The 496,180-nt window shown below is 44.8% G+C and overlaps 3 protein-coding genes across 7 annotated transcripts; 1 reads left to right on the plus strand and 2 right to left on the minus strand.

Moving 5' to 3' along the window:
* Positions 1-394: 394 nt before the first annotated feature.
* On the minus strand, positions 395-232,105 carry LRRC45 (leucine rich repeat containing 45). 2 transcript variants are annotated; one of them, XM_033961545.1, is made up of 18 exons: positions 231,769-232,105; positions 213,386-213,447; positions 209,152-209,222; positions 208,659-208,837; positions 178,265-178,393; positions 162,607-162,719; positions 142,393-142,451; positions 142,220-142,297; positions 131,967-132,090; positions 131,653-131,730; positions 131,243-131,354; positions 96,315-96,385; positions 67,889-67,981; positions 42,278-42,370; positions 41,942-42,115; positions 26,637-26,784; positions 26,322-26,531; positions 395-832 (listed from the first exon to the last, which is right to left on the minus strand). In XM_033961545.1, the coding sequence occupies exons 1-17, from the start codon at positions 231,983-231,985 to the stop codon at positions 26,335-26,337; spliced, it is 1,998 nt and encodes a 665-aa protein (XP_033817436.1). In that variant the 5' UTR covers positions 231,986-232,105; the 3' UTR covers positions 395-832; positions 26,322-26,334. The 2 variants fall into 2 exon arrangements, with proteins under 2 accessions (XP_033817436.1, XP_033817438.1); XM_033961547.1 differs by lacking the exon at positions 395-832 and adding an exon at positions 18,341-19,120.
* CENPX (centromere protein X) lies at positions 232,059-279,669 on the plus strand. The gene is made up of 5 exons (XM_033961548.1): positions 232,059-232,219; positions 251,334-251,385; positions 270,881-270,934; positions 279,175-279,263; positions 279,360-279,669. The coding sequence occupies exons 1-5, from the start codon at positions 232,184-232,186 to the stop codon at positions 279,372-279,374; spliced, it is 246 nt and encodes an 81-aa protein (XP_033817439.1). The 5' UTR covers positions 232,059-232,183; the 3' UTR covers positions 279,375-279,669.
* Positions 279,670-310,209: 30,540 nt separating this feature from the next.
* On the minus strand, positions 310,210-480,443 carry ASPSCR1 (ASPSCR1 tether for SLC2A4, UBX domain containing). Of its 4 annotated transcripts, none has more exons than XM_033960227.1 (16): positions 480,306-480,442; positions 480,182-480,237; positions 468,279-468,393; positions 450,672-450,772; positions 449,593-449,650; positions 446,877-446,950; positions 434,212-434,728; positions 426,135-426,289; positions 375,223-375,304; positions 374,292-374,358; positions 359,586-359,648; positions 355,386-355,438; positions 344,142-344,193; positions 343,689-343,758; positions 322,281-322,450; positions 310,210-310,353 (listed from the first exon to the last, which is right to left on the minus strand). In XM_033960227.1, the coding sequence occupies exons 1-16, from the start codon at positions 480,387-480,389 to the stop codon at positions 310,343-310,345; spliced, it is 1,728 nt and encodes a 575-aa protein (XP_033816118.1). In that variant the 5' UTR covers positions 480,390-480,442; the 3' UTR covers positions 310,210-310,342. The 4 variants fall into 4 exon arrangements, 2 of the variants coding, with proteins under 2 accessions (XP_033816118.1, XP_033816117.1); XM_033960226.1 differs by having other exon boundaries at positions 310,210-310,356; XR_004540796.1 differs by lacking the exons at positions 343,689-343,758; positions 344,142-344,193 and having other exon boundaries at positions 480,306-480,443.
* Between the last annotated feature and the right edge of the window lie 15,737 nt (positions 480,444-496,180).

The raw sequence follows: 496,180 nt of genomic DNA on the forward strand, positions 1-496,180 counted from the left end.
AAAATAGAAACCTCTGGCTAGAAGACTCTGTATGAAGCACCAGAGCAACAGAAAAATCCAGATGCACCAGAATGAACAGCTTTGCAAACACACCCAAAAACATCAACTACTGTGCAATGTAGGCTAACTGTCATTTTTCTAAGCACACTTTTATAAAGAAAAATAAATAAATTTACTAATGAAGTGAAGAATCGTAATCACCTCATTAGCGATTCTGACACAGGTCAGAAACAGAAGCTGACTGCTGTATAGACCAGGGGTCTCCAAAGTCCCTCCTTGAGGGCCGAATCCAGTCGAGTTTTCAAGATTTCCCCAATGAATATGCATGAGATCTATGTGCATGCACTGCTTTCAATGCATATTCATTGGGGAAATCCTGAAAACCCGACTGGCTTCGGCCCTCAAGGAGGGACTTTGGAGACCCCTGGTATAGACAATATAAACAAGCACCAAACCCTCCAAGCTATTTGTTTCTCTTCCATGCACTTTCATTCTTTCCATTTCACTATTGCATGTATTACAATATTTCTATAAGCTATCTGCTGAGAAAGTTTCTTGAACCTGAGAGTAATGGGTGTGCGCACAAGGGATAGAGAAACACCTAAATGAAACATGAGTACTTGTAACCAAGAGGCAGCAGTTCATCTGTATTTTTCAAAAGCATTCTCTGGCCCATCAATCAGTCACTGCATCATCCGCTGTGTTTTGGTCCTTCCCCTTCACAGAACACATACGAGCTATGAAGGAAAATTATTGTGTTGGTTCCTTCTTGTGAATTTGTCCTTGATACAGCCTAGAGTTTAAGTGGCTGAAACATATGTCAGACCTGGAGCTGGAAAAAAAACAATTAACCTTTACTGTTGAAATATATTGTTTACCATTTACTTTCTTTCCTGCTTGAAATATTTTACAGTATACTGTATAAAGCAAATGTGACAATTGCAACTGGCACTTTTATCCCACATTAACCCCAAAGAGTTCTGTGTGGTTTACAAACGAGTCTCTAGGCATTCCTAGGAAGGTATACCATCAGAAAAAGTTACTGTTTATCAGCTAACATCTACCGAAGAAACACGTTAAGCATTTTTCTAAAAATAGAAATAGACAATGAGTTCTAAAGAAAAATGTGTTTAAGAGAAAGTACATAAGAACATAAGAATTGCCGCTGTTGGGTCAGACCAGTTGTCCATCGTGCCCAGCAGTCCCCTCACGCGGCGGCCCTCTGATCAAAGACCAGCGCCTTGAGACTAGCCCTATCTGCATACGTTCTGGTTCAGCAGGAACTTGTCTAACTTTGTCTTGAATCCCTGGAGGGTGTTTTCCCCTACGACAGACTCCGGAAGAGTGTTCCAGTTTTCTACCACTCTCTGGGTGAAGAAGAACTTCCTTACGTTTGTACGGAATCTATCTCTTTTCAACTTTAGAGAGTGCCCTCTCGTTCTCCCTACCTTGGAGAGGGTGAACAATCTGTCTTTATCTACTAAGTCTATTTCTTCAGTACCTTGAATGTTTTGATCATGTCCCCTCTCAATCTCCTCTGTTCGAGGGAGAAATGGCCCAGTTTCTCTAATCTTTCACTGTACGGCAACTCCTCCAGCCCCTTAACCAGCTTAGTCGCTCTTCTCTGGACCCTTTCGAGTAGTACTTACAATTTTTTATTTTATACTTTTTAAAATTTTGTATGGGAGACCTCATACTGCTTGAGATTCGCCTTTGCTGTAGAAGGACAAACTGAGAAACTTATTAGCCATCACGGCATGATCAACTGGAGCTAAGTCAGTTTTATTGGCTTTTCAATTTGAGTTATATCCTTTACACTTTTTAGGGCTGTGCAGTTATTTTGTGTTTATGAAATTATATGTGCTTTATGTTTATATTAAATTTGTGTGTTCTGCACTGATTCACGATTATACAGACGTGGGTTATCGCTATGATGGTGTGTAGCACGGGTTGAAGCATTGAACGCTTTTGCGTTTACCTGACCAATCCACATTGAGGTCTCCCATACAAAACTAAAAATTAATAAAATAAAAATCTCTAAGTGGTTGGCACCATACTTTCTCTTAAACACATTTTTCTTTAGAACTCATTGTCTATTTCTATTTTTGAGTGTTCTTTTAGCTGGGTTTTTCTAGCTTGATTGAAGCATTTTTCTAAAACATTCATAGGTTGGAGTCTTTTAGCTGTTGGTAATGAATTTCACTAAAGCAGTGTTACTTACACGCAGATATTCTCACATGTGGGTGATGTCATTCACAGAGCACAGACAGTGAAAAGTGTAGAATCACTTTAAGCTTTAACAAGCTTTAAGCTTTTAGACTACCCTTACTGCACAAGCACGGGCGCCTTTCCATCTCGCAAGTGTCTTCGCCAGCTCACAAGGTCGTCAGTTCTATGCCCAAGCGAAGAAGCCAACTAGGGGAGATAGGCGGGTTGTGAGAATATCTGCTTGCTGTCCCAGGATAATACCTGTTACAGTAAGTAACTGTGCTTTATCCTTAGACAAGCAGGCAGCATATGTGGGACTTCCCAGCTTTAGAAAGGGGATGGAGGGAAAGTTGAGTTCCAAGAACTCAGAAAAATTTGAGTTGCCTCACAAAACCTAGACCCTTATCCAAGGCAAGGGAAGAACATAAGGAGAAAAAAATTAATAGGGGAATTCCATGCTCGGATAGAGATAAAAGGAGAATACCCAGAAACCATATATTATGGAGGCTGATAAAAAAGACCTCCTAGAGACAGGTGAATCTAAACATAGGCAATGGAGAAGCCAAAAAGATTCAAGAATCAAATAAGAAAGGAGTACTGGTAAATGCAGCCATATGGAGCAGGAGACCAAATGAGCCGTTGACACTAGTCATGTCCCAGAATAGATACAAAAGGAAAAACAAAGTAACAACCTCTTGTCATTGAACTCCTGTACCCTCTTACTTTGGTATAGAAGAAGGACCATGGGTAACCGAGATTAGCTGCATGGCACCCAAAAATTGAAGAAATTACTTCTGAGCCAGTGGTACCAACTGAAACAAAGAGTTGATAGTAAATTAATTCAATGAAAAGAAGCAAAATATCTGGAGAGTTGAAGACAATAAGCTAACATTTCGACCACAAATAAGTGCATTGGTAAAAAATTGTTTTTATAAACTAAGAATGATTCGATCATTGGCCCCTCTTCTTGATATTAGTTCCCTGAACGTTCTGATCCATGCACTTGTAATATCAAAAATGGACTACTGTAACTCACTATTAAAAGGAATCTATCACAAAGACTTAAAATGCTTGCAGCTTATTTAAAACACGGCCATTAAGATAATCTCGGGCGCTAAGAAATATGATCATGTTACCCCTTTGCTTCAAAATGCCCACTGGTTGCCTGTCCCACATAGGGTAACTTATAAAATCGCCCTTCTGACATTCAAAACTATGCAGACCAATACACCAGCATTCATAGACAGAGTTTTGATTCCATACGACCCTCCGAGATCTTTAAGATCTATATCTCAATACAATCTTAACATTCCTTCTTTAAAAATTATCAACACACGTCGCACCTCCACTTTTTCTGTGACAGCCCCTATGATCTGGAATGCTCTTCTTTTATACCTAAAAAATTTTAAAAGCAACTTAAAGTGCTTTCTTTTTAAAGATGCTTTTAACTGAACTATTGTATTTTAGAGATTAATTTATACTTGTTCTTTTTTTTACATTTATTTTCCCAGTCCCTTTTGTGTTTACCTTATATGTTCCTCACATTTTCTACATCAATTGTATTTCTCCCCCCTTCCCTATTTGTGTCCATGGCCTGTAGGTCCATAATTACCTAGTATATATTGTTGTCAGTCTTGCAGTTTTCATAGAAAAGTATGTTTTGTTATATTTTTGTTTAAATGTTATTTTATACCTTGTACAACGCTTTGTAGTATCGAAAAAGCGTTTAATCAAAAAACTGAATAAACAATAAACAATAAAATTGCTGAAAAGAATATTCCGGAGGATTGCTGACCTAACCCGACTGGCAGAAAGACCGGCAAGCAGGCTGATGTCACCAGCTGATGTCAGTCAGTATCGGGAGGGGAGGTCCTCTCTCCCGATTTAAAAGAACTGCCAGCCGCGGGTTTTTTGAGGACTGCTGACCTAACCCGACTGGAGAAAGACCGGCAAGCAGGCACCCCCATTGGTCACCAGCTGATGTCAGTCAGTATCGGGAGGGGAGGTCCTCTCTCCCGATTTAAAAGAACTGCCAGCTGCGGTACATGGCCCGAGGTCGCCCCTTATGAGCCCCTTCGGAGCCACAAGCAAGAAGGGAGAACAATAACAAATGGGGAAAAGGAAAGCAAAGGTTATACCATCAACTTCAAGAACGGGCCCGATGGATCGCCATTTGTGTCCTGTCCCTGTAACACCTTTGGGAGGTAAGACTGATTTCTACTCTCAATCTGCTTCGCTCTCTTCTGATGAACCATCACCTCCTTCTAAACCAATTTTAAAATTGCCGGAAGAAAAAAATTCCACTCCTAGAGAAGGAGAGGAATCAATTTCTCCCCACTTAACTCAAATGGAATCGACAGCTACATTTATGGAGAAAACTGGAACTGTGTTAACTCCTGTCCAAATGAATTGCTACTAATGAACCTTCCGTACATAAATCTGTTACATTATAGGACGTTTGGACAGTAGTAAACAGAATAGAGAATTCTCTACAGGGGACGGTTGTGAAACTTTGTCAATTTTCCAGTGAAATTACTAATAAAGTAACAGAACAAGAAGCTCAGTTAAATTTAATGGGTAAAAGAGTTGACAAAGTAGAATCATGTCTCAGTGATTCAAACTTGCTTAACATCTAATGTGAAAGATAATTCAGTAATATGTATGCAGATGGAGAAAATAGAGAATGCCATGAGATCTAGGAACCTCCGCTTCTTGAATTTTCCTATATCTCATTTCCTCTCCCCTTTGGAGTTACTGAAAATGTATTTGAAATATGTCCTCTACTATGTATTGGTGGATGGTTTTTCTCCTGATAATTTATACTACATTTCCAGAAACACCAAGGAAGTAGTAAAGAAGGAGGTGTGGATCAATTGGTATGACCAGATAGCTTGAATATTTCTCAGTTTCTGGAGTCTTCTAAAGATTATATTGCAAAAAGAGCGACATTACTGGTAACACTAAAATCTGAAATGGAAAAGCAAGCTATTCTTAAACTTTATTTTGTTAATAAACAAGCTCTATTCTGTGGACAGAAATTAAATGTGTTTCCAAATGTATCCAGGCAAACACTGAATAAGAGAAGACAGTTCCTACAACTCAAGACTTGGCAATAGGAGCCTTATTCTTCCTTAAATTTCCCTGTAAATGTTTGGTTACATATGAGAGTAACAAGTATAGTTTTGTTGATCCATCTCAGTTGGAAATTTTCTTACAAGATAAACCTAAAGTAGATAAGTTACTTGAGATTATTACAGAGGTTGATAAGAAGTGATAAAGTAAAGAAAGGAATATAGCTGTCTGATTGTCAGATTATAATTTAAATTACCTTGCAATTATGTGATTTATCGGGCGATGTTACAGTCCCAATAACGTGGACTTGGAATTGAATTTATTTTCTTTAATATAATAACTTTCTTGTTTACATTAGTGTGTATTCCTATTTTTATTTGATGTAATAAATGAATAAATTTATATATATATATAAAAAAGAATAGGGGGCATGGCTTTGACGTGTTGAGAGATGGCTGTGTAGGAGATCGGCTCTGTGAAAGCAGGCAGTTTACTGAACTTTTAAGGGGAAAATAATAAAGAGAATTTAAAAAAAAGGAAGCATTAAGATTGTTAAAATGGCATCGGGGTTGGGTAAAGGAAATAAAAGTGTGATGGCAAACGGATCAAGCAGAGGAAAAAGGTCAAAACTGGAAGTGATTTCCCCTCAATCAGTTCCTTTGCCTGTGGAGGAGGTTGATAATAGAGATCTTTTGCGGGAAATTCAAAAGGTACAAGAAATTGTGTTAGAGAACTCAAGATATATAAAAGAAGTTAAAGATGAGATAGCAGGGTTAAAAAGCAGAATGGATATAGTGGATTTGAAAATGAATACTCTAGAGAAAAAGGTGGAAAAAACGGAAATGGAATCAGGGCAGTTTAAAAAGGCTCAGAAAGAAATTGAAATATTAAAGAGAGATTTTGAAGATTTGTCCAACCGCGAGAGGAGGTGCAATTTGAGGGTTCTTGGTCTACCTGAAGGGGTAGAAAAAAATGATTCAGTTACATTCATGACTAACTTTTTAATGAAGATTCTACCGATTAAAAGCAAATTTCAGTTGGAAGTGGAACGTGCACATAGGATCCCAACAAAAAGGCTAACTGCACAAGAAGGACACAGGCCAATGATTATAAAGTTGCTCAGATATCAGCAAGTAGCTGAGATATTAGCGTTGGCTAAGGAGAATAAAGATATAAAATGTCAGGACTCAAAAATATCAATAGTGCCTGATTTTGCAAGAGTGACAGCTCAAAAAAGGAAGATGTTGCTGGAAATGCGCCCGCAGTTAAAAGCTTTGGGTGCGAGATATGGGTTAATATACCCAGCAGTCATGAAAGTTATGTATGAAAATAAAACTTATAGTTTTGAAGAGGAAAGTAAATTAAAAGAATTTATAGAAAAATGTGAAGTGCCAATGAACACATAAAAGGAAATGAAAGTAAATGATATATGTTATCTGTTGAACATATTTTATTTGAAGAATACTGTTTTTTGGTTTTTTTTTTAATGATGCTGAAGAGAGAAGGAAAAGATTTGATAGAATATTCAGAATTTCAGTTAACAGTTTCAAATGACTAAAAAAAAACAAAAACTTGATATTCTAAGGATTGCAATAACATGGTTTTGCCTGAAAGAGAAGGGGGCGCTGTGTGCTACAAGGAGTGAAACTGATATATAAAATGAAAATGGTACATGCAGCTCTTAATGAAGAAAGGCAATGGGAATTAAAGAAATCTAAATGTTGTTGAGTAAGATTGGTGAATATGGCAAACTGAAATATAGAAAGAGTGTGAGTCTGTATGATACGACCTGCTCTTTGAAAGTTGCCATACGTTTGAAAGAAATCAACAACGAAGAGCAGAATTTAGAAGAAAAGAAGAGAATGAACATGGAAGACAGCTTTTGGAAGAAAATTGGATAGATTACTTTTGATGGGTTGCAATAACATGGTTTTGCCTGAAAGAGAAGGGGGCGCTGTGTGCTACAAGGAGTGAAACTGAGATATAAAATGAAAATGGTACATGCAGCTCTTAATGAAGAAAGGCAATGGGAATTAAAGAAATCTAAATGTTGTTGAGTAAGATTGGTGAATATGGCAAACTGAAATATAGAAAGAGTGTGAGTCTGTATGATACGACCTGCTCTTTGAAAGTTGCCATACGTTTGAAGGAAATCAACAACGAAAAGCAGAATTTAGAAGAAAAGAAGAGAATGAACATGGAAGACGGCTTTTGGAAGAAAATTGGATAGATTACTTTTGATGGGTTGCAATAACATGGTTTTGCCTAAAAGAGAAGGGGCGCTGTGTGCTACAAGGAGTGAAACTGAGATATAAAATGAAAATGGTACATGCAGCTCTTAATGAAGAAAGGCAATGGGAATTAAAGAAATCTAAATGTTGTTGAGTAAGATTGGTGAATATGGCAAACTGAAATATAGAAAGAGTGTGAGTCTGTATGATACGACCTGCTCTTTGAAAGTTGCCATACGTTTGAAGGAAATCAACAACGAAGAGCAGAATTTAGAAGAAAAGAAGAGAATGAACATGGAAGACGGCTTTTGGAAGAAAATTGGAGAGATTACTTTTGATGGGTTGCAATAACATGGTTTTGCCTGAAAGAGAAGGGGGCGCTGTGTGCTACAAGGAGTGAAACTGAGATATAAAATGAAAATGGTACATGCAGCTCTTAATGAAGAAAGGCAATGGGAATTAAAGAAATCTAAATGTTGTTGAGTAAGATTGGTGAATATGGCAAACTGAAATATAGAAAGAGTGTGAGTCTGTTTGATACGACCTGCTCTTTAAAGTTGCCATACGTTTGAAGGAAATCAACAACGAAGAGCAGAATTTAGAAGAAAAGAAGAGAATGAACATGGAAGACGGCTTTTGGAAGAAAATTGGATAGATTACTTTTGATGGGACAATGATATGTGATAGAATATTAAAAGCAATACACTAATGGAGTTTTTGGATACAAAAGTATATATTGATAATATAGGAAACAGAGATTTTATGGTTATTAAATGATTATAAAATAAGATTTACTCTCTGAGCATTTAACATATGAATATTTTAATATATAAGGGAGTATAGATGACATATTAACATTATAAAATGAAAATTAATTAGTAAGTTATTACATAAGGGATATGAATTAATAAAGAATGTAATAATAAGTGTGAGTGGATAATGTGAATGGTGTGAATGCTTGAACAAGGTACTAGGATTTTGAGATATATAATAAATAAAATTAATGTTTAATATATTCTTTTAGAATTTCTTATATAGTTTAAGAAGTTTTAAGTTTTAAAGAAACTTAGAAAAGAAGTAAGTACTAATATTTTTATTTTATGGTAAGGTACAATTATATTAGAGAACGGAAGAGTTATAAGACTAAAAATGTCTTGGTTTCAATAAGATGGATATTGAATATAGTTAATATAAAGAATGGGTCTGATTTTGGATTGAAAAAAAAAATATAGGGGAAAATAAATATTATGGAAAAGAGATTTGGAATGTTATAAAATTTTATCCCTTTGCTTATGATGATTCTCTTTTTATTATAAAGATTTTTTAAGTTAATGATTGAATGGGTTTAATTTGCCTGTGGGGAGTTTATCTTTTGCTTGGCCACCATGGGCGTTTCGAAGTTTACATTTATTTTGGGGAGGGAAGGGGTGGGAATGAGGGAGGGGATATGTGGGGGGGTTCAGAATGAGGATTTAAGGGAGGGTGTAAGTTTTTGGTATGAGGAAAAAGTTTATATTTTATTTTTGAGATGGATATATTTGTATAATAAATTTCATTTATATAATGGGTTTTAAAATTTTCTCCTTGAACGTAAATGGCCTCAATCACCCAATAAAAAGGAAAAAGGTATTGTCATATATTAAGCAACAGAATATAGATATTTGTTTTCTACAGGAGACACATTTGTCTGGGTCAGAATCCATGAAGCTGTCAGGTAATTGGATAAAACAGTGTTTATTTGCACCAGCGATAAAAAAAAGGCAGGAGTAGCAATCTTGATTAACAAAAAATGTTCGGCAACATTTAATATGGTTAAGGCAGATCCTCTAGGAAGGTGGATACTTGTTGACATGAGCATGGGTAATACTACAATGGCGTTATTAAATATATATGCCCCTAATTTGAATCAAAGTGAATTCTTTAAATCTCTACATCAATTAGTATTACCACTGGCTGCTACTAATTTAGTGGTGGCGGGGGATTTTAATGTTGTTATAGATCCAATAATAGATAAAAAACCTAGTAGAATTATGAAATCAATGGGTTTAGATAATTTAATGCAATCATGTAATTTAAAAGATATATGGTGTATTCTTCATTTTAATGATCGGGAATTTACATTTTGTTCGCATGTTCATCAATCATCTTCAAGAATTGATTATATTTTTGTTTCAGATCAGATGTTACAGCAAGTTGAAAAAGCTGCCATAGAACCAATAGTAATATCAGATCATTACCAATAGTAATATCAGAACCTATATCTGATATTATGGTATATGGATAGAAGTAAATTTAGTAGATCAAGAAAATTCCAAACCTGTATGGAGGTTTGATAATGCATTGCTTGCTGATTCTAAATTCTGTACAGAATTTCAGGTCAAAATTAATGAATATTTTATACTTAATGATTTAGAGGAAATATCGACTGAAATTTTGTGGGATGCTTTCAAAACAACTATGAGAGGACAAATTATTTCATATTCTGCATATAATAAGAAACAGCTAAGAAAGCAGTTTGTAAGCTTGGAAAAAGAGATTAAAAATTTAGAATTACAATTGGTTAACAAGTGGGAACAGGCTACATTTCAAATATTGTTAAAAAAAATGTGAATATAATGAGGTTTCCTCTAGGTTAGTAAGGAAGGACATTTTTGCTCAGCAAGCATTGTATTATGGTAGTTCAAATAAGGCTGGAAGATTATTGGCAAATTATTTAAAAGCAAAGAAAAGGAAAGAGAAAATAGGCATAATTAAAGATGATTTAGGGAATTCTCATTCTCAGATTGGAAATATATTAAAACAATTTTTGAATTATTACAAGTCCCTTTATTCTTCTGAGTCTTATGCAAATAAATAGAAAGATGGGTTGGATTTTTTGAGTTTAGTTGAAGGTCCTAAGGTTCCTGATCATATAAAAAGAAATTTAGATGAACCTATATCACTAAAAGAGTTACAAACAGCATTGAAGTCCCTTAGAGTTGGGACCGCTCCAGGTGGGGATGGATTTACGGTAGAGTTTTATAAAGAATTTCAAATTTCCCTTTTACCATATTTGTTAAAATTATATCAGGATCAACTGAATAAAGGTTGTATATCAGGCACTATGGCAGAATCTTTAACTATTGTTTTGCCAAAGCCAAATAGAGATCTAACATTGGTTTCAAATTACAGGCCTATTTCTTTAATAAATGTAGATGGTAAATTATTAGCTAAGATTTTAGCATTAAGATTGGCTAAAGCTCTTCCGCATATAATAGGTATGCATCAAACTGGATTTGTTGCTCAAAGACACTCTTCCAATAATACTAGATTGGCATTTCAGATGTATTATTTAACAAAACAAATTAATGATCCAGCTTTTTCAGTATCATTAGATGCTGAGAAAGCTTTTGATCGTGTAGAATGGAAATTCATGTATCAAGCTATGGAATGGTTTGGTATTGGTTCCGGATTTGTACAAATGATTCAAGCACTGTATAGCTCCCCGACTACTCGTTTATATATAAATAATAATTTTTTGGATGCTTTTAAATTGCAGAGGGGGGTTAGACAGGGTTGTCCGTTATCTCCTTTGCTTTTTGATATAGTACTTGAACCCTTGTTATTAGCTATTCGACAGGCAAGGGACATACAGGGTATTCCATGTGCGGGAGTGGATTATAAAGTATCCGCTTATGTGGATGATATTTTGCTTCATTTGAGAAATCCGGAAACAACAATTCCATGTCTACTTGAAGTAATTGATACATTTGGAAAATTTTCAGGATACAAAATAAATTGGACTAAATCGGAAATTTTATCTTTAAATGTGTATTGTACAAAAGTTATATTTGATTCTTTTCCTTTTATTTGGAAAGAAGATGGAATACTTAGGCATTTAGTTGAAAAATACACTCAAAGAGACAATGAGAGTAAATGAAAAATTTTTATTACAAAAAGTAATAGAGTTGTGTGAGCAATGGAATCCTTTGCATTTGTCATGGTGGGGAAGAGTTCAAACTGTTAAAATGATGATTCTGCCTGTGGTTTGTTACCAATTGGGAGTGATACCAGTGTTTTTTCAGGGGTCTTTCTATAAAAAGTTAAATAGTATTCTGGTTAAATTTATTTGGCTGGGTAAAATTGCAAGAGTTGCTCTAGTGTCTCTACAAAGGCCAATTAAGGAGGGTGGGGTAAATTTCCCCAATTTTTATAGGTATCACCAATCCTATATCATGCACCAAGATATGTATTGGGTCCTCCCAGAGCTTTTGGAACAACTGCCAGACTGGTTATGGGTTGAGAGGTCGCTCATATTCCCACTAAGACTTGATCTTCTGCTCAGTATAAAGATGCCTAGAGTACGTAAGGACAATAGAGTATTAATGGATACTTGGAAAACATTAAGATTTGTAGACAAATTAACTCCTGAGTCTATTGGAAAATCTACACATCAATCTATTTGGGTAAACTCCAAGATACAAATAGGTGGGTTTAAGGTTGTCTGGAAAGATTGGATTAAAGCAGATATAAGATCCTTAAATGAAGTTATTCATAATGGTAAACTGCTTGATTTTTCACAATTGCAACATAAATATGGTCTAAATAAAAAAACAAAGTTATAAATGGTTGCAGTTGAAGCAAGCTATTCAGGTAGGGTTCCCTGAATGGAAATCTTTAAATAATCATTATAGCTTAGAATTCCTATGTTTCCAGGCAGATTTTCTGGGTCACCAGGCCGCAAAGTGGTATAAAATTTTATCTAATTATTTGAATAAGAAACCTAAAAATGGATTAAGAGATATTTGGAGCATTGAGATTAAGCACCAGATTAATGCATCTCAATGGCCACGTATTTGGTCTTGGAGAATTAAAGGTACGATATCGGCATCTATTAGGCAAACATGGTTTTTCTTGTTGCATAGAGCATTCTGGACCTCTACTAGATTACAAAAATTAGATTGCTCTAAGTCTAATAGGTGCTGGCATTGTAAAATTGAAATTGGAACTTTAGATCATCTTTTATTTTATTGTCCATGTATTCAGGCATTTTGGTTATCAATCTGGGATCAAGTTAATCTTTTAATGGAAAATCATGTGGCATTGTCATATGATACAGTTCTATTTGGAATGTGTATGAGATCTAAAAGCCAAATATCTGCAGCAAATAATAAGCTTCTGATGATCCTTACAGGTGTAGGGATACAACAAATAACACTTAATTGGAAGAATTGTTCTAGACTAAATTACAGCTTCTGGTGGAACTCAGTGTGTCATCTGTACAAAATGGAAAGGTTAATTGCAGTACAAAATGGTTATTTTAATAGATTTCAGGATGTGTGGGGGCCAATAATAAAATATTATAATGATTAATGTTAATTTATTATTCTTTTTCCTTATGTGATAATTGAAGGAAGGGAGGGGTGGGGGAATTAGAGAGAATTGCATATATATATTGCATATTTTTAAATGATTAATATACATATGAATTTTATTATTTGTGTATGGTTATGGGAGGGGGTGGGATATAAAGTTTTTAGATACACATTGTGATGGAATTTTCAAGTGATAATGTATTATGGTAGTTTGTATTTAATGTACACTTGATGTATGAATTAAAATGAATAAAGATTTGGGGGAAAAAAAAAAAAGAACATTCTTGGAAAGCAACAGATGTGCTCCACGGAAAGTGGTCATAAGTAGCAAATAAACAAAAGGGGAACAGGGCAACCAGGAGAAAAACCTCAGTGTTGCACAGAGAAGTACGCAATGGAGAGTGACCAGATACAACAATCACTGAAGAGACTGTTGAAGTTGTGAACTGAACTGACCTGACCTTTTCAGATAACAAGTTGAAAGCTGGAGACCACTGAGAAGCCAGAGAACACTGAAGCACTGAGGCGAATGTGATAACATGGACTGAGAACACCTTGTGACCTATGCATAAGCATAATCCCAGAGGGCCAGCTATAAAGCAGCGCAGTCTCAAAACAAGGTTTTATGTATGAAGTCAAGAAACAAACTAGAGAACCGTGCAAAAATCTCTCTTGCAACTAACCCCATTGAGGAAACTACAAATAGGGTGAAATGCAACTAAGATATTTCCTACATAAATATAGAAGTATAATGGTAAAAAGAAGTCAACTGACCAATCATTCTGCTCCCTGCAGCAGCTTGAAACCTTTCTGTTCCAGGGAAAGGCAAGAGGAAAAGTAATGCTGCTAGACCAGTAGAAAATGGTTGTAGCAAAAGAGTACACAAAGTCATCAACTAAGACAAATTGTGTGAATTTGTTTTTTTTTATCTAGAGGTCATTTAAAATGAGTCAGATGGTGGATCAAGATTACAGGCTTTCATTACCACTTTGGAAGGGTTTTTAGTCTTATCATGAGGAATATTCTTATAAAGATGTGAGTGTAGTAAAGTATGTTAGTAACAACGAATATACTCTTGATAAAAGGAGTAACACAGAAGTGATCTAAAAGTAATCTAGAGGTCACATGTAAAGCAGATTAACAAGATCCTCGCATACTACAGAAAAGTTTAACAGGTAGAACAGTAACACAGAGAATGAAGATCGATACAAGACCCAAGGACCTGTGAGAAAGGTTGGGCTTGATTTCAGTATTGGAACACTTCCAATGGAACTATGAGACAATTATAGAGACCACCCCCGGCAAAAGAAAAGATGTGATAGTAGTAAAGGCTGCAACATAAGCAATATCAGCAACTCATTTCTTAGTATTGCAACGGAAAATTAAACGACACAAAAATCCATACGAAAAAGGAGATTATCGCTGAAAAATAGCTGGAAAGCGATGACCACAAATGCTCGCAGTCTAAGCAACAAAGTTCATGATCTGCAAGCCCTGATATTAGAGGCAGATCTAGATATTGTTGCTATCACAGAGACATGGTTCAGTGAATCACATGGATGGGATGCAAACATACCGGGATATAATCTTTTTAGGAAGGACAGAGATGGTCATAAAGGTGGAGGAGTAGCTCTCTATGTAAAGATCAATATCCAAGCGACTGAAATGCAAGGGACCTGGGGAGAGGAAGAAGCGATATGGATTGCTCTGAAAAGAGAAGATGGAACTTCTATCTACGTGGGTGTAGTCTACAGACCTCCGACTCAATCGCAGCAAATTGATAAGGATCTGATTGTGGATATCCAAAAGTTTGGAAGGAAAGAGGAGGTTCTGCTGTTGGGAGATTTCAACCTGCCGGATGCGGACTGGAATGTTCTGTCTGCGGAATCGGAAAGAAGTAGGGAGATTGTGGATGCCTTTCAAGAGGCTCTGCTCAGACAAATGGTGACGGAACCCACAAGGGAAAAAGCGATATTGGATCTGGTCCTCACAAATGGAGAGAGTATCTCTAATGTTCAAGTGGGTGCTCACCTGGGTAGTAGCGATCATCTAACGGTTTGGTTTGATATAACGGCTAAAGTGGAGAGCGGCCGCACGATACTTAAAGTCCTAGATTTCAAACGTACGGACTTTAATGCAATGGGAAAGTACCTGAAGAAAGAGCTGTTAGGATGGGAGGACATAAGAGAAGTGGAAAGACAGTGGTCTAAGCTGAAAGGAGCGATAAAAATGGCTACGGACCTTTATGTGAAGAAAATCAATAAAAACAAGAGAAAAAGGAAGCCGATATGGTTCTCCAACCTAGTGGCTGAGAAAATAAAGGCGAAAGAGTTGGCGTTCATGAAATATAAAAAAACCCAAGAAGAGGAGAGCAGAAAGGACTACAGGGTGAAACTGAAAGAAGCCAAGAGAGAGATACGTTTGGCGAAGGCACAGGCGGAAGAACAAATGGCTAAAAATGTAAAAAAGGGAGATAAAAATTTTTTCAGATATATTAGTGAAAGGAGGAAGATAAAAAATGGAATTGCTAGGCTAAAAGATGCTGGGAACAAATATGTGGAGAGTGATGAGGAGAAAGCAAATGTGCTAAACAAATACTTCTGTTCTGTGTTCACAGAAGAAAATCCTGGAGAAGGACCGAGATTGTCTGGCAAAGTTACATGAGAAAATGGAGTAGATTCTGCGCCGTTCACGGAGGAGGGTGTTTATGAGCAACTTGAAAAACTGAAGGTGGACAAAGCGATGGGACCAGACGGGATCCATCCCAGGATACTAAGGGAGCTCAGAGAGGTTCTGGCGAGTCCTATTAAAGACTTGTTCAACAAATCTCTGGAGACGGGAGTGATTCCTGGGGATTGGAGGAGAGCGGATGTGGTCCCTATTCATAAAAGTGGTCACAGGGATGAAGCAGGAAACTACAGGCCGGTGAGCCTCACTTCAGTTGTTGGAAAAATAATGGAAATGTTGCTGAAAGAAAGGATAGTGTATTTCCTTGAATCTAATGGGTTACAGGATCCGAGGCAACATGGCTTTACAAAAGGTAAATCGTGCCAAACGAACCTGATTGAATTTTTTGATTGGGTGACCAGAGAACTGGATCGAGGACATATGCTAGATGTAATTTACTTGGATTTCAGCAAAGCCTTTGATACAGTTCCTCATAGGAGGCTGTTGAACAAACTTGAAGAGCTGAAGTTAGGACCCAAAGTGGTGAACTGGGTCAGAAACTGGCTGTCGGACAGACGCCAGAGGGTGGTGGTTAATGGAAGTCGCTCGAAGGAAGGAAAGGTGACTAGTGGAGTCCCTCAGGGTTCGGTGCTGGGGCCAATCCTGTTCAATATGTATGTAAGTGACATTGCTGAAGGGTTAGAAGGAAAAGTGTGCCTTTTTGCAGATGATACCAAGATTTGTAACAGAGTAGACACCGAAGAGGGAGTGGAAAATATGAAAAAGGATCTGCAAAAGTTAGAGGAATGGTCTAATGCCTGGCAACTAAAATTCAATGCAAAGAAATGCAGAGTAATGCATTTGGGGATTAATAATAGGAAGAAACTGTATATGCTGGGAGGAGAGAAGCTGATATGCACGGACGGGGAGAGGGACCTTGGGATGATAGTGTCCGAAGATCTAAAGGCGAAAAAACAGTGTGACAAGGCAGTGGCTGCTGCCAGAAGGATTCTGGGCTGTATAAAGAGAGGCGTAGTCAGTAGAAGGAAGAAGGTGTTGATGCCCCTGTACAGGTCATTGGTGAGGCCCCACTTGGAGTATTGTGTTCAGTTTTGGAGATCGTATCTGGCGAAAGACGTAAGAAGACTTGAGGCGGTCCAGAGGAGGGCGACGAAAATGATAGGAGGCTTGCGCCAGAAGACGTATGAGGAGATACTGGAAGCCCTGAATATGTATACCCTAGAGGAAAGGAGAGACAGGGGAGATATGATTCAGAAGTTCAAATACTTAAAGGGTATTAATGTAGAACAAAATCTTTTCCAGAGAAAGGAAAATGGTAAAACCAGAGGACATAATTTGAGGTTGAGGGGTGGTAGATTCAGGGGCAATGTTAGGAAATTCTACTTTACGGAGAGGGTGGTGGATGCCTGGAATGCGCTCCCGAGAGAGGTGGTGGAGAGTAAAACTGTGACTGAGTTCAAAGAAGCGTGGGATGAACACAGAAGATTTAGAATGAGAAAATAATATTAAATATTGAACTAGGCCAGTTACTGGGCAGACTTGTACGGTCTGTGTCTGTGTATGGCCGTTTGGTGGAGGATGGACAGGGGAGGGCTTCAATGGCTGGGAGGGTGTAGATAGGCTGGAGTAAGTCTTAACAGAGATTTTGGCAGTTGGAACCCAAGCATAGTACCTGGTAAAGCTTTGGATTCTCGCCCAGAAATAGCTAAGAAGGAAAAATAAAAAAATAAAAAAAAATAAAAAAAATTTAAATTGAATCAGGTTGGGCAGACTGGATGGACCATTCGGGTCTTTATCTGCCGTCATCTACTATGTTACTATGTTATGAGATGCTACAAAAACTTATATATGCTAAGTGCATCCGAGCATATCCATTTGCTCTGTCCAGAGAGTAAAATGAAACTGAAAATATGAATGTGACCTGTATAGCATGCCAAGCAAGAACAGGTCTAGAATTGCAATCTTAATGTAGTAGAATTTTGGAAGTGTGCACTGATGTTCGAGAGCACAAGCCTCAAATTTTAGATCATGGACATGAATTCTGTCCAGAGAATCTGTTTGAGATAAACTGGAGGGAAAATGGAAAAAAAAATAGAAAAAAATTCCAAAAAAGTATATAATGGCCTCCTCCTCTACAACCACTCCCAAACCTCTGGGTCTTTCAGAATAAGAAAGGATATGGAGTAAAGGGTATTGTGGATAATGCCCTTTAACAATAGGAGAAACACATGTAGGGAAAATACTTGAAAGTAATCATATGAGTCTCCTGGAAAGTACTGTATGAACATTGATGATACAGTGGAAGGCGCATATCAGTAAAAATAATCTGGTTGATTCTGCTTAGAAAATAAATCAGAGAACCATTCTGCTGCAATGGTTAATAAAAAGAATGTTCATTGATAGTGCCAAAGCACATGGGAAAAACCTTGGCTGTCTTCGTAGTTTGGCATAAGAAAGGAATCTAACTTAACAGGCTCTATACCCATGTTAGAATCCGTCACTTATCTTTGGATGTTTGTATCCAGACAACAGAAAAGACCACCTTATAGACTCTACACCCATGGTGGAATCCTGAAGCAGTATGGAAAGACAGTTTCACATGGAGTGATACTGGTTAAGCATGCTGAAAGGATAACCCAGAAATCATTCAGGGACCATTTGGTTTTGTATTGTCTAAAAACATGGTAAGGAATCTAAACTTGACATGCTCTACACCCATTTTAGATTCTTCTACTAGTCTCTGCATGAATGAGTCCAGACTATTCATATATCGGGAAACAAGAGGTGAGCAGTCAGACATTTGAAGTGCAGACAGACAATGATGCTTTGATAATGCTCGATGCAGTAAGAATTGGATCGGGAGTGTTGGTGTCCTCTGGATACAGATCAACTCTTGAAGAACAGCTGTTCACTTCAAAGGAGATCAACACAATGAGATATCTTGGCGTTGTGCTTTGAAGTAGTGGATCGATGCCTCGATGGAAACGATGAGATGAATTAGAACATCAATGTGAAGATCGATGTTTGGAGGTAGAACATTGTTGAGAAGGAGAGCGACAATGCCTCGCAGAAGATCCATGAGAAGTAGCTTGATGCTCCAATGGATAGCTGAAAACAATGCCATGAGACCTCGCAGTGGTATGCTTAGGCTGGGCCAGTACCGAGGGAGTCCAGGGTTTTTTTTCCCCCGAACTCCCCTTGGAAGAACTCAGAGTTTCTCCCTGAATGCATGCACTGGTACCAATGGCTCAATAGCCAGTACAATTGGTGCAGCAGGTTGTCTCGGAATGGATGGCCTCAATGAGGGTGAGGAGAGAAACCTGCAAGGGTGGAGAACGATAGTGCTGCTGTTTGGTCTGCATCAAGGAACTCAATGCTGTTGAGACCTACGATGTTGTTCATTAATGAAGAGGAGGCACCATGACTATGTAACATCAAGTGGTATTGAAGATGCCATAGGCCTGAAAAGGCAATGCGCTTTAGAAATGACAACCTGTATTGCCCATGAAACCATACATCAAATGGACTCGATGCTTAATTGATAGGACATTCTCCACTGCGATGCATCTGCGTCAACATGGTAGAAACATTGGTTACAGAAAGGCATGCATCAATTGGTCAATGCTACCATGTTTCCCCGAAAATAAGACCTACCCTGAAAATAAGCCCTAGTTAAGATTGACCCCTGAAGCCCCTCCCGAATGTCCCCGATTTGCTGCCCGATTCGCTGGTGGCAGCGCTTTCTTCCCCCCCCACACACACCATGTGCAATACCTTTCCTCCCCCTTTCACCCATCTCCTTATGCAGCATCTTTCTATCCCTCCCTCCAATCCCCCTGTGCAGCAGAACTCTGCTGACCCTCCCACCGTGAGGCTTCCAAAAACAGCAGCAGCAGTGGCTATGCTCTGAACAGGCTGCTTTGTGGCCTTCCCCCTACCACGTCACTGATAACATCATCAGTGATGTGGAAGAGGGAAGGACTCAGTGGGGAAGGGACTTGACCCTTCTGAGTGTGGCACCACCCAAGGTCAGTAGGACCCCTGAGAGGGTCCCCCAATTTGTCCAGACAGTAAAAGAAAGATACACTAATCAGATCCAAAAGACTATAACAAACCTCAGCACAGACTGCACAAGCTTACCACTCCACCTGCTGGAGACTGAGAACAGACTGATTGTAGATGGGACTTCACAGCCTACTTGTACTATAGCCAAAAATCAATGCCTCAGTCTCCACCTGCAGGCATAGGAGCATAAACCCATCCTATCTGTGCCGGTCTGGAGGGATGATAAAGAATGATAAGATGGACTGAATGTATAATTTGATAATGCTATATAGCCTATATAATTCTTTGTAACATATTTAAATCCATACAAAATTCTATGCATCAATGTGTTGCCTGCAACCCATCTAGAATAATTAATGAGGATTCAGCAGGGTATAAGATTGCACATAACATTAACACCACACCTTGGGTGAAGTGTTCTAATAAATAAATAAATTTTTTATCATCTGTTCTGGAATTTCCTCTGATTGTGGCATAGCATTCTTATAGAAACTTTGTTGTGACTAATTCACACTCAAGGTGGGGTTTAGATCCAACAGGGCTGGTTAAAATCAAGCCTGGCTGTGTTCAACTTGCTGAATCCAATTATCAATTACAATAAGTCAATTGGTTGATTAACTAAGGGGGTAATTATTTTTTCACATGGGCGATACATAAAGCACAGTTACTTACTGTAACAGGTGTTATCCAGGGACAGCAGGCAGCTATTCTCAACATGTGGGTGATGTTATCCATGGAGCTCGGATGCGGATAGCTTTGCAAGCGGACTTGCTTGAAGAACTTTAGAAAGTTCATGACTGCCATACCGTGCATGTGCAAGTGCCTTCCCACCCGACACGCATCTCCTCAGTTCAGATAGCTAGCAGAGAAGCCAACCAGGGGAGGTGGGTGGGTTGTGAGAATAGCTGCCTGCTGTCCCTGGATAACACCTGTTACGGTAAGTAAGTGTGCTTTATCCCAGGACAAGCAAGCAGCTTATTCTCAACAAGTGAGTGCCAACCAGAATGGGATGGTGGGAATGTTGGCAATTCAGGAGAAAACATTGTGTAACACTGCCTGGCCGAAATGGCCATCCCGTCTGTAAAAAGCATCCAGACAATAATGAGAGGTGAAGGTATTAACTGAGGACCAAGTGGCAGCTTTACAGATTTCCTCAATAGGAGTAGATCTAAGGAAAGCTACTGATGCCGCCATGACTCAGACTTTATGGGCTGTGACTCGACTCTGTAGATGCAGTCCAGCCTGAGCATAGCAAAAAGAGATGCAAGCAGCTAACCAGTTGGAGATGGTGCTCTTGGAAATCGGATGTCCCAACTTGTTTGAATCACAGGAGACAAAAAGTTGAGGTGCAGATCAGTGTGGCTTAGTTCTTTGCATGTAGAAATCCAAAACACGCTTACAGTCCAGAGTATGAAGAGTTGTTTCTCCAGGATGAGAATGAGGCTTTGGAAAAAAACACTGGAAGTACAATGAATTGATTGAGATGAAATTCTGAAACCACTTTAGGTAAAAATTTAGGATTAATATGGAGGACCACCTTGTCATGATGGAATACTGTGAAAGGTGGGTCTGCAACTAAAGCTTGTAGCTCGCTTACCCTGTGAGCAGACGTAAGAGCAATGAGAAAAATCACTTTCCAAGTGAGATATTTAAGATGAGCCGAAGCCATTGGTTCAAAAGAAGGCTTCATCAATTGAGTAAGAACAGCATTGAGATCACAAACCACTGGAGGAGGTTTGAGAGGTGGTTTGACATTGAAAAGACCTTTCATAAATCAGGAAACCACAGGATGAGCAGAAAGGGGTTTCCCTTCGATAGGCTGATGAAAAGCAGCAATTGCACTGAGATGGACTCGAATGGATGTGGATTTGATGCCTGATTGAGACAAATGGAACAGGTAATCCAAAACTGAAGACAAGGAGGTAGATAGAGGCTCCTTTTGATGAATGGTGCACCAAGCAGAAAATCTAGTCCATTTCTGATTGTAGCATTGTCTAGTGGTAGGCTTCCTAGAAGCCTCTAAAATGTCCCTTACAGATTGAGAAAATTGTAGAGTGGCAATTAAGTTGAAAGGTACCAAGCTGTCTGGTATAGAAACTGTAGGTTGGGATAAAGTAGAGACCCCTGACTAAGCAGAGAGAAAAAACTGGTAGAAGTAGTGGCTCCCTGCTGCTGAGTTGAAGTAGAAGGAAGAACCAAGGTTGATGTGACACTGACGATCCGTGCTGGACCAATGGCCTTGAGTACAGAGACCATCGAGATGAGCCCCCCCAAGCTTAGGTCGAAGAATCTGTCGTGAGGACCTTCTGATGAGGGGGTATTTGAAACAAACCTGTGGAGAGATTGGAAGAGAGCATCCACCAGTGGAGAGACTGTCTCAACAAAGGAGTTACTCTGATGTGTTGAGAGAGTGTGTCGAAAGCCTGAGCCCACTGAGATGCCAGGGTCTACTGAGGAATTCTGAGGTGAAGTCTGGCAAAAGGAGTCACGTGAATGGTAGAAGCCATGTGACCTAGAAGAACCATCATGTGTCTTGCTGAAATCAATGAGAGGGAAGACACTTTGTGACAGAGCTGAAGAAGAGCATCCTGATGTTGACGAGGAAGGAATGCTCTGAGTTGTACAGTGTCCAAGACAGCTCCGATGAACTGCAGAGTTTGAGAGGGCTGTAGCTGGGATTTGGAAAGTTGATTTCGAACCCCAAACTTTGAAGGAACCAAATAGTCCGTTGGGTCGCTATAATAACCACTTGAGATGTTGAATCTTTGATGAGCCAGTCATCCAGGTACGGGAACACCTGTAGGCCATGGTTTCACAGAGCTGCTGCTACTACAACTAGGCATTTAGTGAAAACTCTTGGAGATGATGCCGAAGGGAGCACTCTGCATAAAAAGGGTTGCAGGGCAGAGGCTGCGAATTATAGACTGGTGAGTCTCACATCAATAGTGTGCAAACTCATGGAAACACTAATTAAAAGCAAATTGGACACGATCTTGAATGAAGGGAATCTTCGGGATCCCAGTCAGCATGGATTCACCAAGGGTAGGTCCTGCCAATCCAATCTCATCAGCTTCTTTGACTGGGTAACAAGAAAGTTGGACTTGGGAGAGTCTTTGGACGTCGTGTACCTGGACTTCAGTAAAGCTTTTGACAGTGTCCCACACTGCAGGCTGCTAAGCAAGATGGAATCGATGGGGTTAGGAGAGACACTAACTGCATGGGTCAATGATTGGCTGAGTGGCAGACTTCAGAGGGTGGTGGTTAATGGTACCCTCTTTAAAACATCGGAGGGGACCAGTGGAGTGCCGCAGGGCTCAGTCCTGGGTCCACTCCTTTTCAACATATTCATAGGGGATCTGACTCAAGGGCTTCAAGGTAAAATAACACTATTCGCCGATGACGCCAAACTATGTAATATAGTAAGTGAATGCAGTTTACAGAATTATATGGCGCAGGACCTGCTTACATTAGAAAGTTGGTCCTCAACCTGGCAGCTAGGCTTCAATGCTAAGAAATGTAAGGTCATGCACCTCGGAAGCGGAAATCCATGCAGAACGTACTTCTTGAACGGAGAAACTTTAACTAGGACTTCAGCAGAACGAGATTTAGGAGTAATCATCAGTGCAGACATGAAAACTGCCAATCAAGGGGAGAAGGCTTCATCTAAGGCAAGGCAGATATTGGGTTGTATCAATTAAAGTTTCGTCAGCCGAAAGCCTGAAGTCATAATGCCGTTGTACAGGGCCATGGTGAGACCTCATCTGGAGTACTGTGTGCAATTCTGAAGGCCACATTACAGTAAAGATGTGCGCAGAATTGAATCGGTTCAGCGGACGGCCACCAGGATGATCTCGGGGCTCAAGGGTCTCTCGTACGAAGAGAGACTGAACAAATTGCAGCTCTACACTCTCGAGGAGCATAGGGAGAGGGGAGACATGATCGAAACATTTAAGTACCTCACGGGACGTGTCGAAGTGGAAAATTATATTTTCTTTCTCAAGGGACCCTCGGCCACAAGAGGGCACCCGCTCAAACTCAGGGGCGGAAAATTTCATGGCGACACCAGAAAGTATTTCTTCACAGAGAGAGTGGTTGATCATTGGAACAAGCTTCTAGTGCAGGTGATCGAATAAATGGGATACCCATGTGGGATCCCTACGAGGGTCAAGATAAGGAAATTGGGTCATTAGGGCATAGACAGGGGGTGGGTAAGCAGAGTGGGCAGACTTGATGGGCTATAGCCCTTTTCTGCCGTCATCTTCTATGTTTCTATGTATTAGAAATGCAGATTTCCCACCCGAAATCTGAGGAACTGTCAAGAGGCTGGATGAATGGAAATGTGAGTATAAGCCTCTTTGAGACCTAGAGAACACAACCAATCGTTCTGATCTAGAAGGGGATATAAGAATGCCAGAGACAATATTCAGAATTTTTCTTTGACTAAAAATTTGTTGAGCACTCTGAGATCTAAGATAGGGTGAAGATTGCCCATCTTCTTCAGAACTAGGAAGTAACGGAAGTAAAAACTCCTGCTCTGCTGTTCCAAGGGAACTTCCTCGATGGCACGGACCCGAAGCAGAGCTTGAGCTTCCTGAAGAAGGGTAGTCTGCGATAAATTGGAAAGATACTCTCTTGGAGGAAGATCTGGTAGAATCAGGAGGAAACTATGAGAGTATCCTTCCTTAAGTATAGACAGCACACAGAGTTCTGATATAATATAGAAACATAGAAATAGACGGCAGATAAGGGCCCACGGCCCATCTAGTCTGCCCACCTTAATGTCCCTCCCCTACCTTTGCCATGTGAATAGATCCCATGTGCCGATCCCATTTTGCCTTAAAATCAGGCACGCTGCTGGCCTCAATCACCTGTAGTGGAAGACTATTCCAGCGATCAACCACTTTCAGTGAAAAAGAATTTCCTGGTGTCACCTCGTAGTTTCCCGCCCCTGATTTTCAACGGATGCCCCCTTGATGCCGCTGGACCCTTGAAAAATAAGATATCTTCTTCCACCTCGATGCGGCCCGTGAGATACTTGAATGTCTCGATCATGTCACCCCTCTCTCTGCGTTCCTCGAGTGAGTATAGCTATAATTTATCCAGCCGTTCCTCGTACGGGAGATCCTTGAGTCCCGAGACCATCCTGGTGGCCATTCTCTGGACCGACTCAAGTCTCAGCACATCCTTATGGTAATGCGGCCTCCAGAATTGCACACAGTACTCCAGGTGGGGCCTCACCATGGATCTATACAATGGCATAATGACTTCAGGCTTACGGCTGATGAAACTCCTGCGTATGCAACCTATGATTTGCCTTGCCTTGGATGAAGCTTGCTCCACTTGATTGGCAGTCTTCATGTTCTCACTGACAATTACCCCTAAGTCTCGTTCTGCTTCAGTTCTTGTTAGGATCTCGCCATTAAGGGTGCAAGTCTTGCATGGATTTTGGCTGCCCAGGTGCATGACTTTGCATTTTTTGGCATTGAAGCTGAGTTGCCAGGACTTAGACCAGCGCTACAGTAGTAGTAGGTCGTGCATCATGTTGTCGGGCATTGAATTTATGTCCGTTGTGCTTTTGCCCAGTTTGGCGTCATCGGCAAATAATGTCATTTTACTTCGCAGCCCTTCTGCTAAGTCTCTTATAAAGATGTTGAAAAGGATCGGGCCCAGGACCGAGCCCTGCGGCACCCCCACTGATCACCACTGCTGGTATCTGACCTGAGGGAGGCAGCGAGGAAAGCGGCTCCTCAGGAGAAGACTTAGCAGATTTGCTCAAGGACGAGGACCCTCCAAACAAGGAGGGTTTGAATAAGGTCGAGGACGAGGCAGAAGGCGGAATCCCTGTGATAAGCTTGACTGGATTTGAGGTTGAGACCGGGGGAAGTGGATCCATACCACCAAAGTTTTTCCACTTGAACTTGACGATGTTTGATGGCTCAAGGTTGAAGGGTAGCAAAGAGGGCACATGACTCCGGATGATGGTCAGGTCCCAAACACTGAACACACCACCTATGTGGGTCAATGAGGGAGATTGCGCACTGGCAAAGGCTACACTTCTTGAAGCCTGTGACTGGCCGGGACATAAACGGAAAAATAGCCTCAACGAGATCGAAGCCCATAGGCTGAGGCCATGAGGCAGGCCCCGCTGTGACACAAAGGAAAAATAAAATTAAGTTGTTGGGTTTTTTTTTTATGAAAATGCGCAAAGAAACAAAACGACCCTGTAAAAAATAAAAACACGAGGCGCGGTGAGAATGCATGAAGTAGAACTGAATCTAGCGCAGAGCGTCAAAATAGGACTTCTCAGCTCCACGGAAAACTGAGAACTGAGGAGATGTGCCCCCTGCATTGGGCGGGAAGGCACATGCGCATGCGCAGTGCGGCAGTTGCAAACTTTCTAAAGTTCTTCAAGCAAGTCTGCTTGCGAAGCTGTCTGCATCTGGGCTCTATGAATGACGTCACCCACATGTTGAGAATAGGCTGCCTGCTTGTCCTGGGATAACATATGTTTGATAACTGTTCCTTAAATGAAGCAATAATTTAATAACTGTCTTATGAGTTTACTGTATTAGTTACATTGCTCTTGTATTTATCTCCTTTACTGAAACAGTGTGACATTTGAAGTGTGCTAGCAGCAACCGATGCTTTGATCTGACAATTCACCCACTCAGGCAACATTTTACAAATTCATCAGCTGCCGCACCTTGAAACATCTTTTATTTTTTGGAGCTAAGAGCTCCGAGGCTGCAGCTCTGCACATAGGACAGAACGGCATTCTGAAGGTAGCTGGCTCTCTGAGCCTCTTCATCCCTCATGCGTGAAATCTCAGTATCCTTGAGACGCAGCTTCTCTAACAATGAGGCAATTTCACTCTCTTTATCCAGAACTGCCTGCCGGTGGTTATTTAGCTGCACTGCAGAAAGAAAGGCAGAGCATCAATTAACACACAAATCTCAGGTAAGTTTTCTTTTGAAAATCACAATCCAGAATATCTTCTATAGTGGAAAAGTTTCTTCACCTTTCTGTTGCCGCTCCAGTGCTGCAATCTTCTCTTTTAACCCCTCTTGTGCAGTCTGCTCAGCCAACAGGTGCCCAATCTGCTCCTGGAGCTCCACCTTTACTTTGCTGACCTCAGCTACTTTCTCTCGCTCTCTCTCATCCAGGTCCTAGGAGAAAGAAATGTCAAAAAAGGACACATTTTGTTAGTCTTACTTTGGATTGGATTTCTTGGGAAAACAGGAAGATAAATTAGTTAGAAGTTTCTCTAAGTGAAGGTTGTTCTGTGAACTTTAGTCATTTTAGTCAGAAGGTTTGAGAAGAAACATGACATTGCTAGGTACCAGAAGAACAAATATGGGCCAAAATGTTCACTGTAAACTGAGCAAATGCAAGATCAGCAAAGAGAAAGCCAGCTGAAGAACCAATTAGAATAGGCTGATGTGGACAGTGAGCTGGAAAATACCTAAGCTGTCAAAGGGTTAATATGTATACCTGGGCATTTTTTTTTTTTTAGCTCAAATAATATTTAAAGGACTCTCTGAACATAGCAGAGAAGTTAACTGTGTTACAGCTTCTGAAAAGTCAACAGAGCAGGCCTAGACTTGGCAGCCTCTGATTTCCTGGGCTGACAGCTAATCTTAGAAAGGTGAGAAGATTACAATGTTCAACTGATAACTTTCCAAACTTGGCCACTCTTCTGGTTCTTTGCCCACAACTCAAGGCCTACCCTAAAAAGCTGTTCATTTTCCATATCGAAAGATTAGGTTCTTACCTTTGCTAATCTTCTTTCTTGTAAATCCTTCCTTTATTCCGGGACAAGTGGGCTATGCATCCTTTGCCACCAGGCTTTATAGGAAACCTCCAATGATTGAAGTCTTAACTCTGCCCTCTGATAGCATAACCTGGAGCATGCCCCTTGGACATCAGTCAATCTTAAAGCAGCCAGGAACATCTACAGAAGGTAACAAACAAGAGAGAGAGGGGAACTCCCCGCCAGACAAATCAATTCTGCTCATTAACATATGCAAAACAGCAACAATGAAAATGAGAAAACAGATTACGAAACATTAGGAACCTGAACGACAAAACAGTGCTATAGGGAGACACAGCCTGCACTGTCAGAAGGGGGCGCTTAAGCTAAGGACCCTCCCCCCCAAAAAATTTAGTGCTAGCTCCAGACAGATGGCACTTTTATAAAGGCTGGTCTGAAACTTAAATCCAGGTTACCATTACCTGAAGCCAGGTAATCAGCGAATCAGACAGACATAGTGCGGGTTCCCGGACTAAAGGGAGGATTTACAAGAAAGAAGATTAATAAAGGTAAGAGCCTAATTTTCATTCTTGTACAATCCCCCTTTATTTTGGGACCAGTGGGACTAACAGAACATAAGAATTGCCGCTGCTGGGTCAGACCAGTGGTCCGTCGTGCCCAGCAGTCTGCTCACACAGCGGCCCTTAGGTCAAAGACCAGTTCCCTAGCCTTACCTGCGTACGTTCTGGTTCAGCAGGAACTTGTCTAACTTTCTCTTAAATCCCTGGATTTAAGGGTGTTATAGGGCTGTTATAGGGGTGTTTTCCCCTATAACAGCCTCCGCAAGAGCATTCCATTTTTCTAGCACTCTCTGGATGAAGAAGAACTTCCTTATGTTTGTACAGAATCTATCCACTTTTAACTTTAGAGAGTGCCCTCTCGTTCTCTCCACCTTGGAGAGGGTGAACAACCTGTCTTTATCTACCAAGTCTATTCCCTTTATTATCTTGAATATTTCGATCATGTCCCCTCTCAGTCTCCTCTTTTCAAGGGAGAAGAGGCCCAGTTTCTCCAATCTCTCACTATATGGCAACACCTCTAGCTCCTTAACCATTTTAGACGCTCTTCTCTGGACCCTTTCGAGTAGTACTGTGTCCTTCTTCATGTATGGCGACCAATGTTGGACACAGTATTCCAGGTGAGGGCGTACCATGGCCCAGTACAGCGGCATGATAACTTTCTCCGATCTGTTCATGATCCCCTTCTTAATCATTCCTAACATTCTGTTCACCCTTTTTGCCGCCGCTGTGCATTGCACAGACGACTTCAATGACTTGTTGACCAATATTCCCATGTCTCTTTCCTGGGGGGGGTCTCTCCAAGTACTGCACTGGACATCCTGTATTCGTGTATAAAGATTTTTGTTACCAACATGAATCACCTTACACTTATCCACATTAAACCTCATTTGCCATGTCGCGGCCCATTTATCGAGCGTGTTTATGTCACGTTACAGGTCTTCGCAATCATCCTGCGTCTTCACTACTCTGAATAACTTCGTATCGTCTGCAAATTTAATTACCTCACTCATCGTACCAATTTCCATGTCTTTTATAAATATGTTGAAGAGCACGGGTCCAAGCACTGAACCCTGCGGCACTCCACTCATGACACTTTTCCAGTCTGAGTATTTTCCATTTACCCCCACTCTCTGTTTCCTGTCCGCCAGGCAGTTTTTAATCCATGTGAGTACTTCACCCTCGATTCCATGGCTCGTAATTTTTCAAAATAGTCGTTCATGTGGAACCTTGTTGAACGCATTCTGAAAATCCAGATATACCATGTCGACCGGGTCACTCTTGTCTATCTGCCTGTTTACTCCCTCAAAGAAATGCAGGAAGTTCGTCAAGCAAGATCTTCCTTTGCTGAAGCCGTGCTGGCTGGTCCTCAACAGATTGTGTCCATCAAGGTGGTCAATGATGCGGTTCTACCATCTTTCCCGGTACCGAGGTCAGACTCACTGGTCTGTAGTTTCCCGGATCTCCCCTCAAACCTTTCTTGAAGATCGGCGTAACATTCGCCACTTTCCAGTTTTCCGGAATCCTTCCTGATTTGATCGACAGATTGGCTATTAATTGAAGCAGTTCAGCTATAGCCCCTTTCAGTTCCTTGATTACCCTCGGATAGATGGCATCCGGTCCTGGGGATTTATCGTTTTTAAGCCTATCAATCTGCCTGAATATCTCTTCTAGACTGACCGTCAACCCTGTCAGTTTCCCATCTTCGTTTCCTGCGTATAGCCTGTCGGCTTCCGGTATGTTGTGTATATCCTCTTCGGTAAATATAGACGCAAAAAATGTGTTCAGTTTGTCGGTAATGCCTTTAGAAACATAGAAATAGACGGCAGATAAGGGCCACGGCCCATCTAGTCTGCCCACCACAATGACCCTCCCCTACCTTTCTCTGTGAATAGATCCCACTGTCTATCCCATTTGGCCTTAAAATCAGGCACGCTGCTGGCCTCAATAACCTGAAGTGGAAGACTATTCCAGCGATCAACCACCCGTTCAGTGAAAAATAATTTCCTGGTGTCCCCGTGCAGTTTCCCGCCCCTGATTTTCCACGGATGCCCTCTTGTTGCCGCGGGACCCTTGAAAAAGAAGATATCTTCTTCCACCTCGATGCGGCCCGTGAGATACTTGAATGTCTCGATCATATCACCCCTCTCTCTGCGTTCCTCGAGTGAGTACAGCTGCAACTTACCCAGCCGTTCCTCGTACGGGAGATCCTTGAGTACCGAGGCCATCCGGGGGTCATTCTCTGGACCGACTCCAGTCTCAGCATATCCTTACGGTAATGCGGCCTCCAGAATTGCACACAGTATTCCAGGTGGGGCCTCACCATGGATCTATACAATGGCATAATGACTTCACGCTTACGGCTAATGAAACTCCTGCGTATGCAACCTATGATTTGCCTTGCCTTGGAAGCTTGCTCCACTTGATTGGCAGTCTTCATGTTCTCACTGACAATCACCCCTAAGTCTCATTCTGCTTCAGTTCTTGTTAGGATCTCGCCATTAAGGGTGTAAGTCTTGCATGGATTTTGGCTGCCCAGGTGCATGACTTTGCATTTTTTGGCATTGAAGCTGAGTGCCAGGACCTAGACCAGCGCTCCAGTAGGAGTAGGTCGTGCATCATGTTGTCTGACATTGAATTTATGTCTGTTGTACTTTTGCCCACTACATTGCTTAGTTTGGCGTCATCAGCGAATAATGTTATTTTACCTCGCAGCCCTTCTGCCAAGTCTCTAATAAAGATGTTGAATAGGATCGGGCAATGCGGCACTCCACTGATTATCTCCGTCATTTCGGAGGGGGTGCCGTTCACCACTACCCTTTGAAGCCTACCTCCAAGCCAGTTCCCAACCAATTTCGTCAATGTGTCGCCCAATCCTATAGAACTCATCTTGCTCAGCAACCTGCGGTGTGGTACGCTATCGAATGCTTTACTGAAGTCCAGGTATACGATGTCCAGGGACTCCCCAACATCCAGCTTCCTCGTCACCCAGTCAAAGAAGCTGATCAGGTTGGATCTCCCCTTAGTAAATACATGTTGACGGGGAACCCGTAGATTCTCCTCGTTCAGGATCGTATCCAATTGGCGTTTGATTAGAGTTTCCATTAGTTTGCACACTATTGATGTAAGACTCACCGGTCTGTAGTTTGCTGTCTCCATCTTGGAGCCTTTCTTGTGGAGTGGAATGACGTTAGCCGTCTTCCAGTCCAAAGGGACGTTACCCGTACTAAGGGAGAGATTGAAGAGCGCGGATAGCGGTTCCGCCAAGACATCACACAACCTGGGGTGTAGGTTGTCAGACCCCATTGCCTTGTTAACCTTAAGCTTTGACAGCTCGCAGTAGACACCGCTGGGTGTAAACTCGAAATTACTAAACGGGTCATCTGCGTCAACTCTTGTCTGTAGCTGAGGGACGAGTCCTGGTGCCTCTCAGATGAAGACTGAGCAGAAGTATTCATTTAACAGTTGGCCTTTTTCCGAGTCCGCTTCTACATAGTCTCCATCTGATTTCCTAAGACATACTATCCCGCCTGAGTTCTTATTTCTGTCACTGATATACCTGAAGAAGGATTTATCTCCTTTCTGGATGTTCTTTGCTAGAGACTCCTCCATGCGGAATTTGGCCTCCCTAACTGCTGTTTTGACGGCTTTTGACTTGGCCAGATAGACTTCCCTAGAGTCCTGTTTCCCTGATTGTTTGTAAGAGATGAATGCTTTTTTCTTCTCCTTGATGAGGTTCGAAATCTCCGCAGAGAACCACTGTGGCTTATTGTTCCTTCACCGTTTACTTACTGATTTAACATAGCGGTTTGTTGCTTCTTGTATGGTGGCTTTCAAAGTCGACCACATTTCTTCCACGTTATCAGTTTCTGCTTGGCTTTGTAGCGCCTGGTGAACGAAGTCTCCCATTTCTTTGAAGTTTGTGTCCTTGAATTTGAGGACCTTGGTCAGTGTGGTAGATTTAGTGAAACCTTTCCTGAGATTGAACCATACCATGTTGTGGTCACTGGAGGCCAATGTGTCGCCCACCGAGAACTCTGTGACACTTTCTCCATTGGTAAGTATCAGGTCCAGTATTGCCTGATCCCTTGTTGGTTCCAACACCAGTTGCCTGAGTCTTGCTCCCTTCATAGAGTTTAATAGCCTCCTGCTGCTGCCGGAAGCAGAGGAAAGCGTGTCCCAATCCACATCAGGCATGTTCAAGTCACCTAACAATACTGTGTCCCCACGCAAGGTGATATTCTCTATATCTCCGATTAATTCCATATCTAGGTCATCCTGTTGTTTTGGAGGTCTGTATATTACGCCAAGATACAGGCATTTGTCCTTCCCTCTGGCCAAATTTACCCAAAGGGATTCCACAGTGTAGTGGACATCTGTGATTCTGGTGACCTTAATGTCATCTTTAGTATATAATGCTACACCTCCTCCCATTTTGCCCTCCCTGTCCCGGCGAAGCAAGTTGTAACCCGGTATGACCATGTCCCACCCGTGGGAGTCCGTGAGCCAGGTCTCAGATTTCGCCACCACATCCAGGTCGGCATTCCTCATTTCTGTTTCTAATTCCAGCCCTCCATGTTGTATGTTTGTTACGTCTCAGTGGGGATGTTCCCGCTTGAGCTACTAGGACACTTATAGCATTATTCGCATGTTTTGTACTTTCCCTAGACCCAGAGTTACAATGTGCACCTATCCCGGACTCCCCAGACCCAGAACTACAGTGTGTTCCTATCTCAGACTCGGAAATGTATGTACCCTGTGGGGGTATTTCCGCTTGGGCTACTTGAACTCCTTTACTACAATTTGCAATGTGTGTTCTCTCGCTGGACCCAGAATTACAATGTGTACTCCCCCTAGACCCAGAATTACAATGTGTACTCCCCCTAGACCCAGAATTACAATGTGTACTCCCCTTAGACCCAGAATTACAATGTGACCCAGAATTATAATGTGAGCCAACCCCAGACTCGAAAGTGTGTATACTCTCCCCTGACCCAGATCGGTGTTTACTTACCTTAGTCTCAAAAAAGTATTGGCAGCTTAGCTCGCCAGGTAGGCTGTTTGTGCCCATTCCCTCCCCCAACTTACTTAGTTTAAAGCCCTGTGTAGTAGGTGGGCTAGACGGTGTCCAAGGACATTCTTCCCTCTTCTGATCAGGTGTAACCCGTCTGGTCCCTGTAGTCCTCACAATGCGTCTTCATGGTGCAAGAACCCAAAGTTCATCTCCTTGCACCATCCCTGCAACCAGACGTTTGCCCTCTGGATGCAATCCTCCCTGGCACTGCCCTTGCCCCTTACTGGGAGGATCAAGGAGAAGACCACCTGCGCATCCATCCTCCTCAGCTTCTCACCCAGGGCTCTGAAGTCTTCAGGTATGCTCTCCGGGGTGCTCCTGGCGGTGTCGTTGGTTCCGACGTGGATGAGAATCATGGGGAAGTGGTCACGGGGCTTGATGAGTCTGTCCAGGCAAGCGGTTACATCCCGGATCCTGGCCCCTGGCAAACAGCAGACCTCTCTTGATTCCAGGTCTGATCTACAAATTGGACCCTCGGTGCCCCTCAGTAGCGAATCCCCGATGACCACCACTCTGCGCTTCTTAGGGGTGGGCCGATCTGTAGCAGCTGGTATCTGTTCCTCAGGGTGATTTGTGGTGTCGATGTAGAGCCGCCCTGTATGTGAGAGAAAGAGACAGAATAAGGTCTTCTGTGTTTTCCTGTGGAGGAAGTCACCAGCTGCCAGGAATCAGCGTCCCCAGCCACTTCCTGTATTCCGACGGTTGGTCTCAAGTTTGCAGGTTTAGATGCTTTGGGTGTCTCTAGGATGGTCTTGTCAGGTTCCTGTTCGGCGATCTGAGACAGCTCCTGGATGACTCCGTCGATGAAGGTCTCGTCGTCTCGGATACATCTTAAGCGCTGAACCTCCTCTCTCAGGCTCCTCAGCTCTAGCAAAAGGCTTTCATCTGGCTGATCCATTCCTTCCGTCTGTGTGGAGACTGTAGACAACTTTGAGGGGATGGCCTCGGTCTGTACAGAGACCTCTGCCCTCCGTCCTGGCTTCCCTTCTATCTGTACGAAGACCGTAGCCATCCCCTGGGTACTTTCGGTGACTGGACTGCCTGTCTTGATAGAAGTCTTGTTGCTTCTAGTTCTACCTGCCATTTACAAAAGTTGGGTTTTTTTTTAAATATTTGTTAGGATGGGGGCTGTTAGGTGTTGTCAGAAAGTGTTGAGGTTGGAGGGATAGAGGTAGCTAGTTAGTTCTTGGTCTGGGAGATAGAGTAGTTAGTTAATTGTAGCTTCGAACAGTGAGAGTAAGAGTAGACTCAGTGTTCAGGGCCAAGGCCAAGGCCAAGGAGAATCTAGTTGTGCAGGTCAGTAATTGAAATGGCCCTATTGCACCGAGTACACCTCTTGAAGGCGGTAGAAGGCTTCAACATGGACAGGAACACTGCTGAAGCTAAATCAAAGGACTCAATTTCTACCAAAGGTCGTGAGAAAATGAGTGTAAAAAAAGTTTGAGGCACCCTGTAGAAATCCCGGTTTGAGAGGGGACGGTGGCCTAGTTCTGGAAGAAAGAAAAACTGAAACTCAAAATTTTCAAAGGAAAAAAAAAATAAAGTAAATGAACTAAATGTGAAAAAAGGAAAACGGAAAGGCACAAAAATGGCACACTTTGTCTTAGCTCCACGGAAAACTAAGAACTGATGGTCCTGTCAGCCAATGCTGGGCGGGAAGTAGAAACATAGAAAAATGACGGCAGAAAAGGGCCAAAGCCCATCAAGTCTGCCCGCTCTAGTGACCCTTCGCCTTGATTTTGCTCACCACCCCCTGCCTTTACATCATTAGAGATACCACATGAATATCCCATTTATTTTTAAAGTCTGCCACGCTGTTGGCCTCAATCACCTGCAGTGGGAGTTCGTTCCAATGATCGACCACCCTTTCGGTGAAGAAACTTTCTGGAGTCACCATGAAATTTCCCTCCCCTGATTTTCAGCAGATGCCCTCTGGTGGACGAAGGTCCTATAAGACAGAAGATATCCTCTTCCACCTCGATATGGCCCGTGATATATTTAAATGTCTCAATCATGTCCCCTCTCTCTCTTCGTTCCTCGTGTGAGTACAGCTGCAATTTATTCAGCCTTACTTCAAACGGGAGATCCTTGAGCCCCGAGACCATCCTGGTGGCCATCCGCTGAACTGACTCAATTCTCAGCACATCTTTCCGCTAATGTGGTCTCCAGAATTGAACACAATATTCCAAATGAGGTCTCACCATGGATCTGTACAGTGGCATTATGACTTCTGCCATCCTGCTGATAAAACCTCTACGGATGCAACCCATCATTTGCCTCGCCTTGGAGGAAGCTTTTTCCACTTGATTTGCAGTTTTCATGTCATCACTAATGATTACTCCTAAATCCCGTTCTTCCGTGGTCCTAGCTAAGGTCTCACCATTTAATGTGTAAGTCCTGCACAGATTTTTTTTACCCAAGTGCATCACTTTACATTTTTTAGCATTGAAGTTGAGCTGCCAAGTCGATGACCATTGTTCCAATAGTAGTAGGTCCTGCGTCATACTGTCAGGCATAGTGCTTTTACCTACTATGTTGCACAGTTTGGCGTTGTCAGCGAACAATGATATTTTTCCTCTGAGCCCTTGGGTCATTTCACTTATGAATATGTTGAATAGGATTGGGCCCAAGACCGAGCCTTGTGGCACTCCATTGGTCACATCCGATGTTTTGGATGGGGTACCATTTACCATTACCCTCTGAAGTCTACTGCTCAGCCAATCTTTAACCCATGCAGCTAGTGTTTCCCCTAATCCCAGCGATTTCAGCTTGTTCAATAACCTGTGGTGTGGGACGCTATCAAAAGCTTTGCTGAAGTCCAAATACACTACATAGAAACATAGAAATAGACGGCAGATAAGGGCCACGGCCCATCAAGTCTGCCCACTCCAGTGACCCTCTCTATCTATCTTTGCGGATAGATCCCACATGTCTATCCCATCTGGCCTTAAAATCCGGCACACTGCTGGCCTCAGTAACCTGAAGTGGAAGACTATTCCAGCGATCAACCATCCTTTCAGTGAAGAAGAACTTCCTAGTGTCACTGTGCAGTTTCCCACCCCTGATTTTCCACGAATGCCCCCTTGTTGCCACGGGACCCTTGAAGAAGAAGATATCTTCTTCCATCTCGATGCGGCCAGTGAGATATTTGAATGTCTCGATCATATCTCCCCTCTCTCGACGTTCCTTGAGTGAGTAGAGCTGCAATTTCCCTAACCGCTCCTCGTACGGGAGCTCCTTGAGTCCCGAGACCATCCTGGTGGCCATTCTCTGGACCGATTCCAGTCTCAGCACATCCTTGCGGTAATGCGGCCTCCAGAATTGCACACAGTACTCCAGGTGCGGTCTCACCATGGATCTATACAGTGGCATAATGACTTCAGGTTTACGGCTGACGAAACTCCTGCGTATGCAACCTATGATTTGCCTTGCTTTGAATGAGGCTTGCTCCACTTGGTTTGCAGACTTCATGTTTTCCCTGACAATCACCCCTAAGTCTCTTTCTGCTTCAGTTCTTGTCAGGATCTCGCCATTTAGGGTGTAAATCTTGCATGGATTTTGGCTTCCCAGGTGCATGACTTTGCATTTTTTGGCATTGAAACTGAGTTGCCAGGACCTAGACCAGTGCTCCAGCAGAAGTAAGTCATGCATCATATTGTCTGCCATTGCTTTTTTGTCTGTTGTGCTTTTGCTCACTACATTGCTCAGTTTGGCATCATCGGCGAATAATGTTATTCTACCTTGGAACCCTTCTGTCAAGTCTCTTATATAGATGTTGAACAAGATCGGGCCCAGGAAGGAGCCTTGTGGCACTCCACTTATCACCTCTGACATTTCGGAGGGGGTGCCATTCACCATCACCCTCTGAAGCCTACCTCCAAGCCAGTTCCCAACCCATTTGGTTAATGTGTCGCCCAAACCTAAAGAACTCATCTTGTTCAGCAACCTGCGGTGTGGCACGCTATCAAATGCTTTGCTGAAATCCAGGTAGACGATGTCCAGGGACTCCCCAACATCCAGCTTCCTCGTCACCCAGTCAAAGAAGCTGATCAGGTTGGATTGACAGGATCTCCCCTTAGTAAATCCATGTTGGCGGGGATCCTGTAGATTCTCCTCGTCCATGATCTTATCCAATTGGCGTTTGATTAGGGTTTCCATTAGTTTGCTCACTATTGAAGTGAGACTCACTGATCTGTAGTTTGCCATCTCCATCCTGGAGCCTTTCTTGTGTAGTGGAATGACGTTAGCCATCTTCCAGTCCATCGGGACATTACCTGTACTAAGGGAGAGATTGAAGAGCGCGGATAGCGGTTCCGCCAAGACATCACCCAACTCCCTGAGTACCCTAGGGTGTAGGTTGTCAGGCCCCATTGCCTTGTTGACCTTGATTTTTGACAGCTCGCAGTAGACGCTGCTGGGTGTAAATTTGAAATTACTAAACGGGTCTACTGATATCATCCTTGTCTGTGGCTGAGGGCCGATTCCCGGCGCCTCGCGGTTGAAGACTGAACAGAAGTATTCATTTAACAGTTGGGCTTTTTCCGAGTCCATCTCTACATAGTCTCCATCTGGTTTTCTGAGTCGTATCCCGCCCGAGTTCTTTTTTCTGTCACTGATATACCTAAAGAAGGATTTATCACCCTTCTGGATGTTCTTTGCTAGAGACTCCTCCATGCGGAATTTGGCCTCCCTAACTGCCGCTTTGACGGCTCTTGACTTGGTCAGATAATCTACTCTGGAGTCCTGTGTCCCTGATTGTTTGTAAGAGATGAATGCTTTTTTCTTCTCTTTGATGAGGTCCGAGATCTCTGTAGAGAACCACTGTGGCTTGTTATTCCTACTCCGTTTGCTTACTGATTTACTGGCTATGCAGGGACTCCCCGGTATCTAGTTGTCTTGTTACACAGTCGAAGACGCTAATCAGATTTGATTTGCAGGACCTGCTTTTGGTAAATCCATGTTGATGGGGATCACGTAGATCTTCCTCATCCAGGATTGTATCAAGTTTCTGTTTGATCAGTGTTTCCATGAGTTTACATACTATGGATGTGAGACTCACCGGTCTGTAATTCGGGGACAACGGGAATCCTGCATAGCCAGTAGAAGGAAGAAGGTGCTGATGCTACTGTACAGGTCATTGGTAAGGCCCCACTTGGAGTATTGTGTTCAGTTTTGGAGACCGTATCTGACGAAGGATGTAAGAAGACTTGAAGCAGTCCAGAGGAGGGTGACAAAAATGATAGGAGGTTTGCGCCAGAAGACACATGAGGAGAGATTGGAAGCCCTGAATATGTATATCCTAGAGGAAAGGAGGGACAGGGGAGATATGATTAAGATGTTCAAATACTTGAAGGGTATTAGTGTAGAACAAAATCTTTTCCAGAGAAAGGAAAATGGTAAAACCAGAGAACATAATTTGAGGTTGAGGGGTGGTAGATTCAAGAGCAATGTTAGGAAGTTCTACTTTATGGAGAGGGTGGTGGATGCCTGAAATGCGCTCCCGAGAGAGGTGGTGGAGAGGAAAACGGTGACTGAGTTTAAAGAAGCGTGGGATGAACACAGAGGATCTAGAATCAGAAAATAATATTAAATATTGAACTAAGGCCAGTACTGGGCAGACTTGCACGGTCTGTCTGTATATGGCCGTTTGGGGGAGGATGGATGGAGGGGGCTTCAATGGCTGGGAGGGTTTAGATGGGCTGGAGTATGTTTTAACAGAGATTTTGGCAGTTGGACCCCAAGCACAGTATCGGGTAGAGCTTTGGATTCTTGCCCAGAAATAGCTAAGAAGAAAAATTTAAAAAATTTAAATTGAATCAGGTTGGGCAGACTGGATGGACCATTCGGGTCTTTATCTGCCGTCATCTATTATGTTACTATGGATCCCCCTTCAGGTCACAGGAATCCCGTGGGGTTGCCCCCTCGGGTCACGGGGATCCCACGGGGATGCCCCCTCGGGTCACGGGGATCCCGCGGGGTAGGATGCAGCTCGAGCCGAGAGGCTTGTCTTCTTTTCCTGCCTGCAGCACGCTACACATAGCTGACCCAGAAGTCTTTCCCAGGAGGGAAGGCTTCACATCAGTCACGTGCAGCATGCAGGGATCTTCTCAGAATAATGCTCAGAACAAAGGCTCCATAGCAGCTGACTTTTGATTGGACACAGGAACGAAGTGGAAATCAGCTGATGAGTTTTAAGATAGCAGCAAAAGAGACGCCACAGCCATGCTGTTCAAATTACTTCTACAGTCTTTGGTAAGAAGATTTATTTTTGTGTGATGTTAATTTACAGCGACAAGTAAACATTTGAGACTATTGTGAACAATGCTATTTTACCATGCTACCATTACAACCCCTGCTGTTATCTGGACTCGTTTTTAACTAGGTTTTCTTTTTGGTACTGGTTCAGCATATGCCATTGCATTTCTTCCTTTTTTATTGGAGTGAGTCACGTCTTGGAATGAACTTCTTCTTTTAGTTCTCTTTCGATGTGATTCATACCTTTAGAGGTCCACCAGAGGCTCTATGAACGCTGCTATTTGCTTACTGATTTTAAAGCCTTCCATGGCTATTCTTTTACATTGGTTCTTATGGCTATGGCTTAGTCCATTTAGCCCCCAACATGATGTTCACACATTTTTATACCTAGTGTATATGTTTTTCTGTTATGACTGTCCATTTCTTATCAGTATTTAAATGGGCTTGCCATGAGTTTTAAGTCAGCTCTTAGTGATTTTCATGTATGATGTGATTTTTTATGCCTGGTTTATGATTTTTTTCCTGTTTTTTTGGTATCTAAATGTTCCTGCTATCTGTTTTAAGTCTGCTCTTATTGATTTTTATGGATGATGTGATTTTTATGCATAATTTATTCCTGTTGTATGGGCTCTTTATTGTTATGACTGTTTATTTTTAAATTGGAACTTTAAAGCGCCTGCTATGAGTTCTAAATCTGTCTTTATTGATTTTCATGTATGATGTTGCTCTCACGCCTAATTCATTTAATTCACAGCTTTAGGTACTCATATTGTTTTACATGCACGATGTGGTTCTTATGTATAATTTATTCCATTCACAGTGTAAAGACATTCATTCTGTCTTACATTTGTTTTCTGAGGGAATAGAAAAGGAGAATTGGGCATGGGTGGACAGCAACAAAATGATTTACAGAAGATGGGAAAGCGGAAAAAAGAAACTAGGACCAACTTGATGGAAAAATAAGTCTCCAGACAACAAAGGTAAAAACTGGAATTTATTTACTAAAATATGTCAGCTTTTGGAAATGTATATAGCAGATGTCTTTGTCTTGTGATCAAAAGAAAAGAAATGCATTTCTGGGTTTATTTCTACTGTTGCTGACCCTTGCTGTGACTGGTGGGAATCCCCAAGCACTGCCAGCAGAGGACCTCCTCTAGAGACAGCCAGAACTCCCCTCCACCAAGCGTAGCAGCTGCTGGCAGCATCAATGAGCCACTGAGGTGCCAGCATCTGTGACTCAGGGATGCTACTGCTGCCAGCCAAGCTTGGCAAAAGGGACCCCCGACTAACTGCAGAGGAAGTCCTCAGCTGACAGCTTGGGGGTCCTCACCATAAGAACATAAGAATTGCTGCTGCTGGGTCAGACCAGTGGTCCATCGTGCCCAGCAGTCCGCTCACGCGGTGGCCCCCAGGTCAAAGTCCAGTGCTCTAAAATGAGTCCAGCCTCACCTGTGTATGTCCCAGTTTAGCAGGAACTTGTCCAGCTTAGTCTTGAAACCCTGGAGGGTGTTTTCCCCTACAACAGACTCCGGAAGAGCGTTCCAGCTCTCCACCATTCTCTGAGTATGAGGCTCTGGTAGAAACCCATTTACAAAGTATGTATTCTTCCCAATTAATATTTCCAAATTAATAAAGTGTCTTTGCTTATTTGTAAATGGTTCACTACCAGAGCCTTTAATTCAGTAGCATAATTAAATGAAATAACTACTTCTGAAGTTTATAGGGACGGATTTGATTCCAGCAGGACGAGCTTGACTCCTAGCGGGGACGGGTTTGATTTCTCTCCCCGCGCAACTCTCTAATGGGAAGACACTCACACATGCGTGGCACGGGTGGTCTCGAGACTTCTAGGAAGTTAGTGACAGTACACTTTTGCACTGTCCATACCAGGCTCCGTGGTTAACATCACCCACATGTAAAAATATGCTGCTTGCTTAATCTGGGATAAAGCATAATACAATGTGCCCTAGGACTCTCCACATTTCCCAAAAAGGTTCCAATTAGCTAGGCCCTTATATGCCAACTGGGAAAAATAGACTATGCAGGATTCAATATTGACATTCCCTAAAGTCAGAATTATGGGCAACTAAAGGGATCTTTTGAACCAAATGTATAAAATTAACCAACCCAGCAGTCTATTCACTTCCTGTTCCCAAGTTCACTGTAGCTACCCACAGTCCTTCAGCAAATCCAATGACTGGTGAGATTTATGTAAGTTAGAATTAGTTGCAGTCTCTCTTTCTGGTTCCTTCAATTTTTTATCTAAGTGCTGATAATTCTCCAATTGCAAGGTATGAATGTAGTGAGCAAGCTGGAAATATGCAAATTGGGATCCCAGGTCCAGCAATACCAACAATCTGAGGTCAGCAAAGGATTTTATTTTTACATTCGCATTTAAGAAATAATGTTCTATCAAGGCAAGACCTGTTTGTTTCCAAAGTTCAAATATCACTTGTCTAATTCGGGAAGAAAGCTGGCATTACTTCTAATTGTGAATTGATCAGTAATTTCTGGGTCTTCCTCCCCCTCCCCCCAACACCTCCAATAGAGGTTTTTTTAAGCAACTCTTTTGGCCGCTTAATGAGCTCAAGAAAGATTTTGAGTATGTATTTGCTAAGTACCTGCTCCACACATGCCACCTCCTGCTGCCTTTAGAGAGTGAGTACCTGATGTAAGCCTTCTATCTGACGCTTCAGCCTTTCAATTTCTAGATTCAGCTGATAGTTCTTGGCTTGCAGCTCTCCTGCTGCCTGTTTGTGCTGCAGGATGTGAGACTGTGCCTCATCACGTGACTGAGTCATTACACGAAGCTTTTCTTCCACATGAGACGAGCGCTGTTGCTGCATAAGACAAAAGTGAAACTGAGGAATCATAACCGACAGACCTTCCGACTCCAACTCTGACAATACAGCATATTAACTCCCCCCAACACACACATGCTTAGCCAGTCCCATTCTGAAGACCTCAGACCACCCTTCAAGAGAAATGAGGTGGTGTTGTACCTCTTCTGAGCGGCAAAAGTTTCGGATCTTCTGTAGCTCCTCTTCTCTTTGTAAACGTTCAGCTGCTGCACTTGCCTTCTCTCGGCTCAGCTCCTGTTCACACAAAATGCTACACACATCAGGAGAGCAAATTCTACTACTAATATTACCATATTTTTCGCACTATAAGATGCACCTGACCATAAGACACACTTAGGAAAAAAAAACATTCTGAACCAAATTGTGTACTAATAGTCTTAGTAGAAGTATAGGATTACAACCTCTTCCAACACTCCTTGTGATCAAAGAAAAGCCAGTTGTTGTGCTATGTCTTTGTTGCCAGCTTTTGGAAGTACACCTGCTGCATTGTAGAATGGGCATTATTTATAAATTGCTTTAACTCAATGAAAGTGCATCCACTAAAAGCAGGTAGACTAAAAAAATGCTTAAAGCAATTATTAGAAAAGACAGAAAATAATACTTAACTGAACTTCCAGTATCCTTAACAGGGATTGAGAATTTCCTGTTGCTGTTCCAAGGAGACAAGTGTAGGCTCCTTTCCTCTGCTCTCGTGGTCTTCATCCTTAAAGACCTCACCTCCCTGCACCTTTCTCTTGCCAGGGCTTGCACATGTGTTTTCGATATTCGCAAAAGGATTTCACTTTTTGGCTCCGTTACAGCTGCTGCCTGGCCTCCCCCGCGAAAAAGGACGAACTCCGGGAATCCTACTGGACAAGCTCAGTGTAGTCTCGGAGCTCTGAGGAATCCCTTCACTGCGGCGGCGCCATTTCAGACACAAGATCTCTGCCAGTTTTGTGAAGCTAGGAGAGTAACTGGGCAGCAGTTCAGCCATAGCAGGAGAGAAGAGGACCTAAAAATCCCCCCCAAACAAACCTAAAACAATGTCCAGGAGTCGACGACAAGTATGAGAGCAATTCTACTCCCACTGAAGGTTACAAATCTGGCACGCTCCTGCCCTCTGGAGTAACGTATACTTCCAAGTCATTGTTCTCACGCCAGAACAACTTAGCGCCTGAATTACGCCTGGTGGATTTCAATGCAGTTTTTCTTTTTTGTGCAAAATCCCCTTCCTCTGTGTGTCATTCATGGTCTGTCCATAAAATATGGTTTCTTTGGGTCATGGCAGCAATTCAGACACGCAGCCTGCCGCTAACTTGAAAGCCTCTCATTTGCCGTGGGGGGTAAAAATTTGTTACATTCGCTCCATAAGATGCATTTCCATTTGGGGAAAAAAGTGTGTCTTATGGAGCGAAAAATACGGTACATCCAAACAAGCAGCATGTGCAGTAGAATGCCCTTGTACACAGGCTCCCTCCGGACTAGGCAAAGGTCAGGCAGGGGCTTCTCACACACCTTGAGCACATGCAGCTGCTCTAAAACCTCAATCACAGACGCCCATAGATTTTACAGTAATTCAGCCCCAGAGCACAGGTTTCCCCCAAGCCATGTAGCAGCACTGCTTCTCCGAGCAGTTTCCCTCAAACCATCCAATGATTCTATGTGCCCAAATAAAGGCACACAGAGCACCTGCAATATCCCATTTTCCTGAACAAAGACTTCCTCCTCAAGACAAAGTCATCTATTGGGTCCCCATCCACTGGTCACTCGCACAACACAGACAAATATGTAAGTAGATTTGTAACACACCCACCCACCCAAAGCATCACTGACAACGGAGTGGTCCCTTTCATGAAGTGACTAGGAATTGGGCATCCATAAGTGCCAAGTCTGTTTCTCTGAATACAGAGGATACAGCTCAAGTCATCTGGTGATCTGAGGAGACACTGGGCTAGATGGACTTTTAGCTAGTAAGGCATTTAAAAAGGAGATAGAGCAGCTTTTCAACTAAGATGGGGGCAAAGCTGGCAATCACTCATGAGCAAATGGTTCGGTGTGAAGAATCTTTGAAGGATACTATTGAAACAGGACATTTAGGGAATCCAAATAGAGGGGTTTCAGTAATGGTATGAGAAAGCCATGAGTGTTTAAGAGGACAGCACAATAAAAGACTCAAATTTTTTTTTTTTTTTTTTTTTTTTTATTTATAATTATACAATCTTATTTTACAAGAATTAATTCTTGTACATTGAATACAGGAAAGAAAATTTTAACGCAATAATACTTTTACCACAATCATCATAATGATGATAATAAACCCCTTCTTAGACCACAATAAACAGGGGTTGACCAAAACTAAAATTAGAGAGAAATTTAAAGGAATAATACAAAAAAGAAAGGCATAATGTATCTAGCGCCCAATTATTATTATCCCTTAATCCTTAATCCTTGATGATCTGCTTAACATCTAGAAATTCCTTCAGATGGTTAGGAGAGAAAAAAACATATTTAACACCTAAGTACCTAACCAGGCATTTGCAGGGATACACCAATAAAAATGTTGCTCCAATATTTATAGTCTGTTGTCGCATTGCAAGAAAATCTTTCCTCCGTTCTTGTGTAGTCTTAGCTACATCAGGATATATCCATATTTTCTGTCCCCCAAATAATTTTTGGGAATTTTTGAAAAACAATTTCATAATCATATTCACATCTTGTTCAAAGACAAATGATACTAGTAATGTTGCTCTGTCCATTTCAGATGTTATCGTTTGTTCCAATAAAGCCGTCACATTTGCAAAATCTATCACATTTGTCTCTCCTTCTCTTACTTTCCCAATCTCATTTCCATCTTCATTTACCTTTCCTTTTCCATTTCCATCAGGCATCTTTTTATTTGGCAAATAATAAATTTTATTAATTGGAGGAATACAATTTGAAGAAATTTCCAAATTCTCAATGAGGTATCTTTTCAGCAAATCAATAGGTAACATTCCTGAAATTTGAGGAAAATTTAGAAAGCAGAGGTTCAAACGCCTATTAAAATTTTCAAATTGTTCTAGTTTCTTATGAATGATAGAGCTATCTTTAATTGAAGCCAATTTGAATTGTTGCAATTGTTGTATGTCCCCCTGCATTTGCTTGGCTTGGCCTGTAAACTCCATTTTCATAGATTCAACTGACCCAGTCAAAATTTCCAGTTTTTCATTTAATTTTGTTACCTCATCAGTTAATTTTTCAATTTTCCCTTCCATCCTCTGCAACAATTGCCAGATGCTGTTCAAAGAAACCTCCGTTTGAGAGAGGGAAAAATCCCCTCTCTCTGCTGTTGATTCCATCTGCCGTCCCGCCGACAACGCTGAGCCCTCGCCGGGAGACCCCACGCTTTCACTTCCGGAAGTGTGTGTCTCTCGCCACAGCGTTTCGGCTGTAGCCGGACACGGAGGCGTCATGGGAGCTGAAGGAGACAACGATGTTTCAATGCCCGAAAGGGCCAGTGACTCCCTCCCGTCACCGCCCAACGCCAAGCTCTCCACTCCAGCCTGTGTGAGCGCCAGAGAAGGCGCGAAGAAACGGTCCATCGTCTGCTGAATCGGGGTGGACATCAGGGCCGACGAGGCAGAAGCCCTAAGCACCCCTTTCCTCTTAGGAGGCATCCGTGTAAGGTATTTGAAAAACGCAGATTAGGAACTTGTTGAGAACGTCTCTCGCAGCTCCTCTACATCGCCGCCATTTTGGTCAGCTAAATTATATCAAGACTCAAATTATCCCTGTCATCTTCTTAACAGTCTGTAGTTACAAGAAAAAGACACAATTTGAAGTGTCGGAATACAAATGCTAGAAGCCTAAAAAATAAGTTGGAAGAGTTAGAATATTTAGGACTGAATGAAGAGGTAGAAATAAGAAAGGAGAACAATAAATGGGACACTGTGTTACCAGAGTACAAATGATAGAATAGATCAAATTGGAAGAGGGTGCACTATAGGTAAAAAAGGGAATTGAATCAAACAAAATAAAGAACATAAGAATTGCCGCTGCTGGGTCAGACCACCAGTCCATTGTGCCCAGCAGTCCATTCACAAGGCAGCCCTTAGGTCAAAGACCAGTGCCCTATTTGAGTCTAGCCTTACCTGAGTACATTCTGATTCAGCAGGAACTTATCTAACCTTGTCTTGAATCCTTGGAGGGTGCTTTCCCCTATAACAGCCTCTGGAAAAGCGTTATAGGGGAAAGCACCCTGCATGACATAGATAACGGTGTGGAATCCATATGGATAGAAATTCCATGTATGAAAAGAAAGAATATACAGGTAGGGCTGCACTACCATTCCCCAGAATGAGAAGACAGATGAAGAAATGTTTACAGAGATTAGGAAAGCTGGCAAACTAAGCAACAGTATAATAATAGGTGATTTCAATTACTTTACCTTGCTGAAATGAATAGTTGTGGAGCAGTGCCATCCATCAGCATGGAGAGGAAATTGGTGGTGGTTTTTAAGGCAGCCAAGAGTTTTGAATTTGAGAGTGGAATGGTCAGTGTTTTTTTTATGTGCTAGTTGTATGTAGGTTAAACAGATCCCTTAGGAATTGTATTCTTGACAGCCCTGGAGGCACTGGCCTGGGCTGATTGGTGATGGGACTGTGAGTGAATTGTGAAGAGAAAGTTGATTGGTGATTTAACTACGTAGTAGACCCAAACATAAAAAAAAGACTGTGGAGGTGACGTTCATGATGTCAGTGTTTATTCAGTCAATAAAATGATGTGCATTCTTTTTTTGTGTTTGGATTCATCATATTCACTGCGGATCTGCTATGAAGAGAAAGTTGAATGGTGATGGTACAGCATTGTGTACAACTTGTGTGAGTATGCAGAAGTCACATTTAGACTGAGGATTGGTGATTTCACTAAGTAGAGGATGAAGTATGGAGCGATGATTGGAGAAAGAAGTGATACTTGGGTGGGGTATGTAATAGTATTAACAATCATAGAAAGATGAGAGACGCCTGCCTTGACGCCATGTTGAGAAGGAATGATTGATCATGAAATGACATGGACATTGTAAATTAAGGAGAAATTAGGTCCTTACCTGCTAATTTTCTCTCTTTTAGGCCCTCCAGACAGGCACAGAAACAGATGGGTTTAAGCTCCTTTGCAAACATCCCACCACTTATATTATTCCCTTATGTTTTTCTCCCTTTTTTGTTCTCCCCGTACCATCCTCTCCATTTCAGTAAGTCAGTATTGTCCTTTTTCTTTTTTACTATTGTACATCGCTTTGAATTTATGAAAAAGCGATTTTATCAAATTTTCAAAAACTTGGACTGAGACACTAGCTTTTGGCTACAGTACAATAGCCAAGCAGGAACTAAGAACCGTGAACTATAGACATACCAACCCCACTCACTGTTTAGTTTGTTTTGTCAGGTTAGTCTTATTCGTTGGTTTTGTTTCTCCCAGAAATTTGTAATTTTTCTTTTTGTACATCACTTAGAATTTTGAATAAGCGATTAATCAAATTTTTAATAAACTTGAACTTGAAGACAAAAAGGACACATTGTTGGATACTGATTAGAACAAGAACATTTCGGGGGGGTCACGTGATGCAGCCTACCTAGAGGACGTCTGTGTGGAGAGCTCCTGCCCTGCCCCCTCTAAATTCAGCGATTATTACCTGCATTCCGGTTGTTCCCTCGGGGCTTTTATGCTGACCTGCTTGGGATAGGCTGCCGCTACTCCCCGGGTGCTTTGGAGAGCGATTTGAGCACCGGGTATGCCTATAAAATCGGCTAAGGGTTCCCGGGAAAAATCTGTGACAACCCCCTCTAAGATGGCGGCGGATCAGGCCTCTTTCACGATCCCGGCCGGAGACTGGATTGCCGACATCACCAAATCTGTGTCGGCTGCTCTGGCGGATAGACTAAACAAAATTCAGTCCGCGGTTGATGAAATGCATGAAAAATTCGACTCGCACAATCGGCGTCTGAATGAGGTAGAGCAGCGCGTGTCTGCTCAGGAAGACACGTGCACAGCTATGGCGGCGCAGATGGAGGCACTGCAGACGCAGACTCGGGAGTTAACTGATCAGTTGGATGACCATGAGAACCGCAGCTGACGGAACAACTTGCGGCTGATCGGGATTCCGGAATCGGTCACGGACGAGGGGCTTTATGAGATTTTCAGTAAGTGGCTGCCTACTGCATTGGGTTTTGCGGAGACCACCATGCAATTTGTCTGCGAGCGGGCCCATCGAGTGAGAGCACGTGTTTCTGGGGCCGGGAGACCTCGAGTAGCTATAGCCCGTTATGTGACTTGGAGAGAGAAGGATATGCTGCTCCGTGCGTTCCGGAAGGTGGGGGCCCTAGAATATGAGGGCTCGAAAGTGCTGGCTTTTAATGATTACTCGATCAGGGTGGCTGCTTTGCGAAAGGCCATGTCGCCTTGTTGTACAGACCTGCACAATCGGGGGATTAAGTTCGCATTGGTGTTTCCTGCCCGGCTGCGAGTCTGGCATGGGGGCCAGAACCATTCCTTGGCTACAGTGGAGGAGGCTCGGGCTTTCCTGGCTAAGTTGCCAGCTTGAGTATGCCTTCATGACATGTTTCCGCTCTGGCCTGGTGGGACTTCTGAAATCCAGAGGGTTCGCTACGATGGGAGAGGTCCTACTGGGATCAGGATAACCCGTCCGGCGGGCCTGCCCTGGGTTTACCAGATCCTTTGTTCTGCCGCGTGAATGACAGGATCTTTGGAGTGGATCTGGCTTTCATCATTACTGCCCTCCTTACAATCCTTTTCTTTGTCTTCTGCTGACTGGTGGCTGTGCAGGGCACCATTGCAATTGGACCCGCCTGGAGACCTGTCCAGAGTGCAGTGGGTGGTAATCCTGGATACTGCTGAACTATTTGCTTTGCCTTATGACTGGACAATCTGTTTGTTCTATGTGCTAGTTTGATCTTGCTGCATTTAAGTGTTTGGGGGACACTGAGGGGGGGTGGTGGGGGGGGCTCCCTGGGTAGGTTGGGGATCTGTTTCTGGGAGTGCATGTTTGGGGGGGTTGACATGCTAAGGGGGGAGGGGGGTGGTAGGAGGGAGGGGAAGACGGGAGGAATGCCTGTGGAGTATGGATGGTGGATGCTGTGTGTTTGGTCGGTGTGTCTGCGGTGGGGAGGGGGGAGGATTGCTGGATACTGTGGGTATTCTCGTTGAGGGGGGATGGGCCTGGCTGGGGGGCCTGGTATCTCCGTCCATTTACTTTTTATACCTTAAGGCGCTTCTGGTGGCTTTTTATGCTGCATAGTTATGGTTAATTTGAAGGTAGTAACTCTTAATGTGGATGGTATACATTCTCCTATTAAACGAAAGAAAATACTCACGTGGCTTCGGCAGCGACAGGTGGATATTGCATTCCTTCAGGAAACTCACCTCACGAGTGCTGAGCATGAGAAGCTGCGCAGGGAATGGGTGGGGGATGTGCGGTACTCTGCCTATAATGGCCGCCAGAGAGAAGTGGCTATCCTGGTTCATAAATGCATACCACTTCATGTTCACAAGACAATTCAGGATAAACAGGGCAGATACATTGTGGTTGCAGGGGACTTTTGGGGTTTTCAGTTTCTTTTTTGCAATCTGTATGCCCCGAATGTTTATGACCATATTTTTTACTCTGGGCTGCTGGGTATTTTAGCTCAATTCCCTACTTATCATTTGGTTGTGGGAGGAGATTTTAATGTTACAGCGGACCCGATGATGGATTGTTCTCCTGCCAGGCCGCGACCTAGGAATCATGACCAGAGGGGTGTGAACTTTCTATGTACTCAATTGGCGGTAGTGGATACCTGGAGGACCCTCCATCCTTTTGATAGGGAGTATACGTTTTACTCTCATCCCCATTCCATGTATTCTAGATTAGATCATGTCTTGGTCTCTCAAGCTCTCTTTCACCGTGTGGATAAAGTTTCTATTGAAGATACCACTCTGTCGGACCATTCGGCGGTCCTTGTGACTATAGCGGCCACTGAGCGTAGGGGTGATAGATCTTGGCGGTTTCCGGCTTCTCTTTATGGCGACCAGAAGTTTCGAGCATTTCTAAGGGACAAGTGGGTGGACTATGATTTGTATAATAATACCTCTGACGTAGACCCGGTAGTGTTCTGGGAGGCTTCGAAGGCTGTGGTGAGGGGTCATATCATCCAATTTGTGTCGTCACTGCGGAAACGCCAGGGGGAGAAACTTCTTGCCCTGACGGAGCAATTGGCAGAGATTCGTAAATGTCATCGGGCGACGTTACTGGACACGGACGGGCAGCAGATTCGCTCCTTACGCTCTCAAATTAATGAGATCTTGGATGCTAGGGCCCGTCAGGATATTTCCTATCAAAAATTTCACCTATATCGCTGGGGAGGTAAGGCCGGTAAACTTCTCGCAAATATGGTCCGGCCATACCGGAAGAAGCAACTTGTTCGAGTGGTTAGGAACTCTCGGGGAGAGACCTTCACTCAGGAATCTCGAATAAGGGAGCAATTTGTTGATTTTTACAGCGCGCTTTATGTGAGGAGAGACTTTACCATTGAGGAGCGGGACCGTTTCTTTCGAGATTTGTCTCTCCCGAAGCTGTCCGAGGTTCAGACGGAGCAGCTGAATGCCCCTATTTCTTCAGAGGAAATCCAGTCGGGGATTAAAAAACTAAAACTCGCTAAATCACCTGGCCCCGATGGCTTTGGCCCCGAATATTACAAACTTTTGCCTGACCTGCTTGTCCAACCTCTGGGTAATTATTTCAATTTCCTTTCCTCAGCACCCACGGGCGTTCCGCATAATCTTGCTCATATCACTCTGCTCCCAAAGCCGGGTAAAGATCCCATGCAGGTCGGCTCCTACAGGCCAATATCCTTATTGAATCAAGATGTTAAGCTGTTAGCGTCTATCATGGCATCTCGACTCAATGAGTTTCTCCCTCAACTTATTGGGGATGATCAGGTGGGATTTGTCCCTCGACGTTATGCATCGATGAATCTTCTTAAGGCATTGACTGCAATCCATGAACATAGGGGGAGAGGGGGTGCTTCCGCGATTGTCGGGCTTGATATGGAAAAGGCTTTCGACAGTATTTCTTGGCAGTACCTCTTTTGGGTGTTGCAGGAATATGGCATTGGTGGGACTTTCCTTGCTTGGATCCAGGGACTCTATTCGAACCCGCAAGCTAGGTTGCTTATTAACGGTAGCCTTTCGCAGTCGTTTCCACTATGCCGAGGTACTCACCAGGGTTGTCCCCTCTCTCCCCTATTGTTTGTTTTAGCTATAGAGCCGTTAGCTATTAAGATTCGTTCCTGTTCGGCCCTGCGAGGCATTCGCATTGGTAAGTCGGAGTGCCGTATTGCATTATTTGCGGATGATATATTACTTTTCCTGGACCAGGCTCCCACTCATTTGCCGGTGGCGCTACAGCTGGTTTCGGAGTTTGGTGTTCTTTCTGGTCTCCAAGTGAACTGCACGAAATCGAAATTGCTACCCCTGTCGGGGCTTGGGTGGGAGCTGTGGCATGCCGGCCTGCCCATACCCCCGGTGACGGCTCCAATGAGGTATTTGGGTATCTTTCTACATCCGGACCCTAGGGCTCTGTACGGGAGTAATATCCTGGCTGTAATTGATAAAATTCAGGCTTTGTGTCACGCGTGGCGGGATCTTCCTCTATCCCTTTTGGGGAGGGCGGCGCTGATAAAAATAATATTACTGCCAAAGCTGCTATATCCCCTCCAAGCGGTGCCCTTTTGGATTCTACAGCGCGATATCCGCCGGCTTCGTTCTCTTTTTTCGGTATTTCTGTGGCGGGGCCGGAACGCCCGCATTGCATATGCTAAGTTGACTCTTTTCAAGCTGGAGGGGGGCTTGGGACTTCCCGATATTCGTGCTTACAACGTGGCAGCATTAATGCGCTTTATACACGAGGGAGTGACGGGGTCGGCCCGGTTTTCCCCACGGGGATGGATGGAGGGATGGTGTGCGCCTTATACTTTTTTGAACCTTTTGCATGCCACGGGGGGATTACGGGGCGAGCTTTCCTCTAAGTTGCAGTTCTTACGCCCTTTTCGTCAGGCCTGGCAATGGTGGCGACGGCGGCAGACGAGATCTCCCAGGGCTTCGCCTTTTCTGCAACTACAGGGTAATCCGGATTTTTCACCAGGGCTGGGATGCTCCCCCTTTGCCGCATGGGCGGTTTGGGGGGCCTCGACTCTCGCTCACATGATGGATGGGGATACGGGGGTCTTTGACTCTTTCGCCCAATTTCAGGATAGGTGGAATGTACCTAAAACTCACTTCTTCGCTTATTTACAGGCCCGCCATTACTTTCAGAGTCTATGCTTGCAGTATGGTGCGGAGTGGCCATATGGACCCTTGGATCAACTACTCTTGAGTACCCCGCCTGCCTTGAGTTCTCTTGCGCTATGGTACAGGGTTATGCATTCGTCCGGGGCCTTTGACATTGTTATGCAATGTCTGGAATAGAGACCTGGCCTCTCAATATACCCCTGATTCCTTTCAGATCCTCTTTCACACCCTTCATGCTTTTGTGAAATCTGCGGCCTGGCAGGAGACCCAATTCAAAATCCTCCATAGAGCATATATTACCACGGCGCGGGGGGCCAGGATGGGTTTGTGGGAGGAACCTACATGTATTAAGTGTCACAGGGCACCTGGGACGTTCCTACATACTTTTTTGGAATGTCCTGAGCTCTCTTTGTGGAACTCTTCCTTTGCGCAGCTTCGGTTGGTTCTCCATTGCACTATTGAGTGGGATTATAAGACGTTGTTGTTGGGTGACCAGACCTTGTTGGAAGAACAGGGCCTCACGATTCCTCAGAGGCGCTTTATCTACCTGATGGTGTTGACAGTTAAACGTTTGATTTTGCAATTCTGGACCAAACCGGGGGCTATTCCTTTGGACTGTTGGATCATTCAAATGCAGGAGTTAGCCCGCTTTGAGCTTGGCTATTATAAACATTCTATTAATCCTGAGGTACTGGAATATTTAGCCATATGGAGGGTGTTCGTACAACTACCCATGGTTTCCAGCATAGGGGGGTCAGGGGGAGGGTCTGATTGATTGGTGGGGGTCTGGAAGTGGGGTATGATTGTGGGAGTGGATGGTGTGCTTGTATGGGTGGATGCTGAGTTCTCTGTTTCAGGGGTTTCGTGGATGGTTTTGTTTGATTGTTATATATAGAAAATACTTGTTGGGGTTGCCGGGAGAGATACCTCATTTCTGCTTTTCGATGCAAATAGAGGTCTACGTGGATGTGTTACACGTTCCTGAGTGAATTCATTGTATTTTGTTGTTGACCATTGTTTTATTCTTTTAGTATTTTCTTGGTCTCTCTTGTTGACTCCTCAATAAACATATTTTCAAAAAAAAAAAAAAAAAAGAACAAGAACATTTCAGAACGCCCCACAGTTCTCCAGCTAAACCAAGCATCATTGCTCTTAACATACTCCCCAAAAACCAATACAAGATACCACCAAAAAAAAGTACTCTTCACAAAACACACTGAATAAAACAACAGGGCGGGTCTGTGTCAGTCTAGAGGGACTAAAAGAAAGAAAATTAGCAAGTAAGAACCTAATTTCTCCTTCCTTATCATCCCTCCAGACCAGCACAGAATGGATGGGATATAGCAGCGTAGTACTCATCATGGGTCAGACCCCAAAGGACCGCCATAAAAACATGCTCATCGAACATTGCATCCCGATGCATATGAATGTCCACACGGTAGTGTCGAACAAAGGAATGCAGAGAAGACCAAACTGCAACTTTACAGATATCCACCGGAGGTACAAGAGAAGATTCAGCCCAAGAAGCTGCTTGACCCCAAGAGAAATGAGCTTTGAGAAATTCCAGAACAGGCTTCTTTTGGAGAAGGTACAGCAAAGCGATACACTCCATGGATCCAGCATGCAATGGTAGCCTTGGAAGCACCATCCCCCTTACAAGGACCCGCTAAGAGGACAAAAGACGGTATGACTTACGAAACTCCTGGTCCGAACATAAGAGCGAAGGACCCTAAGGAAATCCAACTTGCGCAACAACCTCTGCTCCAATGAGCCCTCCCGACTACCCAAGACTGGGAGGTCCACGGACTGGTTAACATGAAACGGCAAGACCACCTTTGGAAGAAAAAAGGGAACTGTCCGCTGCATAACCCGCTCCCTAGAGAACTTCACGAAGGGAGGCCTACACGAAAAGGCCCAAAGTTCCGAAACATGCCTCGCGGAAGTGATAGCCACCATGATAGGCACCTTAAGAGTAAGGTCCTTTTAAGTATAGGTGCCGAGAGGCTCAAACGGAGAACAAATTAGCACGGAGAGAACTAGATTCCATCAAAAACAATTTACCCTCCTTGTCCAATCCATCATCCTCTCCAGATTGGACTATTGCAACTCCATCTACTTAAGCCTAACTAAGAAAAACCTCCACAGGCTCCAACGGATTCAGAATGCCGCGGCCAAACTCATCTTCGCTAAAAGTAAATTTGACCATGTCTCCCCGCTCCTGGCTAAGCTCCACTGGCTTCCGATAATCGCCAGGGTCCACTATAAATGCACCTGTTTAACTTTCAAAATCCTATATGGTATCCTCCCTCCCTTTATCCCTCTTTCTTGGAATTCCTCAAACCCTAATACCACCAGATCCTCCCACAAATTAAAACTATCCTTCCCCTCGCTAAAAGGCATTTCCCACACAGGAAAGCTAGGGACCTCCCTTCACTTCAAAATCACTGAGCTCTGGAACAACTTTACCTCCCCTCTTCGGAACTTGAGCTCTCTCCAAGTTTTCTGCAAACATCTGAAAACCTGGCTTTTCTCAAAAAATGTAAGTCTCCCTCCGACTTAGGAATCAAGGAAACTTATATCTTGGCATCCCAAGTCCTCTAAATTTTCTTCACACTTCTACCTCTAACCCTCTGTTGTAGTTCCTTCCTATTTCTCCTACTGTAAACCGCGTCGAGCTCTACGAATGTGGAGATGATGCGGTATACAAACCTAAGGATTAGATTAGATTAGATTGAGATCTCAGGCAGGAACTGATGGCCGAACTGGAGACTGCAGCAATTTCGCAGCTCTCAAGAACCGAATCACATTCAGAGAAGAGACCAAACACTTACCCTGCAAGAGATTGCGAAAGGAAGATAAAGCAGCAATCTGTACCTGAAAGGTGGACCAGGCAAGGCCTCGCTCCAGGCCATCCTGCAGAAAATCCAGGATATAAGGCAAAGCAGCTCGAAGGGAACCACGCCACGCACGGAACACCAGTCCTCAAAAAGACGCCAAACACAGACATAAGCCCAAGAGGTGGAAATTCTCCGAGACCCTAAGAGAGTAGAAATCACCTTATCTGAATATTCCTTCTTCCATAGGTGAGCCCTGTCAAGAGCCAAGGCTTAAGACAAAAGGGACCCAGATCAAACATTGGAATTGGACCCTGAGTCAGAAGATTAGGCTAGAGGGGCAGCGGGAGAGGATCTGCCACTAGCAGATGAACCAGATCTAAGTACCACAGGCGCCTGGGCCAGTCTGGAGACACGAGAATCACGCAGCCTGCATGCCGGGCAATCCGAAGAACTCTGCCCACCAGAGGCCACGGAGAAAAGACATAAAACAGGCCGTCTGTCGGCCAAATCTGCACCAGAGCATCCAGTCCCTCAGCTTGACAATCCCTGCGGCGACTGAAGAACCTCGGCACTTTGGCGTTAACACTCATGGCCATAATAACCATGATCATCTGACCCCAGGACTGAACAATCAACTTGAAGGCTTCCAGCCCGATACACCACTTGCTGGGATCCAGATTATGACAACAGCGAAAATCTGCTTGGACATTGTCCACACCAGCAATATGGGAAGCCGAGATGTCCTCAAGATGAGTCTCTGCCCATTCCATGAGCAGAAAGGTCTCCAGCGCCACCAGACGACTCTTGGTGCCCACCTGATGATTGACATAGGCCACCGCTGTGACATTGTCTGAGAGAACTCGAACTGATTTGCCCTCCAGCAAGGATTGGAATTCCACCGCTAGCCGAATGGCTCTCCAGAATATTGATCGACCACAATGCCTCCTCCAGTGTCCAGCTGCCCTTAGTTGAGCGACCGAGACATTGAGCTCCCCAACCAAGAAGACTGGCGTCCATGAGAAGCACTGTCCACTGGGGCTGATAGAGACTCACTCCCTGAACCAGACTGGAATACTTGAACCACCAGTGTAGACTGTGCTGAACTAAGCGCCTGAGCGGGACTGGAGAGTCCAGATCTTGAATATGTGGTGACCACTGCCAAAGCAGCACATACTGAGGAGGACACATGTGAGCCCGAGCCCACCACAGCACCTCCAAGGAGGCTACCAAGGACTCCAAGACCTGCACCACCGGACTTAGGCAATCCATCAGAGAGCGAATCTGCATCTGTAATTTGCGCACTCTGGCCTCTGGAAGGAATACTCTCCCCAAGCTGGTGTCAAAAAGCATGCCGAGATACTCTAAACGCTGAGACAGAGTTGACCACCCAGCCCAGGGACTGGAGAAACTCCACAACTCAAGCCATGACCCGGGAATTCTCTACATTACGATCCTGGGAGTCTCTCAAGGCTGAACCGCCTTCAATTGGCACCATATGTCTACGTGCGATATCCAAGATCACTGTATCAACCACAGGAGATTTAAAGGTATCCCTATCCCCATCAGGAATGGGGTAGAGCCTGGCCATGGACCACAACATGCGTAAAGGTGCATCTGGAGTCTTCCACTGTGCATGCACCACATCCCAAATATCCTGATGCATAGGAAAAGAACGGGAGGTCGACCGGATCCCCCAAAGTAGAGAGTCCACAACATGAGGGGAGTCCTTAGCTTCCTCAAAATGCAAAACCAAAGACATCTGAAGAATAAGCTCCTGTAGCTCTTTCCGGTGAAAAATATGCATGACTGAAGTATCCTCGCCAACTGGCGTCTCAGAAAAACAACTGTCCGCATCATCTGTCCCCCCCTCCCCCCCCGAGAAGATTGTGTGGATAATTAAAAGGTCCAAGTCTTCATCAGGCGAAACTGTGTCAGTAAAGGCAAAGGACCCCCAGCCACCCGCAAGTAAGCCTTGTGCATGGCTAAAACAAAATCATAGGTAAACACCCCAGCGGCAAAGAAGAACTCTCTGCAGTAGCAGGAGAAACACTTAGGACCTGTTCCTGTCTCTCTGAAACAGGAGGGAGGTCAACTGAGGCCACAGGCAAAATGGCAGAGCTTCCTGCCAAAAACAACAAAAAGCCCACTGAAAAAAGCTCTCCTGAGGCCTGTAGCGGCAAAAAGGCCTGAATAGACCCAGCCACTAAAGCAGAACTGCAGGCAGCAGCTGCTCTAGCAGTAATGTAATGTAATGTAATTTATTTCTTATATACCACTAAACTCCGTTAGGATTCTAAGCGGTTTACAGAAAATAGACAATAGGTTGCATTAAAATTATAAGTAAAATAGGTACCGTATTTGCCGGCGTATAAGACGACTTTTCAGTACCTTAAAATCCTCCCCAAAGTCGGGGGTCGTCTTATACGCCGGGTACTGTTTACATGCCCTTACTTTACATTAGAGAGCTGCACGGGGAAGCCCCTAGGGTCGCGGGGATCCCGTGGGGACGCCCCCTAGGGTCGCGGGGATCCCATGGGGACGCCTCCGAGGGTCGCAGGGCTGGATGTACTCAGTCTTCTGGATGTACGCGGCTCTTCTTCTCCCTACCTTCTCTGCTTGCAGCACAGAGCCGAACGGAAGTCTTCCCGACGTCAGCACTGACGTCGGAGGGGAGGGAGGGCTTAAACAAAGCTTAAACAAAGCCCTCCCTCCCTCCGACGTCAGCGCTGACGTCGGGAAGACTTCCGTTCGGCTCTGTGCTGCAGGCAGGGCAGATAAGGAGAAGGAGAGTAGCCTCGCGGTTCGAGTGGCTACCAAGGGAGAGGGGCGGCCCGCCCCTCCCCGCCCCGGTTGCAGCACAGCCGGCCAGGTTCCCTTACTTTTGTGGCACTTCCCCGACCGACCGATAACAGCCCGGGTCCGACAATCCTCCCTGCCCTATAGCCGCGAATCTAAATTACCTTCTTACAGCAGTTGTAAGAAGGTAATTTAGATTCGCGGTTAAGGGCAGGGAGGTTTGTCGGACCGGGGCTGTTGTCGGTCGGTCGGGGAAGTGCCACAAAAGTAAGGGGACCTGGCCGGCTGTGCTGCACCCGGGGCGGTAGAGAAGGAGGGGGGGAGAAGGACGCTGAAAGGCCATGGTGAAGACAGGAGGGGGGGGGGAAGGACTCTGAAAGCACTTGAAGACAGAGGAGATAGAAGGAGGCTGAAAGCACATGGGGGAATACAAAGGGGTGGAGAAGGACGCTGAAAGGCCATGGGAAGGGTGGGGGGGGAGAAGGACACAAAGGAAATGAGGAAGAGAGAGTAGGGAGAAGACGCTGGCAGGGAAGAAGACAGATGCCAGACTATGGGGGGAGCAGAGAGAAGAAGATGGGTGCCAGACCAATTTGGAAGGGGGAAGAAAGGGAGAGGCACAGTAACAGAACAAATGGAAGATGCAGAAGGAAGAGAGATAGTGGATGGAAGGAATTGAATGAGAACATGAGGAAAGCAGAAACCAGGCAACAAAGGTAGGAAAAGAATTCTATTGCTTTAGTGAATTAATTAAAATTGTTGAAATAAATTCTGATGTTCTTTTAAGTTTTATTTGTTGTGCAGAAGGTGTGCGGAAGAAGGGATAGTCTTATACGGCGAGTATATAACAAACTATATTTTAACTGTAAAAGTTGGGGGGTCGTCTTATACGCCCAGTCGTCTTATACGCCGGCAAATACGGTACTTAGAAATTCCCTTACTGTCCTATTTCCCTGACCATCGCCGGCTAGCAAAATCCCAGTGTGAGGCGTAGCAGTAAAAACAAAAAAAGAGATCAAAACAGCCCAGAACTCAGTTATCTTTTCCAAATAAAGAGCAAGATCCTCTGGACATCTAATTTGCGGAAGATCCGATCTTTGCGCTCCAAACTTGTCATATGAAATGCAGGCAAACCTCCTGATTGACTCTGCATTTCTTAGCATTGAATTTTAGTTGCCAGATTTTAGTCCATTCCTCTAACTTTTGTAGATCCTTTTTCATGCTTTCCACTCTCTCCTTGGTGTCTACTATGTTACAAATCTTGGTATCATCCACAAAAGGCAAACTTTTTCTTCTAACCCGTCAGCAATGTCACTCACAAACATATTGAACAGGATTGGCCCCAGCACCGAACCCTGAGGGACTCCACTACTCAGCTTTCCTTCCTCCGAGCGACTTCCATTAACCACCACCCTCTGGTGTCTGTCCGTCAACCAGTTTCTAATCCATTTCTCCACTTTGGGTCCTAACTTCAGCCCTTCAAGTTTATTCAAGAGCTTCCAATGAGGAACTGTGTCAAAGGCTTTGCTGAAATATAAGTAAATTACATCTAGCATATGTCCTTGATCCAGTTCTCTGGTCACCTAATCAAAAAATTCAATCAGATTCATTTGGCACGATTTACCTTTAGTAAAGCCATGTTGCCTCGGATCCTGTAATCCATTAGATTCTAGGAAGTTCACTATTCTTTCTTTCAGCAACACTTCTGTATTATGCATGTTAGTGTGGTACCCCTTTTACACCAAAAGAGACTGGGTAGGGAGGGTGGGCGGGTTCATTCATCAAAAGTCGATAACTACAGTTGTATTATTTTGACAATGTTTTATTGTGTTTTTTTGTTGGTCATAAATAAGAATTGTTTTACCATAATAACCAACAATTTTCCAGAGTTGCAAGTATTTTTGTGAGCGATGCTCCTAGAACATATGAGCCATTGCATTCAGTTTTGAGGGAACATAGGTTAGCGTAGCTGGGTTTGGAAAAGTTCCTGGAGGAAAAGTCCATAGTCTGCTACTGAGACAGACGTGAGGGAAGCCACTGCATGCCCTGGATAGATAGTGTTCAAGCCAGGCTGGGAGACTTGAACAGAGGGGCCAAAAGAATTACCAGAATGGGCTCCCTATCCCAATATGATTGTCCAAGGAATCCCATTCTGTAAATTAAAACAGACAGACATAGAAGAAGCCATGTTTATTAATGCCTTTCATGCTTAGGGAGAGGCATGCATGTTACCCATTTTTCTTTTCCTCTCCAACGGAGAAATACAAAACAAAGATATTTATACAATATGTGACATCATTGCAATAATTACCATATGGCACAGTTGATCACATGATTTCCTTCTCAGGAATACATTACATAAGTGTACATTTAAATCCTAAATTTCTCAATGTTAAGCCCAATTTCAAACCCAGTAGGTGGCATTATTTCACTTTTCCTAACCTTATAATTTCTGTATGAACTCAGTTCATGTAGACCTCTGGGAACATAAATCATTTCTGTACAGGCCTGTTTCCTGCTTTTTCTGGGAACCCTATCATGCCTTGTTCCATACATCCTCTGCAGTTGTAAATAAACAGTGGATTCTCATGATGATCTCATCTTTCTTGTACCAACCACAAATTAACCCCTGAAAGTTCTTAACAAGCTTTTTCTTTGTCTTAACTTTGTGCATGTCAGCATGTTTTTCCCTCTCTAACTTTGGGCTATTTTTTTTTCTGAGAACTTCAGCTTAGAAACAGAGAAACATAGAAATAGACGGCAGATAAGGGCCACAGCCCATCTAGTCTGCCCACCCCAATGACCCTCCCCTACCTTTCTCTGTGAATAGAAGTAAAAACTCAGGCGGGATAGTACGTCTTAGGAATCCACAGGAGACTATGTGGAAAAGGATTCGGAAAAAGCCCAACTATTAAATGAATACTTCTGCTCAGTATTCACCCGAGAAGCGCCGGGACTTGGCCCTCAGCTACAGACAAGGGTTGGCTCAGTTGACCCGTTTAGAAACTTTGAGTTTACGCCCAGCAGTGTCTACGATGAGCTGTCAAAGCTTAAGGTTAACAAAGCAATGGGGCCTGACAACCTACACCCCAGGGTGCTTAGGGAGCTGAGTGATGTCTTGGCAGAGCCACTGTCCGAGCTCTTCAACCTCTCCCTTAGTACAGGCACCGTCCCATTAGACTGGAGGACGGCTAACGTCATTCCACTCCACAAGAAAAGCTCAAAGCTAGAGACAGCAAACTACAGACCAGTGAATCTAACATTGATAGTGAGCAAACTCATGGAAATCCTAATCAAACGCCAATTGGATAAGATTCTGGATAAGGAGAATCTACGGGATCCCGTCAACATGGATTTACTAAGGGGAGATCATGCCAATCCAACCTGATCAGCTTCTTTGACTGGGTGACGGGGAAGCTGGATATTGGGGAGTCCCTGGACATCGTGTACCTGGACTTTAGCAAAGCATTCGATAGCGTACCACACCGCAGGTTGCTGAGCAAGATGAGTTCTATAGGATTGGGCGACACATTGACGAAATGGGTTGGGAACTGGCTTGGAGGTAGGCTTCAAAGGTTAGTGGTAAACGGCACCCCCTCCGAAATGACGCAGGTGATCAATGGAGTGCCACAGGGCTCAGTCTTGGGCCTGATCCTATTCAACATCTTTATAAGGGACCTGGCAGAAGGGCTTCGAGGTAAGATAACATTATTCGCCGATGACGCCAAACTAAGCAATGTAGTGGGCAAATGCACAACGGACGAAGATTCAATGCCCGACAACATGATGCACGACCTACTCCTACTGGAGCGCTAGTCTAGGACCTGGCAACTCAACTTCAATGCCAAAAAATGCAAAGTTATGCACCTGGGCAGCCAAAATCCATGCAAGTCCTATAACCTTAATGGTGAGATCCTAGCACAAACGGAAGCAGAACGAGACTTGGGGGTAATCGTCAGTGGGGACATGAAGTCTGCCAATCAAGTGGAGCAAGCTTCATCCAAGGCAAGACAAATCATGGGTTGCATACGAAGGGGTTTTGTCAGCCGTAAGGTGGAAGTCATTATGCCATTGTATAGATCCATGGTGAGGCCCCACCTGGAATACTGTGTGCAATTCTGGAGGCCGCATTATCGAAAGAATGTGCTGAGGCTGGAGTCAGTGCAGAGAATGGCCACCCGGATGGTCTCGGGACTCAAGGATCTCCCATACGAAGAACAGCTTGACAAATTGCAGTTTTACTCGCTCGAGGAGCGCAGAGAGAGGGGGGACATGATCGAGACGTTCAAGTATCTTACAGGCCGCATCGAGGCGGAGGAAGATATCTTCTTTTTCAAGGGCCCCACGACAACAAGAGGGCATCCGTGGAAAATCAGGGGCGGGAAACTACGAGGTGACACCAGGAAATTCTTTTTCACTGAAAGGATGGTTGATCGCTGGAATAGTCTTCCACTGCAGGTGATTGAGGCCAGCAGCGTGCCTGATTTTAAGGACAAATGGGATCGGCACATGGGATCTATTCACAGGACAAAGGTAGAGGAGGGACATTAGGGTGGGCAGACTGGATGGGCCGTGGCCCTTATCTGCCGTCTATTTCTATGTTTCTAATAGATCCCACGTGTCTATCACATTTGGCCTTAAAATCAGGCACACTGCAGGCCTCAATAACCTGAAGTGGAAGAGTATTCCAGGATCAACCACCCGTTCAGTGAAAAAGAATTTCCTGGTGTCCCCGTGCAGTTTCCCTTCTCTGATTTTCCACGGATGCCCCCTTGTTGCCGCGGGACCCTTGAAAAAGAAGATATCTTCTTCTACCTCGATGCGGCCCGTGAGATACTTGAATGTCTCGATCATGTCACCCCTCTCTCTGCGTTCCTCGAGTGAGTACAGCTGCAACTTATCCAGCCGTTCCTCGTACGGGAGATCCTTGAGTTCCGAGACCATCCGGGTGGCAATTCTCTGGACCGACTCCAGTCTCAGCACATCCTTACGGTAATGCGGCCTCCAGAATTGCACACAGTATTCCAGGTGGGGCCTCACCATGGATCTATACAATGGCATAATGACTTCACGCTTACGGCTGACAAAACTCCTGCGTATGCAACCTATGATTTGCCTTGCCTTGGATGAAGCTTGCTCCACTTGATTGGCAGTCTTCATGTTCTCACTGAATATCACCCCTAAGTCTCGTTCTGCTTCAGTTCTTATTAGGATCTCACCATTAAGGGTGTAAGTCTTGCATGGATTTTGGCTGCCCAGGTGCATGACTTTGCATTTTTTGGCACTGAAGCAGAGTTGCCAGGACCTAGACCAGCGCTCCAGTAGGAGTAGGTCGTGCATCATGTTGTCGGACATTGAATTTATGTCTGTTGTACTTTTGCCCACTACATTGCTTAGTTTGGCGTCATCGGCGAATAATGTTATTTTACCTCGCAGCCCTTCTGCCAAGTCTCTTATAAAAATGTTGAATAGGATCGGGCCCAGGACCGAGCCCTGCGGCACTCCACTGATTACCTCCGTCATTTCGGAGGGGGTGCCGTTCACCACTACCCTCTGAAGCCTACCTCCAAGCCAGTTCCCAACCCATTTCGTCAATGTGTCGCCCAATCCTATAGAACTCATCTTGCTCAGCAACCTGTGGTGTGGTACGCTATCGGATGCTTTACTGAAGTCCAGGTATACGAGGTCCAGGGACTCCCCAACATCCAGCTTCCTCGTCACCCAGTCAAAGAAGCTGATCAGGTTGGATTGGCAGGATCTCCCCTTAGTAAATCCATGTTGACGGGGATCCCGTAGATTCTCCTCATTCAGGATCGTATCCAATTGGCGTTTGATTAGAGTTTCCATTAGTTTGCACACTATTGATGTGAGACTCACCGGTCTGTAGTTTGCTGTCTCCATCTTGGAGCCTTTCTTGTGGAGTGGAATGATGTTAGCCGTCTTCCAGTCCAACGGGTCGTTACCCGTACTAAGGGAGAGATTGAAGAGTGCGGATAGCGGTTCCGCCAAGACATCACACAACTCCCTGAGCACCCTGGGGTGCAGGTTGTCAGGCCCCATTGCCTTGTTAACCTTAAGCTTTGACAGCTCACAGTAGACACCGCTGGGTGTAAACTCGAAATTACTGAACGGGTCATCTGCGTCAACCCTTGTCTGTAGCTGAGGGACGAGTCCTGGCGCCTCGTGGGTGAAGACTGAGCAGAAGTATTCATTTAACAGTTGGGCTTTTTCCGAGTCCGCTTCTACATAGTCTCCGTCTGGTTTCCTAAGACGTACTATCCCGCCTGAGTTCTTATTTCTGTCACTGATATACCTGAAGAAAGATTTATCTCCTTTCTGGATGTTCTTCGCTAGAGACTCCTCCATGCGGAATTTGGCCTCCCTAACTGCTGTTTTGACGGCTTTTGACTTGGCCAGATAAACTTCCCTAGAGTCCTGTTTCCCTGATTGTTTGTAAGAGATGAATGCTTTTTTCTTCTCCTTGATGAGGTCCGAAATCTCCGCAGAGAACCACTGTGGCTTATTGTTCCTTCGCTGTTTACTTACTGATTTAACATAGCGGTTTGTTGCTTCTTGTATGGTGGCTTTCAAAGTCGACCACATTTCTTCCACGTTATCGGTTTCTGCTTGGCTTTGTAGCGTCTGGTGAACGAAGTCTCCCATTTCTTTGAAGTTTGTGTCCTTGAATTTGAGGACCTTGGTCTGTGTGGTAGATTTAGTGAAACCTTTCCTGAGATTGAACCATACCATGTTGTGGTCACTGGAGACCAATGTGTCGCCCACCGAGACCTCTGTGACACTTTCTCCATTGGTAAGTATCAGGTCCAGTATTGCCTGATCCCTTGTTGGTTCCAACACCAGTTGCCTGAGTTTTGCTCCCTTCATAGAGTTTAATAGCCTCCTGCCGCTGCCGGAAGCAGAGGAAAGCGTGTCCCAATCCACATCAGGCATGTTCAAGTCACCTAACAATACTGTGTCCCCACGCAAGGTGATATTCTCTATATCTCCGATTAATTCCATATCTAGGTCATCCTGTTGTCTTAGGGGTCTGTATATTACGCCAAGATACAGGTATTTGTCCTTCCCTCTGGCCAAATTTACCCAAAGGGATTCCCCAGTGTAGTGGACATCTGTGATTCTGGTGACCTTAATGTTATCTTTAGTATATAATGCTACACCTCCTCCCATTTTGCCCTCCCTGTCCCGGCGAAGCAAGTTGTAACCCGGTATGACCATGTCCCACCCGTGGGAGTCCGTGAGCCAGGTCTCAGATATTGCCACCACATCCAGGTCGGCATTCCTCATTTCTGTTTCTAATTCCAGGATCTTGTTTCCCAGACTGTGGGCGTTTAAGTACATAGCCCTCCATGTTGTATGTTTGTTATGTCTCAGTGGGGATGTTCCTGCTTGAGCTACTTGGACACTTATAGCATTATTCGCATGTTTTGTACTTTCCCTAGACCCAGAGTTACAATGTGCACCTATCCCGAACTCCCCAGACCCAGAACTACAGTGTGTTCCTATCCCAGACTCGGAAATGTGTGTACCCTGTGGGGGTATTCCCGCTTGGGCTACTTGAACTCCTTTACTACAATTTGCAATGTGTGTTCTCTCGCTGGACCCAGAATTACAATGTGTACTCCCTCTAGACCCAGAATTACAATTTGTACTCCCCTTAGACCCAGAATTACAATGTGACCCAGAATTATAATGTGAGCCAACCGCAGACTCGAAAGTGTGTATACTCTCCCCTGACCCAGATTGGTGTTTACTTACCTTAGTCTCAAAAAGTATTGGCAGCTTAGCTCGCCAGGTAGGTTGTTTGTGCCCGTACCCTCCCCCAACTTACCTACCAGTTTGATTCTATTACAGCCAATTTAAACTAACCTTTTACAGACAGTTCCACAATTCACCTGTCTCATTTACTCTAAATAATTTCAAAGTTAATCACCTTGTATGTTTTTATTTTCCAATTCTAATTATCAATAGCAGTTAGGCACACCCATGGTGCCCACATATCTTCAATAGTAGCATAGAATGTTGTTACTATCTGGGTTTCTGTCAGGTACGTGTAACCTGGTTTGGCCACTGTTGGAAACAGGAAACTAGGCTAGATGGATGACTGATTTGACCCAGTATGGCTGTTCTTATATACTCTTCCCACCACCACTTCCCACAGTTCCTCCAACACTTGCCTGCATCCTATTGATACTATTTTTCCAGCTATTCAGGGTTGTGTATTTCTCTATAGAACCTTAAAAGCCACCTCCTATAAAGAGATGAGTCTTATCTGAGGCACCTGCTGATAGATTGTTGACCTTTCCCCAAATGCCTCTTATACCCCTTTGAAAAGGGCATCACCCATCTGATACAGAATCTAAAATTGTATTGTGAATGCAGAGGACACCGTGTGGTATTTTGAGTCAGGCAGTCAGGATCTGGCAATTGACATTACATGCAGATGGGACAGGATTTTTAGGGTCTCAGGACTAAATAATATCCCCTTTATTCCGAGACCCTAAAAATCCTGTCCCATCTGCATGTAATATCAATTGCCAGATCCTGACTGCCTGACTCAAAATACCACACGGTGCCCTCTGCATTCACAATACAATTTTAGATTCTGTAAGACCCATCTTTATCCTTTTTGGACAGGATACTAGAATATCAAGCGGGGAAGATGAATTCCTGGATGTGCCCTCTGATTGCCCAATCCCACTCTTATCTTAAATTTAGGAAATTATTGAAAACTTACCTATTTGATAAGCAAAAATGTTAACTTTTTTAATAGCATACCAACGATGGTCTATTTTATCTAGGAATTTGTATTTTAATTTAATTGTTTTTTACTCATGTTGTATTTAAAGTAGTAACATGTTTTCTGTATTGTATTTTTTCACTGAAATGTCTCAGTTTCTCTTGCTGTGAACCGACCAGAACTACTGGCAGGGAGTTATACAAGAAAATAAATTATTATCATCATCATCATCCCTCTAGCATCTCCATTCTGCCTTCTACTAACAGCTCCACCATAATAGCAAAGAGTAGGGAAGACAACCGGACAGCCTTGCCTGGATCATCAACCCAAGGCAAAGGGTAAAGGGGATGGGACTCGATATACCACTTTTTCTGTGTGGTTTACACTTTCAAAGCAGTTTACTTATTTTGTACCTGAGGCAATGAAGTGTTAAGTGACTTGCCAAGAATCACAAGGAGCTGCAGTGGGAATCAAACTCACCACCTCAGGGTGCTGAGGTAGCTGCTCTAATCACTAGGCCACTCTAGGGAGTGTCCACCAGTCAACTGAAATGAGCTTTTAGGTCTGATTACATGGCCTACATCCACAGATAAAATTTTCCCCAGTCCTGTTTTCCATTGGATTACTAGCATAAATTCTCAGTGTATCTGATCAAATGCCTTTTCTGCACTAACTATATTCCACATATCTCCCTGGCATAAAACCAGCTTGACCCCCATGCATCAATGTAGGCATAAAAGCAGCCAGCCTCTTCTTTTGTAATTGTTACATGGTACCATATGTTGAGTAACTGACATTTTACTAATTATTAAATCAACACAATATCACCAGATATGAAAGTTCCTAATCTGCTGGCTTAATACCATGTATGGAAGCTGAAAAGATAATAGGTAGATTTATTTCTCTCTCTAAATATTTGCTGAATACGACAACTTTTCTCCTTGTGACTTCTGAGAAAATGATTCTCATCTAAGCATGCAGAGTCACAGATAAAAAGACACTCGTGTACACAAACACATTGACCCAGCTTAGAACATGAATTGCTGTGCATGGACTCACCTCCTCCAATCCAATGCGAATGGCCTCCATCCTCTGGATTCTCTCCTGTAGGGATCGTTCACTTTCCTCCATGTGACGACTCGTGTGCTTAACCTGCAGCACACACACAGAGAAGATAGATGTAGATAGACACACACACACAGGATGAGGCAAAAAAGAGTAACCTGCTAAAGTTTTTTTGCCATTTTCTCAGCAATCGCTTGAAATTTCAATGTGAAACATTACAGCTTTATTTGTTGTTACTGTCATGTTTGTGCCAAGTGGAATGAGATTATCTTTAATCTAGGGCTGTATTTTGATAAAAAATTTAAATCTATGCATTGGCATGTCTTTCACTAAAAATGTGGCAAGGAGATTGGGGGGGGCACACACTGTGTATGGCTTACCCTATTATGTCAGGCTTGGACATGATGGAGGAGGAATATTGAGGGAGGGGGCAGAAACTGAGCATTCCATATGGTCCAAATCAATCCTGACTTCATTCCGGGAATAGGCCATACTGAGCAGCAGGCGGAGCAGCTTGAGGAGAGTAAATGCTTGGGACATCTTATAACTGAGATGAAGTATCTCTACATTCCTCACTTTTGATGAGTTGCGGAAACAGTGGGATTTACCATATGGAGAAAGGAGAAATTAGGTTCTTACCTGCTAATTTCTTTCTTTTAGATTCTTCAGACCGGTACAGTTCACTGATGGGTAATAGCTCACCATGACCAGCAGGTGGAGACAGACAAAACTTTGGCTGTAATACTAATAGCTGTGCATCCCTGTAGTTTAACCAGTCTGCCGAATATCCAAGCAGAACTAAGAAGTGCTAATTATAACAGTAACTCAGACAGACACAGCATAGACCAAATCACTTCAATATGAAGGAAAAGGCCCTCCCACCTCACCAAAACGGTTTAAAGAGGCGGTCGAGCGGTCACCTCACTGGCAAAAAACCTTCAATTTATGTTCATGTCTTATGCTGTGCTGTATAATGCCAATGAACAATAAAGATAGAGGAATAAAATCCACTTATCCTGCTGATCGGTACACCTTTTCCTTCATATTGAAGTGGTTTGGTCTATGCTGTGTCTGTCTGATTTACTTTATTGGACTTTACCACACTCCTTTTGAAAGTGTTTATCCTACCATACATTGAGTTTTCATGATATCTGGGTTTTTCCAATTATAACAGTAACAACACTCCTAACAGGAGTAACAACTAATAGAGCAATACTGTTGGAAATTGCATAGAAGCAGCCCCTTCAGCAAAAACATAACTACAGCTTGCCAGCTACGCTTGCTGAGCCAAAGCTGCTGTTCTTTCGATCTCCCCAACCCTATAAAAATACTAGAACCCGCAGAAAAACACACTCTTCACGCAAATCCTGTAAGAACAACAGACAGGGTGGGGACTGTACTGGTCTGGAGAGTCTAAAAGAAAGAAAATTAGCAGGTAAGAATCTAATTTCTCCTTCTTTAGCATTTCTCCAGACCGGTACAGTTCACTGCTGGGACGTACCAAAGTAATACTCATCATGGGTAAGACCCCCCGAGGGCTGCTACCAGGACAAGCTCACCGAATACACGTCCCAACACACCTGGATGTCCATACGGTAGTGTTGCACAAATGAATGCAGAGAAGACCAAACTGCGGCCTTAAAGATATCCACTGGAGGCAAAAGAGAAGACTCAGCCCAAGAAGCTGCCTGACTCTGAGTGGAATGAGCCTTGAGAAAATCCAGTCAGGCTTCTTCTGAAGAAGATAGGTGGAAGCGATAGTCTCTTTGATCCAGCGCGCAATGGTAGCCTTGGTAGTGCAGTCCCCCTTTCGAGGACCCACTAAGAGGACAAAAAGATGATTTGACTTCCGGAACTCCTGGGTCCGCTGAACATAATAGCGAAGAATCCGACAGACATCCAACTTGCGCAACTGCCTCTGTTCTGAAGAGCCCTCCCGGTTACCTAAGACCAGGAAGACCACGGACTGATTGACATGAAAAAGCGAGACTACCTTCAGCAGAAAGGAAAGAACAAGCCAAAGCACCACCTGCTCCCTAAAAACTCCAGGAAGGGAGGCCTACAAGAGCCTGCAGCTCAGAAATGCATCTCACAGAAGCAATGGCCACCAGGAAAACTGCCTTGAGAAAATGTCCTTCAATGAGCAGGAACTCAGAGGCTGAAAGGAAGGGCGCACTAGCACAGACAGGACCAGATTGAGATCCCAGGCCGGAACTAAAGGCTGCACTGCAGGCTGAAGCAATTTAGCCGCCTCAAAAAGCAAACCACATCCTGAAAAGAAGTTAAACGCTTACCCTGCAGAAAACCGCTAAACACAAAACTGCAAGCTGAATCCGTAGAGAAGACCAGGCCACACCCCTATCCAGGCCATCCTGCAAGAACTCCAATATGTGAGGCAAAGAGACGCAAAAGGAAACCACTCCACGTGCAGCACACCATTTTTCAAAAAATTCACCAAATCCACAAATAAGCCCAAGAAGTGGAAAGCCTCTGGGACCCCAAGAGAGTATAGATCCCTTTACCTTTCTTACCTAGGCATTCCCTCTCAAGAGCCAAGCCATAAGACAAAAGGGACCGAGTCAGAAGGTCAGGCGAGAGGGGCAGCGGAAGAGGATCTGCCATGAGAAGATGAATCAGACCCAAGTACCACGGGTGCCTGGGACAGTCTGGAGTTACCAGGATCACATGGCCGGGGTACTGAGAAATGCGAAGGACTCTGCCCACCATCGGCCACGGAGGAAACACTTACAGAAGGCCTGCTGTTGGCCAACGATGTACCAGAGCATCCAGCACCCGGCCTGACTCTGTGCCGACTGAAGAACCGTGGCGCCTTGACATTGACATTTGTGGCCATCAGGTCCATGACCGGCGGCTCCCTGAGCAGAAAAGCCTTCTGCGACATCAGGCGACTCCTGGTTCCCCCCTGATGATTGACATAAGCCACCGCCATGTCATTGTCTGAGAGAACCTGAATAGACTTCCCGTCAACATCTGGAACGCTAGCAATGCCAGCCAGATGGCTCTGATCTCCAGAACATTGATCAACCAAAATGCCTCCTCCAGAGACCAAGCTGAGCGACCGAGACACTGAGCTACCCAACTGAGGAGACTGGCATCCTTGAGAAGCACTGTCCACTGGGGCTGATTCAGACTCACTCCCTGCACCAGATTAGAAGACTGTAGCCACCAATGGAGACTATGATGAACTAACCCACCAAGAGGAACGGAATACTCCAAATTGTGCACCAGGGGCGACCACTGCGAACGCAAAGCATGCTGAAGCAGGCGCATGTGACCAACTGGACCCACCAAACAATGTCCAGGGAAGCCACCATCGACTCAAAGACCTGGAGAAAAACCTGCGCCCAAGGACACCGGGAAGCCATCAGAAGACAAATCTGTGACTGCAACGTGACCACTCGGGCCTCTGGCAGGAAGACTTTCCCCAAGCTGGTGCCAAAAAGAATCCCAAAGTACTCCAGGCGCTGAGACGGACTCAACCGGCTCTTGGACAAGATGACTACCGATCCCAGCGACTGGAGCAACTCCACAACTCGAGCCGTAACGTAGGTACTCTCATGAAAAGACTTTGCTTGGATCAACCAGACGTCCAGATAGGGGTGAACCAGAATGCCCTCCTTGCGCAAGACCGCCACCAGGACCACCATAATCTTAGTGAACGTTCGCAGAGCCAAGGCCAGACCTAAAGGAACAGCACAAAAACTGATAGTGCCGTCCCAAGATCGCAAAGCGAAGGAACCGCTGATGGATGATGATGCAGAGGAACTGAAAGAAATACCTGTGAATCTGGAAGATGTACTAAGCCAAATCGACAAGTTAAAAAGTGATAAATCGCCAGGACCAGACAGTATACATCCCAGGGTATTAAAAGAACTCAAACATGAAATTGTTGACCTGCTATTAGTGATCTGTAACCTGTCGTACCTGAAGATTGGAGGGTGGCCAATGTTACTCCAATTTTTAAAAAGGGCTCCAGGGGAGATCCGGGAAATTACAAACCGGTAAGCCTCACTTCAGTACTGAGCAAAATGGTAGAAAAAATTATATAAAATAAAATTGTGGAACACGTAGACAAACATGATTTAATGAGACGGAGTCAGCATGGGTTCAGCCGAGGGAGATCTTGCCTCACAAATTTGTTTGACTTCTTTGAAGGTGTGAATAAACATGTAGATAAAGGTGAGTCGGTTGATATAGTGTATCTAGATTTTCAGAAAGCTTTTGATAAAGTTCCTCACTAGAGGCTCCTGAGAAAATTAAAGAGTCATGGGATAGATGGCAAAGTTCAGTTGTGAATTAGGAATTGGTTATCGGATAGAAAACAGAGGGTAAGGTTAAATGGTCATTCTTCTCCATGGAGGGGAGTAAACAGTTGAGTCTGTACTGGGACCAGTGCTATTTAACTTATTTATGTTCAAATCTTTTTTTTTATTATTATGAATGCTAATCAATAAACACCAAGGAACAGAATAAAATCCAACAAACCATCATCCAACAATATAACATTTGAGGATAGACAATAAAACAAAAGCAGCAATCCCCCCCCCCCCAGTTCCCCAACCCCACCTAACCAACAAAACCCCCAAACATCAGCCCCTCTCCCCCCCAAGAGAAACACACTGAAGAATACCAAGAGGTCACTAAGATCCCAAATGCCCGTACTCTTGTGGCCCCTGGGATCTATTAGAAGAGGTCTCCTCCCCAAAAGAAAAAAAAAAAAAAAAAAAAAAGCCTGCAGCGACCGATCCCGGTAGGTAGCATGGGGCATAGCGACAAAGCTAAGCAAGATGGTTCAAAAGGAGACTACGTCCTCTAGGAGATAGGGAAGCCAAATAGACTCCCCAGATTAGCAAAAAGCTACGTCTGCGGCGAGGGTGGCCAACTGCCTCACGAGCCTCCCAGGTGGCCAAATTATGCACCAAAGATCTCCAGGTCCAAAAGGAGGGCGGCACAGAAGCAGTCCAGCTTTGCAAAATGCATATGCGAGCAAGAAGACACACCTTAAGAAACCAGAGGGGTCCCCCTTAGGAAGGCCCCAAAAGGCCCCCGGCAGGTCTAAAACCAGTTGCGCAACAGTACCCGCAATGGGACTCCGAAATAAGCCCCAAAGTTTTAACTTATTTATAAATGATCTGGAAATTGGATGGAGTGAGGTGATTAAATTTGCAGATGACACTAAACTGTTCAAAGTTGGTAAAACGCATGAGGATTGTGAAAAATTTCAGGTGGACCTTAGGAAATTAGAAGACTGGGCGTCCAAATGGCAGATGAAATTTAATGTGGACAAATGCAAAGTGATGTACACTGGGAAGAATATCCTGAATCACAGTTACCGGATGCTAGGGTCCACCTTGGAGATTAGCGCCCAAGAAAAGGATCTGGATATCATCGTAGACAATACGATGAAACCTTCCGCCCAATGTGTGGCGGTGGCCAAAAAAGCAAACAGGATGCTAGGAATTATTAAAAAAGGGATGGTTAACAAGACCAAGAATGTTATAATGCCCCTGTAGCACTCCATGGTGTGATCTCATCTGGAGTATTGCGTTCAATTCTGGTCTTCTTATCTCAAGAAAGATATAGTTGCGCTAGAAAAGGTTCCAAAACGAGCAACCAAGATGGTAAAGGGGATGGAACTCCTCTCGTAAAAACGGTTAGGGCTCTTCAGCTTGGAAAAGAGACAGCTGAGGGAAGATATGATTGAAGTCTATAAATTCCTGAGTGGAGTAGAATGGGTACAAGTGGATTGATTTTTCACTGTCAAAAATTACAAAGACTAGGGGACACTCGAAGTTACAGGGAAATACTTAAGAACATAAGAATTGCCTCTACAAGGTCAGACCAGTGCTCCTTCGTGTCCAGCAGTCCGCTCACGCGGCGGCCCTAACTGTGCCCTAAGTGAGACTAACCTTACCTGTGTACGTTCTGGTTAAGCAGGAACTTGTCTAACTTTATCTTGAATCTCTCCGGAAGAGCGTTCCAGTTTTCCACCACTCAGAATAGTTAAGCTCTGGAACGCAGATGGCGTAGCTGGTTTTAAGGAAGGTTTGGATAAGTTCCTGGAAGAAAAGGCCATAGTTTGTTATTGAGAAAGACACAGGGGAAGCCACTGCTTGCCCTGTATTGGTAGCATGGAATATTGCTACTCCTTGGGTTTTGGCCAGGTACTAGTGACCTGGATTGGCCACCGTGAGAACGGGCTACTGGGCTTGACTGGCCATTGGTCTGACCCAGTAAGGCTATTCTTATGTTCTTATGAATCAGAATATGCAAGAAGGCCTCTGTCAGATCGAGATGCTGGGCTGTATAAAGAGAGGCGTAGTCAGTAGAAGGAAGAAGGTGTTGATGCCCCTGTACAGGTCATTGGTAAGGCCCCACTTGGAGTATTGTGTTCAGTTTTGGAGACCGTATCTGGCGAAAGACGTAAGAAGACTTGAGTCAGTCCAGAGGAGGGCGACGAAAATGATAGGAGGCTTGCGCCAGAAGACGTATGAGGAGAGACTGGAAGCCCTGAATATGTATACCCTAGAGGAAAGGAGAGACAGGGGAGATACGATTCAGACGTTCAAATACTTGAAGGGTATTAAAGTAGAACAAAATCTTTTCCAGAGAAAGGAAAATGGTAAAACCAGAGGACATAATTTGAGGTTGAGGGGTGGTAGATTCAGGGGCAATGTTAGGAAATTCTACTTTACGGAGAGGGTAATGGATGCCTGGAATGCGCTCCCGAGAGCGGCGGTGGAGAGTAAAACTGTGACTGAGTTCAAAGAAGCATGGGATGAACACAAAGGATCTGAATCAGAAAATAAGATTAAATATTGAACTAGGCCAGTACTGGGCAGACTTGCACGGTCTGTGTCTGTATATGGCCGTTTGGTGGAGGATGGGCTGGGGAGGGCTTCAATGGCTGGGAGGTTGTAGATGGGCTGGAGTAAGTCTTAACAGAGATTTCGGCAGTTGGAACCCAAGCACAATACCGGGTAAAGCTTTGGATTCTTGCCCAGAAATAGCTAAGAAGAAAAAATTTAAAAAATTTAAATTGAATCAGGTTGGGCAGACTGGATGGACCATTCGGGTCTTTATCTGCTGTCATCTACTATGTTACTATGAGAGAGGTCGGAAATTCCCCCAGCTAAATCACCAAAATGATATATCTCAGGGTCTCCATGTGAAAAGACAGAACTCGCAGAGCCCTATTGACCCCTTCAGATCCAAGATGGGCTGAAAAGTCCCCTCTTTCTTGGGCAGCACGAAGTAAATCAAACACCGGCCGGTGCTACACTCCTGAGAAGGCATGGGCACTACTGCTTTGAGATCTACCAATCTCTGAAGCGTCTGGTGAAAGGCCCACTACTTTCATGCTGCCAGACATGGAGAAGCGATAAAGTGATCTGGCAAGGAGCGGAAAAACTCCAGAGCATAACCATCCTGAATCACATCTATGACTTACTGACCCGTTGTGATCTTGGCCCACCCCTGGTAAAAGTCTTGCAACCGAGCACCCACTGGAGCCGAGAGAGGAGTCGGCAAGGAATCATTGGGCGAGACTGGCGGTGGAGGAACTGGTGTAGGAATCACATCCCCCCATCCAATGGGCCCTCCCCCCGAAAGGACTACATGCGCTGAAAGAAAACGGCCCCTGGGAGACCTAGAGCCAGGAAAAGAAGCAGCCCCAAGAGCATGGCGATATCTGCAGAAATCACACAAACGCCCCCGAGCAGTGCCACCCCACGCAGGCAGGTGGGCAAGGTCTTCAGGAAGACGGGGCACCTTACAGTCCATTAAGATCTGAACCAACTTGTTCAAATCCTCGCCAAACAAAAAGACCCCCAAAAGGAAAATTTCATCAGCTTAGCCTTAGATACTGCATCCGCCAACCAAACCCATAGGGTAAGACGAACAGCCACCCCGAGAGCCATGGACTTGACCGACACCCGCAACAGATCATACATGACATCAGAGAGATAAGAAGCACCCATCTCAATTTTAGCTGTTTCCAGTTCCACCAAGTTCCAGTCATCAGACTCACGGTCAAGGACATGCACGGCCCACTGAAAACAAGCCCAAGCTACCAGACCGTCATACATCGCTGCCTGGATCGCAAGGGCAGTGACATCAAAATTCTGCTTAAGGAGGAACTGTAACCTACATTCCTCAGAGTCCCTCAAAGATTGAGCCGCCCTCAACGGGCACCGTATGCTACTTCGCGATAGCAGAGACCAACGCATCCACCACCGGTGACTTCAAGGTATCCCAATCACCCTCTGGGATGGGATACAGGTGAGCCATAGAGCATGCAAAACGAAAGGGCGCCACTGGCGTTTTCCACTGCGCAAGCACTATATCCTGAATATCCCGATGCACAGGAAAAGAGTGGGATGCTAAGTGAATCCCCCAAAGCAGAGGGTCCACCACATGCGGGGGGCTCCTTCCTGTTTTCCTAGAAACGGCAACATTGAGGAGACCTGAAGAATAAGCTCTTGGAGCTCTTCCCGCTGAAAGATGCGCACCACTATGCATCCTCACCAACTGATGGAGCTGAAAAACTGCTGCTAGCGGCATTTGTCCCCCCCCCCCCGAGAAAATCTTGGAGGTCTCCCAAAGGTCCTCATTAAGAGAAAACTGCTCCCCATAGAAAAAAATCATCATCCAAGAGACCCTTGGCCGCTTGGACAAGAGAGGAGGAGATGGGAACGAAATTGGCACTAAAGGGGGGTCAAACCAGAGTGGACTCGGAGGGAAACCTCCCCTCCCCCCCCGAGATGGATGTAGAACCCCCAGCCGCCTGAAGATAAGCCTTATACAAGGTGAAAACAAAATTGGGGAAAAATCCCCTGGCAGCCCTATGGGACTCATTGCCAAAGCAGAGGACCCAGCAGAATCCTGCAGACAAAATGGAGGCACTTCCCGCCAAAATCAGAGCAAAGCTCGCTGAAAAACATACCCCCGAGGCCTGTAGCAGCTGAGAAGCCTGAACCATCCCAGCCGCTAAAGTAGGTAAGCAGGCAGCAGTGGTAAGAGAGTCCCCAGCAGCACTGGCAGTAAGGGAAACCTTATTTCTCTGACTGTCAGTGGCTGGGGGAGTCCCTGTGTGGGTGGCGAAGGAAGCCCGGGGCTTCCCACTGCCGGCATGCGAGGCACTCACGAAGGGGATACCTAGACGCCGGCACCTAAAGCCGACGAGGATTTCTCTTCGTGACAGCAGGTACACTGCAAGCACAGGCCGGCCATATTGACCTTGCGTCTGGAGCACAATGAGCACTTTTTCCCTTTAAAAGTGCTCATTGCACAATATGCGACTTAGGTAAGGGAAAAAGTGCTGGTTAGCAATAAAAAGCAATAACAATGAACTGAGAGGGGTTGGGGAGGTTTCAATGGAAGGCAGGCAGGCTAGCATTGGGGGAGTGGGGGAGTTCCATGGAAACATACTGCTCAGGGGGATGGGAGGCAGGCATGCTGGCATCAGGTGTGGGGGTAGAAGAAAGTCTGGAAGTTAACAATGGGGACATTGGAAGGAGGCACTGGGGGCACTATGGACATAGGAAGGGGCACTAAAGACATATGAAGGAGGCACTGAGGGCACTAAGGACATAGGGAGAGACACAGACAGAATAAATGACAGACAGGCAGCGTGCACAAAGAAAAAAAATACCCAGACAGACAGACAGACATCTTCTACTCTAGCACCCATTAATGTAACGGGCTTAAAGACTAGTCCTATATAATAAAACCCTAGCCGCGCATGCGCACTTACCTGCATGCTTCCGTGATCTCTGATCTGTGATCAGTAGGTCCGTGGCCAGCAGGAGTGCGGATGCGGCGGCCAGACAAAGCGGAGAAACACAGTACAGCCGGCGACTCCCCTCTCCCGCCCTCACTCACCGCCAAAACCACCACCGCCAGAGCCTCCCTCCTTATGGCCAGCTCACCCACGTTTAAATTAAGAGAAAAGCACTGCACCGCGCTAACGCTGGCCTCGCCGTCTTCTGTCCACTGTGGCCACTCCTCTCTGACTACTTCCTGTTTCCGCTAGGGTTGGCCGCAGTTGATAGAAGACGCCGAAGCCAGCGGAAGCGGTGCAGCGCTTTTCTCTCAATTTAAACGTGGCGGCTGGGAAGGGGGCGGTGGGAAATGCTGCTGCTGCACAGGGAAGGCCGGGAAATGCTGCTGCTGCACAGGAATCGCCGGGAAATGCTGCTGCTGCACAAGGAAGTGTGTGTGGGGGGGCAATGCTGCTTCTGCACAGGGAAGGCAGGGAAATGCTGCTGCTGCACAGGGAAGGGTGGAAAATGCTGCTGCTGCACAGGGAAGGGTGGAAAATGCTGCTGCTGCACAGGGAAGTGTGTGTGTGTATGGGGGGGGGAATGCTGCTTCTGCACAGGGAAGGCCGGGAAATGCTGCTGTGTGTGTGGTGGGGGGGAAATGCTGCTGCTGCTGCACAGGGAAGGGCGGGAAATGCTGCTGCTGCTGCACAGGGAAGTGGAGGTGACGGAGAGGGAAAGGGGGCCTGGGAGCAATCTTGGTTTGCTTTGGGGGAGGGGAGACAGAAGGGGGCCATGGAGAGACAGAAAGACAGGCAGGCAGGCAGCGCATTAGAACGAAAGACAGACACACAGAAAGACAGCAGGTAGGGAGAGAGACAGAAAGAAAGAAAGACAGACAGACAGGGTGCCAGAGAGAGAAAGACAGAAAGAAAGGAAAAGAGACAGGGACAGGGAGAGACAAGGAAAGTAAGAAAGACAGACAGACAGACAGACATATATTCTAGCACCCGTTAATGTAACGGGCTTAAACACTAGTATTAAATATTGAACTAAGGCCAGGATTGGGCAGACTTGCATGGTCTGTGTATGTATATGGCTGTTTGGGGGAGGATGGGCATAGGAGGGCTTCAATGGCTGGGAGGGTTTAGATGGGCTGGAGTAGGTTTTGACGGAGATTCTGGCAGTTGGAACCCGAGCACAGTACTGGGTAGAGCTTTGGATTCTTGCCCAGAAATAGCTAAGAAGAAAAAAATTTAAAAATTTAAATTAAATCAGGTTGGGCAGACTGGATGGACCATTTGGGTCTTTATAGAAACATAGAAATAGACGGCAGATAAGGGCCACGGCCCATCTAGTCTGCCCACCTTAATGACCCTCCCCTACTTTTCTCTGTGAAGAGAACCCATATGACGATCCCATTTTGTCTTAAAATCGGGCACGCTGCTGGCCTCAATCACCTGAAGTGGAAGACCATTCCAGCGATCCACCACTCTCTCGGTGAAAAAGTACTTTCTGGTGTCACCGTGCAGCTTACCTCCCCTGAGTTTCCATGGATGCCCTCTTGTAGCCGTGGGACCTTTGAAAAAGAAGATATCTTCTTCCACCTCGATACGGCCCGTGAGATATTTGAACATCTCGATCATGTCTCCCCTCTCTCTGCGTTCCTCGAGAGAGTATAGCCGCAACTTATCCAGCCGTTCCTCGTACGGGAGGTCCTTGAGTCCTGAGACCATCCGGGTGGCCATTCGCTGGACCGACTCCAGTCTCAGCACATCTTTGCGGTAATGAGGCCTCCAGAATTGTACACAGTATTCCAGATGGGGCCTCACCATGGATCTATACAATGGCATAATGACTTCAGGCTTATGATTGACGAAACCCCTACGTATACACCCTATGATTTGTCTAGCCTTAGATGAAGCCTGTTCCACTTGATTGGCAGTCTTCATATCTTCACTGATGATCACCCCTAAGTCCCGTTCTGCTACAGTCCTTGCTAGGATCTCGCCATTAAGGGTGTAAGTTTTGCATGGATTTTGGCTGCCAAGGTGCATGACTTTGCATTTTTTGGCATTGAAACCTAGTTGCCAGATCCTAGACCAGCGCTCCAATAGGAGTAGGTCGTGCTTCATATTGTCGGACATTGAGTTTTTGACTGTTGCACTCCTTTCTTCTACATTGCATAGTTTGGCGTCATCTGCGAATAACGTTATTTTACCTCGAAGCCCTTCTGCCAAGTCTCTTATAAAGATATTGAACAGGATCTGGCCCAAGACCGAGCCCTGCGGCACTCCACTGATCACTTCCGTCATTTCAGAGGGGGTGCCATTCACCACCACCCGCTGACGCCTGCCTCCAAGCCAGTTCTCAACCCATTTTGTCAAAGTGTCACCCAATCCTATAGAACCCATTTTGCTCAACAGCCTGCATGTGGTACGCTATCGAAAGCTTTGCTGAAGTCTAAGTATACGATGTCCAGGGGCTCCCCAACATCCAGCTTCCTCGTCACCCAGTCAAAGAAGCTGATCAGGTTGGATTGGCAGGATCTGCCATCATCTACTATAGTAACTTCTATTAGTTTTCTTCCTCATGGATACTGCCTTAATAGAAACCGCAGCCAAGAATTAAAATGAAAACATAACAGAGAAATTAGTAATTATTACTGTAGAGAATCTTCTCGGTACCCATTCACACTAAAAATACTGAGAAATATACCAGAGTCGTCAAACCCCTCAATATTATATTTGTTTGAATCCTATGTGGGGTCAATATGAACACAATAACCAGCCGGGGCATTATCAACCCAACAGAATTCTGGACCCACTATGAATTACATCCCATAACTAATGATAATCAGGATTTCCCTACAAGATGGGAAACTTACAGCAAAGAACTCCTAGACCAAATAGCACCATATAAAACATACAAAAAGAAAAATAGACCACCAAACGAATGGTTTGACTGTGAACTATTAACCACCAAACAGGAACTAAGAAAATTGGAGAGAATCTGGCAAAAAACAAACAAGGAGTTAGACAAGACAAACTGGAAACAAAAAATGAAAACATACAAAAATCTGATCAAAGAAAAACGCACTAAGCATTATGCAAAAAAAATTGGTACTTCAACAATAAACAGCAAAGAATTGTTCAAACTAGTAAAAACAATAACCGATACAACACAAATACTGAAAAAGGACAATGATCCCACTCCATCGGCACAAACCCTAGCCAACTTCTTTCAAAATAAAATCACTAGCTTAAGAGCAACTCTTCCCACTACCATAACAAATGCCCTTCAATACCTCGAACCTCACGACCAAGACACAAGAGTAGACATGATATCCTCGAATATCCAAATTGGCATCAGTTCCTAAATCTCTTCAACAAATACACCAAATCCAACTGTCTACTTGATGCATGTCCCCCCAAAATCATGACAGTTGCCCCTCTAGAATTTAAAAAGGAACTATTTGAATGGCTAACATCCGCCCTCACAAGCGGAACACTAAACAAAAAATTGGGACACATACTAATCACTCCAATCCCCAAAGATCAGAAAACCTCTTCAGCTCTGACATCCAATTTCAGACCCATAGCAAGCATTCCCCTTTTCACAAAGATACAAGAAGGATTGGTCAACCTTCAACTAGTAAACTACCTGAACAAATTTAATATCCTTAGTGAACACCAATCAGGATTCAGGAAAGGATACAACACAGAAACTGTCTTAGCCTCCTTACTAAACCACCTTTATGATCTCTTTAGCAAAGGCAAAAGCGCACTAATTCTACAATTAGACCTCAGCAGCGCGTTCGACCTGGTAGACCATGAAATCATGCTACTGTGCCTTGAAGTAATGGGAATTTCTGGAAAGGCAAAGAAATGGTTCCAAGAATTTCTATCAAACAGATCCTACCGAGTAATCAGCAATGGAAATTATTCCAAACCATGGAAAAACCCATCAGGCGTGCCTCAAGGTTCCCCCCTATCGCCCACACTTTTCAACATCTATATCGCCTCCTTAAGCCACCTCCTACAAAAACTAAACTTAATACACTACATTTACGCAGATGACATATCCATTCTAATCCCTTTAAATGACATCACAAAAGAAATTGTAGACAATCTCTCAACCGTAATGACCGAAATCGACAAATGGACCACCAATTTCAAACTAAAACTAAACGCAGAAAAAACAAAAGTCTTTCTGGCTAGTCCTAATGACAAAATTACGAGAACATCGATAAAAATAAACAATCACGAATACCCAATTTCTAATAACATCAAAATACTTGGTATCACTCTAGACACACACCTAACTATGACTGACCACACAAACTCACTAGTGAAAAAATGTTTTTACACACTATGGAGACTAAGATCCATAAAAAAATACTTTGACCCAACATCATTCAGGTTGCTGGTACATGCACTGATCTTATCCATTCTTGACTACTGTAACATCATCTACCTGGGCATCCCACAAAAAACAATAAAAAAACTGAGATTAATACAAAACACCGCCGTTCGACTAATCTTCGGACTAAGAAAAAACGACCACATCAGCCCCTACTATAAAAAGCTGCACTGGCTTCCAATTGAAGCGCAAATACTATTCAAATTTGCTTGCACCTGTTTCAAGCAAGTCTGGGGACTAGCACCTTCATACCTACAAACTCACTTCATCCTACACAACCCCACACGAGCGACCAGAAACAAAAACATATTTGCATTCCCAAAGATTACGGGCTGCAGATACAAATCATTCCTGGATAGAACCTTTAAGTTCCAAGCGAACAGACAGCAAGCTTGGCTGAAAAACTACATAAACGAACCCAACCTGTCTTACAGTGCATTCCGCAAATCGATCAAAACCGCCCTATTCGAAAAATTCACTGACTAAAATCGTCCCCTCCCGCACTAGGACTCCCCTCCCTTTAAACGCCTTTCTTTCTTTCTCTCAAGATGCCCCTCATGTATTCAGATATTCGCTATCCATAGTACTCCAATTCAAATGGAAGTTCTAAAGAAATACTCAGTTACTCATTACCCATTGAACCCCAATCTGTAACTTTCCCCTCTTCACTATTGTATTATATTCAGACTCATTGTACGATACTGTATTTAGACTTATGTATGGTGTTGTCTTTAGACTTATTGTATTGTATTATATTTAGACTCGTTGTATTATATTGTACTGTGTTGCATACACTCACTGTATCGTATTGTATTGTATTGTTTTGTCTTGTATTGTATGTGGACTTATTGTATTGTATTGTGACCTTGTTATTCGCTGAATGTCCAGCCTTCTTACAGTGTAAACCGCCTAGAAGTCACCTGACTATGGCGGTATAGAAAAATAAAGTTATTATTATTATTTATATACTAGCAGCCTTTCCATAACATTTCTAACTGAGCTTACTACTATTGTAAATGCTTCTCACAACTCTGCTGACTCTGATGCAGATCCCAGCATTAATACCAAACCACAAAAAGATCTACCAAGAAACTGACCCGCATTATATCTATTCTAAGCAAAACCTGTAATTCAATTCCAAAATTATTATATGCCTTGTTACTAGGTGAAGAAATATACAAATTTTGACAGAGAAATGCTAGACAAAGCATCTGTAAAATAGATATAACTGTTTCCAAAATTGAATAGACAAGCTTTGCTTCGCTGAGAAGTACTTTTCTTCCTAGAAATGAAAGACAACTTGTTATGCAATCAATCTGAATTACATTCATCCGAGAAAGTTTCTGATACAAGTTCTAATCTTTTGATGAAATCTATTGTATAACATTCACACTAGGCACCGTATAATTGAAGAAGTGAAAGCCTTTCAATGGCATGACTACTTTTTGAGTTTAAAATCCCAAAATTCTTTAAAAGTTACTTCCTATTCCTTGATGATATAATAAAGCCAGGACTTTAGGCACAGCATAAATTCCATCTCAGTCATATCCGGAACCCATAGTGTAACGATATTGCGTTGCTATCCATTTCCTTCACAAAATTCATTCTTCAGCCTTTAAATTACTGTTCTTTTCCTTAAAAACTTTACTTTAGTATTCACTGTTCAATTAGCGTATGTATACCAAATATATTAACATGGATGTCGCAGATACGCTGAAGCTTTCCTCTTAAGGTTCTGACCACGCACACTCAGAGTCTTCTTACATACTCCACCGTTTTAATGACACTGCCCTCTAATGGTTATGTGGAAACTCGGCTGACTTGTAGTAGAGGAACATCAAAGCAGGAAATTCCTTTTCCTTAAGAGTCATCAGAGAAATTTGCATACATCGTGAACACTCTAATCACTGTATTCTGATGCAGACAGTTTTCCGTTAATTCAAATGTGTTCCATAAATAAACTAAATCCATTCTAGGAATAACTTCAGTCATCAAAACAAATAAAAAAATATAAACTTATTTTATGTTTCCATAACAAAATAATAAAACATCAGTTTTGGCTTTATAAAATGCCTCATGAAGCCATCGGCTGTTCACAGTTCTCAAGGAATTCTTGTAATTTTACCGGATCTTCAAAATTAAAAGTTTTATTACCATATGTTACTCTCATTGTAGCAGGGTACATCAATCCATATCTTGCCCCTAGAGATCTAAGTTTCGGGCGCAAGTCCAACAGCTGTTTCCTCTTGTAAGCAGTGTTCCTGGCAAAATCAGGAACTATGTGCATTCTGGAGTCCTGACACTTGAGATTTTTATTATCCTTTGCAAGTTTAATAATTTCCATCACCTGCTGATACCTTAACAGTCGAAATATTATAGGACGTGGACCCTGTTGTTGATTAGATCTTTTTGCAAGGATTCTATGCGCCCTTTCAAATTCCAAGTGGAAATTTCGTTTTTAAGGGCAGAATCTTGGGAAGGAAATTTTCTAAAAATGCAATTAAATCATTTTTTTCCACTCCCTCAGGAATCCCAATGTTCCTCAAATTGTTCCTTTTACTTCTATTAATACAGTCTTCCAAGTGCTTTGATAGATTATCAATTATTTTCTTATCAACTTTACTTTGCTGTATCTTATTTTCATTCAGCTCCGTTCTTTTTTCTATCTGATCCATCTTTGACTCAATTAATTCTATCCTTTTGTTAAGGCTACCAACCTCCTCCTACACTTCTTGCAGAGTTTTTGAATTTTTAGAAACAATTTCTTTTATTTGCCTCAGTTCCTCAAACAAGTCATAGTCTGTATAATCTTCCTTTGGCAATGATACCTTCGACGGAGTCGCCGGTTCTGGTTTTGAACGCTTAGCATTGCCTGAAGTTGAAGCTGACATTTCCCCTTTTTGTTGTTTAACTTGCTTACTCGCTGCCATAATATGATATCAATACTGCCGTACTAGTAAGCAAAAATTAATTTTTAATAGCTTAAAAATAAGTTAGTAGATCCTGTGAACACGGAGCTAGTCATTCACCCTGCCATTCAGCTGCGTATCCAAGCCATGCCCCCTCAACTCCCATCCCCCTTTTATTGAATCCCCCACCCCCCGATGCCAGTCTACCTGCTTGCCTCCCAGTGCTGGATAAGGCGGGTGATGGCCAAGGCCTTGGGGAAGTCCCTCTCTAGTAATCCAGCCAGTCCTTACATTAACGGGTGCTAGAATATGTGTGTGTGTCTGTCTTTATTTCTTTCTCTCTCTCTCTCCTTAGCCTGTTTCTGTATTTCTATCTTTCTTTCTGTCTTTCTTTTTCCTCGACTGTCCCCCACCACCCCTTGCCTGCTCCCCCTGTCCATTCTCCCTTTCTTTTATCTCCCCTGTGTCCACCAGCACCCCTTCACTGCTCCCCTTATTTACAAAGCCTGAAACATCTGTATCCTGCTACCTGTCAACTTATTTTTCTCTCTCTTTCTCTATGCATGCAGTTCTTGCCCATTTTTCGTTTGAGGGCTTGGCTTTTCCCTGTCCATCATTATACCCCCTTCCCTTCCAAAATCTTATTTTGCAGAGCCAATAGGCAGTCCTACCTTCCAGGGTCACTTCTTTGCCGGCTTTCTTCAGCGCCTGCACAGTTTGAGAGCCAACTAAATGACTGCTGCTGGCAGGCTGGCGCACTCTAGTGGGCTCACTGTCTCGCGCAGAGGGCAAGGGAGCACGTGCTCGTTGGTTCTCACTCTTGCGCAGGTGCACGCTGGCAGGCCGGCGTGCAGCCAACTGCTCGTTCGTTCGGACAGAACGCTGTGACTGACTGGGGTTGTGTGTGAGGAGGAGCAGGGAGGAGACGGAGACACTGATGGAGCGAAGGACTGCATTGCCGCCTGGGACTCGCTGTCTTTCTGCCTCTGCCGGCAGGGACCGCCGGAGCCTGGGTGCGGCAGGGAAGGGGGGTCTTGCCTGGCACTACCTTTGCCTTAGCGCGCATGTGCACTCTGCCGGCCACATCCCGACAGATCAGGACTCAGGGAACACGTGGCGAGAGTGCGCATGTGCGCTTAGCGTTTTATTATTATAGATTATTTTCTGATTCTAGATCCTCTGTGTTCATCTCATGTTCTTTGAACCCCATCACTGTTTTCCTCTCTACCACCTCTCTCGGGAGCGCATTCTAGTCATCTACCACCCACTCCGTAAAATAGAACTTCCTAGCATTGCTCTTGAATCTACCACCTCTCAACCTTAAATTATGTCCTCTGGTTTTACCATTTTCCTTTCTCTGGAAAAGATTTTGTTCTACATTAATACTCTTCAAGTATTTGAAAGTCTGAATCATATCTCCCCTGTCCCTCCTTTCCTCTAGGGTATACATATTCAAGGCTTCCAGTCTCTCCTCATAAGTCTTCTGGCGCAAGCCTCCTATCATTTTCGTTGCCCTCCTCTGGACCGCTTCAAGTCTTCTTACGTCCTTCACCAGATACGGTCTCCAAAACTGAACACAATACTCCAAGTGGGGCCTCACCAACGACCTGTACAGGGGCATTAACACCTTCGTTCTTCTACTGGCTACGCCTTTCTTTATACAGCCCAGCATCCTTCTGGCAGTAGCCACTGCCTTGTCACACTGTTTTTTCGCCTCACATTATCTCAGTCCCTTGGTCAGACCATCACCTTATTACTATCAAGCTCAACTGTAAACAAATTGTAAAATATTCTCAACAACCAAAAAAAAAGATATTTCGTATCGTAATTTCTCAAAATTAGAACTATCAAATATTATTTCATCATTTAACCCACAAACATCAAGTTTAATTGTGGACACATTGGAAACCCCGCTTAGTAATTGGAATTCAGCCATTCAATCTTTATTAGATAAAGAAGCTCCTCTAATTTCCAAAACTATATATTCACGCATACTACAGAACCCTTGGTTTTCAGAAGAGCTCACTTTACTAAAAAAACAATTAAGATCTCTCGAGAGATCTCTCTGAATAAATCACCCACTAATTTAAAGCTTTATAAAGATCATGCTTATTATTATAAGACAAAAATTAATCTTGCAAAAAAAATTTTTTATTCTAATAAAATTTTAAAAGCAAAAAATCCCTCGATACTATATTCTATTGTTAAATCAATTGCCCCTAATCCTCAGAAACTAGATACTAATCTATCATATAGTCTCACTGCCCAAGATCTAGCGGATAGGTTCTGCAAAAAAATCAATGACATTAGCAAAAAAATTACTCCAATCACAACTAGTACACCACTACATACATCCAATGATTATCACTTACCATTTGCAAAATGTTCTTCATTTAATCTTCCTACATTAGAAGATATAAAACTTCTCTTCCAAAGAGTCAGCTTGAAAGGTACTCGAACTGAAATTATTCCTCCGTTAATTCTAAAAAATGTTTTCTCATGCTTTGGTCCTTACATCCATGCCCTTATTCGAAATAGTTTAGAACTAGGTACACTACCATCAGCATGGAAAAAAGCCTCTATTGTTCTGATAGTAAAGATCATAAAGCCAGTCTCGAGGACTCTTCAAATTACCGACCTGTAGCTAATATTCCATTTTTAGCAAAGTTAACTGAAAGACTGGTATTTGAACAATTATCTGATTTTGTTGAAACAACTAATGTTCTACACCCTAACCAAACGGGTTTCAGGAAAAATCATTCTACTGAATACTCGTTACTTGGACTGACCACAAACGTACTTTATCATTTAGATCATCATAACTCGGTTATTTTGTTTTCTCTTGACCTATCAGCAGCTTTCGATACCATTGATCATGCATTACTCCTTGATAGATTGAGATCAATTGGAATAGACGGTCAAGTCTTTGAATGGTTCAACTCTTTTCTCACTGATCGCTCATCCGTTGTTACTCTCAAAGATACAATTTCAGAACCATATACTTCTAATTATGGTATCCCCCAAGGATCCATATTATCGCCACTACTATTTAATATTTTCCTTTCTCCACTATTAAGTCTATGTCAATCTATAGGCTTCACTGCTTTTACTTATGCTGATGATGTTCAATTACTCCATCCATTGAACCCAAACAATAAAGAGGAAATATATGAAATAAATAGAAAGTTACTGGACATTAAACAATGGCTTAGCCTCAATATGTTAGCTTTGAATACACAAAAAACTAAAACTCTCCTTTTCCCTTGGAAAAATAATATAACTTTAAGTGCCCCATTTATTTTAGATAACGTTCATCTAAAGTTGGTAAAATCTCTAAAAATACTAGGTGTTACTATTGATGATAGTCTCTCCTATCATGAACACATAAGTAACACTGTCAGATCCTGTTTTTACAGATTACGTATAATTAGATCAATTGCAAAATTTTTAGAACCAAAATCACTTAACGTATTGATTCATTCATTGGTTATTTTGAAAATCGATTACTGTAATTCTCTATTAATAAATGTTACCCAAAAAGAAAAGAGAAGTCTTCAGATAATTCAAAATATGGCAATTAAATTGATACATAATCGTAAAAAATTTGATCATGTCACTCCACTTTTCATTGAATCACACTGGTTACCTGTCATTCACCGTATCACTTTTAAAATCTTGCTTTTAGTTTTTAAAACCCTATCTTCAAATGAACCCCAATTTATTGATAAATTACTTATTTCTCATTGCTCATCACGTTCTTTAAGGTCTATTAATGAAAAACTTTTAGTAGTCCCTTCATTGAAAGTTATTGGAACTCGTCGTCATGAAATTTTTTCGGTTATAGCTCCACAGTTGTGGAATACCTTACCTCAGTATTTAAGAGAAGAAAAAGCACAGTTACTTACCGTAACAGGTGTTATCCAGGGACAGCAGGCAGATATTCTTGACTGATGGGTGACGGCACCGACGGAGCCCTGGTATGGACAATTTTAGAGTGATTGCACTCTAAGAACTTAGAAAGTTCTAGCTAGGCCGCACAGCGCGTGCGCCTTCCCGCCCGACAAAGGCGCGCGATCCCCAGTTAAGATAAGCCAGCTAAGAAGCCAACCCGGGGAGGTGGGAGGGACGCAAGAATATCTGCCTGCTGTCCCTGGATAACACCTGTTACGGTAAGTAGCTGTGCTTTATCCCAGGACAAGAAGGCAGCATATTCTTGACTGATGGGTGACCTCCAAGCTAACAAAAAGAGGGATGGAGGGAAGGTTGGCCACTAGGAAAACAAATTTTGTAAAACAGATTGGCTGAAGTGTCCGTCCCGTCTGGAGAATGCATCCAGACAATAGTGAGATGTAAAAGTATGAACTGAGGACCAAGTAGCAGCCTTGCAGATTTCCTCAATGGAAGTGGAGCGGATGAAAGCTATAGACGCTGCCATAGCTCTAACTTTGTGGCCCGTGACAGAACCTTCCAGTGTCAGGCCCGACTGAGCATAACAGAAGGAAATGCAAGCAGCAAGCCAATTGGATAAAGTGCGTTTAGATACAGGATGACCCATCTTGTTAGGATCAAATGACAAAAAAAGTTGAGGAGATGATCTGTGAGGTTTAGTGCGTTCGAGATAGTAAGCCAAAGCACGTTTACAGTCCAAGATATGCAAAGCCTGTTCACCTGGATGAGAATGAGGCTTCGGGAAAAAAACAGGTAGGACAATGGACTGATTAAAATGAAAGTCAGACACAACCTTAGGGAGAAACTTTGGGTGTGTACGTAGAACCGCCTTATCGTGGTGAAAAACAGTGAAAGGTGGATCGGCCACTAGTGCATGTAACTCGCTGACCCTCCTGGCAGAGATGAGAGCTATAAGGAAGACCACTTTCCAAGTGAGAAATCTTAAATGTGCTGTGGCCAAAGGTTCAAAAGGAGGCTTCATTAAAGCGGAAAGAACCACATTGAGATCCCAGACAACAGGAGGGGCTTTAAGAGGTGGTTTCACATTGAAAAGGCCCCTCATGAATCTGGAAACCAAAGGATGAGCAGAGAGGGGTTTTCCATGAATTGGCTCATGAAAAGCAGCAATGGCACTGAGATGAACTCTGATAGAAGTCGATTTGAGACCAGAGTCAGACAGGGAAAGAAGATAGTCCAACACGAGTCCCACTGCTAAAGACGTTGGATTGTGGTGATGTGAGAGGCACCAGGAAGAAAACCGAGACCACTTCTGTTGGTAACAATGAAGGGTGGCCGGTTTCCTGGAAGCATCAACGAGAGAACGGACAGACTGAGAAAGGAGTGAATGAGCCGAAGTTAGCCCGAGAGATACCAAGCTGTCAGGTGCAGAGACTGTAAGTTGGGATGCAGTAGGGACTGTTGATGCTGAGTAAGCAGAGAAGGAAACAGTGGAAGAAGTATGGGTTCCCTGGAACTGAGTTGAAGTAGAAGGGAGAATCAGTGTTGCCTGGGCCACCGTGGAGCGATGAGAATTACAGTGGCTTGTTCCCTCTTGAGCTTGAACAATGTCCGTAGCATGAGCGGTAGAGGAGGAAATGCATATAGGAAGAGATTGGTCCAATCCAGGAGAAATGCATTGGGTGCCAGACGGTGAGGGGAGTAGAGTCTGGAGCAAAACAGGGGCCGTTGATGATTGTGAGGAGCTGCAAAAAGGTCCACTTGAGGAGTGCCCCATTGAGTGAAAATGGACTGGAGAGTCAAGGGGTCGAGAGTCCATTCGTGAGGTTGGAGAATTCGGCTGAGATTGTCTGCTAAGGAATTCTGCTCCCCTTGAATGTAGACAGCTTTCAGGAATAAATGACGAGCTGTCGCCCAAGACCAAATCCATTGGGCTTCCTGACATAACAGGCGAGAGCCTGTCCCTTCCTGTTTGTTGATGTAGTACATTGCAACTTGATTGTCTGTGCAAAGGAGTAGTACTTGAGGAAAGAGAAGATGTTGAAATGCTTTGAAGGCATAAAACATTGCTCGGAGTTCAAGGAAATTGATGTGATGCTTCTTTTCCTGGGCAGTCCAAAACCCCTGAGTTTGGAATTCATTCAAGTGAGCTCCCCAGGCATAGGGGGATGCATCTGTGGTGATCACGAGATGATGAGGAGGTAGATGGAACAGCAGACCTCTGGATAGATTTGAAGATGTCAACCACCAAAGAAGCGACTGTCGAAGAGACGATGTCACAGATATGTGTTGCGAGCAAGGATCCGTCGCTTGGGACCACTGGGTTGCTAGGGTCCATTGAGGAGTGCGTAGGTGGAGACGTGCGAAGGGGGTGACATGCACTGTCGAAGCCATGTGCCCCAAGAGCACCATCATGTGATTTGCAGAGATGGTAATCTGTTGAAACACCTGCCGACAGAGATGAAGGAGAGTCTGAAGGCGGTTGGATGGAAGAAACGCCCTCATGAGAACAGTGTCCAGAATGGCGCCAATGAATTGAAGTCGCTGGGTTGGAATGAGGTGCGACTTGGGTAGATTAATTTCGAAACCCAACAGTTGAAGGAAGTGAATGGTCTGGTTGTGGCAAGCAGAACCGCCTGAGGAGAATGAGCCTTGATCAGCCAGTCGTCCAGATAAGGGAAGACTTGAAAATTGTGAGAGCAGAGATAGGCTGCTACCACAATGAAACACTTGGTGAATACCCTGGGAGAGGAGGCCAGACCGAAGGGTAGCACCTTGTACTGATAATGATTTTGATTGATGAGAAAGCGCAGATATTGTCTGGACGTCAGATGGATAGAAATATGTGTGTAGGCCTCTTTGAGATCGAGAGAGCATAGCCAGTCGCCCTGAGTGAGAAGAGGGTAGAGGGTGGCAAGAGAGAGCATTCTCCTTGACCAAACATTTATTGAGATCTCTGAGATCTAATATAGGTTTGAGGTCTCCGGTCTTTTTGGGAACTAGAAAGTACCTGGAGTAAAATCCCTGACCTCGCTGATCTGGAGGAACTTCTTCGATGGCATTGAGAAGAAGGAGGGATTGAACCTCTTGAGAGAGGAGGGATTGAGACTTGTTGGAAGCAGACTCTTTTGGCAGGCCTAACGGCGGAGGAGTCTGAAAATTCAGGGAGTAGCCGTGGGCGATGATAGAGAGCACCCACTGATCAGTGGTGATTACCTCCCATCGAGCCAGAAAAGTATTTAGGCGACCTCCGATAGGCTGTGGAAGAGGACATGAAGGAGGAAGACTGGCAATGCCCTGGAGAAGAGAGTCAAAAGGGCTGAGTTGGTTTAGGCTGAGCAACAGGTTTAATTGCAGGCGGCTGTTGTTGGCGAGCCTGTTGGTGCTGTTGCTGCCGTTGCCTCCGAGGTTGAGGAGGATGAGGCTGAATTGGCCGAGCAGAGAAACGGCGCTGGTACGATGTCTGCTGCCTAAAAGGACGAGTAGGAGGGGGGTTTCTTTTTGTTTTTCAATAAGGTATCCCACCTCGTCTCATGAGCCGAAAGTTTCTGGGTGGTGGTATCCAGAGATTCTCCAAAGAGCTCATCACCCAGGCAGGGAGCATTGGCAAGGCGGTCCTGGTGGTTAACATCAAGTTCTGAGACGCGAAGCCATGCTAACCGTCTCATAGCTACAGACATTGCAGTAGCTCGGGATGTCAGTTCAAATGTGTCATAGATGGAACGGACCATAAACTTCCTGAGCTGCAAGAGACTGGTAGTGAATTGCTGAAAAGCAGAAAGTTTGCGGTCAGGAATATATTTCTGAAAAGTGGCCATCTACTGTATAAGATGTTTCAGGTAAAACGAGAAGTGAAATGCATAGTTACCTGAACGGTTGGCCAACATAGCATTCTGGTAAAGGCGTTTACCAAATTTGTTCATAGCCTTGCCCTCTCTGCAAGGAGGGACAGAAGCATACACACTTGAGCCTGCAGATTTTTTTAGGGTTGACTCCACCAGCAAAGATTCGTGTGGAAGCTGAGGTTTGTCAAACCCTGGAATAGGAATAACTTTATAAAGTGATTCCAATTTCCTTGAAGCTCCTGGGATGGTGAGAGGAGTCTCCAGATTTTTGTAAAAAGTTTCCCTTAAGATATCGTGAAGGGGTAATTTTAAAAATTCCTTGGGAGGTTGGTCAAAGTCCAAAGCATCCAGGAATGCCTTTGACTTCTTAGAATCAGACTCTAATGGGAGAGAAAGGGTGTCTGACATCTCCCTAAGAAATTTAGTGAAGGAAGAGTGCTCTGGCTTACTAGCAGGATCCTGCACTGATGGGTCAGCCTCGTCCGATGAAAAATCCTCCTCGGTACCGAGGGGATCCTCGGAGTCATCCCATAAATCAGGGTCACGTACCGATGGAAGACGGCCCTGAGATAGAGGAGTAGAGGATTCGGTATGCCTGGTTTTGCGTACCGATTTGCCGGAACGCATCGACACCGTACCTGGTGACTGTAAAGCGGTACGGGTGTCAGAGAGCGGTACCAGATCAGAGACAGAGTGAGCAGCTCGACGAAGAGACTTCGGCTCTGCCGATAAAATAGGCATAGACATAGAAGAGGCAGATTTAAGCGGTGTCGATAACGTCGATGCCGACAAAATAGGCTGGTCGACGATTGGTACCGTAGGCTCAGTAGGTACCGAGACTGGAAGGTTCGGAGTTATCAGAGCCGGGAGCAGGTGTTGTAATTGCTCCTTAAGCTGGACCTGGAGGATGGATGCTATGCGCTCATCCAGAGACGGTCCCAATGGCACCGGTACCGCTTTTTTCTTGCTCGGTACCTGCGGTGCAGCTCGACGCTCAGGCGAAGTCGATGCCGATGAAGAGGCAGTCACTTCTATGGGAGCGGAGCGTTTGCTGGGCCGGCGCACATTCTGCAGGACTTGGCTCACTGCATGTTCGACTGGCGGGCCGAGAACTGTAGGGGATGGCTTCTTAGCCGGCTTACCTGAGGGGTGCGACACCGAAGATGTATCTTGCGGTGTCGAAACCGCCGGTGCCGACTTGGAGGAAGTTGTCGATGCCGGTGGAACTTCCATAGCGGCACCGAAAAGAAGCTGCTGCTGAATATGGCGATTCTTCAAAGTTGTCTTTTGAAGAGAACCACAGCGGGTGCACGTCTCCGCCCTATGGTCCGGACCCAAGCACTGAAGGCACCACTTGTGCGGGTCGGATAAAGAAATAGGGCGTGCACACCGCTGACACTTTTTAAAACCCGGTGAAGGGGACATGAAGGGAAAAACGGCAGTAGCAAAATCGAAGTCCGAGGCTTCGATGGTGCCAACAGGCCTCGCCGGGGCCGATCGAAAAAAGTCGAGAAAAGTAGACTTTTTTATTTAAAATTTTAAGCAAGAAAAGAATAAAAAAAGAAAACGTGAAAAGTTTCACGAGGAAAAATACGCGAGCGGGAAGGCAAAAAAGAGATTATCCAACAGCCGTTGGAAAACACGCATCTTCTTAGCTCCGCGGAAACTAAGAAACTGGGGACCGCGCGCCTTCGTCTGGCGGGAAGGCACTCGCGCACGCGCGGTGCGGTCTAGCTAGAACTTTCTAAGTTCTTAAGAGTGCAATCACTCTAAAATTGTCCGTACCGGGGCTCCGTCGGTGCCATCACCCATCAGTCAAGAATATGCTGCCTGCTTGTCCTGGGATAATGACTTGAATCATTTTAAACGCTCTCTGAAGAGCTTTCTTTTTAAAGATGCTTTCAATCTATAATCACATCAAATGATTATCTTCTTTTTTATTTATTTCCCTTTCCTATTGTTCTTACCATTCATGTCTTCTTTTCTAATAAATAATATTGTAGTTCTGCCCTCCATTCCTTATGTAACTGTTAGTTTTTATGTCAATTTGTCAAATCTTTGAAACTTATTGTGAATACTGGTATATGTGGGGGGGGGGGGGTTTATTATGTAAATCGCTTAGTAAAATAAATAGGCGATTCAATAAGTTAAAATAAAACTTAAAACTTGAAACTTTAGATCTTCGGACACTATCACCCCAAGGTCCCTCTCCCCGTCCATGCATATCAGTTTCTCACCGCCCAGCATATACGATTCCTTCCGATTATTAATCCCCAAATGCATTACTCTGCATTTCTGGATCTGGCACAAGACACCCAGAAGCGTCGTCGTGAATTTTTGATTTTGAAGCCGGGAGTTATTGCTCTTGGAGCCTCCTTCTTTTTAAGACACCCATGCAAATGTGTGATATTATATCAAAAGCAAAAATATGTTTTCTTTGATCCTATACAACTGACAACCTTTCTGTCAGCTGCACACCTGAAAGCTGGGATAACAACAACAATATGAGTGCTCATTGTTTGATTTGGTCACTTCCTCAGCTATCAGTATCCCTGTTTTTCCTTTTTCTTTATATTACTATGATTTTCTTACTGCCTCACTGCTTTACATCTTGGATCCATGAATTGAGGACTTGAGGAGGAGATTATGATTATTTTTGCCTTGATTATAATTAATATTTACTTGGAATGTGTATTTTTCTTTAATGCCTCTCCTTTCTGTACAAGTATATACTTGATTGTTTATTTGAAAATTGATAATTAAAAAAAAAACAAAAAACACAACACGTCAGAGGTAGTCAAATGTGAAAGTCAGAAAAGACAGTAGTGTTGATGGATGTTAACAAAAAAGTGAGCAATGATAAAATTTTTCCCTTTAACTGGAAATTATTTTTATTAGCCAAGTGCGAGTCTCAGTTAATCAGGACCAAAGTGGTGAGAATTCTCAAATGTCTCTCTTGGAAACTCCAGTTTCATATTCCTTACTAATCTAATCTATTCTAATGCTTAGTTTTGTATACCAGTCCTCAATCCAAGAATGCTCAACTCTGTTTACAGTAGTTAGATAAGGTAATGAAAATATAAAACAGTAATTAAATTAAGTACATAGTAACATAGCAGAAGTGGGAGAGGAATTAATTACCAAAGTGTTTGGTGAACAAGGTGGTTTTCAGAGACTTGCGAAAGGATGAAAGAGAACTAAAACTTCACAAAAAAAGTGAAAGATCATTCCAAAGTTGGGTGAACTTGAAGGACAGAGATTGACCAAAAACTTTGGTTCTTTTAATACCTTTACTAGAAGAACAAGATAGCTTAAATTGTTGATTGCCCCTTGCAAAAGAGAATCTATTAAGACTCCAAGATAGAGGAACTAACGGAGAGAAGACGCCAAAGAGAATTTTGAAAATGACACAGGCACATTTGAACTGGACTCTAAAATATACGGGAAGCCAATGCAGATTGTAAAGTAATGGTGTCACATGATCAAACTTACATTTCCTGAAAATCAATCTGGCAGCAGTGTTCTGGATCAATTGTAATCTAGAAAGACTACTCACCTCTCTGTGCCGTAGCACTTCAGCATCTTCGAGTGCTTGATGAAATCTCTTTTTCTCACTTTCAAGGCGCTCTGGCAGGTTAAAAAAAATGAGAAGCTCAATGACAGAGACGGTGAATCTTTACAGACAGAGCAAGTGACAGACAGAGCATATGTCAAAGAGCCAAACAAAGATAGAGTGATGAGGAGAATTGTATTATGCAGAATATAAAGGGGGGGGCAAAACCAATATTTATTAGATACACTTTTAGTTAAAACTTAAAGATTAATGTATGAAAATGTAGCTGAATAATAGAAATCCTTCAATAACCTGTGACACAGCATAGCATGCAGAGTACATATTTTTCCTTCACAGAACAAAATATATTGGTTTAATGTCTGGAACAAGACGCTGGGACCATAACAATGGTTCCATGAAAGTGAGCTTAAAGTCACACTAACACATTTGTTTATATAAACATATTTTTCTTCCAATAGTTGTTTAGACCACTGGTTCCCAATCCTGTCCTGGGGGACCACCAGCCAGTCAAGTTTTCAAGATATTCCTAATGAATATGCATGAGAGAGATTTGCATACCTGTCACTGCCATTATATGCAAATCATTCTCATGCATATTCATTAGGGATATCTTGAAAACCCGAATGGCTGGTGGTCCCCCAGGACAGGGTTGGGAACCACTGGTTTAGAGAGAAAAATACATCTGTTTATAAGAACAGTTTTCTTCCACTTACATGGTTAGGGCAAATATTGATGAGTTGGAGTTATAGAAGATCATGTGATTGTTTCTGTGAACGAGATATTTGCAATAGAACAGAACATGTCTGCAGGGTCAGCGTGACCTCAGTAAACCAAAAGCATGTGATGAGTTAAGTTACTGTTGCTAAGGAAATTGCTAGCAAAGTAAAATTAAGAAACCATGTGACGTCAATTTGTAAATGGATTGTGATGGGAAGATGTACCAACTATGTATGTTTAATAAGGAATTAACTAATGATGTCAATAAAATGGCCAGTCATCTGTATTGGGGAAGACTTTCTGATGTCCCATTATTTTAGAGCAATGTATCTCAAACTGTGTTCCTCCTGAGATTCCAAGTGTGCTGCGGCACACTGAGGAGGAAGAGAGGCACCTGCCAGCTGACTTCCCTAAGCGGTACAGCGCCAGCACTGCCCGATTCGCCGAAGACCTGCATGTTTCCCCCTTCTCTCTAGTGTCTTCTGGCTTCCCCCATGGCCTCCCGGTCTTGCCTTTAAAGCTAATTACAGCAGCCTACAGAAGATTGCCGGTAGGTAAAATGATTTTCTTTTTCTTTTTTTAATTCTTTATTCATTTTAAATCTATCAACAAGTGTACAAAATTATAACAGTACATAACAAACATATTACACTTGAAAATCTTACTCATATAAACATAAAATAAATAAATAATTTACCACCCATCCCACCTCCACCCTCAACCTCTATAAATAAACATATTTCAAATAGAAACATATCAAATTAAAATAGATAAACTATTTTTCCCTAAAGCCACCCCAAACAAAGGAAAATGATGTTCACTCATTACAATAACTTTCTAATGGCCCCCAGATCTTCATAAAATTATCATAGTTTCCGTTCTGCAAAGCAATTGCTCTTTCCATTATATTTTATTTTTCAATATAGTGATTGAAATGTGTCAGTTTTGAGAATTTATATCTGTTGTATATAAAGCACTGTTACTTACCATAACAGATGTTATCCAGGGACAGCAGGCAGATATTCTCAACATATGGGTGACCTCCAAGCTAACCAGAATGGGATGGTGGGAGTATTGGCAATTCAGGAGAATAAATTTTGTAATACTGCCTGGCCAAAGTGGCCATCCCGTCTCGAAAAAGAATCCAGACAATAATGAGAGGAGAAAGTATGAACCGAGGACCAAGTGGTAGCTTTGCAGATTTCCTCAATAGGAGTAGATCTAAGGAAAGCTACAGATGCCGCCATGGCTCTAACTTTATGGGCTGTGACTCGACAGTCTAGATGCAGTCCAGCCTGAGCATAGCAGAAAGAGATGCAAGCAGCTAACCAGTTGGAGATGGTTCTCTTGGAAACTGGATGTCCCAACTTATTTGGATCGAAGGAGACAAAAATTTGAGAAGATCTTTGTGGCTTAGTCCTTTGTAAGTAGAAGACCATAGCACGCTTGCAGTCCAGAGTATGAAGAGCTGTTTCTCCAAGATGAGAATGAGGCTTTGGAAAAAACACTGCAAGTACAATGGACTGATTGAGATGAAATTCTGAAACTACTTTTGGTAAGAATTTAGGATGAGTACGGAAGACCACCTTGCCGTGATGAAATACTGTGAAAGGTGGGTCCGCTACTAAAGCTCGTAGCTCACTGACTCTGAGAGCAGATGTAAGAGCAATGAGAAAAACCACTTTCCAAGTGAGATATTTAAGATGAGCCGAATCCATTGGTTCAAAAGAAGGCTTCATCAACTGAAAAAAACATTGAGATCCCAAACCATGGGAGGCGGTTTGAGAGGTGGCTTGACATTGAGAAGTACTTTCATAAATCTGGAAACCACAGGATGAGCAGATAAAGATTTCCCATCCAAGGGCTGATGGAAAGCAGCAATTGCACTGAGATGGACTCTAAAAGATGTCGATTTGAGACCTGATTGAGATAAATGCAACAAGTAATCCAGAACTGAAGACAAGGTGGTAGATTGAGGCTCCTTATGATGAAGGGTATACCAAGCTGAAAACCTAGTCCATTTCTGGTTGTAACATTGTCTAGTAGTAGGCTTCCTGGAAGCCTCTAGTATGTCCTTGACAGATTGAGAGAACTGGAAATTGGCAGTTACATTGAAAGGTACCAAGCTGTCAGGTGCAGAGACTGCAGGTTGGGATGAAGTAGAGAACCCTGACTCTGCGTAAACAGAGACGTAAAAACTGGTAGAAGTAGTGGCTCACTGCTGCTGAGTTGAAGGAGAAGGAAGAACCAAGGTTCTCTGGGCAACCGAGGAGCTATCAGAATCATGGTGGAATGTTTGTGTTTGAATTTGACGAGTGTCTTAGAACTAGAGGGAATGGAGGAAACGCATGCAGGAATTTGTTCGTCCATTCCAGAAGAAAAGCAGCTGCCTCCAGGTGGTGAGGAGCGTAGATCCTGGAACAAAACTGAGGCAGTTTGTTGTTATGGGGAGACGCAAATAGATCTATTTGAGGGGTTCCCCACTGAGAAAAAATGTGATGGAGAGGCGACGAATTGAGTATCCATTCATGAGATTGTAGAAGACGACTCAATTTGTCCGCCTGAAAGCTTTTCTCTCCTTGAATGTAGACTGCTGTCAGAAAAGTGTTGTGAATAATAGATGCTGGCATTGTAATCTGGAAGCGGGGACATTGGATCACTTAATTTTTTGCTGTCCCTGTATTATGACCTTTTGGAAATCAATTTGGTCTCAAATAAATTGTCTATTAGAAAACCATGTAGCATTGTCATATGATACTATTCTATTTGGTATGTCTATGAGAACAAAAAGTCAAATTTCATCATGCAAATTTCATTTGCACCATGCAAATTTCATTTGCACCATGCAACCACAAATAAACAAAACAATACAGAAATCTTTCGCAGAGAAACCTTAGACAAGTCCGAAAATTCTTCGAAAAAACACAATTTCAGCTCCTAGTACAATCTCTAATCCTAAGTATCCTAGACTACTGCAACATCCTCTACCTCCCCTGCCATAATGATTAAACAATTACAGACAATTCAGAATACAGCTCTGAGACTCGTCTACACATTGAAGAAACATGACCACATTACTGAGGCATTTATCAACTCACATTGGCTTCCAATCCAGGAAAGAATACAATTTAAATTCTACTTTATACTATTTAAAACTATAAATGGAGACAGCCCAATCTACCTAAACGACCGCCTCATCCAAACTACCTCTACCAGGCATAGAAAAACACAAACCCCATTCACTTACCCCCCAATCAAAGAAGTAAAACGGAAAAAACTATACGATGGCCTACTAGCCACTCAAGCAGCAAAAATAGATAACCAAATCTCCAACCTATTGATAATAAACCCAGACTACAAGATGTTCAGAAAGGAAGTAAAAACTATATTCTTCAAGAAATCCCTTAATAAAGCTTAATACCATGAATACTCCTTCTTACCATCCCCTCCCCAACCCCTGATCCTTCTTATCCCTCTCTTGGAAACGATCTCTGATCTAACTTTGTAACCCTTCTTCCATAACTCTTTTTGTAATCCGCTTTGAACCGAAAGGTAATGGCGGAATAGAAATCTGAAATGTAATGTAATAATAACAAACTTTTATTGATTATGACAGGAGTTGCCATGCAACATATTACCAATAATTGGAAAAATTATACTAATCTTAGTTATTCAAAAGAACATAAGCAATGCCTCCACTGGGTCAGACCCGAGGTCCATCATGCCCAGCAGTCCGCTCACGTGGCGACCTGCGGAGTAGCCCCCTATCTATACCCCTCTATCCCTTTCTTCAGCAGGAAATTGTACAATCATTTCTTGAACTCCAGTACTGTACTCTGTCCTATTATGTCCTCTGGAAGTGCATTCCAGGTGTCCACCACACGCTGGGTAAAGAAAAACTTCCTAGCATTTGTTTTGAATCTATTCCCTTCCAATTTTTCCGAATGTCCTCTTGTTCTTATATGTTTTGAAAGTTTGAAGAATCTATCCCTCTCTACTTTCTCTATGCCCTTCATGATCTTGTAGGTCTCTATCATGTCTCCTCTGAATCTCCGCTTTTCCATGGAGAAGAGCCCCAGCCTCTCCAATCTTTCAGTGTATGAAAGGTTTTCCATGCCCTTAATCATTCGTGTCACTCTCCTCTGGACCCTCTCAAGTATTGCCATATCCTTCTTAAGGTACGGTGACCAATACTGAACACAGTACTCCAGGTGCGGGCGCACCATTGCCCGATACAATAGCAGGATGACTTCTTTTGTTCTGGTCGTAATACCCTTCTAAATAATACCCAACATTCTGTTTGCCTTCTTCGCGGCTGCTGCGCATTGTGCCGTTGACTTCATTGTTGTATCCACCAGTACACCCAAATCTCTTTCAAGGTTACTTCACTCAATTACTAATCACCCCTTTTGGTAGCTGAACATCGGGTTCTTTCTCCCTATATGCATGACCTTGCATTTCCCTACATTGAAGTTCATCTGCCATTTATTCGCCCACTCCTCCAGTTTGTTTAGGTCCCTTTGTAGGTCTTCACACTCTTCCGTAGTTCTAACCCTTCTACAGAGTTTAGTGTCATCCGCAAATTTTATAACTTCACATTTCGTCCCCGTTTCCAGGTCATTAATAAATACATTGAACAGCAGCGGTCTAAGTACAGACCCCTGCGGAACTCCGCTCGTGACCTTCCTCCAGCCCGAGTAGTGACCCTTCACTCCAACCCTCTGTCTTCTGCCTGCCAACCAGTGTTTGACCCATGTGTACGTTCCCTTCCACCCCGTGGTTCCACAGCTTCCTAAGTAGCCGCTCAAGGGGTACCTTGTCAAAGGCCTTTTGGAAGTCAAGGTAAATGATGTCTACGGGTTCCCCTTTGTCCAACTGGCTGTTCACTCCCTCAAAGAAGTGCAGTAAGTTTGTTTGGCACGATCTTCCCTTGCAGAAGCCATGTTGGCTCGCTTTCATCAGCCCATTTTTTTCTATGTGCTCACAGATGCTGTCCTTTATCAGTGCTTCTACCATCTTGCCTGGAACCGATGTCAAACTTACCGGCCTATAGTATCCCGGGTCTCCTCTTGACCCCTTTTTAAAGATAGGTGTAACATTTGCTATCTTCCAGTCCTCCAGAATCTTTCCAGTTTTCAAGGATAGGTTGCAAACTCGTTGGAGTATTCCCGCTTCTCATTTCTTAGTTCTTTTAGTACTCTATGATGGATTCCGTCCGGGCCTGGTGATTTGTCGCTTTTCAATCAAGTACCTCACGGGCCGTATCGAGGTAGAAGAGGATTTCTTTTTTTTCAAAGGTCTGACGGCGACAAGAGGACATTCATGGAAAATCAGGGGGGGAAGTTACACGGCGACACCAGGAAATACTTTTTCACCAAAAGAGTGGTTGATCGCTGGAATAGACTTCCACTTCAGGTGATCGAAGCAAGCAGCGTGCCTGATTTTAAGAAGAAATGGGATCGTCAAGTGGGATCTCTGCACAGAGTTAAATAGGGGAGGGTCACTGGGGTGGGCAGACTAGATGGGCCGCAGCCCTTATCTGCCGTCTTTTTCTATGTTTCTATGTATCTATCTGTTGGAGGACATCCTCATGGCTCACCTCTATTGTTGACAGTTTTTCTTCTTGATCACCATGGAAGATCACGTCGGGTTCTGGTACACTGGATGTGTCCTCACTTGTGAAGACTGACGAGAAGAATTTGTTTAACCTGTCGGCTACCTCTTTTTGCTCCTGTATCACTCCCTTTTTGTCTCCATCATCCAACGGTGCTACTTCCTCCCTCGCCAGTTTCTTCCCCTTAACATATCTGAAGAATGATTTGAAGTTTTTTGCCTCCCTGGCCAGCCTCTCTTCGTATTCTCTTTTCGCTCTCCTAACCACTTGATGACATTCTCTTTGGCGTTTCCTGTGTTCATTCCAGTTTTCCCCAGTTTGGTCCTTTTTTCATTTCCGGAAAGCACAGTTACTTACCGTAACAGGTGTTATCCAGGGACAGCAGGCAGATATTCTTAACGTATGGGTGACGTCACCGACGGAGCCCCGGTACGGACATTTTTACTAGAAAGTTCTAGTTGGCCGCACCGCGCATGCGCGAGTGCCTTCCCGCCCGATGGAGGAGTGCGTGGTCCCCAGTTAAGGTAAGCCAGCTAAGAAGCCAACCCGGGGAGGTGGGAGGGTCGTAAGAATATCTGCCTGCTGTCCCTGGATAACACCTGTTACGGTAAGTAACTGTGCTTTATCCCAGGACAAGCAGGCAGCATATTCTTAACGTATGGGTGATCTCTAATGTGACAGAGAGGGAGGAGGGACGGTTGGCCATTAGGAAAATAAATTTTGCAATACAGATTGGCCGAAGTGTCCATCCCGTCTGGAGAAGGCATCCAGACAGTAGTGAGTAGTGAACGTGTGAACTGAGGACCAAGTGGCCGCCTTGCAGATTTCCTCTATAGGTGTGGAACGGAGGAAAGCCACAGAAGCAGCCATAGCTCTGACCCTGTGGGCCGTGACAGTACCTTCCAGTGAGAGGCCGGCCCGAGCATAACAGAATGCAATACAGGCAGCAAGCCAATTGGACAGCGTCTGTTTAGAGACAGGACGACCCAGACGGTTAGGATCGAAGGTCAGAAAGAGCTGAGGGGAAGAGCGGTGAGCCCTAGTACGGTCAAGATAGTATGCAAGGGCACGCTTACAATCCAGCGTGTGCAACGCCTGTTCCCCAGGATGTGAGTGGGGTTTTGGGAAAAAGACCGGTAGCACAATGGACTGGTTGAGGTGGAAGGCTGAAACCACTTTAGGGAGGAATTTAGGATGGGTACGCAGAACCACCTTGTCATGGTGAAAAACAGTGAACGGTGGATCGGCGACCAGTGCATGCAGCTCACTGACCCTCCTGGCAGAGGTGATGGCTATGAGGAAAAGCACCTTCCATGTTAGAAATTTGAGCGAAGTGGTAGCCAGAGGCTCAAAAGGAGGTTTCATGAGGGCTGATAAAACCACATTCAGGTCCCAGACGACAGGAGGAGGCTTCAGAGGTGGTTTGACATTGAAGAGGCCTCTCATGAACCGGGAAACCAGAGGATGAGCCGTGAGAGGTTTTCCGAGGATAGGCTCATGAAACGCGGTGATGGCACTGAGGTGGACTCTGATTGAGGTAGACTTGAGGCCAGCATCGGACAGAGAGAGCAAATAGTCCAGAACAGTTTCCACCGCTAAAGAGGTGGGATTGTGATGGTGCAGGAGACACCAAGAGGAGAACCGGGTCCACTTCTGATGGTAACATTGGAGAGTGGCAGGCTTCCTGGAGGCATCCAAAATGTGACGGACAGGCTGAGACAGAGTCTCTGGAGAGGTCAGCCCGAGAGAAACCAAGCTGTCAGGTGGAGGGAAGACAGATTGGGATGTAGTAGAGACTGATGCTGCTGTGTAAGTAGAGTAGGAAACACAGGAAGAGGAATGGGCTCCCTGGAACTGAGCTGAAGCAGGAGGGAGAACCAGTGCTGTCGGGTCCACCGAGGAGCGATGAGAATCATGGTGGCCCTGTCTTTGCGGAGTTTGAACAAGGTCCGCAACATGAGAGGCAGTGGAGGAAAGGCATAGAGGAACCGATCCGTCCAGTCGAGGAGGAATGCATCCGGGGCCAGACGATGCGGAGAGAAGAGTCTGGAACAGAACTGGGGCAGCTGATGGTTGTGAGGAGCTGCAAACAGGTCCACCTGCGGAGTGCCCCAGCGAGTAAAGATGGAGTGGAGTGTGGGAGGGTCCAGAGTCCACTCGTGAGGTTGAAGGATGCGGCTGAGATGGTCGGCCAGGAAGTTCTGTTCGCCCTGGACATAGACAGCCTTGAGGAAGAGATTGCGGGCCGTGGCCCAGGTCCAGATGCGGAGGGCCTCCTGACAAAGGAGGCGAGATCCGGTGCCGCCTTGTTTGTTTATGTAATACATGGCGACTTGGTTGTCTGTGCACAGGAGAAGAACCTGGGGGTCGAGAAGGTGTTGGAAGGCCTTGAGAGCATAAAACATGGCTCTGAGCTCCAGGAAATTGATGTGATGTTGACGCTCCTGAGGTGTCCAGAGTCCCTGGGTGCGAAGATCTCCTATGTGAGCTCCCCAAGCATAGGGGGAGGCATCTGTGGTTATGATCATGGAGTGAGGGGGTAGATGAAAAAGAAGACCCCTGGAAAGATTTGAGGAGTTCAACCACCATTGAAGAGATTGCTGAAGAGACGATGTCACAGAGATGGGATGAGAAAGAGGATCCGTGGTCTGTGACCATTGGTTGGCAAGGGTCCATTGAGGTGTCCTGAGGTGGAGTCGCGCCAGAGGAATCACATGGACTGTCGAGGCCATGTGGCCCAGAAGGACCATCATCTGTCGAGCAGGGATGAATTGATGAAGGAGCACCTGCCGACAGAGGTGGAGCAGGGTTCGGTGCCGGTCGGAGGGAAGGAACGCCCTCATCAGAGTGGTGTCGAGAACTGCTCCGATGAACTGAAGGCGCTGTGTGGGAAGCAGATGCGACTTGGGGTAATTGATCTCGAACCCCAAGAGATGGAGGAAAGAGATGGTTTGGTGAGTGGCTTGCAGCACAAGTGGAGATGTAGTTGCTTTCACCAACCAATCGTCCAAGTAGGGGAACACCTGTAGGTTGTGAGACCTGAGAAAGGCCGCTACCACAATGAGGCACTTGGTGAACACCCTGGGCGATGATGCGAGACCAAAGGGTAGCACTTTGTACTGATAGTGGTGATTCTGTATCTGGAATCGGAGGTAGCGACGCGAAGCCTGATGGATTGGAATGTGTGTGTAGGCCTCCTTGAGATCTAGGGAACATAGCCAGTCGTGTTGAGATAGAAGAGGGTAAAGCGTGGCAAGGGAGAGCATTCTGAACTTTTCCTTGATCAAACACTTGTTGAGGTTCCTGAGGTCAAGGATGGGACGAAGGTCTCCCGTTTTCTTGGGTACCAGGAAGTAGCGGGAGTAAAATCCCTGACCTCTTTGGTCTGGTGGAACTTCTTCGATGGCATTGAGGAGGAGGAGGGATTGGACCTCCCTGAGGAGGAGTGAAGTTTGGGAGGAGTGAAAAGCAGACTCTACGGGAGGATTGTCCAAGGGAAGAGTCTGGAACCTTAGTGAGTATCCGTGACGGATGATGTTGAGTACCCACAGGTCTGATGTGATGACCTCCCAGCGTTGGAGAAAGATGGTGAGGCGGCCTCCGATAGGCTGAGGGAGAGGCTTTGACGGGTGGAGACTGGCTATGCCCTGGAGAACGGAGTCAAAAGGGCCGAGGAGGTTTAGATTGAGGCAGAGGCTTGGTTGGCTGGTGAGATTGAGGGCGAGCCTGAGCGTGGAGCAAATGGTAAAAGAGCCGACAAGAGGAGACACCACCTTGGACTTGGTCCTAAATGGTCTCACCGGACCGATAACAGAAGTAGAAGTCATGGTTCCACTGGGAACGAGTGATCACAATGTAATCAACTTTAAACTTGACATCGGGAAAGGGAAACATACCAAAACCTTAACCACCACCTTAAACTTTAAAAAGGGTAAATACGATTGCATGAGAGCCATGGTAACAAAACGACTCGAGAAGATGGTGGACAAACTTGAAACAGTAGATCAGGCATGGTGCCTATTGAAAAATACTATTGCAGAAGCACAAGATCTCTACATTCCGAGGATTTCCAAAGATCGGAGAACTAAAGGCAAAGGAGAACCGGCATGGCTTACCATACAGGTGAAGGAAGCCATAAAAGAAAAGAAGGACTCTTTCAAAAAATGGAAATGCACGAAGACAACCGAAGCCTGGAACAAACATAAAGATAAACAGAAGAAATGTCACAAGGCGGTGAGGGATGCAAAACAGGACTATGAGGAAAAAATAGCCCGGGAGGCTAAAAACTTCAAGCCCTTCTTTAGATACGTGAAAGGGAAAAAACCTGCAAAAGAGGCAGTGGGACCCCTGGACGACAAGGGAAGAAAAGGGTACATCAAGGAAGATAAACAAATCGCAGACAAACTAAATTCCTTCTTTGCGTCCGTCTTTACGAAGGAGGACACCTCAACAATACCTGAAGGAGAGAAACTGTTTACAGGAGAAATAGAGGACAGCCTCACCACAGTTGAAGTGAACTTAGATCAGATATACTACCAGATCGACAAACTTAAAAGTGACAAATCCCCTGGACCGGATGAAATTCACCCGAGAGTCTTGAAGGAATTGAAGGTTGAAATCGGAGAGTTATTGCAAAAACTTGCAAACCTGTCAATCAGAACAGGTCAGATACCAGACGACTGGAGGAAAGCGAACATCACGCCAATCTTCAAAAAAGGATCGAGAGGAGAACCGGGCAACTATAGACCTGTGAGTCTTACGTCTGTCCCCGGCAAGATGATTGAATCACTGATCAAGGATAGCATAGTTCAGCACTTGGACACACACGACTTGATGAAACCCAGTCAACATGGATTCAGGAAAGGGAAATCGTGTTTGACGAATTTACTCCAATTCTTTGAGACTGTGAACAAGCAAATTGATAGTGGAAAGCCGGTGGACATAATATACTTGGACTTCCAGAAAGCATTTGACAAAGTTCCACATGAAAGACTTCTCAGGAAACTACAAAGCCATGGCATAGAGGGAGATATACAAAGATGGATAGGCAAATGGCTGGAAAATAGGAAGCAGAGAGTGGGCATAAATGGGAAGTTCTCCGACTGGGAGAAAGTGACTAGTGGTGTACCCCAGGGCTCGGTACTTGGGCCGATCCTTTTTAATATTTATATCAATGACCTGGAAAACGGAACATCCAGTGAGATCATCAAGTTTGCAGACGACACAAAACTCTGCCGGGCAATCAGATCGCAGGAGGACAGTGAGGAACTCCAGAGCGATTTGTGTCGGTTAGAAAACTGGGCGGAGAAATGGCAGATGAAGTTCAATGTGGAGAAATGCAAGGTAATGCATTTAGGCAGTAAAAATAAGGAATACGAGTACAGAATGTCAGGTGCAACTCTGGGAAAAAGTGAACAAGAAAGGGATCTGGGTGTACTGATAGATAGGACCCTGAAGCCGTCGGCACAATGTGCGGCAGCGGCAAATAAGGCAAATAGAATGTTGGGCATGATAAAGAAAGGAATCTCGAGTAGATCGGAGAAAGTTATAATGCCGCTTTATAGGGCAATGGTCAGACCCCACTTGGAATACTGCGTCCAACATTGGTCTCCCTACCTAAAGAAGGATATAAAACTGCTGGAGAGGGTGCAGAGGCGAGCAACTAAACTAGTGAAGGGTATGGAGAAACTGGAATATGAGGATCGACTTAAAACACTGGGATTGTTCTCCCTTGAGAAAAGGAGACTGCGTGGGGATATGATCGAGACCTTCAAAATACTGAAAGGAATCGACAAAATAGAGCAGAGAAGATTATTTACATTGTCCAATTTGACACGGACAAGAGGACATAAAATGAAGCTAAGGGGGGGCAAGTTCAGGACTAATATCAGGAAGTTCTGCTTCACACAGAGAGTGGTTGACATCTGGAATACTCTCCCAGGGGAGATTATTGCAGAATCGACAGTCCTAGGCTTCAAGGGCAAACTAGATGCCTATCTCCTTGAGAGAGGCATATAGAGATATGGTTGGCTATAGGGTAAGCCAGGTGTATACCTGGCAGGGCCTCCGCGTGTGCGGATCACCGGACTTGATGGACCGAAGGTCTGATCCAGAGATGGCGCTTCTTATGTTCTTATGTGCTGCTGCTGGCGAGGACGGCGAGATTGTTGCTGAGGAGGATTAAGCGGTCTGGCAGAGAATCTGCGTTGGTAAGAGAACTGAGGCCTGTAAGGTCGTGTAGGTGGAGTCTTCTTTTTAGGCTTAATGAGCGTGTCCCATCTGGTCTCATGAGCCGAAAGTTTTTGTGTTGTGGAATCCAGAGACTCTCCAAAAAGTTCATCACCAAGGCAGGGCGCGTTGGCGAGGCGGTCTTGGTGGTTTATATCAAGGTCAGACACCCGCAGCCAGGCCAGGCGTCGCATGGCCACAGCCAATGCGGAGGCTCGGGAAGTGAGTTCGAAGGAATCATAAATCGAGCGCACCATGAATTTTCTGAGCTGAAGGAGGCTGGAAATCTGTTGTTGGAAAAGCGGGACCTTACGCTCAGGAACGTATTTTTGCAGGGCGGAAAGTTGTTGGACCAGGTGCTTCATATAAAAGAAGTGGAAGGTGTAGTTGTTTGCCCTGTTGGCCAGCATGGCATTTTGATACAGGCGCTTTCCAAATTTGTCCATTGTCTTTCCCTCTCTGCCAGGAGGGGTGGAGGCATAAACACTGGAGCCCTGGGATTTTTTTAAAGTGGACTCTACTAGGAGGCTCTCATGGGGCAATTGAGGTTTATCAAAGCCCGGAATAGGGATAACGCGGTATAAACTGTCCAGTTTTCTGGGGGCACCTGGAACAGTAAGGGGGTTTTCTAAATTTTTATAAAACGTTTCCCGTAGGATATCATGTACGGGGAGTTTAAGAAATTCCTTGGGAGGTTGGTCGAAGTCCAAGGCCTCTAAAAAAGCCTGGGACTTTTTAGAGTCGGACTCTAGTGGGATTGACAGAGCCGCTGACATCTCCCGAAGGAATTTCGTGAAGGAGGACTGCTCAGGCTTGGAAGTGGTTTCAGCCATAGAGGGTTCCTCATCTGTAGAAGAGGCATCCTCCTCGGTACCGAGTGGGGATTGCTCCCATAAGTCTGGGTCCCTGATGGCAGGCTCAGTATGGCGGGTTTTAGAAAGGGACTTGCCAGAGCGCATGGATACGGTGCCGGGAGATGAAGACCGGCGTCGATCCCTGTCCCGGGAGGAATGGTGCCGATCACGGTCCCGGGAAGACCGGAGTCTATCCCGGGTCCGGGAGGGGTCCTCCGCAGAGCAAGTCTGAAGCTCAGGCTGGGCAGATAAGACCGGCATGGAGGTGTTCATCGGTACCGAGGGGGTGGACACCGGTGGGATGGTGCGAGGCTCGGGCCGGTCTGGTACCGTAAGGAGCGGTGCCAGCAGGGTCGGAAGGAGTTGTTGGAGTTGCTGCTGTAGCAGCTGCTGCAGTTTGTCCTGGAGGATGGCCGAGATGCGGTCCTCCAATGGGGGCACCGGTACCGTTTTAGTTTTCTTTGGTACCACAGGTGCTGCTCGACGCTCCGGCGATGAGGAGGCCGATGACGAGGCACTCACCGAGATCGGAGCGGAGCGTTTACGGGATCGGCGGGACGCCGGAAGGACCGGTGTCGCCGCTGTGGCTGGAGGGCGCTCGAGGGAAGTGGGAGGCTTCTTAGCCGGCTTACCTGGTGCTATCGACCCCGAAGAAGGGTCAGGCGGTGTCGATGTGGTCGGTGCCGATTTAGGCGGTGCCGTCGACGCCGGGGCCGGATCCATGGCAGAACCGGTGCCGAAAAGGATATTCTGCTGGATTTGCCGGTTTTTAAGTGTGCGTTTCTTGAGAGTAGCACAGCGGGTGCAGGTGTCAGCCCGATGCTCTGGACCCAAACACTGGAGGCACCAATTGTGTGGGTCAGTTAGAGAGATCGGGCGTGCACACCGCTGGCACTTCTTGAAGCCCGGTTGGGGGGGCATGAAGGGAAACACGGCCTCCGCGAAATCGAACCCGGAGGCTTGTATGATTACAACTGGCCCCGCCGGGGCCGGTTGAAAAAACAAAGAAAAAACACGAAGTTTTTTTTTTTTTTTTTTTTAAACAGAAAAAGAATAAAGAATAAAGGAAAAAATTAGAAAAAAGGATCAAAAAAGCGCGAGCGGGAAGGCAAAAAGAGAGTTTTCAACAGCCGTTGAAAGCACATGCGTCTTCTTCGCTCCGCGGAAACGAAGAAACTGGGGACCACGCACTCCTCCGTCGGGCGGGAAGGCACTCGCGCATGCGCGGTGCGGCCAACTAGAACTTTCTAGTAAAAATGTCCGTACCGGGGCTCCGTCGGTGACGTCACCCATACGTTAAGAATATGCTGCCTGCTTGTCCTGGGATAATGATTTTTTCTTGTCTCCTATCTCTTTCTTTACCTCATTGTTTATCCATGCGGGGTCTTTTGTTCGGTTTTTTTTGCACCCTTTTCTAAATCTGGGGATGTACATATGTTGTGCTTCTTGCACTGTGCCCTTGAATAGAGACCATGCTTGCTCTACAGTTTCTGTTTTCCTTGAACTGTTTATGAGTTTTTTCCTTACTATTGCTGTCATAGCATCATAGTTCCCTTTCTTGAAGTTGAATGTTGTCACTGTGGTTCTCTTCCCTTTTGCTGTACCTACTCCTAATTTGTACTGGATCATGTTGTGATCGCTGTTTCCTAGTGGTCCTACTACTTCCACTTCTTTTGCAGGTCCCCCTATTCCGTTGAGGATTAGGTCAAGAGTGGCATTTCCTCTTGTTGGTTCCTTGACAAGCTGATCCATAAAGCAGTCCCTCACAGCCTCTAAGAATTCTGTTTCCCTCGCACAGTTTGAGTTTCTGGTGGAATTCATTGTGTCACATTTATAAGATGGAAAGAGTAACTGCTTTGCAAAAAGGGAATTATAATAACTTTATAAAGATCTAGGGGCCAATGGCAAATTATTGTAATGAGTAGACATCATTTTCCATTGATAGTATATTTATACATAGGGGGAGAGGATTGGTAGGAAATTTTATCAAATAATTAAGATTACTATATATTGGGGCGTGGCTTGGAAGCGCATGACAGCAGTCGGGTGAACGGTGAGCTCTGTCCCGATAGATCTTTTACTAGATTATATGTTACAAAAATTGACTTTTCTTGTCGGATACAGAAGAGTTGATTAATAACTATGGCGTCCGGGAAAAATACTAAGGCTGATTCAGCTTTTGTGACACCGGCAAGCGCTAAAAGAGCCAAACCCGAGCCTCCGACCCCTTTGAAAAAACAGGCTGAGAAGGAAACTGTAGATACAGTTGAAATCTTGAGGGAGCTTAAAACCATTAGAGAGATTGTTTTAGAAAACTCCAAAGATATTAAAGAGGTAAAGCTGGAAGTAAATATTCTCAACAGGAAAATGGAGTTAGTTGAGAATAAGATTGTAAATCTCAACGATCGAATGCTGGCAGTTGAAATAGATTTATTTAAACTGAAGCTGGCACAAAAGAAAATTGATATACTCACGCAAATGCTGGAAGATTGTAGTAATAGGGAGAAGAGGAGTAATTTAAGATTACTAGGGATTCCGGAAGGGGCAGAAAAAAATAATATTACTTCCTTTCTGGAGAACCTCCTCCCTAAAATCCTCCCTCTACACACGAAATATCCTATAGAAATTGAAAGAGCTCATAGGATACCAGTCAGGAGGAGTGATACTCAAAGGGGTCCTCGTCCAATTATATTCAAGTTCTTAAAACATCAGCAAGTATTGGATATTGTTCGGTTGGCTAAAGAAAATAAGAATTTAAAGATTCAGGACTCTCGCATACATTTTGTGCCGGATTTTGCTCCTGCCACTGCAGCCAAGAGGAAAAGATTTCTTGACATGAGACCACAGCTAAGAAGTCTTGGGGCAAAATATGGGCTGATTTATCCAGTGTTAATGAGAGTGACTTTTAAGAATAAAACAATGAATTTCAAGGAGCCAGAAGAGCTGCAAGAGTTTTTGCAGAAGCAAGAGGAACAGATGATTACATAAATGTCATGTAATTTAATATTCTTTCTTTCAGGAGTTGTTTTTACATTTCAATTTCTTTTGAATATGTATATCTCTGTATTGGAGTTTGAAATACAGCTATTACTTACAGTTTATAATTTACTGGATTTTGAATAGTAACTGTTATCCTTTTATGGGGTAGTGGAATCTTTACTATGTTGTCAATCTTTTGAAGCTAATACAGTTTTTATGAATATTCTCATATTGTGTTACTTATATAATAATTAGCTTTCTTGTCACAGATTTTTCTTTTTTATATTTTTGATTTGTTTGGTCTAATGACATTTATTTATTCAAGAATATAGGTTTGACAAAAGATTTTTGTTATGTGTTTCTTTTTGGTATAACACTGGTTGGGATTCTAAATATATTTTTGTCTTCGTGTTTATTTGCAGAATATTATTTTAAGGGGTTTGGGCTGGATATTAGGGATTTTGGGAAAGGGATTATTTGTTCATATATTCTTATGTAACTTATTGTTATGGATCATTTGTTTCTTGATAGTTCTATGGGGTGAATTCTCTTTACTTGATTTATCTATGTGTGTTTTCAAGTTTACACATTTAGTGAACTTATGGGGGGAAGGGTGGGGGAGGGGTGGATTTGGGGGATTTATATGGGTTTGTGTTCAATCTCAAGGGTTTCAGTTTAAGAAGATGATGTCTGCTTATATGATTCAATATTTTTTTCTGTTTTCTGATCTCCAATAATTTTATTATTTATATTTACCATGATGGCTTTTAAAGTATTTTCACTTAATGTAAATGGTCTAAATCATCAGAACAAAAGAAAAAAAATATTAGCCTTTCTGAAAAAAAACAGAACGCTGATGTTTGTTATATTCAAGACTCACTTGAATATAGTGGAATCAATGAAACTGGAAGGGGGTTGGATGAAGAAGTGTTTTTTTGCCCCTTCAGTAGGGAAAAAAGCTGGAGTTGCTATTCTAATTAATAGAAAATGTAATGCCAGTTTTAATTTAATAAATTCTGATCCTTTTTAACATTAATGGGGAGAATAGCATTGTACAACATGGTATTGATGCCTCAATGGCTTTATGTGTTTCAAATGCTACCTGTTATCATCTAAACATGATAAACTTATTGGGAAGAGCTTACAAAAATACTTGTGGAATGGAAAGAGAGCCCGTATGTCTTTAGCTCATCTGGCACATTCTAGGGACTTAGGTGGCTTGGGTTTGCGAAGCCTTCGCTTGTTATCCCAGGCGAGTCAGATGAGTCATTTAAATGACTGGTTCCGAGGGACTAGCTACTTTTCAGCTACTTGACAGGAACTTTCACTTTATGCTCCCTTTCATTTTAGCTACCTGCTACATGTAGTACATTTGCCTCCACAGACCTCTTCAGCGGGGAACCTCTTCTTGCGACCCCTGAGACGCATCTGGAAACTTTTGCGTCAGCAACTCCGGGTCTCCCCTCAAGTGACTCCTTATTTACCACTGCGGGTAAATGGGAATTTTACTTCTGGTCTTCCACCTCTCTCATCACATGTGTGGACTGACAACGCAAACCTCTACATTTTTCAACTGGTCCATTCAGATGGCTCCTTGAAATCCTTTGCTGACTTAAACTAGGGATCAAGGCTGGAAGGTGAACGATTAGCTATCTTACCTTCAGTTATCCTCTTATGTTAGCTCTTTGCTACGTGACTCTCTCACTGACCAGCGGATGGAGTCCATTTCTGAGCCTTTGAGTTTGTCTGCACAGGTACTGATCCCGATGAGATCCCACCACCGTCATCTTCAGGAATGTCTGGGTGAGCTTCCTTATGAGAAGTATGCTGCTAAGTGGTCTTTGGACCTTGCCTGTGTGGTGACGGCCCAAATGATTAAGAGGGGGATCCCTAAAACGGCTCGTTTGACTCCCAGCGTGACATTGATTGAAATGAACTACAAATTTTTGTTGCGTCTTTACAGGTCTCCCTCGTACTTGTTCAGGGCAAAGATGTGTGCATCTGATCAATGTCTCAAATGTTCACACTCTCCTTCTACCCTTGGACATCAGTTTTGGTCTTGTGTGAAGGTACAAACCTTTTGGCAGCAGCTTCGCCGACACATCCAGACTATGTGTAATTACAATTTCATGATTAGTCCGCTCATATTGTTTACATTGGACTACTTACCGCTCCCTTCCCCAAGAGGGTTTCGGAGCTTTTTGGCCCGCTCAGTGCTGATGGGGAAAAAAGTGATTTTGCACTGTTGGATTTCATCGGCTTCTTCTACATTTGTCCCACTGGCACACCTTGATGTTGCAGCATGCTTCTATGGAACGTTTACAAGTTTCTTCTTTGGACTCAAAATTAGGCCGTGCTTTTAGTCACTCCTGGGAACCTTTTTGGCTCACTTTGACCCCTAGAGCTCGTAGCCATTTGCTTAATGTTTGATTTTCCTCACTGTACTGGATCCTGGAATGGAGAATGTTTCTACTTTTTTGCTTTCTGTGTTCTTGGTTGCAAGGGGAGTGGGATAGGGTGGGGGGTGGGTGGAAGGGAGCTCGGTTGTGTGGTGAATTTCGGATGATTGTTGGTATTCATGTATTCATTTGACCACCATGTACTATGGCGTGTTCTGTTTTCTTTGAAAATTAATAAAAATATTGAACATAAATTCTGATCCTTTAGGCAGATGGCTGCATGTTGATATGAGAATGGGAAATAATACCCTGACTTTGTTAAATATCTATGCCCCTAATACAAATCAACAGGATTTTTTAAAATCTTTGCAGAGGTTGATACTCCCACTGGCTACTACTAAATTAGTGGTGGCGGGGGATTTCAATGCTGTAATGGATCCTTTAAAATCGACAAAAAACCATGTAAAAATATAAAATCTTTAGGGTTAGATAATTTGGTTAATTCATGTGATTTGAAAGATATTTGGCGTATTCTTCATTTTAATGATTGGGAATTTTCCTTTTGTTCACCGGTTCATAAATCTTTTTCAAGAATTGATTATATTTTTATTTCTACACAAATAGTTCATCACGTAATTACTGTGGTCATAGATCCAATTATTATATCTGATCATGCAGGGGTATGGATTGAGTTATATCTAGATCAACAAGAATTTACCAGACCTATTTGTCAATTTGATAATGCATTGCTTGTGGATGAAAAATTCCTTGAAGATTTTAAATTACAAATTATTGACTTTTTCTAGTTTAATTTAACTGAAGATGTTTCCAATGAAAATGTATGGGATGCTTTTAAGGCTACCATGAGAGGCTTTATAAAGCACAGTTACTTACCGTAACAGGTGTTATCCAGGGACAGCAGGCAGATATTCTTGACTGATGGGTGACGGCACCAACGGAGCCCCGGTACGGACAATTTTAGAGTGATTGCACTCTAAGAACTTGGAAAGTTCTAGCAGGCCGCACCGCGCACGCGCGAGTGCCTTCCCGCCCGACGGAGGCGCTCGGTCCCCAGTTAGGATAAGCCAGCTAAGAAGCCAACCCGGGGAGGTGGGTGGGACACAAGAATATCTGCCTGCTGTCCCTAGATAACACCTGTTACGGTAAGTAACTGTGCTTTATCCCAGGACAAGCAGGCAGCATATTCTTGACTGATGGGTGACTTCCAAGCTAACAAAAAGAGGGATGGAGGGAAGGTTGGCCATTAGGAAAACAAATTTTGTAAAACAGATTGGCCGAAGTGTCCATCCCGTCTGGAGAAAGCATCCAGACAATAATGAGATGTGAAAGTATGAACTGAGGACCAAGAAGCAGCCTTGCAGATTTCCTCAATAGGAGTGGAACGGAGGAAAGCTACAGATGCTGCCATAGCTCTAACTCTATGGGCCGTGACAGAACCTTCCAATGTCAGTCCGGACTGAGCATAACAGAATGAAATGCACGCTGCAAGCCAATTGGACAACGTACGTTTAGAAACAGGACGTTCCAATTTATTCGGATCAAAGGACAGAAAGAGTTGTGGAGATGATCTGTGGGGCTTAGTACGGTCTAAATAGTAAGCTAAAGCCCGCTTACAGTCCAAAGTATGCAGAGCCTGTTCTCCAGAATGAGAGTGAGGTTTCGGAAAGAAGACAGGCAGAACAATGGATTGGTTCAGATGGAATTCAGAGACAACCTTAGGGAGAAACTTTGGATGTGTACGCAGAACCACCTTGTCATGATGAAAGACTGTATAAGGTGGATCCGCAACTAGTGCATGGAGCTCACTGACCCTCCTGGCAGAGGTAAGAGCAATAAGGAAGACCACTTTCCAAGTGAGGAACTTGAAAGGAGCTGTAGCCAAAGGTTCAAACGGAGGCTTCATTAAGGCGGAGAGAACCACATTGAGATCCCAGACTACAGGAGGAGCCTTAAGAGGTGGTTTCACATTGAAAAGACCCCGCATGAATCTGGAAACCAAAGGATGAGCTGAGAGAAGTTTCCCATGAACTGGCTCATGAAAAGCAGCAATAGCACTGAGGTGGACTCTGATGGAAGTAGACTTGAGACCAGAGTCAGACAAAGAAAGAAGATAGTCTAACAAGGTCTCCACTGCAAGGGAAGTGGGATCAAGATGATGAAGAAGACACCAGGAAGAAAACCGTGTTCATTTCTGATAGTAACATTGCAGAGTGGCCGGTTTCCTGGAAGCATCCAGAATAGAACGAACGGGCTGAGACAGAAGAGGATCAGTTGAATTCAGCCCGAGAGATACCAAGCTGTCAGGTGCAGAGACTGGAGGTTGGGATGCAGAAGGGTCTCCTGATGCTGTGTAAGCAGAGAAGGAAACAGTGGAAGAAGAATAGGCTCCCTGGAACTGAGTTGAAGTAGAAGGGAGAACCATTGTTGCCTGGGCCACCGTGGAGCGATGAGAATTACAGTGGCTTGTTCCCTCTGGAGCTTGAACAAGGTTCGTAACATGAGAGGCAGAGGAGGGAAAGCATACAGGAACAGATTGGACCAATCTAGAAGAAATGCATCCGCTGCCAGACGGTGAGGAGAGTAGAGTCTGGAGCAGAAGAGGGGCAGCTGATGATTGTGAGGAGCTGCAAAGAGGTCTATCTGAGGAGTGCCCCATTGAGCGAAAATGGACTGTAGCGTCAAAGGATCGAGAGTCCACTCGTGAGGTTGGAGAATTCTGCTGAGATTGTCCGCTAAGGAATTCTGCTCTCCCTGAATGTAGATAGCTTTCAGGAATAATTGGTGATCCGTGGCCCAAGACCAAATCCTCTGGGCTTCCTGACACAAAATGCGAGAGCCTGTCCCACCCTGTTTGTTGATGTAGTACATCGCAACTTGATTGTCTGTGCACAGTAGTAGAACTTGAGGAAAGAGAAGATGTTGGAAAGCCTTGAGGGCATAAAACATTGCTCTGAGTTCCAGGAAATTGATGTGATGCTTCTTTTCCTGGGCTGTCCAAAGGCCTTGAGTTTGGAACTCGTTCAAATGAGCTCCCCATGCATAAGGGGAGGCGTCGGTGGTGATGACTAGTTGATGAGGAGGTAGATGGAACAGAAGACCTCTGGAGAGATTGGAGGATATCAACCACCATTGCAGAGACTGACGAAGAGATGATGTCACAAATATGTGCCGTGAGCAAGGATCCGTCGCTTGGGACCACTGGGTAACTAAGGTCCATTGAGGAGTGGGCAGGTGAAGACGTGCGAAGGGGGTGACATGAACTGTCGAGGCCATGTGACCCAAGAGTATCATCATTTGCTTGGCAGAGATGGAACGTTGTGGAAGCACCTGCTGACAAAGATATTGAAGAGCCTGAAGGCGGTTGGACGGCAGGAATGCTCTCATGAGGACTGTGTCCAGGACCGCTCCTATGAATTGAAGTCTCTAAGTGGGGATGAGATGGGATTTGGGTAGATTGTAGAGAGTTGCGCGGGGACAGAAATCCCACCTGTCCCCACCCGTCCCCGCCAAAGTCCCACCCGTCCCCGTGAGGACTCCCACCCGTCCCCGCGAGGAATCCCTCCGTCCCCACCCGTCCCCGCGAGGAATCCCCTACGTCCCCGCCTGTCCCTATAAACTACAGAAATAGTTATTTCATTTAATTATGCTACTGAATTAAAGGCTCTGGTAGAAACCCATTTAAAAATAAGCAAAAAGACTTTATTAATTTGGAAATATTAATTGGGAAGAATACATACTTTGTAAACGGGTTTCTACCAGAGCCTCTAATGTTTATAAATTTTTATCAACACAACTAATATACTACTTTATCCTTAAGCAAAAAAAAAAAGAAAAGAATTTTTTTCCTACCTTTATTGCCTGGTTTCTGCTTTCTTCATGTTCTCATTCAATTCCTTCCATCCACTGCCTCTCTTCTCTCTGTGTCTTCCATTTGCTCTGTTACTGTGCCTCTCCCTTTCTCCCCCCTCCCAAATTGGTCTGGCACCCATCTTTTTCCCTCCGCTCCCCCCATAGTCTGGCACCTCTGTCTTCTTCCCTGCCAGCGTCTTCTTCCCATTCCCGCTTCCCCATTTCCTTTCAGTGTCCTTCTCCCCCACCATCTTCCCCATGTCCTGTCAGGCAGCATCCTTCTCCCCCCTCTGCCTTCCCCATGTCCTTTCAGCGTCCTTCTCCCCCCCTCTGTCTTCCCCATGTCCTTTCAGCGGCCTTCTCCACCCCTGTTTTCCCCATGTCCTTTCAGTGGCATTCTCCACCCCTTTGTCTTCCCCAGTGCTTTCAGGGTCCTTCCCCCCCCTTCCTCCCGTTTACCCCATGTCCTTTCATTACATTACATTACATTAGGGATTTCTATTCCGCCTGTGCCTTGCGGTTCTAGGCGGATTACAGTATAGAAAATATCTGGGACATTCCAGTAGAATTACATTTCAGGATAAGAGTAAGTTACAGGAACAGTAATGAGTTATGATACTACAATTTCACAGAAGATAATACTTATTACAGAAGATAATACATATAACAGAAGATAATGCATTTTACAGAGGTAATACATGTCAACTCGATCGGTTAAATCGGGGGTAGTGTAGAAGAATTACAGTACATTCTAGATCACAGATAAAAAGATAATATAGGTGGGTATTTCCGAAGTCGTTGATTGGGAGCTCATTGGGTGGTGGTTAGAGTGATGGGAGATATTTTTTGAACAGTAATGTTTTTATTTCTTTGCGGAACTCTTTTATGTCTGTTGTTTTGGTCAGTAATTTTGAGATGTCAGAGTCTATTTTAGCTGCCTGTGTCCCCAGGAGGTTGTCGTTCTTTTCCACCCCTTTGTCTTCTCCAGTGCTTTCAGCGGCCTTCTCCCCCCTTAAGCGTCTTTTCTTCTCCACTCCACCTTTCCTCCCTCCCTGCCTCCACCTTTGTGGCGCTTTTGCACCCGACCGACAACAGAACAGGCCCGGTCGGACAAATCTCCCTGTCCTGTAGCCGCGAATCTAAATTACCTTCTTACAGCAGCTGGAGTAGTGAAGCTGCTGTAAGAGGTAATTTAGATTCGCGGCTACAGGGCAGGGAAATTTGTCGGCCGGCCTGTTGTCGGTCGATCGGGGGACCTGACCGGCTGTGCACATTCTCCGGGGCGGACCGCCCCCTCCCCCCTCTTTCGTACGTCATTGCCTTCTCTCTACCTGCCCTGCCGCACACAGCCGACCGGAAGTCTTCCTGATGTCAGCGCTGACGTCGGAGGAAGGGAGGGCTTTGCTTAAGCCCTCCCTCCGACGTCAGCGTTGACATCGGGAAGATTTCCGTTCGGCTGTGTGCTGCGACAGGGCAGGTAAGGAGGAGACTACCCTCGCGGCTCGAGTGCACTGCGATCCAACCCCGCAGGAACCCCGCGACCCTCGGAGGCGTCCCCACGGGATCCCCGCGACCCTAGGGGTCGTCCCCACGGGATCCCCGTGACCCAAAGGGGGAACCCGCGGTATCCCCGCGGGATTCCCGTAATCCCCGTTCCCGTGCAGCTCTCTAGTAGATTGATCTCGAACCCCAGGAGTTGTAGAAAAAGGATGGTGTGGTTGGTGGCCCGGAGCACTGTCTGAGAGGAAGTGGCCTTGATCAACCAATCGTCCAGGTAAGGAAAAACCTGCAGGTGGTGAGAGCGTAGAAAAGCAGCCACCACAATCTGGCCACTCTTTACCCTCTTCTCAATCAAGGCGACTGGCTATGCTCCCTCGATCTCAAAGAGGCATATACCCATATTCCGGTCACTCTGGAATCCCGACAGTACCTCCGCTTCATGATCAATCACTGTCATTACCAATACAAGGTGCTACCCTTCGGTCTTGCCTCCTCTCCAAGAGTGTTCACTCTTGGAGAGGAGGCAAGACAGAAGGGTAGCACCTTGTATTGGTAATGACAGTGATTGATCATGAAGCGGAGGTACTGTCGGGATTCCAGAGTGACCGGAATATGGGTATATGCCTCTTTGAGATCGAGGGAGCATAGCCAGTCGCCTTGATTGAGAAGAGGGTAAAGAGTGGCCAGAGAAAGCATCCTGAATTTTTTCTTTGACCAAGCATTTGTTGAGATCGTGAAGATCGAGAATGGGTCTGAGATCTCCTGTTTTTTGGGGGACCAGAAAGTAACGGGAGTAGAATCCCTGCCTTTTTTGATCTAGAGGAACTTCTTCTATGGCGTTCAGAAGGAGGAGGGATTGAACCTCCTGAAGAAGGAGGGAAGACTGAGGAGTGTTCAAAGCAGACTCTCTTGGCAGACTTTGGGCAGGAAGAGTCTGAAAATTGAGAGAGTAGCCGTGGCGGATGATGTTGAGGACCCACTGATCAGAGGTGATAATTTCCCAACGACTGATGAAGAAAGTAAGACGACCTCCTATGGGTTGGGGAAGATGGGCAGATGGTAGAACACTGGCTATGCCCTGGAGAACGAAGTCAAAAGGGTTGGGTAGACTTCTGCGGTGGAGGAGGCTTCACCTGTTGCTGCTGTGCTGGCCTAGGAGTTTGCCGTTGCTGCTGGAACTGACGCCTAGGCTGTTGAGGAGCTGATGGTAAAGGACGAGGCACGAAACGGCGTTGGTAGGCTGATTGCTGCCGAAAAGACCAGGTAGGTGGAGTCTTCTTTTTGGTTTTTAGAAGAGTATCCCAGCGAGTTTCATGGGCAGATAATTTTTGCGTGGTGGAGTCCATGGATTCGCCAAAAAGCTCATCGCCTAGGCATGGAGCATTAGCCAGGCGATCCTGATGGTTAACATCAAGCTCTGATACTCTGAGCCATGCCAGAAGACGCATGGCAACAGACATGGCCGTGGCTCTGGAGGTCAATTCGAATGTATCGTAGATCGAACAGACCAGGAACTTCCGAAGCTGGAGAAGAGAGGAAGAACATTGTCGAAAAGCAGATCTCTTGCGGTCAGGGAGGTACTTCTCAAAAGCAGAGAGATCCTGAATGAGGTGCTTTAGGTAAAAGGAAAAATGAAAAGCATAATTTCCTGACCTATTAGCCAACATAGCATTTTGATATAATCTTTTGCCAAATTTATCCATGGCCTTTCCTTCTCTGCCAGGAGGGACTGAAGCATATACACTAGCTCCTGCAGACTTCTTAAGTGTGGATTCCACTAAAAGAGACTCGTGTGGAAGTTGAGGCTTGTCGAAGCAAGGAATGGGGATGACTTTATACAAGGAGTCCAATTTGCGAGGAGCTCCTGGGATAGTCAGAGGTGTCTCCAGATTTTTATAAAAAGTCTCTCTCAAGATATCGTGGAGGGGCAGTTTGAGAAATTCCCTTGGAGGCTGGTCAAAGTCCAGTGCATCAAGGAATGCTTTGGGTTTTTTGGACTCAGCCTCCAAGGGAATAGAAAGAGATTCACACATCTCTTTTAAGAAAGAGGTGAAAGAAGTAGAATCCGGCTTAGAGGAGGGATCTGGGACAGACGGATCCTCTTCACCAGACGAACACTCATCCTCAGAGAGAAGAGGTTCTTCGGAGTCACCCCACAGATCAGGATCCCTAATTTGGGAACTGCGATCCCGAGACTCCGGTGTGGAGGGTTCAAGGTGTCGGGTTTTGCGTACCGACTTACCTGACCTCAAAGAAGCGGTACCGGGAGATGTTAAAGGCTGTATTGGAGCCGAAGTTTGGACAGCCTGATGTAGAGCTCTCGGTTCCGGTGCCAGAACTGGCATGGAGACCGAGGAAGCAGAATGTACCGGTACCGACAAAGTGGACGTGGACAATAGAGGCTGCTCCACTGTCGGTACCGGCAGCTCAGACCGGACCGGGACTGGAAGGTTCGGTGCCAATAGAGCAGGAAGGAGCTGTTGCAACTGCTCTTTAAGTTGCACCTGTAGGACGGCAGCAATTCGCTCGTCCAGCGAAGGCACCGGTACTGCTTTTTTCTTCTGCGGTACCTGCGGTGCCGCTCGACGCCCCGAGGATGAGGAGCCCGAGGTCGAGGGACTCACCTCAATAGGGGCGGAGCGCTTCCGCGGGCGCCTCAAGGTCGGCAGGACTTGGCTCGCTGCTACAGAGACCGGAGGACGTTCCAGCGGGGAAGGCGGCTTACCTGATGGTTGCGACGCCGGCGCGGTGTCACGAGGTGTCGAAGAGGTGGGTGCCGACTGAGACGGGGCCGATGTCGGTGTCGATGCCGCAGGGTCAGACATATCGGCACCAAACAGCAATCGTTGCTGAATCTGACGGTTTTTCAAAGTCCGTTTTTTTAATGTGGCACAGCGGGTGCAGGTGGAAGCCCGATGATCTGGACCCAGGCACTGTAAGCACCAGTTGTGCGGGTCAGTCAGAGAAATGGGCCGTGCACACCGCTGGCACTTCTTAAACCCGGGTTGGGGGGGCATGAAAGTAAAAACGGCTTCTGCCAAATCGAAGGCCGAGGCCTCGATGGTGGCAATAGGCCCTGCCGGGGCGAACCGAAAAAAATCAAAGTTTTTTTTTTTTTTGAAAAACAAAAAAGAATAAAAGAAAAAAAGGAAATATTTCCTCACAGGGTTTATGCAAGCGGGAAGGCGATACAAAAAAATATTTTCAACAGCCGTTGAAAAGGACGCGTCTTCTTAGCTCCGCAGAAACTAAGAAACTGGGGACCACGCGCCTCCGTAGGGCGGGAAGGCACTCGCGCGTGCGCGGTGCGGCCTGCTAGAACTTTCCAAGTTCTTAGAGTGCAATCACTCTAAAATTGTCCGTACCGGGGCTCCGTCGGTGCCGTCACCCATCAGTCAAGAATATGCTGCCTGCTTGTCCTGGGATAATTTCCTCTTCTGCTTATGTTAGAAAACAATTTAAATTGAGATATGTTGAATTGGAAAAGGAAATTAAATTATTAGAATCTAAATTAATTGCTAATTGGGAGCATGATACTTTGCAGGCTCTTTTAAAAGCAAAGGGAAAATATGAGTTATCTTCAAAGTTAATTAGGAAATATTTGTTCTACAAACAAGCTTTGTATTATGGAAATTCCAATAAGGCCGGAAGATTATTGGCAAATTATCTTAAAGCAAAGAAAAGAAAGAATAATATTGTTGCAATTAAAGATGTTAAAGGAATTTTGCATAATCAAATTGGAGATATTTTAAGTCAATTTTTACAATATTACAAAAACCTATATTCTTCTTAGCCTTATATTGATAGGGAAAAGGATGGAATGGAATTTTTAAATTTAATTATTGGTCCGAAGATTCCTGATTATATAAAACGGAGTTTAGACTAGCCCATATCTCTAAAAGAAGTAGAAACAGCATTGAAGTCTCTTAGAGTTGGATCCGCTCCAGGAGGGAATGGTTTCACAGTTGAATTTTATTAATCATTTCAAATTCTTCTTTTACCGCATTTGTTAAATTTATATCACTCACAACTTAATAACGGTTGTATTAAAGGTACTATGGCTGAATCATTAACTATTGTGTTGCCAAAGCCAAATAGAGATTCTACTTTGGTTTCAAATTACAGGCCTATCTCATTAATAAATGTGGATGGGAAATTATTGGCTAAGATATTGGCTCTGCGCTTGGCTAAGGCTCTCCCTCATATTATTGATATGCATCAAACAGGATTTGTTGTTAAAAGACATTCCTCTAATAACTCTAGATTAGCTTTACATATGCTAAATTAAACAAAAGATATAAAAGATCCGGCTTTTTCTGTTTCTTTAGATGCAGAGAAAGCTTTTGATAGGGTTGAATGGAAATTTATGTATCAGGCTTTAGAATGGTTTGGTATTGGTTCCGGATTCATACAAATGATGATGCGGTATACAAACCTAAGGATTAGATTAGATTAGATTAAAACATTATATAGCTCTCCTTCTGCAAGATTAAATATTAATAATAATTTATCTGAGAGGTTTGATTTGCAAAGGGGAGTTAGACAAGGCTGTCCTTTATCGCCTTTGTTGTTTGATGTTGTATTAGAACCCTTATTATTGGCTTTACATCAAGCAAAGGGGATAGTAGGTATTCCTTTTTTAGACTGGGAATACAAAGTTTCAGCATATGCAGATAATATTCTGCTTTATTTGAGGAATCCGGAGACTACCATTCCATGTTTATTGGAACTGATTGATACTTTTGGAAAATTTTCAGGATTTAAAATTAATTGGAGTAAGTCTGAAATTCTTCCTCTAAATGTGCATTGCTCTAAAGGATTATTTGATTCTTTTCCATTTATATGAAAAGAGGAAGGTTTAAAATATTTAGGTATTATGATAAAAAATACTCTTGATGATACAGTAAAAGAGAATGAAAAACTTTTATTAAAAAGAGTTAGAGTTATGTGAACAATGGAATCCTTTGCATCTTTCTTGGTGGGGGAGAGTTCAAACAATTAAAATGATGATTTTGCCTGTAGTTTGTTATCAAATGAGCATGATACCAGTTTTTTTTCATGGGTCCTTCTATAAAAAGCTTAATGGTATCCTTACAAAGTTTCTTTGGCTTGGTAAACATTCCAGAATTGCTTTAGTATCTCTTCAAAAGTCAATTGTGGAGGGGGGGGGTAAATTTTCCAAATTTTTATAGGTATCATCAAGCCTATATTATGTGTCAGAGTATGTATTGGATCCTCCCAAAACTCATTGATAATGCACCTGATTGGTTATATCTAGAATGGCGTCTTTTGTTTCCCTTACATTTAGCTCATATTCCTAGTATTAAAATACCTAGAAGATATAAGGATAATAGAATTTTAATCGACACATGGAAACATTGAGATACATTAGTAATTTAACACCTATTCCAATCAAGAAATCAACAAATCAATCATTATGGATAAACTCCAAGATTCAAATTGTCGGAAATAAAATTCTATGGAAGGACTGGATTATTGCTGGAATATGAACTCTAAATGATGTTATTTCAGACGGTAAGCTGCTTGAATTTTCACAGCTACAACATAGATTTGGTCTTAATAAATCACAAAGTTTTAAATGGTTGCAGCTGAAGCAGGCTATTCAGGTGGGGTTCCCTGAATGGAAAAATCTTGATACTCAATTTAGTCTAGAGTTCCTATGTTTCCAAGCAGACTTCCTAGGCCATCAAGCCGCATTGTGGTATAAATTAATATCTGGATATATAAATAAAAAACCTAAAAATGGTCTAAGAGACATTTGGAGCATTGAGATTAAGCAGCAAATTTCTGCATCTCAATGGCCACAAATTTGGTCTTGGAGAATGATATGTACAGTGTCAGCATCTATGAGGCAAACTTGGTTCTTTTTATTGCATAGAGCACAGTCCTTCAACCGCTGGACCGCAGAAAATTCCTGCCGGTCCGCGCAGGACCGGCGAGATGGACGCCCTTAAATTTCCTGCCCCGGTGGTGTTCGCGGAAATCTTCTGTTCCTCCCAGCCTCGGGCGATCAAGACAGGCTGCCGACGTCGGCCATTCCCTCTGTGAGTCTCGCCTATGCGGAAACAGGAAGTTGAAACAAAATAGGCGGGACTCAGAGAGGGAAGGTCCCGACGTTGGCAGCCTGTCTTGATCGCTGCCCCTGCTGAGTCGCCGAAGAGGGCCGCGGGGAAAGTGCAGGCAGAGAGGAGATGGTCAGCGTGCGGGGGGAGGTCAGCATGTCGATTGGGGCCATCAGCAGCGTTTGTGCTGAGAGTCTGCCCACGTGCAGGATGCAGCGGATAGGGGCCTCCGGCTCATCTTGGGCGGCAGGGCCTGCGGTGCAAAGCTGTTTTTGCCAGCTTGGGGGGGGGGGGGTCACGAATGTGCAGGGTAAAAGCAGGAGTAAAATCATGGGGAGCCTTCAACAGTGGCTGTCTCCTCTCCTAGCAGCTCTGTACTTACCAGGGCAGTGATTCACTTTGGCAACTTCCCCTTTCCTCAGAGGCGGCAACGGACCCAAGGCTGCCTAACTAAATCACTGCTGCAGGCAAGTACTGAGAGCTGCTGGAAGGAGAGGAAGCCACTGTTGGAGGCTGGGAAGCTGCTGGATAAAGGGAGAGCTGCTACTGGACCTGGAGGGAGGTAGAAGGAGAGATACTACTGGGAGGGAGGAGGGAAAGGGATAGGAAGAGAGTTAATGTTGGATAGGGGGAAGGAGGGAAGGGAGAAGGGAAAAAGGAAAGAAAGAGCTGGCAGGGAGATTACAGGAGGGGAAGGGGGTCAGGGTGGAATGGAGAGATCAGATGAGGGAAAGGGGAGAGACAGAGGAATGAGAAAGTAGAGAGAGATTGATGCTGGAAAGGCGGTCAGCAGAGAAATGAGAGAGGGATAAAGATGCTAGATCTGGTGTAGGAGAGATAAAAATGAAGAAAGCAGTGAAGATGGAATGAATGATGTAAAAAGGAGAGAGGAGGCACAGGCTGGATGGAAAGGGGAGAGGGGCATAGAAAGAAGTCAGATACATATGAAAGGGGGAGAGGCCAGACAGTGGATGGAAAGGGCAGACGCTGGAAGGAAGAGTGGAAAGAAGATGAAAGCAGAGACCACAAAAGGTAGAAAAAAATCATTTTATTTCTATTTTGTCATTAAAATATATCAGATTTGAAATATATATCCTGCTAGAGACATAACTGGGGACTGCAAAGCCTAACACTATTCCTATCATGCAGTATTTTGTTAGCATGATATTTCTGTGTAGCATTCTGTAATAATTTGGCTTATTCAGTTTTCTTGATAGTAGAGGGGATATATGTGAAGGGGAGGGGAGACAGGGGTTTTGTTGGTTCTTGCTCTAAATATTTATATTTATAAAATGACAATTGTACAGAATATTGTTTCTTTTTATACTTTAATAAAATACGTTCAATATAAAATCATAACTGAGGCTTGTGCAGATGGGATCACATGGTTTGTGGGGACCGAGCCTGCGGAGACAGGGCGAAAATGTTTTTTTTTATTTCGGTCTTAGTAGTTTGCCGGTCCACAAAATAATTCTTTTATTTCTGCCGGTCCACGGGTGTAAAAAGGTTGAAGAACACTGGCATAGAGCGTTTTGGACCCCAGTTCGTTTACAAAAGTTGGATAGCTCTAAATCTAATAGATGCTGGCACTGTAATCTTGAAGTAGGGACATTGGATCATTGAATTTTTTTTTGTCCCTATATTATGTTATTTTGGAATTCAATTTGGACTCAAGTTAACTGTCTTCTAGAGAACCATGTTGCGCTATCCTATGACACCGTTCTGTTTGGTATATCTATGAGGAAAAAAAGTCAAATTTCATCATGTAATAATAAACTTTTGTTAATAATGACAGGGGTCGCCATTCAGCATATTACCAATAAATGGAAAAACTACTCTAATCTTAACTATACATTTTGGTGGAATTCATTATGCCATATTTATAAGATGGAAAGAGCTATTGCTACGCAGAAAGGGATTTACAATAAGTTTATAAAGATCTGGGGGGCCAATGGAAAAATATTGTAATGAGTAGACATTACTTTTTATGGGAGATTATATTTACACACTGGGGGATGGGGGTGGTGGTATAATTTTTATTTGAGAGTTTGTTTTATTTACTTTAAGAAGGGTGGGAGGGAGGGGATTTCTATTTTTGTTTTAGAGGTCTTGATTAAGAATTTTAAGTGTTGTAATAAAATTATAATGGATGTAATTCTGTATACTTATTGTCTGTTTTAAAATGATTCAACAATTCTAATTACTTTAAGAAGGGTGTGGGGTGGGGATGTATATTTTTGTTCTTGATGATATGATTAAGAATTTCAAGTGTTATATTGAAATTTTAATGGATAATTTATTGTACACTTGTTTATGATTTAAAATGAATAAGAATTTAAAAAAAAGATTACAATATATACATGATATGTTTGTTTGAAATAATTGAGGAAGGGTGGGTGGGAAGGGAATAAACTCTATTTATTTATGTTGATAATAGAGAGAATTTTAAGTGCTGTGTAAAAGTTTTCAATGTTGTAATCTTGTGCATTGTTATAAGTTTTAAAATGAATAAAGAATTAAAAAAAAAAAAAAAAGAAAAGTGTTGTGAAGAATTGCCCAATTCCAAACTTTCTGAGCTTCCTTGCAAAGAGGGAGGGATCCTGTTCTTCCCTGCTTGTTGACATAGTACATGGCTACTTGATTGTCTGTAGGAATAAGAACTACGTGATCATGAAGAAGATGTTGAAAAGCTTTGAAAATCGCTCTGAGTTCCAACAGATTTATGTGGCTCTGACGATCTGTGCTGGACCAATGTCCTTGAGTACACAGACCATCGAGATGAGCCCCCCAAGCGAAGGTCGAGGAATCTGTCGTGAGGACCTTATGATGAGGGGTTGTTTGAAACAGCAAACCTCTGGAGAGATTGGAAGAAAGCATCCACCAGAGAAGGGATTGCTTCAATGAAGGAGTCCCTAGCCCCCTCCGGGATGGGATACAGGCAGGCCATAGAACGTGCAAAACGAAAAGGGCACTTCCGGCACTTTCCACTGCGCAAGAACAATATCCTGATGCATAGGAAAAGAGCGGGGTGCAGAGCAGATCTCCCTAAGCAGAGGGTCCACCACACGCATGGGCTCCTTCTTATCTTCCTTGAAACGCAACACTGAGGAGCCCTGAAGAATAAGTTCCTGGAGCTCTTCCGGCTGAAAAATGCACCCCATGGACGCATCATTGCCAGCTGATGGAACCACTAAGTCACCGCTAACAGCACCTGTCCCCCCCGTGAGGATCCTTGAGGTCTCCCATAAGGTCCAGGTCCTCATCAAAAGAAAACGGCTCCTCATATGCAAAATCCTTCGGCCGCTTGGACGAGAAAGGAGATGGGGACGCAAACGGCACTGAGGGGGGTCGAACTGGAGTGGCCGTCAAGGGAAAAATTCCTCCCCACCCCTGAGATGGAAGCAGGACCCCTGGACGCCTGAATATAAGCCTTACACCAAGCAAAAAAAAATCAGAGGGAAAACCTCCTGGCGGCTCAATGGGACTCCCTACCACAGCAGGGGACCCAGAAGAAACCTGCATATCTCTCCAATACAGGGGGAAGATCACCTGAGGCTACAGACAAGATGGTGGTGCTTCCCGCCAAAATCGTAGTCGAGCCCACCAAAAACAGAACCCCCAAGGCCTGTAGTGGCTGAGAGGCCTCAATCGCCCCAGCCGCTAAAGCAGGAAAGCTGGCAGCAGTGGTAAGGGAGTCCCCAGCACTATCGGCAGTAAGGGAAACTTTATTTCCCTGACTGTTGGCAGCTAGGGGAATCTCTGTGTGGGCAGCGAGAGAAGCCCGGGCTTCCATGCTGTCAAGCTGCTGGCGTGCGAGGCACTCACAAAGGGGATTCCTGGATATTGGCACCCGATGCCGACGAGGATTCCCCTTCATGGCAGTCTGCATTCTACGTGCACAGGCCGGCCGTGGCTGCCTTTTGTCTGGAGCACAATGAGCACTTTTTCCCTTTAAAAATGCTCATTGCGCAATAGGCGACCTAGCTGTAAGTGCCAGTTAACAAAGAAAAATCAATTACAAAGCACTGAAGGATCATTTCAGACCGGCACTGCCTCAGGATTATATTTTTTTTCTGTCAGAACAGACTCCACTGGCTCTCTAAGCTATATGCCTTGCCGGTACAAAAATATGGAGAAGTGGAAGAAAGGGGGGGAGGTGGAAGAAAGTGGAGGAGGTACTCAACTCATGACCCGTCGAAAGTGACACCCCCAAGGTCGGGCGGATCCCCAAACAGGGTCCCCCCAAGCTCAATCTGGCACAAGAAGGGGACAAGGAGTGCTAAACAAATTCCAACAGGCCTAATTAAAGGGAGACTGGCACAGTTCACCTTCACCTGTTGAGAGAATGAGCAAAGACTGGTTTGCTAGAGGGGGCTATGGCTATCAATGCTACAACCAAAGTTTGGTCTCAGTCTCCAACTGCTGGTCAAAGTGAGCTACTACCATCAGTGAGGCTTTACCGGTCTGGAAAGGTGATAAAAACGTTTTATTTCTGCAGTGCATATGGAACATTTTGCAATTGAGAAATTTTTTTGGTACCAAACCTCTGCATCAGTGCAAAGCAATTACTGTACTGAAAGAATAATAATGCATGAGAGTGTTTTGGAAATTCCGCAGACCCATTAAGATGTTAAACAGGAAAAATGGAGTCTAAACCTCTGCTTACCTTCTGCCTGTACAGCCCTCAGCTTTAGCTCAGCAGCTGTGGTGGTTAATTCTTGCCTCAACTCAAACATTTGGTTTTGCTGTGTTCTGCATTTTCTCTCTAACTCATCCACCTAGAAAAAAATATCCCCATAAAGCGTGGAACCACAGCACAGCACACACTCACCATCACAACCATCATCTTACTTTACAACAGGGGTGTCAAAGTCCCTCCTCGAGGGCTGCAATCCAGTCGGGTTTTCAAGATTTCCCCAATGAATATACATGAGATCTATTTGCATATACTGCTTTCATTGTATGCTAATAGATCTCATGCATATTCATTGGGGAAATCTTGAAAACCCAACTGGATTGTGGCCCTCGAAGAGGGACTTTGATACCCCTGCTTTACAGCAAGACGATGCATCTTACCTTGCTTTGATATAAAAGATTTTTCTCCTTTACAACTGTTAAATCACGAAAGATCTTTGCTTCTTGTTCAGCAGATTCCTTTAACCAATAAGGAAAATAATTTTAATTCAAAAAAGATACAGAGCTTTCTTCATTCATTCCCTACCCCCTTCATTCATTCCTTTTCTTGGATCTCCTTCTCTTAACTATTCTCCATCCCACATCTTTGTCTTTCATCCCTCCTCCAGCCCAAGTCTCTACTCTTAAGCCTTTGCCAGTACACAATGCCCAAAATTTTCAACCACCCTTTCAAGGCTGACCTGTTACACACCCACCTCGTGCTCCTTTCTCAGCTCCTCCTTCATGGTAGATGCTTCTATTTTTGCCTGACTCAGCAGCTCACCCAGGTCATGCACCTTCTGTTTAGACAGTGCTAGTTCAGCTTCTGCCATTTGCAGTCTACAAAGTGAAAAAATTGAAAATCCCTGAAGCAACACTCAACTGTTACTGGCCCTTTAATAGCAATATATACATAGTGTGAAAGGCCACAAAGTTTTCCCAAGTTGTTATCAAGTTTCAAGTTTATTAGCATTTTATGAATCGCCTATCGAAATATCTAGGCGATGTACACTCTAAAAAACCACAGATAGTGGTTTCACATATAATTTTGACAGATTAGACATAATACAGACAATTTAAAACAGTATAAAAATTTTAGGGAACAGCCAATACAATACATTTGAGGTTAAGGAATAACATGATTAGGTAGGAAAGAAGGGGAAAGTTACATCATTTTTATCTATTGAAATTTACATGAAAGGGAAAACACAGTGGGGAGCAAGGGGATTTGGAAGGTGCAATATTTGTAATAAAAAGTATAAAAATTATGTGTGTTATATCATATGTTCAAATGCATCTTGAAATAAAAGTTTTTAAAAATCTTTTAAACGTATGTAAGTCTTTTTCTATTCTTATGTAGTTTGGTAATGAGTTCCATAACGTGGGTGCCATAACAGAAAATATTTCGTTTCTTCTTATGCCAATAATTTTTAAGGAGGGGATAGATAATAAATTTGAAGTAGATGATCGTAAAGAACGTACGGAGCTATATGGAATGATCATTTTAGAAATAAATTGTGGTTCATTGAAAGTCAATGTTTTATGTACTAAGAGTATAATTTTGAAAGTAATACGATGGGAAATGGGTAGCCAGTGTGATTTAATCAGTAGAGGAGTGACGTGATCATATTTTTTAGCTTTATGGATTAATTTTATTGCGGTATTTTGAATTATCTGAAGTCGTCTTTTTTCTTTCTGGGTTATATTAATGAAGAGGGAGTTACAATAATCTAATTTAGATATGATAAGAGAATGAATAAGAATATTGATAGATTTGGAATCAAGAAAGGTGGAAATTGATCGAATACGACGTAGTCTATAGAAGCATGATCTAACTATTTCGCTAATATGACTGTGAAATGATAGGTCTACGTCAATTATTACTCCGAGAATTTTAAGTTTAGGTACAGATTCTATAGGGATGTTGTTTAGAATAAATGGTGATACTGGTGTTAGGTTTGCTTTCCAGGTGAAAAGCATGGTCTTAGATTTTTGTATATTTAGTGCCAGTTTGTTACAATTTAACCAGTTTTTTATTATTTCTAGTTTTTTGTTAATGGCTTGTATTTCTTCACCTTTTTCTGGGTCAATAGGATGTATGAGTTGTATATCATCTGCATAGGAGAAAGTTGTAAAGCCAAGTGATTGAGAAATAGTAAGAAGAGGTGATAAGAAAATGTTAAATAAGAGAGGAGATAATATTGATCCTTGCGGCACCCCATAGGTTGAGGAATAATTTGAAGAAAAAACATCGTTAAATTTGACTCGGGAAGTACGGTCAGATAGAAATGAAGTTAACCATTGTAAAACTTGACCGCCTATACCTAGTGATTGCATCCGATTTAATAAAAGTTCATGATCAATTGTGTCGAATGCGGCTGATAAGTCTAAAGAGAAAAGGGCGACTGATTTGTGATGGTCGAGGAAATAATGGATATTTGTTATAAGACCAATCATCGAGTATTCTGTACTATGATGTTTTCGAAAACCTGTTTGGTTGGGGTGAAGGGCATTTGAAGATTCGATAAAGTTATCAAATCTTTACCTAACAATGTGGTCTTCTCAAAATTAAAGTGAGAAAATAAAAACCCAACAAAACACCTTCTTTGCGGGTCTAAACAAAAAGCACAGTTACTTACCGTAACAGGTGTTATCCAGGGACAGCAGGCAGATATTTTCACATGTGGGTGACGTCATCCACGGAGCCCCGACGCGGACAGCCTTTCAAGCAAACTTGATTGAAGATTTCAAGTTTGCTGGTGCTGCACCACACATGTGTGTGCCTTCCGGGTCCACTAGAGGGCGCATCCCCTCCTCGTGGTCTTCAGTTCAGATAGCTAGCAAAGAAGCCAACCCCAGGGAGGTGGGAGGGTTGCGAGAATATCTGCCTGCTGTCCCTGGATAACACCTGTTACGGTAAGTAACTGTGCTTTATCCCAGAACAAGCAGGCAGCACTGGAGACGGGAGTGATTCCTGGGATTGGAGGAGAGCGGATGTGGTCCCTATTCATAAAAGTGGTCACAAGGATGAAGCAGGAAACTACAGGCCGGTGAGCCTCACTTCAGTTGTTGGAAAAATAATGGAAGTGTTGCTGAAAGAAAGGATAGTGTATTTCCTTGAATCTAATGGGTTACAGGATCCGAGGCAACATGGCTTTACAAAAGGTAAATCGTGCCAAACGAACCTGAATGAATTTTTTGATTGGGTAACCAGAGAGCTGGATCGAGGACATATGCTAGATGTAATTTATTTGGATTTCAGCAAAGCCTTTGATACAGTTCCTCATAGGAGGCTGTTGAACAAACTTGAAGGGCTGAAGTTAGGACCCAAAGTTGTGAACTGGGTCAGAAACTGGCTGTCGGACAGACGCCAGAGGGTGATGGTTAATGGAAGTCGCTCGAAGGAAGGAAAGGTGACTAGTGGAGTCCCTCAGGGTTCGGTGCTGGGGCCAATCCTGTTCAATATGTATGTAAGTGACATTGCTGAAGGGTTAGAAGGAAAAGTGTGCCTTTTTGCAGATGATACCAAGATTTGTAACAGAGTAGACACCGTAGAGGGAGTGGAAAATATGAAAAAGGATCTGCAAAAGTTAGAGGAATGGTCTAATGCCTGGCAACTAAAATTCAATGCAAAGAAATGCAGAGTAATGCATTTGGGGATTAATAATAGGAAGGAACCGTATATGCTGGGAGGAGAGAAGCTGATATGCACGGACGGGGAGAGGGACCTTGGGGTGATAGTGTCCGAAGATCTAAAGGCAAAAAAACAGTGTGACAAGGCAGTGGCTGCTGCCAGAAGGATTCTGGGCTGTATAAAGAGAGGCGTAGTCAGTAGAAGGAAGAAGGTGTTGATGCCCCTGTACAGGTCATTGGTGAGGCCCCACTTGGAGTATTGTGTTCAGTTTTGGAGACCGTATCTGGCGAAAGACGTAAGAAGACTTGAGGCGGTCCAGAGGAGGGCGACGAAAATGATAGGAGGCTTGCGCCAGAAGACGTATGAGGAGAGACTGGAAGCCCTGAATATGTATACCCTAGAGGAAAGGAGAGACAGGGGAGATATGATTCAGACGTTCAAATACTTAAAGGGTATTAACGTAGAACAAAATCTTTTCCAGAGAAAGGAAAATGGTAAAACCAGAGGACATAATTTGAGGTTGAGGGGTGGTAGATTCAGGGGCAATGTTAGGAAATTCTACTTTACGGAGAGGGTGGTGGATGCCTGGAATGCGCTCCCGAGAGAGGTGGTGGAGAGTAAAACTGTGACTGAGTTCAAAGAAGCGTTGGATGAACACAGAAGATTTAGAATGAGAAAATAATATTAAAGATTGAACTAGGCCAGTTACTGGGCAGACTTGTACGGTCTGTGTCTGTGCATGGCCGTTTGGAGGAGGATGGGCAGGGGAGGGCTTCAATGGCTGGGAGGGTGTAGATGGGCTGGAGTAAGTCTTAACAGAGATTTCGGCAGTTGGAACCCAAGCACAGTACCGGGAAAAGCTTTGGATTCTCGCCCAGAAATAGCTAAGAAGAAAAAAAAAAAATTTAAATTGAATCAGGTTGGGCAGACTGGATGGACCATTCGGGTCTTTATCTGCCGTCATCTACTATGTTACTATGTGGGTGACCTCCAAGCTAACCAAAAAAGGGACGGAGGGAAGTTGGCAATTTAGGAAAACAGATTACGCAAAACCGAATGGCCAAACTGGCCGTCGCTCCTGGACAAAGTATCCAGACTGTAGTGAGAGGTGAAGGTATGAACCGAAGACCAAGTGGCAGCCTTGCAGATCTCCTCAATTGGCGTGGACCTGAGGAAAGCGACAGAAGCCGCCATCGCTCAGACTTTATGCCCCGTGACCCGACCAAGCAGCGAGAGACGAGCCTGAGCGTAGCAGAAGGAAATACAAGCAGCCAACCAGTTGGACAAGGTGCGCTTGGAAACAGGACGTCCCAACCGATTAGGATCAAAAGACAAAAGTAATTGAGGAACCGTCCGATGAGACTGGGTGCGTTGAAGATAGAAAGCCAACGCTCTCTTACAGTCAAGAGTATGAAGCGCCACCTCCTCAGGATGAGAGTGGGGCTTCGGAAAAAACACTGGAAGAACGATAGACTGATTAAGGTGAAAATCTGACAACACCTTAGGCAAGAACTTGGGATGAGTGCGCAAAACCACCTTGCCATGGTGAAAAACAGTAAAAGGTGGGTCCGCAACCAAAGCCTGTAGCTCACTAACCCTGCGAGCAGACGTGAGGGCAAGCAGGAAGATCACCTTCCAAGTAAGGAAGCTCTGTCCATGAGCTCTGTCCATGGGCTCAAAAGGAGGTTTCATCAATTGAGCGAGGACTACATTGAGATCCCAAACCACAGGGGGAGGCTTGAGAGGAAGATGGACATTCAAGAGACCCCTCATGAAATGAGAAACCAAGGGGTGGACAGATAGCGACTTCCCATCAAGTTGCCGATGGAAGGCGGCAATCGCACTAAGATGGATACGAACAGAATTGGTCTTGAGGCCAGACCGAGACAAAATGAAGCAAATAATCCAAAACTGAAGACAAAGAAGCAGACAAAGGTTCCACCCGATTGGAAGCACACCACGAGGCGAATCTAGTCCACTTCTGGGCATAACACTGTCTAGTAGAAGCCTTTCGGGAGGCGTCCAGAACATCCCGTACCGACCGGGACAACCCCAGGGAAGGTGTCAAGTGGAAAGGAACCAAGCCGTCAGATGTAGTGACTGTAAATTGGGATGCAACAGCGAACCCCGACTCTAAGACAGCAGAGAAGGAAACACAGATAGAAGCAGAGGATCCATGTCACTGAGTTGAAGAAGCAGGGAAAACCAGGGCTGCCGAGGTCACCGAGGCGCTATCAAAATCATGGTGGCGCGAGCAGACTTCAGATGGACAAGAGTCCTCAGAATCAACGGGAAGGGAGGAAACGCATACAGGAACCTGCCTGTCCAATTCAAAAGGAATGCATCGGCCTCGAGACGATCTGGGAAGAGCACCCTGGAGCAGAACAGAGGCAGCTTGTGATTGAGGGGCGAGGCAAAGAAATCTATCTGCGGAGTCCCCCACCAAAGAAACACTTGTTGCAGAGTCTGGGAATGGAGTGACCATTCGTGCGGCTGCAGAAGGTGGCTTAACTTGTCCGCCAGGCAATTTCGTTCGCCCTGGATGTAAACCGCACGAAGAAAGACATTGTGGCGCAACGCCCAATTCCAAAGGTGCAGAGCCTCCTTGCAGAGGGACAGGGAACCCGTACCTCCCTGTTTGTTGACATAATACATTGCCACCTGGTTGTCCGTGCATACCAGGACCACCCAATCCCGAAGTAAATGGCAAAAGGCCACCACCGCATTGTATATGGTCCGAAGCTCCAACACATTGATGTGGCAACGATGGTCCACACTTGACCACAGGCCCTGCGTACGCAGACCGTTGAGATGTGCCCCCCAAGCATACGCCGAGAAGTCCGTTGTCAGGACACGGTGATGCTGAGGTGCAAGAAAGAGCAACCCCCTGGAAAGATTGGAAGAGTTGGTCCACCAACGGAGCGAGCGTTTCAAGGAGGGAATCACCGCAATGTGATGAGAAGCGGGATCCCGATCCTGACGTCACTGAGAGGCCAGAGTCCACTGAGGGAAGATGGAAGCGTGGAAACGGCGTGACATGCACGGCCATATGACCCAAGAGTACCATCATCTGCTTGGCCAAGACCAAAGCCCGCAGGGAAATCTGCTGGCTCAGCCGCACTAGCATGACCTGCCGAGGAGAAGGCAGGAATAACCGTAGGCGAACCGTGTCCAGCCCGGCCCCAATAAACTGGAGCACAGTTGGGACTTGGGGAAGTTTACCTCGAACCCTAGACTCTGAAGAAATGTAATAGTCTGTCGGGTCGCTGAGATAACCCCCTCCCTCGACGGGGCTTTGATCAGCCAGTCGTCGAGGTAGGGGAAAAGCTGTAGACCCTGGGACAATAGGGCCGCCGCCACCACCACGAGACACTTTGTGAAGACCCGCGGGGAGGAAGCGAGCCCGAACGGGAGGACCCGGTATTGGAGATGCAGATCTCCCTCCTGAAAACGAAGGAACCAGCGCCAAGCTGGATGCACCGGAACATGAGTGTATGCTTCCTTCAGATCGAGGGAACATAACCAGTCCCCCTCGTCGAGCAAGGGATACAGAACGGGAAGGGAGAGCATCCTGAACTTCTCCCGAACCTTGTTGAGCCTCCGGAGGTCCAGGATCGGCCGGAGGTCCCCGGTCTTTTTGGGGACCAGGAAGTACCTGAAGTAAAACCCCCGCCCCCGCTGGGAGGGGGGAACCACCTCCACCGCACGAAGGCGAAGAAGTGCCTGGGCCTCCAGAAGGAGCAAGGGGAGCTGCGCCCAATTGGAAAGAGACACGCCAGGGCAACTCCCAGAAGTTCAAGGAATACCCCTCCCTAATCCGGTCAGGACACAAGCGTCCGAGGTAATACTAGCCCAGAGGGGGTAAAAGGCTCGGAGATGGCCTCCGATGGGAAGGGGGACAGAAACCATCGCGGAGGGAGCCAGCCCCCATCCGCTCAGCCCGTCAAAAAGACGGCGCCGGCTTAGACACCGCCGGGCTCTGAGGCTTCGGAGGAGCCCGCTGCTGTTGCTGCTGCCAGCAAGGAGGCAGGCGTGAGAAAGCAGGGGTAGACTTTTGCGGGTACCTCCGGGGCGGCACCCCGATAGACCTTAGAAGGAGTGGGCTTCAGCTTAGGCCGCACTAAAGCAGCAAAGGAACGCTCATGCTCCGAGAGGCGCTTAGTGGCTGGATCGATCGAGTCATCGAAGAGCTCATTCCCCACGCAGGGCAGATTGGCCAAGCGGTCCTGCAGATTGGGGTCCATATCCATGATGCAACCGGTGCATGGCTACCGCAAAGGCGGAAACCCGGGAGGAAAGCTCAAAAGCATCGTAAGCTGTATGGAAGAGGTGCAAACGAAGCTGAGAAAGAGTGTCCACCAACTGCCCAAACTCCGCCTGGTGGGAGGCGGGTAAGTCACCCTGATAGACGGAGACAATGTAAAGGTAAAATTATAGTTCAAGACCCTGTTGGCCATCATAGAATTCTGGTAGAGACGCCTGCCAAATTTGTCCATGGTCCTCCCCTCCCGTCCTGGCGGAACAGCTGCGGAGACCCTGGAGTGATGGGACTTCTTGAGCGAAGACTCCACCAACAGGGATTGGTGGGACAGTTGAGCCTTCTCAAATCCCGGGCAGTGGACCGTCCGATACTTAGATTCCATTTTGGACGGAATAGCTGGGTCCGCATAGGGGTTTCCAAATTCCGGAAGAATGCTTGGCACAAGACCAGGATCAAGGGGAGCCGCAGAGACTCCCGCAGGGGACACGGCAGGTCCATCTCCGCCAGAAACTCCTTGGTATATTTGGAGTCTGCCTGGAGATCAAGATCGAGCGCCCTCCCCATATCCTGCATGAACCTCGTGAAGGAGGAGGAACGACCCTCGGATAGACCCCTGGGGGGGTGGTCGAACGAGACCAAGGCGCCCGCCGCCAAGAAGGAGGGAGAAGCCTCCCGAGAATAATGAGGCGGCCGATCAGTATCATCCTGGCCCGAACCCCAGGATGCCCCGCTGAGGGAACGTGGCGGGTCGAGGACAGGCGGCGCTTCGAGGACCCCTGAGGGGAAGACCCCGGGGTCCGAGGCACCACGGCCCGCTGACGCCGAGGAGAAAAGCCCCGGGAAAAAGCGGAAGAACCCCTCGAAGTCGGAGCCTCTCGGACTGGAGCCCCGAACTGGGAAGGCGACTTGAAAAGCCTGGGGTTGGACAGGGACAACTCCGAAACCCGGAGAGCCCCTGCAGTGCGAACACCCGGGGATCGACCCCGCCTCGGGGGAAGAGTTCCGGAGCCACTTTGCAGAACATCGAGACGGGGTCGAGGTACGCTCTGACCGGTGCTTCGACGTCGGGCGCCCCGAAGGCGAAGAACGCCCTGAGGCGAGGAGTCCGAGGAAGAAAAGCACCGAGACCGACGCACCTTGCCCTCAGGGGCTTCGACACGACGCTCAGGCTGGTCTGCACGCAAGGTTGAGGCTGGGGCCAGGTGGGCCAACGCCGAGGAGAGCTCCGAGGATATCATGGCGCGAAGCATATCCTGGAAAATGGGCACGGACACCATGGCAGGCAAGTCAGTTGCAGCAGTGCATTCCACGGAGGGCAACCTCGAGGATGAGTATTCCCATGAGGTGGAGCTTGGAGGGCTTAGTATGCCTCGACGAAGCCAGGGGCAACGCCCCGCCATGAACTGTCGTAGCCTCCGAGGTTGACTTCATCGCTGACGCAGACCCGGAAGAGGGGACTTACCTGGAGCCGAAGGCTTCACAGCTGAAACGGTGCCGTTCGAGACCGAAGGCTTCGCTGGGGCCGAGGTCTTCGAGGCCAACGTCGAGGCCGGGGCTGAGGCCGGGGCTGATCCCGGGGCTGACGTCGAGGCCGAGACCGGGGCTGAAACCAGGGCCTGCTCTTCCGCGAAAAGGTCCGCCATGTGGGCCCGAAGACGACGCAGGGCGCGCGACTGAAAAGTGGCGCACCGGGGGCAAGAATCGGTCGGATAATGAGCCCCCAGGCACAGGATGCACCAACAATGAGGGTCGGTAATAGATAGGAGCCGACCACACTGGGTGCACTTCTTAAACCCGGACAAGGGCTGGGACACAGAGAAAAAACAGGCTGCGGCCGATCGAGGCCAGGCGGCCACGGCAAACCTGGAGTCCCCGGATGCCGAACTGAACAAAAACAACAAAATGCACTAAACCAAGAAAAAAACGAGGCGCACAGCGACTCCGGTCCGAAAAAACAACGAAACCGCGATGCTAGAAAGGCACTTGAACATGGAGAGAAAAAAACGACAGGGCTTTCTGGCTCCGCGGAAAACTAAGAACTGAAGACCACGAGGAGGGGATGCGCCCCCTAGTGGAGCGGGAAGGCACACACATGCGTGGTGCAGCACCAGCAAACTTGAAATCTTCAATCAAGTTTGCTTGAAAGGCTGTCCGCGTCGGGGCTCCGTGGATGACGTCACCCACATGTGAGAATATGCTGCCTGCTTGTCCTGGGATTAAAAAAAAAACAACCCCAACAAACTAGAACAAAATTTCTATAGAAGAAGAAAACTTGGAACAAACACTAATCCCTTGGTGAATGGAATGAAACAAATATGACTGAATTCCACTATTCACAGGAAAGCATGTACTGCATAGGAAGAGTCCAAAAAAGCTGTTATTGGAAAGGGGCTCATGGGCTGCAGAACCAATTACTCTTATTAGGGACATGGAGTTTCAAGTTTATTAGTTTTTAATATCCCGATCATAAAACGAATATCTGACCGGTTAACAATAAAATTTAAAATAGGTAGAAGGGAGAATAGTTAGGTGTATTGAATATTAGAGTAAACATATATTACGTATACAGACAAACTAGAAAGTGAGGATAAGTGGGGAGGTGAGGAAAAGTTACATAATATTAGAAGAAATGAGATAGAGGGAAGGGGTAGAACAAGAGGGATGAGGGTATATGGTAAAAGTGATATGCGCTGAAGAAAAGTTAGATTTATGAATTACAGGTAAACTGACCATAAAAGAAAGAAAAAGAGAGAAAAAAAAAAAAAAAAAAAAAAAATTGGTGATTAAAATTTGTCAAAAGCATCTTGAAATAGGAAGGTTTTGAGATTAGTCTTGAATTTTGGTAAATGAAGTTCATCGCGAAGAAATTGAGGGAGAGAATTCCATAAGGTGGGGGCAGTTATAGCGAAATTAGTTTTCCTAGTATAGTAGGATTCTTTTAAGGATGGAATGAAAAGAAGTTTTTGGTCAGTAGATCTTAAGGAACGGGGAGAACTTTGGGGTATTAATAATTTATCAAGAAATAAGGGCAAGTGGAGAAACTGTGCTCTGTCACTAGGACAGTGTAGCCATACTTAGCTCTCAATGAATTCACAACAGACTTTCTTTCTTCAAGGACTTCCTGTAACTGGCCAATTCGCACTGCTGATGTTCTAAATCACAAAGAGATTCATAAAAGCAAACCCTCACCATAAATATGAATGCAAACTTTTAACACTTATAAACTAGTTCGCTACACGTTACTGACCTGCTATTGCGGTACATTTCATTCCTTTGCTTATCGATATTGCTCATCAAATCCAGGAACTGTAAATAATATAACACTTATGATACCTGAATCTGGTCTCTGGGAATGATAAAACACCTGATGATATTGATGCTAACACACAGACATGGTTTGACAAATTTCATGACTGGGAGATGACTATTAGGCTTTTATCTATTCAGGAAGGAAAAGGGAGGCAGAAAAACTACATTTAAAGCAGGAAGTATACAGAAGGAAAGAGAAATTAGATTCTTACCTGCTAATTTACTTTCTTTTAGCTTATCCAGATCAGTAGAGGTTAATCTTACAAGTGGGTATATATCTCATCATGACCAGCAGGTGGAGACTGAAACAAAACTGTGGAATAGTACATAAGAGATACCTTGCCCTATTCCTATCAGTCTGCCGAATAGCCAAGCAGAACTAAGAACTGGAAACAGAAATAAACAATACTCCAAACAGGAGTAATAACTAACATACCCAAATGCTGTTGGAAAATGCAGAGGAGAATTACCAGAAAGAAAATGTCCCCACAGCTCGCCAGCTAAGCCAGCCAAGCCACAGCCACTGTTCTTCAATTCTCCCTGGCCCTAGAAAAATACTAGAACCGGCAGCAATAAACAAAAACTGCCGCGCAACAGCCACAACAACATGACAATAGACATGGTGGAGATCTCTACCGGTCTAGAGAAGCTAAAAGAAAATAAATTAGCAGGTAAGAATCTAATTTCTCCTTCTTTACCACTCTCCAAACCAGTAGAAGTTAATCTTACAAGTGGGACGTACTAAAGCAGTCCCCATCTTAGGTTGGACGCCCGAAGGGCCGAAACCAGAACCCGCTCACTGAACACCGCTTCCCGACGCGCCTGAACGTCTATCCGGTAGTGTCTGACAAATGAATGGAAAGAAGACTAAACCGCAGCCTTACAAATGTCTATTGGAGGCACAAGCGAAGACTCAGTCCAAGAAGCTGCCTGACCCCTAATGCAATGAGCTTTGAGAAATTCTGGAACAGACTTCTTCTTCAGAAGATAAGTGGAAGCAATAGTCTCCTTGATCCAGCGCGCCATAGTAGCCTTAGAAATGCCATCCCCCCGACGAGGACCCGCTAGAAGGACAAAAAGATGATCTGACCGACAGCCAACTGGTGCAACTGCTTCTGCTGAGAAGATCCCTCCCAACTACCCAACACCGGGAGGATCACTGCCTGATTGAAATGAAAAGGAGAAACCACCTTTGGCAGAAAGGAAGGAACAGGCCTCAAGACAACCCGCTCCCTAGAAAACTCCAAGAAGGGAGCCCTACAAGAGAAAGCCTACAGCTGAGAAACACGTCTAGCTGAAGTAAGGGCCACCAAAAAGACCGCTTTAAGAGTAAGGTCCTTCAAAGAGCAGTCGCCCAATGGTTCAAAAGGAGGTCACACCAGAATGGACAGAACCAGATTCAGATTCCAAGATGGAACAGAGGGTTGTATGGGAGGCTTGAGCAATTTGGCTGCCCGCAAGAAGCGAATCACATCAGGAATGGCAGAAAAACACTGACCTTTCCACAACCCCTGAAAGGCTGACAAAGCTGCAAGCTGAAACCAGAGAGAAGACCAAGCCAGTCCCCTATCTAGGCTATCCTGCAAAAACTCTAAGATGTTAGGCAGGGAAGCGCAAAAAGAGACCACTCCATGCGCAGCACACCACTCCTCAAATAGACACCAAACCCTCACATAAGCCCGAGAGGTGGAAAGCCTCCGGGACTCCAAGAGAGTCGATCACTGTATCTGAATACCCCTTCTTACCTAGGCGACCCCTCTCAAGAGCCAAAGCCGTAATACAGAAGGGACCCAGATCGAACACTGGAATGGGACCCTGTGTCAGAAGGTCGTCCAAGAGAGGCAGAGGAAGAAGATCCGCCACCATATGCCTCATCAGATCTGTGTACCACGGACATCTAGGCCAATCCGGAGCCACCAGAACTATGAGACCCGGATGACGAATGATGCAGAGAACTCCTCTGCCCACTAATGACCATGGAAGGAACACATACAACAGCCCCTCCATTGGCCATGGTTGAACCAGAGCATCCAGGCCCTTGGCCAGTCTCTGTGATGACTGAAGAAGCAGAGCATTTTGGCGTCGACATTCATGGCCATCAGGTCCATCAGGGTCCGACCCCAAGACTGCACTATCAACTGAAAGGCCACAGGGCTTAGACACCACTCTCCGGGATCTAGAACGTGACGATGAGGAAGTCCGCCTGAACATTCTCCACTCCAGCTATGTGTGAGGTCGAGATGTCCTGCCCATCCTGCGCTACTTGAGTGCTCTTGGTGCCTCCCTGACGATTGACGTAAGCCACCGCCATGGCATTGTCCGACCAAACTCTGACTGATTTGTCCGACAAGCAAGAGCGGAAAGCTAACAGCGCCAGATGGACGGCTCTGGTCTCCAACACATTGATTGACCACATCTCCTCTGTGGACCAGGTGCCCTGAGCTGAGTGACCTAGACACTGAACTCCCCAATTGAGGAGACTAGCATCCGTGAGAAGCACCATCCACTGTGGTTGATCCAGCCTCGTTCCCTGAACAAGATGAGATGTCTGGAGCCACCAACAAAGACTGCAGTGCACCAAGCCTCGCAGAGGAACAGGGAGATCCAAATTGTGCCTCTGGGGCGACCACCTCCAGAGCAGAGCAAACTGAAGAGAACGCATGTGGACCCGCGCCCACCTCTCTACATCTAGGGAAGCTGCAATTGACCCCAAGACTTGGAGGAAATCCTGCGCCCAAGGACACCGGGACACCATAAGGCAACTCTGCAATTGCAATTTGCTTACCCGGGCCTCTGGAAGCAAGACCTTCCCCAAAGAGCTGTTGAACAGAATCCCACAGTACTCCAGATGCTGAGATGGGGCCAACCGACTCTTGGAAAGGTTGACCACCCAGCCCAGCAACTGGAGAAACTCCACCACCCGAGCCGTAACCCGGGTGCTCTCTGTCAGCCCTGCCTTAACTTCCTGGCCTTACCAATGTCAGCAAAGATCTATGGGAGATCATATCATTCATGTCTGACCTTAGGGTATGTCAGTGCAGACAGCCCAGATTGCCACAGACAGCCTAAATTACATCAGTGCTTAAAGGTAACAAAGGACCTTGGTAAAGCGAAGAGGTGCTAAAGACAGCTAAGATGTGTTAATGTCTGGTGCTTAAGATGGACAGCTTAAGATATACAAACCCAAATGCATGATCTAACACAGATAGGTTAATCAGAAACCATTCAGAGAGATACTGGAAATTCTCCCTCTTTTCTTCTCCAATCTATCACACTCCACTCACCTTATTCACCATTGTTTCAAACAGTTTACTGGGTCATATAATAGTTTCTATGTTTAGAATAAGACTCCAACCTATAAAAAAACCCTCTCTGCAACACCCCCTCTCTTCTCTGTCTGGAACATCACCCCTCCCCCCTCTCTCTCTTTCCTCTGGAATCTGTAAGGCAGGTAAAATGTCTTTTCTCTCTCATTAATTGTAATGCTTGATGTATCTTTATAAAATTCTGCTTTTCTGTAATATTAAGCTTATTTCTTCTGCACAATATATATATTCTTTTTGCAAGCACTCTTAGCGATCTTTGTCAGTAATTTTACTTCCTACTGAATCTTCAACGAGGGTATCGAAACCGGGACCTGGTGGATTGTAAGGCCGCTTCAAACTTACCCCTCCAAAATCTTACATTTTGGGGGTTCATCTCGGTTCCTCAAGAACATTTTCAGCTGGGTAAGTAGAATTTCATTTTTTCTGGTACAATCAGTATTATATGATCAATAGACAAGGTGAGGGATGGTATTTTACACTCAAAAGTCCTTGTGCAGTTTTGATTGATGATTGAGTATAGACCGAGTGAGATAGGATTTTACTATCAAAAGGCTTTGTAGTTTTACCTGTGCCAGTTTACATTTTATGATTTGCTATTATAGGCTTGCCGGAGTGTGTTACATGTAACAAAATTTGGTTTAATATTTGAGCTGCTCTGAAGAAAAGCATGTTCCAATGTTAAAACAGTCACTCAATTAAGACACGTCACATCTGTACTAATAACTTTTATTTTTTTTACTTCATGCTTTTAATTCTATTTCTGGTCAGCCTCTGCCCTGGTAAAGGACCAGGGCAGGCTGGGCTGGAATTAGCAGCTGGCACCTTTGTTCTAACATACGTTTGTTTTGTTTTTTTACTACTTTGTGCTTTTGATTCTATTTCTTGCCAGTCTCCTCCCTGGTGAAGGACCAGTACAGATTAGGCTGGAACTGGCAGCTGGCATCTCTGTTCTTTTAACAAATTTCTTATATTTTTTCCTGCTAAACTACTGCCTATAAATTTCAGGTAGTAACCTTTGCATTTAAAGTGTGGGCAAGTATGCTGGTGACTCTTACCTAACATGCTTTACCTCATTTTTCTACCTATTACTAAAGTCTCCCTCCTTCATAAGTGGGAGCATTTCAATCTCAAAGGCTACACACAGACAGGGACATTTAGAAGGCCATATAAATATATGAGCAAGGCCCACGAACCAGACAGACTTCTGCAGCCTCAAATATGAACCCTTTTGATTTTCAAGAACTCACAGATATTGTACAGAAATATTTTGACAGGAAGGGTGGCCCATATGAGGGGAATTTTCTAAAACACACATGGTACGATATTCAGAAAAAAAATGGTTAATCATTCTCAGGAGTTTAAAAAGAAAACAAATAAACAAAAGTGCCTTTTCATCCAAGGCCTATGTAGAGGAATTATTAGCATAAGACAAGAAAATACTGACTTGAACACTCAGTGCCATCAGTTGTCCAAAGACTTAGATGAGACACAAATTAATATATCCATGCTAAGAACCCAAATAGTTCAAGCTACAAATTCCTTTTTAGCTGTAAATGAACAATTAGAAGAGGCTAAGGCACAGTTAAAGTATTTAAAGTCCAAATGTGCCTGAAAGGGACAGGTTAATGCTGTCTCCTCACAGATTTTGCCTTCGGCACCTGTGCCACCTTCACCATATAACCAAGTAGTCAATTTATAGAGAAACAGAACACAGTTTTTGTAGCAGGCCAGAGAAAAGGTAAACTAGCTGCAGATGCAGAACAGGAGGAAGAACAGACAAACGAAAGTGAGGAAAATTCACTGCCATGCCAGAGCAATACCAATAGTACCCCTATAAGTGACACAGCACCAGTAACAGTAGTGCTGCAGGGACATATGAAAGATAGTGACATTGAAAGAATAGTGGAGAAAGTGGGCTCTATGCCTTTTAACATAAATGAATGGTGCAAATGGGCTACTGACATACTGATTCACTGGGGTCTAAGGAAATACAAAAGGAACAATGCAGATTTAGATAAGCTTATGCACTTGGCCCTGGGTCCACACTATTATAAATTTGGATCTTCTCATTCACCCACACCAGTTTGTAAAGATGGGCATTGAACAACTATTTCGATGCACCTCCTTGCAAGTACTTAGAACTCTTTCACCCCTGCCAACTGATATACTAGAGCAGTTTGCATATAGGGTGTGGGTAATACATTCTGTACTTAAAGAGCATGAACACTGACCCAGTTCAGCAGATTATGGTCAGAGAGAGCATAAAGAATTTCTATTAGAATTATTATCCCCTTATTATTATTATTGTTTTTTTCTGTTGTATAGAGCTTTCTGGACCCCTGTTTGTTTACAAAAATTAGATAGCCTTAAGTCTAATAGATGCTGGCATTGTCATCTCGAAGCAGGGACTTTAGATCATTTATTATTCTATTGTCCATTCATTTTGGTTTTTTGGAAATCAATATGGGGCCAAATAAACTGTTTGTTAGAAAATCCGGTGGCATTATCATATGATACTATATTATTTGGCATGTCAATGAGAGCAAAGAGTCAAATATCTTCCAAAAATAATAAGCTTTTACTTATTATGACTGGAGTTGCCATACAACATATTACATTTACAGTGGTGCCTCACACAACGAACTTAATTCGTTCCAGGAGCAAGTTTGTTATGCGAAAAGTTCGTTATGTGAAACGCGTTTTCCCATAACAATACATGTAAAAAAAAATAATTCGTTCTGTAGCATAAAATATGCTAAGATGACATAAAAAAAGATAAATTTATCTTGTTAGAGCTGTTAGCATGATATAGAGGGGATATATGTGAAGGGGAGGGGAGACAGGGGTTTTGTTGATCCTTGCTGTGTATTATAATCACCCCCCACATACTCCCCAGTACCTTTTTTAATTCCTCCCATCTTTCCCAGCCAGTGGCGTACAGGCCAGAAGCGCAGAGATCAGGAGCAATTCCTCTGCACGCCTGTGTGGGCCCATGCCGATCTCCGAATGGCTGCAGTTAGTTCTTGTGAGTCCCGCGAGAGCTGGCTGCAGTTAGTTCTTGTGAGTCCCGCGAGAGCTGACTGCAGCCATTCAGAGATCAGCGCAGGCCCAGGCGGCGGGGGGAGGTTTAAAAATATGCGGTGGCGGCGGGGGGAGGTTTAACAATATGCGGTGGCGGCGGGGGGGAGGTTTAAAAATATGCGGTGGCGGCGGGGGGAGGTTTAACAATATGCGGTGGCGGCGGGGGGAGGTTTGCGATGCAGCTCGGGCGACTTCGTTGTGTGAAACGAAGTCCGTTGTACGAATCAAGACAAGAAGTTCGTTGTGCGCAGCGTTCGCTGTGCGAGGCGGCCGTTATGCGAGGCACCACTGTAACTGGAAAAATTGGAGTAGATTAAATTATAGTTTCTAGTGGAAATCATTGTGTCATATATATATAAAATGGAAAGAACAATAGCCACACAGAAAGGGAATTTTAGTAAATTTCAAGATGTTTGGGGTCCATTAACAGAATATTGTGATGAATAGATAACAATTTTCCCTTAATAGTACAATTGCAAATGAGGGGGTTGGGGGTAGTTTTTAGATATTTCATTAAATGTTTAGATTGGAAGGAAAGATTTCATTATATGATATATGAGATTACATAAGTTATGGAAGGGGTGGGTGGGAGGGGATTAAATTTCATTAATTTAAGTTGATTATACTAGAAAATCAAGTGATGTATCCAAGTTCAAATGTCATTTACTGATGCACTTGTTGTAAGTTGTAAAAATGAATAAGATTTACAAAAAAAAAAAGAATTATTATTCCCTGAGATTACTAAACACCTTCTGTTGTTTTCTGAGGACCCTAAAGCAACCCCTTTTGACACTTTACTGCTCTGGATTGGGTCTGTATGGAAGACCTAGCCAGCTCAAATTATTTCAGTATCAGAAGCTAGAAAGTGGCATGCGGAGGGATCTTCCCAATACAAAGGAACCACACACACAGGAAATAGAGGGCATGGCAGAGGTAATTACAGAAATTTCTCCACTTACATTCCTTTCTATGAGCTCAGAGCACAGACAGAAGCATTAGAAAAAGAGAAAATTAAATGGGAACAGGATAGACATACAATGCAGTTAGAACTGGACAAAGAAAGAGTGATTTGACAGCCAGGATAAACAGCACTAGGGCATAGGGCTGTCCTGACTCTCTGTGTTCGAATACCAAGGTGACTCAAGCCTTTACTTATCTGTGGACTCACTTCTGGAGACGCAGCGGATAAGGAAAAGAAGTCAGACTCAGAATTCAACTGGAGGTATGTGATACCTTTGATATTGGACACTTGCGGCTGCCCCAACGTTAATACTACCATAGAGGGTCTGGATAAATTAACTTTGATTGATACAGGGGTTGGAATCAGTTTTACAAATAGAACGCTTCCAACTGGAGATCAGAAAAATGTGGAAATGTACGAGATTCAGGGTATAAATGACACAGCTTCAAAGTGTGTGTCTATCCCTGTAGAAAAGGAACAAATCAAAGACATCGTAGAAACTATTGCCAGCTCGAGTGAGAATACAGGCAAAGAAATAGTTGAGGTGGCTGGTCTTGCATTATGGCAGGGTACCGGAATTCCAAATGCTTCTAAAACTTTGGTTCATAAGGGTATTGCTGTGCAGTTAGACACGCATGCCAGTGCAGCAGCATGATCGTAGTGTAACTCACTCAGAGGCTGCAGATGTTTCAGTTTGGGCAAAGAGAAGTTAGATTGTGGGAAAAGGTACACAGAAATTTTGTTAGAGGATGAAGGTCCTCAACCACAAACACAGCACCCAGTACTTCCTCCAGAAACAGAACTGGTGCCTAAGATGGAGGAGAGGGGTCTGAGTGGACCTATCTCTTCAGCATGTGGCTCTCCAGCTTGGTCATTTGCTAAATCAGGGGGCTCCAGTAGGCTCACTATAGACTCTCGGGCCCTAAATAAGGTTTCAAAATCTGTACAGAGCCATGGTGAGACCTCATCTGGAATACTGTGTACAATTCTGGAGGCCACATTACCGTAAAGATGTGCTGAGAATCGAGTCGGTTCAACGGATGGCCACCAGGATGGTCTCGGGGCTCAGGGATCTCGCATACGAGGAGAGGCTGAATATATTGTGACTATACTCTCTCGAAGAATGTAGGGAGAGAGGAGACATGATTGAGACTTTTAAATATATCACCGGTCGCATCGAAGTGGAAGATGATATCTTCTTTCTCAAAGGACCCTCGGCTACAAGAGAGCATCTGCTAAAACTTAGGGGCGGGAGATTTCATGGCGACACCAGGAAGTATTCCTTCACTGAAAGAGTGGTTGCTCATTGGAATGAACTTCCGGTGCAGGTAATCGAGGCCAGCGGCGTTCCTGATTTTAAGAGTAAATGGGATGCCCAGGTGGGATCGCTAAGAGGGCAGGGTTAAGGAGATGAGTCATTAGGGGAGGGATGGGTTAAGGGATGGGTCATTAGGGCAGGGATCTCTAGGAGGGTAGAATTAGGGGGGTGGGTCAGTAGAGTGGGCAGACTTAATGGGCTATGGCCCTTTTCTGCCATCATTTTTCTATGTTTCTATGTTTTCTATGTTTCTATGTGGTACCAGTGGCACCAGTGGCAGCAGTGGCAGCCTCTTACTCTGAAATTACTGTGAAATTTAACCCAAAATGTGCATTTTTCTTTGTCCTAGACATGTCTAATGATTTTTTGGAATCTGTCTCTTGCCTCTGCATGCCAGGACATGACAGTGCAGACAAAAGAAAACATATCTAGCCTGCACCCGACACTCTCCTGCAACGACTTTGCCCTAATCAACCAGTCGTCTAGGTAGGGATGCACCAGAATGCCCTCTGACCGCAAGGCTGCTGCGACGACCACCAAAACCTTGGTGAACGTCCAGGGAGCCATGGCCAGACCAAAGGGAGGCGCACAGAACTGATAGTGCTGACCCAAGATCGAAAAGCGAAAGAAGCGCTGATCCTCTAGCAATAGGTTTAGAATACTCCTCAACAAATTCACCAACTGAATTCCTACAATTTACTCTACGGACTAAACCAAAATTAGATGCACTTCTTATCTACCTTCCACCGCCTATTAACTGTGAAAATCTCTCACATTTACAATCACTTCTGTTTGATTTTGGATCCTCTTCTACTAATCCCTTGATCTTAGGAGATTTTAATATTCATTTTGAAGATCTCAATAATAATTACACTAAAGATATTCTCTCCCATCTTGATCACCTAGATTTATATCCACTTCAAACAGTTCCAACTCATCAAGCAGGCCATACCATTGACATGGTCATAACTTCTCTCTTTACTAACGCCAACTATCAATTAGGTTCTTGTCAACCAGTGCCTTGGTCAGATCACTTTCTAGTATCAATAAATTACTCAGCCTCTTTTACTAAAATAGCTACAACTCACCAAACCAGTAACTATAGAGACTTTAATAATTTATCAGCAGATTCAATTGCAGCAAATTTTAATCCAAATCTCTTGGATTTAAAAACTCATTCTTTAGATCTTCTATCCCAATGGAATGCTTCCACTAAGCTTCTACTAGACAAATTAGCTCAGATTCAAATAAAATTTATCTCTGCACGAAAAATCCATGGTTTACAGCAGAACTAAGTCTAATCAAAAAACAACTTCGATCACTTGAACGAAGCTGGAGGAAAATTAAGAGTCAATCAAACTACGAAAAATTTAAAGACCACTCCAATATGTATAAAGAAAAAATAAACCAAGCAAAAATGAAATATTATTCAAATCAAATTCTAAAAGCCAAAAATGTTTCCATGCTTTATGCTATTCTAAAATCAGTTACTCCTACTTCTAAAAAACAAGTTCAAATCTACAATTCTTTACCTACAGCACAAGAACTTGCAACCTGTTTTATAGAGAAGATTAACAACATAAGGAATAATTTAATAATGAAACAAGATCCTACTCCTGTTCTGGAACACTTGGAGCCAAGACTATCACTATCTTCGAAATGTTCACAGTTCAATCTTCCTAATCTCAGAGAACTATAATCCCTTATTAAAACTATCAATACCAAAGGAACGCAATTCGAATCAATCCCTCCCTTTCTTCTTAAGAGATATTTTGCAATATTTGGTCCTCCAATACTTACCTTAATTAATGAAAGTCTGCAACAAAGTGTCATGCCTTTAGCATGGAAAAAAGCAATCATTCGTCCCATCATGAAAGATCATAAAATCAGTCCAGAAGAAAAATCAAACTATAGGCCAACTGCAAATATCCCTTATTTGGCAAAATTGACAGAAAAGATTGTATTTAATCAAATATCAGAATTTGTAGAAAAAAACGAATGTCTTACACTCAAATCAAACAGGTTTTAGACAATATCATTCCACTGAACATTCACTAATTGGCATGACAACTTCTATACTCTACCATCTAGATCATCACACATCTGTTCTTCTGATTTCAATTGACCTTTCATCAGCTTTTGATACTATTGACCACAATCTCTTACTAAATAGACTAAAATCCATTGGCATTACAGACCAGGTCTTGCTTTGGTTTAAATCTTACTTTGATAATCGTTCTTCTACTGTCTTCTTTAACAATTCAACTTCAGAAAGCTTTTCTGCAACTTATGGCATTCCGCAGGGTTCTATTCAATATCTTCCTTGCGCCCCTTATGACACTCTGTCAGTCTATTGGCTTCTCCGTATTTGCATATGCAGACGACATACAGCTATTATATCCTCTTGACCCCAATAGTTCTTGTGAAATATCAGCTATAAATGGAAAACTTGAACAAATTCATCAATGGCTTGATACAAATAGATTAGCCCTTTAATATTAATAAAACACATATCATGCTGTTCCCTTGGAAAGATTGTCATAAACTTTCCTTCCCAATTACTATTAAGGGCATCTCCTTGAAGTTGATTCACAGAATTAGGATTCTTGGGATTATCTTTGATGATAAATTATCTTATCATGACCATATCAGTCATGTTGTCAAATAAACTTTTTTTAGACTCCGTCAAATTCGTTCAGTATCCAAATTCTTATGTTCATTCTTTGATTATTTCTAAAATTGACTACTGTAATGCCCTGTTCAAAGGATTGGCTCAAAAGGAAATCAGACGTCTGCAAATTATCCAGAATGCCTCAATCAAACTTATTATGAAAGCTAAAAAATTTGATCATGTCATACCCTTACTTAAAAAAGCACATTGGCTTCCAGTTGCTCATTGTATAATGTACAAATTATGCCTGCTCACTTTTAAGTCTTTGACATTTAAAACCCCAGCATTTATTTATAAAGTTTTAATTCCTTATACTTCATCTAGATTATTGAGGTCAAATGACCAACATTTATTGGTCATCCCCTCCCTAAAAATTATCAACACGCGGCGGCAGTCTATTTTTTCAGTCATGGCTCCTCAATCCTGGAATGCTCTTCCAAATTATCTAAGAGAGGAAAAGAATTTTGAAAAATTTAAGAGCAAACTCAAGAGTCTTCTTTTTAAAGATGCATTCAATGATTAAATGAATTGCTTATGGCTCTTAATCCATTTTGGATTTTTTTAATAGTTTTCATTTCCCTTTCCTATTGTTTTTAACCCTAATTGTTTTCTTTATAACCAGATTGTATTTCATTCCCAGTTTTCCTTGTGTTTTTGATTGTATGTGCAAGTTGACTTATTAATATGTATTAGTAGGTTTAGCACTTGTCAGTTATGTTTGTCTTCCTCAACTTTGTAATTTTTATCAATTTGTACATCGCTTAGAATTCGGAATAGGCGATTAATCAAATTTTATAATAAATTTGAAACATGGGAAGCCCAAATGAGAACATGCAAGTAGGCCTCCATCAGATCAAGAGAAGTCAGGAACTCCCCAGGCTGAACCACCAGAATGACATACCACAGTGTTTCCATGCAAAAAGAGGGAATTCTGAGAGCCCTGTTGACCCCTTTTAAATTTAGGTTGGGCCGAAAGGTCCCTTCCTCCTTGGGCACCACAAAGTAAATGGAGTACCTGCCAGTACCACACTCCTGAGGGGGCATTGGAACAACTCCTTTGAGATCTAGCAAGTGCTGAAAAGTCTGGTGAAAGGCCTGCATCTTTCATGCCATCTGACACGGAGAGGCTAGAAAATGATTTGGCAGAGAGCAAGCAAACTCCAGAGCATAACATCCTGCACCACCTGCAAGATCCACTGATTGAACATGATTTCGGCCCACGTAGGAAAAAAATTGCGCAGCCGGGCACCCACCGGAACCAAAGGGGGCGCCGGCAATGAGTCATTGTGCAGGACAGGCAGCGGGGGAACTGGCGTAGGGATTCCCAGCTCCCTGATGGGCCGCCCGAAAGGACTGCAAGTGCTGATAAAACCGACCCCAGGAAAACCCCGAAGCCTGGAAGCCCATGCCTAGGGCGATACTTGCGGAACTCCCGCAGACGCCGGGCGGGCACGGTTCTCAGACAGGTGGGGCACCTTAGAGTCCGTCAGAGTCTGAACCAACTTATCTAAATCCTCTCCAAACAAAAAAGACCCCCGAAAGGGAAATTTGGTAAGCTTAGTTTTGGACGCGGCATCTGCTGACCAAGCGCGAAGCCACAAGGTACGTCGCACTGCCACTCCAAAGCCATAGACTTAGCCGACGTCCGCACCAAGTCATAGAGAGCAGCCATCTCAATCTTTGCCACCTCCTGATCCACTAAGGACCAGTCATCAGACTCACGATCTAGGACACACTTGACCCACTGAAACACGGTGAGAGCCACTAACTCCCCACAAATAGCCGCCTGGACCCCCAAGGCAGAGACATCAAAATTCTGCTTAAGAATGGTCTCTAACTTACTCTCCTCAGAGTCTCATAAGGCAGAACCATCCTCAACAGGCACAGTATGTCGCTTAGAAATCGCCGAGACCACCGCGTCACCACTGGTGACATTAAAGTAGTCCTATCCACTCCTGGATGGGATACAAATGAGCCATGGCACATGCTAACCAAAACAGCACCTCCAGCGTATTCCACTGCGCCAGTACAATATCCCGAATATCCTGATGCATAGGAAAAGAGCGGGAAACAGTACAGATCCCCCTAAGAAGAGGGTCCCCCACTAGCGGGGCCTCCAGCAGTGCTTCTTCAAAACGCAGCATCAATGAGACCTGCTGAATCAGATCTGGTAGCTCATCTCTCTGAAAAAGGCATACCATGGACGCCTCTTCGCCAGAAGGTGGGAAACCTACCGCCCCGCTACCAGCGGCCGTCCTCTTGAGGGGATCCTGGAATTCCTCAAGAGTCCAGATCCAGGCCAACACACTCCTCTGACCACCAATCCGCAATCCAAGCTGCCCGCGGACATTTGGATGAGGGAGGTGGAAGAGGGGACGCCAAAGGAGAAGAGGGAGGCAAAGCCACAGGGGGTGTGGAAGGAAACATCCCCCCGAAACCCCTCGGGCGCACGTGGAACCCCCAACTGCCTGAAAATAGGCTCTGCACAAAGAAAAAATTGCATCAGGGAAAAAACCCCTGGGGGTCCTATGGGACTCCTTGCCACAGCAGGGGACCCAGCTGAAACCTACTCCTGTTTTCCAATACAGGAGGAAAGTCACCTGAGGTTACAGACAAAATGGAGGGGCCTGTCTGTTAAACGGCAAAGTTCCCACCAAAAATAACCCCTTTAGGGCCTGTAGCGGCTGCAAAGCCTGAACTAACCCAGCCGCTAAAGCGGGCAACCCGGCATCAGCTGTTAACAAAAATCAGCTGAGAAGGAATCCTTCCGGGGGCAGTGGGGGAAGACCGGGCTTCCCCACTGCTCTCTGCCGACTCACGAGGCACTAAGACCGGGGAGCCATAGATGCCTGCAGCCGTTGCCGATGGAGCTCCACAACTGCACCAGCCCGTACAGCTGTTTTCAGGTCTGCTGCGAGTGCCTCACGTCTGGAACAAATTGTGCACTACTTCCTCTGAGAAGTGCTCAATTGGTCCATATGTGATCTAGCTAGAAAAAATATCGTTGTTTAGATATATGTCCAAGGAACGTATTGATGAATGCCTCGCCTACCGTGTTTCCCCGATGGTAAGACACTGTCTTATTTTTTTTGGAAGGCCAAAATATGCTCTAGGGCTTATTTTCGGGGGGATGCCTTATTTACCCTTTCATGTCCCCTCTGTATCTCTATCCTTTCTCTCTCTCTTCTGCTCCCTCACCCACGAGTCCTGCATCTGGCTCTCTCCCTTCTACCTGCACCTGGCAACACCCCCCTGCTCCGTGGCTCTCTTCAGCAATTTGTCAGCAGCGGTGATCAAGACAAGCTACCGACATCGAGGCCTTCCCTCTACGAGTCCCGCCTTTGTGGAAAAAGGAAGTTGAAACAAGCGGGACTCGCAGAGGGTAGGCCCCGACGTCAGAAGCTTGTGTCGATCGCTGCTGCTGAGTTGCCGAAGAGAGCCGCGAAGCAGGGGATGTGGCCGGAAGCAGGTAGAAGGGAGAGGGAGATAGGAAGGCTGTAGATCTCCGGAGCATGACACCGACCCCGGCCAGGATGATTTCTTTTTCAGGCGTGCATCTTACAAGTCTGGCGTCGCGGCGGGAAATAGCCATGCTGAGTGAGCTCAGCACTACACAGATGAAAGCCGCCGGACCAATCAGCAAGCAAGGCTTTCATCTGTGTAGTGCTGAGCTCACTCAGCATGGCTATTTCCCGCCGCGACGCCGGACTTGTAAGATGCACGCCTGCGTGACACACTACCGGAGCCACGGCAAAGGTGGAAAAGAGCCGCATGCGGCTCTGGAGCCGCGGGTTGCCGACCCCCGCGGTAGACGGAGGGACCACACGGAGTCACCCACCGTACCACCCGATTCGGGTAAGCGCAGGTATCAGTGGGTGGCTTATTTGCGGGGGGGGTGCCTTATTTTACAATTTTTTCTAAAAAGGGGGGGCTGTCTTATTTGATGGCCCTGTCTTATCATCGGGGAAACACGGTACCTTTAGTATTATACATGCACAAATATCTTCTATATATCAGTGCTCCAACCTGGACCATATATGCTTATATATTTTCTAAAGGAAGCCTCAGCCCCACCACTCCACCGCAAAAGTACTACCTTACTGCGAGAAGCTTTATGTGGCTCCTCATCATCTTTCTCTCATACTTTTGAAGTCGGATGACGACAGCACACTCATGGGACCCTTGATAAAGCATTATATGCGAAACATGTTGGGTCAGACTCCTGAGTTTTGGCTGTGAATCAAGCTCAACAATATAAAGCTAAAATATAAGGCAGCTAAAATTGACTCTGACATCTCAAAACTACTGACCAAAACAACAGACATAAAAGAGTTCCGTAAAGAAATAAAAACACTACTGTTCAAAAAATATCTCCCATCACTCAAACCACCATCCAATGAGTTCCCAATCAACGCCTTTGGAAACACCCACCTATAGTATCTCTTTGTCTGTGATCTAGAATTACTGTATCTCTTTTACACCCCACCTGACTTAACTTGTTTCAGTTGATATGTATTATCTTCTGTGATATGTATTATCTACGGTGATATATATTATCTTCTGTGATATGTATTATCTTCTGTGATATGTATTATCTTCTGTGATATGTATTATCTTCTGTGATATGTATTATCTTCTGTGATATGTATTATCTTCCGTGAAATTGAAGTATCATAATTCTTTACGGTTCCTGTAACTTACTCTTATCCTGTAATGTAATTCTACTGGAAATGCCCAGATATTTTCTCTATTGTAATCCGCCTAGAACCGCAAGGCACAGGCGGAATAGAAATCCCTAATGTAATGTAATGTAATGTAATATACAAACAAAAGCACAAGCACTTTATTGCAGCATTTATATTTATTGAAACATGCAAATATTTATTTAAAGCTATTATATGGTACAACTAAGCAATACAAAACAAGGACGGCCAATGATGAGGCGCCACATAAAGCTTCTCGCAGTAAGGTAGTACTTTTGCAGTGGAGTGGTGGGGCTGCGGCTTCCTTTAGAAAATATATAAGCATATATGGTCCAGGTTGGAGCACTGATATATAGAAGATATTTGTGCATGTATATCTATTGAGAAATATTCATCTGGACATTTAAATAAGTCAGGCCATTGAAGATCGCCTACCTTTAGAGCACATCTCTACAAATGGATTACTTTTCAATTACAGTCCGGACAATTTGAAAAAAACCTAGGAAAAATAATAATAACCCCTATAGTAAAAAAACAGAAGGAGTCACTTGCTAACGAAAAAACTATAGGCCAGTTGCAAGTATCCCATTATTTGAAAAACTAATGGAGGGACCGGTGAATGCCGAATTGGTGAATTATTTAGAGAAATATAATATCCTACATGAAAATCAATCTAGTTTTGTTTTGGACACAGTTAAGAATCAGTAATAACATCACTGTTAAATCAACTCACCATTCTGTTCAGTACTGGTACAAGTGCCCTGATCCTGCAATTGGATCTAAGCAGTGCTTTCGACTTAGTGTTAAACTGCTTGGACTCAATCAGGATCAGTGGTAAGGTACAAAATTGGTTCAGAGGGTTCTTAGAACAAAGAACATATAAAGTGTTTTCCGATGAGAAATATTCTCCCTCTTGGAGGAACTCATGCGGAGTACGGCAGGGCTTTCCTTTATCCCCAACATTGTTTAATATCTATTTAGTGTCCCTGGCGCATTTACTCCAAAGTCTAGAAGTAATGTTTTACATTTATGCAGAAGACATCTCTATATTGCTACCTTGTAAGAACATCTCAAATGAATTGATTACTCAAATTTCTATAATCTTAGAAAAGGTAGAATTATGGATGTTACAGATTAGGTTGATGCTTAATCCTGAAAAAAAACCAAGGTTTTTATTGGCAAGCCCTAATGAGAAAATTCAAGAAAAAAGTATCCAACTGAAGGGCCAAAATTTCGAGATAGTGTCTAATTTGAAAATTCTGGGGGTTACTTTGGATCGCACATTAACTTTTAGGAAACATACAGATTTATTAATTAAAAAAAGTTATGCGCTTTTATGGAAATTAAGAGCCATTAAAAAGTTTTTTGACAGCGAATCTTTTCAGTTATTGGCTCAATCTATTATATTATCAACTTTAGACTATTGTAATATAATCTGTTTGGGGTTACCTAAAAAGATTATATTAAGACTTCGGTTGGTGCAAAATGCTGCAGTTCGCCTGATTTTTAATCTTAAAAAGTATGATCATGTTAGTCCTTTTTATACCAAGTTGCATTGGTTGCCTTTTGGGGCCAGAGTGCTTTTTAAGTTTGGATGCATTTGTTATAAGGTGCTTTTTGGATTATCTCCCTCATATTTGTCCCCCTATCTGAAATTTTCTTACTCAACAAAAGAAACTAGAAATTCTGGAAAGTTCATCTTCCCTACTCCAAAGGCCTGTCGTTTTAAGACCTTTTTAGACAGAACTTTGGAGTATCAAGCTGGGAAGATGAACTCCTGGCTAAGTCCGACGATTGTTCAATCTAATTCTTACTTCACATTTGGGAAATCATTAAAGACCTATTTATTTCACAAATAGGAATATTAATTTTGATATATTTTAATGAGGTCTTCTGTTTCTATTCTTATTGTCATAGTATGTTTTAATTGTTTTAATAATTTTTAATATTGTACTTGAATGTTTTTAACAATTGTATTACTTTTATTATATAATTTTAGATTGTACGTAGATAGTGTGTTCTATGAAACTGTACCATGTGCTGAAATGTCTCAGTATTCTCCTGTTGTGAACCGCCCAGAACTACTGGTTGGGTTCACAACCAGTATTTAAGAAAATAAATTATTATTTTATTATTATTAATAAAAGTGCCGGTTAGTCAAAAAATACAGTAATTTACAGCATGATTAAAGGGAAAGCAACCCTTCAGACCGGCACTACCTCAGGATTTTTATTTTTTTACAGAACAGACTCCACAGGCTCTCAAAGCAAAATGCTTTGCTTGAATTAGGGGAGCAAGGCTTACTGCTGAGGCTCCTCTAAAAAAATGGGGGGGAGGTGGAGGAAATGGGGGGAGGGACCCAGCATGAGACCCGCTGGGTTTGACACTCTCGAGGTCGGATGGATCCTCAAACAGTGTCCATCCAAGCTCAATCCGGCCAAAAACGGGGACTAAAAGCCCTAAACAAATTCCAACAGCTGTACAGCTCACTCACACCTGCTGGAGACTGAAAGAAGACTGATAGGAATAGGGGATGGTATCTCTTATGTACTATTCCACAGTGTGAGATAATAAAATTTGCAGACGACACCAAACTATTTAGTGGTACTCGGACTATAGAGAACTGCGAAGAATTGCAAAGGGACTTGAACAAGCTAGGGGAATGGGCGACGAGGTGGCAGATGAAGTTCAACGTTGAGAAATGTAAAGTATTACATATGGGAAGCAGAAACTTGAAGTACAACTATACGATGGGAGGGATATTATTGAATGAGAGTACACAGGAAAGGGACTTGGGGGTAATGATGGACATGACAATGAAGCCGACGGCACAGTGCGCAGGGGCCGCTAAGAGAGCGAATAGAATGCTTGGTATAATCAAGAAGGGTACTGCGACCAGAACGAAAGAAGTTATCCTACCGTTGTATCGGGCGATGGTGCGTCCACATCTGGAGTACTACATCCACATCTGGAGTACTGCGTCCAATTTTGGTCGCTGTACTTTAAGAAGGATATGGCGTTACTCGAAAGGGTTCAGAGGAGAGCGACACGTCTGATAAAAGGTATGGAAAACCTTTCATACGCTGAGAGATTGGAAAAATTGGGTCTCTTTTATCTGGAGAAGAGGAGACTTATAGGGGATATGATAGAAACTTACAAGATCATGAAGAGCATAGAGAAAGTGGAGAGGGACAGATTCTTAAAACTTTCAAAAAATAAGAGAACAAGAGGGCATTCGGAAAAGTTGAAAGGGGACAGATTCAAAACGAATGCTAGGAAGTTCTTCTTTACCCAACGTGTAGTGGACACCTGGAATGCACTGCCAGAGGACGTAATAGGGCAGAGTACGGTAATGGTGTTTAAGAAAGGATTGGACAATTTCTTGCTTGAGAAGGGGATAGAGGGGTATAGATAGAGGATTACTACACAGGTCCGGAACTGCTGGGCACGATGGACCTCAGGTCTGACCCAGTAGAGGCATTGCTTATGTTCTTATGTTTTGTTTCAGTTTCCACCTGCTGGTCATGATGAGATATATACCCACTTGTAAGATTAACCTCTACCGGTCTGGAGAGTGCTAAAGAAAGAGGAAATTAAAATGGCTTATCAACCTCCCCCCCAATCACCACCACCACCACCACTGACCTCAAGGTTTCCAGTACATGCAAAAGAATTTAAGAAATATTTGTGAAAAGAAATCCATAAAATGGCAATGAAGGGGAAGGAGTTGCTGATGAGAGATTTTAGACTGTTGGATGCTAATTGAAGTATCCCAATTCTATGCAACTTAACCACTACAGCACAAGTCCTTTAACCAGGGCCAAGTGCCTCTGAAACACAGTAAATGTGCGCCCTAAACTTCAGAAGTTGTAAGCCCCTCCCACCTCCACATCATTTGACTTGCGAGGCCAATCACTGATCTCAATATAGCATGGTACCGTCAATAAGTCAGCACAGTTTCTAATGACACAGTAACACAAACTGTCCGGTTTGCTCAACTATTATTGTTCATGCTATACAAGACCTAACAGCTGATCTCCGAGGTCCTCTCCTAATATTTTCTATTAAAAAGAGGAGAGAAGTCAGGTATACCTGTTTGGTTTTCTCCTCCTTCAGAATGTTGATCTCTCTACTGAGAGTTTGTGTCCTGCTCTGGTTCTCCTTCAGGGTATTTTGCCTTTCCTGGTTGTGTTCAATGGCTTGATCTGAGAAAAGAGAGAGTTTATTAGGCAAAGGCTAGATGGCCATAATTTTTCTATAATGAGAGTTTTTCTTTTCGAACTGCTGCCTTATAACCATGCTAGAGAAAGATCGTAAATCCATGTGGAGTTCCTCAAGGTTCGCCTTTATAATTATAATAATTTTATTCTTATATACCGCCAAACCTTCAGTTCAGGCGGTTTACAATAAGAAAAAAGCTGGACATACAGCGAATTACAATAAATATCATATGTTTCTCAGAAAAATACGGATTACAATTGAATCTAAATTTTTCCCAAAGGCGGTTCAAAGTTACCTTGCGTCACTGGGAAACTTGTTGCAAAGTTTAAAACTAAGATTTTATATTTATGCTGATGACATCACCGTAGTTATTCCGTTTATATGTCTGACAGCTGAGATAAAAAAACTCCACATATCTATTATTTTAAACCAGACTGAACTATGGATGATTGATTTCAAATTAAAACTAAACTCTGAAAAACCCAAATTTTTCCTTGCTAATCCCAATGACAATATTAAAGATACGCTGATACATCTGAATGGTTTGGACTATCCTATTGACCACTCCATAAAAATTCTGGGAGTGACATTAGATGAGCACCTTACTTTGGAGCAACATACAGATTTGTTAGTCAGAAAATGTTTCTCGGTCCTAAGTAAACTCCGAACCATTAAGATATATTTTGATGCAGTATTGTTCTGCTTGTTAGTCCAGTCATCTATATTAAGTATCCTTGACTACTGTAACATAATTTACTTAGGTGCCTATATAAAACTTTTAAAAGATTTGAGGTTGAGGGGTGGTAGATTCAGGGGCAATGTTAGGAAATTCTACTTTACGGAGAGGGTAGTGGATGCTTGGAATGTGCTCCCGAGAGAGGTGGTGGAGAGTAAAACTGTGACTGAGTTCAAAGAAGCGTGGGATGAACACAGAGGATTTAGAATCAAAAAATAATATTAAATATTGAACTAAGGCCAGTACTGGGCAGACTTGCACGGTCTGTGTCTGTTTATGGCCTTTTGGTGGAGGATGGGCTGGGGAGGGCTTCAATGGCTGGGAGGGTGTAGATGGGCTGGAGTAAGTCTTAACAAAGATTTCGGCAGTACCGGGTAAAGCTTTGGATTCTTGCCCAGAAATAGCTAAGAAGAAAAAATTTAAAAAATTTAAAATTTAATCAGGTTGGGCAGACTGGATGAACCATTCGGGTCTTTATCTGCCATCATCTACTATGTTACTATGTTATGTTACTATTACGAGTGGTACAAAATTCAGCAGTACAGTTGATTTTCGGTTTGAAAAAATGGGAGCACATCAGTCCCTATTACCAAAAATTACACTGGTTGCCGATGGAGGCAAGAGTCCTGTTCAAATTTGCCTGCGCCAGTACAATATCCCAAATATCCTGATGCATAGGAAAAGAGCGGGAAACCGTACTGATCCCCCTAAGAAGAGGGTCCCCCACATACAGAGTCTCCTGTGGCGCTTCTTCAAAACACAGCACCGAGGAGACCTGCTGAATCAGGTCTGTTAGCTCATCCCTCTGAAAAAGGCGCACTATGGTCGCCTCTTCGCTGGAAGACAGGAAACCCGCCGCCAGCAGCCATCCCCTCGAGAGGATCCTGGAATTCCTCATATTGGCCCAGATCCTCATCCAGGACGCCACGTTCCTCAGATCACCAATCCTCATCTCAAGCCACCCTCAGGTGCTTGGACGAGGGAGGAGGAAGAGGGAATGCCAAAGGAGATGAGGGAGGCAAAGCCACAGGGGGTGCAGAGGAAACACACACACCCCTGAAACCCCCTGGGTGCACGTGGGACCCCCAGCCTCCTGAAATTAGGCTCTACACAAAGAAAAAATTGCATCAGGGAAAAAACCCCCAGGGGTCCCAAGGGACTCTGCCATAGCAGTGGACCCAGCTGAAACCTGCCCCTGTTCTTCCAATACTGGGGGAAGGTCACCTGAGGTTGAAAAAAATGGAGGGGCCAGACTGAGAAAATGGCGAAGTTCCCACCAAAAACAACCTCTTCAGGGCCTGTAGCAGCTGGGAAGCCTGAACTGTCCCAGTCGCTAAGCAGGCAAGCCAGCATCAGCTGTTAAAAAATCAGCTGAGAGGGAGTCCCGAGCCAAACCAGCAGAAAGGGAATCCTTTGTACCCCTACCGTTGGTGGCTGAGAAAAACCCTCAGTGGGCGGTGAGGGAAGACCGGGCTTCCCCACTGCTTCCAGCCCACTCGTGAGGCACTAGCGGTGGGGAGCTCTGTGCACCTGCAGCCACTGCCGACGAAGCTCCACTACCGCACCAGCCTGTATACCGCTTGCTCAGGCTGGCCGCGAGTGCCTCGCGTCTGGAGCACTTTTTCCCCTGTGAAGTGCTCACTGCTCCATATACGACCTAGCTAAACAAAAAGTGCCGGTTAGCAAAAAAATACAGTAAAATACAGAAAAGTTGAAGGGACAGCAACCCTTCAGACCGGCACTACCTCAGTATTTTTTTTTTTCACAGAATAGACTCCACAGGCTCTCAAAGTAATATGCCTTGCTTGAATTAGGAGGCAAGGATTACTGCTGAGGTTCCTCTAAAAAAAATGGGGGAGGTGGAGGAAATGGGGGGAGGGACCCAGCACAAAACCCACTGGGTTTGACACCCCCGAGGTCAGACAGAGCCCTAACAGGGCCCACCCAAGCTCAATCCAGCCAAAAACGAGGACTAGAAACCCTAAACAAATTCCAACAGCCCTACCAAGGGAGATGGGTACAGCTCACTCACACATGCTGGAGACTGAAAGAAGACTGATAGGAATAGGGGAAAGTACCTCTTATGTACTACTAGTCTTTAAGCCCGTTACATTAACAGGTGCTAGAATAGATGTGTCTGTCTGTCTTTCTTTCTTTCCGTCTCTCTCTCCTTTGCCGCTGTCTGTCTTTCTTTCTATCTCTTCTCAGCTGTCCACCACCATCCCTTGTCTGATCCCTGTGTCCAGCAGTAGCGCTTTCTTTCTCTCTCTCTCCCCTTGGCCCCTGTGACTGTCTGTCTTTCTTTCTGTCTCTTTCCTTGGCCGTTGTCTGTCTGTCTTTCTGTCTCTCTCTCTCTCTCTCCCCTTGGCTGTTTTCTTTCTGTCTGTCTGTCTTTCTTTCTGTCTGTCTCTCCCCCTGGCCCTTGTCTGTCTGTCTTTCTTTCTGTCTGTGTTTCTCTCTGGCCCCCTGTATGTCTGTCTTTCTTTCTCTCTCTCTCCTTGGCCACTGTCTGTCTTTTTTTCTTTGTCTCTCTTTCTCTCTCTTTGGCCGCTGTCTGTCTCTCTGGCCTGTCTGTCTTTCTTTCTGTCTGTCTCTCTCCCTGGCCCCCTGCCTGCCTGTCTATCTCTGTTGCGCCATGCCTGCCTGTCTCTCTGTTGCTCTCTTCTGTCTTCCCCCCCCCAGCAGCCCCTTTTCCCTCTCCCCCACCACTTCCCTGTGCAGCAGTAGCAGCCAGACGCCTTGCAGCACCCGTACCCTGTCCGCCTCGTCCAGGCCGAAGAACACCCTCCTGCCGTTGCTCTCGGCAGTGAACCCTCCTTCTTTTGCTCTTACCGCCACCTGTCACCGCCACTGCTCAAACCGCTGCATGCGCCACAAATAGAACACGGTCACGGAGGCACACATCATGGAGGCAGGATCACGCCGTTGTAAGTGCACATGCGCGCCTAGGGTTTTATTATAGAGAATTCCACAGTTTTGTTTCAGTCTCCACCTGCTGGTCATGATAATAATAATAACATTATTCTTTTATACTGCCATAACCAAAAGTTCTAGGCGGTTTACACTAAAAAGAGCTGGACAATCAGCGAAATAGCACAGTTACTTACTGTAATAGGTGTTATCCAGGGACAGCAGGCAGCTATTCTCACATAAGGGTGACGTCATTGACGGAGCCCAGATGCGGAAGCCTCACAAGCAGACTTGCTTGTAGAAACTAGAAGTTTTGAGTCGACCGCACCGCACATGCGCAAGTGTCTTCCCGCCCAGCGTAGGGCGCGTCTCCTCAGTTCAGATAGCTAGCAGAGAAAAGCCAACCAGGAGAGGTGGGTGGGTTGTGAGAATAGCTGCCTGCTGTCCCTGGATAACACCTGTTACAGTAAGTAACTGTGCTTTATCCCAGGATGAAAAAATGAAACGCGTCGGTGGGGATTGAGCCAGACCCAGTTGCTACGTAAAATAAAAAAGATAAGTAATTGCTACTTTTGCTACTATTGCAATTATATTATGAAAAACTAAGCACAAGCACTTTATAAGTTGTTTATTGATATACAAAAAAAGAAAAAAACAAAATTACACGTTATCGGTTCCTATGAGGACAGCTACCATACGTCAAAAACTGTGTGGCAAACTGAGGAACTTGAGTGTAGTTTTCTTAACACTTTCTATCTAAATGTATCATTTGGTGGCTAGTTTAAGTCTTACACTTTTATCCCAGGACAAGCAGGCAGCCTATTCTCACATATGGGTGACCTCCAAGCTAACCAGAATGGGATGGTGGGAGAGTTGGAAATTAGGAGAATAAATTTTGTAATACTGTCTGGCCAATCTGGCCATCCCATCTGGAGAAAACATCCAGACAATAGTGAGAAGGGAAAGCATGAACCGAGAACCAAGTAGCAGCCTTGCAAATTTCCTCAATAGGTGTAGATCTGAGGAAAGCTACTGAAGCTGCCATTGCTCTGACTTTATGGGCTGTGACTCTACTGTGTAGGGGTAATCCAGCCTGGGCATAGCAGAATGAGATACAAGCAGCCATCCAGTTGGAGATGGTACGCTTAGAGATCGGATGTCCCAACTTGTTTGGATCTTAGGAGACAAAAAGTTGAAGAGCAGTTCTGTGTGGTTTGGTGCGTTCCAAATAGAAGGCCAAAGCACGTTTACAGTTCAGAGTATGAAGAGCTGATTCTCCAGGATGAGAATGAGGCTTTGGAAAGAACACTGGAAGAACAATAGATTGGTTGAGATGAAATTCTGAAACCACTTTAGATAGGAATTTAGGATGAGTATGGAGAACCACCTTGTCATGATGGAACACAGTGAAAGGTGGATCAGCAACTAAAGCTTGCAGCTCAATGACTCGTCGAGCAGAAGTGAGGGCAATGAGAAACACCACTTTCCAAGTGAGATACTTCAGATGAGCCGTAGACATTGGTTCAAATGGAGGCTTCATCAATTGAGCAAGAAGAACATTGAGGTCCCAAACCACTGGAGGCGGTTTGAGAGGAGGGTTGACATTGAAAAGTCCTTTCATGAATCTGGAAACCACCGGATGAGCAGAGAGGGGTTTCCCTTCAATAGGCTGATGGAAAGCCGCAATTGCACTGAGATAGACTCGGATTGATGTAGACTTGAGGCCAGAATTGGATAAGTGCAAAAGGTAATCCAAAACAGAAGATAAGGAGGAATGCTGAGACTCCTTATCATAAGGAAAACACCATGTAGAAAATCTAGTCCCTTTTTGGTGATAGCATTGTCTAGTGATAGGTTTCCTAGAAGCCTCTAAAATGTCTCTGACAGGTTGGGAAAACTGAAGAGGAGTCATGTTGATAGGTATCAAGCTGTCAGGTGTAGAGACTGCAGGTTGGGATGAAGCAGAGATCCTTGACTCTGTGTAAGCAGAGATGGAAAAACTGGTAGACTGTATGGCTCCCTGCTGCTGAGTTGAAGTAGAAGGTTGTCTCGGCCTCCGAGGAGCAATCAGAATCATGGTGGCATGATCGTTCTTCAACTTGACCAGAGTCTTGAGTATGAGAGGGAATGGAGGAAATGCATAGAGGAAGAGATTCGTCCATTCCAGAAGAAAAGCATCTGCCTCGAGGCGATGAGGAGAGTATATCCTGGAGCAGAACTGAGGCTTGTGGTTTGTGGTTGTGGGGAGCTGCAAAAAGGTCTATCTGAGGCATTCCCCAATGTGAAAAAATGTGATGAAGAGGCGAGAAATGAAGAGTCCATTCGTGAGGTTGCAGAAGATGACTCAAGTTGTCCGCCAAGCAATTTTTCGCCCCTTGGATGTAGACAGCTTTGAGGAAGGTGTTGTGGCAGATTGCCCAGTCCCAAACATTCAGAGCTTCTTGGCAAAGGGAGGCAGATCCTGTCCCTCCCTGTTTGTTGACATAATACATGGTGACTTGGTTGTCCGTCCGAATAAGGACTACTTGGCCGCGAAGAAGATGCTGAAAAGCGTTGAGAGCCTTGATAGATCGCTCTGAGTTCCAATAGATTGATGCGACACCAACGATCCATACTGGTTCAGTGGCCTTGTGTACGGAGACCATCAAGATGAGCGCTCCAAGCATAGGTCGAAGAATCTGTCATGAGGACCTTCTGATGAGGGGGCGTTTGAAACAGCAAGCCTCTGGAGAGATTGGAAGAGAGCATCCACCAACGGAGAGACTGCTTCAAAGGAGTGGCTGTTATGTGTTGAGAAAGTGGATCACAATCCTGCGTCCATTGAGAAGTCAGGGTCCACTGAGGAATTCTGAGGTGAAGTCTGGCAAAAGGAGTCACGTGTACTGTGGAGGCCATGTGACCCAGCATTACCATCATGTGTCTCGCTGAGATGGAAGAGTGGGAAGACACTGTATGACAGAGTTGAAGGAGAGCATCCAGACGTTGTTGTAGAAGGAATGCTCCGAGTTGGATAGTATCCAGAACAGCTCCAATGAATTGTAGATTCTGAGAGGGCAGGAGCTGGCTTTGGCTTAGGTGTGACAATAGAAGCAAAGGATTTTTCATGTTCAGACAATTTCTTGGTGGCTGCCTCGATAGATTAATTGAAGAGGTCATTGCCTGCACAAGGAATATTAGCCAAGCGGTCCTGAAGATTAAGATCCATGTCAATAGTACGAAGCCAGGCAAGGCCAACACATTGCTACAGAACAAGCAGCCGCCTAGGCAGACAACTCAAAGGAGACACGCCCTACGATGGGCGGGAAGGCACTCACGCATGCACGGTGTGGTTGACTCAAAACTTCTAGTTTCTACAAGCAAGTCTGCTTGCGAGGCTTCCGCATCCGGGCTCCGTCAATGACGTCACCCATATGTGAGAATAGGCTGCCTGCTTGTCCTGGGATAAACAATAATACAATAAAAAATGCAAATATTTGTAAAATAGAATTTCAATAATAAAACTCACTAAGTAATAAACTTATCGAACAAAGTGGTCTTAATTAATTTCCGAAAACTGCAATAGGATAATATAGCTTGCTGAATACATGTGGTGACTGTAGATTGCTGCAGGGAGATCATTGCTGGAGGCGGGACCAGTGGAGGCATGGTGGATTGCTGCTGGTGTTTGCCTAGGATGGGGGCGGCGTCTGCTCTCTCACTGGAGAGGAGCTGGTGGTGTCTCCGGCTCTGTGGAGTGGAACCATGCCGTGGACTCCTCCTCCCAGTTGTCCGATGGAGGCAGAGTGCTGCATTCTTCGGGAGCTGCCCATGAGATCCGCCGCCCACTGAGAGCAGTGTGGCCCGGCTCTGGATTGTTCTATCTCTGTGCATCTTCTGCCTGGAAGCGATGAGTCAGGGCTGCAGCAGCTGGAAAGCCCGAGCTGATATCTGTCCAGTCTGGACTTTTGCTGTTGAGATTATTTAAAATATGCTGAGGCAACAGAGCTGCTTCAGGAAATTGGACTTCTGCCATTTATTTGATTTTGTTTTTCTATTTTTTCTTCCAGTTTATTAATTATTTTAAATTTTATTCCATTGTTTTTACCCCTATTCTTATTTTATTAACTGAATTCTATTGTTTTAACAGATCCTCCCTTCTTTTTCACATATTACTTTAATTCATTTAGATATCAGTTACATAGATGATGCTCCTATCTGTAAAGTTAGGAATTTCTATGAAATATTCTACATACTTCTCTCCTCTCCACTCCTTCCTGCCCTCCAAAGTCCTCCCTACCCTCTTCTAACCCTTTCCTCTTTAATGTCACTTAGAGCTTGTATAGGTATATGTGACGCATAAATTGAAGAAATAAATAAATAAAAATTTACCTAACCAAGATTTTTGCCTACCAGCTTGAAATGCTAGGGTCCTATCTAAGAAGGTTATATATCTACACCCATTAATTTTTGGTTAAGCAAATAAGTAGAAGTTTCTAGTTTCTCTTGATGGTCTATGCAACACAAAATAAGGAAAGAGTTAAGCTGGAGACAATCCCGATATCAGCTTAAAGCAGATACAAGAAAATTTGAATAATACTCTTGCCTCCAAAGGCAGCCAATGAAGTAAACAATAATATGGACTTGTAAGATTAACCTCTACCGGTCTGGAAAGTACTAAAGAATGGAGGTGCTTCCCACCAAATCATAGCAAAGCCAGTCGAGAAAAATGCCCCTGAAACTTGTAGCAGCTGAGAGAGGCCTGAACCGCCCTAGCCACTAAAGCAGGCAAGCCGGCAGCAGCGGTAAGGGAGTCACCAGCAGCTTCGGCAGTAAGAGAAAGTATTTTCCTGACCATCGGTGGCTGAGGAAAGCCCTGTGTGAGTGGCAAGGGAAGCCCGGGCTTCCCCGATATCAGCTGCCGGCATGCAAGGCACTCGCAAAAGGGATCCCTGGACGTTAGCACCCGAAGCCGACGAGGATTTTCCTTCACAGCGGCTGGCACCACAAACACAAGCCGGCCTCATCGACCTTATGTCTGGAGTACTTTACCCCTTTAAAAGTGATCATTGTGCAGTACGTGACCTAGCTAAGGAAAGAGTGCCGGTTAACAATAAAGCTATTCTCACTAGTGGGTGATGTCATCCGGCAGAGCCCCGATGCGGACGTCTCACAAGCATACTTGCTTGCAGAAACTTCAGAAGTTTCGAGTCGCCCACACCGCGTATGCGCGAGTGCCTTCCCGCCCCATGCACCGGGCGTGTCTCCTCAGTTCAGATAGCTAGCAGAGAAGCCAACCCAGGGGAGGTGGGTGGGACGTGAGAATAGCTGCCTGCTGTCCCTGGATAACAACTGTTACGGTAAGTAACATTGCTTTATCCCAGGACAAGCAGGCAGGTATTCTCACTAGTGGGTGACCTCCAAGCTAACCACAATGGGATGGAGGGAAAGTTGGCAACTTAGGAGAATAAATTTTGCAATACTGTTTGGCCAAACTTTCCATCCCGTCTGGAGAAAGTATCCAGACAATAATGAGAAGTGAAGGTATGAACCGAGGACCAGGTAGCAGCCTTACAAATCTCCTCAATCGGTGTCGATCTGAGGAAGGCTACAGAAGCTGCCATTGCTCTGACCTTATGGGCTGTGACTTTACTATGAAGGGGTAATCCAGCCTGGGCATAGCAGAAAGAGATACAAGCCGCATCCAGTTGGAGATGGTCCGCTTAGAGATAGGGCGTCCCAACTTGTTCTGATTGAAGGAGATGAAAAGTTGAGGAGCAGTCCTGTGTGGCTTGGTGCGCTCCAGGTAGAAAGCCAAGGCACGTTTACAGTCCAGAGAATGAAGAGCTGATTCTCCAGGATGAGAATGAGGCTTTGGGAAAAACACAGGAAGAACAATGGATTGATTCAGAGGAAATTCCGAGACCACCTTGGGGAGGAATTTGGGATGAGTGCGAAGGACCACCATGTCATGGTGGAATACTGTGAAAGGGGGGTCCGCAACCAATGCCTGAAGCTCACTAACTCGACGAGCAGAAGTGAGGCCAATGAGAAGCACCACTTCAGAGGATACTTCAGAGGAGCCTTGTTAAGAGGTTCAAATGGAGGCTTCATAAGCTGTGAAAGAACAACATTCAGGTCCCAAACCACTGGAGGCGGTTTGAGGGGAGGATTGACATGGAAAAGTCCTTTCATAAATTTGGAAACCACAGGATGAGCAGAAAGAGGTTTCCCTTGAAGAGGCTGATGGAAATCAGCAATAGCACTCAGATGGACTCGGATCGATGTAGACTTGAGGCCAGAATGAGAGAGGTGCAACAGATAGTCCAAGACAGAGGACAAGGAGGCATGTCGAGGCTCCATATGATGAGAAACAAACCAAGTGGAAAATCTAGTCCATTTCTGGGAATAGCATTGTCTAGTAGCCAGCTTCCGTGAAGCTTCTAAAACATCCCGCAAAGCTTGTGAAAACTGAAGGGGAGTCACGTTGAGAGGAACCAAGCTGTCATGTGGAGAGACTACAGGTTAAGAACATAAGAACATAAGCAATGCCTCCGCTGGGTCAGACCCGAGGTCCATCGTGCCCAGCAGTCCGCTCACGCGGTGGCCCAACAGGTCCAGGACCTGTGCAGTAGCCCTCTATCTATAACCCTCTATCCCTTTTTCCAGCAGGAAATTGTCCAATCCTTTCTTGAACTCCAGTACCGTACTCTGTCCTATTACGTCCTCTGGAAGTGCATTCCAGGTGTCCACCACACACTGGGTAAAGAAAAACTTCCTAGCATTTGTTTTGAATCTGTCTCCTTCCAACTTATCCGAATGCCCTCTTGTTCTTTTATGTTTTGAAAGTTTAAAAAATCTGTCCCTCTCTACTCTCTCTATGCCCTTCATGATCTTGTAGGTCTCTATCATGTCTCCTCTGAGTCTCTGCTTTTCCAGGGAGAAGAGCCCCAATCTCTCCAATCTTTCATTGTATGAAAGGTTTTCCATGCCCTTAATCATGGGATGAAATAGAGATCCCTGATGCTGTGTAAGTAGCGATGGAAACACTGGCAGAAGGAAGGGCTCCCTGCTGCTGAGTTGAAGTAGAAGGGAGAACCAAGGTTGCCTGGGCCACTGAGGAGCAATCAGAATCATGGTGGTATGGTTCGACCAGAGCTTGACCAGTCTTTTGAATCAGAGGAAACGCATAGAGAAAGAGATTCCTCCAGTCCAGAAGAAAAGCATCTGCCTCGAGGCGGTGAAGAGTGTAGATCCTGGAGCAGAATTTAGGCAGCTTGAAGTTGTGGGGGGCTGCAAAGAGATCTATCTGAGGTGTCCCCCACAGAGAGAAGATGTGATGAAGGGGCATGGAATGGAGAGTCCATTCGTGAGGTTGGAGAAGACGATTCAAATTGTCCGCCAAGGCATTTTCCGCACCCTGAACGTAAACAGCTTTGAGGAAGGAGTTGTGGCGAATCGCCCAATCCCAAACTTTCAGAGCTTCCTGATAGAGGGAGGCCTGTGCTCCTTTGCTTGTTGACATAATACATGGCGACTTGGTTGTCCGTGCGAATGAGAACCACCATGTCATGAAGGAGATGCTGAAAAGCAGGGAGAGCATTGAAAATCGCTCTGAGTTCCAGTAGATTGATGTGACACAGTCGGTCCGCATTGGTCCAATAGTCTTGAGTGCGTAGACCATCTAGATGAGCCCCCCAAGCGTAGGTCAAGGAGTCGGTCGTGAGAACCTTCTGATGGGGAGGCGTGTGAAACAGCAAACCTCTGGAGAGATTGGAAGAGAGCATCCACCAGCAAAGAGACTGTGTCGGAGCAGGAGTGACCTGGATGTGACGAGACAGAGGGTCGGACATCTGCGTCCATTGAGTCGCCGGGGTCCACTGAGGAATTCTGAGATGAAGTCTGGCAAAAGGAGTCACATGTACTGTAGAGGCCATGTGGCTCAGAAGAACCATCATGTGTCTCGCCGAGATGGACGGGCAAGAAGACACTGAATGACAAAGACGAAGAAGGGCTTCCAGGGGCTGTGGAGGAAGGAACGCTCTGATTTGAATGGTATCCAAATGGTGACCTGTTTGGGCCGCCGCGGGAGCGGACTGCTGGGCAGGATGGACCTATGGTCTGACCGGCAGAGGCACTGCTTATGTTCTTATGTTCCAGAACAGCTCCTATGAAGGGAAGAGTCTGAGTAGGTTGCAGATGGGATTTTGGGAAGTTGATCTCGAACCCCAGACTCTGCAGGAACCAAATCGTCTGGCGGGTCGCCTGGACGACTCCTTGAGATGTGGAATCCTTGATGAGCCAGTCGTCGAGGTAGGGAAACACCTGGAGACCATGGTTCCTGAGTGCTGCAGCCACTACCACCAGGCACTTGGTGAAGACCCTGGGAGACGAAGCCAGGTCAAAAGGAAGCACTCGGTATTGAAGATGAAGATGTCCCACCCGAAATCTGAGGTATTGACGGGAGGCCGGATGGATGGGAATATGAGTGTAGGCCTCCTTGAGATCCAGAGAGCATAACCAGTCGTTCTGCTCGAGGAGGGGATATAGAGAAGCCAGGGTTAACATGCGAAACTTCTCCTTGACCAGAAACTTGTTGAGGTCCAAAATAGGACGCAGATTGCCCGTCTTCTTCGGAATAAGGAAGTACCGGGAGTAAAAACCCTTGTTCCTTTGGTCCAAAGGGACCGGCTCGACGGCACGGAGCCGGAGCAAAGCCTGAGCTTCCTGGAGAAGAAGGGCGGTCTAGGTCAAGTTGGAAGGATACTCTCTCGGAGGATGTTCCGGAGGAACTTAATGGAACTGAAGAGAATATCCCTCCCTTACGATGGAAAGGACCCAGAGGTCGGTGGTAATAGTCATCCATCGATGATAAAAATGATGGAGACGACCTCCGATGGGAAAAACAGGGAAAGGCAGAACGACAGTGGCAATGCTCTCTACAAGACAGTCAAAAAGGCTGAGGAGCCTTCGGTACAGCAGAAGATTGAGGTTTTTGCTGAGGTTTCTGCGGGTGCTGTCTCTTCACAGGCTGCCGGATAGTAGGCGCCTGTTTTGGTGGGTAACGCCGCTGATAGATCAAAGGCGGGCGAGATGGACGAGCAGGAGCAGGCTTGGGTTTCGGACGGAGATTGGACTGAAACAACTTTTCATGTTCCGACAGCTTCTTAGTCGCTGCCTCGATGGACTCGTCAAAGAGGTCTGCTCCGCGCAGGGGACGTTAGCAAGCCTGTCCTGGAGATTCGGGTCCATATCGATGGTCCGAAGCCACGCCAGACGTCGCATGGCCACCAAACAAGCAGCAGCCCTCGCAGCGAGGTCAAAGGCGACATAAGACGACTGCATCATCTGCAGGCGAAGTTGGGACAACGAAGCCAGCACTTCTTGGTACTCAAAGCGAGCATGAGAGTTCAAATACGGTAGAAACTTCTGCAGAACTGAGAGGAAAAACTCGAAGTAGGTTGCAAAATGGAAACTGTAATTCAGGACTCGAGAGGCCATCATCGAGTTCTGGTAGATGCGCCTACCAAATCTGTCCATGGTCTTGCCCTCCTGGCCAGGTGGAACGGAGGCATAGACCTCGGAGGAATGAGACCGCTTCAAGGAAGACTCCACCAAGAGCGATTGGTGAGAGAGCTGGGACCTCCTGCACGGACTTCGTGGTCCCTGGCGCCGAGGTGCTTGGGCTTAGAAGCCTTGGGCACCTTGAGCACCACTGGGGGAATGGGAGGCTGCGTTACCTGACCTGAGGAGACAGCGGAAGGCACCGCAGCAGGCGTCAGGAGTCGAAGCCGGCACAAACGAAGCAGGCTTGAGGAGACTCGAGGCCGAAGTCAAAACGGAAGTCGAAGGCGCGGCGCTCTGCGATGAGGACAGCTCCGGCGATGCCTCCATGCTGAACAGCGACTCCCACAAGATGCAGCGACGCTTGAAAGCACGTGCTGTAAATGTGGAGCAAGGCCGGCACGATTTCGGAAGGTGTTGAGGCCCGAGACACTGAATACAGCGTCGATGCAGGTCCGTCAACGAAATCTCGCGCTGGCACTCGACACACTTCTTAAAACCGGTAATAGGCCGGGACATAGGCCGAAAAAGCTCTGCCGCAAGATCGAAGCCGGTGGCCTGCCCAGTCGAACGGTCGGAAAAATTTTTATTTTATTTTTTTTTGAAAAATAAGAAAATGCAACAAGAACCAACAATAATGAGTAAGAAAAACTCAAAACCACGGACCTAAAAGGCAGAAGTGAAGATACTTCGTGCAGAATCGAAGACGGACTTCTCGGATCCGCGGAAAAGTAAGAACTGAGGAGACACGCCCGGTGCATCGGGCGGGAAGGCACTTGCGCATGCGCGGTGTGGGCGACTCGAAACTTCTAAAGTTTCTGCAAGCAAGTATGCTTGTGAGACGTCCGCATCAGGGCTCTGCCGGATGACATCACCCACTAGTGAGAATACCTGCCTGCTTGTCCTGGGATAAAAATCAACTACAGTCTATTGAAGGCTTCCGTTCAGATTGGCACTGCCTCAGGTTGTTTTTTTTCTCTCTCTGTCAGAACAGACTCCATAGGCTCTCTAAGCCATATGCCTTGCCGGTATCGGTGGCAAGGCTTACAGCTGAGGCACCTCTACAAAATTTTGGGGAGGTGGAAGAAATGGGAGGAGGGACTCAACTCATGGCCCATCAAGTGACACCTCTGAGGTTGGATGGACCCCCGAAAGGGTACCCGCAAGCTCAGTCCGGCACCAGATGGGGACAAGAAGGCCACTAAACAACTTCCAACAGGCCTCTACTAACCCAGGGAAGACTGCTTGGAGACTGAGAACAGACTGAATATATTAGGGGGAAGCACAGCTACTTATATTACAGTCAAAAAGTTACGTCTCAGTCTCCACCTGCTGGTCACAGTGCTGGTCTGGAGAGTTGCTGAAGAATGAGCACTTTTTCCCTTTAAAAGTGCTCATTGCGCAATATGTGACTTAGCTAAGAAAAGTGCAGGTTAACAATAAAAAAAATCACTTGTAGTACAGCCAAATGTTTGTCTCAGTCTCTGCCTGCTGGACATGGTGAGCTATTTCCTATCAGTTATCTGTGCCAGTCTAGAGAGGTGCTAAAGAAGAAAGCATTTAGAAACAGTATTTTTGCTAAAACTGATGTGGTAGAGAAACAGATATAAAACAAAAAGCAGGGGGAAACAACAGGAAGTAGAAAACAGTGGATCCAAAATAGAACATGCCTGGATGATACATGAAAGTTGCAGTAATTGAAATAATCCAACGAAGTCAAAAATATATTGAAAATGTGTCCTTTATTGAAAAACACAAAACGGCTGGACTCTCATAAAAAATCTGCAGTATAAAGCAAGGAACCAATATAGTTCATGTTTCTGCAAAAAGCATTCTTCAAGAGTCTGTAAAACCTTAAGACACATCTAATGTATACAGAGCAACAGTAATAATAATAACTTTATTCTTCTATACTGCCATAATCTTGCGACTTCTAGGCGGTTTACAACTGAAGAGAGCTGGACAATCAGCGATTTACAGTATGCAGATAGAGAAATTACAGTATACAGAATCTTAGAAATGCAGCAATTATAATATACAGTTTGTTTAGAAATTCAGAGAGGTCCTTTTTGATAAAGTGGTGAATTACATAATACTGTTTGTTTAGAATTTTTTCAGGGGGGACATATTAGATAAAAGAAAAAGGAAAAAGAGAGGTGTAGTTGAAGTTTAGTTGACATATTTGTCGAATAAGGCAGTTTTTATGGTTTTTCTAAAGGCGACGTAGGTCATGTCAGCTCCATTTATGTAGTTACAGCCTGAAACGTGGGTTGAGAAACTTCAAGATGAGCACATCTCACAGAACTCTTGCAAACAAATACAATAGGACATGTACCAACATACCAACTGCCTTCAAGATGTCACTAGGAATATTGTTTCCAGATAGCTCCAACTTCTCCAATGTCTTATTGTTATGCAAACAGTTCAGTAAGGCCCGTCCTCCCAGAAGCCCAATATTATTCCAACGCAGGTCTGAGTGAGGAATCAAGAGTACCATTATTAGCAAAATCATCTTTTGAAATTAAGTATTAGTAAAGTAGTCTGGTACCAGCTAAAAACATACAGATACCAGGTTAGTGCAAGCTGACGCTATTGAAGTGTTTTATTAGTAACTGGGACCTGGCAGTAAAATAATGTGCATTAACAGTGTTAGCTTGAAGTAGTGTTGGCACCACACGAGTCACTGTTAGCTTGAGAGAATCCTAGAAATTCACCAAACTCAACTTTCTGCCAACAGCACTCGCTACACAGTAATGAGCCCTCACCGCTTGGAAGTAATAACGAAAATCCCTTTCTCAGCCCACAAATGGCAGGCAATAGACAGGGTCACTGAATTATCATTTTATCCTCATACAGCATTAAGCCACCATGTCCTGCAATATATCTTTCTTCTGAACACATACTCTACAATAAAAATATGCTTCAATAAAGCACAATTACTTACCTGTAAAAAGTGTTATCAGAGGACAGCAAACAGATATTCTCATGTGGGTGACATCGACAGAGCCCGTATGGACAGTGCAAAAAGAGTACTGTCACTTTAAGAATTTTCATAGTCTTGAGACTGCCTGTACTGTGCATGTGCTGGTGCCTTCCCGCCTGACATCAGCTCATGGGACAGTCAGTTCAGTAAAAAACTAAGAAGCCAACTAAGGGAGTACAGAGGGTCGTGAGAATATCTGCCTGCTGTCCACCATAACATCTTACAGGTAAGTGTACTTTATCCTAGGACAAGCAGGCAGCATATTCTCACATGTGGGACTCCCTAGCTCAGTGTTTCTCAACACGCGGTACGGTACGCAGGCCACTTGTTGGGGGTATGCTGCCTGGCCGCTGTGGAGGATATTCCCTGTCTGTCAGTAGAAGCCGCTGTCATCAGGGATCTCCCTGCTGAAGCTGCTGCCAGGGATTCCTCCCTCCCTGCCCGCAACCCTCCCAAAGCCGACCCAGTTCCTTGATGGAGTCACACTCGCTCCCTCTTCCCCCAGCAAACTCCTTGCAGGGATGCGACTCACACACTGCACGTAAGTAGCTGACCCAGAAACCTCCTCTCCAACATCAGAGTTGAAGTCAGAGAGAAGGCTTGTGGGCCAGCCACGTGCAGCATGTGAATTGCTGCTTGCATTGTCCCCGTACGGAGTTGAGAAACACTGCCCTAGTTGAACTATTGGGTTGGTGGGTAGTTGTCATTTAAACAGAGAATAAATTTTGTAGAACCGCTTTGCCAAACCAACTATCTCATTTTGAATAGTTCACCAAATAGTAGCAAGATGTTAAGGTATGAACTGAGGAACAGATGTCCACAATGGGAGTGGGTTGTAAATGAGCTACTGAGGTTGCCATTTATAAGGAATAAGTTATTCTTACCAAAGAATTTAGCAGAGACTGTGAAGCAGAACAATGATTTATTCTCTCTTGCAAGACAGGGTGTCCATTCGCAAATGCAAACTACGCATGCATAGCTCAGTATAATCATTCATTATATAGTTATTTCTGATCCCTCCTGTTCACGTACTCATTGGTTAGAGTATTGTCAGTTCACAACCTATCAAATGTCTTCTGGACTTCTGTTTTCCACACCTGTTTATTTCTCCCATTACTCTTATTCCTCAAACCCCCAACTCTATTTACTATTTTCCACATTCAGTACTCCCCCAAAATTCATGGGGGTTCTGTTCTAGGAACCCCCGCGAATTACAGAAAAACGCAAATACGGTTTTTCGCCTGTCAAAAGGCAGGGGAGGCAGGAGAGGGCAGCTGGAGCGCCGGCAGGTGAAGAAAATCACTCACGGTCTGCTCCGACTGCCTCTTCCTGTAGTAAAGTCAGGCTACACCAATCAGGAGTTGTTTTGACAATCAGCTCCTGATTGGTGTAGCCCGACTTTACTACAGCAGACCGTGAATGAGCGAGTCTGTGAACTGCGAATTCGAGGGGAAACACTGTATGATTATTCACCTGCCCTCTCCTTCTCATCACATGCTCATCCTTCGTGCTACATTCAGTGTCCTTCAATTTAATTAACGCTGAGATGGCATTTCCTGCAGTTACTGGAGGCATGGTATTCATGTACTATAGTTACAAAAACTATTCTAAGAGTGCCTTGCCCCATCCCTCACTGTTTCTGTTAGCATCAGCAGCAATTAATACTTCTATACGCAAACAGTACTGGTACAGGCTTCCCCCTACTGTTTTTATATGTTATTACACTCTGCAATAATTAACACATATACCTGTTGGAAAAATATGTTAGTACCGAGGTGACACTCAGTTATAAATGTTATTTCTTGTTACATTTTTAACACATTGTTCTAATTTTATGTGCCGTGAAACAACCATTCAAAGTTAGCCCAGCCCAAGTTTAACAAAAGGATATAGAGTCTGTAAGCCAGATAGAAATGGTTCTCTTGGCAATAGGAGTTCTTAGTCTGTTAGGTTCAAATGACAGAACAGGTGAGTGGAAGTTCTACGAGGTTTTGTGCAATCCAAGTAATAAGCAAGAGCATGCTTACAGTCCAATATATGCAAAGCCACCTCACCAGGATAGGAATGTGATCTTGGGGAAAAAATAGGCAGGTGAAATTCCGAGACAATCTTAGGGAAAAATTTTGGATGGGTGTGAAGAACCACCCTATCATGGTAGAAAGATGGTCATTTTTCTCAAAGGAGGAGAGTAAACAGTGGAGTGCCGCAGGGATCTGTACTGGGACCGGTGCTATTTAACTTATTTATAAATGATCTGGAAATTGGAACGATGTGTGAGGTGATTAAATTTGCAGATGACACTACTGTTCAAAGTTGTTAAAACTCATTCAGATTGGGAAAAATTGCAGGCAGACCTTATGAAATTGGAAGACTGGGCATCCAATTGGCAGATGAAATTTAATGTGGACAAATGCAAACTGATGCACATTGGGAAGAATAATCTAAATCACAGTTACTGGATACTAGGGTCCACCTTGAGGGTTAACGCCCAAGAAAAGGATCTGGATATCATTGTAGACAATACGATGAAACCTTCCGCCCAATGTGTGGCAGTGGCCAAAAAAGCAAACAGGATGCTAGGAATTATTAAAAACAGGATGGTTAACAAGATTAAGAATGTTATAATGCCACTGTATCACTCCATGGTGCGACCTCACCTTGAGTATTGTGTTTAATTCTGGTTTCCTTATCTCAAGAAAGATATAGCGGCATAAGAAAAGGTTCAAAGAAGAGCAACCAAGATGATAAAGGGGATGGAACTCCTCTCGTATGAGGAAAGACTAAAAAGGTTAGGGCTCTTCAGCTTGGAAAAGAGATGGCTGAGAGAGATATGATTGAAGTCTACAAAATCCTGAGGGAAGTAGACGGGTACAAGTGGACTGATTTTTCACTCCGTCAAAAATTACAAAGACTAGGGGACACTTGATGAAGTTACAGGGAAATATTTTTTCACTCGGAGAACAGTTAAGCCTTGGAACGCATTGCCAGAGATTGTGGTAAAAGCAGATAGCGTAGCTGGTTTTAAGCAAGGTTTGGACAATTTCCTGGAGGAAAAGTCTATAGTCTGTTATAAAGACATGGATTTTGGCCAGGTACTAGGGACCTTGATTGACCACTGTGAGAACGGGCTACTGGGCTTAATGAACCATTGGTTTGACACAATAAAGCTATTCTTATGTTCTTATGTGGAGGGAGTTTCAGAAACTAGAGCTTGAAGCTCGCTAACTTGGTATGAAGTAGTGATGTAAAGTAGAAATACTACTTTCCAGGTGAAACTTCAACAGTGTAGATGAGAGAGGGTCAAATGGAGGTTTCATAAGGGATAAGATAACATTAAGGTCCCAAATCACTGGCAGTGTCTTAACTAGAGGCTTGGTATGAAGAAGCCCCTTTCTAAATCTGTATGGGGTGTGCTGATAAAGGTTTGTTATCTAAAACATCAAAATGCCATTACTGCACTGAGGTGAACAATGACTGATGTAGTTTTAAGACCAGAGTTAGATAAGTGTAAAAGGTAATCAAGCACTGACGAAATAGGACATGAAACTGGATTAAGCATCTTGGGATTACATCAGGTTCTGAGTTTATTACAATGTTCTAAAAGTGTCAATGATAGCCAACATCGGCTTTGAGAAATCTGAAAGTTCTATTGGATGGGCGACATGCTGTGAGAATTAAGAAACCAAGGTTGGAATGTAGAAGAGAGCCTTCATTCTGCTTCAGCAATGTTGGAAAGATTGTTAGAAGGGATGGGTTCCTGAACACTGCATCACAAAATACGAGGGAATCATGGTTGGTGGGGCAACTGAGGAGCTATTAGGATCATGGAGGTTTGTACTTAGCGACCCTTAACAGAATCTTTGCTAGCAGAGGAAATGCATAAAGATATTGGCAATTGAGAAGAAATTCATCCAACTCTAGGCGAAGGTAAGTGTAGATTCTGGAGCAAAATAGTGGAAGTTTGTGATTAAAGGGGGGACAAATATAGGTCTATCTCTGGCTTTCCCCACTCTTGGAAGATCTGGCAGAGAGTGTTGGAGTTGAGAGACCACTTGTTCGGTTGGAGAAGTCTGCTCAATCTGTCAGCCAGGATGTTTTGGTTTTCCTCTAAGTAAACTGCTTTTAGGAAAATGTTGAGAGAATTCCAGATTTGAATTGCTTCCTGGCAGAGTTGGTGAGATCCTGTAACATGGCTACTTGATTGTCTGTTTGAATCAGAACTAAGTGGTTGAGGAATTGGTCTTGAAATGTGAGACGCATATTCTGAATTGCTCAAAGCTCTAGGAGGAGATCTGTGTGTAATTTTCTCTTGGTTACTCCAGAAGCCTTGAGTATGAAAACCTTCCAGATGGCCCCCCCCATATGAGCATGGATGTATCCATTGATGTGGTGGAGTCTGAAAAAAGAAGGCATCTGGTTAGATTGATGGGGGAAAGCCACCAGAGTAGAAACTAATGAAGGTTGGATTTTATTTGTATCTTCTGAGATAATGTTCCATAAAAGTGAGACCATTGGGACAACAGAGTCCATTGACGAATTCTGAGATGAAGACGGGCAAATGGGGTAACAAACTGTGGCTGCCATGTGGCCCAGAAGATGTAGCATTTGATGTTCAGTAACTGTTTGACTAGCTGAAACAGTTTTGCAGATCATGCCGCTGTACCGGGCCATGGTGCGCCCTCACCTGGAGTACTGCGTCCAGCACTGGTCCCCGTACATGAAGAAGGAAGGGTCCATAGAAGAGCGACTAAGATGGTTAAGGGGCTGGAGGAATTGCCGTACAGTGAAAGATTAGAAAAACTGGGCCTTTTCTCCCTCGAATAGAGGAGATTGAGAGGGGACATGATCGAAACATTCAAGGTACTGAAGGGAATAGACTTAGTAGATAAGGACAGGTTGTTTACCCTCTCCAAGTTAGGGAGAACGAGAGGGCACTCTCTAAAATTGAAAGGTGATAGATTCTGTACGAACTTAAGAAAGTTCTTCTTCACTCAGAGAGTGGTAGAAAACTGGAACGCTCTTCTAGAGTCTGTTGTAGGGGAAAACACCCTCCAGGGATTCAAGACAAAGTTAGACAAGTTCCTGCTGAACCAGAACGTACGCAGGTAAGGCTAGACTTAGTTAGGGCACTGGTCTTTGACCTAAGGGCTGCCGTGGAAGCAGACTGCTAGGCACAATGGACCACTGGTCTGACCCAACAGCGGCAATTCTTATGTTATGTTCTTATGAAAGTTTTGGAGTTTTGCAGTAGGAAGGCACAGGCCAAAATAACATCTAGAAGTGCTCTAATGAATTCCAGAACTTGTGAAAGCTGTAGTTGAGACTTTTTGTAACTGACTGCAAAACTGAGAAGTTCCTGAAGATGCAGAGTGAACCTGATCACTACTTGTGCAGCCTGCAAGGTCAGGGCTTTTATCAACCAGTTGTCCAGATAAGGGATTACATGGAAGCCGGAAGAACAAAGTGTCGAAGCTACTACAACTAAGCACTTCATGAACAATCTGGATACTGAAGCGAGTCCAAATGGGAGTACTTTGTATTGGAAGTAGCGTGTTCCTATTCTGAAACAAAGATATTTCTTATGTATAGGGTGGACAGGAATGTTGAGTATAAGCTTCCTTGAGATCCAGAGAGAAGAGCCAGCCAATCATTCTTTTCCAACAGTGGAAGAAAGGTTCCCAGAGAAACTATGCAAAACCTCTCCTTCACTAAGTATTTGTTGAGTGCTCGGCGGTCTTTCACAGTAAGAGGAAATACTTGGAGTAGAACCCTCTGCCCCTCTCTTGCATAGGGCCTTTTTCTACAGCATTTAGCTGGAGGAGGGCCAAGAGCTCTCTGGTGGAAAGTGAAAGAGGACGATCTGGAGGTCTTCTTTGAAGATGGAGAGTATAACCCTGTCTGATTATTTGAAGTACCCAATTGTTGGATGTGATGAGGGCCCACCATTGGTATTACTGGATTAGAAAGCCTCCAATGGGAAAAGAGTGAGGTTGATGAATACTGGTTAAGCTCTCTGTGATGGAGTCAAAAAGCACTGTTACTTACCGTAACAGGTGTTATCTAGGGACAGCAGGCAGATATTCTTAACTGATGGGTGACGGCACCGACGGAGCCCCGGTACGGACAATTTTAGAGTGATTGCACTCTAAGAGCTTAGAAAGTTCTAGTTAGGCCGCACCGCGCATGCACAAGTGCCTTCCCGCCCGACGGAGGCGTGCGGTCCCCAGTTGAGATAAGCCAGCTAAGAAGCCAACCCAGGGAGGTGGGTGGGACATAAGAATATCTGTCTACTGTCCCTGGATAACACCTGTTACGGTAAGTAACTGTGCTTTATCCCAGGACAAGCAGGCAGCATATTCTTAACTGACGGGTGACCTCCAAGCTAACAAAAAGAGGGATGGAGGGAAGGTTGGCCATTAGGAAAATAAATTTTGTAAAACAGATTGGCCGAAGTGTCCATCCCGTCTGGAGAATGCATCCAGACAATAGTGAGATGTAAAAGTATGAACTGAGGACCAAGTAGCAGCCTTGCAGATTTCCTCAATAGGAGTGGAACGGAGGAAAGCTACAGATGCTGCCATAGCTCTAACTCTATGGGCCATGACAGAACCTTCCAGTGTCAGGCCCGACTGAGCATAACAGAATGAAACGCAAGCAGCAAGCCAATTGGACAGAGTTCGTTTAGATACAGGATGACCCAACTTGTTAGGATCAAAGGACAAAAACAGTTGAGGAGATGATCTGTGAGGTGTGGTGCGATCAAGATAGTAAGCCAGAGCACGTTTACAATCCAAGGTATGCAAAGCTTGTTCTCCTGGATGAGAATGAGGTTTCGGGAAGAATTCAGGCAAGATAATGGACTGGTTAAGGTGAAAGTCAGACAACCTTAGGGAGAAACTTTGGATGTGTACGCAGAACCACCTTGTCATGATGAAAAACAGTGAAAGGTGGATCTGCCACTAGTGCATGTAACTCACTGACCCTCCTGGCAGAGGTGAGAGCAATAAGGAAGATCACTTTCCAACTGAGAAATTTGAAATGAGCTGTGGCCAATGGTTCAAAAGGAGGCTTCATTAAGGCTGAAAGAACCACATTAAGATCCCAGACAACAGGAGGAGCCTAGAGAGGTGGTTTCACATTGAAAAGTCCCCACATGAATCTGGAAACCAAAGGATGAGCAATAAGAGGTTTTCCATGAACTGGCTCATGAAAAGCAGTAATGGCACTGAGGTGGACTCTGATAGAGGTAGACTTGAGACCAGAGTTAGACAAAGAAAGAAGATAATCCAACACTAGTTCTACTGCTAATGAAGTTGGATCATGATGCAGAAGGCACCAGGAAGAAAACAGGGTCCACTTCTGTTGATAACATTGAAGAGTGGCCGGCTTCCTGGAAGCATCAAGAATAGAACGGACAGGCTGAGAAAGAAGTGAGTGAGACGATGGAACGGACCATGTACTTTCTGAGCTGGAAAAGATTAGAAGTACATTGTTGGAATGAAGGTATCTTACGTTCTGGGAGGTACTTCTGAAAAGCAGCAAGTTACTGAATGAGATGTTTCAAGTAGAAAGAAAAATGGAACGCATAGTTACCGGAACGATTGGCCAACATAGCGTTCTGATACAATCTCTTGCCAAATTTATCCTTGGCCTTCCCCTCTCTGCCAGGAGGGACAGAAGCGTACACACTAGAGCCCGCAGTTTTCTTCAGGGTAGATTCCACAAGCAAAGATTCATGTGGGAGCTGAGGTTTGTCAAACCCTGGAATGGGGATAACCTTGTAAAGAGAATCCAGTTTTCGAGGGGCTCCTGGAATGGTCAAAGGAGTCTCAAGGTTTTTATAAAAAGTTTCCCTCAAAATATCATGTAAGGGTAACTTCAGGAACTCTTTAGGAGGTTGATCAAAGCCAGAGCATCAAGGAATGCTTTGGACTTTTTGGAATCAGACTCCAATGGGATAGAAAGGGTGTCTGACATTTATTTGAGAAATTTTGTAAAGGAAGTCTGCTCTGGCTTACTATCAGGCTCCTGAACCGATGGATCAGCCTCATCAGAGGAAAGCTCGTCATCGGTGCCGAGAGGTTTATCAGAATCATCCCATAAGTCAGGGTCACGCACCGAAGGAAGTCGGCCCTGGGAGACAGGGGTGGATACAACCCCATGTCAGGTCTTAACATAGAAACATAGAAATTGACGGCAGAAAAGGGCTACAGCCCATCGAGTCTGCCCATACCAATGACCCACCCCCTGACTCCTACTCTCCCAGAGATCCCACATAAATATCCCATTTTCTCTTGAAATCTAACACGCTGCTGGCCTCAATCACCCGCTGAGGCAGCTCGTTCCAATGATCTACCACCCTTTCAGTGAAGAAGTACTTCCTCGCATCACCCTGAAATTTCCCTCCTCTGATTTTCAGCGAGTGTCCTCTGGTTACCGAGGGCCCCGTAAGACTGAAGATATCATCTTTCACCTCTATACGCCCAGTAATATACTTAAAGGTCTCAATCATGTCCCCTCTCTCTCTTCGCTCCTCCAGTGAGTACATCCGCAGTTTTTTTAACCTTTCTTCATACGTGAGTTCCCTGAGCCCCAAAACCATCCTGGTAGCCATTCGCTGAACCGACTCAATTCTCAACACATCTTTTCGGTAGTGTGGTCTCCAGAATTGAACACAATACTCGAGATGAGGTCTCACCATGGATCTGTACAGCGGCATTATGACTTCAGGTTTTCTGCTGACAAAACCCCTACGGATACAGCCCATCATTTGTCTTGCCTTGGACGATGCCTTCTCTACTTGATTGGCAGCCTTCATATCGTCTTGCGTACCGACTTGCCCAATCTCATCGATACTGTACCTGGGGAAGTATGGAAAGTGGTACGGATGTTCAGGTCAGAGAGAGGTACCGGCTTGGAGACCGAATGAACCGCCCTGTGCAAGGATTTCGGTTCCGCCGAAAGAACAGGCATGGATACCGAAGAGGCAGAATGCAACGGTGCCAATAAGGTCGATGCCGATAAAATAGGCTGGTCGACAGCCGGCACCGGAGGCACAGAGGGTGCCAACACTGGAAGGTTCGGTGTCAGAAGAGCCGGGAGAAATTGCTGTAACTGCTCCTTAAGTTGAACTTGGAGTATGGCCGCGATGCGGTCATCCAAGGATGGCCCCGATTGCACCGGTACCGCTTTTCTTTTCTTCGGTACCTGTGGTGCAGCTCTACACTCAGGAGAAGATGATGCCGATGATGAGGCAGTGACTTCAATAGGAGCGGAGCGTTTACGCGGCCTGCGCACGGTCTGCAGGACTTGGCTCACTGCTTGGTCGACCGGCGGGCCTAGGACTGTAGGGGATGGCTTCTTAGCCGGCTTACCTGGGGGGTGCGACGCCAAAGATACGTCTTGCGGTGTCGAAAGAGCCGGCGTCGATTTCGATGATGCAGCCAATGTCGGGGTCGATGTCGGTGGACCCTCCATGGCGGCACCGAAAAGAAGTTGTTGTTGAAGTTGGCAATTCTTCAAGGTTCGTTTTAGGAGAGAAGCGCAACGGGTGTAAAACGAAGCCCTATGATCCGGACCCAAGCACTGAAGACACCAATTGTGCGGGTCGGTCAAGGAGATAGGGCGTGCACACCGCTGACACTTCTTAAAGTCTGGTGAAGGGGGCATGAAGGGAAAAACGGCCGCCACAAAATCGAAGGTCGAGGCTTCGATGTTGCCAACAGGCCCCGCCGGGGCTGACCGAAAGTCAAAGAAAAAAAGTAGAATTTTTTTTTTATTTTTTTGAAATAATAAACGGTGAAATAAAGTGAAAAAATTTCACGAAAAAACACGTGAGCGGGAAGGCGAGGAAAGAAATTTTCAACGGCCGTCGAAAAAACGCGTCTTCTTAGCTCCGCGGAAACTAAGAAACTGGGGACTGCGCGCCTCCGTCGGGCGGGAAGGCACTCAGGCATGCGCGGTGCAGCCTAACTAGAACTTTCTAAGTTCTTAGAGTGCAATCACTCTAAAATTGTCCGTATCAGGGCTCCGTCGGTGCCATCACCCATCAGTTAAGAATATGCTGCCTGCTTGTCCTGGGATAAAGATTGTTGTGTCTTTTGTTGAACATAAGAACATAAGAATTGCCGCTGCTGGGTCAGACAAGTGGTCCATCGTGTCCAGCAGTCCGCTCACGTGGCGGCACTTAGGTCAAAGACCGGTGCCCTAACTGAGACTAGCCTTACCTGCGTACGTTCTGGTTCAGCAAGAACTTGTCTAACTTTGTCTTGAATCCCTGGAGGGTGTTTTCCCCTATGACAGACTCCGGAAGAGAATTCCAGTTTTCTACCACTCTCTGAGTGAGACTGTGCTTATGACTTTTGAGAATGTTGTTGCTGTTTTTGTTGTCTTTGATGTCAAGCCCTGGACGAGATGGGAGGGTGGATTATATTGAAAGATTAGGTTTTTACCAGGAAATTCTTGTTTCTGTTAATATACACAGGAAACCTTACATCAGTTGTTGATTCCCATTAGCCGCAAATCTACAGAAGGGCGTCACTTTAAGATCTTGAACTCCTCCCCTTCTGCAGTGGAGAACAGCTCCCTCTTCACTTGGTGCCAAAGCAATCTAACTCCACTGAAACAAAAGAAAAGAGAAGGGGGCATGAGGATCTTCCCTGGCAACAAACATATTCTGTTCTGCTCTGAAACTTAGGAAACAGAATAGAAACATGAAGGCAGATAAAGGTCAAATAGCCCATCTGCAGCATCCACTATCTCCTCTCCCTAAGAGATCCCCATGTGCCTGTCCCACGCTTTCTTGAATTCAGGCATAGTTTTTGTCTCCACCACCTTTACCAGGAGATTATTTCACGCATCTACCACCCTTTCTGTATAAAAATATTTCCTTAGATTACTCCTGAAACAATGGCCTCTTAAGTTCTCTCAACCAATTGACTTTCCCACCAAAATTCAAACTGGTGACCAACAGACTGCCTTGTTCCCAATCAGGTCAGGGGACCCAGTATTTACAAACACAAACTGCAGACCTCAGAGCATACCTTGAAGAAAGCCACAGCATTATGACTGAAACATCGGTTTCTATCTAACAAGACACAGTGAGACCCAGAAACCTGCAACAAACAGTATAACCTCTTAACTTCATCTTATGTTCTCTTATGCCAGTTTTTCTTTACTTGAAAAAGACTCACCTCCTGTACATTAATGCCACAGAAATATTTAAATGTTTCTATCATATCTCCTCTCTTCCACCTTTCTTCCAGAATATACATATTGAGGTCTCTAAGTCTGTCCTCATATGCTTTATGACAAAGACTGCTAACCAATTTTATAGCAGCTCTCTGGACTGACTCCATCCTATTTATATCTTTTTGAAGGTACAGTCTCCAGAACTGCAAGCAGTATTCCAAATGGGGCTTCACAGAGAATTATGCAACGGCACTATCACAATGAATAAATTATACACGAGTAGCTAGGAAACAACCTGCTAAGTGCAACTAGTAGGGGCTAGAGAAACCTCCAAAGGGAAAGGGAATAGGGAGCCCCCTGTTCCTGTAGCAATGTCTCTGAAGAATCTTAGATACAGTAGAAGAGGTCCCAAGATGGACACTGGCAACGTCCGACGCAGAAATCAGGCAAATCAAAAGTCTGCACAAGATGAGCCATATTGACTCCTGAGAGACTAATGGGAATAAACAGCTAATGTATGGACTCCTGTGTATTTGTAACAGAACTGTGCTTAGAATAATAACGGGCTCTTCTGGGAGTATAATAACATGCAGTTGACTGAGATTTAGAGGTTTTTGTAGAAGGTAAGAATGGCATGGAATCTTCACGTTTCTTAATTTTTTAAGTAACCTCTTCAATTTTGTCACCAAATAGCTCATCCCTCAAACAAAGAATATTAACCAGCCTTTCCTGTACATTGGCATCCAGATCTGATACTCAAAGCCAACCTTGACACCACATAGCGATGGATACAGCAGACATTATGGATGTTACTTCAAAGGCACTGAATCTACTTTCTGGTGTCTAGCAGATCATTGGTAATATGCTGAAAATCAGATAAATGATCCTCAAGGATATATTGTTCATAAACAGACAATTTTTGTATCAGCTGTTTCATATAGAATGTCAAATAAAATTATAGCCGAGTACCCTTCTTGTTAACATCGTGCTCTGGAAAACTCTGTATCCAAATTTATCCAGAGATCTTCCATCTCTTCCTGGTAATGTACTGGCATATGTTCTGGAGCTATTTGTCTTCTTTAAGGCAAACTCAACCAGAAGAGATTGGTGTTGTAGTTATGGTTTGTTAAACACTGGGCAAGACTGAATTTTATAAAGAGAATCTATCTTGTAAGGAGCTACACGTAATAAGAGGGGTGATTCCCAGTTTGAGCATTGTATCCCTCATAAGGTTGCAAAAAGGGAGTTTGAGGCAATATTTTATCCACTCCTTAAAATCTAAAGCATCAAAGAGCTATGCCTCCAATTCCATCTTGATTGAAAGAGCCTGGCTCATTTGGCCTGATAAACTTGGTAACTAATAAGCTCTCGGGTGGAGATTTTCTTCGAGGAGGTGGAGGGGTTGGATCAGATTCTAGGCTTTAGGATTCCTCAGCAGAAAGGTCTGGCGTATCAGAGGAAGAACGCTGATTCAAGTCTGAATCATACTGATCCATTTATTTAGGTGAAAGTGAGTGTCAAGAAGGGCGCTGAAGAGAATGCCTGTGTGAAGTTGGGAGAGCATCAAGTATAATGTCTAGGAGAGTGCCGATCATGTCTCTTAGATGTCCCAGAGCATCAGTACTGGCTGGAGAAGCATACCAAATGGGAAGTAGAACTACGCTCCCTGGATGAAGAATGGAGTGGAGTGGAGTGCAAAACCTGGCTCTCAAGGCATGATGATAGCATTGCTTAGACTGGGCTGATGATGAAGGCATTGTGGTCGGTACCTGGCTCTGGTGCAATTGGAGGACCGCAGGCATCTCTCTCTGCACCAGTTCCCTAATCTAGTCCCGATGTATGGCACCTGTACCAAGGCTGATGTTGGTAATAATAATAATAATAATAACTTTATTCTTATACAGATAGTGCAGGCTGCTTCTGGTGTTGAGGCATTGGTGTCCTCAATGAAGAGGTATGTCTCAAAGGAGATACCACCTGAAACGACGGAGATTGAGTCTTTGCTTGATGATGCTTACAGTGCGAAGGTTTTGAACCTGGGATGACGCCAAAGGGTAGCACGAAGGGGAGGAATGTTTGTGCTTCTTAGCTTTTTTTAGCTGACTTCCCTGAGGAAGGTGGTACTGTGGCAGTGGAAAGAGATACCGCGGTTAGAGAATGACACGGGGAAAAAATCTGTCCCCGTCACTGCCCCATCCCCGGCCCACCGTCCCCTTCACCGCCATTCCCTTCACCGCCCCATCACCGCCACCGCCATCCCTTTCACCGCCCCGTCACCGTCACTGCCATCCCATTCACCGCCTCGTTACCGTCCCCGCAGCATCCATATAAGCCTCAGTACTGCAATATTTAGCTTATTCCTTCCTTATAAATCAAAGTTCTGGCTGCTGAACTAGAGAAAGAGATGTTCAGCTGGCAGGGCTTTGTTTATAAATTTTTATCAACACAACTAATATACTACTTTATCCTAAAGCAAAAGAAAATAAATAGAATTTTTTTTTCTACCTTTGTTGTCTGGTTTCTGCTTTCCTCATCTTCTCATTCAATTCCTTCCATCCACTGTGTGTCTTCTCGCTGCGTCTTCCATTTGCTCTGTTACTGTGCCTCTCCCTTCACCCCCCTCCCCCAATTGGTCTGGCACCCATCTTCTTCCCTCCGCTCCCCCATAGTCTGGCATCTGTCTTCCCTTCCAGTGTCTTCTCCCCATTCTGTCTTCCACATTTCCCTTCAGGGTCTGTTCCTCTCCACCCTCCTTCAATGTCTGTTCTATTCCTTTCCATCACCACTCTTCCCTCCCTCCTTCACCATCTGTTCCTTTCTACCACCCTTCAGTTCCTCTCATGCGGCCTATCTATCTACCTCCCTCCCTCCCTCTTACTTTCGTGGCATGTTACAATGTAATTTTTGCAAGCCGCTGGAGCCTGCGAGCTCGGTCCCCAAACAATCTCGCTTCTGTGTTCCTATTTTCCCCATTTCTAATATCTCCCCTATATATCTGGCATTGCCCCCCCCTGTGTCCATATACCATCCCCATGGCATGTATGTCCCCTTTATGTTTCTGTCCCTATGCCCCCATGCACATAATTTCCCCTCTGTTTCCGTTACCTTCTTGTGTCCAGATTTCCCCTGTCTTCCTTTTCCACACCAATGTGTCTCTTCTCTGCAACCCCATCTAGCTTCTTTCCCTCTTTCTCCCCCCCCTGCTTCCAGCATCTGGCTCACCTGCCTGCCCTCCCCTTTCTTTCCTGTTGTGGGTTTCTTTCTCTCCCTCTTCATCCCCTTGGACCAGAATCTCTTTCCCTCCCACTCCCTCCTTCCTAATGTGAGCCATTTTACAGGAGAAGTTAAGCTCCTCAAGTAGAAAAAGCACTTTAGCCCCTAGCGAAGGATTATCTTCTAGGGGGGGGAGGTCCTCCTCCCAAATTTTTGGATTCTAGTGTTGGTGCACAACTTCAGTCTCTTTCTGTTAAAATATTGTCATTTACATTTCTGATATTATGATTCTCTACATGGCACAGTTTCTCTACTTGTTACTGAAGAGATTACTTTGAAAGATGAATGGACTTGTCTCCCCAGTGAGGCAATCAAAGATTGCGCGGTCCAGCAGCCCCCTCCCGTATTTCAGACAACATAAACATCTGGATAATCTGAATACCGGCGAGGTATACCAGCTAAACCTAAAAAATGTTGTGGGATAAAAGTTATATTAACACCAAGGAATATTACCCCAAAGTGAATTTTTGTCCATGTGTCATGTAATGTATAACCAGAAAATAAAGGGAATCAATGGATAAAGCCACCTATGATAGCAAAGACTGCTCCTATTGATAAAACATAGTGGAAATCAGCGACCACGTAGTAGGTATCATGTAATACAATATCTAATGATGAGTTTGCTAGTACAATTCCGGTTAAATCTCCAACAGTAAAAAGAAAAATAAAACCAAGTGCCCACAGGAGAGCAGCATTTCATTTAATTGTACCTCCATGTAGGGTTGCTAAACAGCTAAATACTTTAGCCCGATTGCAGCGTTCAGTCAATTCCCTCCCTCCACCTCACCTTAGATGCCGAGTTTGCCGGCTTTCTTTTTTGCCCAGCCGCATGCATTCAAAAAGCCGCGCACGCGGCTGCTCTGTTGTTCAATCTTCTCCTCTGAGGCAACCGGAAACAGGAAGTTGCAGCAGAGGAGAAGATTGAATAACTTGAGCAGCCGCGCGTGCGTGGCTCTTTGAAAGCGTGCAGCTGGGCGAAAAAGAAAGCTGGCAAACTCTGTCTGCATATAAGGTAAGGTGGAGGGAGGGAGATGGCGGAACACTACGATTGGGCAGGTGGGGGATGCTGGACCGCGCGAACCTTCTTTGCCTCACTGCGGAGACAAGTCATAGAAACATAGAATATGACGGCAGAAAAGGGCTGTAGCCCATCAAGTCTGCCCACGCTAATGACCCACCCCCAGACTTCACCCGGCTAGAGATCCCACATACATATCCCATTTCTTTTTAAAATCGAGCACGCTGTTGGCGTTAATCACCTGCAATGGAAGTTCATTCCAATGATCGACTAACCTTTCGGTGAAGAAATACTTCCTGGCGTCGCCATGAAATTGCCCACCTTTGATTTTCAGCGGATGACCTCTTGTGGTTGAAGGTCCTTTAAGAAAGAAGATATTGTCTTCCACCTCGATGCGGCCCGTGATATATTTAAAAGTCTCAATCATGTCTCCCCTCTCTCTACGTTCCTCGAGCGAGTATAGCTGCAGTTTATTTAGTCTTTCCTCATATGGGAGGTTCTTGAGTCCCGAGACCATTCTGGTGGTCATTCGCTGAACCGACTCGATTCTCCGCACATCTTTTTGATAATGTGGTCTCCATGGGGCGGTGAATGGCCTTGTCCCCGCCCCGCAGCGACCACTATTTTTACTTTCCCCGTTTTGGTGGGTTACCCTCGGCTACTCGCAGCTAGCCACGGGTAACAATCACCGTGTCATTCTCTAACCGCGATGTTGAAGATTGCATCGGTACCGAAGCAAAAGACGATCTTTGGGTCACATCTGAGGCAATTGAGATCACTGATGTAGTAGAGATGGATCCAAACAGTTTTTTGTATTGAAGTTGCCTTGATTTTAGATGCAGCCTTCAGCTGTATAAATGCTGTCTCCAACTCCAGAAATATGGAGACAAGTTTTACATTGTTCAATCTGATACCTTCTGCTAGAAGAAAGTCACTAATCCCCCCCCCCACACACTTTTACAAAACAGAGTATAGCGTTTTTAGTGCAGGCCAGCATGCTGAATGCTCTGCGCTGCTCCCGACGCTCATAAGAGTTCATTGAGAGCAACGTGAAACATTCATCCAGTCAGATCAATTAAAATAACCACCAAAATTAGGAAATAAAAGCTGATTAAAATATACTTTAACTACTAAATAACCCCCTCGTTTACAAATGCATAGCACGGGTTTTAGTACAGGCAGCAGCGGTAACTGCTCCAACGCTCCTAGGAAGTCTATGAGCATTAGAGCAATTACCGCCGCTCCCGGCACTTAAACCCGTGCTATGCGTTTATAAAAGAGGGGGTAAAGCAGTGAAGGAAAAATTATGTTCTTACCTGTTAATTTTCTTTCCCTTACACGCAGCAGATGAATCCAGAGACCAATGGGATAGCCCACATCTACCAGCAGGTGGAGATAGAGAAACTGATTAACAGGTGGTCCTATTGGCTGGCACTCCTCCTGTTTATCCAGTATAGCTCCTTGCCCAAGCATCCGTAACCATCAAAAGGCATAACATGTAAAAAACTTCTTTCCTGTAACAAATCTCAAAATGCAATAATACAGAAAACAACCTGCCATAATAACAAACTGTGAAAGTTGCAAAAGAAAAAAACTGAGAGACAATATCCAGAAAGGGTGTGGCTCTGGATTCATCTGCTGCGTCTAAGGGAAAGAAAATTAACAGGTAAGAACATAATTTTCCTTCCCTAGCAACAGCAGCAGATGAATCCAGAGACCAATGGGATGTAGCAAAGCAATCCTCAATCTGGGTGGGAAGCAAACGCCGCCTCCGCAACAACCGAAGCACAAAACTGCCCCTACCGCATGCGCCCCCACATCCAAGCAGAAATGCGGAGAGAAAGCACTCTCGGAAGACCAATTAGCCGCGAGACAAATCTCCTCCAAGGAAAAAACCTCTAGGCCGAGCCCAAGAAGTGGCCATCGCTCCAGCGGAATGGTCATGAAGTTCTTTCGCCAACCGCTTCCCTGCCAGCAAGCAAGTGTATAGAATGTCCTCCTGGACCCATCGAGCGATGGAGTCTTCTAATGCCGCCATACGTTTGAGGCTCCCTTGAAGAATACAAAAAGGAGATATAAACAACTAAAAGTTGTTAGAAACCGAGCTCGTGGAGAACGCTACGTACGCATCAAAAAATGCAGTGAATAAAAGCACTGCTCCCAATTTCTCCTCCCAGGAAGAAGGAAGGAAAAGCGAGCATGACATAAAAGAAAGGATGACACCCCCCTAGAAAGAAATAGTGGTACCATCCGAACTGATACCCCATATTTCGGAAATCAGAAATAGGAATCCCCGTTGAACAAGGCTTGCAACATAGAAAACTGCAGAGCTGAAGCCATGGCCACAAGAAACCCCATGTTCAACGGCCCAGCCCTTTAGAGTCCCAAAAGACAAGGATGAAATGAAGCCTTCGGTAAACTGAGAAGAAGTACGTGAAGATTGTACTCCAAACTGGGCTTTCTAAGAGGCGCATGAATATACCGCACTCTGTTTAGGAACTGAACTACATGAAGCTGAGAAGTAAGCGAAGAGCAATATACCTAGCCCTTGTAACAAGCCAAGAATGGCACTAGAAGCTGAAGGGAATTGAACGCTAAGCCCTCGGCAATACACTTGTGCCAAAAAGGAACTCTGGAGTGGTTCAAACGTTAAGAAGCAACCAAGAAAGGAAAAATCTCCAAAAGGAAGCAGAAGCCACAGGAGAAGACGTCCGTAGCACCTGGATAAGAGAAGAAACAATCTGCTTCGCATAACCCTTACACGTCAGCCAAGATTTTTCAAAAAACTAGGTCGTAATACTAAAGTAGTACAAATATCCATGTTGATCGGACCCTAGGCGAGCACAGCCGGAGATACCAGGAAACTTCTTAGTCCGGCTGTCGAAAGACTCATCAAATCCACATAGTAAGGATGGCGCCGCCAATCCAGAGATTCTACAAATACTGTGCCCGGAAAGCGAGCTCGAGATGGCAAATCCAAGCCATCATCAGCCAGTGGAAAACAATGAAAAAGAGAAGGCAGAGGTGAGAAAGGAGCCATGCAGCTACCCCCTCTAACTCCCACTCCCTGGGCCCGCCGAAGAAGCTAGGAAGCTTAGAATTGAGAGACGAGGCCATGAGGTCTAGGTCAAGGAGATCTCACATCCATAAAAAGAGCTAGAATGCCTGAGCCACAAATCTCAATATCCAGGATGCAGAAGATTACACTATTACTAACATGCACACTTTCCAGAGCGTACACAGTGCTGTACACTGTAACATACAAGAAATGGGCCAGGCTCAAATTCCGTGGAGAGAAAGTCTATCCAAACTCTTATCCTGATCCATAAAAGGATCTGCCAACAGAAGACGAAGATGAGAGTCCACCCATTGAAACAGAACAACTTCACCTGCCAACTGAGTACAACACCTACTGCCCAAGCTGTAGAGAAATATCCCCATCCTAATACTGACCAAAAGGACCCTCAGCGGCAATCCGGAAGAATGATCTGAAGCTCCAGAAAGGTAGCCTGACACTGCTCAAGAGTAGAAGAATGAATAAGTACTGAGTCGCCTCTGAAGACCAGACTCCTGGAGCTGAGGATGGAAGCCACCGAGCCCCCCAACCCGACAGCCCGGGATGGTCGGTGGTCATAAGCTAGTCCAGCAAAGACCGAGGCATGCCTTGAAAAGAGAAATCGCGCTGAGCCACCAAATCATACAGAGCGATGCAGGAGGAGCATACCAAATAATTGGAGCCCTGAGATACCGGAAACCACCGGAACAAAAGCGACTGCTGTAGCGTAAGAAGGGGAAAGCAAGCAGAAGTTCCCAGTGGAGTCAGCAATATGGATCCCAGAAACTGTACAGAATCCCATACTCTTGGTCATGGTAAGCGAAGAAGAATACCAATCTGAGACCGAGACCCCACGACCAAGTCTCCGGAAAGAAACACATGTCTGGGAGAAAGTGACTAGCAGCGTGCCCCAGGGCTCGGTTCTTGGACCTATCTTGTTCAATATTTTTATAAACGACCTGGAGGAGGAAACAACATGCAAGAGGGGAGAGGGGAGACATGATTGAGACATTTAAATACGTCACCGGACATATAGAAGTGGAAGATAACAATTTCCTTCTCAGAGGCCCCTCAACCACAAGGGGGCACCCGCTCAAACTCAAGGGCGGGAAATTTCACGGCGACACCAGGAAGTATTTCTTCACGGAGCGAGTGATTGATCAATGGAACAAGCTTCCAGTACAGGTAATCGAGGCCAGCAGCGTGCCAGATTTTAAGAATAAATGGGACACCCGTGTGGGATCCCTACGTGGGTCAGGACAAAACATTGGCTAATCTTAAGGGGAGGGTCTATAGAATGGGCAGACTTGATGGGCCTTGGCCCTTTTCTGCCGTCATCTTTCTATGTTTCTATAATAAAGTTTGCTGATGATACAAAACTATGTCGGGCGGTTGGCACTCAAAGGGACTGCGAGGACCTCCAGAAAGATCTGAACCAGCTGGAAAAGTGGGCAACAAAGTGGCAGATGAACTTTAACATAAACAAATGCAAGGTGATGCATCTAGGAAAGAAAAACAAAGAACATGAGTATAAGATGTTGGGGGTGAAGTTAGCAAAATGCAAACAAGAAAAGGATTTGGGGGTACTGATTGACAGTACCCTAAAGCCATCGGTACAATGTGCGGCGGTGGCGAAGAAAGCAAACAGGATGTTGGGCATAATTAAGAAGGGGATTACGAATAGATCGGAAGAGGTCATAATGCCACTATGTAGAACAATGGTCAGACCGCACTTAGAATACTGTGTCCAACATTGGTCTCCATACCTTAAGAAGGATATAACTCTGCAGGAGAGAGTGCAGAGGCGAGCCACGAAACTTGTCAAAGGGATGGAGCATTTGAGCTACAAAGATCGACTCAGGAAACTGGGACTGTTTACCCTCGAGAAGAGAAGACTGAGAGGGGATTTGATAGAGACTTTTAAAATATTAAAAGGATTTGATAAAATAGACCAAGAAGCAGCATTACTAACATTTTCAAATGTGACACAGACTAGAGGTCATAGCCTGAAACTGAGTGGCAGCAGGTTCAGGACAAATGTCAGGAAGTTCTGTTTCACACAGCGCGTGGTGGGTGCTTGGAATGCACTCCCGGAGGAGGTTGTGGAGGAGACTACTGTACTGAGATTCAAGCGCAAGTTGGATGCACACCTTCTTGCATATCAGATTGAGGGATACAGTAAATCCGGGTCTCCAAAAAGGAGTACTTAAATGGGCCACCGTGTGTGCGGATCGCCAGACTAGATGGACCTCGGTCTGATCCGGTGAAGGCGTTTCTTATGTTCTCCTATATGAATAAAAACATCACCCCAATATACCTATAAATAGTACAGGAGAAAAGAGCGCTGTGCAAATTCGAAGATGCACGTGTAAAGAGCTGAGGAAAAGATACCACCCTTTTCGTGTCAGTCAAATGGCCCAACTGGAAGTCGTCCGAATCAAGCAGGCAGTCAAGAAGAAATTAGATGAATCGCCTGGTAGCGCCAAAACGGTTCCACCGCCCACATCACCTAAAACGTTCGTGAAGCCTTGGGTAGGCGAAATGGCATGTGCCAAAATCGAAAGCGCTGCTCCAAGAGAGGCAGGCAAACCAAGTGCCGATTCGGAGTCCATAGAGAAAATGTAAATATACTCCCAGGTTGTGTGCAGAAATGTGCAACCCCGAGAAACTAATTCAGCAGAATGGGATCCAGCCTGCCCAATGCCCCCGTCTCGGGTACCATGCAGTAAGTGGAACAACGTCCCTTAGTTCCCGAAAAACTACAAGAACTGTCCTGAGGACCAGTAACACTGAAAAGGGAAACACAAAACATAGAGACTCCAAGAATGAACTGGAAACCTGAGGAGGATGCAAAGATGCAAGCATCCTGAAAAATCTTCACAGTCCCCTGACCTGACATTATAGCATCTTCTCCCTCATGAGAAAGCCTGAAGAGTCATTGGAAGAAGTCAAGATCCCCTCAGAATGAAGTGCAGAAGGTCAGGGAATGGCAGGATGTGTCTGTAGGATCTGCAAGAAGATTCTCCTAGGAAAAATCAAGTTCCACAATGTAAAGAGGAATATACTGGAACCATGAAAACAGTACTAACCCCATGCAACATGAGCTTTATGTCCTTTAAAGTGAATACGTACTAGACTCAATCAAGATGTTGCATCTACCGCCCTGTGGAAAACAACAGCATCCTTACAGGTATCAGACAAAGCTCACATCGCTAATGAGAGCTTCAGGGATGAGGCTAACAGCCACATAGCGCGTGATCCTCCGCGGGATTGATAGAATAGGTAACTGGCTCCTGGTTAAAAGGAGCTGTACAGCCCTTCCTGTCTGGTCGGGGGGCCCATCTAGCATGTGCCATGAGAAAATGGTGACAGGAGAAACCAGCGTGATAAGCATGGAAATCTGAAGTCCAGGCCCCCTCAGAAATAGAGAAAGAGAGTCCTGGCTGCAGGAAGATGCGCAGTGTCGTTATGCCCATAGAGTCAGCTCGAACTTGGAAACTGTTTGTACTACCTTTAGGCATATATATCCTGTACCACTACTAGACACATGCAGCTCAACACAGAGGCCCAAATAAGGACAGTTACCAACAGACAAAGGCTCAATCTGCAGGGACCCCAAGAGAGACAATGAGATACCTGTGTGAAATACAGGGCACTATCTTACTGCTGATCTCACCATGCCGTGAGCTGCCATATGTCGCCCCAGTCCGGAGACAAACCGAGACTGGGTGACCTAGCACAGGTCAGAGTCTCTCTGGTAAACCCCTTGAATGCTAACCCTAGAGTCTGATTAAACAAGCAGCTTCCTTCAAGGGAGTACAGCAGGAGCACAGACATAGACATATAAATCTGCCCAAGCTTGTCCCAAAGCTGGTGAAACACATACAACTTGTCTGAACTGGAAAGGAGAGAAGCCCCGGCATACCCTGACCAAAGTCAGCTGGAAATAAACTACCGGAACGCTGCAGCTCTCCCGCCATCGCCGGAGACCCAAGCGCACGTCTGATCCTCGCTGACACGTGGCCGCTGCATCAACGCTCAAAGATACATAGTCGGATTCAAGCCCCGCAAAATTTACCCTGCCACGGCTTGCATAGAAAGAAAATCAGACTCGGGGAATAACCAGAAGAACGGCCCACAGCGCCGGAAAAAAAAAAATCATGTCCCATCTCATGCGCGCTGCTATAAACCGGCACCTGCACAATCAGCTGCACATGGCCGTGACAAACACCGATGAAAGAGAGCCTCAGAATAAACAGGACTACTATTGCTACACTGAAACCCAACAATGAGAACAAATGCGAGCATGAAATCGCACCGCTACTGCCGCGCTGTAACCAACAAGGAAACCAAGCGCGTGCATGCAAAGGGCGGGAAGTCCCGGCTCCCTCCACGGATTTATAGTCATAAAACTTAGCCTCAATAAAATATCCATTCCTTAAACATACGTTGACCGAACCCACATTACTAAGACTCCCAAACAGAACCTGAAGTTCAACTGACAGTAAAAAACCAGACATACCCACAAACTTGTTGTTAGGGCCGGTTGAAGCCAGTTAAAGCTGGTTGATCAGCAGTAACCGAGCAGAATGGAGGAACTGTGGTCTCTCTTTTTTTTTTTTTTTTACAGAGAAGGGAAAGAGGGTCACGTGATGCACTGAGCGGAGGCAGACACGCGCTGCCTGGGCTCCCGGGTCCCGAGTCCCGAATCGCGCGGTTGCCAGCCGCTAAAGGAACGCCGGAGGTCAGCGCTTTGAAGCGCATAGTGCACCCGCTGTATGGACAGATTTCTGTCCTCGCCCGCGCCGCAGATGTCTACCCGCCTGCAAAAAAAGGACCGGGATCGAGCACAGAACGGCGGAGACAAAATGGCGCCGAGCACTCTCACCCCGGCAATACAACAAATAGCGCCGGAGGCGCTAACTGCACTCACCCAGGCGGTAACCACGGCTATGCAACCTAGCATTGACAAATTATCTGCACAACTTTTAAAATTGGAAAACCTGCTCACAGAGACAACTAGCAGAACAACTGCTTTGGAGACCAGAGTTTCAGGAATTGATGATATACAGAGATCCCAGGACACTGCAATACAGGACCTACAGACTCTGACCCAAAAGCAGGCGGAGAGACTGGAGGACCTGGAAAATAGATCACGTAGGTCCAACTTACGCTTTTTGGGTTTTCCAGAAACAGTTGCGGGTCCGAAGCTGCTACAAACCCTAGAAGTATGGCTGACAAATACCTTTTCCTTGCCAGAGAGCTTGGGACCTATCCGCCTAGAACGGGCACACCGCATGGGCAGGGAACAGGCCCGGGAGGCGAGACCTAGAATGGTCATAGCCAAGCTCTTAAATTATAATCATAAAGCGGAAATTCTGCGTAAATATAAACAACTCCGGGAGACCTTAAAATTTGAAGATTCGGAGGTCCGCATCTTTCAGGATTATTCCGCAGCCCTGACCGAACGCAGGAAGCAATTTTACCCGATTTGTTCTTCACTGGCAGAAAAGAAAATACGCTTCCTTTTTCTATATCCAGCCATTTTGCGAATACAACATCAGGGGCAGTGGCATGTTTTTGATGTAGCAGCGGAGGCAGCCCTCTATGTGAACACCCAGGTGCTCCCCCAATCGGACCTTACCTGACTGAGAGAGGGGTTCAGGAATGCACATGCCTCCTTCTGATTGTGGACTTGTGAATCTGAAGTACTGGCACCTCTTTGGCCCCCCGAGTGGGGGGAAATGACACTTTCACCAGCATACTTCATATTTGGGTCTATGGTTTGCATTGATATAAACTTACCTGTTCAGTTTTACTGTTTATGGGATAGTAGACTGTGGAGGGGCTATATCCTATTTGTTCTGGTTGTTTTCAGTATATTCTATGGTATAAGATAATATTCCTTTTGGGGGGCTCGGGGCCTGGAGTGGCATTAATTTGTGATCCTTCACACCTTTGGGACCGCTTTGGGGCGGACCTTTAGTTGTGACCACACACCATGCGACAGGGGGAAGGGAAGGGATGGGAGGGTGGGGAGGGCTGGGGTTTGAGGGGATGGAGTCCTATGCTATTGTGGATGTATGTGAGTATGTTTCGAATGTTAGAGAGAGCGGGTCTGGCTGTTGCGAGGAGAGTCCTGCCAGCCTTTCTGTTCATTGCATGGCGGGCACTCGGACAGGTCCTGAGTGCCACATGTCTACCCTGGGTGGGGCTGGGCACCTGGGGCAGTTTCTTGATAGACATGATACATTTTCTGCATTTATTTTCTCCTCTCATAAACTATAGCTAATAATCTGAAGATAGTATCATGGAACGTATCTGGCATCACTTCCCCCATTAAGAGAACGAAAATTTTAACACAGCTGAAACGTCAAAATGTTGATATAGCCTGCCTGCAGGAAACCCGCCTGACGGTTTCAGAACATCAGAAATTGAGGAGGTCCTGGGTAGCTGCAGTTTATGCAGCCTCCTCCACACAAAAGCGAGCGGGGGTAGCAATCTTAATCCGTAAGACACTACCACACACAGTACAAGTGGTTGACATTGACCCTCAGGGCAGATATATTCTGATACAGGTGACAATAGGAACATATTCCTTTTACCTTATGAATGTCTATGCACCTAATATTTATGATCATTCTTTCTTTGAGGGCATTACAGAATTGCTTCTGGAGCGAGTCACAGATCCAGTCTTCGTGGCGGGAGATTTTAATCAAGTCATGGACCCGAGTTGTGATCGCTCTCTGCCAGGAAGCAATTCCAGTCAGTCCCAAAGAAGAGGCCTACCCTATCTTTGTGCGACTCTAGATTTAGTCGATCCCTGGAGATTATTACATACCACAGAACAAGATTATACACATCGCTCCAGAGCCCACAACACACAATCTAGAATCGATTACATTCTTACCACGAGTAGGGCGTTCTTGAATGTAGATGCAGCAGTCATAGGGCCGGCGGTAATTTCTGACCATGCGATGATTTGGATTGATGTGAATGTAGGATTTGGCATGCGGGGCCCTGTACGCTGGCGCTTTCCTAGTTACCTATTCTCTGATGACCATTTCAGAACTTATTTAACATCTAAGTGGGATGATTTTCTGGACTTTAATGGTCAGCATTGTACGAACCCGACGTTGTTTTGGAGCACAGCTAAGGTGGTACTCAGAGGAGATTGTATAGCATATGTTATAGCGCGCAATCGCCGTCTGTCACGGGGCATTCTTCGGCTGGAAAAGGAATTAGCAACTGCCAAACGTCACTATACACAACACCCGACCCGAACTTCCAGGGAACACTTGATATCAGTGGAGACGACCCTTAATTCTTATATACACGAGCGCACGGTCAAAATGCTGTTGTATCAAAAATACCGCTATCATCGCTATGGCAACCGCGCGGGGAAGTTATTAGCACGGTTGACAACACAGGCTAGGGGTCCTCGTTATGTCATGGGTTTGAGGGATGATTTGGGACGTCAGCAGCATTCTTCTGCACAAATAGCACAGATTTTTCAATCTCACTTTCAGAAGATTTATGGTCGCCAGGACTCAGGAGATGAACCCCTTATTAGGGACTACCTAACAGATTCTGGTCTATTGTCGCTCTCTGAATCAGATGTAGAGTTCCTTAATGCAGCCATTACCCCAAAGGAATTACAAAAAGCAATCCAGCAACAAAGAAATTTCTCTGCCCCAGGGCCGGATGGCTTTACGGCTGAGTTTTATAAGCTTTTAGCGGTACAGCTGGGCCCCGTCCTACGGGACTATTACGCTCAAGCAATACAAGATGAACACTTTCCCATAGAAGCGAACGAGGCTCTAATCACTTTGATATTGAAACCTGGAAAAGAAAGCACTGCTCCCGAGTCCTATCGTCCAATCTCTCTTTTAAATGTGGATATTAAAATTCTTTCTAAAATATTGGCTGATAGATTGGCAACTCTACTCCCGAATATCATTGCCCCGACACAGGTGGGATTTGTAAAGGGAAGACAGGCGGTGCATAATGTTCGCAAGGCACTATTATCCTTAGCGTACACTCAACATCATCATACCCCGATGCTACTCCTAAGTTTGGACGCGGCGCAGGCTTTTGACCAAGTTAATTGGACATATCTCTTTGAGGTGCTGAGCTTCATGGGAATATCGGGTTGGTTCGCCACAGCGTTGCGCACGTTATATTCGGCACCACAGGCGAGACTCCTGGTTAATGACATTATCACGGATCCAATTTTCATTGAACGTGGTACCCGACAGGGATGTCCCTTATCCCCTCTCTTATTTTTGTTATACTTGGAACCCTTTCTGCGTACAGTGTCCTTAGACCCTGATATTGTGGGAGTGGATTTTGGAGCTCATTCGCTGAAGGTGTTAGCTTTTGCAGATGATTTATTATTTATGCTCACCAATCCTGTTCACTCTATTGAACATCTACTGCAGGCGCTAAATGAATTTAGATTTTATTCAGGCTTTACTTTGAACTACCAGAAATCTGTTGCTTTAGCTAGCCCGGTGACACTACAACAGACGTGGAGTGATCACTTTCCTTTTACCTGGGCAGCAACCTCGATTCGTTACCTGGGGGTTTGGATTCCGCGAGACCTTAAGACTCTTTATGATAGTAATATCTCCCCGCTGCTACATGACACTCTGCAACACTTACAAAACTGGTCCACCTTCCCCCTTTCCGTAGCAGGCCGGGTGGCCCTCTTTAATATGGTGCTCTTTCCCAGATGGCTGTATCGTTTTCAGGTCCTACCGCTGCTTTTATCATACACTCACAATGCACGTCTCATCAAGGGTCTCCAAAGATTTCTATGGGGGGGCAAACGACCCCGCATGCAATTTCTTAGGATGTGTTTGCCCAGGGACAGGGGGGGATATGGATTGTTAAATGTACGATGGTATGCTATGGCATGTCAGATGAGACACATTAATGACTGGTTTAGGGGGACATCTGATTTTTCTGCCACACCACTGGAGTTGTCTTTGTTGGCTCCGTACCATGTAAGTTACTTTTTGCATTTGGCGGACCCGAGGATACGTCCTTTGGTGTCATACTATCCGATATTTACGCCGGCACGGCAAACATGGAAATGGGTGTGTAAAACTGCTAAGTTGTCTTCTGGGGTCTCCTTGTACTTACCCATTCAGGGCAATGGAGCCTTTCAGCCTGGATTACAAAATACCTCCTTTCAGAGGTGGAGTATGCAGGGACTTCAATATCTTTTCCACCTGTTTGGGGAGGAGGGGATAATGGCACCTTTTGCGGAATTACGTCGGACTTTTGCTTTACAGCCCACTGATTTGTTTGCTTATTACCAGATCCGGCATTATGTACAGTCTCTACCGGAGGCCCACCTTACTGAGGATAATAGAGAGGCCCTTTCGGAACTCTACAGCCTTTCGGCGCAACAAAGGATTCCTCTTCGTTTTCACGTTGTGGGGGTACGGGATTGCCAACCTGGCCCTAACTTGGATATTTTAGCGACAACATGGGCAGAGGACTTGCAATGTACACTCACAGCCCACCAGTTACAACAGGTCTTGAAACATATTCAAAAGGTATCTCCTAACATCACCCACTGGGAACTGCAACTGAAAATTGTTTTGAGACTTTATATTCCGCCGGAACGTGCAGCCCGGATGGGGATCACACCGTCACACTCATGCCCGAAATGTGACCATGCTCATGCCTCTTTGGGTCATATGCTTTGGGCCTGTCCTAAAATTTTACAGTTTTGGAGGCACCTGGGACAATATATAACGCTGCTTTGGGGGAGGCGTTGGCTACCGCAACCGAGAGCATTATTTGGGTATTACAATATAACCACACCTAAACCCAAGGGTATGACGGCTTTCATTACCAGAGCACTCTTGATGGGGAAGAAAGCCATTCTCACCAACTGGCTGTCTAGCAATCCTCCGACTTATGCCCAATGGAGATCCTTGATGATAATCCACGCAACGCTAGAGCGGAGACTAGTAGGAGACTTGGATCGTGGTCCGGGTCGTAAATTTCGTCAGACCTGGGAATGTTTCTGGCAGGATCTCACCCCACATGCACGTAGTAGACTTTTGAATATTTAAGTCGGACTTGGACTCTCAGGTTTTTGATCCGGCACTGGACTCCGGGGATGGGGAGGGATGGGAGGGGGGGGGATAGTTGCATCATTGTTTACTGAACTATACTACTGATTGTGTTGAGTGTTTATTGTTGAAACAATAAAAAACATTTGAACATACAGAGAAGGGAAAGAAGAAAAAAATTGAGACCCAGTCAGACCCTCTAGCAACGGAGGGAGGGTGAGGCAGGGACCTGGTGGGGCCCAGGTGTAACCCCTAAAGCCGGCACCGTTCAGCCAGATACCCCTGTCTCACTGAAGAGAAAATCTCAACAGGAGAAATAGCATTGCCAGCTCACTGAAGAGAAACCTCAACACGAGAAACAGAATGGCAGTCTCACTGAAGAGAAACCTCAACAGGAGAAAATAAAGTTCCAGTCACAGCCAGAATTCAGGAGCTAGTTGAATAGCGACCTTTTCCTGCTGGGAGATAGAGAATACTGGATAAACAGGAGGAGTGCCAGCCAATAGGACCACCTGTTAATCAGTTTCTCTATCTCCACCTGCTGGTAGATGTGGGCTATCCCATTGGTCTCTGGATTCATCTGCTGCTGTTGCTAGGGAATTATTAACTAATTGGATCTCCTTTGTACCCAATGCTGTGAAAGTGAGGGATGATGTCAAGGTCTCTCAGCAGAGGTTCAGTTACAAGAAAACCTATGAAGTACTTCTTGGTCCTACTCAGAAAATATGTAGTCAGGTTCTACAGCTGTTCCACAAAGCATTGATTTATGGCATCTAGAAACAATACCTGCCTAGAGGGTTCTGATAAGTCACTTAACCAATTAGTACCAATACATTTCCTCATCCTTGTCAGAAGAGCTGTGGTATTCCCCTATCACACATGGAGAACAAAAGCTGTCTCACCTTCTCATTGCAAAACAATGTCCTTCTGCAAATATAACACCCAGTAACCATCTCATGCTATCTACACAAAATTAAACATTCATGATTTTTCTGCCTTTTTTAAAATCTTTCAAACACAGAATCAGACAATCTTTCGCCATCCTTTAAAGCTTAGTTTAAATCCTGCTTGCCCTCCAGAGGCATCTTCTGCTATCATCTTTATCTCAGAACTCAAGCACACCTTACCCAACCCCTGCAGGCTTGAGTTGCATTTCAGAGCCATTGCCAGCTCTCCAGCCCCTTGGTGATTGATCTGATTATTGCGAAGATCTAGATGCTGTAGAAAGTGATTGGAGCCAAGACCATCACAGAAGACAGAAAAACTATCCTCCCACATGCCCAGGTTGTTCCACTCAAGGATCAATCTGAGAGAAAAGGAAATAACAAAAATGAGAGCAAAAAAACATCATGGATCTCCCAGTTCCTCACACAGAAGAGGAACCCATTCCATGCCCCTGCATTTCTGTATGTTGCAACACTCATCACATGAACAAAAGATGATTCAAGCAGGAACTGGGGAATTCCTTGTTTACTTCTGAATGGAGCACAGGTATCACCATTTCATCCCCTCATTTACCTCTTTTAATTACTATTAACCCTGAAAGCACTTCCCTCCTTACAGTGTATGGATGATAAGCAATGACTGACAAATAATTGAGAAAACAAATTATTTATTTACCTTCTGATAGATTTGTTTTGTTGTAAAAGTTTTCCCAAATCCTCAGCACCTATTGCACGAATATTATTTCCCTGTAAAAAAAACATACCAGTGTCACAATCTTTTATCCTCACCAGAGCACTTCTCCCATCCAAGAATTTTCCCATAGGCCTCTGCTACCTCCCCCCCCCAACCACCTTGAGATCCCTCCACCAGATCACATCTCACACAAGCCTTTGTTATCCTACCACCTAGAGATTCCACTAGAGGTCTGCACGGGAACGGGGATCGCGGGGATCCCGCGGGTTCCCCCCCTGGCCCACGGGACTCCCACGGGGACGCCCCCTGGCCCACGGGACTCCCACGGGGATGCCCCCCTGACCAACGGGACTCCCACGGGGACGCCCCCTGGCCCACGGGACTCCCACGGGGATGAAAACAGCCTACCTAAATTCTGGCGATGCAGGCGTGCAGCTTACAAGTCCGGCGTCGCGGCGGGAAATAGCCATGCTGAGCAGTGAGCTCAGCACATACATAGCTGAAAGCCTTGCTTGCTGATTGGTCCGGCGGCCCCGCCCCGCCGGACCAATCAGCAAGCAAGGCTTTCATCTGTGTACGTGCTGAGCTCACTGCTCAGCATGGCTATTTCCCGCCGCGACGCCGGACTTGTAAGCTGCACGCCTGAAAAAGAAATCATCCTGACCGGGGTCGGTGTCATGCTCCGGAGCTTCTACAGCCTTCCTATCTCCCTCTCCCTTCTACCTGCTTCCGGCCACACCCCCTGCTCCGCGGCTCTCTTCGGCAACTCAGCAGCAGCGATCGACACAAGCTTCTGACGTCGGGGCCTACCCTCTGCGAGTCCCGCTTGTTTCAACTTCCTTTTTCCACAAAGACGGGACTCGTAGAGGGAAGGCCTCGATGTCGGCAGCTTGTCTTGATCACCGCTGCTGACGAGTTGCTGAAGAGAGCCGCGGAGCAGGGGGGTGTTGCCAGGTGCAGGTAGAAGGGAGAGGGCCAGATGCAGGACTCGTGGGTGAGGGAGGAGAAGAGAGAGAGAAAGAGAGAGGGGAGGGAAACAAAAGGAAATATTTCATACTGGGCTGGGCCGTAGTGGAGGGAGGGTGGAAAGATTCTGGCTACCGGGTGCAGTAACAAAGGAAAAGGGGGGAAAGCTGAAAATGGAGATAGTGACACAAAGAAGAGAAAGAGTAAGCAGGACCTACTGAATAAGGATAGAGATACAGAGGGGACATGAAGAGGAGGTGAAATAGAGACATAGAAGTAATGCTGAAAAAGTGGGGGGGGGGGAGATAAAGACATTGAAAGGGCAAATGGTGAACATGGGGTAAAGACAAGGACAGAGACAAATGAAGATTCTGAAAAAGTGATGAGATAGGGATATAGGTGAGATGGACACAAAGAAGGGTGATGCTGGAAAATAGGTGGAATGGTAATTCTGACAGACACAGAAGGGAAATGCTGGATCAAGGAGAGATGGGGCTCAGGCTGGATGGAATGAGGAGAAATGCCTTGTTGGCCCGGAACTTCCTCTCCTACGTCAGAATTGACGTCAGTGAGCGGAATGCTGGTCATCGCGACGCTTCTGCAGGGAAAGCTTGGGACGGCAGTGGCTTGGGGGTTGTTCCCCAATGGCAGTGGCAGCAAACCGAGTGGCTTGGAGGAGGGCACGGAGACAGAAAGAAGGGGGAACAGGGAGACAGAAAGAAAAAGTTGGGGGAGAGAATGAGGTCTGGAGGAGAGGAAACATACAGGAGGCTGAAAGAAAGGAAGAAAGATTGGATGCACAGTCAGAAAAAGAAAGTGCAACCAGAGACTCATGAAATCACCAAACAGCAAAGGTAGGAAAAATGATTTTATTTTCAATTTAGTGATCAAAATGTGTCTGTTTTGAGAATTTATATCTGCTGTCTATATTTTGCACTATGGCTCCCTTTTACTAAACCGCAATATCGTTTTTTAGCGCAGGAAGCCTATGAGCATTGAGAGCAGCGCGAGGCATTCAGCGTAACTCCCTGTGCTAAAACCTACTATTGTGGTTTAGTAAAAAGGGAGGGGGTGTATTTGTCTATTTTTGTATTTTGTTACCGAGGTGACATTGCATAGAGTCATCTGCCGTGACCTCTTTGAAAAAACCCGGAATATGAATAATTAACATTTTCTCTGCCTTTCATTGTTCTTTGTGTTTTTTTAAAATTTTATTGTTGGTAGATCATTTTGACTTAGTCTTTATAAAGTAGCTCACAAGCCCATAAAGTGTGGGCACCCCTGCTCTTACTCTGGGGCACCAGACCTCCCTCATGGCACACACACGGCAAATGGAAGAAAGAGGAGAATTTTTGGTCGTAGGGAGGAAGGTACAGAATGTGATAGGGAAGAAAAAGATGAGAGTGAGAAATGTGGCAAGGGAACAATGGGACAGATTGAAAGGGATGCAAGAGGGAGGAATATTGGACAGTGGTGAAGGGAATGGAGGGAGAGATGTGGCATAGTGTTGGAGAGGGGTGATAGAAGGAGAAATGTTGGGCATGGGGCTGGTGGGCAGGCATGAAAGATGAGAAAGAGATAAATGCTAGACCATGGTAGGGGAAATCAATGGACAGCAACAGAAGAATTTAGAGAAGACGGGAAAGCGGAAAAAAGAAACTGGGACCAACTTTATGGAAAAATAAGTCTCCAGACAACGAAGGTAAAAAATGGAATTTATTGACTAAAATATGTTAGCTTTGGGAAATGTATATGGCAGATGTCTTTGTTTTGTGTTCAAAAGAAAAGGAAATGCATTTCTGGTTTTATTTCTACAGTGTTGAAGTACTTGTTGACCCTTGCTGTGACTGGTGGGGATCCCCAAGCACCGCCAGCAGAGGACCTCCTCTAGAGATGGCCAGAACTCCCCTCCACCAAACGCAGCAGTCGATGGCAGCATCCATGAGCCACTGAGGTGCCAGCATCTGTGACTCAGGGACGCTACTGCTGCCTGCTAAGCTTGGCAAAAGGGACCCCCGGCCAACTGCAAAGGAAGTCCTCAGCTGACAGTTTGTGGGTTCTCATCAGCTGAGTATTTATATTTTATATTTACATTAGAGGTTCTGGTAGAAACCCATTTACAAAGTATGTATTCTTCCCAATTAATATTTCCAAATTAATAAAGTCTCTTTGCTTATTTGTAAATGGGTCTCTACCAGAGCCTTTAATTCAGTAGCATAATTAAATAAAATAACTATTTCTGAAGTTTATAGGGAAGGATGGTGACGGAGGGGATTTCTCGCGGGGACGGGTGGGGACGGAGGGATTCCTCACGGGGACGGGTGGAATTTTGGCGGGGACGGGTGGGGACGGGTGGGATTTCTGTCCCCGCGCAACTCTCTAGATTCCACCTTATTCCCTCATCAGATCCCAAGAAGCAGCTCCTCTATACAGGGTGGGCCAAAAGTGCAAACATGCAGTATTTGTTCATCGTATCTTTTTTATTTTACAGGCGTCACGAATAACATTTGTGTGAAGTTGATGTATCAGTTACTTTGTTTCACTTTTACTCGATTATTATTCAGCACTGTAGTGTACTACACCTACTCAATACCTTGAAAATAAAAAGAAATAATGAATACTGTATACCTACTGTATTTCTGCTTAACATTACCATTCTCACCCCACCAAGGGATTCTCCTACAATCCCTCAGAAACCTTCCCTGCAAATAATTCTCCTTTGCATCTCTTATCACCTATCCACAAGGCAATCTCCTGGTTTTATTTGCATATTTTCAGCTGATTAATTATACAGTTAAATTCTAATTGACAAGAACCCAATAAGAGCCCTCCTTTCTGAGTTTAAGAGTCTTTCAAATGGACAAGTTTGAAAACAAATTATTTGTATCTATCCATGACACTGAAATAAACACCCTTGCTCCCTCACTGCAAGTCTCAAGGAAAAGTTCTTATAATAATCTCCTAAAAACTGTACCCATAAACTCCCACTGGCCTTCCCCTCTTTCTCTCCCCCCTTCTACACATAAGTTCATGTAATCCTTTTTCTTCTTCTCTACCCACTATTTTAAGTTCTTGTAAACCGTGTCGAGCTCCATTCTCATGGAGATGATGCGGTATATAAACTTAAGGTTTAGATTAGATTAGATTAGAAGTGATTCCTCAGTGTTCTCTCCTTCCAGGGTCTTTCTTCCTTAACTTGTACCATTCCCCACATCACGCAGTCTGACATGTTTATATTTCCTATGCTCACCTTCAAATCAAGACATTTTATCACAGTATTGGCACAAAGTCCTTGCAACAGCAGCTTTACTCCTGAAAAGGTAACAAGCAAAAACATGTCAACTTAAAAAGATAATTATTTGAACAAACCCAGCACTTTAGGCTGGCTGGCACTTACCAACTCATTTTGTGTTTGCTACATTATGTCTGATTCCCACCTTCTAACACTCTAATAAGTTATTTTTTAAAAACTTTCATTCAATTCAATCCATGTCTAACACAATCCAACAATGTCATATAAAACTGAATTTACTTTTTTCTTACCCTGTCCATGCTCCTCCCTGCTTAAAGATTACAGATCCAATGAATTTGACATTGTATCTTCTTCTCCCCAATACATCCCATTATATCCTCTTCAATGATTTTGACCAAGTTTTCTTGAAAAGCTGGACTCTATTGCATATTTACTGTTTATATAAAATGACAGTGCTGGAAAACCTGAATCTGATTCTTCCATAAACCTTCCCCACAGAAGACAGTTTAAGCTTCCAACGTGCAGCCAGGGCTACACTTGCTGCTCTTTCTTCCTCGATCCCAATCTCCTTATTCAAAAACTTGAAGCACATCTCTTCAAATTCTCTCACTTGCATGCTGGCTCACATACACACACACTAAACCCTGCTCTTGCTGAGAATTCCATTCTATGTCACTCACCCAACTTAGTACTAGGAGGGGAGTTGAAGTATTATACCGCCATGTTTTCTCTCTGATGTATAAAGCATACACATCAGTCTCAGGCATAATAAAAGAGAGGACATTTTTTCTTCTCTTTGCTCCTACCCCATTCTCCCTCATCGTCTGTAGTACCTGAAGACTGGAGGGTGGCCAATGTTACGCCGATTTTTAAAAAAGGGCTCCAGGGGAGATCCGGGAAATTACAGAACGGTAAGGAAAAATTATGTTCTTACCTGTTAATTTTCTTTCCTCTAGACGCAGCAGATGAATCCAGAGACTAGTGGGATAGCACCCATCTACCAGCAGGCGGAGATAGAGAACTGATTAACAGGTGGACCTACTGTTTGGTACTCTCCCTGTATCCTCAGTATTGCTCCTTGCCCAAGCAGTCGTAACCAGAAATAGGGTAACGGGTAAAAAACTCCTTTCCCAGAAGAACTTGCAAAAGGCAACAATAGAACAAACAACCACCAACTATAACAAAACCAAAGAATACAGAAAACCGAAACCGAGACCCAATATCCAGAAAGGGTGGGGCTCTGGATTCATCTGCTGCGTCTAGAGGAAAGAAAATTAACAGGTAAGAACATAATTTTTCCTTCCTCAGCAACAGTAGCAGATGAATCCAGAGACTAGTGGGATGTAGCAAAGCAATCCTCAATCAGGGTGGGAAGCGAACGCTGCCTCTGCAATAACCGATGCATCAAAGGCAGCTTCCGCATGCACTGCAACATCCAACCGGTAATGCCTAGAAAAGTATTCTTAGAAGACCAAGTAGCCGCCCGACAAATCTCCTCCAAAGAAAAACCTCGGGACTCAGCCCAAAAGGTAGCCATCGCCCTAGTGGAATGAGCATGCAGCTTGTCAGGCAACCGCCTACCAGGAGTCAAGTAAGTAGAAGCAATGGTTTCCTTGACCCAGCGAGCAATGGAAGCTTTAGACGTAGCCATACCCTTGTTGTGGCCCGCGAACAACACAAAGAGGTGATCCGAATGGCGAAAGTCATTAGTAAGCCCGAGATAATGGAGAAATATCCTACGTACATCCAGTAACCGCAACGAAGAGAACTTCTCCCCCCAATCCTCTTTCCGGAAGGCTGGAAGGAAGAGAGACTGGTTAACATAAAAGGCTGAGACCACTTTAGGAAGAAACGAGGGGACTGTCCTCACTGAAACCCCCGAATCGGAAATACGCAAAAAGGGATCTCTACAAGACAACGCCTGCAACTCAGACACCTGCCTCGCCGAAGCCATTGCGACAAGAAAAAACGCTTTCAACGTCACATCCTTCAGAGTTGCCTTTGACAAAGGCTCAAAGGGAGGCTTTTGCAACCCCCCAAGGACTACTTTAAGACTCCACTCTGGACATATCTTCTTAATAGGAGGGCAAATATGTTGCACCCCTTTAAGAAACCGAACCACATCAGGTTGTGATGCAAGGGAAGAACGAGCCACGCGACCTCTGTAACAAGCTATACAAGCCACTTGAACCTTAAGAGAATTATAGGCCAACCCCTTGGCAACCCCATCTTGAAGAAAGGAAAGGATGGAAGAGAGATAAGCCTTGAAGGGCGATAGACCCTGAGCCGAACACCAGGAATCAAAAACCCTCCAGACTCTAGCATACGAGGCAGAAGTAGACCTCTTCTTGGCCTGAAGAAGAGTGGAAATAACCGACTCCGAATATCCCTTATGCCTCAGCCATGACCTTTCAAGAGCCAGGCCATAAGACCAAAGTGGGACGGATTTTCCATGCATATTGGGTCCTGAGTAAGTCCGGAGTCACAGGGAACGCCAACTGATCGCCCTTCGACAGACGCATCAGGTCCGCATACCAAGGTCGACGTGGCCAATCCGGAGCCACCAGAATCACCATGCCCGGAAAGCGAGCGATGCAATGTAACACCTGACCTATCATCAAGGAGGGAACACATACAGGAGACAACCCGCCACGGTAGAGCCAACGCGTCTACCCTCTCGGATGCCAAGAAGCAGCTGCGCGCGGGGGAGAAGCAGGCCCGACTCCCACAGCACGGGAAACTACCGGCGCATCAGGCGCGATCTGCACGTCTTCTCCTACAACATCCGTGCAACCAGCTGAACAGAGGCCCAATGGTGTTCGCCGCTTCCCACAGCAGGAACACCTCTTAAACGCCTCTGCCGCTATTACAACTGCCGAGCACAAAAGAAACCCCGCGGCACAACAACCCCCGCAACCAACGGCAAACCCAAGAAAACCAGCACAGGCAACAGAAATAAAATCACTCTCACCCAAGTCCACCTTTTGCTAAGGCTCGTAGTTGCAGTCTTGGACTGTAGCAAAGCACCGTCCAGCAGCAGCACACTGGTCTTTTTTTTTTTTTTTTTAAATTGTAAGCCTAGATGCAGGGAAAGGAGAAAACACAGAAGACCAGCAAGAAACCTCAATCCACCGGAGAGGAGGGTGGAGCAGTGACCTGGGGGGGCCCCAGGTGTGACCCCCAAAGTTGGCACCGCACAGCCAATCACCCCAATCTAACTGAAGAGAAAAATTCTCAACAGTAGAGAAAACCTAAAACCAGCCAGAATCCAGGAGCTCGTGGAACAGCGACCATCACCTGCTGGGAGACAGAGAATACTGAGGATACAGGGAGAGTACCAACCAATTGGTCCATCTGTTAATCAGTTCTCTATCTCTGCCTGCTGGTAGATGGGTGCTATCCCACTAGTCTCTGGATTAATCTGCTGCTGAGGCACTTCAGTGCCGGGCAAAATGGTAGAAACAATTATAAAAAATAAAATTGTGGAATACGTAAAGGGAAAATTATGTCCTTACCTGATAATTTTCTTTCCTTTAGTCACAGCAGATAAATCCAGAGACTAGTGGGATTACATCTATCAACCAGCAGGTGGAGATAGAGAGCACTTGATTTATCCTCGGGTATATCTTGAATGCAGCCTCCTGGCCAATCAGTATAGGTCTTCTCAAAGCAGTTGAATTAAAACACAAAGTAAAGCACATAAAAGGCATGAGACATATGAAAAATAAGACATGCAACTTCATTCGCTCACAAGTGCTACCCGCACCATTGATGCTTCAAAATCAAGAATGCAATTTCAGCCGAAAGCATGCTGAAACCGCACCTGAGAGTGACAAAACCCCACAACAGGGTGGGGCTCTGGATTCATCTGCTGTGACTAAAGAAAAGAAAATTATCATGTAAGGACATAATTTTGCCTTCCTTGTCATCAACAGTAGATGAATCCAGAGACTAGTGGGATGTATCAAAGCAGTCCAAACATAGAGAAGGAAATAAACAAGTAAATGGGAAATCCCTCGCCCCCAAATCCTGCCCTGCAGCACACGTCCAAGGAGATACTACATTCCAGAGAGTATATGACTCATAATCATACAAAGGCTAAACTCCCTAGCACATGTGAGCAAGAGCCATCCTCACCTGAGAGCACCATGCTGCGGAAACCACAGCTACATTGCCCTTCCACGAATAGAATGAGTGCAAAGCAGCCTCCAATCATGACTGCCAGGCCCCCAAATAACTTCCTGTGAAATGGAACCATCACGCCTGGCAATGGTCCTTAGCTGATGTCAAAACCCAGGAGCACCACCGCAGACTAGAACTTCTTTCCCTCGCAAGGGTCTAGGGCAGGGGTGCCCACACTTTTTTGACTTGCGAGCTACTTTTAAAATGACCAAGTCAAAATGATCTACCAACAATAAAATTTTTAAAAACACAAAGCACACTGTACGCAGAGAAAATGTTAATTATCATTTGAATTTGGGGTTTTTTTCAGAGGTCAAGGAAGATGACTTTAAAATATGCAATGTCAGTAACAACTATACAAAAATAGACAAATAAACCCCCTCCCCTTTTACTAAACCGCGATAGCGGTTTTTAGCACAGGGAGCTACGTTGAATGCCCTGTGCTGCTCTCGATGCTGATAGGCTCCCTGCGCTAAAAACAGATTGCGGTTTAGTAAAAGGGGGCCATAGTGCAAAATATAGACAGCAAATATAAAGTCTCAAAACGGACACATTTTGATCACTAAATTGAAAATAAAATCATTTTTCCTATCTTTTTGTCTGGTGATTTCATGAGTCTGGTTCTACTTCCTTCTTCTGTAAAGCCAATATTTCTTTGTTTCTGCCTTTCTTTCTCTCTCCCCCTGCCCCCTCTTTCTTTCTGCCTTTCTTTCTCTCTCCCCCAAGCCATCGTGCCGATTTCTCCACTTCCCCAATTCTTTCCCTACCCCCACCCCCAAGCCACCATGCCAATTTCTCCCTGCTGCTTCCCCGAGCCAGGCCTGGCGCGTACAAGTGCCGGGCTCATAAGAATTAACCTCCGATGTCAATTCTAAGATCGGGGAGGAAGTTCCAGCCCAGCTAGGCAGCGATAGGCTGGCCCAGAATTGGCATTGGCGGTGAAGTATTGTGAGTCCGGCGCTTGTACGCGCCAGGCCTGGCTTGGGGAAGCAGCAGGGAGAAAAAGATTGCAAAGGCAATGTGATCGACTCGCGTTACCTTTGCGATCAACTGGTCGATCACGATCAACCATTTGGGCACTCCTGGTCAAGGGCATCAATCCTGGAAACAGGACAAGACTCCTCCTCTAAGTGAAGCCCCCTGCAGCACAAATCCTTAGGGCTCCCACAGGAGGCAAACTGCTGACCAAAGTCAAGAAGAATACCAGAGGAGAGGCAAGACACCAAAACTGTACCTGTGCCCCAAAGTGACAAGTGCCATTCCTAGAGCCCCAACGACAACCTCAGACACTGAAACAGCAGTGGCCGTGCGCGACTACGGCTGAAGCAGCCTTGGATGCCCTACACAGCCAAGGAGTAACAAACTCCATCTGCCGGTGCCTCTCCGAAGAGAATAGCGACTTCTGTAGCCCCGTGCCCACAGAACGAGTAAGCTTATGGGACTTATGTGTCCAGGTTCTTCAGGTGGGGGGGAAGGGACTTGAGAGCCCTGGTGTCACCCCCAAAAATGGCACTGTACAGCCCCCATCCCAAAGCTCAACCGAGACCAAAGCCGCAGGCCCATCTCTCCTCTGAGGACAAAGCCGCAGGCCCAAAGCCCCAGGAACATTTCTCTCTACTGAGGCCTAAGCCACAGGAATAGTTCTCTCTACTGAGACCTAAGCTACAGGAACAGTTCTCGCTACTGAGGCCTAAGCCAAGTACTCACATGCTCTAGCACTACCGGACGGCAAAGGGAGAAGTGCTAGTGTTGCAGTGCACAAGAAACTGTGCCGGCACCAATGGTCAGGCTTTTCTTAGTATGGGAAAGGATCCTCCCACCATATCAGCTTCTTCTCTCCACCAGCTGGGAGGGTGGGCAAGGGACTTGGGTGGGCCCAGGTGTTGCTCCTAAAGTTGGCTCAGTCTGGCCAACATCCCTAGGCTCTACTGAAGACACAGCAACAGGAACAAACAGCCTTCCGTCCTCAGGAGCACAGCTATTGTGTGCATGCCTGTGCAAGTCTTGAAGCCCAAGTGCATACTGGCACTGTTTTTCTGTACCTTTTGTGATATGCAGCCTATGCCTGCTAGGAGTGTCCCTAGAGCAGTGCACAGATCTAAACCAGGCTCTACTCAAATACCCACATTTAAACCTTATCCTTAGCCTATAGATTACTTTCCTTCTTTGTCCAGTAGAGGGAGCAGGGTTCCCATCCTCCTCAGAATCCCAGGATGATTACCCGGAAATCATTTCCACCTGAGGGTTTGGGGCGGAGTTGCAGGCTGCTTTCCCTAAGAACTAAACTGTTAGAGAGACAGAAGAGAAGGAACAGCCAGAGGACAGGCCACAGCGCTCAGGGCTGAGAGCTCTGGATAACAGTCAACCTCCAGAATCTATGGAGCTTGCAGAGGCTGGTGAGGAAGTGCCTCTTAGTATGCTGGAGGAGTCTCAGGATATGGAGCTTGACCCTGAGACAAATGCTGAGTTGCCAAATGAGGTCCTACCAATGGAAGTGTGCTGTATTAAAAGCAAGTAACTGATTCTGCATGTGTGAGTACCTGAAGGCTGGCTTATCCAAATTGCTGACAAATGTTTGATAACCCTGCGATAGCTGAAGAGTGGAGAAGCTCTTAAGTGAACTGTGAAAGGACTTATTTTGTTTATGGTTTTTTCTTGAAGCTTACTGTTTTCCCTGGTGGGGGAAGAAGGACTGTTTCAGTCACAGGCAGTGGGGTTTGCCCTGTGTTCATTGTGGTGGGATAGTGGGCCTAGTTACTGGCAATTTAAAACCACATGGAGCACACTGTCTGACCAGCACGTTGCTGCTGAAGAAGTCGGTGTGGCTGCACTGACTTAGGCTGAATTGGTACAGCCCTGGAGTTTATTGTTTTAGTTTTGGAGTTTTTCTTTCTTTTGTTACTTACCCTTTTGGACTGTGAAGTGAATGTGGACTCAACTCTGCTGGGGAAGATTTTGCTGTATGTTTTTGGATACCTTTATTTGAGTCACCCACAGAGACTATTATCTTATATAAGATTTGGCAATAGTGACTTTGAGCCTATGTTCTTGAACAGAATCATCCTGACAAGTTTTCTGTTATTTTTGAAGAATAAAGTTCCTGTTTTCGCTGAAGAAGTGCTTACCTGGTTGGGTGGCGTTTCTTGCTCTAAACGCTATATTATTTTTCTCCTTGTGCTGCCCGCAGCGGCTCACAAGAGTTTTCTTCTACCGGTGACCCAAGACACCTTGCTGTAGCTTACCAGTTACACTTTAGATCAGTGGTTCCCAACTCTGTCCTGGAGGACTACCAGCCTGCTGGGTTTTCGGGATAGCCCTAATGAATATGCATGAGAAAGATTTGCATATAAGAGAGAGGTGACAGGCATGCAAGTCTGTTCCATGCATATTCATTAGGGCTATCCTGAAAACCTGACTGGCTGGTGATCCTCCAGGCAGGGTTGGGAACCACAGCTTTAAGTTTCAATAATTTTTATTGATGTTAGCCAAGAAATACAACCAGAAATAGAAAAGCACAACTGTTAACATCCATTTGTTAACATAATACTAAACCATATCCTCCACCCTACTGACCCAACCCAACAACAACAAAACCACCCCACAGCTTGAAATATACTGTATTTTTCGCTCCATAAGACGCACCCCAGATTTAGAGAAGAAAAACAAGAAAAAAACATTCTGAACCAAAATGTATACTAATATATATCCGACACCTTTAAATTCCATCCCAACCCCCCGGCACTTTTAAATTCCATCCCAGCCGCCCAGCACGCTTGTGCGCCGCTGGCCCCCAACATGCCAATAAACAGCAGGCAGCTGTCCAGCGAAGCACCAGCGACCGGCATAATTAGGAAGTGTTGCGGACCCAGATAATAGCACGCTTGTGCGCCGCAGGCCCCAACAAGTAGCAGGCAGCCGTCCACCGACCTCCACAATTTAAAGGTACCGCCCTGGGGGGGGGTATATTTGCTTCATAATACGCACCCTTATTTCCACCCACTTTTTTGGGGGGAAACAGTGCATCTTATGGAGCAAAAAATATAGTAAGCATTTCAAACGTTGATTTCACTCGAAAGATTTGGTCAAGCGCAGAAAAACAGGTGCAGATGTGTGCTTGCACTTTCTATTTTGCTGGGATTCACACACATTTGTTTCTATCAAAGGCTGCATGGGTTTCCTTCTGGTTTAATATTTTTACTGCTCAAAAAGAGGATAAATAAATTCTAATAAATAAATAAAACAGATGACAAATCCAGCAGTTGTATCCAGCAGAGAAATTCTGAAGAAATCCTCTCTTGAAAACTTTCATTGCTACTCCTGAGCTAGCAGTTAGGTTTTTGACATGAAGGGTAGCATTCAGTGGCATTCAACACGGTAAATCACAGGCTATTATTAAACAAGTTATCTGAACTACGAATCATAGGACAAGTCCTACAATTGTTTCAATGATTCCTTACAGAGACTATACAGAGTTCTGAAAGATGCATCCTACTCAGACCATTGAACCCTGCCATGTCGAGTACCACAAAGATAAGAACATAAGAATAGCCTTACTGGGTCAGGCCAATGGTCCATCAAGCAGTAGCCCGTTCTCATGGTGTCCAATCCAGGTCACAAGTACTTGGCCAAAACCATAGGAGTAGCAATATTCAATGCTACCGATCCAGGGCAAGCAGCGGCTTCCCCAATGTCTTTCTCAATAACAGACTATGGACTTTTCCTCCAGGAACTTGTCCAAACCTTTCTTAAAACCAGCAACGCTATCCGCTCTTACCACAACCTCTGGCAATGCGTTCCAGAGCTTAACTATTCTCTGAATGAAAAAAAAATTTCCTCAAGTTTATTATTAAGTTCCAAGTTTATTAGGTATTTCTATTCCGCCTATCAAGATTATCTAAGTGGTTTTTACAATCAGGTATTCAAGCATTTTCCCTATCTGTCCCAGTGGGCTCACAATCTATCTAACGTACCTGGGGTTTTAAAAGTATTTCCCTGTAACTTCGAGTGTCCCTTAATCTCTATAATTTTTGACGGAATGAAAAATCGATCCTCTTGTACCTGCTCTATACTCCACTCACAATTTTGTAGACTTCAATCATATCTCCCCTCAGCCGTCTCTTTTCCGATTTAAAGAGTCCTAACCATTTTAGTTTTTCCTCATAAGAGAGGAGTTCCATCCCCTTTACCATCTTGGTCGTTCTTCTTTGAACCTTTTCTAGCGCCACTATATCTTTCTTGAGTTAAGGAGACCAGAATTGAATGAATACTCCAGATGAGGTCACACCATGGAGCAATACAGAGGCATTATGTAATGTAATTTGTAATGTAATTTATTTCTTATATACCGCTACATCCGTTAGGTTCTAAGCGGTTTACAGAAAATATACATTAAGATTAGAAATAGGAAAGGTACTTGAAAAATTCCCTTACTGTCCCGAAGGCTCACAATCTAACTAAAGTACCTGGAGGGTAATAGAGAAGTGAAAAGTAGAGTTAGAGGAAAAATAAAAATAAAATAAACATTTTAACAAGATTTTAGTTTCCAGAAAAAGGGCTTCTTCAGGGAAGAGACTTGGCCGACAGTCCCAGGATGTCTATGTCTCCTCCCCTGCGATGTTCTCCCATCCATGCATTCCCTCCCAGACACACTGCCCGTGCCCCAGCCGCTCCAAGGAGGCTGCCCCAGATGAGGCCCACGATGAATGCAGGATTCTCTCCTCTGCGGGAAAGCCGCCCGGAGCCGACAGTCGATCTTCATAGCGGATTGCAGGGGGGGAAGAGTTCACACTCTTGGTAGGATCGGGTCTGTGTTCTCTCGGTGGTTGTGGCTGGTCTCGTTGCTGCTTAGGTGTAAAAGCAGTTGATCTCCACTGCTGCTGATATTTAAAAGCAGGCAGATTGATCTCTCCAATGGACTGCAGGGGGAGGAGTTCACAATCCTGGCAGGATCGGGTCTGTGGGCTCTTGGTGGTTGCGGTAGGTCTCGCTGCTGCTTGTATGTAAAAGCAGTTGTTTTTCTACTGCTGCTGATATTTAAAGCAGGTAGATTGATCTCTTAAACGGGATATAAGGGGAGGAGCTCTCGATAGTGGCGGCTGGTCTTGGTGCTGTTTAGGTGTAAAAGCAGTTGATCTCCCAATGCTGCTGATATTTAAAAGCAGGCAGATTGATCTCTCCAACGAATTGTATGGTGAAGAGCACACACACCTGGCAGGATTGGGACAAAGGCTCTCGATAGTGGCGGCTGGTCTTGGTGCTGCTTAGGTGTAAAAGCAGTTGATCTCTTACTTCTGATGATATTTATATTTATAACATTCTTAGTCTTGTTAACCATCCCTTTTTTAATAATTCCTAGCATCCTGTTTGCTTTTTTGGCCGCCGCCACTCATAAACATAAGAACATAAGAATTGCCGCTGCTGGGTTAGACCAGTGGTCTATCGTGGCTAGCAGTCCGCTCACGCAGCAGCCCTCTGGAAAAAGACCAGTGCCCTAACTGAGACTAGCCCTACCTGCGTATGTTCTGGTTCAGCAGGAACTTATCTAACTTTGTCTTGAATCCCTGGAGGGTGTTTTCCCCTATGACAGACTCCGGAAGAGCGTTCCAGTTTTCTACCACTCTCTGGGTGAAGAAGAACTTCCTTAGGTTTGTACAGAATATATCCCCTTTCAACTTTAGAGAGTGCCCTCTCGTTCTCCTTGATTTTAAATGGATACAAAATCAAAACTTATTGGAATATGTTTATAAATAAGATGACAGCAAATACAAGTTACAAAAGCATGGTTAGCAAGATCTTACACAATCGCTTGCACTTTCACCCTTACAACTGGTGCAGAAGTTGCAACCTTCAGACAATGCAACCTGACAAAATGGCCATTTGTTCCTCAAGTAGCCCTCGATATCACCAGACATTACTGTTTGATTTTTTTCTTTGGGGGCATGTGAAAGACAGAGTGTACATACCTCCACTATCCACAACTATGGATGATCTGCAGGAACGCATCACTGAAGCTATAAATGTGGTCACGCCACATATGCTTCAGAGAATCTGGTCTGAGCTCGATTATCGCATCAATGTTTGCCCAAGTAACAGGTGGGGCGCACATCGAGTGTATGTAATTAACACATACCATCTGAAACTTTATGAGTTGATGAAACTGTAGCTGCAAAGGTGAAAGAATATTCCAATAAATTTTGGGCGGAAGGTTTCATTGTATTGTCTACGATGATACCCAGATCCTTTTCTTGGGTGCTAATCCCCAAGGTGGACCCTACCGCTACTATATAACATTTTTCATGACCACCCTAAACACAATTGTACTAAAGCCTGGAGAATAGCTACTCTCATATGAAGATGACATTCTCCTTGCAGATGACATTCTCCTGTAAACTCAAACCCAACTAACCTCATTATTGAATTATTCCAGACCTTAATCAGAGTACAAAACTGAGCAACAAAACACCATCTTAAACCAAACGCCAAAAAAACTAAACTAGACTAGAATGGCACCCTCTATTCACACTGACAAAAGGAATCCACTTCAACATTCAGAAATCCTCCAGAGTCTTGGGAGTCATCCAGTACAGCTCATTAACATTTGAAAATCATAACTACCTAGTACAAAAGTGCTTTGACACACTACAACTGAGAAAGGTTAGACCTTATTTTTCCCACCAACACTATAGAATATTGGTGCAGTCATAGAAATATGTTAGCAGATAAAGGTGAAATGGCCCATCCAGTCTGCCCATCCGCAGTAACCATTATCTTTTCCTGTCTCTAAGAGATCCCATATGCCTATCCCAGGCTTTCTTTAATTCAGACAGTCTCTGTCTCCGCCACCTATACCGGGAAAATGGTCCATGTATCTACCACCCTTTCTGTAAAAAAAAGTTATTTCCTTAGATTACTCTTGAGCCTATCGCCTCTTAAATTAGACTATTGTTTTAATTTAATTCATTTTCTATCCCGTTCCTCCCCCCCCCTAAGAGCTCAGAATGGATTACAGGTTAACATATATAATATACAGATAACAGGTTACAATTTGCCATAGCTACAGTACAAGTTTTCATCCTAGCTTGACACATATGTTGTTATCCATCTGGGAATGAATGACCTGGCCAACAACTCCACACTTGCAGCACAGAAAGCTTTTCGGGAGCTTGGTGAGGGCTTGAAACCTTTTGTAAAGACTTTAGCTTTTTCTGAAATACTGCCTGCACATGGAAAGAGAGAGCAAGGAGTGAAAAACACAGAGGACTTTAATAGATGGCTCAAAGCCTGGTGTCATCAAGAAGGCTTCAGGTACATAGGAGGATGGGGAAATACATGGAAGGACAAGAAGCTATATTGCACTGATATTACTGCATATTACTACAGCAAGAAAAAGAAACCTTGCGGAGAAATTTAGACAATATGTTTCTAAGCATTTAAACTAGAAGGTGGGGGTGATGTATGTATGAAGGACAATTATAGAGACCACCCCCAGCAAAAGAAAAGATGTGATAGTAGTAAAGATTGCAACATAAACAATATCAGCAACTCATTTCTTAACATTGCAACGGAAAGTGAAACGAAACAAAAATCTATACGAAAAAGGAGATTAACGCTGAAAAATAGCTGGAAAGCAATGACCACAAATGCTCGCAATCTAAGCAACAAAGTTCATGATCTGCAAGCCCTGATGTTAGAGGCAGATCTAGAAATTTTCGTTATCGCAGAAACGTAGTTCAGTGAATCACATGGATGGGATGCAAATATACCGGGATATAATCTTTTTAGGAAGGACAGAGATGGTCAAAAAGGTGGAGGAGTAGCTCTCTATGTAAAGATCAATATCCAAGCGACCAAAATGCAAGGGACCTGGAGAGAAAAAAGCGATATGGATCGCTCTGAAAAGAGAAGATGGAACTTCTATCTACGTGGGTGTAGTGTACAGAACTCCGACTCAATCACAGCAAATTGATAAGGCTTGATTGTTGATATCCAAAAGTTTGGAAGGAAAGAGGAGGTGCTGCTGTTGGGAGATTTCAACCTGCTGGATGCGGACTGGAATGTTCCATCTGCGGAATCGGAAATAAGTAGGGAGATTGTGGATGCCTTTCAAGAGGCTCTGCTCAGACAAATGGTGATGGAACACACGAAGGAAAAGCGATATTGGATCTGGTCCTCACAAATGGAGAGAGTATCTCTAATGTTCGAGTGGGTGCTCACCTGGGAAGTAGCGATCATCAAACGGTTTGGTTTGATATAACGCTAAAGTGGAGAGCGGCCGCACGATACTTAAAGTCTTAGATTTCATACGTAAGGACTTTATAAAATGGGAGAGTACCTGAAGAAAGAGCTGTTAGGATGGGAAGACATAAGAGAAGTGGTCTAAGCTTAAAGGAGCAATAAAAATGGCTACGGTCCTTTATGTGAAGAAAATCAATAAAAACAAGAGAAAAAGAAAGCCGATATGGTTCTCCAAACTAGTGGCGGAGAAAATAAGGCGAAAGAGTTGGCGTTCGTGAAATTAAAAAAAAAACAAAGAAGAGGAGTGTTGAAAGCACTACAGGGTGAAACTGAAAGAAGCCAAGAGAGAGATAAGTCTGGCGAAACCACAGGTGGAAGAACAAATGGCTAAAAATGTAAAAAAGGGAGACAAAAATTTTTCAGATATATTAGTGAAAGGAGGAAGATGAAAAATGGAACTGCTAAACTAAAAGATGCTGGGAACCGATATGTGGAGAGTGATGAGGAAAAAGCAAATGTTCTAAACAAATACTACTGTTCTGTGTTCACAGAAGAAAATCCTGGAGAAGGACCGAGATTGTCTGGCAAAGATACACGAGAAAATGGAGTAGATTCTGCGCCGTTCACGGAGGAGAGTGTTTATGAGCAACTTGAAAAATGAAGGTGGACAAAGCGATGGGACCAGACGGGTACCATCCCAGGATACTAAGGGAGCTCAGAGAGGTTCTGGCGAGTCCTATTAAAGATTTGTTCAACAAATCTCTGGAGACGGGAGTAGTTCCTGGGGATTGGAGGAGAGCGGATGTGGTCCCTATTCATAAAAGTGGTCACAGGGATGAAGCAGGAAACTACAGGCCGGTGAGCCTCATTTCGGTTGTTGGAAAAATAATGGAAGTATTGCTGAAAGAAAGGATAGTGTACTTCCTTGAATCTAATAGATTACAGGATCCGAGGCAACATGGCTTTACAAAAGGTAAAACGTGGCAAACGAACATGATTGAATTTTTTGATTGAGTGACCAGAAAGCTGGATCGAGGACATATGCTAGATGTACCGTAATTTACTTAGATTTCAGCAAAGCCTTTGATACAGTTCCTCATAGGAGGCTGTTGAACAAACTTGAAGGGCTGAAGTTAGGACTCAAAGTGGTGAACTGGGTTAGAAACTGGCTGTCAGCCAGACGCCAGAGGGTGGTGGTTAATGGAAGTTGCTCAGAGGAAGGAAAGGTGAGTAGTGGAGTTCCTCAGGGTTCGGTGCTGGGGCCAATCCTGTTCAGTATGTTTGTGTGTGACATTGCTGAAGGGTTAGAAGAAAAAGTTTGCCTTTTGTGGATGATACCAAGATTTGTAACATAGTAGACACCAAGGAGAGAGTGGAAAGCATGAAAAAGGATCTGCAAAAGTTAGAGGAATGGTCTAATGCCTGGCAACTAAAATTCAATGCAAAAAAATGCAGAGTAATGCATTTGGGGATTAATAATCGGAAGGAACCGTATATGCTGGGAGGTGAGAAGCTGATATGCACAGACAGGGAGAGGAACCTTGGGCTGATAGTATCCGAAGATCTAAAGGCGAAAAAAAAAGTGTGACAAGGCAGTGACTGCTGCAAGAAGGATGCTGGGCTGTATAAAGAAAGACGTAGCTAGTAGTAGGAAGGTGTTGATGCCCCTGTGCAGGACATTGGTAAGGCTCCACTTGGAGTATTGTGTTCAGTTTTGGAGAAGGATGTAAGAACACTTGAAGCAGTCCAGAGGAGGGCGACGAAAATGATAGGAGGCTTGCACCAGAAGACATATGAGGAGAGACTGGAAGCCCTGAATATGTATACCCTAGAGAAAAGGAGAGACAGGGGAGATATGATTCAGACGTTCAAATAATTGAAGGGTATTAACGTAGAAAAAAATCTTTTCCAGAGAAAGGAAAATGGTAAAACCAGAGGACATAATTTGAGGTTGAGGGGTGGTAGATTCAAGAGCAATGTTAGGAAGTTCTACTTTATGGAGAGGGTGGTGGATGCCTGGAATGCGCTCCCGAGAGAGGTGGTGGAGAGGAAAACGATGACTGAGTTCAAAGAAGCGTGGGATGAACACAAAGGATCTAGAATCAGAAAATAATATTAAATATTGAACTAAAGCCAGCACTGGGCAGACTTGCATGGTCTGTGTCTGTATATGGCTGTTTGGGAGAGGATGGGCATGGGAGGGCTTCAATGGCTGGGAGGGTTTAGATGGGATGGAGTAGGTTTTAACGGAGATTTCAGCAGTTGGAACCCAAGCACAGTACCGGGTAGCGTTTTGGATTCTTGCCCAGAAATAGCTAAGAGAAAAAAATAAAAAAATTTTAAATTGCATCAGGTTGGGCAGACTGGATGGATCATTCGGATCTTTATCTGCCGTCATCTACTATGTTAGGGATCCAATACCAATATACATAATATACCATTTACAGGTTGCAATTTGCCTTAGTTACAATGCAAGGTTTTTAAATACAAGATTTTATTTTAAAGATTGGGATGTGTCCACTTGGGAAAATGTACATCTTATTATGTCTGTATATTGCAGAATACAGGTGAAAAAGCATTTGTTTCCCTTTTACCAGCATTAAACTGCTTTAATACACTCCTTTCAGGAATCCTGAAGAAATTAACAAAGAAACTTCAACTACTAAAGAACACAGCTGCAAGACTTATACAGTAGAATCTCAGCTAACCAGCACTATCAACCAACCAACAAAAAATTGCTGGACAAAAAAAAGGCCTCCCACGCGCCTCAAAGAACCTCCATACAACCCCGTCCCTCCAGCCCCTGAAGCAGCAAACAGTCACAAATCTCCCTCCAGCCCTCAAAGCAGCTGCGGCAGCCATACTGATAACCCACCCCCCAGGGTATGAGGCAGCAGCGGCAGCAGCTAATCCTGACAACCCCCCTCCCTCCTTGCCTTACTTTGAAGGAGTAGCAGCAGCCGGTGAACATAGGCACCTTATACAGGCTGCTTCCGGCCAGCCCCAGCAGGGTCTTTCACGTCACTTCCAACGTGGCAGAAGAAAGGCCCTGCTGGAGCTGGCCGGAAGCACCTGTTTACAGCACCTCTTCTGTTAACTGGCTTGTACTTCTTTTGTTCACCGGCTGCCACTACTCCTTTGGTAAGGGAGGAAGGGGGTTATCAGGATGGGCTGCCACTGCTGCTTCAAGACCAAGGTGGGGTGGGGTTGTCAGGATTAGCCATCTCTGCTGCCTCTGGCCCAGAGATGGGGAGGGGTCATGACCACCTCGATTTGGGGCAGAAGGGAAGGGTGTTGTTAGGAACAGCTTTCCGAGAGCTACAGAAAAAAAATACTAGAGCACAATAGACCAAAAAAACAGTTATCTGGGATCCACCAATCTCCATGTGTACTGGAAAGCTGAGTCTACTTATTCTACAAATTGAGATTTGATCACATCACACCATTACTCATAAAGTTACATTGTCTCCAGCTGACAAATGGATTGCTTTCAAACTCTGCTGCTTAACATTCAAAATCCTACATGGAGAAATTCCCTATAGTTTCCCCAGATACACAGAACTATTAGGATCATACACTGGGCAACCTAACAAAAACTGCCTAAATCTATCCTTTCCATCCCTGAAAGGAGTAAAGTATAAAGGTTTCACTCTAAGTCATTCGACTATCAGCTACAAAACATGGAACTCATTACCCAGAGATTCTCACCGCCACAATATAAGTTCTGTTCCATAAACACCTAAAAACATAGCTCTTCCAAAACTCCTGGTTAGGAGTCTAGCTTGTTCTAAAACTTGATCATGTACTAAATACACTAATCCACGAAGGAGAAATACTCGAGTACCTGATGGTAAACCACTTATGGTAGGCCATAAGTGATCTATAAATACTAAAATAAATAAATATCAATAGTACAGTTTTCCCCCTCCTCTCTTACAATATGCTTGGCTCCCCCTTCTCACAAATTCTATTGAACTCTTTTACGGTAAATACCATATATGCTCTGTATTAGTCCTTCCTTACTTAAATTGTCAATGTAAACTAGTTTGACCCTTCGATTGACTTGTTATGTACTTCTTTTTCAACTGCACTGTATGTAACTCATCTATTTGTTGTGAACCGCCTAGAACTCCCTGGGTATGGCGGTATACAAAAAATAAAATTATTATTAAACTTTGACTATAAATTTAATATAATAATCCACAAATTCACTGTATCAGTAACCTAAGAATACAACTAGACTTTCTTGCACTGTATATGGATAGTACGTTACTGTAACTACTAGCGCAATGCAATGGAATACATTAACTGATGTTGGAACCCACTTTGAATCCATCATGTAGGATGTTGTGTCTTTTATTATACTGTAGTTGCAATTGCACTGTAATTGGCTGTGATGCATTAACTGATGATGCAAGAATGTCTGTTATCATACTGTCATAAAAGATGTTGTGGTGCACGAGTTGATATTATAACTCCACCTCAGTGGTTAGAGCTACAGCCCCAGCACCCTGGGGTTGTGGGTTCAAATCCTGCACTGCTCCTTGTGACCCTAGGCAAGTCACTTAATCCCCCAGTGCCCCAGGTACATTAGACAGAGTGTGAGCCCACCGGGACAGATAGGGAAAAATGCTTGAATACCTGAACAATTTGTAATCTGCATAGAATTGTAGGCTATGTGTAATATAAATAACCTTTGTTTCTGTGCTGTTCTGTACCACAACTGACCATTTCTATAGCTATTTGCAGATACAGTCAAACCTTGGTTTGCAAGCCTAATCCGATCCAAAGCATTCCTATGGAAACTCAGACGATTCGTTCCACAACCCCAAACTTGTCTTTAAAACAGTCACTACACTCTTGCAGCGTCAGTCGGGATGGAATCAAATGTCTTGCAATCCACGGCTTTACTGCACTTGGATCTCGTTAAGCATTAGGCTGCAATCCCAAAGGCTTGGACCCACCTTCTTCGCTCAGCATGCAGTCGCTGAGGCGCAGCTCCGCCAAGCGCACGTCCCGCTCCAGCCGCTTGGCCAGCGCGGCACACGAGTCCAGGGACAGGCTCTGGCCGCTCAGGTCCAGCGCGGTGCCGCCCACACCCAGCGACTTCAGCGGCAGCTCCTGCGGCCCGCCCGCGCTCTCCTCACACAGCGGTAGCTCGGAGCTCGCGAGCAATTCCATCGCCTCAGAACGGGCGAAGGCTTCATCCTGGTAACCAGGAAGAGCGAGGCACGCCGGGACGGGTAGTCCGGCCTCGGTTAGCGCCGCTAGACGCAGGCAAACGTTCCACTACCAATCCCAGCAGCGACGGCGGCAACTCACGCGCTCTGAGCGGGAGGAGGACTACTGCACCTCCCAGCACCCCTTTCGCCAAAGACGATGGCGGCGAGTGAGGCGGGCGCGCGCTTTAAAAAGGTGAGGAGGAGAATAACCGTCTCCAGCTGGCATTTGAAGCCCTTCCTCCTTTCTCAGCTTCTCTCTTCCACCCTGATGCTCCACTTTTGTCTTGTTCTCCAACTGCTCTCTCCCCATCCTCTCAGAAACCCCTCAGCAGGTTCCAAAATCTTCAAGTCCTCTGAACATGAAACTCACACCTACCACTTCTCTGAAATCACAGAGGAAAAAACTGTACAACTTCAATCTCCAGCCAAGCCCCTCGGACCCCATTCCTCTCCCTCTACTTGACCCCATCTCACATACTGTTATCCCTCCCGGTGCTATTTAACTTATTCATAAATGATCTGGAAATTGGAACGATGAGTGAGGTGATTAAATTTGCTGTTCAAAGTTGTTAAAAGGCATGCGGATTGTGAAAAATTGCAGGTGGACCTTAGGAAATTGAATGAATGGGCGTCCAAGTGGCAGATGAAATTTAATGTGGACAAATGCAAAGTGATGCACATAGTTACCGGATGCTAGGGACTGCCTTGGGGATTAGCGCCCAAGAAAAGGTTCTGGGTATCATCGTAGACAATACAATGAAATCTTCCGCCCAATGTGTGGGGGCGGCCAAAAAAGCAAACAGGATGCTAGGAATTATTAAAAAGGGATGGTTAACAAGACTAAGAATGTTATAATGTCTCTGTATCGCTGGGACCTCATCTGGAGTATTGCATTCAATTCTGGTCTCCTTATCTGAAAAAAGATATAGTGGTGCTAGAAAAGGTTCAAAGAAGAGCGACCAAGATGGTAAAGGGGCTGGAACTCCTCTTGTATGAGGAAAGACTAAAACGGTTAGGGCTCTTCAGCTTGGAAAAGAGACAGCTGAGGGGAAAATAGGATTGAAGTCTATAAATTCCTGAGTGGAGTAGAACGGATACAAGTGGATCGATTTTTCACTCCGTCAAAAATTACAAATACTAGGGGACACTCGAAGTTACAGGGAAATACTTTTAAAACCAATAGGAGGAAATTTTTTTTTCACTCAGAGACTAGTTAAGCTCTGGAAGGCATTGCAAGAGGTAAGAGTGGATAGTGTAGCTGGTTTTAAGAAAGGTTTGGACAAGTTCGTGGAGGAAAAGTCCATAGTCTGTTATTGAGAAAGACATAGGGGTAGCATGGAATATTGCTACTCCTTGGGTTTTGGCCAGGTGCTAGTGACCTGGCTTGGCCACTGTGAGAACGGGCTACTGTGTTTGATGGACCATTGGTCTGACTCAGTAAGGATATTCTTATGTTCTTATATCCTATCTATTTCCAATGCAACTGTCCCCGCTGCGTATGATCCGCTCAATTGCCAAATTTTTAGAGCCAAAATCATTTAACATATTGATTCATTCGTTAATTATTTCAAAGCTTGATTATTGTAATTCTTTATTAATAAATGTCACCCAAAAAGAGAAAAAGCGTCTTCAAATAGTTCAAAATACTGCCATCAAATTAATACATAACCGCAAAAAATTTGACCATGTTACACCGCTCTTGATTGAGTCACATTGGCTTCCTGTTGCCCATCGTATTACTTTTAAAATTTTACTTTTAGTTTTTAAAACATTATCTACAAATGAACCCCAATTCATTAATAAATTACTTATTCCCCATAGTACATCACGTTCTTTAAGATCTACCAATCAAAATTATCATACCACGATCACATAAGCAATGTGGTTAAATCTACTTTCTTCAGACTGCGCCAAATTCGTTCCGTCGCCAAGTTCTTATGTGCAAAATCCCTGAATATTCTAATACATTCTCTAGTTATCTCCAAACTTGATTATTGTAATGCCTTATTTAAGGGCTTGACACAAAAAGAAATCAGACGTCTTCAAATTATACAAAACGATTCTATTAAAATAATTCACAAAGCAAAAAAAATTCGACCACGTCACACCCTTACTTAAGGAATCACACTGGCTCCCCGTTGCACACCACATTTTATATAAAATATGTTTGCTTACTTTTAAATCATTAATATTTCAAAACCCCGCTTTCATCTTTAGAGTTTTAATTCCTTACACTACTTCTAGAACACTGAGATCTCAGGATCAACATTTATTGGCCATTCCCTCATTGAGAGTCATTAATACGAGACGTCTTACTATTTTTTCAGTGACTGCCCCCCAGTCTTGGAATGATCTCCCACTTTATATAAGAGAAGAAAAGAACTTAGACAAATTCAAGACTAAGCTTAAAAGTTTCCTTTTTAATGATGCTTTTAGTGAATAAATGATTCTACAATCCCTCTTTATCTTATATTTCCTTCTTTTTATGTTCATCTTCCCTTCTAATGTTGTTACCTTTATATATTGAACTTGATACAGATTGTAACCTTTAAAGAATTTTCCTATTGTTTCTATATTGTTTTTTTCTTTTTTTTTTTCATAGTTGTTTGTTTTTGAAATATTGTTTGTCTATGTAATAATTTACCTATGTTTTTAAATATTCGTACTATTTTGTATATCGCCTAGAATATAGATTAGGCGATTAATCAAACTGTATAATAAACTTGGAAACTTGGAAAAACTCTTAACAGTTCCATCACTAAAAGTTATTAGAACTCGTCATCCTGATATTTTTTTCTGTAATAGCCCCACAATTATGGAATAGCTTGCCCCAGTATCTAAGAGAAGAAAATGATCTGAAACAGTTTAAAGGCATTTTGAAGAGTTTCCTTTTTAAAGATGCGTTTAATTTATAAGCTTAATTAACGATTACTATTAAATTTTTTCCTTTTTTTATTCCCCCCAATATCTACCCTACCTGCTGTTTTTTCCATTTATGTTCTCTTTTATACATACAATTGTAGTTCTACCCTTTCTTCCCCCATGTATCTGTTAGTTTGTATGACATTATTTATTATTTTGTATGATAGTGTGTCAAACCTATGTATTCTTTTATAATTAATCTGATGTATTTACCTTTTTTATCTGTAAATCGCTTAGCAAATTAAATTAAGCGATTCAATAAGTCAAAAATAAACTTGAAACTTCAAATATGTGGTGGTTAAGCCGCTTCTCAAAAAACCCTCGCTGGACCCCACCTGCCCATCCAACTATCACCCTCTCTCCCTTCTTCCGTTTCTATCCAAGGTACTCAAGCATGCAGTTCTCCATCGCTGCCTGGACTTCCTTTCAATTCAACAGATTCTTAAGAACATAAGAATAGCTTTACTGGGTCAGACCAATAGTCCATCTAGCCCAGTATCCCATCTTCATGGAGGCCAATCCAAGTCACAAGTACCTGGCAAAAACCCAAATAGCAGCAGCTTTCCATGCTACAAACCCATGTCTGTCTAAACAGCAGACTATGGACTTTTCCTCCAGGAACTTGTCCAAACCATTTTTAAAACCAGCTACATTAACTGCTCTTATCACATCCTCTTGATACTCTACAATCTGTCTTTTGCCCTCAACATTCTACAGAGACTGCCCTCACCAAACTCTGCAAGGGTCTTTATTTGATCCTCATGCCTTTGATCACAACCACTCCTTGATACACTGTCATCACTTGGATTCCGCAAATCTATCCTCTCCTGGTTTGTCTCCTACCTCTCCCATCGCACCATTAGTGTATGTGTTGGTGGGTCTTCTTCTGCTGCTACCCCACTAACGGTGTGGTACCCCAGAGTTATGTCTTAGGACCTCTTCTCTTATCTCTGTACACCTCTTCCCTCGGTTCCCTGATCTCCTAAGGCTTCCAGTATCACCTATGTGCTGATAACTCGCAGATCTATCTCTCTACCCCCAAAATTTCACCTAAAGTTTAAAAAAAAGTCTCTGCCTGTTTGGCTAATATTGCTGCCTGGATGTCCTGCTGTCATCTGAAACTAATTTCCACGATCATATTCAAACCCAGCACAATTTTTATATAAGTTTTTACATAACCACAATATTGCAGTAGAATAGTCTTAGTGGTAAATGAAGTCAATCAATTAGTGTTTAGGAGCCATCAGAAGCGGCACAGCGTTGGCTTCTCTCTGCTCCTGGTATTAGCTATTGTCTAAATCAGGATTTCAAAGATAAGTCTTACTTAAATTATTCATTAAAGCAGCTAAGCTGGAATGAAAATTTGAATTAAATGAGCTTAATAATAAGATTTGAATATTAGTGTTTAAGCCGATGAAGAAACGTTAGCAGCCAATAGCTCCTTCAGTTTGATATATTGCATATCTGGAGTGCCGCTTCTGATGGCTCCTAAACACTATGGGGCTCATAATAAAAAAAACAAACCAAAAACCGTCCAAAAAGGGGCCTAAATCAAAAAGCCAGATCGTCCAAGTACCGATAATCAAAGCTGGTTTTAGACGTATCTAAAACCAGCTTAGGCCTTTCCACTGCCTCTAAACGCCTAGAGCAAAAAGAGGTGTTTTTAGAGGAGGGGAAAGGGTAGGAGGTGGGCTGACCTAGACTTAGTCATATAGCAACCTTTAACAGGTTGCCTAGTCAGAACTTAGATGTATAAGGTATAAGTGCCAAAAAGTGGCTACTGAGCTGATCGCAGCTGCCACGATCAGCTCAGCGGCCCCGGCAACCTGCCCAACCCTCACCGCAACGATCGCGGAAGGAGAGATACATCATCTCCCCTACAGCGATTCTCCCCCTGAACTTCCTCGGTTCACGGCAGTTCATGGGATCGCGATCACAGCAAGAGAGACAGCCAATCTCTCCTGCCGCGATCCACCTCCCCCACACAATACTGGCAAGAGGTTGACCAACCCCTCCTGCTGAGACACAAACCCCCCCACCCAAGAACCAATACCGGCAGGAGGGAGCTCAATCTCTCCTGCCAAGACACGACCCCCCCACCCCCGAACCAATACCGGCAGGAGGGAGCCCAAACCCTCCTGCCGAGGCACCACCCTCCCCTAAAATAAGGGCAGGAGGGATCCCAATCTCTCCTGCCACAGCGCCCCCTCCCCCCAAAACCCTGATCGGCCCACCAATCTCCAATCGCACCTCTGCGACCCCCCGACACCGCCCCACCCCTGACATCCCCCCCTCCACTTACGGTTAGTAGGCCAGACGGATGGGTTCCAAGCCCGGCAGACCCGCCATCCTCCGAATGGTGGGCCTTAGGGCCTGATTGGGCCAGGCGTCTAAGGCCCTGCCCACAGAAGGGGCCTAAGGCAACTGGGGCAATTCTGGTTGGCCCATGCACGTAAAGCCCTTCCTGTGGGTGGGGCCTTAGGCACTTAGAGGATGGCGGGGCGGACGGGCTTGGGACCCGTCCGCCCAGCCAACTAACTGTAAGTGGAGGGGGCAGTGTCGGGTTGAGAGGGGTGGAGGGGGTGGTCGCAGGGTTCGAGGAGGTGCGATTGAGGGTTAGGGGCCAATCGTGGGTTGGGGGGCATTCGTGTGGGGGTGCACTATGGGTAGGAGGGCCTGGGATCCCTCCTAGACATGGGGGGTGTTTTAAGCAGATGAAAAAGAGAGGGGGGGCCTGGACCAAAGGGGAAAGACAGGATGCAGATGCTGGACTATGGTAGGTGTAGATAGAAGAGACAGAGGGGGAGAGACCCTGAGGAAGAACAGAGATATTCAAGATCATAACAGAGGAGGGAGAGAGGGGGAAATGTTGCTAATAGGGATTGAGAATAGAGTTTCAAGTATCTAGCCGGTTTACAAATTAAAATAAGATAAAAGTAATACTAATAAAAGTAATATTTAGAGTGGAGGCGTGAACATTCAGACTTAGACACACTAGATAGTGATGGTTAGAGAAAAAGCGGGAAAGGGAAAAGTTACATTGTTAAAAGTTAAAAAAAAAAAAAAATGAAATGAAATGAAATGAAGAGGGATAGGATAAAACATTAGGGATGGGATCGCTTCTTGAAAGCGGTTGGCGTGTTAGGTTATATTCAAGAGCAAGAGAACGCATCTTGAAATAAGAATGTTTTTAATTTAGCCTTAAATTTATCGATTGATTTCTCGTGGCGGATTTGAGATGGCAGTGCGTTCCATAAAGTAGGGGCAACTACAGAAAAGTTGGTTTCCTGGGGTAGAAAAATTCCTTAATAGAAGGAACGGAAAGCAAGTTCTGGTCAGCCGATCTAAGGGTCCGTAAGGGACAAAAAGGGATAAGAAGTTTATCTAGAAAGGGAGGTTGATGGGAAAGTTTGATTTTGAAAACTAGCATGATTGTTTTGACTAGAGAATGAACTAGAGTAGTAATTGCTGCAGTGTCAAGGATAGATGATAGGGAACATATAAGCCGAAGTTTATAGAAACAGGAAGAAAAGTTGGACTCATGGAGGGACAGAGAGAGATGTTGGTTGGGGAAAAGAATGAGGTCCGGAGGAGAAGAAGCATGCAGGAGGCAGAAAGAAAAAAAATGTTGGATGCACAATCAGAAGGAAGTTCAACTAGAAATTAATTAAATCACCTGACAGCAAACAGGAAAAATTATTTTATTTTCAATTCAGTATCGAAATGTGTCAGTTTTGAGAATGTATAATTTGCTGTCTATAATTTGCACTAGATTTGTCTATTTTTCTAGTTGTTACTGAGGTGGCATTGCATATTTTAAATATCTATGAACAACTCAGATATATTGAAAACCAATGTATGTATGAACAACACTTCCAATGAGAGACAGGTGTGGTCATAAGATGTTGTAGTAATATAAATATACTGCAGAAGCTCTATGGAACCAGTATCAATTCTTTATCACTCTAAAAGAAGGAAAAACGCCTCAGAAAAGGCCCTCCCACCTCCACAAAAGTGGATCTTAAAGGTGGTAAAGCGGTAACCTCATAGGCAAAAACCTTCTTACAAAAGTGAGCAATTGAATCAAAAAACTGTGCTTCACATAAATAATAAATGAAAGATAGAAGCAAAAAAGCCACTTATCTTAGAGCTGATCGGCACACCGACGGAGGCCAGCGTTTCACCGACAGGCTACATCAGGGTGTGACCCGACCGATCAGTCTAAACAAGAGCGAATATCAACGCTTCAAAAAGTCCAAAAAATGGGAGCCATTTTTTGGACTTTTTGAAGCGTTGATATTCGCTCTTGTTTAGACTGATCGGTCGGGTCACACCCTGATGTAGCCTGTCGGTGAAACGCTGGCCTCCGTCGGTGTGCCGATCAGCTCTAAGATAAGTGGCTTTTTTGCTTCTATCTTTCATTTATTATTTATGTGAAGCACAGTTTTTTGATTCAATTGCTCACTTTTGTAAGAAGGTTTTTGCCTATGAGGTTACCGCTTTACCACCTTTAAGATCCACTTTTGTGGAGGTGGGAGGGCCTTTTCTGAGGCGTTTTTCCTTCTTTTAGAGTGATAAAGAATTGATACTGGTTCCATAGAGCTTCTGCAGTATATTTATATTACTACAACATCTTATGACCACACCTGTCTCTCATTGGAAGTGTTGTTCATACATAATTGCATATTTTAAAGTTATCTGCCTTGACTTCTTTGAAAAATAAAACAAATATAAATGATAATTAACATTTTCTCTGCATACAGTGTGCTTTGTGGGGGGGGTTTATTTTGTGGTTACCATTAGGAATTAATAAGATATTGTGTGTACATGAAAAATTAATGGAAGAAATTACATTACAATTAGTACTATTATAATGGGGGTGGGGTCAGGGGCGGAGCTTGGGCTGGGGTACTCAGTTGGTATTTGTTAGACTTGGGGTCCTTTTATCAAGCTGCAGTAGGGGTTTAACGCGCGTTAAACAGCCTGCTGCGCTAGCCACTAACGCCTGCATTGAGCAGGTGTTAGTTTTTTAGCCGGCTGCAGGGGTTAGCGCATGATGAAATGTCTGACACGCTAACCCCGCTAGCGCGGCTTGATAAAAAAAACCCTTAGGGAGTACTTGGCTTGAAGAAGTTGAGAAACACTGGTCTAAGTTCGGGGAGAGTCCCCATAGACTGGAAAACAGCTAACGTCGTTCCACTGCACAAAAAGGGTTGCAGGGCAGAGGCTGCAAACTACAGACCAGTGAGTCTCGCATCAATAGTATGTAAACTCATGGAAACACTAATCATAGAAACATAGAAGATGACGGCAGAAAAGGGCTACAGCCCATCAAGTCTGCCCACTCTGCTTACCCACCCCCTGTCTATGCCCTAATGACCCAATTTCCTTATCTTGACCCTCGTAGGGATCCCACATGGGTATCCCATTTATTCTTAAAGTCTGGCACGCTGTCTGCCTCGATCACCTGCACTGGAAGCTTGTTCCAATGATCAACCACTCTCTCTGTGAAGAAATACTTTCTGGTGTCGCCATGAAATTTTCCACCCCTGAGTTTGAGCAGGTGCCCTCTTGTGGCCGAGGGTCCCTTGAGAAAGAAAATATCATCTTCCACTTCGACACGTCCCGTGAGGTACTTAAATGTTTCGATCATGTCTCCCCTCTCCCTACGTTCCTCGAGAGTGTAGAGCTGCAATTTGTACAGTCTCTCTTCGTACGAGAGACCCTTGAGCCCCGAGATCATCCTGGTTGCCGTCCGCTGAACCGATTCAATTCTGCGCACATCTTTACTGTAATGTGGCCTCCAGAATTGCACACAGTACTCCAGATGAGGTCTCACCATGGCCCTGTACAACGGCATTATGACTTCAGGCTTTCGGCTCACGAAACTTCTATTGATACAACCCAATATCTGCCTTGCCTTAGATGAAGCCTTCTCCACTTGATTGGCAGTTTTCATGTCTGCACTGATGATTACTCCTAAATCTCGTTCTGCTGAAGTCCTAGTTAAAGTTTCTCCGTTCAAGAAGTATGTCCTGCATGGATTTCCGCTTCCGAGGTGCATGACCTTACATTTTTTAGCATTGAAGCCTAGCTGCCAGGTTGAGGACCAACTTTCCAATGTAAGCAGGTCCTGCGCCATATAATTCTGTAAACTGCATTCACTTACTATATTACATAGTTTGGCGTCATCGGCGAATAGTGTTATTTTACCTTGAAGCCCTTGAGTCAGATCCCCTATGAATATGTTGAAAAGGAGTGGACCCAGGACCGAGCCCTGCGGCACTCCACTGGTCCCCTCCGATGTTTTAGAGAGGGTACCATTAACCACCACCCTCTGAAGTCTGCCACTCAGCCAATCATTGACCCATGCAGTTAGTGTCTCTCCTAACCCCATCGATTCCATCTTGCTTAGCAGCCTGCAGTGTGGGACACTGTCAAAAGCTTTACTGAAGTCCAGGTACATGACGTCCAAAGACTCTCCCAAGTCCAACTTTCTTGTTACCCAGTCAAAGAAGCTGATGAGATTGGATTGGACCTACCCTTGGTGAATCCATGCTGACTGGGATCCCGAAGATTCCCTTCATTCAAGATCATATCCAATTTGCTTTTAATTAGTGTTTCCATGAGTTTGCACACTATTGATGTGAGACTCACCGGTCTATAATTCGCAGCCTCTGCCCTGCAACCCTTTTTATGCAGAGGAATGACATTAGCTAATTTCCAGTCCAGGGGAACTTTCCCCTTACTTAGGGAGAGATTGAATAGCTCAGCCAACGGTTTTGCCAGGACATCGCTCAATTCTCTGAGCACTCTTGGGTGCAAATTGTCTGGTCCCATGGCTTTGTTCACCTTGAGTCTTGCCAGTTCACTGTAAACTTCACCTGGTGTGAACTCAAAATTCTGAAACGGGTCTTCTGTGCTTTGTGTTGCCTTCAACTGCGGACCGTGTCCCGGTGCCTCACAGGTAAAGACTGAGCAGAAGTATTCATTCAGTAGTTCGGCTTTATCGGAATCTGCTTCCACGTAATCTGCTTCCACGTAATCAAACGTAAATTAGATGCAATCTTGGATGAGGAGGATCTACGGGATCCCAGTCAACACGGATTCACCAAGGGTAGGTCCTGCCAATCCAATCTCATCAGCTTCTTTGACTGGGTAACAAAACAGTTAGACTTGGGAGAATCCGTGGACGTCGTATACCTAGACTTCAGCAAAGCTTTCGATAGTGTCCCGCATCGCAGGCTGTTGAGCAAGATGAAATCAATGGGGCTGGGAGAAACACTAACTACATGGGTCAATGACTGGCTGAGTGGCAGACTTCAGAGGGTGGTAGTTAACGGTACCCTCTCTAAAACATCAGAGGTGACCAGTGGAGTACCACAGGGCTCAGTCTTGGGCCCGCTTCTTTTCAACATATTCATAGGTGACCTAACTCAGGGGCTTCAAGATAAGGTAACGTTATTCGCTGACGACGCCAAACAATGCAATATATTGAGAGATGGCAATTCACCCGATAGTATGACACAGGACCTACATTTGTTGGAGCTTTGGTCCTCGACCTGGCAGCTGGGCTTCAACGCTAAGAAATGCAAGATCATGCACCTCGGCAGCAGAAATCCGTGCAGAGCTTACACCTTGAATGGTGAGACCTTAGCTAGAACTTCAACAGAACGAGACTTGGGAGTGATCATCAGCGCAGACATGAAAACTGCTGATCATGTGGAGAAGGCTTCATCTAAGGCAAGACAGTTGTTAGGTTGCATCCGCAGGAGTTTCGTCAGCCGGAAGCCTGAAGTCATAATGCCATTATACAGAACCCTGGTGAGGCCTCATTTGGAATACTGTGTGCAATTCTGGAGGCCACACTACCGAAAAGATGTGCTGAGAGTAGAGTCGGTGCAACGGATGGCCACCAGGATGGTCTCGGGGCTCAAGGATCTATCGTACAAGGAAAGGCTGAAAAATTTGCGGCTGTACTCACTCGAGGAACGTAGGGAGAGAGGAGACATGATCGAGACGTTTAAGTATATTACTGGCCGTATTGAGATGGAAGAAGAGATTCTCTTTCTCAAAGGACCCTCAGCCACAAGAGGGCATCCGCTCAAACTCAGGGGTGGGAAATTTCATGGCGACACCAGGAAATATTTCTTCATCGAGAGAGTGGTTGATCCTTGGAACGAGTTCCCGGTGCAGGTTATCGAGGCAAACAGCGTGCAAGAATTTAAGAGCAAATGGGATGCCCATGTGGGATCCCTTAGAGGGTTAAGCCAAGGGAACCAGTCACCAGGAGTGGGATCTCTAGGATAGTAGACTTGGGGGTGGGTCAGTAGAGAGGGCAGACCTGATGGGCTATGGCCCTTATCTGCCGTCATCTATGTTTCTATGTTAGGTGACTATGTAGTTCATTAGTAAGGGCCCCTTTTACAAAGCCGCAGTAGCGGTTCTCCCATGGCAAATGCACCAAAGTCCATTCAATTCCTATGATCTTCAGTGCATTTGCTGTGGCAGAATTGCTATTGCAGCTTTATATAAGGAGCCTTAAGGAAGGAACTACTGTCTCTGTGCTATGTCTTAAACAAAAACCAGATTGCCGGGGATACAAAGCATTAACTGAGTCAACATGAGTTTGAAGTTGGTTGAATGCCACTCTCTCAAGTACAGTAGTTTTGAAAGAAATGGAAGGTTTGATACTGGCCAGTAGTTATTCAGAATAAGAGGATCTGCATTACACTTCCCCCTCCGTATTTGCGAATTCCATATCTATGGATTCGCTTATTCGCGGTTTTAAACGAAAAAAATTACTTTCATTTTTTGGGCTATTTTAAGCCCTGTAAGCCCCCCCCCCTTAAGCCTTACCTGGTGGTCTAGCGGGTTTTGGGGCAGAAGCGATCTTCCCACGCTCCTGCCCCGTGCAGATTGCTCACAAGAAATGGCTCGAAAGACTATGGGAGCTCAAGGCAGCTATTTCCTGTGAATGATCTGCATGGGGCAGGAGCATGGGAAGATCACTCCTGCCTGAAAACCTGCTAGACCACCAGGTAAGGCTTAAGGGGGGGGGCTCACAGGGCTAAAAATAGCCAGGGGATAAGGGCAGAACCGGCCCAAATATTATTCGTGGGCCGGCTCTGCCCCTAACCCCCGCGAATACGGAGGGGGAAATGTACTTTTTTTCCAAGGGTGGCTTAAATGCTACTAGAACACTGCCTAAGTGTCAAACCTTAAAAAAGAAAGTGCTGTATTGTTGAAAACAAAGGCCAATTCTAAGCATGTAGATAGGAACGCTATGACTTTTACATGTGCAGGATTTAAATTGTGGAATGGCCAAATGTTGAAGACTCAGCTATTTGTTAATGCATTTTTTCTGAACAATTCATTCATATTATACTGAATTCATGTGTAATGTATATTTTTATTTTCTATAGACATTTAACATTTTATGTATGCCACCCTTTGTGAACCGTTTTGGACAAAAAATGGTATAGAAATTTTTAAAATAAAATAAATAAATAAATAATAAAAATATTGCACATTTAATTTTCTCCACCACCAAAAATCTCCATCCCGCCCCACCCGGCTGGAAAAAATTTCTGGGGAGAACACTGCATACTAGCCATAAATTCTTGCAAGCTCATTCTATCTGTTTAACTTTGTAAGCTCCCTGGGAATGCCCAGACCTATTCTTTTTGTAAACCGCCTAGAACTGGAAGGTATTGGCGGGATAGACTCTGCTCTTTGCCCTGACTCTTGCTGGCTCTCTGCCAATTTTTCCCTATCGGGGACATAGAAACATAGAAAGTGACGGCAGAAAAAGGCCGAGGCCTATCGAGTCTGCCCACACCACTGACCCACCCCCCTATTTAATCGCTCTCTGATGACCTTTCCCTCGTAGAGATCCAACATGAGCATCCCATCTGTTCTTAAAATCCAGCACGCTGCTGGCCTCGATCACCTGCACTGGGAGCTTATTCCAGCTGTCAACCACTCTTTCGGTGAAGAAGTATTTCCTGGTGTCGCCATGAAACTTCCCGCCCTTTATTTTCAGCGGGTGTCTTCTTGTGGCAGAGGGTCCTTTAAGAAGGAAAATATCATCTTCTACCTCGATATGACCAGTGACATACTTAAACGTCTCAATCATGTCTCCTCTCTCCCTACGTTCTTCGAGAGTATAGCTGCAATTCGTTCAGCCTTTCTTCGTATGATAGATCTTTAAGCCCCGAGACCATCCTGGTGGCCATTCGCTGTACCGACTCGACTCTCAGCACATCTTTACGGTAATGTGGCCTCCAGAATTGTACACAGTACAGTACTCCAGATGAGGCCTCACCATGGTTCTGTACAAGGGCATTAGGACATCGGGCTTCCGACTAACAAAGCTTCTCCGGATACAACCTAGCATTTGCCTAGCCCTGGATGAGGCCTTCTCCACTTGATTGGCCGTTTTCATGTCTTCACTGATGATCACCCCCAAATCCCGTTCTGCTGTAGTCCTTGCTAAGGTTTCACCAATTAATGTGCACGGATTATTGTTGCCCAGGTGCATGACCTTGCATTTGTTAGCGTTGAAGCTAAGCTGCCAGGTCGAGGACCAAAGCTCCAATAAAACCAGGTCTTGCGTCATGCTGTCGGACAGACTGCCGTTACTCACAATGTTGCATAGTTTGGCATCATCGGCGAATGCTGCTATTTTACCTTGAAGCCCCTGAGTCATGTCTCTTACGAATATGTTGAAAAGGATCGGGCCCAAGACCGAGCCCTGCGGCACCCCACTGGTCACCTCCGACATTTTAGAGATGGTACCATTAACCAACACCCTCTGAAGTCTTCCACTCAGCCAATCGTGGACCCATGCTGTAAGTGTTTCACCTAATCCCATCGACTTCAAACGAGGCAAATCCACCTGGTCCAGTGTCCTTTGAGGAAGCATAAAGGGACCTATAGAAATTCTGAAATTCAGCACAAATCTCTTCATCAGTATAACATAAAACATCATGAGGTCCCTTAACCTACTGAATTAAACACGAAGAGCGTCTAGCTTGCTGATTTCTTGCCAACATATTACCAGATTTAGTACTACTGTATACTCAAAAAAAATATTTTTTTTTTTTACCTTTTATGCAAGAAATCTAGCTTCTCTAATTGTAAGCTACTCAATTCCACCCAAACCTTTTTCAGCAATTGCCATAGAGCCGCTGATAGTGATCGGTTGTGCCAACATTCCAAGGAAACCAATTTTTCCTGGAGCTCCAAGTGTCTCTTATCCCGCTTTTTCCGAGCCCGCCTTTTAATAAGATGGCCCCTCAGAACAGCTTTTAAAGCATCCCAAAGAAACACATCACTGATCTCACCATTGTCATTCACCACTAAATACTCCTGTATAACCATTTTCAAATCAGAGCAAACCTGCTGATCACCAAATTCCAAAACTGCAAAGGAGAGGGGAAGACACCCAACTGAAAGGCCACCCAGATAGGGAAGTGATCAGAAACCTGTATGGCTCAATAAGAATATCCTGAATGTGTGGAATAGAACAGTATATAAATTTTAAAAATAAAATAAATAAATAAAGATCTAGAGCACCAAATTAAATCAATTCTGGTATATGTTTGTTTAGCATGAGAATAAAAGGGATGTTATAAATACCAGGCATCCACAAGATTTAAATCATGGACCAGGCGAAGAAGTGCTTTTCTATTAGGTCTGCTATACTAACCCCCCCCCCCCCTTTAAATGATCCCAAGTTGCATCAGGAACAACATTAAAGTAACCCTAACCTTAACACCCCCCTGAAAAACTGGCCCCTGAACAAAATTGCTCAGGGAGGCCACCAGATCGGAAAAATCCCTGTTGTCGAACATTAGAGGCCCGCCGTGGACTCCTCCCCCTTCCGGTACATGCCATTTAAATTTCAGCAGTTCATGCTCCTTAATGCGCTCCTTTGTGCGCTACTTTTATGCACTATTAACATCTGTTCTTTATCACCTTTTACCTTCTCTAATATTGCTCATATCCCTAAGTCTTCTTCCAATTGTTCCTCCTGCTTAGTCACATCAATTTTGATTTCCAAATACTTAACTTATCCTCTATCTTCTAACTTACCTTCTACTATTATGAATAACCATGTTTTCCCCATTTCTACTATATGGGGTCATAGACCTCCTAAACCTGCTAAAATATCTGTCATTCCTCGTCATAGTGAACTAATAGATATTCCATTAACTTCAAACATTAACATCGATTCGGCCCCCATTCTTCCTCCAACAGCCCTCAATAGTTCCCATCTCAATATAGGTTTAATTAACGTTTGTTCAGTTAAATCAAAACATCACTTACTGAAAGACTTAATTCTTCTTCACTCATTTGATGTATTATGTCTTACGGAGACTTGGTTAAACGAAGGAGATGAAGCTTACCTTTCTTATATCTGTCCCCCAGGATTCACTTACTTCTTTAATCATCGCCGCAATAAACGCGGCGGTGGATTAGCCATAATTTTCCGTATATCCTTACTAAAAGATACTGACTATTCTACTCATAATTCATCTATCGAATTCTTACAATTCTCCTTTCAGACCAAGCCTAAACATGATGCTCTACTTATTTACTTGCCTCCTCCAATCAATAATGAAAATTTATCAGAATTGCAATCACTTCTTTTCGATTTCGGTTCCTCCACTACTAACCCTTTAATTTTGGGAGATTTTAATATTCATTTTGATGACCCCAAGAATTATCAAACCAACATTATTCTTACGCATCTTAATCATCTTGATTTACATCCTTTAATATCTGAACCCACACATCACCAAGGACATACACTTGATATGGTTCTTATCCCTTCCTCATCAATAACTAACTATTCCTTAAATTTCTGCTTAGCAGTTCCTTGGTCAGATCATTATCTGTTATCAGTTTCATATAAACTCAATTATACTAATCCCCAATCCTTCAAACATAAAATAATCAAATTTAGAGACTTCAATAATCTGTCTTCTGAAATAATATTGGCTGGAATTCCATCTGACTTTTTTGATTTTACATCCATCTCATTAGATGATTCAGTTCAACTTTGGTCAAAAAACACCCTTAGGCTACTTGATAAAATAGCGCCCCAACAAACCAAAATCTTCCCGGCAAAGAAAACCATTAACCCATGGTATACAGCTGAACTTTCCCTTATAAAAAGACAATTAAGATCTCTTGAACGCAAATGGAGAAAAGACAAATCAAAATCTAATTATGAGTTATTTAAAAAACATTCTAATTTCTACAAAATAAAAATAAATCTAGCCAAAACAAAATTCTACTCAGGCTTAATTCAAAAAGCTCCAAATTCTGCTACTTTATATCGAATATTAAATTCAATTTTTTATTCTGACAAACGGAAAACACCTGATATTGAGACTAACCTCACAGCCCACGAACTTGCCTCATACTTTCAAAAAAAAAAATTGAAGATATTAGAACCTCTTTCAAAATAAACTCTTCCTCTAAATCTGATCATTTATCACCCAATCACATGTCATTCTCTTCTAAATGCTCTTCCTTTAATATCCCAAGTCTTACGGAAATTGAATCTATCATCAAAACCATTAATATAAAAGGTTCACAAACCGATTCTATTCCTCCTTTTCTCCTAAAACGATATTTTTGCATTTTTGGTCCAATAATACATACTTTAGTTAGTGAAAGTTTAAAACAAGGCATTATGCCAAATGACTGGAAACATTCAATTATTTATCCCATTTCAAAAAATCATAAAATTAGTGCTGAGGATTGTGCAAACTATAGACCCATAGCCAATATCCCATTCTTATCCAAGTTAACGGAGAAGGTGGTCTATAACCAAATTTCTGACTTTATCGAAAAAACTAACATTCTCCACCCTAATCAGACTGGTTTCAGGCAATACCATTCCACTGAACATTCTTTAATAGGTATGACCACCTCTATTCATTACTTTCTTGACCATCATCAGTCAGTTCTTCTAGTCTCCTTAGACCTTTCGTCAGCTTTTGACACGATCGATCATGATTTATTAATACATAGACTTCAAACAATAGGCATTACTGGCCAAGTTCTATCCTGGTTCCAATCTTATTTCTCGAATCGTTCCTCAACTGTCTCTTTTAACAATACAATTTCTGATACTTTTTCTACAACGCATGGTGTTCCTCAAGGTTCTATACTATCTCCTCTCTTATTTAATATATTTCTTGCTCCTTTGTTGACATTATGTCAATCAATTGGTTTCAATACATTCGCTTATGCAGACGACATACAGCTTCTGCATCCTATAGATCCTAATAATCCTTCTGATATAACCCTAATTAACACAAAACTTGAAAAAATTCACCACTGGTTAATCAATAACCGATTAGCATTAAATATCAATAAATCCAATGCACTGCTCTTTCCTTGGAAAGACAACCCTAAACTTATCTTGCCAATCTCTATTAATTGACTCCCTTTGCAAGTTGTACAAAAAACCAAAATACTCGGTGTAATTTTGGACCATAAACTCTCCTTTCATGATCACATTAGCAGTGTTATTAAGTCTTCTTTTTTTAGACTGAGACAGATACGCTCTATTTCTCAGCTATTTAGCAATGACTCATTGAAAATTCTCATCCATTCTCTTGTTATTTCAAAATTAGATTATTGCAATGCTTTGTTTAATGGTATAGCACAAAAAGAAATCAAACGTCTTCAGATTATTCAGAATACAGCTATCAGACTTATTTCAAAAGCTAAAAAATTCGACCATATAACTCCTCTTCTTAAGGAAGCCCACTGGCTTCCAGTAGCCCACAGAATAATGTACAAACTTTGTTTGCTCACATTTAAAACTCTTCTGTTTAATACTCCGGCCTTTATTCATAAATTATTAATCCCTTATTCCTCCAATAGAACCCTAAGATCAGACCAACAGCATTTACTAATGATTCCCTCGTTAAAAATAATAAATACGCGCCGTCAGTATATTTTCTCAGTGACAGCTCCCCAAACTTGGAATTCTCTCCCCATCTATTTACGTGAAGAAATCAATCTAGATAAATTTAAAAATAAACTGAAAACTTTCTTATTTAACGATGCTTTTGTAATCTAATACCATTTGGTTCCTTTTAATCAATATTCAACAATTTTTTCCTCACATTCAACTATTTTTCATCCCATCCTTTTGTGTTTTCCATTTTTGGTTTCCCACTCTGCTCAATTACATTGTAACTTCTTCCCCTACCTTCCTTTTGTTTCCAGTTTGTCTAGTTATCGTCTGTGTCTAGTCAGTTTTTAATTGTTTTAAAATTTCTTTTATTCTGTAATTTTTATTCATGTGTAAATCGCCTTGAATATTGACAAGGCGATTAATCAAATAAATATTAAACTTGAAACTTGATGTTATTAAAAGTAAGCGGATGAACCCATATTGATACCTATCCAGTCAATTATTCTTTTCAACTAAATCTTCTAATTTTTCTAACACTGCTCATTCAATAATTTTGGATACTACTGACCTCACTGATAATGGCCTTTAGTTACTCAAAATTCCTGAATCCATATTTTGTTTTTTTAATGTGAGTTTTACAGTCCCCTTACTAATACCGTAACAGATTTAATCAACCCTGACGAACATGGATCAAATAATGATCTTGTTGGAGTTTAATCTATTTACTATTGTCTTAATTTGGATTTAGGGAATTGTTTACAGTGGACAGGAAGGGACTTGGAAGGACTAAGGGCTAGATTCACTAAGGACACCGATTGTGTCCTCGACCACTTTGCGACCTGATTGTTCCCCGATCCAATTCACTAACCTTGGTGCCGATCAACCTCTGATCCGATCCGCGCATGCAAATGAGGGAAATGGCATGCAAATGTAGGAAGGCAGCAATTCACTAAACAATTTAAGAAACACCGACTGGGCTGGCCGATCCAAACAAAAGCTGGTGAGGACCAGTTGCTTGAGCAAAACCCCTGCTCTCTGCCCTGACTCTTGCTGGCTCTCTGCCATGATTCTCTTGCTTACCGCCCTTCCCTGCAGCAGAAGCCTGTGGTTTTAACCCGCAGGTTAAAACCACGGGCTCACGAGTAAAAAAGAAAACACGGACACCAAACGCATGCGCAGACCATCTACAGGCAAAGTAGATGGTCTGCGCATGCGTCGGGATCGCTCTCAGGCGATCCGTGTGGTCGGTTGGGGGCGTAATTGCGATCGCCCTCATTTGCATGAGGGAACTTCGTGATTCAGCCCCCTGGCCACGGATCGGATCAGAGCCATGGCCTTAGTGAATCTAGCCCTAAATTTTCTTAAGTGTGTGGGGGGGGGGGGTACAGACCAATATAACAATGAGACAATGAGTCAAACCTCTCATTTTCTTGCACAGGATACTGTGAATAAATTGCTTCGTCTCCATTTCAAAGATGAGAAAACTAAAGGTAATTGAAGAAATATCCAGTATGACTGTAAAATAGAAACCCTGGAAGTTGAAAGGAATGAGGCAAGAATCTGGACAGCCCTTATCTGATCTGATTCCTTTGCTGATGCTGCTATTAATATCCATACAATTGCCTAACTACATTTCAAATATCCCTGTCCTGTTTCATAACCATTTCTATTTCATAGTTCATTTTAGTCCTGCTCAAATGCAAAGCAAGAAGTACAGCTGTTTTAATCCATATTCTTCATTCTGCTTTTTGTAAAATGTACTAGCATGATTTATTAGATCTCAAACATAATTCTGTTAATTTATTGCAATATACAGGCCTGAAGATGAGATGCCTGGGTTGGATCCAACCATAATCCTGAGGTGGTTGCCCAAGCTGAGCACAAATCTTAGCATCAGAAACTGTTTGAAATATGGACTGTTACAGCCCCACCCAAAGCCCCCCCCCCAGGAAAAGATTAAATTTCCCCTCCCCAGGTTCTACTTCCCTCAGATTCTCCCTCAGCATGCCTGTTGCCCAAGGTTCATTAAGCAGGCTTCTCCAGACATCAAAATCTGACTAATTAAATTAAATTAGAGTGTCTTATAACATAGGGCAGGCTGTCCCTGAGACTGAATCGTTACATGGCAAAGTCCAGTAAAGAGAGCTTGAGGGATGAAAGTAGCTCTTAAGCTGCTGATGTCTATTTGGTCTCTTCCTCTGTAGTTCTTTAACCCAATTATCCTGTTTGTCTGATTAGACTGTAAGCTCTGTCGAGCAGGAAATGTACATGGCGCCAGATTCACTAACCTGCCCGATCCGGGCAGGTCCGACGAATTCAGCATACTCCAATATGCAGATGGGGGCGATCGGAGGACCAGCATGTATAACCGAAAGTTTAACAACAGAGCCTAGACGGAACTTGGACGTTGTGACTTAGACCATGTAAAACATGGTCTAAGTCACAAAAACCCACCTAAAATCACCAGATAAGCACTGCAAACATAAAACAGACCCTCACACACTACCCCAGTGATCACTGACCTCCCCCCACCCCCATAAAAATATTAATCACACCTTTAAAATTCAGCCTCCAGACCATCATCACCTGGCCGCCTGGCATAGGAAAGCCTAGTTGTCCAGCACAGAGGTAGCTTAATTCATTTTGGGGGTGGGTTAGGGACCCATAGAGAGGAGGACCCATGCCCATAAGCCCCTGTAATCACTGCATTGATACTTAAACATGTGCACTCCCTTATCCACCCCCAAAACCCTTTTGTACTGACATATAAGTGGCTCCTGCAGCCTTAAGGGCTATTAAGGTGGTAGATAAGTGGGTCTAGGGGATTCTGGAGGTGGTTTGGGGGGCTCACCGTGACCTATAAGGGAGCTGTAGGGAGGAGAAGTCGTGGCACCCTCAAAAATATTTAGACCCACTATCATTTAGACTGCTAGTGCAATCACTGGTACTTTCAACACTGGATTACTGCAATATTGTTTATATGGGTATACCCAAAAAAACTGTAAGAAAACTTAGGATTGTTCAAAACACAGCGGTCCACCTGATATTTGGATTGAAAAAGAGTGACCATGTTAGCCCCTACTATAGACTGCTTCACTGGCTGCCAGTGGAGGCCCGAATAATTTTTAAGTTCTCTTGCATATGTTTCAAGCTGGTTTGGGGACTGGCCCCTACTTACCTGCTACCTCACTTCACTCTATACAGCCCTACGAGGCAAACCAGAAACAGCAACCTATTTGCATACCCAAGCATCACCGGCTGCAGATACAAAACCTTCCTGGATAGAACTTTTATGTACCAAGCTAACAAACAACAGCATTGATTGGACAGCTACATAAATGGAGCAAGACTGACATATAATGCCTTTAGAAAAGCCATAAAAACTGCCTTATTCAACAAAAACATCACCTAAAAAAGTATCTACACTTAATACTACATATGTCCGATCCTGCTTTTGCTGCCTTTTTAAGATTCTATATGCTGTATCGCTCTACCTTTTGTAAGACTCTATTTGCTCTTTGTAAGATTCTATAGGCTGTATCCCGGACCTTCTTGTAAGATTCTATATGCTTTTTTGTAAGTTTCTATATACTGTATCCCGGATTTCTACATGTTGTAACTCGCTGACTATCCAGCTCTCTTCAGTGTGAACCGCCTAGAAGTCTCACGATTATGGCGGTGTACAAGAATAAAGTTATTATTATTATTATTATTTTGTGAAGTTCACAGCAGTGCCCTGTAAAGTACCCCACTATTTAGGTGCCATGTCTGGGTGTGCAGTCCATCACTTTGCAGACCCCTTCCACGTCCAACAGGGCTTGTTCTAGGCGTTTTTGACTTGGACGAAAAGTTGGACGGAAATGTGTTATAAAGATGGACATTTTAGCTGCTTGGACGATCAAATCGGCAGGACGTATAATTAGATGATTTTCGAAACAAAAAATATTTTGGACATATTTTTCGAAAATGTGTCCTAGGCTTTTTTTAACTTTGGATGACTTGTGAGTTGGACGCAAACGGACTTAAACGTCCCTTTCAATTATGCCCCTCCACAGGTTAAAACCACGGGCTTACACTGCGGGGAAGGGTGGGAGAGTCGAGGCAGGCAGGCGATGAGGGCAGCTTGTGGCAGGCAGGCGATCAGGGCAGCGTCAGGACAGGCAGGCAGATCGGGGAAGCAGGAGATCAGGGCAGCAGAAGGCAGTCGGAAAGGGCTTCAGCGACTGGTCCTCAGAAGTCGCTTTTTGGGTTGATTGGCCAGCACAGTCGAATTGGCAAATTTGTTTTATTGAATTGCGGCCCTGCCTACTTTGCTTGCAGTTCCTCTCATTTGTATGCACGGATTGGAATCGGATTGCAAAACAGGTTAGTGAATACTGCAGGAGGGAAATCTGATCATAAAGGGCTCGCAAACCGATCGGTACACGATTGGTTTGCTTAGTGAATCTAGCCCATGGTTAATAGACATAGACACAGACACATGATGCCAGATAAAGGTCAAATGGCCCATCTAGTCTGCCGATCCGCAGTAACCATTATCTCTTTCTCTCTCTGAGAGATCCCACGTGCCTATTCTGGCCCTTTTGAATTCAGACACAATCTGTCTCCACCATCTCTTCTGGGGGAGGGGGGGGGGGAGACTGTTCCATGCATCTACCATCCTTTCTGTAAAAAAAGTATTTTCTCAGATTACTCCGGAGCCTATCACCTCTTAACCTTCACTCTCATTGTAGAGTTTCCTTTCAAATGAAAGAGACTCGACTCATACACATTTATATTATGTAGGTATTTAAAAGTTTTATTTAGACAGAGCAGGAGAGAATGTGATTGCCCTGACACAGCCGTTGTTCGCCGAACAAGAGCCTTGTTGGTGACATCCAGTTCCTTGTCTTTTGTCAGCGTGAGAAGTGCTATAGCAGGAAGATCTACTCTCTGCTGTTTGTGCCATCGTCAGAAGATAAGTGAACTGTTTTGTTCTTTTTCTGGCTCCCTGTGCACAGTGGTGGCTTTGGTCCTGTTTTGAAAAATTACATTTTGAAACGTGTGGAGTTTTTTGCCTATGATACAGAGCAAGACTGGCTTAAGAACTCATTGAGTTGCCGTCCTTATATTGTTGATAAGTTGAGGCTTTTTCTCCACCTATTGTAAATGTACTTCCATGGGGTATCTCCACTACTATGCTAATAACAATTTTTTGTTGATTGTATTTAAATGTTTCTATCATATCTCCCCTCGACCGCCTTTCCTCCAACGTATACAGATTGAGATCTTTAAGTCTGTCCCCATACACCTTGTCATGAAGACCACACACCATTTTAGTAGCCTTCTTCTGAACCAACTCCATACTTTTTATATCTTTTTGAAGATGTGGCCTCCAGAATTGTACACAATATTCTAAATGAGGTCTCACCAAAGTCTTACATAGGAGCATCGATACCTCCTTTTTTCTACTGGCCATACCTCTCCCTATGCAACCTAGCATCCTTCTAGCTTTCGCCATCACCTTTTCAACCTGTTTGGCCACCTTAAGTCCATCACATACAGTCACATCCAAGTCCCACTCTTCTGTCGTGCAAATAAGTTCCCTCGGGTTTTGCAGCCCAAATGCATGACCTTGCATTTCTTAGCATTAAATTTTAGCTGCCAAATTTCTTCAAGACCATTCTTCAATCTTCACCAGGTCTATCTTCATGTTATTCACACCATCCTGGGTGTCTACTCTATTACAGATTTTTGTTTCGTCCGCAAAGAGGCAAATCTTACCTGACAACCCTTCAGCAATATTTATAAAAATGTTAAAAAGAACAGGCACAAGACCAGAACCTTGAGGCACACCACTGGTAACATCCCTTTCCTCAGAGCAATCTCCATTGATCACTGCCCTCTGTCGCCTTCCACTCAACCAGTTCTTGACCCAGCCTGTCACTTTAGGACCCATCCCGAGGGCACTCGGTTTATTTATTAGACGTCTGTGTGGAACACTGTCAAAAGCTTTGCTAAAATCTAAATAGACCACATCTAGCGCACATCCTCTATCCAATTCTCTGGTCACCCAAAGAAATTGATCAGATTTGTCTGACAAGACCTACCTCTAGTGAATCCATGTTGCCTTTGGTCCTGTAATCCACAGGATTCCAAAATTTGACCATTCTCTGTTTTAAAAGTTTTTCCATTAATTTGTGGAGAGGGAACACATCCGCCCTTCTTCAGTCCTCTGGTACCACTTCCGACTCTAGAGACTCGTTGAAAAGGTCAGTCAGCGGAGCTACCAGAACTTCCTTAAGTTCCTTCAGCACCATTGCTTTGTCTACCTTTATTTTAGCTAGCTCCTTACGAACACAACTCTCTGAAAATCGATCAGGGTCTATTACTCCTCCATCCCCATTCACATTTGTCTTCTGCAATCCCACTCCCGGCACTTCAGCCGTGAACACAGAACAGAAATATTTGTTAAGCAATTAGGCCTTTTCTATATCAGCTTCTACATATTTCTCCCCTTCACCTTTGAGTCTCACAATGCCACTTTTGTACTTCTTCCTATCACTAATATATCTAAAAAAAATGCCTTGTTGAGCGGGTCACGTGATGCTGAGCTAGAGAGCAGACGCATGTGCCTTGAGCTCCCGGGCCCCTCTATTGTTATTGGCAATTTAGCACTTCCATTTTTGCTTTGGGACTCCCTCAAGGATCTTTGCCAATGTGAGGTAACTGGCTGTAACTAATTTCTATTGCAAACAGCTGCAATGACCTCCAAAACCCTTCAGGAGAAGGTGAAGTCCGCGGATCCTAAAATAGCGGACAGTGAAGAGCCAGATGGTCCCACGGTGAATTCCGTTTGGCTACAGGAGATTGTAGCGGAGGTGAAGGAAGCAATTAAATATTTTTTGGATCAGTGGTTACAAACTATGACAGACTGGAAGTGGTGGACAACCATCTGGAATCCTTAACAGGTGAGTTTTCAGGGTACTGCCAGTGCATGTTGGCACTGGAGGATACTTTGGCCCAAGTCACAACCACACAAGCGGCACTACAATCTAAAATACAAACCTTAGAACAGGGGTAGGAAACTCCGGTCCTCGAGGGCCGTATTCCAGTCGGGTTTTCAGGATTTCCCCAATGAATATGCATTGAAAGCAGTGCATGCAAATAGATCTCCTGAATATTCATTGGGGAAATCCTGAAAACCCGACTGGAATACGGCTCTCGAGGACCGGAGTTCCCTACCCCTGCCCTAGAAGATAAGCTTGATGATATGCGGAATCGCTCCCGCCGTGGGAACCTTCACTTGGTGGGGCTACCGGAGTCTATCACGGAGGCGGAGCTCCGGGAGTTTTTGGAAAGATGGCTGGTGGACATTTAGCTCTCCGATCCACGTCGGGTCCGATGCTCATTGAATGAGCATATAGGCTTGGGCCCAAACGAGTGCCGTTGGAAAAGCCATGGGTGGTGATCTTTAAGCTCTTAAATTATGTGCACAAGATGGAGATCCTCCAAGCAATTCAACAGAAGGGGCCCCTTAAATTTGAAAATCACTCCGTGCTATGCTTTCAAGATTACTCACTTCGTGTATCCGGCCAGTGTCGTGCATATGCCCCCCTCTGCACAGATTTGCACCACAAGCATGTGCAGTTAGCCCTGCTGTACCCCACCAAACTTAAAATTTTCTATGAGGGTAAGCCGCATTTTTTTGATAAGCTAGCTGATGCCATGCGTTTTGTGGCTCAGATGGCTGTACTGGCTGCCGGCTTATCGACCCAGTGATCACCTTGAACTCTCTGTGGATGGTGTCTCCTTGGGAATCTTTGTTGTACAGCCGGCGCAGCGGCTCCTCCCTAGTTTTGACTTCTTTTGGGCTTTTCGCAGTTGAACCTGCAGTGCCACATAAATGGACCTCTTTGTCAGTGTTTCTGTGCTCATACCAGAGACCACGAGCCCTTTGTTCCTTTTGCTGCCTCGGAGCTACTCAGTTGCTGCTCCTATTCTGTTCTGGTGCTGCGCTGGAGGTGGCTTAGGAGCTACAGTGACTGGATGGGCCTTTTGTTTGCGATATGGGTTTGTTGACCTTTGGTGGGATTTTCTTTGTGGGGCGTTTGTATGTGGGGGCTGTTGTATGGGCATTGTGTGGCTTGGGTCGGGAGTTGGTGGGTGGTGGGCTTTTGATACCTTTCTTGTTGGGGTCTTTATTGGGTTGTCTGATGGTGGATTGCATGATTGATTTGGGTTGAGTGGACTGGGTGGCGATTTGGCTGGTTTGAGCTGAGGAGTGAGGCTTCAAAGCTTGGAATCTGCATGTCGTCTTTGTGAGTGGTGTGGGGAACTACAGGAGGCATATCTGATCTATGTGTAGTTAGGGGGTTTCACAGTTTTTGGTGCTTTTCCCTTTGGGGTCCCCCTTTTGCCTGCTGCCTTCTCTTCTGGTGCAGGAATGTTTGCTATCCCAATGCTGTTCTTTTTATTAGCTGTGCCTTTTTTACATTTAGCTGGGAAGGAGGGGTTCTGGGTTGCTCAGGGCTATCCTGAGTTGTCCTTAGGGACACGTGTTTAGAAGGAGGTTTGGGAGGTTCTGATCTGTGGGGTTGGGGGTGGTGGGGTCTGTATTATGTTGGGTGTTGTTATTTCTTTATTGTTTTCAGGCTTCTTTTTGTTTTCTGGATAGGCTGGGGGAGGGCTTTCTTGATGTCCGCGGCCCTACCATTAGCTCTTGGGAGGTTTTGCTCACTGCTCTAGGGAAGTTGCGGCATGGGTGGGGCTGTAGGCTGGGACAGCCCCACCTTCTTTATGTTCTGATGCTGACTTTATCATTGTTTATGGTCTATGGCTGACCCTCATGGTTAAACTGATATCTTGGAATGTGAATGGAGTTACCTCTCCTGTCAACAAACAGAAGATATTACAGACCTTGAATCGTCATAAGGCGGACATAGCCTTTTTATCAGGAGACGCACCGGACCTCTCTGGCCATATTCAGCTCTTCAATATGATTATTTTCCCAAATGGCTTTATGTTCATCTCTTGCAAAAAGATCTTTGTGCATTATATAGGTTCTTATCTCGGTTTATTTGGGGTGGGAAAAAAACCTTGCATGGCTTTTCGTTACTTGTTGGGATCTTGGTCGAAGGGTGGCATAGGTGTTCCAGATATGCAGAAATATAATCAGGCCTGCTTACTTCGTTATCTTGGGGATTGGATCCTGGACCAACATGAATATACTTGTTTTGATTATGAATTGACCTTTTATCGCCCCTGGCATTTATCTTCTTTGTTACATGCTCCTTGAGCGTCCCTCCCTCTTACTTGCGCTCTAGTCTTTTATTGGGATCTCTACGTGATATTTGGAGGGTTTTGGAGATTGGCTTGGGGGGGAGGTTGGGGGGTGTCTGTTTTAATGCCCATTCAGGGGAATCTTCAGTTTTCGCCAGGCCAGACTTATTCTCCCTTTCGGCGTTGGAGCCACTTGCGATTGACAGTACTGGAGCATGTTCTCATTCTTGATGGCACGCTTCTTTCTTGGCGTATTTTCCAACTTCGCAACTGTATTCTGGCTACTGATTCTTTTGCTTATTTTCAATTGAGTCATTATGTACGCTCTTTGGAGGTGGAAGGTTTGCGGTTGGACTTGGGGAGTAAGATCCGTGCCTTTTTTACTCAATTTGAGGATGAGGACCTCTCCCTATCGGCGTTACATGGAGCTTTGTGCCTTCTTGTTCCGACTCGGTCGTGGGAATCTTTGTGTGCTTGTTAGGCTCCAGAGTTGGGTCTGTGGCCGACTGATATCTTAATATGGGCTGTTTTATTAAACGCATCCTGACCCTTTCTGTCTCGGCAGAACTCCGGGAGTGCCAATTTCAGGTGCTGTATCATGCGGGTTCAATTATATCACTCTGGTTATGCTGAGTTGGTGCAGTGCAAGAAGTGTATGGGTGCTCCCAAGTCCTTTTTCCATGCTTTTTTGGAGTCATCCAGCAGTCAGGGCTTTCTGGAAACGGGTGATTTGTTATTTGGAGCCCTTGCTGGGCTGTTCTATTCCTCTCACTCCGGTGGGGTTTATTTTTGATAAGTATGAAGCTTTTTGCTTTCCACCTGGTGTTGGCCGGCTTTTTTTTTTTTTTTTTTGCAGAAGGCAGGGTTGGAGACTAAGAAAATTATTTGGGGGGAGTGGGTTTCAGATCGCACTCATTGGGCTTGGCGTAATCATTTACATGCTTTGATGATGTTTGAGAGGAGTCAGGTGGGTAATTCCTTGCGACAATCCAAATTCTTTTTGCAGGTCTGGGGTCCTTACATATATTCCTTGTCTCCGAGAACCTGTAGTCTGATTCTTAACACCTTGCCAGTCTAATTTGCCTTGAGAGGTGCAGGGTTTGCAGCATTGAGATTGCCTTTCTCCAGTTTTCACACACTACTTGGTTGTTGTTGTTTGCTTTGATTTCTGTCTTTGATTGCTATGTTTTAGTTCTTGGGGGGGGAGGGGGGGCCTTCTATTTCGTCTCTTGGGGCTTATCAGAGTCCAGGGCCCTGATTCTCATGTTTTTGCTTTGGTCTATATCTTGTTTAGCAGTAATATGCAGGGGAGAGGTCTAGTTTTGTTTTCTTCTTTACTGCGTGTTCTTTGTCTGTCCTTCATGGGAGGGGTGAGCGTGGGGGGATATTGTGGTGGGTATTGTGGCTGTATATAGAAACAAAATTTTGAACATATATTTTATCGCCTGTTGCATTCCTTATTTGGTTTTCTGTTCAATAAAAATTCCCTAGCAACAGCAGCAGATGAATCCAGAGACCAATGGGATAGCTCACATCTACCAGCAGGTGGAGATAGAGAAACTGATTAACAGGTGGTCCTATTGGCTGGCACTCCTCCTGTATCTCCAGTATTCTCTATCGCCCAGTAGGTGATGGTCGCTATTCAACTAGCTCCTGGAATCTGGCTGTGACTAGGCCTTTATTTTCTCCTGTTGAGACTTTCTCTTCAGTGAGCTGGCTGATTTATTTCTCCTGTTGAGATCTTCTCTTCAGTGAGCTGGCTGATTTATTTCTCCTGTTGAGATCTTCTCTTCAGTGAGACAGGGGTGTCCGGCTCAACGGTGCCGGCTTTAGAGGTTACACTTGGGCCCTCCCTTGTCCCTGCCTCACCCTCCCTCCGATGATAGAAGGTCTGCCTTAGTCCCTATTTTTTCTTCTTTCCCTTACAAAAAAAAAAAAAAAAGGGACTCCCCGCAGCTACATTTTTGCCTTGCTAGTGCTGAGCAGCCGGCGTTTCCCAGCATCTCCCGGCTCTGTGCAATGGGTTTTGCCCTGTTTGTGATGAACGACCGGCATCCACCAGCACTTTCATTCACCTTGTGGATCTTTTGGTGGTTGCTGTATGCAATGCGGGCTCGATGTCACGTGAGTACAGCCGCTGTTATTTTGTGTTCTGGACTCTGGGGTTTCGGTTGGGCAGACCTGAAGTTTGGTCATTCGGGGGTGCATGTGTGTGTTTGTCTTTGGAGGGCTCCGGTTTGGTCATTGGCAAACTGTTTGGTGGCCACCATTTTTCCTGCGTGAAGACGGTATGCACTTCATCTTTGCTGTGAACGGCAGGCTGTATTTTTCAGCGGGACGGTGCTCTTGTGCTGTCGGCAGTGCCACAGCTTTTCCTGCAGCTGTACATTTCAGCCGGACCGAGCCCCTTCGCTGTTGGCAAGCCGCAGCGTTTCCTGAGGCTTTGCTTTTCTGTGGGCCGATCTCCTTCGCTGTCGGGGGAGCCGCGGCTTTTCACGAGGCAGTTGTTTTTGGCGGGCAGTTCTGCTTCATTGTCGGCAGAACCGCAGTATTTCCCAAGGCTCTCATTTTCGGCGGGACAAGGAATCTGGGTTGTTGGACATGGATAAGGTACACTTTTTCTGCTTTAAAAAAAAAAAAAAAAAAGAAGGAGCAACTGTACAGTGAAAACACTCCATATGGCGCGGTTTGTGTGCTCAGGCAGTGTTTCTTTGCACTTTGCCTGCTGTTTCAGGTGCATGCTGGTGGTATGCGCCCAGCTCGTTAGCTATGTCAGGGGGTTGCAGAGATAATTGACCTTGGTGTGGTTGCCAGCCCAGTGTGGTGGCCTTCTGCACCAGGTTTGGCGGGCAGTTCTGCTTCACTGTCGGCAGAGCCGCAGTATTTCCCAGGGCTCTCATTTTCGGCGGGACGAGGAATCTGGGTTGTTGGACATGGATAAGGTACACTTTTTCTGCTTTAAAAAAAAAAAAAAGAAGGAGCAACTGTACAGTGAAAACACTCCATATGGCGCGGTTTGTTTGCTCGGGCAGTGTTTCTTTGCACTTTGCCTGCTGTTTCAGGTGCGTGCTGGTGGTATGCGCCCAGCTCGTTAGCTATGTCAGGGGGTTGCAGAGTTAATTGACCTTGGTGGTTGCCAGCCCAGTGTGGTGGCCTTCTGCATCGGGTTAGCACACCGCGCGTCGCAGCAGCGGGCAGTACGCGCTTGAAGATACGTTATGCAGGTTTCTTTTTGTCTCTCTTGAGGCTTGTATATCTAGGAGGCTTTGCCTGCGTGGGTGTTTTCTTCTCTGGTTCTCTGGAAGAGTTGCAGATGGGTCTAGGGGAGACACCGGGTGGCCGGTTGAATCTTCTCCTATTTGTATGGCAGGACTGGCTTCCTCTATTTTCGGATTGGCAGTTTCTCCCGGTTTCCGACTGCTTCTAATCCCTTTTATTAGACGACCCAACGAGCTGGCAATGTGTGCGGTGCAGCTGCTTGTGGCCCGGGGCATCCGTTGGGGGACCTGGGAGGGGGGAAGTCAGATTTTTTTCCCTGAGCCTACTTCTTGGAAGACCGCATCTTTCTCCTTTCTGAGGGGGCCTGGACTTCAGATTTCCATGCTTATCACGCTGGTTTCTCCTGTCACCATTTTCTCACGGCACAGGCTAGACGGGCTCCCCGACCAGGCAGGAAGGGCTATACAGCTCCTTTTCACCAGGAGCCAGTTACATATTCTATTGTTATTCTATCATTCGCGATGTGAGCTTTGTCTGATACCTGTTAGGATGCTGTTGTTTTCCAAGGGGCGGTAGATGCAGCGTCTGGATTGCGTCTAGTACGTATTCACTTTAATGGATATACGTATGTCGCTCATGTTGCATGAAGTTAGTACTGTTTTCATGGTTCCGGTATATTACTCTTTCCATGGTGAAACTTGATTTTCCTAGAAGAATCTTCTTGCAGATCCTACAGTTCTCATACTGCCGTTTCCTGACCTTCTGCACTTTATTCTGAGGGGATCTTGACTTCGTCCAATGACTCTTCAGGCTTTCTCCTGAGGGAGAAGGCGCTATAATGTCAGGTCAGGGGGCTGTGATGATTTTTCTGGATGCTTGCAACTTTGCATCCTCCTCAGGTTTCCAGTTCGTTCTTGGGGTCTCTATGTTTTGTGTTTCCCTTTTCAGTGTTACTGGTCCTCAGGGCAGTTCTTGTAGTTCTTCGGGAACTAAGGGATGTGGTTCCACATACTGCATGATGCCCAAGCAAGGGGCTTTGGGCAGGCTGGATCCCATTCTGCTGAATTAGTTTCTTTGGGTTACACATTTCTGCAGAAAAACTGGGAGAATATTTACATTGTCCCTATGGACTCCGAATCGGCACTAGGTTTGCTTGCCTCTCTTTGAGCTGCGCTTTCGGTTTTGGCACATGCCATTTCACCTACCCAAGGCTTCAAGGACATTTTGGAAAACGTGGGCAGGGGTACCGTTTTGGCGCTACCAGGTGGTTCACCTAATTTCTTCTTGACTGACTGCTTGATTCGGACGTCTTCCAGTCGGGCCATTTGACTGACACGAAAAGGGTGGTTTCCTTTCCTCAGTTCTTTGGACGTGGCTCTTCGACTTTGCACAGCGCTCTTTTCTCCTGTGCTGTTTATAGGTATATCGGGGAGATGTTTTTATTCATATAGGAGAGAAATGTGTTTCTCCCAGAGACTAGGGTGATGGGTCACAATCTCAGGTTTGCTTTCTTCTTCAGTCACTATGACCAAGAGTATGGGATTCTGTACAGGTTACTTGTTGCTGACTCCACTGAGAACTTCGGCTTGCTTTCCCATTATAACGCTACAGCAGTCGCTTTTGTTCTGGTGGTTCCCGGAACCTCAGGGCTCCAATTATTTGGTAGGCTCCTCATGCATCGCTCTGTATGATTTGGTGACTCAAAGAGATTTCTCTTTTCAAAAGCATGCCTCTGTCCTTGCTGGACTAGCTCGTGGCCGCCAAACATCCCTGGCTGTCGGGTTGGGGGGCTCAGTATGCCAAAGGGGAGGAGAACCACTGTAACAACGTTCAACTTCAGGAAAGGGAACTATGATGCCATGAGACGCATGGTAAAGAGAAAACTCAAGAACAGCTCCAGAAAGGCACAGACGGTGGACCAAGCCTGGACCTTATTCAAGGACACGGTGAACAAGGCGCAAAACCTGCATATACCCAGATTTAGAAAAGGGGGCAGAAAGGGTCATGCAAAAGACCCAGCATGGTTAACAAAAGAAGTTAAGAAGGTGGTAGGAGATAAGAAAAAATCTTTCAGGACGTGGAAAAAGGATAAAACTGAGGAAAATTGGAAAGAGCACAGGAAGCACCAAAAAGAATGTCACCATGTGGTCAGAACAGCAAAGAAAGAGTATGAAGAGAGACTTGCAAAGGAGGCACGGAACTTTAAAACTTTCTTTCGATATGTGAAAGGGAAACAGCCGGCGAGGGAGGAGGTGGGACCCCTAGATGAGGGAGATAGGAAAGGAGTGGTAAAGGAGGAGAAGGAAGTGGCAGACAGATTAAACACATTCTTCTCGTCAGTCTTCATGAAAGAGGACACATCCAAGGTTCCGGAACCAGAAATATTCTTCAAGGGGGACCAAGAGGAAAAATTATTGTGCATGGAGGTAAGCCTCGAAGACGTACTCAAACAGATAGATGGGCTAAAAACTGACAAATCTCCGGGCCCAGACGGAATTCACCCAAGAATACTAAAAGAACTTAGAGACGAAATAGCGGAGTTATTGCAGCAGATTTGCAACCTATCCCTGAAAACAGGGGTAATACCAGAAGACTGGAGGATAGCGAATGTTATACCTATCTTCAAGAAGGGATCCAGAGGCGACCCGGGGAATTATAGACCGGTCAGCTTAACCTCAGTTCCGGGAAAGATAGAAACATAGAAACATAGAAAAAGCGGCAGAAAAGGGCTATAGCCCACCAAGTCTGCCCATTCCAAGTATCCCCCCCCCTGAGTTTACTCCCTTAAAGATCCCACGTGAGTATCCCATTTTCTCTTAAAATCCGTCACGCTGCTGGCCTTTATCACCTGGAGTGGGAGTCTGTTCCAATGATCCACAACTCTCTCGGTGAAGAAATACTTCCTGAAGTTGCCATGAAATTTCCCTCCCCTGATTTTCAGCAGATGCCCTCTGGTGGTCGAGGGTCCCATGAGCCGGAAGATATCATCTTCTGACTTGATGTGCCCCGTGATATACTTATACGTTTCAATCATATCTCCCCGTTCTCTTCTTTCCTCAAGTGAGTACATCCGCAATTTCTTTAGTCTTTCTTCATACGTGAGATCCTTGAGCCCCAAGACCATCCTGGTGGCTGTTCGCTGTACCGACTCGATTCTCAGCACGTCCTTTCGGTAGTGAGGTCTCCAAAACTGAACGCAGTACTCTAAGTGAGGCCTCACCATGGCTCTGTACAACGGCATCATAACTTCAGGTCTCCTGCTGACGAAACCTCTGCGGATACAGCCCATCATTTGTCTTACCCTGGAGGAAGCCTTCTCCACTTGATTGGCAACCTTCATGTCCTCGCTAATGATCACTCCTAGATCGCGTTCCGCTGTGATCCTAACCAAGGTCTCACCATTTAGTACATAAGTTCTACGCGGGTTTCTCTTTCCCAGGTGCATTACCTTGCATTTTTTAGCATTGAAGCCAAGCTGCCAAGTAGTTGACCATTGTTCCAGCAGCAGTAGATCGTGTGTCATATTATCAAAGATGGCCGAATCATTAATCAAGGACAGTATCAGTGAGCACATAGAAAAAAATAAGCTGATGAGAACAAGCCAGCATGGTTTCTGTACTGGAAGATCTTGCCAAACAAACCTGCTGCACTTCTTCGAGGGGATAAGCGAACATTTGGACAAAGGTGACCCCATAGACATAGTATACCTGGACTTCCAGAAAGCCTTCGACAAGGTACCTCATGAGCGCCTTCTAAAGAAACTGAGAAACCACGGGGTGAAAGGGGAAATACACAGATGGATCAGGAACTGGCTAGCAAACAGGAAACAGAGGGTAGGAATAAAGGGACACTATTCTGACTGGAAAGGGGTCACAAGTGGCGTCCCACAAGGGTCAGTGCTGGGACCACTGCTATTCAATATATTTATTAATGACTTGGAAACAGGGACAAAGTCTGAAGTTGTAAAATTTGTGGATGACACAAAACTCTCCGGTACAGTTAGATCTGTTGAGGAATGTAAAGAATTCCAAAGGGACCTGAACAAACTGATTGAGTGGACAAATAAATGGCAGACGAGCTTCAATGTAGAGAAATGTAAAGTTATGCACATAGAGAAAGGGAACCCGATGCATAATTACACAATGGGGGGGGGGTGACATTGGGAAAAGGCAACCTAGAAAAGGACTTGGGGATTTTGGTGGATAGAACAATGAAACCGGCAGCACAATGCGCAGCAGCCTCGAAAAAGGCGAACAGAATGTTGGGCATTATCAAAAAAGGTATCACTACCAGAACCAAGGAAGTTATCCTCCAGCTGTACAGGGCAATGGTGCGACCACATCTGGAATACTGCGTCCAGTACTGATCGCCGTACCTAAAGAAAGATATGGCGATACTCGAGAGGGTCCAGAGAAGAGCAACAAAAATGATAAAGGGCATGGAAAACCTCTCATATGCTGAGAGGCTGGAGAAGCTGGGGCTCTTTTCTCTGGAAAAGCGGAGACTTAGAGGGGATATGATAGAAACCTGTAAGATCATGAAGGGTATGGTGAAAGTAGAGAGAGACAGATTCTTCAGACTGGCGGGGGCAACAAAAACTAGAGGGCACTCAAAAAAATTGAGGGGAGATAGATTTAGAACAAATGCTAGGAAGTTCTTCTTCACCCAGAGGGTGGTGGACACCTGGAATGCGCTTCCAGAGGAGGTGGTTGAGCAGAGTACGATTTGGGGTTTCAAAAAGGAATTGGACGAGTTCCTGAAGGGAAAGGGGATCCAGGGGTATATTTAGAGGGTTACTATACAATACAAAACACCCTTGAGTAATAGATAGTAACATAGTAGATGACGGCAGATAAAGACCCGAATGGTCCATCCAGTCTGCCCAACCTGATTCAATTTAAAATTTTTTTTTTTTTTTTTTTTTTTCTTCTTAGCTATTTCTGGGCGAGAATCCAAAGCTTTACCCGGTACTGTGCTTGGGTTCCAACTGCCGAAATCTCTTTTAAGACTTACTCCAGCCCATCTACACCCTCCCAGCCATTGAAGCCCTCCCCTGCCCATCCTCCTCCAAACGGCCATACACAGACACAGACCGTACAAGTCTGCCCAGTAACTGGCCTAGTTCAATCTTTAATATTATTTTCTGATTCTAAATCTTCTGTGTTCATCCCACGCTTCTTTGAACTCAGTCACAGTTTTACTCTCCACCACCTCTCTCGGGAGCGCATTCCAGGCATCCACCACCCTCTCCGTAAAGTAGAATTTCCTAACATTGCCCCTGAATCTACCACCCCTCAACCTCAAATTATGTCCTCTGGTTTTACCATTTTCCTTTCTCTGGAAAAGATTTTGTTCTACGTTAATACCCTTTAAGTATTTGAACGTCTGAATCATATCTCCCCTGTCTCTCCTTTCCTCTAGGGTATACATATTCAGGGCTTCCAGTCTCTCCTCATATGTCTTCTGGTGCAAGCCTCCTATCATTTTCGTCGCCCTCCTCTGGACCGCCTCAAGTCTTCTTACGTCTTTCGCCAGATACGGTCTCCAAAACTGAACACAATACTCCAAGTGGGGCCTCACCAATGACCTGTACAGGGGCATCAACACCTTCTTTCTTCTACTGACTACGCCTCTCTTTATACAGCCCAGAATCCTTCTGGCAGCAGCCACTGCCTTGTCACACTGTTTTTTCGCCTTTAGATCTTCGGACACTATCACCCCAAGGTCCCTCTCCCCGTCCGTGCATATCAGCTTCTCTCCTCCCAGATCACTACAGGTCCTTGACCTGGGGGGCCGCCGCGGGAGCGGACTGCTGGGCGTGATGGACCTATGGTCTGACTCAGCAGAGGCAATGCTTATGTTCTTATGTTCCATCCTCAGCGCCAGGAGTCTGGTCTTAGGCGGCGACTCAGTTCTTGTTCATTCTTCTACTCTTGAGCATGGTCAGGCTGCTTTTCTGCACTTCAGACAATTCTTCCGGAATACCGCTGAGAGTCCTTTCAGTCGGTATTATGATGGGGGTATTTCTCTACAGCTTGGGCAATAGGTGATGTACTCAGTTGATAGGTAAAGTTGTTGTTCTTCTTCAATGGGTGGACCCTCATCTTCCTCTTCTGTTGGCAGATCATTTTCAGGGTCAGGAAAAGAGTTGGATGGACTTTCCTTTCGCGAAATCTGAGCATAGCCCATTTATTGCATGTTCCGGTGTACAGTGCTGTGTTCGCTCTAGAAAGTGTACACGTTTGTAATATTGAAATCTTCTACCTCCTGGATATTGGGAATTTTGGCTCAGGCGTTCCAGCTCTTTTGGTGGATGTGAGATCTCCTGGAACTAGACCTCATGGCCTCGTCTCACAATTCTCTGATTCCTAGCTTCTTCGGCGGGCACAGGGAGTGGGAGTTAGAGGGGGTAGCAGCGTGGCTTCTTTCTCGCCTCTGGTTTCTCTTTTTCCCCTGGCTGTTGATGGCTTGGATTTGTCATCTCGAGCTCGCTTTCCGGACACAGTCTGGCTTGGCTGCGCCATTCTTGCTATGCGGATCTGATGAGTCTTTTGACAGCCAGACTACGTGTCCTGGTATCTCCGGATTTGCTCCCCTAGGGTCCGATCAACATGGATATTCATACTACTTGGGTATTACGACCTAGCTTTTGAGAAGTCATGACTGCCGTGTAAGGGTTATGCGAAGCAGGTTGTTTCTTCTCTTGTCCAGGCGCTACAGATGTCTTCACCTGTGGCTGCTGCTTCCTTTTGGAGGTTTGTTCCTTTCTTGGATACTTCTCATCATTTGCACCCTTCTGGAGGTCCTTTTTGGCACAGGGTATTGCCGAGGGCTTAGCGTTCAATTCCCTTCAGCTTCAAGCACCATTCTTAGCTTGTTACAAGGGCGAGGTATATTGCTCTTCGCTTACTTCTCAGCTTCATGGAGTTCAGTTCTTAAACGGAGTATGGTATATTCGTGCACCTCTTAGTAAACCCTGTCCGGAGTACAATCTTCAGGTACTTCTTCGCAGTTTACCGAAGGCTTCATTTCCTCCTTGTACCGTTGAACAAGGGGTTTCTTGTGGCCATGGCTTCGGCTGAAGTTTTCCGAGTTGCAGGCCTTGTTCAGCGGGGATTCCTGTTTCTGATTTCCAAAATTTGGGGTATCAGTTCGGACGGTACCACAATTCTTTCTATGGAGGTGTCATCCTTTCATTTATGACACGCTCACTTTTCCTTCCTTCTTCCTGGGAGGAGCAATGGGGAGAAGTGCTTTTATGCACTGAGTTTTTTGAAAGTGCGTGGCGTTCTCCGCGAGCAAGGTTTCTAATGACTTTTAGTTGTTTAGATCATCTTTTTGTATTCTTCAAGGGACGCCTCAAACATATGGCGGCGTCCAAAGCCTCCATCGCTCGATGGGTCCAGGAGGACATTCTTTGCGCTTGCTTGATGGCAGGGAAGCGGTTGGCGAAAGAACTTCATGACCATTCCATAGGAGTGATGGCTACTTCTTGGACTCGGTCCAGAGGTTTTTTCCTTGGAGGAGTTTTGTCTTGTGGCTACTTGGTCTTCCAAGAGTGCCTTCTCTCAGTATTACTGGTTGGCTGTGGGGGCACATGCGGTAGATGCGTTTAGTGCTTTGGTTGTTGCGGAGGCGGCGTTTGCTTCCCACCCAGATTGAGGATTGCTTTGCTACATCCCATTGGTCTCTGGATTTATCTGCTGCTGTTGCTAGGGAAGGAACAATTATGTTCTTGCCTGTTAATTTTCTTTCCCTTAGACACAGCAGATGAATCCAGAGCCCCACCCTTTCTGGATATTGTCTGTCTGTTATTTTGAAGTTTGTTATTGTTGAGGGTTGTATTCTGTATTATTGCCTTTTGAGATTTGTTATGGGAAAGAAGTTTTTTCCATGCTATGCCTATTGATGGTTACGGATGCTTGGGCAAGGAGCTATACTGGAGATACAGGAGGAGTGCCAGCCAATAGGACCACCTGTTAATCAGTTTCTCTATATCCGCCTGCTGGTAGATGTGAGCTATCCAATTGGTCTCTGGATTCATCTGCTGCATCTAAGGGAAAGAAAATTAACAGGTAAGAACATAATTTTTCCTTGTTTTCACTAAAAAAAAAAGTCTTGTCTACCCTTTTTACCATGTCAGCTGTGTATATCTGTCAGCGCTATAGAAAGAAGTAGTAGTAATGGTAAGCAGTGTGTGTGTACTACTGATATTAATTATTTGGTTACGTGCCAGTGTAAGTACAGAAACATGTATGAGAGAGACCCTGGTTTGTGAAATTTTTAATCTAGCCAGGGCACATAAACAAACAAGGCTAGTTTTAAATGCACAAGGATTTGGTGGGATCAAGTTGAGAAAAAGTAGCCATCTGTTTAACTGAGTAAAGCTACTAAAGGAATTGAATCCCTCCCTCCTTCATAATCCATATAAGAAAAACAGGAATTAGGGTGGATGGTAGACTGCCTGAATTTTACAGGGTAAAAAACTCTGCTTTTTCCTTTTAGTCTCTGCCGATGCCTTACAGCTGATGACAGAAATGCTAAAGGTGTTTGTCCAAGGTGAGTCTGAGGCAACTGATCTTCCAGGCCATAGATTTATTGCTCAAACCTAAATAAAATACAGAAAAGGTCATTATCCCAGGACAAGCAGGCAGCATATTCTCACACATGGGTGATATCACCAACGGTGGAGCCCTGGTACGGATAACTTTAAAAGTGCATTGCCACTTTAAGACTTTAGAAAGATCACGATAGCCCGAACCGCGCATGCGCAAGTGCCTTCCCGCCCGATGTAGGGCATGCGGTCCCTCAGTTTCTTAGTTTCCACGGAGCTAAGAAGATGCATCTTTCAATGGCTGTTTAAATTTTTTCATTTGCTGCCTTCCCGCTCTCACGGATTTCTGACTTTTCAGTCAGTTTTATTTTGTTTAGTTGTTCTTTATTGTTTTTGTGTTAAAAAAAAAAAAGACTAAAAATTTTTGTCTTTTCCCTTTTACGGGTTCGACCTGGCGGGGCCCGTTTGTTCACCTTGGCCTCCGGATTTGATTTAGCTGAGGCCGTTTTTCCATTAATGTCCTGGCCACAGACGGGTTTTAAAATTGTGAATGTTGTGCTCGGCCCATTTCCATAACTGATCCACATCGCTGGTGCCTCCAGTGCTTGGGGCCAGAGCACCTTCCAGAGACACTCTCGTTGTTCTTCTCTGCAGAAAAGGACCCTTAAAAACCGCCTCATTCAGCAGAAACTTTTCGGCATGGCCATGGAAGGAGACTCGACCGCCGTCCAAATTGACACCACAACTCTCGGCATCGTGGGAGCCATCTACAGTGTCGCTCACATCAATAGGTAAGCCGGCTAAGAAGCCCACTTCCTCTGGGTCTCGGGTCAAAGTAGCAGGGAGTCAAGTCCTGCCGACCTCAAGAAGACCCAAAAAGCGCTCCGCTCTGATATCAGTGAGTGCCTCGACATTGGCCTCATCATCGGAGCATAGAGCCTCACTGAAGGTACCAGCAAAAAAGCCAGCAGTACTGGTACTTACTCTTAAACAGCAGATGAAGGAATTGCTGCAAGAGGAATTAAGGGAGCAGTTCCAACTGCTGATGCCAACCATGTCGACACAGACTCCTCTGGTGCCAGTCAGGTCTGAGCCCTCGACACCGGTAGCACCTGCACAGGAGTCTCCATCGGTACCACCACGTCTCATGTAGGAGCCGACACCGATGAGCTGCCGACGTCGGTCATCCTCAACTCAGATGTCACCTGAGACTGAAGAAGTTAAAGCATCTCGAGCCTTCGACACCGAGTGCTGGGCACCGACCCCGAACAACTCGGGATTCGGATCTCTGGGGAGATTCTGAGCAAGAACCCAATATATCTGAAGAGGAGGGTTCTTCAGAAGATGAATCTATTCACCACTCTTCTCAAAATGCTTCTGATCTGTCTGAGAAATCATCTTTTTCTAGATTCCTCAGGGAAATGTCTGAAACCTTAGCTATTCCCTTGGAAGCTGACTCAAAAAAATCTAAAAGATCAACCACCCAAGGACCTTCTGAAACTTTCCCTCCATGATATTTTGCGGGAAACTTTTTATAAGAACCTGGAGATACCTCTTACCATCCCTATAGCTCCATGTAAGCTGGGTTCTCTGTATAGGTAGTACCTATTCCTGGTTTTGACAAGCCACAGCTATCCCATGAATCTCTCCTGGTGGAATCAACATTAAAGAAATCTTCAGGGGCTAGTGTGTATGCTTCTGTACTTCCTGGCAGAGAAGGCAAAGCTATGGACCGGTTTGGCAAAAGGCTATACCAGAATGCTATGTTGGTCAAGCAGGTTGCTACATTCCAAAAATATCTGCCTGAACGTAAGTTGCATGCTTTTCAGCACTTCATCTCTGACCTGCTCCAACTAAGAAAATACATGGTTCGTTCCATCTATGACACCATTGAATTTTCCTCACATGCAACGACAATGTCAGTGGCCATGCGACGTCTGGCCTGGCTTCGAGTTTCTGAGCTGGACGTCAATCATCAGGACAGGTTGGCCAATGCACCTTGTCTGGGGGATGAGCTTTTTGGTGCCTCCATGGACTCGGCTATCCAGAAGTTGTCTGCCCATGAAACCATGTGGGATACTCTGGTCAAGCCCAAAAAGAAGCCTACACCTTCTTGTCCTTTCCGGCAACCATCCTCATATCAGAGATTTGCTGCAAAACTTATGACCCCCAGCTCCGTCTCAATCCAGGAGACAGAAACAACAACAACAATCACGTAAGCAACATCAGAAACAACAGGCTGCCCCTCAAAAATCTACACAGTCTTTATGACGTGTTTCTTCAAAGCATAGCCAACGTCAACATTCTGCACACTTTGCCTCAGCCCATCGGAGGCCATCTCCAAACTTTCATAGCTCGCTGGGAGCTCATAACATCAGACCTCTGGGTCCTCACCATCATTTGTCAGGGTTACACTCAATTTTCACATACTGACCCCAAACAAGCCTCCAAAAGAGTCTGTTTTGGACCCTGCACAGTCCTCCCTTCTTCTGCAGGAGGTTCAATCCCTTCTCCTGCTAAATGCCATCAAGCAAGTTCCCCTCAATCAGCAGAAGCAGGGATTCTACTCCCGTTACTTCTTAGTCCCAAAGAAGACCGGAGAACTGAGACCCATCCTGGATCTCAGAGCTCTCAACAAATTTCTGTCAAGGAGAAATTCAGAATGCTATCCCTTGCCCTGCTTTATCCTCTCCTCAATCAGAACGACTGGCTATGCTCTCTGGATCTCAAGGAAGCCTACACACATTGCAATTCATCCGGCTTCCAGGAAGTATCTCCGTTTTCAAATCAATCAGCGTCATTACCAGTACAAGGTCCTTCCCTTTGGACTGGCATCTTCTCCCAGAGTCTTCACGAAATGCCTCATTGTAGTGGCTGCATCTCTCCAATCACATGGCCTTCAAGTCTTCCCTTACCTGGACGGCTGGTTGATCAAGGGTGTTTCATCTCAGCAACATCTCAGACCATTTCTTTTCTTAAAATACTAGGATTCGAAATCAACTTCCCCAAATCTCATCTGCTTCCAACTCAACATCTGCAGTTCATTGGGACAATCCTAGACACAACTCTCATAAGAGCATTTCTTCCTCAAGATCGTCTTCTGGCTCTCATCCGCCTTTGTCAGCAATTGCTTCCTCTTCAATCCATCTCTGCCAGACACATGATGGTTCTTCTAGGACACATAGCTTCCACTTTCCATGTGTCGCCACTGGCAAGGCTGCATCTTTGCACTCCTCAGTGGACCCTTGCTTCTCAGTGGTCTCAAGCGACGGATCATCTCTCGCAGCATATATCTGTAACCTCATCTCTTCTGCAGTCGCTTCAGTGGTGGATAATCTCTTCTAATCTCTCCAGATGTCTCCTTTTCCACTTGCCCCTCATCACAAGGTCATCATGACAGACGCATCCCCTTATGCCTGGGGGGTTCATATGGATGATCTTCAGACTCAGGGTCTTTGGACCGCCAGGGAGCGGAAATTTCACATCAATTTCTTGGAACTCAGAGCAATGTTCTATGCCCTCAAGGCCTTCCATCATCTTCTCTGTCCCCAAGTCCTCCTCCTTCGCACAGACAATCAAATAGCAATGTACTACATAAACAAGAAAGGAGGTACAGGCTCTCTCCTGTTGTGTCAGGAGGCCTAAAAATCTGGACTTGGGCAACAGCTCGCAATCTGTTCTTGAAGGCTGTCTACATTCAAGAGGAGAAGAATTCCCTAGCAGACAACCTCAGCAGAATTCTTTAGCCTCACGAATGGACTCTCAATTCTGCAACTCTCCAGTCCATCTTTGCTCAATGGGGCACTCCACAAGTGGACTTGTTTGTGGCTCCTCACAATCACCAGTTGCCCCAGTTTTGCTCCAGACTACTCTCCTCTCCATCTGGAAGCCGATGCCTTTTCTCCTGGACTGGACGGGCCCGTTTCTATATGCATTCCCTCTAATTCCTCTGTTCAAGCGAGAAGCAGCCACCCTGATCCTCATTGCTCCACGGTGGCCCAGGCAACATTGGTTCTCCCTTCTACTTCAGCTCAGTTCCAAGGAACCAATACTTCTTCCAGTATTTCCTACTCTACTTACTCAGAATCAGGAATCCCTTCTACATCCCAACCTGCAATCACTACACTTGACAGCTTGGTTTCTCTCGGGCTGACTGTCTGATGTACATCTTTCTCAGCCTGTGCGACAAATCCTTGATGCTTCCAGGAAACCAGTTACTCGGCAGTGTTATCAACAAAAGTGGACTAGGTTTTCTTCCTGGTGTCTTCTTCATCATCACAATCCAACTTTCTTGGCAGTGGAATTGGTGTTGGATTATCTGCTTTCTCTGTCTGACTCTGGACTTAAATCTACTTCTATCAGAGTTCATCTCAGTGCTATTACAGCTTTTCACATACCAGTAGAGGGCAAACCTCTCACTGCTCATCCTTTGGTTTCCAGATTCATGAAGGGACTTTTCAATATAAAACCACCTCTCAAGCCTCCTCCTGTAGTCTGGGATCTTAATGTAGTACTTTCCAGTTTGATGAAGCCACCATTTGAACCAATGGCCACAGGCCATCTTAAGTTTCTCACCTGGAAAGTCGTCTTCCTTATTGCTCTCACCTCTGCCAGGAGGGTCAGTGAGTTACAAGCATTAGTTGCAGATCCACCCTTTACAATTTTTCATCATGACAAACCCAAAGTTTCTTTCTAAAGTTGTCACTGATTTTCATCTTAATCAGTCAATTGTTCTACCAGTGTTTTTTCCGAAGCCTCATTCTCATGCTGGAGAAACCGCCTTACATACTTTGGACTGTAAACAGGCTCTGGCCTATTATATTGACCAGACAAAGCCACATCGAACATCTCCGCAACAGTTCATCTCATTTGATCCAAATAAGCTGGGGCATCCTGTTTCCAAGAAAACGATTTCCAACTGGCTGACTGCCTGCATCTCGTTCTGCTATGCTCAGACTGGACTGGAACTGGAGAGTCATGTCACAGCCCACAAAATTAGAGCTATGGCAGTTTCTGTGGCTTTCCTCAGATCTGCTCCCATTGAGGAAATCTGTAAAGCTGCCACCTGGTCCTCAGTTCATACATTCACTTATCAATACTGTCTGGAGTTTCTCCAGACGGGATGGGCACTTTGGCCAATCTGTATTACAACATTTATTTTCCTAAGGCCAACATTTTCACCATCCCATTTCTGTTAGCTTGGAGGTCACCCATGTGTGAGAATATGCTGCCTGCTTGTCCTGGGATAAAAGCACAATTACTTACCGTAACAGGTGTTATCCAGCGACAGAGAGAGAGTAGAGAAGGACAGATTCTTCAAACTTTCAAAAAATAAAAGAACAAGAGGGCATTCGGAAAAGTTGAAAGGGGACAGATTCAAAACAAATGCTAGGAAATTCTTCTTTACACAGCGTGTGGTGGAATACGCTTCTAGAGGACGTAATAGGGCAGAGTACGGTATTGTGGTTTAACCCTTTCAGGACCATAAGGATTGTAGGCCAATTTTTGTGGTTTTGACAACATTTTTATGGTAAAAAGGGCTTGCAGATGCCAAAAAATTGATTTTTTTTGTGAAATATCATTATTTTTATTTAAAAAATCACACTTCTGGCTTATGGACAGTGTGGCAAGTGAATCTTCTCGTCAATCTGGCAACGACGCTAATGAATGAATGTCGGAACCAGTTTGTTTACATAAAGGCAGTATCATATGGAATCCGTACATATCAAATTTAGAACTGTAGACTATCCCAATCAAAATTTATAGGATTTTAAAGTTATGGGACAAATATGTCCCTTGGTCCTGAAAGGGTTAAGAAAGGATTGAACAAGTTCCTGCTGGAAAGGGGGATAGAAGGGTATAAATAGAGGATCACTGCACAGGTCCTGGACCTGTTGGGCCGCCGCGTGAGCAGGCTGCTGGGCACGATGGACCTCAGGTCTGACCCAGCAGAGGCATTGCTTATGTTCTTATGACAGCAGGCAGATATTCTCACAACCCACCCACCTCCCCAGATTGGCTTCTTAGCTGGCTTAACTGAGGGAATGCGCGCCCTATGTCGGGCGGGAAGGCACTCACGCATGCGCGGTTCAGGCTATCGCAAACTTTCTAAAGTCTTAAAGTGACAATGCACTTTTAAAGTGGTAAGTAACTGTGGTAAATAAAAGTGGACTCGTCCCATTTGCGGTAGATAGCTGTCAGGCGCATAGCCATGTTCCACGTGCACAGTGGCATGGGAGGGCAGTGAGATTTGTTCAGCCCCGTGCCCTCGACCTCTGAAGGGGGGTCTTGCCGCTGTGTCTGCCTTCATGCCTGAAAAAATGGCGATGGGAAGTCCTGTGAAGTGCGTAGTTGATGCTCCAGGAAAACACAAGCGAGTTTCAGGGAGAAAATCTTATAGATCCTCCAAGAAGTATCCGCAGAAGGCAGCTCCTCTACGGATGTCGAGTTTTCTCCCAAATTTTTTAATGTGATGTATCAGGCTTATTTGGTGGCGTCCAAGCCGGGCATGGAGACCCCTTCTCCCCAGGGCACAGGTCTTCTCTCCTGCCCTCCCCCCAGTCAGTATGCCAGCCATGCCCTGATTCTCTGACAATGCCTCTGACTACACAGGCAGGCACTACAACTGCGGGAGCTGTTACGGCCCTAGTGGATCTCCAGGACCAAGATCCAGGAGTCTTGGATCTTGGGGAAGATCCCACTATACATGGATATTTCAAGCCCGCACATCTGGTGGATTTGATCTCCAGGAGTTGAAGCTGAAGGCAGGGCAGCCTGTTGCTGCGGAATGTTCCTCATGAGTGATCAGAGGCTGAAATTGGCCACCTTTCCTGATCATTCTGACAAAGTTCAGATTCTCACAAACATTTGGGAGGTGCCTGAAGGCCCCTTGAAACGTGCTAGGGCCATGTCTCGGTTTTTAACCAGTGTTTTGCTTCCATAATGTACAGGAAAAGTAAAGGCTGATAGAACCCAACCACTGTCATAGCGCAATAGAAGCCGTGACTGGTATTGCATAATGTGTTCCGGAACCCTGCCGCCACTGTAGAGCCTGAGGCTACTGAGCACCCTCAGCATCCCAGACCACCAATCCCCACAGAACCGTGCACATGAAGGGGGAGGCAAAAATGCAGCCGGTATCCTAAAGAGTCCCACTGAGCCCCTGCAGATGCCTAACAGCCTGCAATTCAGTAAGCGAGCTGAGCTACTAGGGTTATGGACACCGAGCTCCACAAAGTTTGCTGCAGGCTGGTTGAACAGGTCCCCAAAGGATTAACCCAGTGGGCTCAAACTCAAACCCTTTGCAGGTCCACATTTTGGATTTGTAGGTACTTGAAGGGCCTCAGAAAAAAATAATTGTCTTATTAAAGAAATGACAGTTTTGAATGAGGTAAAATTCTTTATAGCAGGGGTAGGGAACTCCGGTCCTCGAGAGCCATAACCCAGTCGGGTTTTCAGAATTTCCCCAATGAATATGCATTGAAAGCAGTGCATGCAAATAGATCTCATGCATATTCATTGGGGAAATCCTGAACACCTGACTGGAATACGGCTCTCGAGGACCGGAGTTCCCTACCCCTGCTTTATAGTTTATAAATCTTTCCTTTTGGCTAAGTCTTAATAATAATATTGTAATTTATAGCTAAAGAGACATATGATCAAGAAACTGTTTTATTTTACTTTTGTGATTATGATAAACATACTGCGGGCCTCAAAATAGTACCTGGCATGAGTTTGAGACCACTGGATTAACCTGTTGGCTGCAGACTCAAGTCCATGCAGGCAGAGTTTTCTCCCACACTGGGAGCTCTGGTACACCAAAACCCACAAAAAATACCCCAAATAATAAAGAAATATACAGAGCAGATCAGAAAGACACTTTCCAGCTCGTGTGCACAAGGGAAAACCGAAGGGGGGCAGCAGAGTCCACTAGAGAAGGGGGAGGAATTGAAGACCTGGAATGGATTCTTTCTGCCCAGCACAGCTAGCTACCAAGGGGAAAATAGCCTATTGTCCAGAATGACACACCTGTTGCACTAGAAAACACTGGTAATGAAAGTAGTTAGTTCAGAGACTGTCACAAGAAGGAACATGACCATTTACTGTAGTCAAAGGTTATGCATGTGGGATTTTCTGGGACAGTGTTCTACCAAGCCTATTACTTGTGTCATGCTTTTAATCATCATGCATAAAACAGCTTGTTCAGACCAAGGCAGAATTTGTGAAATAGCTCTCTTGTGTACAGAGGCAGCTGCTCGGGCTGCACGACAAGCCCAGTCTGAGGACGTGCCCACTGTGGACCTAGAACACTTGGAGAAAGTCTTACCACAACTGGTGAGTGTAAATCAAAGCTAGGAGGGGAAATTTAGCATCAATGTATCTCTTACTGTATTAACATGACTAATTCTGCCTTTTCTTCCATTGTTACAGTTACTTGATTTTTAGGTTACGTAATGGAACTGTCATGGAAGGAGCTGGCACAATTTTTTTGACCATCTTCACAGGGCACATGGCCTAGTCATCACTCCTGCTGCAGACAGAATCTGTATCGTAGCTTAGTTCCTCTTCTTTTCCGATGGCTAAATGTACTGTGGAAAAATCATAGTTTGTAATACTCGGGCTGAGTGTGTTTCTAAAGCTCTGCTCTTTGAATTGAGCAGTTATATATTACCAAATCAGAAAGTGATACAGCCTCACACATATGCACTCCTATTTTATCAATAAACATATTTGAAAATGAGCTGTGCTTTTCCATTCCAAAGCATCTCTTAGCTAATGGTACTATAGGACAATTTCCTCATGCAATATCCTCACCTGCTGGAAGAACTGGTAACAATGCTGGAGATGAGATGCCTGGGTTGGATCCAACCATATTCCTGAGTTGGTTGTCCAAGCTGAGCACAAGTCTTAGCATCAGAAACTGTTTGAAATATGGTCTATTGACATAGTATGGCTTGTTAGAGTCCCACCCAAAGCCCCCAAGAAAAGATTAAATTTCCCCTCCCCGGGCCCTACTTCCCTCAGATTCTCCCTCAGCGCGCCTGTTGCCCAAGGTTCAATAAGCAGGCTTCTCCAGACATCATCCATCCCCCAACCCAATTCTTGAGAAGAACATTAATATTAAAGAACTTCAAAATGCTTTTGCTAAATTACAATGCAGTAGAACACTTGGTATAGCTGTTGACCTTTATAAGGTATTTAGAACATTTGGTATTCCCATACATATTGTCGTATTATCAAACTATGTTGATATCTGGCAGTACAGTATGTCAGGAATGATAGTAAAAGCACTAGTAATTGTATTACCAGAATGAGGTCCCAAATTTATTATCACTTTTAGATATTGAGGCAAAATTACAGTATAAATACTATGCTATATATAAATACAGCTAAAATACTTGCCAATGGACTAACTAAATGCCTACCTCAACTAATTCAAATAGATCAATCAAGTTTTATTAGCGGTAGACACTCATCAAATAATACCAGATTATGTTTCTGATGCAAATTACAACACAAATGTAATCATCAGCCTTCTCAGAGGCACTCAACACAAGGCCTCTGACAGAGTTGAATAGGAATATATTTAGAACCCTTGAAATGTTTTTGGTCCTAAGTTTTGTCATGATTTGGACAGTCAACCTTCAGCTAGCTTATGTTAACAGCCTTTCAGGAACCAGACAAGGATATCCGCTCCTTCTAGTGCAATAGGAGAGACATTTAGCATTGACATACTGGGACAGACCAAAGGTCCATCAAGCCCAGTAGTCTGTTTCCAACAATGGCCAACCCAGGTCCCAAGCACCTAGCTAGATCCCAAGTAGCAAAATAAATTCTATGCTGCTTATCCTATGAATAAGCAGTGGATTTCTCCAAGCCATCTCAATAAGGGGCTATGGACTTCTCCTTTAGGAAATTATCCAAACCATTTTTAAACCCTCCTAAGCTGTTTTCACATTGTCTAGCAACGAATTCTAGACAGATGGGTTATATCTAAGATGACCATACGTCCCGTTTTGAATAGGACAGTCCCTTTTTCAGATCCCTTGTCCCGTTGTCCCCACTCACAGCTTCGGGATGCTGAAATGTCCCGTTTTCAGAGAGGGCGTACCGAAGCTGTGAGTGGGGACAACAGGACAGGGGATCGCAGCCTGGATTCGGCAGCAGCAGCATCATCGCTCGGGCCCCGCTGACCCTCCTATGTCTCCCTCCCAAGCATACCCTGCCGACCCTCCCAGCGAGATGACCGAGCAACAAACCTCCCTCCTGCAGCGTTGGCAGCCACAGCACGCTAAACAGGCTGCCTTGCGGCTTTCTTCTGCCAGTGAGTCCCTCTGCCGCATCACCGATGATGTCATCGGTGAAGCGGCAGAGGGACTCAGGGATAGCTTGTGATAGACGTCGCACGCAGTAAATTCCATGTCCTGGAATGGGTTTTCTGAGCTCCCCATTGGCTGTAGCTGAGGACCAGATCCTGGCGCTTTGCAGGTGAAGACTGAGCAGAAGTAGTTATTGAGTAGTTCTGCTTTGTCTGCGTCCGAGTCTGTAAAGTTGCCGTCAGGTTTTTTTAGGTGCCCAATACCGCTTGTGTTCTTATTCCTGTCGCTAACGAATTTGAAAAAGGATTTCTCCCCTTTCTTTACCTGCCTAGCTATGTTTTCTTCCATTCGGAGTTTGGTCTCTCTGACTTGCGCTTTAACTTTTCTAGATTTCGCCAGATAAGTTTCTTTAGCTTCCGGTCGTTGTGATTGTTTGTAGGTAACAAAAGCTTTTTTCTTGTGCTTTACTAGTTCTGAAATCTCCACGGAGAACCACTGTGGTCTATTTTTCCTGCGTCGTTTGCTCACAGTTTTTATGTATATGTTGGTTGCTACTTGCAGGGTAGATTTCGGAGCTGACCATAGTACCTCTACATTGTCCGTCGTGCTTTGGTTTTGCAGCACTTTGTAGACATGGTCCCCCCCCAGACCAAGGGAAAAGGAAGGAGGAGATATCAGAGCATGGAGGGGAAGGCAGAGATAAAAGGAAAGGAGATGCCAGGGAATCAGGGAAGGGATGATGCCAGACCGTGGGGTGGGAAGAAAAGAAAGGAGAAGAGAGATATGCCAGAGTATAGGGGAGGGGGTGGTGACAGAGAGAGAAAAATGGAGAGCTGACAGAGATGAAATCAATCATGTACAAAGGAGAGAAGGATAGATAGTTTATAGAAGGAGCATAGAAAGAGGGAAAATGCCAAATGGAAGAGAGGACGGACACTGGATGGAAAGAGCAGAGAGGGCAGTGAATGGATGATCCCAGTTCTAGTCTGCACTGGATCATGTTATGATCGCTGTTCCCCAGTGGGTCTAAATCTGCTACTTCCTTTGCAGGTCCCCCCAGTCCACTGAATCACAGAGATTTTCACAGGGCTCCTGATGACAGTATGCTGGCTACAGGCATTCCTAGTTTTCTACCTCCTGTTCTGCATCCTCTGCCAAAAAAGTACAATGATGCCAGGGTAAGGGATGCCCCTCTTCAGATGGCTCTCAGCATTTCTTCCCACCTGGATTCGCATTATGTCTGACCAATGGGTCTTGGACATTATTCAGTCAGGCTACACACTGGAATTTGCCTGGTCTCTGACAGATTGGTTTGTGGCCTCTCCTACAGGTTGCCCGGAAAAAGCGCTCAAGGTTTAAGCCACCGTGCAGCGCTTGCTGGATATTCAAGCTACAGAGCCGGTGTTGCCCTACCTCTCAGGCTCAGGCAGATACTCTATATACTTTATTGTGCCAAAGAAAGGCTCCAAAGATTAGAGGCCTATTCTGGATCTTTAGCACATCAATGCAGCTCTTAAGGTTTCACACTTTCACATGTAGACCATGCTTTCAGTCCGTGCAGCAGTGGCCCCAGGAGAGTTGCTTGCCTCTCTGGAGCTTACAGAGGCATACTTGTACATTCCTATATTTCCAGCCCACTGCAAATTTTTGCAGTTTCATGTTCTAGAACAGCATTACCAGTTCTCGGCTCTGCATTTTGGACTGGCGACAGCACCCTAGACCTTCACCAAGGTGATGGTGGTTGTGGCGGCTTACCTGGGGAAAATGGGTCTCCAGGTTCTCCCTTTCTTAGTCAACTGGTTGATCAGAACTCCCTCATCCGAGGGACAGTGCAAGGTAGAGCGGATGCTCAAGGTGCTAAAGGACCTGGGCTGGATTGTCACCTTCAGAAAGAGCAATCTGACACCCATGCAGTCACTGGAATATCTGGGAGTTCTCTTCGACAAGGCTGTGGGCCACATATATCTACCAGAAGCTGTGCCTTTCTTCCCTTCTGGAGCAGCCAGCTCCTTCTGCATGGAACTCTCTTTAAGTTCTGGGATCTATGGTTGCCACGTTGGATGTGATTCCTTGAACGAAGAGCGCACATGCGTCCTCTTCAGCATGCTTTGCTTTCTCACTGGGCTCTGCACAGGGGTGCTTTACAGATCTGTCTTGGACTCTGGAAGCTCAATCAAGCATGGACTGGTGGCTTCTCCCATTCGCTCCGTAGGGGCATACTGCTACACTTTGGCTCATGGTGATGACAGATGCCAACCTTCAGGGATGGGAGCCCACTGCAATTGTCCTGTTCAGCAGAAATGGTCAATCAACCGGTTGGAGATCAGAGCTATTTGGCTAGCTCTGATGCAATAGAAGGCTCTGGAGGGCCAAATGATCAGTGTCTTCTCCGACAATGTGATGGCAGTAGCCTATGTCAATTGCCAGGGAGGGACCAAAAGCACTCCTCTGGCTCAGGAAGCCTGCCTTCTTTTTCTTTGGGTAGAACGTCACCTCCAAACACTGGCAGCAGCACACATAGTGGAAGTCAACAATGTTCAAGCAGATTTCCTCAGCAGACAGACTCTGGATCCGGGCGAATAGACCCTGTCTGCAGTGGCATTCCAAGCCATAGTGAGGCGCTGGGGTTGGCTGTGCTTCAATCTCATGGCCACGGTGAAAAACGAGAACGTGGATCATTTCTTCAGTCGAAGATCTGAGCCCAGAAGCCATGGGCTCAACACTCTGGTGCGGCTGTAGCCTCTTGAGATTCTCCTGTATGTCTTTTCTCTTTGGACAATGATAGGCCGGGTCATATGGCAGCTCACAAGCCATCCAGGCCACGTAATTCTGGTGGCTCCAGATTGACCTCGCAGACTGTGGTACACAGATTTGATGCGTCTGCGAAGGGATCGCAGCCTTCAGCTGAGTGCCCATCCAGACCTACTCATGCAGTTTGGTCTGCATGGAAGATCCGAGTCACTTTGCTCTTATGGCATGACTCTTGAGTGCCCAACCTTAGAACACAGAGGATATATTTTTTGGGTTGGTTCCCATGGTGGATGGGTTTTCCCTGGATTTTATTAAGATACTTTAGCAGGCATACTTGGCTAAAATGTTTCTGCCTGTCTCCCTTCCACTGGCCTTTGTACTAGCTACAGGGACCCCTGCTCCTGTGGTCCAGGGTCTTTTCTCTTGCCTCCCCTCAGTGATGTCAGCAGGTATGCCGGTAGTACCCGCAGTTGCACACGATATGCTTTCCATACCTCTGCTTTCACAGGGGGGCAAAGCAGCAGCCACAGATGTGGTGGATCTCCAGGATCTGGATCAGTGTGGAGCCACTGATTTGGGGGAGGATCCCACTGTGTACAGATTTTTGCACATCTTGTGGATTTGACCTCTTCAGGAATTAAAGCTGCAGTCTCAGCAGTTTGTCACTGCAGAATGTTCCCTCATGAATGACCAAAGGCCACAATCCACTCATTTTATATTACATTACATTAGTGATTTCTATTCTGCCATTACCTTGCGGTTCAAGGCGGATTACAAAAGGAGTTATCTGACATTTCCAGAGGAATTAAAGAGTAGAGCAGGTTGCTTCAGAGAATTGGGACGAGTCTTGCGGTGTTAGTTTGTCTTCATGGATTTCTTGAATAGCATGGTTTTTATTTCTTTTCTGAACAATTTGTAGTCTGGGGTCGTTATCAGTAAATTGAAGAGTTGGTAGCCTAGTTTTGCTGCTTGTGTGGCTAGAAGGACATCGTACAGTTTTTTTCATCTGACGTCTCTAATTGGGGGATGCGTGAATGGTTTGTGGATTCTCCTATGTCTGCTTGAGGTAGTTTGGATTAGGCGGTTGTTTAGGTAGGATAGCTGTCTCCGTTTATGGTTTTAAATAGGCAGTAGAATTGGAATAGTATTCTTACTTGTATTGGGAACCAGTGTGAGTCGAGGTATGCCGCTGTGATGTGGTCATGTTTCAGTGAATAGATAAGTCTTAGCGCTGTGTTTTGAATTGTTTGTAGTTGTTTTATTATGGTTCTGGGGCAGGGTAGGTAGAGTATGTTGCAGTAATCTAGAAGACCTAGGACTAGGGACTGGACCAAGAGCTGGAATTGTGTTCTGTCGAAGAATTTTCGAACTTGCCTTAAGTTTCTCATGACCGCGAATGATTTTTGTATTGTTTTGTTGATTTGTGGTTTCATGGTACAGCATTTGTCTATTATCATTCCTAGAAGTTTTAGAGTGGGTTGTATGGGGTATGTGATTGAGTTTTACTAGATTTGTTATGGTTGGGGTTTTATTATTTTCGAGGAGAATTAATTTTGTCTTATCTGGGTTCAGTTTCAGTTTGTGATTTTACATCCATGTTGCTACTATTTCAAGTGTCCTGTGTCTGTCATGGAGGACGTTGGTTGGTCAAAAGGAAGGAGAATGGTGATGTCGTCTGCATAGCTATAGGAGGTTAAGCCTAATTTGTCCAGGCAGGTGCTGAGGGATGCAATGTAGAGATTGAAGAGAGTTGGGGACAGTGGAGATCCTTGGGGTACAATTACCGTTTGGGATGAAGAAGAGCTCCTTGATTCTGTGTAAGCAGAGTAGGAAATATTGGAAGAAGTATGGGTTCCCTGGTGCTGAGTTGAAGTAGAAGTGAGAACCAATGCTGTCTGGGCCACCGAGGAGGTTCGAGTATCATGGTGGCTGACTCCTGCTTGAGTTTGAAAAGAGTTTCCAGGATGAGAGGAGTGGGAGGGAACACAGAGGAAAAATTACATCCAATCCAGAACAAATGCATCTGCTTCCAGGCGGTGAGAAGAGTAAAGCCTGGACCAGAAGCGAAGCAGCTTGTGGTTGTGGGGAGCTGTGAATAAGTCCACCTGAGGAGTGCCCCATTGTGCAAAGATGGACTGAAGAGTTGTCAAGCTGAGTGTCCATTCTTGAGGCTGCAGAATTCTGCTCAGATTGTCTGCCAAGTAATTCTGTTCGCCCTGTATGTAGACTGCTTGCAGAAAAAGATTGCGGGTGGTCGCCCAAAGACAAATCTTTTGAGCCTCTTGACAAGGGGAAGAGAGCCCGTGCCGCCTTTCTTGTTGATGTAGTACATCGCTACTTGATTGTCTGTGCGAAGGAGGAGAACTTAGTCAGTCAGATGTTGGAAAGCTTTTAGCACATAATATATCGCTCTGAGCTCCAGCAAATTGATGTGAAATTTGCGTTCTTTGGAAGTCCAATAACCCTGCGTCTTAAGGCCGCTCATGTGCGCTCCCCAGGCGTAGGGAAAAGCATCCATCATGAGTGCCTGGTGATGTGGAGGAAGATGGAATGGAAGACCTCTGGATAGACTGGAAGAGGTCATCCACCAGTGGAGCGACTGAAGAGATGAGGTTACAGAAATATGCTGTAAGAGCGGATTTGTCGCCTGACATCACTGAGAAGCTAGGGCCCACTGAGGAGTGCGAAGATGCAATCTGGCTAGTGGGGTGACATGAACCATGGAGGCCATGTGGCCCAGGAAAACCATCATGCGTCTCGCAGAGATTGTAGCTGAAACATCTGTTGACAGAGATGATGCAAGGCAGCTAGGCGATCTGGAGGAAGAAACGCTCTCATGAGAGTAGTATCCAGAATAGCCCTGATGAACTGAAGACGTTGAGTTGGTTGGAGGTTGGACTTTGGTAAATTGATTTCGAAACCCAAGATTTGAAGGAAAGAAATGGTGTGAGTTGTCGCCAGGGTCACCTGAGACGATGAAGACTTGATCAACCAGTCGTCCAGAAAAGGAAACACCTGAAGACACTGGGATCGGAGGGCCACTACAATCACTTCGTGAAGACTGGGAGATGATGCCAGGCCGAACGGAAGAACTTTCTACTGGTAGTGACAACTGATTTGAAAGCGAAGATATCTCCTGGAAGCCGGATGAATTGGTATTTATCCCAGGACAAGCAGGCAGGTATTCTCACTAGTGGGTGATGTCATCAGACAGAGCCCCGGTACGGACGTCTCACAAGCACGTGTTGCTTGTAGAAACTTAAAGTTTCTAGATGCCCGCACCACGCATGCGCCGGTGCCTTCCCGCCCGGAGATCCGGGCGTGTCTCCTCAGTTCTTTTCTTTCCGCGGAGCTGAGAAGTTCAACTTCATCATGCGCTAGCTGAATTCAGTTAAATTTGCCTTCCTTGTCCGCGTTTTCGCTTTCTTTTAATTACAGTTAACAGTACTTTTCTTTTTCAGTAAAAAAAAAAAAAAAAAGAAGATTATTTCCTCCGGCGGGTCGAACGGGCCGGCCACGTGGCTCAGGCCCACTGGCTTCGACCTCGCGGCGGAGATTTTCCGGCCTATGTCCCGACCAATCACCGGGTTTAAAAAAAGTGCAGCAAGTGCCAACGCGCGATTTCACTCACGGACCCTCACCGGCGCTGTTTGCAGTGTTTGGGCCCTGACCACATCCCGAAATCGTGCAGGCCTTGCTCTACCCTTACGGCACGCTCATTCAAGCGGCGTTGCCTATTGTGGGAATCGATGTTCAAGATGGACGCAGCTAAGGATCCCTCAGCCTCCACTTCATCTGATACCTCCCCGGTTCGGGCGAAACCGGTATCGACCCCTCCTGCATCGAGTGTGGTGAAACCGGCATCGTTCATCCCGACACCATCCACGAGCTCGACGTCGGTGCCTGCCCCGGTCTCCTCGGTTCAGGTACCTCTTCCTTCCACAGTGCCACCAGTGGTCATCAAAGTGCCGAAAGCTACTAAGCAGAAGCACTCGGCCTCGAAGGAGCGCGATGACCGTGCAGGAGGACCCCCTTTCGGTGCGGATCCCTCCTTATCGGCTTCGCTACGGTCCGTGCTGGAAGCTCAATTCGTTGAGCTCATGTAGACCATCGGACCCGGGCTCATCGCTGCCATACAGGGTGACCTCCCGGTACCGGTCCAAAGGGGCGGTCCGCCCCCTCCCCCTCCTCCCCGTTCGACCTCGAAAACCGACGAGGACGAACGGGGGAGGGCGGCGATGCCCACGCGGCAAGCCTCGCTTACCGATATGCCGCCATTAGAACCCATTACGCCTCCGCGCCAACATGGGACCAGACCTCCGATCGATACTCAAAGCCCTGGGCATAGTCAGGAAGAGTTCTTCCGTACTCCTTACCAGACTTGGGTAGCATCGCAAGAACCCGCATCGCAACCCCAGTTGCGATCCACCGCTTCCAGCCCTATCCACCACTTGGGGGCCTCGGGAGACCATGCGATGCACAGACGATCCCGATCCCCGTCCCGCCACCGAGACGGGCACCGATCGAGACACTCATCCTGGCACTCTTCACGCCATTCGGAGGTGTCACCGCAGAAAAAACTGCAACGTAGGGGATACTCCTCATCAGAGGTGTCCCCTCCGGGGGGCCCGGAGTACGAGGAGACACCGGTGCCCGATTCTCCTTGCCACTCCCCGATGTCCATGGACCTGGAGGCCTCCTCCTCCTCCAGCCCGTCCCACAGGCCGACGCTGGCGGATCAATTGTCCTTCTCATCATTCCTCCGACAAATGGCGGATGATCTGGATGTGACCCTTGACACGGGCTCCCGATACTCCAAAGAGTATCTGGACACCATGCATTTACCTAACCCTCCAACGGAGTCGCTTCGGCTCCCCCTGCATAAATTGCTGGATCAGACCTTCATGCAGTGTTTCGAAACACCGTACTCCATACCGGCGATCCCCAGCAAACTCGATGCTCGATACCGCATCGTGCACCATAAAGGGTTTGAGGGCCCTCAACTCTCCCACCAATCCCTACTGGTCGAGTCCTCTCTTAAACGCTCTCATCCCTCCCAGGTCTACGCCTCTGTACCGCCGGGCCGAGAGGGGAGAACGATGGACAAATTTGGTAGAAAATTCTATCAAAACTCCATGATGGCGTCACAGGTGCTGAACTACAATTTCTTTTTCTCTTCCTATCTGGAGTTCTTCTTGCCGGTGCTCCGCAAGTTCACTCCGTTCATAGACAACCAAGCTCGATTCGAGTTCGAGGAAGTGGTAGCCTCCCTCTCCCAATTACGCCTCCAGCTGATGCAATCCTCCTTCGATGCATTCGAACTCTCGGCACGTGCTGCCGCAAGCGCGGTAGCCATGCGTCGCCTGGCATGGCTCCGTACAATCGATATGGATCCCAACCTCCAGGACAGACTCGCCAACGTACCATGTGCTGGAGCTGACCTGTTCGATGAGTCTATCGAAACTGTTACCAAGAAGCTGTCGGATCATGAAAAATCTTTTCAATCCATCCTGCGGCCCAAACCCAAACCTCAACAGTCTCGACCTTCCAGGCCACCCCTGATTTACCAGCGGCGTTACATGCCCAGACAAACGCCTGCTGCGAGACAACCTGCGAAGAGACAACCTCCCCAGAAGTCTCAGCAAAAACCTCAGCCACCGGCTGCACCTAAGGCTCCCCAGCCCTTTTGACTCCCCTCCCGGGAGCATAACCGACACCGTCCTGCACTCAGCCTCTCCCATAGGGGGCCGCCTCCATCTTTTTTTACCATCGATGGGAGGCCATAACCACGGACCTATGGGTCCTTACCATCATAAGAGAAGGATACTCTCTTCAATTCCATCGGGTCCCCCCGGACCATCCTCCAAGAGAGTATCCTTCAAGCTCGACGCAGACCGCCCTTCTTCTTCAGGAAGTCCAAACCTTACTTCAGCTTCGGGCTGTCGAGCCGGTCCCGTCAGACCAATTGAACCGAGGGTTTTACTCCCGGTACTTCCTCGTCCCGAAGAAAACGGGCGACCTGCGACCCATTTTAGACCTTCGGGCCCTCAACAAGTTTCTGGTCAAAGAGAAGTTTCGCATGTTGACTTTGGCTTCTCTATACCCCCTCCTCGAGCAGAACGACTGGTTATGCTCCCTGGATCTCAAGGAGGCCTACACTCACATCCCCATTCACCCGGCCTCCCGAAAGTTCCTCAGATTTCGGGTGGGAAATCTGCACCTACAGTATCGAGTGCTACCATTCGGCCTATCTTCGTCCCCCAGAGTCTTCACAAAGTGCCTGGTGGTAGTGGCCGCAGCACTCCGGGACAGGGGTCTACAGGTGTTCCCATACCTCGACGACTGGCTCATCAAGGCCCCGTCAGCCCCAGAGGTCACTTCGGCGGCCTTGGCTACAACCTACTTCCTCCAAAATTTGGGCTTCGAGATCAACTTTTCCAAGTCTCATCTACAACCCACCCAGTCCCTCCCCTTCATCGGAGCGGTCCTGGACACCACCCGACTCCGAGCATTCCTGCCTCTGCAACGCATGGAGTCTCTTCTTCATCTCTGCCAGTCGGTGTCTACTCGCCAAACCCTACCGGCGAGACAACTGATGGTGCTCCTGGGCCATATGGCCTCCACAGTACATGTGACACCCTTTGCCAGACTCCACCTCAGGATCTCCCAGTGGACCCTGGCATCACAGTGGAATCAGACGTCCGATCCACTATCCAAACACATCTTAGTCACACCTGCTCTTCGGCAGTCTCTACTTTGGTGGATGACCTCTTCGAATCTATCCAGAGGTTTGCTGATGCACTCTCCCCCCCATCAGAAAGTTCTTACAACCGATTCGTCGAATTATGCATGGGGGGCCCACCTGGATGGTCTCCGCACCCAAGGATTCTGGACCAGTGCGGAAAGACTACACCAAATCAATCTACTGGAACTCAGAGCCATCTTCAATGCGCTCCAAGCTTTCCAACACCTACTTCACGACATGGTAATCCTCATTCGCACAGACAATCAGGCCGCCATGTATTATATCAACAAGCAAGGAGGCACGGGCTCGGCCCTCCTTTGCCAGGAAGCTCTACGAGTCTGGGACTGGGCGGTGCGCCACAACGCCCTACTCAGAGCAGTCTACATTCAGGGGGAGAACAACGTCTTAGCAGACAAACTAAGCCGTCTGCTACAACCGCACGAATGGACTCTCCATTCCAGCCCCCTTCACCAAATCTTCACGCAATGGGGGACGCCTCAGATAGACCTCTTTGCGGCTCCCCACAACTCCAAACTGCCTCAGTTTTGCTCCAGGATCTACACTCCTCATCGCCTCGAGGCAGATGCTTTTCTACTGAACTGGGGGAAACGATTTCTATATGCGTTCCCTCCATTCCCGCTGATCCAGAAGACTCTGGTCAAGCTGAAACTCGAACGGGCTACCATGATTCTAATAGCCCCTCGGTGGCCCAGACAACCTTGGTTCTCCCTCCTACTTCAACTCAGCAGCAGGGAACCAGTACCACTTCCAGTGTTTCCTTCACTACTTACTCAACATCAAGGATCACTGCTTCATCCCAACCTGCAGTCTCTCCACCTGACAGCTTGGTTCCTCTCAACGTAACCCCTCACCAATTCTCACAAGAAGTGAGGGAGGTCTTGGAAGCTTCCAGGAAGCCCGCCACTCGACAATGCTACTCCCAGAAATGGACCAGATTCTCCTCATGGTGTGTTTCTAAATCAAAGGAACCTCAGCGAGCTTCCTTATCCTCCGTGCTGGACTATCTCCTACACCTATCTCAATCTGGGCTCAAGTCCACATCCATACGAGTCCACCTGAGCGCTATTGCGGCGTTCCACCAGCCCCTACAAGGGAAACCCCTCTCGGCCCATCCGGTGGTCGCCAGATTTATGAAAGGACTCTTCCATGTTAACCCTCCTCTCAAACCACCCCCAGTAGTTTGGGACCTCAATGTAGTCCTTTCCCGTCTCATGAAGCCCCCGTTTGAACCACTCAACAGGGCCCCTCTTAAGTATCTCACCTGGAAAGTGCTTTTTCTTGTAGCCCTTACGTCCGCTCGCAGAGTCAGCGAACTCCAGGCATTGATGGCGGATCCACCATTCACAGTATTCCATCATGACAAGGTGGTCCTCCGCACTCACCCGAAATTCCTGCCTAAGGTGGTCTCCGAATTTCATCTCAACCAATCCATTGTACTTCCAGTATTCTTCCCTAAGCCCCATTCTCACCACGGAGAATCGGCCCTTCACACTCTAGACTGTAAACGTGCCTTGGCTTTCTACCTGGATCGCACCAAGCCACACAGAACCACTCCTCAACTTTTTCTCTCCTTCGATCCTAACAAGTTGGGAAGACCCGTATCAAAGCGCACCATCTCTAATTGGATGGCGGCTTGTATCTCTTTCTGCTATGCCCAGGCTGGATTATCACTTCCTTGTAAGGTCACAGCCCATAAGGTCAGAGCAATGGCAGCCTCAGTAGCATTCCTCAGATCAACACCAATCGAGGAAATTTGTAAGGCTGCCACCTGGTCCTCGGTTCACACATTCACCTCACATTATTGTCTGGATACTCTCTCCAGACGGGATGGACAGTTTGGCCAAACAGTATTGAAAAATTTATTCTCTTAAGTCGCCAACTCCCCCTCCATCCCACTGAGGTTAGCTTGGAGGTCACCCACTAGTGAGAATACCTGCCTGCTTGTCCTGGGATAAAGCAATGTTACTTACCGTAACAGTTGTTATCCAGGGACAGCAGGCAGCTATTCTCACGTCCCACCCACCTCCCCTGGGTTGGCTTCTCAGGCTAGCTACCTGAACTGAGGAGACACGCCCGGATCTCCGGGCGGGAAGGCACCGGCGCATGCGCGGTGCGGGCATCTAGAAACTTTAAGTTTCTACAAGCAACACGTGCTTGTGAGACGTCCGTACCGGGGCTCTGTCTGATGACATCACCCACTAGTGAGAATAGCTGCCTGCTGTCCCTGGATAACAACTGTTACGGTAAGTAACATTGCTATATGTGTGTAGGCTTCCTTGAGGTCCAGAGAGCATAGTCATTTGTTCTGAGTTAATAGTGGATAAAGGAGTGCGGGTGAGCATTCAAAACTTCTCTTTGACAAGATATTTGTTGAGAACTCAGAGATCCAGGATGGGTCACAGACCTCCTGTCTTTTTGGGGACCAATAAATATCGGGAGTAAAAGCCTTGGTCATGTTGAGAAGGAGGAACTTCCTCGATGGCATTGAGGAGGAGGATAAATTGAACCTCCTGGAGAAGTAGAAAGGACTGCATCAGGTTTAAAGCAGACTCTTTTGGAGGATGGTCTGGAGGAAGGGTGTGAAAATGAAGAATATGCCCTTGACGAATGATGTTGAGGACCCAAAGATCTGATGTAATGAGCTCCCAGCGATTGATGTAATTCTGAAGACATCCCCCTATGGATTGAGGCAGAGAAAGTAGCAGAGGAATGCTGGCTAGGCTCTGAAGGAGCACATTAAAAAGGCTGTGCAGGTTTCTGAGGAGCAGCCGGTTGTTTATGTTGTTGACGTGGCTGTCGTCGTTGCCTACGAGGCTGGATAGGTGCCTGAGGAGGAGGCTTGGCAGTATATCTGCATTGGTAAGAGAAAGCAGGCTTAAAAGGCCAAGCAGGTGGAGGCTTCTTTTTGGGCTTAACCAACACATCCCATGTGGTCGCCATACATGAAGAAGGACACGGTACTACTCGAAAGAGTCCAGAGAAGAACAACTAAAATGGCTAAGGGGCTGGAGGAGTTGCCGTACAGTGAGATATTGGAGAAACTGGGCCTCTTCTCCCTTGAAAAGAGGAGACTGAGAGGGGACATGATCGAAACATTCAAAATATTGAAGGGAATAGACTTGGCAGATAAAGACAGATTGTTCACCCTCTCCAAGGTAGGGAGAACGAGAGGGCACTCTCTAAAGTTGAAATGGGATAGATTCCATACAAAAGTAAGGAAGTTTTTCACCCAGAGAGTGGTAGAAAACTGGAATGTTCTTCCGGAGTCTGTTATAGGGGAAAACACCCTCCAGGGATTCAAGACATAAGAACTGCCATCTCCAGATCAGACCTCTTTGGTCCATGAAGTCCAGCGATCCGCATATGCAGAGGACCAGCCAGGTGTACACCTGGCGTAATTTTAGTCACCCATATCCCTCTATGCCTCTCGTAAGGAGATGTGCATCTAGTTTGCTTTTAAATCCTAGAACGATGGATTCCGTAATAACCTCCTCTGGGAGAGCATTCCAGGTGTCCACCACTCGTTGTGTGAAGCAGAACTTCCTGATATTTGTCCTGGATTTGTACACAGGTGAGGCTGGACTCATTTAAAGCACTGGTCTGTGACCTGGGGGCCGCCACATGAGCAGACTGCTGGGCACAATGGACCACTGGTCTGACCCAGCAGCAGCAATTCTTATGTTATGTCTCATGAGCAGACAGCTTTTGGGTGGTGGTGTCAATGGAGGCTCCACAGAGCTCATCACCAAGGCATGGAGCATTAGACAGTCTTGGTGGTTAATGTCAAGGTCTGAAACAATGTCAAGGTCTGAAACACATAACCAAGCCAGACGTCTCATCGCCACCGACATAGTTGCTGCTCGAGATGAGAGTTCGAAAGTATCATAAACAGATCTCACCATGTACTTTTGAAGTTGCAGAGAGTTGGAGACCAGAGATTGAAATTTTTTAGCTTTACGGGAAGGCAGATATTGCTGAAGCAATGAAATTTATTTAAGAAGATATTTCATGTAACAGGAAAAGAAAAAGCTATAATTGGATGCTCTGTTTGCCAACACTGAGTTTTGGTACAGATGTCTACCAAATTTGTCCATTGTCCTACCCTTTCTACCAGGAGCAACGGACACATACACTTGCCCCAGAGGATTTCTTCAAAGTGGATTCAACCATGAAAGATTCATGAGGCAATTGAGGCTTATCAAATCCGGGTATGGGTAACACCTTATACAGAGATTCCAAATGTTTAGGAGCCACTAGCAAAGAGAGAAGAGTCTCAGGTTTTTATAGAAAGTTTCCTTCAGAATAGCATGGAGTGGAAGCTTTAACAGTTCCTTAGGAGGGAGATCATAATCAAGTGTGTCCAAGTACTGCTTGCTGTATTTGGAATTAGCCTCCAATGAAATATCCAGATCATGTGCTATCTGTCGCAAAAATCTGGAAAAAGAAAGTTTCTCTGGAGAAGAAGCTCTAGTAGGTGAACGTCTAGGTGACCCAGCAGCAGAAGAGTCAACATTGTTAGTAGATGGTATTTCTGGCTCAGTATCTCCCAATAAATCTGAATCTAAACTAAACTAAACCTTAGGTTTGTATACTGCATCATCTCTACATTTGCAAAGCTCGACACGATTAACAGGAGTTAGGGTAGAAAGGAACTCCAGAGGAGGGAAGGATGAAGAGGAAATTTAGAGGACTAGAATAATCAGAAAGGGAGGAAGAGTTACATGTTTGAGAATAACCAGGTTTTCAGATGTTTACGGAAGAGTTGGAGGGAGCTCAGATTCCTAAGAGGGGAGGTAAGGTTGTTCCAGAGCTCAGTGATTCTAAAAGGGAGGGAGAAACCTAGTTTTCCTACAAGGAAGACGCCTTTTAGAGAGGGAAAGGAGAGTTTCAGTTTTTGGGTGGATTTGGTGGAATTGGGGTTAAAGGAATTCCAAGAAAGAAGAATAAAGGGGGGGGGGGGGGGAAGACCGCTGCTGTTCAATGTATTTATAAATGACCTGGAAATGGGGATGAAGTGTGAAGTTATCAAATTTGCGGATGACACTAAACTCTGTAGAAGGGTTAGAAATGCGGAAGAGTGTGAGGACCTACAAAGGGACCTAAACAAACTGGAGGAGTGGGCGAATAAATGGCAGATGGACTTCAATGTAGGGAAATGCAAGGTCATGCATATAGGGAGAAAAAAACCCGATGTTCAGCTACCAAATGGGGGGATTAGTATTAGAAGGAAGTTAACCTTGAAAGAGATTTGGGTGTACTGGTGGACACAACAATGAAGTCAACAGCACAATGTGCAGCAGCCGCGAAGAAGGCAAACAGAATGTTGGGTATTATTAAGAAGGGTATTACGACCAGAACGAGAGAAGTCATTCTGCCGTTGTATCGGGCAATGGTGCGCCCGCACCTGGAGTACTGTGTTCAGTATTGGTCACTGTACCTTAAGAAGGATATGGCAATACTTGAGAGGGTCCAGAGGAGAGCGACACGAATGATTAAGGGCATGGAAAACCTTTCATACACTGAAAGATTGGAGAGATTGGGGCTCTTCTCCCTAGAAAAGCGGAGACTCAGAGGAGACATGATAGAGACCTACAAGATCATGAAGGGCATAGAGAGAGTAGAGAGGGATAGATTTTTCAAACTTTCAAAACATAAAAGAACAAGAGGGCATTCGGAAAAGTTGGAAGGAGACAGATTCAAAACGAATGCTAGGAAGTTTTTCTTTACCCAGCGTGTGGTGGACACCTGGAATGCACTTCCAGAGGACGTAATAGGACAGAGTAAGGTACTGGAGTTCAAGAAAGGATTGGACAATTTCCTGCTGGAAAAAGGGATAGAGGGGTATAGATAGAGGGCTACTGCACAGGTCCTGGACCTGTTGGGCCGCCGCGTGAGCGGACTGCTGGGCACGATGGACCTCGGGTCTGACCCGGTAGAGGCATTGCTTATGTGCTTATGTTCTTATGATGCCGTGTAGGATCTTGAAAGTAAGGCAGGCACATTTGAAGTGGACTCTGGAGATTATCGGAAGCCAGTGGAGCTTGGACAAAAGCGGCGAGACGTGGTCGAATTTGCTTTTTGGGAAGATAAGCTTAGCAGCGGCATTCTGAATTCGCTGGAGTCTTTGAAGGTTTTTCTTTGTTAGGCTTAGGTAGATAGAGTTGCAATAGTCCAGTTTGGAAAGGATGGTGGATTGGACAAGGACGGCAAAGTGTTTTTGATGGAAACAGGTTCTCCCTTTCCTCAGCATGTGAAGGCTGAAGAAACATTTTTTTATTAGAGAATTGAAGTGATCATTGAAGGAAAGTGTAGAGTCAATGACTTCCCCCAGAATTTTACTTTAGTATTCAAGATGCAGAGTGGGGCCAGAGGACAGAGGGATGGAAGTGGGCAGTTGGTCCAATTTTGGGCCGAGCCAGAGAAGTTTTGTTTTGGATTCGTTCAGTTTCATCTGCACAGTGTAGGCCCAGGATTGAAGGTTCGATATACATGAGGATATGTTCGCAGAGAGGTTGGTGAGGTTCCAGTCGGTCTTAAGGAGGACAAAGATGTCATCTGCGTAAATGTAAAGTGTTTCAAGGGGGGAGAGACTCCAGGTTCCAGGGGGAGAAATGTGCCCTTTATGTTGACTGTGTAGGAGCGGGAGCGTAAGAACTTCGAGAACCAGTCAAGGACTGTGGAGTTAATGCCTATCTCGGTGAGTTGGTAAAGTAGAATATCATGATGGACGACATCAAAAGCTGCAGAGAGGTCGAATTGAAGAAGGACAGGATCAGTGTAGACAGCTCAGTGTCGAGATCTCCAAATGTTTAGATTTACTGGAGACTTTACCTGACCATGCCGGAGTAGCCTCTCGAGATGTGGCCGAGGAGGATCAGTGCCGAAGTGGAATGCTCGAGTCCTGGGTCGAGGATGTCCGCACCGGTGGAGTAGCACTAAGAGAAACAATCAATATTCCATAACATAAATACAGAGCACATCAATTGTATATTTACTTTATCCCAGGACAAGAAGGCAGGTACTCTCACTAATGGGTGACGTGATCCAACGGAGCCCCAATGCGGACGCCTCACAAGCAGTTTTGCTTGAAGAAACTTCGAAGTTTCGAGTCCCGCACCACGCATGCGCGAGTGCCTTCCTGCCCTGCACAGGGCGCGTCTCCTCAGTTCTTACTTTTCCGCGGAGCCGAGAAGTCCATCTTCGACTCTCTGCGTGAAGATTCTTCACTCGTGCCTTCTAAAGTCCGCGGTTTTGGGTTATTTTTCTCTCAATCGCCGATTTTCATCGTTCTTTATTGTTTTTTTAAAAAAAAAAATTTCTTCCATCCGTTCGACCTGGCAGGCCAGGTGGCCGCAGCCCCGCGGCTTCAATCTCGCGGCGGAGCTTTTCCGGCCTATTACCGGTTTTAAAAAGTGTGCCAAGTGCCAGCGCTCGATTTCACTCACGGACCCTCATTGACGCTGTATTCTGTGTCTCAGGCCTTAACACCTTCCAAAATCATGCCGGCCTTGCTTCACACTCACAGCACGTGCTTTCAAGCGTTGCTGTATCTTGTGGGAGTCACTGTTCATGGAGTCTTCAGCGGAACCGTCCTCGTCGAAGGGACCCTCATCTCCAGCTTCACAGTCTCCCACCTCTGCGGGCCCGAGTCTCATCAAGCCCGCCACGTTCGTGCCGGCCCAGACTCCAACGCCTGCTGCGATGCCTTCCTCTGCCTCGTCAGGTCAGGTAGCACAGCAGTCCGTTCCACCAGTAGTGTTAAAAGTGCCCAAGGCCTCCAAGTCCAAGCACTCCCACACTACCCCGAAGGAGCGCGAGGCCCGTGCAGGTGTTCCCATTTCAGATGTGGATCCATCCTTGCCGGCCTCTTTCCAGACCTTGCTGGAGAAGCAATTCATTGAGCTCTTAACCTCAATAGGGCCTAAGCTTCTCTCCGAAATCCAGCCTGGGCATGCGGAGGCCTCCCGCGGGGTCGAGCCACCTCCAGTGCCTCAGCGATACACACTCTCTCTACAGGGAGCAGAGTCTCTGCGAGTGTCTGGTCTGGCATCAATGCATGCATCGCAAGGAGCAGAGTCTTTGCCCATGCCTCCGTTGGAACCGATTCACTCGATACAAGGAGCAGAGTCTTTGCGAGTGCCTCCACTGGAACCGATTCACTCGATGCAAGGAGCAGAGTCTTTGCAAATGCCTCCGTTGGAGCCGATCACCCCAATAGGGTTCGAGTCTCTGCGGCAAGCATCCCTGCTTCGGTCAACCGCTTCCAGCCCCATCCATTGCCTGGGGGCCTCAGTGAAGACCTACTCGCCTCGAGCATCGAGACCGACTTCCAGACACAGCCCGCATCATCGATCGAGGCATTCATCGAGACACTCGTCCAGGCATGCCTCGCCTCAGCGGAAAAGCCACTCCTGGAGTATTCTCCACGAGCTACCTCGCCTCTACCGATGCCGGAGCTCGAGGACTCGCTGGGATCTTTGTCACTGCCTCGATCCCCATCCTCATTGAATCCTAGATGCCTCGAGAAGCCTAGATGTCCTCGAGTCCCTCTCGAGGCCCTGCTTTAGCCGACCAGCTGTCCTCCTCGTTCCTGCGGCAGATGGCAACCGACTTGGACATCCAGTTGGACACAGGATCCAAATTCTCTAAGGAATACCTGGAGACTATGCGCCTCCCTCAACCACCTGCTGAATCCCTCAAGCTTCCCTTACAAAAGCTGCTGGATCAGACCTTTGTGCGGTGCCTCGAAACACCCTATTCCATCCCCACGGTGCCGGGCAAACTGGATACTAGGTACCGCACGACACCACAAGGGATTCGACAGGTCACAACTCTCCCATCAATCCCTCTAAGTGGAGTCCTCGCTGAAGCGGTCTCACACCTCCCAGGTCTACGCCTCGGTTCCACTTAGAAACATAGAAACATAGAAAGATGACGGCAGAAAAGGGCCACAGCCCACTCTATTGACCCACCCCATTAAGTCTGAGTGCTAGTGACCTGGTTTCTTAACTCGACCCTCGAAGGGATCCCACGTGGGTGTCCCATTTTTTCTTAAAGTCGAGCACGCTGGTGGCCTTGATCACCAGCACTGGTAGTTTGTTCCAGTGATCTACCACCCTTTCTGTGAAGAAATACTTCCTGGTGTCACCACTAAATTTCCCTCCTCTGAGTTTGAGCGGGTGCCCCCTTGTGACCGAGGGTCCCTTGGGAAAGAATATATCGTTTTCCACCTCGACACGACCTGTGACGTATTTAAACGTCTTAATCATGTCACCCTTTTCCCTGCGCTCCTCTAGGGTATAGAGCTGCAGTTTGCCCAGGCTTTCTTCGTATGAGAGACCCTTGAATCCGGCGACCATCCTAGTGGCCATCCGCTGGACCAACTCAGCTCGAAGCACATCTTTCCGGTAATGTGGCCTCCAGAATTGCACACAGTATTCCAGATGAGGTCTCACCATGGTTCTGTAAAGTGGCATTATGACTTCAGGTTTGCGGCTGACAAAGCTTCTATACATCCCATCATTTGCTTTGCCTTAGATGAGGCCTTCTCTACTTGTTTGGCAGCCTTCATGTCTGCACTGATGATTACCCCCAAGTCCCGTTCCTCTGAAGTCCTAGCTAGTGTTTCTCCATTCAGGGAGTATGTTCTGTATGGATTTCTGCTGCCGAGATGCATGACTTTACATTTTTTTTGCGTTGAAGCCCAGCTGCCATGTCAAGGATCAGTTTTCCAACTTGATCAGATCCTGCGTCATACTGTCCTTGAGGTTGCTTTCACTTACTATGTTACACAGTTTGGCGTCATCGGCGAACATTGCTACTTTACCCTGAAGCCCCCGGGTCAAGTCAGTTATGAATATGTTGAAAAGGGATGGTCCCAGGACTGAGCCCTGCGGTACTCCGCTAGTCACCTTCGATGTCTCAGAGAGGGTGCCGTTGACCACCACCCTCTGAAGTCTACCACTCAGCCAATCATTGACCCATGCAGTTAGTTTCTCACCCAACCCCATCGATTTCATCTTGTTTAATAGTCTACGGTGTGGGACACTGTCGAAAGCTTTACTGAAATCCAAGTACACTATGTCCAGAGACTCTCCTGAGTCTAGCTTTCCTGTCACCCAATCAAAGAAGCTTATAAGATTGGATTGGCATGACCTGCCTTTGGTGAATCCATGTTGACAGGGATCCCTTAGATTCCCCTCATCCAATATCGTGTCTAATTTACCTTTAAGTAAAATTTCCATAATTTTACACACTATTGATGTGAGACTCACTGGTCTGTAGTTCGCAGCCTCTGCTCTGCAACCCTTTTTATGCAGAGGAACGACGTTTGCTGTTTTCCAGTCCAGGGGTACTCTCCCTGTACTTAGGGAGAGATTGAAGAGCATGGCTAATGGTTTTGCCAGAACATCGCATAGCTCTCTGAGCACTCTTGGGTGCAAATTGTCCGGTCCCATGGCTTTGTTCACCTTGAGTCTTGACAGTTCTCTGTAAATATCAGCTGGTGTGAACTCAAAATTTTGAAATGGGTCTTCCATGCTTTGCTTTGCTTCCAGCCGTGGCCCGTGCCCTGGTGCCTCGCAGGTAAAGACTGAACAGAAGTAATCGTTCAGTAGTTTGGCTTTTTCAGAATCTGTTTCCACATAATTCCCGTCTGGCGTTCCAAGGTGTACTTTCCCATTTGTATTCTTTTTCCTGTCACTAATGTACTTGAAGAAGGATTTGTCCCCTTTCTTGATGTTCTTCGCTAGGTAGGGAGGGCAAGACCATGGACCGATTTGGCAGGAGAATTTACCAGAACTCCATGATGACATCCAGAGTTCTGAACTACAACTTCCATTTCGTCACCTACTTCGAATTCTTCCTATCCATTCTACAGAAATTCATGCCCTACTTAGACCCAAGGGCACAGTCAGAGTACCAGGAAGTCCTCGCCTCATTGTCCCAGCTCCGGGTGCAATTGATGCAATCCTCCTATGATGCCTTCGAGCTGTCTGATCGGGCCACAGCATGTGCAGTGGCCATGCAACATCTGGCATGGCTCAGGACCATCGACATGGACCCTAACCTCCAGGACAGGCTTGCCAATGTTCCATGTGCTGGCGCCGACCTCTTCGACGAATCCATCGAGGCGACGACCAAGAGGCTTTCGGACCATGAGAAGTCGTTCCAGTCCATCCTGCGTCCCAAGCACAAGCCTGCCCCGCCTCGGCCATCACGTCCATCTTTGGTGTACCAACAGCGTTACCCACCTAAACAGGCTACCCCCATCCGACAGCCTGTAAAGAGGCAACACTCCCGGAAGCAGCAACATAAGCCTCAACCATCTACCGTGCCCAAGGCTCCTCAGTTCTTTGACTGCCTTATAGAGGGCCTTACACCAGTCGTTACACCACCATCAGCTGCTCTACAGATTGGAGGTTGCGTCCACCACTTTTACCACCGGTGGGCGACCATTACCAGCGACCTCTGGGTCCTTTCTATCATCAAGGAGGGATACTCTCTTCAGTTCCATCAAGCTCCTCCAGAACATCCTCCAAGAGAGTTTCCTTCCAACTCGACCCAGACCGCCCTTCTCCTTCAGGAAGTCCAAGCCCTATTACAACTCAGAGCGGTCGAGCCGGTTCCTCCGGCCCAGCACAACAAGGGCTTTTACTCCCAGTACTTCCTTGTTCCGAAGAAAACGGGTGATCTGCGCCCCATACTGGATCTCAGGGTGCTCAACAAGTATCTGGTCAAAGAGAAATTTCGCATGTTGACCCTGACATCCCTGTACCCCCTCATCGAGCAGAACGACTGGTTATGCTCTCTAGATCTCAAGGAGGCCTACACTAACATCCCCATCCATCCGGCCTCCTGTCAATACCTCAGATTCAGGGTGGGACATCTTCATCTCCAGTACCGAGTGCTTCCCTTCGGCCTGACATCGTCACCCAGAGTCTTCACCAAGTGCCTAGTGGTGGTGGCCGCAGCACTCAGGAACCACGGCTTCCAGGTGTTTCCCTACCTGGACGACTGGCTCATCAAGGACTCGACGTCTCAGGGGGTCGCTCTGGCCACCCGGAAGACAATTAGGTTACTGCAGCACCTGGGATTCGAAATAAACTTCCCAAAATACCATCTACAGCCTTCCCAGACTCTCCCCTTCATCGGAGCCGTTCTGGACACTACACAGCTCAGGGCGTTTCTCCCTCCTCCATGCCTAGAAGTTCTGCTCCACCCGTGTCCTCTCGCCCGTCCATCTCGGCAAGACACATGATGGTCCTCTTGGGGCACATGGCCTCTACAGTTCACGTGACTCATTTTGCCAGACTTCACCTCAGAATTCCCCAGTGGACTCTGGCATCTCAGTGGACGCAGCTGACCGACCCCCTGTCTCGAGACATCCAGGTCACTCCTGCGCTGCAACAGTCTCTTCGTTGGTGGATGCTATCCTTCAATCTATCCAGAGGTTTACTGTTACACACACTGCACCATCAGAAGGTCCTCACGACCGACTCGTCGACCTATGCCTGGGGTGCTCATCTGGATGGCCTCCGCACCCAGGGATACTGGACCAGCGCAGACTGCCAGTGCCACATCAATCTTCTGGAACTCAAGAGCGATTTTCAATGCTCTCAATGCCTTTCAACATCTGCTTCGCGACCAGGTGGTCCTCATCCGCACAGACAACCAAGTCGCCATGTACTATGTCAACAAACAGGGAGGAACTGGATCGGCCTTCCTCTGCCAGGAAGCTCTGAGGGTGTGGGACTGGGCGATTCGCCACAACACCTTCCTCAAAGCTGTCTACATTCAAGGGGCGGACAATGCCTTAGCGGACAACTTGAGTCATCTCCTGCAGCCCCACGAATGGACCCTCCATTCCACGCCCCCTTCACCAGATCTTCGCTCAGTGGGGAACGCCTCAGATAGACCTCTTTGCAGCTCCCCACAACTTCAAACTGCCTCAGTTCTGCTCCAGGATCTACACTCCTCATCGCCTCGAGGCAGATGCTTTTCTTCTGGACTGGACGAACCTCTTTCTATATACGTTTCCTCCATTTCCTCTCATTCAAAAGACTCTAGTCAAGCTGAAGTCAGACCATGCCACCATGATTCTGATTTGCTCCACGGTGGCCCAGACAACCTTGGTACTCCCTTCTACTTCAACTCAGCTCCAGGGAGCCATACCCTCTACCAGTTTTTCCTTCACTGCTTACACAGCATCAGGGATCTCTGCTCCACCCCAACCTGCAGTCGCTACACCTGACAGCTTGGTTCCTCTCAACGTAACCCCTCTCCAGTTTTCTCAACCGGTGAGGGACATCCTGGAAACTTCACGGAAGCCTGCCACTAGACAATGCTATCACCAAAAATGGACTAGATCTCTGTTTGGTGTGTTTCTTATCATCAAGAGCCACAACACTCCTCCTTGTCTCTGGTGTTGGACTATCTTTTGCACCTATCTCATTCTGGCCTCAAGTCCTCTTTGATTCGAGTCCATTTAAGTGCAATTGCTGCTTTCCACCAGCCTCTTCAAGGGAAACCTTAAACTGCCTCCAGTGGTTTGGGACCTCGTGGTTCTTTCACAGCTCATGAAGCCTCCTTTCGAGTCTCTCAACAAAGCCCACCTGAAGTATCTCACTTGGAAAGTGGTGTTTCTCATTGGCCTCACTTCTGCCAGACGAGTCAGTGAGCTCCAAGCATTGGTGGCGGATCCACCTTTTACAGTATTCCATCATGACAAGGTGGTTCTCTGCACTCACCCAAAATTCCTACCTAAAGTGGTCTCTGAATTTCATCTCAACCAATCCATCGTACTTCCAGTATTTTTCCCGAAGCCTCATTCTCATCCTGGAGAATCAGCTCTTCATACTCTAGACTGTAAGCGTGCTTTGGCTTTCTACTTAGACTGCACCAAACCACACAGAACTGCTCCTCCACTTTTCATCTCCTTCGATCCGAACAAGTTGGGACGCCCTATCTCTAAGCGTACCATCTCCAACTGGATGGCGGCTTACATCTCTTTCTGCTATGCCCAGGCTGGATTACCCCTTCACAGAAAAGTAACAGCCTATAAGGTCAGAGCAATGGCAGCTTCTGTAGCTTTCCTCAGATCCACGCCCATTGAAGAAATTTGTAAGGCTGCCACTTGGTCCTCGGTTCATACCTTCACCTCTCATTATTGCCTGGATACCTTCTCCAGACGGGATGGACAGTTTGGCCAAACAGTACTGCAAAATTTATTCTCCTAAGTTGCCAACTCTCCCACCATCCCATTGAGGTTAGCTTGGAGGTCACCCATTAGTGAGAATACCTGCCTGCTTGTCCTGGGATAAAACAATGTTACTTACCGTAACAGTTGTTATCCAGGGACAGCAGGCAGCTATTCTCGCGTCCCACCCACCTCCCCTGCATTGGTTTCTCTGCTAGCTATCTGAACTGAGGAGACACGCCCTGTACTGGGCGGGAAGGCATTCGCGCATGCGGGCGACTTGAAACTTCGAAGTTTCTTTAAGCAAAACTGCTTGTCAGGCGTCCGCATTGGGGCTCCGTTGGATCACGTCGCCCATTAGTGAGAATAGCTGCCTGCTGTCCCTGGATAACTGTTACAGTAAGTAACATTGCTATACGGTCTGGTCGGTGACTTCAGTGGGCATCTGAGGGGATATGGAAGCCACTTTACTCTCCAAGAAAAATTTTAATTGATCAAGTTCATAAAAACATATCTGTTTGCTTGATAGTTAATACAACATTTACATGGAAAGCGCAGCTGAAAGGTAGCTCCTAACCCCAATACAGATTGACGTAGAAATTTTTTACGACGGAATTGCGTCCATTTGGAAACATCAGGAAATATAGCTATTTTTAAACCATAAAATTCAACATTCTCAGTCCTAAAGAATAGACAAACTGCTTCTTTGTCTTGTAAAAAAACAAAGGTCACAAGCAATGTAGCCCTTTCAGAAATTTCAGAATATGAGGTCTCATGAATATTTGTTATGTCTATTTCAGTCTGTTGATTTTCTAAGTCCTGATTCATTGCTTTTGGAGTATTTAGATAGTATAATTTCTGTAAAGGAGGCATTGAAGTCTCTGGATACTTTAAAACTGAAGTTAAGAACTGATGAAAAAGTTCCTTGGGTTATTGAAATCTGGTAACTGGAAAATTAATTAGCCTTAAATTTAAATTCCTATTGGCATTTCCCAGATTTTCAATCTTCCTGGACAACATTGCTTTATTTTTAACCTGAAGATTAGATAATTTCTGTAAATCAGAGACCTGTTTTTCATATTTGTCTAGTCTCTGGTCTTGGTGTTGAATTTTCCCCTCAATATTTTTCAATTGTAATGAAGAAGTCTGCAAGGCTGTAATAGAATAGGAGCATACCTTATGAAGGCTTTCAATAGCCTCCCAGAGTGCTTCCAAGTCAATCACCGGTGGGTTCTTCAGCGGGGTCAGGAGGGAGGCAGAAATCATCGATGAAACTGAAATCTCCAAATCAGGATTAAATGTTCCATTTCCTGAACCACCATGAACTCCTAGTCCCCCAGTCGCTGGCAATTGATGTAATGGATCCAGCGAGACTGGAACTGCCTCCGGGGTCAGGATAAGCTAGACAGCGCAGGCGGGGTTGCTCCCGGACCAGCTGGGCTAAGCGAGACTTCGCTTCCCGAAGTCGAGATCAACCCCTCTCGATGAGCCGGAACGCCCTGAACAATTGGGACATCAAATGATGCTATTGCTGTCTGGCACGTTAGCAAGGTGGCAAAGGAGGCAGGAAACCCACCCCTTTGTTTCCCTCTGCGCTTGGGCATACTGAAGAGCAAGACGTGAAAAGGTAAAGATAATTAAATTGCAAATGCAGAGAGAGCCTCCAGTTATGTGACTAGCTCCGTCGCCATCTTGAATCTCTCTGGAGTAGCACTAAGAGGAGTGGTCAGTGCCGTAAGAAACTCAGACCGGACCGGCTCCTGGAGGGTCGGTGCCATGCTTGCTAAAAAGTGAGTCGGCATCAAGAGGGTAAAATGCTCTCCTAACTCCTCCCAAATCAGATTGTCAATTTTCTGCTTAAGGGAAAGTACCGGTACCATTTGCTTCTTTTTAGCCAGTACGGATGGCTGGTCAACATGGTCCGGGGATGATGAGGCCGAAGAAGAGGCACTCACTGATATCGGAGCTGTGCGTTTACAGGACTTACACGAGGTCGGAAGGACTTGACTCACTGCAGCTTCGAACTGGGTCCCAGAAGGGGTAGTAGAAGGCTTCTTAGCTGGCATACACAGAGTTGTGACACTGGAGTCACAGTTGGTGGATCCATCCTTGGTGTCATCTTGGTTGGCACAGATGGTGTCAGAGATGAACGGGGCTCCTTGTCCATTGCGGCGCCAAACAGTTATTTTTGTTGAAGCAACCGATTTTTTTAGAGTGCGCTTCTGAAGGGACGAGTAGCAGGAGCAGGAGTCGGCACGGTGCTCGGGTCCCAGACACTGCAAGTGCCAGCGATGGCGAAGAGTCCATAAGGCCCCACTGGGCCAAAGCCCGTGAAGGCAAAGTAAAAAGAAAAAAATATTTTTTTTTTTTTACTTGAGAAAGAAAATAAAATAAAAAAACAACTGTGACAAAAAAAAGTCATAAACCGTGAGAGCGGGAAGGCAAGCAAGAGAAAAAATTCAACAGGTGTTGAAAAACGCGTCTTTCTAGCTCCACGGAAACTAGAAAACTGAAGGACTGTGCACCTACGTCAGGCGGGAAGGCATTCACACATGCGCGGTACGGGCTAATCGCAAACTTTCTAAGCTTAAAGTTGCGATTCACTTTTCAAGTATCTGTACCGGGGCTCCATCGGTGACATCACCCATTAGTGAGAATAAGATGCCTGCTTGTCCTGGGATAATATACAGTACTAAAGGATGCAGTCTTTGCTAAAATAAAAACAAATTTTCTTCAATACCTCTTTTCTAGCCTTTTATTCTGTAAACTAGTCTTTAAGCCCATTACATTAACGAGTGCTAGAATAGATTGTCTTTCTTTCTTTCTCCTTGGCCACTTTCTGTCTGTCTTTCTGTCTCTCTCTCCTCTGCTGTCCACCACCCCTTGCCTGCTCCCCCTGTCCAGCATTAGCGCATTCTTTCTGTCTCTCTCATTTCTTGGCCCCTGTCTGTCTATCTTTCTGTCTCTCTCCTTGGCCGGTTTGTTTGTTTTTTGCTTTCTCTCTTTGGCCCCTGGCTGGCTGTCTCTCTGGCCCCGTTTGTCATTCTTTCTGTCTCTCCGTGGCCCCCCATACCAAGATTGCTGTCTGCCCCCAACACACCCCTCCCCCCAAAGCAGCCCCCTTTCCCTCTCTCCCTCCACTTCCCTGTGCAGCAGTAGCAGCATTTTTCCACTTCCTTATATCGTGTAATTCTTACCAGCATAGGACTCATTCATTCGACCTCTTCCGACAGCCAGATGCCTCGCAGCATCCGCACCCTGTCCGCCACGTCCAGGCCGAAGGACATCCTTCCTGCCGTTGTCCTCACCGCCATACCGCAGGAGACAAACCATGTATGTGGCAAACCACTGCACGCACCGCAAATTGAACACAGCCACGGAGCTACAGATCACGGAGGCAGGGATCATGATGTTGTAAGTGCGCATGCGCGCTTAGGGTTTTATTATAGAGGACTAGTCTTATAGCCTGTTACATTAACGGGTGCTAGAATATATGTGTGTGTCTGTCTTTATTTCTTTCTCTCTCTCTCTCCTTCTGTATTTCTGTCTTTCTTTCTCCTCGGCTGTCCACACATTCTCCCTTCCTTTTACCTTCCTGTGTCCACCACCACCCCTTCACTGCTCCCCTTATCCAGCAGCAGCCCTTCTCCTTTTTTTAATCTCTCCCCTGTCCAGCAGCACCTCTTTCCTGTCCCCCCTGTCCAGAAGTAGGCTTCCCTTCCTTTTTCTTCCCCCCTAGCACCTCTTTCTTGCTCCCCCATCCAGCAGACCTCCCTTCCTTTTTCTTCCCCCCCCCGTCTCTGCCCCTGTCCATCAGCACCTCTTTCCTGCTCCTCCGTCCAGCAGTAGGCCTCCCTTCCTTTTTCTTCCCAGCACCTCTTTCCTGCTCCCCCGTCCAGCAGACCTCCCTTCCTTTTTCTCCCCCCGTCTCTTCCCCTGTCCATCAGCACCTCTTTCCTGCTCCCCCGTCCAGCAGTAGGCCTCCCTTCCTTTTTCTACACCCCTGTCTCTTCCCCTGTCCAGCAGAACCCCTTACCTCGTGTCTGCCCTCCGCCGACAGCCGCCTCAAGCCGCTGCGGCCTGCAGGCGCCAACAGCCTCCGCGCCGCCCGAAGCTGACATCCGCCTTGGGAGAGATGCGTGGAAGCGCGCATGCGCACTCCTACCTGTGGGGACCTACAGCGCACAGAAAACGGGAGTATGCAGGTAAGAGTGCGCATGTGCGGCTTAAACTTTTATTAGATTAGATGCTAGAAGGTGGGACCAACCAGAGTGGGATTTTTTTCAGAGCTTTCTCCTACAACCACATACTAAAGTAACTAGGCCCTTCTGACACTGAATGTTCAGTCTTACTACCTTTTTCATGTAGTCAAAAGACCTTACAGCACTCACCAAAGGTTTGTTTCTTTCTACCATAACAAGCCCTGGGAGTCTTGTGTAAAGAGAACACTGTCTAGTTAGAATTAAACACAGGTGGCTTTGACCTTAGCAGAAAAGGCTCTGCTCTTATTGCCCAGCTTATGTAAATCTTTTTTGTTGTTGTTGATACTTCAAGGTTTCTCAACCCAGGTAAGCCCAAGGCAGGTACTGTTTCTAAAATTATGCCAATTTGTAAAAGAGTTCCACAGAGATCTGCAGTTTCAGTAATGCTTTTTCATCTTTATTTGGTATCACTGGGTTGTGTTTTGAGGGAGCTAGATATTAGCTATAGATTTTATGCACATGATATTTAGTCTGATTTACTCCTAGTGGAATTCTGCACAGAATTGCACCATGTCAGTATCTTCCAGTTGCGGTATTAGCAGCAATTCCCACATGCTGCCTGCCACTAACCCGGAAGTCTCTCTGCAGCAGAGGAGAGGCTTCTGGGTTAGCGGCAGGCAGCCCGAAGAAGCAAGCCTTAAGAGTACAGGGGAGGAGAGGAAGGAAAGTTGGTGGTATAGGAAGGAAGGGAGGTGAAGGGAAGGAAAGATGCTGGCACAGGGAGGAAAGGGAGACATAGTGCATGGAGGGGAATAGATAGATTTGAGACAGGGCACAAGGAAGGAAGAAAGAGAGATGTGGACATGGGGGTGGATGAGAGGGAGCGAGAGATGCACAGGAGGTAGAGGAAAATGCTGGATCCAGGAGCAGAATGGAGTGATGGAGAGATACCTGGTATTTTCTGATTCCAGAAAGAAAAAGTGGTCAAAAGCAATGTAAACATGTCCATGAAATAAATCCATGTCCATGAAATAAATCAATCAAGTCGAGCTGAGATAAAAATTTATTAAACCACAACACAGTGCAGGCCGGCTGAAGCTGGAATAAGTAGGAATCAGTTGTGGACAAAGCTACAATGCACACCCTTCAGAAGTCTTTCAGGCAACTGTACGCAGCATTCACTTCTTTCCTGCTGGAAAAAAAAAAACAAAGTCAGGCATAAGTGCAGTCCTGTATCCTCAGCTGCATGAGATGATCAGCAAGAATTATCAGTTGAGCTACTCAGTTCTGCTCCCATGAGTAGGTGATGGAACATTTGGAGTCTTAAAGCCCTAATGGTAAAATTATTGAGACAAATAGCATCCACAAACCCTTTCTCATTTTGGTCACCCAGTGCAGAACCCTGCGGCATTCCACTATTTAACCCAATAACCAATTCTTAATCCACAGAACATTGCCTCCTAGCCCATGACTCTTTATATTTTCTTAGAAGTCTCTCATGAGAAACTTTGTAATTTAAGTGACTTGCCCAGAGTCACAAGGAGCTGCAGTAGCAATTGAGCACAAATCCCCTGTTTCTCAGACCACTGTACTAACCACTAGGCTACTCCTCAGAACACACTTGCTTCAGGGAATGAGGCTGGCAGAGAGTAGCAAAGGTTCACTAAATTGATGCATGTGCTCATCGCCTCAACCTCAAATTATGTCCTCTAGTTTTACCAATTTTCTTTCTCTGGAAAAGATCTTGTCCTATATTAATACTTTTCAAATATTTAAATGTCTATCATATCACCCTGTTCCTCCTCTCATCAAGATATAAAAATGTTGAGATCCTCCATTCTCTTCTCATACTTCTTTTGGCGTAGACCCCTTACCATTTTCGTCGCTTTCCTCTGGACTACTTCAAGTCTTCTTAAATTCCTTGTCAGATGCGGTCTCCAAAATTGAACACAGTACTCCAAGTAGGTCCTCGCCAACAACCTGTACAGGGGCATTAACACCTTTCTTCTGCTGGTTACGTCTCTCTATACAGCCTGGCATCCTTCTGGCTACAGCCACCGCCTTGTCAAACTGCTTTGTCGCCTTCAGATTCTCAGACACTATCATCCCAAAGTCCCTCTCCCCATCCGTGCATATCAGCCTCTTGCCTTTCAGCACACACATGCCCCTTGGATTTCTACTTCCCAAATGCATCACTCTGTACTTCTTTGCATTGAGTTGCCAGACATTAGACTATCTTCCAACTTTTGCAGATTCTTTTTTATGTTTTCCACTCCCTCCAGAGTGTCCACTCTGTTACAAATCTTGGTATCATCCGCAAAAAGGCAAAACTTTCCTTCTACCCCTTCTACAATATCGCTGAAACCAGATCAACCAAAAGGCCGACAGTCTGCCCCCTATCTGGGAGAGATTGGTCCCAAGTCTGGCGTTACTGTGCTTTCTTAGTGGCTGGTGAGGGGCAAGAGCCTAAGGCTTACTGCCTCATGCCCCTGCTGAATCTGATGTGATCTCTGAAAGACTCTTTGCGTCATCTTAGCTTCATGAATATGTACAAAATCTTTGGGAGCCTCAAATTGCCCTGACCCAAACTCCAGACTGCCTGGGGTCTGCAGTCCAGTAAGAACTTGGGGCGACTGTCACACCAGCCATCAGGTTATCTAAGCTCTTGCCAAAGAGCAGTTGCCCTTGAAAGGGAACCATGCATAGCATAGTTTTAGAGGCATCTCCTATCCACTGTCTGATCCAGAGCATCCATCAGGTGCAGATAACATAGGCCAAGATCTTGCACATAACACTGAAAGATCATACAGAGCATCCGCAATATAATTCACCCCAGAGAGGAGCCTTCCCATCTATCAGGTCTGAGGCCCAAGACAGGTGAGTGTGACAAGCACGTGTCACAAAGGAAGATACAGCTGCCGCCTTAATCCCTAGGGTCAAAGCTTCAAATTGACATTTGAGGAGCAAGTCCACTTTGCGGCCCTGAGGATCCTTTAACAGCACCCCTCCTTCACTAGGCAGGGAAGTTCATTTAGTGACCTGTGCCACCAGTGAATCCACTTTTGGCTGAACAGCTGCTAAAAATCTGGCACCTTCAGATACAGCTTGAACATAGCTTTAGTTACTCGAAGGGAACCCTCTGGTGACTCTCAGTGGTCAATGACCAGCTTAGTGATGTCCAGATGCAAGGGAAAAGATGCGGTCAGAGCCAAAGAACTGCTTATAACTGAGTACTGTGAAAAGGAAGCTGGTGGGACTTCCAGCTTTAACTGTTGCAGCGAAGTAGAAATAACGCTCGAAAGTGTAGAGGCCCTGAACAGGTGGCATACTGTTGGGTCTGCTTCCTGATCTAGGGTCGTCACTACCTCTTGACCGCTGTCTTTTTGCACAGAAGCAGACTCTGCCAGGGAGACTTCATCCTGGGCTAAAAGTGGCATGGAATCAGACTTGCTATCCTTCCAGTTTATGACAGACTGAATTTCTTGGTCGAAGTCTGCATTTTTGTCTAGTCGGGGCTGGGAAATCCCTGTGCCACCACCATTGGTTCACTGCTAACAGATGCTGAAGACCCTCAGCAGTTCATATAAGCATTTCACATAAGGCTTACAAAATCCAAGGTGAAGCCTTGTACTGGGGTTCTCACTGACCCTGGCAAGGACTCCCTGCTGGTCATCCTGAGCTCTGTGCCCTCCCACGTGACTGTGTTTGGCTAATAAAGATTCAGAGGATCTTGGAAAGAGTCTCCTCCCCTAGGGATACACCTCCTGCAGATTCCCAGCCATGGAGGAGGTTGAGCCTGAGGCTCCTGCATGCTGTATTGCACACAGGACATGGATGTTCCTCAACCAGCCATCCAGCACAAACCTGAAATGATACAGGGGTAAAAAGGTCTGAAGAGTCCATCCCAGTCAATTTTGAGCAAAATCGAGGGGTTTTGAGGCAGACAGAGGCAAAAAAAAAAAAAAAAAAGATAGTTTAAAATCCAAGACAGATGCCACAAGGTCAGGGATGGGAACCACTGGTTTAAAGGAACTTGTTATGAAAGGGTGTCAATTAACTATTTAAAGTTGCATTACATGAGTTAGTTTTTTTTTTTACTACAGATGAAATATTTGGAGAGTTTCTCTTCTCTCTCTCTATGGATTGAGAAAATGATAAGACATAAGGCTGAAACAGTTTTGTTATATACCATATGGAGCTTTGAGATTTTGATTTTTGTTAAACTAAAAATAGTAGATGCTTTACACACTCTTTCAGGAAGAAGCAAACTATTGTTTGTCAATTACAAGTGAAGCACTACCAGAGGACTAAAAGGACCCCAAATCTATCATAAGAGATTTGTAGTTGAACATGTACAGAGAAGGGTGACAAAAATGATAAACGGGATGGGATGAGTTTCCTATGAGAGGCTAAAACAGCTAGGGCTTTTCAGCTTGGAGAAGAGACTGCACAGAGATGATATGATAGAGATCTATAAAATAATGGAGTGGAAAGGGTAGATGTGAATCGCTTCTTTACGCTGTCCAAAAATACTGGGGCTAGGGGGCATGCAGCGAAGCTACTAAGTGTAATTAAACTCTGGAAGTCACTGCCGGAGAATATGATGACATCAGTTAGTTTAGTGGGGTTTAAAAAAAGTTTGGATAATTTCCTTAATGAGAAGTTCATAGTGTGTGGCACAGTGGTTAAAGCTACAGCCTCAGCACCCTGGGGTTGTGGGTTCAAACTCACGCTGCTCCTTGTGACCCTGGGCAAGTTACTTAATCCCCCCATTGCCCAGGTACATTAGATAGATTGTGAGCCCACCAAGACAGACAGGGGAAAATGCTCGAGTACCTGAATAAATTCATATAAATGTTCTGAGCTCCCTTGGGAGAATGGTATAGAAAACTGAATAAATTAAGACATATTGGCAGTCCTTTGGGCCACTGACCTATCTCCACATCCCATATTAGTAAAGTGTTGAAAAAGTCCTTGAAATTGACCCACATTACTCATTGGGAATTACAACATAAATTCTTGCTGCGTCTATCTCCCATTCAAGCGTTTTGGATGCGCATTAGTCCTAAACATTGCTGCTTTAAATGTTCTTCTCCATATGCATCTTTGGGCCATCAATTCTGGACGTGTCCGCTGGTGTCTGCATTCTGGATGTCTTTGGCCAGATATATTTTGACTATTTGGCACCGGAGCTGGACCCCTACACCATAAATGCTATTTGAACAATATATGATGACTTCTATGCAATCTCAAAACATGACAGCGTTTGTGGATCGAGCAATTTTGATTAGAAAGAAAGCTATTCTGGCCTGGATGACACCAGAGGCGCCTTCGATGGCTCAGTAGCGATCTTTGCTGATCTTTCAAGCATGTTTGGAACATCGAGGACTCCATGATCTGGACTCTCCTGCAGGTCACAGATTTTGTGCTATCTGGGAACCATTCTGGAGAAATCTCACGCCACATGCATGTAGTAGAATTTTGAACACCTGATGCATTTGTACTTGAGATATTCTGATTTGATTAGCAGGATTGAATGACGTATTTGGGAGGGATGTGTGTGGGGGTAGAACCAAGTGTTTGCTGTGGGAACTACACTGTATTCTTATATTGGTTCATTGTAACTATTTTTCAGGAAAAATTTAATAAAAATCATTTAAACATAAATTAATAATAATAACAACTTTATTTTTCTATACCGCCATAGTCAGATTGACTTCTAGGCGGTTTACATAGAAAGAAGGCTGGACAATCAGCGAATTACACAGTGTGAGAGGAAGAAGTTACATAATAATTAGGGAAGCATAGTGAAGGAATACATGAGAGAAGGAGTTACATAATACATTGGGGGTGTAAGAGGAAAGAATATCTGAGGGAGGTCATCTAATTAGGCAAGGAATTTGTCAAATAGAGTGGTTTTAATTGATTTTCGGAATGTGTTGTAGGTCTGTTCGGCTTTATTTATGTGGTTTCCCAGCCAGGATTGCTGTCTGTTTGCTTGGAACATGAAGGTTCTGTCTAGGAAGGATTTGTATTTGCAGTCTGTGATCTTTGGATATGCAAAGATGCTTTTGTTTCTGGTTGTACGTGTGGGGTTGTGTAAAGTGAAGTGTGCTTGCAAGTAGGAAGGTGCTAGGCCCCAGACTTGTTTGTAACAGATGCATGCAAATTTGAACAGTATTCGTGCCTCCATTGGTAACCAGTGTAATTTTTTATAATAGGGGCTGATGTGGTCTTTTTTCTTCAGTCCGAAGATCAAGCGAACTGCAGTATTTTGCACTAATCTTAATTTTTGTACTGTTTTTTTGGGGATGCCTAGGTAGGCGATGTTACAATAATCTAGGGTGGATAGGATCAGCGATTGCACCAGTAATCTAAAGGATGTTGTGTCAAAGTATTTTTTGATAGTCCTTAGCTTCCACATCATGTAAAAGCATTTCTTCACCAGTAGGTTTGTGTGGTCAGTCATGGTTAGGTGAGTATCTAGAGCACAGTTCTTCAACCGCCGGTCCGTGGACCGATGCCGGTCCGCAAAAAAATCTTGCCGGTCCGCAAAGGATTCAGGACCCCGCCGCAGCAAAAGGTGCCGGCGTCAGCTGACGTGCAACTTTCTGTTGCTGTCGCTATGCCGGCACTCCTGCCTGCCACCACCAACTCCTGCCGCGTATGTCTCCGCACCCCCAGAAAAGCAGCGGCAGGTCTGTGTGCTTTTAACTTCGGCACACAGCTGCCCCTAGGCAGTATTTTAGCGCGGTTTCATGAGGCAGCCTTGGGGCCTTTGGTAGGCCGGCCCACATCGCATCATCGAAGCGGGCCGGCCTACCAAAGGCCCCAAGGCTGCCTCATGAAACCGCGCTAAAATACTGCTTAGGGGCAACTGTGTGCCGAAGTTAAAAGCACACAGAGCTGCCGCTAGTCTACATAGAGGAAACATATGCTGGAGAGGGAAGGAGGGAAGGGAGTAGAGGTGGTTCTTGAACAAGGGAGGGGAAGGGGCTACTGCTGGCAGGGGAGAAGGGAAAGGGAAGGGATGAGAATTACTGTTGAATAAGGGGAGGAGGAAAGGGAGAAGGGGTATTCCTGGACAAGGGAGGGGAAGGGGCTACTTCTGACAGGGGAGAAGGGAAGGGATGAGAATTACTGTTGGATAAGGGGAGGAGGAAAGGGAGAAGGGGTACTCCTGGACAAGGGAGGAGAAGGGGCTACTGCTGACAGGGGAGAAGGGGAAGGGAAAGGATGAGAATTACTGTTGGATAAGGGGAGGAAAGGGAGAAGGGGTACTCCTGGACAAGGGAGGAGAAGGGGCTACTGCTGACAGGGGAGAAGGGGAAGGGAAAGGATGAGAATTACTGTTGGATAAGGGGAGGAGGAAAGGGAGAAGGGGTACTCCTGGACAAGGGAGGGGAAGGGGCTACTACTGAAAGGGGAGAAGGGGAAGGGAAGAGAGTTACTATTGGATAAGGGGAGGATAATGGAGAAGGTACTGCTGGACAAGGGAGGAGGAACATTGGAAGGAAACAGCTGGCAGGGAGATTAGAGGAGGGGAAGGAGTCAGGATGGAATGGAGAGATCAGATGAGGGAAAGGGGAGACAGAGGAATGACAAGGTAGAGAGAGATTGATGCTGGGAAGGTGGGTCAGATGAAAAATAAGGAAATAGGGACAAAGATGCTAGATCTGGTGTAGGAGAGAGGGGCATAGAAAGAACGCAGATACCATATGGGAAGGGGAGGGGTAGAGAGCAGAAAGTGGATGGAAGAGGCAGATGCTGGATTGAAGAGACAGAGGGCAGACGCTGGATGGAAGAGAGTGAAAAGACGATGAAAACAGAAACCAGAGACAACAAAAGGTAGAAAAAAATAATTTTATTTCTATCTTGTGATTAGAATATATCAGATTTAAAATATGTATCCTGCTAGAGCTCATGTTAGACATAACTGGGGAGTGCAAAGCCCAGGCAGTGCGTCTTTAGCTTCCAGCTGGCTTAGGGCTCTCTCTGACTAGACTGGGATGAACACAGAAGATTTAGAATCAGAAAATAATATTAAAGATTGAACTAGGCCAGTTACTGGGCAGACTTGTACGGTCTGTGTCTGTGCATGGCCGTTTGGAGGAGGATGGGCAGGGGAGGGCTTCAATGGCTGGGAGGGTGTAGATGGGCTGGAGTAAGTCTTAACAGAGATTTCGGCAGTTGGAACCCAAGCACAGTACCGGGTAAAGCTTTGGATTCTCGCCCAGAAATAGCTAAGAAGAAAAAAAAAAAAAAATTTAAATTGAATCAGGTTGGGCAGACTGGATGGACCATTCGGGTCTTTATCTGCCGTCATCTACTATGTCACTATGTCACTATGAGGCAGTTGCCCTAGTTGCACTCCCCCTAACACCATTCCTGCCATGTGTGAATGCGGTATTCTGTTAGCATGATATTTGTGTAGCATTCTGTAATAATTTGGCTTATTTAGTTTTCTTGATAGAGGGGATATATGTGAAGGGGAGGGGAGACGGGGGTTTTGTTGATCCTTGCCCTGTATTATTTATATTTATAAAATGACAATTGTACAGAATATTGTTTCTTTTTATACTTTAATAAAATATGTTCAATATAAAATCATAACTATTTGAGGCTTGTGCGGATGGGATCAGATGGTTAACGGGACCGAGCTCACGAGGACAGGGCGGCAATGGGGTTTTTAAAAATTTCAGTCTTATTAGTTTGCCGGTCCACGAAATAATTATTTTATTTCCGCCGGTCCATAGGTGTAAAAAGGTTGAAGAACACTGATCTAGAGTGATACCCAGTATTTTTATGTTTTGGAGATTGGGTGTTCATGGTTGTTTATTTTTAGTGAAGTTTTCGTTATTTTGCCGTTGGGGCTTGCCAAGAAGATTTTTGTTTTCTCTGTGTTTAGTTTTAGTTTGAAACTGGTGGTCCATTTTTCGATTTCCATCATAGTATGTGAGAGTTTATCTCTAGTTTCATTTGTGATGTCAGTTATGGGGATTAGGATGGTTATATCGTCTGCGTATATGTAGTGTTTTAGGTTTAGTTGTTGTAGAAGGTGACCTAAGGATGCGAGGTAGATGTTGAATAATGTGGGTGATAGAGGGGAGCCTTGAGGTACCCCTGAAGGGTTTTCCCATGTGTTGGAGTAATTTCCGTTGCTGGTTACTCGGTAGGATCTGTTTGTTAGGAATTCTTGGAACCATTTCATTACCTTTCCCGAGATTCCTATTGCGTCTAGGCACAGTAGCATGATTTTGTGGTCTACTAGGTCGATTTTGTGGTCTAGTTGCAGAATCAGAGCGCTTTTGCCTTTGCTGAAAAGTTCATAGAGTTGGTTTAGTATGGACGCTATGACAGTTTCTGTGCTGTATCCTTTTCTGAAGCCTGATTGGTGTTCACTGAGAATGTTAAATTTGTCTATGTAGTCCGTTAGTTGTAGGTTGACCAATCCTTCCTGTAGCTTAGTGAAAAGGGGAATGCTTGCTATGGGTCTGTAATTGGTTGTTAGAGCTATTGAGGTTTTTTGATTTTTGGGGATAGGAGTAATCAGTATTAGAGAATGACACGGTGGCGGTTTACCTGCGGCCACCGCGTTTAGCCGCGGGTAACCCGCCAAAACGGGGAACGAAAACTAGCAGTCGCTGCGGGGACGGGGACAAGGCCATTCACCGCCCCGTGGAGCGGTGAATGGTCTTGTCCCCGCAGTGAGGCATGAAGGATCGCGCGGTCCCCGCAGCCCACACCCGCCTGCCCAATCGATCCTAGTGATTAGCCAGCTCTCTCCCTTCTCCTCACCTTAGTTTGTAGGTTTTCTTTTTCGGCGACCCGCACGCTATCAAAGAGTCGCGCACTCGCTGCTGCTCAGTTTCGATCTTCTGCTCTGACGCAACTGGAAACAGGAAGTTGCAGCAGAGCAGAAGATTGAACACTGAGCAGCCGCGTGTGCGCGGCTCTTTGGGAAAGCGTGCAGGTCGCTGAAAAAGAAAGCCTGCAAACTAAGGTGAGAAGGGAGAGAGCTGGCTAAATACTAGGATCGATTAGGCAGGCGGGTGGGGGCTCCGTGGACTGTGCGATCGCCCGTGTTCCCAGCTCAAACTGGAAGGAGGGAGTGAAAGGGAAAAGGATTCTGGGCCAAGGGGACGAAGATGGAAAGAAAAACCCACAGCAGGAAAGAAAGGGAAGGACAAGCAGGTGAGCCAGATGCTAGAAGCAGGGGGGGGGGGGGAGGAAGAAAGAGGGAAAAAAGCTAGATGGGGTTGAAAAGAAGAGACACACTGGTATGGAAGAGGAAGATAGGGGAAATCTGGATACAGGAAGGTAACAGAAAGAGGGGAAATTATGTGCATGGGGCATAGGGACAGAGACATAAAGGGGACATGCCATGGGGATGGTATATGGACACAGGGGGGGGCAATGGCAGATACATAGGGGAGATATTAGAAATGGGGAAACTAGGAGCACAGAAGCGAGATGGTTTCTGGGGATGGGACAGGGACCGAGCTTGCAGGCTCCAGTGGCTTGCACAAATTACATTGTAACGTGCCATGAAAATAAGAGGGAGGAAGGTAGATAGATAGGCCACACGAGAGGAGCTGAAGGGTGGTAGAAAGGAACAGATGGTAAAGGAGGGAGGGAAGGGTGGTGGTGGAAAGGAATAGGACAGACATTGAAGGAGGGTGGAGAGGAACAGACCCTGAAGGGAAATGTGGAAGACAGAATGGGAAGAAGACAGATGCCAGACTATGGGGGAGCGGAGGGAAGAAGATGGGTGCTAGACCAATTGGGGGGGGTGAAGGGAGAGGCACAGTAACAGCAAATGGAAGACGCAGAGAGAAGACACACAGCGGATGGAAGGAATTGAATGAGAAGATGTGGAAAGCAGAAACCAGACAACAAAGGTAGAAAAAAAATTCTATTTATTTATTTTTTGCTTTAGGATAAAGTAGTATATTAGTTGTGTTGATAAAAATTTATAAACAAAGCCCTGCCAGCTGAACATCTCTTTCTCTAGTTCAGCAGCAGGAACTTTGATTTATAAGAAAGGAATAAGCTAAATATTACAGTACTAAGGCTTATATGGATGCAGCGGGGACAGTGACGGGGCGGTGAATGGGATGGCAGGGGCGGTGAAAGGGATGGCGGTGACGGTGACGGGGCGGTGAAGGGAACGGTGGTGCAGAGGATGGTGGGCCGGGGACGGGACAGTGACGGGGACAGATTTTTTCCCCATGTCATTCTCTAATCAGTATGTGTCCCATATCCTTCTTTAAGGTTCCATTTGTAAGGGCAGTTGTTAACCAATTGAATAGTTCCATTTTGAATTCAGGGGGGGCAGCTGTCATGAGTTTAGGGGAACATTCGAGTAGACAGTTAGATTTGGTATATTTGCTGAATAAACTTAGGAACTGGTGCCAGTTTGGGAATTCGAAGTGATCCCAGTTCATGTCTGCTCTGGGAACCTGATCATGGGGTTCAAGGTATTGAAGTGTATTGGTTGTGGGTGTGAGAAGAGTAGTTCTTAGGTCAGCGATTTTATTTTTTTAAAAAGTTAGCTAGTTTTTGAGCAGATGGGGGGCTCTCATTGTCCTTTTTCAGAATTTGTGTTGTCTGTTAACGTTTTTACCAGTTTGAATAATTCTTTACTGTTTATTTTTGTTGAATCAATTTTTTGTGCGTAGTGTATTGTGCGTTTTTCTTTGATCAGGTTTTTGTATATTTTTATTATTTGTTTCCAGTTTATCCTGTCTATTTCATTGTTTGTTTTTTGCCAGATTCTTTCCAATTTTCTTAGTTCCTGTTTGCTGGTTAGTAATTCTACGTCAAACCATTCGTTTGGTGGTCTATCTTTCTTTCTGTATGTTTGGTATGGGGCTATTTGGTCTAGGAGGTCTTTACTGAACTTTTCCCATCTTGTTGGAAATTCCTGCATTTCGTTGGTGGTGGGGTGTAGCTCAGCTCATACTGAGCTCAGAATTCTGTTGGGTTTATGGTATCACGACTGGTTATAGTTTTTGTGTTTTTATTTTTGTGTTTCAGCTGTGGACTCTTTATTTGCCAATGAAGGTTGAAATTGCATATGTAGTGGTCTGACCAGATGCATTTTTTCCAGGTCCCTGTGTAGTATTGTATTTTCGGGTCGAGGGTTTCTTTTTGAGAGAAAGTGATTAAGTCCAGTTTGTGTCCCTTATCATGGGTTATCTCTGTGTCTGGAATTGGAAAATCAGTGACAATAGGAAGTTGGTAATTTCGGTTACTTCAGGCTTTCCCTTTTGTTCTAGGTGTAAGTTTATGTCCCCCAGGAGTAGATTGTATGATCCTTTTAGTGTGTTTACGGTTAGGAATTCGAAGAATTCATCTCTTGCATTTGACCATTTTTTGGGTGGGATGTAGAATAGGGTAGTAGTCAGTGATTCTTCTAGTTTGGCGTTAGTGATTTTGCAGGTTAGTATTTCGAGGTTTTCTGATGTTTTGGAGTCTGAGTGTAGTTAAAGGGTTCTTTTAGTATGATCGCTAGGCCGCCTCCTTTTTTCCAGTTTCTAGATAGTGGGAGTATTTTGTATCCCTGGGGTAACATTTCTTTCATGATGATGTCTGTGTCTGAGATCATCCATGTTTCTGTAAGGAATAGGAAATCTGGTTTTGTTTGCGATATCCAGTCGTTTATTATGTGTGCTTTGTTTCTCACAGAGCAGGTATTTAGATAGTATCCAGTGATGTTTCCTTAGTTGGTTGGGGTTGAAGTTTCGGAATATATAATCTTTTTTAGGTTTCCATTTTTGGTCTGGTTTTTGTGTGGTTTGCGGTTGGTGTTTATCACCGGGATTTGGAATGGGCCTAGTTCTGGGTAGATTTTTTGTGGTTGGTGGGGGTTTGTTGCTTTGGGTAGTTTGGCTGGTTGTGCCAGATTGGATGGTTGTGAATGGGTTGATGGGATTTGACTTCATGAGATGGCTTAGGGAAATCCACTGCTTATTCCTAAGATAAGCAGCATAAAATCTGTTTTACTATGTGGGATCTAGCTAGATACCTAGGACCTAGGTTGGCCACTGTTGGAAACAGGATACTGGTCTTGATGGCCCCTCGATCTATCCCAGTATAGCAATTCTTATGTACCTGGCAATTTTAGCCATTTAGGCACTTTTCCTGGGTCATTTCTGATTGGTCGTGGTACTTCATCTGGTTTAACTGGATCTAAATACGCTGCTGGTCTTTCCACAACAGCTACCTCCTGTGTCTCAGCTTCATTTTTCACAGCAGCTGGAATCGGTGATCGTGGCATTGACCTAGTAGGGCATAAATTAAAGTGAGGTTTTCTCTATTAGATTGTAAACCACTTTGGGCATACCCTCATTTAGCAGTATATTAAGTGCTTTTAAACAATAAATTACACATTTGTGTACTACCAACCTTATTCTCATTTAAAAAAAACTCTCTCCTGCATCTAATCATTCATTAGCTTATTATTCATCTACTTTCAACCCTAGTTTTAACCCTTTTATGCCATGACTGAGATGAAGCCTTAAAGCACAGTTACTTACCTGTAACAGGTGTTATCCAGGAACAGCAGGCAGATATTCTCAGATGGGTGACGTCATCCACAGAGCCCAATACGGACAGTGAAAAGTGTACTGTCACTTTAAGCTTCAATGAAGCTTTGTGACTGCCTGCACCACATATGCGTGAGTGTCTTCCCACCCGATGCCAGCTCATGAGGTCATCAGTTCTATGCCCACGTGAAGAAGCCAACTAGGGGAGGTGGGTGGGCTGTGAGAATATCTGCCTGCTGTCCCTGAATAAAACCTGTTACAGGTAAGTAACTGTGCTTTATCCCAAGACAAGCAGGCAGCATATTCTCACATCGACATTTCTCTGTCTTGGTCCAATCAATCATATTATCTTGACTAGATTACTGCAATGCTATCTATCTTGGCATCACAAAGATCTGTCTCCAAAGATTACAATTAATCCAGAATACTGCTGTGAAGCTAATCTTTGGAAAAAATAATTTGACCATGTGACCCCTTTGCTCCTGAGTATTCATTGGCTCCCGGTTTATCTTAGAATTCAATTCAAATGTGCTTGCATCTCTTTCAAAATTTTATATGGCATTTTTATTCCCCTCGTTCCCTTATTATGGAATGCTTACAGATTTTCCTTTGCAAGAGGCATCCAACAATTCAAACTCTCCCTTCCTTCTAGAAAAGGAATTAAAGGAGTTAAGATCTTCAGTCAATCTCTAGCTTTCAAACTTTCTCAACTAGGTAATGAACTCCCCTTAATTCTGAGGAGCCCCAGTTCTTTCCAATCTTTCCATAAATTTCTAAAAACTTTTCTTTTTGCTAAACATTTTGAAAACTAATCTCTTTGAAACTTTTGCTATTGCTTTCTTTAATTTTTATTTAATCATTGTAAACTTTCTTTAGTTTTTATCTAATTGTTGTAAACCGAGTCAAACTTCCTTAGGTTGATGACCCGGTATATAAAGTTAAGCTTTAGTTTAGATGGGATTTCCTAGCTTAACTGAAAGGGAGGGAGGGAGAGTTGGCCTCTAAATAAAGAATAAATGGTGCAGTACCACTGAATGAACTTTGACATACCATCTGATATGAGTATGTATAGAGTTACAGAAGGAGAAGGAAATTGGTGAACTAGTAATTGGTACAAAAGTGTGCCCAATAAGAGTAAAAAAACAAATACCATCTTAGATGCCGGCTAACCATGTCAAGATGGAGCAATGAAGACAAATAGATCAGACAGCCGAAAATTATTAGTCCTTTCCAAATAATGGAGTAAGACTCTTTTGACGTCCAGCTTGTGCAAGATCTGATCCTTTTGCTTAGAGCCTGAGGAATGAAACACAGGCAAATGAACCTCCTTGTTGACAGGTAGAAAGGACGGTACAGTATGAAGAACAATTCCTATGTCCATGATTTGGATAAAGGATTCCCAGTACGAAAGAGCTTGAAGCTCCAAAATACACCATGCCAAGACAATGGCAACCAGAAAGACAGTCTTGATCATCAGATCCAAAAGAGTAGCATCCTTTAATTGCCCCATGGGGCTTCCACAAGATCCCATAGAATGATGTTAAGATTCCACGAAGGGAAAGGAGGATGCAAACCAAGAGCCCCCCCCCTCAAAAACTGGGTAACATCTGGATGAGCAGAAGCTAACTAGAACCCCTGCGTGCCCTGAAGCACAAAAGTCCAGCTACCTGAACTTTAAGGGAGGCCACCGCTAAACCTTTATCTAAACCTTCTTGAAGAAAGGGCAGGACCACCAAAATGGGAGCCCGCTCAGGCTCCATGTGGTCCTTATCACACCACTGTTGGAAAGCCTTCCAGGCTTTGGCATAAGAAGCCATAGTTGAGGGTTTCTTGGACTTTAAAAGCATTGAGATAACCACATCTGAATAACCGTGCCTCATCAAGGCTGAGCACTCAAGAGCCATGTTGTAAGACCAAAGCGCTGTAGGTTCTCCATAGGCACCGGACCCGAAGGTTGCGATGAAGAGGGAATTTAAGCTTCCTGTCCCACTGAAGACAAATGAGATCCGCATACTACGGGTGGCAAAGCCACTCCAGAGCAACCAGAATCATGAGGCCGGAATGCGTCACTATCCGGCACATAACCCAACCAACCAGAAGCCATGGAGGGAACACATGAAGGAGATCATGAGCTGGCCAGGGTTGAACCAAGGCTTCCACACTCTGTTCTTTGACTGAAGAAGCGCTTGATATTTGATTTCTCTGCTGAAGCTATCAAGTCCATCTGGGGCTGACCCCAGCACTGTACGATCAGACAGAACGCTTTCTGCGAGAGGAACCATTCTCCCAGGTCCAGGACTTGTCAACTGAGGAAGTCTGCCTATATGTTGTTGACTCTGGCCACGTGCACCGCCAAGAGAGACAGAAGATGTAACTGCCCAGCAAAACAGCACGCAAACTTCCTGGCCCAAGGGAGCGTTTCTTGTGCCCCCTTGACAATTTACATATGCCACCGCTGTGGCAATGTTTCATATGGCGTTAGTTAGTCTTCATGGATTTCTTGAATAGCAGGATTTTTATTTCTTTTCTGAAAGTTTTGTAGTCTGGGGTTGAGATTAGTAGATTGGGGAGTTGGTGGTCTAGTTTTGCTGCTGTGTGGCTAGAAGGCCATCGTACATTTTTTTTCTGTTTGATGTCTCAGATTGGAGGGTATGTGAATGCTGTCTGGGTTCTCCTGTGTCTGGTTGTGGTAGTTTGGATTAGGCGGTTGTTCAATAGGCTGGGCTGTCACCATTTATGGATTTAAATAATAGACAGTAGAATTTAAATAATATTCTTGCTTGAATTGAGAGCCAGTGTGAGTCGAGGTGTGCCTCGGTGATGTGATCGTGTTTTCTTAGTGAATAGATTAGTCTCAGGGCTGTGTTTTGTACTGTTTGTAGTTGTATTATCATTGTTGCGGGGCAGGGGAGATATAGGATGTTGCAGTAGTCAAGGAGACCTAGGACTAGGGACTAGACCATGAGCTGAAATTGTTTTCTGTCAAAGAATTTTTGAACTTGCCTTAGGTTTCTCATGACCGCGAATGATTTCTGTATTGTTTTGTTGATTTGTGGTTGCATGGTGTAGCATCGGTCTATCGTCATTCCCAGAAGTTTTAGAGTGGGTTGAATGGGGTATGTGATTGAGTTTATTACTAGGTTTGTTATGGATGGGGTTTTATTTATTTATTTTTTTTTAGAAGTATGAATTTTGTTTTGTCTGAGTTCAGTTTTAGTTTGTGGTCTTTCATCCATATTGCCACTGTTTTTAGAGTTCTGTGTAGTGTGTCTGACATGGTGGGCGTTGGCTAATTAAAAGGAAGGAGAATGGTGATGTCGTCTGCATAGCTATAGGAGATTAAGCCTATTATGTCTAGGCAGGTGCCGAGGGATGCAATGTAGAGATTGAAGAGTGTTGGGGATAATGGCGATCCTTGGGGTACGTCACAGGGGTTGGACCATGGTTCTGATTTTTCTTTGTTTGTCTTTACTCTATAGGTCCTGGATTGTAGGAATCCTTGAAACCATGTGTGTACTTTGCCTGTGATTCCTACTGTATCTAGTATTTGTAGCAGGATGTCATGGTTTACCAGGTCAAAAGCTGCGGTGAGATCTAGTTGTATAATCGGCATTTTTTTGCCTGTGTTGAGGTGTTGTCTAGCTGTGTCCAGAAGGGAGCCTAATAGTGTCTCAGTGCTGAAATTGGTTCTGAATCCAGACTGTGCAGGGTGAAGCAAACTGTGGTTTTCTAGGTAGTTGGTGAGGAGTTTAGCTACGAGGCCTTCCATTAGCTTGACATATAGTGGAATTGAGGCTATGGGTCTGTAGTTGGATGGTTGATCTATTGCTCCTTTTGGGTCTTTTAAGATCGTGGTGACGATTTAGGAGAGGTCTTGTGGGAAAAGGTCATCTGTGAGCATGATTTGTATCCATTGCATGAGGAGATTGCGGAATTTTAGCCTGGAGGTATGGAGGGCATTGGTTGAGGTCGCAAGCTGCATGGCTATATTTTTTGTAGTTTGTTAAGGTCGGACCATTGTATTTTGGAGAAGTGGGACCAGGTTCTATTTGCTACAGCTGATTCTTTTTCTGTGGGGGGCATTGTGATTTCTTCTAGGTGGATTGTGGTTCCTGCGAAGTTTGTCCTGGCAGTTGTAATTTTGTTTTTAAAGTATTCAGCTAAAAGGGTGGCTGAAGGTGGAGGGTTGTCGTTTTTGGCTAGGTAGGGTTTGGTGTCTGTGAGTTCTTTTAGTAATTGGAATAGTTTTTTTGTGACTTGGGCTTCCATGCCTATTTGGTTTGTGTAGTATGTCTTTCTTTTTTCTTTTAGTTTTAGTTTGTATTGTTGGTTTAGTTTTTTCCATGCTGCTCTTCTGTGTTCTTGGTTACTTTTTCTCCATTTTCTTTCTAGTCTGCATTGTCTTTTGAGTAGGAATAGTTCATTGTTGAACCATTTGTCTGAGCATCTGCTGATTCATGTACCAATCAGTTTGCAATCACTTTGCGACCATGCTCCCATTCACTAATCGTACTCCCGATCTGATTCCTGCCCGATCTGATCTGCGCATGCAAATGAGGGGGAATTGCATGCAAATATAGGAAGGAAGCGATTCACAAAAGAAAACTTCAGGAATACCGACTGGGCTGGCCGATCAAAAGAAGTGTCTGCTGGGGACCAGTCGCTCACCGCCTTTCCAACTGTCCTGCTCTCTGCCTGAAATCCCAGCCCTGCAGCCCTGAAACTATCCAAAAAGTGCCCAGCTCTCTGCTACTCTCCTGTCTTCTCCCCTTGCCTCTCTGCCCCATTTCCCCAATGTTGCCCTGCTCTCTTTGGCCATGCCCCGCTGCGAGCCCATGTTTTTAACCTGCGGGTTAAAAGCGGGGCTACACTTCTCGCCACCAGCTGATCTCCTTCACGTCATTTGCAGGGTCAGAGGTGATCGGAGATCAGGATGTGTTGGGGCAGGCATGTCGGCATTCCCTGTTACAAGTACAGGCATAAATATTTGCCCTATTGACTCGAGTCCTCCCCATGCTCTCCACATATAACTTGCATTATCATTTCGCTTTAGAGACAAGAGGCACATTTGGAAAATGTATAAAGAAAATATAGAGTTCTTGGATACCACAGAGCGCTCTCTAACAGCTGTCTGCAAATATTTTCACCATGATAATTCTTGCTGAGAGTAAATCACTGGGGTTAAGATAGCTCATAGCCTCCTTGAACCCCCTCTCCCTCCTATGCTTGTGCTGAGAGCCAACACATGCGCGGACCATCTAAGGGAAATAAGATGGTCCACACATGGGTCCCGATTGCTCTGCAGCGATCCGTCCAGTGACTGTGCGGGCGTGCCTCAGAGTGCATTAATTTGCATAAGGAGGCTTGCTGAATTAATTGCCCAAGAAGACTTGTAAACGGATCAGCCATGGATCGCCTGGCAAAGGTAGGCTTCGTGAATCTAGCCCTAAGTCTTGCAGCTGGTTTATTGGGCAGTTATTGCTAGTCTCCTTCTCCCACCTCTTGACTGTAGGCAGGCTGTATTACAGAGTATAGAAAGGTGTTTTAATAGAAAATTACATTGGAGATAGGTTTCACAGCCACATTGGAGGTATCACTTTGGATGAATCTCTCACTTTTCATGATCATATAAGTACAGTTATAAGAAAATGTTTTTATCGTTTAAGAATGATACGCTCTCTAACTAAATTTCTTGACATATCGGCTTTAAATATTTTAATCCATTCACTAGTTAATTCTTGTCTGGATTATGGCAATGCCTTATACCATGGTATTACCAAAAAAGAGTTAAAATGTTTACAAATAATCCAGAATACAGCAGTAAAAGTCATTTACAAGACCAAAAAATATGACCACGTAACTCCTCTTCTGATAAAAGCCCATTGGCTTCCCATCCATCACCGTGTTACTTATAAAACTCTATTATTGACTTTTAAAACAAGAAACACTGGACAGCCAGATTTTATTAAAAAATTTTTGATATCGCACACTACATCTCGTTTTCTTCATTCTTTGGAGCAAAATTTATTAGCAATTCCAACCCTGAATCATATCAACACTAGAAGAAACACTATCTTTTTAGTAGTTGCCCCAACACTCTGGAATTCGGCACCAAATGCTTTAAGAGAGATAACTAATCTTGAGAAATTTAAATCTTTTCTTAATACATTCCTTTTTAAAGATGCCTTTTCAAGTATAAATTTCCTTTTAAGGATTTTAAAAACTTCTTTATTTTTTATGAGTCCTCTTATATTGGACTTATTTGTTTTTAACCCCTTCCTTATGTTTATACCTTTACATCTTACTTTTCTTTAACCATTGTAGTCTACCCTTTTTTCCACTCGTACCCGTTTCTCTAGTCTAGTATGTTATTATTTTGTAGAGTATGTGGAGCGGTGAATGGCCTTGTCCCTGCAGTTAAGTATTTTGCACACGTTGCATCACATCACCCCTCACAATCGTGTGGTCCAGCAGCCCCCTCTCTCCCGATCACTGCAGTCCGGGCATCTTCTTCCCTGCCTCCCCTTCGCTGGCAATTTTCATTGTTGTATCTCCGAGCAACACAGTCATTTTCACAAGTTGCATGCAGCTGCCTGAAACTTCTCCTCTGTCGCAACCGGAAACAGGAAGTTGCATCAAAGGAGAAGTTTCAGATCAGCCGCATGCAACTTGAGAAAAGGCTCAGGCCACTTGGAGATAGAACAATGAAAATTGCCAGGGGAGGGAAGGGAGATGGCCAGACTGCAGTGATCAGGAGGGGGCTGCTGCAAAGGGCACTGAAGGGAAGTGGAGAGAGAGGAATAGATGCTGAAGGGAAATGGGGAGGAGAGGAGGGAGGAGCAGACATTGCATGTGAGTGGGTAGGAGAGGGGAGAAGACGCTGAAGGGAAGTGGGGAGGAGAGAGGGGAGCACGTACTGGATGGAAGGAGGGGATAAAGAAAAAAGGGCACATGCTTGATTAGGGAGACAGATACCAGATCTGAGGGGGGAGGAAAGGAGGAGATGCTAAAAACCACCTGGGGAAGGGCAGAAGACAGAGATGCCAGACTATGGGGGAACAGAGGGAAAAATATGGGGGTAGAGGGAGAGATGGAAGGGAGAGGCGGACAGTTTCTGGTAGAGGCATACAAACAGAGCAGATACCATATGGAAGAGGCAGAGAGAAGAGAGACAGTGGATGGAAGGAATAGAATGACGAGAAGATGAGAAAAGCAGAAACCAGACAACAAAGGTAGGAAAAAATTTCTATTTCATTTCTTTTTTTGCTTTAGGTTAAAGTAGTATTGTAATAATAATAAAAAAAAAATTATTTTTATATACCTCCAAAGCCATGATAATTTGAGGCAGTTTACAACAAGAGGCGCTGGACAATCAGCGAAGGAGTTACAATTCTAAGTCATCGAAGTAGTACAATACAAAGTCGAAGAAGTTACAATGCAAAGTCATTGGAAATAAGGTACAGGTTGGGAGGAGTGATATACTAGATTCATAGGTTACAATTGGTTAAACAAATTCGTTTTTATTGATTTTCTAAAATTGAGGTAAGATGAGGACTGGTTGATGATGTTAGCCAGCCAGTCGTTCCATTTACCTGCCTGAAAGGCGAGAGTTCTGTCCAGGAATCTTTTGTAGCGACAGTCCTTTAACGGATGGCAAGGAGAACAAATGAACTCTGCATGCGGTCTTAATGGAACTGTCCAGATTAAATTGAGAAACCAGATACAAAGGGGCCAGGCCAAAAATTGATTTATAGCAAAGGCAAAAAAATTTAAACAAAATTCGTGCTTCCAAGGGCAGCCAGTGAAGTTTTTGATAGTAGGAACTGATGTGTTTCCATTTTCTCAACCCAAAAATCAGTCGAACTGCTGAATTTTGAATGATTCAGAGTTTTTGTAGGTTTTTTTTTAAGGTACCCAAATAAATGATGTTGCAGTAGTCAAGTGTGCTTAGAATGGAAGATTGAACCAATAAGCTGAATGATACTGCGTCAAAATATTTTCTGATGGTTCTGAGTTTCCATAAGGTCAAGAAGCATTTCCTAACCAAAAAGTCCGTGTGTACATTTAGGGTAAGGTGTTGGTCCAGGGTCACTCCCAGAATTTTTATGGAATCTTCAATAGGGAAGGCCTGACCGTTCACAAAAATTGTTGAGTCTTTAATTTTGTCATTTGGGCTTGCTAAGAAACATTTGGTTTTGTCCGAGTTGAGTTTTAGTTTGAATTCGGTCATCCATAATCCGATCTAATTTTAAATGAATGACAGGTGATTCTTTGTTTCAGACGACAGGGATGTAAAGAGGATGATGTCGTCTGCATAGATGTAGAATTTGACTTAAGTTTTGCAGTAAGTTCCCAATGAGGCGAGGTAAATGTTAATGTTGGAGAAAGGGGGGGAGCCCTGCGGCACTCTGCAAGAGTTTACCCAGCTATTGGATTGTTTATTGTCACTGTAGACTTGATATGATCGTTTAGTCAAAAAGCCCTGAAACCATTTTAATACATTACCTGAAAGACCAATTGACATCAAACACTCAATCAGAATGGTATGATCGACCAGATCGAAGGCACTGCTTAAGTCTAATTGCAGAACTAGAGCACTTTTGCCTTAACTGAAAAGGCTATGGAGGAAATCTAGTAATGAAGCAATGACAGTTTCGGTACTAAACCCCGATCGAAAGCCTGATTGGTTGTCATGTAGTATGCTGAATTTGTCTAAATACATTACTAAGTCCTGATTGACCAAACCTTCTATCAGCTTTACAAATAAGGGAGTGCTCGCAATGGGTCTGTAATTAGATATCTGCTTAGCAGATTTTTTAGGATTTTTTAGAATTGGTGTGATCAAAATCTGGCCTAGATCCTCGGGAAATGTGCCGGTCTGCAATAGAGAGGAAAGCCAGTAGTATAGCTTGGCTTTGAAGATGACTGGAGCAACTTTCATAATATTTGGTGGGTATCAGTCTAATCTGCAATAGGAATCAGCATATTTCATGTAAGTTTTGCAGAATTGTTGTCAGGAAGGAGTAGTGAAGTTATTCCAGGACATGTCTACCCTAGGTCCATCTTTGTGTTGAGCAACTGGGTAGGACCAGTGGTTGGTTGTGGAAACCGTTAGTATGGATATTAAGTTATTTATTTTGTTCTTAAAAAATTCGGCCAAAGCGTTTGCAATTGGTGGGGAATGTAAGGTGGAACTGGAGAAGGCCTGAGTATTGTAAAGATTGTTAACTAATTCAAAGAGGTTTTTATTATTGGTGTTTGGTGAGCCTATTTTTTGGGCGTAAAAATTAGTGCGTTTCTCTATTATTAGTTTCTTGTATTCTTTTAGTTTTAGTCTCCAATTCGATCTCCCTTCACTATCTCCTGATTTCAACCATAGTCTTCTTTCAAGTTTCCGTAACTCTCGTTTCACGTTTCCTAGCTCGGCATCATACCAACCATCCAAATTCTTATTTCTCACTTTTCTTGATTTAATGGGGGCCATTTTGTTTAGAATCTGAGTATTCATGTACTCATGAGTACTCAAGAATCCACCGAGAAGGAGTCTGAAACTGGGCTAGAAGTTATGTCATAATGTGACCAGAATTCTACTGGATTCACCAAGCCTCTGCAAGCTACCATTTTATTATTCCTTTTTTTCTTCTTGGGTTGTTTGGCGAGTGTCTTACTAGCCAGCTAATTTGGAAATTGCATAATCGGTGGTCCGACCATAAAGAATCCGACCAGGTAGCTTGTCAGGGGCCGGCACAAAGAAGTCTAGTGAGGAAATGAAGGATAGCAAATCTTTGGAGTCACCCTGCTCTGTCTGCTCTAGGTGAATATTCAGATCACTAGTCAGTAGGTTATAGGGGCCTGTTATAGAGTTTGTAAGGAGGAATTCATAGAAATTGTCCTTAGCTGTGGCCATTTCTTAGGGGGAATGTAAAACAGGGTAATTATTAAGCCGTCTTCTAACTGATTAGACCAAAGTTTACAAGAAAGGATGTCTAGGTCCGCTGAGGAATTTGAAGCTAGGTTAGAAGACTCGAAGGACTCTCTTAAGATAATAGCTAATCCTCCCCCTTTTCCCCTGCTTCTAGGTTGAGATATAATTTTAAACCCAGGGAGCAGACAGTCGCGAATAATAATGTTGCTATCTGCAGTCAGCCATGTTTCCGTTAGGAGGACAAAGTGAGGGTTGGTCTCCTCCAGCCAGTCTTTGACCAGTTGTGCCTTATTCCTGATAGATCGTATATTTAGAAATCTTGAAGGATTTGATGATCAGAAGGGTCAGTGGTTAGAGCGTAGGTGATCTTCCTCAGTGATCGCTGTTTTTTGCAATAAGGTTTGCAAGGTTTTTTTTGAAGGGGATACAATCGGGATATGGAAGGGATCCCCATTCGGAATAATCATATAGAACTCGGTTTGTTGTTCTAAGAGGGTCTGAGTTGGTAAGGTGGGGCCTTGTGAGGACTGGGATAGGAATGGTGTATAATGCATCAGCTGACCAGCTTTTGTAACAGATCCAATAAAACATAAAAACCCAGATCAAATGCTTGTATAAAGGTGCCATTATGTTAAAGTGAGCAATAGAGAAAGCTTAGTCCTAGTCGAATAAACCTAAGCAAAGCTAGTCCTAGTCGAACAAACCTAAGTATAGCTTAGTCCTAGTCAAACAAACCTAAGTATAACTTAGTCCTAGTCAAACAAACTTAATCAATTGTGAACAGAGTCGAGCTCCTTCAGGAGATGACCCAGTATATAAACTGAAGATTAGATTAAATTAGATTAGATCTTCCACTTTGCCATCAATGCTGGCTCTCATGTCCACTATCATATAATCTCTAAGTGATACAAGAAGGCTTCCTGTTTTATTTCCACAAGGTCCTCCACACTACTCTTCTGGAGCTTCTTTTTCAATTTGGTTTCTCTTCCTTCAACTCCTCTGGAAAAAATAAATAAACAAACAGGAGAATGAACTTGAAAGTAGAAACCAAGAATTCTATTTCTTTATGCTGAAGGATCTGGAGGAATGGGAGTGGCTATAGAGCATGAGGAGGCCACTTATACATCCTAATCAGGATAGCATACTGACCCTGAAAGCGCTATACCTCTTTCCATCTAGTCTATATATGTACTCACTAGACCTCTTACAGGCATTCGCCTATATCTTCAGGTGCAAATGCAGTTCACTTACTTTGTATCTCATAATGCTCTTTTGACTAGTTTACTAACTGTTCAGTTGTGGTAGCACCACCAATTCCTTTCATTTTCTTTCTTGAGATGCTTACCTAATAGGAGTCTCATCTCCTCAAACACATTGGCTCCCAGAGCAATAATACTGTTAATGGAACATCCAAGATTAGTACTGAAATCTCTCAGTTCATATCAACGATTCTTATTATATTCCCTTTCAGACTTGGGAAGCAAAAAACTGCTGTGCACTGTCTATACTTCCACAAGATTGCACTTACCCTACTACATCAACTGCTGTCTAATATGCATATGCCCCCATTGCATGCTTTTACCTCTGCAATGAATTTTGCTCTCGTAATGATCTGATTATAAATATGTGTTCTACTATATATCTTCTACATACTGCTCATGCAAAATTTCATCATTGTATGCTTATGAGCCTCCTCCATAATCTGGGCTTTCCATGCATGCAGTGAGATTTTTGACATTCCTCTTCTAGAGTCCAGCTTATCCTCCTCTTCCAGGTTCTCTCTTTTGGACTTTTTGCGTTCATTGTACTGTGTTATATCACCACACAATGATATCTGTAATTTCTTCTACCGTGTCAAGGGACTACACAATCTTGCCATGCTTATTTCTCAAGGCTGGATTTCTTTAAGCTCAGTACTTTTTCTACCACATTAATGGACTTTCCATTCCACCACCTACTGCCAGATCCTCTCTCCTTGGGAAATTTCCTTCTATGGATCTCTTTGAGTTTCCTAATGGTCTCATGTTGCTTCAATTCTCCTCCACATTATTTTCCTCACAGTTAATGGAGGATGATTTTCTTCTAGATTGCACAAACACGTTCTGGTATGCATTTCTGCTGATGGACAGAAAGTTACTCCAGAAGTTGTTAGACCTCTCTAAGTGTTTGCTGCCCTGGGTACAAACCCAACTTGTAACTTCAACTTCTTTTTCATCTTTTAGTCGCAAGATTGTTCCTCACACTCGAGTGATATTTAATCATCATCATTCTTTCACCTTTGGTGGCTCTGGCGGACTTATTTTCTTGCATAGAAACATCTGCAGTAACCATTAGAACATAAGAATAGCCTTACTGGGTCAGACCAATGGTCCGTTAAGCCCAGTAGTCCATTTTCACGGTGGCCAATCCAGGTCACTAGTACCTGGCCAAAACCCAAGAAGTAGCAACATTCATGCTACTGATCTAGGGCAAGCAGTGGCTTTCCCCATGTACCTATCCCAGGCTTTCTTGAATTCAGACAGTCTTTGTCTCCACCATCTCTTCCAGGAGACTATGCCACACATCTACCACCTTTCTATAAAAAAGTATTTCCTTTGATTACTCCTGAACCTATCATTTCTTAACTTCATCCTATGCCCTCTCATTCCAGAGCTTCCTTTCAAATGAAAGAGACTCAACTCATGCGCATTTACACCATGTAGGTATTTAAATGTCTCTATCGTATCTCCCTTCTCCTGCCTTTCCTCCAAAGTATACATATTGAGATCTTTAAGTCTGTACCCATACGTCTTATGACGAAGACCATGCACCATTTTAGTAGACTTCCTCTGGACCGACGCCATCCTTTTTATATCTTTTTGAAGGTCCAGTCACCAGAATTGTATACAATACTATAAATGAGATCTCACCAGAGTCTAAACTAAACTAAAACTTAAACTAAACTAAATCTATTTAGTGGAGTTGGGACTAAAGAGGACTGTGAAGATTTACAAAGGGACCTGAACAAACTAGGAGAGTGGGCAATGAGATGGCAGATGAAGTTTAATGTAGAGAAATGTAAAGTCTTGCATGTAGGAAACAGAAACCCCGAAGTACAGCTATACGATGGGAGGGCTGGTAATGGGTGAAAGTACCCTAGAAAAGGACTTAGGGGTAATAGTGGACAAGACAATGAAGCCGTTGGCACAGTGCGCAGCGGTCTCTAAGAAGGCGAATAGAATGCTAGGTATTATTAAGAAAGGTATTACAACCAGAACGAAGAAAGTTATCCTGCCATTGTATCGGGCGATGGTGCGCCCGCATCTGGAGTACTGCGTCCAGTATTGGTCGCCGTACCTTAAGAAGGATATGGCGATACTCGAGAGGGTCCAGAAAAGAGCGACACGACTGATAAAAGATATGGAAAACCTTTCATATTATGAAAGATTAGAGAAACTGGGGCTCTTTTCCCTGGAAAAGCGGAGACTTAGAGGGGACATGATAGAGACTTACAAGATCATGAAAGGCATAGAGAAAGTGGAGAGGGCCGAGCTCTACTTCTGTGGAGATGATGCGGTATACAAACTTAAGGTTTAGTTTAGTTTAGTTTAGAGGGACAGATTCTTCAAACTTTCAAAAACTACAAGAACGAAAGGGCATTTGGAAAAATTAAGACAGGACGGATTCAGAACCAATGCTAGGAAATTCTTCTTCACCCAAAGGGGGTTGGACACCTGGAATGTGCTTCCGGAGAGTGTGATAGGACAGAGTATGGTATAAGGGTTCAAGAAGGGATTAGATCATTTCCTGAAAGAAAAGGGTATAGAAGGGTATAGATAGAGGATTACTATACAGGTCCTGGACCTGATGGGCTGCCGCCTGAGCGGACTGCTGGGCTTGATGAACCTCTGGTCTGACCCAGCAGAGGCACTGCTTATGTTCTTTATAGACCAGGTCTTCACCAGAAGGAGCTCGACTCAGTTAACAATAAAGTAAACATAATACTTAAACATAAGATGAATGTAGCTAAAAAGACTTAATTTCCAAAATGTTTGGAAAACAAAAAAGTTTTCAGAGCTTTCTGGAATACGACAAAGGGGCCTAAACTTCAGTGTAAGCAGTAACTTATTCCAGAGTCTTATATAGTGGCATCAATACCTCCTTTTTCCTACTGGCCATACCTTTTCCTTTGCACCCTAGCATCTCTCTAGCTTTCGCCGTCACCTTTTCAACTTGTTTGGCCACCTTAAAATCATCATATACAATCACACCTAAGTCCCGCTCTTCTGTCGTGCACATAAGTTCTTCACCCAATAGACACTATCGTTCCTTCAGGTTTTTGCAGCCCTAATGCATGACCTTGCATTTCTTAGCATTAAATTTTAGCTTCCAAATTTCAGACCATTCATCAAGCTTCGCTAGGTCTTTCTTCATGTTATTCACACCATTCAGGGTGTCTACTCTATTGCAGATTTTGGTATCGTCCGCAAAGAGGCAAATCTTACTCGACAGCCCTTCAGCAACATCGCTTATAATGCATACATTCTGTTACAACCCTTCCAGATTCGGTATGCTAGATGTTAATCCCTTCCCGCAATCTGGGAGTTGCAGAAATTCTAGCACTTTTCTGAGCACATGCTCCTCCCACCTTAGAGTTGGAGCTCCTTGTAGTTTCAATTTCTGCAAGCAATTCATGCAGAAGTCTTCTGCTCTGCATCTTTTTCTTATTTTTTTGCTTAAAATTCATCATTTTCGGTGGCTTGAGTGCCTTGAGACCCCTTTGCGGTGTGAGTGCCTTGAGACTCCTTTGTGGTGGCCCTCTGTCAGATGAAAGGACGCAGTCCCATGGAGCTGGACTGCTGCTTCACTGAGAAACTTTGGTGGATCTGTGGAGCCAGCCTGCTGTGTGCCACCCTTCCTGGACTTGGGGTCAATTCCCCTGGGAGCTCACTTGCCCGCTGACCTTGGGGGGTTTAAGCACAGGCTGTATGTGTCCTGAGTAAAACACCTCTGGGTTTCAGGGTGTAGGCTGCATTTCCTGCCTCTTCAGTGTGCACCTGAGGATCTGTGGGGGTGGAAGTTACAGTCGGTGTCCGGCCGACTGGCAGTCTGGAGATCTTCAAGTCTTGTCATTTAGGAATTGTTCGAGGCAGAAAATCCTTTTCCTCCATTCAGCTGCAGTGTACAGAGCTGAAAGGCAGTCACTTCAGAGACTGAGTACACCTCCATTAGGCCTACTAGATTACTGCAACATCCTCTACCTTACCTGCCCGGCCACTATGACCAAACAATTACAAACAATCCAAAATACAGCCTTGAGACTCATCTACTCATTGAGGAAACACGACCATATTACAGAAGCATACATCGACTCATACTGGCTACCAATACAAGAAAGAATACTATTTAAATTCTACTGTATGTTATTCAAAACCCTAAATGGAGACAGCCCAACCTACCTGAATAACCGCCTCATCCAAACTACCTCAATCAGACATAGAAAAACACACACCCCATTCACCCCCCCCAATCAAAGAAGTAAAACGGAAAAAACTATATAAGAACATAAGAAATGCCTCTGCTGGGTCAGACCCGAGGTCCATCGTGCCCAGCAGTCCGCTCACGCGGTGGCCCAGCAGGTCCAGGACCTGTGCAGTAATCTTCTATCTATACCCCTCTATCTTCTTTTCCAGTAGGAATTTGTCTAATCCTTTCTTGAAGCCCAGTACCATACTCTGCCCAATCACGTCCTCTGGAAGCGCATTCCAGGTGTCCACCACACGTTGGGTAAAAAAGAACTTCCTAGTATTTGTTTTATATGATGGCCTCCTAGCCACTCAAGCAGCAAAACTAGATAACCAGATCTCCAATCTACTGATATCTACCCCAGACTACAAGATGTTCAGAAAAGAAATAAAAACTATATTCTTCAAGAAATTCCTGAAACATCAGACTTACCGTCCTACCTCCATCTTCCCGCCACACTAAAACTACTAGAGTTCTCTTTACCTCTCTAGAAATGACAAATAATCTTTCATTGTAACCCACCATCCATAATTTTTTTGTAATCCGCCTTGAACCGCAAGGTAATGGCGGAATATAAATCTCTAATATAATGGGAACTTCAGGGGTAGTCTGTGAAACTCTCAATCTCATTTTTGAGAGTTTCTGAGGGTAGGGCTCAGGTCTCCCACCTCCTCAAACTGCTATTTTTTTATTTTGGGATTTTATTTTTGCTGTTTTTGGTGCAAATTCGCTGGCGGTGGCCATCTTGGATTTTTATCGATCTGTTTTTCAAAGTTTTAGTTCTGCCTCAAACCCCCTCAATTTGATAAAAAATCATTTGGGATGGATTCCCCAGCCCCTAATCTTCCAAATGTGTGCATTGATTGCGCCAAATTAGCACCGAATCAGCAACCATGTACTGCATTCCACATCACTCTGGGGGAGGAGGCAGGAGCCAATTCGGACTTTGCCTCCTTTGGGTTCTCCAGGGCTGGGGAGCCAGACTGGGTCCATGATTTCAGGGAAAAAAATCCTGCCCAGAGGCTTTTCTGGAGTCTGGCACCAAACACCAGCGTTATGAGACTGGGAACTCTTTTACCATGCTACAGGTGCGTTAGCAAGGTTCTCCAATGGATAGGGGGTGTGAATTTTCACCAGACTTTATTTGGCTCCTCTGGAAAGCGTATTCTTTGGACCCAGCGTTTTGTTTGACGCAGCCTGCAGGTGCATTGGTTTCTTCTCCACTGGTTGGCCAGTAGCAGAGCTCCCTTTTCAGGAGCCCTCTTATCCGGATATGGCAGGGTTAAATTGTATTGGTTGCCATGCGGATACCGTGCCTCTTGTGTTTCCTGACACTGCTTCTATTTTGGATCCAGCTGATACCCTTGCTGGGACTAGTCAACAGTCACCCTGAGAGTCCAGATATGGGTGAGGATCTCTCCATTTGCAGACATTAAGCGTGGCTCTGTCCACCATTTTATTGCTGAGGTTCTGAAAGAGCTCAAATTGGAAACCCACCTTTCATATCTCTGTTTGGTCATGGACTGTTCTAATATGCTGTTCTCCTTTTTTCCATCCCATACTCAGCTTCTTGGTCTCGTTACAAAACAATGAAACACACCAGAAAGCTCTTTCTGGCTCTCTAAAGCTCTGACTAAGCTTTATCCCCTGGCACCTGATTTATAGCAGTTTTTTGAGCAACCGAAGGTGGATTCTGCTATGGCGCAGGTTACCCGATGTATGGCCCTCCCTAGCGATGGGAGTAGTGCTAAAGGACTCCCAGGATTGCAGAGTGGATGTTATATTAAAAAAAGATTTTTGAAGTGGCTTCTTCAGGTATCAGAGTGGTGGCTGCAGCCTCTTTTGCAGTCAATGCCTGTTACACGAGATTGCGCAGTGTGCTCTCTGCGGATGTGGATGCCTGTCCCTAGCTAGTGATGGACAATGTGGATTATGTGGCAGACGCCCTTTATGATCTCATTCGAGTTCTTAGTAAGGTCTCAGCTTATGCAGTGTCTGCATGCCGGACTCTTTTGATCTGTCATTGAGCCGGGGACGCTGCCTCCGAGGCCATTTTAAGCAGACTTCCTTTAAAGGATCTGCTTCTTTTTGGAAAAAGATGACCTCATGGCCAGTGTTGCTGATCACCACCCTAAGTCTCTCCCTGTGAACATGTCTCATTGGACTTCGAGAGGTGACTGTAGTAATTTTCGTCCCTCCCAATAATTTTGTCAGGGATCTTCAGGCTTATCCTCCCAAAGATAGTCCCAGGGATACTGTCCCCCCTTACAACAATTCCAATTTCAGACATTCTCAGGCATCTGGATCCCAGGCAGCTCCAGCTCCTAAAAAGCCTCAGTAAAGTCAGGCAGGGTTTATTCATATCAGTGGCTATTTATCAGTAATGGACTCGCTTATCCTCAGATCAATGGGTGCTGGACATCATTCGGGAGGGGCACAAGATAAATTTCTTTGCCTTCCTCCGGATTTGTTTCTGGACTCATTGGCAGGTCGGCCGGGTAAGGAATCAAAGGTCTGCACTACTCTGCAGCGTCTCTTGGACATCGAAGCTATAGAACCCATTCCAGAACATGAACTGGGCTTCAGCAAATACTCCTTATATTTCATCATGCCAAAAAAAAGCTCAGAGGACTAGAAGCCAATTCTGGATCTCAAATCGGTCAATCTTTTCCTGTGGATTCCTTATTTCTGAATAGAAACCGTACCACACAGTCACTGCTGCTGTCTTTCTTGGAGAGTTTCTAGTGTCCTTGGATCTCATGAAGGCTTACCTCCATATTCCAATATTTCCAGAGCATTGTAGGTTTCTGCATTTCCATGTTCTATAACAGCATTTCAAGTTTGCAGCTCTTCCCTTTGGGCTAACAACAGCTCCCCACACTTTCACCAAGGTGATGGTAGTTGTAGTGGCTTTTCTCTGCAGGCAGGATGTCCAGGTCAATCCTTACTTGGACTGGTTGATCCGAGCTCCATCTCGACAGGAGTGTGGATGTGCAATGGAGATGCTGGTATCTCTGCTACAAGGCTTAGGTTTGATCGTCAACTTCAAGAAGAGTCAGTTGACGCTGTCATAGACCTTGGAGTAGCTGGGCATTCTCTTCGACATGCAGCAGGGTCATGTGTTTCTTCCTGAGCCATACTTACTGAGCCAGTAACTTCATCAGCAGATCAGAAATCTCGTGGACCTTCCAGCCCCCAGGGCCTGGCATTATTTGCAGTTGCTAGGGTCCATGGCAGCCTCCTTGGAGGCAGTCCCCAGGCCAGAGCACACAGGTGCCCTCTACAGGAGTGTCTCCTCTCTAAGTGGTGTCCACAACATCATTCCCTTTAGATACCGCTCCCCTGGATGGAACCAGCACACAACAGTTTGTGCTGGTGGGTCAGAGGGAGGCTCTCTGCCAGGACAAGCTTCTTTGGATCTCAGAGAGGATAAGTTTTATGGCAAATGCAAGCCTGTCTGGTTGGTGTGCTCACTGCGGGGACCGCTCCATTCAGGGGCAGTGGACTCCTTGTCAGAAGCTTTGGGCGATTCGCCTGGCATTACTCACTCTCCTGCCCACTCTGGAAGGACACTCTGGAAGGACGCTCTACTCTGTTAACACCTCTGGACATGTCAAGAAATCCTCTTCTGTAATCCGCCTCGAACCGCAAGGTAATGGCAGAATAAAAATCACAAATGTAATGCAAGAGTAAAGAAAAAAACCTTAGCAGAAAGGTAAACTTGACTGGACGAAGTCCAGATACATCTTCACTCTGCGGAAAACAAAAAATTGATAACCTTGTGAGCTGGTGGCGGGCAGGAAGGCACTCGCACATGCACGGTGTGGGCAATTGCAAAGCTTTGTTGCCAAACATTTTGGAAATTAATTATTTCAGTTTACTTTTCTTTGTCAATTTTATGTATTATGTATTACATTATTGTTAACCAAGTCAAGCTCCTCTTGGTTGATGACTCGGTTGATGACTTGGTTGTATCTCCACCAGCTAGAGGATGTAAATTCAAAAGTCATCATCAACATCTTCTCTCATATCAAGCAGCATTATGGGGTAAAGGCCTGGAACAATTACTTATGCTTGCTAATACTTATGGGGAATTCAGGAGACACCTAAAAACATATCTGTTCCTGAAGTACTTAGGCAGTTGATTTGTACAATCTTTCCCACAATAACTGATCTCTAGAGCCGCTATTCACTAGTTTTAACCTGCCAGTTCTACTCAATTTGTAACATTTATCATTGTAAACTACATAGAACTTCACGGTCCTACGGTATATAAACTATTTATTATTATTACTATTAAAGTGACAGTACACTTTTCACTGTCCATACTGGGCTCCATGGATGATGTTACCCATCTGAGAATATGCTGCCTGTTTTTCCTGGGATAAGCTGACAGTACAAGCTTTCAAGAAACCCTTTAAATCAACCACTAGATGGCACTACTAACCTGCAGGCAGGATTTGAAAGATCTGTACGGCTGTGTACACCAATGTCACTTAGCTAGACACAGACAACCAGAGTTTTCCAGATGCTACTGCACTCTCACCTCACAAAGGTGATAACGTTTGAGAAGATGGGATACAAAATGCAAATCAATCAAATCCAAAAAAATGTTATTAGTCAAGTGGTGGAAATGCCCACTGAAAAACCATTTCATTAAAGTGGAGAAAAAGCCTCAACTTTTATTTCATATGCAGACGGCAACCCACTGAGTTTCAGATCGCGATCCTGGTTCTGATAACAGCTGTGAAGATAAGTGTAACTTTTCCTAGGTTCTTTTACCTGTTCCCTGTGCACAGTGGTGGGATATGTTCCCGTTTTGAAAGATTACATTTTGAGCAATAGTGTAGTTTTTTGCCCATGATACATAATAAGAACGGCTAAAAAACTCAGTGGGTTGCCGTCTGCATATGAAATAAAAGTTGAGGCTTTTTCGCACTTTAATTAAATGGTTTTTCAGTGGGCATTTCTACCACTTTACTAATAACATTTTTTTGGATTTGATTGATTTATATACTGTTATTATTATTATTATTTTTCTAGTAATACAAAATGCAAACAAATATAGCCTTTTGCGGGCCTCCCTGTGGTCCCATATGAGTGATGGCAGAATTGCCCATCTTACCATTTCTCTTTGGGACAAGCACTCCAGACTTATCAGGAAGGAATCATTCAGCAGAGCAAAGTGAAGAGTGATGCATCCTCATAGCCCTGACACCACTGCATCCACGAGGCACAGTGTTCCCAAGTAGACGAAAGGAAGGACACAGTTTTGGTTTTTTACATTTTTTTTTCCCTTCCAAGAGAAGGGAGTGGTGTGTAGGTAAACAGTAACCGCTCTTTCTGTGCTCCTTGAAATCAACAAACCAAATCTAGGCAATTTAAGTTAGATACTTAAGAGAGCTCCCCTGCACCTGACCCCTATAGTTTATTAACTTTCTTAGCTTTTAGTTCCACTGACTCCACTTGGTGAGACAAATTTAATAACTTAAAGATAGATATCACTAATATATTTCATCCCAATCCTGATAGTAAAGGGCTCACCTGGCTACCAAGATGTCTGCTTGGGTAGGGGAGACTGCAGAATCTTGAAAGTTCTTTCTGAGATAATTATCTGTATTTGAAATTATATAAAACAAATTATAGACTGCCTCTATGAACCTTATAGAACACCCAAAGTAGTTTACAAATTAGACATTAAAAAAAATCATTCAGAACACAAGAAAAATGCAAACAGAAAACTAGAATTATGTTCCATCTTATAAACAGCCCAGCATCTCACCACCATTAGCCCTCTGCCCCCTCAAAAGCCATTCAGCCAGTCACCGAGAACAAGAATGTCCTGTTCTTTTTCCTATATCATTTATATAAAACACCTTTCAACATTTCCTTTGAACAGGAAAAACACAACAAAGGTATAGAATGTAGATTAATGAGTGAGGAAATTGAACAAATAATCCAAAAAAGAAAGGGAAGGAAGTTACTGAAGTCGCTCACCTCTCCTGACCTCTGACCCAAAATGGACAACAGCTGCAGGGAAGAGATTAGCCTGGAGCAGTAAGAGAAAGAGAGGAATGTCACTGAAGCCCTAACTTTAGCTCTACATTCACAGCTGATCCAATGATGCCAGAAAAACTACTGTTGCAACTCTATTGTAAATCCATAGCAACACTTAGAACAGACTGGGAATTAATGCAAACCCTATATAAAACAGTGGCATCATGGTGATATCCTTCAGTTTATAAAGCAATGGCTCTCAAACCTTTTTAGCTCTAGCACATAATTGAAATTATAAAATTGCAAAACCAATAAAAAATTACATTTGCAAGTTATTTATTTAAGTTCTTTAAGCTATGTATGGGTAATTGTAACAACAGGGGAAACTAAAGTAGATAGAAAAGAATTGCTAATCGATGCAATGGATGTGCTTGTTTTTGAGTGCAAATTAACTCGATAATCGACAAGTAAACACGCATTTAATCATCCACCTTCTGCAGTCATTCTCTTTCTTTTAATTTAATTTCTGTCAGAGCTGAAAATCCAAGTTTGCAAAGATAAGAAGATCCAAACAGTAACAAAGCCTTGATTGCTTTGTTGCTCAAGTTGGATAACTATTCCATAAAAAATCAAAATAAAATGACTTGCCGTTAGTTTTCAAGGACAAGAATGATGCTTGTCTGGATAACACACACAGACGCTCATAACATTGACAAACTCTTGCATATGTGACTTACATGTCATCTATTCTAGTGTATACTTATGAAGGGAATTTTTAAAAATAAATTCTGGAATATCACATGGCACATCCGGAATCTCTTTGAGGCACACCACTGTGCCATGGCACACAGTTTGAGAGACACTGTTATAAAGCATGCCAAAACCACATTTTGAGTGTGCTGTTAAATTTTGGGCATCCATTCTGAAAAGTTTATAGAGATAATAAATACTGGAGGTTACAATGATGAAAGCTACACGTAACCACATACAGATCAGGCAGCAGCCTCTGGGAACATGTAAATACACAGACCAGGCGACAGCCAGTCTCCAGAAACGTGTAAACATGGATTGGAACCTACCCGCCAAAAGGAAGCAGCAGGAAATATTTTGTGAGGCTTCTCAGCATCTGCGCTCGGCATTGCGTAAGGTTGCATGCCATCTCAGCAGACTACAACCAAGTCATTAAAGGAGCAGACAGTCCAGAAAGCTCAGAGAAAACACTCTCCAGCCTTTGAAGTTTCCACTGAATTAATCTCAAGAGATCCCACTAGTTGGGGAAATGGACAGCTGAACAGAGCCCCCTTCCCTATAAATACACACAAGTCCCTTTTAAACACTGCATTTCTTTCATGCTAATTCCAAGTAAGAAAATTAGGTTTTAGTAGCTTTTAGTGCTGGAATTTTTCTTTTTTTTAATAACATCCCTCTCTTGCTTCCCTCCCACCCAATTATCTTGGTGAATAATTAACATTCTGAAGAAGATAACTAAAAGCCCAGCATCTTGAGAGCTCAAATATCTTAGTTCAAAGACCTGCCTCTTCTGTTCGTTTCCCTGGTGCCCTGTCAATCAGGCTCTGGGCATTCACTTCAAAAGCCTTGAAGGGAAATGGCCCAAGGATCAAAGAAAGTTCACGATAGAGCCTGTGAGCAATGCACAGTGAAGAGTGAGAAGAGCAAAGGAACCTTTAGTTCTGTTAATGAATATTCAGGGGATACTGCTCCAGTCACTCTCTCCGTTCTGAAGAGAAAGATCTTTGTAAAGAAATGTCCACCCAGAAACCATGACCGATTTCTCATGCAAACAAATTTTTTCCTGGCAGCAGGAAAGGAAAATATGGTAGGATGGCGATAGGAAATAAAAGCCTAAAAACATTCCGCAAAATTCAGAGCACAGAACATTTGTCTTGCTTCATAGAATGTCATCATCAACACTGATCAACCATCTGCTTCTGGTTAAGAAAGTGATTCTTCCTGCTGGCATAGGAGTGCACCCAAGGGGCCAAAGGGAAAGATGAAAAAGGAGAGATCACAGCATTCCTGAAACACACCAGCTGCCAGATTTTTTTCACATATTAAAAACCAATCTATAAATATTTATAAGACAATGTGCTTTTAAGGTTTCTTTGAAGATGTGAGATTTCGAATCGTGGCTCTTCCTCTCTCCTTCCCTGCCAGACCTTCTTCTAAATCTAGTGCAGCAGTCTCTAGGCTTCCTACTAGGAACACTCCACTGGTACCTCAAATGCATTTGCAACAAGGAAACATGAGGCTCACTCAATATGCAAAAAACTAGCATGGTTGAAAATCAATAGTAGAAAAGAACTCAGGAAACTGTCTAGCAAGAACATCTTTACAGTACATTATCTCTCATAGGTCTGAAAAACCTTCCCTTAAATTATAGGATTTTCCATGAGAATTCAATTAGTAAAAACATAAGAATAGCCTTACTGGGTCGCACAAAGGCCCGTTCTCACAGGGGCCAATCCAGGTCACTAGTGCCTGGCCAAAACCCAGAGTAGAAACATTCCATGGCTTGCCCCATGTCTTTCTCAATAGCAGACTAAAATATAGCGATTTTAGGATTTTGGAGAGGAACCCGAGTTCTAACCCCAGAAACCTGTAAAACTGAAAACTATAAAACCTCTCCCCTCAAAAAAATGTTCACCACAGAGAATAATGGAAGTCCTCACTGTGCCTGTTTGTCTGAATCAGCCTGGCTGCAGGGAAAGGATTATGACTAATGCATCCCAACCCCAAGATTCTGCAAGCAGTGAAAGGGGCAGAAATTATGCAGCCGGCTCCCTGATTCCCAGAGGTTCTTACTCAGGGGCCACACAGCCTGCAGGCAAGCTGGTCCCAGGGGGATGAACCACAAGCTCCTGATGAGACCCAAAGCAGGCTGGCTCTACAAGGACTTTGAGATTGGCCTGGGAGCAGCAGTCCTCCCCCAACAGAGTATACCCAAGCACGGAATAGGATGATTCAGCTTAGATGTTTCAGCATGGGACAGTTCAGTTTCATCACAGCCCTTTCAATGCGGGCTGTTTCATCTCTTAATATTAAGATGTCCTCTCAAAGTCAATCTTTTACGCTGGAAGTCTTCCCTCTGGACAACCTTTTGGTCCAATATAAAAGGAAACCTTATGATGCAGCTGATTGATCTGTGATGATACCTTTCAAACCTTGAAGTCACCAGATAATGCGGAGGCAGGAGAAGATGACTGCGGGTGGGTGAAGAGAAAGGAAAGAAGCACCATGGGAAACAGCCATGCTGAACCGGGCTAGATGAAAAAGCCATGCTGAACTGTCTGCACTGAACTGGCTGTGCCGAATCATCCTAGACCCGCACTAAAGCCACAAAGAATTGTAAAAAAAAAAAATCAGATAGAAAAATACCCCAAAATAATGAAGAGAAGTAGAGCAGAGCAATAGAATAACTGAGGAGGGTGCAGTTCTCCACTGCAGAAGGGGAGGAGTTTCAAGTTCTTAAAGTGATATCCTCCTACAGTTTCACAGGATATGGGAATCAACAGCTCAAGTATATCTGCAACAGAACTAAGCATTAAAAGGGCCAAGAACAAAAGGAAAAGGGGAAATTGGTCTTGTGCTACCGACACCAAGAAAAAACTAAAAGGCTGAAAATGTTGCAAAGGAAAATACCTTTACCGGAGAGAACTGCGAAAAGAAAAAACATTCTCTGTTAGCCGGTGGGATAGGAGTGCCACACTTTTTGGGCTACTACCAGGCAGCTCGTTTGCAGGAAATTGTGGCCTGGTGTTCGTATTTGGACCGACCCTGAATTCAGATTGTTCAGAAATGTTTGCCTACCATTTCATTATGGAAATTGCCATGGGCATCATTAGGCATTTTACAGCATTATACCCATATTTCTAATCCTTATTTGCAAAATACTTTGCAGGTTTGGCACCAGGTGCGGTGCCAAATGTTCCCTGATAGAGGCGTCTGCCGAAAATACAGTCTATGTTTGACACCAGGGTTTTTCCCGGGTGGTGAGAAACCTTTTCGCACGCAGTGGACTCATTTGGGTCTTCATACCTTGGAGCAAGTGTGGTCGGAGACCCATATGTGTTCTTTTGATCATTTGCAGGAAGAGTTTGGGTTGTTATCAACTACCCCGTACAGCCCACTCTAAAATTACTAGGAATTACAATCGACAGATGCTGCACCATGCAGCCGCAAATCAATAAAACAATACAAAAATCATTCTCAGTCATGAGAAACTTAAGACAAGTTAGGAAATTCTTTGAGAAAACACAATTCCAGCTCATAGTACAGTCCCTAATACTAGGCCTACTAGACTACTGTAATATCCTCTATCTCCCCTGTAACAATAACAAAACTACAAACAATTCAAAACACAGCACTGAGACTCATTTACTCATTGAAGAAACATGACCACATTACAGAAGCATATCTCAAATCGCATTGGCTTCCAATCCCAGCAAGAATACAATTTAAATTCTACTGTCTAATATTTAAGACTTTATACAGAGACAGCCCAAACTACCTGAACAACTGCCTCATTCACACCACCTCAACCAGACATAGGAAAACTCACACCCCATTCTCATACCCCCCCCCCCAATTAAGGAGGTCAAACGGAAAAAACTATATGATGGCCTCCTAGCCACTCAAGCAGCCAAACTAGACAACCAAATTGCCAATCTACTGACGGCATCCCTAGACTACAAAACTTTTAGAAAAGAAATAAAGACCATATTCTTCAAGAAATTCCTGGAATAACTCCGGAAGTTTCAAATACCGCCTCTCACTAAACCCACCTACCCAAACATCTAGCCATACTCATTTCTTACTATCTTTGAAAATGACCAGATATCTTTTTGGTAAGATCTTTTTGTAATACATCCTTGATAATTCTTTTGTAATCCGCCTTGAACCACAAGGTAATGGCGGAATAGAAATCCCTAATGTAATGTAATATAATGCAATGTTAGCTGTTGATTCCTTCTATTATACTCAATTGCATTCCTATATAAAACATGCTTTTTGGGATCTTTGAGTGTTACGAAATTGGAACGGGGTCTTCTGTTGGGTACTGGATGTGGGAGGGGGTATTTCTCAATTATATCAAGCGTTATTGGCTCACATTTCTCCTGCTGATCCCTTCAAAACTCAATGGGAGGGGGATTTGGGGGGTGACCCTTCCTCCTTCATCTTGGCATTACCTGTATAAATTTTTGTTTGCCACTTCCATGTCCTAGGCTTTCACTGAGAATGGCTATAAGTTATATTACTGTTGGTACTACACCCCAGTTAAATTATATCAGATCTATCATGTAGGGGATCATTGTTGGGAGTAGCTTTATAGATGGGGTGGTTCCCCTTCCCTTTTTTTTTGCCTTCTGTAATGCTTGAGATCCTCTGTTTATATACTGGACTTTAATGTATTTCCTGAGGGGATAGGTGGGGGGGGGGGGGTTGTGGATTCACACTGTGATTTCATGTGCAAATATTTGGTAATTAGCAATATTGTTTGCTGTATTGTGAATCTCTTGTTTTTTGGGTGGTTTTATGTGAAAAGTTAATAAACATACATTAGAAAAACAAGGAAAGAGACCCCCACCAGAGTTCTCAGCCTGTGAAAAGATAACAATTGCTGGTCCCATGTGATAGACAGCCGGGAAAGCACACATGCACATGGTCAGGACTGCCAAAAGCTTCTGGAAGTTTAGAATGCTGGGCAACCACCTGTGATAATGCAATCCTGGTGATCTTTGAAGAACCACTCTCTTCCAACCACAACGGTTTCAACTGAAGGCCCCAGACATGCATGAATTTGTAAATGAAGAAAAGGAGAAAGCGCTATTGTCATGCTTAAGTGTACACTTTGCAACTTGTTTTGTATAGTATCACAACAAATGATGAAAGAAAGACTCACATGGTCCATCTAGTCTGCCCCACAAGGTGGACAGAGCTGCTATGATTTTGTATTTCTTTTCTGTTAACATAAGAATAGCCTTACTGAGTTAGACCAATGGTCCATCAAGCCCAGTAGCCCGTTCTCATGGTGGCCAATCCAGGTCACTAGTACCTGGCCAAAACCCAAGGAGTAGCAACATTCCATACAGAATCTCAAAGAATAACAAGATTCTGGAATCACCGAGTAGCAACATTCCATGCTACCGATCCAGGTGAGTATATCAATTTCCAAATAGACTGTAAACTGTACTGGAGTTGCCACTGAAGTAGAAACATAGAAATAGACGGCAGATAAGGGCCACAGCCCATCTAGTCTGCCCACCCCAATGACCCTCCCCTACCTTTCTCTGTGAATAGATCCCACGTGTCTATCCCATTTGGCCTTAAAATCAGGCACGCTGCTGGCCTCAATAACCTGAAGTGGAAGACTATTCCAGCGATCAACCACCCTTTCAGTGAAAAAGAATTTCCTGATGTCCCCGTGCAGTTTCCCGCCCCTGATTTTCCACGGATGCCCCCTTGTTGCCGCGGGATCCTTGAAAAAGAAGATATCTTCTTCCACCTCGATGTGGCCAGTAAGATACTTGAATGTCTCGATCATGTCACCCCTCTCTCTGCGATCCTCGAGTGAGTACAGCTGCAACTTATCCAGCCGTTCCTCGTATGGGAAATCCTTGAGTCCCGAGACCATCCGGGTGGCCATTCTCTGGACTGACTCCAGTCTCAGCACATCCTTACGGTAATGCGGCCTCCAGAATTGCACACAGTATTCCAGGTGGGGCCTCACCATGGATCTATACAATGGCATAGTGACTTCAGGCTTATGGCTGAAGAAACTCCTGCGTATGCAACCTATGATTTGCCTTGCCTTGGATGAAGCTTGTTCCACTTGATTGGCAGTCTTCATGTCCTCACTGACGATCACCCCTAAGTCTCGTTCTGCTTCAGTTCTTGTTAGGATCTCGCCATTAAGGGTGTAAGTCTTGCATGGATTATGGCTGCCCAGGTGCATGACTTTGCATTTTTTGGCATTGAAGCTGAGTTGCCAGGACCTAGACCAGCGCTCCAGTAGGAGTAGGTCGTGCATCATGTTGTCGGACATTGAATTTATGTCTGTTGTGCTTTTGCCCACTACATTGCTTAGTTTGGCGTCATCGGTGAATAATGTTATTTTACCTCGCAGCCCTTCTGCCAAGTCTCTTATAAAGATGTTGGGCCCAGGACTGAGCCCTGCGGCACTCCACTGATTACCTCCGTCATTTCGGAAGGGGTGCCGTTCACCACTACCCTCTGAAGCCTACCTCCAAGCCAGTTCCCAACCCATTTCATCAATGTGTCGCCCAATCCTATAGAACTCATCTTGCTCAGCAACCTGCGGTGTGGTACGCTATCGAATGCTTTACTGAAGTCCAGGTATACGATGTCCAGGGACTCCCCAACATCCAGCTTCCTTGTCACCCAGTCAAAGAAGCTGATCAGGTTGGATTGGCAGGATCTCCCCTTAGTAAATCCATGTTGACGGGGATCCCGTAGATTCTCCTCGTTCAGGATCGTATCCAATTGGCGTTTGATTGGAGTTTCCATTAGTTTGCACACTATTGATGTGAGACTTACCGGTCTGTAGTTTGCTGTCTCCATCTTGGAGCCTTTCTTATGGAGTGGAATGACGTTAGCCGTCTTCCAGTCCAACGGCACGTTACCCGTACTAAGGGAGAGATTGAAGAGCACGGATAGCGGTTCCGCCAAGACATCACACAACTCCTTGAGCACCCTGGGCTGTAGGTTGTCAGGCCCCATTGCCTTGTTACCCTTAAGCTTTGACAGCTCGCAGTAGACACTGCTGGGTGTAAACTCGAAATTCTAAACGGGTCATCTGCGTCAACCCTTGTCTGTAGCTGAGGGCCGAGTCCTGGCGCCTCGCGGGTGAAGACTGAGCAGAAGTATTCATTTAACAGTTGGGCTTTTTCTGAGTCCGCTTCTACATAGTCTCCGTCTGGTTTCCTAAGACGTACTATCCTGCCTGAATTCTTATTTCTGTCACTGATATACCTGAAGAAAGATTTATCTCCTTTCTGGATGTTCTTCGCTAGAGACTCCTCCATGCGGAATTTGGCCTCCCTAACTGCTGTTTTGACGGCTTTTGACTTGGCCAGATAGACTTCCCTAGAGTTCTGTTTCCCTGATTGTTTGTAAGAGATGAATGCTTTTTTCTTCTCCTTGATGAGGTCCGAAATCTCTGCAGAGAACCACTGTGGCTTATTGTTCCTTCGCCGTTTACTTACTGATTTAACATAGCTGTTTGTTGCTTCTTGTATGGTGGCTTTCAAAGTCGACCACATTTCTTCCACGTTATCGGTTTCTGCTTGGCTTTGTAGCGCCTGGTGAATGAAGTCTCCCATTTCTTTGAAGTTTGTGTCCTTGAATTTGAGGACCTTGGTCAGTGTGGTAGATTTAGTGAAACCTTTCCTGAGATTGAACCATACCATGTTGTGGTCACTGGAGGCCAATGTGTCGCCCACCAAGACCTCTGTGACACTTTCTCCATTGGTAAGTATCAGGTCCAGTATTGCCTGATCCCTTGTTGGTTCTAACACCAGTTGCCTGAGTCTTGCTCCCTTCATAGAGTTTAATAGCCTCCTGCTGCTGCCGGTAGAAGAGGAAAGTGTGTCCCAATCCACATCAGGCATGTTGAAGTCACCTAACAATACTGTGTCCCCACGCAAGGTGATATTCTCTATATCTTCAATTAATTCCATATCTAGGTCATCCTGTTGTCTTGGGGGTCTGTATATTACGCCAAGATACAGGCATTTGTCCTTCCCTCTGGCCAAATTTACCCAAAGGGATTCCCCAGTGTAGTGGACATGTGATTCTGGTGACCTTAATGTCATCTTTAGTATATAATGCTACACCTCCTCCCATTTTGCCCTCCCTGTCCCGGCGAAGCAAGTTGTAACCCGGTATGACCATGTCCCACCCGTGGGAATCTGTGAGCCAGGTCTCAGATATCGCCACCACATCCAGGTCAGCATTCCTCATTTCTGTTTCTAATTCCAGGATCTTGTTTCCCAGACTGTGGGCGTTTACATACATAGCCCTCCATGTTGTATGTTTGTTATGTCTCAGTGGGAATGTTCCCACTTGAGCTACTTGGACACCTTTAGCATTATTCGCATGTTTTGCACTTTCCCTAGACTCAGAGTTACAACGTGCACCTATCCCAGACTCCCCAGACCCAGAACTACAGTGTGTTCCTATCCCAGACTCAGAAATGTGTGTACCCTGTGGGGGTATTCCCGCTTGTGCTACTTGAACTCCTTTAGTACAATTTGCAATGTGTGTTCTCTCGCTGGACCCAGAATTACAATGTGTACTCCCTCTAGACCCAGAATTACAATGTGTACTCCCCTTAGACCCAGAATTACAATGTGACCCAGGATTATAATGCGAGCCAACCCCAGACTCGAAAGTGTGTATACTCTCCCCTGACCCAGATCGGTGTTTACTTACCTTAGTCTCAAAAAAGTATTGGCAGCTTAGCTCGCCAGGTAGGTTGTTTGTATTGCTACGGTTTAATGCTATCCTCTTTCCATGCACTTTTTTTAATTCTATCCCTGAGGCATCCACCACCACCTCTATGAGTACTTCCTTATGTTACTCCTAAGTCTACCACTCTACAACCTACTGCTTCCCCGTACTAATCCTGCTCACTATTCGTTGTTGGGTTTCCCTTTCCATAATGCTCCTTATTAAGTATTTAAAATGTTATGGATTTACTAGTGTTTAAGCCCGTTACATTAACGGGTGCTAGAGTAAATATCTTGTCTGTCTGGGTTTTTTTTCTTTGTCTCTGTCTCTCTTCATTGATCCTGTCTGTCATTCTTTCTATTTGTGTCTCTCCCTGGCCTCCTACCTGCCTGTATTTCTCTGTTGCGCCATGCCTGCCAGTCGCTCCATGGCCCCCTTACTATGTCCAGTGTCCCATCCTATGTCTTTAGTGCCCTCAGTGCCTCCTTCCTATGTCCTTAGTGCCCCCAGTTCCGCCTTCCTATATCCTTAGTGTCCCATCCTATGTCCTTAATGCCTCCTTCCGATGTCCTTAGTGCCTTCAGTGCCTCTTATGTCCTTAGTGCCCCTTCCTATGTCCTTAGTGCCCTCAGTGCCCCTTCCTATGTCCTTAGTGCCTCCTTTCCATGTCCTTATTGCCCCCAGTGCCTCCGTCCCATGTCCTTAGTGCCCCTTCCTTTGTCCTTAGTGCCCTCAGTGCCTATGTCCTTATGCCCTCAGTGCCTCCTATGTCCTTATGCCCTCAGTGCCTCCTATGTCCTTATGCCCTCAGTGCCTCCTATGTCCTTATGCCCTCAGTGCCTCCTATGTCCTTATGCCCTCAGTGCCTCCTATGTCCTTATGCCCTCAGTGCCCCTTCCTATGTCCTTAGTGTCACCCGTGCCTCCTTCCTATGTCCCCCTCACTGCCTTCCAGACTTTGTCCCACCCCCACCCTCCGAAGCCAGCCTGCCTGCCTCCCATTCCCCTTTGCAGTATAACCCTTGAGCAGCATGTTTCCATCTCCCCCCCCCCCGCCACTACCACTGCCGTACAGCTGATCCCACTGACCTTCCCATCGCAAGACGACCGACAGGCCTCCCAGCTCCAGCAGTGTTTGAAGCGCACTAGCTGTGCTGCTTTGCGGCCTTCTGTTGCCCCGATTCCTCTGCCGCGTCTCTGATAATGTCATCAGGGACACAGCAGAGGAAATCAGGGTGGTGGAGGGCCGCGAGGCAGCGTGTTTGGAGTGCTGCAGACGTTGCTGGAGCCGGGAGGTTTGTGGTCGTCTCGCAGTGGGAGGGCCAACAGGGGTTCGGGTGTGCCGGGGGGGGGGGGGGCGAATACGACGAACTGCCTTACAGGAAAACAGAACTGTAGGCGCGCATGCGCACTCCTACTTGCCAGGGACCTACTGATCATGGAAAACAGAACACACAAGTGGAGTACGCATGTGCGCTTAGGGTTTTATTATTATAGATAATTCCTAGAAACTGACTAGATATGTTCAGTTATAATCCAGAGTGAACTTTGTGGTGTCTAGTCATACATGCAGTATCATGTACATGTCATCCTAGACTTGTGTCCTGATGGGGAAAAAAAGGTAAGAACTAGTGGCTTAAAGCACTAAAAAAGTGACTAGCTAAATTTTATATCTAAACTGTCTCAGGAAATTTCCAAAGATCTACAAATATGAGCATGGAACAAGGGAGAAATTTGTAAGTACGATGGACCTTACCTGGAAGAGGGTTTCACACTCATTCTGAAGGACAGTCCTGGGAGGAGTGATGACTGTAAAAAAGGAGTAATTCATGAAAACTATGTTGCATTGCACTTTTTCTATAGAAAAAATGGTGCTAGTATTCAAATGCAGGGAGCAGGGTCACCCTGAGTCCCACTCCCACAGGAGTCCTTCCCCTGCAATTGAACAGAGGCAACTTCAAACATTCAACTGCTCTAGATCACCAACACAACTTATGCTGGGAAAATAAAAAAAACAAAAGCAGATCTGAAATAGATCCAGTCATATAAATACACATACAAATGCCCTACTTCAAAATAGAGAAACTTTGCAATGCAAAAAAAAAAAAAATCCTTAGAGAAGGCTTCCCAGTACTTAACAGCTCTCATAGATAAGAGCAACGTACCGTATTTTTCGCTCCATAAGATGCACTTTTTCCACTCCCAAAAAGGGGGTGGAAATAAGGATGTGTCTTAAGGAGCGAATATTAAAAAACCCCATAAACCCGTACCTTTTTTTCCCATCCCGGCGGTCCAGCGCACTTTCTGCGCTCCTGCCTCAGTTCCAGTTATATCTTGTGGCAGTGGTGCATGAGGCAGGCACGCGCTTTTTGCGTGCCTGTTTGGTCCCGCACTGCATAATGGCTGCTTGTCATTTCTCATCATGCGAGAACTGACAGGCAGTCATTCGGAGTGCAGCGTGGGACCAAGCAGGCATGCAAAAAGCATGCGCCTGCCTCTGCCTCGTACACCGCTGTGCCACTGCCACAAGAGAGCAGGGGAACCGAGGCAGGAACGCAGAAAGCTCGCTGGACCACCAGGATGGAAAAAAAAGGTACCGGGGGGCCTCTGCCTTTGCCTTGGGGCTGGCTAGCTGGCACTACACATGCCTACCATTAGATGTGCCCACCACTAGACCTGCCCTGTACCCTGACCTCCAGAGGGGGGACAGGTACAAGGCACACACCATTTGGTTCAGAATTTTTTTTCTTGGTTTTTCCTTCTCTACAGGTGGGTGCGTCTTATGGTCAGGTGCGTTTTACAGAGTGAAAAATGCCATCAAGATTTTGCTAGTGGAAAAAAAAAAAGTATAAACATTACTGCTCAGTGTTCTCCTGAATGCTCCCAGCCTCTCCCGCATTGAGAATGCCGACTGAGAAGACTCCCAGTCTTGTATTTTTCTTGTTTGATTACTGCATTAAAGACAATTTTGGTTCAAGAGTTCTGAGTCTCCTCATAGTAATGTTCTATACTCTGGTGGGGGGGAGGGAAAGAGATTGGAACTTGTATACTGCCTCTTTGTAGTTTTACAACCATACTCAAAGCGGTTTACATACAGTTAATTCAAGCATTTTTCCTATCTGTCCTGGTAGGCTCACAATCTTATCTAATGTACCTGGGGCAGTAGAGGATTAAGCAGCACGATTTGAATCCACAACCTCAGGGTGCTGAGGCTCTAGCTCTAACCAATATGCCACACTCTCCTCGCTTAGTGTCTTTTGGAACCACACTCTGCAACGACAGTACATTATGACTCAATACAAACATTTTTGTGACAAGAGACCTATGATGTAAATTTGCCAATTTTGCAGCTGCTGTGAACACCACTCATGAGGCGTTTCGGCAACACTGCAGTTATAGTGGCCCGAAAAGCCATCTTTATATAGGAGGGAAATGATGTCAATCAAGGAAGGATGGAAGCTTAGAGCTGACACCATCACCAGCCCGAGCAAATTCCCAAGGGCTCTGGTGCATTGTGGTGCTGAATGGCATCAGAAAAAGCTGGAAGAGGGGAATTGGCTCCTAGAGTGGGCCCTCATGGCACAGCTCCAGTGGTGATGGTGGAGGGCCGCAATGTGTTGTCTGTAGAGAGAAGTCCACTAGCAGAGCAATCTGATCCAGCAAGAGTCAATTATGGCAGTCATATGGGGGATGCTATGCAGGCCTGGATGGAAGAAATTAAAGTGGAGATTTGCTTGGTCAGGATCCAGATCAGAGACACTGCTCAGGAATTAAAAGCAGATCTAGCTGATACGGGCACATGCATCAATGGTATGAAGCTGCACATGGATGGCTGCAAGGAGGCTTATGGCAGAGTTGCAGCACAGTGTTGAGGCACTTCGGGAGGAATATCAGGGACTGGAGCACAAATTAGAAGAGAAGGAAAATATTGAGGAGGTGGTCCAATCATTAATGGCTTGGCTTTCAGAAGAGATAGTAGCTCTCCCTGAGTGGCAGGACTCCAGCTTGGCCTGTTTCAAGATTTGTTTATACTACTTTACAAAAGCACACGGCATTTTGAGGGGTTACTACAGCGCTGATACAGGCCCAGTGGTTTGCTGATCACGATTAATGGAGACCAGAAGCTGGCTGTCACTGTGGATGAGGCTAAGGTGAGGGGAAGTGTGGCCTAGTGGTTAGAGCAGCTGCAGTTCCTTGTAACTTAACTTACAAAATAAGGATCTGTCTAAAATATGTCAACCACACAGAAAAAGTGGTATATCGAGTCCCATCTCCTTTCTCAGGGAGGAAGATGTGGAGATGCAGATCAATATTAACAACCACACAAAAAGTCACTGGAGTTTTCTGAATGGAGACAGGAGGTTTCGTTTTTGACTGATGAACAGTTACATGATCATCAATTCTGGGAGATATGTGTGGGTGAAAGAGTGGATTGATGGAGGGGAAGAAACTGAATTATTTCTGCTGGCTCTTTTTGTTCTTGTGCAGGGCCCTAGTTCTCCATCTAAGTGAAAGTTATTGTTTTGGAAACTTCAGAGGGTGCAAGACTCTGCCTGTTTTGTACAGGAGAGCCACTTGTTACGGAAACATGAACCTCCGCTTTCAAAACTGATCTGGCCCTATAAGAGAGTGGGGATGGAATAGTGGATACATCAGCATCTGCAGGAGGTCTTAGAGCTTCATAGGAGTTTAAGTACCTGTATGGATGTAAATCGCTTTGAATATGTAACCACAAAAAGGATTTCTATGCAGGACTATGGGAAGAACTGATCTCTATCATTACATACTAGGAGGAAATCCACAATTGTCATTGTTGCTTACAAAGGTTAGAGGACTCATAAGCCATATGTTGCCTGGGAGAACAGATGTGTGATTGGAGCTGCAGGAAACCCATAAGAGGCTCAGGGATTGGGAGCGGGGAATTTTGCATCAGCTGCAGTTACTGAAACAGCATTCATTTGACTTTATTAACAATGGGAGTAGGCTCCAGGCTCACAGTTAAAAATTGCTCAGAACATCCTATTGAAAAAGCTGATGGTAGTGCTATTCAGAGGGAACAATTTTATAAAATGTATCTATTCTTGACACTGTTGTATAGAGGGATCAGAAATACTACAGGGACGTGGACTGTCTGGAGAGGAAAGAGAATAGGGAGGGGTACGGGGACACTCCCCAAGTGACATTAAACCTAACAGATAAACAAAACTTAACCAGGAGAAAAGCAAACAAGACACCAACTTGAGCACAAGTTTTACACGCATAAAATTGGAATACATTAACTTTCTGCAAGCTCATGGTAGAAGCTACCCACTCAAGACATCTGCATGCTGCTCTACCCTAAGCTTTTCTGCATCAGCTCCATTTTACTTAAAGACAGGTGTGCAGCATCTGAGGCCAAAGCAGACAGGCTCTGATGCTCAAAAGCTTGCCTTGCAAGGATGGCTGATTGTAGCTAGTCCTCCTTGCAAGGCAGCTCAGCCTCTGACTGATTACCCTATGCAAATGCATTACAAGGAGCTCAGTAGTATTAAAATGAGCACTCCTTGTAATGCTCAGGTCTGAAGCTGCCAGTAGCTGTTTGTGCATGTGTTCTGTGAGTGTATGTTCCATGCCTATGGTCAGAACGCAGCTGTTAGGCAAGGGAGATGCACTCGCATATCATTTGTGAAAACAAAAATAAGCAAAACTTGCTTGCAGCTCCAGCAGATCAAGAATTGTACCGGGCCTGCGCAGAAGAGCTGTGCCTACCGCTTAGCCCTTCTGTGCAGGCGCCAGGCACACTTCCTCCAGTATACTAAGCAGAAATACCTTGCATATGATTTGCATGCTATTTGTGCTTAGCATGCCCCAGAAAATTAAAATCACCCCCAACCTGGTATTTTTTTTTTCCCGGTTGTTGGAGCTTTGTGCATCCTGCCCTCAGAGTCACAATATAATTGCAGGAAGAACTACTTACACAGATAAAACGGTAGATCTGCATCAGCCAGATGACTTCTTACAAATTCTTTCAGCATGCAAACTGTGAATAAATTAGGCAATAAGGGACAAAATCTGAAAACATCTGAAGGACACGGAGACCGCAGAGGTTGATCACTAACAGTTTCCCATTTATACACATCAAATCACATATAAAATTTTACTGCTAACATGTAAAACAAAATCTTTGCATGCACCAAATTTCTTGGACACCAAGATCTAACACTCGGAATCTTTTACATATGCCTTCTGTTAGACACATTTTTTATGATACCACCCGTAAACGCATTTTTTCTGTTAGCGCTCCCGAACATTGGAAAATATCGATAAATTTAAAACCTTCATGTTTAGGGACGCTTAGAATTTATGACCTTATATTTGAAAAAAATGGCCTCTCCCAATTAAATATTAACTAAGGAAGAGCATAACTCCTTTATCCCATTGTGCCTCCTATAAATGATTGTAGTTCTACCCTTCTTCCCTTGTCTCAATTTGTCATGTATCTACCCAAAGTACTAATGGTATGTCATTGAATTTTATGATTTTAATGTAATGTACACCGCTTTGACAATTTTAAGGCGGTATATCAAATTTTAAGAAACTTGGAAAACTATACATAAGACAGCTTATCATTCAACTTGGACACATGCACAGGTCCTGCACCTCCTTATTATAATCAAGTTTATTAATGATTTGATATACCACCTTATCATTTATTTCAAGGTAAAATAGGGTAAAAACAAGTAATACAATTAACATAACTTAACAAAAAAATGAAATAAACGACTGGACAAACAGGTACGAATGGAAAGAAGGGAAGAAGTACAATGGTTAAAGGAAAGTGAGGAACAAAGGGAGAAACAAAAGGACGGGGTTAAAAACAATTCAGTCCAATACAAGATAAAAGTTTTAAAGTCCTTAAAAGGACACTCAGTCTTGAAAAGCATCTTTAAAAAGGAATGTCTTTAAAAAAGACTTAAATTTCTCGAGGTTAGTTATCTCTCTTAAAGAGTTCCAGAGGGATGGGGCAACTACTGAAAAGATAGGTGTGTCCTTTTCCCTAAATGCAATACCATGAACATTCCTACTCTTGATAACATTGGGCAGACCAAAAAAAACCCCACTCAAAAACAAACTTTTACTGTGCTTTAACTCATTTTAAACTGTAAGCATTGTAGAACAATCTAAACAAGCTGTACAGCAAGCCTGACATGTTAAGTACACAGCCAGAGAAGACTCAAAGAGGATCTCTAGCAACATTGAGACATGTATTAACAGTAATGTAAGAGATCAGGATCACACCCAGCTTATCCCAGTCTTAGAGTACACTTCTTCTTCCTCCGTATTCCCTGTGTTAGGGGATTAACAGAACCGCAACTATAGAAAAAACGCAAATAACTTTTTCATGTGTTATTTGCTGTTTCCTATTAAAAACCATCGTGAATATGGTGAAACCGCAAATAACATGGTAGAAGACCTGGCCTGTTTCTGAAGGAGAGGCAAAACACGGTGAAGAATCAGAGATTTTCTCTATAAATGCTTGGAACCAGCAATTTCTCTATGCAAGCTAATGTAATTTGGGGGGAGGAGCCAGCAAGCTAAAAACCGTGAATAATCAAAACCGCAAATGCTGAAACCACGAATACGGAGGGAGAAATGTAATGTTCACTTATTTTATACACAATCTACCATATTTGGAAACTTTCACCACTATGCAAACTAGGCAGGTTTGGGGGGATAGTAAAAAGCAGCTAAAATGAAAGGATCAATCCATCAAAGCAAACATTTACCCACAGGGGCGATGGGTCATTTCCAAATAGTTATCAAAAAATAAGTGTCAAGCAATGATTCACCACAATACTAAATAAAAGTGAAAACATCATTTATTTTTTTGAGATATCCATTTATTGTAAATACCTTTTAGCTAGAAGGCTGGGCTCATGACGGCAGATAAAGGCCAAATGCCCCATCCAGTCTGCCCATCTCCTCCTCTCCCACACTACCTCAAATTCAGATAGTCTTTATCTGATGATAAAATAGGGTGCCTTTCATCATTGCCTCACCTTATATTTTACATTCCAAAACTCGTGTCAAAAAATTTATCAAAAAGTATACTTATCTTGCATAAGAAATTATACTTAGCTATTCAAGTACACAGTTCGCTCTTACAGAATTATGCAATACTGTCTGGATTGAGCTTTCTAACCCCATATTGGTTTTTACCTCCCAAGAGACTTCTTCAGTAAAATGACTCAAAATGCTCAAACATGATGTTAGATCTTACATACAAGGTGAAACTAGGAGATGCAGAAAGCAATGCAAATGAGGTTCCATTAACAAGTCTTTTTTTTTTGCCCTGCACCATGTAGGTAGGAGCTTTTACATCTGCTTAGTTATCCACTGCCGATTCCAGTTTTTATCCAGTTGTTATCCATCAGGTTTTCTTGTATTGATACATTCTAAGATCCCTGAGGAAGGAGTGTTTTTTTGAAACACGGACCGTGTCAGGTCCGGCCTTGTTTGTCCTTTTGGATACAAACTGTTTTATGATTTTATTTTTATGTTTGTCCAATAAAGACTTGGCGTCCTGTACATCACTGCAGTTTTTGCTTTTGTTCTTTGACTTGTTATTTCACTGCTGTCCCGTTGGATACCTTTTTTTGTTTCTGCCTAAGACTGATTAAGTCCCAGATATTGTTTCAAACTGTATTTTCTTTTGCCTTTATGAAACCTGTAAGGCAGCCAGTTTATTTTTACTGGTGATTTCAGTGAGTGAGGACAGGGCCGCCATCAGGGCAGTACTACCAGTCCTGCATTCAGGGGCCCGGAGCTGACAGGGGGCCCGGGCTCCCCCAGGGTCCTAGGCCACTGTCTAGGGAGGGGGCGGTCCGCCCCAGATGCACAGGAGAGAGCTGGACGGGGCACCCTCGGAGTTCAATACATCTCGAGCCGCGAGGCTCGTCTTCTTTCCTACCTGCCCTACCGCTCACATTTAGCCGATTGGAAGTGTTCCCCGATGTCAGCGCTGATGTCGGAGGGAGGGCTTAAGCAAAGCCTGCCCTCCGACGTCAGCGCTGATAATCGGAGAATACTTCCGGTCGGCTATTTGTGCACGGCAGGACAGGCAGGAAACAGGAAACAAGCCTCTCGGCTCGAGCTCCGTTTTGCTGAGAAAGTTGCAAAGATGGGCTGGGAGGCAAACGCGGAACACAAAAGGGAGGAGGGAGTGCGTTTTTGGACACAGAAGGCATGGACTTGGGAGAGAGGAAGGGAGGGAAAGAGATGCTGAGGTGGGGGAGGGAATGGGTTTTTGGACACAGAAGGCATGGACTTGGGAGAGAGGAAGGGAGGGAAAGAGATGCTGAGGTGGGGGAGGGAATGGGTTTTTGGACACAGAAGGCATGGACTTGGGAGAGAGGAAGGGAGGGAAAGAGATGCTGAGGTGGGGGAGGGAATGGGTTTTTGGACACAGAAGGCATGGACTTGGGAGAGAGGAAGGGAGGGAAAGAGATGCTGAGGTGGGGGAGGGAATGGGTTTTTGGACACAGAAGGCATGGACTTGGGAGAGAGGAAGGGAGGAAAAGAGATGCTGAGGTGGGGGAGGGAATGGGTTTTTGGACACAGAAGGCATGGACTTGGGAGAGAGGAAGGGAAGGAAAGAGATGGTTGCGTACACGGGGAATAGAAGAAAGGAGAATTTTTGGTCATAGGGAGGGAGTGAGGTACAGATAGTGGCATACCAAGGTGGGGGAGGGGCGGTCCGCCCCGCGCCGGGTTTACATCCCAAGAGGGTGCACAGCTGGCCACCCTCCAGTGTTCTCCCTAGGCCGGCAAACTGCGGTTCTTTAGCCACTTGAGTGCCACCGCCGCCATCGGGACAGGCCGGTGCCAAGTTCTCCCTGCTTTTCCCTGTGGGGCCGACCAACTCTCGCCACTCGCGTCAATTCTGACGTTGGAGAGTACGTTCTGGGCCAGCCAATCGCTGCCTGGCTGGCCTAGAACGTCCTCTCCGACGTTAGAATTGACGTCGGGTGGCGAGAGTTGGTCGGTCCCCTCGGGGAAGAGAAGCAGGGCTAACTCGGCGCCAGCATGTTCCCGATGGTGGCAGTGGCAGCCTATTCCCCAGTGGCGGTGGCAGCATTTTCCCCAATGGTGGTGGCATAGGGGAGGGCAGGGAGAAAGAAAGGAGGGGACAGGAAGCCAGAAAGAAAGAAAGGGGGCAGGGTGAAACAAAGAAAAATGGGGCACGGAGAGAGAGAGAGAAAGACAGATATACAGAACGAAAGAGGGTGTGGAGAGAGAAAGAAAGAAGGGGGCAGGGTGAGAGAGAGAAAAACAGACATACAGAAAGAAAGGGGGTATGGAGAGAGAGAAAAAGAAAGGGGCAGGGTGAAACAAAGAAAAAGTTTGGGGAGGGAATGAGGTCTGGAGGAGAGGAAGCATACAGGAGGCTGAAAGAAGGGAAGAAATATTGGATGCACAGTCAGAAGAATAAAGTGCAACCAGAGACTGATGAAATTACCAAAGGTAGGAAAAATGATTTTATTTTCAATTTAGTGATCAAAATGTGTCTGCTTTGAGAATTTATATATGCTGTCTATATTTTGCACTATGGCCCCCTTTTACTAAACCGCAATAGCATTTTTTAGCGCAGGGAGCCTATGAGCGTTGAGAGCAGCGTGGGGCATTCAGCGCAGCTCCTTGCGCTAACAATCGCTATCGCATTTTAGTAAAAAGGGAGGGGGAATATTTGTCTATTTTTGTATAGTTGTTACTGAGGTGACATTGCATAAAGTCATCTGCCTTGACCTCTTTGAAAACCCGCGGAATATAAATGATAATTAACTTTTTCTCTGCATACAGCGTGCTTTGTGTTTTAAAAATTTTATTGTTGGTAGATCATTTTGACTTGGCCGCAAAGGTAAGGGGGAGGGAGGGAGGGGAGCTGCTGAAAGACATCTAGTAATCCTTGCAGGCTTGACTGTGCAGGGAATTATTTTTGTAAAATCATGTTTTGTTATGTGACTGGTATTATTTAGACTTTAATTTCTATGAATGAATAGAATGAAAATGATATAAATTACTTGCTTGTTTTTATGTGCGTGCACTGAAGGAAAGTGGAGAGTGGGCTGAGGACGCTGAAGAGAAATGGGGAAGAGAGAGTGGGGAGAAGACGCTGATTTATAAATTGACAATTGTACAGAATATTGTTTCTTTTTTATATTCATCCATAGCTGCATGTTAATGATGTGCCCATATGCACTTATTTATCATCATAACATATACATCATCATTAACATGCAGCTGTGGATGTGTAAGGACAGGCTGAGGAGGATGGATGGGAAGGAAGGAAGGTGCACATATCAACATATCATACATTTTTAACATGCATGATGCAACTATAGGCAAGCTGAGGAGGATGGGATCATACAGATGTGTATGTTCAGATATGCGCTCAGATGTGTAGTTTTTTCTGATATTTTAATTAAGCTTACAGTATTTATAAAAACACATTTAATACTTGTTACAAAAAATATTGTGCAATTGTGATCTACTTCTGGCCTACAAAGGTCAAAAGAAATCCTTAACTGAGATTTTACATTCAAAAGTGAATTATAGCTACTAGCACTATTACAGCTATACTCGCTCGAGGAGCGCAGAGAGAGGGGGGACATGATCGAGACGTTCAAGTATCTTACGGGCCGCATCGAGGCGGAGGAAGATATCTTCTTTTTCAAGGGTCCCACGACAACAAGAGGGCATCCGTTGAAAATCAGGGGCGAGAAACTACGAGGTGACACCAGGAAATTCTTTTTCACTGAAAGAGTGGTTGATCGCTGGAATAGTCTTCCACTACAGGTGATTGAGGCCAGCAGCGTGCCTGATTTTAAGGCCAAATGGGATCGGCACATGGGATCTCTTCACAGGGCAAAGGTAGGGGAGGGACATTAAGGTGGGCAGACTAGATGGGCCGTGGGCCCTTATCTGCCGTCTATTTCTATGTTTCTATGTCTATTTATTATTTATTAGTTATTTATTATGCAGATGTTTGTTAGTTTGTTATTAGTTCAGTATTAGACATATGTTAGTTTAGAATAGATAGGTATAGATTAGATTAGTTTAGGTTAGGTTAGGGCCCTGCTGAAAGAGTTTACCTTGACGTGGTTGCAGGCTTACAAATCTTTTGGTCAAAGAGTGCAGTGACAGAGAAAAGTATGTGTGTATTCGGCCCATGGAAGAAGGGGGGGGGGTCGGGGGGGAAGGGGTGCGTGGGGGGCCCAATAGGATTGCTCAGTAAGGGGCCCAGAAATTTCTGATGGCGGCCCTGGGTGAGGAACCTAGCATTTTGGTTCCTTTATGGGAGGTGAAATCCCAAGCTTGGGGAAGAGTTTTTTTTTTCCTTTTTTTCCCCCCAAGCACTGGCAATTAAACACTGGACACAGAAGCTGAGCTTCAAGAAACTTATATTTGTTTTTGAATGTTTGTGACTTACCTGGATTGAACTATGTTTGATCTGTTTGTTCTTGTTGTGCACCATTATTGAATCTTGTGAAGCTATAACAAGTGCTGAACTGTTTATGCAAATAAAGCACTTTTTCTTTTTCACCTTAAACCTGTGTGGTTACTGCATTTTTCTCCATTCCACACTCCAAGCCTCACCTTATCGCTCGACTGAGGCCTGTATGCACCAGGCAAGGCCCAAGCCAGGGACATGCCTGTTCACAATATAGCACTGAAAAGGCGTACACAGCACTGTACATTTTGACATTTATAGATGGTCCCTGCTGGGAAGAGCTTACAATCTAACTTGGAAAGACATGACATTTAGGGTTGGGGATGCAGAACCCAAGGTGAGAGCATTTAGGAGTCAAAAGCACTCTCAAAGAGATGGGCTTTTAACTGGGCCTTGAACACTGACATGAGAGCCTACTGTAAGGATTCGGGCAGCTTGTTTCAAGCATATGGTACAGAAAGGTAGAAAGGACGGAGTCTGGAGTTGACAGTTATAGAGAAGGGCACAAATAGGAGGGACTTACCAGCTGAGTGGAGCTTATGGGGTGGGGGGGGGAAGAGATAAGTGAAGATAGTGAGGGGCAGTTGAGTGAGTATATTTGTAGGTCAGTATAAGAAGTTTGAATTGTATTTGGAAACAGATGAGAATCCAATTAAGCGACTTTAGGAGAGGGGTATCCTGAGTATAGTGGCTCTCACGGAATATGAGTCGGCAACGGAATTCTGGATAGATTGGAGAGGAGCAAGATGGCTAAGCAGAAGGCCTGAGAAAAGTGAGTTGCAGTAGTCTTAAGATTGAGGTGATGAGGGCAGGAAGGGTCAGGAGCCAGGAAGGCATCTTGACTGCTGGACCCAAACAGGGAGCCAGAGTCACGCTGGACTGAATCCAAGTCCTGACACAAAAAAGGCATGGAGTCTGTCCTCCAATCTGGCCAGCCTGACTTCAAAAGGTCATTGGAACCAAAGCTCAGTCTACTCAACTGAGAAGCAGACACCAGAGAAGAGGACATTCTCTGAGTCAATGGCTGCATGCCCGCAGACTGCGCTAACTGACCTGGTCTTTTCAGAAAGGCTCTCATCAGATTACCAAATTCTGGGGAGAAGCCTGCCAAACCTCCAGCTGGCCTTTCATGGGTTCCGCAGACTCCATGCCTACCTGTCAGCTATTTCAGTGCAGCTGGAGAGAAGGAAATGACTTTTTGCCTCAGATGTTTCCAACTCCAAGCCAAGGAATCTTCGGGTTCCAGTCAGACCAACCCCGACCGAGACCTCCATCCCCACAGACCCTCTCAGCACGATAGGAGGGGGAAAATACACAGCCGGTGCCTTGCTAACACAAGAGTTCTTACACAGGGCGCCCACAGCCTGCACTCAAGCCTCTGAGAAATTCAGAATGCAAGCAGGCTCCCAGCGGAATGGACCCCAAGGTCTGAAGACAGACAGCAGGCTGGCTACATAGGTCCACCTAAATGCTTGCCCTACAGAGCTGCAGTCCGACTCGGTGGAACCTACGTCTTTTCCCAGGCAGAGGATCTCCAGATATGGGGTCTCAGGGCACCAAAGCCTCACAGAAAATGAACTTAGGCCCAAAAGAAAGCAAAACTAAGCAGAACACCTCTGCAGAGTTCACTTGCAGAAGAAAAACTTGCAGAAGAAAGGGGACACTGGATTCTGCCTCTGTGAGAGGCAGTGGCGTACCAAGGGGGGGGGGGGCTTGGGGGGCGGTCCGCCCCGGGTGCCAAGCCCTGAGGGGGTGCTCCCGGTCCGGTTCCCCCCCCTGCGCCGGGTGTCGTGTCTGGAAACAGCCTGCAGCAAGATCGCGATGCCAGCGATCTTTGCCTGCTTCGACTGTTTCCTCCGCCACGGTCCCACCCCTCCTCTGACGTCAGAGGAGGGGCGGGACCGCGGCGGAGGAAACAGCCGAAGCAAGCAAAGATCGCTGGCATCACACGATCTTGCTGCAGCCTGTTTCCCCAGGGAAATGAAGCGGGGAGGCCGTGGGAATGAGCAGTGCTTCGTGGTGGTGGGGCCGAGCGGACCTTTGAGGTAGTGGGGGGGAAGGGTAGCAGGCCTTCAGGGTGGGGCGGGCAGGCAGACATTGTGGAGGGGGGGGGAGACAGGACTTCAGGGGGACAGGCCTTCATGGAGAACAGGCAGGCAAGCCTTCAAAGGGGGGGGACAAGCCTTCAAGGGGAACAGGCAGGCCTTCAAGGGGGGGACAGGCCATCAAGGGGAACAGGCAGGCAGGCCTTCAAGGGGGGACAGGCCTTCAAGGGGAGAAAGGCCTTCAAGGGGGGGGCAGGCCTTCAAAGGGAGCAGGAAGGCAGGCCTTCAAGGGGGGGACAGGCCTTCAGGGGTGGGATGCAGACCTTTAAGGGGGGGACAGGCCTTCAGGGTAGGGGGGGCCCTGGTGTAGAAGTACACGGAGGGAAGGGGGAGGGGTTCAAAGAGACGTGCATATGCCGGACTTTGGGTGGGAAGAAATAATGGGTCTGAAAATAGAGGAGAAAGAGAGATGATGGACATGGGTTTTAGGGAGGGAAGGAACAGAAAGGGAGAGAAGTTGGACACAAGGGATGGTGTGGAGGGGGGGATAGAGATACTGGTTAGGAGGGTAGTTGGAAAAAGAAAGGGAGAGATGGTGGACCCTGCGGTGGTGGGGAAGGAGGGAGAGCTGCTGGATGAAAGGGTAAAGAAAAGGTGGATCTGTGGAGGGAGACAAAAAAAGGAAAGATGCCAGACATCCGGGGGAGGGAAGGGAAACGGAAGGGGAGGACAGAGATGGCAGATGGATGGTTAGCACGGAGAAAGAAGAAAGAAGGAGACCCTGGCAAGCAAGTTATCAAAAGACAACCAGAGCCTTGGACCAACAAGATTTGAAAAATAACCAGACAACAAAAGGTAGAAAAACTAATTTTATTTTCTGTTTTGTGATTACAATATGTCAGATTTGAAATGTGTATCCTGCCAGAGCTGGAGTTAGACCGCAAACGTGAGATAGGATTTAACAGAGAGAGGAAAAGTCCTTTTTATTTCTTTATTTTATTTACACCACAGCGCCAGTATGGTTAGGAGAAGCCAAAGGGGGGTGAAAAAGCTATAAAATAAACCCACCAGGATGTTTGAAAAATAAAACACCCAATTGGGCAGGATAATCAAATCGATAAACCAATTCAATAGACTGAATCGAATCAAAATTTTTTTCCTGAATCTGGCAGCACTAGTTTGCGCTACTGTCTTAGACTTTAGGACCTGGGATTGGGGAGAGATGGCATCCTCAGTACTTTATAATGCAAGTGAAATGAGGATTTGGTCAGATTTTTGAAGGGTCTGCAGAAGAAAAATATTGTATAGGCCGGGGACATGAAACAGCAGGAAATGGGAACTTTTCTTCCTTCTATTTTTGTGAATGGAAAGGCTGAGGATGTCAGAGAGTTCAGTTAAAATATGTGCTTTATAAGAAAATATAATAATGTGTTTTATAAAGTTTATAGCATTGCTGGCCTACCCGGTGAGGTGTTCCTAGCGTGTCAATGTGTTGAGAGGAAAAGGTGATCTAGGAAATTCTGCTGAGCAAACTCCGGGCCCATTTCCACCCCCCAGTTAGTCCACTCCACTCAACTGGTTCACACACTGAGTGGGTCTTTGGGTGTTGTTCCTGGGTAATTGTTTTGGGATCTCTTCCAGTGGTTTGTCAGTATCTCCTTCTGGTCCAAGGAAGGAAACTTTGTTAACCTTAGCACTGACCTACAGAATATGTTTGTAACAGCGCTGCTTGTGTGGCATTAGTCTATGTAGTGATCGAAAGAAAAAACCAGACCTTTGCACATTTTTGCACTATATGGTGGGTGTATGAGGAGATTCACATTTCCTGCACAGCTAAGTCCGTGTGAAGTTATCTTGTGCTGTATTTGACATCTAGCAAAGTCTCTGTTTGGAAGGAAAGATCTCAGCTTAAAAATGAAGTGGCCAGAAGTTATGGTAAAAGCAGGTAACGTAGCTGGTTTTAAGAAAGGTTTGGACAAATTCCTGGAGGAAAAGTCCATAGTCTGTTATTAAGACATGGGGGAAACATCTGCTTGTCCTGGATCGGTAGCATGGAATGTTGCTACTCTTTGGGTTTTGACCAAGTACTAGTGACCTGGATTGGCTTCCATGAGAATGGGTTACTGGGCATGATGGACCATTGGTCTGACCCAGTTAGGCTATTCTTATGTTATGTTCTCATCTGTAGGGGCCTTTGTTTTCACTTCTTATTTTAATGTATTTTTTTTCTGAGAACTTATCAGTGTTTTTTATAATGGGAACAAAAATGGAAGAGAATTAATGTGTGTGGAATGAGGGGGTAACTAATTTCTTCAGCTAAATAATTCAATCCACCTCAACCAGACATAGGAGAACTCATGCACCATTCACACACCCTCCAACCAAAAACGTCAAAAGAAAAAAACAGTTCAACAACCTCCTAGCCATTCGAGCTGCAACACTCGACCCCCAACTCTACAACCTATTGACCTCGACCACAAACTACAAAACCTTCAAAAAAGAAATAAAAACCCTTCTATTCAAAAAACACATAAAACCGAACTAAAACAATCAGAACTGTCCCAAGCATCACCTGCAACTACTCCATATGTACTTCTGATGTCATGACAATTCAGACATAATTTATGTTATGTTTGGATTAATGGTTACATATATGAGGTTCAATAAAAGAAAATTTTCACTGCCTGTTTCTATTATGACCATTTATTCCGTTTCATGGTTATTACAAAAAATATTTTTTTACATGGGGGGGGTGTCAAAAAATGATGGGCCCCAGGTGCCACATACCCTAGGTATGCCACTGATGAGAGGTGATCAAAATGGTAAGTATTCATACTTCTTCAAGTCCGGTTTGCAGGAATGTACTGATCACCATACATACGGACTCCTGAGTGGATGTAACAGAAATAAGAATAGATTATATCAGGAGGAATAATCAATTTAATTCTGTGATGAAAATCAGCAAATATTATCTATAATCACAGCTATTATAAACGCTAAATCATAAATTAAATGAAAAGTGAAGTGCTCAGACCTTATAACCAATGTGTTTTAGTGCAAAGACCAAAACGAGGTTAACAATGGGACCATCATTGCCTTCACAGTCCCAAACCACCTGTATTTAGCAATAGAAAAGAGATGTACTTATCTTAGTCAGGTGGTTATTAGTGATGCTAATCCTCGTTTAGACCAGTAAACCATGTGATGTGACTTTAAAATTTTTCTCAGCTGGTGTTGTTCTAACTATGGTCGCTGTCCCCCCCGACCCAGGTTTCGTTTCTTCGTCAGGGAGGGACGTTAGTGCTATTGCTGGTCCTGTCCTAGTGAACCAGCAATAGCACTAACGTCCCTCCCTGACGAAGAAACGAAACCTGGGTCGGGGGGACAGCGACCATAGTTAGAACAACACCAGCTGAGAAAAATTTTAAAGTCACATCACATGGTTTACTGGTCTAAACGAGGATTAGCATCACTAATAACCACCTGACTAAGATAAGTACATCTCTTTTCTATTGCTAAATACAGGTGGTTTGGGACTGTGAAGGCAATGATGGTCCCATTGTTAACCTCGTTTTGGTCTTTGCACTAAAACACATTGGTTATAAGGTCTGAGCACTTCACTTTTCATTTAATTTATGATTTAGCGTTTATAATAGCTGTGATTATAGATAATATTTACAGAAATAAGAATAGCCATACTGAGTCCATCTAGCACAGTATCCTGTCTTCATGGTCACAAGTACCTGGTAAAAACCCAAATGGTCAACATTCCATGCTACCGATCCTGGGCAAGCAGTGGCTTCCCCCATATCTGTCTCAATAATAGACTATGGACTTTTCTTCCATGAACTTGACAAAACCTTTTTTTTTTTTTTTTTTTAACCAGCTACGTTAAAGGCTCTTACCACATCCTCTGGCAAAGCATTCCAGAACTTAACTGTTCTCAGAGTGAAAAAATATTTCCTCCTATTGGTTTTAAATGTACACCTCCCTACCATATTCACAGGTTTAAGATTCGCAAATTCAGTTATTCACGAGTCTCTACCCCCCACCTCCCTTCAGCTTCTCAGACTTCTCCACACCTTACTTTTAAAGCCTGATGGTCTAGCAGTGAAGCAGGGCAGGAGCGATCTATCTATACTCCTGCCCCTTGCAGATCCATTATCAAAAATGGCTGCCTCAAGTTCCTGCATCAGTCTCGCAAGATCGTGGGAACTCGCGAGACTGACACAGTAACGTGAGGCAGCCATTATTGATAATGGATCTACATGGGGCATGAGCATAGGAAGACTGCTCCTGCCCCATTTCACCAAGGTAAGCTGTGGAGGTGTCCGGGAGGGAGTCAGTGTAGGGGCCCTAAAGTTATTTGTGATTTTTAAATATTTGTGAGGGAGTGCCCCTAACCCCTAGTCTTTGTAATTTTTAATGAAGTAAATAAATCAATCCTGTTCTATGCCACTCAGGATTTTGTAGACTTTAATCATATCTCCTTTTAGCCATCTCTTTTCCAAACTGAAGAGCCCTAACCTCTTTAGTCTTTCCTCATACATGCAACAGGAGTTTCATCCCCTTTATCATCTTGATTATTCTTATTTGAACCTTTTCTAGTTCCACTATATGTTTTTTTGAGATAAGGCTACCAGAATTGAACGCAATACTCAAGGTGAGGTTGCATCATGGAGTGATACAGAGACATTATAACATTCTTAGTCTTGCTAACCATCCCATTAAAAAAAAAAAAAATTCCTAGTATCTCGTTTGCTTTTTTGGCCGTCACCACACATTGTATACACTGAAACCTTCTGCCCAATGACAACCAGATCCGGCACCAACCCCCAAGGTAGACCCTAGCACCTGGTAACCATGATTTGTGTTATTCTTCCCAATGTGTATCACTTTGCATTTGTCCAGTCTTCCAGTTTCCTAAGGTCTGCCTGCCAGTTTTCATAGCCTGCATGTGTTTTAACAACTTTAAATTTGTAGACGACACTAAACTGTTAAATAATAGTAGTAGTAGTAGTGTCAATCACCTCGCTCATTGTTCCATTTTCCAGATCATTTATAAATAAGTTAAATAGCACCGGTCCCAGTACAGATCCCTGCAACACTCCACTACCTTAAACTTTTCTCGCGTTTGTTGGCTGAGCGTTTGGCTTCCTTTCTTCCCTCTCTGATTCATGATGATCAGGTGGGGTTTGTTCGTGGACGTGTAATGTGCGTAAGGTTTTACTTGCTATGTCTCATTATCAGTATCATCATGTTCCTGCTCTTTTTGTTAGTCTGGATGCCTCTAAGGCCTTTGATAGTGTTCATTGGTTATGAGGATTTTTACAAAATGTTCTTTAATATTGTGAATTAGTTTTGATGTACCTTTTTTATTTCCAAATAGCCCATTTATCCAGGAAGTAGCTTTGGGTCACTGACTTCATTATGAATATATGATTGCTTAGGAGTGTAGCAATTGAAGAGATATGAATAAAATAAAATATTTACAGCCCCTTTTATCAAGCTGCGCTAGAGGTTTTTAGTGCAGGCTGGTGCGGTAAATGCTCTAGATCTCATAGACTTCCTGAATGTCGGAGCACTTACCTTGCTGGCCCATGCTAAAAGTCTCTAGGGGAGGGGGGCGGATTTTTAAAAGAATGATGTCCAGTTATGCATTTTTACAGGTTTGTGGTTGGATTATCAGGATCCTTTAATTTAATTAATAACTTTAGGGAAGAGAGTGAAGAACTGCAAGTTAATTGAAGGGGGGAGCAAAAGGACAGAAGGTTTGCCTAGGCCAGTGGTTCCCAACCCTGTCCTGGAGGAACACCAGGCCAATTGGGTTTTCAGGCTAGCCCTAATGAATATGCAAGAAGCAAATTTGCATGCCTATCACTTCCATCATATGCAAATCTCTCTCATGCATATTCATTAGGGCTAGCCTGAAAACCCGATTGGCCTGGTGTTCCTCCAGGACAGGGTTGGGAATCACTGGCCTAGGTCACCTAAATACCCTTGCACCAGATCTGACAACAAATAATCACAAATACATCCATGCACACTGCAGCCTCGAGTCACTTGCGACAAGGCTATTTCACAGTGTGCAGCTCAAGCCACATATAATCATTTCATAACATCTTACCAGTTTCATTTGGACGGAAGAATCCCTGGAGGACATAGCGATCAGGAAACTGCACTCTCAGTACCACCTGCTCACACACAAATGAGATGTAACTCAGCAAAATCCTATTGCTACAGAGTTATTGCATATATTCAGCAGGACAAGGAGGACCTGCCAGGGGAGGGTGAACTACTGTTCAAAAGAAGAGATGACCATAAATGGGTTCAGGTTCCAGCAGAATGCAGTGAACAGGAATCCAAGGGTCCACACCGGGTCAGATCAAGAGGTTAATTACGCCCAACATTGACTTTTGTTCATACTTTCCCAAGCCTTTATTTGGATTTACCACCTTTTTGAAGAAATTCACTCAAGGTGGTGTACAGCAAGAAAAAGTCAAACTTAAGTAATAAGACAATTACAACAGTAAAAATATTAACATTACAATACACGTATGACAATGCCAACTTGCTATGCAATACAGCTTAAGGTGTAAGCAATGATGGAACATATACTGTAGACAGACAAGACACACAGCAACCAAGAAAGTTGCACATGAGGTCAGACAAGTGGTTGAGCAGGAGTGGATAACATGTGCAATGTGCCTGGTTTTATGGCTAATAATGAGGGGAACCTTGATTTAGTAAAGTCTATCAATACAGTAAATTGTGTTAGTGAATCAGGCTGTTCATAAACAATATTGGAATATGTTTGAAATCCTGGCATCCATCAGCATCCGACAAGGGATATAGAGCAGCCTTGTATATCTAGGGTACAAAGGGACAGATGTAGCAATCTCAAGTGTCCTGCAGTAATGGTAGGAAAAGAATCTTACAGTCCTGCAGATAGAAGGGAGACCAGATAGGTAGAGAATGGGGGAGGAGTGCAGCCCCAGCGTTCAGCACAAAGAAAAGTACTTATACAAATCATGTAGAGTGTGACGCTATAATGTTACCTTAGGATATCGTTCCAGCTTCTCCTTCATCTGAGATTCTCTCAAAGATTTGGTCATAAATGGAACTTCTTCCAGGCGCTTCCTTAAAGAGTGAAGACAAGGGCAGAAATCAGACTCCAGCCATCTTCCTCTCTTAACAAAACAGCAGTAACAAATATGAATAAAAATCAAGAATATTTAAAAATTCCATCAGCTCTACCATTATCCTATCTGAGCCTGAGGTCTTGTAGTCCATCTGCATATTCCTCTCAGCATTCTCTGGGGTGACTCCAGGTCCACCCCGATCCATTCAGACCTCTACTCCAGGTGCCCAGTACTGCTGCTGGCTGCCTTTCAGGTGCTGAGGTTGTTCTGCAGTCCATGTGCATATTCCTCCCAGCATTCTCTGGGGCAACTCCAAGATCCACCTCAATCCACTCAGGACCTCCGCTCCAGATGGCAAAACATTCTATTTCTACTACTCCATCTCAAATCACTGCATACCTCACAACCACATTGCCCACTTTCTAATTTCATTACCTCACCATCTCTTTTTTGTTATACCTTCTTCTCAGCTCTCAAGCTTCAACATTTTCTTCCTCCCATTCAACCATCTCCATTCTGAGTGAAACTCATCTACAGCATAGTCGTCATAAGAACATAAGAATAGCCTTACTGGGTCAGACTAATGGTCCATCAAGCCCAGTAGCCCGTTCTCAGGGTGGCCAATCCAGGTCACTAGTACCTGGCCAAAACCCAAGGTATAGCAATATTCAATGCTACCAATACAGGGCAAGCAATGGCTTCCCCCATGTCTTTCTCAATAACAGAAGATGGACTTTTCCTCCAGAACTTGTCCAAACCTTTCTTAAAACCAGCTACGCTATCCGCTCTTATCACATCTTCTGGCAACACATTTCAGAGCTTAACTACTCTCTAAAACTAAACTAAGAATGTTATACTCGCTTATTTCTAACCTTGTATTAGAAGTGTAAAATCATCTTGCTGTAAGCCGCAATGATTTCCTGTTGAAAATTGCAGAATATAAGAAGTTGTATTGTATGCACTCTTTAATTCCTCCCCCTGCTCTCTGCTGCAGATATCAAATCCCAATCATCCAGATCTGCTCTCACCCTACTGATGCAGGTCACACCACAATGTCTCCAATCTTATTTCTGTTCCTCTCCTTTCCTTTTCTGCTTTTCTCATGTGCCCTGTGAATGTCCATTCTGTCTCCAACAAGCTTACTTACATCCACAACTTCTCTCTCTTGTACTCTCCATTTGCTTGCACTGAGACTTGGCTTTGCCCTGAAGACTCTACTTCAGTTGCTGTCCAAAGTCATGGAGATGAACTTTTCTCCCATACACTTTGCCTAGTTGGTTATGCAGGTGGTGTTGGGCTGTTACTCTTACCTTATTGTAGATTTAAAACTTCTTCCACCTCAGTTTCACTGCATTTCTTCCTTCAGAATCTAGTCCATCTGTCTATTTACTCTTCTACCTCTCCAAGTAGCAGTCATTTATCAACTCCCAGATAAGTCCCTTTCTTCCATTCTCACTGACTCCTGGCTTTTCTTCTTTCTTGAACCTTCAATTCCTTCCCTCATTCTTACGACCCCTATTATGACTCATGCCTGCTTAGTGCGAAGGTGGCGAACTTCACACGTCTCCTGGATAAGACTTTAGGCAGTGCTGGGGAGAATTACACATAAAATAGCCCTACTGACTTTCAAAAGCACCGTTATTCCTCGATAAGCTTCTTATACCTTATACCCCCTCGCAGTCACTGAGATCAAATGAACAGCACCTTCTCTCAGTGCAATCTTTGAGAGTCATTAATACGTGGCGTACTACCATCTTTTTCATCACAGCCTGCAACTCTGGAACGCCTTACCAGCTCACCTGAGGGAGGAGACAGCCCTAGATAGATTTAAAGGAAGCCTGAGAAGTTTCCTCTTTAGAGATGCTTTCAAAACCTAAGAGTCAACTATGTGTCATCAAACTCTCTCTCTCTTAGGAAATCTTGACTAATCCTAATTCTGATTCTTTCATGCTTCTTTTCAAACTATCCCCTTCCAATTGTTTTTACCATACATGTTCTTCTGTCCTATAACCATTGTAGTTCCTTCCCCCTATTCCTAATGATCAGTGAGTCAGTTTAGCATTTGTTTTGTTTGTGTTTGTCTATATATGTTTTATGTATTACCCCTTTTAAAATATTATACAGCACATAGAAATTTGATAAGCAATTGCATCAAATTTTAAATAAACTTGAAAAATCACTAAAACAGGAAGATATGGCATTCCGTTATCAAAGCTGTAAAAGGGACCATAGTAGACCAGGTATCAAATACAGAGCAGATAGATTTTAAAGATGGCAAATTATCCATATCAACTGCTAGCAAGTTGTAAATAGGAATGACAAACATTGTTTTGAAATGTCTGTATGCAAATACCAGAAGCCTAAGAAACAAGATGAGAGAGTTAGAATATGGCACACTGATCTGGGGCAGGTGTATGAACCCAAACAATGGACACATTTTTTAAAATATTTACTGAAGATCTCAGTAGCTACCCCTCTGGTTGAGAACGGGTATAAGATTTTCTCCCAATGGTACCATACACAAAATATACTAGTTGTGGGGGGAGCTCTCTGCTGCTATAACTGTGGAAATAGGGGGTCCTTTCATCATATGTGAAGGTCCTACCCTGTTATTTCACCATTTTGGAAACTTATACAACATTTTAATGAGTATATATCAGTGCTATACCCCTTACAAGCGGACTGTTTATTACACCATAAAGTGGCAGGTGTATATGACGAGAGACACAAATTTGTGATACATTTGCTCACTGCAGCAAAGACTTTATTGGCTCAATATTGAAAGAAACCAGAGACACCACCTCTAGAACTGGTTTACCAAATAGCACAGTTACTTACCGTAACAGGTGTTTTCCAGGGACAGCAGGCAGCTATTCTCAACATATGGGTGACATCATCCACGGAGCCCGTATGCGGACAGCTTTGCAAGCTGATTTGCTTGCAGAACTTAGAAAGTTTGCGACTGCCGCACCGCGCATGCGCGAGTGCCTTCCCACCCACGCAAGGGTGCGCGTCTCCTCAGTTCAGATAGCAAGCAGAGAAACCAACCAGGGGAGGTGGGTGGGTTATGAGAATAGCTGCCTGCTGTCCCTGGATAACACCTGTTACGGTAAGTAACTGTGCTTTATCCTAAGACATGCAGGCAGCCTATTCTCAACATGTGGATGACCTCCAAGCTAACCAGAATGGGATGATGGGAGTGTTGGCAATTCAGGAGAATAAATTTTGTAATATTGCCTGGCCAAAATGGCCATCCCGTCTGGAAAAAGTATCCAAACAATAATGAGAAGTGAAAGTATGAACCGAGGACCAAGTTGCAGCTTTGCAGATTTCCTCAATAGGAGTAGATCTAAGGAAAGCTACTGATGCCGCCATGGCTTTGAGTTTATGGGCTGTGACTCAACGATGCAGTCCAGTCTGAGCATAGCAGAAAGAGATGCAAGCCGCTAACCAGTTGGAGATGGTGCGCTTGGAATTGGATATCCCAACTTGTTTGGATCAAAGGAGACAAAAAGTTGAGGTGAAGATCTATGTGGTTGAGTGCATTGCAAGTAGAAAGCCAAAGCACGCTTACAGTCCAGAGTATGAAGAGCTGTTTCTCCCAGATGAGAATGAGGCTTTGGAAAAAACACTGGAAGTACAATAGACTGGTTGAGATGAAAATCTGAAACCACTTTAGGTAAGAATTTAGGATGAGTACAGAGGACCACCTTGTCGTGATGGAATACTGTGAAAGGTGGATCCGCTATTACATTACATAAAGCTTGTAGCTCACTGACCTTGCGAGCAGATGTAAGAGCAATAAGAAAAACTACTTTCCAAGCAAGATATTTAAGAAGAGCCGAATCCATTGGTTCAAATGTCGGTTTCATCAATTGAGCAAGAACAACATTGAGATCCCAAACCACTGGAGGTAGTTTGACATTGAAAAGTCCTTTCATAAATCTAGAAACCACAGGATGAGCCGAAAGGGGTTTCCCTTCAATAGGCTGATGAAAAGCAGCGATTGCACTGATGACTCGAATGGATGTGGATTTGAGGCCTGATTGTGATAAGTGGAACAGGTAATCCAAAACTGAAGACAAGGAGGAAGATTGAGGCTCCTTGTGATGAATGGTGCACCAAGAAGAAAATCTAGTCCATTTCTGATTGTAGCATTGTCTAGTGATAGACTTTCTAGAAGCCGCTAAAATGTCCTGTACAGATTGAGAAAACTGTAGAGTGGCAGTTAAGTTAAGAGGTACCAACTAGCTATCAGGTGTAGAGGCTGCAGGTTGGGATAAAGTAGAGACCCCTGACTCTGTGTAAGCAGAGAGGGAAAAACTGATAGAAGCAGTGGCTCCCTGCTGCTGAACTGAAGTAGAAGGGAGAACCAAGGTTGCCTGGGCCACCAAGGAGCGATCATGGTGGCATGCTCCCATTTGAGTTTGACAAGAGTCTTGAGAATCAGAGGAAATGAAGAGAATGCATAGAGAAACTGATTCGTCCATTCTAGAAGGAAAGCATCTGCCTCGAGGCGATGAGGAGTGTATATCCTGGAGCAGAACTGAGGCAGTTTGTGATTGTGGGGAGACACAAAGAGATCTATCTGAGAAGTTCCCCACTGAGAAAAAATGTGATGGAGAGGCAGTGGCGTACCTAGGGTATGTGGCACCCGGGGCCCATCATTTTTTGACACCCCCCCCCCCCCTCATGTAAAATTTTTTTTTTTTTTTTTTTTTTTTTGCAATAACCATGAAATGGAATAAATGGTCAGAATAGAAACAGGCAGTGAAAATTTTCTTTTTTTTTTTTTTTTTTTTTCCAAAGTATTTTTATTGAGAATGGCAAAAGGTCCAGACAAGCAACCATGGTCTGTACAGAAACTTATACATTATCAAAAAGAACACAGAATGAGAGTAACAGCAACAACAAGCATGAACAAGCCTCTCCCAAGAGAAAATTGCCAATGAGAGGCATAGCAATACACAACAAAAGGCCAAAACTTGGGGCAAGCAAACAAATCCCACCCCAGAACCCACAAGAATAATAAGCCGGACTAGACCCTCAGCCATATTTTATAATGAAAAAAACCCCCACAAGCAACAACACCCAGACCGCTCACCAGACACACCAATCCGCACAACAAGCACCCAAGAAACACCCAGCCACCACCCAGACAAAACTACCAGACACACCTACCCCACCAAGCCCAGACCCAACCCCCCCTCCCCAGAGAGTGCAAGCGCAAAGTGGACCGTGAAAAGGGCAGCTGCAGAAGTGGAAAGCCCCAGATAAGTAGGTTAGCTAAAGAAAGCCCACAGATAGAAGAAATCAGGATAACAGAAGTTCCAACAAATGCTCCCACAGAAAATTTTCTTTTATTGAACCTCATTTATGTAACCATTATTCCAAACATAACATAACATAAATTATGTCTGAATTGTCATGACATCAGAAGTACATATGGAGTAGTTGCAGGTGATGCTTGGGACAGTTCTGATTATGTTAGTTTGGTTTTATGTGTTTTTTTAATAGAAGGGTTTTTATTTCTTTTTTTAAGGTTTTGTAGTTTGTGGTCGAGGTCAATAGGTTGTAGAGTTGGGGGTCAAGTGTTGCAGCTCGAATGGCTAGGAGGTTGTCGAACAGTTTTTTTCTTTTGACGTTTTTGGTTGGAGGGTGTGTGAATGGTGCGTGAGTTCTCCTATGTCTGTTTGAAGTGGATTGAATTATTTAGCTGAAGAAATTAGTTACCCCCCCCCCATTCCACACACATTAATTCTCTTCCATTTTTGTTCCCATTATAAAAAAACACTGATAAGTTCCCAGGAAAAAAATACATTAAAATAAGAAGTGAAAACAAAGGCCCCTACAGATGAGAACATAACATAAGAATAGCCTAACTGGGTCACACCAATGGTCCATCATGCCCAGTAGCCCATTCTCATGGTAGCCAATAGTGCTGCCCGATTCAGAGAAAAATATTTCATTCGATCCGATTCACCCTGTTGAATCGATTTTTCGATTAGATTCACTGTTAATGACACCGCTTTTTAAGTTTAAACAAAGTATAACAATAAATTTCACAACAACAATAAATTTCACAAAGTACTTAAAAAAAAAATAATCACATTTTTCCATTAAAGCAGTTCTGGAGACATTTGCTTGAACAGTCTTTTTTCCCAGTCCATAAGCAAGCAATATGAAAAAGATTTCCTTAATTATCTACTCAAACATTTTTGCTATTTACTTTCATTGTACCTATACTATTATTCAGTAGAAAAAATGGACTTAACTGTGCAGGAAATGAATCTCCTCATACACCCACCATATAGTGCAAAAATGTGCAAAGGTCTGTTTTTTTCTTTCGATCACTACATAGCCTAATGCCACACAAGCAGCGCTGTTACAAACATATTCTGAAGGTCAATGCTAAGGTTGACAAAGTTTCCTTCCTTGGACCAGAAGGAGATACTGACAAACCACTGGAAGAGATTCTAAAACAACTACCCAGAAATAACACCCAAAGACCCACTCAGTGTGTGAACCAGTTGAGTGGAGTGGACTAACTGGGGGTGGAAATGGGCCCAGAGTTTGCTCAGCAGAATTTCCCAGACTACCTCTTCCTCTCAACACACTGTCATGCTACCACCACCACCAACACTAGGAACACCTCACCGAGTATGCCAGCAATGCTTATAAACTTTATAAAACACATTATTATATTTTCTTATAAAGCATATATTTTAACTGAACTCAGCCTTGCCATTCACAAAAATAGAAAAGTTCCCATTTCAAGCTGTCTCATGTACACTTTTCAAATCTAACATATTGTAATCACAAAACAGAAAATAAAATTATTTTTTCTACCTTTTGTTCTCTGATCAATATTCAAATCTTGTTGGTCCCAGGCTCTTGTTGTCTTGCTTGCCAGGGTCTCCTTTCTCCGTGCTAACCATCCGTCTGCCATCTCTGTTCTCCCCTTCCGTTTCCCTTCCCTCTCCCGGAGATCTGGCATCTTTCCTTTTTTTTGTCTCCATCCACAGATTCACCTTTTCTCAACTCCCCACCACCCCAGGATCCACCATCTCTCCCTTTCTGTTCCCAACTATCCTCCTATCCAGTATCTCTATCCCCCCTCCACACCATCCCCTGTTTCCAAGTTCTCTCCCTTTCTGTTCCTTCCCTCCCTAAATCCCATTATGCACCATCTCTCTCCCACTCCTCTGTTTTTAGACCCATTATTTCTAACCCCCAAAGTCTGGCATATGCATGTATCTTTGAACCCCCCCTTCCCTCTCTCCCTCTGTGTACTTTTACACCAGGACCCCCCCTCCCCCGAAGGTCTGTCCCCCCTCCGAAGGGCTACACCCCACCCCTGAAGACCTGCACCCCCCGAAGGACTTTACCTCCCACCCGAAGGTCTGTCCCCCTCTGAAGGCCTAAACCCCACCCCTGAAGGACTGCACCCCCCCCCCCGAAGGCCTGCACTCCCTTGAAGGTCTGCACCCCCCCGAAGGCCTGTCCCCCCCTTGAAGGCCTGTCCCACCCCCTTGTAGGCCTGTCCCCCCTTTAAGGCCTGCCTGCCTGCCTTTCCCCCCCTTGAAGGCCTGTCTCCCCCTTGAAGGCCTGCACCCCCCTTGAAGGCCTGCACCCCCCCTTGAAGGCCTGCCCCCCCCCTTGAAGGCCTGTCCCCCCCCTTGTAGGCCTGTCCCCCCCCCTTGTAGGCCTGTCCCCCCCCTTGTAGGCCTGTCCCCCCCCTTGAAGGCCTGCCTGCCTGCCTTTCCCCCCCTTGAAGGCCTGTCTCCCCCTTGAAGGCCTGCACCCCCCTTGAAGGCCTGCACCCCCCCTTGAAGGCCTGCACCCCCCCTTGAAGGCCTGTCCCCCCCCTTGTAGGCCTGTCCCCCCCCTTGTAGGCCTGTCCCCCCCCCTTGTAGGCCTGTCCCCCCCCTTGAAGGCCTGCCTGCCTTTCCCCCCTTGAAGGCCTGCACCCCCCTTGAAGGCCTGCACCCCCCTTGAAGGCCTGCACCCCCCCTTGAAGGCCTGTCCCCCCCCTTGTAGGCCTGTCCCCCCCCCCCTTGTAGGCCTGTCCCTCCCTTGAAGGCCTGCCTGCCTTTCCCCCCTTGAAGGCCTGCACCCCCCCTTGAAGGCCTGCACCCCCCCTTGAAGGCCTGTCCCCCCCCTTGTAGGCCTGTCCCCCCCCCTTGTAGGCCTGTCCCCCCCTTGAAGGCCTGCCTGCCTTTCCCCCCTTGAAGGCCTGCACCCCCCTTGAAGGCCTGCCCCCCCCCTTGAAGGCCTGTCCCCCCCCCTTGTAGGCCTGTCCCCCCCCCTTGTAGGCCTGTCCCCCCCTTGAAGGTCTGCACCCCCCCAAAGGCCTACACCCCCCCCCGAAGGTCTGCACCCCCCTGAAGGCCTGCCTGCCCCCCTTGAAGGCCTGCACCCCTTGAATGTCTGCACCCCCCCCCCCCGAAGGCCTGTCCCCCCTTGAAGGCCTGCCTGCCTGCCTGTCACCCCCTCCCCCTTGAAAGCCTGCTTGCCTGCCCGCCCGCCCCACCCTGAAGGCCTGATGCCCCGACCCACCCCGAAGGACCGCTCGCCCCCCTGGCCTCCCCGCACCACCTATGAACAGCCGCAGCAGGATCGCGAAGTCAGCGTCGGGTACCAGCCCTAAGGGGGTGTTCCCGGCCTTGCCGTTCAGTCCCCCGCCACCCCCGAAGGACCGCTCGCCCCCCTGGCCTCCCCGCACCACCTATGAACAGCCGCAGCAGGATCGCGAAGTCAGCGTCAGCGATCCCTGCTGCTTCCTGCGCCACGGTCCCGCCCCTCCTCTGACGTCAGAGGAGGGGCGGGATCGCGTCGTAGGAAGCAGCGCAGGGATGCTGACGCTGACTTCGCGATCCTGCTGCGGCTGTTCATAGGTGGTGCGGGGAGGCCAGGGGGGCGAGCGGTCCTTCGGGGGTGGCGGGGGACTGAACGGCAAGGCCGGGAACACCCCCTTAGGGCTGGTACCCGGGGCGGCCCGCCCCCCCCCGCCCCCCCCTAGGTACGCCACTGTGGAGAGGCGAGAAATTGAGTGTACATTCGTGAGGTTGCAGAAGACGACTCAATTTGTCCACCAGACAGTTTTTCTCTCCTTGAATGTAGACTGCTTTCATGAAGGTGTTGTGATGGATTACCCAGTGCCACACCTTTTGAGCTTCCTGACAGAGGGAGAGATCCTGCTCCTCTCTGCTTGTTGACATAGTACATGGCTACTTGGTTGTCTGTCTGAATGAGGTTGGTCGTGAAGAAGATGTTGAAAAGCTTTGAGAGCACTGAAGATCACTCTGAGATCCAATAGATTAATATGACACTGACAATCCGTGCTGGACCAATGGCCTTGAGTACGGAGACCATCGAGATGAGCCCCCCCAAGCATAAGTCGAGGAATCTGTCGTGAGGACCTTCTGATGAGAGGGTGTTTGAAAGAGTAAACCTCTGGAGAGATTGGAAGAGAGCATCCACCAATGGAGAGACTGTCTCAACGAAGGAGTGACTGTAATGTGTTGAAAGAGTGGGTCGCAAGCCTGCACCCACTGAGATGCCAGGGTCCACTGAGGAATTCTGTGGTGATGTCTGGCAAAAGGAGTCATGTGAACTGTCGAGGCCACGTGACCTAGGAGAACCATCATGTGTCTTGCGGAAATTGCAGTTAAGGAAGACATTTTGTGGCAGAGACGAATGAGAGCATTCAGACATTGCTGAGGAAGGAATGCTCTGAGTTGTACAGTGTCCAGAACAGCTCCGATGAACTGTAGGTTCTCAGAGGGCTGAAGATGGGATTTTGGAAAGTTGATTTCGAACTCCAAACTTTGTAGGAACCAGGTAGTCCGTTGGGTTGCTACAATAACCCCCTGAGATGTTGATTATTTGATGAGCCAGTCATCCAGGTACGGTAACACCTGAAGACTACGGTTCTGCAGAGCTGCTGCAACCACCACTAGGCACTTAGTGAACACTCTTGGAGATGATGCCAGGTCGAAGGGTAGCACTCTGTACTGGAAATGTAGATTCCCCACCCGAAATCTGAGGTACTGACGGGAGGCCGGATGAATGGGAATGTGAGTGTAAGCCTCCTTGAAATCTAGACTAGAGAACATAACCAATTGTTCTGATCTAGAAGGGGATATAGGGATGCCAGAGACAAAATGCTAAATTTTTCTTTGACCAAAAATTTGTTGAGAGCCCCGAGATCCAATATAGGCCGCAGATCGCCTGTCTTTTTCAGAATTAGGAAGTAATGGGATTAAACCCCCTGGCTCTGCTATTCCAAGGGAACTTCCTCAAAGGCACAGAGACGAAGCAGAGCTTGAGCTTCCTGAAGAAGGGTGGTGTGGGAAGGATTGGAAGGATACTCTCTTGGAGGAAGCTCTGGTGGAATCTGAGTGAAATGAAGAGAGTATCCTTCCCTGATGATGGACAGCACCCATAGGTCTGATGAAATGGTCTCCCATCGATGGTAAAAATGATGGAGACGACCTCCTATGGGAAGAGAGGACAGAAGCAGAATGATGGAGGTTATGCTCTGTTTGAGACAGTCAAAAAGGCTGAGAAGCCTTGGGTGCAGAAGGCTGAGGTTTCTGCAGTGGCGAACCTAGCATATGTGACACCCGGGGCCCATCATTTTTTGGCACACACCCCCTCCCATCTGTACGAAAAACATGATTTTTAGTAACAAGCCACACATCACACATGAGTACCTAGGAAAAGGCAGCATCTTACATATTGCAGTAAGCAGTACATCAATACACCCATTGTAAAACTAAACAAGCCAGACTAGTACAGATCAATCCTACACCGTCAATCCTAACAGAAAACCATGTCTTTCGAACACACAGAACACAGAAAACACTTTCGCCTAGTATGGAATATGTCATCACAAACTAACCCCTCTCCCTTTTACAAAACATAGAATTCTGAGCATCAGAGCTGCTACCTCCATGGCTGGCACTAAAAAACGCTCCACAGTTTTGTAAAAGGGGGGGATAAAATAGAAATACATAGACAAAGGTTAAATTGAACCAGCAAGAAGCTGGACTCTGCATAAAATGCAACACCACAGAAACTGTGACACATGTCTCCTAAAGCAATAAATAAATAGAAAATTTTTGTTCTACCTTTGTCTTCTCTGGTTTCTGCTTTCCTCTTCTTCTTGTTATTGTCTTCCTTCCATCCACTGTCTGCCATCTCTCTGCCCCTCCCTATATGGCATCTTCTCTCCTTCTATGCCCCTTCCAGAAACTGTATGCCTCCACCTTCCATCTCTCCTTTCACCCCCATTGGTCTGGCATCTCTCTCCTCTCCTTCCCTCTCCCACACCTCTCCTGCAATCCCTCTCTTCTCTCATTTTCCTTTTCAATTTATTTTCTGCATCCATCTAGATTACGTTCTTACTACCCTCTCATCAATTTCCTTTTTTACTGTCTACCTACAGCTCGCCACCTCTTTCCCTCACCCCTTCTAGTATTTCCCTAACTCAATCCCTTTCCCCCATCATCTGCCCTCTTCTCTCTCCCCACTTCCATCATCTGCCCTCTTCTCGCCCCCCCTTTCTCCCTACTTCCATCATCTGCCTCCTTCTTTCAATCTCTCCATCCACCACAGGCCCATCTTTCTCCCTTCCTCACCTTTCCGATTTTGGCAACAAGATCTGCAACCCCCCCCCCCCCATGATGACACTTTAGATTGGCAATGGACCTCCTTCTACTCCTGGCATCAACAGAACTTCAGATTGGCAACGCGGTGCTCAGTCAAAAGCGGAAACAGGAAGCTGAATCAGAGGGAAGCTTTTGACGCGAGCACTAGAGAATAATACGGGGAAAAAATCTGTCCCCGTCACTGCACCGTCCCCGTCACCCCATTCACTGCCCTGTCACCGTCCCCGCAGCATCCATACAAGCCTCAGTACTGCAATATTTAGCTTATTCCTTCCTTATAAATCAAAGTTCTGGCTGCTGAACTGGAGAAAGAGATATTCAGCTGGCAGTGCTTTGTTTATAAATTTTTATCAACACAACTAGTACACTACTTTATCCTGAAGCAAAAAAAAAAAAAAAAAATTAGAACTTTTTTTCTACCCTTGTTGCCTGGTTTCTGCTTTCCTCATGTTCTCATTCAATTCCTTCCATCCACTGTCTCTCTTCTCTCTCTCTCTGCATCTTCCATTTGCTCTGTTACTGTGCCTCTCCCTTTCTCCCCCCTTCTAAATTGGTCTGGCACCCATATTCTTCCCTCCACTCTCCCCATAGTCTGGCATCTCTGTCTTCTTCCCTGCTAGCGTCTTCTCCCAACTCTCTCTTCCCCATTTCCCTTCAGCGTCTTCTCCCCACTCTCTCTTCCCCATTTCCTTTCAGCATCCTTCTCCCCCCGTCTTCCCCATGTCCTGTCAGTGTCCTTCTTCCCCCTCTGTCTTCCCCATGTGCTTGCAGCATCTTTCTCCCCCACCCGTCTTCCCCATGTGCTTTCAGCGTCTTTCTCCTCCCTCTGTCTTCCCCATGTGCTTTCAGCGTCCTTCTCCCCCCCTCTGTTTTACCCATTTCCTCTAAGCGTCTTTTCCTCTCCACTTCACCTTTCCTCCCTTTCTCCCTCCCCCCCCACCCGCCTGACCGACCGACCAACAACAGGCTCGGTCTGACAAACCTCCCTGCCCTGTGGCCGCGAGTCTAAATTACCTTCTTACAGCAGCCGGAGTATTGTAGTTGCATATGGCTGCCGTAAAGGTCGTCTCTGATGCAATTGCCCTCTCTGCCAGGAGGTACGGTAACATAGACCCTGGAAGGATGATTCTTCTTTAAGGAAGATTCTACAAGAAGGGACTGATGAGATAGTTGAGTATTCTTGAAGCCCTTGCAATGTACAGTTCTATACCTCGATTCCAGCTTGCTTGGAACAGCAGGAATGGAGTAAGGAGTTTCCAGGTTTCGTTTGAAAGCCTGGAAAAGAAGCCTGTTAAGAGGGAGTTTGAGAAACTCCACAGGAGGCAGAGGCAAACCCATTTCCTCTAAATACTCCTTAGAGTACTTAGAACCAGAGTCCAATGACCTCAAGGTGCCTCGAGTAGAAAACGAAGGCAAGGCCTCTCTGGAGTATTGATATCCCAGCAAATAAGCAGACTTGGACGAGGCACTTGGAGAAGTGGAACCCTCAGGTTCTGCTATCGGTGTCCTCGATCGAGGAGTTGGAGGCCTCGAAGAGCTGGAATGCCTGGATGAGGAAGGCTTTTCTTTTGAAGAGGACCAGCGCCTCGATGAGTGCCTCGACCAGCGATGAGAGTGCTGCCTTTAAGCAGATCGTGTTCAAGGTCAAGGAGACTTTGCCCTATGACTCGAAACGGGCAATGCTGTATGTGAGGATAAAGGGCTTGAAGCTGTAGATTGAAGACGAGACCCAATAGACTCAGTTGTTTGGATAGAGGTATCTCAAAGTATTCCCAAAGACTTGGCTCTTTGTATGGAGTGTGAAGATTCCAGACCAGACACTTGCAAAGACTGGACTCCTTGCATAGAGTGTGCAGATTCAGCTCGAGGCACAGGCAAGGACTTGACCACTTGTGAGACTGCCGAGTGCCCAGGCTGGACTGCAGGAAGCAGAGTCGAGGCAGGACTATATTTGCTCAGTAACTGAATAAACTCCCGTTCCAAAATAGTCTGGATGGTAGCATGTATTTGTGGATCCGAGTCTGAAACTGGACCACTTGCTGAGGCTAAAGGCTCCGAGGATGAAGAGGAAGGATGCTTCAGCTTGGAGAAATGCTTCTTGGGCAGTTTGAGAACCACCGCTGGAAGCGTCTGCTGAGGTATCTGACATGAGGGAAGCTCAGGAGAAGACTTGGCAGATTTATTTGAGGTCAAGGACGTTCCAAACAAGGAAAGTCTGATGAGAGTCGAGGTCGAGGTCGTGGAAGCAGGAGGATACCCCGTGACAAGCTTGACCGAATTGGAGATCGAGGTCAGAGTGGGGGTTTCCATAGCAAAAATCTTCTCCACTTGCACTCAATGACATTTATTTTTTTTTTTTTTTCCCCATTATTTTTTATTTTCAAATTTTACATAAAGTGTACAAAATATTAAAGTACAATTGATAAATATATATTATCACTTTTATATCTAATACATTATATATCTAAATTTGATTTTCCCCCTCCCCCCACCCTTTTATTACTTTAATATTAATATTTTTAATTTTCAAATTTTACAGAAAGTGTACATGTTAAAATACAATTGATGAATATTCAATAACATTTTTATATCTAATACATTATGTTCTAAATAAATTTTATCCCCTCTCCCTCCCCCCACCCTTCTATTACTTTTCATTCATACATTACATATTGTATAATATATTATAACATATTATGTAGAAATTATTTTCCTTATCCCCCCTCTATGTATGTCATAAAAAAGATCCTTAAAAAAAGAAAAGAAGAAGAAAAATCCTACTATTTATTCATAACAGTATTTTGTCAATGGCCCCCATATTTTTATAAATTTAATATATGTCCCTCTTTGTATTGCTATTGTTCTTTCCATTTTAAATATATGACATATTGTATTCCACCAAAATGTATAATTTAGGTTGTTATAATTCTTCCAGTTATTAGTTATATGCTGAATGGCAACCCCTGTCATAATTAATAAAAGCTTGTTATTTTCTGGTGAAATTTGACTTTTTTTTCTCATCATCATTCCAAATAATATTGTATCATATGATATTGCAATATGATTTTCCATCAATTTATTAATTTGTGGCCAAATTGAATTCCAAAAAGTTTTAATATAGGGACAATGATACAGTAAATGATCTAATGTCCCTGGTTCTAGATTACAGTGCCAGCATTTATTGGACTTAGAACTGTTTAATTTTTGCAAACGTGTAGGGGTCCAAAAAGCTCTATGTAATAAAAAGAACCAAGTTTGTCTCATAGATGCTGACACTGTACATCCCATTCTCCAAGACCAAATTAGTGGCCATTGAGATGTATTAATCTGATGTCCAATCTCAATGCTCCAAATGTCTCTTAGACCATTTTTTGGTTTTTTATTCAAATATCCAGATATTAATTTATACCACAATGACATTTAAGGGCTCGAAGTTGAAGGGTAGCACAGCGAACGCACGACTCGGAGCAATGGTCAGGCCCCAAACACTGAAGGCACCAGCGGTGCGGGTCAGTGAGGAAGATCATATGCTGGCACTGGCTACACTTCTTAAAACCCATAACCAGCCGGGACACTGAAGAAAAAATCCGCCGCAAAATCGAAGCCAACAGGCTGAAGGTGTGCGGCAAGGTCCACCGTCACTCGACGAAAAAAACAACGAAGAATTCTACTTTTTTTTTTCAAAAACGAAATAAAAGAAACACAGCGACATGGTAATGAAGAAATAAAACACGAGCTGCGGTGAAAGAAGGCACTGAGCGAACTAAGTTCAGCGCAGAGCGTCAAAGACAGACTTCTCGGCTCTGCGAGAACTGAGGAGATGTGCCCTGTGCTGGGTGGGAAGGCACTCGCGCATGTGTGGTGCGGCAGACTTGAAACTTCGGAGTTTCTTCAAGCAAGTCTGCTTGCAAGGCTGTCCACATCCGGGCTCCGTGGATGATGTCACCCACATGTGAGAATAGACTGCCTGCTTGTCCTGGTATAAAAATTATATTGCAGTGATGGGGTCGAATTGGTGGACGTATAGCATTATGTTAAGGAGGGCCTTGAAACAAATAAGACTAAAAATTCTACAGGGACCAAAATGCACCCTAGAATCCCTATGGGTAGAAATTCCAAATATAAAAGGGAATAGCGAGAGGAATATACCGCCATCTGCCTGGCAGGAGAACAGACAAATGCAGAAGTATTACCAGAAATTAGGGGCGATTTCAATTACCCCAGTATCAATTGGGTAAATCTAACATCAGGGCATGCTAGGGAGGTAAAATTACTTGATGAAATCAAGGACTGTTTTATGCAGCAATGGGTTCAGAAACCAACAAAGAGGTGAGGCAATTCTAGAGTCAGTCCATAGTGAAGAATAAGATTTGGTACAGGAGAAAATGGTGCCGGGGCCACTTGATAACAATGATCATAATGTAATCAGATTTGATACAATCTCTGGAGAAAGCACACACAGGAAATACAATATAATATCATTTAATTTTTTTTAAAAAAGGAGACTATGATAACATGAAGAGAATGGTAAAAAAAAAAAATAATAATAATAAATAAGAGGAACAGCTGCAAATGTCAAAATTGACATCATACTTAGAAGTAACTCAAAATTTTATCCTGGAAGCCCAGACCAGATATATTCCATGTATTAAAAAGGGAGGAAGGAAGACCAAACAGTCACCTCGGTCACAAGGGGGCACCCGCTTAAACTTAGAGGAGGGAAATTTAGTAGTGACACCAGGAAGTACTTCTTCACAGAAAGGGTGGTGGATCAATGGAACAGACTTCCGGTGCAGGTGATCAAGGCCACCAGCGTGCTCGACTTTAAGAATAAATGGGACATCCACGTGGGATCCCTACGAAGGTCGAGCTAAGGAACTAAGTCATATGCACTCAGACTTAATGGGGTGGGTCAGTAGAGTGGGCAGACTTGATGGGCTGTAGCCCTTTTCTGCCGTCATCTTTCTATGTTTCTATGTTTCTAAACAGCAGCTGGTACAGTTAACAAGAGAGGTGAAGGAAGCTAAATAGCTTCCTTCACCTCTCTTGTTAACTGTACCAGCTGCTGTTTGGTCTTCCTTCCTCCCTTTTTAATTTCTGAAGGATATTCTTTTTGCTGTAATATTACAGCAAAAAGAATATCCTTCAGAAAGTATAAGGAGCCAAATAAACTAGGATGAAACAGCATAAGGAATGGCAAGTCAAATGCAAGGCAAAAAGAAACTTTGAAAAGAAGATTGTTTCAGAGGCAAAAACACAAAGGGGCATTTTTGATAGTATGTCTAACTTTAGACGTTTCCCACAAGATGTCCAAAAGTCGGGACAGAAAAATGTTCATTTTCAAAACTATTAGATGTCCAAATTTAGTTTTTTTCAAAAAACGTCCATTTAAATGTCTTAGGTGTCCTAAAGTTGGATATCCTAACAGCCATTTTTTTGGCCATTTTCAACCACAAAAGCGTCCAAGTTCAAAACATCCAAATCAAGCCCACTGGGACATGGGAGGAGTCAGCATTGTAATGAAATGGCCAGACATACCAACAGAGCAGTGGGGCACCTTTAGAAGGCACTGCTGTGTACTTCATATAAAGGGTGCCAGACATCTCACCATAACTCCCTTATAATTTATGGTGAGCTTTCCAAAACGCCCCAAAAGCTACAGTTTTTGATTTATTCGGTTTTATATCAGTTCTGTCCTCCCAGAAGAGCTCAGAACGGGTTAAAAGTTTACATACATATTAAAGTGTATTTATATGAGGCGATGGCAAACAAGGCATGGTAGGACACTGTCAATATTGTCTGAAAGATGGCAAAATGTTAATAAAACATAACATAACAAAAATGGTATGGTGAGACATGACGAGCATTGTGTATGACAAAACATAGCATGGCAAACACCCCCACCTTCCACCCCAATAGCCCTTATGGCTGCAGGTGGCACCTATATGGCAGTATAATAGAGTTTTGGAGGCCTAACACTTTCCACCATAAATGTAGTGGTTAGAGTGGCTTTGGGTCCTCATCTATATGGTTCACTAGCCCACTCACCAGGCTACTTAAGACATCTGTGTGATGCTGTACTAGGATTTTCCATACTACGTGCTCCTCTTCTAGAGACAGGTATGTACCGTTTCATTCAGATTTTTGTAGTGTAGGAAGGTGTTAGTGACCACTGGGGGAGTGTGAGGGGGTCATTACTTAAACCTTCCAGTGGTCATTGTCAGTTTGGGTACCTTTTTGGCACAGATGCTTTTAAAACAGGTCTAACCTTGGACATTCTGGACGTCTTGGGAAAGGTTTGATTATCGCAGCAAGATGTCCAAATCTAAGCACACCCATAACAAGCCTCCAACATACTCCCATGAACTTTGGATGCACAGCAGCTAAGAAACCTAGCAAGACGTCCAGAAAGTTGGATTCAAAAAACGACACTTGGACATCCTGGCAATTAGGTTTAAGCCATCTTTTGGATATCTCTTTAGTAAATGAGCCCCAGAATAAAAACATTTTTGGATATATTAGAAGCAAGAAGCTGGGGTAAGAAACAATTGAACCTCTAGATGACAAAGGAGTAAAAGGGGTGCTCAGGGAAGACAAGGCCATAGCGGAAAGAATAAGAACATAAGCAATGCCTCTGCTAGGTCAGACCTGAGGTCCACTGTGCCCAGCAGTCCACTCACACGGCGGCCCAACAGGTCCAGGACCTGTGCAGTAATCCTCTATCTATACCCCTCTATTCCCTTTTCCAACATGAAATTGTCCAATCCTTTCTTGAACCCCAGTACCGTACTCTGCCCTATTACGCTCTCTGGAAGCGCATTCCAGGTGTCCACCACATGTTGGGTAAAGAACTTCCTAGCATTCGTTTTGAATCTGTCCCCTTTCAACTTTTCTGAATGCCCTCTTGTTCTTTTATTATTCGAAAGTTTGAAGATTCTGTCCCTCTCTACTCTCTCTATGCCCTTCATGATCTTGTAAGTCTATCATATCCCCTCTAAGTCTCCTCTTCTCCAGGGAAAAGAGACTCAGTTTCTCCAATCTCTCAGCATATGAAAGGTTTTCCATCCCCTTTAGCATACGCGTCGCTCTCTTCTGAACCCTCTTCAGTAACGCCATGTCCTTCTTAAGGTACGGCGACCAGTACTCCAGATGTGGACGCACCATCGCCCGATACAATGGCAGGATAACTTCTTTCGTTCTGGTTGTAATACCCTTCTTGATTATGCCTAGCATTCTGTTTGCCGTCTTAGCGGCCACAGCGCACTGTGCCATCAGCTTCATTGTCATGTCCACCATTACCCCCAAGTCCCTTTCTTGGGTAGTCTCATTTAATAACATCCCTCCCATCGTATAGTTGTATCTTGGGTTTCTGTTTCCCACATGTAATATTTTACATTTCTCAATGTTGAACTTCATCTGCCATCTCGTCGCCCATTCCCCTAGTTTGTTCAAGTCCCTTTGCAATTCTTTGCAGTCCTCTTTAGTCCGAGCTCCACTAAATAGTTTGGTGTCATCCACAAATTTTATTATTTCGCACTTCATCCCTGTTTCTAGATCATTTATGAATATATTAAATAGCAGTGGCCCGAGCACCGAGCCCTGTGGGAACCCACTCGTGACCCTACTCTAGTCCGAGTAGTGGCCATTCACTCCTACCCTCTGTTTCCTACCCGCCAACCAGTTTCTGATCCATCTATGTACATCTCCTTCCACCCCATGGTTCTTCAGTTTCCGGAGTAGGCGTTCACGGGGCACCTTGTCAAAGGCTTTTTGGAAATCTAGATGTATGATGTCTATGGGGTCTCCTTTGTCCATCAATTTGTTAATTCCTTCGAAGAAGTGCAATAAGTTCGTTAAGCACAATCTCCCCTTGCAGAAACCATGTTGGCTGGTTATCAGAAGTTCGTTTCTTTCAAAATGTTCATTGATGTTTTCTTTTATCAGTGCTTCCGCCATTTTCCACGGAACCGAGGTCAAACTCACCGGTCTGTAGTTTCCCAGGTCACCTCTTGATCCCTTTTTAAAGATGGGCGTAACGTTGGCTATCCTCCAGATCTCTGGGATCATGCCTGTTTTCAGGGATAGATTAAAAATTTGCTGCAGTAGTTCCGCTATCTCCTCCTTTAATTCCTTCAGAACCCTTGGATGGATTCCGTCCGGACCCGGGGATTTGTCAGTTTTTAATTTTTCTATCTGCCTGCGTACATCTTCAAGGCTCACTTCCATGGATGTTAATTTTTCTGCTTGATTTCCATTGAAGAATTGCTCAGGTTCCGGTATGTTGGATGTGTCTTCGTTTGTGAATACAGATGAAAAGAACATGTAAAGTCTTTCTGCCATTTCTTTCTCCTCCTTCACCACTCCCTTCCTGTTTCCGTCGTCCAGCGGTCCCACCTCCTCCCTAGCCGGTTGCTTCCCTTTAACATATCTAAAGAACGGTTTGAAATTTCGTGCTTCCCCGGCTAGCCTCTCTTCATACTCTCTTTTGGCTTTTCGAACCACTCGGTGACATTCTTTTTGATACTTCCTGTGCTCTATCCAGTTCCCCTCAGTTTTGTCTTTTTCCATTTCCTGAATGAATTTTTCTTATTGCCTATCGCTTCCTTCACTATTTTAGTTATCCACGCCGGGTCTTTTGTTCAACTCTTTTTGCACCCCTTTCTGAATCTGGGGATATACAGATTTTGCGCCTCGCTCACCGTGTTCTTGAGAAAAGACCAGGCATGTTCTACCATTTGCCATTTTTTGGAAGTGTTCCTAAGTTGCTTCCTTACCATTTCCCTCATTGCTTCATAGTTTCCTTTCCTGAAGTTGAAAGTTGTCGCTATGGTTCTCTTTCCTTTCGGTATTCCTACCTCAGCCATCGGTTGTAAAAATGATGGAGACGACCTCCTATAGGGGGAAAAGGAGACAGAGACAGAACAGTGGAGGTTATGCTCTGTTGTAAACAGTCAAAAAGGCTGAGAAGCCTTAGGTGCAGCAGAAGGTTGGGATTTCTGTTGCTTCTGAGGTTGCTGTTTTTTCAGAGGAGGGCGAGTATAAGGAGCCGGCATTGGAGCGAAACGCCTTTGATAGATAAGAGCAGGGCGTGCAGGCTAGAGAGTTGTGCGGGGACAGAAATCCCATCCCACCCGTCCAAGTCCCAACTGTCCCCATCCGTCCCCGTGAGGAACCCACCCATCCTCACCCGTCCCTGCGAGGAATCCCCCTGTGTCCCCGCCGGTCCCTATAAACTTCAGAAATAGTTATTTCATTTAATTATGCTACTGAATTAAAGGCTCTGGTAGAAACCCATTTACAAATAAGCAAAGAGGCTTTATTAATTTGGAAATATTAAATGGGAAGAATACATATAATTTGTAAACAGGTTTCTACCAGAGCCTCTAATGTTTATAAATTTTTATCAACATAAATAATATACTACTTTATCCTTAAGCAAAAAAAAAAAAAAAAAAAGAAATATAAATTTTTTCCTACCTTTGTTGCCTGGTTTCTGCTTTCCTCATGTTCTCATTCAATTCCTTCCATCCACTATCTCTCTTCTCTCTGCGTCTTCCATTTGCTCTGTTACTGTGCCTCTCCCTTTCTCCCCCCTTCCAAATTGGTCTGGCACCCATCTTCTTCCCTCCGCTCCCCCAATAGTCTGGCATCTCTGTCTTCTTTCCTGCCAGCGTCTTCGCCCCACTCTCTTCCCCATTTCCCTCAGCATCTTCTCCCCTCTCTCTCTCTTCCCCATTTCCCTTCAGCGTCTTCTCCCCACTCTCTCTTCCCCATTTCCTTTCAGGGTCCTTCTCCCCCCATCTTCCCCATATCCTTTCAGCGTCCTTCTCCTCCCTCTGTCTTCCCCATGTGCTTTCAGTATCCTACTCCCCCCTGTCTTCCCCATGTCCTTTCAGCATCCTTCTCCCCCCCATCTTCCCCATTTCCTTTCAACGTCCTTCTCCCCCCATCTTCCCCATGTCCTGTCAGCGTCCTTCTCCTCCCTCTGTCTTCCCCATGTGCTTTCAGTATCTTTCTGCCCCCTCTGTCTTCCCCATGTCCTTTCAGCGTCCTTCTCCCCCCTCAGTTTTACCCATTTCCCTTAAGCGTCTTTTCTTCTCCACTCCACTTTCCTCCCTTTCTCCTTCCCTGCCCCTTACCTTCGTGGCGCTTCCCCGCCCGACCAACAACAGAACAGGCCCAGTCCGACAAACCTCCCTGCCCTGAATCCAGCTGCTGTAAGAAGGTAATTTAGATTCGCAGCTACAGGGCAGGGAGTTTTGTCAGACTGGGCCTGTTGTCGATCAGTCGGGGGAAAGCGCCATGAAGGTAAGGGGTCTGGCCGGCTCTGAACCCCCCTTATGGCTGCCCTGGGCGGACCGCCCCTTCCCTTGGTAAACCACTGCCTTGAATTTTCCTTACCTGCCCTGCCGCAGCACACAGCCGACCGGAAGTCTTCCCGATGTCAGCGCTGACGTCTGAGGGAGGGAGGGCTTTACTTAAGCCCTCCCTCCTACGTCAGCACTACCTTCGTGGAAGACTTTCAGGTCGGCTGTGTGCTGCAGCAGGGCAGGTAGGGAAAAGACGAGGAGCCTCGCGGCTCGAGTGCATCCAACCCCGCAGGAACCCCGCGATCTTAGGGGGCATCCCCACGGGATCCCCGTGACTCAATGGGGGAAACCGCGGGATCCCTGATGGTCCCGTGGGATTCCCGTCGTCCCCGTTCAGCTCTCTAGTGCAGGCTTGGCAGGAGCTGGCTTTGGTTTAGGTCTGACTATTAAAGCAAATGATTTTTCATGGTCAGATAATTTCTTGGTGGCTGCCTCAATGGATTCATCAAAGAGGTAGTTGCCCTCACAAGGAATGTTAGCTAAGCGGTCTTGAAGTTTAGAGTCCATGTCAATGGTACAAAGCTAGGCAAGACGACGCATAGGTACAGAGCAAGCAGCCGCTCGGGCAGACAACTCAAAGGCATCATAAGATGATTGGAGGAGATGCAGACGTAATTGAGAAAAAGAAGCAATGACTTCCTGAAACTAAAAATGCATTTGGTTATCCAAATAAGCCAAAAACTTGGTAGAAGAGAAAGAAGAAATTCAAAGTAAGTGATGAAATAAAAATTATAATTGAGGACTTTAGAAGACACCATAGCATTCTGGTAGATGCGACGTCCGAATTTGTCCATAGTTTTCCCCTCCCTTCCAGGAGGAACTGTGGCATAGACCTTGGAAGGATGGGATCTCTTCAAGGAGGATTCAACAAGCAGGGATTGAGTTATCAAACCCTTTGCGATGCACAGTTTTATACCTAGAGTCCAATTTTCCTGGAAGAGCTGGTATGGAAAAAGGTGTTCCCATGCATCGACCAAAGTCTGATTCAAAAGCTTATGAAGTGGAAGCTTAAGACACTCTGCCGGAGGTTGAGGAAGATGCATGACTTCTAGATACGCCTTAGAATACTTGGAGACAGTATCCAATTGAATATCCAAGTCTATAGCCATCTGTTGCAGGAAAGACGAGAAAGATAGCTGATCAGCCGATGCCGATGTATGAATAGGACTAGAGGCTGTAGATCGAAGCTCCAGAGTCTTGGTGGAGGAATCTCAATGCACTCTCAAAGACTCTGCTCCTTGTTTAGTGTGAGGATTCTAGTCGAGGCACTCGCAAAGAATCTGCTCCTTGCTTTTCGTGCTTGGATGGCAGACCAGACACTCGCAGACTCTGCTCCCTGCAAAGAGTGAGTAAGTTCAGACTGGGGCAAAGGAAGTGGCTCGACCTCGCGGGAGTCTGCTGAATTCCCAGGCTGGATAAGAGGAAGCAGTTTAGGTCCCATGTTAGTAAGGAACTGAATAAACTGCTTCTCTAACATGATCTGGAAAGAAGCCGGCAAGGATGGATCCGCGTCTGAAACCGGACCACCTGCTTTGGCTGGAGGTTCCTTCAAGGTAGTACGAGTGTGTTTCGACTTAGGAGTCTTGGACACTTTAATCACCACCAGCGGAACCGACTGCTAAGCTATCTGACCTGAGGAAACAGGGGAAGATACAGCTGATGACATTGAAGCAAGAGCTGCTGCAAACGACGAAGGTCTGATGAGGCTCAAGGTGGAAGCAGTAGGCACAGAAGGAGCCTCGATGGAAGTCGAGGCCGAAGATGCCTTCAAAGTCGAGGGATCAGTAGGAGACTCCATTTCGAAAAGCTTGTCCACCAGAATGGAACGACGCTTGAAAGCACAAGGCTGAAGTGTTTGGCAAGACAGGCATGACCTAGGATGATGTTTCGGCCCAAGGCACTTGAGGCAGCGTCCGTGAGGGTCCGTAAGGGAGATCGCGCGCTGACACTTGCTACACCTCTTAAAGCCTGTAGCAGGCTGGAACATAGACGGAAAAATAGCCGCCGCAAAGTCGAAGCCCTCGGGCTATGGCCGAGCGGCATGTCCCGGAAAACAAACGGAATAAGAAATTTTTTTTTTTTTAACAAAAATAAAAGAAATAAAATAAAACAGCGATTCGTGAAGAATAAAACACAAACCGCGGTTGAGAGAAGGCACAAAGTGAACAAAGTTAAACACAGAGAGTCAAAGACGGACTTCTCGGCTCCGCGGAAAACTGAGAACTGAGGAGACGTGCCCTGTGCTGGGCAGGAAGGCACTTGCGCATGCACAGTGCAGGTGACTTGAAACTTCGAGTTTCTTCAAGCAAGTCTGCTTGCGAGGCGTCCGCATCCGGGCACCGTCAGTGACGTCACCCATATGTGAGAATACCTGCCTGCTTGTCCTGGGATAAAGACAAGTACAAGGAGCATTTGAAGAGGAGGTTGGTCACTGTTTCTGGTCTTGCTTGTTGCCCAGGTTATCTCTGGTCCTACTGACATCATCAACGCATGACTGGTGTCAGTATAAAAGAGCCACTTCCCTGTGGTGTGGCCCTAAGGGGACGCCAGGCTCCTTGAAAGCCCTTTTCGAACTCCAGTGGAAAGTTGAAGGAATCTGAATCATCTGATTTGGACCAAGCAGCTTTGTGAACTTTTTGGCTTCAAGAGATCTGGCCCAATTTTTAATTCCAAGCTACTGTTTTTCATTTTATTTCTTTGGATAGGGGGAAACAAAAGGATAAAATAAAAAATCTTGTAAGCTGTTCTACCATTCAAGGACCTATTGAAAATAATTTGATGCCTATGTCTAAGCTCATTTTATCCTCCCCCCCCTTACACCTGGTTCTGATTCAAGTACTTCTTTGAGTTCTGGGGGGGAAGACAATCCCCTTTACCACCTATTCTTTTCTTTCCCTTGGAAGAAAGAAATGGTTTTCCCCCCTCATGGAAATGAAGCATTGCAAGCCCATGGAAACAGAAACATGGTTACATAGAAACATGATGGCAAATAAAGGCCTATGGCCCATCTAGTCTGCCCCTCAGCAGTATCCATTATCTCTTTCATCACATAATTTGCCCTCTTATTCACTGAAGCCAGTTGACTTTAATGAGGAAATCATTAGTGAAGACATTGAAGCTTCACAGATTTCTTTTCATAGATATATGGAAAGTGGTTAAAAGAACCAAGGGGATATTGAAAGATCCAGTACAATGTCTCTGTGATTTTTCTCATCAGGTGATCTCTAAGCTAGAGGACATGGATTTGAACGTTCATTCTTTAGATTCTGATTACAAGAAGGTGGAGACTCAAATTGGAAAGCTTCAGCAAGTAGGTACATCAGGGGTTAAGGACAGTCTGTAATTACACAGACATATTAAAAAAAGATGGAAAATCAACCTGAGATTCCTGAATGTTCCAGTGTCCCCGTTATCAGCAGAGATTTTTGAGGAAATATTTCAAAGTAGTATTGACTATCAAATGCAGAAGCTATTACTATAAAACTGTTATTATTTACCGTATAAAGCTCAGAGGGAGATACCAGAGTGTAATATATTTGCGGATTTAACTGCTTTTTTGGAGTCTTCTCAGAACGATATATCATCATGTTCCACCCTCCTGGTTTCTTTTTCTACAGAACTTGATAAATTAAATGTGTTAAAGAATTACTTTAGAAAAACAGATTCCTTATTTTGTAAAGGGAAGTTACAGGTATTTCCGGATGTGTCCAGAAATAACTCAACTGAGACATAAGCAATTTCTTCAATTAAGGTCTAGAGCAGTGATTCTTAACCTTTGTTGAGTCACGGACCCCTTTAAGAGAATGATGAACACTATGCAGTGAATATAATGTACTTTATTTATCAAGATTTGATTGTCTCATACATATATGACATACAAAAAGTGTTATTAAACTTTAAACAATCTTAAAAAAAACATTCTTTTAGGCAAAAAGTAATGGCCACTCATAATTATAAAATACAATCCTTTTGTGCAAATTAAAACAGATCTTATACTGCTACATCTAGTCTCTCGTTATCTGCAAGAAAGATCAACAGTACTGGGCTGTATAGTGAATCTAAATGTTAATTTTTATCTGACCCTCACGGACCCCCTGAAAACCATCCATGGACTTCCCAGGTTAAGAACCCCTGGTCTAGAGTATTGGACACTAGGAGGTAGTTTTTTCCTTAAATGTCCTCCCAAGTGTTTAATCACATTGAAAGATGTTAAATATGTTTTCTTTGAGTCAGATCAGTAGAAAGACTTGCTAGAAAGGGAAGCAAATGTAGTTCCAGCATAGGTGGATATATAATATAATATCTTGTCATTAAGTAGCGTTAGGCAGTGATCATTCTTTGCTTGTATTATGTTTTTCTTTTTCTCCCACTGATGTGGGCTCTATTTGTTTCTTAGTTAAGTGCTGCTTCTCTATGAAGAAACATAGAAACATGATGGCAGATAAAGGTCAAATGGCCCATCTAGTCTGCCCACCTGCAGTAACTTATCTCTTTCTCTCTCAGAGATCCCACGTGCCTATCCCAGGCTTTCTTGAATTCAGACACAGTCTCTGTCTCCAGCATCTCTTCTGGGAGACTGTTCCATGCATCTACCACCCTTTCTGTAAAAAAGAATTTCCTTAGATACACTTGTTGTATAGCACAGTTACTTACCTGTAACAGGTGTTAACCAGAGACAACACATGTGGGTGACGTCATCCATGGAGCATGGTACGGGCAGTGAAAAAGTGTACTGTCACTTTAACTTATTTTAAAAGACCCGAGACCACCCATACTGCTTATGCTCCAATGCTTTTTTGCCTAACATCAGCTCACGGGACCATCAGTTCAGTAAAAAATCTAAGCTTCCAACTAGGGGAGGTGAGTAACACCTGTTACAGTCCTTGGTTCAGATTCAGACTCTAACTTGCCCCCATGATTCATATAAATCTGGTAAGAGAGAGGCTTTCTGGGGATGATTTCCTTCTAGGTGGCAGTGGAGATAAATCAGAAGAAAGCCCATATGATTCATCTGCTGATACATCTTGACAGTTAGAAAAAGTATGATGGGAAAGATCTGAATCATATGCCATGATGCTTCCAGGGTATGGGAGTGGTGGCGCAGTGGTTAGATCTACAGCCTTAGCACCCTGAGGTTGTGGGTTCAAATCCCTCGCTGCTCCTTGTAACCCTGATCCCCTCATTGCCCCAAGATAGCATTTGAGCCTGCCGGGACAGATAGGGAAATATGATAAAGTACCTAAATGTAAACCACTTAGGATATAAGTGGTATATAAATAAATAAAGATGAACGGTGCCGCGATGAGTGTCAACGTGAAGATCAACTTCAGTGTCAATGTCTAGAGGGACTTCTTGAATGGCATCAGTGTCAGTCTGATGTCGATCGGGAGGAAGAACTCCTGCGCCTAGATATCTTGTGGCTAAATCAGTGCCGACAGGGAGTTTGTGACTTGGGCATCAGTGCCTGTGTAGAACTATGCTCAGACGAGTAGCCAATGCCCTTTCAAGAAGCTCTCAGCTGATCTTCTATGGATAGCACAGTACCAAGGTGGTCGATATAGATAGTGCCAAGGTGTGTCAAGGTGTTGATGACCTTGATGATGCATGCCTATGAGAGGACACAACCTGAAGTGGAGAGCATGTTTCTTAGCAACGACACTTTGAAAGCACTGATTTTGACACCCTCGAAGGAGAAGCTGTGTGTTTATGCTTCTTAGCCTTTTTAACTGAAGTATCTGATGTTGGTATTGGAGACACAGCAGACATTGAGCGAAGCATTGAAGGCAGTACCAGCTTCAATGCAGATGGTTGCTCGTCAGTATCTAATGTAGCGGAAATCCTCGATGTTGCCAACAATGACCCGAAAAGTTTCTCGTGTTGAAGCTGTCTAGACTTGAGGATTCATTTTTTAAGCTGAAGGCAGCATTTGCAAGCCTCTACCTGGTGCTCAGGACCAAGACACTGAAGATACCAACTGTGGTGGGTCAGCGATGGAAATAGTCCTGTTTCACCAAGTGCAGCATTTGAACCCACTAGAGGACTTAGACATTGAGAGGAACACAGTTGATGCTAAATCAAAGGACTCAATGGTCCAGGTAGGTCGAGTGGTCTAGTAGATTTTAAACCGCAAAACAGTTGACACTCCCAGCTTGTAAACAGGCTGTCCAGGGCCCAAAAGGCCCAAAAATCGATAAAGGGTACAATTAAGCAAAAGTTAAAGGAATGGGAAATAAAGGAAAAATTAACATACTGATTAAAGTAAACACAAGAAGGCACAAAAAGATGAAAGGTTTGACGCAATATAGACTAACTTCGAAGACAAACTAAGCTCTGCTGAAAACGAAGAACCGATTGTCCCGCAAGCCGACGTCTCAAGACTTCTAAAGAAGTTAAAGTGACAGTACACTTTTGCACTGTCCATACTGGGTTACATTACCCACATGTGAAAATATACTGCCTGTTTGTCCTGGGATAATTAAAAATTATAAATAAAAACAAGTCCCTGTTCATTGAGGTGCTTTGTGCTTTTTCTTGCTGTATAGTTCATTATCTAGCAAGAAGCCAGTAGGCAGAGCTTGCCACCATATTGAGGTCTCAAAACAATAGCAAACCCTTTTTAGAAATAATGAACAGCCTATGAGAGAGCCAAGTTTAAAGCTATTGCAGTTGCAGTGTGTGTCTTGTGGCTCAAATCAGAACCTGGACAGCAGAGGACAACAGTGCTTGAAGGCAAAAGAGGAATAGCTGCACATGTAATTGGTGCAGTAGCCAGAAGTTGGTAGTGTGTATTGGGCGAGTAGGGACATAATAACATAGATGACGACAGTCCATCCAGTCTTCTAAACAAGATAAATTCATAAAGTATGATGCAATACTATTTAGTTAGTTAGTTTTATATCCCGAACAGGTTACAGTTTTAATATTCACAGTATTACAATATGTATTAAATAATAATAATAACTTTATTTTTGTATACCGCCATACCCAGGGAGTTCTAGGCGGTTCACATTTGTTTATCAAAGTTACAAGCGGTTCATAACAATTGAACAAAGTTGCAAGCAACAAAGTAGTTGAGGTTAGAAAGAGAAGGAACGAGTAGGTCATGGGGGGAGAAGATTGGGGTGAGTAGGTTGGGGTAGTACAGTGGAGGGGAATAGGGGAGGTTTCGGTTCATTGAGGGGGGCATTGAGGGTCCTGTCCATGGAAAAGGTGAGTTTTTAGTAATTTTCTAAATCCGAGGTAGATGGGGGGCCTCGAGGCCATTTGGGCTAGCCAAGGGTTCAGCTTGGCAGCCTGGAAGGCGAAGGTTTTGTATTACATAAGGTCACAACTTTACAATCAAGGTGTGCAGTTGAAAAATTATTTCATAGTACAGTGGTGCCTCGCATAACGGACGCCTCGCACAGCGAACGCTGCGCACAACGAACTTCAGGTCTTGCTTCCCACAACGAACTTCGTTTCACACAACGAAGTCGCCCGAGCTGCATCCTTAACTGCCCTCTCTCCGCCTGGCTCCCTGTGCAGTGGCGCTACATATTTTAAACCCCCTGCCGCCGCTGCTGCATATTTTTAAGCCTCTGCCGCCACCGCATATTTTTAAACCTCCCCCCGCCGCCACATATTTTTTTAAAAAAGCCACCACTGCTGCAACTTTAATCTCACCCGCTCACTCGTAACTGGTGGTCTAGCAAATTTCCCAGCCAGCCTGCGCTGATCTCTGAATGGCTGCAGTCAGCTCTCGCGGGACTCACAAGAACTAACTGCAGCCATTCGGAGATCGGCATGAGCCCACACAGGCGTGCAGAGGAATTGCTCCTGATCTCTGCGCTTCTGGCCTGTACGCCACTGGCTGGGAAAGATGGGAGGAATTAAAAAAGGTACCGAGGGGGGATGATTAAAAAGGTACTGGGGAGTATGTGGGGGGTGATTATAATACACAGCAAGGATCAACAAAACCCCTGTCTCCCCTCCCCTTCACATATATCCCCTCTACTATCAAGAATTTATCTTTTTTTATGTCATCTTAGCATATTTTATGCTACAGAACGAATTATTTTTTTTAACATGTATTGTTATGGGAAAACGCGTTTCACATAACGAACTTTTCGCATAACAAACTTGCTCCTGGAACCAATTAAGTTCGTTGTGTGAGGCACCACTGTACAAATCTAAACACATATGTTCTATAGGGATTTGGCTACCATGATGTCCCATGCACGGGCATTGTTTATACATGGATGCCCTATGTCTATGAGTATCAGTTGGTTTAGCCACAGAGGCAGCTACAGAGGAAGAAGGAAAAGACAGTTTGAAAATGAGTAAATAGGGCTAGGCAAAAGGTAGGTTTTTATACTTTCCATAAGTTTAAGTCCCTGAAGGGATCTGATGTGTGGAGGTAGATATTCTAAAGATCTAGGTTGGCTCCCAAGGATTGGAAAGTGGTATAGTGCCAGCTGTCAGAAAGTTCACCATCCTTAAGTACAGCATAGTGCCAAGTGGTTAGGAAACCACTGGATCTCTAAATCCAAAATCACTGAAGATCTCGGACAATTGATCAAAGTCTACTCAAATTCACCATTTAGGTCAAATTGGATTATGACTACGCTGTGACCCTTTCTTAGTAGTTCTTTGCTGTATGTTACTAGTGCTACGACCACTGTCTCGATGCTGTGATTTTTTTCCATTAATCCCAATTGTGATGGGTGGAGGATATTGAAGCATTCTAAGTAGAATTCGAGTTGTTCTGTGACATATCCTTTTGAAAAATAGGGGGGTGAAAGCTACTGGCTGATAATTGGTCACATCAGAGGGTTGAGTTTTGGGTTCTTGGGAATGGGCGCAGTGGCGTACCAAGGGAGAGGCGGGGAGGGCGGTCCGCCCCAGGTGCAGCCTTAAAGGGGGTGCACAGACAGCCAGGTCCAGAAAATTCTACCGGGCCGATCAGCCTGCCTCTCTCCGACGACAATTCTGCCGTCGGAGAGGAAGTTCGGGCCAGCCAATCGCTGCCTAGCTGGGCGGAACTTCCTCTCTGATGGCAGAATTGACTTCCGGGAGAGGAATGCTGGTCGGCCCGATGCAGGGAAGACGCAGGGAAGGAGAGCTTGGGGCGGCAGCGACTTTGGGGCATGTTACCTGATGGCGGTGACTTGGGGGCTGTTCCCTGATGGCAGCAGCAATGGCTTGGAGGAGGGCAGGGAGAAAGAAAGAAAGAAAAGGGGCAGGCAGGGAGACAGAAGGAAAGAGGAGAAACAGAAAAAAAGAAAGGGGGCATGTAGAGAGAAAGAAAGGGCAGGGAGAGAGGAAGTAAAAGTTGGGGGAGGGAATGAGTTCTGCAGGAGAGGAAGCATACAGGCTGAAAGAAGAGAAGAAAGATTGGATGCACAGTCAGAAGAAGAAAGTGCAACCAGAGAATCATGAAATCACCAGACAACAAGGTAGAAAAAATGATTTTATTTTAAATTTAGTGATCAAAATGTGTCTGAATTTATATCTGCTGTCTATATTTTGCACTATGGCCCCCCTTTTACTAAACCACAATAGCGGTTTTTAGCGCAGGGAGCCTATGAGCGTCAAAAGCAGCCTTGGGCATTCAGCGCAGCTCCCTGCGCTAAAAACTGCTATTGTGATTTAGTAAAAAGGGAGGGGGGTATTTGTCTATTTTTGTATGGTTGTTACTGAGGTGACAGTGCATAGAGTCATCTGCCTTGACCTCTTAGAAAAAAAACCAGAATAGGAATGATAAATTTTTTTTTTTTTTTAAATCTTTATTCATTTTCAAATATTACAAGTGTATAATAGTCAAACAGAAAATCTTTAACTAATCACTTGACAATCTTACTTAAATTCCTTCAAACATATAAATATAAAAGAATCCCTACCCACCCACCCATATTAATAATAAACAATTATCAATTATTATCTTTCACATTCCCACCCCCCTATATTTTATCTAATACTAAGGTGTTTAAGATGTCTGATCATTAGAATAATTAATCAATGGTCCCCAAATCTTTTTAAACTTGTGATAATTTCCCTGTTGCATGGCAAGCACTCTCTCCATTTTATAAATATGACATACTGAATTCCACCAAAAGTATAATTCAGTGTAGTGTAATCTTTCCAGTTTCCAGTAATCTGCTGAATGGCAACCCCTGTCAATATTAATAGAAGTTTATTATTATTTGCAGAAATTGGGCTTTTAAATCTCATAGATGTACCAAATAATATAGTATCATATGAAAAGGCAACATGATTTTCTAACAATGAATTAATTTGTGACCAAATTAACTTCCAAAAGGCATTTATACAGGGACAGAAAAATATTAAATGATCTAACGTCCCAGCTTCTAAACCACAATGCCAGCATCTATTGGACCTAGAGCTATCCAACTTTTGTAAATGAACTGGGGTCCAAAAAGCTCTATGCAACAAAAAAATGGTTTTTATTCTCCAAGACCATTGAGAGGCAGAAATCTGATGCCCAAGCTCAATGCTCCAAATATCTTTAAGGACAGTTTTTTGTTTTTTATTCAAATACCCATACAACAATTTATACCACTGTGCGGCTTGGTGACCCAAGAAATCCGCCTGAAAGCACAGAAATTCCAAACTATACTGAGAATTAAGAACTTTCCATTCAGGGAACCCCTCCTGAATAGCCTGCTTCAATTGCAACCACTTAAAACTTTGTGACTTATTTAAACCATATTTATGTTGCAATTGTGAAAAACTAAGCATTGATCCATTTATAACAACATCATTTAAAGTCCATATATCTGCAATATTCCATTGCTTCCAGACGATTTTAAATCCGCCAATTTTGATCTTGGAGTTTACCCAAATGGATTGATTTAATGATTTAGAAATTGGATCTGGTGATAGATTACTAACATAACGTAAGGTCTTCCATGTGTCACGCAAAATTTTATTATCTTTATATTTCCTGGGCAAATTTATACTAATAAGATGAGACAAATGTAAAGGAAACAGGAGCCGCCATTCCAAGTATAACCAATCTGGAACATTTTCCATAAGGTCTGGGAGGATCCAATACATACCCTGTCTTAAAATATAGGCTTGATGATACCTATTTGGAAAATTTACCCCTCCCTCCACAATTGTCTTTTGTAGAGATACTAAAGCAATTCTAGGTCTTTTACCCAACCAAACAAATTTAGTAAGGATACCATTTAACCTTTTGTAAAATGACCCCTGGAAAAAAATTGGTATCATACTCATTTGATAACAAACCACAGGCAATATCATCATTTTGATTGTTTGAACTCTTCCCCACCAAGAAAGATGTAAAGGATTCCATTGCTCACACATCTGTTATTTTCTTTAATAAAAGTTTTTCATTCTCCTTCACTGTGTCTTCTATTGTGTTTTTAATAGTAATACCTAAGTATTTCAATCCATCTTCTTTCCATATAAATGAGAATGAGTCAAATAAACCTTTGGTACAGTGAACATTAAGCGGGAGAACTTCAGACTTACTCCAATTGATCTTATATCCAGAAAATTTACCAAACTTCTCTATTAATTCAAGTAAACATGGAATGGTAATTTCTGGTTCTCTCAAATAAAGCAGAATATCATCCGCATAAGCAGAGAGTTTAAATTCCCAATTTGAATAAGGAATACCTCGTATCCCCTTTGCCTGATTAATGGGTATTAACAAAGGTTCAAGAACATCATCAAAGAGCAAAGGAGATAAAGGACAGTCTTGTCTAAACCCCCTTAGCAAGTTAAATCTGTTTGACATAATAACATGATAATTAACATTTTCTCAGCGTACAGTGTTCTTTGTGTTTTTAAAAAAAATTTATTGTTGATAGATCATTTTGACTTGGTCATTTTAAAGTAGCTCGCAAGCCCAAAAAGTGTGGGCACCCCTGAGCTAGAGCGTTGAAGCTGCATCTTTCTGTCGTAAAGGTCATCTCTGATGCAATCGGAAGTTGCATCAGAGACGACCTTTACGGCAGCCATATGCAACTACAACGCTCCTGCTGCAGTAAGAAGGCAGTTTAGACATCACCGGCACAGGGCAGAGAGGTTTGTCGGACTGGGCCTGTGGCCCGGGGGGGGGGGAGGGAGGGAGAAAGCGCCACGAAGGTAAGGGGCAGGGAAGGAGAAAGGAAGAAAAGGTGGGGTGGAGAGGAAAACAGGGTAAAACAGAGGGGGGAGAAGGACGCTGAAAGCACGAGGAAGACAGTGTGGGAAGAAGATGCTGAAGGGAAATGAGGAACAGAGAGTGGGGAGAAGATGCTACAGGAAAATGGGGAAGAGAGAGTGGGGAGAAGACGCTGAAGGGAAATGGGGAAGAGAGAGTGGGGAGAAGACGCTGAAGGGAAATGGGGAAGAGAGAGTTGGGAGAAGACACTGGCAGGGAAGAAGACAGAGATGCCAGACTATGGGAGGAGCAGAGGGAAGAAGATGGGTGCCAGACCAATTTGGAAGGAGGGAGAAAGGGAGAGGCACAGTAACAGAGCAAATGGAAGATGCAGAGAGAAGAGAGACAGTGGATGGAAGGAAGAGAGTAACAAGAAGATGAGGAAAGCAGAAACCAGAGAAGACAAAGGTAGAACAAAAATTTTCTATTTATTTATTGCTTTAGGAGACATGTGTTACTGTTTCTGTGGTATTGCATTGTATGCAGAGTCCAGCTTCTTGCTGGTTCAATTTAACCTTTGTCTATGTATTTCTATTTTATCCCCCCTTTTACAAAACTGTGGAGCATTTTTTAGCGCTAGCCGTGGTGGTAGCAGCTCTGATGCTCAGAATTCTATAAGCGTCAGAGCTGTTACCACCGTGGCTAAAATCCACACTACAGTTTTATAAAAGGGGGTGGGGTTAGTTTGTTGTGACATATTCCATACTAGGCGAAGGTGTTTTCTGTGTTCTGTGTGTTCGAAAGACATGGTTTTCTGTTAGGATTGACGGTGTAGGATTTATCTGTACTAGTCTGGCTTGTTTAGTTTTACAATGGGTGTATTGATGTTGTACTGCTCACTGCAGTATGTAAGATGCTGCCTTTTCCTAGGTACTCATGTGCGACATGTGGCTTGTTACTAAAAATCATATTTTTTGTACAGATGGGGGGGTGCCAAAAAATGATGGGCCCCGGGTGTCATATATGCTAGGTACGCCACTGAATGGGCGTTAAGATCATTCTGCCTCCTGATTTGGGGAAAAGGCTAGCTTTTAGGTGATAGTTGAGCCATTGGGTTATTTTTACTGTGGTTGTTAGGGTGGCTGCTTTGATCAGGTAAGGTCGAGGCTGCAATATTTGCTTTGGAGTATTTTAGAAGCCGTTTTGTGTCTGAATTTAAGCTCTTCAAAATCATTCCAAGATTTGTCTGCTGGTAGTTCCTTTTTTATTATTTATTTATTTATACAATTTCAAATTGTTTTCCAAGCATAACGTCTTGTACAGAAAGTATGATCAAGAAAGAAATATTAATTCAAATTATCAAACATATGAAAAAAGAATAGGAAAAGCATATTACTATTTTGAAATTTTAAACTTGATCCACTCAAGTCCACAAAAATTGGGTCCAAGACTTTAGAACAGGGGTGTCCAATCTTTTGGCTTCCCTGGGCTGCATTGGACGAAAAAAAAAATTTCTGGGGCCGCACAAACACTAACACTAGCTGATAAGCAAAAAAAAAGGTTGAGCAGTTCCCAAATTTGCAATCACTAATATAAAAGATGTACATATCTAATAATAAACCTTCATTAAAGGGACACTGTGGAGAGGAACCCAAAAAAGCAGTAATGCTTACCCTGACTGAGTGATCCTCCACATGCACCGCTGACAGTGGGAGCAGCCACAGGCTTCCACATCCCCACTCTGATGAGCAGGGATGCGCGCTCCTGGTTCTCCCATTCACTTCTATTACAGCTACGGTGAGCCTCTTCAGAGGTGAGCCTCATCAGAGCAGGGATGCTGAATCAGCTGTCAGGAGCGCATGTGGAGGATCGTTTGATTGAGTAAATATTACTGCTTTTTTGGGCCTCCCACTTTGAGCTTAGGCTCCCTCAAAATGAACATCTCCCCTGTTGTAGCTAGTAGTAATCCACAAGCCTCACCAACTGACAGCTACCTCCTCCCCCTCCAACTTCCAAAGTTCTGCAGCTGGCAGCAACATTGCAGAGCTACTGCCTTCCCTCCTCCCTGCCCCCCCTTTGACTTTCATGCATGCATGAAAGCAGGGGCAGCTTGAGGATATTGCCATTGGCTGCAAAGCTTGGAGATTTTGAGTTGCCAGACTGGAGGAAGATGTCTTCAGTTGGCAAGGCTTGGGAATCCCCACTAGCTCAAGTATTTATAAAGTGCACTCAGGCGGGGAGAAACTTTGGTGCCCATCCACTAATTTTGGGCTCCAGTCCTTCCTCAAAATCAGCTGTATATGACTATGCTACTGAATACAAAAATAATTGTGATGCACATATCCCAAAGCTAACATATTCCAGTTAATAATTTCAAAATAAAACAATTTTTTCTACCTTGTTGTCTAGATGTTTTGTTTTTCCATCATGGTCCCAGTTTCTCTTTCTGCTTTTTCTCTATCTTCAACTAATTCTCTTTCCAGTGTCTGCTGTCCATTTTTTTTCTCCTTTTCTCTCGTTCCATTTCCTTCTTATGCCTGTCCAACGTATTGATTTTTCCTTTTCAGCTTTCTTAACTTTTTCTTTTTTTTTTGCCTCTGTCCACTCAAATCTTGCCTTTTTTCTCATCCTTCTTCTTTTAAAATGTTGAGCTACCTCTCAATTTTCCATCTTCTCTCAGTCCCTAGCTCTCCCATTTTCCATCTCACTCCTTTCACAGCCTCCTATTCCCTTCTATCTACTCTCCATTACTACATTTCTACCACTGTACTCACTGCTCTCTTACTCATCTTGTCATCTCCCTTTTGACCTCATCCACATGGCTCACCACTTTAAAAATCCCCCTCCCTCTCTCTTCTGGTCAGGCTATAACTCCCTGTCCCTTTCTTTCCATCTCCTAGCATCTTCTTATCCCATCTCTCTTCCCTCCTAACCTCCCATGGGTCCATCTCTGCTCATCTGTCCCCATGATCCAACATTTTGCTCCCTCTCTTTTCTGTTTTTCTTCTTCCCTCCTCCTTTGATGCTGAACATTGAAATGGAGGGAAAAAAAGAGATGCTGCATCTCTCTGTCTTCCATCCACAGGCCTAACATTTCTCCCTCCCTCCCTTCCATCCCAAGATCCAACTTCTCTCCCTTTCTCTTCCCAACTGCCCCATCCCATCTCTCCCACTGCCTGCCTGCCTCACTTCCCCAGGTCCACCATTTCTCCCTTTCTCTTCCCAACAGTTCCCCCTTCAAGTATCTCTTTTCTCTTCCTCTACACCACCCCAGGTCCAACTTCTCAGACCATTGCCCACCATCTCTGTTTCTGGCCCCATAAGCTCTCCCCCCATGCCCAATCTAGCACAAGTCCAGAAGCTTCCTCAGCCCAGTATGTTCTCCCCCTTCTCTCCACGCCCATGCATCTCTACCTCACTCCTCTCCCACCACCATGTCCAATAATCCTCTCTCTCTCCCTCCTCTCTGCCCAACAGTTCTCCTCTTTTTTTCGTCTCCCCGTGTGCACCATCTTTCTCTAGACAGACACCCAATTCTCCCTTTCTATTCTCTCCCTCACCTCAGCATCTCTTTCCTTTACTCCCTCCATTCTATCATCCTATGGCTCATGCTCCCCTCCCTCCTTCCCTTCTAAGTTAAAAAAAAATACCACATAACTTGTAGAAGTGGATTTTACACAACAGCAGGTCCTCCTTCATGATTAAGCATGGAATACATCAGCATTGAGATTTTGCTTCAGAGCAGTACTGTAAAAAGCCCTTGTTTCTGTTGTGTTAATTGTACAAGGCATGGTATTTTGGGGAACCATTATATCTCGTAATCTAATATGTGATAAATATAAAGAAACCAAGCAAATTTGGCTAGTAATATGGGGAGAGGACACCTCTCACTATAAACTCGGGAGAGAAGAAGATGGAAGAAAAATCTTATTGTGGCTCTGTTTCATTCAATATCCACAGATTTCCATATTTGTGGATATTGAATGAAACAGAGTCACAATAACATTTTTCTTCCATCTCCTTCTCTCCCGAGTTTATGGTGAGAGATGTCCTCCTCTCCCATATTACTAGCCAAATTTGCTTGGTTTCTATTTAAGTTTGCAGCAGTTTCAGGTTTTTGTTTTTTGCCTTTGTGGTAAATATAAAGAGCCTCAAAAAACGACTCCACCTTTCCCCTCACCCCCCCATCCGCAAACGACTTAGCCAAATTTTTCAATGAAAAGATTTCCACCATAAGGAGTTCTTTCCCCCCAGTAGTCTCTTACAACTCTCTTCCTCCCAATGACTCAAACCCTATCCCAGCTGATAGATCCTGGATGACATTTGAACCCATATCTGAACCCCAGATCTCTAAACTCTGTCTCAGACTGAAATCCTGCAAATGCATCTTAGATCCTTTCCCCTTCCACCTTTATGAAAACATTCCTGCACAGGCCATCTCCTCCCTTACGAGACTTATTAACTCTGCTCTACTATCAGGCCTGTTCTCCACAGAAATGGGTCACATTGCCTTGTCACCTATTCTGAAAAAAGCCGATCTCGACCCCTCCTTACCATCAAACTATTGTCCCATAGCAAATATCCCTCTACTTACCAAACTCCTAGAAACCATAGTTGCTACCCAGCTCTCTTCCTATCTCGAGAGATTCTCCATTCTCCACCCCTACCAACACGGCTTTAGATCCAGCCTCAGCACCGATTCCCTCCTAGTTTCCCTTATTTCAAAGGTGCAACAACTACACTCACGTAACAAATTCGCTGACCTATTACAATTCGATCTTTCTGCTGCTTTTGATGTCGTCCACCACGACATACTACTTTACCAACTTTCCAAGATTGGTATTGACTCCACCGTCCTAATGTGGTTCTCTAACTTCTTATGCTCCCGCTCCTACACCGTCAACACAAATGGCTCCATGTCCACTCCTTGGACTCCATCTTGCGGTGTCCCTCAGGGATCACCCTTTTCCCCTATTCTCTTTAACATCTATATGTCCTCCCTGAAACTCTTTCAACTATCCCCCCTTAAAACAATCTACACTTACGCAGATGACATCCTTGTCCTCCTTGAGACTGACCAGAACCCCACCAACCTCCACGAAAACATTACAGCTTGCATAATGAGACTCCGTGCCTGGTCCCTCTCAGTACATATGAAACTAAACGAATCAAAAACAAAATTACTCTGGCTCGGCCCAAAATTCGAACACCTGCCCACCCTTTTCCCACTACCCACAGGCGATGCACTACAGCTCGAATTCTCATGCAAGGTCCTTGTCATCATTATTGATTCCTCTCTCTCCCTCAATGACCACCTCAACTCCTTGGCAAAATCATGCTTTTTCAGCCTCCACATGCTGAGGAAAGTTAGATCCTACTTCAGCCAACAACACTTTGCCATCCTTGTCCAATCCATCATCTTCTCCAAACTACATTACTGCAACACCATCTACTTAAATCTATCAAAAAAAAGTCTTCTAAGACGCCAACTAATCCAGAATACTGCAGCCAAGCTGATCTTCTCAAAACGCAAATCTGACCATGCCTCCCCACTCCATGCCAAACTTCACTGGCTCCCTATAATCTCCAGAATACATTTCAAATGTTCCTGCCTGGCTTTTAAGATCATTCATGGCATCCTCCCCCCCCTTATCCCACTATCTTTCAACTCCTCCAGTCCTGACTCCTCCAGAACTGCCCAAAGGTATAAACTAGCCTTCCCCTCTCTACGCAGCATCCACTATGCAGGCAAACTGGGAAAATCCCTTCTCTTCAAAATCACAGGTCTTTGGAACAACCTCACCATCCCGTTGAGGAACCTGGGCTCCCTTCAATTATTCCGCAAACAACTGAAAACTTGGCTTTTCACCAAATTGTAACTCTATCCTCCCCCCCTTTTTCTCCTCTCTTCTACACATAAGTTCATGTAAACCTTTTTCTCCTTCTCTTCCTATTATTTAAGTTCTTGTAAACCGTGTCGAGCTCCATACTCATGGAGATGATGCGGTGTATAAACTTAAGGTTTAGATTAGATTAGATTAGCCATCCGTGATTGTGGAAAATCTTTGTTCATGGCACGTTGTCATTCTTGGTATCATAAGTACCTTCTTGTTGGTGGTTGTCTTGGCAGGTCCAGCATTGGGCTCCCTTGTTGCAGTCCTCCGTGTGCGGTGTTGGCTCCTCGTGAGCGATTCACAGCTGTTTTGAAAGCCCTCTCGCATTCCCTTCCTTCTTTGCCTCCGGCGAGTTTTTATTTTATGGTCGGCTCCCTTGCTGCAATCCTCCGCATGCAGCGTCAGCTCCTCGCACGCGATTCACGGCTGCTTCAAAAGCATTCTCTCTCTATCTGGGCCTTCCTCCATCTGGTCTCGGGCCTCTAATTGCTATTTATTTCAATTGGTTCGTTCTAATGGAGACTTGAGATTCTTCAGAGGGACAATCAATGGACTCCTCAATCTTGGTATTCTTATTATCAACTGTCCTCTTATGTCCGCACACTGCCGAGGGAATGTCTCACTAACAGGCGCATGGAGTTAATATCTGAGGCTTTAAGTCTGTCAGCCCAGGTTCCAGTTCCGCTTCGCTTTCATCACCGTCATCTGCAAGAGTGCTTGGGCGAACTTTCTTACGACTTTTATGCTAGTAAATGGTCGATGGATTTATCCTGTGAAATCTCTGGCTCAGTCATTAAAAGAGGACTTCATAAAACGGCACGCTTGACTCCACAAGTGACGCTCATTGAAATGAATTATAAGTTTTTGCTGTGACTTTATAGATCACCTTCTTACATGTATTGGGCGTCATTGAGTGTCTCTGACCACTGCCTAAAATGCCATCATTCCCCCGCTACGCTTGGACACCAGTTTTGGTCTTGTGAGAGGGTGCAGCGGTTTTGGCAACATGTCCATCGTCACATTGCGGCAATGTGGAGCTATACCTACACATTTTCTCCGATAATGTTGTTCACCTTGGAGTCCCTTCCCAGAGCCTCTCCAAAGGGATTCAGGAGTTTTTTTGACCGCGCAGTCCTTTTGGGGAAGAAAGTTGTACTTCATTGCTGGATATCCTCGGATACGCCTACACTGGCACATTGGCGTGTTTTGATGCTCCAACATGCCTCCATGGAAAGCTTTTGCTTTTCATCCTGGGATTCAGTGTTGGGGAAAGCATATTGTTCTTGCTGGGAGCCATTCTGGAACACCTTGACACCTAGAACCCGAAGCCACTTGTTGAATGCTTGATCTCCACTGGTACATGACACACTGGACTGGAATATTTCTAGTATTTTTGGTGAAATTTACTTTTTGGGGTGGGGGGTGGGTTGATGGGGACGGGAGTGTTTCTGGTATGGACTGTTGTGCTCATTTTGCATACTTGTATTGTACTCTGCGTTCCTGCGTTTTGTTCTGTTTTGGAAAATTAATAAAATATATTTCATTAAAAAAAAAAAAAATGTTGAGCTGTCGCCCAAGAACAAATCTTTTCGACCTCCTGACACAACACGCGAGAGCCCATCCCACCCTGTTTGTTGATGTAGTACATTGCAACTTGATTGTCTGTGCAAAGCAGTAGGACTTGAGGAAAGAGGAGATGCTGAAAAGCCTTGAGGGCATAAAAACATTGCTCTGAGTTCCAGGAAATTGATGTGATGTCTCTTTTCCTGGGCAGTCCAAAGACCTTGAGTTTGGAGATCGTTCAAGTGAGCTCCCCAGGCATATGGGGAGGCGTCTGTGGTGATGACGAGATGATGAGGAGGCAGATGGAATAGAAGATCTCTGGAGAGATTTGAAGATTTCAACCACCATTGCAGAGACTGTCGAAGAGACGATGTCACAGATATGTGTCGCGAAGAAGGATCCGTTGCCTGGGACCATTGGGTAGCTAGGGTTCATTGAGGAGTGCGCAGGTGAAGACGTGCGAAGGGGGTGACATGTGACCTAAGAGTATCATCATTTGTTTGGCAGAGATGAAAAGCTGTGGGAGCACCTGCTGACAGAGATGACGAAGGGTCTGAAGGCGGTTGGATGGAAGAAACACCCTCATGAGAACAGTGTCCAATATCGCTCCAATAAATTGAAGGCGCTGAGTTGGAATGAGATGCGACTTGGGTAGGTTGATCTCGAAACCCAGGATTCGGAGAAACTGGATGGTGTGGTTGGTGGCAAGAAGCACTGCCTGAGGTGAAGGAGCCTTGATTAACCAGTCGTTCAGGTAAGGGAAGACTTGGAAATTGTGAGAGCGTAGAAAGGCAGCCACCACAATGAGACATTTGGTGAATATCCTGGGAGAGGAGGCCAGACCGAAGGGTAACACCTTGTACTGGTAATGAGAACGATTGATGAGAAATCGGAGGTACTGTCTGGACGTCAGATGTACAGGGATATGGGTGTAGGCTTCTTTGAGATCCAGGGAGCATAGCCAGTCGCCCTGAGTGAGAAGAGGGTAAACTGTGGCAAGAGAGAACATTTTGAACTTCTCCTTGACCAAACATTTGTTGAGATCCCTGAGATCTAAAATTGGTCTGAGATCTCCAGTCTTTTTGGGGAATAGAAAGTACCGGGAGTAAAATCCCTGACCTCTCTGCCCTGGAGGAACTTCTTCGATGGCATTGAGGAGAAGGAGGGACTGAACTTCTTGACTGAAAAGGAGGGACTGAGACCTGTTGGAAGCAGACTCCTTTGGAGGACTTGGTGGTGGAAGAGTCTGAAAGTTGAGGGAGTATCCGTGACGGATGATGGACATAACCCACTGATCTGCGATGATTACTTCCCAACGGCTCAAAAAAATTGGAGACGTCCCCCGATGGGTTGCAGTAGAGGAGAAGAAGAGGGAAGACTGGCTATGTCCTGGAGGAGGAAATCAAAAGGGCTGAATGGGCTTAGGCTGAGCAACAGGTTTTACTGGTGGTTGCTGCTGTTGACGAGCCTGCTGGTGCTGTTGCTGGCGTTGCCTCCAGGGCTGGGGAGGATGAGGAGGCCGAGCTGAGAAACGCCGCTGGTAAGACATCTGCTGTCTAAAAGGACGAGCAGGCGGGTGTTTCTTTTTGGTTTTCAATAAGGTATCCCATCTAATCTCATGAGCAGAAAGTTTCTGGGTGGTGGTATCCAGAGATTCACCAAACAGCTCGTCACCCAGGCAGGGAGCGTTGGCAAGGCGGTCCTGGTGGTTTACATCAAGTTCTGAGACGCGGAACCAAGCCAAACGTCTCATAGCGACAGCCATTGCTGTAGCTCGGGATGTGAGCTCAAACGTGTCGCAGATGGAACGGACCATAAACTTCCGGAGCTGGAAAAGACTGGAAGTACATTGTTGAAAAGCAGGGATCTTGCGTACTGAGAGGTACTTCTGAAAAGTGGTAAGCTGCTGAATGAGATGTTTCAGGTAGAAAGAAAAATGGAATGCATAGTTACCTGAACGATTGGCCAACATAGTGTTCTGATATAACCGCTTGCCAAATTTATCCATGGCCTTCCCCTCTCTGCCAGGAGGGAAAGAAGCGTACACACTAGAAAGGTCGTCATTGGTACCGAGAGGATCCTCGGAATCATCCCATAAATCAGGGTCACGCACTGAAGGGAGTCGTCCCTGGGAGAGAGGAGTAGAGACCTCCGCATGTCGGGTTTTGCGTACCAATTTGCCTGTTCGCATCGATACCGTACCTGGGGAAGTATGGAGAGCAGTATGGAGGTTCTGGTCAGAGAGCGGTACCGGCTCAGAGACCGAGTGAACCGCCCTACGCAAGGTTTTCGGTTCCGCCGATAGAATAGGCATGGATACCGAAGAGGTAGAATGCAGCGGTGCCGATAAAGTCGATGCCGACAAAATAGGCTGGACGACAACCGGCACCGAAGGCTCAGAGGGTACCGACACTGGAAGGTTCGGTGTCAAAAGAGCCGGGAGAAGTTGTTGCAACTGCTCTTTAAGTTGGACCTGGAGAATGGACGCTATGCAGTCATCCAATGATGGTCCCGATGGCACCGGTACCGTTTTTCTCTTTTTCGGTATCTGTGGTGCAGCTTCACGCTCAGGAGAAGTAGATGCCGATGATGAGGCAGTGACTTCAATAGAAGCAGAGCGTTTACGGGGCCAGCGCACTGTCTGCAGGACTTGGCTCACTGCTTGATCGACCGGCGGGCCAGGACGGTAGGGGATGGCTTCTTAGCCGGCTTACCTAGGGGGTGCGACACCGAAGACACGTCCTGCGGTGTCGAAAGGGCCGGCGCCGATTTCGAGGAAGCCGCCGATGCCGGTGGACCCTCCATAGTGGTACCGAAAAGAAGCTGTTGTTGAATTTGGCGATTTTTTAAAGTTCGCTTTTGAAGAGAAGTGCAACGGGTGCACGTCGAAGCCCTATGATCCGGACCCAAGCACTGAAGACACCAATTGTGTGGGTCGGATAAAGATATAGGATGTGCACACCGCTGACACTTCTTAAAGCCCGGTGAAGGGGGCATGAAGGGAAAAACGGCAGTCGCAAAATTGAAGGTCGAAGCTTCGATGTTGCCAACAGGCCCCGCCAGGGCCGACCGAAAAATAAAGAAAAAAAAAATGTTTTTTGATTTTTTTAGTTGGTTAGGGAAAACAACAAAAGGGAGAAAAAAACGTAAACAATTTCACGAAAAAACACGCGAGCGGGAAGACGAAGAAAAACTTTTCAACAAACGTTGAAAAAATGCGTCTTCTTAGCTCCGCGGAAACTAAGAAACTGGGGACTGCGCGCCTCCGTCGGGCGGGAAGGCACTCGCGCATGCGCAGTGCGGCCTAACTAGAACTTTCTAAGTTCTTAGAGTGCAATCACCGGGGCTCCGTCGGTGCCATCACCCATCAGTTAAGAATATGCTGCCTGCTTGTCCTGGGATAATATTTTTACTAAATTTAAGAAGTAGCCAATTCTAGAAGGGAATAATCTAACTTTACCGTTGATGTAGGTGTTGTCTCACCCCCACACACACACACACAATAAAGAATTAAATTATAGTTGTATTAACATCAAGCAGCTTTCAAATGACATTATAAGCAAATAAAAATAAAATATTTTTAATACATTGCTAATTATTACCTGCTTCTTTACCTAAACTGTTTTGCCCTATCTCTCACTTTGCACTACAGCAAAATAAAAAAGTAGCAGATAAAGATCAGTCACACAGGTCTCCTTCAAGGCTCAGTAATACCACTCCTGGAAGTGGGGATAGCATCTATTTCATATCCTCAGTGAGACCTCAGGAAGGAACCTAGTGATCAAAACATTATTAGAGGTGCTGTAGAGCCATTTCTTGTATAACTGGATGAGCTATATTTATCTTTTTTTTTTTTAGTTGTTTAAATTCATGCAGAAATAAATGGCTAGATTGAACCTAATGACTTCATTAATGCATTTCCCTTTTTTTAAACCTCTTACCATTTGAAAGAGGGCAAATATCTAAATAGGGTCATTAAATCCAGTGGTGTAACTAATATACATGACAGCCAGTGCTGATCATTTTTTAACAACCTTCTCTATATAAAAAAAGATATTTTTAGTAATAATCCATGAGTCACACAACAAGGGTGCACCTAGGAAAAGGCAGCATCTTAAACACTGCAGTGAGCACTAGAACACCAACACATGCATTGTAAAATTAAACAAGCCAGATCCTGTACAATCGATGCTAACAGAAAACCATGTCCTTTTCATACACACAGACAGATACACCCTCGCCCAATATGGAATAATCACAAACTAAAACCAAAAATATGTAGACAAAAGTTAAACTGAACCAAGAAACCAGACTCTGCATACAATGCAACACCATAGAAACAGTGATATGTCCTCTAATACTGTACAAAATATAAAGACAGTAGATGTAAATTTGAAAAAAAACTGCCACATAACAATCGCAACTTTACAAATTAACAAATAGAAATAAAACAAATAATGAGAAATAAGAAAATACCATTTTATTGGACTAATCCATTTTTAATTAGCTTTCAGAGGCCAAATCTTTCTTCAAGACAGTACAGCAGGGGTGCCCCCACTTTTTTGGCTTAAGAGTTACTTTTTTAAAATGATCTACCAATAACAAAGTTTTAAAAAACACAAAGCGCACTGTACGCAGAGAAAATGTTAATTATCATTTATATTCGGGGTTTTTTTTCAGAGGTCAAGGCAGATGACTTTAAAATATGCAATGTCACCTCAATAACAACGATACAAAAATAGACAAATATACACTTCTCCCTTTTACTAAACCGCAATAGCGTTTTTTAGCGCAGGGAGCTGTGCTGAATGCCCCGCGCTGCTCTCGACACTCATAGGCTCCCTGTGCTAAAAACCACTATCGCGGTTTAGTAAAAGGGGGCATAGTGCAAAATATAGACAGCAGATATAAATTCTCAAAACGGATACATTTTGATCACTAAATTGAAAATAAAATCATTTTTCCTATCTTTTTGTCTGGTGATTTCATGAGTCTTGGTTGCACTTCCTTCTTCTGACTGTAAATCCAATATTTCTTTCTTTCTGCCCCTCCCCTTTTTGTCTTTCTTTTTCTCTCCCCCTGCCCCCCCCCCACAAGCCATCACGCCGATTTCTCCACTTCCCCGATTCTTTCCCTACCCCCTAAGCCACCACGCCAATTTCTCCCTACTGCTTCCCTAAGCCAGGTCAGGCACGTACAAGCGCCGGACTCACAAGACTTCACCTCCGATGTCAATTCTTTTTTTTTTTTTTAATTCTTTATTAATTTTCAAGCTTTGACAGTGTATTACAATTAATATAACTAACAGATTGCATAAAATATACCATATTACACACATTATTAAAGAAAACATCCATTTCCCCCCTCCTCCCAATTATTAATATTGGCTGGCCCAGAACTTCCTCTCCGACGTCAGAATTGACATCGGAGGTGAAGTCGTGTGAGTCCAGCGCTTGTATGCTCCTGGCCTGGCTCAGGGAGGCAGGAAGAAAAATATTGCAAAGGCAACGCGATCGACTCACATTGCCTTTGCGATCATTTGGGCACCTCTGCTGTTATGGTATCCTGTCCTGACCTGAGGAAAGAGGTTTAGACCCCAAAAAATTTCCTTATTTCCATTTCCTATTTATAAACTTTAATCAATACAGTTACAATACTACTTGATTCTACGTAAAGCAACAAAAAAAATTTTCTACCTTTCGTCGTTTCTGCTTTAATCATCTTCTCTTCGCTCTCTTCCTTCTATTCAGCGTTTGTCCTCGCTCCCTTCCATGCAACATCTGTCCTCTCTTTGCCCCTTTCACCCAGCCTCTGCCCTCTCTTTGCCCCTTCCACCCAGTCTCTGCCCTCTCTCTCTGTCTCTCTACTCCTTGCATCCGCTATCCACCTTCCCTGCCCTTTCCATCCAGTGTCCACCCTCTCTCTGTTCCATATGGCATCCTCCCTCTTTCTATGTCCCTTCAATAACTGTATATCCTTTGTACATGATTCATTTCAGCTTCACCCCCTCCCCTATGCTCTGGCATCTCTATCTCCTTCCCTTCTCTCCCCTCCATATGCGCTGATATCTCTCCCCCACTCTATGGTCTGGTAGCTCCTTTCCCTCCCTCCCATGGTCTTGGCATCTCACCTCTCCTCTCCCTTCCCTGGTCTTCCTTCTCCCTCCCCAATTGGGTGCTGCTGCGGCAGCACTTCTCTTCCCCTCCCTCTCCCCAATTGGGTGCTGCAGCAGCACTTTTCTTCCCCTCCCCCCTCACCAATTGGGTGCAGCAGCAGCAACATTTCTCTTCCCCCAAAAAATGGATGCAGCAGCAGAACATTTCTCTTCCCCCTCCCCTCCCCCATTGGGTGCAGAAGCAGCATTTCTCTTCCCATCACTCCCAGCTCACACACCCATCGACAGAGTCGCTAGGCAAGTTGTAAGCTTCCCTCCATCGCTGACCTATATGCCATAGGTCAGCGACAGAGGGAAGCTTATAACTTGCTGCTCTTCCTTGCTTCGTGCCTTCCTCGTTGCTGGGTCCTGCCTTCGCGGAAACAGAAATTAGGCAGGACTCGGCAGCGAGGAAGGCCTGAAGCAAGTAAGAGAGTTTTAACTTCCCTCCGTCGCTGACTGAGTATGTGGCAGCAAGACAGTGAGAATCCAAAATGGAGGCCGTTCCTGCTGAAACTGGAACAGCCACTAAGGAGCCCCTGGCACTGGTTGTCACCATAGGAAACTCAACCTCCTGATCTAAACTCGCCTCCCGCACAGAACCAAAGGCCGACTTTGGCTCCCCATAGTCAGCTCTGAGCTCCCAGCAACTCCAGCCCTCGAAGCCTACACATGCAGTACCATAATAGCTTACCTGTGCACTGCTAACGGGACTGCAGAAAACAGGTACCAGAAGTTAGGAAACCCCCATCAGCTAAACACGCAGGCCCAAAGAAGTACAGCAAACCAAAAACTGCCTTAGCCCGTAGCGAACTCATGCTTCGGGGCTCTAAAGTGTGCGTGCCAGCTTCCCTTCTCTTCTCCCCTGGGACGTAACTTTCGGTTTCGGAGAACATAACATACATAAGAACATAAGCATGGCCTCTGCCAAGTCAGACCATGGGTCCATCATGCCCAGCAGTCCGCTCACGCGGCGGCCCCCCCAGGTCCATGATCAGTAAGTGATCTTATACCTCAAACATTCTATTCCCTAATCATTTAATATCCTGTATGGTAACCCTCTAACTATACCCTTCAATCCCCTTTTCCTTCAGAAAATCATCTAATCCTATTTTGAAGCCCAAAATCGTACTCTGTCCTACCACCACTTCTGGTAGTGCATTCCAGGTGTCCACCACTCTCTGAGTGAAGAAGAACTTCCTAGCATTTGTTTTGAATTTGTCTCCTTTCAATTTTTGCAAATGCCCTCTTGTTCTTGTTGTCCCTGCTAGTCTGAAGAATCTGTCCCTCTCTACCTTCTCCATACTCTTCATGATCTTATAAGTTTCTATCATATCCCCTCTAAGTCTCCTCTTTTCCAGGGAAAAGAGCCCCAGCTTCTCTAGCCTTTCAGCATATGAAAGATTTTCCATGCCTTTTATCATCCTTGTTTCTCTTCTCTGGACCCTCTCGAGTATCGCCATATCCTTCTTAAGGTACGTCGACCAGTATTGGACGCAGTACTCCAGATGCGGGCGCACCATCGCCCGATACAGTAGCAGGATAACTTCCTTCGTTCTGGTAGTGATACCTTTTTTGATAATGCCCAACATTCTATTCGCCTTCTTTGTGGCTGCTGCGCATTGTGCCGCCGGCTTCATTGTTTTATCCACTAAAACCCCCAAGTCCTTTTCCAGTTTGCCTTCTCCCAGTACTATACCCCCCCATCGTGTAGTTATACATCGGGTATCCTTGCCCTATGTGCAAGACTTTACATTTCTCCACATTGAAGCTCATCTGCCACTTGTCTGCCCACTCACTCAGTTTGTTCAGGTCCTTTTGTAGTTCTTTGCATTCCTCCACAGAGAAAGGAAGCCTGCACGCACACTTTAGAGCCCCAAAGCATGAGTTCGCTACAGGCGATCTCCAAGCCGGTGAGAGGAGATTTTTTTTTGTTTTGTTTTTTTAATGTTGAGCAGCAGCGGCAGCAGCAGGATTCATGATAGATGACAACCAGGCGATCAGCTAAATTAGCAGGGCAGAGCGCCCGGCTGAAAGGCCCTAGGGAGAACACTGCTACTCACGCAAACATATCGACCCCACCATATTCTGGACAAAAGCAGATACCATAATCCAAGACTACACCCCCAAAGACTTCATCTCACAATGGAGCCATCTAAGTACAGCAACCTTGGATGAACTAGCTCCAGAACAACCCAAAACCAGAATCCACAGAAAAATCAGACAAGTGGTTCAACAATTTTATTTTTTATAATTGTTTCTACCATTTTGCCCAGCTAATTTCCCAGATCTCCCCTGGAGCCCTTAAAAAAAATAAAAATAAAAAAAATCGGTGTAACATTGGTCACCCCCCAAATCTTCAGGTACAACAGGTCAAGTTTCTCTTCCTATTCTTTTAGCCTTCTTTATCAATGCTTTGCATTTAACTTCCCAGTGCTTATATTACTTATTTTCTTCATTTGGATCCTTTTTCCCATTCTTTGAAGGATGTTCTTTTGGATCTAATAGCCTCTCTGACTTCACCTTTTAACCATGCTGCCTGTTTGCTCTCCTTTCCAACTTTGTTCATCTCAAGTACAACTTGAAGTTCTTGCTATCAAGGAGTGGCCTAGTGGTTAGGGTTGCAGCCTCAGCACCTAAGTTTGCAGAGGTTCAAGTCCAACCCTGCTCCTTGTGACCCTGGGCAACTCACTTAATGCTCCATTGCACCAGATAATGTGAGTCAGATTGCGAGCCCACCGGGACAGATAGGGAGAAATATTTGACTACCTGAATATGAACCACTTAGGCTATAAGCGGTGTAAAAATACTTAAATAAATAAATTAAATAAGTTTGCTTTCCTTCTTAGTGTTCTAGCAGCACTTCTGGAAAAGTGAGGGGTAGATACTTCAATCCACGAATCCATGACCTTTCACCAAATCACTCTACAACTCACACAAATGCATGATGAAACAGAATTAGCAAAATAGAATGAGAAGGTGGCAAAAGGGTAGGTTTCAGTGTTGTGAATTGATTAAAAAGAAAAATGCAGAAAGAGTTAATGAAATGGCAAAATTCACCTTTCACTCTTCAACTGTGCAAAACGTTTTCTCACATCGTCCACTGTGACCTCGAAGAATTCATCAGGCAGGTCCTGTGGCCAGTCTTCTAACAGTTCTTTATGACATGGCTCTACCAAGTCCAGGTGGCACACCACTGGTTCTCGCTCAGTCAACTATTGAGAAAAAAAAACCACAGTATAATTAATACAGTAAAAGGAGCAGTTTCCTTCCAAATTTTCTGCATTTAGCTCATACCATTAAGCAGGGGCATCTGACATTCAGGGCCTGGACACCTGCCACCAGGCCTAGATAAAGAAGTTACAACGTAAAGCCTTGTAAAAAGTCACTGCTGGAGCAATTCCCATATCAAGTGTATGGAGGAAGGAAAGAAGTTTGTGGAAAGAAGCAGAGTGAAAAGAAACAGAAAAGAAAAAAAATTGCCAACTTCTAAAAAAAAAAAAAAGTTGGTTTGTGGCAATTACAATCCTACTTATTTCTATAGCACTATTGAACACTGTACACAAACATGCGAGAATGTCCCAGTTCAGAGCTTACAATCTATTCAGGACAAACCCTACTGGCAGATGGTCAAAAACTAGGATTAGGTTTAAGAGCAGGAAGCTGAGGTGTAGATGATTGCTTCCGGTCTCTCATACATTATTTTGGGATGTATGGCGAAGATTGCAATCTTTGAAGGGCATAGCGGTTATACAGAATAAATATTCGGCGTGGATAGTATTGCTGAAAAAACTGCTGATGGAATGCTCTTCAGTAAGAAAATGAAAAGGAAGGATGCCTAAACTGTTGGGATTAGTCCAAGGAATGCACTGAGTTCCCTACTAGTTGAGGAATCTTCTTTAAACTGTGAAACTGTTGCTTGCACTTTTTCGCCAAAGAGATTGTCTCCCAAGCAGGGAGCATCTGCCAACCTATCATGCAGGTCCTCTATAAGATCTGACATTCTCAGCCACCCTGAGCACCTGGCCACTATGGCTACTGCTGCCATTCGAGAAGTCATGTTATAGGCATCATGGTTTTAATTAGATAGTAAGTAGATTCCTGAAGGGCAATGAGAAGATTTGGCAAGGCTTCCGGAGAAGCATCTTCCAACTGCTGCAAAATGGAATGTTGAAAATAGAGAATTTGCAGCTGGTAGACAATGATTTTAGATGAAAGTTTAGACCCCCAATAGACTTTGAGGCCCATGGAGTCAAGGGTATCACTGTAGACAATACGATGAAACTTTCCGCCCAATGTGTGGCGACGGCCAAAAAAGCAAATAGGATGCTGGGAATTATTAAAAAAGGGATGGTTAACAAGACTAAGAATGTCATAATGCCCCTGTATCACTCCATGATGCAACCTCATTTGGAGTATTGTGTTCAATTCTGGTCTCCTTATCTCAAGAAAGATATAGTGGCGCTAGAAAAGATTCAAAGAAGAGCGACCAAGATGGTAAAGGGGATGGAACTCCTCTCGTATGAATAGACATACATTATATTACGGATTTCTATTCTGCCTATACCTTGCAATTCAAGGCAGATTACAAAAGATTTGACTGGACATTTTCCAGTGAAGATACACTTTTTTTTTTTTTTTTTTTTTTTAACAACAGAGGAGAATATAGCTGGAAAGATTCTGAGGGGATTTACAAGTTTGATAGTAAATTGACAGTGCAGAACTGTGTGATATAAACAAATAGATTACATTTGGAGTAGGTAAGATTACAATACATTTCAGGGATCTGTTTACTTGGTAGGTGATTTGGGAAGGATTTTATAGGGGAGAATTATCTGGAGGTAGGTGAGGAGGGGTTAAGATATTTGGATGAATTTTTTGAAAAGTAGAGAAAGAGAGATTGTTCACCCTCTCCAAGGTGCAGAGAACGAGAGGGAACTCTCTAAAGCAGGGGTGTCCAACCTTTTGGCTTCCCTGGGCTGCATTGGCCGAAAAAAATGTTTCTGGGGCCGCACAAATGTGCAAACGCTGCAGCAAGACAGAGGAGGGAGCCTGCAAGACGGTAAACACCCGGGGGCAGCAGAGGAAAACACTGCATCGCCCTCGACTGAGGCCACACAAAATCTTTCACGGGGCCGCATGCGGCCCTTGGCCTGCAGGTTGGACACCCCTTCTAAAGTTAAAAGGGGACAGATTCCGTACAAACGTAAGGAAGTTCTTCTTCACCCAGAGAGTAGTAGAAATCTGGAAAGCTCTTCCAGAGGTTGTTATAGGGGACAACACCTTCCAGGGAGTCAAGAAAAGGTTAGATAAGTTCATGCTGAACCAGAACGTACATACGTAAGGCTAGACTCAAATAGGGTACTAGTCTTTGAACCAAGGGCCACCAGGTGAGCGGACTGCTGGGCACAATGGACCACTGGTCTGATCCAGCAGTGGCAATTCTTATGTTCTTATGAAAGACTAAAACGGTTAGGGCTCTTCAGCTTGGAAAAGAGACGGCTGAGGGGAGATCTTTTAGGTTACTGGTGCAGTCACTGATCCAATCTATCCTAGACTACTGCAACATCATCTATCTGGGTATCCCACAAAAAACTGTAAAAAAAACTGAGATTAGTACAGAATACTGCAGTTCGCTTAATCTTCGGACTGAGAAAAACAGACCACATTAGCCCTTACTACAAAAAAATTACACTGGCTATCAATGGAAGCGCGAATACTGTTCAAATTTGCATGTATCTGTTTCAAACAAGTCTGGGGTCTAGCACCTTCCTACCTGCAAACACACTTCATTCTGCACAACCCCACACGAACAACCAGAAACAAAAATATCTTTGCATACCCAAAGATCACAGGCTGCAGATACAAATCTTTCCTGGATAGAACCTTCATGTTCCAAGCGAAAAGACAGCAATCCTGGCTGGGAAATTGCATAAATGAACCCAAACAGACCTACAAATCATTCCGAAAATCAATTAAAACCACTCTGTTCGACAAATTCATTACCTAAACAGACGACCCTTTCTCACTATGTTATCTCCCCTCTGCGAACCCTAATTTAATCTCTCAGGTAACCCCATTCTCTCATATATACTTTCCCCATGTATCTCCAATTTCTTATGTAATAATTTATCTTCATGCTTTCTGTAATTCGCTGATTGTTCAGCCTTCTTTCATTGTAAACCGCCTAGAAATCGTCTGGCGGTATAGAAAAATAGTTTATTATTATTATAGATATGATTGAAGTCTACAAAATCCTGAGTGAAGTAGAACGGGTACAAGTGGATCGATTTTTCACTGCATCAAAAATTACAAAGACTAGGGGGACACTCGAAGTTACAGGGAAATACTTTTAAAACCAATAGGAGGAAATTTTTTTTCACTCTGGAACGTGTTGCCAAAGGTTGTGGTAAGAGCGGATAGCGTAGCTGGTATTAAGAAAGGTTTAAGTTCCTGGAGGAAAAGTCCATAGTCTGTTATTGAGAAAGACATGGGAGAAGCCACTGCTTGCTCTTTATTGGTAGCATGGAATGGGTTTTAGCCAGGTACTAGTGACCTGGATTGGCCACTGTGAGAACGGGCTACTGGGCTTGATGGACCATTGGTCTGACCTAGTAAGGTTATTCTAATGTTCTTATGATCTTTTCCTGGGGGCGGAGATAATGGGGCTTTTGAAACCTTAGCCTTTTTAATAACCGACTCCAATACCATTGATTGGTGAGGAATCTGTTGAAGATCATAACCAGGTGCTTTCTGAACCTTATACTTCAACTCCAAGCAATTGGAAGCTGTGGATACTGAGAGAAGTTTCTGCCAATTAGCTAATTGGAGATCTAGAAGGACTTGAAGTACTGGAAGAGCCACAAGTTCCTTCATTGAGATTTTATAGAATTGAAGAATGGCTTGAAAATCCTTACTACATCGGCATTGCCGCCCAATTGAGGCTAAGCAGAGAAGAAACCTTCTGTAAAAATTTTGGATAACAGTATTCTTCTGTAGGAACTAGTTGAATAGCTTGAATCGGTTGAGGAGGTAGGGCAGGATCTGAAACTGGGAGCACATCCGGTTCTGACCAGGCTGGAGGAGAATGAGGACCCTGTATTGGGAGATGAACATAGTAAAATAGTAGATGACGGCAGATAAAGACCCGAATGGTCCATCCAGTCTGCCCAACCTGATTCAATTTAAATTTTTTTTTTTCTTCTTCTTCTTAGCTATTTCTGGGCAAGAATCCAAAACTTTACCCGGTACTGTGCTTGGGTTCCAACTGCCGAAATCTCTGTTAAGACTTACTCCAGCCCATCTACACCCTCCTAGCCATTGAAGCTCTCCCCTGCCCATTCTCCACCAAACGGCCATACACAGACACAGACCGTGCAAGTCTGCCCAGTAACTGGCCTAGTTCAATATTTAATATTATTTTCTGATTCTAGATCCTCTGTGTTCATCCCATGCTTCTTTGAACTCAGTCAGTTTTACTCTCCACCACCTCTCTCAGGAGCGCATTCCAGGCATCCACTACCCTCTCCGTAAAGTAGAATTTCCTAACATTGCCCCTGAATCTACCACCCCTCAACCTCAAATTATGTCCTCTGGTTTTACCATTTTCCTTTCTCTGGAAAAGATTTTGTTCTACGTTAATACCCTTCAAGTATTTGAACGTCTGAATCATATCTCCCCTGTCTCTCCTTTCCTCTAGGGTATACATATTCAGGGCTTCGTCAGGGTATACATATTCAGGGCTTCCAGTCTCTCCTCATATGTCTTCTGGCGCAAGCCTCCTATCACTTTCGTCGCCCTCCTCTGGACCTCCTCAAGTCTTCTTACATCTTTCGCCAGATACGGTCTCCAAAACTGAACACAATACTCCAAGTACAGGGACCTCAGGTTATCTCGGATGTTGTCACTATAGGACCTGCAAACATAGGTTCCTGTGGGGAAAACTGCTGACTACAGGCCAAGCATTGTTGGACTTCTAAAACTGGAAGAGCCTGAAGAGAGGACTGAAGTAAAATAACACTATCTTACATGAAACATTTTAGAAATGTGAAAAAATTTGTCAGCCTATATGGAGTCTGAGCTCTGAGCAGGGCATTCTGGCTGTAGAGCAGGCAGGCACAAATGTTTAGAAGGAACCTGTTCCTGTAAAGGAGGTGTAGGAGAAGCCCCCCCATTTAGACTTCGAGCCCTTAAAAGATTTTGAAGGGTTACCTGAAGCTGTAAGGAGTTGTGGGGTCAAACCAGGAGAGGACCACGAGGCCAAGACTGAGCCCGTGGGAGCCTTCACTGTTATCTCAGAATGAGAGCGAGCTGCTGCCACTTGTCGATGAGAACTCCGTGTCAACAATGTCGCTGCAAGAAGTGAAGGAGTTAAGCAGCATTCAAACATTGGGAGCTTTTTCTTCTTTTGGCCTGCCAATTCTGCCATTTCTTTTACTTCCAACGGCATCGGTGGCAGTTGGCTACCCTCCCCTTGTGGTATCAAGACAGGGCCCTGAAGGGAGGGAGCGAGCGGCAAAGCTTGCGGCTGTGCTGCCTTCTTTGTATTTCCAGGACAAAGCGCTGACTGAGAACCACCGTTCATCGCAGTTCATGAGAGAAAGGAAAAAGCTCCTTCTGGGTCCAAGCACCTACCTTCAAATTACCGTCGCTCTCCTGAAAGCAATATCTGTTGCCCAAATATTGACTTCTTCCTTCATTTATTGGGTTTTTTTTTATGTCTTTCTTTTGAAAAATAAGTTTGCCTTTTATCACCTTTATTTTTGAAACCAACTAAGGGAATTAAAGTAGTAGGTTAAGTATTACCTATTCTGTTAATATTTTTTCTTTCTCAGTAAGAAAGGAGAGAGCTGCAACCTGTCAGGTGTGGTCAAAAAAAAAAACCTGACAAACTGAGGGGAGGGGCTGTAGGTGTAGGGACATACCCAGTAAGAAAAAAGCTTACCTAGCTAGGGGAGAACACCGGCACTCAGACTCAGCCAGAGGACTTCACCAACAAATGTGCTTGCATATTCCCCGTTTGTCTCCAGAGAACTTTCTATTCTGAGTTAATGATGGCTATTGTTTTATAAACCACAATGACATTTTTATAATGCTGGATATCAAGTTTTAAATAAACATAAAAACATTAAGCTTTGGGCCTATTTTTGTAAATTAAAGTGGAGGCACTTTATTCTGGATCCCCAGCAAGAGTTAAGAGTTTTTTGGTGGGGGTATTCTCAGGCTTTTCTTTTTGGCGGGAGGTAGCCACTTTCCTTTCTCCTGTTTGGTGATTGATTCTAATACAGGAAGCCAGTAACTCAATCCCGATATTCATGGTATTTGGATGAGGCAGACAAATAAAATCTTTGTATATCGACATCATCTTATTGACTTAGTGACCCCTAACCCTAAGTGCACTTTCGGAAGAGATACAGAGGTATGGTGATCTTTTGGTGTTTAAGGTTAACCTCTCTAAGAGTTTTAGGATCTTTCCATTTAGAAAGGTTAATGGGATCCTTTCCCTATTTGGGAGTGTGGTGGAAGTAACATTGGAATGTCTGTATGATCTCAACTATCCCCACTTTTTAAGTCTTTAGCATTAGGTCTTGACCACTGGGTGAAATTTAATCAATCATTCTTGGGTGGGCCAGGTGGTCTATTTGAAGATGTTTCTCATTGAATTTTAGCATCTTTGCCAGACTCGCCCTTGGATGTTCCTAAGGCAGTTATTCAGAGACTGTCTCAGAAAATGTTTCATATGAATGCAACAAACTTACCAAGAGTTCAAGGACAGAATGAAGTTGAACAAACTAGCTGAGCTGTTTCTGAGAAGTTGTAACCAATTCAATATTCATAAACTAATTTAAAAAGTTAACACAATGGAAATAATGCCATGGCTGTACATTACAGAAAAAAAAGTTTGTGTCTTGAGTACACCCTCCAGTGTTGCAATATAAGTAGTGTTTCACTTGATTTGGGAATTCTTATTTCAGTCGACTTATTACGGTCTTCTTTGAAGTCATTTCGGCAATCCTGGGCTTCTATTCCTTTGATTGAATTGCAATATAAACTGCTGATGCGTATTTACATTTCTCCGGCTAGGGCTTATCATGTGGCCCTTCGTCTAGATTCTTGCTGTCCTAAATGTGGGGGGGTGAATGCTACCTTGGGGCATATGTTTTATTCTTGTCCTGTGGTGTTTCGATTTTGGACCATTCTTCATCGACATATTGCACGTCTTTGGAATACTTGATGTCTGCCTCATCCGAAGATGCTCTTTTCTACTTCCCTATTGACTCATCCTATACCGAGAGGTATTCATGTTTTTTTGAAGCGTGCATTACTGTTGGGGAAAAAGTCAATTTTGGTTCACTGAATGGATGTTACTCCCCCAACATTATCGCAGTGGCGTTCTTTGATGATTTTTCAATTAAAGATGGAACGCTTGCATATTCCTGAGATGGATTCTGTTCAGGGACGTACTTTACAGCTTATTTGGGAGCCTTTTTGGGTCTCCTTGACCGGGTATGCTCGCAGCCATGTCTTGAATATTTGATTGCGTATCTTTGTGTTATTTTTATTTCCTGTAATGTTGCTCACTGCCTGCTTTCCTTTTTTGTTTATTTTGGGGGTGGGGGGTGGTTGTCTTATTATAAAACTTGGTCAGTGTTACTTGTTTTCTATGTATTGCATCTGGACTGTGTTTTTTTTGACCAATAAACAGTTTTGAATATAAGTAGTATTTCAGAGATACTACGCACTTCCAGCATATGCCTTAAGCAAACTATATGGCCCACAATCTCATCTCGCGCTCCACCTGACCACCCCATCCTCACTGTGAAAGACTGCACCTTTCAACCACAGAGCAAGACTAGGATCCTCAGAACCAAAAATGCACATCTTTCCAATAGGTGTAGTTAGGGATAAGCATATGGGGGGGGGAGGGGAGTGCCCTCCCCACATGTTACAGGCTGTGATTCTAAATTGGTCCTCCTTCTCCACTGCCAATATCACTTCTTTACCTTTGTCCCAAAAAGTAAACAGACAAATTACAATGATACCTCTCTTCAAAGAGAAAGTAAACCATCTCCACTCCTCTCCCTCCATCTCCCACCCAACCAGATGCCAGACCACTTCTCTGTTCGTATTCTCTCACCTTCTGGCCATCCTGCTGTTCCAGGCTACTTTTTGTCTTTTTTGGCTTGGAAGGACCACCAGGACTGGAAATAGAGGTTGGCAGGTTCATTGAAGGGGGCACATCACTCTCAAATGGCTTTGTATTCACAGAGGTACCACCCAGGCGCTGCCCAACACCAAAGAAGGGGACAAAGGATGATTTGGAACTTGCCCCTGCTGCAGTCTCCTGTGGTAGTAGCTGGCTTTCTTCCCTTGCCAACTCTCTGAAGGAGGTCTCTCCTTTGAATGAAAGAGAAACTGCAATATCATTACTTCTAGAGGTCTGTCCAGACTCCAGAGAGATGTGCTGTGTCTGGGACGAGATGACTCCTGCATCATTTACATGTGAGCAACATAGCAATGTGGCATCCAGTTCCCCAACTGTTCCTGAGGGTTCTCCAGGAGCTGGGGTGTCTTCCTCAACTGTCCCAAAGGTCTCTTCACAAAGTTGTGCCATGACCTTAGGTTCATTTGGATTGGCAGTCTTCATAACAAACCTAGAAGCCAGACAAAAGGATTTTAAAAATTCAGGTGAAAAAAAAAAGTTATCTCTAGATTCAGAATTTAAACACGTATTTCACTAAACAATTAGCACAGAACTCAAACCAATCAAGTTAATATCTCAATGTATTTGTTTAAAGGAAAGAATCATTTCTGGAAACAACATACAGGCGAACAGAAAGCACAGTTACTTACCGTAACAGGTGTTATCCAGGGACAGCAGGCAGCTATTCTCACATATGGGTGACCTCCAAGCTAACCAAAATGGGATGATGGGAGTGTTGGCAATTTAAGAGAATAAATTTTGTAATACTGTTTGGCCAAACTGTCCATCCCGTCTGGAGAAAATATCCAGACAATAGTGAGAAGTGAAAGTATGAACCGAGGACCAAGTAGCAGCCTTGCAAATTTCCTCAATAGGTGTAGATCTGAGAAAAGCTACTGAAGCTGCCATTGCTCTAACTTTATGGGCTGCAGCTCTACTGTGTAGGGGTAATCCAGCCTGGGCATAGCTTAGAGATAGGATGTCCCAACTTATTTGGATCAAAGGAGACAAAACGTTGAGGAGCAGTTCTGTGTGGTTTGGTGCGTTCCAAATAGAAGGCCAAAGCACATTTACAGTCCAGAGTGTGAAGAGCTACTTCTCCAGGATGAGAATGAGGTTTCGGAAAGAACACTGGAAGAACAATAGATTGATTGAGATGAAATTCTGATACCACTTTAGGGAGGAATTTTGGATGAGTACGTAGGACCACCTTATCATGATGAAACACCGTGAAAGGTGGATCAGCAACTAAGGCTTGCAGCTCACTGACTCGTCGAGCAGAAGTGAGGGCAATGAAAAACACCACTTTCCAAGTGAGATACTTCAGATGAGCCTTGTCAATTGGTTCAAATGGAGGCTTCATCAGTTGAGCAAGGACAACATTGAGGTCCCAAATAGAGAATGACACGGTGCCGCCAAAACGGGGAACGAAAACTAGCAGTCGCTGCGGGGACGGGGACAAGGCCATTCACCGCCCCGTGGAGCGATGAATGGTGTTGTCCCCACAGTGAGGCATGAAGGATCGTGCGGTCCCCGCAGCCCACACCCGCCTGCTCAATCGATCCTAGTGATTAGCCAGCTCTCTCCCTTCTCCTCACCTTAGTTTGTAGGTTTTCTTTTTCGGCGACCCGCACACTATCAAAGAGCCGCGCATCCGCTGCTGCTCAGTTTCGATCTTCTGCTCTGATGCAACCGGAAACAGGAAGTTGCAGCAGAGCAGAAGATTGAACTCTGAGCAGCCGTGCGTGCGCGGCTCTTTGGGAAAGCGTGCAGGTCGCCGAAAAAGAAAACCTACAAACTAAGGTGAGAAGGGAGAGAGCTGGCTAATCACTACGATCGATTAGGCAGGTGGGTGGGGGCTCTTTGGGAAAGCGTGCAGGTCGCCGAAAAAAAAAAGCCTGCAAACTAAGGTGAGAAGGGAGAGAGCTGGCTAATCACTACGATCGATTGGGCAGGTGGGTGGGGGCTCTTTGGGAAAGCGTGCAGGTAGCCGAAAAAGAAAGCCTGCAAACAAGAGAGCTGGCTAATCACTACGATCGACTGGGCAGGCGGGTGGGGGCTGCGAGGACCGTGCGATCGCTCGTGTTCCCGGCTCAAACTGGAAGGAGGGAGTGAAAGGGAAAAGGATTCTGGGCCAAGGGGATGAAGACGGAAAGAAAAACCCACAGCAGGAAAGAAAGGGAAGGACATGCAGGTGAGCCAGATGCTAGAAGCAGGGGGGGGGGAAGAAAGAGGGAAAAAAAGCTAGATGGGGGTTAAAAAGAAGAGACACACTGGTATGGAAGAGGAATATAGGGGAAATCTGGACACAGGAAGGTAACAGAAAGAGGGGAAATTATGTGCGTGGGGCATAGGGACAGAGACATAAAGGGGACATGCCATGGGGATGGTATATGGACACAGGGGGGGGGGCAATGGCAGATACATAGGGGAGATATTAGAAATGGGGAAAATAGGAGCACAGAAGCGAGATGGTTTGTGGGGATGGGACAGGGACCGAGCTCGCAGGCTCCAGTGGCTTGCACAAATTACATTGTAACGTGCCATGAAAATAAGAGGGAGGAAGGTAGATAGATAGGCCACACGAGAGGAGCTGAAGGGTGGTAGAAAGGAACAGATGGTAAAGGAGGGAGGGAAGGGTGGTGGTGGAAAGGAATAGGACAGACATTGAAGGAAGGTGGAGAGGAACAGACCCTGAAGGGAAATGTGGAAGACAGAATGGGAAGAAGACAGATGCCAGACTATGGGGGAGCGGAGGGAAGAAGATGGGTGCTAGACCAATTGAGGGGGGGTGAAGGGAGAGGCACAGTTAACAGCAAATGGAAGACGCAGAGAGAAGACACACAGTGGATGGAAGGAATTGAATGAGAAGATGTGGAAAGCAGAAACCAGACAACAAAGGTAGAAAAAAAATTCTATTTATTTATTTTTTGCTTTAGGATAAAGTAGTATATTAGTTGTGTTGATAAAAATTTATAAACAAAGCCCTGCCAGCTGAACATCTCTCTCTAGTTCAGCAGCAGGAACTTTGATTTATAAGAAAGGAATAAGCTAAATATTACAGTACTAAGGCTTATATGGATGCAGCGGGGACGGTGACGGGGCGGTGAATGGGATGGCAGTGGCGGTGACGGTGACGGGGCGGTGAAAGGGATGGCGGTGACGGGGCGGTGCAGAAGATGATGGGCCGGGGACGGGGCGGTGGCGGGGACAGATTTTTTCCCCGTGTCATTCTCTAGTCCCAAACCACAGGAGGCAGTTTGAGAGGAGGTTTAACATTGAAAAGTCCTTTCATGAATCTGGAAACCACCAGATGAGCAGAGAGGGGCTTCCCTTCAATAGGCCGATGGAAAGCCGCAATTGCACTGAGATGGACTCGGATTGATGTAGACTTGAGGCCAGAATTGGATAAGTGCAAAAAGGTAATCCAAAAAGCACAGTTACTTACTGTAACAGGTGTTATCCAGGGACAGCAGGCATATATTCTCACATGTGGGTGACGTCATCTACGGAGCCCCGATGCGGACAGCATTTCAAGCAAACTTGATTGAAGATTCAAGCTTGCTGGCTGCACCACGCATGTGTGCCTCCTGCTCCACTAGAGGGCGCATCCCCTCCTCGTGGTCTCCAGTTCACATATCTAGCAAAGAAGCCAACCCCGGGGAGGTGGGCGGGTTGTGAGAATATATGCCTGCTGTCCCTGGATAACACCTGTTACGGTAAGTAACTGTGCTTTATCCCAGGACAAGCAGGCATGATATTCTTACATGTGGGTGACCTCCAAGCTAACTGATAAGGGATGGAGGGAGGTTGGCAATTTAAGAAAATAGGTTACGTAAGACCGATTGGCCAAACCGGCCATCGCTCCTGGACAGTGTATCCAGGCAGTAGTGTGAGGTGAAAGTATGAACCGAAGACCACGTGGCAGCCTTGCAGATATCCTCGATAGGCGTGGACCTGAGGAAAGCTATCGAAGCTGCCATCGCTCGGACCTTATGTCCCGTAACTCGACCGTGCAGCGCAAGACCAGCCTGAGCGTAGCAGAAGGAAATACAAGCAGCTAACCAGTTGGACAGGGTGCGCTTGGAAACTGGGTGCCCCAACCTGTTAGGGTTGAAGGACAAAAACAACTGGGGGGCCGTCCGATGAGACTGGGTGCGTTGGAGGTAGAAGGCCAACGCCCGCTTGCAGTCGAAAGTGTGAAGCGCCACCTCTCCGGGATGAGAGTGGGGCTTGGGGAAGAACAATGGACTGGTTGAGATGAAAATCAGACACCACCTTAGGCAAAAACTTAGGGTGAGTGCGGAGGACCACCTTGTCGTGGTGGAATACCGTGAAAGGTGGGTCCGTCACCAAGGCCTGCAGCTCACTAACCCTCCGAGCAGAAGTGAGGGCGAGTAGGAAGATCACTTTCCAAGTGAGAAACTTAAGATGACACTTATCCATAGGCTCAAATGGAGGTTTCATCAGTTGAGCTAGAACCACATTGAGATCCCAAACCACCGGGGGCGGTTTGAGGGGAGGATGAACATTCAGGAGCCCTTTCATGAAATGGGAAACTAAGGGATGGAGTGAAAGAGCCTTCCCTTCCAGGGGTTGATGAAAGGCAGCGATGGCGCTGAGATGGACTCGAATGGAATTGGTCTTCAGGCCAGAGTGAGATAAATGGAGTAAATACTCCAGAACCAAGGACACAGGGACCGACACCGGGTCCTGGCGGTGAGAGGAGCACCAGGACGAGAATCTAGTCCACTTCTGAGAATAGCAGAGTCTAGTCGAGACCTTCCGAGAAGCCTCCAACACTTCCCTGACCGACTGAGATACCGGGAAGGAAGTCAAGGGGAAAGAAACCAAGCAGTCAGATGAAGAGACTGAGGATTGGGATGTAACAGTGAACCCCGACTCCGAGATAGCAGAGAGGGAAAGACAGGCAGAAGTAGAGGTTCCCTGACACTGAGTTGAAGTAGCAGGGAGAACCAAGGCTGGCGGGGCCATCGAGGAGCGATCAGGATCAGAGTGACCCTCAGAGATTTTAGATGGACCAGCGTCCTCAGAATCAGAGGAAATGGTGGGAACGCATAGAGGAACTTTCCCTCCCAATCTAGGAGGAGTATATCCTTGAACAGAAGTCCGGGGAGTATATCCTTGAACAGAAGAGAGGCAGTTTTTGATTGTCGGGGGAGGCGAACAGGTCTATCTGGGGAGTCCCCCACGTGTTGAACACCTGTCGCAGCACCTGAGAGTGCAGGGACCACTCGTGTGGCTGGAGGAGGCAGCTGAGCCTGTCCGCCAGGCAGTTTTGTTCCCCTTGGATGTAAACCGCTCGAAGGGAGATGTTTTGGGAGACCACCCATTCCCAGAGCCGTAAGGCCTCCTGGCAGAGGGGCCAAGACCCCGTCCCTCCTTGCTTGTTTACGTAGTACATCGCCACCTGGTTGTCCGTGCGGACGAGAACCACCCGGTCGTGAAGCAGATGCTGAAAGGCCACCGCGGCGAGGTAAATGGCCCGAAGCTCCAGCACGTTGATATGGCAGTGACGGTCCTCTGTGGTCCATAGGCCTTGCGTGTGTAGACCGTCTACATGAACCCCCCAAGCGTACTCCGACGAGTCCGTGGTTAGGACCTTGTGGTGTGGCGGGGCGAGAAAGAGCAAACCCTTGGAAAGATTTGAAGAGTCGGCCCACCAACGGAGCGATCTTTGCAAGGAAGGAGTCACTGTTACGTGGCGGTAGATCGGGTCCCGATCCTGTCGCCATTGTGATGCCAAGGTCCACTGTGGTAACCGCAGATGGAGGCGGGCAAGCAGGGTAACGTGGACTGTGGAGGCCATATGGCTGAGGAGCGTCATCATCTGTCGTGCCGAGACGGTAGTCGATCTCAAGACTTGTCGGCTCAGATTTACCAACGCCTCCCGACGCTGAGGAGGGAGGAAGGAACGCAGATGGACCGTGTCCAGCACGGCCCCGATGAATTGTAAGGACTGAGAGGGGCATAGCTGGGATTTTGGGAAGTTTATCTCGAACCCCAGACACTGAAGCACAGTAATAGTCTGTTGGGTCGCTGAGATAACCCCCTCCCTGGTCGAGGCTTTGATCAACCAATCGTCCAGGTACGGGAATACCTGCAGACCCTGGGAGCGCAAGGTAGCCGCGACTACTACGAGGCACTTCGTGAAGACTCGGGGGGACGAGGACAGGCCGAAGGGGAGGACCCGATATTGCAGGTGGAGGTCCCCCACCTGAAAGCGCAGGAACCTGCGGCAAGCAAGGTGCACCGGAACATGGGTATAGGCCTCCTTCAGATCGAGGGAGCAGAGCCAATCGCCTTCGCTGATCAAGGGGTAAAGGATCGGGAGGGAAAGCATCCAAAACTTTTCCCGTACCAGAAACTTGTTCAGGCGCCTTAAGTCCAGGATCGGGCGCAGGTCTCCCGTCTTCTTTGGTACCAGGAAGTAGCGGGAGTAAAATCCTTGGCCCCTTTGATTTTGGGGGACCGGCTCCACCGCCCGCAGGCGGAGGAGGTCCTGTGCCTTGGAGAGGAGGAGGGGCAACTGCGCTCGGTTTGAAGGACACGCACTCGGTGGGCTGTCGGGGGGTACCTCCCGAAAGTTGAGCGAGTACCCTGATGAGATCACGCCAAGGACCCATGAGTCCGACGTGATGGCTTTCCAGCGAGGGTAGTAGGCTTGAAGGCGGCCCCCGATGGGAAGGGGGCCGGGTGGAGGTGCGGAGGGGGCCTGCCCCCGTCCGCTCATTCCGTCAAAAGGACGGAGATGGCTTCGCCGACACCGTGGGCTGTGACTTTGGTGGAGCCCTAGAGTGAGCCTGGGGGCGTCACGGCAGCGGTCTTGAAAAGGCCGGGGTGGACTTCTGGGGGTAGCATCGAGGTAATCCCCGGAAGGGGCGACAGGTCTGTGGTTTAGGCTTCTGTCGGACAAGAGATGTGAAGGAGCGTTCGTGTTCAGACAGCCGTTTCATAGCAGCTTCGATGGTGTTGTCAAAGAGTTCCTTCCCGACGCAGGGGAGGTTGGCTAGTCGATCTTGCAGGTTGGGGTCCATATCGACGAGTCGTAGCCATGCCAGCCGGCGCATGGCCACCGCGAAGGCTGCGACCCTGGAAGATAGTTCGAAGCCGTCGTAAGCGGCGTGGAACAAGTGTAGCCTGAGGTTGGAAAAATCCTCAAGGAGGAGGCTGAACTCTGTCTGGCGAGGGGTGGGTAAGCTCTCCGAGAAGGAGGCGAGCCGCCCAATGAGGTGCTTCAGGTAGGAGGAGAAAGTGAAGGTGTAGTTCAGGACTCTGGCGGTCATCATAGAGTTCTGGTACAACCGGCATCCGAATTTGTCCAGTGTCCGGCCTTCGCGTCCAGGGGGGACCGCCGCGGACACCCTCGAGGGGTGAGCTTTTTTCAGAGATGATTCCACCAGCAGGGATTGGTGGGACAGCTGTGGTTGCTCAAACCCTGGGTGAGGTACCGTCCGGTACTTAGACTCCATTTTGGATGGGACCGCCGTCACCATGTAAGGAGTCTCGAGGTTCCTGATAAGGGTCTGCCCGAGTACCGGGTTCAGTGGTAGCCTGAGGGACTCTCGGGGCGGGGAAGGCATATTCAGTTCCGCCAGGTATTCCTTGGAGTACCTTGAGTCAGATTGTAGGTCCAAGTCAAGGGCACTTCTCATGTCCTGGACGAACCTCGTGAAGGATGGTCGATGGGGGTCCCGTGGCCCCTTGCGGGGACGGTGACTGAGACCGCCGTTTGGCTGAGAATGAAGGAGAAGCCTCCCTCGAATAACGGGGCTCTCGCTCGGATCCTCGGTCCGATACCGGAGACGTGCTGTGAAAGCGCTCCGGGGTCGAGGACCTGCGTCGCCTCGAGGAGCCCCTCGGGGACGACGCCGGGGTTCTGGGGACCGACCAGTGCCTGGTCAGGGATCCCTCCCCGGACTCCCTCGGCGAAAGCCTAGGGCCTCGGGCCGGAGCTCCGGACCGAGGGGGAGTCAATAGGAGCTGTGGGTTGGTAAGAGACAGCTCGGTGACCCTTAGCGGCTCCCCCAATCGAGTCGAGGGGGTGCGCCCTCGTACCGGAGGGGAACTCCGGGCTTTCTTAGAGAGGGGTCTCGATTTTCGTTTTGAATGCCTCGAATGCTTCGAATGCCTCGGGGAGGAATCCGATGAAGAGGAGAGGCGGTGAGAACGGCGTGGTTTTCCTCAAGGGGTCTCGGTGCGTTGCTCAGGCTGGTCCGGCGCATGCGAGGTCAAGGCCGATGCCGGTTGAAGGTGAGCCATGGCAGCGGATAGCTCCGTTGTGATCATCGCTCGGAGCAGGTCCTGGAATACGGGCACAGACAGCATCGATGGCATGTCCAAGGCCGCTGTGCTCTCCACCGGGGGCGATCTCGCTTCGGAGGGGTGGAGGCACGTCCCGAGGTCTTCGGGGTTTTTGCCGGGGCCGTGGGTAAGGAGTTTCCACTCTGTGTGGCCATTGTCCCCGAGGTTTGCTTCTTTGACGATGTGGAACCTGAGGAAGGAAGAGGGGACTTACCCGGGGCAGAGGACTTATGAGAGCTCGAGGTCTTCGAAGTCGAGTCCCGAGGCGGGGCCGATGTACTCGAGGCCGAGATCGAGGCCGGGGCCGAGGTCGAGGGTTGATAGGTAGCAAAAAGCTCTGCCATGCGGGCCCGTCGGTGGCGGAGCGCCCGCTGTTGAAAGGTTGCACACCGGGGGCAAGTTTCTGTTGGATGGTCGGCTTCCAGACAAAGGATGCACCAGCGATGCGGGTCTGTGAGAGATAGAAGACGCTCGCACCCGGTGCACTTTTTAAAGCCCATAATGGGCCGGGACATCCAGGCGGCCGCGGCCAATCAGGCCTCGCGGTTGCGGCGATCCGGGAGCCCCCGGATCACGAGAAAAAAGCGCAAAAAGCGCGATGAGCAGGAAGAAAAATTTTTCGTTATGCACAGCGACTTTTACGAAGAAAGGAAGAAAAAAAAAAGTAGTAAATCGCGGTGCAAAGAAGGCACTAGGGCAGCGCTAAGAAAAACGTGTCTTCTTAGCACAGCGGAAAAAATCGAACTGGAGACCACGAGGAGGGGATGCGCCCTCTAGTGGAGCAGGAGGCACACATGCGTGGTGCAGCCAGCAAGCTTGAATCTTCAATCAAGTTTGCTTGAAATGCTGTCCGCATCGGGGCTCCGTAGATGACGTCACCCACATGTGAGAATATCATGCCTGCTTGTCCTGGGATAACAGAAGATAAGGAGGAATGCTGAGGATCTTTATCATGAGAAAAACACCATGTAGAAAATCTAGTCCATTTTTAGTGATAACATTGTCTAGTGGTAGGCTTCCTAGAAGCCTTTAAAACGTCTCTTACATCATTTACCTGGGATCCTATAAAAATACCATCAAACGTCTAAGAATAGTCCAAAATGCGGCCGTCCGCCTCATTTACGATCTCAAAAAATACGACCATGGTAGCCCCTACTACACCAAACTCCACTGGCTTCCAGTAGAGGCAAGGATCATCTTTAAGTTCGCCTGCCTCTGCTTCAAAACTTTAACAGGTTCTTCCCCAATTTACCTGTCTGAGCACCTTGAAATAGCAGGTCCCTCTCGCACACGAAACACCTACCTGTTCACCTTTCCCTCCCTAAAAGGCTGCCTCTACAAGAGATTCATTGATAGAACCCTAGCATTCCAAGCGGGCAAATGGAACAATTGCCTAATCGCCGTAATCTCCAACTCTCCGCCCTACCACCTGTTCAGGAAGTCACTAAAAACCTACCTCTTCGACAAATTCCGCTAACTCTCCCTTCCCTCCTTCCCTGCCCCCCTCCCCGACCTCGATATGCCTCCAAATTCTATGACTTCGCCCACCTTGCCAAGCCACTATATGGCCTCTCTTAATCAATCTCTGTTTTATCTAATTGTCCTGTCTATGTCAGGCCTCCATATTATATGCCTTATCATTGCCATATATGTAACATCGCTGTAAATGTACAGTCTCTTCTTTTGTTAACCGCATTGAACTTCCATGGTATTGCGGTATACAAGAATAAAGTTATTATTATTGAGAAAACTGAAGGGGGGCATGTTGAGAAGTACCAAGCTGTCTGGTGTAGAGACTGCAAGTTGGGATGAAGCAGAGATCCCTGACTCTGTGTAAGCAGAGAAGGAAACACTAGTAGAAGGTATGGCTCCCTGCTGCTGAGTTGAAGTAGAAGGGAGTACCAAGGTTGTCTCGGCCACCGAGAAGCAATCAGAATCATGGTGGCATGATCGTTCTTCAACTTGACCAGAGTCTTGAGAATGAGAGGGAATGGAGGGAATGCATATAGGAAGAGATTCGTCCATTCCAGAAGAAAAGCATCTGCCTCGAGACGATGAGGAGAGTATATCCTGGAGAGTATATCCTGGAGCAGAACTGAGATAGTTTGTAGTTGTGGGGAGCTGCAAAGAGGTCTATCTGAGGTGTTCCCCACTGTGAAAAAATGTGATGAAGAGGCAAGGAATGGAGTGTCCATTCTTAAGGTTGCAGAAGATGACTCAAGTTGTCCGCCAAGCAATTTTTTGCCCCTTGGATGTAGACAGCTTTGAGAAAGGTGTTGTGGCGGATTGCCCAGTCCCAAACCTTCAGAGCTTCTTGACAAAGGGAGGCAGATCCCGTCCCTCCCAGACTTGATTGACTGTCCAAATGAGGATTACCTGGTCATGAAGAAGATGTTAAAAAGCGTTGAGTCTTGAGGAAGCGACTCGACCTCGCGGGAGTCTGCTGAATGCCCAAGCTGGATGATTGGAAGAAGCTTCGGTCCCATATTAATAAGGAACTGAATGAATCGCTTCTCCAACATGGTCTGGAAAGAAGCCAGCAAGGATGGATCCACGTCTGAAACCGGACCACCTGCTTTGGCTGAAGGCTCCACTGAGGCAGTATAAATGTGCTTCGACTTGGAAGTCTTAGGCACTTTAAGCACCACCGCTGGAACCTTCTGCTGAGCTATCTGACCTGAGGAAATGGGGGAAGATACAGCAGGTGTCAAAGAGATAGCCACTGCAAACGACAAAGGTCTGATGAGGCTCGAGGTGGAAGCAGTAGAAGCAGAAGGAGTCGCAGTCGAAGGTGAAGCTGAGGGAGCCTTCGATGTTGAGGGATCGGAGGAAGAATCAATCCCGAACAGCTTGTCCACCAAAAGGTGACGATGTTTAAGGGCTCGAGGTTGAAGAGTAGCACAGCGTTCGCACGACTTCGGGTGATGTTCCGGCGTAGGTCCAAAAGGGAAATCGCACGCTGGCACTGGCTACACTTCTTGAAGTCCGTTATAGGCCGGGACATAGGAGGAAAAATAGCCGTCGCAAGATCGAAGCCCTTGGGCTGCGGCCAAGCGGCCTGCCCCGGCAAACGGATCGAAGATTGAATTTTTTTATTTTTTTTTTAAACTAGAAATAAAAGAAATAAAGGATGAACAGCGATTCGTGAAGAAAAAAATACAAACCGCGGTTCAGAGAAGGCACAAAGTAACAAAGTTAAACACAAAGAGTCAAAGATGGACTTCTTGGCTCCGCGGAAAACTGAGAACTGAGGAGACGTGCCCTGCGCTGGGCGGGAAGGCACTCGCTTATGCGCGGTGTGGTCGACTTGAAACTTTGAGTTTCTTCAAGCAAGTCTGCTTGCGAGGTGTCTGCATCTGGGCTCCGCTGATGACATCACCCATATGTGAGAATAGGCTGCCTGCTTGTCCTGGGATAATGCTAGGAATGATTAAGAAGGGGATCATGAACAGATTGGAGGTAGTTATCATGCCGCTGTACCGGGTCATGGTATGCTCCCACCTGGAATACTGCGTCCAGCACTGGTCGCCGTACATGAAGAAGGAGACAGTACTACTCGAAAGGGTCCAGAGAAGAGCGACTAAAATGGTTAAGGGGCTTAAGGAGTTGCCGTACTGTGAGAGATTAGAGAAACTGAGCCTCTTCTCCCTTGAAAAGAGGAGACAGAGGGGATACGATCGATCAAAACATTCAAGATAATGAAGGGAATAGACTTAGTAGATAAAGACAGGTTGTTCACCCTCTCCACTGTAGAGAGAACGAGAGGGCACTCTCTAAAATTAAAAGGGGATAGATTCCGTATAAACGTAAGGAAGTTCTTCTTCACCCAGAGTGGTAGAAAACTGGAACACTCTTCTGGAGGCTGTTATAGGGGATAATACTCTCCAGGGATTCAAGATAAAGTTAGACAAGTTCCTGCTGAACTGGAACGTACATAGGTAAGGCTAGTCTCAGTTAGGGCAATGGTCTTTGACCTAAAAGCCGCCGCGGGAGTAGACTGCTGGGCACGATGGACCACTGGTCTGACCCAGCAGCGGCAATTCTTATGTTCTTATGTGAAAGAACATGTTTATCTCCTCTTGTTATCACATGAATTTCTCAAAACAAAATAATAAGAGACATGTTGCCTAAGTCTGTCACTGCAAATTTGTTACAGTTGAAACATCTGTGCCAGTTAAAGATAAGCAGAAGAATATAGTAATTAAAAGAACTACAGAGCTTGCCTTCAAAATGGCATATTTAAAAGGACACACACTGCTGCTATGTGATTTTACCTGAGAACTGCATTTCCTCCAGTCAGTCCCAAGGATTTCAGGGTTGCTTTCTGCAGTGCAGTTTCCCCCTTGACCTATAAAAAGAATAGAAGCAGCAGAATATCCCTCTTGATTCAACCGATTCAGCTCTTTTTGAAAGGTGGAAACTCTGCCTGCTCCCCAATCACACAGGAGCCTAACGCCATGCAAACTAGGGCAGAACTATGTTCTTAGGTTCAAGGAAGGCATACAATAGACTGCATGCATTTCTTATTAAATAAATAAAACTTCCTACTTTGTTCCCCCCCCAAACTCTCATTTCCAACTCATTGAATAACTTTGAAAAAGTAGAAAAAAAAATAGTTTTTTCCTCCCTACCAGGGCCAAACATCAAAGGTTGGTACACCTAGGTATAGCCAGAATTATGAAGATAGAAGCATCACATGTCGTCTTAGCCTCACACTGAAGTATGGCTAATGGAAGGATTTGGGGTACTGCAAAACTTCAGCTCAATATACAGAGTGTGTTTCATAGTGACATTATAGCTGAAACCATCAGCTTTTATGAAGGATGGAGAATAAAAACATGGTGTACAAGGCCAGATCTGTGATCTATAAAGGACATACACCACAGCATACAACTGAGTACTGTACTAGAACAGAAGATCAGCTGTTAGAACGAGCTGCACCAGCTCTATTTATCTATTTAATATCCCGTTCTTCCCAACAATCTCAGAACGGATTACAGGTTAATACACATATAATACAGTTTGATTATCCTAAAGTAGCATCTACAAAGTTTGTTTGGGAGGGATAAACTGGGAACCGTTCAAGCTGGAAGAGGTAGAGTAGTCGATACTGGGGGAATTGTCTTGAAAAGTTAAGATTAATTTTGAGAGATTCCTGGCCTGAATGCATAAGAGGAAAGAAGGGTACCACTACCATGTGAAAGGAGAAGAGAGAATTAAAAGGAACAATGCATTTCCATAAGGAGTAGAGCAAAGAATAATCTATTTATAAGGGCAAACTAATCAGAACGTCAAATGTTTAGAGGGATAACCCTGCAGCCATATGATGGCACATGTGAAAGAATAAGAATCAGAAAATAGCCTAAACCTCCTAAGAAAATGCTCATTGGAAAACAACCTTTTTTGCATAAAAGTATAAGCAACTGTTATTGCTGACCACTGTAAACTGTGGCTTGGAAACTTGTCAACAGTCAAAGTCTCCAATTGACAAAGAGAAGCGCATTAATGAAATAGCACATTACATTTTAACAACATTTGACGTACTGTCTCAGTGGAGTGCTGTACAAACAAATTCACACAAAAGCTCCTTAGATTTAGGCGGACTATAAGCTTTTTAAATAAATAAAATTTACCGAGGACAGAAGAGATAAAAAAATAAACAAAGAAGATGAGATAGAAAATTCAGAACTGTGCTCACTACAAACTCCCACAAGGCACTTCCATGGTGAAAGGAGACAGATACAAATCACACAGTAAATAAATGTGTCTTCAGACCCATCAAACCTAGCAAAGGTGGACAGGGAAAGGGGTTTTGCAGGCTCTGTGGTCAGATACCTTCAAATTCAACTTTTAAGGACCCCCCCCCATGCCTGCATTCTTCAGCATAGGATTTCAGCTGGAATCAAAAAGGAGAAGAAATCTGACTCACAGATTCACTGGATGAACCTGGTCTTCTGGCTGCCACTCAGACCGAGGTTGGACAACCTCAACCCCCAGAAAATAACGCCACAAAAGTTTGGGGGGGGAGGACCATGCAGCCAATCCTCTGTTAGTCCCGGAACTCTAAAGAATTCCAGCAGGCTGCCTAGTTCAGTTTTCCACCAAGAGGCTGATCCTGCTAGCAGAAGACTTCTGCTGAGCAGGTTAGCATCTTCTCCCAGGCAGAGTGGGAAAGCCTCCAACGAACACTGAGCAAAAATACCCTAAAACAGTAGAGCAGATCAAACACACTTCTGAGCAGCTTGCAAACTGAAGTTGAGGGGGCAGGAGCAGCTCCCTGGGAAGGAGGCAGGGTTGGAACATATGAACATGTTTCTGCAAGCAACTTGCTAGTTCCGATAAAGGACCACTAGAAAGAAACGGATTTTGTATATGTGGTTTTCATTTACTGCCCATCCATCTCAACATCCTGTCCCCAAAAGCTACAAGTAATGGACGAATATGTACAAGGTGATGCCCTCAATTTATTTATTTAAAAACACTTATACCTAAGTGGATTACAAAAAACTCAAACATAATTATAAGCTCAAAACATAATAAAACAAAAAACAATATGCAAGTATTTTTCCATAAGTTTAAGATCTATCAAACACCAATGACGTTTTGTCTGCAGGACTGAAGATCCGATTTGAATTTTTTCAGGGTACATTTATTATAAAACATGGACATTCCCCCTATTTTACAGATATGGTAAAATACTGACTATATATCAGTGCTCTCAGTTCAAGCACAAGAGTCAAGTTTTAAGAAGAGGAAATGGCTGTAATTCTGTACATTAATACAAGAGGTTCATTCAGAGTCGCTTCCTCCTTCCTAAGTGTAGCTGAAACATAACTATATCCACATCTGTGTATTGTGCCATATAGAGACACCTTGTTTCTTGGCTATCTGGTACTATCCACAGACACAAGCAAGCAAGCCTCATCTCCGAGTCAGTCCGTCTACAAGCCCACTTGCCACTTGACTTAGCACCCACTACAAATACCTTACCTCATCTCTCATGTATAAACAACTTGGACTTGATTCACATGACTGTTTCACCCTCATTCTGTAAAATACAAAATATCATCATAGGGAGTTTGATAGCAGGAGAAGCCATTCTACCCCCCACATACGAGACACCAACTGATAAGACAGAAAGGTCCCCCAAGCCCTACAATTTGTTAGTAATGCCACATCATCCTTTCTAGTAAAAAGAATATGGCTAAACAATCTCCCACAAATCTGCAATTCATAGAAGCTGATGCACACAGCAATTATACAGCAGCAAAGACAAATGACGATCTGGTCAACTGAAAATGAGAGAAGAAATTAGGCCAAGTCTGATGTACACAAGAAAAAGAAAGCTCATCAGCGGAATTCAGGTTAACAAAGCAATTTGTTCACAAAGGTAAAGTCCTTAAACACACATATCTGAGAACACGTGCTAAATAGCACAACTTGTCATACAATAAACTGTTTTAAATATAAACCCAAATTCATAACTCCCCCTCCCCTTATTTTACATTGTAAGCCTTCCTCTCCCCATTATCCTTATGTATTATATAAGAAAAGAAGTTGCCTCCGCTGGGTCCAGACGAGGGGTCCATCGCGCCCAGCAGTCCACTCACGCGGTGGCCCATCAGGTCCATGACCTGTAAGTGATCCTTTGTCTAAAAGCCTTTCAATCCCCATTGTTCCTTTTTCTATACCCTTTCATAATCCTATCTCTACCTCTATCCTAATCCTATCTCTACCTCTATCTATATCCCTCAATCCCCGTATCCTTCAGAACTTGTCCAATCCCTCTTTGAATCTTCTTAATGTACTCTGTCCTATCACATCCTCCCCTCCCCTTATAACTTTTGAGCCTGTAAACTGCTTAGATTTCCTTCTGAACCTTGAAAAATCTTCCAGAGCTCTTTAGCACTATAGTAAGTTTAATAATCTTTAATGGGCTTCAAAAAGAATCTGATCAATTGCATATCAGCCATATCACGATGGAGGCGCATAAGATACAACTAAAATACAGACAAGGAATTGCAGCCTAAATCATCAGCAGAAATGGTTCTGGTTTAAAGTCAGAATACCTGGTCTGTGGAAAATGACAAAGAAGTTCCCAGAGTGTCTGGTCACAATGAAAGTCATCTTGTAATCTTGACCCATCTTCCAACTGCAACGCAATGCGCACCTATAAGTGCAGACAGAAAACAACACACCCATGAAGATCCACTACTCCCACTTCATACCAAGCCACTGGAATCAACTGCCCCCACAGATCAGATCCCTTGAAGGAAAGCAATAAAAACATACCTCTGCCCATGATCGATGGATCACAAAGAAATGTTTACATAGTTACATAGTAGATGACGGCAGATAAAAACCCAAATGGTCCATCCAGTCTGCCCAACCTGATTCAATTTAAATGTTTTCTTCTTAGCTATTTCTGGGCAACAATCCAAAGCTCTACCCGGTACTGTGCTTGGGTTCCAACTGCCGAAATCTCCGTTAAAACCTACTCCAGCCCATCTACACCCTCCCAGCCATTTAAGCCCTCCCCAGCCTAGTTAGGATAAAAACTTGCATTGAAAAATCTTATACTGTAACTATAGCAAATTGTAACTTGTTAACTGTATATTATGTATGTTAACCTTTAACCCGTTCTGAGCTCTTTGGGGAGAATGGGATAGAAAACGAATTAAGTAAGGAGAAATTAGGTCCTTACCTGCTAATTTTCTTTCTTTTAGTCCCTCCAGACTGGCACAGAAACAGATGGGTTTATGCTCCTCTGCCAGCAGGTGGAGACAGACATTGACTTTTGGTTACAGTATAAGTAGGCTGTGCAGCCCTTCTTGCACTCAGTCTTAATGAATAGCCAAGTAGAAACCCATTAGGCTGAAAACATTAACAGCTCAATTCCACATGTACATGGAGAAAACAAATAAAAACACTGTTGGATACTTAGAACAGGAATCTTTTCAAAAACAGTTTGCCAGCTAAACCAGCCTAACCAAATGCTGTTGCTATTTACAACCAACAATAGCAAAAACCCGCAGAAAAAAAAATGTAATTCTTCACAAAAAAAATACCGAACAGGGACTAAAAGAAAGAAAATTAACATGTAAGGACCTAATTTCTCCTTCTTTAGCATCCCTCCAGACCGGCACGGAAATGGATGAGATGTACCAAAGCAGTACCCATCATGGATGAGACCCCCGAAGGGCCGCCACAAGAACACACTCCCCTAGGAGAACAGTATAGGACACCATGTCCTGACGCACCTGAATGTCCCCACGTTAATGTCATAAGAACATAAGCAGTGCCTCCGCCGGGTCAGACCATAGGTCCATCCTGCCCAGCAGTCCGCTCCCGCGGCGGCCCGAACAGGTCACGGCCTGTCTGAGTCACCAGAAGGGGCCCCCTTGCCACCTTGGTTTCCCATTGAGTCCTATCTTCCCATCGAAGTCCTAACCCTCCGGTCTTGCACATACACGACCTGGTTGGATTTCTATACTTATTACCTAGTTAGCTTTCTATACCTGTGTTACATCCCAGCACCTCTCTCAGTATCCCATGATCCCCCTATCCCTCAGGATATCCACCAGAGGCACAAGAGAAGATTCAGCCTAAGAAGCTGCTTGACCCCGAGTAGAATGAGCCTTGAGAAATTCAGGAAGAGGCTTCTTTTGGAGAAGGTAAGCTGAAGCGATAGCCTTCTTGATCCAGCGCATAATGATAGCCTTGGAAGCACCGTCCCCTTACGAGGAGAAAAAGATAAGCTGACTTACGGAACTTCTTGGTCTGCTGCCTCTGTTCCAAAGAGCCCACCAGACTATCCAAGACCGGGAGGGATCATGGACTGATTGACATGAAACCACAAAACCACCTTCAGAAGAAAGGAGAGAACCGGCAGCAGCGCAACCTGCTCCCTAGAGAACACCAGGAAGGGAGACCTACACGAAAAGGCCTGCAGTTCTGAAACACGTCTCGCAGAAGTAATGGCCACCAATAAAACTGCCTTAAGAGTAAGGTCCTTCAATGTATAGTACAGGCACCGAGAGGCTCAAATAGAGGACAAATGAGTATGGAGAGAACTAAATTGAAATCCCAGGCAGGAACCGATGGCCGAACTGGAGGCCACAGCAATTTTGCAGCTCTCAAGAACCAAATCACATCTGAAGAGGTCAAATGTTGACCATGCAAGAGACCGCGAAAGGAAGACAAAGTAGCAATCTGCACCTGAAGGGAAGACCAGGCAAGGCCTCACTCCAGACCATCCTGTAGAAACTCCAGAATGCAAGGTAAAGCAGCTCAAAGAGGAACCACGCCATGCGCGGAACACCAGTTCTCAAAAAGATGCCAAACGTGGATTACAAATTATTCAGGTACTCAAGCATTATTCCCTAACTTCCAACAGGCTCCCACTCTATCTAAAGTACCTGGGGCAATGGGGATTAAGTAACTTGCCCAGGGTCACAAGGAGCAGTGCGGAATTCAAACCCACAACCTCAGGGTGCCAAGGCTGTAGCTCTAACCACTGCACCACACACCATGAGTAATTCTACCCACATTGCTATCCTCAAGATGAATTATGTGTTTTGGTTATATTTTTTAAAAACCTATCAACCTGGATCCTGTCATTTTTCCCTTTTACAAGATGAAAAGAATACTGTACTATAAAAAAAAATGGGTGGGGGACATTGAATGCTATGGGTTCTAATTTTGAAATATCCAATAGCCAGATCCATAGTTCCAAAACCCAGAGATATGATCCCAATAACCAGCCAACTGCGTCAAAGTCATAGCCTTGACAGTCAGTAAAAAATATGCTGTCTGCAAACCTACACAGCACAACTACATTTGTACACAAGCGTATGCCAAGTTGCTAAACAGCCAAAAATCTTCAGTTCCAGGTTAAGCATCCCTTGGGCCTCATTGCCAGCATTTTGAAAAGGCACTTGCACATTCACCCTGGGGTGGTGATAATCATTTTCAGCCTCAACAGGAACCAGGGAGCAGCAGAAGCATCACTGAGGACCTGAGATAAGGAAAGAGGAAGAATGTGTAGAGAGATAGGGAGGACTGTACAAAAAGGACTCCAAACAGCTCATAGCCCCAAAACAGTCTTCAGGAAAAACAGAAGGCAAATATATTTTGTCCCCAATAATAAGCTCCGGATAAATTTTAGTACCCATGTTTCTATTCCACCATTATTGACTATGATCATGTGATGGTCTGAGCAGTCAACACCCATCACACACCTCCTCCAGGCTCTGCTGGAACAAACACAACAGTTAATACATACATCACACATTCTGTTAAAATCCTTGACCAGGTCCCTCCAGGTCATCTCCTGGTCCTCCATGGACTCCATGGTCTTTCCAGCTCTTCTAGGTCTTCTCAACTCTTTACTGGCCCTCTGGGTCTTCAGGTAGCCTCCGGTGCCATTACTAGTCTTTCCATCGGATGCTTGCCAGACCTTTAACCAGTATTCTCCTCTTGGGCATCTCTGTCAGCTTCCAGTGCCATTACCGGTCTCTCCACTGGTCACCAATGGTCCTGCCAGTCCCTCCGCTAGTCACTCACCAGACCCCACCCCATCAGCCTTGGATTCCACTCTTCTGGTGGGACCACCACCAATCCCTACACGCCTCAGCCTCTTGGGTCCCCACGGGTATACTTCACTGGTCCCACCGCCGGTTGTCAAGCCCAAGCCCCACCCTTGACTCTAGGCACTACCAGTACCTTCTTCCAGGCCTTCTCACAGTCGCTCATTCATCTTCTCCTGAAAGCACACAATGAATTTTCCCAGTCTCTCAGTTGTCTTCTCTCATTCCCATACACTGAAGATTCCTTCCCAGCCAGTCTCTCTCTGAGGGCTCTTCCTGAAGACTTACTTCCTGTCCCTTAGTTGCTCTCTGTGAGAACAGCTCTGTCTGTCACACCACCACCGGGCCCTCTGCAGGTCATCAACCCTAGGATAGCCTCCTGTTCATCCACAATGTCTACCCGGCAGACCAATCTAACAGGCTTACCAAGGGTTAGATTAGAAACCAGCATTCCTTCCCAGAGTTTCTGGTTTTCTTAGCTTGCTGCTCCTGGAGCTGTTTTTTCAGCACCCTTTTACACTCGGGGTGAGTAGACAGCTCCCAGGTGCCTCTGCAACTCTTATGGAAAGTAGCTTCATTGTTCAGGCTCCCTCCGCTGGCCAATGACAGGTACTCCACCCCATCACATTGACAAAGAGGATTCATCCCAGCAACTATAGCTGCTTTAATGATGTTTAAATACTTAAAAGGTATTAATACAGAACCAAATCTTTTCCAGGAGAAGGGAAAATGGTAAAACTAGAGGTCATAAACTGACGTTGAAGGGTGGTAGACTTAGGAGTAATATTAGGAAATTCTTTTTCACAGAGAGGATGGTCGATACCTGGAATGCCCTCCCAATAATAACTTTATTTTGTATACCGCCATACCCAGAGAGTTCTAGGCGGTTCACAGCAATTAATAATGTTACAAAAGAAGATAACATTGGGAATTAACATTTTTTGGAATGAACATGTCATTTAAGTTGACAAGAATTAATATTTTTTGGGGTGTACAGGTCAATGAAGTTGACAGAATATCCAATGGAGTACAATAGGAATATACAAGAGTGTACAATAGGAGGGAAAAATACCGGTCAGCGAAGTTAGTTGGTTTGGAGGGTACATTAGGGGGGGAAGGTGGAGGTTCATGTGTATTGAAGGGAGTAGAAGGAGCGATTGGGAGTGTTAGGGATTCTGTCCATGGAATAAGTGAGTTTTGAGTTTTTTTCTGAAGTCCAGGTAAGTGGGGGCATCAAGTATAATTTGGGCAAGCCATGAGTTTAGTTTGGCCGCCTGGAAGGAGAAGGTTTTGTCGACGAATCGTTTAAGTCACCATTACCACGAATCGTTTAAGTCACAATCGTTTTGTCACCATTACCAAGAGGTAACGGTGACAAAATTCAAAAAAGTGTGCGACAAATAAAGAGGATCTCTAATCAGAAAATGAAGGGTATAAATTGAAGAAAGCCTGTAATGAAGAACCAAGGCCGGTACTGGGTAGACTTGAACGGTTTGTGCCCCTTTTATGACTATGTGGCTTAGGATGGCCTGGGAAAGGCTTTGACGGGAACGCCAGTAATTTGAGATGGTCTAGATAGGCTGAAGTGAGCTTCAACGGCAACTCCAGTAGTTGGAACCTAAGCACATTACTGGACAGACTTCTATGGTCTATGACCCAGAAATATCAATGAACAAGGACAATTAAACTTAATCATGAATCTATAATACATGTACCTATTAGGCATAATGGATGGAACATTCAGTTCTTTGTCTGTCATCATTTACTATGTCCTTAGCATAATATTTAATTCCATTTTTGTCTTTCTCCTTTCACTAATATACCTGAAAACATTTGTCTCCCTTTTTTTATATTTATACCCATTTGCTCTTCTGCTTGTGCTTTTGCCAGACATCTCTCTCTCTTGACTTCTTTCAGTTTCATCCGATATTCCTTTCTGTACTTCTCTTGAGGTTTTTTTTATATTTCACAAACGCCAATTCGTTTGCCTTTATTTTTTCTGCCACTAATTTGGAAAAACATAGTGGTTTCTTTTTCTCTTATTTTTATTTATTTTCTTCACATAAAGGTCAGTAGCTCTTTTTATTGAACCTTTCAACTTGGACCACTTGTTTTTCTACTTCCCTAATGTTTTCCCATCCAATCAACTCTTTCTTCAGGTACTCCCCCATGCTACTAAAGACTGCATGTTTGAAATCCAGGACTTTTGAGTTTGGTGTGGCCATCCTCCATTTTGGCTGCTATACTGAACCAAACCGTATGATGATCGCTATTTCCCAGGTGGGCCCCCACTCGGACATTAGACACACTTTCACCATTTGTGAGCACAAGATCCAGTATCGCTTTTTCCCTTGTGGGTTCCTGCACTGTGAAGTAATCAACTACAGCTTGCATTTTGGCCATGCTAGAAGTGCTTTAAGTATATTTTTATATTTATTTACAAAATTACGAAAACTACCTGAAAAATATTGTTCATTTTGAACTAAGGAGGGTTTTTGTCCATATATTCATCTTTAAGCACCTTCATGGACTTAACCTTGTTTTTATTACAAAAAAAAAATAAAAAAAAAAAAGGCCTTCATTTGTTTAGAATTGTTTTGGGACCTTGTGATGTTTTCCAGATACAGTAAAACCTTGGGACTTGGTATGCAAGTGTTTTTGCAAGACAAGCAAAACATTATTAAATTTTAACTTGATATACAAGCAAAGTCTTGCAATACAAGTACATACAGTATATGTGTCACATCATCACAACTGAGCCGATGGTTCTTCTCTGACGCTGTGGGAATGTAGTGACTGTTCTCTGGAGACAAGCAGGGGATATACAGGCACACTTGTAGATGAAGTCCACTGACGAAGCCTATATGCCGGTGCTCTCCCTAGATAAGTAAGCTTTACAGTTACTGGGCATAGGCGGGAGTCAGTACTAGCACCTCCTATTAGAATGCCAGTTTTTTTTCTAAGCGCTCCTGATAGATGCAGCTCTCCCCTGTTCTCTTCTCAATTTTTTCACAAAAAAAAGAAGACAAAGAAGAAATAATAATAACAGATAGGAATTAGTGGGTAAGTCTGACTAAGCGTTTAAAAAATAAAAAAAATAAAAAAATTGACTGAGGAGCTTTTTTTGTGGGACCCAACTCATTTTTAGCTGTCAAAACTTAGTCAGTTTAGTGCTTTTTTTTTTTTTTTAAACAGTAGGCACTAGGACCCCAAAGACTCTTTGCTGCCCTTTTCTTCAAGTCACGATGGACAGCGGCTCACAGCGTATTGGCGCTGGAACTTCTCTTCAAGCAAGTCAGCCACCAACACTGCCGCAAGTTCCCTCCCATCCAAGACTCTGTTTCGGCACTGCAAGGTGAGGGAAGCCAACGTTTGCCAATGCTGCTAGAATTTTAAAAACCGGCAATATCGGCAGAACCGAAAAAGCTTCCAACGCGGGACAGAAATCTAACACCTTCTCCTCCTCCGGAGTCTTCTTTGTCCCGGACTTCGTCTTAAACAGTGGCAGGGACTTCCATTTCAAAGCACTCAAAAGGCTCCAACGGGTTCTGCCTTAGCCTCACGGTCCTTTCCTGTGCTACAGACTGCTGCTTCAGAGACTTCAGGTACTCTAAAAAGTCTTCTAAAGTAATAAATGAAAACGAGAGTCTTCTGTTTTATTTAAACCAGCCCCATCCTTCACAGTCTCAGCTTGACAACTTGGAAATTGAAAGCTCAGTTCTAGGCAATTTCCCACTCATACAGCAAGTGAAAATGTTTCTTCTAGCTCAGCAAGACATGCTTCTACCAGGAAATCATGTAATTCTAAAAGGAAATGGTTTTCCATAGGGTCTTAGAATCACCATCACAACCCTCTCAATTGTCCAACGGAACACATTTTGTCGAATCTCCTACATTTGTCAGAATCTGGTCTTAAATCTAACTCAGTTCGATACCATTTGGCAGCGATCTCAGCTTTTCATATTCCTGTGGATGGTAAGCCTGTCACATCATCCCCTCATCTCCAGATTTCTCTGAGGTCTTCACAATCTCAAACATCTATTTGTGATCCACCTCCATCGTGGGACCTGAATTTCGTGTTGGATGTCTTAATGCACGACCTATTTGAACCTCTAGGATCTGCTTCACTTTCTTTTCTTACTCGGAAAACAGTTTTTCTCAAAGCTCTAACTTCTGCCAGAAGAGTCGGTGAACTACAAGCACTAGTTACATATTATCTTTATCTTCAATTTTTCCCTTACATAAGATTAGCCTTACTGAGTCAGACCAATGATTCATCAAGCCCAGTAGCCCGTTCTTACGGTGGCCAATCCAGGTGTAGCAATATTCCATGCTACCAATACAGGGCAAGCAGTAGCTTCTAAAATACAACTTAGAACTCATCCAAAATTTATTCCGCAGATTGCAACAGATTTTCACCTCAACCAAACTATAACTCTACCAATGTTTTTCCCTCCACCACATTCTTCTTCAGCGGAGCAACATCTCCATACATTAAACTGTAGACGAGCATTGCTTTTTTATGTTCAAATATATTTTATTGAGCTCAAGAAAAACAGCAAACAACAATACAAATCATACAGCAGAGATGCTCAAAAATTTTACAATAACAATTGAAAAACCCCAGCTCCCCCCCCAAACCATCCCCCCCAACTCCCCCCCCAACACCCAAAACCCCTTCCCCAGGGAGGCCCTCCATCAAAACACAACAAAGGTAAACAGGAAATAATCAAGGGGAACAGACATATCAGAAACTGCAGAAAAGACAAAGAGAAAGAGTCAACAATTAAGCAGACGGCTACGAGCCACAGGAGTCATAGTACAGTGGTGCCTCACACAACGAACTTAATCCGTTCCAGGAGCAAGTTTGTTATGTGAAACGTTCGTTGTGTGAAACGCGTTTTCCCATAAGAATACATGTAAAACAAAATAATTCGTTCTGCAGCCCTGTTTTCCCATAAGAATACATGTAAAACAAAATAATTCGTTCTGCAGCCCTACATTTCCCTCCCTCCACCTCACCTTATATGCAGAGTTTGCCAGCTTTCTTTTTCACCCAGCCGCACGCTTTCAAAAAGCTGTGCACGCGCAGCTGCTGAAGTTGATCAATGTTCTCCTCTCCTGCAACTTCCGGTTTCCGGTTGCGTCAGAGGAGAAGATTGAACAGAGCATGCGCGCATGTGCTGCTCTTTGAAAGTGTGTGGCTGGCCGAAAAAGAAAGCCGGAAAACTTGGCATCTAAGGTAAGGTGGAGGGAGATGATGGAACACTGCATTCAGACAGGAGGGTGCTGCTGTTCCCGGCTCACATTAGGAAGCGGCGAGAGTAGTTCCGCCCCCCCCCCGGGCCCCTCGGGCGACTTCGTTGTGTGAAACGAAGTTCGTTATAGGGAGCAAGACAAAAAGTTCGTTATGCGCAGCGTTCGCTGTACGAGGCGTCCGTTATGCGAGGCACCACTGTATTCCAAAACGGTTCCCAGACACATTGGAAGGTACGGCCTGGGAGAGAGGAAAAGTCCTGCACATCCCGTCACTCCCACATCAGGAGAGTAATCATCCGGCAACGCCAAATGGAGTAGTCAGGTGCTTCCCCCTCTAGCCATTTCAGTAATATACATTTCAGGGCCACAAGGACAGACCACTTAAGGAAAGCAGTAGCCCCCCTCGTACGAGGGCAATTATGAGGGATAGCCCCAAACAACAATAAGGGCGAGCGTCGAATTGAAATGTTCCAAATACATTCCACAAATGTAAAAACAGCATGCCAAAAAGCCTGAATGTGAGAACAAGTCCAAAACATATGACCCAGGCCCGCGTCAGGAGTCTGGCAGCGGAGACAGGTAACCGTCTCACGAAAGCCCGAAAGGTTCGCCCTCCTGGGAGAAATGTACAAGCGAAAAATCAACTTATAATGTTGCTCCCAGAAGGTAGTATATTTTCTAAAGGTAGGTAACCTACGGATTGCTTGGAGAAACACGTCAACAGGCAAATCAATAGCAAGGTCACGGGCCCAAGCATCCCGGTAGAGTGGTAGAATCAAACATGGGGGATTCATCCTTCAAATGACGATGATGGAATTTAAGGGGAACAGAAAGTTGGGAACCAATAGTGAAGGCCATGGAAAGCAACTCATGGCTAGAAGCCTGTAAAAATCTAGAGGGCAGAGAAGAAAGGTAATGATGAACTTGCATATAGGCAAAGTAATCAGTGGGCGGCAGACCAAATTCTTCGCTGAGTCTTGCAAAGGACTTAATTGTACCATCATCATCAACCAGGTGAAACACAAAATGAATGCCCCTTGTTTCCCACCGAACAAAACTCAACCCGTCAACCCCAGGTAGAAAGGAGGGATTAAAACGAATAGGCAAAAAAGGAGAGACTGAAGCAGAGAGAGAGTAAAATTTACAGACCCAGTGCCAAACCTTCCGTAAGGGACGATGGAGCACCTTCGAAGTAAGAGACTCAGACAAAGGGGAGGAAAGCGAATGAAAGTAAGCACTAAAATGAATAAGACGAAAACAATGGAGTTCCAAGTTAATAGGAGTGAAGCTAGAAGTCCCTCTGAAAAAATCATTAATATGGCACATTCCATAGCCAATGGTCAGATAACGAAGATTCAAAACACCCAGACCACCCTTGTACCATAGAGCTGCCGCCCGGCTGTAAGGGAGGCGAGGCCTCTTTCCGCGCCAAAGAAATCCTTGAACTAAACGTTCCAATCTGCGTGCATCCCGAGAAGTCAGGTAGAGAGGAAGGACCTGGAAGACATAGAGCCAACACGGAACAAGAAGCATATTATACAGATGTACACGGCCTAAAAGCGAAAAGGGTAGGGTTCCCCAGAGTTGCAACTTATTCTGAAAAGCTTGAAACAAAGGCTCCACATTCAGTCGATACAAAGTGGACAAATCTGAAGGAATGAGGACTCCTAAATATTTTAAGGAGGAATCAGCCCAACGAAGGGGGAACACCCCTTTCCAAGTGCGACGAAGATCGGGGGAGGAAGGTAAAGTAAAGGACTTATCTAAGTTAAGAGAAAGACCAGAGTAAAAACCAAACTCAGAAAGAAGATCTAACGCAGTAGGCAGGGACACTTCAGGTCTAGTGAGGATTAAAAACAAATCATCAGCAAAAGCAAGTGTCTTCAATTCAAGCCCCCCAACATGAAGACCCTGAACAGCAGCAAACCCCCTAAGAGTACAAAGCAACGACTCCAAAGCAATCAGAAAAAGCAAGGGGGAAAGGGGACAGCCTTGCCGAGTACCCCGAAAAATAGGAAAAGAATCAGTCCTGGTCCCATTAATCAAGAGAGAAGCCCTCGAGTTACTGTAAAGTGATCGAATCGCATCAAGATAAAAGCCACCCAAACCTATATGTTCCAGAGAGCGGAACAAAAAAGACCAGATGATACTGTCAAAAGCTTTAGACGCATCCAGACTGACAAACAAAGCCGGAATACTTTGAGAACTACAATGTGCGATAGCAAAGAGGACCTTACGGACATTACAGACCGATTGACGACCCCAGACAAATCCCACCTGGTCTTCATGAATAAGGTTGGGAAGATGAGGAGCTAAATGATCAGCCAACATACGAGAGAGAAGCTTAAGATCAGCATTGCTTTTTTATATCAGAGCAACAGCTTCCTCACGACAATATAACCAGCTTTTCATTTCCTACAATACAGATACCAAGGAAAACCAGTATCAAAAAGAACTCTTTCTTCTTGGATAGCACAGTGCATAAATTTTTGCTATGTAAAGGCAGATGCGCAAACACATGGGACAATTTGAGCTCATAAAGTTAGGGTTACAACTACTTGCATAGCAAGTTTAAGACCTATTCCTATTCAAGACATTTGCAAAACAGCAACGTAGTCCTCTGTACACACTTTTACAAAACATTATTGTTTGGACCAATTTTCACAGGACGCTCGATTTGGTCAATCAATTTTAAGAAACCTTTTTGCAGTGTAAATGATTCTCCACCATCCAGATACTTTTTTAAAACTTGGGACTCACCTACAAGTGTGCCTGCATATCCCCTGCTTGTCTCCAGAGAAAGCAAAGTTGCTCACCTGTAACAGGTATTCTCTGTAGTTAGCAGGGGAATGCAGCCACACTTGCCCGCCCACCATCCCCTCTTTTCAATCCTTATTTATTGCTAGGGACAAAACTGGCATTCCAAGGGGAGGGGCAATGGGAGTACTGACTCCTGCAAATGCCCATAAGCGTAAAGCTTACTTGGATAGGGGAGAGCACCGGCAAATAGGCTTCGTCAGTGGACTTCACCTACAAGTGTGGCTGCATTCCCCCGTGTCTACAGAGAACACCTGTTACAGGTGAGCAACTTTGCTTTCTAAACAAGCAAGGTCTTGCAATACAAGTACATATAGTATTTTGTATTAAAGTTTTGGGGCTGGTGGCCAAGATGGTGGCACATTAACTGGTGGTGTTAAGATCACTCCCGACATTTACTGAATTACCTCTCTCAAGAATGCCGCATACTCAAAAGAAAGGGAAGTGTGAGGGCGCCTACCTCAACGCCCTTGCTTACCCCAACTCAGCGAACGATGGAGCATAGTTTGCCTATGACCGGGCGAATTGAGCCCCACTGCAAGAGAGAGTGGAGAAAGCTCGATCTCATTGGGGCATGAGATCTTGCTCTCACCCGCAACTATTGTCCTGCCTCCCTGTCCTGCTGATGCTGCTGTCCTGGAAGTGGAAGGCTCCGGTGCCGAAGTTGCCTGGATGTTTTCACTGAGGCAGGTTCCTCTGCAGATGAGCTTCTGCCATTACGAGTCAGCTCAGGAGAGTTTGACGGCTATTCTGAAGACACTCCAGAAATTGGATTTATCGGCTATGAAGACAAACGAAGAGGTAAAAGCCCTTGCAGCAAAACTGGATACCATGACTAAAGTTTTTGAACAAACAAACAAACTTGGAAACTAAAAACTCAATTACAAAAATGCAGGAGGTGCAATCTCTTCAGGCTCATAGAGCTGTTGCGATAGATAGTGCCTTATTGCATCGAAGAATTAAAAATATTGAGAATTTCAATCGTCGTTTAAATATTAGTTTTGAACTTTCCTAAATCTTTTGGAAATTTCCCGTATGACATGTTTACAATGTATTTACTAGAAGTTTTGAAATATTCCTCAGAATTTATTCCTCCATTGAACAAAATATATTATCTTCCATCCTCTAAAAAGAAATCCCAGGAGACTATGGAAGATAATGTTCAATCCTCACAGATTGACTTTAAAAATCTCAGCCATTCTTGAGGAGTCCATCTCAGATTCAGCAAAAAGAACATTATTGATATCTTTTGTTTTTCAACAAGACTTGGACTCATTTATGAAACAATACTTTAAACTTTAAAAAAAACTTTATTCTATGTTAAAATAATATGGGCATACTTAGATGTTTCTAAGATAACACAGGTAAGAAGGACACAGTTCTTGTCTTTGAGACAAGAAGTAATATCTTTGGGGGCCTCTTTCCTATTAGTTTACCCCTGTAAGTGTGTCAAAGTATGCACAAATTAAATACGTCTTTTCTCCCTGACCAATTAAAGTCATTCCTGGAGTTGAACGAGATAGCCTGAAGTAGACACAGTGTTTAAATTGAGATAGCAAACTTGCGTTATTGCCTTTCCTTTTAATATTTTCTTAGTTTGACAAAATGTTCTGGGCTACTCCCTCCACCTTTCAATTCTACAGTACTTTGGAACTATTAAGTTGTCTACGTCAAAAGTTTTATTTCCCGTATTTCTGTACCGAAAAGTTTGTTTTCTTGTAATGTTTTATAAAAATTATAAATCATCTGAGTTTCCATTATTTCTTATGGGAACATTCGCTTTGATATACAAGTTTTGGATTACAAATATATTTTCAGAACAAATTATGCTCGCAAACCAAGGTTTTACTGTATTTGAGTTATTATAAAGATGTTTAGGGCTCTTTTTACTAAGCTGTAATAGCTGTTTTAGCGCACACAGAATTGCCCCATGCGCTAAACTCGTGCTATGGGGCTAGAACTAACACCAGCTCAATGCTGGCGTAAGCGTCTAGTTATTGCAGCTTAGTAAAAGGAACCCTTAGTCTCTATTCATTTCTTTTCCCAAAGCCCTACTAGACAAGTGCAAATGTGTGGGTTTCTGCCACTCTGCCAGCAGATGGAGTCAAAGCATCACAATTTATTTTTCTTTTGCAGGTCACTTGTTTTAAGCCAGTGATCTCAAACTCAAATCCTTTGCAGGGTCCCATTTTGGATTTGTAGGTACTCTTTCTAGTTTATAAATCTTTCCTTTTGGCTATGTCTTAATAATAATATTGTAATTTATAGCTAAAGAGATATGATCAAGAAACTGTTTTATTTGACTTTTGTGATTATGATAAACATACCGAGGGCCTCAAAATAGTACCTGGCAGGCCGCGAGTTTGAGATCACTATTTTAAGCTCTTGGAAATTTGCTATACTACTTCATTTGTGCAGATAAGTCAAAGGCAGTAAATAATTCATAACTAAAAATACAAATTAAAAAGATAGGAAAGGAACCAAGTGGAGTGGAATGAGTAGATGTGAACTACTTGTTTACTCTTTCCTAAAATACTAGGATTAAAGGTTGCAGGTGAACTGTGGTCCAGGAGCGTTGGGGACTTCTGCCTCAGGATGGCTTGTCTTACCTTCAGGTTCGCCATTATTGGAGCACAAGGGGAGAGTGCTAAGAATATACAGGGGGGGGGGGGGAGTAGGACCTTAGACTTGGTGTTTGCTAGGACTGCAACTTCCCTGAATTCCCTATCACATTGGTACAAACTTCTTAAACAGAGTCCTAATCTCCCCACCCTATCTAAGATACAGGAATATTGGCATACAGAATTAGGCCAGGATCTCTCAGAGACCCAGTTTGAGGACTTACTTCCCATTCTTTATGACTCTGTGAAATCTGCAGATCTTCAGGAAACTCAATTTAAACTTTTACACCACTATTATATCACCAGAGAAAGGGGAGCCCAAATGGGTCTGAGGGACGAAGACACCTGTCTCAAATGTAAACGTCAGCCTGGTACCTATGTGCATTCCTTTTTCGAATGTTCTACTCTTCATGCTCGGCAGGGGGGCTTGCAGCAGTTAGACGTTCTGGATTGAGAGGTGTAATGGACCTATGGAGCCCTGAAAAACATTGCCTTACACAACTCCTGGGTCGCTGCCAGACCTGCTAGAACTCCCTCCTCTTGGCTTTAAGAAAGGAAACTAATTCTAATCACTTCAAGTCCAACCTGAAAACCTCTATCGAAGAAAGCATATGAGATTTAGACAAATGGCTTATCTCAGCCAGCCCCTTTTCCCTAATGGTTTTATTTTATTTTAAGTGTTGTAACCCTACCCATTTCTCTCTTGTACCACATCTAGCCAATAGAAACTTTTAGTATGTAAGTCACGACCCCTGTTTTTAATGATTTCTTTTTTTTGTATGATGTAAACCGCTTTGGAAATTAAAGCGGTATATCAAGCCTCAAACTTGAAACTTGATATAAGGATCATGACTATTCAAATAAGCTCTCCACATCAAATTAACAAATTCAGGAGAAAAGGCTTTACTAGGCATGACCTAGTCCCCTTTAGGTAACTCAACCTTACGTCTCTTGGGCTCTGCGGCTTCCAAACTCTTATGCTTACATACGCCGCTGTTCTGGGGCTCTGGAAGGGATTTTCTCTCTGTAGACGGAAACTCTAGAATAGTGGTCTCAAACTCAAACCCTTTGTAGGGCTACAGTTTGGATTTGTAGGTACTTGGAAGGCTGCAGAAAAAAATAGTTAATGTCTTATTAAAGAAATGACAACTTTGCATGAGGTAAAACTTGTTAGTTTTTAAATCTTTCCTTAATTGCTTCTGATAATTTCAGCTGTACATAGCTGAAAGCAGTGCAACATACAGAAGATGAAGTTTAGATAGTTTTTCACTTTCTGCATGTTGCACTGCTTTCAGCTATGTATAGCTGAAATTATAAAAAGCAATTAAGGAAAGATTTATAAACTATAGACTTTTACCTCAAGCAAAACTGTTATTTAGATTCAAAAGTATCAACTGCAAGACACGAGATTTTGGTGCAGTCCTCTAGGCTTTTTTTGTAGAGGGGAGAATCAATATCCAACTTGCACCTGGAAAACTTGTGCCTTAAGTGTCCAGTGGTCACATGCGCAGCTGCCTTCAGCTCTCACCTCCTTCAGCACCGGACACAACCACCATCTTACATCAAGCAGTCACCACCGGGAGAGGTGCCAAATTTAACGAGTTCACAAGATTACGTTCACACGCACAAGCTACACTGCCTCCAATGGTTAACTTACATCCTGGAACGTTGCCCGCCTCACTGCCGAAACCTCACGCAAGCGCTTTCCTGCGTCTGTATGCGATTGTCCTCTTCACCTCACAATCGCGTACAGACGCAGGAAAGCGCTTGCGTGAGGTTTCAGTAGTGAGGCGGGCAACATTCCAGAACAATGGTAACATACTGAGGGCCTCAAAATAGTACCTGGTGGGCCGCAAGTTTGAGACCACTGCCCTAGCGGTTCCTCGGTCCTAGAGACCAAAGGGGAGGCTAAATCCAATGCTCTCACCTCTGCACAGCACATGGCGCAAGGGCACTCTTCCGGAATCCATCCAGTGCAAAGAAGTCTGAGCACTCCTTCCCTGCCAGTTTGGTTTTTTTTTAGGCAAAACAAGATGATTTGAAGGATCTGAAGAATTTTGTAACAACATTGGGAAATCCAAGATGGCTGTTAAGGTAGCTTTTTGGTACCCAAAAACAGCTCAAAACGCCTTAACCAAAAGTAAAAAAAAACCTCAGAAACCATGTTTTTAGAGGTGGGGGACCCTAGAGGATGTAGTATAAACCTTCAAAAATAAGTTTTTCAGACTCCCCTCCCCCCACTCCCAATTTTTCCCATATGCTATTATAGCCTTACTCACTATGAAATGTGCTCTGAAGGTGCTGTAGCCTGCCTCAGCTCTAAGAAGTAGCTGGATATGGGAGAAGAATCCCTGACTCAAATTGATCTTTGGGCTGCCAGTCAAACCAAAGTCAGACTAATCTTCAACACCCGTGGAACCGCACAAGTGAAGGGGAGGCAAAAACGCAGCCGGCACCCTGAAGATGCTTAACAGCCTGCACTCAAGCCCCTGTGAATCAGTAGGTGAATTAAGCTACTAGGGAAAATGGATCCCAAGCTCCACAAAGGTTTCTGCAGGCTGGCCAAATAGGTCTCCAATGAATTAACCTGCCAAGTCAAAACCCAAGTCAGCTTTCCCCTGCACTGGGGAGCTCCGGTTCACTGGAAGCACCAAAAAATACAATAATAAAGAAAAATACAGAGTAGATCAGAAAGATTGCTTGTGTGCACAAGGAAAAACTGAGGAGGCAGCAGAGTCCTCTTGTGGAGAAATTGAATTGTTTCCTTCTGCACTGTTCACGAACGTGGGGAGAATACCCTACTATCTAGAATGGCACACCTATTACACTAGGAAATACCACTAGTGGCTGCTTTTTTGTGGACAAGAAAGCTGCAGTTCACTTTTGTCCTTCAAATGATCAACTGTTTAAATTTACTGTTACATCATTTCAATTCCTATCCAGAGGATTAATTTGATTGGGGAGGAAGAGAATACCTCACACACTTGCCCAGTTGATGTGTTGGTTGGTGCCAGCGATGTAGCTATTTCTCCCTCTTTTATAAGGATTATAAAGGAGCAGAGATGCACAAAACATTTGTAGTCAAAATTAGTAACCATCAATCTCAAATTATGGACACCCATCCTCCCCACCCATCAAGACTGCAGGAAAGGAGAGGCTAGATGTTCAACCATGCTGCCACAACCCCTACAGTGACTTATATAAACACACAAACCAAAAAGGTTCCCCACTGACCACACTATTTATGGTTGGCCCTCCCTCCAATCACCCTTGCCCCTGGTTAGTTTGGCAACAGAAACAAAGTTTTCTTTTTCTCAAAATCTCCACAATACATGAAGCAAAGGTAACAGGAAGAAAAAAATGGGGGGGGGGGGAGGCAAGGATGACATACTGAGTCCTCTGTCCCACCCCTCCGAAAGGGGGCAGCTATCATCTCCAATTTGGCATTGTTTGGCAGGTTGGCAAACCTCCACTGCAGAGAGAGATCCAATACTGTTCTTTGAAACCTGTACAAAAACACAAGCAAAAAAAATAAAATAAGAACAGAAGCAGAGACTATGGAAAAAGCCAGTACAGAAATTCAGAGAGTATAAGGGAAGAAAATACAGCAGCTTTTACAAACCACATTCTGTGTCCTTCAATCCTAGCTTGCAATGTGTTTCCCATCTGCACTACTAATGAGATATTCCAGAGGTCACTTGTAGAAGCTTAACTGCTGTTAGAATATTGTTCCTCAAGTCAGACTTAATTCTCCCTATCTTCTACCAAGCATTGCGATAATCTGAACAGTTACCAAGTTTATTATAAAATTTGATTTATCGCCTATTCAAAATTCTAAGTGATGTACAATTAAAAGTTAGAGTTGAGGGAAACAGACATAACTAACAAAAACTCATACTACTAAACATATTAAAATTCAATAAATAAATACAAGGTCAAACATAAGGAGAGTTAGAGAAGAAATACAATTTAGTTAAAAAAGAAACAATTAAGGTAAAAAACACATTGGGAAAGGGGAAAGACAACTGTGGAGGAATTTTGTTAATGGATCAGATCAAACCCAGAAAATTTTCTTAGACTGTCTAAACAAAGTATTCTCTACTGCAGTGTTATACATTCAAAATCTAAGGTTGCCGTTATAAAATGCCTCCGTTTTCGCATACTGACTTTCCACCCTTAAAAGGATCTTTTCCAAACCCAACTCTTGAGACTACCAAAACCAAAGAAAGCCTCATCCTACAAATCTAATATGTCTGAAACAGGATCTAAGCAAGATTAATTCAGAGTTCTACAGCAGATAACATTTGCCAACACCTATTCTCTACTCAACTTTGACATTTTTTATCAAAGAAAATCAGAATACACATGACATTGTTCCTGTATCTCTGCTTCTTCATAGAACCTAATTTGTCAAAAACTGATGAAAATCCTCTTATCTACTTGGCAAACTTAAGCAGATCGATCACTCTCTTTTTGTCCCCCTCTGGATATAGAATTACATGTGAATGCTGCCTTTTCAAAACTCAGCACAGACAGCTTAATGATTACTCCATGTATTAACACTCTCTGTTGCTCATCACTGAACAAATTCAAACCCAGTCCCTGGTTGATCAAGAGTTACTGTAAAAATTGTTTTGTCTCCCTTCCTACCTCACTCTTCCTCTCTCTATCATCCCCCCCCACACACACACACCTGTTCCTCCCTTCAGTCTGGGTCATGTTTATGTTTTATTAACATTTGATATACCGCTTAAGCATATTACAGATCTAAGCGGTTCACCATAAAATACAGGTACTTAGAACTTCCCTATCTGTCCCAAAAGCTCACAATCTACCTGAGTAAACAATTATTCAAATAGAAAAGATAACAAAATTCCAAGAATTGTGAGGGAAAAGTACAATTCAAATAATAATAAAAAAAAAAAGAAATAAAAAGAATAAAACTAAAAATATACAATAACTTTCTCTCTCCCCATTAATGGGTCCAACATCCATCTCCCCTCCCCTGCTGGACCTCCCCCCCCCGGTCTACCCTTCTTCCGCACTAATCTGGCCTCCTGGACCCCACTCACTTACCGAAGCAGTAGAAGCAGCCGCCAGACAGCAGAGGCAGCTCTGTAAGGAAGTTACACTTCAGAGGAAAGGCCCTGAGCTGCCTGTTTTCAGCGCTGCCTCTACTGACCGGCTGCTGCTGCTGATTTGAGTAAGGGAGGGAGGGAGTTGGGGTTCGCAGTTCAGAACCGCTGCCGTTTCGTGGCTGGGGGGATTCATAGCTCAGGACCGCTGCCACTGCTTCAGGGTTGGAGGAAGGGGGGAGAGGTTCATGGCTTCGGGGGCTGGAGGACAATTTTATTTTAATTTTTTTTACCAGTTGAGTGAATGCCATTTGCTTGAGTACTGGTTAATTGGGAATCTACTGTAGATGAACTTTCTATGCAGGACAGCATCAAAAGCATTGATAACATCCAGGTACCTCGTTCACTTGCTCCCCTCTACCCACACTTCTCACTTAAGATTTGGTGTGGATATTCCCCCTAAAGGCTCTGTAAAAATCCTTTGTTATCAAACTCACCAAACATACTTTCTTTTTGTATTACAATCTTCAACAATGTTAGCATGAGAAACACAGAAAAATGAGGCAGGAAATGCAAAGATACTTGCCTGTAGCAGGCACATATTCTCACATGAATGATGTCATCCATAGAACCTGATAGAGACATTACCAACTGCACTGTTACTTTAAATCTTTAGACAGTACCTTCCTGCCCGACATCAGCTTGCAGGACCATCACTTCAATAACAAAGCTAAGAAGCCAATTAGGGGAGGTGGGTTGGTTCCAGGAGAACACCTGCTACAGGTAAGTAGAATCTTTGCTTTCTCCAAGGACAAGCAGGCATAATATTGTCACCTGTGGGACTCCCAAGCTGCCAGGATCATGACTCTTGACAAGAATAATGGATAGGTAAACATAAGCAATGCTCCTCTAAGGACTGGCCAGATGCGCGCATATTTTTTCTTATGTGAGTGACGAATTCTAAAAACCATTCTAAATTTCCAGATTTGAAATGTTTTTCTGTGCAACCATGTAAAATCTGTGAGCAATGCTCCTAAAATGTATGAGTGATTGCTCATGTGCTCAGCTTAGAGGGACTATAGAATACAAGCCTGGCGAAATCCAAGAGGATTGCAGGGAAAGCTGGCGCTTAAAGTAAAAAGATTCTGCAGGAACTGCTTGTCTAAACCTGTAATCAGATATGAATTGAGATATCCTCAATAGATAGAGAACAAAATTGAGCTAGCTCGAACTTTGTGGGCTGTTACACAGCCTTGTAGCGTCAGCCCAGCCTGAGCATATGTGAAGGAGATACAGTCCACTAGACAAATGGAGAAAATTTTCTTGGTAACAGGAACTTCGATTCTGTTAGTCAAAAACCAGAAGGAGTTGGGAGGATCCTCTATGAGGTTTAAGTCCGGTCCAATTATTAGGAAGAGTATGTCTGCAATGAAGAATTTAGTGCTCTGGGCTGCGGTAGAAACCTCTACTGCAACTTAGGGGTCCTTAAACTAAGGTGCGGTATGGGTCCATTATATCCTACGGATGCGTTAGTGCATGTTTGCATTTAGCATGCGCTGTAACGGCTACCGCACCTTAGTAAAAGGACTACTTAGTAATGGGGTGGGGAAAAATTACCTATTTTACCCCAAGCTACTAAGTAGTAGATTTAAAAACAAACTGAAGAAAATATTTCTTCATTCGACATGCAATTAAACTCTGGAATTTGTTGCGGGGAATGTGGTAAAAGCAGTTAGCTAAAGATTTAGATCATTTCCTAAAACAAAAGTCTATTTAGTTGGTTTGGGGAAATCCACTGCTTATTCCTAGGATAAGCAGCATAAAATCTGTTTTACTCCTTGGGATCTTGTCAAACTTGTGACCTGGGTTGGCTCTGCTGGAAAGAGGATACTGGGCTTTATGGACCTTTGGTCTGTCCCAGTATTGCAACTCTGGGTAATTTCCCAGCAGTTAGCACCTCTTCAGGACTGAGTGCAACTGACCCCCCTCCCCTTCCCCCTGTATCAGTTGCCTTGTCCTAGGTCTCTGTTGGGCTCTTCTGGCCAGCCTTCCTGCCTTCTCCCCCCTGCAGCAGTTGCCTTATCTTGAATTTGCAGGACCTAAGGCAGCCTGGTTTTACCAGTCACACAAATCTGATTAATTTCCTTGATGGGTGACCAGACAGTTGAAAACAAGGAGAGAGCTAGATATGGCTTTTGACACAGTTCCATATACACAACTCAACATTAAGCTGGAAGACTTTGGTATGGCCTCCGCTAGCCTCATTACGGAACAAAAAGTAGTGGTTACAAGGAGATGAGAACTAGCTCAATATCAATCCTTTCAGCGCACCACTTGCACACACCTTTGGAAGGGTTGCCTCTTTGTAGACAATACCAAAATCTACTACTATTTATTCATTCAATTTTCTATACTGTTCTCCCAAGGGAGCTCAGAACAGTTTATATGAATTTATTCAGGTACTCAAGCATTTTTCCCTGCCTGTCCCAGTGGGCTCACAATTTATCTAATGTCCTGGGGAAAGAGGACATTAAGTGACTTGCTCAGGGTCACAAGGAGCAGCGTGGGTTTGAACCCACAACCTCAGGGTGCCGAGACTGTAGCTTTAACTACTGTGTCGCACTCTCAAACCTATTTTAAGGAACAAAAAAAAAAGTCTGTCTCTCCTCTCCATTTCAGAATTCTTGCCACCAGGAGCTTATCAAATTCCATTCAACCACCTGGCCATTTTACCCATCAGGTTTTACTTTCTAGATTCTCATCATGTCTCTCCTCATTCCTTATGCTCCACAACAAACATCACTCTTCAACAATTACAAATAAATTGTAACCAATTTACCTTTACGTGTTTGTATTATTGGTGTTTTTGCTCTAACCCTGTCCCACTTTGTTTGAGCTATCCCTTAAGTACTTTGGCTCTGTAAACTGCTTAAATCAAAATAATTTGAAAATAAGTTCACGATACAGAGCAGTTCCTCCACTAGTTGGTTAATTTCCTCTCGCTATGCACCCTTCATCATACCCTAGTGCAGTGGTTCTTAACCTGGGTTCGACTGAACCCCAGGGGTTCGGTGAGTCAGTGTCGCGGGTTCGGCGGAGGTCAAAACACACCTCCGACTCATATAGCGCTTCGGTCACGTTCAATCATCTATCAGCTATTCAGTGATTTTGATCAAGACTGATTGTGTACTCGGTTTCTTGATCTATCAATCTGTAACTAACGCCTTATATACATCAATCAATTCCTGATCAAAATTTGTGATTTAACTGATAGATGATTGAACGTGACCGAAGCGCTTATGATTCATGATGATACGCCCCGCTTGTCCATAATTGGCTGCAGGTGATCACGCAACATCGCTTGGCCTATCTGTGCTACAGGGGATTTGATGCGCACAGTAGTCGAATTGTAATTGTTGTGATGGTACGTCGTGTGATACCTATCTTAATATTTTAATCCCTTACTAACTATGTCGAGCAAAATACGAAAGTGGTCGGACGAATATGTACAATATGGATTCACATGTATAACAGAACGTGATGGGAGTCAGCGTCCTAATTGCATGATTTGCAATGCCAAGTTGAGTAATTCTAGTCTAGCTCCGGCAAAACTAAGGGAACACTTCCTTAAGCTGCATGGAGATGGAAAATACAAGAACACAACGCTCGCTGAATTCAAGGTGAAGAGAGCAAGATTCGATGAAAAGGCTACTCTGCCTGTTCTCGGCTTTATACCCATCAACAAACCGATCCTCACAGCATCGTCCGAAGTTGCTTACCTGATCGCAAAGCAAGGCAAACCACACACCATTGGTGAAACACTCATAAAACCAGCTGTGTTGAAGATGGCGAATATCATGCTGGGAAAAGCGGCTGAAGTTCAGTTATCTGAAATTCCTCTTTCAAATGACATCATCAGCAACAGAATAGAGGACATGAGCAAAGACATCTTGGCTCAAGTAGTTGCAGATCTGATTTCAAGACCGGCAAAATTCAGCCTTCAACTCGACGAGACCACAGACGTTTCCAATCTAAGCCAGCTTGCAGTATTCGTGCGCTATGGGAAAGACGATGTGATAAAGGAAGATTTTTTATTTTGTAAGCCTCTTACAACAACAACTAAGGCAACTGATGTGAAGAAACTTGTGGATGACTTCTTCAAAGACAACAATCTTTCGTGGGATATGGTTTCTGCAGTTTGTTCGGACGGAGCTCCAGCCATGCTCGGAAGAAAGTCCGGTTTTGGTGCGCTAGTGAATGCCGATGCACCACACATCATTGTTACGCATTGCATTCTGCACAGGCATGCGTTGGCAACAAAAACATTGCCTCCAAAACTGGCAGAAGTTTTAAAAATTGTTGTGGAATGTGTGAACTATATGCGAAATAATGCTCTGAAGCACCGCATCTTCAAGGAGCTGTGTAAAGAAATGGGATCTGAATTCGAGGTACTTCTGTACCATTCTAACGTTCGGTGGTTATCTCGGGGACAGGTGCTGAATCGTGTTTTTGCCATGCGTGTGCAATTAGCTCTGGTTTTGCAAGAGCAGCAACATTGTCATGCAGATTGCTTCAAAAATTCTGAGTTCATTCTCTTTTTAGCGTACATGGCTGATATCTTTGCAGCTCTCAATCATCTCAATAAGCAGATGCAGGGTGGTGGAGTCAACATCATCGAAGCAGAAGAAAACCTGAAAGCTTTTCTAAAAAAGCTACCATTATGGAAACAACGAACAGAAAACGATAACTTCGCAAACTTTCCCCTGCTAGACAACTGTATAAGTAAGATCGAAGATGTATCTGGAATCGGAGACATTTCTGTACCCGCGGAACTGAAGCAAACTATTGCCACGCATTTAGATGAGCTTGCAAAGTCTCGACAGATACTTCCCTACAAGAGAGTCATATCCAGCATGGGTGAGACAGCCGTTCACGTTTAGTGTTGAGACAACAGATGTCAATGATGAATACCTCGATGAAATCATTGAAATTCAGCAGAGCCAGGTTCAACAGCAACTCTTCAGAACAACAACGCTCTCAACGTTTTGGTGTCAACAATTGGTAGCGCTAAGAAAGCTAAGAAAGCTCTGGAAATTTTCATACCGTTTATTACAACATATCTTTGCGAGCAATCCTTTTTGAGGATGCTGGACATAAAAACGAAGAAAAGGAACAGACATGAGAGTGGCACTTGCCAAGGTAAAGCCGCGCATTTCTGAACTGGTCTCTGAGAGGCAACAGCAGAAGTCACACTGATTTGCAGTAAATTTCATTATTATGTTATTATTATTCGAAATATAGGAGAACTTTTTTGTTTTCAAAATTGATATTTTTTCCCTCACTGTATACCTATGTTTTGAATTTGTAAAAAAATCATATTTTATTTTTCCAATAAAGAAGGGTTCGGTGAACATGCATATGAAACTGGTGGGGTTCAATACCTCCAACAAGGTTAAGAACCACTGCCCTAGTGGAATTCTGTGCTACTGCGCAATGCAGAATTTGCACAGAATTCCCCAAGGATGCATAATTACTTGAGGTCTCCCTCTTCAAATCACTACCAACAACAACTTCAGGCAGCCTGCAGGCTTCCCTCTTCCGTGGTCCTGCACTCAATGATGTCACTTCCTCTTTCTTTAGTGGCACCACAGTAGAGGAAAGTCTGCAGAGCTGGCAGCAGGCTGCCATTGAATAGAATCAGCATCACTTGAGGTAGTGGACAATGGGGAGAAAGTGAGATGCCTACTGGGGAGGTAGGGGTGATAGAAGGTGAAAGATGCTGGCTAGGAGAGAGGTACTGGTTCAGAGAGAAATATCTTGAGATGCTGGCTGGGGATGTTAGGGAGAAGAGATACTGGCTTTGGGATAGGAGAGGGATGAGGGAGAGATACAGACTTAAGGGGAGAGAGGCTGGCTCAGGGGTGGAAGATCCTGCACAGGGAGAGGCACAGAAACAAAGAGAAAACCAAGTGTAAAGACAGGGACACTGAAACAATGGAGGGCATTTGGATTTATATCCCATCTTCTCAACAAGTTTATATACATAATAAAACACATAATAAATTAGTATATAGTAATGTAGAGCAAGACACTATATCCTTGGTTATGACATGATAGGACAATACATAGAGGAGAATGATAGTAATTGCAAGCATAGCAATACTTGATAGGAAATGACAGGATAAGACCACATGGTGATGGCATAGAGAAGAATGCTTGATGGGGAGAAACAGGGGCATAGAAGGACTGCTAGACACAAGGGCAATTCTAACAGAGGGCTGATGGATGCAAGTGAGAAACTCAGGACAGAAACAGGGGGGACAAAATCTAAAACGGACAAGCGATCTTGAGAAGACGGTTAAGAAAAAAAGAAAATGGGACTTTGGGACCTAAATGAATAGAAAAATAAACTGTTCAGACAACAAAAGTTAGAAAAAAGTTTTATTCTGAAATTATTGAACTGTCAGCTTTCAGAAATGTTCTTCAACAACATAAAGACAAAGTGAAGTACTATGAAAACCAACTAACCAAACTTCAGTAGATGGACTTTTACAAAGGAGTGCTGTTAGAAGAAAGTCACTAAGCGAGGAAAAACCTGAAGGCTCTTTTTCTTTAATATAATTTAATTCAAATATTGAAAGGTAATGAAATTGTGGATAATAATTAGCAAAAAACTTGCCGAATTTGGATTTTCCTTTGCACAGAATTCCGCTAGGAGAACTATACACAACTCAAACTTCACCAACAGTGTTTAAATGCGAGAGGATACCCCACCACCTCTGGCCAGCAGACCTGATTTTGCAGTATCAATACCAATTCTTCCACCATAATTTCTGACTTGAAGTAGTGTCACCTGTTTCTCTACACACAAAATTAGTCATAAAAATGATACAGAAGCATGTAACAATTATGAGATTAATGATTTTATTAAAGTAAAGTGGTCTGTCTTTAACACAACTTTGGAGTTGCCCAATTTGTGTTTTCCCTTGACAAAGGCTAAGCTTACACCACTGCAGAAGACACCATTTGGGGAGACCAGGTTCAAGAATTACAAATTGTTCCTTCAATGCCGAGGTCTTGGACCAAGTGCTCTGTAAACAAATACACTGGCAAAAAGTTAGAAAGAGTTCACAAGACCACATGCTTCGGCAGAAGAAAGACTCAGCAGCAAGTGAGCTAAAGGAATTCAAAGGATACTTACATCCAGCACCAAAGTACAGCTATGCTAACCTTCAAATGGCCACAGGATGTAGGGGAGATGCTCTAGCCCGGGCAGAAACAGTCCCTCTGGCAGCGTCATAGGGGCCACAGACACTCCATGTACCGCCTGAGGAGGTAAGGAGGCCAGCCAAAAAAGGACAAAGGAGACCCAAGACATGACAAGTGATCCAGGGTAGAGGGGGAATGGAGGCTGACCGAGACACCCCAGGACAAAACAACCGATGTACTGGGCAAGGGGAGGTAAGGCTGACCAGAAGAGACCAAGAGAGTGACCCAAGATAAGGCAACCGATGTAAGGGGTTGGGTGAGGGAAGGCAGGCCGAAAGAAACCAAGAGAGGCCCAGGATGAGGGAACTGATGAAGGGGGGAGGGGATGTTGGACAGATGAGACCCAGGATGAGTCAAATGATGTAGGGGGGGAGGGGAGGCTGACAAGAAGAGATGAACAGAGACCCAGAACTAGGCAGGAGGAGAGGGGAGATTGGATGGAAGAGACAAAGAGAGACCCAGGATGAGGCATCGTTGCAGTGGGTAAGGAGGTGCTGGCTGGAAGACACCAAGACAGACCCAGGATGAGGGAACTGATGAAGGGGGGGGGAAGGATGTTAGACAGTTGAGTCAAATGATGTAGGGAGGGAGGGGAGGCTGGCCGGAAGAGACCAAGAGAGACCAGAATGAGTCAAATGATCTAGGATGGGGAGGGGAGGCTGACAAGAAGAGATGAAGAAAGACCCAGAACTAGGCAGGAGGGGAAGCTGGCCGGAAGAGACCAAGAGAGACCCAGGATGAGGCAACTGATCCACAGGGGAGGGAAGGGGACGCTGGCTGGCTGGAAGAGACCAAGAGAGACCCAGAATGAGCCAGCTGATGCAGAGTGGGGAGAGAGTGGGTTGGATGTTGGACAGAAGAGACCCAGGATGAGGCAAATGATCCAGGAGGGAGGGAAGAGATGAAGAGAGACCCAGAATTAGGAAGAAGGGGAGGGGAGGCTGGCCAGAACAGACCAAAAGAGACCCAGGATGAGGCAAATGATCTAGGAGGGGGGAGGGAAGGCTGACAAGAAGAGAGACCCAGAACTAGGCAGGAGAGGAGGGGAGGCTTGCCGGAAGAGACCAAAAGAGACCCAGGATGAGGCAACTAATGCAGAGGGGGGATGGGAGGCTGAAAAGAAGAGATGAAGAGAGACCCAGTACTAGGCAGGAGAAATGGGGAGGCTGGCCAGAACAGCCAAAAGAGACCCAGGATGAGGCAAATGATCTAGGAGGGGGGAGGGGAGGCTGACAAGAAGAGAGACCCAGAACTAGGCAGAAGAGGGGAGGCTGGCCGGAAGAGACCAAAAGAGACCCAGGATGAGGCAACTGATCCACAGGGGAGGGAAGGGGAGGCTGGCTGGCTAGAAGAAACCAAGAGAGACCCAGGATGAGGCAAATGATCTAGGAGGGGGGATGGGAGGCTGAAAAGAAGAGATGAAGAAAGACCCAGTACTAGGCAGGAGAAATGGGGAGGCTGGCCAGAACAGCCAAAAGAGACCCAGGATGAGGCAAATGATCTAGGAGGGGGGAGGGGAGGCTGACAAGAAGAGAGACCCAGAACTAGGCAGGAGAGGGGAGGCTGGCCGGAAGAGACCAAAAGAGACCCAGGATGAGGCAACTGATCCACAGGGGAGGGAAGGGGAGGCTGGCTGGCTAGAAGAAACCAAGAGAGACCCAGGATGAGGCAAATGATCTAGGAGGGGGGATGGGAGGCTGAAAAGAAGAGATGAAGAGAGACCCAGTACTAGGCAGGAGAAATGGGGAGGCTGGCCAGAACAGCCAAAAGAGACCCAGGATGAGGCAAATGATCTAGGAGGGGGGAGGGGAGGCTGACAAGAAGAGAGACCCAGAACTAGGCAGAAGAGGGGAGGCTGGCCGGAAGAGACCAAAAGAGACCCAGGATGAGGCAACTGATCCACAGGGGAGGGAAGGGGAGGCTGGCTGGCTAGAAGAAACCAAGAGAGACCCAGGATGAGGCAAATGATCTAGGAGGGGGGATGGGAGGCTGAAAAGAAGAGATGAAGAGAGACCCAGTACTAGGCAGGAGAAATGGGGAGGCTGGCCAGAACAGCCAAAAGAGACCCAGGATGAGGCAAATTATCTAGGAGGGGGGAGGGGAGGCTGACAAGAAGAGAGACCCAGAACTAGGCAGAAGAGGGGAGGCTGGCCGGAAGAGACCAAAAGAGACCCAGGATGAGGCAACTGATCCACAGGGGAGGGAAGGGGAGGCTGGCTGGCTAGAAGAGACCAAGAGACATCCAGGATGAGGCAAATGATCTAGGAGGGGGGATGGGAGGCTGAAAAGAAGAGATGAAGAAAGACCCAGTACTAGGCAGGAGAAATGGGGAGGCTGGCCAGAACAGCCAAAAGAGACCCAGGATGAGGCAAATGATCTAGGAGGGGGGATGGGAGGCTGAAAAGAAGAGATGAAGAGAGACCCAGTACTAGGCAGGAGAAATGGGGAGGCTGGCCAGAACAGCCAAAAGAGACCCAGGATGAGGCAAATGATCTAGGAGGGGGGAGGGGAGGCTGACAAGAAGAGAGACCCAGAACTAGGCAGAAGAGGGGAGGCTGGCCGGAAGAGACCAAAAGAGACCCAGGATGAGGCAACTGATCCACAGGGGAGGGAAGGGGAGGCTGGCTGGCTAGAAGAAACCAAGAGAGACCCAGGATGAGGCAAATGATCTAGGAGGGGGGATGGGAGGCTGAAAAGAAGAGATGAAGAAAGACCCAGTACTAGGCAGGAGAAATGGGGAGGCTGGCCAGAACAGCCAAAAGAGACCCAGGATGAGGCAAATGATCTAGGAGGGGGGAGGGGAGGCTGACAAGAAGAGATGAAGAGAGACCCAGAACTAGGCAGGAGAGGACGCTGGTCGGAAGAGACCAAGAGAAGGGCGGGGAGGGGAGTCAGAGCAGGTGCAGGGAAGAGGAAGGGGGGCAGGCGGCCTTCTCGGCTCAGCCCTCACCTCAGGCCGAAGTCGTCGCAGCGCAGCTCCTGCCTCCGACACACATCCTCCAGCACCTGCGGGAAGAGAGAGAGACAGTGAGCGGCGAGCGACCCCCGGCTCCACCCCTCCGCCCCTCACCCACCTGCAGCAGCGGCGTCCGCGCGCTAACCGTCACCGTCTGCCTCCGCCCGTTGGGCGCCAACACAGTCACCACAGAGGCCGCCATAGCGCCGACGTCACTCTCTCAACCAGCTTTATTGCGCCGCGACGGACACGAGGCCGCGGCAAAACCAGGCCCGGACCCCAGCAAAGTGGGCCGGGTCGTAGTGGCTCGAGCTTCGAGAAAGCTGTGGAGAAAATGGTCACTAGCACAGGAGCAGGCCCAGAAATGTCGAGGCGAAAGGACGAGCTCGTGATTTCTAGGATTCACTTTCAATGTACTGAAAGACCTGAAGAAAGAAACAGGCGTTCTTCAGCTTATGCAGAATAGAGCAACCTGCCGTGACATTTAGTCATTTCCTGACCAGACTACCTAAAAGCTCTGATTTGCTCCATCACATACATGGGTCCTCTTCTACCTTTCTAAGCCTTGCACTTTCCTTATTACATGTCCAGGAGGGTCAGCTTACACAGGATGTGGTTACAGCACATAACTTGTAGCTCAGGCAGAATGAGTCTTCAGGTTAAGGAAAAACTCAAGGTCATGTCAAGGTCCTTCAGTACCTGCCTAATTTTCAAGATCCTACATGGCATTATCCCAGGACAAGCAGGCAGGTATTCTCACAAGTGGGTGACGTGATCCAGCGGATGCCTCACAAGCAGACTTGCTTGAAGAAACTCTAAGTTTCGAGTCGGCCGCACCGCACATGCATGAGTCCCTTCCCGCCCGACATCGGGCGCGTCTCCTCAGTTCTTACTTTTCCGCGGAGCCAAGAAGTCCGTCTTCGACTCTCTGCATGAAGTGTTTTTCACTTGTGCCTTCTTTGTCCGCAGTTTTGGGTTTATTTTTCTCAGAATCTCCAGTTTTCTTCTTTATTTTCTCTTTTTTTAAAAAAAATTTATTCCGTTCATTCGATTGGGCAGGCCACGTGGCCGCAGCCCCGCAGCTTCGATCTTGCGGCAAAGCTTTTTCGGCCTATGTCCCGGCCTGCAACCGGTTTTAAGAAGTGTTCCAAGTGCCAGTGTGCGATTTCCCTCACGGACCCTCATCGATGCTGTCTTCAGTGTCTTGGGCCTCAACATCTCCCAAAATCGTGCCAGCCTTGCTCAACACTTAAGCCTCGTGCTTTCAAGTGTCGTTGCATCTTGTGGGAGCAGCTCTTCGGTATGGAGTCTTCAATGGAGCTGTCGTCCTTGAGGGGTGCTTCGCCTTCGACATCATCCGATGCACTCCAGGCTTCCACACCTTCTGCTTTGAGCCTCATCAAACCCGCCTCGTTTGTACCGGCTATGTCTTCGACGCCTGCTGCAGTGCCTTCCTCTGTCTCTTCAGGTCAGGTAGCACAGCAACCCATTCCCCCGGTAGTGCTTAAAGTGCCCAAGGCTTCTAAGTCCAAGCATTCTCACACTGCCTCGAGGGAGCACAAAGCCCGTGCAGGTGATCCTGTTGGAGACGTGGATCCATCCTTGCCGGCTTTGTTCCAGACCTTATTGGAGAAGCAATTCATTCAGCTCTTTACTACCATGGGGCCGAAGCTTCTCTCACAAATCCAGCCTGGGCATGCGGAGGTCTCCTGCGAGGTCGAGCCGCCTCCTGTGCCTCAGTCATATGCACACTCTCTACAGGGAGCAGAGTGTCTGCGAGTGTCTGGTCTGGCAGCTCAGCATGCATCGCAAGGAGCAGAGTCTTTGCCCATGCCTCCGTTGGAGCCCGTGCACTCGATGCAAGGAGCAGAGTCTTTGCGAGTGCCTCGAGGATCTTCCACTCAACAGCCTCTGCTTCGTTCCACAGCCTCCAGCCTATCCATTCTCTGGGGGCTACGTCGGGGACGCACTCTCCTCAATTGAGGAGTGTGTGGCGCAGTGGTTGGATCTACAGCCTCAGCATCCTGGGGTTGTGGGTTCAAACCCCGCGCTGCTCCTTGTGACCCTGGGCAAGTCACTTAATCCTCCATAGCCCCAGGTACGTTAGATAGATTGTGAGCCCACCGGGACAGAGAGGGAAAATGCTTGAGTACCTGATTGTAAAAACCGCTTAGATAACCTTGATAGGCGGTATATAAAATCCTAATAAACTTGTAAACTTGTAAACTTGTAATTGTCGAGGCCTGCTTCCAGGCATAGCTCGCATCATAGATCGAGGCTTTCTTCGAAGCATTCATCCAGGCATACCTCGCCTCATCAGAAGCAGCCTTTTCTTCAATATTCTCCACCGCCTGCTTCGAACCTCCCGCTTCTGGATCTCGAAGACCCGGTGGGTTCTCTTTCTGGATGAATCCAGATCACCTTCTTCATTGGAGCATGCGGCCTCGACATCCTCGAGTCCTTCTCGAGGCCAGGCTTTGGCAGACAAGCTGTCTTTTTCATCTTTTCCATGCCAAATGGCAGCTGATTTGGATATTCAACTTGACACTGGCTCTATGTTTTCCAAGGAGTATCTCGAGACCATGCATCTCTCTCAACCTCCTGCTGAATTCCTCAAGCTTCCTCTTCACAAGCTTCTGGATCAAACCTTTGTCCACAGTCTGAAACTCCCTATTCCACTCCAGCTGTTCCAGGCAAATTGGATTCCAGATACAGGACTGTACATCATAAGCAGTGGTCTCAAACTCAAACCCTTTGTTGGGCCACATTTTGGATTTGTAGGTACTTGGAGGGCCGCAGAAAAAAATAGTTAATGTCTTATTAAAGAAATGACAATTTTGCATGAGGTAAAACTCTTTCCTTTAACAGTTAACATAACATAGTAACATTGTAGATGACGGCAGATAAAGACCCGAATGGTCCATCCAGTCTGCCCAACCTGATAAAAGGAAAGATATATAAACTATAAAGTTTTACCTTATGCAAAATTGTCATTTCTTTAATAAGACATTAACTATTTTTTCTGCGGCCCTCCAAGTACTCTATTTTTTTCTGCAGCCCTCACATTTAAAGTTTAATATCTTTTCTTTCTCAAAACTGACACATTTCAATCTCTATATTGAAAATAAAATCATTTTCCCTACCTTTGTTGTCTGGTGACTTTATTTTTCTGTGCTTTCAACTATGTTTCCAGGGCCTTCTTGTCCTTTGACTGTTTTTCTCTCCATCTTCACTTTCTGCCTTGCATCCATCTTTGGCATTAACTTAATGTTCAATTTTTCTGCTTTCTTTTCAAAATCTACGTTTCCATGTCTTACCTTCCCTTCCTATCTCTCTCTTCTTCCGTCCTATTTCCATGGTCTGGCATCTCTTTGCTTCCTTTCTCTCCCTCCCTCCTTCCTTTCCCCTGGTCTGGCATCTGTCTCCTTCCATTCCCCCATACCCTGGAATCTCTCCCTCCCCCTCCATGGTCTGATATCTCCTTTCCTTCCCTCCCTCCCATGAACTTGGCTTCTCTTGTTCCTCTCCTCTCCTTTCTTCTTCGTTCCCTCTCTTTTCCCAATTGGGTGCAACAGCAACAGAAGCTGCATTTCCCTTCCCCCTTTCCTGTGCAGCAGAAGCATTTCTCTTCCCCTTTCCCTCCCCCTCCCTTTCCCTGCGTAGCAGCAGCATTTCCCTTCCCCCTTTCCTGTGCAGGAGAGGCATTTCTCTTCCCCTTTCCCTCCCTATCCCTTTCCCTGTACAGCAGCAGCAGCAGCATTTCCCTAAGGTCCTCCTTTCCTTTGCAGCAGAAGCATTTCTCTTTCCCCTCCCCTTCCTTGTGGAACAGCAGCGTGTCTGACCGGCTCAGTTGATCTTTCCGTTCAAAGCCGCGGGTGGCGGCTCCTCGCGAGATCCGTGCCTGCGTCTGAAGCCTCTCTGATGTTGTGACATCAGAGAGGCTTCCGATGCAGGAGTGGATAGCGTGAGGAGCCGCCAACCCGCGGCTTTGAACGGAACGATGGACTGAGCCGGCCAGACACGCTGCTGCTCCAAAAGGAAGGGTAGGGGGAAGAGAAATGCTGTCTTGATCGCATCCAGACCGCGGGCCGCAAAATAGACCTGGAGAGCCGTGTGTTTGAGACCACTGATCATAAGGGATTTGACCATGCTCAATTGTCTCACCAATCCCTTTTGGTTGAATCTTCTTTGAAGCGTTCTCACCCTTCTCAGGTGTATGCCACTGTTCCTCCGGGAAGGGAGGGTAAAACGATGGACAGGTTTGGTCGTCGCATCTACCAAAACTCTATGATGACCTCCAGAGTCCTCAACTACAATTTTCATTTTATAACTTACTTTGAGTTCTTTCTCTCCATTCTTCAAAAGTTCATGCCTTATCTGGATTCTTGAGCACAATTTGAATATCAGGAAGTCCTTGCATCCTTGTCCCAACTCCGGCTGCAGCTTCTTCAGTCCTCCTATGATGCTTTTGAGCTTTCTGCTCGAGCTACTGCTTGCTCGGTGGCCATGCGGCGTCTGGTGTGGCTCCGTACCATCGATATGGATCCTAATCTGCAGGTCTGGCTGGCTAATGTTCCTTGCACTGGCAATGACCTCTTTGATGAGTCCATTGAGGCGGCCAACAAGAAGCTTTCGGACCACGAGAAGTCTTTTACTTCCTTTCTCCATCCAAAGCCGGCCCCTCGACCTGCACGCCCGCCTCTGATTTACCAACGGCGTTTTCCACCTAAACAGGCTCCTGACATTTGTCAGCCTGTCAAGAGGCAACATCCTCAGAAGCAACAGAAGCCTCAATCACCTGCTGTTCCTAAGGCTCCTCAGCCTTTTTGACTGTCTGGAAAAGAGCATAACCTCAGTTGTTCTGCCATTTCCCGTTTTTCCCCCTATCAGAGGTCGTCTCCATCATTTTTACCACCGATGGACAACTGTTACCACCGATCTCTGGGTCCTTTCGAACGTCAGGGAGGGATACTCTCTTCAGTTCCATCAAGTTCCTCCGGAACATCCGCCAAGAGAGTATCCTTCCAATTCTACCCACACCGCCCTTCTTCTTCAGGAAGCTCAAGCTTTGCTTCAGCTCAGTGCCATCGAGCCAGTTCCTTTGGCTCAGCAGAAAAAGGGGTTTTACTCCCGGTACTTCCTTGTTCCGAAGAAGACGGGCGATCTGCGTCCCATTTTGGATCTCAGGGTGCTCAACAAATTTCTGGTCAGAGAAAAATTTTGCATGCTGACCCTAGCATCTCTGTATCCCCTCCTCGAGCAGAATGACTGGTTATGCTCTCTGGATCTCAAGGAGGCCTACACTCACATTCCCATCCATCCGGCCTCCCGTCAATACCTCAGATTTCGGGTGGGAGATCTACATTTTCAATACAGAGTGCTCCCTTTCGGCCTGGCCTAGTCACCCAGAGTCTTCACCAAGTGTCTGGTAGTGGTGGCCGCAGCGCTTAGGAACCATGGTCTTCAGGTGTTCCCCTACCTGGACGACTGGCTCATCAAGGATTCCACGTCTCAAGGAGTCGTTCTAGCGACCCAGCGGACTATCTGGTTCCTGCAGAGTCTGGGATTCAACTTGAGTCGTCTTCTACAGCCGCACAAATGGACTCTCCATTCCACGCCCCTTCATCACATCTTCTCTCTGGGGCACACCTCAGATAGATCTCTTTGCAGCTCCCCACAACTTCCTCAGTTCTGCCTCAGTTCTGCTCCAGGATCTACACTCCTCATCGCCTCAAGGCAGATTCTTTTCTGCTGGACTGGACAAATCTGTTTCTATATGCGTTTCCTCTCATTGAAAAGATGCTGGTCAAGCTGAAGTCCGACCATGCCACCATGATTCTGGTTGCTCCTCGGTGGCCCAGGCAACCCTGGTTCTCCCTTCTCCTCCAACTCAGCAGCTGGGAGCCATACCTTCTACCAGTTTTTCCCTCTCTGCTTACGCAGCATCAGGGATCTCTACTTCATCCCAACCTGCAGTCTCTACACCTGACAGCTTGGTTCCTCTCAACATAGCTCCTCTACAGTTTTCCCAATCTGTGAGGGATATTTTGGAAGCTTCCCGGAAGCCGATTACTAGACAATGCTATCACCAAAAATTGACTAGATTTTCTACTTGGTGTGTTTCTCATGATAAGGAGCCTTAACATTCCTTCTTATCTTCAGTTTTGAATTATCTATTGCACCTTTCTCATTCTGGCCTCAAGTCTACATCGATCCGGGTCCATCTTAGTGCAATTGCTGCTTTCCATCAGCCTATTGGAGGGAAACCTCTCTCTGCTCATCCTGTGGTTTCCAGATTCATGAAAGGACTTTTCAATGTCAATCCTCCTCTCAAACCGCCTCCAGTGGTTTGGGACCTCAATGTTGTTCTTACTCAATTGATGAAACCTCCATTTGAACCAATGGACAAGGCTCATATGAAGTATCTCACTTGGAAAGTGGTGTTTCTCATTGGCTTCATTTCTGCTCAACGAGTCAGTGAGCTTCAAGCTTTGGTTGCGGATCCACCTTTTACAGTGTTTCACCATGACAAGGTGGTTCTCCATACTCATCCGAAGTTCCTTCCTAAAGTGGTCTCGGAATTTCATCTCAACCAATCCATTGTTCTGCCAGTGTTTTTCCAAAGCCTCATTCTCACCCTGGAGAATCAGCTCTTCATACTCTGGACTGTAAGCGTGCTTTGGCTTTCTACTTGGAACGCACCAAACCACACAGAACTTCTCCTCAACTTTTTGTCTCCTTTGATCCGAACAAGTTGGGGCGTCCTATCTCTAAGCGTACCATCTCCAATTGGATGGTGGCTTGTATCTCATTCTGCTATGCCCAGGCTGGATTTCCTCTTCACAGTAAAGTCACAGCCCATAAGGTCAGAGCAATGGCAGCTTCTGTGGCTTTCCTCAGATCTACACCAATTGAGGAAATTTGTAAAGCTGCCACTTGGTCCTCGGTTCATACCTTCACTTCTCATTATTGTCTGATTACTTTGGCCAAAAAGTTGCCAACTCTCCCACCATCCCATTCTGGTTAGCTTGGAGGTCACCCACTTGTGAGAATGCCTGCCTGCTTGTCCTGGGATAAAGCACAGTTACTTACTGTAACAGGTGTTATCCAGGGACAGCAGGCAGCTATTCTCACATCCCACCTTCCTCCCCTGGGTTGGCTTCTCTGCTAGCTATCTTAACTGAGGAGACGCGCCTGATGTCAGGCAGGAAGGCACTCGCGCATGCGCGGTGCGGGTGACTCGAAACTTTGAGTTTCTTCAAGCAAGTCTGCTTGTGAGGCGTCCGCATCGGGGCTCCGTTGGATCACATTACCCACTTGTGAGAATAGCTGACTGCTGACCCTGGATAACACCTGTTACGGTAAGTAACTGTGCTTTCTTCCTCCTCTAATCCCACTTTCCTGGAATTCTTTGAGACCTGACACTACCAGATCCACTCACAAACTCAAACTATCTTTCCCCTCGTTAAAAGGTATCATGTATGCCGGTAAATTAGGGAAATCCCTTTTCTTCAAATTCACTGAGCTTTGGAATAACTTCCCTGCCCTGCTGACGAACCTAGGCTCATTCCAATTATTCCGAAAGCATCTGAAAACCTGGCTTTTCTCCAAAACATAAAGCTAGCTATCCTCTTCATAACCTCTAATTTCTTATTATGTCCTTCTCTCATTTATTGAATTACCTGTAAACCGTGTCGAGCTCTATCTTTATGGAGATGGTGCGGTATACAAACTTAAGGTTTAGTTTAGTTTAGTATAGAGATGGGAATAACTAGTGAGATAATTAAATTGTGAAAAATTGCAAGAGGACCTTATTAGACTGGGCGTCAAAATGGCGGATGACTTTACATGATGTTGAGTGGATGTCGGTGGTGTGAGCTCCCGAGCCTCCTTTCGTTTTTTGTTTGATTTTCCTTGACAAACTGCCTCAAAAGCCAACGTACCCTTTCAGACTTGCAGTTTTTCTCTCATGTCATTAAATTACCCCAATGTGGAAGTGATCAGGCCCACGCCGGAGATTCTAAAATGGCAGGTGAATCAGTTCGGCATGGGTGGCCGATGTGGTCCACAAGGTGCAGTCGATTCGAGAGGTCTCCCTTACTATTAAACTACAACCGACAGTGGACAAACTAGACGCACTGGAAAATCATCTAGAGCAGGGGTGTCAAAGTCCCTCCTTAAGGGCCGTAATCCAGTCGGGTTTTCAGGATTTCCCCAATGAATATACATGAGATCTATTAGTATACAATGACAGGAGTGCATGCAAATAGATCTCATGCATATTCATTGGGGAAATCCTGAAAACCTGACTAGTTTGCGACCCTTGAGGAGGGACTTTGACATTCCTGATCTAGAGTCTATGCACAGCGATCTTACTTCCTATCAGCAGCACCTTTCAGATCTGGAAGACCATGTGCAATACGTGAAGAAGATCATCTCCTTCAGGTGAAAATTGTCAACCTGGAAACAAATATTGATGAATTAGAGAATTGATCCTGAAGGGAAACCTTCGCGTGGTAGGCCTACCAGAATCTATACAGGATGGTAAGCACTGTCCTTTTTCTCAGGCCTTGAAGCTGCAATTACCCCATGGCCCTTTACAAATTGAACGGGGATACAGGATTGGCTGACTGCGAGAGCCAGGCTCGAAGGCAAAGGTTATATTGAAACAAGATATTCTCCAGGCATTGGGGGCCATAGGTTCCTTGACATACAAAAATTCTACTATCTCTGTTTCCAAGAATTTACCCCTGCTTGTTTGGTGCTACACCAAAAGAAGTTGCAATTTGCACTTTTGTATCCAGCATGGCTGCGGATTCATTAGGATGGGAAGACTCACTTTCTTACTGAAGCCTCCACTGCCTTGCAGTTTGTGCAGGAGTTATCAGCAGCTGACCCACTGAATTGAGCCCACCGGGTAGCAGGGTGTCTCAAGTTTTCAAGTTTTATTAAAATTTTGATGTATCGCAATATCATGAATTCAAAGTGATTTACAATTAAAAACAAGGTCTTGATTATTAACTATAACAGACACACACGAACATGACAAACTGATACATAAGGGAAGTAGGGAGAACTACAATAAGCATAGTAAAGGACACGATGCCTGACTTTGTGAGTGGCTTTTTATTACCTGATCCGATCCTGGGTTGTGCTCCATCTAGAGAATAAGTGGGCCACTAAAACCATCTACTTTGGCCTGCTGATCCCTCTGCTGTGGGTTGGTTCTACCCTACTTTTGGACTCCTTTTCAACAGTTGCTCAATGCTCCGGGCTTACACTGACTGTTTCTTTTGTTAGCCTATATTTTTTAGGCTTAGCACATTTTGCCTTGTTTGAATGTGTAACTGTACTGGATGTAAACTTTATTTTATTGTGAGTTATATGAGTGAGTTCATATGGGCAGCTTGTGGAATATTTTAGGGTGCTTGTTAATGGGCCTGCTTGAGTGGCTAGGACCTGCATTCTGTTTCTTTCACCTATGGAAGATGGTCTGATTAATTTTTGTTCTATTCTATGGTATATTGGTTTCACTTTTGACAGGGCTCATACTCACTTTTTTGGTGCCACTTTGTATCTTTTTTTTTTTTTTTGTTAAAGATTCTATAAAGTAGATTTGCTATTGTTGCAGACCTATTTGCAATTGTTGCAGGGGAGAGTAAAGAGTGGAGTGCCGCAGGGATCTGTACTGGGACTGGTGCTATTTAACGTATTTATAAATGATCTGGAAATTGGAATGACAAGTGAGGTGATTAAATTTGCAGATGACACTAAACTGTTCAAAGTTGTTAAAACGCATGCAGATTGTGAAACATTGCAGGCAGACCTTAGGAAATTGGAACACTGGGCGTCCGAGTGGCAAATGGAATTTAATGTGGTCAAATGCAAAGTAATGAACATTGGGAAGAATAACCCAAATCATAATTACTGGATACTAGGGTCCACCTTAGGGGTTAGTGTCCAAGAAAAGGATCTGGATATCATTGTAGACAGTACAATGAAAGCTTCCGCCCAATGTGCAGCGGCCAAAAAAGTGCAGGATGCTAGGAATTATTTAAAAAGGGATGGTCAACAAGACTAAGAATGTTATAATGCCCCTGTATCGCTCCATGATGTGACCTCATCTGGAGTACTGCATTCAGTTCTGGTCTCCTTATCTCAAGAAAGATATAACAGTGCTAGAAAAGGTTCAAAAAAGAGCCACCAAGATGATAAAGGGAATGGAGCTCCTCTCATATGAGGAAAGACTAAAAAGATAAAAGCTCTTCAGCTTGGAAAAGAGACGGCTGAGGGGAGATAGGAATGAAGTCTACAAATTCCTGAGTAGAGTAGAACAAGTACAAGTGGATCGATTTTTCACTCCATCAAAAATAACAAAGACTAGGAGACACTCAATGAAGTTACAGGAAAATACTTTTAAAACCAGTAGGAGGAATTTTTTTTTCACTCAGACAATAGTTAAGCTCTGGAACGCATTGCCTCCGAAATGGGTTAGGCTAAGCACTCAAGGTAATGGCTTTAATGGCAACATTAACACATGGTTATTAATTTAAAAGAAAATCGGCCATAGCATGTGTGAAAAATCCACGCTAAGGCCACTTTTTCCCACAGTTTAGCAAAAAGGACTCTATGCTCACTTTAGAAAGCAATTGAAGGCTTACCTGTTGGCAAAGCTTTTAAATCAGAAACCTCTTTTCTGCACTATGAAAAAGAATAATAGCAGCAATTATATTTAGTTGTATTGTGTATGTTTTTACTTTTAACCCACCTGGAATTGTTAGGTAGTCCATGCTCTGTCATGATTATCCTCACAGTTCCCTGTCCAGAACAATTCTGCCGAAAACGTACACTTTCAGGACTGGCTCAGCTTATGGACCAGGCAAGGCACTGGCCCAGGGTAGGAATGATAAAGAGTGCCAAAATCCCAGTCTAGCATTTCTCTCTCCCTCTTCCCTTCCCTCTATTCCTCTGCCTACAGTATCTACAGGATATGAGGGAGAAAAGAGAGGAGAGTTGCTGAACTGAACCTGTGAAGCCCTTTATCAGCAGTGGGATGGAGGAGGAGGACTTGAGAATAAGAAATACTAGATCAGTGTTTTTCAACCTTTTTACACCTATGGACCGGCAGAAATAAAATAATTATTCTGTGGACTGGCATCAGTCCGTGGACCAGCAGTTGAAGAACACTGGGCTAAATCATGGGCCAGACCCTGCCCATCTCTACCCAATCTCCCCCAGACCCCCCCCCCCCAATAATAGTACTAATTGTAACACTATTTTTTTCCATTCATTTTTCAAAGATACGCAATATAATCTTATTAACAACACATCAGAGAGAAGGCTTCCGGTTCAGGCACAGGACGTGCGTAGGAGCCACTGCCCGTGGCTTTGTGCACTGAATCAGTGAGGAAGAGGGAGCTGGCTCGAAGATAACGCCGCATCGATCGCACCGTGGACTAGCGGTTGAAGAACACTGTTTTGGGCCTGATGCACATGCTGGACCTGTGGACCGGCAGGAAATTTATGTGGACCGGCACAGAACACTGTACTAGATCACTAGCAAGGTGGGGCAAGAAGAGAGCAGAAGGAGAGATGCTAGAAAGTGGACAGGGGTAAGGGACACAAATGCAGAAGTTGGCTCAGGGCGCAACACGCAACAGTCCCTTGAGTTGGTCCTGCACCTAGAATGGTTGAATAGCGTGGGCTAAAATTTTTTTTAAATAAGTAAATCAATACATTTTCATAATAAGAGAATTAATATCCAAAAGCCATTTATCCAGATAAATGGGCTCTTTTATCCTCCATGTGAATAAAAATACATGAAACATACTTGAAATGCTCAGGGCTTATCCCCGATATGTGCATGATAAGATCGATTCTAGCTTGATTTTGTTTCTGTTTTGATCTGTGCAGTAAATGGCTTCATATAGCAGAGAGCCATCCAGGCCTGCTAATGTGCATATGGAGATTATGTGATAAAAAGTCAATAAAGGTTATGTGAAAAAAGTTTCAAATTTTAACTAATCTTTTTTTTGGTGCTTCTTACCATTTTAAGCCATTTTTTTCTTTTAGACTTAGCATTATAGAGTGCTTGTGCATTTGGATGTTCTTGTATTTATCATATGCTTTGGGACCTGAACCAGACATTCCAAATAAAAAAAAAAATCCAGGATTGTATTTCTTTGAAGTTGGTGATTGGATGTTCCTTTCAGGATTCCATCTGAATCTTATACAGTCTGACTCCTGATGCATGCACATTAGCTGAAACACGTCCCATGTCAAGTCAGAGAAGATCCTGATAAAGTTCTTGTGAAGTTCTTCATTGCCTTTGTGTCATCTCCATTCTGTTGATTCTTCTTCTCACCATTTGATCTACTAGGATTGAGTGTAGCATTACCATATTTGTTTACGCAAAAATAGAGGACATGTGCCCCCCCCCCAGCCCTGCCCTGTTCCAGTCCAGACCCCGCCCCATTCTGCCCCAGTGCAGACCCACATGAACCACTTCTTCCGTGAGCTCAGGGACGCATCTGGAGGGCCTCTGAGCATGCATGGATTCCACTTGATGACATCACACACGTGGTCGCCCTCCAAACAGGGCCCTAAGCTCCTAAACCCATCCAAACTGCCAAGTTTTCAAAACCTGCCCAAAAACCCAATCAGTCCTCTAAAAGAGGACATGTCAAGGTAAATTCAGACATATGGTAACCCTAGTTGTGTCAACATTTATAATAAAAAATGTCACAAAACTAAATTTAAGAACATAAAAAGTGGGCAGGAACGGGCAAATTTTTTAAGGAGGGGTAAGCTCAGAGCCTAGCACTAATTTTCAGTACTAGGCACATAAATCTTTGCAATGACAATCCTGAATTTGTAAATATAACGTTTAAGCTCCTAAATTAAGATGAAATTTTAGCTGAAAATTTAAGGAGAATTCATCAAACACCATTGAGGCCTTTGTGCAGGTACAATAATGGAACACGCTTCCGGAGGATGTGATAGGCCAGAACTCTGTACAGGGGTTCAAGGAAGGTTTGGATAGGTTCCTGGAGGATAAGGGGATAGAGGGGTACGGATAGAACTTGAGGTAGGTTATAGAAGTGGTCAGAAACCACTTCACAGGTCGCGGACTTGAAGGGCCACTGCGGGAGTGGACCGCTGGGCGAGATGGACCTCTGGTCTGACCCAGTGGAGGCAACTTCTTATGTTCTTAAGTGAATTAACATTAATTAAATACCAAGAAGCCCTTAGGTATAAAATGGACATCTTAGCTTTTAGCATGTGTTAATTCCCTTTAAACATGTTAAGACTCTAATGCCTCTGCAAAAGCCCTGCTACTTGATTAATTCCAACCCATTTGGGCTCCTAGATTTGTCTGAAAATAGGACAGAAATTTAGGAGACCATTTTTTAAATATGGGCCATGATGAATGAGGCCTTTCAGGGCTGGCATTGGGGGAAGGAGGAGGCAAACAGGGAAGCTGCCCTGGGCCCCACAGCTTCAGGGGGCCCCTATAAGGCAGGATATCCTTCCCTTCTTACCCTATTCCGAACCTGAAAAGGCTTAGGTCCCAATTCCTGCCCCATACTTTCTGTGTCTCTGTCATTTGAAAGTCAGATGCACCTGGGGACATATCTTAAAGACCAGAAATCATCTTCCAAAACATGTCCACTTTAATATCAGCTTCACATTCCTTTTATATCTTTTACATGAATCAGTGTTGTCAGCATGTGTCAGCATGTGACGTAAACACAAACCATATATGGACACCGGTCACATGAAACTTTAAAGACATCAGCATTTTCCTCTATCTCTGGCTGGAGTCCAAAAGGTCAGAAAAAGCCTTAACCAGCAGAGCTTCTAATCTAAATCTGTCTGTAAATACGGCTTAACAAAACAATTGAATTCACTTCACAACATCTCTGTTCAAACATAAATGTCCTTGTAGTATTTTAAAAAAGGGAAAGACAAACAGGGTCTGGCTTTCTTACAGCTGGAAAACATGGCCTAAGGACTTGATACGTGTCCCTTCAATCCCTTCTTACGTCATGAAAATGACGTCATAAATACACAGCATGAGCTGGAAGGGAGTGATACTCTAGATATGTTTCTCAAGGAGGGGTTTTTTTAGGAGCTGTAATACGAATAACACAGTACATGAGCAGTCAAAAACAAGAGTGCAGATAATAATAGAGATTATAACAATAAAAAGGTCTTTTACCCAACCTTGCATTCAACACTAAAGTGCTGATCCCAAGAATTAGATAAATCAGAGTTACATTTGAGCTCAGCAAAGAGGTCTACTAATTTCTGAATGTCCATAGTAGGACCTATATTGTCAGAAAGAAAAGTACAACAGCATAAAATACGGGGAAGAATTTTAAAGAATTCTTAGCTAGAATCATATCTAGGGCCATACGATTTTGAAAACCATCTGAGAAGTGGAGCCTAATTGATAAGTAATACTTCTTGCAAGGCGTCCCTAGAATAGTTCACAAAGCGTTGCTGATTATAATAAATTTAATTAATCTGATCAACATTCTTATTAATAGTAATAAAGGGAATAAGGAACTCAAACCCAGCCTTAACCTGAGCTCGGGCCTTAAATTCATCTGGGACCCCTCTTGGGACCCCTATATCATCTATGTATACATGTGGATCAAATTTATATCAAGACAAATAAAAGGAAAAACCATGTGAATAGGAAGGATGCCGTTCAGAAAAATATGCAAGAGCATGGTAACCTTAACTAAAGTGCACTGGCCTATCCACTGGCTGGGTAGCTTAACACGAAGCCAAAAGTCTCCATAAAGCCAGTAAATATCAAATCTGATGTAGCAACAATAGGGCATACCTATGAGCCAAGACAGAACAATAACCTGGGGGTAAATTACCTACAAAACTACCCTGTGTCAGATTAGAAACATGACATGTGTAATTACCCTTATAGATGGTAACGGCAATATCAAGCTTTTGCTGTCCTGGCAGCAAAAGGTATTTAGAACACCACAGTGCACAAAGGGGATAGGTAAAATTAGAGGAGATATTGGTAAATAACCCAAAAAAAGCATGGTTGGATACCAGGAGGGAGGTCCAGAGGTACGGTTCCTAGATGGGGTCTAGCTTGAGCACATATGTAACAATTGCTCTTATTATGTTGATCAGCAGTGAATTTCATCCATTCTAACCAAAGGTTACGTTCTGAAAACCCTACCTCAACAGCCACAGTATCTTCAAAAGTAGGATTGGCAATAGCCATCATGTCAGTAAGTTTATTGAATGTAGGGGCCAGTGGGTTAGTATTTTTGGGGCCCCCACAAAATGGCGGGAGAGGATGAGTGGAGGTAGATAGATCCCGTAAGAAAACTGATGGATTGGATAGCTAGACCCACCCTTAAACCACATGTCCATAATGTACATACCTTCATCAGTAGGTCTAGGTTGTCAATAGTAAGAGAAAGCTTAATAATTTGTGCAGGAACACTTTTCCTATAACAGTGTCCAACCTTATGAAGGGTCATACAAGTAAGCAGTGATTTACCATTTTGGTCCACTGTTTTGTTTTTCAGAGTATTTTCTAGTTTATAAGCCCAGTCAGTATCAATATTCCACCCTACCGCTCCCCAGAATGCACACTTATCCCCCAACGTGAGTCAGTAACATATATATATATACATCAATAGTGTGTAAACTCATGGAAACACTACTTAAACGTGAATTAGACACGATCTTGGGGATGAGGGGAATCTAAGGGATCCCAGTCAACATGGTTTTACCAAGGGTAGGTTCTGCCAATCCAATCTCATAAGCTTCTTTGACTGGGTAACAGGAAAGCTAGACTCGGGAGAGTCTCTGGACGTCGTGTACTTAGACTTCAGTAAGGCTTTTGATAGCGTCCCACATCGCAGGCTGTTAAGCAAGATGAAATCAATGGGGTTAGGCGAGACACTGACTACATGGGTCAACGATTGACTGAGTTGCAGACGTCAGAGG

This window comes from Geotrypetes seraphini, chromosome 10 (assembly GCF_902459505.1).
Source record: "Geotrypetes seraphini chromosome 10, aGeoSer1.1, whole genome shotgun sequence".
Taxonomy (NCBI): domain Eukaryota; kingdom Metazoa; phylum Chordata; class Amphibia; order Gymnophiona; family Dermophiidae; genus Geotrypetes; species Geotrypetes seraphini.

What these genes read in the sequence shown, in the direction of transcription:
- LRRC45 (XM_033961545.1), bottom strand. Translation starts at nt 231,985, where the DNA reads ATGGAATTGCTCGCGAGCTCCGAGCTACCGCTGTGTGAGGAGAGCGCG. An exon ending in CTCAAGCCTGCAGGGGTTGG is followed by an intron (nt 178,394 to 208,658) that starts GTAAGGTGTGCT and finishes TTCCTCACTCAG; the next exon opens with ACCTGCGTTGGAATAATATT. An exon ending in ATCTTTTATATCAAAGCAAG is followed by an intron (nt 131,355 to 131,652) that starts GTAAGATGCATC and finishes ATTTTTTTCTAG; the next exon opens with GTGGATGAGTTAGAGAGAAA.
- CENPX (XM_033961548.1), top strand. Translation starts at nt 232,184, where the DNA reads ATGGCGGCGAGTGAGGCGGGCGCGCGCTTTAAAAAG. An exon ending in CAAAGATGAGAAAACTAAAG is followed by an intron (nt 251,386 to 270,880) that starts GTAATTGAAGAA and finishes TTTTCCTTTTAG; the next exon opens with TCTCTGCCGATGCCTTACAG. An exon ending in GCTAAAGGTGTTTGTCCAAG is followed by an intron (nt 270,935 to 279,174) that starts GTGAGTCTGAGG and finishes TCTTGTGTACAG; the next exon opens with AGGCAGCTGCTCGGGCTGCA.
- ASPSCR1 (XM_033960226.1), bottom strand. Translation starts at nt 480,389, where the DNA reads ATGGCGGCCTCTGTGGTGACTGTGTTGGCGCCCAACGGGCGGAGGCAG. An exon ending in TGCGACGACTTCGGCCTGAG is followed by an intron (nt 468,394 to 480,181) that starts GTGAGGGCTGAG and finishes GTTTTTGTACAG; the next exon opens with GTTTCAAAGAACAGTATTGG. An exon ending in TGGGTCAGAGGTCAGGAGAG is followed by an intron (nt 343,759 to 344,141) that starts GTGAGCGACTTC and finishes TTTCAAATACAG; the next exon opens with ATAATTATCTCAGAAAGAAC.